Source organism: Staurois parvus, unplaced genomic scaffold (genome assembly GCF_062004578.1).
Source record: "Staurois parvus isolate SC_StPar_1 unplaced genomic scaffold, SC_StPar_1.0 ptg000124l, whole genome shotgun sequence".
NCBI classification, from domain to species: Eukaryota; Metazoa; Chordata; class Amphibia; order Anura; family Ranidae; genus Staurois; species Staurois parvus.
This window is the reverse complement of record NW_028317920.1, coordinates 2389808-2852500: the sequence shown is the minus strand read 5'-3', so window position 1 is coordinate 2852500 and position 462693 is coordinate 2389808. Positions and strand designations below refer to the sequence as shown.

The window sequence follows — 462693 nt, the reverse complement described above, 5'->3', positions numbered from 1 at the left end:
GCCAGTAAGTCTGTGGTTTTTCAAAAGAACAAGCTCTCCAGCCGAATGTATCAATTACAGGAATAAGGCAATCCATTTAACACTGGCAGGAGTGCTTACAATGATCAACTTTTATTTATTTATATAAAACCTTTATTCCCAAAGGACAAAGAAAATGTTTGCTTGTAACTGCTGAAGTTTGGCTTCAGATTTTTAGTGTGTATAATTAGTGTATTTAGTTAGTGTATTTAAATCTGCTAGTGCATCTAACACCCCCCTCCCCAGACTGACAATGCTGCTGTCACAAAGGTGCCTTCTGTGCTCCTTCCTCCAGTGTGGGGGCACTCTAATACAGGAGGTGTGCAATGGCCAGACCAACAGAGAGGGAAAAAGGCTAAAAAAAGAAAACTAATGAAGCCACCACATCTAATAATTGGTGAGCTGCAACAGATTAGACATGCTGGCAGGTTAATTGGCTCCTGTCTAAATTGTCCCTAGTATGTGTATGTATGAATGTGAGTTAGGGATCTTAGATTGTACACCCCTTGAGGGTTAGGGACCTTAGATTGTACACCCCTTGGGGGTTAGGGACTGATGTGAATGTACAATATATATGTAAAGTGCTGCAGAATTGGCGGCGCTATATACAGTGGGGCAAAAAAGTATTTAGTCAGCCACCAATTGTGCAAGTTCTCCCACTTAAAAAGATGAGAGAGGCCTGTAATTGGCATCATAGGTAGACCTCAACTATGAGAGAAAAAATGAGAAAAAAAATCCAGACAATCACATTGGTGATTTGGAAAGAATTTATTTGCAAATTATGGTGGAAAATAAGTATTTGGTCACCTACAAACAAGCAAGATTTCTGGCTCTCACAGACCTGTACCTTCCTCTTTAAGAGGCTCCTCTGTCCTGCACTCATTACCTGTATCAATGGCACCTGTTTGAACTTGTTATCAGTAAAAAAGACACCTGTCCACAATCTCAAACAGTCACACTCCAAACTCCACTGTGGTGAAGACCACAGAGCTGTCAAAGGACACCAGAAACAAAATTGTAGACCTGCACCAGGCTGGGAAGACTGAATCTGCAATAGGCAAGCAGCCTGGTGTAAACAAATCAACTGTGGGAGCAATAATTAGAAAATAGAAGACATACAAGACCACTGATAATCTCCCTTGATCTGGGGCTCCACGCAAGATCTCACCCCGTGGGGTCAAAATGATCATAAGAACGGTGAGCAAAAATCCCAGGACCACACGGGGGGACCTAGTGAATGACCTGCAGAGAGCTGGCACCAACGTAACAAAGGCTACCATCAGTAACACACTACGCCGCCAGGGACTCAGATCCTGCAGTGCCAGACGTGTCCCCCTGCTTAAGCCAGTACATGTCCGGGCCCCTCTGAAGTTTGCTAGAGAGCATTTGGATGATCCAGAAGAGGATTGGGAGAATGTCATATGGTCAGATGAAACCAAAATAGAACTGTTTGGTAGAAACACAACTCATCGTGTTTGGAGGAGAGATAATGCTGAGTTGCATCCAAAGAACACCATACCTACTGTGAAGCATGGGGGTGGCAACATCATGCTTTGGGGCTGTTTCTCCGCAAAGGGACCAGGACGACTGATCCATGTATAGGACAGAATGAATGGGGCCGTGTATTGTGAGATTTTGAGTGCAAACCTCCTTTCATCAGCAAGGGCATTGAAGATGAAACGTGGCTGTGTCTTCCAACATGACAATGATCCGAAACATACCGCCCTGGCAACAAAGGAGTGGCTTCGTAAGAAGCATTTCAAGGTCCTGGAGCCTAGCCAGTCTCCAGATCTCAACCCCATAGAAAACCTTTGGAGGGAGTTGAAAGTCCGTGTTGCCCAGCGACAGCCCCAAAACATCACTGCTCTAGAGGAGATCTGCATGGAGGAAAAGGCCAACATACCAGCAACAGTGTGTGCTAACCTTGTGAAGACTTACAGGAAAGGTTTGACCTCTGTCATTGCCAACAAAGGATATATAACAAAGTATTGAGATGAACTTTTGATATTGACCAAATACTTATTTTCCACCATAATTTGCAAATAAATTCTTTCCAAATCAGCCAATGTGATTGTCTGGATTTTTTTTCTCTCATTTTGTCTCTCATAGTTGAGGTCTACCTATGATGCCAATTACAGGCCTCTCTCATCTTTTTAAGTGGGAGAACTTGCACAATTGGTGGCTGACTAAATACTTTTTTGCCCCACTGTAAGTACCTGTAATAAATAAAATTGATTATATTTTTGGGTTTGAGTTGAATATTTTTTAAAATGGATCTAACCTCTCCAAAAGCTTTGTCTGGAGTTGGGTTTAAGCTGTCCAAATGTTTCCACATGAGCCAATTGTCAGAGATCATAATTCCACCATATACAGGTGAAACTCGAAAAAATAGAATATCGTAGAATATGGCAAAAGTTAATTTATTTCAGTAATGTAACTTAAAAGGTGAAAGTAATATATGAGATAGACTCATTACATGCAAAGCAAGATAGTTCAAGCCGTGATTTGTCATCATTGTGATGATTATGGCTTACAGCTCATGAAAACCCCAAATCCACAATCTCAGAAAATGAGAATATTCCATGCAATCAATAAAACAAGGATTGTACATAGAACAATATCGAACCTCTGAAAAGTATAGGCATGCATATGTACTCAGTACTTGGTTTGGGCCCCTTTTGCAGCAATTACTACCTCAATGCGGTGTGGCATGGAAGCTGTCAGCCTGTGGCACTGCTGAGGTGTTATGGAAGACCAGGATGCTTCAATAGTGGCCTTCAGCTCTTCTGCATTGTTCGGTCTCACGTCTCTCATCTTTCTCTTGGCAATGCCCCATAGATTCTCTATGGGCTTCAGGTCAGGCGAGTTTGCTGGCCAATCAAGCACAGTAATCCCACGGTCATTGAACCAGGTTTTGGTGCTTTTGGCAGTGTGGGCAGGTGCCAAGTCCTGCTGCAAAATGAAGTCCGCATCCCAATAAAGCTCGTCTGTGGAAGGAAGCATGAAGTGCTCCAAAATCTCCTGGTAGACGGCTGCGTTGACCCTGGACTTAATGAAGCACAGTGGACCGACACCAGCAGATGACATGGCTCCCCAAATTAACACAGACTGTGGAAACTTCACACTGGACTTCAAGCATCTTGTGCCTCTCCATTCTTCCTCCATACTCGGGGTCCTTGGGCCTCTCCATTCTTCCTCCATACTCTGGGTCCTTGGGCCTCTCCATTCTTCCTCCATACTCGGGGTCCTTGGTTTCCAAATGAGATGCAAAAGTTACTCTCATCAGAAAAGAATCAGACTTTGGACCACTGAGCAACATACCAGGTCTGTTATTCTTTAGCCCAGGTAAGACGCTTCTGACGTTGTTTGTTGTTCAGGAGCGGCTTGACAAGAGGAATACGACATTTGAAGCCCATGTCCAGGATCCGTCTGTGTGTGGTGGCTCTTGATGCACTGACTCCAGCCTCAGTCCACTCCTTGTGAAAGTCCCCAACACTTGAATGGCCTTTTCCTGACAATCCTCTCCAGGCTGCGGTCATCCCTGCTGCTTGTGCACCTTTTTCTTCCACACTTTTCCCTTCCACATAACTTTCTATTAATGTGCTTTGATACAGCACTTTGGGAACATCCAACTTCTTTTACAATTACCTTTTGAGGCTTTCCCTCCTTATGGACGGTGTCAATGATGGTTTTCTGCACAACTGTCAGGTCAGCAGTCTTTCCCATGATTGTGATTCCTACTGAACCAGACTGAGAGACCATTTAAAGGCTCAGGAACCCTTTGCAGGTGTTATGGCTTAATTAGCTGATTAGAGTGGGACACTTTGAGCCGAGAATATTGCACCTTTTCACAATATTCTCATTTTCGGAGATTGCAGATTTGGGGTTTTTATGAGCTGTAAGCCATAATCATCACAATTATGGCAAATCACGGCTTGAAATATCTTGCTTTGCTTGTAATGAGTCTATCTCATATATTAGTTTCACCTTTTAAGTTGCATTACTGAAATAAATGAACTGTTGCACGATATTCAAATTTTTCGAGTTTCACCTGTAAATGAAATGACCTCCTTGAGTTGGATGGGAGGTAGATATGGTATTTTCAGAATGTAGACTCAGCCAGCAATAAGCATTTTGTCCACTAGATGGCAGAGCAACACCTTCCCCTATAGGCCTCCCTATCAGGCCAGGCTCTTGCAGATAGGTGTAATGCATTTTTGTCACACCCTCAGCTTTGTGACCCATAAACCTTGAAAGAATGAGCAGAGAAATTTATAAGGTCATTACACAAAGGGTGTGTGAACAGCAGATAAATCCACACACCCTTGCCAGTATTTTTTTTTCCTTGAAGGCAGACAGAATTACATGAAGGAAAATGCTGATGATGAAACAAGATATGGATCACCTTTTTTTGGAACACCTGCTATTTTTATACCGGAAATCTATGACATCACAGAGATATTACAGACATAACGTGCTGTAAAAAAAATCCTTTTAGTTTAAACAAATATTAAATCAGGGAAGCGGCCGAGCTGTATTGCTTAATTGCCACCAACCTGGCTGCGCTGTCTGGCGTGCTTCTGATAGGCAAGGTTTGCAGTTTGTGCACGTGGGGAACGTAAAATCGCATGCTTACCCAACACTCAGAAACACGCTGCCCTATAGCAGACATGTGGGGGCGTCTTTAATTGTTAATGGCACCCTCAAGCCTCTGCTAACACATGCACTTTTGTGGCTTTGGTACCATTTTGCAAATAGGTCAGGTGCGCATTTCTAATGCATGGAGCAGCCCATTGAAATAAATAGGCTGCCATGCACGCTCTGTTGCACACACAAAGTGTGAACCTAGCCTCAACCTCAGGACTGAATGGACAGAAAATCCTTTGGCAGGTAAAAAAGCTTTTCTATATGTACAGTTGCAAGAAAAAGTATGTGAACCCCTTTGGATTACGTGGAGTTTTGCATGAATTGGGCATAAAATGTGCTCTGAACGTCATCTAAGTCACAACAATAGAAGAACACAGTCTGCTGAACATAATACTACACAAACATTAGATGTTGCCATGGTTTAATTGCACATAACATGTAAACATTCACAGTGCAGGGAGGAAAAAGTATGTGAACCTTTGGACTTAATAACTGGTTGACCCTCCTTCGGCAGCAATAACCTCAACCAAACATTTCCTGTAGTTGCAGATCAGACCTGCACAACGATCTGGAGTAATTTTGGACCACTCCTCTTCACAAAACTGTTTCAGTGTAGCAATATTCTTGGGATGTCTGGTGTGAATCGCTCTCTTAAGGTCATGCCACAGCATTTCAATCGGGTTGAGGTCAGGACTCTGACTGGGCCACTCCAGAAGGCGTATTCTGTGCTGTTGCAGCCATTGTTTTGTTGAATTACTTGTATGCTTTGGGTCATTGTCCTGTTGCATCACCCATCCTCTGCGGAGCTTCAGTTGGCGGACAGATGGTCGTACGTTTTCCTGCAAAATGTCTTGATAAACTCTGGAATTCATTTTCCCATCAATGACGACAAGCCGTCCAGGCCCTGAGGCAGCAAAGCAGCCCCAAACCATGATGCTTCCTCCGCCATGTTTCACAGTGGGGATGAGGTTTTGATGTTGGTGTGCTGTGCCTTTTTTTCTCCACACATAGTGTTGTGTGTTCTTCCCAAACAACTCAATCTTGGTTTCATCTGTCCACAGTATATTTTGCCAGTAGTGCTGCGGAACATCCAGGTGCTCTTTTGCAAACTTCAAACGTGCTGCAATATTCTTTTTGGACAGCAATGGCTTCCTCCGTGGTGTCCTCCCATGTACTCCATTCTTGTTTAATGTTTTCCTTATTGTAGATGTGTCAACAAAAATGTTAGCATGTGCCAGAGATTTCTGTAGGTCTTTAGCGGACACTCTGGGATTCTTCTTTACCTCATGCAGCATTCTGCGCTGTGCTCTTGCAGTCATTTTTACAGGACGACCACGCCAAGGGAGAGTAGCAACAGTGCTAAACTTTCTCCATTTGTAGACAGTCTGTCTTACCGTGGACACATGAACATCAAGGCTTTTGGAGATACTTTTGTAACCCTTTCCAGCTTCATGCAAGTCAACAATTCTTGATGGTAGGTCTTCTGAGAGCTCTTTTCTGCGAGGCATGGTCCACATCAGACAGTGCTTCTTGAAACCAGTAAACCCAAAACAGGTGTGTGTTTTTTAAGGGCAGGACAGCTGTCAGCAACACATCCAATATCATCACACTGATTGGAGTCAAGGTTGGCTCACTCCTGGCTCCAATTAGCTCTGGGAGAAGTCATTAAGCTAGGGCTTCACATACTTTTTCCTCCCTGCACTGTGAATGTTTACATGTTATGTGCAATTAAACCATGGCAACATCTAATGTTTGTGTAGTATTATGTTCAGCAGACTGTGTTCTTCTATTGTTGTGACTTAGATGACATTCAGAGCACATTTTATGCCCAATTCATGCTAAACTCCATGTAATCCCAAGGGGTTCACATACTTTTTCTTGCAACTGTATTTTAATAGTGTAGCTGTCCTAGGGTAACTGAGGGTACTTAAAGGTGAATTGAGCTAAAAAAATAAAAAAAACTGGAAGGATCTTTGTGAATGAAGAGACCCTAATGGTCTCTTCTTGAACAACTGTTTCTCCCTGCCTGTCAGCGCTCATGTATACAGAGCCATGCATGCGCAGCTTAGCACACTTTAACGGCACCCCTATGTGCCACGATCATGTGACTCCTGTGGGCATTTGTGGGAATGATGCCATTACAGCCTAGCCAATCACGTGGCTGAACAGTCTAAACAGTCCAGTCAGGTGCGTCCCTAGGGTTGGTGTCACCCGGTGCGATAACAAAGTCAGATGTCATTCCAACTTGAGGTGCGACTTGCAAGACATCTGCAGCTTGCAAGACACAAATGTCTATGTAAGTCGCGCCTGAAATAGTGTATGCCCTACTTTAGAAATTGTTACGGCTCCAACATTTTGTGTCCACACTCAGGGGCGGACCGACCATTTGGAAACTCGGGCACCGCCCGAGGGCCCGGGGTCAGTTGGGGGCCCCATGAGATGCCCCTGGTACCTTTTTCATAGGCTTTTTTGAGTTTGGGCAAGGACACAGGGGCCCCATGATCCCCTATTGCCCGGGGGCCCCATGAGTTGTCAGTCTGCCCCTGTCCACACTGTTCCCTTTATGGGCCGGCTTGGAATTGTATTATTCATGTTATGTACCCATGCATGTTAGTGGATCTCATATATATATATATATATATATATATTCTATTTATAGAGATGTTATGAATATTTGTCACACTTGAGTGTAAAAGTCTGAAGAAGCGGATGCAACTGCGAAACGTGTAATGTGTCGCCTACATCAAGTGTCATTTGTATAATATTACCTTTTTATTATAATTTGTTTTCACATTTTTTTGTTTGAATAAAAATTGTGATGCATTTTATACTTTCAAATCTGTATTATTATCTTGTTCTATCTATACATACACTGATAGGTGACCCTAGATTTCCCTGTTTTCCTTCCTTTCTTTTGGCACATTTTCACTCAAGGTGGTGACCTCTCGTTACATGTATATTTCTTTTACCTCACCTATATATATATATATATATATATATATTTTTTTTTTTTTTAACCATGTAGCTCTGGGGATCGACAGGCCAGTTCACGGCAGTTCAGGGCTAGGACTCACTGACTGGCATGTCAGGGAGCCAATGGCAGCCTGAGTAGGTGGGCACACGCACTCCCTACTCGGAAAAACAAAATCACGTATATACATTGCTCAAACGTATTAACCTCCCTGGCGGTATGATTATTTTAGATTTTTGGTGCTGAAAGCGGTACATTTTTTTGCATGGAAATATGTAGTTTTTTATTGTAGGCTGTAATTCTTAGGAATAACTCACTGAAATCTGTCCGAACAAGAGTCTAGTACACATCCCGGATATGATAAAACTTGAAACACAAAATCATAAATGATAATTTAATAAATAATCATAAAAAATAATAATATAATAATAATAAATTTAATTCAATATTATAATCAAACTGAAAACACTGAAATTTGAAATAGAGCGCCAAGTTTGTACATCGCTGAGCAAAGTCGCAAAATCGTTTTCAGTGTCTGATGATGAATTTTCCCACAAATCATTATCACTCAATTCTGCAAGTGGTTCTAATTTACTATCGCTGCTCTCTAGCCGGTCTAAGACCGTTTTGACGTAAAGGGACGCTTTTTGGACGCCATGGACGTTTCTCTGTTTCCAGGCAGAAAGAACAGACAAAATGCAGGCAGGGCACAGGACAAAGCAGTAGGGACAAAATGTACGGGAAATGGGTTGAAACAGCAATGTTTTACTATGAAAAATGTGCTTTGAAAAAAATGAAATTTTTTAAAATTTTCAAATTTCCCGCTGCTGGCGGTGCCCGTACGTCCCGACGTCACAGGGACCGGAACACAGAAGCCGGATGCCGGCATCGGCCGGAGGAGATGGCCGGGGATGCTGCAGGGGACACATCGAGGGAGTGAAGGACAAGGTAAGCTCTGCAGGGACTCCTTATGCAGCGCTGCATGGTAAGCCCGAGTGTAGCTCGAGGTTACCACTTTTGGTACTGACATTTTACCCCGAGCTACACTCGGGAATACCGCTAGGGAGGTTAAAGGAACACTTTGAAAACACATCAGATCTCAATGGGGAAAATATCATGCTGGATATCTATACTGACCCTTTCACGTCTGTCCCATGTGCTCAGGGTGAACCTGCTCTCATCTGTGTAAAGCACAGGGTGCCAGTGGTGGACCTGCCAATTCTGGTGTTCAATGGCAAATGGCAATCGAGCTCTATGGTGCCGGGCAATGAGCACAGGGCCCACTAGAGGATGTCGGACCCTCAGACCACCCTCATGAAGTCTGCTGGAGGTCATTTTGTAGGGCTCTGGCAGTTCTCTCCTGTTCCTCCTTGCACAAAGGAGCAGATACTGGTCCTGCTGATGTGTTAAGGACCTTCTACGTCCCTGTCCAGCTCTCCTAGAGTAACTGCCTGTCTCCTGGAATCTCCTCCATGCTCTTGAGACTGTGCTGGGAGACACAGCATCCCTTCTGGCAATGGCATGTATCGATGTGCCATCCTGGAGGAGTTGGACTGCCTGTGCAACCTCTGTAGGGTCCAGGTATCTCCTCATGCTACCAGTAGTGACACTGACCCTAGCCAAATGCAACACTAGTGAAAAACAGTCAGAAAAGATGAGTAGGGAAAAAATGTCAATGGTCTCCCCCTGTAAAACCTTTCCTGTTTTGGGGGTCATCTCATTGCTGCCCATCTAGTGCACCTGTTGTTAATTTCATTAACACCAAAGCAGCTGAAACTGATTAACAACCCCCTCTGCTACTTAACTGACCAGATCAATATCCCAGGAGTTTAATTGACTTGATGCTATACTCTGAATAAAAAGTCTTCCTTTAATTTTTTTGAGCAGTGTATTTGTGATTTTGCACAGCCAGCCCTCACTGTAGCAGTAAAGCTTATGTTGTCAGCAACTGGAAACAAGAAGAATGTGCTGAGTCCTGGAGTGCAGAGATTCATTTTTGTGGGGTGCAGTAAATGTTGCACTTTTTGAACAGATGTAACAAAACATTTTAATTGTTTATATAACAAGCAAAAAAGAAAAGCAAACAGGAGTTCATTGATACTGTATACATATGTTTTAAAGTAGACCTTGCAGTAAAAATGTAATGTCCACTTAAAGCTGAATTCCACGTATGGCAGTTTTCCCATGGTTACGTTGGTCCAGCATCCAGGATCAATGTCAGTATGTATGTGCCAGGGGCGGACTGACAACTCATGGGGCCCCTGGGCAATAGGGGATCATGGGGCCCCTGTGTCCTTGCCCAAACTCAAAAAAGCCTATGAAAAAGGTACCAGGGGCATCTCATGGGGCCCCCTACTGACACCGGGCCCTCGGGCAGTGCCCGAGTTTCCAAATGGTCAGTCCACCCCTGGTATGTGCCATGCCGGAGGGATCCCCGTGGAAGCTGTAAATCACTGCAGTAGGCAACATTACTACAGTGGCCTCCCTTAGCTTCCGGGTCCCATGACCAGTGGCTGCCCTGCAACTTACTGAACACAGGGGGGCGCACCTGTCCACCCGCTGGTAAAATCTAGCATCGGGTCCTCCGTTATTAGTGGAGAATTTTAGATGCATTACTGAAGAGCCTAGGCTTTATTTTCTGAAGCATATATAGTTTGACCTCCTAAATCCCTAATTTATCATGTAATCAAATGCTATATAATATTTTCTATGACATTGTACTATCAATCTCAGGACCCAGAGAAGACTTGAACCCACAATCTCGAGTGGCTGATCCTTTAACCCATTAGGCCATTGGGCCTGCTAGATGTAAAGGGCTATTAAAGGATATTTGTTATTTGGTTTAAAAAAAAAAAAGGAGGTTATTCTTACCTGCTGTGTGCAATGATATCTCACAAAGCAGTCCTTTACCTCCTCTTCTGGCAGTCCCCTGCTGGTGCTGTCTGTTCCTCCCTATGCTGAGTGCCCCCTCAGCAAGCTTTGAGCTAAGGGGACGGCACCCATGCAACCACGTTCCTGAGCTGGGCTGTGTGCATTCATGGATACACACAGCACTGGTAAGCCACTCCCCTGCTTCCTCCTTAAAGGAGTTTGACTGACAGCAGAAGGAGCCAATGGCCTCTGCTGCCCTTATTGTCTCCTATGAGAACAGGAAGAAGGGAGAGCAGTGCTGCAGATGGGACAGTGCTGGATTGGTGAGAGAAGTCATGTAAGTGGAGGGGGCTAGGACAGGTAGTGGAGCATTTTATACCATATATATATATATATATATATATATATATATATATATATATATGGTAAGACTATTTAAAGTGGTATTAAACCCCAAAACAAAATGTAATATATTACAGCTTACCAATCATTAGATGTAGAGGCTGCATTTGTTTTCTTTTTTAGGCTTTTTTCTTCTGTTTCTACCCGGTGATCTGGACAGTAGCACACCTCCTGTATTAGAGTGCTCCCTACTCTGGATGAAGGAGCACAGGGGCTTCTTTGCACAGCAGCACTGTCAGTCTGGGGGGAGGGGAGTGTTAGATGTGCTATCAGATTTAGATACAATAACAAATTGAAGCCAAACTCCAGCTAATATTTTATATGTGGTTCCAGCAACAGCTTTGTTCCTTTTGGGGTAAAGGTTTTACAAGAATAAATAAAAGTTGATCATTGTACGCACCCCTGTCAGTGTTAAATGGTTTGTCTCATCCTTGTAAAATGATACATCTGGAAGAGAGTTTGTTCTTTTGAAAAACAACCGACTTACTGGCTGATCACCAGCTGAAAATAAAGGAAAGAAAGCCTAAAAAAAAAATGAATGCAGCCACAACATCTAAGAATTGGTAAGCTGCAATATAATAAATGTTTGCTTTTGGGTTTAATACGTCTTTAAGCCTTAAACATACACTATATTGCCAAAAGTATTGGGCCAGCCCTCCAAATCATTGGATTCAGGTGTTCCAATCTCCTCCATGGTCACAGGTGTATAAAATCATCACCTAGGCATGCAGACGGCTTCTACAAACATTTGTGAAAGAATGGGTTGCTCTCAGGAGCTCTGTGACTCCAAGCGTGGTCCCGTGAAAGGTTGTCACCTGTGCAATAAGTCCATCCGTGACATTTCCTGGCTACTAAATATTCTACGGTCAGCTGTTACTTGAAGCATGCGGGGTCAGCACATGCTGAAGTGCACAGTTTTCAGAAGTGGCCAACTGTCTGCAGAGTCAATAGCTAAAGACCTCCAAACTTCATGTGGCCTTCACATTAGCACAACAGTGCGTAGAGAACTTCATGGAATGGGTTTCCATGACCGAGCAGCTGCATCCAAGCCTTACATCACCAAGTGCAATGCAAAGCATCGGATGCCATGGTGTAAAGCACGCCACCACTGGACTCTAGAGCAGTGGAGACGTGTTCTCTGGAGTGACCAATCACGCTTCTCTGTCTGGCAATCCGATGGACGTGTCTGGGTTTGGCTATTGCCAGGAGAACGGTACTTGCCTGACTGCGTTGTGCCAAATGTAAAGTTTGGTGGAGGGGGGATTATGGTGTAGGGTTAATCTTCAGGGGTTGGGCCTGGCCCTTTGCTCCAGTGAAGGGAACTCTTAAGGCATCAGCATACCAAGACATTTATTAGTACAGGTACTTATATAGCGCCGTCAATTTACGCAGCACTTTACATATATATTGTGCATTCACATCAGTCCCTAACCCTCGAGGGGTGTACAATCTAAGGTCCCTAACTCACATTCATACATACACATACTAGGGCCAATTTAGACAGGAGCCAATTAACCTTCCAGGACATTTTCGACAATTTCATGCACCCAACATTGTGGGAAGAGTTTGGGGATGGCCCCTTTCCTGTTCCAAGATGACTGCACACCAGTGCACAAAGGAAGGTCCATAAAGACATGGAGGAGCCAGTTTGGGGTGGAGGAACATGACTGGCCTGCACCTCAACCCGATACAACACCTTTGGGATGAATTTGAGCGGAGACTGCAGCCAGGCCTTCTCATCCGACATCAGTGCCTGACCTCACAAATGCACTTCTGGAAGAATGGTCCAACCTTCCCATAGACACCCTCCTAAACCTTGTGGACGGCCTTCCCAGAAGAGTTGAAGCTGTAATAGCTGCAAAGGGCGGGGCAAACTCAATATTGAACCCTACGGACTAAGACTGGGAGGCCATTAAAGTTCTTGTGCGTGCAAAGGCAGGCCGACCAATACTTTTGGCCAACCTAAATGTGAAGCCATCACTAAGGGGAAATAAAATAATTAGAATCGCAATTGCCGTATAATGAGATAATCAAATATACATCTTCCTCATTTCTGCTGTGATGCTGTTAATCTTAGGCTGGCCTGACTGCATGGACTATTACAGAAGTAATTAATGTTCCTGTCCCCTCCTGTTTCCCCTTTATAACAGTAAATTTGGGGAAGGCTCGCCATGATCAGACATCCTTCTCGTATTATTTGTCATGCTGAGATGGTAAACGCATCGCCTCTTCTTACAAACAGATGAATTTACTGATCACCTGACCTGACGTCAAGAAGGAACTTCCAGCATCGTGTCGATCTCATGATTTCTGTATTATGTAATTCTTGTTTTTTCTCTCGTTTTAGATGAAGACAACAAAGTCATTTGGAAACATTCTCTTCTTGTTGTAATCCTGACTGTTGTCACAGCAGCGGTCCAATGTTTATGTTTACAACAAATGTGACATTACCACGTGCTTTATGGAATAGGATTTTTGGATGTTAATATATACAGTGTATACAGGGGCGGACTGACCATTTGGAAACTCGGGCACTGCCCGAGGGCCCGGGGTCAGTAGGGGGCCCCATGAAATGCCCTTGGTACCTTTTTCATAGGCTTTTTTGAGTTTGGGCAAGGACACAGGGGCACCATGATCCCCTATTGCCCAGGGGCCCCATGAGTTGTCAGTCCGCCCCTGAGTGTATAATATCATAAATAAGTCTTCTTGTGATGGATAAAGCTTAAAATTATATTAAAATCAAAACAACCATTAATTATATTGCAGCTTACCAATTCTTAGATGTGATGGCTGCACTGTTTTTCTTTTTTAAGCTTTCTTTCCTTTATTTTCATCTGGAGATCCAGCCAACAAGTCTGTTGTTTTTCAAAAGCACAAGCTCTTCAGCAGAAAGTATTAGTTTATATCAATGAGACAAACCACTTAACACTGGCTGGGTGATTAAAATGATCAGCTTTTATTTATTCAAGAAAGACAGGGGTCTTCAAACTGCAGCCCACGGGCCAAATGTGGCCCTCTGCATGTCTTTATTCGGCCATCAGTGGTTCCTCCCTCTGATATAAAGAGCTATCGCTCCCACTGATATAAACATTAAAACATTATTTCTTTCACTGATACCAACGATGGGGCACTATTCCATCTATTGACAGCAATAATAGGGCACTATTTCTTCCACTGACACCAATGATGGGGCACTATTTCTTCCACTGATACCAACGATGGGGCACTATTCCTCCCACTGATACCAATGATGGGGCACTATTTCTTCCACTGATACCAACGATGGGACACTATTCCTTCTACTGATACCAATAATAGGGCACTATTTCTTCCACTGATACCAACGATGGGGCACTATTCCATCTACTAACACCAATAATAGGGCACTATTCCATTCACTGACACCAATAACAGGGCACTATTTCTTCCACTGATACCAATGATGGGGCAATATTCCTCCTACTGACACCAATGATGGGGCAATATTCCTCCTACTGACACCAATGATGGGGCACTATATCTCCCAATGACATCAATGATGGGGCACTATTCCTCCCACTAACACCAACGATGGGGCACTATTCCTCCCACTGACACCAATGATGTGGCACCAATCCTCCCACTGACACCAACGATGGGGCACTATTCCTTCCACTGACACCAGTGATGGGGCACTATTCCTTCCACTGACACCAATGACAGGGCCCTATTCCTTCTACTGACACCAATGATGATGCACTATTCTTATCACTAATACCCATTATGAGGTGCAATCCTCCTATTGACCACAGTCTGCCCCCTCTAAAGTCTGAAGTCTTCTGAAGGAGAGTAAACTGGACCTTTTTTAAAAGATTTGGAGACTCATTATCCCAAAAGGAAAAAAAAAAGTTTGCTGTAACTGAATATAAAGTGTGAGCTGGAGTTTGGCTTAAATTTGTTAGTGTATCTAAATCTGCTAGTACATGTAACACTCCCCTCTCCCCAGACTGACACTGCTGCTGTCTACTATGCCTACTGTGATCCTTCACCCAGAGTTGTGGAGGAGGAGTGTTTCGGCCCAGATCACCACGGGAAAACTGAGGGGAAGAAGCCAAAGAAAAGTAAATGAATGCAGCCACCACATCTAATGATTGGTAAGTTGTAATAGATTAAATTTTGGATTTGTGTTTAATATCGCTTTAAAGGGTTAATTCAACTTTTCACATATAATGAATAGGCGAACTAACTCACTACCCCCCGGTCCCTGCACTTATCTCCTTCATTGGAGAACAAACCCTGTAGGCTGTGTAGCATCATAATGATCACCATATTGCGCAGGTGTTGGTCAGCACCGGTACATGACTGCGGGGACCAATGAAAATCTCTCAGAGCCGTCCCGGGGGAAAGAAGGGGGCTGAAGAGCCTAACTTTAAAATGCCTGGTCCGCTACAGCAACTAACGTGGACAGTGAAAAAGAAGGGCTGAGCATACCTGTCCTGGAGAAGCTGCTGCTTCAAGCTCCCTTTAGTGCTACTCACTGCCTAGGAACTGTTATCTCCATGCAGGGCAAACCAACAGGTTATCTTCAATGCCTCCCCAGCAACTCACCTTTACTCTATACCCTCCCTGCTCCATTCAGCCGCCGGGACGAAAGAAAAATTCCCTTCTACTGTATATGAAGAAACACATACCCACACTGGTGCTTTGTGATTGCCCCAACTTACAAGTATGTATTTATTGCTACCTGTGGCCAAATTATATAGCAGAGGAGTGACGGATAAGTATATGCCGCCCAGAGAGGGGTGTTACATTGTCTTGTAAAGGTGAAGAACAGTTCTACCCAGGGGCGGACTGACCAATTGGAAACTCAGGCACTGCCCGAGGGCCCGGGGTCAGTAGGGGGCCCCATGAGATGCCCTTGGTACCTTTTTCATAGGCTTTTTTGAGTTTGGGAAAGGACACAGGAGCCCCATAATCCCCTATTGCCCGGGGGCCCCGTGAGTTCTCAGCCCGCCCCTGGTTCTACCATAAAAAGAGCTGAAAATACCTGTCCTGGAGAAAATGCTGCCTCATGCTCCCTCCAGTGTTGTTCATACTGCCTATGAATGTAGTCAGTGATCTCTGCTGAAGGATCAGAGTTCAGACTCTTCTACATAGATCATACAAGCAAATATGTTTGTTTTTCATTATAAGCAACACAACAGGGAGCCTGCAGTAAAATTTTAATCCAGAAAAGACAAATATATCAGTACTTGTATTACTCTTTAATTATCCCTTCCAGCAAGACGGTAAAATAAACTTGGTTTGGATGAGTTCAGACTAGATTTGACTAGATTCAGTTAGAATTAATCACAAAGGGAAAAAAAAAAAGCTATTGCTGGTCCCTGTTTATTAGAAAACTCAGAATGCTCTGCAAAACAAGCATCATAACTGGACTCATCAGCAATCTCATATAGCAGGGGGTCTCCAAAATGTGGCCCGAGGGCTGGATGTGGCCCTTGGCTGCCCTTTATTTGGCCCTTGGTGCACTCTTTCTCCCATTGAGACCAACAATGGGGCAGTATTTCTTCCCATGAAACCAATGATGGTGTACTATTCTTCCCACTAATACCAATGGTGGGGCACTACTCCTCCCCCTATTGACTAACAACCCTGAGGCCATGTTTATTCTCACTGATTCTGGGGTCAGGATATTTTCTATCCTCACTGGCCCTAATCCAGTCCTCCTAAAGTATACTGGCCATTCGTTTAAAAAGTTTAGAGACCCCTGTCATATAGCCAAGAGCAACACAGTGGCTAGGTGGTTAGCCCTAGGGTCTTTGGTTCGTATCCCAACCATGGCTCTACCTGAAGTTTGCATGTTCTTCCTGTGTCTCCAAGGGGGGCTCTGGTTTCCTCCCACACTCCAAAGACATGCTGGTAGGTAATTGGCTCCTGTATAAATTGACCCTAGTATGTATGTGAGTTAAGGACCTTAGATTATACACTCCTTGAAGGTTAGGGACTGATGTGAATGTACAGAGGTTGGACAAAATTATGGAAGCACCAGGTAAAGAAACAAAATTGTTACCTAATATGGTGTTGGACCACCTTTGGCATCCAAGATGGCCTGAATTCTCCTGGGATATGACGAATATAAGTCTTGCATGGTGGATAATGGAATCTGATATCACTCTTCATGCCAAAATCATTCCAGTTCTCGCAGAGATGATGGCAGCAGAAAACGAGCCCGAACCTTGTTCTCCAAAATTGACCATAGTAGCTTTAGAATTTTGAGGTCCGGCAACGGTGGTGCCCAGGAAAGATGCGAGACTTCATCTGCATGATCATCAAACCGTGATTGGAAAATACCAGCTGTGTGAATTGGAGCATTATTGTCTTGGTAAATGGCGCTGTCTTCAGAAAACAATGGGTGCACTGTGGGGCGCACATGGTCAATCAAAATTAGTATATGGTTGCTGACAGTGACTCTACCTTTCATGGTGATGACGGGGCCTGCAGAATACCAAGATATGGCTGGCCAAACCATGATTGCACTGCCACCATACTTTACCTTTGGCACAAGACAGTCCTTATCGTAAGCTTGGGATTGTGTTTGTCACACGTAAACACTTCTGGTGGTTGGGAACAATGTGAAGCACGATTCATTGGACCATATGATTGATGGACAGTCCACGATTTATGGGTGTTGCACCACTCTCTCCTCTTCGAAACATAAATATCGGTCACTAGAGGTTTGGCATTTGCAGCTCAACCATGAATGTTTTGCTTATGGAGTTCCCTCCACACAGTTTTTGGGGACACAGGCTTTGGAAGACTGAGATTGAGCTCTGCAGTCACTTTTGCAGCAGTTGTTCTCTTATTACAGTTCACAATCCTGCGCAACGTCCTTTTGTCTCTTTCGGTCAGCTGACCATGGCAACTGTTCCTATGTTTATCAGACATCATTTTCCCAGAAACTGTATATGCCATCATAACCTTTGATAATGTACCTCACGACATGGTGAATAAAGAGGCACCAGCTAAGCGGTTGCAACTATTTGTTCTCTTTGAAGCTCAGTGAGCTCTGACATGACTGCATATTACTAGCATCGCACGCAGTGAATGATGAAAGTGAGGCTTCCCACCTGTTAGTTAGGTGTCTCATCATACAGTGGAAGCAAAAGAGTGTTACATCACTTCCACTTTCAATGTAATACATGTCGTCACTTTTACACCTGTGACCATTGTGTTAGGTTAAAAGAGGAAGTTAGGTTGAGTAGTTGAGAGGTGGCAGGGGTGTGAACATTGACTGGGATGTTAAAGTCACCGAGGATGATGGCAGGCACCTCAGAGGAGAGAAAGTATGGTAGCCATGCTGAAAAGTCATTGAGAAAGTGTGAAAAGAAGAAGTCCGACTCCGCCCCCTTTTCATCCACTGGGTCTGGGCGAGTGAGTCCAGAGGAGGCCACCATGAGAGAGTGCAGCTGAGGAGACAGAGTCAGAATCCTGGAGACAGGTTTCAGTAATAGCAAGAAGGTTGAGGGAGTGGGAGAGGAAGAGGTCATTGATAGTAGAGAGTTTGTTAGAGGCTGAGCGGGCATTCCAGAGGGCACATAGGAGGGAGGGGTTGGTGCGTGGAAGCAGGGGGATTGAGATGAGAGAGTGAGGGTTGCGGCTGCGTCCAGAGAGGGGAGGCTGCTGCTTCTGTGGGTTGGAGTTTGATGGTGGAGGGCCAGGGTTTGGGGCAATGTCTCCAGAAGTTAGCAGTAATAGGAGGGTGAGGGAGGTGAGGTGGGAGCGAGATTTATATGAGGGCATGTAGCGGTGACATTATGTGGACCAAGGGAGAGCAGGAGATAAGTGCAGTGATATTGAGAGGGCAGAAGTGAGGGTGATATGTACAGGCTGTGTGGTGGGGAGCAGGGGTGTATTTAGCACAAGGCAAACAAAAAATTTGCCTAGGGTGGCATTTTTCGTGGGGAGCAGCTCTGCCCCTTGGAAGAAGGGACAAAAGGAGGGACACACGCGGCATGGGGACCTGGTGGGTATTGAGAGATGCTGTGGTTTTCATGACGGAGTATGCACAGCCCTACTCTTGTTTCTGGGGATGTCGGGAGCTGTAAAGGTGAGTGTCTCTCTCTCGCCATGGGGGATGGTGGCTGGTGTATGGGGGCAGTGGTAGTTGAAGACTCGGGTGAAGGGCAGGGGTGTTCTTGGTCAATGTCAGGCTCTTTCTGTGGGGGGGAGGGGGGTGCGCCAATTTTTGTGTTGCCTATGGCAGCACAAAACCTAAATACACTACTGGTGGGGAGGAGGGGTAAACAAGAGAGAGTTTGAGAAGAGAGGGCATTATAGCAACAAAGAGCCTTAGCAAGAGCATGCTGGAGAGAGGAGAGATAACAAAGGAAGGCAGACGGTAAGAGGGAAGAGCACATGCAATCTACTTGGGGTGGAGCACCAATGTTTGTACTTGCTTTAGGTAAAGTGCCGTGTTGAAAGTGCGATGTACTTAGTGCCGTAATGCGTACTTTGCGCAAGGAATGGCAGCCTGTCCCCCTCGCCAGGCTGTCCCCCGGACTGTACTAAATTTATACTTGGATGGATGGGGGGGGGGGGGGGGAGGTTAGGCAATCCTTCAATTAAGAGCTACACATATAGTGTATATTATCTGGTGCTTCACACAAAACATTGAACTATTCATAGCAGTCCCTGTCCCCAGAGAAAACATATAGGTCCACCGTTTGTAGGGAAAGTATAAGTACATAAGTCATTATTATCATTAGTTTTCTGGTTTTAATCTTTTTAAAGACTTTTTTCATTAAAGCATAACTGTACTACCAAGAAATCGACATTCTCAGATCCTTGCACTGGAGGAGAAACTGCAGACGAAAATGTGTACAGAAACATGAGAATAGTACTCATGTTCACAAAGTGCTCACTTGTAGCCTGCATGAGTATACAGTATGAGCCAATACCTTAGGGGTATCTGCTGTCGTGGTCCGGAGATCTGTAATAAGGATAATAACATTTCCCATTGTTGTAGTCAAATGACACATGGGGGGTTTATTTACTAAAGCTGGAGAGTCCAAAATCAGACTCCCTTCTGCATAGAAACCAATCATCTTCCAGGTTTCATTGCCAAAGCTTCATTGAACAAGCTGAGGTTAGAAGCTGATTGGTTTCTATGCAGAAGGGAGTCTGATTTTGGACTCTCCAGCTTTAGTAAATAAACCCCATGATGTTCAGGGGATACGGCTAGATGTTAAAACTTAATTTGAAAATTAGGGGAATATAAAGCAAGTGTAAAGCTATACTAGCTCATTAATGGGAATTCATTAACTTTAGTTGATGGTATTGCTCTTCTCAGGAGCAAAAGATTAGCATAGGTTATTGGTAGAAAGGAAAATTCTGGTATGATTAAATAGGGAGAGGAGAAAGAAAAAAAATTGGGGGAGAAAAAAGAGAAGGGAGTCAAGGGGGATTGGGGGGTGAGGGTAAAAATAATGATATACAGTGGATATAAAAAGTCTACACACCCCTGTTAAAATGTCAGGTTCCTGTGATGGAAAAAAATGAGACAAGGATAAATAATTTCCGAACTTTTTTTCCACCTTTAATGTAACCTATAAACTGTACAACTCAGTTGAAAAACAAACTGAAATCTTTTTTTTTGGGGGGGGGGTAAACATTAAAAACTAAATTAATGTGGTTGCCGAAGTGTGCACACCCACTTATAACTGGGGATGTAGCTGTGTTCAGAATTAAGCAATCACATTCAAAATCATGTTAAATAGGAGTCAGTACACACCTGCCATCATTTAAAGTGCCTCTGATTAACCCCAAATAAAGTTCAGCTGTTCTAGTAGGCCTTTCCTGACATTTTCTTAGTCACATTCTACAGCAATAGCCATGATCCGCTTAGAGTTTCCAAAGCATCAGAGGGCTCTCACTGTTAAAAGGTATCAGTCAGGAGAAGGGTGCAAAAGAATTTCCAAGGCATTAGATATACCATGAAACACAGTGAAGAAAGTCGTCTTCAAGTGGAGAACCTATGGCGCAACAGTGACATTACCAAGAACTGGACGTCCCTCCAAAACTGATGAAAAGATCAGAAGAAAACTGGTCTGGGAGGCTGCCAAGAGGCCTACAGCAACATTAAAAGAGCTGCAATAATATCTAGCAAGTACTGGCTGTGTGGTACATGTGACAACAATCTCCCGTATTCTTCATATGTCTGGGCTATGGGATAGAGTGACAAGATGGAAGCCTTTTCTTACAAAGAAAAACATCCAAGCCTGGCTAAACACATCTGAGGTCTCCCAAAAGCATGTGGGAAAATGTGTTATGGTCTGATGAAACCAAGGTTTAACTTTTTGGCCATAATTCCAAAAGATATGTTTGGCACAAAAACAACACTATACATCACCAAAAGAACACCATACCCACAGTGAAGCATGGTGGTGGCAGCATCATGCATTTGGGCTGTTTTTCTTCAGCTGGAACTGGGGCCTTAGTCAAGATAGAAGGAATTATGAACAGTTCCAAATACCAGTCAATATTGGCACAAAACCTTCAGACTTTGCTAGAGAGGAACTTCATCTTTCAGCATGACAACGACCCAAAGCATACATCCAAATCAACAAAGGAATGGATTCACCAGAAGATTAAAGTTTTGGAATGGCCCAGGCAGAGCCTAGACTTGAATCCGATCAAACATCTGTGGGGTGATCTGAAGAGGGCTGTGCACAGGAGATGCCCTCGCAATCTGACAGATTTGGAGTGTTTTTGCAAGGAAGAGCGGGCAAATATTTCCAAGTCAAGATGTGCCATGCTGATAGACTCATACCCAAAAAGACTGAGTGCTGTAATAAAATCAAAAGGTGCTTCAACAAAGGATAAGTTTAAGGGTGTGCACGCTTATGCAACCATATTATTTTAGTTTTTTATTTTTACTTCTCTCCACCTAAAAGATTTCATTTTGTACAGTTTATAGGTAACATTAAAGGTGGAAAAAGTTCTAAAATGGTTTATCTCTGTCTAATTTTTTTACATCACAGAAACGTGAGGGGTGTGCAGACTTTTTATATCCACTGTAGAGGTATAGGGAGAGAGAACGTGGGGTGGCCAGCCATCTCTACCATGATCTACTGTATATGTTTGATAAAGGACTGGCCTTCAGCCAAGGAGGCCATAGGAGGCAATATATGCTCCTGGGTTGCCATACCACCAAGAATTTATGGTGGGTATCTCTCAAAATCCTGGTCAATTTTTCATGCATCATATTTCATCCAGTCTCGTCATGACCTTATGAAAAAAGGGAGCTGATGTCTTCTTCCAAGCCTTTTCAATGTTAGAAAGTTGTTGTTGATGTCTTGTTAGATTGTTAGAAAGCAGATGTACACTCACCGGTCTCTATATGTTTAATAATTTTTATTAAAAGGATTTTGACATAACAGAGTGATTAAATACGGTTCATAGTATGTATAACACTTACAAATTATTTTGTTGTAAAATCCCCACCAATTGGCTGGAAATTGTATATAAGTATGATGCATAGTCATGAGAGGTATGTTATGATAGATCTGAACCGTAATGAGGTGAGTAGGTTGCAATGTGGGGGTGAGGGTAGGGAGTGTGAGTAGTAATGGGGAGGTGAGGGAGAAATTGCACCAGTCTAGAGGTAGAGGTCTAAATGTAAAACAGAAATTGGATTATCAGGATTTTACAGAACAGTTTGGATTCTGTAACCAACAGGACCATTGAAATTTGAATGAGTGATATCTGGAGTTATTCAGGGCTGATCTTCTTTCCATATCACATTGGAAATTGAGGTCTGTTAATAATGAGTTGATAGAGGAAGTTTCTGTGGTGTTCCATAGTTTAGTAATATTAATTTTGGCTTCTGCCAAGGTGTGAATAATGATAGTGCAAGAGGCTTTTGGGAAATCAGCTATTCCGATATGGAGGAGGGCTAAGGCAGGGTTTGGAACTACTGAAGTTTCCGTAAGTGTTGAGATCAATTGAAAGATCTTATTCCAATAGGATTGGAGTGATTTACACATCCATAATATATGGAATGTGGAGCCTGGTTCACCAAAGAGTCTCCAGCAAGCATGGGATTGCTGTGGGTAGTATAGCGAGAGTCACCGGTCTCTTTAATAGGTACACCTGTTCAATTGCTTGGTAACACAAATTGCTAATCAGCCAATCACATGGCAGCAACTCAGTGCATTTAGGCATGTAGACTTGGTGAAAACGATTTGCTGAAGTTCAAACCGAGCATCAGAATGGGGAATAAAGGGGCGTTAAGTGACTTTGAACTGGAATGGTTGTTGGTGCCAGACGGGCTGGTCTAAGTATTTCAAAAACGGCTGATCTACTGGGATTTTCACACAGTCCCAGTCTTGCCTTTAGTTCTAATTTAATTTGTTATTAGCCTGACAAAGGAATTAATGCAGCCACCACATCTAGTAAAAGACTGGTAAGCTGCAATATATTACAGTTTTGACTTTAGACTTAGATACAATTTAATCTACTTAATAAGCAACTGTTGAAACTTCACTTTAACATTTAAAATATATAAAAGCATTAATTATTTTAGATATATCTTCTGGCATTTAGGTGTTGGTTAGTAAGAGTGTGGAATTGATATTCACCTCCAGTAAGCCTTGGCCAGCATCTCTGATAGAAATTAGATCATTCCTTAGTCTGTATTGGCAGACCATCACGCATTGCCTAAAGGCATCTTCCATTTCACGCCAGAACCTGCCACATCCCTACCTGATAAACATTAAAATGATCTGTGTTCCTTAATCACTTACTCCCAGCTAAGCTGTGACAACAGAACACATCACACTATCTCCAGGGTTTTCTCATGGGAAAGTAAATAAGGGGATAACGAATATGCACTGAGCTCAAATAAATTAATCAGGCGTGATAACAAATCGTCTTGAAATTAAAATCCTAAAAAAAAGTAAATTAAAGGATTCAAAAGCAAACATTAAAGCATTATTAAACCCTCAAACAACAAACATTAATGTAATGGTGTCCTTTACATTATTGGTTGTTTTCCATAATCTGTCTCCAGCCTTTTTTTCAGCCAAAACAGATCTTGAAAAAACTTTTAAAGATCACTTTTGATCTTAATGGTGGCTACGCTGCCTTGGAGGATCTCCTTTGAGGCCCAGTGTACCCACCCTGTTGTGCTCCCCCGTTTGGGGCAGAATCTTAATGGGTATATGTTCTATACACCAAAAGTATAAGCAGCGGTGAAGAAACCCATTCTCGTTCAAGAATTTGATTACAGTTTTCATGGAAAGGAAATCGAAAATTATAACAGCTGTTATGCTCATGCAGGAGCTTTGGTGACAGAAGGCAATAAGTCTTAACCCCATATATCTAGGGTAACAGATCAATACATATTCTCACCAGGTAATCAATAAGTAACAGGTACCAGAAGGTGTCATAAACTGGTAAATAATGATGAATTGAGGATGTTTGAGAAACTCGGAGATAAGAAGGGGTAAGAGGTCATAGCAGAGTTAGGCTCAGTTTAAAGAGAGTAAGGCATAATTGAGCCATGGCTCCCTTTTTAAATAAATAGTTTGTGCATTAGCGTTAAGGTCATACGGTCGCTGACGTCCTATATGGGGACTGAGGGCTTCTTCCAGGCCTCGGCTATTGTTTATTTGGCTGCCTGGAAAAGAAACATGGCTAATCAATGATCCAGGATTTGGGCAATGAAGCAAAACAAACTTAGCTTCTTTAGGGGTAATTAAATGAAACAAGGCTGGAAGAAGCCCAAGGACTCTATACCCAAAGGTAAGTAGTTTCGGGCTGGACCACCATGTAGGTAGTACAGCACCACGTTGGCTGCATAATTATCTGAATAATTTGGGTCCAACAGGGCTATCCTAACTGGAACCCAAAACCATCGAAAGAGAATTTTTTAAGCTGATTCCAGAATGTTCGTGTTATTAGAGCATTTAGTTACCTTGGATCAGATCTTGTTCCAATCCTCTAAATCGTTGGGGCTGCCAGGTTGCGTCAAGGAACCCTTTGTTAGTCAACAAAATAAAATAAAAAGTGAAACACCAATTTATGGCAACCACATATTGCGTTTTTGGCAGAATCGAGTATCATTGTAATAAAACCAAAAATATATTCAGCATCCTGTGTCCTATAATTCGGGGATTTATAGGGAGGCTTAATACTTTGATACTTGATTTCTCAGTAAACGTAATATGCGGCAGCCAGAAGTTGATTTCATGTTTCACTTTTTCTTTCATTTTGTTGATTTAGTTGTTTTTTGTGGAGACAACAACCTATAAATGATTGACTTATTGGTTTTTAGAGGAGACCCAGGACCAAATTTGGAATAGAGCAATTGGAATCTTTTCCGAACCACACTCCTGCTGCACCCAATACTGCTTAGATTGACAGCTGGCTCCATTTTATTGATCTCTATGAGAAAAGGGAATGCATGCACTTTACAAACAGATGCTGATGAACCGACACACACACTGTCCACTACTCAACCACCAACTTCAAGCAGCTTTGAGACTTACCACTTAACCATTTCCATACCGGGCCATATGGCGTCCACCCCGGAAATCTACAGCATTTTGCCGGCCGCCAAACGGCTATTGGCCGGGCGGCTATTGGTTAAATAGTCTCAAGACAGCTAAAGTATGTGCTTGGGCTAAATTAACCTGTTCTCATTAGCGTCATGCATATATGTAGCAGCACGGTGGGTAGGCATTAATGCCATGCTACTACCGTGTTTCCCTGACAATAAGACACGGTCTTATATATTTTTTGGCTCAAAAAAACACACTAGGTCTTATTTTCAGGGTAGGTCTCATTTTTTTTAATGTCCAGGTGTGGACAGGGGGTGCAGAGGTGAGCTGCAGGCAGTTGTGGATGAGGGTTACTATAGAGAGGGCCGGCTGACGACAGTTGTGAGCTGCAGTCAGGTGTTGCAGAGGTGAATTGACAGGTGAGTTTCAGAGAGGGTGCAGAGATGAGCCACAGGCAGGGTGCAGGGGTGAGTTGCAGACAGGGGGTGCAGAGATGAGCCACAGACAGGGTGCAGGAGTGAGTTGCAGACAGGGGGTGCAGAGATGAGCCACAGACAGGGTGCAGGAGTGAGTTGCAGACAGGGGGTGCAGAGATGAGCCACAGACAGGGTGCAGGGGTGAGTTGCAGACAGGGGTGCAGAGATGAGCCACAGACAGGGTGCAGGGGTGAGCTGCAAACAGGGGGATGCAGAGCTGAGCTGTGGCTGGGGGGTGCAGAAGTGGGTTGCAATTTAGGTGAATTGACAGTTGAGTTCCAGACAGGGTGCAGAGATGAGACACAGACAGGGTGCAGGGGTGAGTTGCAGACAAGGGGTGCAGAGCTGAGCCACAGACAGGGTGCAGGGGTGAGTTGCAGACAGGGGGCGCAGAGATGAGCCACAGACAGGGTGCAGGGGTGAGTTGCAGACAGGGGGCGCAGAGATGAGCCACAGACAGGGTGCAGGGGTGAGTTGCAGACAGGGGGCGCAGAGCTGAGCCACAGACAGGGTGCAGGTGTGAGTTGCAGACAGGGGGTGCAGAGATGAGCCACAGACAGGGTGCAGGGGTGAGTTGCAGACAGGGGGTGCAGAGATGAGCCACAGACAGGGTGCAGGGGTGAGTTGCAGACAGGGGGTGCAGAGATGAGCCACAGACAGGGTGCAGGGGTGAGTTGCAGACAGGGGGTGCAGAAATGAGCCACAGACAGGGTGCAGGGGTGAGTTGCAGACAGGGGGTGCAGAGATGAGCCACAGACAGGGTGCAGGGGTGAGTTGCAGACAAGGGGATGCAGAGGTGAGCTGTGGCTGGGGGGTGCAGACGTGGGTTGCAATTTAGGTGAATTGAAAGGTGAGTTTCAAACATGGTGCAGAGATGAGCCACAGACAGGGTGCAGGCGTGAGTTGCAGACAGGGGGATGCAGAGGTGAGCTGTGGCCAGGGGGTTCAGAGCTGAGCTGTGGACAGGGGGTCCAGAGGTGGGTTGCAACTCAGCTCACCTCTGTACCCCCCTAGCCGCAGATTATCTATGCACCCTGTTTGCAACTCACCTGTCAATTTACCTCTGCAATACCTGACTGCAGCTCTCCTTTGCACATCCCCCCCCCTCCACTGCCCTCATATGGTTAGTTAGCTTTGCAAAACAGAGCTGTCAGCAGCCGGTCCCTCTCTATAGTAACCCCCGTTTCAGGTCCTATCTTCCCACACAGTGCACCAAGCGCACTCACTCACCGCTCCGCCTCTTCCTCACTGGGGCAATCCCCCCGGGGGGGGGGCATTAGTTCAGGACGAGATGCCCCGCCCCACAGATATCTGTTCCTTCCCTATCCCACAGTGAGTACAGAGGTAGGAAGGTTCTGTGGGAGTGGATGGTGCTGTCACTTACAAAAGGAACTGTCACTTGCAAACATAAAAGCCTTGTTTCTGTGTTTCTAAGAGACAGCAGATATGGGTGTGCACAGGGCCAGTGCCGGAGGTGGTGGAATGCCTTTCCGCCACGTTTTGGCTGAAAAAAAGCCCTGACCACAAGTAGGTCTTATTTTCGGGGTAGGTCTTATACTTTAGCAATTCCCAATAATAGTACTAGGTCTTATTTTCGAGGAAACAGGGTATATATGTGTGCCCATGGAACTCCTCTGTTCTGTGCTCCCAGCACACTGGCCAAGCTGTCAAACTCCATGACTAAGCCCCGGTGGGCATGGCGAAACGCGTCAGTGGTGGCTTGTAAAGCGGTGTAAGGTTAAGACCATCTCACACATGTTAACAACACAGACTTGACTAGGAGAACATCGATTTTTCTAAGTATACCAACATCTCCTGGTTACCATTTATATTTGAAAGCCAGTGGGATGGACTTCTGATCATGTGACTTCTGGGAAAGCCAATCACAGTCATCACATGATCATTTGCGCCGCCTTCTGTTATGCTATTGTTGATTTTGTGAGGAAGTTTTCACAGGTCCAGTTTAAGTGTCAAACTAAAAAGTATTCTGATGTTGGGTTTCAGGTGCCTAAAAATAGCGTAGCGCTTGACGTAGAGGTTGGACATTGTTGGGTATGTTCTAGCAAGATGGAGATGTGAAGTGTTCACCAATGCCTTTTTCCTACGAATTAATCATTTCCTTTTTCTATTTTATGATCTTTCACTTTTGACTTGTAAGTGTCCTTAAATATTCAGAGAAGGCAAAGGTCTTGTGACTTCAGCAGCATTCACGTGTATTTGTAAATTTTGCGTATTGCGTGACAGCAGCAGACAGAAGCCACAGTTTTAAAAGAAATGTATTTGTATCAAGCAGGGAAATGACAGTTACTATTAAACTGCCACTATAGATTTAAAGAGCCCCTGTCTTAAATTGGAACTAAATGTAAAAAAGAAAAAATTGTGAACAGGCAGGCTTTTTATTGCAGAAAAGACAAGCAATGTCTCTTCTGAGAAAAGTACACTTACCTGTCTATTTGCAATCCTCTGCGAATTGTACACTGAACTGTGCATGCGCAGCTCAGTTTATATCCCAGTGCACTGCCATTGTGCTGGGATGACTGCACTCCCGTGCATGTACAGAAGTGACGTCACCACGCCAGCCCTTCAAGATGGCCAAAGACTGATACCAAGAAGAACCCGGGGAGAAGATGCTGGCACTGTTGCTGGATCAGTGAAATGAAGGTAATATGTGTATCTTTAGTTCCAACTTAAAGGGGTTGATTTACTAAAGGCAAATAGACCGTGTACTTTGCAAATGCAAGGGCATATACTCCAGAGCTTAGTAAATGAAGAGAAGCGCTCAATACTCAATCACATGTAAGGAAAACAAAAAAACGGCTTTTTGCTTGCACATGATTGGATGATGAAAGCCAGAGGAGCTTCCCCTCATTTACTAAGCTCTGGAGTAAATGCCCTTGCAGAGTGTAACTGCACTTGCAAAGTGCACAGTCCATGTGCCTTTAGCCGTGTTTCATACTTGTCATGTGACTTGATAGTTCAAAGCCACACTTCATTAGCAGCAATGGAACCGTTCAAATTGTTGCGACTCAAGCCTTTGAAAAAGGTTCCTGCACTATTTTTGTGCGACTTCATTGCGACTTGCATTGACAGCTGTTAAATGAAGTCGCTCAGGCAGTCAACAAGCCGCAATGAAGTTGCGGTTTTGAGGTTGCGTGACGTATCGCAACTTCAAACCAGGGTGTGAACCAAAGCTTAGTACATGAATCCCAAAGACTGATTTTATACTTCTAATGGCAGATCCATTTGGATCACAGTACAGTACATAATAGACATAAATAAGCCCAATCTGATCTGCTCTGCAAAGAAGCACTTTACAGAAACAGCTTCCTCTGTGTTTTCTGAGAAGACTATTAATCCCTTCTTGCCCCCTCTCGCCAACCCTTAAGTAGGTCTTTATGCCGGGGGGGGGGCAAAAACAGACTTCTTGATCACAAGATCAATGTGATTGGCTATCACATGATCAGAAGACTGACCCGCTGGCCCCTGATCATAAACTAGAGACCAGGAGCATGACAGCTTGGTCAGTGCGCTGGGAGTGCTCATTGATCGCGCGCCCAGCACAGGAACCTTGACCACTATGGATGCATATGTGCAGTGCGTGGGTGTTAAAGCCCACCCTCCTTGTCTCCGCCCACATATGTGTTACATGGTTGGCAAGAGGATAAAGGTACATAAGCCATACTGTTTCATTCACAGAGGAGGGCTCAGTGGTGCGTCATTGGGAGGCCCGCCACATGGATGAGCCAGCAGGCCTCTCAATGACATCAGAAATAACATGGCGGCATGGGACCGAGTGGAGACAGGGCATGAGAGGATCTCAGCGGACGATCCTGGATCCACTGGACGGGTATCTGAAACGTGCAGATCCCACCTCCCAGTAAGCAGGGGTACAAAACAAAAAGAATGGAGGGAGTTACACTTTAACAACAGCAGAGAAAAATTAGGGTTTTTCTGCTTTGCAGTCAGTGCTATGCTGTGTGGCAGAGCTGTAAAGATCTTAGGACTGGATGGGCAGAACGGGGCAGTACAGTGGCTAAATGGTTAGCACTTCCACCTGGCAGTACTAGGGTTGTTGGTTCAAATCCCAGCCACAGTACCACCTACCTGGAGTTTGCATATTCTGCCTGTGTGGGTTTCCTCCAGGTACTCCAGTTTCCTCTCACACTCCAAAGACATGCTGTTAGCTAAATTGGCTCCTGTCCAAATTGTCCCTAGTATGTGTATTTATGAATGTAAGTTAGGGACCTTAAATTGTACGCCCCCTGAGGGTTAGGGACTGATGTGAATGTACTATATATATATGTAAAGCACTGTTTAATTGATGGCACTATATAAGTACCTGAAATAAATAAATACAAACCCTTTGGCAGGTAAATCTGCTTCCATGTATTTAGTAATTTTCCTGGAGTTTAGCTTTAAGTAGAGCAGGGAAGGGGGTGAATACTTATATTGAAACACAGAGCTCCCTCTAGTGGCTGCTCTACAGATCTCAATAATCTATATGATAGAAAAACATGGAATGGTGAACATGTTAAAAAATCAAACTTAAGTCATCTAAAATGTTCCCATTTGAAAAATGTTACAGTAATGACTTGATCTATACAATAAATCGTTTCCTTTTGACACCAACCTCACAGGACACACAAAGACCTATTAGGTCTCCGTGTGATAACCTGCAGACAGATAACAGTGCAAAGCAGATGTGGGCTGACTTATGACTTACATGTTACTTTTACAGTTATGTGATTAGATGTTAATTAAATGTTAACACCAGGCATGACAGCACACCTACACTTCCCGTCACAGCTAAGACAGCACAATACGCGGTCTCCTACAGCTTCACATACAGGGGAGAGGTGTTGCCTGTTGCCTACAGGCATACTTTACAGATTTCCATAGCCAATCAAACGTTTATGATTTCCTGATATCTAGAAATGAAAGCCTAAGTAGGGAGTGACAGATTGTAGAGTCAGCTGCTACCGCGGATCACAGCTCTCTAGGCGGCATCACAGCTGTAGATTTTTAAAGGGGGATTCCGCCTTGAGGTGTCTTCATCCTATTGACTTCTATATGGTCTAATAGACATTTTGGTAAATACCTCTGTCTAGCTTTCTTGTTCCTTGCTTTTTTTTTGTTGTAGTTGCTTTTTTTTTGGCCACATCATTAGATATTCAAAATCAGGTGATGTATTAAAGTACAAGTTCACCTTCGGCAGGATTTTCCCAGAATCCCCCTGTGCAGTTCCATATGCTCTTAAGAGTACATACTAGCTTTCCTCCTGTTTTAAATTATGCAATTCTCCCTCTACGCAAAAAAAAAAAAAAAATCGCTGGCCCCCTTGACCACCCTCTGTCCTGCCATTTACAGGACAGACTGGACATTACAATTATTATTATTATTATACAGGATTTATATAGCGCCAACAGTTTGCTCAGCGCTTTACAATATAAAGGGAGACAATACAGCAACAATACAGTTCAATACAAGAGGGATAGGAGGGCCCTGCTCCTGGGAGCTGACAATCTAGGAGGGAGGGGCTAGTGGTACAAAAGGTAGTAACTGTGGGGGATGGACTGGTTGGAAGAGTAGAAGATTCCAGTATTAGCAGAGGGCAGGATAGGCTTCCCTGAAGAGATAGGTTTTCAGAGATCGCCTAATAGTGAGCAGAGTAGGCGATAGTCTGATAAATTGGGGTAGAGAGTTCCAGAAGATGGGGGAAGCTCTGGAGAAGTCCTGTAGATGAGCATGGGAGGAGACAAGGGAGCTAGAGAGTAGGAGGTCTTGCAAGGAGCGGAGAGTACGGTTTGGGTGATATTTGGAGACAAGATCGGTGATGTAATTTGGGGCAGAGTTATAAATGGCTTTATACGTTATTGTTAGTTTTTTTTAACTTTATTCATTGGGCAATGGGAAGCCAGTGGAGGGATTGGCAGAGAGGGGTGGGGGACACTGAGTGGAGGCCAGTGGAGGGATTGGCAGAGAGGGGTGGGGGACACTGAGTGGAGGCCAGTGGAGGGATTGGCAGAGAGGGGTGGAGGACACTGAGCGGAGGCCAGTGGTGGGATTGGCAGAGGGGTGGAGGACACTGAGTGGAGGCCAGTGGAGGGATTGGCAGAGGGGTGGAGGACACTGAGTGGAGGCCAGTGGAGGGATTGGCAGAAAGGGGTGGAGGACACTGAGTGGAGGCCAGTGGAGGGATTGGCAGAGAGGGGTGGAGGACACTGAGTGGAGGCCAGTGGAGGGATTGGCAGAAAGGGGTGGAGGACACTGAGTGGAGGGATTGGCAGAGAGGGGTGGAGGACACTGAGTGGAGGGATTGGCAGAGAGGGGTGGCAGATACAGAACGGTTAGTAAGGTGGATGAGTCTGGCAGCAGAATTCATGATAGACTGAAGAGGGGATAGCCTGCGATTTGGTAGGCCAATGAGGAGGGAGTTACAATAGTCAAGGCGATATATAACAAGGGAGTGAATAAGTTGCTTACTAGTTTGCAAGGTTAGGAACAGGCATATCTTGGAGATGTTGCGGAGGTGAAGTCTACAAGATTTGGACAGTGATTGGATCTGGGGCTGAAAGGACAGATAGGAGTCTAGGATTACACCTAGTACCCTGGCATGAGGGAAGGGACTGATGGTTGGATCTTGATGGAGAAGTCAGAGGAGGGGGCTCGGGATGGGGCGAATACTAAGAGCTCAGTTTTGGAAAGATTGAGTTTGAGGAATCGGAGTGACATCCATGCCAATATGTCACTTTTGTTTATGAATGGCAACCCGCTTCTGCACTGCTCCCTCCCGCCCGTTTATGTACATGGGCCGGAAGGGAAGTACACAATTGTGCGCCCCCTGGTGGCCACTCTGGACCATACAAACAAATAGGAAAATAGACTGTGCACTTTGGAAGTGCAATTGCACTCATTTTCTTTAATAAATGTAATGTGGTGGAGCTACAAGTGTTACTAAACCCACAACAGTAAAATCAGTCTGTATATGCAGTAAAGCATGCTTGTTATACTCACTGTGGAACCTAAGGGGTTAATCATCTGCATTGTGTAAAATGGCTCTTTGATCCTGTCTTCTCTGATCCTCCCCTTATTTTGCTGTCCCCAATCCATCTGCCATAGTTAGGGTTCTTCACACTTGACCGAATTTGTAACTCTTAACAAACGCTCCTATAGTGTTAGCATGGGCATTAGACAGCCATTAATGAGCTTTAATATGGGCGTTAGACTGGTGTTTTACAAGCATTAAAAATGCTCCCCAAATGCTCTCTGTGCTGTTTTGACATGTTTTGCAAGCATTAAAACCACACCACATATGCCTATAGTAAACTGTAATGTTCTTAACATGCTGCAACCGCACTGCAAACGTACCATAGACGCAAAATCACCATAGACTTGAATGGAAGGCATTGAAACTCCTCCAGACTCGACAAAAGGCTTCAGTTTTGAAGCGACGCGATGCTAATGCTTCATATTTTGATAATGTGAACAGCACTGTGTGCTGTCCATAGTATAATTTGCATAGGCATTTGAGGAGCGTTATAGCTTACCCTTAAATGCTTGCTTTCAATGCCAGTGTGAACTAGGCCTTAGAGCAAGCAGTGGCAAGTCTGCACATGCTCAGTTTGGTGTGTATTTTTTTTTGGAGGGTGCATGTGATCAGAACAGGGCCAATCTGCGCTGTCCAGACAGAGGGTCAGGGGTCATGCAGCCTCATGGGACAGTAAGAGGAGAATGAAAACTCCTCCTACAAGCTTTAACCAGTGCTCGGCTGGACACTGATAGAAGTCACAAGGCTGCTGTAACTGCTGATGAGAAAAGGTATTTAGCAGTTTATATTTACTAAAATAATTGCATTTCCATGTTCTGTGTACTGTGGGAGACCACATATAGTAAATGCCGGGTCCTGGGTTTAGTAACACTTTTGCTTTGTAAAGAATACCCAATCATGTGCAAGGAAAATTAACTAAGCTCTGGGGAAAATACGTACAATTGCAAAGTGCATAGTCTATTTGCCTCCCCAATGTCTTTTCTGCAATAAAATACACTTACCTGCCTGTTCGCAGCCCTCTGTATAATGTACACTGAGCCTCGCAGCTCAGTCTACATTCCGAAACAGTGCCTGTGCGCCGGCATGACGTCACTCCTAACCAGGGGCGGACTGACAACTTTTGGGGCCCCCAGGCAATAGGGGATCATGGGGCCCCTGTGTCCTTGCCCACACTCAAACCACACCCAAAAAAGCCTATGAAAGGTACCAGGGGCATCTCATGGGGCCCCCTACTGACCCCGGGCCCTCGGGCAGTGCCCGAATTCCCAAATGGTCAGTCCGCCCCTGCTCCTAAGCATGCGCAGGAGTGACATCATTCCATATTGGCCAATCAAGATGGCTGAAGACATGCACCTGGAAAAGATGCCAGTGCTGGCGAGAGACTTTGCAGGTGTCAGACCGGTGAAATGGTAGAAATGTGAGTCTCTTTAAGGAAATATTATAAATCTGATGAGTTATCAGTGATGAGAAGTATTTTGGAAATGTCATGCATTCATTTCCTTGGTGAATTTCAAGCTGTGATTGTCAGAAAAAAAACAGGAACACAAGGAGCCCAATTTCCTCCTTTTCGGATTTTGCCGGAATAGAAAATTCTCTTAATATGGATCACATGCTTTGTATAGAAGGGTTCATTTCTGCCATAGGGAAGCAGCATATATCTCCTGACCGAACGTTCACTAGAAAGAGGAAATGTGGTTTATCCATAACATCAGCTTAAAGGGATAGCCAGCTCCGGGACATGTTGTACGACTTGGGTGAATGCTGAATAGGACACTGACACTTTGTTGTAAAATGACTTGACAGAGCAAGTACACTACACCGGGGTCTCCAAACTATGACCCGGGGACCAATTCCAGGCCGCTGCAAAATTTTATCCAGATCTGCAATTTAAGTGTATGCATGCCATAGTTTAGGAGGACAGTTGTGGGGAGCGGTAAAACAGTGACTTAAACGCCTGCCTGCATTTACTGAACCCCCACTGCCCCTTTGAACGAGACCTCAAGGGCAATGTTACTGGGTGCAGTGACGGTGTATCCGATATGGACAAAGCCATACAAACTACTGAGTACCATTTTGAGTTGCTGCAATGAAATTTCAGCAAAATGGACTCGCCAGCATCATTCTTTCACTTTGATTTTTGGGGTGTCTTTGAATTCAGTCCTCTGTAGGTTGATAATTTTCATTTCCATCAAACGATGGGGCATCCTTACGTTCCTAACACATTACCCGTCCATATCACTATAGATATCCAACATGAGATTTTTACCCATTGAAATCTCAAAGTGTTCCTTTAATTTTTTTAAGCAGTATATATATATATAATTAGTTAATTAATAGTTAATTAATATATATTTATATTTTTATTATTAAAAAATTATTTTATTTAATATTATTGTAATAAATATTATACATAATAATATTATATTATAATAATACCAATAATACTATACATATTGTATGTATTATGAGTACTATTATATAATACATTACATTATATTACTTTACTATTATATACTGTATGGTACTAATTAAAAAAAACATTTTATATATATATATATATATATATATATATATATTTTTTTTTTAATCAGTATGTCAGTATAGATATCCAGCATGAGATTTTTACACATTGAGATCTGATGTGTTTTCAAAGTGTTTCTTTAATTTTTTCAGCGGTATATATATATATATATATAAAACATTTTAATCAGTATATCAGTATAGATATCCAGCATGAGATTTTTACACATTGAGATTTGATGTGTTTTCAAAGTGTTCCTTTAATTTTTTTGAGCGGTATATATATATATATATATATATATATATATATATATATATATAAAATGTGTTAATTTTTTGTTAATTAATATATACTTATATTTTTAGTATTTAAAAATATATATAATTTGTTAATTAATAGTTAATTAATATATATTTATATTATTAAAAAAATTATGTTATTTAATATTATATATATATTATTGTATTAAATATTATACATAATGATAATTTTATTATAATAATAACAACCGATAATACTATACATACTGTATGTATTATGATTACTATTATATAATACATTACATTATATTACTTTACTATTATATACTGTATGGTACTAATTAAAAACAAAATTATATATATATATATATATATATATATATAATTTTTTTAAATCAGTATATCAGTATAGATATCAAGCATGAGATTTTTACCCATTGAGTTCTGATGTGTTTTCAAAGTGTTCCTTTAATTTTTTTGAGCAGTATATATATATATATATATATATATATATATATATATATATATATATATATATAAAATTAGCTAATTATTAGTTAATTAATATATATTTATATTTTTTGTATTTAAAAATATATATAATTTGTTAATTAATAGTTAATTAATATATATTTATATTGTTACAAAATTATGTTATTTAATATTATTGTATTAAATATTATACATAATAATATTATATTATAATAATACCAATAATACTATACATACTGTATGTATTATGATTACTATTATATAATACATTACATTATATTACTTTACTATTATATACTGTATGGTACTAATTGAAAAAAAAATTATATATATATATATATATATATATAAATTTTAATCAGTATAGATATCCAGCTTGAGATTTTACCCATTGAGATCTGATGTGTTTTCAAAGTGTTCCTTTAATTTTTTTGAGTGGTATATATACAGTGGGGATCGAAAGTTTGGGCACCCCAGCTAAAAATTTGTATTAATGTGCATAAAGAAGCCAAGGAAAGATGGAAAAATCTCCAAAAGGCACCAAATTACAGATTAGACATTCTTATAATATGTCAACAAAAGTTAGATTTTATTTCCATCATTTACACTTTCAAAATAACAGAAAACAAAAAAATGGCATCTGCAAAAGTTTGGGCACCCTGCAGAGTTAATATCTTGTACTGCCCCCTTTGGCAAGTATCACAGCTTGTAAACGCTTTTTGTAGCCAGCCAAGAGTCTTTCAATTCTTGTTTGAGGTATCTTTGCCCATTCTTCCTTACAAAAGTCTTCCAGTTCTTTGAGATTTCTGGGCTGTCTGTCACGCACTGCTCTTTTAAGGTCTATCCATAGATTTTCAATTATGTTGAGGTCAGGAGATTGTGAAGGCCATGGCAAAACCTTCAGTTTACGCCTCTTGATGTCATCCCCTGTGGATTTCGAGGTGTGTTTAGGATCATTATCCATTTGTAGAAGCCATCCTCTCTTTAACTTCAGCTTTTTCACAGATGGCATCAAGTTACCATCCAAAATTTGCTGAAATTTTATTGAATCCATTTTTCCTTCTACTCGTGAAATGTTCCTGTGCCACTGGCTGCAACACAACCCCAAAGCATGATTGATCCAACCCCATGCTTAACAGTTGGACAGAGGTTCTTTTCATTAAATTCTGTGCCCCTTCTTCTCTAAACGTACCTTTGCTCATTCCGGCCAAAAAGTTCAATTTTAACCTCATCGGTCCACAGAACTTGTTTCCAAAATGCATCAGGCTTGTCTATATGTTCATTTGCAAAGTTCAAACGATGATTTTTGTGGTGAGGACGTAGAAGAGGTTTTCTTCTGATGACTCTTCCATGAAGACCATATTTGTACAAGTATCTCTTTATAGTGGAATAGTGTACCACAACTCCAGTGTCTGCCAGATCTTTCTGGAGGGATCGTGCAGTCAAACGTGGGTTTTGAATTGTTTTTCTCACAATCCTGCGAGCTGTTCTGTCTGATATTTTTCTTGGTCTTCCAGATCTTGCTTTAACTTCCACTGTTCCTGATGACTGCCATTTCTTAATTCCATTCCGAACAGAGGATATTGACATCTGAAAACGCTTTGCTATCTTCTTATAGCCTTCTCCAGCTTTGTGAGCGTCAACTATTTTCAGTTTCAGTTTTCTAGACAACTGCTTAGAAGAACCCATGGTGCTGATTGTTGGGGCAAGGTCAGATGAGTCTGGGCATTTAAAACCTTTGAGATTGACATCACCTGGTCTTCCCAGACGATGATTGGGAACAATCCATGACACTGGCAGGTCTCAGCTTTGTAAAGGGGGCAGTGCATGCTATAAATTCTGCAGGGTGCCCAAACTTTTGCAGACGCCATTTTTTTGTTTTCTGTTATTTTGAAAGTGTAAATGATGGAAATAAAATCTAACTTTTGTTGACATATTATAAGAATGTCTAATCTGTAATTTGATGCCTTATGGAGATTTTTCCATCTTTCCTTGGCTTCTTTATGCACATTAATACAAATTTTTAGCTGGGGTGCCCAAACTTTCGATCCCCACTGTATATATATATATATATATATATATATATTTATATATATAATTAGTTAATTATTAGTTAATTAATATATATTTATATTTTTAGTATTTAAAAATATATATAATTTGTTAATTAATAGGTAATTTATATATATTTATATTATTTAAAAAAAAATGTTATTTAATATTATTGTATTAAATATTATACATAATAATATTATATTATAATAATACTATACATATCGTATGTATTATGATTACTATTATATAATACATTACATTATATTACTTTACTATTATGTACTGTATGGTACTAATTAAAATTTTTATATATATATATATATATTTTAATCAGTATATCAGTATAGATATCCAGCATGAGATTTTTACCCATTGAGATCTGATGTGTTTTCAAAGTGTTCCTTTAATTTTTTTGAGCGGTATATATATATATATATATATATATATATATATATAATTAGTTAATTTTTAGTTAATTAATATATACTTATATTTTTAGTATTTAAAAATATATATAATTTGTTAATTAATAGTTAATTAATATATATTTATATTATTAAAAAAATTATGTTATTTAATATTATTGTATTAAATATTATACATAATATTATATTATAATAATACCGATAATACTATACATACTGTATGTATTATGATTACTATTATATAATACATTACATTATATTACTTTACTATTATATACTGTATGGTACTAATTAAAATGTTTTATATATATGTGTATATATATTTATATATAATTTATTTATATATTATTATTATTAATGATATTATTATATTATAATAATATTCACATACTATATTACTATATTATATGACAATATATTATATTATATTATATGTTTTGGCAACATGATATAGGTAACTCTTCTAGGAGGGAAATTCTAATTCTAATACTATACTGGTTCCAGTAGCCTGCCTGGTTCTTATTAGCCGAGCTAACAATATGGCTGCCAGGTTACCTACAGATCCACATTTAGGGAGCCTGCCTCAAGTCTGAGGCCATCTGACAAGGAGAAATGAAGCTTGTTAAATGGTAAAGAGTCATTTCATGCATGACTGACAAAAAGCCCCATTTACACCCGTCACACATACATTAATTAACCCCTTCCTGCTCCAGCCGACATGGACGCACCTTGCGCAGCAGAGCAAGGCATTCTGGGAGCCCAGGCAATCTATAGAGTTAAACATTGGATGGTGTGCATTTGTCTTTCGAAAATAAGTTAAGTGTTAGAGATACAATGTAAACAGATAACAGCTGCGATTGCAGGGAACAAATGGCTTGTGTGTGACTCAGCAAAATACAGAAAATATTGAGAAAAAAAAAGTGTGAAAAATATTGTGCAGATTTCTCCATCTCTGTCAGGAAAAAAAAAAGATAATTAGATATATTTACTTTACCAGATTTCATTGCTTTATTGAAATAAATACATTTAAAGGGGCTCTTACTTAGGATTTATGTTTTTGTGTCTCTACATCTACACGGTACAGTTAAATGACCAGTGTTGTGTACAATTTGTTTCCTTTTTTGTTTTGTTTTTTTCACTCAGAGATTGTCTTATTATAACATTCTGCTAAACCTTTGTGTGTTAGTACTGCTGGGGCCTTGAAGAAGGGGGTACACCCCAAAGGTTTGTCCTGAAAAAGTGTATGTTAGTGCAAAGAAAAAAAGTATCACAAATGGCTCAATTGTTTCTGCCGCATGTGCACTAATACGGCTACAAACACCTCAAGCATGGTAGAACATAGAAACTGAGGGTCTGTCTTTCTGTCTATGAAAGTGGAAATTGGCTAATCTGGGGTGATAAGCAGTTTTTCGGCATTTTGATAAATATCTCCAGTTGCTGTTGATGTAATAAACGTAGATCCTAATTTATCAATATCGTTTAAAGGAGCCTGTTAATAAAAAAGCTTTTGTGTGAACGCCTGAGCATTTTCATAGCCATTGTAATGTAGCTAATATTTATTTATTTATACAGGTACTTACATAGCGCCGTCAATTTACGCAGCGCTTTACATATATATTGTACATTCACATCAGTCCCTGACCCTCAAGGGGTGTACAATCTAAGGTCCCTAACTCGCATTCATACATACACATACTAGGGACAATTTAGACAGGAGCCAATTCGCCTACCAGCATGTCTTTGGAGTATATTGCCAAAAGTATTAGACACCCCTCCAATTATTATTATTATTATTATTATACAGGATTTATATAGTGCCAACAGTTTGTGCAGCGCTTTACAAATTGAAGGTAGACATTACAGTTACAATACAATTTGGTACAAGAGGAAACAGAGAGCCCTCAATTCATTGGATTCAGGGGTTCCAATCACCTCCATGGCCACAGGTGTATAAAATCAAGCCCCTAGGCATGCAGACTGCTTCTACAAACATTTGTGAAAGAATGGGTCACTCTCAGGAGCTCAGTGACTCCAAGCATGGTACCGTGATAGGTTGTCACCTGTGCAATAAGTCCATCCGTGACATTTCCTGGCTACTAAATATTCCACGGTCACCTGTTACTGGGATTATAACAAAGTGGAAGCAACTGGGAACAACAGCAAATCAGCCACCAAGTGGTAGGCCACGTAAAATGACAGAAAGGGGTCAGCGCATGCTGAAGCGCACAGTGCACAGAAGTCGCCAACTGCCTGCAGAGTCAATAGCTAAAGACCTCCAAACTTCATGTGGCCTTCAGATTAGCACAACAACAGTGTGTAGAGAGCTCCATGGAATGGGTTTCTATGGCCGAGCAGCTGCATCCAAGCCTTACATTACCAAGTGCAATGCAAAGCGTCAGATGCCGTGGTGTAAAGCACACCACCACTGGACTCTAGAGCAGTGGAGACATGTTCTCTGGAGTGACCAATCACGATTCTCTGTCTGGCAATCCAATGGATGTGTCTGGGTTTGGCGGTTGCCAGGAGAACGGTACTTGCCTGACTGCATTGTGCCAAGCGTAAAGTTTGGTGGAGGGGGGATTAAGGTGTGGGGTTGTCTTTCAGGGGTTGGGCTTGGCCCCCTAGTTCTAGTGAAGGGAACACTTAAGGCGTCAGACATTTTGGACAATTTCATGCTCCCAACTTTGTGGGAAGAGTTTGGGGATGGCCCCTTCCTGTTCCGACATGACTGCGCACCAGTGCACAAAGCGAGGTCCATAAAGACATGGATGAGACTATCCTGAATCCAGCTCACTAAATCATTACAAAATTCTCACTGTTCTCAAGATTGACACCACAAGACCTCCAGATCTCAAGCCTTTACCTGGATTAAACCCCTCTTCTACTCTATTCTATTAGATACCACCACCTCCAGCAACAGTGAAGGAAAACCTGTCAGGACAAGGCCTGAAGGAACTGATACATCAGATCTTGCCGAGTACAAGTTACAGACAAATAATTAATGCAAGTCTGATGAAGTCTGGAGGTCCACCTTCAAATCAGTAGTCCAGGGCCTTAGAGTTCTACCTGTACAAGAACTTGATTTGTTAACCAGATGGTTAGGTACTCAGCCGTCAGACTATGTTAAGAGATGTAAAGTGATTGTAAATGTAATAAAAGAAAACAAACAAACATGTCATACCTGCTTTGTGCAATTGTTTTGCACAGAGCAGCCCTGATACTCCTCTGGGGTCCCCTGTCGGGCTTTTGGTTACTCTTCCCTGCCAAGTGTCCCCATAGCAAGCTGCTTGAGTCCAAGCCATGCTGTGTGTGTTTATAGACACACATAGCATTGGCTTGGCCCTGCCCCCTGCTCTCTCCTTACAGGCTGTGGTTGATAGCAGCTGGAGCCAAAGGCTCCCACTTCTGCCTCCATGTCCAGTGAGGAGAAAGAGAGCGGAGAGAGCCATTGCTGTCCAGCACAGCGCTGGATCAAGATCAGGCTCAGGTAAGTATTTAGGAGGGCTGAGGGGTTGCTGCATACAGGTCTTTCACCTTAATGCAGAGAATGCTTTAAGGTAAAAAAAAACCTTCTGTTTTTACAACCAACTTTAAAATAGTTCACACCCATGATCCAGAAAAAGGCTTTAACCTCCCTAGCGGTATTCCCCAGTGTAGCTCGGGGTAAAATGTCAGTACCAAAAGCAGTAACCCCGAGCTACACTCGGGCTTACCATGCGGCGCTGCATAGGGATTTCCTGCAAAGCTTACCTTGTCCTTCGCTCCCGCGATGTGTCCCCTGCAGCGCCCCCGGCCATCTCCTCCGGCCGATGCCGGCATCCGGCTTCTGTGTTCCGGTCCCTGTGACGTCGGGACGTACGGGCGCTGGAACCGGCAGGAAATTAGAAAATTTTAAAAAATTTCATTTTTTTCTAAACAAATTTTACATAGTAAAACATTGCTGTTTCAACCCATTTCACATACATTTTGTCCCTACTGCTTTGTCCGGCGCCCTGTCTGCATTTTGTCTGTTCTTTCTGCCTGGAAACTTAGAAAAGTCCATGGCGTCCAAAAAGCGTCCCTCTAGGTCAAAAGCGGGTTTAGACCGGCTAGAGAACAGCGATAGTAAATCAGAACCACTTGCAGAATTGAGTGATAATGATTCGTGGGGGAAATTTGTCATCAGACACTGAAAACGATTTTGCGACTTTGCTCAGTGATGTGTGAACTTGGCGCTATATTTCAAATTTCAGTGTTTTTGGTTTGATTATATTATTGAATTAAATGTATTATTATTATATTATTATTTTTTATGATTATTTATTAAATTATAATTTATGATTTCGTGTTTTAAATTTTATCATACCCGGGATGTTTACTAGACTCTTGTTCGGACAGATTTCAGTGAGTTATTCCTACAAATTACAGCCTACAATAAAAAAACTACATATTTCCATGCAAAATAATGGTACCGCTTTCAGCACCAAAAATCTGAAATAATCATACAGCTAGGGAGGTTAATCTCACATAGGAAAGAATAGAATAAACTTACAGCAGCCCTGTAGTACTAGAATTTGCCTCATTTAAAAAATTACAGTTTGTTCTTAATTTCCTCGAACGTCCAACAGAGGCAACCAGAATTTCCAAGAACTAAGTAAACTTCTTCTTGAGGTTTAGCACTTTCCCTGCCAGAGCTGGAGACACCAGATTGTGTGTAACCCCCCCACTGTCAGGTTCATATGACATATGGACCTGGCAGTGAAAGGGTTAAATAACCAATAAATATCCACATCTACTAAGTCTTAATTAGCTAGACGATGAATCTAGTCATAGCAAAATTGCTCTATAATATGTAAGAAAAATGGACAACAATGGTTTCAAAGTATAAGGAGTAACATCAAGTTTCCATTCAACCTTTCTCCTTCTTTTCAAAGTTCATCAAAGACCTAGCCAGACCTAAGAATGACCCAATCTTCTCAATTATAGACTGAGTTACACCCACTACCAACAGCAACACAGCAACAGCAAAGAAAGGTGAAAAGTTTCAAACTCTTACTTTCTTATTCATGACAAACTACATCATCTCAGAAAGTGTTGTGCATTTAAAGGAAAGCCCTTTGAAGAATTAAGGAACATTGACATTTGCTTCAAATGTTGCGCATTCAAAGAGCACTTCTTCAGAGACTGCAAGAAAACAGTTAAGTGCTTAGAATGACATGACATGCATGTACCAGTCCAGGGGCGGACTGACCATTTGGAAACTCAGGCACTGCCCGAGGGCCCAGGGTCAATAGGGGGCCCCATGAGATGCCCCTCGTACCTTTTTCATAGGCGTTTTTGAGTTTGGGCAAGGACACAGGGGCCCCATGATCCCCTATTGCCCGGGGGCCCCATGAGTTGTCAGTCTGCCCCTGTACCAGCCTTACACTGAGGCCCCTCTAAATGAGACTCTACATTTACCAAAGATCTCACACCCATGTCACATCATGGTGGGGAGAGCCATAAAAAATCACCTCCAATGATCATGTCTAAATAAAGTGAACTACAATATATCACAAAGGACTTTCAGGGAAAACCAGTGCTAAATTATGTCTGATGAAAGTGTTTCAATGGGGATAACCAGAGAAAGCTGTCAGGGTGTATACTGTTTTAGATGACCAGAGAAGCCATTTGTTGACATATTTAATGTAGGGGGAGATGGTATGTACTATACCTTGCACAAAGCCACGGGAAGAATTGCCTCTGCTGGAGAATTACTTCAGACATGAAATGAACTGAAGGAATTCATCCTTCTACACTTATCAAGTGTAATCACAAACCTAATGACAGAGAGGAAACCCCTACACCAGAAGATACGCTACAGTACTTGTATGGCTTTAAAGTTTCAAGACAAGTCTACATACCACCATTGTGAAGATAATGTCAAAATAATGCTTCTTCTGCAAAGAGACATCCCAAGTTTCCAAAATGTACAAGAACAGCACACAGATGACCTTCTTAACGATCCTTAGGCTTAAAAGACCAAACAAGGTTGGGTCCTTATTGGCATTCCTCACTCCAGTAAGAAACAGAGTATACTCAGTGTATGCACTTGTAAATCTATCCTTGAGAAAATTCAAGACATTTCCTTCATATCTCAAAACTCATGCTGTTGGAACTCAAAAGAGATAGCCACTCCAAAGAGACTGCCTTTGAGCGATCTAGTCTACATTAGAGAATCACCTTATGGCAGTATCAGTGAAACATTAGCTCAAATTACTAAGAATGACTAGACCGTACTTTCAATAGGTGTCCAGGAATTTACCAATGTCAAAATCTTGCATGGTAATAGTGATATTCTATAGAAAATGAAAAAAAGTAAACTCTGATCCTAGAAAGCAGCTAGGCACTCTAAGTAACCAATAAATGCTTATACAGAATAATATAAATAAAAGTGCAGCGCTAAGTGATAAATCTGAAAATTGTCCACTGTAAGTCCAGTTCATATAAACGTGCCAGGTGACAAATGGAAATCCACAATGGTGATCCGCGAGGAAGTAGCAGAAATGCGCACTCACCAGAAGGCGGATATATATAAGCAGTATATATCAAAAGCTCATGGATCCTCGGTCAAGAAGAAACAGGTCTGGTCACTGTAGGATTGGCCTTTCCTTTCCTCAAAGGTGCACAGCAAAATTCTTTCTCCTCTCAGGTGGATGCTTGGATTCCTAATAAGGACTCTGCAAAGAGGTACTCCTCCAAGGGAGTCAGGAAAGGGTGCCCATGGTGTAGTATGTTTAAAATAAACAGCTTTATTCAAGACAGTAATACCAGATTCAAAAGGCAAGTGTCATCCAGATGTGATAGTAAAACTAACCCTAACAGTTAGAATGATGGCCGCCGGGCCTCCACGTGGCTCCGGTGGCATAGTGTCTCGACGTCCAGGCTTCTCCTACATGGCAACTGAAAAATAGTAATGTTGCTGCACATGGAAAGTCCTAACGAGAGCCTCAAACACTTACATTTTTTTTATTTCTGCAATGGTGACTTGGTCTAAGCTGCAATTCAGCTGCAGATCCATCTACCAAGATCCATGCTGACCTGGCTGAGGAAATTCAAGTCTTTTATTCCAGTATTCATGCAAGAACATTCTCCACTTCACATAATAAAAGCAAAGCCTCCTGAGGACAGAACTATCTGAAGTTTCTTCGGATCAACAAAAGAAACTTTTCCACTTCAACTTCTAAGTAGTTGCGGCTGCTTTCTCACCCATGGAGAAGTGGCTTGATGCCTACAAGGACAGTGTCAGGTATCAAGACTGCAAGTCAAGCTCATCCTAAATATTTTTTGGACCTTTTGTATATATGTTTTGCACATTCTCCCATTCTTATTTCTTTTTAGGTTCAAGGACAAGTCATCCATCATGGACTTATATTGGACTGAAGTGAAATCAAAAGATTTCAGGCAGAGAATGTACTGTCCCACATATTTGTATATGTTGTATTGAACTGTATCAGGTTGCTTTTATTTGATGTATGCTGATATATTATGGCAGTTTAGGTCCTACATAAGTTATTGTCTTCTTCCTTTTCAAAAGACTGGAAAACTGTCCTCTGTACTGCAATTATGTGAAATTATATTGGATTTAACTTCTGCGTCTTACTGAAGAATTAAGCTGCCTGTAAACTGTGCCAAATGAGCAGGTGAGCATACTGTCAAGACAGACTGGGTCTAGGGAGGTACAGTGCATTCATAAAGTTTTATTATTATTATTATAATACAGGATTTATATAGCACCAACAGTTTGCTCAGCGCTTTACAATATAAAGGGAGACAATACAGCAACAATACAGTTCAATACAAAAGGGTTAGGAGGGCCCTGCTCTTTGGAGCTTACAATCTATTCAGACCCCCTTCACTTTTTTCAATGTTGTTATGTTGCAGCCTGATAGTACAGTTTATTAAATTCATTTTTTTCCTTATTAATCTACAATCAGTACTTAATAATGACAAAGTGAAAACAGATTTTTAAAAATGTTTATAAATTTATTAAAAATAAAAAAACCCTGAAATTTCACATGTACATAGGTATTCAGACTAACTCAGTACTTTCTTGAAGCCCCTTTGGCAGTGATTACAGTCTTTTTGGGTATGATGCAGCAAGCTTTGCACACCTGGATTGGGGGATTTTCTGCCATTGTTATTTGGGAATCCTCTGAAGCTCAGTCAGGTTGGATGGGGACCGTCAGTGGACAGCCATTTTCAAGTCTCTTCAGAGATGTTCAACAGGGTTCAAGTCATATCTCTGGTTGAGCCACTCTAGGACATTCAGTGTTGTCTCTAAACCACTTGTCTTGGGTGTGTGATAGGTATCATTGTCCTGTTGGAAGGTGAACCGTCGGCCCAGTCTAAGGTCCTGAGTGCTGTGGAACAGGTTTTCATTGAGGATATCTATGAACTTTGTTGGGATGGTATTGGGCAGGTGACGAGCAGTGCCTGGATTCCTCCATACCTAATATTTAGAATTGAGGCCGAACAATTCAATCTTGGTTTCACTGGACCAGAGAATCTTGTTCCTCACAAGCTGAGATTCCTTCAGGTGCTTTTTTGCAAACTCCAAGTGGGCTTCATGTGTTTTGTACTGAGGAGAGACTTCCTTCTAGCCACTCTGCCGTGAAGCGCAGATTGGTGGAGGGCTGCAGTGATGGTTGTCCTTCTGGAGGTTTGTCCCATCTCCGTGCAGGATCTCTGGAGTTCAGTCAGAGTGACCATTGAGTTCTTGGTCACCTCTCTTAATAAGGCCCTTCTTCCCCAATTGCTCAGTTTGGCTGGGTGACCAGCTCTTGGAAGAGTTGGAAGAGTCCTGGTTGTGCCAAACCTTTTTCATTTGAGAATTATGGAGGCCACTGTGCTCTTGGGAACCTTTAGTGCAGCAGAAATTTTTTTGTAGCCTTCCACAGATCTGTGCCTTGCAATAATCCTGTCTCTGAGCTCTGCAGGCACTTCTTTTGATCTCATGGTTATTGCTCTGATACAGCATGCATTGTCATCTGAGAGGCCTTTTATAGAGAGGTTTGTGCCTTTCCAAATCCTGTCCAAACAATTTAATTTACCACAGGAAGACTCCAATCAAGGTGTAGAAATATCTCAGCAACTGTCAAGAGAGATGGGAGGCACCTGAGCTAAATTTCCAGCTTTGTTGCAAAGGGTCTGAATACATATGCCCAGGGTTTTTTTTCTCAGAGAAAAGGTGCAGGAACTCCTCTCTTCTGAATTACTTTTTGTCTCAGCCACCTCTCCCCACCTTCCCACCTGCAAGCACCGTTCCTTTTTTCCACCCCCTACCCACCTCCCAGGACTGCCCCTTTTGGACAATACAGAACCAACCATCATTTTGTGTTATTTATACAGGATTTGTTAATGATAACAAGAAAATCAGTAAAATAGATTCCTAGCAGCCAGCAGCAATAGACTCCCCCCCCCAGCAACAATAGACCCCGACAATGAATTCTCCCAGCAACAATGGACCCGACAACAAAATACCACCTGAGCAGCAATAGACCCCCAGTGGCAACAACAGATATCCCAGCAGCCAGCATCAATAGACTCTCCAGCAGCAAGCAACAATAGACCCCCTCCCTCAACAGTAGATCTCTTTCAGCAACAATAGGCCCCCTCCCTCAACAGTAGATCTCTTTCAGCAACAATTGACCCCCAAGCAACAATAGAAAATTAGTTCCCCTCCAGCGACAATAGATCCCCCAGCAGCCAGCATCAATAGATCCTCCAGGATAACCCAGTAGCCCTTGCCATTACATACATTCAGTGCTGGAGTTGCCGAAACTGCATTCCCTCGCTGAAAAAAAGCCCTTCTTATGCCAACGTGATATTTATTTCAGGTACTTATATAGCGCCGTCAATTTACGCAGCGCTTTACATATATATTGTACATTCACATCAGTCCCTAACCCTCAAGGGGCGTACAATCTAAGGTCCCTAACCCTCAAGGGGCGTACAATCTAAGGTCCCTAACGTACATACACATACTAGGGCCAATTTAGACAGGATCCAATTCACTTACCAGCATGTCTTTGGAGTGTGGGAGGAAACCGGAGTACCCGGAGTAAACTCACGCAGGCACAGGGAGAACATGCAAACTCTAGGCAGGTGGTGCCATGGTTGGTATATTTCAGTTTTTCCTTTTTCATACATTTGCACAAACATTTCTAAATGACCATTTTCTCTTTGTCATTATGGGGTACCAAATGCAGGTTAATGAGAAAAAAAAATGAAATTAAGCAACTGTATTATAAGTCTGCAATATAACAAAATTGAAAAAATGCTTTATGAATACATTGCATGTCAATGCCTGGATCGGCATTTGAAATAGACGGCTTAGAACATCTTTTGTCCTGTTCCGAGTAGCTCCCAACTGTTACTTTCCCCCTTTTCGAACCTAATCCTAATCCTAAAACCTAGGAAAAATGTAATTTTTAACTACCAAAAGTGTTTTCCTACATTAAACCTTTCATATGACCTCTAAATTATTGCTTATATTTTGAAAAGACAGTATAAGGAGAATGTAGTGGTGAGTGAAACCCATGTGGGTTCATGCTCCTTACTGGCCTGCCTCGCCGCTGGCTATCCCCGCTTCAGTCGATCCTGAATACGGCAGCCAGACTCATTCACCTTTCCAACTGCTCCGTTTCCGCCACCCCCTTCTGCCAATCCCTCCACTGGCTTCCGATTGCGGAACGGATCAACTTCAAAATCCTAACACTGACACACAAAGCTGTCCACCATACTGCCCCGAACTACATCACTGACCTAATATCCAAGTACCACCCAACACGCACACTCCGCTCCTCACAAGACCTCCTTCTCTCTAGTTCCCTGGTCTCCTCCTCTCATGCCCGCCTCCAGGACTTCTCCAGGGTGTCACCCATCCTCTGGAACTCCCTGCCCCAACCCATCAGATTATCACCTACTCTCCTCTCCTTTAGGCGCACCCTGAAAACCCATCTCTTCAGGGAAGCCTACCCCACCCCCCCGCTAACTTGCCAACCTCCTCCAATCTTACTACCACTCCATCCCCCACAGCTATCTCCTCCTGTGCCACCATCCCCTCCCTCCTAGATTGTAAGCTCGAAAGAGCAGGACCCTCGATCCCCTCATGTTTTGCATTGTATTGGTATTGTTCTGTCACATGTTCTGTCCCCCTTTGTAATGTACAGCGCTGAGCAAACTATCGGTGCTTTATAAATACTGTATAATAATATTAATTCTTCATGCTCCGTGTGGCTTGGAGGGGTGTGTGCTGCACCTGTATACTTTGTGTTTAAAATATATATAAATCAAAAAACTAAAATGTAATATTTTCCACCTTGCTAGTCTATAGATGTGTTACATTTATTTTTTAATAATTTTTTTCCCTATGATTATAACATGGTAAATCCTGTGATATGCATGCTTCCTGTCCCTGGGTGGCTATGCTCATTCCTCCACTGTATATATGGAAGGGGCCATAGTTGCCACCCAGGAATATCTGCCTTTGTGCATCAAGGACTGCATATTCTGCTGTTTTAAATAACTTCTTGGTGCATCAAGATCAATAACAATTATTTAAAGTGAAACATCTACCAAACCCACATAGGAACAGCTAAATACATGCCTGTAAGCTGTCCGTCCTGCCACAACCTCACCACACTATACTAAGTTCCATTCACACTTATGCAGTTTGCTTTTTCTCCATTTTGCTGTGCTTTTCGCAGTTCATTTTGCTTTTTTACCGCATTTTGTGTTTTGTTCAGATCTTTTTTTTGTTAAAGTGGAATTTTTTTGGTTGCTGGGCATAAGAATGCAAAACACAAAACGCGGCAAAAACGCACTACCATGCATTTCGGCAGCTTCTCCTTTGAACTCTTTTGTAGCAAAAACGCTGCTTTTTGCTTTTAAAAAAAAGTCCCTGACCCTTTCCAAAAACGCAACAGCTCAAAAAAAGCACAGATGTGAACATGTTCTATAGGAAATCATGTTAAATGGACTGGAAAAAAACGCATTGATGTGAACGGAGCCTTAGTATAAAGATCTATGAACTGGTGATTGGTTCATTCAATTTACAAAGAAAAAAAATTACAAAACGACTTACAAATCAAACGAATAAACCGACTGCCAAAAAAAAAGAGAAAATCATTATCAGCTGAGGATATGATATAGATATGAACATAACAGAGAAGTTGCTGTGACATCTGTTTAAAATTTGTCACTTTGCCAGCACAACTTTAAAAAAGTCCCTGACCCTTTCCAAAAACGCAGCAGCTCAAAAAAGCATAGATGTGAACATGTTATTTATCTCAGGTACTTATATAGTGCTGTCAACTTATGCAGCACTTTACATATATATTATACATTCACATCAGTCCCTAACTCACAGTCATAGTAGGGCCAATCTAGACAGGATCCAATTAGTCTACCAGCATGTCTTTGGAGAGTTGGAGGAAACCGGAGTACCCAGAGAAAACCCATGCAGGCACAGGGAGAACATGCAAACTCCAGGCAGGTGGTGCCATGGTCAGGATTTGAACCAGCAACCCAAGTACTGCCAGGCGGAAGTGCTAACCATTTAGCCACTGTGCCACCCTCTTTTCCATAGGAAACCATGGTAAATGGACTGTAGTGCGTTTCTGAAAAAAGCAAAAAGCACTAAAAAAACGCATTGGTGTGAACGGAGCCATATATCGTATGTACTCTCCAGCGCCTCAGGATATGCACAACCAAAAGGGAAGCCAAGGGTACCAGGACAGCGACAACCAAAGGAAATGCTTCAGGGGTGCAGCCCTCCTCAGACAGGGAAATCAGCCACTAGATAGAGAATAAACAGGTGGCGCACACACCTAGTGCATTATCCAAGGTTTATTGTAGGAGTGAAAGAATAATAAAAACATACTCACAGACGAAGCATGTATCTAAAAAGCATAGAAAAATGACAATGGCCACAACGGCAGGCAAGGTGTTCTCACTGTCAGTGCGGTCAAATGGCTGACGCGTTTCGGGGACGAATCCCTTTCCTCAGAGCTGATGACCATCCTGATGCATCAACAGCAAGGCTCCTACTTTCCATTCATCATACATCAGCATCAGAGGTTTTCTCTCTGAACAGAGCCATAGTGCCATGGGGACACCACTCTTCAATATTCTTTTGTCACCTTCCTGCTCATTACAATGCTGGGGCCCTCCCTCCTGTCAAAGTACCCCCCCTCCTCTTTAGCACCCAGTACCTGAAACATTTAAGACATTATCAGCACTGTGGAATGAGATAGCCTAATTGCTCTGCAGATCAGAACCCCACACTAACCCTAGGTTTACCCTTTTGCAGATTTCAGTGCGTTTTCCAGTATGCAAAAATGGACTACAGTCCATTTAACATAATTTCCTATGGATCTAGTTCACATCTCTGTAATTTGAGCCGGTGCATTTTTTGGAAAGGGTCAAGGACTTTTTTCCTGCAGCAGATTACGTTTTGCATGTAATAGACTTTAATGGACCCACACCATGTGATGTGTTTTGCGTTTTTGTTTTTTTTTGGCCAATAGGAAAGTATTGACTTTGAGGCCACATTGATGCGACTTTGATGTGACTTTGGATGGATGCGATTTCAGATGCACTTTGATGCTACTTAAAGCAGAGCTCCACCCAAAAGGGGAAGTTCCGCTTTAAGGACTGCTCCCCCTCTCCCCATTAAGGATTGGCACCTTTGGGGGGTGGAGGGAGCAGGTACCCAAATTTGACAGGTACCCGCAACCACTTCCGGTTCGATCGCCTAGGCGATCGGATGTGGAAGGTGTCCTCCTGCCCTCTTCCCTCCTTGTAGCCCTTTGGGACACGTGACAGGTCCCAGAAGACTACAGGACCACTCATGAATCTCATGAATTTAGATTGTACACCCCTTGAGGGTTAGGGACTGATGTGAATGTACAATATATATGTAAAGTGCTGCGTAAATTGACGGCGCTATATAAGTACCTAAAATAAATAAATAAATCCCAGTGCTACTCGCGCATGCACAGTGGGTACCCGGCTGTGAAGCCGCAAGCTATCACAGCCGGGTGCCCACACTGAAGATGCCGGCCTCCTGGAATACAGGACGGTAGGTGAAATGGGCTGCGGGGGACACACCATGGGACCGAGGGACAGGTAAGTGGCTGTTTTTTAAAAGTCAGCAGCTACAGTTTTTGTAGCTGCTGACTTTTATTTTGTTAACAGGGTGAGTGGAGCTCCGCTTTAGGTGCAAGAGAGTGTAAAGTCGTATCAAATTTGTATTTCATGAACAGAACTGTCATACATTCCTATTAAAAAAAAGGCACATCAAAGTTGCACCCTTCCAAAGTGGCATCAAAGTCACGTCCATCCAAAGTCGCAATGAAGTGGCATCAAAATTAATACTTTCCTATTGGCAAAAAAACCCCAAAAAAACACAAAGTGCATCACAAGACGTGTTCAAGAATGCAAAATGCATCGTGAAATCACACAATCCGCAATCTGCATAGATGTGAATCTAGTTGGACTTCTTATCAGTTACATTGTTCACCAGGGGAAAATAAATGAAAAAACCCGAAAAAATAATGCAGCCACCACATCTGCAATGTATTAACCCCTTCATGACGGAGGATAAAACAAATCTTAATGCTTGAACACAGTTTGCAACTTTGACATGTGTTAGTAAAACTGTGGATGTCATTGTAACTACTTAGGCTGGCCATACATTATACAATTATCTGCAGATTTTCTGCCCAATTTCCTTTAGATTTACCTTCAACTATGTAGTGCAAGGGCCTGCCTAATTGGATACAACTGAAAGTGTTGTTTAGGTTTGTCCTCCTATTATATGGTTTTTGGTAAATCTAAACCAAAAATCTGCAGATAATTGTATAATGTATGGCCAGCGTGTATCCAGGTGGATTATGCTTTGGTTTTTGTTTTTTTCAGGGCAATTGGGCTTTCATTTGGTGGTAAATAGCAATGGATATTTTTTTTATATTATCAATGGAAAACTGACACAAAACAGGAAAAAAATTAAATATTTTTTAAAACTGGGTAAAAAAAAATCATTTTTAAAACACTGACACTAAATTAAAAAATGCCTTTTTTTAAATCCTTTCTAGAATACACTAACCCTGACCTTTGACCCTACACATACTAGGGCCAATTTAGACAGGAATCCAATTAACCTACCAGCATGTCTTTGGAGAGTTGGAGGAAACTGGAGTACCCAGAGAAAACCCATGCAGGCACAGGGAGAACATGCAAACTCCCACCAGGTAGGGGCTGTGGTTGAGATTTGAACCAGCAACCCTAGTACTGCCAGGTGGAAATGCTAACCACTTAGCCACTGTGCTGCCCTCTGTTCTATAGGAAACCATTGTAAATGGACTGATCACCTAGGCGATCGAATGTGGAAGGTGTCTTCCTGCCCTCCTCCCTCCTTGTAGCCCTTTGGGACACGTGACAGGTCCCAGAAGACTACAGGACCACTCATGAATCTCATGAATTTAGATTGTACACCCCTTGAGGGTTAGGGACTGATGTGAATGTACAATATATATGTAAAGTGCTGCGTAAATTGATGGCGCTATATAAGTACCTGAAGTAAATAAATTAATTAATTGCAGCACTACTGGGGCATGCGCAGTGGGTACCCGGCTGTGAAGCCGCAAGCTATCACAGCTGGGTGCCCACACTGAAGATGCCGGCCTCCTGGAATACAGGACGGCCGGTGAAATGGGCTGCGGGGGACACACCATGAGACCGAGGGACAGGTAAGTGGCTGTTTTTTAAAAAACAGCAAAACAGTAAAAAAAAATATTTTTTAAAACTGGGTAAAAAAAAATCCATTTTTAAAACACCTACACTAAATAAAAAAAATGCCCTTTTTTAATCCTTCCTAGAATATACCTGACCTTTGACTTTGATCTTGATATTTGACCCTAACTTTGACCCTAACTCTAACCCTGACACTGACCTAGAGCAAACCCTGATCTAGCCATTTTTTTTATTTATTTATCTATTTATTTTTACACACAAAACCCCAAAAGCCAAAAACAGCCGCTGTAAAAACAGTCCATGAGGACTAAAGACCCAGCTCCGTGAGGCCGCACATATGTGTATACTCATTGGGAAGGGGTTAAACTGGTTAAATGGTTTAGATACATGACTACATGGTTAGCACTACCACCTGGCAGTACTAGGGCTGCTGGTTCAAATCCCAGCCATGGCACCACCTGCCTGGAGTTGGCTTGTTCTCCCTGTGACTGTGTGGGTTTTCTCTGGGTATTCCGGTTTCCTCCCACACTCCAAAGACATGCTGGTAGGTTAATTGGATCCTGTCTAAGTTGTCCCTAGTATGTGTATGTATGAATGTGAGTTAGGGACCTTAGATTGTACACCCCTTGAGGGTTAGGGACTGATGTGAAGGTACAATATATATGTAAAGTGCTGTGTAAATTGATGGCGCTATATAAGTACCTGAAATAAATAATAATGGAACAGCTGAAATTCCTGTAAACGCTATTGTATTATGTGGTAAATGGTAAGAGCTTTCTTAATCAAAGCCAAACAGTAATGCCTGTCAATGCTCACAAAAGATATTTGCCTTTTGGAATGTCCTAGGGACCTTAATTCCTCAACGCGTTTCATGGGAGACAACCCACTTCCTCAGGAGTGTTTTCCTTGGGTACCTAAAATATCATCTTGCAAAAATCAACAATTTACTATAACCAGGATGTGGTACCCGAGTGTATAACCCTCAAGAAATCTGAGTCTGTACTATCACACTAACAAGAGAAATGTGTCTTCTGGTAAAGCTGGATGCCATTTCTGATGAAAATCTGTATGTAACCCTATACACGGTACATCATCAGACTATGCCTGTGACACAATCTAGGTGTTTTCTATACCGGACTTACTGGGAGTTTCCAGAAAGTGGAAAATTTTAATTTCCTCCACCTACAGCCAAATGACTACATTGTAGTGTTGTATTATTAACCACTTGCCCTCCAGAGAATTTACCCCCCTTCATGACCAGGTCATTATTTGCAATACTGTGTTACTTTAACTGAAAACTGCACGGTCATGCAACGCTGCACCCAAATGAAATTTATTATCCTTTTTTCCCACAAATAGAGTTTTCGTTCGGTGGTATTTGATCACCTGTGCGCTTTTTCTTTTTTGCGCTAAGTCTGACAATGTTGAAAAAAAAAACCCAAAATATATATAGTGCATATATATACCCCAGTGCCCAAATACAAAAACTCAGTGATTATGCAGCTGTGCAACAGTGAAAAACACCAATCAATAACATCAAAATAACAGCGCAAAATCAAGAACTCCAAATAAATATATTATAAGTGCGTAAATACAAAATCAAATGAGGTCAAATGAGGTCTTGAGAAAGCCCTGTGGGAGGGGCGAAACGCGTTGATGTACTTCGGTCCGCCGTCATTTGGTTCTACGTCACTTCCGGTGTTTGGAACGCAAGCCGAGTGCGTTCCAAGCGGCCATCTTTAAAGGGAGAAGGCTGATCATCCTCTGCTATCCAACTGAAGCGTGAGATCCCTATATATTTTTCTGATTGTGGAACCTGGATACTTTTAAGCCATACAGGCGATTAAACAAGGCTTTTTTTTATTATATTTGACCATGGGAGTGGCCTGAGTTTATCCTTTTATTTATGAGTGTTTGGCAGTATTACACTATCTGGTTTCTTTTTTTTCTCTGCAATATTGAGGGATTCATGGAGGAATAAAGTGGAGGCGTTTTATCCCCATTAATGGTGAATAAGAAGATTTGATCTTACTTAGAGGGCTTAGGATCCTTTATATCCTATAAGGCTCATTACTCACCTGTATCTGGTGAGTGCGGTTGATATTATTTTGCACGTGGTGGAAGGTGGCAGCATGTTGAATAAGTTATATACTGAAATTCAATGAAAATAAGGACTTTTTTTTCACTTGGACATTTGATTTTGTATTTACGCACTTATAATATATTTATTTGGAGATCTTGATTTTGCGCTGTTATTTTGATGTTCATGTTGAAAAAAAACCCAATATTTTTGACTCTTTGCTATTAAACATGTCCAATAAAAAATGTAGAATGTCAAATTTCTTCATAAATCTAGGCAACATGTATTCTGCTACATGTCTTTGCTAAAAAAAAATGTTAATTAATTAATTGGTTTACGTGAAAGTTATAGCTTTTACAAATGGCGGTATAGATACTGGAATTTATATTTTTTATTTTTTTCATACTAGTAATGGCGGTGATCAGCGACTTATAGTGAGACTGCGGCGGGCATTCTGACACTGGGGGGGAACTGACTAATTGCCACTGACATCCTCAGTGACACCAATACAGTGATCAATGCTAATAAAAAGCACTGACACTGTACTAATGACACTGGGCAGGAAGGGGTTAACATCTGGGGCAATCAAAGGGTTAACTGTGTGCTGTTTTAGTAGGCAGACATGCTGTGCAGAGAGATGCATAGCAGCATGTTGGTGCTGACAGAAGAGAGACCTTTGTTGTTTACACACAGGTCTCTTCCCTGTCAGCTTTACCCGACGATCGCTGATCCGATCCGGTGATCCGGTGATTGAAATCTGTAGCTGCCAATAATGGCGCAGGCAGGGTGGCCTTTGTGTTCTGCTGCAGGTGTGTGTAAAGTTAACGACACCCCTAACGCAGCGTGTTTGCCACAACCAGATTGTCTGGTACAAAAGTACCATGCGGTTGCCATGCGCTTCACAAAGTAGTGCATGCACAAAGGGCTAAAATTGCACTGTACAGATCTGCATGTGCGGTTCCTGTGCGATTCATATGAAGTCACTAGTGTGAATGGGCCCTTAAAGCGGAGTTCCACCTATAAAAAAAAAAAAAAGTCAGCAGCTACAAAAACTATAGCTGCTGACTTTTAAAATACAGCCACTTACCTGTCCCTCGGTCCAGCAGTGTCCTCACCACTGCTGGTTTCACCGTCCATCTTCTCTCCCCGGCGCCGGCATCTTCAGTGTGGACACCCGGCTGTGACAACTTGCGGCTTCACAGTCAGGTGCCCTCTGCGCATGCGTGAGAAGCATTGCACTTTGTGAATGGCTCCTTAGTCTTCTGGGACCTGTCATGTGTGGTAGGGAGGAGGGGAGGACAACTTCTGCTTCCTATCGCCAAGGCGGAAGTGGGAGCGGGTACCTGTCAAATTCCGGTACCCGCTCCCCAAAGGTGCCAATCCTTAATGGGGAGCGGGGGACAAAGGCTTAAAGCAGAACTTGTAGCGCACCCTTTTGGGTGGAGCTCCGCTTTAAGCATGTCTAAATCCCAAAACATAGATGTAATATATTGTAGCTTACCAGTTGTGGTGGCCTCATTAGTTTTCTCTTTTTTTCTTTTACCTGGTAATTCTGCAAATAACACATTACCTGTCCAGGGGCGGACTGGCAACTCATGGGGTCACCAGGCAATAGGGGCTCATGGGTCCCCTGTCTCCTCGCCCACACTCAAACCACACCCAAAAAAGCCTATGAAAAGGTACCAGGGGCATCTCATGGGGCCCTCTACTGACCCTGGGCCCTCGGGCAGTGCCCGAGTACCCGAATGGTCAGTCCGCCCCTGTTCCTGTCCTTGGGTGGTTACGCTCACTCCTCTATTGTATGTATGGAAGGAGCCATTACTATCCCCCAGGCTGGACTTCAAACATATCTGCTTTTGTGCACCTTGAGTTCAGCTTTTAATAGGCATCTAAACATAAAATAAACTGATTAATATTTCTTTATTTAGTACAGGCATTTATATAGTTTTTTTTTTTTACATTCACACCAGAGCTTTAGGCCTAAGGTCCCTATCTTACATGCGTAGCTGCACATGCAGCGGCCAATGTAGACGCAAGCAGGGCACTGCCCAAGTTCCCGGGGTCAGTAGGGGGCCCCATGAGGCTTTTTTGAGTTTGGGCAAGGACACAGGGGCCCCATGATCCCCTATTGCCTGGGGGGGCCCATGAGATGCCCTTGGTACCTTTTTCATAGGCTTTTTTGAGTTTGGGCAAGGACACAGGGGCCCCATGATCCCCTATTGCCCGGGGGCCCCATGAGTTGTCAGTCCGCCCCTGGACACAAGCCAATTAACCAACCAGCATGTCTTTGCAGTGTGAGAGGAAAGCGCAGAAAGCCCACTCAAGCGCAGAGAGAACATGCAAACTCCATGCAGACATTGCCCCGGATGTTTATAAAGTTTGCCACAGGTTTACAGGAACAATTATTCCGAAACCCAGGCAGCCTCTAGAACGCAGTAGGGTTCCGACCGCTCATCTAGTTACTGTATCAGCACACTATATAAAAAAAAAGCGAAAAAGAAAAAAAAAAGCCAAAGGCTATTTAAATATATCCAATAGATGGCATAGGTGAGCCAACATCCGGGAGCACAGTCTGCTGTCAATAAGAAGAGAAAAAAAAAAAAATCACACTGTATGTATACAGTGCAGGCAAGGACGAGGGAGTTTACTGTGTGTATGACACCGAGAGGAAAGACTTGGGAGAGCTAGCAGCCTGCTGTTTTGCAGTCGACTCCGGGTGCTTGCGACAGCTGTAGCCATGCAGGCTGAATCAGGAATTGTGGCAGATTTCGACGTAGGCGAAGACTTTCACGAAGAGCCGAAGACGTATTACGAGCTGAAGAGTCAACCTTTAAATTACAGGTCAGTGACATCTGCTTGGTGACAGCGCTTTTCCATTGGTGACTTTGTAGCGGGAATATTCAGGGCTCGATGCAGAAAGGTTCAAATAACGACATATATCTATATATATTCCTTGTGACGACTATTCCCTATATAGGATCGCTGTAAAAGATTTAAAGGACCATGATACCTAGATAAAAAGTTACGTTGCATGCATTATGTGAAAAAGCTGCTATTAACATTCAAGAAAAGTCACGACGTTGGCAGAAATTCTGCTATTCCACATTGATGTCACTTTATTTTGCAGCTCTCATTAGCTGTCAAGAGGTAGATAAATGACAGTTGCCCATGTTCTCTTAGATGACTACAAGACAGGAAGGCAAACGTGCATTTGCAAATATTGTTCTCCAGTATATCAACTTGATTTGAAATATCTGATCACCCCTCAAAAAAAAATTTTCAATAATTTAGAAGTCATTTGATTTCTAAAAGATCTGACATTGATGTAACTTTACTGCACAGCTCTCATTAGCTGTCAAGAGGTAGAAAAACGACAGTTGCCCATGAAGACTACGAGACTGGAAGTCAACTGTGCATTTGCAAATATTGTTCTCCAGTATATCAAATTGATTTGAAATATCTGATCACCCCTCCAAAAAAAATTACAATAATTTAGAGGTCATTTAATTTCTAAAAGATCTGACATTGATGTAACTTTATTGCACAGCTCTCATTAGCTGTCAAAAGGTAGAAAAACGACAGTTGCCTGTGAAGACTACAAGACAGGAAGTCAACTGTGCATTTGCAAATATTGTTCTCCAGTATATCAACTTCATTTGAAATATCTGATCACCCCTCAAAAAAAATTTTCAATAATTTAGAAGTCATTTGATTTCTAAAAGATCTGGCATTGATTTATTTACTGCACAGCTCTCATTAGCTGTCAAGAGGTAGAAAAACGACAGTTGCCCATGAAGACTACAAGACAGGAAGTAAACTGTGCATTTGCAAATATTGTTCTCCAGTATATCAACTTAATTTGAAATATCTGATCACCCCTCAAAAAAAAATTTACAATACTTTAGAGGTCATTTAATTTCTAAAAGGTCTGACATTGATGTATCTTTACTGCATAGCTCTCATTAGCTGTCAAGAGGTAGAAAAATGACAGTTGACCATGAAGACTACGAGACTGGAAGTCAACTGTGCATTTGCAAATATTGTTCTCCAGTATATCAATTTGATTTGAAATATCTGATCACCCCTCAAAAAAAAATGTACAATAATTTAGAGGTCATTTAATTTCTAAAAGATCTGGCATTGATGTATTTACTGGACAGCTCTCATTAGCTGTCAAGAGGTAGAAAAACGACAGTTTCCTGTGAAGACTACAAGACAGGAAGTCAACTGTGCATTTGCAAATATTGTTCTCCAGTATATCAAATTGATTTGAAATATTTGATCACCCAAAAAAAAAAGTACAATAATTTAGTGGTACAAAAAATGCCCGCTGCCCCAGACTAGTTTAATGGTCATTTAATTTCTAAAAGATCTGACATTGATGTAACGTTACTGCACAGCTCTCATTAGCTGTCGAGAGGTAGAAAAATGACAGTTGCCCATGAAGACTACAAGACAGGAAGTCAACTGTGCATTTACAAATATTGTTCTCCAGTATACCAACTTGATTTGAAAAATGTAGGTTAACCTACAAATGTTCTGAAATCCCAGTCCTTTGGCATTGGTGTAACTTTACTACAACTCTCATTAGCTGTCAAGAGGTAGTTAAATGACAGTTGCCTGTCATCTCTTATTTGATTACAAGACAGGAAGTCAACCGTGCATTTGCAAATATCGTTCTCCAGTATTCCAACTTGATTTGAAAAATTTGAACAATTTAGATTAACCTACAAATGTTCTGAAATCCCAGTCCTTTGGCATTGGTGTAAGTTTACTGCACATCTCTCATTAGCTGTCAAGAGGTAGGTAAATGACAGTTGCCTGTGGTCTCTTATTAGATTCAAGCAGGAAGTCAAGTGTGCATTTGCAAGTATCGTTCTCCACTGTACAAACTTGATTTGAAATTTCCATTCCCCCTTAAAAACTGACGTTTACAAATGCTCTTTTTACAAATGTTCTTAAAACCCAAATATGGTGTCAATCTGGTGGCCTTTTATTTCTAGGAGTCCTTTGACATTGATGAAACTTTACTGTAAATCCCTCATTGGCTGTCAAGAGGTCCCTAAATTACAGTTGCCAGTGTTCTGTAATAAAACTATAAGACAGGAAGTTCACTGTGCGTCTGGAAATATTGTTCTCCAGTATCTCAACTTGATTTGAAATACCTGAAAAATGTAGGTTAACCAACGAATGTCCTCAAAAGCCAAGTGCATCGATTTGGTGGCCCTTTCGTGTCTACGAGTCCTTTGACATTAATGTAACTTTACTATTTAGCTCTCATAAGTTGTGAAAAAGTAGTGAAATGACAGTTGCTAGTGTTCTTTTATAAGACTGCAAGACAGGACGTTTGCTATGTATTCGGAAATATCATTCTCCAGTATACCAATTTGATTTAAAATATCTGAAAAGTTATACAAATGTTCTCAAAACCTAAGTATATTGATTTGGTGGCCCTTTAAATTCGACGAGTCCTTTGACGTTGATGTAACTTTACTGTTTAGTTCTCATTGGCTGTGAAGCAGTAGGTGAATGACAGTTGCCTGTGTTCTCTCATTTGACTACAAGACAGGAATTTTTCTGTGCATTTGCAAATATCATTCTCCAGTATATCAACTTGATCTGAAAAATGTAGGTTACCCTATGATTGTCCTTAAAACCCAAAAAGATCTTTTTGGTGGCCCTTTAATTTCTATGAGTCTGGACCGATCTAGGCTACACTGTAGTCTAGAACTTTGCGGGGAAATAGGCTGCTGGAATGTGTTCCCAGCTAGGGGAACTATGGGCTCTTTGACGTTTGTTACAAAATAGAATGTTCTGCTATGTACGGTGATAATGACTGCTTTTTTTACTGCTATGAAATGCCTAGTTCTATTCAGAATTCTAGTTGGTGTTCAAGGTTAGCTTGCAGATTAATTGCTGTCTCGGCATTATTGTCAGTTGAGTTATTCCTTGTGACATTGGGTTGCCATTTGGTCACCTCAAGCTGTGGCGTGAAGTTGTGACGCTGCAAACTTTTGATCCATGGCGGGACATCTTGCCTGGGTCTTTGTTCCGTAACAACTTAGGCAACCAATGCGTGTCCTTTGTTAGCTGTAAACATCAAGCATCCTAAAGAAAAAAAAAGTTGTGTGTACGGTAATGTTAGCAGATTCCATTGCATAATATTAGTGACAATTTACTGCCTGCCTTGTTTTAAAACTTTATCAGTATTTATTAGTTGATTGCACTTAAAGTGAACCTGTCATGTCTGTTCAATGTACCAGTTGACTCAGCTTTAGCTCCACCTTGCTGCCACACCTCCCACCCCCACTATCACACGAACCAATGAGAGAGTTGGTGTTGGCCAATCCAATTGGTTTGAACAAAGGAAGAAGATTTGTTGAAAATTAACCATTAACTGCCTAGATTGGGAAAAGTAGCTGTCGTACATATGAGCAGGCTACATAAGGCTTGATAGTTGACCACTCAGGAGTCCTACGTTATGGAAAGAAGGTTACACAAGGCTTGACGGTTGACCACTTAGGAGTCCTACATTATGGAACGGAAGCTACACAAGACTTGATAATTGACCACTTAGAAGTCAGGAGTCCTACATTATGGAAAGCAGGCTGCACGATGCTTGATAGTTGACCACTGAGGAGTCCTATGTTGTGGAAAGCAGGCTACAGAAGGCTTGATAGTTGACCACTCAGGAGTCCTACGTTGTGGAAAGCAGGCTACACAAGGCTTGATAGTTGACCACTCAGGAGTCCTACATTGTGGAAAGCAGGCTACACAAGGCTTGAGAGTTGACCACTCAGGAGTCCTACGTTATGGAAAGCAGGCTACAGGAATCTTGAAAGTTGACCACTCAGGAGTCATACGTTATGGAAAGCAGGCTACAGGAAGCTTGAAAGTTGACCACTTAGGAATCCTACATTATGGAAAGCAGGCTACACAAGGCTTGACAGTTGACTACATTGGAGTCCTGCGTTACGGAAAGCAGGGTACAGGAAGCTTGACAGTTGTCTACTTAGGAGTCCTACAATATGGAAAGCAGGCTACACAAGGCTTGACAGTTGACCACTCAGAAGTCCTATGTATGGAAAGCAAAGGGTAGTGCCACGTGATCCCTTATTCTCAGAATTGGATGAGCTATGGAGGAAGATTGGGAAGACGTGGGAGCATGGGCATGCAAGTATGTGTTTGTATTGGCTTTATAGCAAACCTGTTACTTAGCCTAGTATAGAGTATTTGTAGGCACCTTGGGCTCCTTTCCCCTATTGGTAGTAAAGGAATTTTGAAAAACAGGTTCACTTTAAAAGAAAAAATAAAATTGTTTTGTGGGAAAATGCTGCTGATAACAATCAGAAGAATGTATGAGAAAACCTCAACACGTGTAATCAGATATTAGACTTTTATGTCACTTCGCTGTGCCGTCTGATGATCTTTTAGCTGCCTATGCTGGCAAATGATAGCAGTTAGTTGTATCGTGCTGGAAAATACCGCTCCCCGCTGTACAAACTTAGTTCAGATTGTCTTCTGTTCTGCTAGGCTTCTGAACCTTTACATACTTATCTATAGTTATTAAAGAAGAACTCCGCCACCCTTTTGTTGGATTGGGTGGGAAAATGCCCTTTGTTAGGTTTTTAGAGCCACCTTTGTGCCCCTTTGAGACTTCCTGGCTCCTACAGGAGATTTTTGGTAGTGCAACCGTGATCACCCGTCATTATTCGGTACTGATTAGTGATCGAACACTACACCTAGAATACAATGAAATGTAGCCTACAGTAGGCATTAATCGCTAATCATCACGCCATGCTTGAAATGTGTGCGATCAATCGCTACAACATGCAACTTTACGTGTAATGATCACTAATGATTTATCAAGAGCATTTTTGGTAGCTTCATCGTGCTTCCAAAACGTTTCTTTGTGTCATTTGAACCAGTGATTTGAATGGGCTGCTGTACCCTCAAGAAACACAGCGAAAGAAGTCCCTGACCTTCTTTTGAAAACGCATTGCCCGGAACCATGTGGGTGCTAATGCGTGGGAGTGCCATTAGGAATCAATGGCACCCCTGCATGTCTGCTAAAGAGCGCCTTCCCGATCCACACATATGTGGACCTAGCCTTAGGGTTTGTTTAGACTTGCGGTTGGGAGTCAGTAAAAACACATGGTTGAGCCATGTTCAAGGGTGGACTGACAACTCATGGGGCCCCCGGGCAATAGGGGATCATGGGGCCCCTGGGTCCTTGCCCAAACTCAAAAAAGCCTATAAAAAAAGTACCAGGGGCATCTAATGGAGCCCCCTACTTACCCCAGGCCCTCAATAGGGGATCATGGGGCCCCTCTGTCCTTGCCCAAGCTCAGAAAAGCCTATGAAAAAGCTACCAGGGGCATCTCATGGGGCCCCCTACCAACCCCGGGCCCTCGGGCAGTGCCCAAGTTTCCAAATGGTCAGTCCGCCCCTGGCCATGTTTTTACCATCCCCCATTAAGCTGCAAAGGCAGCATACACGGGTGTTCACATGCTGCGGCCGTGATATTCTCCTGTCATATGCAGCAGCATGTAGCGCCACTGAATGTGACCCATTCAAGTGAATAGGGCTGGCCCGCAACCACATGCAGTGTGCGCGGTTGCGTCACGGTGGTGCGGCATTTGTGCGATTAACACAAGGGGTGCGCAGCCTGTCAAACTCCTCTGAATTGTGACCTGAATGCAAGTTGCATTTCAGAGTTGTGGCAACATACCTAAACTTACAGCAATAAAGTATGTTTGTTAAAGTGTGGATGGGTTAAACCATCTTTTATAGTTGTCTGTGCCTCCATTGGGGAGATGTGATGTCACTTCCTGTCTTGGTGAAGCATAAAGTAAAGGGAGGGCTTGGGGCAGAGAGCAATGGATATTTTTTAAAAAAACGATGCAATTTTGTTGCTGAAGCCCTTTAATAATATGTCTCATCCCTTTTGGAAGAGGGCAGATCGATGTATTGCTGTTGTGACTGCAGTCCGCCTCTGTAAAGCAAATATTGTATATTATATTGTGAGACCTGATATTCTATTTTGTGTATTTCTTCCAGATCTGTGCAGTAAGCCAGTGTGACACTTTGACTTCCTGTAATAAAGACCACTCACTGCTGCCCCCTCTCCTTGTGCAGGCTGACTGGTCTTGTCACCAGTCACACATTTTTTCTAGTAATGGCGGTGATCAGAGAATTATAACGGGACTGCGGTGGGCATTCTGACACTGGGGGAGAACTGACTTGGTGTCACTGACATCCCCAGTGACACCAATATAGTGATCAGGGCTAATAAAAAGCACTGACACTGTACTAATGACACTGGGCAGGAAGGGGTTAACGTGGGGTGATCAAAGGGTTAACTGTGTGCTGTTTTACATCATGTTCTGTGTTTGAGTTTCACTGTAAGCACACTGCTATGCAGAGCCATACAAAGCAGTGTGCTGGAGCTGAATGGGAGGAGAACTGTTTTGGTTTTTTGTTTACTAACAGTTCTCCCCCCTCCCCCTGTCGAAGAATCTTGGCAATCACCGGCTGGGACCCGCGCGCGCCCCCTACCCAGAAATGCAAAATCAGGTATATATACGTGATTTTGCGCACAGCTGCCGCCCTGTAGCAGTATTTCTGCTATGGGGCGCAGCTAAAGCGGTTAAAAAAAGTGTGTGGGGTTCCCCCTGATAGCCATACCTGGCCCTTTAGGCCTGGTAGGAGTTTTATGGGGAAACCCACTCCCAAAAAATGGGGGGAAAAAGCGTGGGGGTCCCGTCTAAATTCCTACCAGACCCTTGATCCGAGCACAGGCCTGGCAGGGCAGGATGGGGGGGGATGAACCCTTTGGCTTACCAGGCCACATGCCCCTTAGCATGGAGACAAGGGCCTCTTCCTCACAACCCTGGCCCGGTGGTCGTGGGGGTCTGCGGGCAGGGGGGCTCATTAGCATCAGAGTACCCCTTTAAATAAGGGGGCACCCTGATGCAGCCCCCGCCCCCCTTGTGAATGAGTAAGAGGTACCCATTCACTTAAGGGTTAAATTGAGTAAAAAATAAAGACGCCAGACTTTTGAAAATTTCCTTTTTTGAACAAGAAAATCCTTTATTAAAAAAAAAAAAAAAAAAAAGCTACAAAATGGTTCCATCGTTGTAATCCATCATCAATCATGGCGTCCAGCGTTGTCACGATGACTCCGACTCGCCAAAATGAAAAAGACCCAACACCCGCTGAGCACTTGCTGCAATCTTACATTTGCAGGGCAGATGTAAACAACTGGGCGGAGCTAGCAGCGATGGCACCACTAGCTCCGCCCAATTGTGCTGTAATTGGCCAAAGCATTTCACCTGACCTGCGGCCATAGACAGGAGGATATATCATTTGATACAAGGGGGGCTTCTATGATGCAAAGGACATCTCTGTGTAACAATAATAACCAGTCTTTACAAACCGATCGCTATGCAAGAACCGAATTCCTCTCCATGGAATCTATCGGCACGCTGATAGTATGTGCTGGCAAAGTGACGGATTTTAAACAGATGTCACAGCAACTTCTCTGCTGTGTTCATATCAATAACTAATGATTTTTTTTGGCAATCGATTTATTCTTTTGATTTGTTAGTCATTTTGTGATTTTTTTTTTCTTTGTAAATTGAATGAACCAATCACCAGTTCATAGATCTTTGCACTAAGTTCTCCGTTCGCACCAATGCTTTTTTTAGTGCTTTTTGCAGAAACACAATTCAGTCCATTTACCATGATTTCCTATGGAACATCTTCACATCGATGCTTTTTTGAGCTGCTGCGTTTTTGGAAAGGGTAATGGACTTTTTTAAAAGCAAAAAGCAGCATTTTTGCTACAGTAGAGTTCAATGGAGAAGCTGCTGAAATGCATGGTAGTGCGTTTTTGCCACGTTTTTGCCACGTTTTGCTCCTTGCATTTTTATTCTGCCCAGCAAAAAAAAAAATTCCACTTAAAAAAAAAAAAAAAAGAGATGAACAAAATGTAAAACGCAGTAAAAACGCGTCAAAAATGTGTGTAGAAAAAACACAAAACAACTGCAAAACGGACAAAAAGCAAACAGCATCGGTGTGAACGGAGCCTAAAAGTGATCCAAATGCTGCTTAGATTTTGCCTTCCAGGGATCCTCTTTACCCCTCTTGTTAACATGAAAATGTTCAATCTGTTTATATCACATTTTGGGCTGGTTTTGGGCCCTGTCTATTTCATCACTGGGTCTCCGTGCTTCTCTATGCAGTGCAGACAGATCGTGGCTAGTGGGAGGGGTCTGCAGGGTGCTGTATGGGGCTTACTGCAAATACCCAAATGAAAGCAGTGGGCTGGCTCTTGGGAGGGGTTATGCAAATATTAATAATGCGTTGATGGGTGGATTTCAGTCTGGAGGTGCGGGCGTTCCTAGGAAGGCTGTATTTGCATCCAGACATGCATCTATAAATCCTACATGTGATGCTGAGCCTCCATGATTGAAAGAAGTGGCAATCAATAAATCAAAGGGGTGGGGCCAAATGAAGTCAAGTTTGGGAGGAAAGGGCTAGGACCACCAGTTTGACACCCATGGGCTAGGTAGGTGATGCCGAATATTCTGCAGTCAGGAAATGAGGTGGGCTCTATTGGACTTGCTACTCTCCTATCAGGTCTTTCTGCTATTCTGGGGTCCGTAATGGCAGCCACAAATACTTCGATTTTTTTTTTGTCATCAATGTGCTATTTGATGAAAACGAACAAATCAAAAAACTTCAATTGGATTTGATCAAATGAAGTCAATCGGCCATGGTGGAATATTATCGATTGTCTTGCATCGATCGGCAGCACTGAGATACTTTGTCCACGAATACAATCGTATTTAGATCAATCAGGTTTTGAGATTACATGGTGGAAACAGAGATGTGATCAATCAATTAGTATCATTTATATATCATATCTTCACATCTTAACTATTGATTGAAATCCACTTCCCTGTGTGTGGCTTATCGATCAAATGGTAACAGAGAGTCAAGAGGGCGCCACCATCTGAGTGTAGACGTTAGGCTTTTATACTTAGATGGTGGCGCCCTCTTGTTTTGCACTGGAACTGCAAGCACTGATGTGAACTATGACATTGACAACCGTATCACCTACTTTCTGTGTGTTTGGGATGCAGAAAAAAAGCAACTGAAACGTATGTAGTGTGAACTGGTCCTAAGGGCTGCTTCGCACTATAGAAAGGCAATCCAGATGCGTTCTGGATGCGTTTTTACATGCGCATTTTTATGCATTTTTTCCGCGTTCCAGTGTATTTTTTATGCATTCCAGTTCATTTTTACCCCTTGTTTTTTCTTCAATTTGAATAGGGACATGTGCATTTCAGTGCGTTTGTGGTGCGTTCCGGTGCATTTTTGATGCGTTCCAGTACAGTTCTGTGCAGGAAAAAATGCAGATTGTTCTACTTTTTTTTCTGCATCCGGAACGCACTGGAACTGCAAGCACTGATGTGAACTAAGACACTGACAACCATATCACCTACTTTCTATGTGTTTTGGATGCAGAAAAAAAGCAACTGAAACGTATGTAGTGTGGACTGGTCCTAAGGGCTGGTTCACACTATAGAAAGGCAATCCAGATGCGTTCTGGATGCGTTTTTACATGCGCATTTTTATGCATTTTTTACGCGTTCCAGTGTATTTTTTATGCATTCCAGTTCATTTTTACCCCTTGTTTTTTCTTCAATTTGAATAGGGACATGTGCATTTCACTGCGTTTGTGGTGCGTTCCGGTGCATTTTTGATGCGTTCCAGTACAGTTCTGTGCAGGAAAAAATGCAGATTGTTCTACTTTTTTTTCTGCATCTGGAACGCACTGGAACTGCAAGCACTGATGTGAACTATGACACTGACAACCATATCACCTACTTTCTGTGCGTTTTGGATGCAGAAAAAAAGCAACTGAAACGTATGTAGTGTGAACTGGTCCTAAGGGCTGGTTCACACTATAGAAAGGCAATCCAGATGCGTTCTGGATGCGTTTTTACATGCACATTTTTTATGCATTTTTTACGCGTTCCAGTGTGTTTTTTATGCATTCCAGTTAATTAAAATAAAAAAGCAACTGAAAACACATGGAGTGTGAACTGGTCCCAAAACTAAACTTTGGGCAGAAAAGAAAGACACAGATGAATGCAGCTATATATGTGTGATGACATAATTAACCACTTGAAGACCAGGGTCATTCTGACACTCTTTGTTTGCAAAAGTAAAGATCAGCATTTTTTTTTTGCTAGAAAATCACTTAGAATCCCTAAACATTATTTCTATATATATATATATATATATATATATATATATATATTTTTTTTTTTTTTTTTTTTTTTTTTTTTTTTTTTTGCAGAGTCCCTAGAGAATAAAATGGTGGTTGCAATTTTTTATTTTTTAAATGATGATGGTACACCGAGTAAATAGACACCTAATATGTCACACACGCACGCTCGTGGAATGGCGACAAACTGCAAAACCTAAAAATCTCCATAGGTGAAGCTTTAAAAATGTTTACAGGTTACCAGTTTAGAGTTAAAGAGGAGGTCTGGAATCATTGCTCTCTTGCTAACGGTTTCGGCAATACCACACATGCGATTCTACGCGTGAGCATGGAGGGATGGGGTGCTTTACATAAATAAATAAATAAATTAATAAATAAATAATAATAATAATAATAAAAAAGATATATATATATCTTTATATATATATATACAGATATATATCTTTATATATATATACACGTATATATATATATACACATACACACACACGTATATATATACACATACACACACACGTATATATATATATATATGTATATATATATATATGTATATGTGTATATATATTGTATGTATATATACATATATATATATGTATTTTTTCTCTTTCTGTTTTTACACTGACCCTTAATTTTTTTTTATTTTTGATCACTTTTATTCCTAGCACAAGAAAAAAAGGAATGACAGGCCTTTTTACCCTAGGTTCACACCTATGCGTTTTCTGCAGCGTTTCGCAGAAACGCAGTACAGTCCATTTAACATGATTTCCTATGGGACAGGTTCACACCTGCGCGTTTTCACCCGGTGCGTTTTTTTGGAAAGGGTGAGGGACTTTTTTGATAGCAAGAAGTTGCATTTTTGGTTCTAAAGGACTTCAATGGAAACGCTGCAGAAAAGCATGTATTGCATTTTTGCTGCGTTTTTCATTCATTTTGCATTTTAAATCTGCCTAGCAACAAGAAAAAAATATGAAAGAAAAAAAAACACAAAACACATCAAAAACAAGGCAAAAAAGCATAAAAAACACAGATGCAAAAACGCAATGCAGAAACGGCTCAAACGCAACCTGCACAGGTGTGAACCTAGCCTTATGGAGACATCTGGGGTCTATTAGGTTAGGAAGACATCTGTGCAGATAGCGGATTGTGTGATTTCCCAGTGCGTTTTTATGCATTTTGCTGGGTTTTTTTGCCAATAGGAAAGTATTGACTTTGATGCGACTTTGGATGGGTGCGACTTTGATGTGACTTGGATGTCACTTGGATGCAAGTTTTTCTTTCTTGCTAATAGGAAGGTATAATAGTTCTGTTCATGTAGTGCAACTTTGGTGCGACTTTACACTTTCTGGCACTCAAGTAGCATCAAAGTAGTGCTATCCATTAACCTTGACCCTAACATGCAACTTTGAACACATAAAGGTTCCTGCACTACTTTGATGCTACTTGAGTGCCGGAGAGTGTTGCACTACATGAACAGAGCTGTTGTACTTTCCTTTTAGCAAAAAAAATTGCATCAAAGTCCCACCCATCCAAAGTTGCATCCAAAATGCATCAAAGTTGTACCCATCCAAAGTTGCATCCAAGTCGCATCAAAGTCGTACGCATCCCAGTCGCATCAAAGTCGTACCCATCCAAAATTGCATCCAAGTTGCATCAAAGTCGTACCCATCCAAAGTTGTATCCAAATCGCATCAAATCGTACCCATGCAAAGTTGCATCCAAGTTGCATCAAAGTTGTGCCCATCCAAAGTTGCATCCAAGTCGCATCAAAGTCGTACCCATCCAAAGTTGCATCCAAGTTGCATCAAAGTCGTACCCATCCAAAGTTGCATCCAAGTTGCATCAAAGTCGTACCCATCCAAAGTTGCATCCAAGTTGCATCAAAGTCGTACCCATCCAAAGTTGCATCCAAGCTGCATCAAAGTCGTACCCATCCAAAGTTGCATCCAAGTCGCATCAAAGTCGTACCCATCCAAAGTTGCATCCAAGTCGCATCAAAGTCGTACCCATCCAAAGTTGCATCCAAGTCTCACCCATTCAAAGTCTCACCCATTCAAAGTCGAACCCATCAAAAGTGACATCAAAGTCAATACTTTCCTATTGTCAAAAAAAGCCCAACCAAACAAAAAAAAGCATTAAAAGTGCATAAAAAAATGCAACACTTGCTTTTTTGGTGTGGGTCCATCCAGCCCGGGTTCACACTGATGCGGTGCAGAATTTACAGCGGTTTCTGTGTGAATTCCACACCGCATCACAAGCGCACCCCGTTCATGCGAACTGCTGCGGGTCTGTATGTTAACAACACCCCGAAATCGGTCCGCAAAACGTAATGCGATGTGCACCAATCAGCGATGTGCCGACCAATGGGCGACGTGCAGAATCGGATAGGTGTGAATACCCATGCGATCCGATTCTAGTGAGGACCAAAAAAAGGGTCCTGCAGCTTTTTGGTGCGGATGCGGTGCACAAAATGATGGCCAAATCACACTGCACAGAATTTGCATGTGATTTGTATAGAAATGCGGTGCGGTTCCCGTGTGAATCACATGCGATATGCCGCACTGCACAAGTGTGAACCCGGGCTCAAGCGTATTACACACAAAACGCAATCTGTTGCGGGAAAAAAAGTCCCTGACCCTTTCCAAAAAGATCCATAGGAAATCATGTTAACTGGACTGTAATGGGTTTCTGCACACTGGAAAACGCACTGAAAGTGTGAGCCTAGGGTAAGACCCCAGATCTCTCCTCTACCCTGCAAAGCATGAGATAAAAGAAAAAAACATTGATTTCATGCTTATATTTTTTTTCATACAACTAGTTTTAGTACTTGAATGTGACTCAGAACCAGCCCTGTACAGCAGAGCTCAGACTGGGGGAGGAAGGAGCAGCACAAGAGGCCATTCAGTTGCGTTGCAGTGCAAGGAGCACGCTGACAGGAGACGAGAGCGTCCTGCTTCTTTGTTCACTGCCCAATTTCAGGCTAGGGGAGGGGCACGACCTGTAAGTGAAAAGGAAACTGCAGCAGAGAAATCAAGTCCCCTGTCCTGCTAGGTAAGGCTGTGCTGTGTAACTGTCAGGACTGGATGGACAGCTCCCTTGTATGTAATGTATCTAGATATATTGAGGCTGGAATCTAGGACTATATTCAGAGCTCTCCCTATAGCTCTCCCCACGTTGTAGGTGAATGCCCAGACACACAGGACACGTCTCTTTCCTGAGCTCTAGTGGAAGTGCAGGGAGTGGATATGTTGACGCGGCAAAGCAAATCCCATTGTCAGCAGTAGATGACATAATAATCAACATCCCGCATCAGTCAGGAAAACCTGCCAACCAACTTTCTTAAACTAACAAACCGGCTTCACGGCCCGTGTCATTATGTCTTTGTGCAGATGATCCCCACTGCAGGCCATAGGCATCTATGTAGATCATATGTGCTAAATTAGAGTGTATGGAAACCTCAGGAATGAAATATGAACAAAGCATATCCCTCTATAGTGTGCACTTGTCTCAATCCAGAGCATTAAGTGTCATCTCTGTCTGCTGCCTCTTTCCTCTGCTATCAGAATGAATCACTTCTGACACGTTTTCCTGACACCTAGAGAGAAAAGGTTACAAGGAGGGAGCTCCAGCACACAGCCTGTGATTGACAGACTCAGTTGCTGTTGTTCCCTGTTGCTTTCACTTTGTTATAATCCCACTAACAGTTGAGCGTGGAATATTTAGTAGCCAGGAAATGTCACGGATGGACTTATTGCCCAGGTGACAACCTATCACGGGACCACGCTTGGAGTCACTGAGCTCCTGAGAGTGACCCATTCTTTCACAAATGTTTGTAGAAGCAGTCTGCATGCCTAGGTGCCTGATTTTATACACCTGTGGCCATGGAGGTGGTTGGAACACCTGAATCCAATGATTTGGAGGGGGTCCCAATACTTTTGGCAATATAGTGTTTATACTGTATATACAGTTGTGCTCAAAAGTTTTCACCCCCTGGTAGAAATTGTGACATTTTGGCATTGATATTGAAAATATGACTGATCATGCCACAAAATGCTCTTTTATTGAAGGATGATGATCATATGAAGCCATTTATTATCAAATAGTTGTTTGGCTCCTTTTTAACCATTTGCTGCCTGCCCCATGGCTGAATGGCAGACGGCAAATGTCATCAGCGTTCCGGGTGGACGCCATATGGCGTCCTCCCACAAATGCGCAGATTGCGCTCCTGCAGAGCGGCGCAGCGGTGCGATCTGTCACCGGCCGTGTACCTCGGACACGGCCGATGACAGATCTGAGTATCGGCCCCCGTTGCCGGTACCATGTGACCTGCTGTGACCAATCACAGCAGGTCACATGACAGTTGTATACAATGGATGGCTTCATTCATGCCATCCATTGTATACCACTGCCTAGCTGTGAATGGTCACAGCTAATCACATGCACATGTCATGTGATTAGCTGTGGCCAAATCACAGCTAAGCACAAAAAAAAAAAAAAAAAAAGAAAAAACCTGAATGAATCGATGTCATTCAGGTAAATGCTTGCTTATAGCAAAGTAATTCTTTGCTATAAGCAAATTATGTAAAAAAAAATAAAAATACTTATCACTTCCCCAAAGTAGTACTATATTACTATGGTAACATTGTACTACTTTGGTCATAGTGAAATATGAAAAAAAAAATCTTAAAAAAAAGAAAAAAAAAGTAATAAAAAATAATAAAAAAATAAAAAAATATATATATATATTTTTTTTTCACACTGTCACCAGTCAGTGTTCCTGATCACCGCCATGCCAGTTATATGACGACGCTGTACTGCACTGGTGACAGTATGTAAAAAAAAAATAGTGAAACTAATTTTTTAAATTTTTTCATTTTCCGAAAAATTATGACAAAAAAAATACAACTTCAAAAAACTCGCCATTCCTCTTATGAAGTACGTCGGACTGTCTACTCTGCAAAAAGGGGTCATTTGGGGGATATCTGTACTGTTCTGACATTCTTGGACCTCAAGAAATTAGATTGGCTGTCAGTACTTCAGGATTGATCAATATTCAGATCTATACCTTAGTTTGTGAACTCTATAACTTTCCTACAAACTAAAAAATACATCCTAATTTGGGTTATTTTCACCAAAGACATGTAGCAGAATACATCTCGGCCTAAATTTATGAAGAACAATTATTTATTTGCAAACTTTTATAACAGAAACAAAGAAAAACTTTTTTTTAGAAACATTTTTGGTCTTTTTTTGTTAATTTAGCAAAAAATAAAAACCCCAGCGGTGATTAAATACCACCAAAAGAAAGCTCTAGTTGTGTGAAGAAAATGATAAAATTTTAGTTTGGGTACAATGTTGTATGACCGCGCAATTGTCATTCAAAGTGTGAGAGCGCTGAAAACTGAAAACTGGCCTGGGCAGGAAGGGGGTAAAAGTGCCCGGTATTGAATTGGTTAAATCATAATGATAACAGAAATCACCCAAATGGCCCGAATCAGAAGTCTCCGCCCCCCGGATCAGAAGTCTCCACCCCCCGGATCAGAAGTCTCCGCCCACCGGATCAAACGTTTCCTCCCCTGGAATGTTTGACCTTGGTACAGACACACAAGGTGACACACGCGGGTTAAAATGCCAATTACAGGTTAATTCCCCACATCTGTGGATTTTTAAATTGCAATTACTGTCAGTGTATAAATAATCAATGAGTTTGTTAGCTATTATGTGGAAGCACTGAGTAGGGTAGATACTGAGCCATGGGGAGCAGAAAAGAACTGTCAAAAGTCCTGCGTAACAAGGTAATGGAACTTTATAAAGATGGAAAAGGACATGATCAGTCATATTTTGGCATGATCAGTCATATTTTCAATATCAATGCCAAAATTTCACAATTTCTGCCAGGGTATGCAAACTTTTGAGCACAACTAAGATATATAGAATAAGAGTGAGCACACATAGAAAAGAAGTAAATAGCTGCTAGCACATAGGAAAAAACCTCTTAATCCTCAGAACAGAACATGTGTGCTGCATATTTAGATCACATGTTTTGAGCACAAGTGTATATATATTTACAGTCAGGTCCATAAATATTGGGACATGGACACAATTCTAATATTTTTGGCTCTATACACCACCACAATGAATTTGAAATGAAACGAACAAGATGTGCTTTAACTGCAGACTGTCAGCTTTAATTTGAAGGTATTTACATCCAAATCAGGTGAACGGTGTAGGAATTACAACAGTTTGCATATGTGCCTCCCACTTGTTAAGAGACCAAAAGTAATGGGACAGAATAATAATCATAAATCAAACTTTCACTTTTTAATACTTGGTTGCAAATCCTTTGCAGTCAATTACAGCCTGAAGTCTGGAACGCATAGACATCACCAGACGCTGGGTTTCATCCCTGGTGATGCTCTGCCAGGCCTCTACTGCAACTGTCTTCAGTTCCTGCTTGTTCTTGGGGCATTTTCCCTTCAGTTTTGTCTTCAGCAAGTGAAATGCATGCTCAATCGGATTCAGGTCAGGTGATTGAATTGGCCATTGCAGAACATTCCACTTCTTTCCCTTAAAAAACTCTTTGGTTGCTTTTGCAGTATGCTTTGGGTCATTGTCCATCTGCACTGTGAAGCGTCCAATGAGTTGTGAAGCATTTGGCTGAATATGAGCAGATAATATTGTATTTTAGCATTATTATGTATTTATGTATTATGACTGCATTATGTATTATTTAGCAGTTTGGCCGGAGTTCTTCTTTAGACCACTGACACCGTGACGTGTGATCAGCCTTTCTCCCAGCAGGCTCTGTGTATAAAGCGGCGGTCCGGCGTTTCTCTTGTGACATGAACTTGTAAGGAAGCAGCGGCCTCTCCCCCGCCCATGCTCCTTTAGACGGCAGTCATAGAATGTGGAACATCTTCACTGTTACTAATTCCGTTCACAGCACTTCTTTCTTTTCTGTTTTGTTTCCCTCCGCAAGTTGCAGACCGCAGAAAAAAAAAAAAAATTCTTCCTAGAAAAGGAATGATTAATATCTCAGCTTTTTTCACTGCAGATTCCCAGCGCGTTCAACCAGATCGCCGCCTATTAATAGGTCTGCAGAGCATCCAATTTTTTTTTAGCCTTCTGCGCGAATCTCCACACGGGTGACACTGATTGGGCGGGGGGGGGGGGGGGGGTCTCTGCCGGGACGTTTTGCATAGACTGCTGACTTTTAATCCAGATGTGACTGCCAGGCCGGTATTGCAAAACTAATCATCCATCTGTTTCTGCTTTTTTTTTCCTGTTCCTGCATGTGTTGCTGTTTGTTCTCCACCAACCAATCCAAGAACAACCAAAATAATAAAAACTCGACTAACGGATGTCTAGAATTTTTTCTTAAGCTGTCATCGCTAATCTAGAGAGAAATGCTTAGCTTGACAGATGTGGCCGGCAGCAGTGTGTTGTGGTCACTAGGAATTCTTTACTTTTGGATTTTTGCAGCGTGAGCTTTTTTTTTTTTTTTTTTAAATTCTGGACAGAGTGGAGAGGGATTAGAACACCTGCCAGGTTTTTATACTGTCTGTACCCCCATTAGGAAGGTTCACCCTCACTATTTGTTCTGTTTACCATTATCATTGAAACAAGAAAAAATACATTTTGGGTTGTCATCAGAACAGGAATAGAAGGGAAATCTTCCTGGGGACACTAGTTCTGGTGACAACCTGGGATTCCCTTCCTTTGGAAGGATTTCCTCTCACTTCCTGTTTTGGCTGTGAGACAGGAAGTGGAGGGAAATCTCTTTAACCTCCTTGGCGGTATGATTCTTTTCGATTTTTTGTGCTGAAAGCGGTACCATTTTTTTGCATGGAAATATGTAGTTTTTTATTGTAGGCTGTAATTTTTAGGAATAACTCACTGAAATCTGTCCGAACAAGAGTCTATTAAACATCCCGGATATGATAAATTTTGAAACACGAAATCATAAATTATAATTTAATAAATAATCATAAAAAATAATAATAATAATAATAATACATTTAATTCAATAATATAATCAAACCAAAAACACTGAAATTTGAAATATAGAGGCAAATTCGCACATCGCTGAGCAAAGTCGCAAAATCGTTTTCAGTGTCTGATGACAAATTTCCCAACAAATCATTATCACTCAATTCTGCAAGTGGTTCTGATTTACTATCGCTGTTCTCTAGCCGGTCTAAAACTGCTTTTGACCTAAAGGGACGCTTTTTGGACGCCATGGACTTTTCTAAATTTCCAGGCAGAAAGAACAGTCAAAATGCAGGCAGGGAGCAGGACAAAGCACTCGGGACAAAATGTATGTGAAATGCATTGAAACAGCAATGACAGCAAAAATGACATTTTTAAAAAAATTCAAATTTCCGGCTGGTTCCGGCGCCCGTACATCCCGACATCACAGGGAGCGGAACACGGAAGCCGGATGCCAGCATCGGCCGGAGGAGATGGCCGGGGACACTGCAGGGGACACATCGCGGGAGCGCAGGACAAGGTAAGTGCTGCAGGGACCCCCTGAGCAACTCCGCATAGTAAGCCCGAGTGTAGCTCGGGGTTACCGCTCTTGGTATAGAAATTTTACCCCGAACTACACTCAGGAATACTGCTAAGGAGGTTAAAGCGGAGTTCCACTCAAGCTGTCAAAAAATAAAATTCAGCAGCTACAATAACTGTAGCTGCTGACTTTTAAAAAACAGCCACTTACCCGTCCTTCGGTCCCGTGGTGTATCCCCCGCAGCCCCTTTCACCGGCCGTCCTGTATTCCAGGAGGCCGGCATCTTCAGTGTGGGCACCGGGCTGTGCAGCTTGCAGCTTCACAGCCGGGTACCCACTGCGCATGCGCGAGTGGCGCTGTGCTTCATGAATGGTCCTGTAGTCTTCAGGGACCTGTCACATGCCCCAAAAGACTGCAGGGAGGGAGGACACCTTCCGTTTCCATTCGAAAGTGGGAGCGGGTACCTGTTAAATTCAGGTACCCGCTCCCGCCCGCCTCCCAAAGGTGCCAATCCTTAATGGGGAGCGGGGGAGCAGTCCTTAAAGCGGAACTTCCCCTTTTGGGTGGAACTCCGCTTTAATGGAAAAGAAAACCTGCCAGGGGTTATAACCCTCCATTACTCCCTATTCAAAATGAAAAAAAGTTTTGTTTTTAGTTTTACTTTAAAGACCAAGTGAGTCTCTTTAACCACTTGCCTACCAGGCACTTATACCCCCTTATTTACCAGGCCAATTTTCAGCTTTCAGCGCTGCCGCACTTTGAATGATAATTGCGCGGTCATGCAACATTGTACCCATATGAAATTTTGATCATTTTTTTTCTCACAAATAGAGCTTTCTTTTGGTGGTATTTAATCGCCACTGGGCGCTTTACTTTTTGCGCTATAAATAAAAAATTGCCAAAAATTTGAAAAAAAAAAAAAAGTTTCTTTGTTTCTATTATAAAATTTTTCAAACAGGTAATTTTTCTCCTTCACTGATGTGCATTGATGAGGCAGCACTGATGGGCACTGATAGGCGGCACTGATGGGCACTGATAGGCAGCACTAAAGGGCACTGATAGGCAGTACTAATGAGGTGGCACGGATAGGCGGCACTGATAGACAGCACTAATGAGGTGTCACGGATAGGCGGCACTAATATGCAGCACTGATAGGCGGCACTGATAGGTGACACTGATGATGGGTACTGATAGACGGCACTGACTGGCATCACTGCTGGGCACTGACTGGCGGCACTGACTGGCACAGCCGCTGGGCACTGACTGGTGGCACTGACTGGCAGCACTGCTGGGCTGCACTGGTGGGCGGCACTGGTGGGCAGCACTGGTGGGTGGGCACAGGTGGGTGGCACTGGTGGGCACAGGTGGGTGGGCACAGGTGGGTGGCACTGCTGGGCACAGGTAGGTGGCACTTCTGGGCACAGGTGTGTGAAATTGCAGAGTGGCACAGGTGGGTGCACTGCTGGGCACAGGTGGGTGATCTGCTGGGCACAGGTGGGCGGAGCTAGTGGGCGCACTGCTGGGCACAGGTGGGCGGAACTTGCGGGTGGCACTGCTGGGCACTGATCATCAGGGCACTGGTCATCAGTGCCCTGATGATCGGTGCCGATCCCCGCTCTGACAACTGCCGGTTCTCGGCAGTACTTTCCTCACGATCTGACAGCGTGAGGAAAGTGCAGCCGAGAACCGGCACTTGCATTTCCCTCTGATCAGCGTGTCATTGGACACCGCTGATCAGGTGGTAAAAGGCCGCTGTGATTGGCCTTTTACCACATCACGTGATCAGCTGTGTCCGTAGGACACAGCGATCACGGAGATCGCCGGGTGCGCGCCCGCGCGTTCTGGGGGGACGTCATATGACGTCCACCCAGAACTGGCCGGCCGCAGTGCAGCCGTCATTCGGCTATCTGCGGACGGCAACAAGTTAACCAGTTCAGCTCCAGGGCAATTTTCTTAAAATTTTTCGCATACATCTTAATTTTTGGCAATAAAAGTACTTAAACTCACAGCACAGTATATATTTTCTGAAAGCAAAGGTCCTGTAGAATAAAAAGGTGTCATTTTTTATGTCCCATAATATTTGCACAAATGTTTATTTAAAGTAAATTTTCAGGAAAAAACATAAAATGAATTTTAGTGCAAAAACCACACAATATTAATACCCATGGTTAAAATATAAAAGATAAGTTTGCATCAAGTAAATAGCAAACATTCCATGTCTTAAAATTGCGTGCGCCCATGATATTGCCAAAGACCAGGGGCGGACTGACAACTCATGGGGCTCCCGAGCAATAGGGGATCATGGGGCCCCTGTGTCCTCGCCCACACTCAAACCACACCCAAAAAAGCCTATGAAAGGTACCAGGGCCATCTCATGGGGCCCCCTACTGACCCCGGGCCCTCGGAAGTGTAGGAAGTGACAAGTGAAATCAGGAGAACAGAAGAGAGCCTGGAGGAGGTGCAGGCTGTGCTCTCTCTCCCCTCCAGCTCCTCCTCATGCCACTGCAGCACTTCTGCATTAGGACTGTCAGATTGGGTTAGTGCAGGGTTTCCTTACCTGTCCCCATCTCATCCCAGCAAAAAGGATATGGAAGTGGGTAAGGAAACCCTGGGGGTCAAAGATTTGTGCTGGGAGGAGGGGATTTGTACTGGGAGGAGGGCATTTGTACTGGGAGGAGGGGATTTGTACTGGGAGGAGGGCATTTGTACTGGGAGGATGGGGATTTGTACTGGGAGGATGGGGAATTTTTGTTTGGGAAGACTTTTGGCTTACAAGTGGAATATATGCCTAGCGGGTTAGTTTACAGACTAGTGCTTGATTTTTTTTTTTTGGGGGGGGGGGATTTTTGCTGACATATAATGCTCATTCATCTTTGAATGAGCATTATATGTGATATCTTTGCCCCGAGCACTAGATGACCTTGTCCTGGCACTCTTTCTAGCACATTAACAAACAGAAGAACAATGAAAAAATGTACAAATACAATGTAACCAAGGAGAATAAAAAATAAAATAAAAAATAATTATTCAGTGTCCAAAAAATAATTATTCAAAATAATTTTTTTGATACATCATGTTTGATTCTTCTCAGATATATTGTATTTGCACATTTTTCAAGATTTCTTGCTTGGGTGACATTTATTATTGCCTAATATTATTACACATTTTTGGGTTGTTGTTAGCGCATCAGCTTGGGTTTATTGGGAATACAAATTTTATATTGTGTACATTTAACTAGATCCTAGCGAGGAGAGGGTTGAATTAATCTTTTTTTTTTTTTTTTGTGCACTGCTTTTTTGCATAAAAAGAAAATCATTTGTGCTACAGTGCAAGGAGCATTTTGATAGGAGGAGAGAGCAGAGTGCCAGAGCAACAAGATCATCATTCTGCTGCTAATTCTTTCACTGTCCAGTCAGGCTGTGGATGAGACCCGTAAGGTCCCTTTCACACGGGCGATCTGATCAGGACCGTCCATTTAGCCCCATGGACCGGGGAGAGTAAACAGGCTTGTGTCCGTTTATAACCGCCTACCTCCAATCCAAGGGCGGACTGACAACTCATGGGACCCCCGGGCAATAGGGGATCATGGGGCCCCTGTGTCCTAGCCCAAACTCAAAAAAGCCTATGAAAAAGGTACCAGGGGCATCTCATGGGGCCCCCTACTGACCCCAGGCCCTCGGGCAGTTTACTTCCATACGCCCATAGAGCAGAGTTCCCTGTGTCTGTGTCCGCTGTGCATAAACTGAGAAAAGAAAAAAAAAATCCGGTCGGCCGCACATCTGATAAAATCACCTTTATTAGGATATATTCAAAACAGACACTCAAAAGAGGGAACAACGCGTTTCATGCCGCCATCAGCACTTAATCACAGCTGGGCTAGCCGATGGCGGCATGAAACGCGTTAGTGGAGTGCTTTGTTCCCTCTTCTGCACATTGTGGAGTGTCTATCTTGAATATATCCTAATAAAGGTGATTTTATCGGATGTGCGACGCACCGGATTTTTCTTCTCTGCTATGATGCCTGTAATGAACAGGGCCAGCACCTGCTAGTAATCAGTATAGGAGATACAAGTGGAGACCAACCTTGAGCGGTGATGACTTTTCTGCATAAACTGAGCAAACACGGACTTGTCATCCACCCGCTCTGCTCTGATTAGCGGGGGATCAGTAAGTAGATACCCTTTTGAGCAAATCTGAGTCCACCCCGTGTGAAAGGAGTCTATTTGTTACATAAAGCGATTGCAAATCCTTCCATATACCCAGTGAAGTGATACACAGAGATGAAACAAATCCTCCTACAAAGGTTGTACCTGTTTATCTGCCATCTTCTCTTTTCTACAGCTGTTCAAATCCTGATTTTATACAGCTTGTCTGAAGGTTCTGAAAAAAGGGGGCTGAGAGCTGAAGCGACACTTCAAAGCTCAGTGAGGAGAGCTCTGAAAGCCGATTGGAGGAAAGAGACACACCCCCTCCATACACTAAGACACAGCCCCTCCACACACTCACAGGAACAGAGCTGAGGCTGTCAATCCTAGGCTGTGTGCTGGAGCTCCCTTCCCTAGAAATTCTGAAGGACCCTCTGCACACTGGTATATACCCTTTCAAGCAGACTATGCAATAAATAGAGATATTTGGTTCACACATATTGCAATACATGCTTAAGCTGGCCAACTGCTTCAAAGTAATCCCTCTATGGCCAGTCCTACTCTGCTCTGCCTACGTCAGTGCTTCTCAAATAGTGAGGCTCCGTCAAGGGGGGCGCGTTTGACCTCGGGGAACATACCGTATTTTCCGGCGTATAAGACGACTTTTTGACCCTTGAAAATCTTCTCAAAAGTCGGGGGGTCGTCTTATACGCCGGTAAACGTTAGGGTGGAACGTTTTAGGGGGGCGGCGCGGTGCCGCCGCCGTTCGCCCCCCCTTTCGACAGAAGGGACACTAAGTACAGGGGTGGGCAGAGGGCTGCTGTCTCTTACCTGGCTCCCACGATGATCCATCCAGGAAGCGCTGCTCCTTCCGTCACTCCGGCCACTCCCTCACTCCTGCCGCTCGGCTCCGCCTCCTCACCGGTGATTGGCCGCCAGAACTGTAGCTCAGGAAAGGTACACAGGCGGCCAATCACAGGCGAGGAGGCGGAGCCGAGCGGACCCGCGAAAATCGAGTGAGGGAAAAGCCGGTAAGTGTGCAGTGCAGAGGTGCTGCTGCAACCACATATGCTGGCTGCAGCAGCACCATACTGCAACAGGGGTCAGCAAGTGTCATTGGTGTCAGTGGGAGGAATAGTGCCCCATCATTGGTGTCACTGATACTAATGATGGGGCATTATTCCTCCCACTGACACCAACGATGGGGCACTATTCCTCCCACTGATACCAATGATGGGGCACTATTCCTCCCACTGACACCAACGATGGGGCACTATTCCTCCCACTGACACCAATGATGGGGCACTATTCCTCCCACTGATACCAATGATGGGGCACTATTCCTCCCACTGACACCAATGATGGGTCACTATTCCTCCCACTGACACCAATGATGGGTCACTATTCCCCCCACTGACACCAACGATGGGGCACTATTCCTCCCACTGACACCAACCATGGGGCACTATTCCTCCCACTGACACCAATGATGGGGCACTATTCCTCCCACTGACACCAATGATGGGTCACTATTCCTCCCACTGACACCAACCATGGGGCACTATTCCTCCCACTGACACCAATGATGGGGCACTATTCCTCCCACTGACACCAATGATGGGTCACTATTCCTCCCACTGACACCAACGATGGGGCACTATTCCTAAGTAAATGTTGGTGATCGGTTTGAATTCATTATTATTTATTGATTTTATGTATTTTTTCAGTATCATATGGTTTGACATGTCCAATCAAAAAATGTTTATAGTTTAATTAAGGATTACATTTTTTTTGAATTTCTAATGCACTTTAAATCTTTTCTGCTACAGTTAATAAAGCTATTCTTTGTTGTAAATTGATCCACATTTCTTTCTTTTTTTATTCTCTTATACGTTAATAAGGATACAGTGTTATGCAGAGGTGTACTTATAACAATTTTATAGACAAATGATACTATTTACAGTCGCGCGGGGGGCGCGAAATGTTTTCTTCTTCCTAGGGGGGGGAATGACAGAAATTAATTGAGAAGCACTGGCCTACGTAATGCTACTGTGGACACAATGCTAGCATAGGGGAAAAGACACCCTTCCCTGTCACCATTTTTTCTTGGTGTCAGGAACTCCTTTCAGAAGTGATTCATGCTGATAGCAGAGGAATGAAGCTGAAGACAGAAATGACACTCAGTGCTCTCCTTCGAGTACACGCTATAGAGGGTTATGCTTTGTTCATATTTCATGTGTGAGATTTACAACTCACAGCAGAGAAAAAAATTAGATCTCCTCCCCTGCCAGGCAGGGCTGTGCTGTGTGGCAGAGCCGTGCAAATCTCAGGACTGGATGGACAGGATTACAAATGGCAGGTACAACAGCTCCCTTCTATGGCTTTCAGCTGTCTGTGTGGAGTTCAGCTCTATACATAGTAACTGCCGGAGTAGTTTCAAGGTGAGAAGTCACAGGAGGTCACATAGAAAACGTCTGCGCGGTGGGGAAGGCTCCTGTCAGGTTAGCGGTGCACATTGCAGCTCTTGTTACAAGACGTCTTTTCGTATTAATGAAAATCACGCTTTTTTTTTCGTGATTAACCCCCAGATCACTGGATAAAAGCACAAGGCTGCCAGAGATCTAATTTGCTGATTTATTTTGTAGCGTGATTCAAATGAACGCTGATTACATTGCCCTTCCAGGACAGGCTTTCAGGCTCCGCTCAATACGCTGCCTTGTCTGCACGCTGCCATTTAAGGGATTTACCCCGTCGCGGCCCTGCGAGGCACTTTCAGTTAATGTTTACTGTGGTTGTGGAGAGATGGAAAATCTCCTTTATTTAGAATCGATCACATGGTCCCACTTAAAAAGAAGACAGAGGAAGAGGAAATCGCTCTTCAGGGAAAGGCAGAGGGGTTCGCTCTTGTTTAATAAATTCCAACTTGTAAATAAATTCCAATCTCTGTTTCATTAGAAGAAAGTTATAGCACAGATGGGTGTTTGGGAGCAGGGAGCTAACTGACCATTTGGAAACTCTGGCACTGCCCGAGGGCCCGGGGTCAGTAGGGGGCCCCATGAGATGTCAGTCCGCCCCTGTTTGGGAGCTTGGATTACAAATTTGCTTCGGTTTTGTTTTCACACCAGGTGCAGTGCGGGAATGTGTACAAAATTGCACACTTTCCCACACCTCACAAAAATTGACGTAGCCAATCCCCATTGGCCAGATTTGCCTGCTTGTCCAACCTTGTTTTTAAAAACTGTCCAGTCAGGCTGCGAGCGGAGCCGGAGCTGCGCGCTGATTGGCAGAGGCCCTTGGTGGGTCCCTTGTTTGCTCTAGCCGCCGCCCAGTTTGAATTTGAACAGAAGGAAAGTTGGCTGGTTAACGAGCCGGAGCGGGAGGGGAGTTCTAACTTGCAGACACCTGACCATCCTACACCCAGAGGAGGGACTTCTCACCCAGGGAGCAGCACCCGTGTAACCCCTTTGGGGGGACACTCTGGCAGATGTGGATCACCCCTTAATTCCATTTGGGATCCCTTTGACAACTCAACCCTTAGAGGGAAGATACCCCCCTATTCCTGGCTTGCTTTGATGACCGATTGGATTTAATACAGGCGCATTTTATATGCGCGTCCGGTGAGTGCGCATTTTATATGTGCATCCGGTGAGTGCGCATTTTATACACCATTTGCACAGTCACCGATTCCATGATGCAAGCACCTTAAAGAGCACTGTTTCACTTTATGAATTATTTAGGAATTGGAATTATTAATATTGACTCATTACCTTTAACTATTTATTCAAATATTTATTCATCAATTAATTTACATATTTTTTAGCGCTGCACATATTTTATATATTACACAAAAATGCGCTGCCCTTCTGCAGACACTTGCGGCTGCCAATAATTCTTAATGACCCCACGCAATTTGCAAACGCGTATGGTACAGTGTTTTTGTGTGGCACAAGTTTAAAAATCATGCCCGCACCGTTTTTGCGCATTTCTCTCCAACGGCAGCCCACTGAAATAATGGGCAGCTCTAAAATGCGACGCATGGAAAAGCGCAGGAAAGCGTACACTCGGACGCACCTTCTGGCCTTAAAGGATGTTTGTCTCAAATAAAACTTCTTGTAAGCCTCAATATTCCTATGAAAGTTCTGCTTTTGTGCGCCAAAGGGGCTAGTTGTCCCCCTATCACACAAGTGGCCGTTTTGTAAAGTCATGGTCCACTGTTGTCACCAAGCATGCTCCGAACGCATGCGACGAGTACTGCTTTTTTTTTTTGTTGTTGTTGAAAAATATACTTTATTTTTTACATGTATAAAGTATAAAAAAGTATACAAGTCTAAAAAAACAAAAAAAGACAAGATACTGCATCGGGGTATAGTGCCATGCCTACTGCTGCTGTACCTGGAGCGGACATCACTCCTCCCTGCCCTGAGGATCCACACCGACCAAGAAGTACTGGGAACCACCAGCACAGCCAAGGACAGTGCTTTGGAGACCAGCCTGCAGCGGGACCGGCCAGGGGTTGCACAGCTGTGGGCACCAGTGTGACAAGCGCTCATTTGACAACTACTATTGTAAGTTTCCAATTTTGTTGAAATACAGGTGTATCTCGGTTTACGAATTCCTCGGTTACGTAATTTTCGGTTTTCAAATGAAAATCCATTGAAAATAATGGCTGGATTTACGAATTCCTTGGTTACGTAAATTTTGGCTTTCGAATGAAAATCCATTGAAAATAATGGCTGGGTTTACGAATTCCTCGGTTACGTAATTTTCGGTTTTCGAATGAAAATCCATTGAAAATAATGGCTGGGTTTACGATTTCCTCGGTTATGTAATTTTCGGCTTTCGAATGAAAATCCATTGAAAATAATGGCTGGGTTTACGAATTCCTCGGTTATGTAAATTTCGGCTTTCGAATGAAAATCCATTGAAAATAATGGCTGGGTTTACGAATTCCTCGGTTACGTAATTTTCGGCTTTCGAATGAAAATCCATTGAAAATAATGGCTGGGTTTACGATTTCCTCGGTTACGTAATTTTCGGCTTTCGAATGAAAATCCATTGAAAATAATGGCTGGGTTTACGAATTCCTCGGTTATGTAAATTTCGGCTTTCGAATGAAAATCCATTGAAAATAATGGCTCGGTTTATGAATTCCTCGGTTATGTAATTTTCGTTTTTCGAATGAAAATCCATTGAAAATAATGGCTGGGTTTACGAATTCCTCGGTTACGTAATTTTCGGTTTTCGAATGAAAATCCATTGAAAATAATGGCTGGGTTTACGATTTCCTCCGTTATGTAATTTTCGGTTTTCGAATGAAAATCCATTGAAAATAATGGCTGGGTTTACGAATTCCTCAGTTACGTAATTTTCGGCTTTCGAATGAAAATCCATTGAAAATAATGGCTGGGTTTACGAATTCCTCGGTTATGTCGTTTTCGGCTTTCGAATGAAAATCCATTGAAAATAATGGCCGGGTTTACGAATTCCTCGGTTATGTAATTTTCGGTTTTCGAATGAAAATCCATTGAAAATAATGGCTGGGTTTACGAATTCCTCGGTTATGTAATTTTCGGTTTTCGAATGAAAATCCATTGAAAATAATGGCCGGGTGTACGAATTCCTTGGTTTTGTAATTTTCGGTTTTCGAAGGAAAACCCATTGAAAATAATGGCTCGGTTTATGAATTTTTTTCACAATACGAACAGATTAATTGCTTTTCAGTGCATTTACAACATTTTTTTTATCATGTCTCTGTATAGTATTTACGCCTTTAGAGTGCGCTTTATAAAGAGTTTTGAACAGATAAAACTTTTTTTAGACTTTTTTCTGACCTCCGGAACATATTAATTGGTTTTCAATGCATTTATAATTTTTTTTTCAATCACGTCCCTTTATGCCTTTAAAGTGCACTTTATAAAGAGTTTTGAACAGATAAAACATTTTTTGACTTTTTTTCTGACCTCCGGAACGGAATAATTGGTTTTCAATGTATTTATAATTTTTTTTTTCAATCACGTCCCTTTATGCCTTTATAGTGCACTTTATAAAGAGTTTTAAACAGATAAAATACCTTTTTTAACTTTTTTTCTGACCTCCGGAACGGATCAATTGGCTTTCAATGCATTCCTATGGGAAACCGCATTTCAGTTTATGAATTATTCACAATATGAAAAGTTCCGCAGAACGAATTAAAATCGTAAACCGAGATGCGCCTGTGAATTATTTGCTTATATTGCTGCACTTAAATGGCGCTGCTTCTCTCTTTTTTATGGTCCACTGTTGTCACCGACTCTGAGAAATGCCACGGAGCCATCAATAAAATGCATGTAGACAGGAAGGGGCTGCAAAGAGACTGCAGGAGATCAGCTACACAGCAAAGGATGAAAAAAAAAGGTGAAAAGTATTAGGAATAACTGCAGATGTTTATAATACACAGTACTTAAAGAAAAAAACGTTATTCAGCTCGTGTTTCTATCTAATTTAGAGCTTCTGGGAAAGCCGTGAATCTGCAACATTCAATATTGCAATCAAGGAGTGTACTGTAAGAACTGTATTTGTACATCTCGGCAGAGGAGAAAAGTGGGACAGATTCTGAATGATATTATCCCTTGTCCCCTACTGTATGACATCACCCCCGCAGCTGTATTCTTATCAGTCCACAGTAACCGTACACACCATAAAGCACATCACATGATGGCAATGCACGCTATTGAACCACGCTACACGGAATATCCCACTATGCATGGAATACATCGTCATATCTCAGATAAATAAGGGAGAGTGATCACGTGACACACAACTGCCACCTTTTCCACCACTATAGGAACGTTGTCTGTTATCAGTAGCAAACATTTGTGCTGAACTATACAAAGTGGGAATGTATGGGAGTTTCCTGTCCTGATATGGTGATCGAGTATTAGGAAACCAGAGAAAATCGGGCAGGTTGTGTTCTCTGAAAGTATGCAAAATCTTGGGGAACCCTGGTCTAAAATGGAAATGGTACTTATTACTGGGAAACCAAAACCTGGGACAATGCACACAACTGTTTTGATGACAACAATTTCACATCTGAGGTCCCTCAATCACATCATATACCCCCCTGTAAGTCAGAGGTCCCCGATCACGTCATATACCCCCCTGTAAGTCAGAGGTCCCCCGTCACATCATATACCCCCTTTTAAGTCAGAGGTCCCCCATCACATCATATACCCCCCTTTAAGTCAGAGGTCCCCCGTCACATCATATACCCCCCTGTAAGTCAGAGGTCCCCCATCACGTCATATACCCCCCTTTAAGTCAGAGGTCCCCCATCACATCATATACTCCCCTTTAAGTCAGAGGTCCCCCGTCACATAATATACCCCCCTTTAAGTCAGAGGTCCTCCGTCACATCATATACCCCCCTTTAAGTCAGAGGTCCCCCGTCACATCATATACCCCCCTGTAAGTCAGAGGTCCCCCATCACATCATATACCCCCCTTTAAGTCAGAGGTCCCCCGTCACGTCATATACCCCCCTTTAAGTCAGAGGTCCCCCGTCACATCATATACCCCCTTTAAGTCAGAGGTCCCCCGTCACATCATATACCCCCCTTTAAGTCAGAGGTCCTCCGTCACATCATATACCCCCCTTTAAGTCAGAGGTCCCCCGTCACATCATATACCCCCCTGTAAGTCAGAGGTCCCCCATCACATCATATACCCCCCTTTAAGTCAGAGGTCCCCCGTCACGTCATATACCCCCCTTTAAGTCAGAGGTCCCCCGTCACATCATATACCCCCTTTAAGTCAGAGGTCCCCCGTCACATCATATACCCCCCTTTAAGTCAGAGGTCCCCCGTCACATCATATACCCTCCTTTAAGTCAGAGGTCCCCCGTCACATCATATACCCCCCTTTAAGTCAGAGTTCCCCTGTCACATCATATACCCCCCTTTAAGTCAGAGGTCCCCGTCACATCATATACCCCCCCTTTAAGTCAGCTGTCCTCCATCACATCATATACCCCCTTTAAGTCAGAGGTCCCCCGTCATATCATATACCCCCTTTTAAGTCAGAGGTCCCCGTCACGTCATATACCCCCCTTTAAGTCAGAGGTCCCCCGTCACATCATATACCCCCTTTAAGTCAGAGGTCCCCCGTCACGTCATATACCCCCCTTTAAGTCAGAGGTCCCCCGTCACATCATATACCCCCTTTAAGTCAGAGGTCCCCCATCACATCATATACCCCCCTTTAAGTCAGAGGTCCCCCGTCACATCATATACCCTCCTTTAAGTCAGAGGTCCCCCGTCACATCATATACCCCCCTTTAAGTCAGAGTTCCCCTGTCACATCATATACCCCCCTTTAAGTCAGAGGTCCCCGTCACATCATATACCCCCCCTTTAAGTCAGAGGTCCTCCATCACATCATATACCCCCTTTAAGTCAGAGGTCCCCCGTCATATCATATACCCCCTGTAAGTCAGAGGTCCCCCATCACATCATATACCCACCTTTAAGTCAGAGGTCTCCCGTCATATCATATACCCCCCTTTAAGTCAGAGGTCCCCCGTCACATCATATACCCCCCTTTAAGTCAGAGGACCCCCATCCCATCATATACCCCCCTTTAAGTCAGAGGTCCCCCGTCACATCATATACCCCCCTTTAAGTCAGAGGTCCCCCGTCACGTCATATACCCCCCCTTTAAGTCAGAGGTCCCCCATCACATCATATATCCCCCTTTAAATCAGAGGTCCCCCATCACATCATATACCCCCCTTTAAGTCAGAGGTCCACCGTCTCATCAGATTCCCCTCTTCATATCAGAGTCCCTCCATCACATCAAAGTTCCCGCTTCACATTAGAGGCCCCTATTATGGCAGATATGCCTTCTCTCTTCAGAGCCTCACAAGCCATCAGAGGCCCCTGTATACATGAGAGCCCCCCCATCACACTGTGTCTGAGTTCCTCCATCATAGAGTGCTCCTATCTCATCAGAGTTCCTCATGCATAGAGTGCCCCCATCACAGAGCCCCCCAATCTCCCAGGCGCCCATCATATCAGTGCCTATATATTGGCTGAAGCAGGGAGGTATAGTCTAGAGGAGGTGGGCTTCTGGGCTGCTGAATGCTGGTGGTGGACTCGCATGCTCTGGATCAGAGTCAGGAGATGCCTTGGTACAGCTGAGCCAGTCACTAACACTATAGCAATGAATAATGCTCTGAATCTGTCATGTTCTAGAGCAGGGGTAGGCAACCTCCGGCTCTCCAGCTGTTGCAGGACTACAAGTTCCATCATGCCTCTGCAAGTCATAGCTGTAACTGTCAGTTTTTTAATGTTGCAATGCCTCATGGGAAATGTAGTTCCACAACAGCTAGAGAGCCGCAGGTTGCCTACCCCTGTTCTAGAGTATCTTTGGTTGCTACGGTGCTGGCCACCTACACCATGGCAACGTATGATGCTGATCCAGGGCATACTGGGTCCTGTGCTTGTGGCACCCTAGGGGAACCCAAATGGCATTCCAGAGTGTTGCGGCACCATAGTAGAAAAACACTGACTTAGATAACTGCAGTCCTTCTGCTGTGAACTTTGAGAATGAATTTCTCCACAGTTTCTGCAGCTACTAAGGTCAGTGAAGACTTGTTAATTTGTCTAATTTACTGCTTGAATATGTAAACACTCGAATGTCCATAGCCATGCCACATGTTAGCATTAACATACACTCACCGGCCACTTTGTTAGGTACACCTTGCTAGTACCGGGTTGGACCTGCTTTTGCCTTCAGAACTGCCTTAATTATTCGTGACATAGATTCAACAAGGTGTTGGAAACATTTCTCAGTAATTATGGTCCATACTGACATGAGTTACTGTCGCCTTTCTATCATCTTGAACCAGTCTGCCATTTTCCTCTGACCTCTACAAGGCATTTTCATCCACATAACTGCTGCTCACTGGATATTTTCTCTTTTTCAGACCATTCTCTGTAAACCCTAGAGATGGTTGTGCATGAAAATCCCAGTAGATCAGCAAAATACTCAGATCAGCCCATCTGGCACCAACAACCATGCCATGTTCAAAGTCACCTCAATTCCACATTCTGATGCTCGGTTTGAACTTCAGCAAGTTGTCTTCACCACATCTAGATGCAGTGGTGTATTTAGGTTTTGTGCTGCCCTAGGCAACACAAAAATTGGCGCCCCCTGCCGAAAGAGCCTGACATTGACCAAGAGCACTAAACAGACTGAACTGCTGTAATACTGACACTCAGTGGCTGAATATCTCCTTGCCATGGGAACTCTGCAGTACTGAAGTTTATATCTGCCAAACCCAGCTCTGATAAAGAAGGGAGCACCCTTGAAACGCGTTAGCCTTCATCCCCCCCCCTTATTGATTTACCTGTAACCCTGTTTGGATTATGGTTACTTATGCCTGTTATACAATCATTTTGTGAGTATATTTCCTTATTAATAAAACTAGTCATTATTTATTGAGGTAATGCGCAAGGTTTGTGCGCTCTTTCTTTCATCTTCCTCTACATTGACCAAGAGCACCCCTGCCCTGCACTTGAGCCTTCCACCACCACTGCCCCCCATACACCAGCCACCATGGCGAGAGAGAGAAAGACACTCACCTGCACAGCTCCGGACATCCCCAGGAACAAGAGTTGGGCTGTGCATACACCGTCATGAAATGCATCTCTCGGAACCCACCAGGTCCCCATGCCACGTGTGTCCCTTCTTCCATCCCTACTTCCAAAGAGGCAGTGCTGCCCCCCCTGAAAAATGCCACCCTAGGCAAATGCCTTGTTTGCCTTGTGGTAAATACACCCCTGTCTAGATGCCTAAATGCATTGAGTTGCTGCCATGTGATTGGCTGATTAGCAATTTGTGTTACCAAGCAATTGAACAGATGTTCCGAATAAAGTGGCCGGTGAGTGCATATGAAGGCGCATTCATTTGTCTGCTATAGGAATACCAGAAATTTCAGGCAAGTGAATTCAGACAGCTCTAAACTGTGTTTGCCCTCAGTTCATATCAGCGCACATGAGAAAATCTTTCATGGATAGACGGTTATAAAGTGCTTTTATTGGCTCTGCCTTTTTTCCTTTCTAATAGCTGGGATCGAAGCCAGACAATATTACAGAGCTGACCACAGTGACAATAAAAGTCTAATAAAAATCTGACAATAAAAATCTGAGCACGTCCTTTACTTAATTAAAGTACTGAAGAATATATATATATTATATATATATATATCTTTTGGATATAAAACTAAAAAGATATCGCTTTATAGTTAACCACTTGAGCCCTGAAAAGTTTTACCCCCTTCATGACCAGGCTGTTTTTTTGCTATTCAGCACTGCGCTAATTTAACTGGCATTTACACGGTCATGCAACACTGTGCGCACATGAAACTTATTTAATTTTTTTTCATACAATTAGAACTTTCTTTTGGTGGTATTCGATCACCACTGTTTTTTCTTTTTTAATTATTATTATAGAAACTAAAAAAACCTGAAAATTTTGGGGAAAAAAATATTTTCTACTTTCTGTTGAAAAAAGTAGATAAATCATATCCAATGAAAAAAATAAAATGTTTTTCATTAATTTAGGCCAAAATGTATTCTTTTTTTTGGTAAAAAAAATCCCAATAAGTGTATATTAATTGATTTGTGTGAAAGTTTATAGCATCTACAAAAGATGGTATATATATACTGGAATTTACGCAGCTGTGACGTTAGTAATGACAGTGATCAGCAACTTATAGTGGGACTGTGATAGTGTGGTGGGCAGAGCCATACAAAGCAGTGTGCTTACAGTGAAACACACACACAGCACACATAGTAAAACAGCACACAGTTAACCCTTTGATAACCCCTCATGCTAACCCCTTCCTGCCCAGTGCCATTAGTACAGTGTCAGTGCTTTTTATTAGCACTGATCACTGTATTGGTGTCACTGGGAAAGTCAGTGACACCAAGTCAGTTCCCCCCCAGTGTCAGAATTCCCGCTACAATTACGCAGTAAGTCGCTAATCACCAAAATTACTAATAAAAAACAGTTGAAACAAAAATTCCTGTATATATACCGCCATTTGTAAATGCTATAACTTTCACGGAAACCAATTAATTTACACGTATTGGCATTGTTTTGAGCAAAGACATGGAGCAGAATGCATTTTGGCCCAAATTTATGACGAAATTTGATTTTTTAATTTTTTTTACTGGACATGTTTTATAGCAAAGATCAAAAATATTATTTTTTTATCAAAATTGTCGGGTTTTTTTGTTTATAGCACAAAAAATAAAAACCGCAGAGGTGATCAAATGCCACTGAAAGAAAGTTCAATTTGTGGGAAAAGGATGGAAATTTAATTTGGGTGCAGTGTTGCATGACAGCGCAATTGTCAAAGTAACACAGAGCTGTATCGCAAAAAAATGGCCTGGTCAGGAAGGGGGGGGGGGTAAATGCTATGGAGGGCAAAGTGGTTAAAACAAGAAATCATAATAATATTCCTTCCTATCTGGTTACTAATTTTAACAGCATAAGGATTAAAAATAGTTCCTGATGATTGAGAGCGTTTGGTTCCATTTAGTTCCCGGACATTTAGCTCTGCATGGGCAAAGTACAGGTTCACTTGAAAAAGGGGCGGACTGAAAACTCATGGGGCCCCCCGGCAATAGGGGATCATGGGGCCCCTGTGTATTTGCCCAAACTCAAAAAAGCCTATGTTTTACAGGCAGACCCGATTGGAACCTCCATTTTCCTCTATGGAGCAGCAACATCCAATCCAATCTGCCAAAAAAAGGACAGATGGGGATCCAAAATGCAAGTGTACAATCCAAACGCACACGTTCCTGCGATAAAAATGGCGGTGTGTATAAGTGACCATCGGCTGGAACTGAACAGAATCAGCAAGGGAGAATGTCACCAGCACACCGAGGATCACCAATATGGGTCCAAAAGTTTTAATGAACAATCACATAGTTACAGCAAGGCAACGTGTCGGAGTCTTGCAGGACCCCTTCCTCAGGCATGTGACCAGGGGCGGACTGACAACTCGTGGGACCCCCAGGCAATAGGGGATCATGGGGCCCCTTTGTCCTTGCCCAAACTCAAAAAAGCCTATGAAAAAGGTACCAGGGGCATCTCATGGGGCCCCCTACTGACCCCGGGCCCTCGGGCAGTGCCCGAGTTTCCAAATGGTCAGTCTGCCCCTGCTTGAAATACGCCCTGTTTTCCAGAATGACTCTTTCATTGCAGTTTTCTTATTCAGTCCTGAAATATGACTTTTCCCTGTGTGATCCCATTGCCGTGAATCAGTTTATGCTGCAATTTTGGTATTTGGAAGTCTGGGAAAGATGTTCTGACAGCCCAGGCGGTGGGTTTATTTCAGTAATCGGCCGCTAGATCTTTATAAGTGGGCCGCAGTGTCAGATAGGGGTATGCAGTGTAGGATATTGGAAGCCATTCATCATATGCAAAATATGTCAGCCGGAACAATGGGCGTCCTGTGCCTCTGCGAAGATTACGAATCTATTGTGTCTAACAGAGGAGCAGTCCTTCAGAAGGGGCGTTTGATTGGTGCTCGGGGAGTCTGGGAGCTGCAAGGCTTCAGCCCATTTACTGTTATGTGGGATGTTTTGTGGCTTCATCACTATCTATAAACTCATCTGGTGACTGTTAAAGGGAATCCAGCCTTGTTATTTTTTTTTAAAGTGTTACTAAACCCACAACAGTACAATCAGTCTGTATATGCAGTAAAGCATGCTTGTTATACTCACTGTGGAACCTACGGGGTTAATCCTCTGCATTGTGTACAAACAGTGTTTGATCCTGACTTCTCTGATCCTCCCCTTCTTCCAGTGTCCCCCTCTTATCTCCTGATGAGACATATCATGTGGAGTCACACTGCACATGCGCAGTTTGGTGTGTATTGCTAGCAAGGTTTTTTTTCTTGGGAGAGTGCATGTGATCAGCACAGAGCCAATCAGTGCTGCCCAGACAGAGGTCAGGGTCCTACATCCTCCTAGAGCATAAAGAAAACTCTTTCTACAAGCTTTAACCAGTGCTCTGCTGGACACTGATAGAAGTCACAAGACTGCTCTAACTGCTGATGAGAAAATGTATTTATCAGTTTATATTTACTAAAATAACAGCATTTTCATGTTCTGTGTACTGTGGGAGACCAGATATAGTGAATGCAGGGTCCTGGGAGACCAGATATAATGAATGCAGGGTCCGGGGAGACCAGAGATAGAGAATGCAGGGTTTGGGGAGACCAGATATAGTGAATGCAGGGTCCGGGGAGACTATATATAGTGAATACAGGGTCCTGGAAGACCGGTTACAGTGAGTGCAGGGTCCTGGGAGACCATTTATAGTGAATGCAGGGTCCGGGGAGACCAGATATAGTGAATGCAGGGTCTTGGGAGACCAGATATAGTGAATGCAGGGTCCTGGGAAGACCAGACATAGGGAATGCGGGGTCCGGGGAGACCTGATATAGTGAATGCAGGGTCCGGGAAGACCAGATATAGTGAATGCGGGGTCCAGGGAGATCAGATATAGTGAATGCAGGGTCCGGGGAGACCGGATATAGTGAATGCAGGGTCCGGGGAGACCGGATATAGTGAATGCGCTGTCCGGGGAGAACAGATATAGTGAATGCAGGGTCCTGGGAGACCAGATATAGTGAATGCAGGGTCAATTTTTTGTTGTCATTTATTATAAATGAATGTTTATATCTAGTTATTTGTAATAAATGTTCATTTTATAGATAAAAAAAAGTAGATCTATATATATTATATAAACGTTACCATGTTGATGGCATTTCCAAAGTTATTTATCAGTTTTTTAAAAACTGTAGCTTTCTTCATACTAATACCTGGTGATCCTGCCATGGGAGTCCTTGTCGGGTCACTTCCTGTTGCAGGGTGACAACTCTCTCCCAACTGTGCCCCTGTGTTGTCACCAAGTCACATGTACCCCTGCTAGAGACTACAAACAGATATTTCCATACACTGCATCTCTCTGTCATAGTACTACAATTTTACACCTACCTTGGAGTCTCAGTCTTGCTGTTAGGCTTCATTTACACCTGTGGGGGGATCAGTAAAAACACATGGTTGAGCTGCTTTTTAGCCACCCACTCTACAGCTCCCCTTAAGCTGCAAAGGCAGTGGATGGAGATGTACACATGCTGCAGTCACAATGTTTTGCATCATGGTGTGGCAAAAGTTATCCCCCCATTGTTGTGCATCTTCACTGTAAGCACACTGCTCTGGGTGGCTGAGCCAGAGCAGTGTGCCCGAGCTGACAGGGAGGAAGACTGTTAGTAAACAAAACAGTCTTCCTCCCTGTCGGAGATGCTCGGTAATCAACGGGCACCAGCGGCTAATTACCGGCCGAGACCCGGTGATTGACAGCCTGAAACGCAAAATCACGTATATATACGTGATTTTGCGCGCCCCTGGCGCCCTGTAGCAGTATATCTGCTTTATATCTGCAGTATATCTGCTATAGGGCGGCGGGGAAGCAGTTAAAACACATTTATTATAATTTAGTTTTATAATAATTTAATTAATTTTGAATAGTATTCATTTGAGTCACATTATCTGTTTTTTTTTTTTATTTCACTGTTCTGTGTTTTTTGGTTTTTAGTTATATTCTATAGGAATTGTGCATTTTTACATATGTAGCGCAGCATTTTTTTTCACTTACATTATTTTACCATTTAGCCCACTGAGACATGGGTTGTGTGCACTAAAAAATTCATATGGGTACAGTGTTGCATGACAGCGCAATTGTCATTCAAAAGCCAGAAACAATGTTCCTCTCCTCTTGATGCACCCCTTGTTTAATGTCATCAATTAAAACTCCAATAGGGAATATGGACCAAACTATAGTTGCCACAGCAGATCCAGGACTAGAGCGCACAGATTGCACCCCCAGAACACGGCCAGGATTGGCATAAAAACCAATCACGTCTATGGCACACACAACACACATATCCTTGTCATTCACCTCTGCCGGTCTATAGAGGCCTAGAGATGGAAAATAGAATTTTTTTTTTAGAAAGTCTTGCTTTAGGATTGTATTATGTGGCAAGTAGTGCTTTGTAGGGCTTTTCAGGGAAAATATCTGAGCTTGGCGTACATTTAATGAGGCATTTGGCAGACAAAGCGAAAGACTTCTGTTGCTCTCATGAGTGCTGAGTAAAGCTTATGAGCGCTTGCCTTGTCACCCACATTTTGAGTCATTGTAGCAGAAAATAAATATGCTCTTTTGTGCTTTGGTGGCATTCTTAAACACATATACAGTTGCAAGAAAAAGTATGTGAACCCCTTGGGATTACGTGGCGTTTTGCATGAATTGGGCATAAAATGTGCTCTGAACGTCATCTAAGTCACAATAGAAGAACACAGTCTGCTGAACATAATACCACACAAACATTAGATGTTGCCATGGTTTAATTGCACATAACATGTAAACATTCACAGTGCAGGGAGGAAAAAGTATGTGAGGCCCTAGCTTAATGACTTCTCCCAGAGATAATTGGAGCCAGGAGTGAGCCAACCTTGACTCCAATCAGTGTGATGATATTGGATGTGTTGCTGACAGCTGTCCTGCCCTTAAAAAACACACACCTGTTTTGGGTTTACTGGTTTCAAGAAGCACTGTCTGATGTGAACCATGCCTCGCAGAAAAGAGCTCTCAGAAGACCTACCATCAAGAATTGTTGACTTGCATGAAGCTGGAAAGGGTTACAAAAGTATCTCCAAAAGCCTTGATGTTCATGTGTCCACAGTAAGACAGACTGTCTACAAATGGAGAAAGTTTAGCACTGTTGCTACTCTCCCTAGGCGTGATTGTCCTGTAAAAATGACTGCAAGAGCACAGCGCAGAATGCTGCATGAGGCAAAGAAGAATCCCAGAGTGTCAGCTAAAGACCTACAGAAATCTCTGGCACATGCTAACATTTTTGTTGACACATCTACAATAAAGAAAACATTAAACAAGAATGAAGTACATGGGAGGACACCACGGAGGAAGCCATTGCTGTCCAAAAAGAATATTGCAGCACGTTTGAAGTTTGCAAAAGAGCACCTGGATGTTCCACAGCACTACTGGCAAAATATACTGTGGACAGATGAAACCAAGATTGAGTTGTTTGGGAAGAACACACAACACTATGTGTGGAGAAAAAAAGGCACAGCACACCAACATCAAAACCTCATCCCCACTGTGAAACATGGCGGAGGGAGCATCATGGTTTGGGGCTGCTTTGTTGCCTCAGGGCCTGGATGGATTGTTGTCATTGATGTGAAAATGAATTCCAGAGTTTATCAAGACATTTTGCAGGAAAACGTATGACCATCTGTCCGCCAACTGAAGCTCCGCAGAGGATGGGTGATGCAACAGGACAATGACCCAAAGCATACAAGTATTTCAACAAAACAATGGCTGCAACAGCACAGAATACGCCTTCTGGAGTGGCCCAGTCAGAGTCCTGACCTCAACCCGATTGAAATGCTGTGGCATGACCTTAAGAGAGCGATTCACACCAGACATCCCAAGAATATTGCTACACTGAAACAGTTTTGTGAAGAGGAGTGGTCCAAAATGACTCCAGATCGTTGTGCAGGTCTGATCTGCAACTACAAGAAACGTTTGGTTGAGGTTATTGCTGCCAAAGGAGGGTCAACCAGTTATTAAGTCCAAAGGTTCACATACTTTTTCCTCCCTGCACTGTGACTGTTTACATGTTATGTGCAATTAAACCATGGCAACATCTAATGTTTGTGTAGCATTATGTTCAGCAGACTGTGTTCTTCTATTGTTGTGACTTAGATGACGTTCAGAGCACATTTTATGCCCAATTCATGCAAAACTCCACGTAATCCCAAGGGGTTCACATACTTTTTCTTGCAACTGTTTATAGAACATTTTCAGCAGCTTTAGAACCTAAAAATAATGTGTCACTTTGCCTAGGTGACAGGTTCTCTTTCTAGGCCCGTCTTTCCTCCATGCACTGATACTTGTAGGAGGGTGTTGTGCACCCGAGCCATCAAGGCACTCCCACGGGTGATCTGCAGTTCACGCGTTCAGAATCAAAATTCGGACAAAATTTTCATTATTTGGATGTATCCGAATTTCCGGATTACAATAGTAATGAATTTAAACGAATCTGAAAAAATGAAATGAAATTTGGTCTGAAACTCGAATCAAATTCAAAAACGAACTCGAATAGGAAAGCAAATTAAAAAACATAAACATATTGCTGACGATTGCTGATTTTCTTCAAACGAAACTTAACAAAACGAAACAAAATTAGTTACGAATGGAACAAAACGAAATTAGTAACTTAACAAATCGATCCAAAATGAAACACTTTTTTTTGATCTGCACATGCCTACTGACAGCACAGGTAGTGAGGCAGCTAGCAAGTTCCTCATTCATTCCCTGGTTAGCTGCCAGAAGTAAGGACAGCTTCATGCTTTTAGAAGACTGACTTGTCCTCTGCACTGAGCTCCTATGTGTATTAGTGTTACAATATAGCCATCTTCCAAAATTCAAATTTCGAAAAGCATAAAATAGAACAAAACAATAGAATAGAGTTAAACAGAATGGAATACAATAGGATAGAAAAAAAGAATAGAGTAAAATAGAATAGAAAATAAAGGAATAGAATTGAAAAGAATAGAATTAAAATTAAAGAATAGAATAGATTGTAATAGAATAGAATAACCTAGAAAGAATAAAGTTGTCTAACGAAGATTTAATTTAGAATAGAATAAAACAAAATGGAATAGAAAAGAATAGACTAGAAAATAATAGAATAGAATAAAAAAATAATAGAATAGAATAAAATAGAAAGAATATAACCAAAATTTGAATTGCGAACTTCGAATAGAATAGAAGCAGCTATACTTAGCCACAATGAACTTGGATCGTTGCGATATTTTTGGTTTGAATTTGATTTGAATACTATGAATCTATTTGGGACAATTCGAATCTGGTTGAAAACGAATAAACAAAAGGAAACAAACTTTGTTACGAATGGAACAAAACGAAATTAGTAACTCAACAAATCGATCCAAAATGAAACAAATTCTTTTGTTCTGCACATGTCAATTCCTCACTCATTCCCTGGTTAGCTTCCAGATGTAAGGACAGCTTCATGCTTCTAGAGGACTGACTTGTCCTCTGCACTGAGCTCCCGGTCTTGGAAAAGTCTGTGTCTGATTGAATCCAGAGAATTCCCAAGGTTTGGGAAACCATCTGAGATTCGGAGGATATATATATATAGCCCCTTTTGGGTTTATTGGATCACCCGGACTGTGGGGAGTACATAGACAGGCATCTGTTGTTGGTTAGGGAATGGTAGTCTAAGCCTAGACAAAGGTTCCAGAGGAGTAGGGACAACTTAAGGACCCCTAGAGTTTGGGGAAGGACCTTGGGTTATTCAGCAAGGTGAAGGAGGTGAGGGGAGTTGGGCTTTGTGTGGTGTATGGAACTAAAGGGATCTAGGGGGTCTCTGAGGAAAGAAGGGAGGCTGAAGGGTTTTAAGGGAGGAAGGAGGCTAAGGGATTCTTCAGGCATTTTGAGGAGGACAGGGGAGGTCTGGGTTGAGTTGTCCCTCCACTAGGTATGAAGGCTGCGTCTCCTCCTTTCCATCACTGGTCAGTAGGTGTCTGCTCTCTTCTGCCCACTGTAGGGTGCTATTCACGAGAAGAGAGCAGAATCCTCCCTCCAGCAGTTATGTGGCCCTGCCACCTTCTGAAAGGAATGATCTAATCCTAGAGAAAGGTTCTAGAGAAGTAGGGATAGATTCGGAATGATTTTGCATACCTCTGAGACTATCTAGAGTTTGAGGAAGGACCTTGAGTTATGGGAGATGAAGGAGGGTAGGGGAGCTGGGCTTTGTGGGGTGCATGGAACTAAAGAGATCTGCGGAGGCTCTGAGGAAGGAATGGAGGCTGAAGGGCTTTAATGACTTTAAGGGAGGAAGGAGACTAAAAGGCTCCTTCGGGATTCTGAAGAGGACAGGGGAGGTCTAGGGTTGAGATGTCCCTCCACAGGCATGGTGCCCACCAGGAATGATGGCAGCTTCTTCTTCTTCTCATCACTGGTCTGTAGGTGTTTACTCTCTTCTGCCCACAGTAAGGTGCTTTAGTGAGGGGAGAGCAGAATACTCCCCCCAGCAGCTCTCTGGGCCCTGCTTCTTCTGACAGGAGTGATGCTGCAGTCACTCCTGTTAGGGAGGCTCTGTAGAATGCATCATCTAAAGCTCCCAGTGCTCCCCCTCCACATATCAATACTGCACCTAGAGCACATGCCCATTGTGCCCCTCCCTTATCCCAGCCCTGATCGTGCCAGTAACTAACTGACAACACTCCCTCACTGCATTGTATTTATGGAGATACTGCCTTAGACCACAAGTAACTCTCCTCCCCTCTTCTCCATTAGAGGGGAGTTTTTGTACTTCATAAAGGATAGCTGGGAAAGTAGATAATGGTGTTTCAGATTTCAGTACAATGCACAGGACATTTCTATGACACTGGATTTCTGGCAGGATCAACTGAATTTATTTCTGTGGTTGCATAAAATATACTTAAAGCTGAATTCCAGGCTATTTTTTCCCATGCAATAGGGCAGTACCCACTTTACATAGGTTAACTACTCATTTTTGTCTAGGAAATTGGAGAACTGAGATATGCCTTCCTAATCCTCCGATCCTACCGCTGCAAAATCGGTCCCTGCAGCTCCTGCCTCCCCCAACCTGTGATCTAGTGGTCTTGTATGGTAGACTGTTCCTGACGTCATCATGACCATAGACCAGCTCTGGATGTGAAGATGTCAGGAACAGTCTACCGCTGGACATGAGGGAGCGATGTTTTCTGGAGGATTGAAGGATTCGGTGAGTAGCCTTCAATCTAGTGATCTTGTATGGTGGACTGTTCCTGACGTCATCATGTCCATAGACCACCTCTGGATGTGAAGATGTCAGGAACAGTCTACCGCTGGACATGAGGGAGCAATGTTTTCTGGAGGATTGAAGGATCCGGTGAGTAGCCTTCAATCTAGTGATCTTGTATGGTGGACTGTTCCTGACGTCATCATGTCCATAGACCAGCTCTGGATGTGAAGATGTCAGGAACAGTCTACCGCACTGCATGTGCCCTCACTGCATCAGGAAAAAAAATTTGCCTGGAGTTGGGCTTTAACCTAAGGCCCCTTTCACATGGTCGTTCCCTCTCTCCATTTTTCATCTGTCCGTTTACGGATGAAAAACAGACACCCATGTACAGTATGTCTATGGACTAGTGGATGTAAATGGATGATCATCCGCATCCGTTAACATCCGTATTTTTGCACCGAAGAAAACCCTATTTTTCTTCTGTGAAAAATCCCGGAACGGATGAAAGACGGATGTAAACGGACATACGATCCGTTTTGGCATTGGTAAAGGATGTAAAAAATGAGATGTAAATTGCTGAAAAACTGATGTAAATGGATGAAAAACGGATGTAAACTGATCCATTTTTTCTTGGGAGAAACGTGATTGAACTAATGAAAAAAGAACAGAACGCCCATGTGAAAGGACCCTTAGGGCTCATTCGCACGGGATGGACCCATTTAGTGGATTCGCTTGCTCAGCAGGGGATAACAGCTCTGTGTCCCCTCCGATGCTGCAGAGCAGACCCAGAGCTGCTCGCTCTCCTCAATGGGCGGTCGGATGAAAATAGACAGGCGGTCTGTTTTCATCCGAGCCGACGGACGGAAGGTGGAATTGGATTCCCATCTAGGGGAGGAGAATGTCACCAGCACACCGAGGATGGGTCCAAAAGTTTCAATAAATGATCACATAGTTACAGCAAGGCAACGTTTTGGAGTCTCGCAGGACCCCTTCATCAGGTATGTGATCGTCAGGACCCCTTCATCAGGCAAGTGATCGTCAGGACCCCTTCATCAGGCATGTGATCTTCAGGACCCATTCATCAGGCATGTGAGCTTCAGGAACCCTTCATCAGGCATGTGATCTTCAGAACCCTTCATCAGGCATGTGATCTTCAGGACCCCTTCATCAGGCATGTGATCTTCAGGAACCCTTCATCAGGCAGGTGATCTTCAGAACCCTTCATCAGGCATGTGATCTTCAGGAACCCTTCATCAGGCATGTGATCTTCAGGAACCCTTCATCAGGCATGTGATCTTCAGAACCCTTCATCAGGCATGTGATCTTCAGGAACCCTTCATCAGGCATGTGATCTTCAGGAACCCTTCATCAGGCATGTGATCTTCAGAACCCTTCATCAGGCATGTGATCTTCAGGAACCCTTCATCAGGCATGTGATCTTCAGGAACCCTTCATCAGGCATGTGATCTTCAGGAACCCTTCATCAGGCATGTGTTCTTCAGGAACCCTTCATCAGGCATGTGATCTTCAGGAACCCTTCATCAGGCATGTGATCGTCAGGATCCCTTCATCAGGCATTTGATCTTCAGAACCCTTCATCAGGCATGTGATCTTCAGAACCCTTCATCAGGCATGTGATCTTCAGGACCCCTTCATCAGGCATGTGATCGGCAGGACCGCTTCATCAGGCATGTGATCGGCAGGACCCCTTCATCAGGCATGTGATCGTCACATGCCTGATGAAGGGGTCCTGCGAGACTCCGAAACGTTGCCTTGCTGTAACTATGTGATCGTTCATTAAAACGTTTGGACCCATCTGGGGATCCTCAGTGTGCTGGTGACATTCTCCCTTGCTGATTCTGTTTGGTTCCAGCCGATGGTCGCTGCACCCACTTATACTTTTGATCCCCATCTGTCCCTTTCTGGTGGATCGGATGTCGCTGCTCCATAAAGGAGAATGGAGGTTCTGATCGGGTCTGCCTGTAAAACAGGCAGGTGGACCCAATCGGAACGTTCATGTGAAAGAGCCCTTAAAGGAAAACTAATGCAGCCACCACATCTGAAGACTGGTAACCTGCAATATATGACATCGTTTTTCTTTGCTCCCTCCCCCTACACCACACAGAAAATGACCTTGACATTTGGGGAGGAGTTCCCCTTTAAATGAACTACCCAGAAAGTTCGGAATCAGAACTGTACTGCAACTCCGCGGTGTTTATCCATTGTTACTATTTTAGTAGTAACCGCAAAACCACTCATACACGGTCATTTTCCATGACAGGTTGCCAGAAGTATGCTGTTGCACTCTGTCAGCGATGCCTCCGTGCACAAAATGAATTGCAGTTGTGTTAGAACAACAATATAATGGGCTCAGCAGTTGCGCTTCTCCCTTGTGTATTGTCCCTTCCTTTATTATGTGTATTTAGAGAATGCCATGCAAAGAAAATCCGCTGACTGTATTAATGCTCAGGAATGGGAATCATCTGTGCAATTTTAATAGAATGTAATCGCAGCATCTCCAGCTCTCGGCGGACAGGACAAGCGGCCTTTCTCCGACAGATGGGGAACAGTGGTGGCCTATTGTGTGGGCAGCACAATACAAACCAGGCACCACACGCTGCCCACTGGCTCTGGCTTTCAGATCTCGCTCACTTGGATGCCGGTTGGAGAGGCATCAGGCACCGCGCTGCCGGAATTTCTGCAGTTCATCAACAACCGCCAGCTGATGTTATATTTGGACAGGTGCTCTTTGGGGGCTGACAGTGAAATAAAACATTCAGATGCAGATTTTTATATCTGCCGAAAATGTGTAAATGTACAGACTCTGTTTCCCTACGCCATTTGTCAGGGCGTTTTTTTCTGCGGGAATGTGGAGGAATGCAGTTCTGACACCTGGTGGGTGTGGTGGGGGGTCTGTTGTTGCTCTCTGCTGGGAGATCAATTGTTGCTGGGGAGGGTCCATTGCTGCTGAGGAGGTGTATTGGTCTTCTGTTGAGGTTGAGGTGTATAGCTGCTGAACTGCTGGAGGATCTATTGATGCTGGTTGCTGGGAGACCTTTTATTGCTGGGGGAGATCTATTGCTGCGGGAGAGTCCATTGCTGCTGGGGAGGTGTGTTGTGGCTGGTGGGGATCTATTATTGCATGTGTGGTCTTCTGTTGCTGGGAGAGATCTACTGTAGAGGGAGAGGTATATAACTACCAGCTGCTCGAGGATCTATTGATGCTGGCTGCTGGGAGATCTATAGTTGCTGGGGGATCTATTGTTGCAGTAGGGTTCATTGTTGCTGGGGAGGTGTATTTTGGCTAGCAGGGATTGTGGGGTCTTCTGTTGCTGGGAGGGATCTACTGTTGAGGGAGATATGTTTAGCTGCTGAGCTTCTGGAGGATCTATTGATGCTGGCTGCTGGGAAATCTATTATTGCTGGGGGATATCTATTGTTGTGGGAAAGTCCATTGTTGCTGGGGAGGTGTATTGTGGCTGATGGGGATCTATTGTTGCATGTGGGGTCTTCTGTTGCTGGGAGGGATCTACTGCTGAGGGAGAGGTGTATAACTGCTCGAGGATCTATTGATGCTGGCTGCTGGGATATCTATTGTTTCTGGGGGGGTCTATTGTTGCGGAGGGTCCATTGTTGCTGGAGAAGTGTATTGTGTCTGGCAGGGATCTATTGTTGCAGGTGGGGTCTTCTGTTGCTGGGAGGGATCTAGTGTTGAGGCAGAAGTGTATAGCTGCTGGTGGATCTATTGATGCTGGCAGCTGGGAGATCTATTGTTGCTAATGGAGCTCTATTGTTGTAGGAGGGTCCATTGTTGCTGGGGAGGTATATTGTGCCTGGTGTGGATCTATTGTTGCAGGTGGTGTCTTCTGTTTCAGGTAGGGATCTACTGTCCAGGGAGAGGTGTATAGCTGCTGGCTGCTGGAGGATCTATTGATGCTGGTGGAGATCAATTGTTGCAGGAGGGTCTATTGTTGCTGGGGAGGAGTCTTGTTGTCGGTGGGGATGTATTGCTGCATGTGGGGTCTTCTGTTGCTGGAAGGGAACTACTGTTGGGGGAGAGGTGTATAGTTGCCTGCTGTTGGAGGCTTTATTGATGCTGGCTGCTTGGAGATCTATTGTTGATGGTGGGAGAGGAGAAGGTCTACAGAATGAGACAAGCAGAAGCAGGGAGATCCTTGCACTGCAGGAACTCAGGTACAGCTTCCCCTCCAGCAAACAGAACTATGAGCAGCAAAGCAATGACATCACCACATCTCACTCCAAATCTGCAGTCAGGGGCAGCAGTGCCTTAGAGCAGAGGTCTCCAAATTTTTCAAACAAAGGGTCGGTTTACTGTCCTTCAAACTTTAGGGCTTGATTGTGACCAGTGGGGGTACAGAATGTCCCGGGCCCAGCATCAGTGAAAATAAACATGGGTTACTATTCCTCCCATTAATACCCATCATTGGTATTAATGAAAGAAATAATGCCCCATCATTGGTATCAGAAACCTTGTCCCATTTTTGGCGTCAGTGGATGGAATAGTACATGATATCATTAGGGGGAATAATGCCCCAAAGGTTGGATAAAGGCTAGCAAAGGGCCACATCCAGAAGACCCCTGCCGTAGATGATCTGACGCTGTAGATATACAGCTGAGTGGCTGAAGCCACTGGACGTTCCCTCATGTATTCTTGAGGAATTTCAGACAAAGGGTAGATTTTTCAAGGTATCCCAGATGTTCACAATAATATATGATTGCAATCCTTCATTTTGTGAGCTCAGGTCCACTTTAAAATGACACGTCCATTTTTATTGGTGCCTGTATTGTATTTTAGGTCGCTAACTATGTTCGCAGGAGCCTGAACCTTGTACCCGCATTGATCGCGGGTGCAATGCTCTGTAGACCTGAATGCAAAAATGCGACGAATGTATATTTTTTAATTCATCAATGCGGGTGCAATTATTACATTTTTTTTCAAACTTTCTATTATGCTGACAGCTATGAATCTGATGCCAGCAATCAATGCCACCTAGTGTCCATCTTCAGTACTGCAGAAAATATTATTCAGCACCATTTCCATTTTTAAGGTGGACAGTGGAATGTTACAATGGATTGGTGCAATCATGAGGACAGGCCGAAGTCCTCTACTCATGGCAGAAAAAGTGCCGTTATAATGTATTTACTATTAGTTTAAAATATTTAATATATTCGGGAACTCTAATTTTGTAAATATCACCTCTTAGCTCTGCTTTTTTCCCCTTGTGAGAGCTGCCATTACAAGCCCAGGCCAGTGTAAACATTGCTTTGTTTACATCCAGTCTGTATGCAGTCTGCACTGATAAACACTGCAGTGTGAAGAAGAAATATCTGTTTACTTCAAATTATTTGGTGCCAGGAGCCATAAATGATGATTTCTCTACTCCGCTGCTCTCATTTAATGCCTGATGAGACAGATCATATAGAAAAGCAAAGCCCTGCGCATCCCATGTCCAGACAACTAGCTGTGCAATCCATAATGCACATCCCCGACGTTCTTGTTTTTTTGTTTTTTGTTTTTACTCCCGATGTGCAGACTTGCACACAGTAAGGACCAGTTCACACTACGTGCGTTTCAGTTGCTTTTTTTCTGCATCTAAAACGCACAGAAAGTAGGTGATATGGTTGTCAATGTCATAGATCACATCGGTGCTTGCAGTTCCAGTGCATTCCGGTTGCAGAAAAAAAAGTAGAGCATGCTGCATTTTTTTTTTCTGCACAGAACTGTACTGGAACGTGGTAAAATGCATCAAAAACGCACTGGAACCCACCAAAAATGCACTGGAATGTACATGTCCCTATTTAAATTCCAGGATACGCCCGTTCTTAACCTCGGAAACCACTAAGCAACTTATTCACTCCCTTGTGATCTCTCACCTTGACTATTGTAACTCCCTCCTCATTGGCCGACCTCATCGCAGGCTACCCCCTCTTCAGTCTATCATGAATGCTGCTGCCAGACTCATCCGCCTTACTAACCGTTCTGTATCTGCCACCCCTCTCTGCCAATCCCTCCACTGGCCTCCACTCAGTGTCCTCCACCCCTCTCTGCCAATCCCTCCACTGGCCTCCACTCAGTGTCCTCCATCCCTCTCTGCCAATCCCTCCACTGGCCTCCGCTCAGTGTCCTCCATCCCTCTCTGCCAATTCCTCCACTGACCTCCGCTCAGTGTCCTCCACTCCTCTCTGCCAATCCCTCCACTGGCCTCCGCTCAGTGTCCTCCACCCCTCTCTGCCAATCCCTCCACTGGCCTCTGCTCAGTGTCCTCCATCCCTCTCTGCCAATCCCTCCACTGGCCTCCGCTCAGTGTCCTCCATCCCTCTCTGCCAATCCCTCCACAGGCCTCCGATCAGTGTCCTCCACCCTTCTCTGCCAATCCCTCCACTGGCCTCCACTCAGTGTCCTCCAACCCTCTCTGCCAATCCCTCCACTGGCCTCCACTCAGTGTCCTCCATCCCTCTCTGCCAATCCCTCCACTGGCCTCCGCTCAGTGTCCTCCATCCCTCTCTGCCAATTCCTCCACTGACCTCCACTCAGTGTCCTCCACTCCTCTCTGCCAATCCCTCCACTGGCCTCCGCTCAGTGTCCTCCACCCCTCTCTGCCAATCCCTCCACAGGCCTCCGCTCAGTGTCCTCCACCCTTCTCTGCCAATCCCTCCACTGGCCTCCACTCAGTGTCCTCCAACCCTCTCTGCCAATCCCTCCAATGGCCTCCACTCAGTGTCCTCCATCCCTCTCTGCCAATCCCTCCACTGGCCTCCATTCAGTGTCCTCCACCCCTCTCTGCCAATCCCTCCACTGGCCTCCACTCAGTGTCCTCCAACCCTCTCTGCCAATCCCTCCACTGGCTTCCCATAAAATTCAAAACATTAACAATAACATATAAAGCCATTTATAACTCTGCCCCAAATTACTTTACCGATCTTGTCTCCAAATATCACCCAAACCGTCCTCTCCACTCCTCGCACGACCTCCTGCTCTCTAGCTCCCTTGTCTCCTCCTCCCATGCTCATCTCCAGGACTTCTCCAAAGCTTCCCCCATCCTCTGGAACTCTCTACCCCAATCTGTCCAACTATCGCCTACACTGCCCACTTGTAGGCAATCTCTGAAAACCTCTCTCTTCAGGGAAGGCTATCCTGCCTTCAGCTAATAATGGAATCTTCTATTCCTTCTACCAGTCCATCCCCCACAGTTACTACCTTTTGTACCACTAACCCCTCCCTCTTAGATTGTAGGCTCCAAGGAGCAGGGCCCTCCTAACCCTCTTGTATTGAACTGTATTGTTGCTGTATTGTCTCCCTTTATATTGTAAAGCGCTGAGCAAACTGTTGGTGCTATATAATAATAATAATAATAATAATAATAATAACCACAAATTGAAGAAAAAGAGAGGGGAAAAAATTAACTGGAATGCATAAAAGATGCACTGGAACGCTTCAAAAACATGCATACAAAAACACACCCAGAACGCATCTGGACTGCGTTTCTGTAGTGAGAACCGACCCTAAAGCCCACTTCAGATCTGTGTAGGCCGGCTATATATAAACAAAGTAATGATTACTCGGTTTCATCCAGCTACAATATCACTTAGGGATTGCTACATAGTGCTTAAGGCATGCTAAAATGACATACAATAATATTGCTTCAGAGGATTCTCTAGCATGCTTGAGGTGCACTTTACTGTGCCTTAAAGGATAACTACACCCAAGAACAAAAATTTTATATATTGCGGCTTACAGTCCTTAGACATGGTGGCTGCAGTCATTTTCTTTTTTTCTTTTTCAAGCTAAGAACATTTTCAGCAAATACAGAAAACACCAGTTGATCTTGCCAGAAAAGCAGTGTCCTTGTCACTTCCTGTGAGCTGCACCCAAAAACATCTTCTACCTGGCTATCTTCTGTAGAAAAACATATTGCCCTTCTTCCCCTATGTAAATGAGATGGTGAGATACAGACATGTTTGTAGTCTATATGAGGAGAGCAGGTGACAACCACAGTTTCCTACATAGATCAGTGGAGGAGTGATGTAGCCACCCAAGGACAGGAAGTGTATTGTTTGCAGGAATACCAGCTACCAGACCCAGAGGTGTCCCTAGGGTTGGTGCATTAACACGTGGTGTCACCCCTCCAGAGAGGAAGGAGCGGTGCCGGTGTAGCGGTAAAATGAATATCCCTTGAAGACATGTATCCCCTGAAGCAACTGCGCATGTGCCGGTTTCAGCCGAAGAAGAAGCCGATCTTTAGCACAGAGCCGGCGATCGGCTTCTTCGGCCTGAAACTGGCACATGCATAGTTGCTTCAGGGGATACTCATTTTACCACGACACCGGGGCGGGGGCAGCTGTCACTGTGGCGGCATCCTGCTCCTGCACCCCCTGTGATGGTGTCACTCAGTGCGGCCTGCACCCTCCGCACCCCCCTAGTGATGCCACTGACCACACCATTGACTAGTAAGCAATATATTTCATTTTTGGCTGTTTGGTTTGGGTACACCTTAAATTCTTGACGGATCAAGGCCAACATGTTTTAACGATACAGTCATCCCTAAAGAACCTAACTAGAAGCTTAGAAGTTCCATTGAAGTTCCTTTCAATGGATGCAGCAGGTGAGAGGATGTAGAAACTGTAATGTCAAAGTCATATGAAGGGCAGCATAGTAGCTAAGTGGTTAGCACTTCTGTCTAGCAGCACTTGGGTTTGTATTCCAACCCGGACAGTACCTGCCTGGAGTTTGCATGTTCTCCATGTGTCTGTGTGGGTTTCTTCTGGGTACTCCGGTTTCCTCTGAAGAAATGCTGGTAGGTTCTTTGGCTCCTGTCTAAATTGCCTCTAGTATGTGTATGTATGAATGGGAGTTAGGGACCTTAGATTGTAAGCTCCTCGAGGGCAGGGACTGGTGTGATTGTACAATATATATATATATGTAAAAGTTCTGTGTAGATTTTTGGTTCTGTATACAGTTGCAAGAAAAAGTATGTGAACCCCTTGGGATTACGTGCAGTTTTGCATGAATTGGGCATAAAATGTGCTCTGAACATCATCTAAGTCACAACAATAGAAGAACACAGTCTGCTGAACATAATACTACACAAACATTAGATGTTGCCATGGTTTAATTGCACATAACATGTAAACATTCACAGTGCAGGGAGGAAAATGTATGTGAACCTTTGGACTTAATAACTGGTTGACCCTCCTTTGGCAGCAATAACCTCAACCAAACATGTCCTGTAGTTGCAGATCAGACCTGCACAACGATCTGGAGTCATTTTGGACCACTCCTCTTCACAAAACCGTTTCAGTGTAGCAATATTCTTGGGATGTCTGGTGTGAATCGCTCTCTTAAGGTCATGCCACAGCATTTCAATCTGGTTGAGGTCAGGACTCTGACTGGGCCACTCCAGAAGGCGTATTCTGTGCTGTTGCAGCCATTGTTTTTTTGAATTACTTGTATGCTTTGGGTCATTGCCCTGTTGCATCACCCATCCTCTGCGGAGCTTCAGTTGGCAGACAGATGGTCGTACGTTTTCCTGCAAAATGTCTTGATAAACTCTGGAATTCATTTTCCCATCAATGACAACAATCCGTCCAGGCCCTGAGGCAGCAAAGCAGCCCCAAACCATGATGCTCCCTCCGCCATGTTTTACAGTGAGGATGAGGTTTTGATGTTGGTGTGCTGGGCCTTTTTTTCTCCACACATAGTGTTGTGTGTTCTTCCCAAACAACTCAATCTTGGTTTCATCTGTCCACAGTATATTTTGCCAGTAGTGCTGTGGAACATCCAGGTGCTCTTTTGCAAACTTCAAACGTGCTGCAATATTCTTTTTGGACAGCAATGGCTTCCTCCGTTGTGTCCTCCCATGTACTCCATTATTGTTTAATGTTTTCCTTATTGTAGATGTGTCAACAAAAATGTTAGCATGTGCCAGAGATTTCTGTAGGTCTTTAGCTGACACTCTGGGATTCTTCTTTACCTAATGCAGCATTCTGCGCTGTGCTCTTGCAGTCATTTTTACAGGACGACCACGCCTAGGGAGAGTAGCAACAGTGCTAAACTTTCTCCATTTGTAGACAGTCTGTCTTACCGTGGACACGAACATCAAGGCTTTTGGAGATACTTTTGTAACCCTTTCCAGCTTCATGCAAGTCAACAATTCTTGATCGTAGGTCTTCTGAGAGCTCTTTTCTGCGAGGCATGGTTCACATCAGACAGTGCTTCTTGAAACCAGTAAACCCAAAACAGGTGTGTGTTTTTTAAGGGCAGGACAGCTGTCAGCAACACATCCAATATCATCACACTGATTGGAGTCAAGGTTGGCTCACTCCTGGCTCCAATTAGCTCTGGGAGAAGTCATTAAGCTAGGGGTTCACATACTTTTTCCTCCCTGCACTGTGAATGTTTACATATTATGTGCAATTAAACCATAGCAACATCTAATGTTTGTGTAGTATTATGTTCAGCAGACTGTGTTCTTCTATTGTTGTGACTTAGATGACGTTCAGAGCACATTTTATGCCCAATTCATGCAAAACTGCACGTAATCCCAAGGGGTTCACATACTTTTTCTTGCAACTGTAAATACCTGTAATAAATAAATTTCAGGGATTGGGAAATGCCACCACTTCACCACTTGAGCCTTCTCTGAGAAAATAGCAGCAACCTAATTACTACCCCCCCACCCCACCCCCCAAAAAAATTAATAATGTAAAAATTGATTTTTTTTGTAGATCTCCGGTGCCCAACCTGTGGCCTGGAGGCCGCATGTGGCCCTTTGGCATGTTTGCGCAACTTTCTGGGCCTTAGCAGCCAATACTCTGTTTCCCTGTTACCCTGTTATAGCTGTGGTCTCTAGCAGTCCCCTGAAGAATGCCCCCCATCTCCAACAACTCTTATAGCATGTTCACAATCTCTGACAGTCCCTTGCAGCATGTCTGCAGGCTCTGACCGTCTCCTGTATCTTGTCTACAATCTCTGACCATCTCCTATACCAGGGGCCTCCAAACTTTCTAAACAAAGGGCCTGTTTACCATCCTTCATACTTTAGGGGGGCTGGACTGTGGTCAGTGGGAGAAGAAATGTCCTGGCATCAGTGGGAGCAAACGATGCCCCATCATTGGTGTCAGAGGGATGAATAATGCCCCATCATTGGTATCAGTGGAAGGGGTAGTACCCCATCATTGGCATCAGCGGGAGGAGTAGTGACCCATTGTTGGTGTCACTGGGAGGAATAGTGCCCTGTCGTTGGTGTCAGTGGGAAGAATAGTGCCCTATTATTGGTCTCAATGGGAGGAAGAGTGCCTCATCATTGGTGTCAGTGGGAGGAACAGTGCCTCATCATTGGTGTCAGAGGGAGGAATAGTGCCCCATCATTGGTGCCAGTGGGAGGAAAAGTGCCCATCATTGGTGTCAGTGGGAGGAATAGCGCCCTGTCGTTGGTGTCAGTGGGAGGAATAGTGCCCCATCGTTGGTGCCAGTGGGAGGAATAAGGTCCCATCATTGGTGTCAGTTTGAGGAATAGTGTCCCATGATTGGTATCAATGGGAGGAATAGTGCCCCATGATTGGTATCAATGGGAGGAATAGTGTTGCATTACTGATGTCTGTGGGAGGAATAGTACTCCATCACTGGTGTCAGTGGGAGGAATAGTGTCCCACCATTGGTATCAATGGGAGGAATAGAGTCCCATCATTGGTATCAATGGGAGGAATAGAGTCCCATCATTGGTATCAATGGGAGGAATACAGTCCCATCATTGGTATCAATGGGAGGAATAGAGTCCCATCATTGGTATCAATGGGAGGGATAGAGTCCCATCATTGGTATCAATAGAAGGAATAGTGACCCATCACGGCTTCAACTACCACCTCTATGCTGATGACACACAAATCTATCTCTCAACCCCCCACCTCACCCCCGCAATCTCCGCCTGAATCACAAACTTACTAAACGACATATCAGATTGGATGTCGCTCCACTTCCTTAAACTTAACCTCTCCAAAACCGAGCTCCTAGTCTTCCCCCCAGCCCGCACACCACCCCCCGCTGACTTCTCCATCACGTCCAGCAATGCCACTATCAGGCCCGCCCCACAGGCCAGAGTACTTGGGGTCATTCTGGACTCCAACCTATCCTTCCAGCCCCAAGTCCAATCACTAACTAACTCATGCAGACTCCACCTCCGTAATATCGCCAAAATCCGCACGTTCCTAACCCCAGAAACCACTAAACAGCTCATCCACTCCCTCATCATATCACGACTCGACTACTGCAACTCCCTCCTCACTGGCCTGCCTCCCCGCTGGCTATCCCCGCTTCAGTCAATCCTGAATACGGCAGCCAGACTCATTCACCTTACCAACCGCTCCGTTTCCGCCACCCCCCTCTGCCAATCCCTCCACTGGCTTCCGATTGCACAACGGATCAAATTCAAAATCCTAACACTGACATACAAAGCTGTCTTTCATACTGCCCCGAACTACATCACTGACCTAATATCTAAGTACCACCCATCATGTACACTCCGCTCCTCACAAGACCTCCTTCTCTCTAGTTCCCTGCCCTCCCATGCCCGCCTCCAGGATTTCTCCAGGGCGTCACCCATCCTCTGGAACTCCCTACCCCAATCCATCAGACTATCACCTATCACCTCTCATTTAGGCACACCCTGAAAACCCACCTCTTCAGGGAAGCCTACCCCACCTCCTGCTAATTGCCGATCTCCTCCACTCTTCCTACCACTCCATTCCCCACAGCTGTCTGTACCACTATCCCCTCCCTCCTAGATTGTAAGCTCCAAGGAGCAGGGCCCTCGAACCCTTCGTGTATCACATTGTATTGTTATGGTACTGTCGCATGTTCTGTCCCCCTTTGTAATGTACAGAGCTGAGCAAACTGTTGGCACTTTATAAATACTGTATAATAATAATCACTGGTATCAGTAGAAGGAATAGTGACCCATCACTGGTATCAATAGGAAGGATATTGTCCCATTATTGGTGCCAGTGGTAGGAAGTATGCACCATGTTGCTGACAGTATGAGGAATAATGCCCCAAAGGCCGGATAAAAGCAAACAAAGGGTCGCAATTTGGAGACCACTGTCCTATACTAGTCTCGGCCCATCTCTTGTATCCTGCCTGCAGACTGTACCCCGTTGTGTGTCCGTCATCTCTGACACTGAGTATTCACCGAGTTGTATGTGCGACCCTTTAGTAATGTTGAGGGCTGCACCTGAGGCCATCCTTATCAAGAAAGTTGACCATCACTGGTGTCCATTCTCTAGTCTGTAGAGCTCAGTAGAGCGGAGGACCATGGATTGTCCAAGGGAGATTTCTGACTCAGACATCAGATGGACACATGTATATCCTATTTATCCAGTTGAGAAATGCTATCCTGGTAGTTTCATATTCGGCCTTTAGTAACCTCTGTCATTTCTTTGCAGCCTGGTACTGTAAACACAGCAATGCATTCAGGGAAGTCTGGACGACATCTATAACTCAGACACACTTGAGATCATAAAATTGTATCTATGGGTCAAAAATGTAAATTCAAATATTCATTTCCACATTATATTTTAACATTTTTCTATCCTACTCCAATTATTCTCAGCCATCGTCAAGTTTGCAGACTTACTTTGTGAAGGTCCCACACTTTTCCTTCCTTGAATTCTCTGACCTGTAGTCACTATGTCCTGTGAGTAGGCACTGCTGTGTCACACATTTCACAGAGCCTGCCTTCTGATCTACAGAGGTGCTGAGAGTGTGCTTTTTTTGTTGCAGAGTTTGATTTTTCTTTCTGTGAAAAAAAAGCATGATGGGTCACATAAACAATTGCTGATGTACCAAATATTTGGTGCATGGAAACCTGTTTATTTATTTATTTTATTCATCAGATAGTAGTTTAATCAAAATTTTAAATAGTTTAATTATTTGGATTCACCAAATAATAGTTTAGTTTAATTTAATTTAGGCCTTGTTTACACTTATTTCAAAAAGTGTCATTGGACACGCTTTTTTAAAGCGCTCTGAATGCCAATCAAAGCTCCATCGCTAAATAAAATGGTAAGCTACAGTCCTGTTCACACATTGTGTTTGATTGCTTATTGAACTATACCCCATGTCACTTTCTTGGTGCTTCAAAGTGTCTCCAAAGCCTCCATAGAAGTCTATGACAAAGCTCACTGACTGCAGTTTTTGAGAGGCTTTTCTTCAGCGTTAGCTTCGGTTTCGTTTTGGAGGTCTTGCAGGTATAAGATATCCCAGGATGCACTGGGGAACCGGCAAGCGAACCAGAAAAACGCCATCAGTGGTCACTTCCGGTTTATGTGTATATATTCTGGGATTGTCTGGTGTTGAGGTCACAGCTGGTGGGAAGCATAGGACAGCAGGAAAGTGAGCAGCAACTAGCAGATGGCACACATGGTGTGAAACATGGGAATTCTCTAGTGGAAGGGGAGCGAGAATGAGAGAGAGGACTGAACGTCAGAGGATCAGCAGAGCTCAGGGACCAGAGCAGAATAAACTAGCAATGTCATATGTAGCGTGCAGCGTGGGAGCAATATAGCAGAAGGTGAGAGGGGACAGAGCAAGGGGGAGAGAAAGAAGAATCAGCAAACCAGAGGATCAGCAGAACTGGGGGTTACTACTGAGTGGGGGATCAGCAGAGTAGGGGGATACTACTGAGTGGGGGATCAGCAAAGCAGGGGGTTACTGCTGAATGGAGGATCAGCAGAGCAGGGGGTTATTACTGAGGGGGGATCAGCAGAGCAGGGGGTTACTACTGAGTGGGAGATCAGCAGAGCAGGGGGTTACTACTGAGTGGGGGATCAGCAGAACAGGGGGTTACTACTGAGTGGGGATCAACAGAGCAGGGGGTTACTACTGAGGTGGGGGATCAGCAGAGCAGGGGGTTACTACTGAGTGGGGGACCAGCAGACCAAGGTGTTACTACTGAGTGGGGGATCAGCTGAGCAGAGGGTTACTACTGAGTGGGAGATCAGCAGAGCAGGGGATTACTACTGAGTGGGGGATCAGCAGAGCAGGGGGTTACTGAGTGTGGGATCAGCAGAGCAGAGGGTTACTACTGAGTGGGGGATCAGCAGAGCTGGGGATTACTACTGAGTGGGGGATCAGCAGAGCAGGGGGTTACTACTGACTGGGGGATTAGGAGAGCTGGGGGTTGATACTGAGGGGGGATCAACAAAGCAGGGGGTACTATTAAGCAGGGGATCTGCTGAACAAGTGTACCCATGAGCTGTGGATCTGCTGAACACAGGTACTAATGAGCTGCTGATCTGCTGAGTGGGGGTACTACTGATCTAGGGTTCTATTGGTCCCTTTTAAAACAAATCAAAAATCAACACTCACAGGGCTTTTGCCAAGCTTCATTAAGCTTTAAAAAAAAGCATCATAGAAGCATTAAAAACACATCAAAAAGGCATGTTGAAGCAGTAGGAGCTTTAATTTGTGTTAAAGTCAAAGCAAGTATACATGAAGTTTTGGAAAAATGAAGACTCTCAAGTTTGCTCATCCCTTCTTCTTCCTTTACAATGTATGGCATATCTAGGTTATGCTCTATAGGGCTGGGAGCCTGGGCTGCAAAGGATATAAAGATTTGTCATGACTTGCAGCCTCTGGGCCAGATGCGGCTATTTGCTTGCTTTTATCTGGCCCTTGGGGCACTTTTTCATCTACTCATACCAATGAAGGGGCACAATTCCTGTCAATGACACCAACTGGGGATGCACCGATACCTGTTTTTTTTACCATTGAGTATGAGTACTGATACTTGTACTTAAGTACTCGCTGATACCAGTTACCTATACCTTTGTGGTGCAAATTGAATGGGCTCAAATCACACTGCAAAGAATAGCATGCGATTTGAACAGGAATGCAGTTTGATTCCTGTCCGACTCTCATGCAGTTTTCCGTACTGCTCTTGTGTAAGCCCAGGCTGAAGTCACTATGACAAGCTTCGGTTCACACAGGAGCAGTACTCATGCAAATGCTTCATGCCAGCATCGATACCGGTATTGGTGCAACCCTAGCACCAGTGATAGGACACAATTCTTCCCATTGACACCAAGGATGGGGCACATTCTCTCCCAGTGACACCAACAATGAGGCCCAATGACAGCAATGATGAGGCACAATTCCTCCCAATGACACCAATTTTTCCAACTGATGTCAGGACCTTTTCTACTCCCGGTGACCACAGTCCAGCCCTCCTCAAGTCTGAGGGACAGTAATCTGGCCCTTTGTTTAGAAAGTTTGGAGACCCCTGAGCTAGTCCATGCTAGGCACCCTTTGGTTCCTATACTCTCAAACAACTTTCGCTAAACAGGACCTGGACTGTAGAAGAAGTGCCTTCGGTTCCTATACTCTCAACCAACTTTCGTTAAACAGGACCCAAACTGCGGAAGAAGTGCCAAAAAATGCAAGCCAATGGCAAAGACTAGTCGCCAGTGTTGCCTATAACTGATTTTCTCTCCATCACTTACTCACTATGCCTCGTTCTGCACTCTGTCTCTGTGTGAAAACCATAATCTTTGTTTTGCTTCTTCATGTCAGAACTGCCCCCTGACGACTAGCAATTTGCTGAATGGTTGGGGAATATTCCAGAAGCAGCTGGAGAGGTTAAGGAAGTACAGAACCACTGATTTAGATAAAGTAGGAACAGGGAGATCCTTGTACTGCAGGTGCTCAGGTACAGCTTCCTCTCCAGCAAGGAGAACAGTGAGCAGCACAGAGGAGACATCTGGTGAGAGTAGTAGTCATAAGTAGCAGTGCCTTAGATGCTTTCATACTGCAGATACATATAGAATGATGAGGCACAACTCATAGAGGTGCCTAGACACAGGAAGGAATTCAAGACATCTTAATCTCTATGGCACTGCACAGGCACGATTGACATTTCTAGATGTTCCTCATGAGATCGCAAATCTTTTGAAGTTCAGGTTCACTTTTTAAAAAAATCCAAAAACCATTCTAGTTGTTCCGTTTAAATGAGACTTGCATCCCTTTAAATGAGATAAATAGGAGGTCATAATGTAATTGAAAAGTGTGATCTGGCTTAGTAGAGGGAGCCCTGGTTACGCCTAACAGGGTATATCCTGTGCTGGGATCATGTGTGCCAGCTTACTGTGCTGTTCCTCAGATCTTGTCTATGCTGCTGTTATGCTCGTACACGGGACGATTTCTATAATTTCATTATCACTGTCTGTAAAAAAAAAATTATCAGTTTTTTTTCCAGTGTGTGGCTGTGGTAACAGCAGAGATTCCGATCTTTGGCTGTATACTGCTGCTTGGTGATAATTCATATATCTTATTGGCAAAACAATTTTTGATTAAAAATTCTGTATTGTACCAGCTGATAAAAAAATGACAGGCTGTTATAACGACTAACAAGGATGTGACCCTTTACTTTTTATATGCAAATATGCAAGGTTTAGATATGCATGTAAAACTGATCACTTTGTTGTATATAATATTTATAATACTAGAATTATTGAATAATGTTTTAACCGTTTCAATACCGGGCAATTTTCCCCCTTCCTGCCCAGGCCATTTTTCAGGTTTCAGCGCTCTCACACTTTGAATGACAATTGCGCGGTCATACAACATTGTACCCAAACTAAAATTTTATCATTTTCTTCACACAACTAGAGTTTTCTTTTGGTGGTATTTAATCACCGCTGGGGTTTTTATTTTTTGCTAAATTAACAAAAAAAGACCAAAAATTTTGAAAAAAAACCACGTTTTTCTTTGTTTCTGTTATAAAAGTTTACAAATAAATAATTGTTCTTCATAAATTTAGGCCGAGATGTATTCTGCTACATGTCTTTGGTGAAAATAACCCAAATTAGGATGTATTATTTAGTTTGTAGGAAAGTTATAGAGTTCACAAACTATGGGATAGATCTGAATATTGATCAATCCTGAAGTACTGACAGCCAATCTAATTTCTTGAGGTCCAAAAATGTCAGAATAGTACAGATATCCCTGAAATGACCCCTTTTTGTAAAGTAGACAGTCCGACGTAATTCATAAGAGGCATGGCGAGTTTTTTGAAGTTGTATTTTTTTGTCATAATTTTTCGGAAAATGAAAAAATTAAAAAAATTATTTTCACTATTTTTTTTTTACATACTGTCACCAGTGCAGTACAGCGTCATCATATAACTGGCATGGCGGTGAATAGGGACACTGACTGGTGACAGTATGAAAAAAAAATATATTTTTTTTTATTTTTTTTTATTATTTTATTATTTTTAATTTTTTATTACATTTTTTTTTAATTTTTTTTAAGATTTTTTTTTCATATTTTACTATGACCAAAGTAGTACAATGTTACCATAGTAACATTGTACTACTTTGGGGAAGTGATCAGTATTTTCTTTTTTTTTTTTTTACACAATTTGCTTAAAGCAAAGAATTACTTTGCTATAAGCAAGCATTTACCTGAATGAAATCGATTCATTCAGCTTTTTTTTTTTTTTTTTTTTGTGCTTAGCTGTGATTTGGTCACAGCTAATCACATGACATGTGCATGTGATTAGCTGTGACCATTCACAGCTAGGCACTAGTATACAATGGATGGCATGAATGAAGCCATCCATTGTATACAACTGTCATGTGACCTGCTGTGATTGGTCACAGCAGGTCACATGGTACCAGCAACGGGAGCCGGTACTCGGATCTGTCATCGGCCGTGTCCGAGGTGCACGGCCGGTGACAGATCGCGCTGCTGCGCCGCTCTGCATTAGCGCAAACTGCGCATGTGCGGGAGCACGCCAAATGGCGTGCACCCGGAATGCAGGAACACTTTTGAAGCCGCCAAACGGCCATTGGCCGGGCGGCTAATGGTTAAATACCTCATTCCAGTGTTTAATGTATAATTTTATATGTACTGTAAAAGGCAGCCATGTTTTATTACGTATACAGCCACTGCTTCCTATTTTGTATCATACATGCTTAGGACAAACGTAGATCTACTGTAAGTCGCACGATTTCAAAGTCGGGCTTGATGTGACCGGGGAGTAAGGGTGCAATGAAAATTATTATTATTATATTATTATACAGTATTTATAAAGCGTCAATAGTTCGCTCAGCGCTGTACATTACAAAGGGGGACAGAACATGTGACAGAACAATACCAATACAATGCAAAACATGAGGGGATTGAGGGCCCTGCTCTTTCGAGCTTACAATCTAGGAGGGAGGGGGTGGTGGCACAGGAGGAGATAGCTGTGGGGGATGGAGTGGTAGGAAGAGTGGAGGAGGTCGGCAGGTTAGCAGGGGGTGGGGTAGGCTTCCCTGAAGAGATGGGTTTTCAGGGTGCGCCTAAAGGAGAGCAGAGTAGGTGATAGCCTGATGGGTTGGGGCAGGGAGTTCCAGAGGATGGGTGACACCCTGGAGAAGTCCTGGAGGCGGGCATGGGAGGAGGAGACCAGGGAACTAGAGAGAAGGAGGTCTTGTGAGGAGCGGAGTGTGCGTGTTGGGTGGTACTTGGATATTAGGTCAGTGATGTAGTTCGGGGCAGTATGGTGGACAGCTTTGTATGTCAGCGTTAGGATTTTGAATTTGATCCGTTGCGCAATCGGAAGCCAGTGGAGGGATTGGCAGAGGGGGAAAAAATGAATGGCACCTGAATATGCATTGTGCAGTTTGTCATTTTAGCAGAGCATTTAGGAATCGTGGGAAGAATTGCAGCGATCCTGCCTGCAATACAAAACTCCCAGATGTGAACTAGGCCTAAAGTTTCTCAGTCGCTGAAAAATAAATGTCACCTTGTCTAAAAAAGAAATCACCCTGTTTTGACGCCTTCACCTAAAGTGCTGCTTGAGCTATTGTGCCTGTAAACAGCTTTTTTCAACAAAGAAGCTAAAGTGATACTGACAACATGCTAAGGAAAAAAATATGCAAAAATACTTTATATTTGAATAATAATAATAATAATAAAAAAATATAACATATTGCTGTCTCCACACATATCATGGTAACCAGGGGCGGACTGACCATTTGGAAACTTGAGCGTTGCCCGAGGGCCCGGGGTCAGTAGGGGGCCCCATGAGATGCCCCTTGTACCTTTTTCATAGGCTTTTTCGAGTATGGGCAAGGACACAGGGGCCCCATGATCCCCTATTGCCCGGGGGCCCCATGAGTTGTCAGTCCGACCCATGATGGTAACATGGGTCCCAAGATAGACAGCAGCTTTTGTGCTCCAATGTAAACTAGATATGCTGGGCTTTCTGATAAATTGCAGCCAGGCCCTGGACCCCGGAGTTCTGACCCTGCATGAACCCAGGTCCCTGCAGAGCTCCCTTAGCTCATATTCTGCTGCTAAATGGATGTGAAACTGTTTTTTTTTTTTTCTTCCTTTTTTTTTTTTTTGCTGAAATTCTTGTCGAAAACAGATATTTATCTCAGCCGGGACAGTAGATTACAGTTGCTTTCAGAAAACAAAATCAACATTTATCTCCAACACAAGAAATCCTTTGTCCTATAAGAACAAAGATACAGTGCTGCATAGTCTTTGTGGCCCAGTAATTAATGTCAATAGGTAGGGAGTGCGGGGAAAAAGAAATGGCACTCTGAATCTGCAGGGCATGTCGACGTAAAGAGGTACTCCAGCCAACTAGCTTCAAGAATGAGTAAACCCAACATTTCATCTTCCTGATATGTGCCTGCTGTACCGTTCACTTGTATGAAAAAGTCTCCCGTTCTCTTTGTATTGCTTCCTTTGTGTCAAATCCCTGGTAATCCCGCCAGTCCCTCTGCTTTCCTATTAAAAACTGACCACAAGGCAGGAGAGCACAGCGTGGTCAGTTTTCTAGCTGTGGTGGGAACTCAGCCTGCTCTCCTCCAATGATCAGACTTGTCCTGACACCCCCCCCCCTTTACAGCCATTCACTGGGAAGACCAGTGTGCTGCTTTTTCTACCCCCCCAGTTCTTAGGCAGCTGAGAAAGAGAATATGTGATCTATTCAAAAACGGGGGGGGGGGAAGGTATTTATAATGTTTTTATAACTATACACAAAGCTGTGAGGGTGTGGGGTTATTTTCGGCACCTGTATCGGTGCTTATTTTCATATCAGCCAATGGCCGATAGGGTGTTTTCGGCCGAAACGTTTTGGCCACCGAAATTTCGGTGCATATTAAATCCACAAGCAAACATTTATTACATTGCAGCTTACCAATTCTTAGATGTGATGGCTGCATTAGTTTTCTTTTTTAGGCTTTCATCTACTTTCATCTGGTGATCTGGACAGTAAGTCAGATCTATTTACAATGTATCAATTCACAGGGATGAGACAACCCATGTACCACCTTTCCACCTCCTCTGCTGTGCCTCCTCATCCAGAGTGGGGGCACTCTAATACCTCTAATACAGGAGGCGTATTACTGACCAGATCACCAGGAGAAAAAAGACAAAGAAAAGAAAACGCATGCAGCCACCCAGGGGCGGACTGATAACTCATGGGGCCCCCGGGCAATAGGGGATCATGGGGCCCCTGTGTCCTTGCCCAAACTCAAAAAAGCCTATGCGAAAGGTACCAGGGGCATCTCATGGGGCCCCCTACTGACCCCGGGCCCACGGGCAGTGCCCGAGTTTCCAAATGGTCAGTCCGCCCCTGCAGCCACCACATCTAATGGTTTCTAAACTACAATATATTGCATTTTTTGGTTTTGGGTTTAATAACAATTCAATATAAAAGAATATCAGATTGTAGGTCCAGTTTAGTTTTCTTGTGGGGGGTATTCCCTCTTTAACCCTTTCGCTGTCGTCATACGGACCTGACAGCAGGGTGGGGGGTTTACACACAATCTGGTGGCTACAGCCACTGGGATTATATATAAAACTGACATACAGACTCCTGCCTATCAGGTGAAAGCAGTCAGACACCCTTACCCTGTGCATGCGCACGCCTGCCCTTGCCATGTAGTCTGGGCTCCTCTTGACCATCTGTGGGCCTGGGGCCAACATGGCTGTGACCCAGAAAGCGATGTGCATGACGTCACTTCCGGGCCATCCTGTCACTTTCCCCGTCTTTTGTAGCTGGATAGGAATGTATTGCAGTGCGATCTTCATTGAAATACATTCAGTGGAGCCCATGCAGGGTCTTAAAGAGAACCTGTCACCTAAAAATCATCACATAGGAGACTTTGGGTCCCCTATGTGATGAAAAAAAAAAGTTAAGCAAAAAGTTTTTTTATTTATTGCAAGTTACACCCAAGCACATAACATCCTCCCCCAAAATATTTTCAGCCCCCCCCCCCCACATATACGAAAGTATGAACATAAACGCATGCATCAGCGGCACCTACGTGTGAAAACGTCAATTGCGTTACACATGTTACATATTGCCGCACAGGCCAGAGTGAGAGCAATAATTCTAGCACAAGACCTCCTTCGTAACACTAAACTGATGAACTGTAGAGGCTTTTGAAGTGTCACCTATAGAAAATACAGGGTACTGAAATCTGTCGCCATTTCGCGGGCGTTGATTTGACGTGTTGGGTATCTAGTTACTCGGTGCAACTCCATCTTTTATATTTTACCAAAAAGCTTGGTAATTTATTGCATTTGTTTTCCCTAATATTCACTTTAGTGTGTTTTTACTGAAATGTTGCATTTCTTAGACCTTTGCGGTAATATCGTATGACATAAATAATTGGAACTACAACTATTTTATTCTCTAGTGTGACTGCTTCCAGAAAATATATAATATTTGGGAGTTTTGTGTAGTCTTCAGGCCTAAAATGATTTTTTAATGCAGAACTCCGGGCAAAATCTTCTTTACATGTCCTTGTTGCTGATTGTCAGGGCTCCCGGGTATGACCAGAGGTGTGTTACTGACGCAGGGAAACGCAGACTTCAGATATATTATAAACAATGTAATTTATTAACACTAACAATACAAACATAAACGCAGTGCAATACTAAAACATAACACAGTGCAAACAAACCAACCACCCACAGATAACAGTATATACAATGCAAGCGTCGTCAGGCAGGCCGGGTCAATATCAATTGGGCAGGTAGGTACAGGGGGAGCAAGCGGAGAATGGTCGGGGTCACAGGCCAGGTTCAGCAGGTAGCGGGCAGCGTGCTACAGAGGGTCAGGCAGAGGAGAATGGTCAGACAAGCCAGGGATCAGAGCAGGGTCAGCAGAGAATCAGACAGGAACAGGGAACAGGGAGCAGGAACAGGGAGCAGGAACAGGATACAGGGCCCAGGAGAAACACAACACCAAGGCAGAGTCTGCAGGTCTGAATGTCCCTTAAATACACCAGTATAATTAGTTCCAGGTGTTTGACTGGCTGCAAGGTTGAGTCTCTGATTGCTGAAAGCACCCGCTGGCCAGCCCTGGTACTGCAGCTCATAAGGCAGCTGAGTCCCACTATTGCTGGCCAGTCCATTCCTGACACTGATTTCCTACCTTCACTACATATGTCATCCATCTTCTGCTTCACTCAGTAGTTGCTCTGAAATACTCTATTCATTTTCAAATCAAACCGTTAATTCTCTTTGGTTTGTTTGTAAGACCGGTGGCTGCTATGCCTCCTATTCCCCAGCCACTGTTCTTGGCACATCTCTTCTGTAGTTCTTTCTCCAGGAAGCAGTGATGTCATTCAGCCCTACGTGCAGTGGTGGGCGGACCTAGACTGTCAGACACATTCAACATGTACAGGTCTAGTGTACCCGCCCACATTCACTACAATTCCCTGTGGTTGATGGGAACTGTAGTTTCCTTTTACTGTAGAGAGAAGAGAGGATATGATGTAATTGCTGCTGTTATACCTCCTCCCTGGCAGAGCAGATGCTGTTATCTTTTGAATTGCAGAGATGAGGTCATGAAAATTCATTCAGATTTTTCTTCTAAATGGTAAGGATTTTCAAACTGTTATTAACTGTAAAGTGTTTTGTAGGGGGAGTTTTTTTGTGTACTAATGGGTGATTTTTGTTTTTTTTGCCTATCACACAGTTTTTCTTCAAGGGCCAGTTCGCACCACATGCAGTCCAGAGTGGTTTGTTTCTGCATCAAAAATGCATTAATAGTAGGTTACATGGTTTCCAATGGCATAGTTTACACCAGTGTGTTCCAGTTACAGAAAAAAAAGTAGAAAATGCTGCATTTTTTCTACACTGAACTGTACTGGAACGCAGTAAAACGGACCAAAAACTTACCAGCACGCATATGTCCTTATTAGGTTGAAGCAAAATAAAGGAGAAAAAATGCACTGGAACACATAAAAAAATGCATCAAAAACATGTCAAAAGCGCGCATCCGAACTGTGTTTCTATGGTGTGAACTGGCCCTAAATGTGTGCTAAAAAAAATTGCAAAAACAGCTCTGGCAACGAAAGGGTTAAACCAGATGAAGACTATAATTATATTCCCTTCGCGCACATTCCTAGAAGTATGGCTCATCAATGGTGGCGCTGTAGCGACTACCAGCTGGGACTGGAAACATCATAGGCAAAGGTACATATTCGCCAGCACACCACGGATCACGATATGGTCCAAAAAAAGGTTTTTAATTCAAAAAGATCCCATCACAAAGAAAAGTGCAACGTTTCGGAGCCACGCAGGACCCCTTCGTCAGGCATGTGATAAGGATGCAGTAGTGACTATACAGACTACATATACATAAACCACCAATCAAAACCAAGAACATATCCCCACCCACTTCATCTCGCATCCTATGATGTCACTGTGACATGGGGAAACAGCTCTCATTGTTTGAACACTGTGTGCAGTAAATTATTGTGTGGAGTAAATTAATGTTTTGACTGACATTCTGAGGTTTAGCCACAAGATGTCACTGTTTTTCTAACACAGGCTCAGACTGCATAGATATTTGTATATTCATGAAGAGGTTGGGTTTTCACACGAAGTTGAGGAAACAGGAAGAGGAGACAGGAGCTATGTTCTGGAGCAGCGGTTCTCAACCTGGGGGTCGTGACCCCTTTGGGGGTCGAACGACCATTTCCCAGGGGTCGCCTAAGACCATCGGAAAACACATATTTCCTCCCACTGACACCAATGATGGGACACTATTCCTCCCACTGACACCAATGATGGGGCACTATTCCTCCCACTGATACCAATGATGGGGCACTATTCCTCCCACTGACACCAATGATGGGGCACTATTCCTCCCACTGATACCAATGATGGGGCACTATTCCTCCCACTGACACCAATGATGGAGCACTATTCCCCCCACTGACACCAATGATGGGGCACTATTCCTCCCACTGACACCAATGATGGGGCACTATTCCTCCCACTGATACCAATGATGGGGCACTATTCCTCCCACTGATACCAATGATGGGGCACTATTCCTCCCACTGACACCAATGATGGGACACTATTCCTCCCACTGACACCAATGGCGGGACACTATTCCTCCCACTGATACCAACGATGGGACACTATTCCTCCCACTGACATCAGTGATGGGGCACTATTCCTCCCACTGATACCAACGATGGGGCACTATTCCTCCCACTGACACCAATGATGGGGCACTATTCCTCCCACTGACACCAATGATGGAGCACTATTCCCCCCACTGACACCAATGATGGAGCACTATTCCCCCCACTGACACCAATGATGGGGCACTATTCCTCCCACTGACACCAATGATGGGGCACTATTCCTCCCACTGATACCAATGATGGGGCACTATTCCTCCCACTGACACCAACGATGGGGCACTATTCCTCCCACTGATACCAACGATGGGACACTATTCCTCCCACTGATACCAATGATGGGGCACTATTCCTCCCACTGACACCAATGGCGGGACACTATTCCTCCCACTGATACCAACGATGGGGCACTATTCCTCCCACTGATACCAACGATGGGACACTATTCCTCCTACTGATACCAATGATGGGGCGCTAGTCCTCCCACTGATACCAATGATGGGGCACTATTCCCCCCACTGACACCAATGATGGGGCACTATTCCTCCCACTGCAAAATTACAGTTCTGAAGTAGCAACGAAAATAATTTTATGGTTGGGGGTCACCACAACATGAGGAACTGTATTAAGGGGTCGCGGCGTTAGAAAGGTTGAGAACCAGTGTTCTGGAGAATGCTGAATGAAGGGGCTGTGTGAGCTGCAGCTGGGTGAAGCTGATGAGATTGCTGCCAGCAAGCTGATGAGAGCAGAGGAACAACGCAGCATACACTGCAATATCGCAGGCATGTTGGAGAGACGTTTGTTCTGTTCAGAGTCACCAGCGGATGAAAAGCAGACCCGGGTCGGTAAGATCGTGCATGCACCTCATTTCAGTGTTGGCGCCTGTAGACTGAGTCCAGGCCTATAGTTAGTTAGTTAGGGTCTCTGTTTGTGTCAGGCCACAATTGTTGTTACTGATCATTGGAAGGACTCCACAACTTAAAGTGACATTTCACATTGGAGAGCTGATAAAATCCTACAAACTCAAGCCAGACTGGCGTTTTGCTCAGAAGGAATACTCAGGCACATGCTACAGGAGCAGTTATGGGGGGGGGGGGATACTGTAGATTTGTGTAAGATTGTAAGCTGTTGTGCTGCACCGCAGGCTAGCCCATACCGTACACCCATACACTGATTCCTGCTCTTTTAGGGTAATAACAGGTAAGGTGTAGCAGCTTAGGGGTGCCCCCCAGTAGGTAAATTACTTCACTTTCTACCTTCATCCATCAGAAGGCGCCGTGCTGTGCAGCACAAGGGTCTCAGCCTTTGGGCTGGGTGTATGTAAATTTATTGTATGTTCCCAGCATTTGTGGTTGCGTTTATTTGCCACATCTAAGTAAAATTCTGTTGTGGCAAAAGCTGGTGTTGGGATTGCTTTCCTCGTTCGTGACTTCACTGTATCCTGGGGAGCCCACCCCAGTACACAGCTTACATCACAATACCGCCAAATGTAAAATAGGATGAACTATAGACATAGTATTATGTGTATATACCTCCATGCACTCAAAATTATTATCTACCAGCACTAATCTCTACTGTTGATCGGGCACATTAGCCAGATGCGCCCGATCGGACATCGCCAGCGAGGCTCAGCCTTGCCAAGCAACAGAGGGTGACCACCAATCAGAGTGTGCCTATGGCTGCTGAGCGGCGGTCCGTCGTCGTCATCGCAACGCGTGACGTGGGATCGCAAGTCAGGCTGGGGGGCAGGCTCAGCTCCGAGAAGGGAGCTATAAAGACACCAGGGACAGTGAAAAAAAGTGGAGGTGCAGGTGAAAAATAAAGAATATAACAGTTATCAGATACAAAATGGAAAACAAAAAAAGGAAACCACAAGGGAAAAAAAAAGGACAAAAAGGGGGCAAAAGATGAAAATAAAGGGAAATAAAAAGGAGGAAAAAGGAAAAAAAAAATAGAAAAAGAAAAAAAAACTGAAATAAGGGGGGAAAAGAAAAAGGAAAAATGAGGGCAAAAAGGACAAAAGAGGGAAAAAAAGGGGAGGAAAGAGGAAAATAAATGAGAAAAGGGAATAAAAAGGAGGAAAAAGGGAAACAAAAAGAGGAAAAAGAAAAAAGGAAAAAAACAGAAAAGGGGGGGGGGGGAGGGGGAAAAAAGGACAAAAGGGAAAAAAGGGGGCAAAAGATTAAAATAAAGGAAAAAAAGGAAATAAAAAGGAGGAAAAGGGAAACAAAAAGAGAAAAAGGAAAAAAGAACAGAAAAAAGGGGGGAAAGAAAAAGGAAAAAAAAGGGGAAAAAAGAACAAAAGGGAAAAAGAGGGCGCAAAAGAGGAAAATAAAGGAAAAAAAGGAAATAAAGAGGAAAAAGGGAAACAAAAATAGAAAACAGAAAAAAGGAAAAGAACAGAAAAAGGGGGTGGGGGAAGAAAAAGGAAAAAAGGGAAAAAAAAGCACAAAAGTGGAAAATAAAGGAAATAAGAAGAAGGAAAAAGGGAAACAAAAAGAAAGAAAGAAAAAAAGGAAAGGAACAGAAAAAGGGTGGGGGGGGGGGGGGGGGGGGAGAAAAAGGAAATAAAGGGGAAAAAAAGAACGAAAGGGAAAAAGAGGAAGCAAAAGAGGAAAATAAAGGAAAAAAAGGAAATAAAAAGGAGGAAAAAGGGAAACAAAAAGAGAGAAAGGAAAAAAGGAAAAGAACAGAAAAGGGGGGGGGAGAAAAAGGACAAAAGGGGGAAAAAGGACAAAAGGGAAGAAGAGGGGGCAAAAGAGGAAAATAAAGAAAAAAAGAAACAAAAAGGAGAAAAAAGGGAAACAAAACGAGAAAGAGGAAAAAAAAAACAGAAAAAAGGGGGAAAAGAAAAAAGGAAAAAAGGGGAAAAAAGAACAAAAGGGAAAAAGAGGGGGCAAAAGAGGAAAATAAAGGAAAAAAAGGAAATAGAGAGGAAAAAGGGAAACAAAAAGAGAAAACAGAAAAAAGGAAAAGAACAGAAAAGGGGGGGGGGGGGAGGAAAAAAGGACAAAAGGGAAAAAAAAGCACAAAAGTGGAAAATAAAGGAAATAAGAAGGAGGAAAAAGGGAAACAAAAAGAAAGAAAGAAAAAAAGGAAAGGAACAGAAAAAGGGTGGGGGGGGGGGGGGAAGAAAAAGGAAATAAAGGGGAAAAAAAGAACAAAAGGGAAGAAGAGGAAGCAAAAGAGGAAAATAAAGGAAATAAAGGAAAAAAAGGAAATAAAGAGGAAAAATGGAATCAAAAAGAGAAAACAGAAAAAAGGAAAAGAACAGAAAAAGGGGGTGGGGGAAGAAAAGGGAAAAAAGGACAAAAGGGAAAAAAAGGGCACAAAAGAGGAAAATAAAGGAAAAAAAAGAAAATAAAAAGGAGGAAAAAGGGAAACAAAAAGAGAGAAAGGAAAAAAAGGAAAAGAACAGAAAAAGGGGGGGAGGACAAAAGGGGAAAAAAGGACAAAAGGGAAGAAAAGGGGGCAAAAGAGGAAAATAAAGGAAATAAAGGAAAAAAAGGAAATAAAGAGGAAAAAGGAAAACAAAAAGAAAAAGAGGAAAATAAAGAAAAAAAGGAGGAAAATGGGAAACAAAAAGAGAAAAAGGAAAAAAAAACTGAAAAAAAGGGGGGGAAAAAAGGGGGAAAAAAGAACAACAGGGAAAAAAAAGGGTGGGGGGGGGGGGAAATAAAGGAAAAAAGGAGGAAAAAGAAGAAAAGGAGAAATAGAGACGCCCCAAATGTCCCAACACCTAAACCTCCTTGGTGGGATAAATAATGACAATCCCACTATGCACCGGGCGCAATGTCGCCGCCGTAACCTCGCAGTCGAATTTTATTTTCTCCTTTTGCTGCTAAAGCATTTCTGTATTTCTTTTTTCTTCAATTTCCTTCAGTGGGAACAGTTATTGCATCTTATTAGCTTTGTTTTGCTGAATTTTGGCTGTTCTAGCAATTATGTTCCAAATAGTGCAGAGCGGTATTTTCTAGTTCTGGTGCCAGGACTGGATCTGTGCTGCCAGCTACCATCACAGGACTGCCAGCACAGCGCACATGAAAGCCGCGGGAGCAGCCAGCTCCGTTCTCTGAGCTGTAACTGTTATTATTATTAGTGTTAGCTGTAGGATTATTTGCTTAAATGATGGTGGTGACAGTACAAGATGCCACTTTAACCCTTTCGCTGCCAGAGCTGTTTTGGCTTTTTTTTTTGTACAAACAATTTTATATTTTCTGAAAGCAGGCACCCTAGAGCTGCCATTCTCAACTTAAGTGCCGGGGACCCTAGGGTTCCACCAGAGGTTGCAAGGGGTTCCTTGAGCTGTGGTTGATTTACCTCCCATTTGATAGTGTCTGCATTGTTCCAGGGCCAATTGGTAACACCAGCAGCATGACACCAATGATCTTTTTTAGCTATCTACAGTATAGGCAGGGCCATAGATAAGGGGGTACTACCAGTCCTCCTGTATGGGGCCCAGGTAGCTGGGTGAATCGGATGTGGGCAGAGAGGGTGATCGGCACAGCGCTGGGGGGGAATTACTGGAACTGATATTCTGTATGGCTCTCTCTGCAGCAGCTGACTTCAGCTTCAGCTGCTGCAGAGTGAGCCATAGAGGGGATCGATTCAAGTAAACCCCCCCCACCGCACCCATCACCCTCCATGTGCACCAAGCATTGCCCTCTGCTGCCTATGGCCTCACCAGTGCTGACGGCTTCCCTCCTCTACTTCCCACTGGCAGCTATAAGCACACAATAGGATGGAGAGTAGGGGAAGAGTATGGTAAATATGTCACTTTTACCAGCCCCTTCCTTTCCTGAATGAACGCAATGAGTGATCAGTACTTATCACTCACTGTGTTCATTCATAATTGGAGCATAGTAAACTGTGTTTTTTTTTTGAGGGGGCCCTGTCAGGTTGGCTGTATGGGGCCCATGGTTTCTAACAGCAGCCCTGGTGATTGGTACCAATCACTTATTGTGTCATTCACAACTGAAGCATAGTAAGCTGATTTTTTTTTTTTTGAGGGGGCCCTGTCAGGTTGACTGTATGGGACCCCATGGTTTCCAACAACAGCCCTGTCTGTAGGGGTGGGGGGCATTCTGATTACAATATAAGGGGCCATTCTTCCCAAGGACCCCCAGTGAATTGGGGAGAGACCTGAAAATTATTTTAAGGGTTCCTCTAGGGCAAGACTGACAATTACAAGCATGACTCCCAAAGGCAGAGGCATGATGGGACTTGTAGTTTCGCAACAGCTGGAGGGCCACTAGTTTGACACCTGCTCTAGGGCAGGGGTGCTCAACCTGTGGCCCTTGGAGCTCTCTAATGTGGCCCTCAACCCAGGGAAGCGAACGCCTACTATATCCAGCGGGTTTGGTGCAGTTTCTAGAAGTGCACCAAAACTGAATGCAGGAGTGCACAACGCCCACAGCATACAATAGACATTTATGACACAATTCCGCTAACCCGCATGTGCACTGTGCTGCACCCGTAGGCGGATAAACCGCAGCGCATCAGTGTGAAAGCAGCCTTTTAGGGACTAAGGACAGTAAAGGCTCATTTACATTTGTGGTTGGGGGGGGCGGTAAAACCCCATAGTTAAAACCACTGGTTTAGCATTAGGGGTCACAACAGGGCCGAATCTAGGGGGATGCCCCCCAGATTTTAGTAGCTTCCCCGAGGTCTCTGAGAGTGCATCCAGTCTGTTTGGGGGATGTAAAGGATGTAAAGGATGTGCTGCAGACAGTTGACATAAAGAGGCACTCCGGTTGGGACAACCCATTTAAAGAGACACTGCAATGGGGATACCTGATGTAAGGGGGTACTCTGACAGTTTAGGTAGGGGGCCCATCTGATAGAAGTTAGCACTCTGATGGAGACCCTGATGGGGACTTTGGTGGGAAACTTAATGTAAGGGGGGACACTAATGGGGTCCTTGATGTAAGGGGGCATTCTTATGGAGACCCTGATGTCAAGTGGGACTCTGATGAGCACACATGGTACCTAATGCTTAGTGTTTCCCAGGTCCTGACACTGACAGACTGTCAGTGACTCACACAGAGTATTGACATTGTGCCCCCTGATTTGTTTACTGTACCAGGCTAGATCCGGCCCGGTCGCAAGCCTTTACCCGTAGTAGTTGCCAACACACCATGGACCATCAAATGTCATCTGAAAGTTTTATTGAAGAATGATCACATCACAAAGGACAAAGTGCAACGTTTCGGGGCCATGCAAGACCCCTTCATCAGGCATGTGGTCCTCATATCCTTATCACATGCCTGACAAAGGGGACCTGCATGGCCCTGAAACGTTGCACTTTGTCCTTTGTTATGTGTTCATCCTTTAATACCATTTTTTGGCTGTGCCGGCTGTGAGTTCCTTCTCACACCAGGGATAGTTATGCCCAATGTGATGTGGTTGTTGGTTAGCTCAGGTGGTAGATGCATTTTTACTGAAGTCCATGTCAGTCCGATAAAACGTTCAGATGACACTTGATGATCCGGGGTGTGCTGGCAAATATATACCTTGATCTGTGATGTCTCCAGTCTCCAGCAGGCTGTTGCTACCTCTGAGCCCATTCCAGGAACGTGTATGATGGGAATATTCACATTATCTGGCGAGTGCCCTTACCTGCCCACAATCTTCACTCTCTTGCATTGGTACACTGGTGGATGTGCGACTTTTTGCATTGCCTGGGATTGATTTCAGTAGAGTGGGGAAGGGTTAGACCCAGGGGCGGACTGACCATTTGGAAACTTGGGCACTGCCGGAGGGCCCAGGTCAGTAGGGGGCCCCATGAGATGCCCCTGGTACCTTTTTCATAGGCTGTTTTGAGTTTGGGCAAGGACACAGGGGCCCCATGATCCCCTATTGCCCGGGGGCCCCATGAGTTGTCAGTCCGCCCCTGGTTAGACCATAAGTCCTCATGCACACAAGACATTTTTACAGCGGCTGTTATGGGCTTTTTGATGTTTTTTTCTATAGCCAGTAAACCTCCCAGCATGTTATCCTATGTGTCCATGCACACATGGACTGGAATCAACGTTTTTTGGCTGGGACGTTTTGTGGCTGGAAAAAAAACCAGGACTAGTGGGTTTCTAGAGGAGATTTTTACCCATTGTTGGTGTCAGTGGAAGAAATAGTGCCCTATCATTGGTGTCAGTGAGAGAAATAGTGGCCTGTTGGTGTCAGTGGGAGAAATAGGGCCCCATTGTTGGCGTCACTGGGAGGAATAGTGCCCTATCATTGGTGTCAGTTTGAGTGCCTCATCATTGGGGGTCAGTGGGAGAAATAGTGGCCTGTTGGTGTCAGTGGGAGAAATAGGGCATCATCATTAGGGTCAGTGGGAGGAATAGTGCCCTATCATTGGTGTCAGTTTGAGTGGCTCATCATTGGGGTCAGTGGGAGGAATAGTGGCCTGTTGGTGTCAGTGGGAGAAATAGGGTCCCATTGTTGGTGTCAATGAGCCACTTTGCTAATGTCAGTAGCGGGAACCCCATTGTTGGTGTCAGTGGACCAGATAAAGGCCAGCAAAGGGTCGCACTCGGCCCCCGGGTTTGGAGACCACTGCTCTATGTTATGGAGAAATTGGGGAGGTTTGTGCAGCCCTGTGCCAGGGTGACAATACTGCTCCCCTATAATTATAATACGGTGAGTGAGCGTTGTCACCTTAGGACAGGAAGTTTATTACTGGCAGGATCACCAGGTGACAATAAAGGGAAAAAAATGCTAAAAAAAGAAACAAATGCAGTCATCACATCTGAAGATTGGTAAGCTGCAATATATGACATTTTTGTTCTTGGGTTTACACGCCCTCTAATTGTTCCCTGCCACTAGCTCCCTTACTGTTTATACATTTTTCAGAAATCTTCAGTAAGTTAGCAAAAGTCGGAAAACAAATGAAAAGAAAGAGCAGATGGAAGGTGATCAACAGTCCCCTGGATTGGTGGTGACAGCACTCTTCAGTCTTGTTTCAATAGGTGCTAATTATAGCCTTGCCTGCTGTGTATTGTCTGTGTGCATATGTTATATATAGAGGAGCGCAGGCTGAAGGTGAATTGGGAGATGTGTGAACGCAATTATTTTGGGACAGGTGTGAAGTGGAGGCAAGAAGAAAGAAATTATTGAAGAAGAAAATTCTAAAATAGATTGAAACCCTAAGGACCCACACACGCTTAGCGATTTGGAATCGCACGATTCTGCCAAAACGCACGGCAAACACTTCCAAATGTACAGGTTGTGTTTGGTTACTAAATGGCATCCCAAACGCGATGCGATTTCGGCGTGATTGTTGCATGACAGAAGAGAGGGGGGAAGAGGAGGGGAGTGCTTTGCCGATGGGGCTGTGTGTTTCTATTGATGTACACAGTGTAGGGAAACGACTTTAGCCTCTGCGTACAAGGGTGGCTCCATAGGATGCTGCAAGAGAAGGGAGCCACCCTGAAACAGGACACCTGGGGCAGCGGTCATGGCACCGGCTTAAACATGATTTAAAGAGAAAGAAGCAGCATACTCAGTAAGGCAGGTCATAGACGAGTCGAAAACTGAACGTTCTGAAGATCGAAAAACGAAAAAGGCGCATGCGACTGTGTCATCACTTGTTTCGATTTTTTATTTTTTTTTCACAAATTCCAGCATGTTGGATCAGGCACTTTCAATTGCGACATGAAAATCGCGCGTTGCAGCTGGCGCATTAATGATGCGAAAAAAGAACAAGCAAGAATGTTTCTTTGGTTTTCAATTTGTCTATGGCCTGATTAAATCAACTACTGAATGTGCTCAGAAAACTAAAGGTGTAATATCACTTTAAATGAGCAGTTAAGCCTTGCAGTGCTGGCACAGCTCCACTGCAAAAGAGAATTTTCAGGTTTCCTAGTGTCCAACTTTAAAGTGGACCTAGCAGCAGATATATTTTAGGTAATATGTAAGCGGAACATTTGCAGGTGTTAATTTCTTTACACAGGAACAGGGGCGGACTGACCATTTGGAAACTCAGGCACCGCCCAAAGGCCTGGGGTCAGTAGGGGGCCCCATGAAATGCCCCTGGTACCTTTTTCATAGGCTTTTTTGAGTTTGGGCAAGGACACAGGGGCCCCATGATCCCCTATTGCCCGGGGACCCCATGAGTTGTCAGTCCGCCCCTGCACAGGAATCACAGGAACATTTGCAGGTATTCATTTCTTTACACAGGAACAGGGTGGGACTGACCATTTGGAAACTCGGTCACTGCCCGAGGGCCCGGGGTCAGTAGGGGGCCCCATGAGATGCCCCTGGTACCTTTTTCATAGGCTTTTTTGAGTTTGGGCAAGGACACAGGGGCCCCATGATCCCCTATTGCCCGGGGGCCCCATGATGTCAGTCCGCCCCTGCACAGGAATCACAATACTCCCCCTAACCATGCCTTCATCAGCTTCTCCTGCTAGAAGGCTGGAGACATCTTTGCTCAGACAGCATTCAGGGTCATCATCTACTTCCTAGACTAAGATGCCAACTCAGAAATGACACAGTCATGTAAATCCTGGTGCCTGTGCAGGTCTTGGATGTGTTCACAAATGTCTGACACAGATCAGCCCCTGTTGCAGCTACAAAGTTACAATGTACAATTTGATCGCTGGGGGAGAGGAGACTGAGGAAATGCTTCCTCTTGCTTGCAGCAGACTGCTTCATCTCAGGCAGAGTCACTTGACCCAGGGACAAGTTTCTAAGGGCTGATTCACATGGGAGACGTTTGTTATGCATTAGGTGCAGCCATGGGCAGACTGACAACTCATGGGGCCCCCGGACAATAGGGGATCATGGGGCCCCTGTGTCCTCACCCACACTCAAACCACTCCCAAAAAAGCCTATGAAAGGTACCAGGGGCATCTCATGGGGCCCCCTACTGACCCAGGGGCCCCCGGGCACTGCCCGAGTGTCCAAATGGTCGGTCCGCCCATGGGTGCAGCGTGGAGCAGCACCCAGGCATCCTACAGTGCTGTGAAAAAGTATATTCCCTCTTTCTGATTTTTTTTTTTAAATTTTGTATATTTGCCCCACTAAAATGATTCAGATCATCAAACAAATTTTAATATTTCACAAAGATAACCCGAGAATATAAATATTTATTATTTATTATTTATCATTTATTAAGGGAAAAAAGCTGTCCAAACCTGCCTGGCCCTATGTGAAAAAGTAATTGCCCCCTAAACCTCGTAGCTGGTTGTGTCACGCTTGGAGGCAACAACTACAATCAAGCTTTTGCTTTCACATCACTGTGGAGCGGGGTGGACTGACAACTCATGGGGCCCCCGGGCAATAGAGGATCATGGGGCCCCTGTGTCCTTGCCCAAACTCAAAAAAGCGTATGAAAAAGGTACAAGGGGCATTTCATGTGGCCCCCTACTGACCCCGGGCCCTCGGGCAGTGCCCAAGTGCTCTACTGGTCAGTCCGCCCCTACTGTGGAGGAATTTTGGCCCACTCTTCTTTGCAGGATTGTTTTAATTCAGCCACACTGGGGAGTGTTCCAGCATGAATGGTCTGTTTAAGGTCATGCCACAGCATCTTAGCTGGATTTAAAGGTAGGAATACACGATTAGTAAATCGACCGATCGATCATCTGACGACCAAGAGGCGTTCGTTTTTGTTGGTCGAAATCGTGGCCCACATTAACCAATCTAAAAAAATCGTTCGTCGGGCAATACGTAGTGTTGACGTCTTCTGTACAAGTGGAAGTGATGCGGTGTGCGTGTGACCTTGTAGCCACGCCCTTCCGGCCAGAACGAGCGATATATACACAACATTATACATTATATACATTTTATTACATTATATACATAAATAGTGATACATAAAATATAATCTGCAGAATTCTGGTTTCATTATCTCATTAGGCCAATCTACATTTAACACTTGGATTTTTCCTTCGTGTTTATGAAGATTCCTTGGACATAAACATCCGGGTCATCTTCTGTTTCCGCTCATGCGTGATAGCACTTGATAGATTTTTTTTGCACGACCGCCATACCACCGCATAGAAAATCGGTCGTTCATATGCGAAACGACAACATTTTTCACTGTTGTTCAATCAGTTAAAACATCCTGCTCATCAACGAAGAGAAAATCGTTCGATCAGTGGTTCCAAAAAATGTTTCATACGATTTTCTTATTGTGTGTACGGGGCATAAGTCTGGACCTGGACTTTTTTTTTGGAGCCATTCAGAGGTGGACTTGCTGGTGTGTTTTAGATCATTGTCCTGCTGCCTAACCCAAGTCTGTTTGAGCTTGAGGTCACGAATCGATGGCTGGACATTCTCCTTCAGCATTTTCTGGTAGAGTGCAGAATTCATGGTTCCATCAATTATGGAAAGTTGTCCAGATCCTGGAGCTGCAAAGCAGCCCCAGATCATCACACTACCACCACCATGATTGACTGTTGGCATGATCTTCTTTTTATGAAATGCTGTGCCAGTTTAACGCCAGATGTAACGGGACACACACCTTCCAAAAAGTCCAACTTTTGTCTCATCAGTCCACAGAATAATTGCCCAAAAGTCTTGGGGATCATCAAGATGTTTTTTGGCAAATATGAGACAAGTCTTTGTGTTCCTTTTGGTCAGCAGTGGCTTTCGCCTTGGAACTTCCCCATGGATGCCATTTTTGCCCAGTCTCTTTCTTACTGTTGAATCATGAACAGGACTGACAACTCATGGGGCCCCTGGGCAATAGGGGATCATGGGGCCCCTGTGTCCTTGCCCAAACTCAAAAAAGCCTATGAAAAAGGTACCAGGGGCATCTCATGGGGCCCCCTACTGACCCCGGGCCCTCGGGCAGTGCCGAGTTTTCAAATGGTCAGTCCGCCCCTGGTCATGAACACTGACCATAACGGAGGCAAGTGAGGCCTGCAGTTCCTTAGATGTTGTTCTGGGTTCTTCTGTGACCTCCTGGTTGAGTCATTCTTGTTCTCTTGGAGGAATTTTGGTAGGCTGGCTACTCCTGGGAAGGTTCACCGCTGTTCCAAGTTTTCTCCATTTGTGGATAATGGCTCTCATTCTGGTTTGCTGGCGTTCCAAAGCCTTAGGCTAGGTTCACACCTAAGCATTTTGCAGTGCGTTTTGCATTTTGCAGAAATACACTACAGTCCATTTAACATGATGTCCTATGGAACACGTTAACATTTTCGTGTTTTCCTCCAGTGCGATTTTTGGAAATGGTCAGGGACTTTTAGAAACGCAAAATGTTGCATTTTGGTTTAATAGATTTCAAAGGAGATGCCGAAGATATGTATATAGTGAATTTTTGTACACGTTTTTGATGAATTTAGCATTTTTAATCTGCTCAGCAACATGTTGTCCAAAAAACCCCATCAAAACACATCAAAAACACATGCAAAAGTGCAAAAACGCAACACTAAAAGCACTGCAGAAATGGATCAAATGCAAACTTCATTGGTGTGAACCTAACTTTAGAAAAGGTTTTGTAACCCTTTCCAGACTGATACATGTCAAATAATTTGTTTCTCATCTGTTCTTGATTTTCTTTAAATCACAAAATTATGTTTTGCTTTTTGAGATCTTTTAGCATGCTTCACTTTGTCAGACAGCTTCTATTTAAGTGATTTCTTGATTCAGCAGGTCTGGCAGTAATCAGGCCTGGGCGTGGCGAGTGAAATTTAATTCAGCTTTCCAAAATCACAGTCCATTCATGATTTAGCAAGAGGGGAGATTACTTTTTCACAAGGGGCAGGCCGGCTTGGCCAGCTTTTTTTTTCCTTAATAAATGAAATCATTTAAAAACTGCATTTTGTATTTACTCCAGTTTTTTTCTGTAACAAGTTGACATTTGTTTGATTATCTGAATAATTTAAGTGTGACAAAAAAAAAAAATAAAATTAGGAAGGGGGCAAATACTTTTTCACAGCACTGTTTGTTAGTCAATGACGACTTAGTGGCTGTACGGACTCACTCGCACCTTTATTGATGCCATTGCTTTATGTCCAGAGTATATTCTTGCAGATTTGTAAAATGAATGACAGGTCCACTTTAACCCTTTCCTGTTATGTTACATAGATGATCGTTTATTGCTAAGGGCATTTCGGCAGCCGCTAAAGGCAATATTTTTTTTCTCTAGTAGGGAAGGCTCATAGTGATGAGGAATACACAAATCACTGTTTTTTCCATTTCGACAAAACAAAAGATGCTTGACATTGTTTGCATACTTTCATCTGATCAAGTACAAATGATGATGCTTTGTGATCAGTCGGAGCAGTTGCTGCTGTTATTGAAACGGGCGTGAAGCCAGGGAAGCAGATGTCGCCCATGAATACGTCTCCCTCTTCGTCGGCTGGAAACTTATCAGTAATTTTTTGTTTGAAAGGAGTACTGTCTGTGTTGCAGATATCAACCTCATTTTTAAAAAAAATTAAAAAATGAATGCTGAAATTTGATTGGTTGATATGGATAGTTTCACTGTCAAACAGTTTCTGAAGCTGCCAACAAGGAGCAATGTTGAAACGTTCCAGTAGGTATATGCAAGGCTGTACGAGGATAAAGGACGATGTGCTAAGAGCAATAACCAATCACAAACCAGCTTATGAACTTTGGCCTAGACTTCTTTTTTTTTTTTGGAAAGAAAGGTGGGGATTTTATTTATTCCAGGTACTTATACAGCATTGTCAATATATACATATATATTGTACATTCACATCAGTCCCTAACCCTCAGGGAGGGTACAATCTAAGGTCCCTAACGCACATACTAAGGCCAATTTACCTACCATGTGGGAGAAAACTCATACAGGCAGAACATGCAGAATGCAGGCAGGTAGTGTCATGGTTGGGATCCAAACTAGTGACCGTAGTGTTGCTAAGTAGAAGTGCTAGCCACTTAGCCACTCCGAGGATTGAAATGTGCCATGTTTTATTTTTACTAGTAATGGCGGCTTATAGCGGGAGTTCGGCGGACATTCTGACAATGGGCGGAACTGACTTGGTGTCACTGACATCCCCAGTGACACCAATACAGTGATCAGTGCTAATAAAAAGCACTGACACTGTACTAATGGCACTGGGCAGGAAGGGGTTAACATGCGGTGTGATCAAAGGGTTAACTGCGTGCAGGGAGTGTTTTGTGTCTGTGTGCTTCACTGTAATCACACTGCTCTGGATGGCTGTGCTGTGCAGGCCATTTTGCCTGCACCCCCTACCCGGAATTGCAAACCTGTACCACCCGTACCATATTGTTCAACACATAGGAGCGCGGGTTATCAAGCATCATCAAACAGTTGCGGTGTCATCTAAAGGCAACCTAGAAGGGATTCCCTGAGGATAATAACAGTCAAGAATCACCCCCCCCCCTTGTTTTTTGACCCTGCTTTGGAGCACCCCCACTTCTATTTAAAAAAAAAAAATCAGTGCACACACCTTTTTGAAGTGTAGTTTTAGAAAATATATCAAATGGACACAACAGACAGTACACGAGCCTGCGCAAGTCTAAGGCTGGCCATACACTGTACAAATTTCTGCTCAATTTCTTTTAGATTTACTTTCAATTTTGTAGTGCAGGGGCCTGCCTAATTGGATACAATAGAAAGTGTTGTTAGTTTTGACCTCCTACTACATGGTTTTGGTAAATCTAAACCAAAAATCTCAATAAAATTGTATAATGTATGGCCAGCCTAAACCACAGCATGACATGTGAATGGGACTGAATAGTTTTGTTGTGCTTCAAGGTCACATTCGGCATTAAAAACATAAGTGCCGGTCCTCCAGTCCAGCCCGGTCTGTGTGCTTTGAATGACAAATCCAGATGGGTAAATCGGTGACCACAGCCTCTCTGACTAGTGAGCATGTAAGCACATTACTGATGGCTGAGTCACCTCGGGGTTGTACATGGAGTGTGTACTTTTTTCATTAGTCTGGCCTGATGGTTTGTTTTTATTTTCAGTTACTTTAAGCCTTGGGGTACATGGTTCTTTTTTTTTTTTTTCTTATTTTTTGTTTAAAGGATAATTATGCCTTTGTGAAAAATTAAAAAGTTGTTTTCATTCCTGAAACTGATACTTTTCTGTGTTATTTACCATATTAAAGGTTTTACACATCACATGCCTTCAGTCCAGTGATTAGAAATCATGTGTTCACACACCAAAACACAGAAAGAGCAGAAAACTGCATCCTCTGGGATCCTTGGCTGAGAACATCCTCTGGCCAGCCCAAGATTTTAGTAATATGCACATCTACAGGGATGCAAGTATTCTCGGGCAGCACCGTAGCTAAGTGGTTAGCACTTCTGCCTGGCAGTACTAAGATTACTGGTTCAAATCCCAACCACAGCACCACCTGCCTGGAGTTTGCATGTTTTTCCTGTTCCTGCATTGGTTTCCTCCGGGTACTCTGGTTTCCTCCCACACTCCAAAGACATGCTGGTATCTAAATTGTCCCTAGTATGTATATGTATGAATGTAAGTTAGGGACCTTTGGATTGTAATCCCCTTGAGGGTTAGGGACTGATGTGAATGTACAATATATATGTAAAGCGCTGCGTAAAATTCACGGCGCTATACAAGTACCTGAAATAAATATCACATTGGCATAAGCAGGGCTTTTTTTCAGCGAGGGAACGCAGTTCCAGCACCTCCAGCACTGAATGTATGTAATGGCAAGGGGTACTGGGTTATGCTGGAGGATCTATTTATGCTGGCTGCTGGGGGATCTATTGTCGCTGGAGGGGAACTAATTTTCTATTATTGTTTGGGGGTCAATTGTTGCTGAAAGAGATCTACTGTTGAGGGAGGGGGTCTATTGTTGCTGAAAGAGATCTACTGTTGAGGGAGGGGGTCTATTGTTGCTGAAAGAGATCTACTGTTGAGGGAGGGGGTCTATTGTCGCTGAAAGAGATCTACTGTTGAGGGAGGGGGTCAATTGTCACTGAAAGAGATCTACAGTTGAGGGAGGGGGTCAATTGTCGCTGAAAGAGATCTACTGTTGAGGGAGGGGGTCTATTGTCGCTGAAAAAGATCTACTGTTGAGGGAGGGGGTCTATTGTCGCTGAAAGAGATCTACTGTTGAGGGAGGGGGTCTTTGTCGCTGAAAGAGATCTACTGTTGAGGGAGGGGGTCTATTGTTGCTGAAAGAGATCTACTGTTGAGGGAGGGGTTCTATTGTCGCTGAAAGAGATCTACTGTTGAGGGAGGGGTTCTATTGTTGCTGAAAGAGATCTACTGTTGAGGGAGGGGTTCTATTGTTGCTTGCTGCTGGAGAGTCTATTGATGCTGGCTGCTGGGATATCTGTTGTTGCCACTGGGGGTCTATTGCTGCTCAGGTGGTATTTTGTTGTGGGGGTCCATTGTTGCTGGGAGAATCTATTGTTGCTGGGGGGGAAGTCTATTGCTGCTGGCTTCTAGGGATCTATTTGACTGCTTTTCTTGTTATCATTAATAAACTCTGTATAAATTACTTAGCGCCATGGTTGGTTCTGTATTGTCCAAAAGGGGCAGTCCTGGGAGGTGGGTAGGGGGTGGAAAAAAGGAACGGTGTAACCAGGGGCGGACTGCCAACTCATGGGGCCCCCGGGCAATAGGGGATCATGGGGCCCCTGTGTCCTTGCCCAAACTCAAAAAAGCCTATGAAAAAGGTACCAGGGCAGCTCATGGGGCCCCTTACTGACCCGAGCCCTCGGGCAGTGCCCGAGTTTCCAAATGGTCAGTCCGCCCCTGGGTGTAACCTGTAATAATAATTCCTCCTATGATATGACATGCTCACAGCCCAAATCCTCCTTGGTTTGGGGGCCCAATGAAATCTCTGCATGTGCACATTAAAGTGAAATTAAATGTGGAAAAAAATAAAAATGGCCCCCGGGAGCTTTATCCCACAATATACTGTACTAGTGAGCACAGCATACTACGGCAGACTTATCTGCAAAGCCATCCCTTCTGTGTTGTCAGCGCTATTGGTTGTCACAAGCACTTCCATCTTCTCCAGATCTTCCTTCCTGGTTCAGGCTCCTCAGCCAAGTGTTTGGCTGGGCTGTGATGGTGTCACTCCCGCATACTCGCACTGGAGTCACAACATCAGAGTACCGAGCGATGCTGTAATTATACGCTGAACCGTGCATGCGTGGCTCAGTGTACACTCGCCCTCCAGAGGATTTACCCCCCTTCCTGACCAGGCCATTTTTTGCGATACGACTCTGCTTTAATTTAACTGACAATTGAGCGGTCATGCAACGTTGCACCCAAATTAAATTTACATTCTTTTTTCCCACAAATAGAGCTTTCTTTTGGTGGTATTTGATCGCCAATGCGGTTTTTCTTTTTTGCACTATAAACGAAAAAAAAAAAACTATTTTTAAAAAATTATATATTTTAAATTTTTAGCTATTAAACATGTCCAGTAAAAAAATGTTAAAAAACTAATTTCATCATAAATTTAGGCCGAAATGTATTCTGCTACATGTCTTTGCTGCAAAAAATCCCAATACGTGTAAATTCCTTGGTTTATGTGAACGTTATAGCGTTTACAAATGGCGGTATATACAGTATACTGGAATTTTAAAATTTTTTGTACTAGTAATGGCGGCGATCAGCGATTTATAGCGGGACTGCGGCGGGCATTCTGACACTGGGGGGAACTGACTTGGTGTCACTGACATGCCCAGTGACACTAATACAGTGATCAGTGCTAATAAAAAGCACTGACACTGTACTAATGACACTGGGCAGGAAGGGGTTAACATGTGAGGCGATCAAAGGGTTCACTGTGTGCTGTTTTATTGTGTGCTGTGTGGTAGTGCTTCACTCTAAGCACACTGCTTTGTATGGCTGTGCTATGCAGAGCCCCCCCCCCTCCACCCTTACCAGACTCTCCCGTTCCATCATTGAGCCCAGTATGGATGTGACCGGTGGCATTCAGTTCCTAGGAACTGTTGTTGTTCCTCCCATTGTGTGATACCAAAAACTGGAAGCAACAAGGATTTTGTCACTGCTGGGTTCTGTCTCATGTAAATCAGCCATAAGTGGTTTGTGAAAGCAAACCGATCTTGATCTGATCAGATCATGTTCTTTTTATGGTTGAACTATCGGGTGTCAAACTGGCGGCCCTCCAGCTGTTGAGAAACTACAAGTCCCATCATGCCTCTGCCTTTGGGAGTCATACTTGTAATTGTCAATCTTGCAATGCCTCATGGGACTTGTAGTGTGGCAACAGCTGGAGGGCGGCCAGTTTGACACCCATGAACTAGATGGACTTTTTTCAGCCAGACTAACTATGTAACTGGCTAGAAACGATTTGTTCATAGCAATAAAGTTGATTAAAAGAATCTAAAAGTACACTTTAAAAAAAAAATGCTCATGCGCAAAGGCGACCACATACGCCAGTCCTGTGCGCATAAGTAAATGGCGATTGCACCTTACAAATGAGGTATCGCTGCAGACTGTGAGCAATAATTCTAATGTCAGACCTCCTGTGTAACTGAACTGGTAACCTGTAAGGCTTTTAAAGCGTCACCTATGGAAATTTTTAGGTACCGTAGTTTTTCGATATTTCACAACAATTTTAAGGTTTGACATGTTAGGTATCTATTTACTCGACTTTAAAAAAAATTTTTATATGTTACCAAATAATTGGGTATTATATTGTGTTTTTGGGCACTAAACTTCATTAAAGTGTATTTTTTCCAAAAATGTACAGTTGAAAAACCACTTCGCAAATACCGTGTGGCATAAAAATACACAACACCCACTATTTTATTCTCTAGACTTCTTAAAAAATTCTGTAATGTTTGGGGGTTCTGAGTAGTTTTCTAGCAAGAAAAAGCTGATTTTTATATGTAGGAGAGGAATGTCAGAATTTGTCTGAACTGGGACTGGTTAAATATAGTTCAAAAACTTCAAAAGCATCAATAAATAGAAATTGTCTTTAAATTAACTTTATTGATACGGTGTTCTATTTTGTAGGGTTTTTATTAATAAAACAGTGCAAAATTCAAACCTGACGAGTACTGACAGCAACCAATTAATGTTCACTTCAGTTCAGAATGCTCTGATTGGCCAGAGATGATCTATAAATTTGTTTCTGTGGTTTTATGCACTTTTATACATTATAATATATGATATAATATATAATATAATAGTATAATAATTACATTATTCTTGTTCTGTGTGCCTTTTTAAATATTTCCATGGGTGTTTATGTCCCCATACTTTTTTTTTTACAGAAATTTTATAAACTGTTTTATTATTCTTGCCTGAAATATATTGTCAAATTTGCTTTTGAAAATTAAATATTTACGGTTGCTGTTTTTTAGTGTTTGTTACACCTTAGGCATCTGAGCGTGGGATTTTTAATATTTAGTTTATAAACATGCAGATAAAAGCCAAACATCCACTCTGAGAAACGGCCTTTTGTCATTTCTGATTTTTTTCAAGGTGATGTATATTTACTAATTTAAACAATATAATCCCCAGGCCTTTTACTCTCTAAACCCCCCAGAATCCCTGAGGTTTTTTTTTTTTTCATTTCAAGGCTTTAAAATGGTTGAAGGTTTTTCTTACCTTCCTGCATTCTATGCAAGAAGTAGTGATGGGCTGAACACCACCCCTGTTCCAACATTCGTACCTAACGAAAGTTTGACCACGAACTTCAAAAAGGGACAATTCACTAAGCGGTGAATCCGAGTATACAGTAAGATTCCGCACAACTACTAAAATACCGCGAGTTATGTTATTAAGTCATGCAGTAATCCAGTAGTGAAAACATTTTTTAATGTTTCAGCTGTCAGTGGGGCTCCCTGCTGACAGATGAATGTAAAAAGAATTGCCTTCAATTAACAAATGTAAAAGCCCTTTGGGTCTGGTATGGATTTTGAGAGGAAACCCCATTTTTTTAAAAATTGCGTGGTTGTCCCCCCAAAATCCATACCAGTCCCTTATCTGAGCATGGAGGCTGACAGGTCAGGAAAGGAGGGGAACGAGCAAGTGCCCCCCCTTCTGAATCATGCCAGGCCACATGCCCTCAACATAGGGGGGTGCTTTGGGGCAGGGGGGCTTCCCCCTTCCAAAGCAGCTTTCCCCATGTGGATGGGGACAATGGCCTTTTCCCCACAACCAGGACCGTTGGTTGTGGGGCTCTGCGGGCGGGGGACTTATAGCAATCTGGAAGGGGACCCCCAGATCCCAGCCCTCCCTTCTATGTGAATGAGTATGGGGTGCATGGTACTGCTACTTCTTTACAAAAAAACTGTGTAAAAAATGACAGAAGACAGTCTTTGACAAGTCCTTTATTAAAAACCAAAAAAAAATGCCCCCCCCCCCGAAGTAGATCAAATGTCAATCCCGCCACCCGCTGCCACTGCCGACCCGTAAAAAAGAAAAAAAATGCTCTGCTCTCAATGCTTGCTCCTGCCGTTTGACAGATACACCAGCCTGACAGTTCTTAAATACTGTAATAATGTCACAAAGGAGCGGGGTCACCCGGTTGATGCCACCCACCGAGTGGCCTCGCCCCCTTGTGGCGTCATCATGCACTCTGATTGGCCAAAGCATTGCACCTGACCTGTGGTCAGGTGCATTGCTTTGGCCAATCACAATGCACTGTCAGGGTGCAGTGTATTGTGGGCACGGCGAGTGAACATGCTCTTACCATTCATGTGTTCGCCGGAAGCCCTTGCCATTCGTGTGTTCGCCGGACGCCCTTACCATTCGTGTGTACGCCGGACGCCCTTACCATTGGTGTGTTCGCCAGACGCCCTTACCATTGGTGTGTTCGCCGGACGCCCTTACCATTCGTGTGCTCGCCAGAATCCCTTACCATTCGTGTGCTCGCCGGAATCCCTTACCATTCGTGTGTTCGCCGGACTCCCTTACCATTCGTGTGCTCGCCGGAAGCCCTTACCATTGGTGTGTTCGCCGGACTCCCTTACCATTCGTGTGCTCGCCGGAAGCCCTTACCATTGGTGTGTTCGCCGGACGCCCTTACCATTGGTGTGTTCGCCGGACACCCTTACCATTCGTGTGCTCGCCGGAAGCCCTTACCATTCGTGTGTTCGCCGGACGCCCTTACCATTCGTGTGTTCGCCAGACGCCCTTGCCATTCGTGTGTTCGCCGGACGCCCTTGCCATTCGTGTGTTCGCCGGACTCCCTTGCCATTCGTGTGTTCACCGGACGCCCTTGCCATTCGTGTGTTCGCCGGACTCCCTTGCCATTCGTGTGTTCGCCGGACGCCCTTGCCATTCGTGTGTTCGCCGGACTCCCTTGCCATTCGTGTGTTCGCCGGACGCCCTTGCCATTCGTGTGTTCGCCGGACTCCCTTGCCATTCGTGTGTTCGCCGGACTCCCTTGCCATTCGTGTGTTCGCCGGACGCCGTTGCCATTCGTGTGTTCACCGGACGCCCTTGCCATTCGTGTGTTCGCCGGACGCCCTTGCCATTCCTGTGTTCGCCGGACGCCCTTGCCATTCGTGTGTTCACCGGACGCCCTTACCATTCGCGTGTTCACCGGACGCCCTTACCATTCGTGTGTTCGCAGAACACATGAATGGCCGATGTTCGAGTCAAACTCATGTTCAACTCAGACGTCAAGCCCAACTCTAGCAAGAAGGTCAAAAACCTTCAGTATGCAGCCCCCCCAATACTTACCTGAGCACAATCTTGATCCAGCGATGTGCATGAGAGCAGCTGCTGTCCTGGCTCTCTCCCTCCTCATTGGCTCACAGACAGCAGCGGCTGGCTCTGTACAGCAACATTGCTCTCCCCAGTCTTCCATCACAGACAGCTCATTGTGCTCCTATCGCATGGCTGTCCACACACTGCAATGCACATTGTGGTATGCGCGTTAATGTGTACATTATCTGATTTGATGATTGCCTGTTTTCAGTTATTATTATAAGGTATGAAAATAATTTCTGATGTGTTTTTCACACATTCACATGCAGGCTGTTTCACATTTCTCTGCCACCTGCCCTGATCTTCTGCCTTTGTTATGTGTTTGCCAGACTGCCATCTGCCTGACTTCAAGCTGTTCCTTTGGCTATAGAAGCAGGCCTGATAGTTGTTCCTGTAGTAAGTCCATCCTGGGCACCCTGGTGTCACCGAGACAGGAAGTGATGACAAATCCCCCCAGTGTGGACAAAGAGAATAATAAAAAAATAAACACAAAAATATAAAAAAATAAAAAGGCTGTTTGACCCAGTTAAGGACAGATGCTGTACAAACCCAGCTGTGTATTGATTATTGGGTCCACATGCGCACTTTTATTATTTCATCTTCCTATGTCAGCAATCAGCAGCAGAGATTGCCAAATCTGCATGGGTACATTTAGAAATCGAGACCAGAGTATATATAATAAGTAAATGTATTAATAGTAGGACAAAAGGCATCCGAACACCAGCAAATATAAAAATAAAAGTGAACTACAACCATATAACTAAAAAAACCTAAGTAACAGGAAACCTAACAAACAAACTATATAATATATATATATATATATATATAAAAGATGAGGCACATGGGTAACAGAGATGCAAGGAAGGGGGGAATCAGGACTGGTTACAGGAACAAGGGGAGCAGATGACGCAGGGTACAGGATGCAGGGCAAGATCAAGATCAGGAGCAGGATCAATGGCAGCAGCAGACAAGCAAATCAAAACACTGATGAGCTAGCAGAGGAGAGACCTAAAGTGATTCTAAGGGTTCATGTACACTGCAGCTGATAAATTCACATTTAGTAGCTTTTCTGCGTTTTTTTTAGCAGCCCCTGAACTCTTCCTAATGGGTTCCTATGTGTCCATGTACACATCGTCGTTTACAGACAGTTGAGTTTACAGTCGTTTTTTTGATTGCACCAAACTTGCGTTCAGGAGTAGATTTTATCAGAGTTTCAAACGCCAAACGTTTGTAAATGCTAGTAAACACGTGTAAATGTGGCTAACCACATTTATAAACGTTTGCATTTAGAAGCGTTTTTAACTGTTCCATGTCTGTTCCATGTCCAGATGCTGTCCGGCGCCTTTTTTCATCATCAGAAATGCATGCAAAGCATTTTTCATGTATTCAAATGGACCCGGTACATCAGCACAGTCAGTTCCAGGTTTCAAGTGAAGGAAAAGATGGTAGAATGTGCCGCATTATGCTCATGATGGGATCCATAGTGAATTCAACCGGAAAAGACAGGTCATCTCAACACATACTGCTCTCTCTGATTCTGCTCTCTCTATTCCTCTCAAAATGTCTAAAATAGTAAATTTTTTACCGTTTTTTGTATGGCTGTGCTATGCAGAGGCCCCCCCCTCTTGTGTGATTGGCTCACTGATTTTCCCAGAAGTCTGCACTAAGATGTGAATCAGATTTCAGGCATCCGCTGCAACAAAAATGCCATTTTTGGTAAGATTCTCCCAATAGGAAATCACATCTAAAGGGATGCAGACCCTGCAAATTTCCTCTTTACAGTCCTGACTGCAGTCAGCTGACTAATACTTATGAAACCACTCCCATAGAGATTCATCTGCACATGGCCACAAAAAAACTGATCTTCCTTCAGAATAACATAAAGTAGGACTCTGCAACAAAGTTTGTTAAAATCCCTGCAATGTACATAGATCACTCAGAGAAGAAAGTTTTCAACAAAAGTCAAATTACTCTTTAAGTACCCTTCCGGCAGCCAGCATCAGGTGGACACTGATTACTAGAACCTGCTGGATACTGGGAGACACCCACTGGTGGACACTGGAACTACAACTTGCCACCCAGAGAACCACAGTACTGCCAGCAGTTGATTCAGGTCCTGACATCCTAAGCCCTCTTGTAGGAGAATTACAGCTACCAAAACAGGTTGGCTTCATACTCTAGTCTGTCACTGGAATAAACTTGTATTTGGACTTGAATATCACAGTGTGGGGACTGTAATGAATACCATATTCACTCAACAATAAAAACTTGACACAAATTCTAAATCTTTCCCACTCTATCAAGAACTAAAAATGAACATTTGGCTGGAGTTCAGATTGATTGTGTCAGGATGGTCTGTTTTTACTTTTGATAGCAACCAATCAGATTTGGTGTTTCATTCCCTCACAGCAATCTGGAAAGATCAAAGAGATGCCTTCATTGGGCAACCAGATGACTTCTATTTTCTCATACAGACAGCACAGCAGCTTATTGATTAGCTATTCTGCCTTACAGTCCTGGGATCATCGGTATGAGTCCCGGTTAGGACATTATGTGCATATCTCCCTGTGTTTTCTTGGGTTTCCTCCCACACTGGTAGGTTGATTGGCCCTACTATGATATCCTACTGAGTTCATCCAAGATGGTTGCCTCACCCTCTGCCCCAACAGCAGAAAACACGGGATAACAAGTCCCCAGGGAGAAAAGTGCTATAAAAATGTTACAAAATGACATATGTTTCATCACTATGGCTTACTGTTGAAGCATGTGGGGACATTATACCGAGAAAACAACTACGTCTGTCCTGAATTTCCCACCAATGTTGTAAACAATGGAAGTTGTAGGTTTGGAATTCTTCTCATTCACGTATGTAGTGGGAAAGAGGAAAAGATAAAGTCGGGGCAGGGAAGACTGACCAGAATCCACCTTGGTTTGAATATTAGAATATGCGTCACTTTAATTTCACAGCTCGGAAATTTATATACAAATTCACAAGGAGTTTTACATTCAATGGAATACCCACGTTGGGTGGGAATGTTTTTACTAATCAAGTTCATAAACAAAGATAACTGTTCATAGTCATTCAGACTCATTAAACACAGGCTAAACACAAAGATCCAGCAAAGAGCAGACAATGTCCCACAGCCCACCATATGTCCCACAGCCCACCATATGTCCCACAGCCCACCATATGTCCTACAGCCCACCATATTGTATGGAACAAAACCAGTGATGAAACATACTATGACCACCAGGAAGGTCCTATGGGGGGGGGGGGTGAGAGACATTAAAGCGGAGCTCCACCTAAAAGGGGAAGTTCCACTTTAAGGACTGCAACCTCGTTCCCCATTAAGGATTGGCACCTTTGGGGGGCAGGTACCTGAATTTGACAGGTACCCGCTCCCACTTCCGGTCCGATCGCCTAGAAGATGTCCTCCGTCCCTCCCTGTAGTCTTTTGGGACATGTGACAGGTCCCAGAAGACTACAGGACCATTCATGAAGCGCAGCGCTACTCGCGCATGCGCAGTGGGTACCGCAGTGGAAGCCGCAAGCTATCACAGCCGGGTGCCCACACTGAAGATGCCGGCCTTCCGGAATACAGGACGGCCGGTGAAATGGGCTGCAGGAGACACACCAGGGGATGGGTAAGTGGCTGTTTTTTAAAAGTCAACAGCTACAGTTTTTGTAGCTGTTGACTTTTATTTTTTGACAGTGTGAGTGGAACTCCAGTTTAAGCCACTGGTTTTGTTCCATACAATATGGCGGGCTGTGGGACATTGTCTGCGGGGACATTGTACAATGACTTTTTAAACTGAAAGATGTTTTTTCATGACTTATTATCAAAATAAAGTACAAGTGATTTTACTAAATATGTGTTTCTGTGCCTCTAAAGTCCATCTGTGCTTCCTCCCCTTGCGTTTTCCCCTTTTTGTCTGGTTAACTAGGACGTGGCACTAGTGTATTATCTATTTGGGAGTGACCCGACACCCGAGTACACTCCAATCTCCCTCCCCCTTTCTTGCCATTCCCCTTGAGGCTCAGTTCACACTAGCTTTGAAAGCAGGTGTTTGAAGGGCGTTTCTAACCCTCCTCAAAGGCCTATGGAAATGATACTGAGGGCAGCACACAGTGCTGTTCACATTAGCAAAACATGAAGCGTTAGAGTCGTGTCCTGTCAAAATTGAAGCCTCGTGTTGAGTCAGGAGGAGTTGAAGCCTTTCAAGGCCTCCTATTCAAGTCTATGGTGACGCTCCTCAAACACCTGACAGGGGCGTTAATACCATTAGTGTTCTCTGAATGGTGCTGATTGAGCACTTTGTAATAGCACCCCCTATTAAGGTTTACACACAGCTAATCATTTTAAAGGATAAGTTTATTTATTTCAGGTACTTATATAGCGCCGTCAATTTACGCCGCGCTTTACATATATATTGTACATTCACATCAGTCCCTAACCCTCAAGAGGTGTACAATCTAAGGTCCCTAACCCTCAAGGGGTGTACAATCTAAGGTCCCTAACTTACATTCACACTTACGGGCAGCACAGTGGCTAAATGGTTAGCACTTCTGCCAGACAGTACTAGGGTCATTGGTTCAAATCCCAGCCACGGCACCTCCTGCCTGGAGTTTACATGTTTTCCTTGTGCCTGCGTGGGTTTCCTCTGGGTACTCTGGTTTCCTCCCACACTCCAAAGGCATGCTGGTAGGTCAATTAGCTCCTGTCTAAATTGGCCCTAGTATGTGTATGTATGAATGTGAGTTAGGGACCTTAGATTGTACACCCCTTGAGGGTTAGGGACTGATGTGAATGTACAATATATATGTAAAGTGCTGTGTAAATTGATGGCGCTATATAAGTACCTGAAATAAAATAAATAATTAAAGGCATTTGTAATGCAGTTTTAACACTTGTAAAACGTCTATAAACGCCTCAAAACCACGCATAGGGCATTTGGGAAACACTTTTAATGCTTGTAGAACGCTCACTAAACGCCTGTCTAACCCTATAGGGGCGTTTTGGGGAAGTTAGAAGTTTAGTCAAGTGTGAACAAGCCCTAAAAGTTTTAGCTGAAGTTTTACTAAAGAAGAACCAGAGTGCAGCGATGACACACAAAACATAGCTGTGTAAAGGGTGGGGCTCATATTTCAAGCCAAAATTAAATCTAAAACTTTGATCCACATACGAGGAATACAGCCTATGCACTTTGGGCTTAATGCGATTGTCAAGGTGAAAGGTTCTCTGTTGGGTTTCATGTTGTGTCCCAGTCGTGCCGCAACACACACACTATATTTTTAGACTTTGCTTTATGTCACTTGTCCTCATTATACAATCCAGAGGTTAACTTGACCAGCTGCTATAACAATGGGAACCCAAACTCAGTGATTTGAGTATTGTTATTTAATTCAGGATAGCATTGATGACCAGTAAAACTCACTAGGCACAATGTAAGGCAGCTCAGTCATTTTAATGAAAGTACTTTACATTACTTTTTAAAAAACCAACCAAACAGCAGTGGTGTGCCTTACTGACAGCAAGGTCCAAAAAAATCCCCAGCACTTACTGCTTGTAAAATTGTAGACATTCCACAGCGCAAATAAATTTTAAATTAAATTAGATACTATAAATAAAAGTCCAAAATAAAGCCCAAAACATTTTTTTTTCCAAATATATAAATTGTGCTCAATCCCAACAAAAACAAAAATAAGACAAAAAAACACAAATAGTGAAATACTGTAAAAAACTCTTTAATTTTAAAAAAAAGTCTGCCTTATATGCACTCACATACTAAAAAGTATACCCAGGCTTTCATAATAGGCACAGAGGCTCATATTATATGACATATTTCCATTTGTAGAAGTGAACTGGCAATGATAGGTAAACAAATAACTATATAACCTCCTCCACTACAAACCCCTCAAAAAGTCACACTTTCTCCCTAGAAAGTTCACTAATAATATAACCTTTTTGTGGTATACTAAAATAATAAAAATTAAAAAAATAATAAAAAAAATAAACCATAAAGTGTCCAATAAAAATCTCAAAAATCCCCAAAATGTCCAAAAGTCCCAAAAGTGTCCAAAAGTCCCAAATATTCAAACTTTTTCATCCAATAAGAAGGATTGACTCCTATTTCATCCAGCAGAAACCTCAAAATAAAGAAATAAATACTCAAGTGCATTACCTTTATACAAAAGAATAATCACTCAGTGCACATCACAAACCACTCCAAAAAATGTGAAAAAAATAAATAAATTTATAAATAGTAATAAAAGTAATTCCTTATAGTGCACATATAACACAAATTATAAACTGTGAACACTCTGTGATCACTGCAACACTGTGTACACACCATGAACCAGCACCCAATAGTGCTAAATACTATTACCCTCTGTAGGTATTAATCAGCTTATCAATACTATGGATCAGAAATCCTCCATTCTCTCTTCAAAGGTAATTTTCCAAGGTCCTCAGAAAGACAAGAAGGGTCTCAAGACTGATATTCAAAGCATAGGGAAAATTTAATAGCAACTTACATTAAAACATAGAGATTCCAGCTCCAAACATGGCTCCTGTACAAGTTTCAGCAAACAATGCAGAAAACCATGTGTGGATAACTAACAAAATGGCCGCGGCGACACTTTTGGTTTGCGTACGTGCGTCTTGACGTCACTCCCTAACGCGTTTCGTCACTTCCAGACTGGGTGCTGGTTCATGGTGTATACACAGTGTTGCAGTGATCACAGAGTGTTCACAGTTTATAATTGGTGTTACATGTGCACTATAAGGAATTACATTTATTACTATTTATAAACTTTTTTTTTTTTTTTTCACATTTTTTGGAGTGGTGCGCTAAACCATCCTTGTGTTACGGTGCGTTGGCAAGGTGCTCGGGCACCGCAGATCATGCATTACCACAATGCAAAGGTGTAAAGCCAGTCTTAATGTCAGCAATTCCACAGATGTTATCCAAAAAAACTAAGCGCTAGGATAACATAAGGGTATAATGGGCAGTACCGTGGATTAGTGGTCACCACTCGTACATTTCAGCACTGGGGTCCTTAGTTTGCATCCCAACCAAAGACATGAGGGTAGGGGTATGTATACATATGAAACAGGGACCTTAGATTGTAAGCTCCTTGAGGGCAGGGACAATATGTAACGCACTGCATAAATTGTCCGATTAATATAAATAAATGATACGGGATAGTCAGGAGGACATCCAGAATCTACACGGCTAAGACGTGGTTGGATGATGTGGATGTGCTGCGTGTATGGACACATCCCTTTACAGATAAGCCCTGTTCATATTCACTTTCCTTATCAGTCATGTTGTATTTCCTAAAACTGTCCCATTTTCAGTTCATGACCTCCTTCACGTATGCTTCTTGGAAGTGCTCTTTCCCTGTGAAATAAATATACTGATTTTTCAGAAGGGAGAGAAGACTTAATGAGAAATTGGATACATGTGAATCACTTCCAGGATCTTTCCGCTTCGCACAGCAATTGCAAATGCTTTGCTGACCCTCCATACGTCTGGGGTAACGTGTTAGGTTCAAAAAAAGCCTAAAAACCCACCCCACAGTTTTTTTTTGTAAACACAATATCCATAATTCTAACTATATATATATATACAGTATATAATCTATATATCAGGGCTTGACAAGTTTGCTTTGAATCTAGGAGCCAGCTAAAAAAGTTATGAACCAGTTTTTTTTAGCGTAGAGTGGGTTGTCAGAATCCGGAACAAGGCTAGTTTTGTACAACAAGCTTCATGCGATGCGTTTTTCCGTGCGGCAAACAATCACAGCAAAACTGTACCACATTTTAGGTGCCATTGAAAATAATGGCAACTGAATCTACGTTTTGCGATTACAGCAATTGCGCCGTGAGCCCAATGCACCCAGGTGTGAATGGAGCTGCCCTGGTTCAAATATATGCGATTCTGGATGCATTTTTAAACTCACAGGTTCGCATAACAGGCTAGATATTATGTGTTCCTATTGAGGTGGTTTGCACAGATGTGATCTATGCACATTGCGTTTTGAGTGCCATTACAAAAAGGGTCCTGTGTGAGTTTGTAGCAGTGCGTTCTAGACTCACAAGTGATAGAGTAGAGTGGCAGAGATAAATATTCACATAGAATTGCTATTGACAGGAGTTTTTGCATTGAAGTCAATAGGAGGCATTTTTGCATTGAAGTCAATGGAAGTGGTTTTGCCTTGAAGTCAATGGGAGGCAATTTTACCTTGAAGTCAGTGCGACATGATTTTGCCACGATGGCGACCCAGGGTTCCTCCACAGGTTGCTTGGGGTTCCTTTAGTTGTGGGTGGTTGACCTACCATTTGATGATGCCTACATAGCTCCAGGAGCAATACCCCTTGGTAGAGCCAGCTGCATGACACCAATAATCTTTTCAGCTTTCTATAAGGGTAGAATTCTGAGCTCCACTGTAAGCATTCTTCCCAATGACCACCAATGTAAGGAGCATTCTTCCCACTGACCACCAATGTAAGGAGCATTCTTCCCACTGACCACCAATGTAAGGAGCATTATTCCCACTGACCACCAATGTAAGGAGCATTCTTCCCAATGGTCACCACTGTTAGAGACATTCTTCCCACTGACCACCAATATAGGGGGAATTCTTCCCACTGGCCAAGAATGTAAGGGGCATTCCATTCACTGAACACCAATGTAAGGGGCATTTCTCCCACTGGCCAACAATGTAAGGAGCATTCTTCCCACTGACCGCCAATGTAAGTAGCATTCTTCCCACTGACCACCAATGTAAGAGGCATTCTTCCCACTGACCACCAATGTAAGGGACATTCTTCCCACTGATCACTAATGTAAGAGGCATTCTTCCCACTGACCACCAATATATGGAGCATTCTTCCCACTGGCCACCTATGTAAGGGACAGTCTTCCCAATGACCACCAATGTAAGAGGCATTCTTCCCACTGATCACTAATGTAGGGGTATTCTTCCCATTGGTCACCAACGTAAGGGACATTTGTCCTACTGACCTTCAATGAATTGGTTTTAGCAAGGGTTCCCTGAGACCTGGAATTTTTAAGGGTTCCATTGGTGGAAAGGTTGTTCTAACAGAGCACAGACAACAGAAACATATTTATTTTGCCATCTGTGTGCCCATTTGGAATATTTCAGCTCACTTCCTCTCCTGCCACCACCTTTGCTGTCAAGGTGTCTCTGGTACAGGAAGTAAAAAGAAATTACCTTTAGTTAAAAGTTGCGTCTGTGATTATTCTTGTTCAAGATTTCTGGAAAGGAATACAGCTGGGTCCAAGAATAAAACTCCCCAAACTATACTATTTATATCTCCTACAGCTTTTCGCCTCACATGTGGCGCTAGATGTTCCATGTACGTTTTAGCCTCCTGCTGAGAAAAGGAAACACACATTTCAGTTAGCTACTGTGAGCTGAAAGCTTTGAACTCCAGAGAGTTTTACATCTGTAAGCATTATTTAAAGCACTTTTTTATTACAGTAAGTAAGCCAGGCTATATTTTATGCTGGCCGATCTACAAAAGTAAAAGTAGATCTAGACCCAGTCGATAACATCTAATATCAACTTTACCATTTGTGTCCAATCCTTTAAAATCTGCTGTTTTCATTAAAGGATAAGTTCACCTTTTGCTAAATTTTTTTTATTATTTTTGTCTGCAGGAGCCTGTGAAGCATTGCACCAACAATCAGCAGATTGCTGGTGCCATGCAGGTCTCCTGCAGGCCTGTCAGCATATCTGCTTGCCCATGCAAGATTTACAGGCAAGCAGATATACTGAAAGGAAGAATCAAGGCAATAACATGGTGCTCCACAGCAATGGCGTCCCGAGGCAGGTGCGGGGGGTGCGGTCCGCACAGGGAGACACCAACCGCACGGGGTGACACCGGACCCGCTCCACAAAAAGGGAAGTTGTAAAGCAATCCGATCCATCCTGCAGGGATCGTCGGCATGCAACCTATGCAGGGTGACACTGGACCCACTCCAAGAAAAGGTAAGTTGTAAAGAAAGCCGACAATCCCCGCAGGATGGAATCGGATCTGCGGATTGAGCATAATGAATTGGAGTCCAATCCATTATAATCAATCCGCAGATCCGATCCATTCTGCGGGGATCGTCAGAGGGGGTGTCACCAAGTGTTACCACACTGGAGCGCCTCTGCTCCACAGCACTGTGGTAGTTCATTGAGAACTACAAGCTGACAGTCGCTAAGGCTGCGGTACTAGTAGTTTCTCATTCACAGAATTTATTAAACATTGTGACACCTAGAAGGAGCAGAAGATCCCCCAGAGGCTGTCAAAGTAAGGGATTGGGTGGAGCAGGGGCTGGTCTATTCATAACATGTTACACCCTGAATATGTTATGAAAGGGGAACACATACTAGGGACAATTTAGACTGGATCCAATTAACCTACCAGCATTTCTTTGGAGTGTGGGAGGAAACCAGAGTACCTGGAGGAAACCCACACAGGCACAGGGAGAACATGCAAACACCAGGCAGGTGGTGCCATGGTTGAGATTCGAACCAACGACCCTAGGACTGGCAGGCGGAAGTGCTAACCATTTAGCCACTGTGCTGCCCATATATATGAATGTGAGTTAGGGACCTTAGATTGTACACCCCTTGAGGGTTAGGGACTGATGTGAATGTACAATATATATGTAAAGTGCTGCGTAAATTGATGGCGCTATATAAGTACCTGAAATAAATAACTTAGTTCAATAAGTTTCAAAGTGCTCAATCAGCACCATTCAGAGAACGCTTTGCGATTTCTCAATAAATGCAAAATATTTTCTAACCAGAGAATGGAGAAGGTTGAGATTGTGACGTCATCTCCTCATCAAGGTGGACAAGTGTAACTATGCACAAATGTGTATACCCAAACTTCAGTTTTAACAATATATGCATACTCTTAGCAAGCAGTGAAAGACCTTTAAAACAAGCCTCCTCTGACAATAGGCAATGTGGAGGAATTTGTGGAAGTTCAGGGAAGTGGCACTGTCCAACCTGGAGTCAGTGGCAGTGATTAGCAAACTAATGCAAATATAAAATTTTTTAGCTTAAAACATTTAGCACAATAAAATAAACATTCCCCAGTAAACTATTTGATAAAATTCTTACCTCAGCACTTGCAGTTTCCAATGTTTAGTGCTGCTGACTCCTGCTCTCCCAGTGCTGTTTCCCTAAACAGGAAAGAGTTAAAGTGTTACTAAACCCACAATAGTACAATCAGTCTGTATATGCAGTAAAGCATGCTTGTTATACTCACTGTGGAACCTTAGGGGTTAATCCTCTGCATTGTGTAAAAAAGGCTGTTTGATCCTGTCTTCTCTGATCCTCACCTGTGCCCAATCTATCTGCCATAGCAGAGAGCTCTAGGAGCCACTCTGCACATGCTCAGTTTGGTATATATTGCTAGAGAGTTTTTTTTCTTTGGGAGGGTGCATGTGATCAACACAGGGCCAATCGGTGCTGTCCAGGCAGAGGGTCAGGGGTTATGCAGCCTCATAGGACAATCGGGAGAATGGAAACACCTCATAACCTTTAACCAATGCTTGGCCGGACAGTGTTAGAAGTCACAAGACTGCTATGTACTGCTGATGAGAAAAAGTATTTAGCAGTTTATATTTACTAAAACCATTGCATTTTCATGTTCTGCGTACTGTGAGAGACTAGATATAGTCAATGCAGGGTCCGGGGAGACCAGATATAGTGATTGCAGGGTCCGGGGAGACCAGATATAGTGAATGCAGGGTCCTGGGAGACCAGATTTAGTGAATGCAGGGTCCAGGGAGACCAGATATAGTGAATGCAGGGCCCTGGGAGACCAGATAGAGTGAATGCAGGGTCCTGGGAGACCGGATATAGTGAATGCAGGGTCCGGGGAGACCAGATATAGGGAATGCAGGGTCCAGGGAGACCAGATATAGTGAATATAGGGTCCGGGGAGACCGGATATAGTGAATGTAGGGTCCGGGGAAACCAGATATAGTGAATGCAGGGTCCGGGGAGACCAGATATAGTGAATGCAGGGTCCGGGGAGACCAGGTATAGTGATGCAGGGTCCTGGGAGACCAGATATAGTGAATGCAGGGTCCGGGGAGACCAGATATAGTGAATGCAGGGTCTGGGGAGACCAGATATAGTGAATGCAGGGTCCGGGGAGACTATATATAGTGAATGCAGGGTCCGAGGAGACCAGATATAGTGAATGCAGGGTCCGGGGAGACCAGATATAGTGAATGCAGGGTCCGGGGAGACCAGATATAGTGAATGCAGGGTCCGGGGAGACCAGGTATAGTGATTGCAGGGTCCGGGGAGACCAGATATAGTGAATGCAGGGTCTGGGGAGACCAGATATAGTGAATGCAAGGTCCTGGGAGACCAGATATAGTGAATGCAGGATCCAGGGAGACCAGATATAGTGAATGCAGGGTCCTGGGAGACCAGATATAGTGAATGCAGGGTCCGGGGAGACCAGATATAGTGAATGCAGGGTCCATGGAGACCAGATTTAGTGAATGCAGGGTCCTGGGAGAATAGATATAGTGAATGCAGGGTCCGGGGAGACCAGATATAGTGAATGCAGGGTCCTGGGAGACCAGATATAGTGAGTACAGGGTCCGGGGATTAGTAACACTTTAACAGCGGACAGTGCAGTCTCCAGTCCGTCTGTTATTTTGTAGAAGGGAGGAGGAGGGAGGAGCAGGGGAGTGCCTTGCTATCCTAGGCTATGGGGCTGTGTGTTTCTCTTGATGCACACCGTGTAGCTAGACACAACTCTAGTCCCTGCATACAAGGGTGGCTCCATAGAAAGCTGCAAAAGAAAGGAGGCACCCTGGAACTGGAAACCCGTAGCAGTGTTCATGGCACCGGCTTAAACTGGAACACAGACAAAGATTTAAAGATAAAAAAGCTGCAAACTCAGTAAGTGATTGAATTAGACCCTGAAAGAGCTTAAAAATAAGAGTTTAATATCACTTTAATTAAAAAAAATAACAAGCATGGAATGTTTAAGTATTTAGGATCTTTTACTGCTTGTTAATAATATGAAAATGCCTTCATGTCCATAGCTTGGGCACAGATATAATTGAATTGGTTCAGTTGAATTCTTTTGGATTGGACCTGGAGCAGAGGGAACCAGTGGGAGCTTTATAATTATGTACTTAGATTGAAAGATATTATAACCGAACAGGGTCCCTTTAAAGGAATTATGTAAAAGGAATAAAGATAAAGAAACATTTGGATACGTAATAAGCTGGAGGGGCAGACAAACATCTTATGTCAACTGTATCTGCAATTAATTAGAAATAATATTTATAGATGTTTTAATTAAAGGTGTTTGTTTAATTAGCATACATATTTCAGTGGATTGTGAAGTGTTTATTAGCTCTGCAGTTCTAAATTGACTTCTGCAGCCATTACTTCTAGTTTACTGCCCTGAATTATTGCTTTTCCAGCTGCCTGACGTGAAAATCTGTCACTGTTGGAGAGAATTATCCTGACTTCCTGTGTAGCCATCAGGACAGGAAGTCAGGAAACTCTTCCCAGGAGAACTCGGGCAGTAATACCAGTCCAGCAGAGACTTTAATCCTTTTACGCTCTGCCCATCGAAAGAAAAAGAAAAGTTTAAATTTGGGCTTTAAATTTAGGAGGAAAAGTAGAACTGTAATTGTAAAGAATACGGCATGGAGTGGGAAGCGCAGTATAAATGGAAGGCCAACATGACTAGGTTTGCAGGTCAGGCTGGAGTGGAAGTAGGGTTAATATTAGATTTGGTTTTCAAATGTTACAGGGTCTTACCTGATTGGAGGAAGCAAGGGTAGGGCAGGATGGAGTCATAGTGGAGTGATAATGAGGATGGCTTAGCCTCATGGTCAGTTGCAGCTGGACAGTGATAGACAAGCTTTTCCCACCCTCCCAAGTGGCCATCTTCTTTCTTTTCATACTTGTTTTCTCTCTCACTTGAATTTCATGTTTCTGCATGTTTGATGGTAGATGGTAGCAAGTGCTATCTTGTGAGCAAGGGCGGACTGACCATTTGGGAACTCAGGCACTGCCCAAAGGGCCCTGGGTCAGAAGGGGGCCCCATGAGATGCCCCTGGTACCTTTTTCATAGGCTTTTTGGGTGTGGTTTGAGTGTGAGCAAGGACACAGGAGCCCCATGGTCCCCTATTGCCCGGGGGCCCCATGAGTTGTCAGGCCGCCCCTGCTTGTGCGTGTGAGTTGTTGTAGCAGATGGCAGGGATCTCAGGATCTTTGAAGACGTTGGATGGTTTAAAATTTGGAGAATTATTGGTTGGGCCCATCTCAGGTATAGGTGTACCTTCCCTATTCAAGTGAGGCAGTAATGTATTGATGTTTATTGATTGTAAAAGTGGAAATTTGGCAGATATTGCCGGTGGTCTTCAAAGGTGTCTAAAAGATGTAATTTGGTTATTCTGTTATTTAATAATTGGCTACTATGGCCTTTCAACCCCAAAAGAGTGTCTACTGTTGTCTGGTTACTTGGAAGACAGGAATTTTGTTAGGGTGGGGTATATTCAAGGTCATGACAGCCATAATATATTGCAATATCTCATGTTGCGTCTGACCACATCCCCAGTTGAAGATCAGTTGTGGGACGAGTGTAGGTGGCACGGAAGCTGTTGTCACACTTTATCAGCTAAAAAGATATCCCCTCGAGAAATAAAATGGACAGACAGTCTATATGACTGGGTCAGGATAGTTCCAGGAAACAATTAAAATGTGTGAGGACAGTGTAGGTACAAGAGCCCGTACCTGATTGGAGGTTGATGGTCAAGCGGTTGGGAGAAGCTGCAGGGTCATTGCTGGGGGATCATTTAATAAATGTGAACGAAAAGAAAAAGTTGTCCCACCTGCCCTCCCTCATTTCTTCTATGGCAACTAGTTCAGATTATAGGAAGATTTGTCATGGCAGCTTGACAGGTAGGGGGTCTAGTGGGATGGTTGTAAATACAGAGCTTCTGGTGGTATGGTGCTTCCCCTGTTGATTTTGTGTTTTTTTTCAACTTGGACTCATTCCCTTGAAAAGACCAAATGAGAATGGTCAAAACCAAATTGGGGACGGTCAAATTAGAACTGATCTTGAGCCCATGGGGCGTGACTGGGGACATGGTTGGATTATAGTCAATTCTTAGGCTAGTGGACACCAAAGACCCCCTCTTAGAATCCAATAGTTGTCATGTTATTTATTGGGTATGGTTTATTTGGTTTTGGTTATTTATTACATTGATAATTGTTAATGGCTGCTTGGCCATTTCAAATCAATGCTGCACAGTCCATGTATTTGTTGGAGTTCATTGGGTGGACCAACTTGACAAATCCAGTAGTCATGTCACATACATAGGAAGAGACTAGACAGGGGAGGAAGGGTAGACAGTATTGTAGATTGTAAGAATATATGCCTTGCAGGGCTGGGGTCCAGGGTTCCTATATGGATAAACGTGGTATATTCCTACCAAGTAAGTTTCCTCTGATTGTTCCTAATTGTGGATTGACATCTAACTGAACTGCCTGTAGTTTAAAGATGAATTTCAGGTATGGATATTTTATGAGAAGTTACCAGCTTGGACCAATATAACTATGTACTGTATATACCATATCTTGCCGATGCCCCAGAAGCTGGAAATCACCATTACTCCACTTGTAGCCAGATCCCTTGCACTTCTGCTTACTAAAAACAGAAGATCAGACGCAGGTACCATTCAGTGAATGTTTTCCTCTTTTTGAATGAATACAAAGCTTTGTCTGATTGGAAGCTAAACCTTATCCAATCAGAGAATGATTTGAATTCATTCAGAAAATGCTAAGCATTCTTTGAATGGCACCAATGCTAAGAGGTTGACCTCCTGTGTTCACAATGCAAAAAAGCTCCAATGACTGCCTCCACACAGAGACACGGGTTTATTTCCTAAAGCTGGAGAGTGCAAAGTCAGGCTCCCTTCTGAAGGGAAACCAATCAGCTTCCAGGTTTTATTGTCAAAGCTTAATTGAACAAGCTGAAGTTAGAAGCTGATTGGCTACCATGCACAGCTGCACCAGATTCTGAGTGGTTTTAGTACATCTTCCCCACAGTGCAGAACCAGGCGTGGGAAGTCAGTAATGGGGAAAAGATCAGCTGCAAGGAGACCACAGGAAATGCTGGTGACGAGTCCTTTTCCTGCTGGCTGATTTTTTTTTTTACTGGGCAAAACTTTCAGAGTTCAGTTCCTCTTTAAGATTCTTTGAGCAATGTTGCAAATATAATCTCTAACCTTTGCCTCTTCTTTCCTTGAGCTTTATGAATTGCCCTTAGAGGCCCCGGCAAGATTTAACATTGCTTTGTTGACATTTGGCCTGTCTGCAGTCTGCACTGTACTAATTAATAGTATGATAAAGTATAGGACAAGTCTGCAGGCTAAGACCAATGGCTAGTACACACAATGAGAAAACTGGACGAAAATAACAGCAATCAGAGCAATTGTTCGATAAACTAATCATTGCTACACAGCTTCCAACAGCCAATCATAACTGTTCATATGAAAATTTCTGAAGGAACACGAGTGCAGTGGCTTCCCTAGGTGTGTGCGGGGGGTGCGGGCCGCACCGGATGACACCTATCCCACCATCATAGGGGGGTGACACCAAAATGAAAAAATTTAATTTAGACAGAGCAGAAATTATACTTGGGCCGGACCCTCTCCTCGCGCTTTGCAAGGCAGTGGCGCCGAATTTTGGATTGATTAGACGAAACAAATAATAAGCGGGATTAAAGAATAGGAAATAACTGTGCATGTGATCGAATCTAACGTCCAGACAACAAATCACAAAGAACTTAAATGTGCAAGTCATGTGATTACTTCTTCGGAGCCAATCAGCTTCAGTGAAGAACTTTGACCTCGAACAAGCGCGTGACCAGAATTGAAATTCGTAGGATATAAGAGATCAGTTTTTACTAAAAAAGGGCTTATAGGCGATTCTATATGGTCTGGTAGACTCTGGTACAGAAGGACTTGGAGGAGGTCCATGGAGAAGTCTGGAGTGGTGACACCATAGTTTTACCGCACCGGGTGACACCAACCCTAGTGACGCCACTGCACGAGTGAAAATTCTTCTCATTAGATAACAGATTGAACAATTACCATGTAGTTAGTATGGTGTTCATACTTTCAAGCATACAAGATCGTGCATGAGTAGAAACGAAAAAATAACAGGAAAAAGATAAGGGCACTGAAAACAAGTATTGTGTACAACGAAAAAACTAATCAAGCTAGAAAAAAACATAGTTTTATTCCATCGTACCATACTTTTTGTACTGGTAGTGATCCCCCTTGGGTTCGAAATGAGATAAGCATTAAAAAAACACCAGACGATCGTTAGTCCGATTTTCTCATCATGTGTACTAGCCATAAAGCAAGCCATAGGTGATACAATTTTCTCTCCTTCCACCCATGAGTTGCAGGAAAGAAAATTGCTCGATTCCCCCCTCAACACAGTCAGTGTTGATTGGGGCAATGGCTCCCGCAGGGCTATTGTGCTTTTCTGGCGGGGAGCCTTCCAGGACACAATGCTTACAAATGGTGGCTATAGCCTCCGGCAGTGATCACATGCAAAAAATCAGACAGACTGGTTGTAGTGAAGTCGATTGATGGATCAACTTCAGTACAATGAGTCTGCCCATAGATTGATCGAACCTTGGCCAGTCACTGTTGAACTGGCCAAGATACAGTCCACCTATGGCCAGCTTAAGAACAATAAAGAAGGAATTTCTTTCAAAATATTAGCACTAGGAGGTCTAAATGATCATTTCTATACTGTACTGCACATATGTAATCGTGATTGAAACAGATCACAAGCTGCTAGATCAGTGGTTCTCAACCTGTGGGTCGCGACCCCTTTGGGGGTCGAACGACCCTTTCACAGGGGTCCCCTAAGACTATCAGAAAACACATATTTCCGATGTGTAGAAAGCAGCTCCTGTGTTGAAAGCAGCTACTCTGTTAAAAGCAGCTACTGTGTTGAAAGCAGCATTATTGGAGGTAAAACGACAATCATGAATTATAATTACTGGGTAAATAATTTTATGGTTGGGGGTCACCACAACATGAGGAACTGTATTAAAGGGTCACGGCATTAGGAAGGTTGAGAACCACTGTGCTAGATGAAGACAACCTCTGCATACACTTAGCCAAGCCCTGACCATTGCCATTCTAGTCAGCCAACTTGGAAGAGCAGAGGATGCATGCAGAAGGACTTCCGATGCTTTTCTAATTGTTGATGATCGCTCTCATAGCATTAGGAAAGGGAAAGGTTGGATCAGGGGTGGACTGACAACTCAAGGGGCCCCCGGGCAATAGGGGATCATGGGGCCCCTGTGTCCTTGCCCAAACTCAAAAAAGCCTATGAAAAAGGTACCAGGGGCATTTTATGGGGCCCCCTACTGACCCCAGGCCCTCAGGCAGTGCCTGAGTTTCCAAATGGTCAGTCCGCCCCTGGGTTGGATGAGTTTGCTGTCTCCTGATCGCTAAAATGAGCTAATCTTTGAAAACTTCTGTTCCTTAAAATGATCACAGTTGGGGTTACAATGCTTTGGTACGTGTGTACATGATGTACCCTAAAACACTGACTCAGATATTTTCATACCCAAATATCCAGCAGGGAAGATCAAACATTTGGGTTGCTGGGAGCAATCATTACTATTAGGACATGTATATAAAGTTCAAATATTTTCCACTGTGTTGAAATGCCTTGTATAAAAATAAAGACACTCTGCATGTGTAAAGGTTATTCGCCCGAACTTCTGCACAAAATCCACAAGTGTGACACAATTTTAGACGCTCAGAATTCTTGGCTGTAATAGGGAACATTAGGGAGTTATATTTAGAAACGTCTTTACATCACTGTTTTACTTTTCTTTTTTCAATGCTTTAAAAGTTTTAATTCTTCTTAGAAATGAAACTATTTTTTTTTATGTGTAAAGTATTTACTTTTTTTGCTGTTTAAATAACATTTAACTAAAAACCTTTTACTTGGTTTTCATGTGGATTGTGAATCATGGTTTACATTTTTTGTTTATTTATGTATATTTTATTAATTTTTTTGTATATTTAATTTACATATGATATATTATTATTAATAATAGTAATAATAATTTTATATATATATATTCCTAGATTGTAAGCTCAAAAGAGCAGGGCCCTTGACCCCCTCGTGTATTGTATTGTCTCATGTTCTGTCCCCCACTATAATGTACAGCGCTGAGCAAACCTTTTAGCGCTATATAAATACTGTATAATAATAATAATAATATATAGTATTTCATTTATAGAATTTATATTTTTATTTATATATACTATTATTTTACTCTTTTTTGAGTCCTTTCATGGTGAATGACCAGGAGGCAATTTTTTTGTATATTTAATTTTTTTTATGATATATTATTAATATTATTATTATTATTATTATTATTATTATTATTATTAATAATAATAATTTATATATATATATAATTTATATGAATTATATTTTTATTTGATATTTTATATATACTTTATTTTACTCTTTTTTACATCCTTTCATGGTGAATGACGAGGAGGCAATCGTTTGCAGATTTTTTTTCTCAGCGGAAGTCTAAAGCCGGCTATACACTAGTAGATTTTAGAACGAACATCTACACAAAAAATCCCAGCACATTCGATAGATTGGTGAATGTCATTTAAAGTTTTTTTTCTTCTTTTAACATTCGATTTTAGAACTAATGGACTTTACTGAATGAAAACCACATACAGTGTTAGAAATTTGTGCAGTTAAGAAAAGCTTTCCATCCCGCTTCTTTTTCTAGTCACTGCCGTCAAAAAAGAAATGTAGATTTGACTCCGTTAGTGATTAGAAAATTCTACTATTGTATGGTCATCCTAAGAACTGTTGGTGCACCAAGCAATGGTAAAAATTAAGTGCGATCTATGTGATGTCTGTGACCAGAATTAGTCACAAAGGTTTTTTTGGATGCAGAGCAATTAGGAATATTATGTACTAGAAAATGATTTACCAACCAGTGTCTGACATTACAGATATGTCACACATGGTATTATGTCTATGTGTCAAATACATCACTCATTAGAAGTAATAATTTGTAATTCATTTCAATGAGCTGAACTCCAATTGGTAATAAAAAATACAGTACTTTATTCCTCCAAATATTTTAAAGCTGAATGCTGGACAAACTTGTTTTTCCCTTGCAATCATTCTGTGCCCACACTGGACAAGTCAACTGCTCATTTTTGTCTAGGAGTGAACAGAAATCTTATACTCACCAGATACTTCGATCCTCTGGAAAACAACGCTCCCCCAGGATCCAGCTGTGGACTCTTCCTGGTTGATAAAGCTTGCTCTGGGCATGATGATGTCAGGAACAGCCCACTATTCAAAACCACTGGGTGCTGGACCAGTCTTGTGCTGGGAGGATCAGATGATTAGGTAAGTATATCCCTGCTCTCCTCTCCCCTTGAAAAAAATGAGTAGTTAACCTGTGTAGTGCAGGCATAGCCCCACTGCACGGGAAAAAAAATATTTTGCCTGGAGATGGGCTTTTAAACGCCAGTAAAAATAATTAAAAAAAAAAGGCAGTCCAATCAAAGTAAATAGGCTGCCACCATATCCTAACACGCCTAAAACTGCACATAACACTTTTTTAATGCTTGGCAATGCACTGCTGTGTGTACCCAAGTGCTCTGGTTTGAATCCCAACCATGGCACTACCTGCCTGGAGTTTGCATGTTCTACCTGTGCCTGCGTGGGTTTCCTCTGGCTACTCAGGTCTCCTCCACACTCTAAAGACATACTGGTATGTTGATTGGATCCTGTCTAAATTGGCCCTAGTATGAGTGTGTATGTGAGTTAGGGACCTTAGATTGTATGCCCCCCCTTAGAGATTAGGGACTGACTTGAATGTACTATACTGTATGTATATACAGTATATATATATATATATATATATTTTATATATATATACAGTTTTATATATATATATGAAAAAATATATATATATAAAGCGCTGCGTAAGTCGATGGTGCTATATAAGTACCTGAAATAAATAAAATAAATGTACGGTGGCATGCTTCAATGCAAGTGCGTTGGGGGTGTAATTCAATATGAACCTGTGGCAATTTTTTAAAAACACATTTCTAAAGGTGCAAATTAAATGTAAGCTTCTACTTTTTACATTTTTTTTCAGATGTTCTACACCTGTAGAAATGCAGTTCCGGATGCATTTCTGCATGCATGTTTTTGATGTGTTTTTGACGCGCTTTTGATGCATTTGTGATGCATTCCAGTTCATTTTTTCCCCTCTCTCTTTTTCTTCTATTTAACTACTTGCCAACCGCAGGTATCTGAATGACAGCTGCACTGTGGCCGGCCAGTTCTGGGAGGGCGTCATATGAGGTCCTCCCAGATCGCACTCTCCTGCAAATTTTTTGCATTTTTTTTGTTTATAGCGCAAAAAGTAAAGTGCCCAGCGGCGATTAAATACCACCAAAAGAAAGCTCTATTTGTGAGAAAAAAATGATAAAAATTTCATATGGGCACAATGTTGCATGACCGCGCAATTGTCAATCAAAATGCAACAGCGCTGAAAGTTGAAAATTGGCCTGGTAAAGAAGGGGGTATAAGTGCCCAGTAGGCAAGGGGTTAAATAAGGACATGTGTGTTCCAGTGCATTTTGCTGCATTCCAGTGTGTTTTTGATGCATTTTACCGCGTACCAGTACAGTTCTGTGCAGAAAAAAATGCTACTTTTTTTTTCTGCAACACCCTGGAACTGCAAGCACTGATGCGAACTATGACATTGACAACCATATAACCTACTTTCTGTGTGTTCTGGATGCAGAAAAATAGCAACTGAAATGCATGCAGTTTGAACTGGCCCTTAGCGTACATGTCTGGGACACTTGCTGCATGCTGTGTGTTAACTAAACCGGGAGATAAAGCCGGATTCTTGTAGAGTCCATAACGGCTGCACTTTGGCTTCAGAAAATCGTTTTCACACTAAGTAAATTATGCGCAGAAGCTGGCCGGGTTTATCTTCCCGTTCGCAGGTTCCCTGGTAATCCGTTATAACTCAATTGATTTTGATTTGTCGGAAATTGGAATGTTTTAAATGCTTCTAGTTGTGCAGAACACCGATGTGACACCACAGGACGTGGGTGTTTGTGTGTAGTCACTTTCTGGAAGCCGGTGACTAGGAAGGGTTTGTTTTTTTTTTTCTTTTTATTGTACTTGCTGACTTCTGTTGTGGTGACTGCAACATGAACACACTGTGCTTGCTGAGCCAAGAAACGAAATATGACCTCTTATCAAGGTACAATCTCTTCATGAACATTCAATTTTAATTGTAATGTATGCACTTCATTTTTTTATGGTTTCAGTCTTTGAATGCTGCTGTATGTTTGGTAGTTCTTTAAATACTAACATTTGATTATTTGTTTATTTGCGCAAAGCTGTTACATGTTTCTTCCAGCTTACAGAACAATACACATGAGGGCTCATTTAGAAAAATGATCATTTTTTTCACGCATTTTGGTATATACAGCTTTGTGAGCGTCAACTATTTTCAGTTTCAGTTTTCTAGACAACTGCTTAGAAGAACCCATGGTGCTGATTGTTGGGGCAAGGTCAGATGAGTCGGGGCATTTAAAACCTTTGAGATTGACATCACCTGGTCTTCCCAGACGATGATTGAGAACAATCCATGACACTGGCAGGTCTCAGCTTTGCAAAGGGGGCAGTGCATGCTATAAATTCTGCAGGGTGCCCAAACTTTTGCAGACGCCATTTTTTTGTTTTCTGTTATTTTGAAAGTGTAAATGATGGAAATAAAATCTAACTTTTGTTGACATATTATAAGAATGTCTAATCTGTAATTTGATGTCTTTTGGAGATTTTTCCATCTTTCCTTGGCTTCTTTATGCACATTAATACAAATTTTTAGCTGGGGTGCCCAAACTTTCGATCCCCACTGTATATATATATCAGGGGCGGACTGACCATGTGGAAACTCGGGCACTGCCCAAGGGCCCGGGGTCAGTAGGGGGCCCCATGAGATGCCCCTGGTACCTTTTTCATAGGCTTTTTTGAGTTTGGGCAAGGACACAGGGGCCCCATGATCCCCTATTGCCTGGGGGCCCCATGAGTTGTCAGTCCGCCCCTGATAGATAGATATATATATATATATATATAGATAATTGTATTATTATACAGGATTTATATAGCGCCAACAGTTTGCTCAGCGCTTTACAATATAACGGGAGACAATACAGCAACAATACAGTTCAATACAAGAGGGATAGGAGGGCCCTGCTCCTTGGAGCTTACAATCTAGGATATATATATATATATATATATATATATATAATTTTTTTTAAAATTTTTATTAATTTATTTTATTTTTGCATGCCTGGAGGCTGTGTCTCTTCCATCCGGGGTTATTTAACTGTATACACAAGGGCCTGTTCACTACTATAGAACTCATTTTCAGTTGCCAAACAAGTTCGAGATAAATATGTTTTTCAAAAATTCCCCTGAATGTGATGCAGTATTGAAGTCAACACAAACTAAAGTCAATGTTTCATCTTTAATTAATCAGCTGCAGTGGTTTACTTTATTCATTGCTTGTTTTGTGTTTCTGGGTTCAATTGTTTTTATTACTTTTTTTAACAATTTGATCATTTCATGCAGAGTATTCATTTTCTTAAAATATTTCCTAAATTGATTTTAATGAACATGTGTTCTATTTTTGTCAAAGTTAGTGAGTGAGTGATTTAATACTTTATAATCTATAAAACAAAGTCTATTTTTTGTTTTTTTGCTTTTTATTATTTATTATCAGGTTATCTATGTGTTTATTATCAAGAGCCTGACTATCACATTATCCATAACCAAGTTGAATTCCTTTGCTTAACTTTGTATATTCAGTATTTAACATATTTGATTATTTTTGCCTTTTTATAAAATAAATTGTTCTTTTATTTTTTTCAAAATAATTTATATTAAGGAGAGTTGAATTGTATGCATGATATTCGCTGCTTCCTAATTTTCACAATCTTTTTCTTGAACCATAGTTCAACCATGCATTTCCCTTTTTTTTTTTTTTAGAAGTAAATTAAGATTTTTACCTAAAATGTTTTCATGAATATAAACATTTAGGGCGTATTCACACCATATTGTGTTTGGCTGTGTTGAGCAGCCTTTTCCAATACAGTCCTGATCAGGGACGGACTAACAACTCATGGGGCCCCAGGGCAATAGGCGTCATGGGGCCCCTGTGTCCTTGCCCAAAAGCCTATGAAAAAGGTACCAGGGGGATCTCATGGGGCCCCCTACTGACCCCGGGCCCTCGGGCAGTGCCCGAGTTTCCATATGGTCAGTCCGCCCCTGGTCCTGATACACAGACAAGACAATATGCCTTATTAGTTAAATTCACACTGAAAAAAAGTAGGATATGTTGCATCTCTACATGTGGAATCAGGGGTGTATTTACCACAAGGCAAACAAGGCATTTGCCTAGGGCGTTATTTTTCAGGGGGGTAGCAAACCCCCAGGAAGAAGGGACATATGTGGAATGGGGACCAGGTGGGATCCGAAAGAGGCTGCGGGCTGCTTGAAGGTGTATGCAGAGCCCGACTCTCATTCCTGGGGATGTCCGGATCCGGAGCTGTGTAGGTGAGCATCTTCCTCTCTGCTGCTGGGGGGAGGGGGTGTTAGTGGAAGGCTCTCTCGGGTTGGGCGGGGCAGGAGTGTTGTTGGTGGTCAGCGGCAGGCTCTCTCCGGGAGGGGAGGGGGGTAGGGGATCTGGTGTTGGTTGGTGTCAAGCTCTCTCTGCCTCTCCGGGGGGGGGGGGCATTTGATTTTTGTGTTGCCTAGGGCAGCAAAAAACCGAAATACACCAGTGTGTAGAATTGCATAATACATACAGTACATACATGTGCACTAGTAATACATAATATATACAGTACATACATGTGCACTAGTAATACATAATATATACAGTACATACATGTGCACTAGTAATACATAATACATACAGTACATACATGTGCACTAGTAATACATAATACATACAGTACATACATGTGCACTAGTAATACATAATATATACAGTACATACATGTGCACTAGTAATACATAATACATACAGTACATACATGTGCACTAGTAATACATAATATATAAGTACATACATGTGCACTAGTAATACATAATACATACAGTACAAACATGTGCACTAGTAATACATAATACATACAGTACATACATGTGCACTAGTAATACATAATATATACAGTACATACATGTGCACTAGTAATACATAATACATACAGTACATACATGTGCACTAGTAATACATAATATATACAGTACATACATGTGCACTAGTAATACATAATACATACAGTACATACATGTGCACTAGTAATACATAATATATACAGTACATACATGTGCACTAGTAATACATAATACATACAGTACATACATGTGCACTAGTAATACATAATACATACAGTACATACATGTGCACTAGTAATACATAATATATACAGTACACACATGTGCACTAGTAATACATAATACATACAGTACATACATGTGCACTAGTAATACATAATATATACAGTACACACATGTGCATACTACATACAGTACATGCAGTACAAGTCCATAGTACAGAATGCAGCATCATGCTGTTGTGTATAAAGCTTTTTTTTTCTCACAAATGTATAAAGCTTAATTTAATGTAATGTTGTGACTGGAAGCATTACATTTATTTTTATAATTTTTTACTTCTAAATATTTTTTTTTTACATTTTCTTTTAATTTTTTGAACAAATTAAAAGTGATACATGATGAGGTTGTGACCCATTAGTTAGATAGTGTAATTAATATGCGCTGGGCATTATTACAATTTTTATTTAACCCATCGTACAGCTTGATCTGCACTCAAGGATTCATATGGACGGCTATAGCGCAAACATGCCCATCCAACTATAGCAAAAATGCATGCTTTGGGTTCATGTACACTGCAGCTGATAAACTCACGTTTAGGAGCTGTTCAGCATTTTTTTCAGCAGCCCCTGAACTCACCCTAATGTTTTCCTATGTGTCCATGTACACATCTTCGTTTACAGGCTTTTGAGTTTACAGTCATTTTTTTTGAACGCAGAAAACGTGCATTCAGCAGTTGATTTTATCACTGTTTCAAACGCAAAACACTTGTAAATGCGGCAAATCGCGTTTATAAGCATTTGCGTTTGAAATTTTTTTTTTAACTCTTCCAGTGCCCAATGTTGTCCAGAGCCTTTTTTCATCATGAAAAATGCATGCAAAGCATTTTCAAGGTACTCAAATGGACAAAATACTGAACACAGGATGTTCCTACAAAGTTTGTCACACATTGTAATGACCAATTCACACCTCAGACCTCTCCCACCCTTGGAAACAAAAGATATGTTAATGCCCACTCACACCTCAAATTCCTCATGAAGACCCCCTACCAGGTGACCTTAATGACTCCCTCCACCAGACACCTTTCCCACCCTTGGAAACAAAAGAAATGTTAATGAGCAACTCACACTTAAGCTAATCTCAACACATACTGCTGTCTCTGCTTCTACTCTCTGTATTTCTCTGAAACAGTCTGAAATAGTTAATAATTTACCACTTTTCAGTGCATTCTGGGCAGTTGGGAGGTTCTCCTGTGCTTATCTGTAAAAAACGCTTCTAAACGCAAACGCACATAAACGCGATATGCAAAACAGACATTTTGTAACCTACGTTTTCCAGCAGTCAGTTTCCATTGTTCAGAAGTGTTTTCCAAACGTCCCGTGTACATGGAGCCTTATGCCTGCGGGAAGGAGAACGATTTGCAGATAGGCCTGGCAATAGCAGGAAAACTCTACCACAGCCAATAGACTTTCCTATCTCGGAAATCTTGGGTAGTAGATGTCTGCTGGGTTGGGTACGGCCAGATTGGGGCAAAGGCTCTCTATTGTCAGTAGGCACCTTTTGGCCAGGCTTTACCAAGGGCTAAATATATTCATTCCTAAGCAGGGGCGGACTGACCATTTGGAAACTATGGCACTGTCCGCGGGCCCGGGGTCAGTAGGGGGACCCATGAGATGCCCCTGGTACCTTTTTCATAGGCTTTTTTGAGTTTGGGCAAGGACACAGGGGCCCCATGATCCCCTATTGCCCGGGGGCCCCTTGAGTTGTCAGTCCGCCCCTTTTCCTAAGTCATCCTAGATGTTCTGCTTCAACCACATTTAAAGCCTAACTCCATTTCTTCTTTTTAGTTTTAGTTAGAGTGCAAAAAAGTTAATATTTCTCCCAGTTTTTTATTTCCATTTGTGACCCCAATGAGGAGATTTGCGCTCACTTCCTAAGCCTGTGATACTCACACTGGGAATGTAGGGTACGGTTGTCACGTGATGAGGAAGGGACGTAAAACAATACAAACATTTTCATAGCTAACCCTTCCCTACTAATGGGTCTATCTATCAATGTTTTCAGCCGATATTCACAAAACTTTTACCCAAGATTTACCCATTTTTCTAATAGTATCTTATTTTTTGGGAGATTTTCCATCACCTCCTTTAATGATCTTAAAGTGCACATGTGCCCAGACTATGGACGTTAACCTCTTGGCCCCCGGCCGCTTGCAAATGTGCTGCCTCCCAGCGTTTGGGCCTTGACGCCAAGCAGCCGTACATTTGTGTGCAATTAAGAAAAACATATGTGCTGAGAGCGCGCGCTCGCTCTGCGCGCTCCCAGCACACATGTCCGGTACTCACAGAAAGGTCCCGATCTCCTCTTTCGATCGGGATCTTTCCCGATCATGTGACCGCCGTGACAGCGAATCACGGCAGTTGCATGACCCTAAAACCCCACCCCGCCTCCCGGCTTCTGAAACCCTTAAAAGGCTGGGAGGCGCCGGCGCCAAGGGGTTAAACTATTTACATTTTCATCACAAGTAGTATAAGAGCTTTAACCACTTGCCCTCCAGAGGATTTACCCCCCTTCCTGACCAGGTCATTTTTTGCAATATGGCGCTGCGTTACTTTAACTGACAATTGCGCGGTCATGCAATGCTGCACCCTAATGAAATTTACGTCCTTTTTCCCACAAATAGAGCTTTCTTTTGGTGGTATTTGATCGCCCGTGTGTTTATTTTTTGCGCTATAAACAAAAAAAGACCGACAATTTTGATAAAAAAATTTTTTTTGATTTTTTCCTATTAAACATGTCCAGTGAAAAAAATGTAAAAATCAAATTTTGTCATAAATTTAGGGCAAAATGTATTCTGCTCCATGTCTTTTCTAAAAAAAATCCCAATACGTGTAAATTAATTGGTTTGCGTGAAAGTTGTAACGTTTACAAATGGTGGTATATATACTGGTATATGTTTCTTTTTTTTTACTAGTAATGGCGGCAATCAGCGACTTATAGCGGAACTGCGGCGGGCATTCTGACACTGGGGAAGAACTGACTTGCTATGCAGAGCCATACAAAGCAGTGTGCAGGAGCTGACAGGGGAGAGATCTGTATTGTTTACATACAAGTCTCTCCCCGTCGGAAATCCTCGGAGATCGCCGGGTGCCGGCGGGGAATCTCCAGACCCAGTGATTGACAGCCGAGGCCACAAATGGCCCTACCTGGATCTGCAAAATCACGTATATATATGTGATTTTGCGCACCCGTGCCACCCTGCAGCAGTACTTCTGCTATAGGGCGACACGGAAGCGGTTACAGAAGAATTCCAGATATGGATGTTTTTACATTGGTACATTGATCCAGCTTTGACCAATCTAACTATGCACATAACAAACCTGTGGGATCCCAATAGAAGCTGCAAATTGTTGTAGTAGATACCAGTACTCCAGCAATCTCCACTAGCTTCCAGGTCCTGTGCTGAGTGACTGTCCTGCCCTGTTCACTAAACATGGGTGTCAGCTGCTTGGTATGGCAAAATGAAGCATTCTCTGACTGGATGTGGAGGAGAGTGTGACATCACTTCCCTGCCTCCCCACTTCATCCAATCAGAGAACACTTTGCATTCACTGAGAAAATGGAAAGCATTCTCTGAATGGTGCCTGTGCAGGATAGCCATTTGGCATAGGGCCCAGAAGCCTCCACTGGTATGGTACTGTATATGGCTAATTACATTGGACCAATGTAACTATTTAAGAAATGTTTTATGAGGTGGTATCAAAAAGTTTCAAGATTAGTTTTGTAACACGCCAACAGATGGCAGCACAAGGCTGCATGCACAGTCACAGGGAGCACTGACCTTCATAAATCAGTGTGCCAAAAGACATCATCCTGTGTACATCGGGAGCAACTGGTGCTACTTTGACCATGTGCATTACCACGTCTCATATTTCATCATGTACAGCAAGTTAGAACAAAGAGCAAATGTGAAATTCTGAGCGAAACTGGGCAAATCTCCCACAGAGACGTTTGACATGATTTGGCAAGTTTATGGCGATGCTGCAATGAGTAGTGTGAGGGGTTTTTAGGGTTACGTGGTCATCAAGAGAAGAGGAACATCACTGGAAGATGACAAGAGATCAAGAAGACCTTCAACGAGCTCAACCCCTGAAAATGTCCTCTTCCCGAAGATGAAGATCCAGCTCAAAGATCGGTGCTTTGACAACATTGCAGAGATCCAGTGATTTGCCCAATTTCACGCAGAATTTCACGTTTGCTCTTTGTTCTAACTCACTGTCTTTGATGAAATAGCAGACGTGCTAATGGACGTTGTCAGAATAGCACCAGTTGCACAGCTCCCGATGTACACAGGACAACGTCTTTTGGCACACAGACCTATGAAGGTTGGTGCTCCCAGTGACTGTGCATGCAGCCTTGTGCTGTCATCTGTTGGCGTGTTAGAAAACTGGTCTCCAAACGTTTGAATACCGCCTCATACCTGGAATTCGCCTTTAACCTCTTGCCGTCCGCCTGCTGTTTATAAACGGCAGGGCGGTGGCAGTCCAAGGTCGGGTTGCCGTTCCTAAACGGCACCCGCCTTTTCTAGCTGTGCGCGCTCCCTAGGAGCACGCACCACCGCGATCCGGTGTCCGCTGTGTCCTCCGGACACAGTGAAACACCGATCGTCGGACGGGACCTCTGTACGAGGTCCCGGTCATGTGATCACTGATTGGCGAATCAGTGATCACATGCAAAGTAGTAAGCAAGATGTCACTTGTGACATCATTGCTTACTACGTGTGAAATCTGTGAATGATCACAGAGGTCACATGGTACAAGGCTATTCACAACAGCCTTGTACCATGTGACAAGCTGTGACCAATCACAGCTCACTCAGTATTTCTCAATGACTGCAAGAATGCAGACAGAGAGAAAGAGAAATGATTGCTTTTACATCCTATATGGGTGTAAAAGCAATCAGTGTAAAAAAAAAAAAAAAAATCTTCATCACCCCCCACAAGTAGTACAGTGTCACCATGGTGACACTGTACTGCTAAGGTGACAGTATGTAAAAATAAAAAATAAAAATAAAAAATAATATAAAAAAAAATAAAATAAAAATGTAAAAAAAAATGTTTAAAAATTATAATGTTTGGTTATAAACTAATTTGGATTTTTTTTTTTTATTAAAAAAATAACGGAATAAATTTTGGCCAAGATTTAGGATGAAATATTATTTATTTGCAAAATTTTATAAAAAAAAACACTTTTTTTCAAAATTTTTGGACTTTTTCATTTACATAGTAAAAAAAATAAAAATCCCAGCGGTGAATAAATACCACCAAAATAAAGCTTTATCTGTCTCAAAAAAATGGTAAAAAATTCATATGGGTACAGTATTGCATGACCGCGCAATTGTCATTCAAAGTGTGATAGCGCTGAAAGCTGAAAATTGCCCTGGACAGGAAGGGGGTAAAAGTGTCCGGACAGGAAGTGGTTAAAACAAGCCATCAATGGCCTCTCTAGCTGATTGGTATTTTAAGGTATTCTTCCTCAAACCTCCTCAAAAATCACAATAAAGATTCCGAAGTCCCCCCCCGGGGCAGGCCGATCCGCTTGGCGGAAACCACCCATGTGAAAGGGCCCCAACAAATCTAAAGTAGGCTTTGGATGCAAAAGTGGAATTACATTTTAATATCAAATAAATAATTTAGCTTTACCAATATAATTCAAGTGATTTTGGGAAGCCTTTAAAGGTGATTATGAAACTGTATTGTTTTTTTTTACCTTTTCTTACTTTTCAGTGGTTAGGATAGGAATTGGTTGGGATGGGGAGAGGCTGCACCTGGGAAGATTTGTTGTGTTGGATCCCCTGATTTGTGTGCAGCTGTTGCTAGTATTTGCTGTTGTCCCATACATGTTTCTTTTCAAGACCAGGAGCTGTGTTGGCGTTCTGTGCCGTTCAGCAATTGTTTTGTCACTCGTTGCCTATGCTGCACTTACTGAGCGACTTCTCTTCTGCTATTTTAAATATTTGCTTTTTGTTTCTTTGCCTGCTTTCTAGTAACAAGCATTTGTCATTGTCTGATGAGGTTTTTTTTTTTTTTTTATTCTTCATGTATCTTTAAAGTGAGTGACTTTTGTTATGTTTTTCATTTTAATATTTTTATTATTTATTTAAGTACCTGTAATAAATATTTTTAAAAATTAATACTAGACATGTGCAGAAGGAAAAAAATAATTTAATTTCAGATCAATTCATTAAGTTACTCATTTTGTTTAGCTGCATTCGTAACATAATTTGTTTTGTATTATTTCATTTTTTACTTTTTGAACCGGATTCAAATTTTTCCAATGCAATCAAATTTGAATCTAACATATAGAATCGATCCGAATTGATTATGAAGAATAGCTGGGTCTATTCTATTCAAAATTCAGATTTCAGAAAATGGTTATATTTTTTCTATTTTATTCTCTATTGTATTCTATTTTTTCTATTATATTATATTTTATTCTTTTCTTTTTTTTCTTTTCTATTCTATTGCTTTATTTTCTATTCTATTTTATTTTTTATTCTATTTTTTTTTATTTAATATTCTATTCTGTTCTGTTTTACTCTGTTCTTTTATAATATTCTATTCTAATTTCAGAAGATGGCTAGATTTTTTTCCATTATATTCTTCCTTTTTTATGCTATTCTTTTCAAAATTTTAATTTTGGAAAACAGCTTTATTCTTTTTGTCTTATTTTATTTTAATCTATTCTATTGCTTTATTTTCTATTCTATTTTATTTTTTTATTTTCTATTCTATTTTTTTATTTATTATTCTCTTCTGTTCTGTTTTACTCTATTATTTTATAATATTCTATTCTAATTTCAGAAGATGGCTAGATTTTTTTCCATTCTATTCTTTCTTTTTTATGCTATTCTTTTCGAAATGTTTATTTTGGAAAACAGCTGTATTCTTTTTGTCTTATTTTATTTTAATCTATTCTGGTTTTTCTGTTCTGTTCTTTTTGAAATTCGAATTTCAGAAGACAGCTATATTTTTTCTATTTTATTTTATTCTATTTTCTATTCCTTTATTTTCTATTCAATTTTGTTCTATTTTTGTATTCCATTCTGTTCTGTTTTACTCTATTCTTTTCTAATATTCTATTCTAATTTTGGAAGATGGCTATATATTTTTTTTTCTATTCTATTTTTTCTTTTCTCTTCTATTCTTTTCAAAATTAGAATTTTTGAAAACAGCTGTTTTCAACTATTCTAGTTGTTCTATCTTGTTCTTTTCGAAATGCAAATTTCAGAAGATTTTATTCTATTCTATTTTTTTCTATGCCTTTATTTTCTATTCCTTTCTTTTATTTTCTATTTTATTCTGTTCTGTTTTACTCTCTTCTTTTCTATACTATTCTGTTTTATTCTATTCTTTTCTTAATTTGAATTTTGGTAGACCGCTATATTCTTTCTGTTATATTCTATTCAATTCTTTTATTTTCAATTTTTTTCTATTCAATTCTTTTAGTTTCTATTCTATTTCATTATTTTATTTTCCTTTCTATTATGTTCTGTTTTACTCTATTAATTTCTTTTCTATTGTGTTCATACTGTATTTTATTCTTTTTGAGTTTCGAATTTCAGAAGATGGCTATATTTTTCTATTTTTATTTTATTTTTTTCTATTCTATTTTTTTATTTTCTATTCTATTCTATTCAAAATCCAAATTTTGGAAACCATCTGTATTCTTTTTTTTTATTCTATTCTAATCTATTAAAAAAAATTCTATTCTTTTCTAATCTATTCTGTTATATTATTTTCTATTCTATATTCTATATATATATAGTCAGCAATATATTTATATTTCAAATCTGTTTTCCAATTCGATTTCATTTTAAAATTCAATTTGAATTTCAGCCAAAATTTCATTTCGTTATTTCAGATTCGTTTACATTCATTACTGTTGTAATTCAGATACATCCAAATCTCTGAATAATGAACATTTTGTCCGAACTTTGATTCAGAACGAAACAAACCGCACATGTCTACTTAATACAGAAATCCTTTAACACAGTGGAGAATATGGACACATGAGTACATGTAAAGCATGATAAAGGAACTCATTATGTGGTACACTGTGGATAATTCAGGTTGTAGTGCTGGACCAGGAGGGCTTTCTTTCATAAAGTGGACCTTCAATGGAAAACGGAAGGTCTGGTTTTTTTTGGTAGCCCCTGCTGTACTCAATATAAATGGTTTTAAAGGCCATTTGTAAACAAATGATTTGGGGAAAAAAAATATTTTTTAACCTCAGCCCCGGCCTCTGATGCATCCATGAGGCACTGATGACATAATTTTACCTCCCAGATCAAAACCTTCAGAGAATGCACTCCCATTGCAAGAGTGTATTGTGATGGAATTTTGAGCTTTTAGCTCTGCCAGGAGGTATGGTTGTGTCACCCTTGTCTATCCTTGTCTTGGGCAGGGCTATGTATAATGTTTTTAATCTCATGCGTGTATCATCACATATGGGGCAGCAAAGAGAGTGGACTTAAAGCGGTTGTAAACCTCTATATATACCCAGTGCAGTGACTAGCTACAGGTGATACACAGAGATGAAACAAAGTTTCCTACATAAGTTGTACCTGTTTATCTTCTCTCTCATTATCTATTCAAAGTGCAAACTTTATACATCCTGTCTGAGATTTCAGAAGTTAGGAGGCAGAGAGCTGAAATTACACTTCAGCTCAGTGAGTACTGATTGGAAGGAAAGGGACACCCCCCCTTCACATAGCACACAAGAACAGAGCCAAGGCTGTCAATCACAGGCTGTGTGCAAGAGCTTCTTCCCTGTCACCTTTTTTTCTCTTGATGTCAGGAAAACTTGTGAGAAGTGACTTGTGCAGATAGCAGAGAAAGGAAGCAGCAAACAGAAATGACACTTAGTGCTCTGAATCAAGACCAATAGTGATTATAACCCAGGGGTGGGCAACTGCGGCCCTCCAGCTATTGGTTTATTTTTTGCTGTCTATGACGGTGGCAGTGACAGGGTTAAAGATCTGTAATCTATTTTTTCATGAAATTGTTTCTCATTTTGTTTAGTTACCTCATTTAAGTCCTCATGCACACGGGGCGTTTGATAACGCTGGTAATGTTAGCCGTGTAAAGTTACGTTAAAAACCTGAGTTTTTCAGCTATTTTTTAGCATTTTTGCATAAGTGTTTAGCTGCGTTTTGCTGCTTTTGGTGGCGTTTTTCTGTGTTTGCAGTTTTTAGCATTGCTTGGGTCGAAAAAAGTCCAAAAGTGCCAGTTTGCGACGTTTTACCACATTTTGCCACATTTTTCAACATTTGAGCATTTTTACAGCTAAAAAATGCCTCTAGAAACCCACTAGTCCTGGATTTATTTTCCAGCCAAAAAACGTCCCATCCAAAAAAAGGTTGATTCCAGTCTATGTGTGCATGAGGACTTGCACTCCGAGCCAGGGGCGGACTGACCATTTGGAAACTTGGGCACTGCCCGAGGGCCCGGGGTCAGTAGGGGGCCCCATGAGATGCCCCTGGTACCTTTTTCATAGGCTTTTTTGAGTTTGGGCAAGGACACAGGGGCCCCATGATCCCCTATTGCCCGGGGGCCACATGAGTTGTCAGTCCACCCCTGCACAGGAATCACAGTACTCCCCCTAACCATGCCTTCATCAGCTTCTCCTGCTAGAAGGCTGGAGACATCTTTGCTCAGACAGCATTCAGGGTTCGTTTCGGTCAAGTCCACCGCTCTATGCACACTACACATCTCATAGTCCATTGTCCATCTCAGGAGTGAGCTGTAGAAGGTGGCTACATTCCTACATACAGCAGGACCATAAAAAAAATTGAATCTCGAAAAATACAGGAGACTTTTCTGAGTTAGGAATACATACTGGGATAGAAATTAAAAAAACATTTAAAACATATTTTAAAAGCGCTGCACGCTACTGTAGGGATCTGGCTAAGAAGGCAGTCAAGAAATGCCATCATGAGAATTCGAGACATTCCACAGGTAGATGGCTTCCCGAGTCAGTTTAAATGTCCGATTTCCATCTCTGACTCCAGGGCACCTTTAATAACACAGAGAAGTGGCAGATTCGGTTAGGCACATCCGGTGTGACTCAGATCTGATCTGTTGTCCTCGGAGTGTCGGCGATGTGGAAGTTAAGCTGCTGACTAACCAAATGTACTCTTTATAAACACTAAAGCCGGCGATGGTGTAAATGTAAACTATTTTCTCTTGGCTAAATTTAGAATGTACGTGGTTTAAATACTTAGAATAGGACTTTTTATAAACCCAAGGCATTACAACCTTTCTAAAAGCAGAAACGTGAAACTGACAACTTGAAGCACGTCTGAATTCTTCTTTGATCCGTTGCCGCCCCCGTAACACATATGTGTGGCGGCAAAAGGGTGGACTGTCACGCTTCATTGGGTGGCCGATATTTCTTTGCTGAGAGCGCGCTCACTGCACAGGAATCCGGCTGTCAAAGACAGCTCTTGGCCTGGACTACCAGCTCCCAATCATGGGACTACTGTGTGACCCACAATAAAGGCCTACTGGCCCCCGCTCAGGCCGACAAGGTCCGATAAATTGGATGCCGCTGACTAGTGAGGGTGCAGGGTAGAAAAGATTTGTCTAGACCAGGGGTAGACAACCTACGGCTCTCTAGCTGTTGTGGAACGATTTGCAAAGATTACAAAACTGACAGTTACAGCTATGACTTGCAGATGCATGATGAAACTTGTAGTCCTGTGGCTTTCAGGTTGCCTACCCCTGGTCTAGACCCAAAGCATCCTGTAGAAACAAGACAAGGTAGCCCGATCGCTACACACCTCGCCCAACCCAAGTGGTTAGCAGCAGCCTCAGCTCGATTCATCCAAGCTATTCCCCCAACATGTTTTGCCTCGCCCCCTCCATGATTAATACCTTCCCGCTGGCACCTTCTGGCCCTTTAGGAGGTTTCAGATGCTGGGAAGTGGAGGCTGCTATTTCGGCCATGTAACCGCCGTAATTGGCTGTCCCAGTGGTCACATGATCGGGAAGCTTACGATTGCAAATAAAGATTTGGAGCTTTCCGTTAGCCTCCTGTAACTGTGCCGGAAGTGTGCAGGGCGCATGCTCTCGGCACAGCATTGTCTACATTTTGGTATGCATATATGCAGCCTCTTGGCATTAAGGCCCACTCATCGAGAGACCACATATATGTGTGTGGCCGGAGGGAAGATGTCAAGCCCCGGAGGTGGGACGAAACATGTTGGAGGCATGGCTTGGATGAATCAAGCTGAGATTGCTTTTATCTGCCAACCAATTGGGCCAGGTGAGGTGTGTGGTGATTGGGCTATCTCTTTCTATTTCTACACCCAATCACAGTGGTCACATAATCTACAATCCTTCCTGCTTCCCCGGTTGTTCAAAACTGTTTAAAGGGATGCCAGGGTGGGTGTAAACTACGCTGCAGTTGAATGGGTCGCCGCCAGTGTGCGCTATGACTAACAAAAGCGAAAGGGGGTATCATTCCTGCCGAGGGATTTTAAAAACCCAGCCACTGCCTCTGAAGCTAAAGGGGGTTGCGATTAGGGGGATGATAAACCACGACTCAACCTCTGGGTTTTACCTCCCCCAAACCTCTCATGCGAATGAGCCCAAGTCAGTGATTCATAAAATATTGACACAAAGCATCAGAATACAAAAGGAAAAAAAGCTACATTTTTGTCTCACTAACTATTTTAGTTGATGGAACTACATTTCTGCAGTGACATCTAAAAAATTCATTGAGCTTCCAGTGTTACTATTAGTACTGTACCTCAAGGCCAAATCTCTCCTTGACTGATATATGGGAAATGTGCTCCGAAAAAAGGGCTGCAGAAATGCTTACTATCATTTTTTTTTGCACTGTGTGAAAAGGCTCATTTGCATGCCGTTACCCAGAGTGCCCCAAAACAGAAGCTGCTTTGTAGCTGATTTACAAAAATAGTTCCAGAGATAAATGCAGAAGTAAAAGTGTTGGTCATCCAAGATTGTTGTTGGAGCTTGATTTAAAGTGGAACCAAACTCAGAAATTGAAGAATTGCTACTACATACTATAGAAAACATGTAGAAGTGATAATTCTGCCCGGACAAGTCACCTGCGAGGGTGCCGAGGCACACGTCATAGTATGCAAGGGTGCCAAGGCACACGTCGTAGTATGCAAGGGTGCCAAGGCACACGTCGTAGTATGCAAGGGTGCCAAGGCACACGTCGTAGTATGTGAGGGTACCGAGGCACACGTTGTGGTATGTGAGGGTACCGAGGCACACGTCGTGGTATGTGAGTTTGCCGAGGCACACGTTGTAGTATGTGAGGGTGCCGAGGCACACGTCGTACTATGCGAGGGTGCCCGAGGCACACGTCGTGGTGTGTAAGTGTGCCGAGGCACACGTCGTAGTATGCGAGGGTGCCGAGGCACACGTCGTGGTATGTGAGGGTGCCGAGGCACACGTTGTGGTATGTGAGGGTGCCGAGGCACACGTCGTGGTATGTGAGGGTGACGAGGCACATGTCGTGGTATGTGAGGGTGCCGAGGCACACTTCGTGGTATGTGAGGGTGCCGAGGCACACGTTGTGGTATGTGAGGGTGCCGAGGCACACGTCGTGGTATGTGAGGGTGCCGAGGCACACTTGTGTCTACAGCCACATAGCTGTATATCTGCAGTGTGAGATCTAAGGTACTGCTGGCAACTGACTGCTAGACTTAGGTTTGGATTGATTCAAGGATGTCACTACTGTGCTGCTCATTGTTCTCCTTGCTGTAGGCTCTGACATGGGAAATCAAAGCCCTACCAAGATGGCCACCTCCACATAAAGATACAATGCAGAACAAAGCATTGTAACTCAGTAATGAGGAAAACGATCAGTTTCTCTTTAACCCCTTGATGCCGACGTTACACAAATATGCAGCCTCACAGAACTGGGCTTTTTTCCGTGGAGCCGCATATTTGCGTACCTGTCTTTCTGCTGGGAGCGCGCCGAACGGTGGGGGGAGGGCTGAGGTGTTGTTGGTCAATGTCAGACTCTTTTCATGGGGTAGGGGGGTGTTGGTCAGTGTCAGGGTCTCCCCATGTTGGTGGTGGTGGGGGGAGCCGATTTTTGTATTGCCTAGGGCAGCACGAAACCTAAATACACCACTGGCAGTAGGCCCCCAGCACCCCGCCACCACTACCACCACCTCCGGGAGAACACAATGGCTCAGCAGCAGGAATTCCCCCATCAGCACTGACTGTGTTTATGTGAATCAAGCAATTCTCTTTCCTGCAACCCATCATCTATGGCCGGCTTAACCCTTTAAAAATATATCAGTTCATGCCAAAGAATAAAACAAACCAATGGCAGAAGTCTCTCCAATTATTCATGTATCACTGTTCGGTTTGTCATGTCCTACGTGACTTAGATTCGATCTGCCGTCCATGGAGTATCAGAGATGTGGAAATGAAGCTGCTGACTCACCATCTCTGTTGTTTTTTTTTTTTTTTTTATCATTGAAACACTAAGCCAGCAATTGTGCAGACGTAGCCTGTTTATCCTGTGCTAAAATTAGAACTTGCTTTGTTAAAATTCTTCGAATAATGAGTTTTCTATTTTTTTTTTCTAAGCTGCAGGTCGCAACCCTTCATACAAAAGTAATGTAAACCTGATAACTAGAGATGGTATTACATTCATCGAGTCAAAAAAGAAAAATAGACTTGATCTTAGTTTTTGTTATATTGAATAATCGGCTCCTCTGGCTGTGCGTTCTCACCGATCGCGTATAATATTGCAGGTGAAAAACCTACATTTCTGCTATCCTTTCTAAAAATAGAATCTTGAGCTTCCAGTGTTACTAAAAGTAGCGTTCCTCTAGGCTAGACTTCTCCTTGACTAATGCATGGGAAATGTGCTCAGGAGAAGAAAGGGGCTGCGCAAAATGCTTACTGTCATAGTTTTCCACTCCGCGGGATGGGGCTTATTTGCACTCCATTGGCCAGAGCGCCTTTCTGCTCTAGATCTTTTATTACACAAGAGGGCCATAGAAGACCACAGGAAGGCCAAACATATACACAGATGACTTGAGTAAAAGCAGAATTATTCCCTAACCGCATTTAAAGGGACAGTGTAAAATAAATAAATAATTGCCCCAAAAAAAAGAACCGCACCCCTGTCCCCCCAAAGGCAAATGCATGTGTCAGCCCCACATGCATAAACAGAGATCGCACCACACAAGTGAGGTAACATCAGATCGAGGGCAGTAGTTCTAGCACCAGATCTCCTGTGTGGATCTAAAATCGTGACCTGTAAAGGCTTTTAAAGCATTGCCTATGGCAGGGGCGGACTGACCATTTGGAAACTCGGGCACTGCCCGAGGGCCCGGGGTCAGTAGGGGGCCCCATGAGATGCCCCTGGTACCATGGATAATAAAATTAGTTTGTCGCCGTTGTACAGGCATTTTTTTTTGTGCCAGAGATTAGGTAGCCTCCCTAGCGGTCTGATTATGTCAGTATTTCTGTGCTCAAAGCGGTACATTATTTTCAATGGAAATTTGTTGTTTTTTTATTGCAGGCCTGTAATTCTTAGGAATAACTCACTGAAATCTGTCCCAACAAGAGTCTAGTAAACATTCCCGGTATGATAAAATTTTAAACACGAAATCATAAATTATAATTTAATAAATAATCATAAAAAATAATAATATAATAATAATAAATTTAATTCAATAATATAATCAAACCAAAAACACTGAAATTTGAAATAGAGCGCCAAGTTCGCACATCACTGAGCAAAGACGCTGCCGCGACGTCACCGGAAGGCCTAGAAGTCCTTTCGCAGTGTACAGTTACAGAGAGGTGGCAGTCCGGTGGCGCTCTCTGACTGCCATTGGAACGCGAGTTCCAGGATCCCGGTTTATTGCCTTCAAAGTTCCTTTGAAAGGGGCCACAAATCAACGTGTGACACAGACCCAGAAGTTTACCCCTAAGGATCTAGTGACTGCAATTCGTAACCAAAATGAAGAACTTGGATTGATCCTAGATTTGACAAACACCGAACGCTATTATACGACTAAGGAGCTTCTTCCATCCTTGCAGCCCTGGTGATCCCTGTGTCAGTTCCTTTGGAGGCTTATCCAGATTGATACTGCTCTGACCTGCCGGACCACTTTCTTACCACATGAGGGCGTAGGATCTCCATCTTTCCCAGCTATTTCCCTGACCAGACCTGAGAGGAGAGGGGATCTTCAGGATATATATATACACATGCGCATTACCTATGCGCATTCTGGTTAGTGTGAACTTCTACCATTTGCACTGGGAATCAAGAAGCACTGTTTTCACCTGACTGTGTTTATCATTATATTTACTCACTTTTTAAGAGCGCTGCATTTCTTTTATTTACGTATTTTGGGACTTTTATGTGTTTTCCTATAATGTTCAGCTGCTTTATATTGTAGATGAGCGCTTACTATACAATTTTTATTAAAGTCGCAAAATCGTTTTCAGTGTCTGATGAGGAATTTCCCCCACGAATCATTATCACTCAATTCTGCAAGTGGTTCTGATTTACTATCGCTGTTCTCTAGCTGATCTAAAACCACTTTTGACGCTTTTTGGACACCATGGACATTTCTCAGTTTCCAGGCAGAAAGAACAGTAAAAATGCAGGCAGGGCGCCGGACAAAGCACTCGGGACAAAATGTATGTGAAATGGTTTGATACAGTATACCCGTATGTCCCGATGCTCGCAGGAAACGGAACCCGGAAGACAGATGCCGGCATCGGCCGGAGGACATGGCCGGGGACGCTGCAGGGGGGACATCGTGGGAGCGCAGGACAAGGTAAGTGAAACAGGGATCGCTGGAGAAGTGTTGCAGTTTATTCCCGAGTGTAGCTCGGGGTTACCGCTTCTGGTACTGAAAGTTAACCCTAAGCTACACTCGGGAATACCACCAGGGGGGTTAAAGGGGGGGGAGGGGATGCTTGGCATTTAGCTTTAAAGCTGCATTCACACTTGTGCGACTTGTCCTGTGACTTTGGTGTCCAATGTCCCACCCCATTCTTTTCAATGCCACCTATTCCAATTGGTGCAACTGAGAATCGTAGCAAATTTGAAAAGGTGCTTCCACTACTTTGGTGCGACTTTTGATGTGACTTTAGTTCAGAGAATGTAAAGTTGGATCAAAGTTGCGCTCAGGGGCGGACTGACCATTTGGAAACTCGGGCACTGCCCGAGGGCCCGGCGTCAGTAGGGGGCTCCATGAGATGCTCCTGGTACCTTTTTCATAGGCTTTTTAGAGTTTGGGCAAGGACACGGGGGCCCCATGAGCCCCTATTGCCCGGGGGCCCCATGAGTTGTCAGTCCGCCCCTGCTCCGAGCTGTGCGTGTTCGTTTCGGTCAAGTCCACCGCTCTATGCACACTACACATCTCATAGTCCATTGTCCATCTCAGGAGTGAGCAGTAGAGGGAGGCTACATTCCTACATACAGCGGGACCATAAAAAAAATTGAATCTTGAAAAATACAGAAGACTTTTCTGAGTTAGGAATACATACTGGGATAGAAATTAAAAAAAAATGTAAAACATTTGTTAAAAGCGCTGCAAGCTACTGTAGGGATCTGGCTAAGAAGGCAGTCAAGAAATGCCATCATGAGAATTCGAGACATTCGACAGGTAGATGGCTTCCCGAGTCAGTTTAAATGTCCGATTTCCATCTCTGACTCCTGGGTTGCGCTCCAAAGTCACACTGGAAAAGAAGCGCTAATGTGAACGGAGCCTAAGTCTTCCTGAGAGGTGAAGTCCTGGAAGGTAGGGTTGAAAAATGTGTCCCTAAAATGAAGCTGCAAAAAGGGTGAAATGCATCTGTGGAGTTCTCTACAGGTGGAGAACAGGAACTGGAGCCTTCTTTTACCCATCTCCTACACATTTACACAAAAGGGACCAGCTGTCTGTGTGCAGATGGTCATTATTTTGTTGAACTCATAAAGCAGCATTTGAAACAGAACAAAGCTATGCAGCTGAGGGTGCTGAGAAGACTTCTCCACCTTGGGGCCTTTCCTGGCTCTCAGCATCCCTTACTCCATTAGGCACTTTCTAGTCTATAATTCAGAAACAAGTGGAAAGTATGTTTCATGATCAGGTTTTTGTGATCTCAACCTATTATTTATTTATTATTATTTCAGGTACTTATATAGCGCCGTCAATTTCCGCAGCGCTTTACATATATATTGTACATTCACATCAGTCCCTAACCCTCAAGGGGTGTACAATCTAAGGTATTGTCTCTATCCCTTAAAACAATTTAAAAGATCCTTCCACCAATTTCTGAAATCTCAATGTTGGTGGAATTAGGAGGTGTTACTACATACACATCCATATTAATTCCTTGGGTGGTTCCAGTAAGAAGTGTTGTTTTCTCCGTGGCGTCTCTCACGACTGCAGTGGTCTGACTCAGGCAGTGGTCAGTCTGGGTCCATGGACTTTTTCACACAATTCTTAAGTTGGAATTCTTTAGTCACGTCTGTAGATAAAGGCTGAGGAGGGCCGACACGTAGTAGATTCAGGTCAGGCCATCATTTGTTAGGTTTCAGTACAAGAACATTGAATGAAAATGTCATTAACCCGACCTTCCTGGCTAAATAAAAGCTGAATCTGTTCCGGGGGGGGGGGACTCTGGTTCTTACTTATATTTTATGTACTGTACATAATACCCTTCAATCCATTGAAGGTTATCTGGGGCTTCTGTAGAAACATTGACCTTCACTTCCTGTCCTGCTAAGAACATTTTTGTTCTTGGCTTGACAAACACTCAACAAAGTGTAACTCTTGATAAAACATTTGTTTTTCTAGTTTCGGATAGAGTGGAGTGGTTTGTATTGTGTCCTGATCCCCATTGGAGAGTCTCACCCTCTCGAATTGTCCTGGTGACCAGTAACAGAGTGAAAGTGGAAGAAAATCCAAAATTATGAGTTGTCACCAGAGCGGGAATAGAGAGGAAATCTTCCAATGAAGACACTGGTGAGAATCAGGGATTCCTTCACTTTGGAGATGACAAAAAAAAACTCAACAGAGGTTATAACCTTCTCTTACTCTATCCAAATCTTTAAAAAATAAATATAGGCTTTAGTTCTCCTTTGGGCAACTCTGTATCCGACTGGAATTACAATGTTGTATAACCACATTGATGGGAAGACTGGGTGAGGTAGAACTAAACTCTCACAAAAGAAGACTTAGGGGCCTATTTATCAATACTTTCACTCAAAATTCAGTTTTTACCCAGGATTCACTATTTTTTTTAATGGAATCTTAAAGTGAAAACAAGTAAATCTTGGGTGAAAGTTGAAAGATTCTTGTGTGAAAACATTGATAAATAGACCCTTTAGGTATATTTTTTAAAGCAGTGAATGTGTTTTAATGCCCTATTCTGGGTTAAAATTAATCTACCCATCCCACTTCTCTTTAACGGAATGGTGTCCAAACTGAGGCCCGGGGGCCGGGTGTGGCCCTTTGCTTGCCTTGATCCAGCCTTTCAAGTGCTATTTATCCCACTTATGTTAGGAACTATTCCTTCCACTGATACCAGCAATTGGCCATAATTACTGCTACTGACAACAACAATACAAGGAACTAATTCTCCCACTGACGTCAACAATAGGGCATAATTCCTGCCACTGACACCAACAATGGGGCATAATTCCCCCCACTGACACCAAGAATGGGGCATAATTCCTGCCACTGACACCAACAATGAGGCATAATTCCTTCCATTGACACCAACAATGGGGCATAATTCTTGCCACTGACACAAACAATGGGGCATAATTCCTCCCACTGACACCAAGAATGGGGCATAATTCCTCCCACTGACACCAAGAATGGGGCATAATTCCCCCCACTGACACCAAGAATGGGGCATAATTCCCCCCACTGACACCAAGAATGGGGCATAAATCCCCCACTGACACCAAGAATGGGGCATAATTCCTCCCACTGACACCAAGAATGGGGCATAATTCCCGCCACTGACACCAAGAATGGGACATAATTCCCCCCACTGACACCAAGAATGGGGCATAATTCCTGCTACTGACATACATCAATGAGGCATAATTCCTTCCATTGACACCAACAATGGGGCATAATTTCTCCTGTCACGAACGCGGGATCGCTGCCACCAATATGCGATGATCCCACGATCGCTGTCACCAATATGTGATGACTGCAGCGTCAGACCCCAGCCCTTCTCACCAAACTTGTGACCGAATCTAAAACCGCGATGTCACGTGCGTAACAATGCCATACTCAGCTGCAGCCTGCACAACGATTTTCCAGCTAATTGGACCACAATCGGCAGCCTGAATGCGATTGTTACTGGGTCAGGTTAATTACGCAATTAACCCTTCACACTGCCACCACCTCCTTTTTGTACAAAGAAAGAGGAAACTTGGTGATATCAACTATAACACTATAATGATTGAGATAATCGTCTGTATAAAACGGTCACCGCAGGCCGGTTATACAGAGGGTTAAACAAACACAGTAACATCTCTTTTAGAGGCAGGAATTCATAAATTGCAGTTAAGAGCTATAGAAACAGTTCAACACTTTCAGAAGGAAAGATTTATTACTAAACGGGTGCAATAAAAGTATTTACAGAAAAAGATGTAACTAAGATATATATATAAATATACAGAGACCAACAGCGCAGCAAAGAGATATCAGAGAGAGGTGAAAGGGTTAAGGTACTTGCCAAAGTCCTGGGTTAGCAGATCCAAGTTTCAGAGCGAAAATGCACGGGTCTCCCCAGGTGGTACTGATGTTAAAATGGGAGACGTCTTCAACTTCCCTCTCTTAGGCCTGACAGCCCAATTTGTAGTTCCCCAGCAGGGGGTTCTCTGAAGTCAAGGACCAATACCCTGTTTAGGGCGTGGAGATCTGGGCGTAGACCTAAACTAGAACCAAAATCTTGTGTAGTTCATATTTTGGCTCATAACTTTTCCTATGCACAAGTGACACTCCACCCGCGGGTAGATTATGATGCAGACACGTCTGAGGATTGATTAGATATGAATTATGAAATTATACACTGAATGGTTCCTGAGATCTACTTTTCTACTTTCCTATGTATTCGAGACAAGGAAAGTGACCCATCAAATTGTTCGTCTCCTCTTAGCCAATCTGACGATATGTCTGGTTTTTATGTAAGTCTCTCATATTCAGATATGAGACATAGGGGAAAAATGGATTTTGAAAAGTTTTTATCTGATTTGTACTTCGTTGGAATGCCTTGAACTCCTGGGAAAGCTTGCCTTATCTTATACGAGGTGTTATATGGTACACCTCACCCAGACAGCCAGGCACCTAGCTCAAAAATGTTTTATAGCTCTGGGGTTCCCTGCTGTGCTGGCCTGCCAGTGACACACAACCAGCACACACACACTGGCCAAATGTCTCTGTGCCTCTCAGAGAGGGAGGGGGAGGGAGTGAGGGGAGAAAATGGAGATTCTTAACAAAATGGAGGCTGCGTCCTGCCTCTGGTGCGCACGTTCGCGACACCTCCAACTGACGCCAAGAATAGGGCATAATTCCTCCCACTGACACCAACAATGGGGCAATATTCCATTCACTATTCCATCCACTGACACAATCAATGGGGTACTATTCCTCCCACTGACACCAATGATGGGGTATTGTTTTCTCACACATTTGCTACTCCCACTGGGCACAGTCACCCCCCCCCCCCAATCCTGAAGGACAGTAAACTGGTCTTTTTTTTTAAAAAAATTGGAGACCCTCTCTAACCCATGGTACTGAGCATATTTCACTCTTTTACTTTGTGGAGCCAGAAATACTCACCTAAGTGCAGTGGCATCCCGAGGCAGGTGCGGGTGGGGGCGCGCCGCACTGGATGACACCTACCGCAGGGGTGACAGCGGACCAGCTCCACGAAAAGGTAACTTGTTAAGAAAGCTGACGATCCCCGCAGGATGGATCAGATCCATCCTGCGGGGATCGTCAGCTTTCTTTACAAGTTACCTTTTCGTGGAGCTGGTCCGGTGTCACCCCGTATAGCTTGCATGCCGATGATCCCTGCGGGATGGATCTGATCTGTGGATTGGGGAGCATAATGGATTGGAGTCCGATCCAATATGCTCAATATGCAGATCCGGTCAATTCTGTGGGGATCGTCGGAGGGGGTGTCACCAAGTGTTATTGCACCGGGCGACCACACCCTAGGGACGCCCCTGCCTAAGTGTCCCTGCCAGTTCAGGGTGGGGGGACCCCTGATCTTGCGTTGTGATTCCCTCCGGAGATCACCGGTCCCTTGTGATAATGCTGCCCTCTTCTGGATCCTGAGAGAACAACAACAATGAACATCCAATAGGAAGTGTCTTCCAATAGGAATGATCCCGGAGTGGAGCTTTAAGTTACAGTGATTGCACCCTGAGATTGCATGTCCCCTGTGATGACGATTCCCTCTGCTGGATTTTGAGAGAACAACACCGATGGATATCCAATAGGAAGTGTCTTCCAATGGGAACGATCCCAGAGTGGAGCTTTAAGTTAGAGTGATGGAATCAGCTGCAATGGATGTCGTGTGACTGTCTCATCACTATTTAATAAATATACCATTTGTAGAGCACTGTAAGAGAAGCCAGAACTTATTTTTTGCTAAAAAATAGTCTTTTCTGCTCCATTATCACGTTTTCTGTCCCTACACTGTGCACACCCTGTAGGCTCTTTGTATGAACGCCCTATGGACGCACATGCTCCTGTGGCAGTTGAATCTCACAGTTTTACTGCAATGGCTACAGCAGAATACACCAATGTGCTGCGTGATGTATGCTTGCTTGTACTCCATCTCAGTGATGAAACAGTGACAACACCCCAAATAAACGGAGTAGGAGTTGTCATACTAAGAAAGGAAGTGCCTATGAATACACCTTGCTTTTATAATTCATTTGAAATCAAGATATGCTTAAAAAAGGGGTTAAACTTCGTCACCTTATGACATTACAGGAACATGTGCAACAGCATGGCTAAACTGTTTGGGGTTAGATACGCTTTAACAGTTGCTTTTCCTACTAAGTGACTCACAGAGTTACTGTCAGCGAGAAATCAGCAGAACAAAACTTCTCCCACCATTGCACATTATTCCATAATGACAAATAACTCGGCGTTAATCACCCACATTCCATCTGAGGAAAAAAAAAGTAAAGATAAAAGTGGCTGAGGCAGTGTTACTGCACAATTCCCAACTGTGGGTGTGTTGAATGAATTGTACCGCTAGAGGGAGAACTAGAACATCTTATCACCCCTCTACTAGGCTGATGCACTTAGTCCAATCCAGGATCATCAGGGTGACCGGCGTCCAGATACCAATTATTAGAATGATAAAACTGGGGAATATGAGGAAAATATTTTTTTTTGATTGTTTGATTTTTAATATATATTAATTTTTGATTTATCATATAATAGTGTCGCGCATATAACCCATAACAGCCAAAACATGTGTTAATTAAATATTTAGTGAATACAATAGTTGCAACCTAATGGGTTATAAGCGCAACACTAATATATGACATATCTATTTGTGTTTGGAAATGCATGTAAGTGTAATTATTATTATTATTATTAATATTATTATTATTATACATTGTAGTTCATTACACTGTTTTATTAAAAGAAACAATTCAGGTATCAAGTAAAACCTCCTTCAAACGGGTGAAGCTGCTTCCACAAGCTCACCTGGGTGGTGCCGACAGGGGCACTCACTTCTAACATTCTGGCCAATTTAGCAGGAATCCTCCGAAACTCATGTTTTTGTTTTTTTTTGATTGTTTGATTTTTAATGTATATTCATTTTTGATTCATCATATAATAGTGTCGAGCATATAACCCATAACATCCAAAACATGTGTTAATTAAACATTTAGTGAATACAATAATTGCATGTTATGGGTTATATGCGCAACACTATTATATGATATATTTATTTGTGTGTGGAAACGCATGTAAGTGTCAGCAGCACTAATATACATAGTCGGTGAATTACTTGTTGCGCTGAAGTTTTACTTGTACACATTCATTTTTGATTGTTGTAAAAATGTATATAACATATCCATATTTTATGTTTAGTGTCCCATATAATTATTATACAATTAATTATTATTATAAATAATAATAATTATTATTATTCTCATTATCAATATTATTATTACACAATTATTAATTTGATTATTATTATTAATAATAATAGCAATAATAATAATTATTATTATTATCATTGTTATTATTATTATTATTATACAATTAATTATGATTATTATTATTAATAATAATAGCAATAATAATAATAACAATTATTATTATTATTGTTGTTATTATTATTATTATGCAATTAATTATTATTATTATGATTATTATTATTATTAATAATATTATTATTATACATTGTAGTTCATTATACTGTTTTATTAAAAGAGACAATTCAGGTATCAAGTAAAACCTCCTTCAAATGGGTGAAGCTGCTTCCACAAGCTCACCTGGGTGGTGCCAACAGGGGCACTTACATCTAACATTCTGGCCAATTTGGCAGGAATCCTCTGAAACTCGAGCCGTGCATGACAGCCTTAACCCTTTCGCTGCCAGGTCTGTAGGTCACATCCTGGATATCTCGTTAAAGAGAACCTGTCACAATAAAAATCATTACATGGGGACTCTTTGTTCCCTATGTGATGAAAAAAAAAATATAAAAAAAATATATGCATTAATAAAATTGTAAAAACACAAAGTTACACCACAGCACATACAATCTCCTCCCCAATTTTTTTTGAGGCCCCCCCACACGCATATAAAAATGTAAATGCACATGTTGGGGGCACCAACACACGAAAACGTTGATTGTAATACACGTTACATATCACCGCACATGCCGGAGTCAGAGGAATCATTCAAGCACCAGAGCTCCTGCAAAGCTCCAAACTCATGACCTATAGGGGCTTTTAAAGTGTAGTCTATGGAAAATATAGGGTACTGAAGTTTGTCGTCATTTCATGGGCACAGGCAATTTTTTAGGTTTGACATATTGGGTATCTATTTACATGTTGCAACCTCATCTTTTCTATTTAAAAAAAAAAATTGGGTGATTTATTAAGTTTTTATGCCCTAAAATTAACTTAATTTTGCATTTCCTAGACCTTTGCGTTATTATCGTGTAACATAAAAAATTGGAGTTGCCACTATTTTATTCTTTAGGGTAAAGATGGAGAGACATTGGATGGGGACTTTTTAGGCATTGTAAAGATTCATCGTACAACAAGAAATATATAAAAACAACAAATGTTATTTCAAAGAAATTCTTAAAATGTGGTCAGTGAAAATTGCATATTATATATTAAAACAATTTCATAAACCATGATCATCGATCCATTTGGGTTACATCCTGGAGAAGCCACATGACCGTGTAGACGCATTTCCGGTTTTGAGTGGTGACGCACTTCCGATTTCCGTTTTCCGATGCCATCTTGGTACACCTTATCCCTTAGTACACCCATATCACATGGGAAACCGTGCCTGTGTACTGGATAACATGTGAGTGTCCATTTTTTGGCATTTTTAAAGTGAATTAAAACGGTGTTGCACTATGGAGGTTTGTTTTTTGTTTTAATACACATGCCATGTATATCTGAGTCCAAATTGCAAGGAGAGTGGTCTGAGAGGAATCCATTACCCCGAGGGGGACCTTAGTGGAGTCGGTGGAATCAGTGGAGGCATTGGAGCCAGGTTGAGATCCTTATAATATAAAGCTCTGTGGCCCTTATGGGTCGAATTTAGAAGGTGAGGAGGCACTTTAGCTAGTCCAGGGGAGTCACATCAGAGTGTCACCAGAAGCACGTTTGCAGCATGGAATGAAGTCTTGAAGCACTGTGTATTGAACACCATACATTACTTGCACAGTTTTTACGTATATCACATTATTTTGGACTGTTTTTGATTTATATTTTTTTATATATTTCATTACAACTGTCACTTTGAAAACACAGAGTGTTATCACTTAATCATTTTCACTCATCTGGTTAGCCACTAGGTGGCATATCAGGAGTTTGACATATATTAGAAATGCTACAATTTTGGCCATTTTTTTAACATATAAAAGTCATTTTAACATATATTTTTACATATATTTGTAAATGCATTCCAAAAATGTTGATTTGTATTTTTAAAGACATACAGTATATTTGAAATGTATTTTAAAAATTATTTTTCATATATATATATTTTTTAGAAAAACACATTTTAACATGCAATATATATATATATATATATATATATATATATATATACATATTGAAATATATTGAATATGGCCAAAATTGTAGCATTTCAAATATATTTTTCTTCCATGCGGGAAGGGCCAGCTTATTGTCTTTCAGACTTTAGGGGGGGGGGGGCCAGATTGTGGCCGTTGGGAATAGAAACGGACTTGACGTCACTGGGAATAAACCATGCCCCTTCCTTGGTGTCAATGGGAGGAATGGCACCCCATCGTTGGAGTCCTTTGGAGAAATTGTGCCCATCATTGATGTCATGGGGCCCCCCCCATTGTTGGTGTCATTGGTAAGCATTGTGCCCATTGTTGGTGTCATTGTGAGGAATTGTGCCCCATAATTGGTGTCCGCGGAGGGAATTAGTGGATGAAAGGGCCGGATAAAAGCAAGCAAAGGGCCGCATCTGGCCCCCGGGCCGCAGTTTGGAGACCACTGCTCTATGGAATATTTGAATCCTTGCATACAGTAAAGAATATTTTTTTATTATTTCACCTTGTCGCCGACATTTAGTTTTTTTGAATGTTAAATAATGCCCTTGCTATACGTGTAGCCCATTTATGTACCCTCTGAAGCCTGGCCAAAAATCTCTTAGACGTGGCTTCATTTCGTCTGACTTTTGTCTTGTGGGGTGGTGCTGACCAGATCGACCCGACCATCTCCGCAGGAACTGACTGACATTCAAGCCATGTATGGCACCCTTTAGGTTCTCAGCCCTTCAGAAGATAAGGGTGCGTGCAACCAGAGGGGGTTAGATAGTGGGGTCACCTGCTGCACAGTATACATTCCAGGATTAGGGATTTCTGCAAAATGACCAGTTTCACGGCTGGAGGAAGAGTCTTACTGTTCCTTTGAAACGGTTCAACAGCTGTACCTTATCGAATCCATAATGTTTTACTTGGACTTCACCCTGGACAACAAGCTTCACTGAACATTGTAGTTTGAATTAACTGCTCCGTACCCCTTTTCCCTTGCTGTGTACGATATCATGCAGCCACGAGCTTTCTTTAGCTCTCGCATGATTGGATTCCATTCTATGAACCTAAATAAAAATAATGATTGATTTCACAATGAGGGGTATACTGTATATACAAAGTGGTCGCTGATCTTTCAACAGGGATGAGCAGAGTCATTTTGCAAAAAAAAACAGATTTCGCCCTGGGTGAAATCTGGACAAAGTGGAATTTCAGTTTTGCTCATTTTGCTTGAAAAAGAAAACTAGTTAATATATATATATTTAGAGGATGTGTGTGTGTTTTGTCTGTATTTAGGGTCCTTTTATTTATTTATTGTAGTGTTTTTTTTTCTTCTTTTGTAACGTATTTGGATATTTGCATACTGTCACGTTTTTTTTTTCATATCTTAATTAGGGAGGGAGAAAGGCATTTCAGGTACATACTGTAGCTCAAACCAAAAGAAAATAAAGAAATATATGGGATTTTTAAGGTGCTCGTTGGACCCTCAGGAAAAAATATTTATACAGACAGGTATCTATAAAAAATATCAAATTTTATTACAAAAAATGTAACACATAAAAACATAGGAGTAAAGAAATCCTTCTCTACAATATTAAACAAAATAGATGACAACCCTTCAATACAGTGAACCCCAACACCTCTCCTATCATTTGTTCAAAAGAATACTTGTGACATCATTTGTGGATACATAATAGAGTAGTCTCAAGTTGGAGAGGTGATGGGAAAGTCCCAACGCGTTTTGCCAGGTGGGCTTCTTCAGGGGTTCAAACACCAGGGGAAAGCACCATACTGATGTTGTTTGCATATCCAGACCAACCCCATGGAGGAATAATGGGTATGTATGTGCCAAAGCATGCACAGATAACTAGAAGTGGACAGAGGAGAAGATAGTCTGACACATTGGGGTAGAGAGTTCCAGAGGATGGGAGAGGCTCTGGGGAAGTCCTTGAGATGAGCATGAGAGCAGGAGACAAGGGAGCTAGACAGCAGGAGGTTATGCTTTATATGTTTTCGGTTTTTGCACTGCAGCCCCCCCAAAGCCTCTGCCAGCCCTCTTTGGGCGCAGCTTCCACAGTCCACGTCATTTTTGAAGGCATAATCTGGCATTGTGACTGTGTTGACTATGTTTCATGTTACACCCATATTTAAGGTGTAAAGTTAATTTTTGCAAAGGTGGATTATTACTTTAATGTGGCTACCCTGTGTGGTCCTGATAAAGGTGGACCATCCAGGTGACACCATTTCAAGAATTGAAACACTCAAGGGTGCCATCAATGACAGTTACAACAAAAGTCATGCCATGTTTTATGTTATACCTATCATGTTTTGGGATTTTTTTGTACACTGTGGCCCCTATCTACCTTCTTTGAGCACAACTTCCATGGTCCAGGTCATTTTTATTTATTTATTACAGGTACTTATATAGTGCTGTCAATCTACACAGCACTTTTACATATATATTGTACATTCACATCAGTCCCTAACCCTCAAGGGGCATACAATCTAAGGTCCCTAACCCTCAAGGGGCATACAATCTAAGGTCCCTAACTGTCCCTATCATTGACCCTTGTAACATCAGTCCCTAACATTGGTCCCTAACTGTCCCTTAATTGACCCTTGTATATGAATGTCCCTAACATTCATATACAAGGGTCAATTTAGACAGGATCCAATTACCCTACCAGCATTTCTTTGGATTGTGGGAGGAAACCCACGCAGGCACAAGGAGAACATGCAAACTCCAGGCAGGTGGTGCCGTGGTTGGGATTCAAGCCAACGACCCTAGTACTGCCAGGCGCAAGTGCTAACCATTTAGCCACTGTGCTGCCACAGTGAAGGCATACTCTTCCATTGTGACTATATTTCATATTACATCCATATTTAGGGTGTAACATGAATTTTTGCAAAGATGGGCAATGCCTTTAATGTACTGTAGGTTCCCTGTGTGGTCCTGATAAAGATGGACCATGCAGGGAGTACCATATCAAGAATATAGAAACCCAAGTGTACCACCAATGACAGGTACCATAAAAGTCTTAGCCTACCTTTGTGACCATGTTTCATGTTTTACCCACCATGTTTTTTTTATGCACTGAGGCCCCCAATGGTCTATTTCCTGCTGGCTGCACCACTGCCATCCAGTGTCCTGTATATCCTTGGAACCATCACTACAGTGAAAGAACAAATGAAACCTTACCTTGGATGACCATGTGTGCTCCTGATAACGATGGACAATTCAGGTGACACCATGAGAAGAGTTTATACACACGTTTGCCACCAATGGCAGGTGGAATGCAAGGATCAGTCCACCTTTATGACCATGTTTCATGTTATACCCACCATGTTTTTTTGCACTGCGGCCCGTCAAGGCCTCTCTCTGCCTTCTTTGAGCACAACTTCCACAGCTCAGGTCCTTTTTGAAAGCATAGTCTGCCATTGTGACTATGTCTCATGTTACATCCATATTTATTATTATTATACAGTATTTATATAGCACCAAAGGGTATGCTCAGCGCTGTACAATAGCAAGGGGGACAGAACATGAGACAAGACAGTAACAATACAATACACGAGGGGTTCGGGGGCCCTGCTCTTTCGAGCTTACAATCTAGGTGGGAGTGGATTTAGGGTGTAACATGAATTTTTGCAGGTGTACTATACCTTTAATGTAGCTATAGTGTGTAGTCCTGATAAATATGGGCCATCCAGGTGACACCATGACAAGAAGTTCTATATCTAAATGCACCGCCAATGACAGGTACCGTGAAAGGCTAAGCCCACCTTCGTGACGATGTTTCATGTTTTATTGCACTGGGGTCCCCAATGGTCTGTTTCACATTGGCTTCATCACTGCCATCCAGTGTTCCACATTTCCCAGAAACCGGCTTTACAGTGAATGAACAAATGTAACATTGTCCTGGATGACACTGTGTGGTCTTGATAAAGATGGATCATTCCAATGACACCATGGCAAGAATCTATATGCCCAAGTATGCCACTAATAACAGGTGCAACAAAAGGCGTAGCCTAATTTTATGACCATATTTCATGTTATACCAACCATGTTTTTTTGCCACTGCGGCCCTTCTAGTTCACTGCCTGCCTTCTTTGGGCAAAACGTCCACAGTTTAAGTCAGAGGCGGACTGACAACTCATGGGGCCCCCGGGCAATAGGGGATCATGGAGCCCCTGTGTCCTTGCCCAAACTCAAAAAAGCCTATGAAAAAGGTACCAAGGGCATCTCATGGGGCCCCCTACTGACCCTGAGCCCTCGGGCAGTGCCCGAATTTCCAAATGGTCAGTCCGCCCCTGGTTTAAGTACTATTTGAAGGAATAGACTGCCATTGTGACTGTGTATCCTGTTAAACCCATATTTAGGGTGTGAGGGGAATTTTCGCAAAGCTGGACTATGCCTTTAATGTTGGTACCCCTTGTGGTCCTCATGAAGATGGACCATCCAAATGACACCATGGCAAGAATTCATATACCTAAGTGTGCTACAAGTGACAGGTACAACAGAAGGCTTAGTCCACCTTTGTGACCATATTTCATGTTATATCAACCATGATTTTTTGGCACTGCAGACCGTCTAGTTCACTGCCTGCCTTCTTTGGGAAAAACATCCACAGTTTAAGTACTTTTTGAAGGAATAGACTGCCACTATGACTACGTATCCTGTTAAACCCACATTTAGGTGCATTTTTGCAAAGCTTGACTATTCCTTTAATGTAGGTACCCCTTGTGGTCCTCATGAAGATGGAGCATCCAAATGACACCATGGCAAGAATTCATATATCTAAGTGTGCTACCAGTGACAGGTACAACAGAAGACTTAGTCCACCTTTGTGACCATGTTTCATGTTATACCCACCATGTCTTTTTTTTTTTTGCACTTTGACCCTCATTGGTCTGTTTCCCACCGGCTGCACCACTGCCATCCAGTGTTCCGCATATCCCTGGAACCATCTTTCCAGAACAAATGAAATCTTTCCCTGGATGACAAACAGTTTTTCTCTTGGCACATAGAGGGTACAGCGCTTCTATCCTTAGCACGACTTCTTTAATAAGAGTTATAAATAGGTGATGCTTGCCGAGGGTTCTAATCACAATCTTTGGAATCTAACACTCTGTAACATTTTGTTCTATAGTATAAATAAAATTGGAGGCTCGATACTTTTTAAAGGTTAGGGTTGCTAAACAAGCCTGACTGCTCACTGCATAGTCCTGGCAGAAGTGCAGCTGCGAAGGGATTAGCCGGCGTTTCTGTGCGATTTATGGTTTTATAGATGTGAGTCTCGCTTTCAGTTTTTCTACCGCTGGCACATACAAGCTGCCCGGTCTGGGAGCCTTCGCTGGCTCTTGATGGTGTTTACATGAGTTGGCCGCTGGCACGGTGCCAATAATACCTAAAATACCTCTGAATAGAAACTCGCTCGTGAGCGTCCGAGAGCAGAGGATACGGCTAACAATAGCCAGAGATTATTGGTTATTTTTAGAGGTGTATGCAGCGTCTGTGCAATTCGCCAAAGGCCAACGATTCTGCAGAAAAAGAAGCTCGACGTACATTTCCTGCATTATTTCTGGGGGGGGGGAGCTTTTAAAAAATTACCATGGGATGAAATAGCTTTAGTGATTGTAGTTTGCTAAAAAAAAAAATGCAATCGAGCAAATAAATCACAATGTGAGATGGTAATACAATAAGCGGTTGGGGCCGATGACTATTTTGGACCACAGAAACAAAAAATATTAAAAATTGCAGATTTTTTTTCCAGCAAATTTTATAAATGTTTTTGTTTATTTTAACAATTTTCACTGAATAAAAATGTAACTTTAAAGATGAACTCCATATTTAGTTGAACAGCTTAAAGTGTTACTAAACCCCGGACCCTGCATTCACTATATCCGGTCTCCCTGGACCCTGCATTCACTATATCTGGTCTCCCCGGACCCTGCATTCACTATATCTGGTCTCCCAGGACCCCACATTCACTATATCTGGTCTCCCAGGACCCTGCATTCACTATATCCGGTCTCCCCAGACCCTGAATTCACTATATCTGGCCTCCCCGGACCCTGCATTCACTATATCTGGTCTCCCCGGACCCTGCATTCACAATATCTGGTCTCCCCGGACCCTGCATTCACTATATCTGGTCTCCCCAGACCCTGCATCCACTATATCTGGTCTCCCAGGACCCTGCATTCACTATATCTGGTCTCCCCGGACCCTGCATTCACTATATCTGGTCTCCCAGGACCCCACATTCACTATATCTGGTCTCCCAGACCCCGCATTCACTATATCTGGTGTCCCCGGACCCCGCATTCACAATATTTGGTCTCCCCAGACCCCGCATTCACTATATCTGGTCTCCCAGGACCCTGCATTCACTATATCTGGTCTCCCAGGACCCTGCATCCACTATATCTGGTCTCCCCGGACCCTGCATTCACTATATCTGCTCTCCCAGGACCCTGCATTCACTATATCTGGTCTCCCCGAACCCTGCATTCACTATATCTGCTCTCCCCGGACCCTGCATTCACTATATCTGGTCTCCCCGGACCCTGCATCCAGTATATCTGGTCTCCCCGGACCCTGCATCCACTATATCTGGTGTCCCCGGACCCTGCATCCACTATATCTGGTCTCCCCGGACCCTGCATTCACTACATCTGGTCTCCCCGGACCCTGCATCCACTACATCTGGTCTCCCCGGACCCTGCATCCACTATATCTGGTGTCCCCGGACTCTGCATTCACTATATCTGGTCTCCCCGGACCCTGCATCCACTATATCTGGTCTCCCCGGACCCTGCATTCACTATATCTGGTCTCCCCGGACCCTGCATTCACTATATCCGGTGTCCCCGGACCCTGCATTCACTATATCTGGTCTCCCTGGACCCTGCATTCACTATATCCGGTGACCCCGGACCCTGCATTCACTATATCTGGTCTACCCGGACTCTGCATTCACTATATCCGGTCTCCCCGGACCCTGCATTCACTATATCTGGTCTACCTGGACTCTGCATTCACTATATCCGGTCTCCCCGGACCCTGTATTCACTATATCTGGTCTCCCCGGACCCTGCATTCACTATATCCGGTTTCCCCGGACCCTGCATTCACTATATCCGGTCTCCCCGGACCCTGCATTCACTATATCTGGTCTCCCCGGACACTGCATTCACTATATCTGGTCTCCCCGGACCCTGCATTCACTATATCTGGTCTCCCCGGACCCTGCATTCACTATATCTGGTCTCCCCGGACCCTGCATTCACTATATCTGGTCTCCCGGCTAGAGAACAGCGATAGTAAATCAGAACCACTTGCAGAATTTCGTGATAATGATTCGTGGGGGAAATTCGTCATCAGACTCTGAAAACGATTTTGCGACTTTGCTCAGTGATGTACGAACTTGGCGCTCTATTTAAAATTTCAGTGTTTTCGGTTTGATTATATTATTGAATTAAATTTATTATATTATTATTTTTTATGATTATTTATTATATTATAATTTATGATTTCGTGTTTCAAATGTTATCATACCCGGGATGTTTACTAGACTCTTGTTCGGACAGTGAGTTATTTCTAAGAATTACAGGCCAACAATAAAGAAACAACATATTTCCATTGAAAATAATGTACCGCTTTGAGCACAGAAATACTGACATAATCCGACCGCTAGGGAGGTTGATGACACCCCAAATGCTGTGTAATTTTGCTGTGAATCTCGTGTGGCAATCACAGAAAAATATGCATTTAAAAATCGCGCTAATCCAGGGGCGGACTGACAACTCATGGGGCCCCTGGGCAATAGGGGATCATGGGGCCCCTGTGTCCTTGCCCACACTCAAAGCACACCCAAAAAAGCCTATAAAAAAGGTACCAGGGGCATTTCATGGGGCCCCCTACTGACCCCCGGGCCCTCGGGCAGTGCCCAAGTGCTCGAATGGTTAATCCGCCCCTGCACTAAGCATGTTGCCCAAACAGGAGCAGGAGCTGCATGTGGGCTACAAATGCGCATAGAGCAGTGCACTGAAGTGGATGGGCTGCCCTGGGCGTGGCACGCAGAATCGCACATAAATCACGCTTTCAGTATTGCTCGGGGGACGCCTGTGATATCTATGCGGGGCCTCAGTGTCCTGACTGAGTGCAGCCTTTGTTGTGTCTTCACCAGATAGAAGGCTTGGAGGACCATGCTAGTTCTTCTGCTATTTGATGGACATCCCAGTCTCCATGTCTTCTCCATTTATATACAGAAGGCAATGGACTGACAATGCTGCTTGCCTGGCTGCTGACTTTCTGCTTTGAGTACTTTCAGCCACTGGGACAACCATTCACATAGTTATTTCTGACTTTTCTACAACTTCCTAAATCTCCATATTTGTTCTAGATCAGAAAGTAGAACTAAAGGCAATTTTTTTTTTATTTTGGATATATACTTCCTCTACACCAGTGGGCTCCAAACTGCAGCCCACGGACTGGATGTGGCCCTTTGCTTGCCTTTATCCGGCCATTGAGGCACTATTCCTCCCACTGACACCAATGATGGGGCACTATTCCTGCCACTGACACCAATGATGGGGCACTATTCCTCCCACTGACACTAATGATGGGGCACTATTCCATCCACTGACACCAATTACACTGTTCAACAGGTAAAAAGTTTTGGGCATAAAATTAGCTAATCTTACATAATTTTGGGGTGCTGAAAACGAAAATGACCCTAAAAAATGTTGATTGGCTCTAGTTTCCATGATATATTCACCCATCTAATGACGTAAGCCATTCAAAATTATGATGCAACTTCAGCTGCATATTGCGCAATTGATACTGGTGACCAATAGAAAATTGCATGTATACTGAGATGATGCAATATTAGCCTTTAATTGCATCACTTCACTGCATAAAAGCTGCAGTATCTGTAGCTGATTGTAGTTCGACAGCGTCTTTACATTTCGTTTTATGCTTATATAGGCTACTCAGTAATACCTCGAACTTGTGTGAATAAAGCAGATAATTTCTGCTATATCTGCGGTGAAATAACTTTTATCTCACAAAAAAGGAGGATAACAGGAATGATTAAGAAAGCCTACAACTTGTATTTTGGCTGCAAGATAGGAGACCAGGACAAGAGCTGGGCACCACATATATGCTGCAATTCTTGTGGGACGGCACTGGAGCAATGGTTGAATGGAAAAAAGCATCTATGCCTTTCGCTGTGCCAATGATTTGGAGAGAGCCAACAGATCATGTTAGTAATTGTTACTTTTGTATGGTGCCTCCAATTGTAAAAGGGCTAAATAAGAAGAAAAAGTTATCTGTGCACTATCCAAATATTCCATCGGCAATACGTCCAGTTCCTCATGGAGAGGGGCTACCAATTCCTAAAGCACCAGAATCCTTCGTGGTTGAGTCAAGTGAGGAAGAACCTGAAGCGTGTAGTCACGTGCAGTTGTAAGAGATAGCCCTTTCCTCGAATACAAGAGAAAAGCCAAGAGAAGCAAAACCGACACAAACTGAAGACAAAACTAGTGAGAATCCTAAGTATTAAAACGATTCAACTTAGCTTATGGCTATAATTTTTCTTGGTAATCCTATGCAATATATTATGCCATTTAGGCTTTGTTATGTAGTCAATATCACTTGCTTTATATTTGTGGAAAGACATCTATCTATATAATTATTGTGCATTATGTAGTCATTACGCCTATAGTAGAAAACTTTCCGTTTACAGAAAAACTAGAGCCAATTGACAAATTTCATTGTTATATTTGAACTCAGAATTTGAAATTCATTAAGAAATGGATCCTTTTGTTTCCAAAACTGGCAAAAAATAAAAATTTGTTGAACAGTGTTATGGGACAATATTCCTCCCACTGACAACAATGATGGGGCACTATTCCATCCACTGACACCAATTATGGGACACTATTCCTCCCACTGACACCAATGATGGGGCACTATTCCTCCCACTGACACCAATGATGGGGCACTATTTCTCCCACTGACACCAATGATGGGGCACTATTCCATCCACTGACACCAATGATGGGGCACTATTCCATCCACTGACACCAATGATGAGGTTTTATTCCTCCCCCTGATAACAACAATGGGTCACTATTTCTCCCCTAAATACCAACAATAGGGAACCATTCCTTCAGTGGGGCACTATTCTTCTCCTAAATATCAACAATCACATTCCTCCTGCTGACACCAACGATGGGACACTATTCTTCCCACTGATACCAACAATGGAGCACTATTCCTCCCGCTGACACCAACAATGGGGCACTATTCCTCCCACTGACACCAATGATGGGGCACTATTCCTCCCACTGACATCAACAATGGGGCACTATTGCTCCCACTGATACCAATGATGGGGTCCTATTCCTCCCACTGTGTTTGCTCTGCAGCAGCGGAGCGGACAGAGACCTGTCATCCGCCTGCACAGCGGGGATCAGTGGAGAGATCCCCCACTGAGCAGGCGGATCACGCTGATGGATCCTTCCCATCTGAAATGGGCCGTATTGTTTGTGTTTGTTTTATCTTTGTGTTGTGTTTTGTATTATTATGTTATGTTGTGGCGCTGCGTGTTATTGTTTGTGTTGTGTGTTATTGTTGTGTGTTATATTATGTTGTGGCATTGTGTTATTGGTTTGTGTTGTTATTATTTTGTGTTGTTTTTTGTTTGTTATGTTGTGGTGTTACGTGTTATTGCTTTGTGTTGTATTATTATGTTATGTTGTGGTGTTGCGTGTTATTGGTTTGTGTTGTGGTGTTGCGTGTTATTGCGCTGCGTGTTATTGTGTTGTTTGTGTTATTATGTTATGTTGTGGTGTTGCGTGTTATTGTGTTGTGTTGTTGTGTTTTTGTTTGTGTTATTATGTTATGTTGTGGCATTGTGTTATTGCTTTGTGTTGTGGTGTTGCGTGTTATTGTGTTGTGTTATCATGTTGTGCTGTGGTGTTGTTTGTGTTATTATGTTATGTTGTGGTGTTGCGTGTTATCATGTGTTGTGGTGTTTTTTGTGTTATTATGTTATGTTGTGGTGTGTTACTGCTTTGTGTTGTGGTGTTGCGTGTTATTGTGTTGTGGTGTTGTTTGTGTTATTATGTAATGTTGTGGTGTTGCCTGTTATTGTGTTGTTGTGTTTTTGTTTGTGTTATTATGTTATGTTGTGGCATTGTGTTATTGCTTTGTGTTGTGGTGTTGCGTGTTATTGTGTTGTGTTGTTTAGTGTTATTATGTTATGTTGTGGTGTTGCGTGTTATCATGTTGTGTTGTTGTTTGTGTTATGCTGTGGTGTTGCGTGTTATTGCTTTGTGTTATGTTGTGTTATCATTTTATGTTGTGGCATTGTGTTATTGCTTTGTGTTGTGGTGTTGCGTGTTATTGTGTTGTGTTGTTTAGTGTTATTATGTTGTGGTGTTGCGTGTTATCATGTTGTGTTGTGGTGTTGTTTGTGTTATGCTGTGGTGTTGCGTGTTATTGCTTTGTGTTATGTTGTGTTATCATGTCATGTTGTGGCATTGTGTTATGTCATGTTGTGTTCTATCCCGTGATGTTGCATGGTTATGTATTCCATGTTCCTATGTTGTGTTCTATCCCGTGATGTTGCATGGTTATGTATTCCATGTTCCTATGTTGTGTTCTATCCCGTAATGTTGCATGGTTATGTATTCCATGTTCCTATGTTGTGTTCTATCCCGTGATGTTGCATGGTTATGTATTCCATGTTCCTATGTTGTGTTCTATCCCGTGATGTTGCATGGTTATGTATTCCATGTTCCTATGTTGTGTTCTATCCCGTGATGTTGCATGGTTATGTATTCCATGTTCCTATGTTGTGTTCTATCCCGTGATGTTGCATGGTTATGTATTCCATGTTCCTATGTTGTGTTCTATCCCGTGATGTTGCATGGTTATGTATTCCATGTTCCTATGTTGTGTTCTATCCCGTGATGTTGCATGGTTATGTATTCCATGTTCCTATGTTGTGTTCTATCCCGTGATGTTGCATGGTTATGTATTCCATGTTCCTATGTTGTGTTCTATCCCGTGATGTTGCATGGTTATGTATTCCATGTTCCTATGTTGTGTTCTATCCCGTGATGTTGCATGGTTATGTATTCCATGTTCCTATGTTGTGTTCTATCCCGTGATGTTGCATGGTTATGTATTCCATGTTCCTATGTTGTGTTCTATCCCGTGATGTTGCATGGTTATGTATTCCATGTTCCTATGTTGTGTTCTATCCCGTGATGTTGCATGGTTATGTATTCCATGTTCCTATGTTGTGTTCTATCCCGTGATGTTGCATGGTTATGTATTCCATGTTCCTATGTTGTGTTCCCCGTGTGTGATATGTAGTGTAGATGTCGGTGGAATGTGTGCTGTGTGGATTGTACGGTCACAGTGATTGTGGTTGCAGTGGAGGGATGAGATGAGTCTCCTGTGTCGGAGGTTGCTGGCAGCTCAGCGTGCTCCTCGCTCTCTCCTCCAGCTGCTGACAGATGACTGGGATCTCAGCACTGCGTGGCCCCCAAGGTTGTCCTGCGCCCCAGGTAGGTGCTGGATTGAACAGGTCTGTCAGAGGGGCACCTCCAGGCACACGCAGCTCTCTCCTGATTGGAGTTGCTAGGGTGGACGTTGGACCCTCCCCCGGTGACACAGGCAGTCACAGCTCAGTTTGACTTTCACCGGCCTCCAAGGGCTCTCAGAACACCTTTCAGGGGAAGGAAAAGAATCCAATGAGGGGAATGGAGACGCTGGGGGTGCAGATGTTCCGCCCTGCTCTGTATCGGTAAGTCCTGGTGCTGACTGCACTACCTGCCGCCTATAGAAGAGGGGGGTCCTGTGCCCAGGTGGGCAGGGAGCAAACCATCCCAGGGACAATGCGGGGACAATGCAGGGACAATGCGGGGACAATGCGGGGACATTGCAGGGACGGGCGTTTTTTGGACACTCATCTATTGAAATATCTTCTTATTTTTCTTTACAACGTATCAAACAATTCCACGTTATGTTTTTTTAGCTAACAATATATTTTCAGTTTACTTCTCCATCTGAAGATTAGCAGACAATCTCACGTTGCCTCTACGTCTTCTTCTGCATGCAAACGTCATCTTAGGACGACCATACACTGTACAATCTGGTTGTATAATCGCCTTTAGATCTGCCATCAACTATGTAGTGCAAGGACCCGGTGGATTCGATAAAAGTTCAAAGAATTGTGTAGGATTGTCCTTCTATTACATAGTTTGGTAAGTATAAAGGAGATTGTACAATCAGATTGTATGGTGTAGGGCCAGCCTAAAGCTTTACCATACAATCTGATTGTACAATCTCTGCTCACTCTCCTTTAGCTTTACCAACACTGTGTAATACGAGTAAAAACCTAAACAATCCATTCCATCCAGTCCACTATCAACACAGGCATAATACTACATAGGTGATGGTATATCTAAAGAAGATTGTACAATCAGATTGTATAGTGTGTGGTCAACCTTATGCATCAGATCAGGCAGGCTCTTGCACTACATAGGTGACGGTAGCTGTAAAGGAGATTGTACAATCAGATTGTATAGTGTGTGGTCAGTCTTATCAGATCAGGCGGGCTGTTGCGCTACATAGGTGACGATAGCTGTAAAGGAGATTGTACAATTAGATTGTATCGTGTGTGGTCAGCCTTATGCATCAGATCAGGAAGGCTCTTGCACTACATGATGGTAGATGTACAGGAGATTGTACAATCAGATTGTATAGTGTATGGTCAGCCTTATCAGATCAGGAAGGCTCTTGCACTACATAGGTGACGATAGCTGTAAAGGAGATTGTACAATCATATTGTATCGTGTGTGGTCAGCCTTATCAGATCAGGCAGACTCTTGAACTACATAGGTGATGGTGGCTGTAAAGGAGATTGTACAATCAGATTGTATTGTGTATGGTCAGCCTTATGCATCAGATCAGGCAGGCTCTTGCACTACATGATGGTAGATGTACAGGAGATTGTACAACCAGATTGCAGAGTGTATGGTCAGCTTTAGACCAACAAACGAGAAGCGTGTGCTGCCTACCAACACAATCCATGCAATTTATATCCAACCAGGCAATGCCCTTGATGCCTTTGTATTATATAGTTACTGGTGACTTTAGAGGAGATTGTAAGATTGCAATGTACAGTATGTGGCCAGCATGAAGGCGATTGTACAATTAGATTTGGTGTGCGGCTAACTAAACACTGGCCATATACATTCCAATCTATCTGTACAATCTCCTTTAGGTTTGCCCAGGGGCGTACTGATAACTCATGGGGCCCCTGGGCAATAGGGGATCATGGGGCCCCTGTGTCCTTGCCCAAACTCAAAAAAGCCTATGAAAAAGGTACCAGGGGCATCTCATGGGGCCCCCTACTGACCCCGGGCCCTCGGGCAGTGCCCGAGTTTCCAAATGATCAGTCTGCCCCTGGGTTTCCCTTAACTGTGTGGGGGGCCGACCTAAGAATGCATTCCGATTGTATTCAGTTAGGTTGGCCCTTGTATTATATAGTTGTCGGTAAATCTAATAAAAATATTTAAATTAAGTAATAATATAATAACAGCAATAATAATAATAGTATGCTATTTATAAAATATTTTACTAATATAAAAAATATAATGGTAATAATTTGTATTACTATTATTATGCTAATAACAAAAAATATTATTCATAACATAATACAAATACAACAACAACAGCAATAATAATTTATTATTATTATTATTATTATTATTGTTGTTGTATTTTCATTACTTTATAAAAACATATTTTATTAGTATAATAATAATGACAATAATAAATTCTCATTATTATACGTTTTATTTTAATAAAACATTTTTAATTGCATAATAATAATAATAATAATAATAATGATGATAGTAATAATCATCATCATCATCATTATTATTATGCAATTAAAAATGTTTTATTAAAATAAAACGTATAATAATGAGAATTTATTATTATTATTATTATTATTATTAATATTGTTGTTGTATTTTCATTACTTTATAAAACATATTTTATTAGTATAATAATAATGACAATAATAAATTCTCATTATTATACGTTTTATTTTAATAAACATTTTTAATTGCATAATAATAATAATAATAATAATAATAATAATAATGATAGTAATAATCATCATCATCATCATTATTATTATGCAATTAAAAATGTTTTATTAAAATAAAACGTATAATAATGAGAATTTATTATTGTCATTATTATTATACTAATAAAATATGTTTTATAAAGTAATGAAAATACAACAACAATAATAATAATGATAATAATAATAAATTATCATTATTATACATTTTATTTTAATAAAACATTTTTATTTGCATAATAATATTAATAATAATAATGATGATAGTAATAATCGTCATCATCATCATCATTATCAATTATTATTACTATTTTGTTATAATATTTTTTATTAATTTATTTACATGTCATTTGAATATTTTTATTAGCATAATAATAATAACAACAACAGTAATAATAATAATCATCATCATAAATTATTATCATTATTATATTTTTAATTTTATTATTGGCATAATAATTATTATTATTATAATCATAAATTACTATTATTATTGATATTATTATTATTTTTGCTGAAGATGGAGTGGTGGTAAAGGGATGTTTCATTCCCATCTAAGCTCACTCTATTGGACAAGATGTAGCACTTGCTCAGGATATGGAGTAATAGGCTACAAAGTTACAATGTACAGTCTTCCTTGCTGCCAAGTTACAATGTACAGTCTTTCGTGCTGCCAAGTTACAATGTACAGTCTGATCACTGCTGTAAAGGGGACTGTGGAAATACTTTGTCCTGCCTGCAGCAAACTGATGACATCATCTGAGTCCATGGAAAGCTACTGACTGGAGCTGAAGGATGACTTTTTAAGAAATAGGTGTATCTTGTACCGATGTACAGTTCCCGGAAGGTCCTCCAGGACGATGTTCCTAGCCGGGTGACTTCTCTGTCTTGCAGCATATTTGTGGTCGTTGTGTTGAATGGTCCCATTTCTGGTGGCGGAGGTCAATCTGCTGTCATGTTTTGGAATTCTTCCAGGTCTTGGCTGTATTTACTAAGCATTCTCTCTTTGTCTGGGGTGATGTCATGGTGATAGCTCGTATCACTGGTTTGGCCTTGGAATTTCCGAAGTCCCCTGCTTCCAGAAATAGCAGCCACAGGGAAAGGCTGGCTGAGCTTCATCTGTCAAAGTGCCTGAAAGATGAACTGTCACTATTGCCCATAATAAACAGGTGGATTCTTCCTGTCATTTTCAGCACAGCTGGATTCTCAACTGCTAGTTTTCCAATGAACTGATATTTCTGTTTTGGGTGGAGATGCAAAACTTCCACAGATTTCTCATTATGGAGAGTGTTGTGGTTGAAGTAATTCAAACATTTTGTCATATTCTAGATGTCTCACCCTCTATGTATTAATGTATTTTGCAGCAAGAGTAGTGAGACGCCCTTACCTGGCTTTGTAATGGCCGTGGCAAGATCGTTTTCACTGCTAAGGTTACATTTGAAGGCGGAGGATGACCTGACTCCACCCAGAAGTTAAATATGGTGTTCAGTTGTATTTTTATTGCTGTACCAATTAACAATGTAAAGTGAATGTAAACTGCACGTGCTGCCTGGTGTCCTTGCATTTTTGGTTGCTAGGACACAGACAGCTCCTGCTGCCTAGTATCTTTGGTTGTTAGGATGCAGGCAGTCTTTGCTACCTAGCATTCTATGTTCCCGATGCCCCCTGCTTCCTAGCCTCCTTGATTGCTAGAAACATCCTTGGTAGCTAGGATGCAGACAACCTCTGCCTTCAAACATCCTTGGTTACTAGGATGCAGACAACCCCTGCCTTCAAACATCCTTGGTTGCTAGGATGCAGACAACCCCTGCCTTCAAACATCCTTGGTTGCTAGGATGCAGACAACCCTTGCCTTCAAACATCCTTGGTTGCTAGGATGCAGACAACCCCTGCCTTCAAACATCCTTGGTAGCTAGGATGCAGACAACCCCTGCCTTCAAACATCCTTGGCTGCTAGGATGCAGACAACCCCTGCCTTCAAACATCCTTGGTTGCTAGGATGCAGACAACCCCTGCCTTCAAACATCCTTGGTTGCTAGGATGCAGATAACCCTGCCTTCAAACATCCTTGGTTGCTAGGATGCAGACAACCCCTGCCTTCAAACATCCTTGGTTGCTAGGATGCAGACAACCCCTGCCTTCAAACATCCTTGGTTGCTAGGATGCAGATAACCCTGCCTTCAAACATCCTTGGTTGCTAGGATGCAGACAACCCCTGCCTTCAAACATCCTTGGTTGCTAGGATGCAGACAACCCCTGCCTTCAAACATCCTTGGTTGCTAGGATGCAGATAACCCTGCCTTCAAACATCCTTGGTTGCTAGGACACAAACGACTTGCACCAGCTTGCATTCTTGGTTGCTAGAACACAGAGGGGGCCCCAGCTGCCAAGCCTCCTTCGTTGCTAGAATGAAGCTGCGTCTAAATACCTGTCATATCACCTATCTAATGCTACAAATAAAAAGGACCTCTACGTACACGCATAGCGCCCTAAATATTTGTCTGGAAGACGCACTGTACGGAGGAATGGCTGCAGGAATTGATGTATATTTATTTCAGGTACTTATATAGCGCCCTTAATTTACATATATATTGTACATTCACATCAGTCCCTAATGCAGACCATAGACGGGTCGAACATCGGCCGATTTTTCGAACGATAAGTGAAAAATCGGTCGTTCGTTAAGCTAACGTTACCACCAACGATTCCAAAAATCGGACGACTAAATCATAAAGTTCACCCCATATAACAGCCAAACTTCTGTTCCTTGCAGGTCACGGCTCACGCGCAAATTTTTTATCGTTAAAACGATCATCCGATTTGGCCATCATTACCGGGAAAAGCAGCTGTTTTTCCAAATCGGCTGTGAATTTTCCAACATGACCGATAATCTCAAAGTGCAAAAAACCCGAGAACCGGCCGACCAATTAACCCACTAACAGTGTGAAAATCGGCCAATTTTCAAACTATCTATGGCCAGCATAACCCTCAAGGGGCGTACAATCTAAGGTCCCTAACTCACATACTAGGGCCAATTTAGACAGGAGCCAAATTACCTGCCAGCATGTCTTTGGAGTGTGGGAGGAAACCGGAGTACCCAGAGGAAACCCACGCAGGCACAGGGAGAACATGAAAACTCCAGGCAGGTGGTGCCGTGGTCGGGATTTGAAGCAACGGCCCTAGTACTGCCAGGTGGAAGTGCTAACCATTTAGCCACTGTGCTGCCCATATCAGGCAGATGTGGGAACCAGGCTTGCCCACCTGGCATTCCTACATGTGATACCCTTCAGCAGATCCATCTGGCAGAGGCAGGCAAAGGGACGCGGAGGAAACCCACGCAGGCACAGGGAGAACATGCAAACTCCAGGCAGGTGGTGCCGTGGTTGGGATTTGAACCAACGACCCTATTACTGCCGGGTGGAAGTGCTAACCATTCAGCCACTGTGCTGCCCGTATCATGCAGATGTGGGGACCAGGCTTGCCCACCTGGCATTCCTACATGTGAAATCCTTCAGCAGATCCGTGTGGCAGAGGCAGGCGAAGGGGCGCGGACAGCTGCGGGCACGCTGGCTTTTGTCACAGTTACAGACAATGAGACCTGCAGGACCCGGTTTGTCCTAGTTAATATCTAGCTGTGCTCTGCTGTGTTGCACAATGGACTCACACACCCCTCACACACCTCCACTACACCTTCCCCATGTGACCCATGCCTACATGTGACTGCAGTATGACACATAGGGAGTGATTTACTAAAACTGGAGAACTCAGAATCTGGTGCAGCTGTGCATGGGAGCCAATCAGCTTCTAATTTCAGCTTTTTTCAAATAAGCATTGGCAATAAAACCTGGAAGCTGATTGGTTGCTGTGCAGAGCTGCACCAGATTTTGCACTCTCCAGTTTTAGTAAATCTCCCCCATTATGTCCTGCCTAGCTCTGTATTCATCAAATCCCCCTCTTTGTACTCCATGCCCCTTCTCTTCCAAATCTATCTGCCTGACTGCCAATTGTTTCTGATTGCCAACGGCCGTCTCAGATCTCAATCTCTGTCCCTGAATCCTAGGTGGAGCGGATTTTTCCTTTTTCGCTCATCTCTTTTTTTTGCTAGCCTTTCCAAAAACAAGAAGACTATATAAAGAATATTCAGGTCCCGGTCACATTTCTGCGCATCGGAATTGACTGCAGAATTGCACAATTTCTGCTTGCGATTCCAAGTCGCACTAAAATTGCAGCTAACATAGTTCATGTCAAATTAATGGCACCCCAAATGCGTTAGGAAAGCTGGGGTTTTTTTTTTGTGTGACAAAATGCTTGAAAAAAACGCCCAAAATCGCAAAAAAGGTACAAGAGCTGCTTTGACGTGTTTTTGGAGTTGAATGGTGTCCAGGGGCGGACTCACCATTTGGAAACTCGGGCACTTCCCAAGGGCCCGGGGTCAGTAGGGGGCCCCATGAGATGCCCCTGGTACCTTTTTTATAGCTTTTTTGAGTGTGGGTGAGGACACAGGGGCCCCATGATCCCCTATTGCTCGGGGGCCCCATGAATTGTCAGTTCACCCCTGATGGTGTCACACTAAAACACCAAAAATTAACGAGCAAAGACTGAGGTTCTGTTCGCAATTCTAAATTGCACTTGAATCCAAATTAAAGGCACCCCAAAAGAAAGTGAGCGTTTTGTCGCATGACAAAGCACTTGAAACAATGCCGTTGTCACCTCCAAAAAAAGGTACAGGAGCTACTTTGATGTGTTTTTGTAGCAGAATGCGGCACATTCCAATGAATGATGTCACTAAATAAATGTGCTACAAAAATGAGCGAAAAAGACATCGCTAGATGTGAACTGGGCCCCAATGACATAATATATGGGGGGGGGGGGTTTGCTGCTGTTTGTTTAGTATTGCAATGTAGCACTGAGTAGATGTCGATTGTGGTGTGTCAGGACATTCATCCATTAGCTGTCGGGGGCAATTTTTTAAACTTTTTGCACACATGGTAAAAACTTCCTTTTTTTTTTTTGCTAGAAATGACTTTAACACCCCCCCCCGCCAAACAATGATATATTTCCTGAAACACTGACCCCTGGAGAATAAATTAGTGGCAGCTGTAGTTTTTTCACCACTTCAAGTCTGGACACTTTCACCCCCTTCCAGTCCAGGCCAATTTTCCAGCTTTCAGCGCTGTCACACTGTGAATGACAATTGTGCGGTCATGCAACACTGTACCCATATGAATTTTTCAGCAATTTTTTGAGACAGATAAAACTTTATTTTGGTGGTATTTATTCACCACTGGGATTTTTATTTATTTTTCTATATAAATGAAAAATGCCAAAAATTTTGAAAAAAATGTTTTTCTTATAAAATATTGCAAATAAATAATCTTTCTTCATAAATCTTGGCCAAAATGTATTCAGCTATCTTTGTAGTAAAAAAAATAACCCAAATTAGTTTATAACCAAAAATTATAATTTTTCTAAATTTTTTTTACATTTTATTTTTTATAATATTATGTTTTGTTTTTTTTAACATACTGTCACCCTAGCAGTACAGTGTCACTATAGTGACACTTTACTACTTGTGGGGGGTGATGAAGATTTTTTTTTTTTGTTTTACACTGATTGCTTTTACACCCATAAAGGCTGTAAAATTTCTCCTCTCTGACTGCATTCTTGCAGCCATTGAGAAATACTGTGAGAGCTGTGATTGGTCACAGCTTGTCACATGGTACAATGCTATTGTAAATAGTAGATATAAATTTTACGGTATCCCCTCAAATAACTAAATACAACAAACCTTTTATAGCATAAATAGACACTTTCCCCCAAAAAGTGTAAAAACTGAATATAAATATGCTAATTCTACCAATATAATATATCCCCAAAAAACACAAAAAGAACATATAATATAATAAATCACACAAATAATGTCCAAAAATTGTAATAAAGTTATTGTAAAGAGCCTTGTACCATGTGACCTCTGTGATCACTCACAGATTTCACTAGTAGCCACTAATAATGTCAGAAGTGACATCTTGCTTACTACTATTCATGTGATCACTGATTGGCTAATCAGTGATCACATGATCGGAACCTCACACAGAGGTCCCGTACAGCAATCGGTGTCCTCCGGACACAGTGGGCACCGGATCGCGGTGCCGCGAGCTCCCAGGGAGCGCGCACAGGCTTAAATTGCGGGCGCCATATATGAACGGCAACCCGCTCCTGCACTGCTCCCCGTCCGGCCGTTTATGTACATGGGCCGGACGGGAAGTGGTTAAGCTACACAATGTTTGCGCAGCTGACGCATATGTTCAGGAAGAAATGTACTAAAATGAATTTTAGGGCAAACAAGCACAATACTATACCCCATTTTTTGGTAAAATATAAAAGCTGAGGTGGCATCTTGTAAACAAATACCAAACATGCCAAGCGTGAAAATTGCGCCGTGACATCGAAAAAAATATAGTACCCAGAATTTTCCGAACGCGACTCTTTAAAAACATTTCTAGGTTATCCGTTAAGGACCCATTCACACTTTGTATAGTGGGAACTTGCGTTTCTGCTTGCGGGTCTTTTGTGTTCTGTGTGCTTTTCCGTGCATCGCACATAGGACTACCCACTGCCATACAAACGCGCCAAAGAAGTTCATGTAGCAAAGGTTGGCACTGAGCCAGGCGTGTTTGGCGATTTTCCGGATTTGAGGAGTCATTAAGGAATAATGGCACAGCAAGCGTGTTGTGTGTTTTGTCGTGTTTCTAAAGATGTGGGAAGGAATGAACACTTCTGCCCATGTTTTCAGAGTGACTAGATGTTATTGCAGCCTTGGAGTCGTTCTCACGAAACATCACGTGTGGCATCATTTCTGTTTACATACACATGCACAGGGGCGGACTGACAACTCATGGGGCCACCGGGCAATTGGGGATCATGGGGACCCTGTGTCCTTGCCCAAACTCAAAAAAGCCTATGAAAAAGGTACCAGGGGCATCTCATGGGGCCCCCTACTGGCCTCGGGCAATGCCCGAGTTTCCAAGTGGTCATTCCGCCCCTGCACATGCATGAGCTACACTGTGTGTTTTCATTGGGGAGTGACATCATTTACGTCACTTTCAGGTTGATTAGTCACAAGGGGGATCAGGGTACAGGTGCCCCCCCCGATCACCTCCTACTGTGAATGTTACAGCTATTTACTGCAGGCACTGGCTGCAGGAAGGTGGAGGGGCACCTTCAGAAATGCCCAATTGATTTTATTCCAAAAGCTGGCTTTCAAATCAATACCAAGTTTGTGGCTACACCTTACTGGGAGCATAGAAGAAACAGGGAAGGTCTAGCCAGAGCTTAACTAACTAGCAGGAGGAGAGAGAAGAGGGAGATACCAAATCACATAAGTAAACAAGTTGTAAAGGCTGTAAACCACCACTAGATGGCAACATATTACACAACACAGAAAAAAATACATTTAAGTAGGACAGAACACTCCCTGCCTAAAATCTCAAGATTTAACTGTAATCCAATGAAAGTCCATAATGGATGGCTTGTCCTTGGGTCTAAACAGAAACAAGAGAGAGAGAACACGCAAAACATATATATTCAAGTCCAAGTGAGGAGCATCGATAGAGACCCATCCTAGTTTGGTCATTTGGGAATAAGAATCATTGAGATCACCTGTGCGCTGTTCTACCTTGTGAACTCTTGGGATGTTCCTTCCCAGTAGAAGCATGACATTGGCGTTGTCTTCCAATGGTGGTTATCTTCCAATAGTGGAATGTAAAGTCATACATGTAAGCTGCGTTTTTCAATATGGGGATATCCTCTCTGTCATTAGATAATTGCTTGCACTCAACAAGTGTAGGAGGATGAATTCCTTCAGTTCCTTCAGGTGAAAACCAGGATGATCTTGATGTTGGTGTCTTGAGGCCTGAAACAGTCCTTGATAGCATCAAGTCACATTTTCATGGGTGGCAAATCATGCATAGCCACTTTGAGGTTGAAGTGGAAAGTGGATTTTGTTCTCGGGGGGGCTCTGCTTTGTTGTGAAGTGGAGATTGTTCTTGAAGATTGAGGTAGAAGACTTAGATAAATTTCTTAGGCTGCTAACTGCTAACAAGATTCTTGGTGTGTTGCTCGAGCTGTTAGCCATGTAATCTATGAACCTTGGAAGATAGATGTGCAGCTGAATGGTGGCTTAGGGCAAGTCTCCTTTGCAGTAATGAGGAATCAAAGTCCTTGGGGCTCTTGCTGGGACTCTCCAATTCTCCTTTGCAGTAATGAGGAATCAAAGTCCTTGGGGCTCTTGTTGGGACTCTCCAAGTCTTGTTTGCAGTAATGAGGAATCAAAGTTCTTATGGCTTTTGTTGGGACTCTCTAAGTCTCCTTTGCAGTAATGAGGAATCAAAGTTCTTGGGGCTCTTGTTGGGACTCTCCAAGTCTCCTTTGCAGTAATGAGGAATCAAAGTCCTTGGGGCTCTTGCTGGGACTCTCCAAGTCTCCTTTGCAGTAATGAGGAATCAAAGTTCTTAGGGCTTTTGTTGGGACTCTCTAAGTCTCCTTTGCAGTAATGAAGAATCAAAGTTCTTGGGGCTCTTGTTGGGACTCTCCAAGTCTCCTTTGCAGTAATGAGGAATCAAAGTTCTTGGGGCTCTTGTTGGGACTCTCCAAGTCTCCTTTGCAGTAATGAGGAATCAAAGTCCTTGGGGCTCTTGTTGGAACTCTTCTTGTGAAGAAACATTAAAGTTTTGCAATTGCCAGGTGTAGTTCCACCAGTGAAAGAGCTAGCACAAGGTTGTAGCTGGTTCACCGTGAGCAACTCTGTAGCATCTACCGAAATAGAGTCGCTGGTCACACAGTCCATGAAGTGATGAACATCAATATTGCAATGCAGAATCTCAGCATTAGTAGATTCCTGGACACCTATTGAAAGTTTTTTTCTTGTTTCTGTCAGTAGTAATTTGAGAGGTTGTTACACTAACAGTGCTGTAAGATGATTCTCTGGTGTAGACATGATGTAGATCACTCTCTGGAAGTCTCGCTGACAGATGGGTATAACTCCTGAGCTCCCATAGCGGAAGTTTTCAGAAATGAAGGGAATGTCTTGGATGCTCTCAACAACAGCTTTAGAAATAGGCAAACTGATTGATTCTTTTTCTTTCTGGAGTGAGGAGCATCGATAACGGCCCATCCTAGCTTTGTTTTTATTGGCGTTATCTTCCAATGGTGGTATGGCAAGTTATACATGTAAGTGCGCCTTTCGATGTGGGACGAGGAACATCGATAACAACCCATCCTAGTTTGGTCCTTTGGGAATAAGTATCATTGTGAAGATCACCTGTGCGCTGTTCTTATACCTTGTGGACTCTTGGGATGTCTCTTTTCAGTAGAAGCATATTGGCTTTATCTTCCAATGGTGGTATGTCAGGTGATACATGTAAGCTGTACATGCACTGGATAAGTGTGGAAAGATGAATTCCTTCAGTCCCTTTTATGTCTGAAATCCTCAGCAGGGGCAATTCTTCCTGTGGTTTCTACTGTGCCAGAACTGGTGAGGCTGTAGGACAGTTCTTATCTCCTTACGTTGAACTTGTCAAATAACTCTGAAGTGGAAAACAAATGACTGCTAGGTAATCTAAAACAGCTTACATCTGGACACATTTCTCTGGTTGTCCTAGAAGAATCACTTTCACCAGACATATTTTAGCACTGATATTCCCTGAAAGTTTTTCATGGCAAAGTTTCCTTTATTTAGATAGGAACATTGGAGGTGACTGCTCATTGCTCTCCTCGCCTTAATGTTACACAGGTGTAGGATCTTCCGTGGATGTGAAGTCTTGTTTAAAGGGGCCTCAGTGTATGGCTGATATATATGACTGTTGCCATATATGTGGCTTTTGCTGCATTCTGAGGACTTAAAGTGATTTTAAACCCTGATAGTAGTGCCTCATCTACATGATGGGGCATGCTAGCAGCCAATGATTTACATAGGAAATATTTTATTTATAAATACTTTAATTGTTTAAATATGGTCACATGATTTCTTTTTTCTTTTTCCTTTTAGCGTGGCCTGGCCTGGAGCAGAATGGGGCAAAGCTAGAGCAAGTCACGTGCCCTGTGACTTCGCCTTAGCTTTTTTAGGCCATCCACCCAGGCTGTGCAAAGCAAAGTGGAGCTGTCAGTCAAGGATCCGCCAACCAATGCCTTGGATCGGAGCTTATAGATGTCACAGGCCATGTGACCAGCTCTGGATTAGCCTCAGCCCCAGTCCGGATCATAGGGGATGAGTTAGGGAATTTAATTTACAGCAAACTTATTATCAAACTTCATGAGGCCTGTGTTAATAAGTTCTCTGGGAGTTTTGTATGTAGTGAGATCCAGTGTATCAGTACCTTCAGACCTTGTCAAGACTGGTGTTCCTTCATCATTGCTAAAGGTGGTGATATCTAATATGTGATGTTTAGGTGTTGGAGGGAAGAATAGAGTAGCAGAAGGGTTCAGTCCAGGTGAAGGCTTGGGTTCTGAAGGTCTCGTGGTATGGGTCTCAAGGACAATGTGACCAGTTGGGTTCAGTGTAGGTGAAGGCTTGGGTTCTGAAGGTCTCGTGGTATGGGTCTCAAGGACAATGTGACCAGTTGGGTTCAGTGTAGGTAAAGGCTTGGGTTCTGAAGGTCTCGTGGTATGGGACTCAAGGACAATGTGACCAGTTGGGTTCAGTGTAGGTGAAGGCTTGGGATCTGGAGGTCTTGTGGTATGGGTCTTGAGAACAATGTGACCAGTTGGGTTCAATGTAGGTGAAGGGTTGGAATCTGGAGGTCTTGTTGTTTGGGCCTCAAGAACAATGCTGTAAAAATGTCCAAAAAAGTTAAAAAAAGAACATTTACCTGTCCAGGAATCCAGCGCTGTTCTCACCTGGGCTGGTTCTTCGCCAGTGTTCAAGTCCCTGGTGCCAGCCTGTTTACCAAGGGAAGTCGGCTGTGACTCCTTGTTGCTTCACAGCCGGCTTCCCACTGCTCATGTGTGAGCAACACTACACTTTGTGACTGGTTTTACAGCCTCCTGGGATGTGCCCCAGGAGGTTGAGAGCAGGAAGAAGGAGATTGCCCTCTGCGGCTGCCTAGGCGATCAGAGCAGAAGTGTGGGCAGGTACCCGCTAAAACGAGGGTTCGGGTTAGGCAAACGCTCCGCCCCCCCCCCCCAAAAAAAAACTCCAAAAGTTGGAGAGGATGGGGGAAAGAGGTGTTAGAGAGGAACTTCCCTTTTAGGGTGAAGTTCTGCTGTAAACACATATATATATCTATCGGTGTAGCACTCTTATACGCCATGGTTGTTCTCTGAAGTACCCCCTAAAGGCACTTCTATGTATGTGACTTGCCTACTCAGCGTCTGTACACACAACGCCATAATTTCCATGCTACATTGCAAAATCAGATTAGCTCTTGATTTCATCGCCTCCCCTCCCCCCCCCTACAATGACAGATTATAATGGCTATGTTTAAGGCTGTGCCCTTGGCAGGGAAATATTTAACATGGTGCCAAGTCCATATTTTTTTCCATTTCAAGTTGAGCCATCACATCGCACAATCAATTATTAAGTTCAGGAATGTAGCACAGAGGATGCTGCAAACATTGCTACAGCTTCCAGGCCAGATGTAAAGCTGTTTGTTCTGTATGATGTTCCCCATATCATACGTCCATACTGTGATTGGCAGTTTATTACATATGTACTGGTGCAGTAGAATGGGGATTTATCTTTTCATACACTAGTCATCTTCCCCCTCCATGTTATGTAAATGGCTTTAACTAGTACTATCGATAGCAGTTGTAATTGTTATATGTACATCGGGTGAACATCTGTTCATCAGTAAAGCATGCTGTGCGATTTATCCAGAAAGTACAGCCTACAGCCAACTCTCTTCTTGCTGTGATAGCACACTTGGCAGCTTTTGGAAATTTTAATGCTTAAAGTGTTACTAAACCCACAACAGTAAAATCAGTCTGTATATACAGTAAAACATGCTTGTTATACTCACTGTGGAACCTAAGGGGTTAATCCTCTGCGCTGTGTAAAAAGGCCCTTTGATTCTGTCTTCTCTGTTCCTCCCCTTTTTCAAGCAACCACCTCTTATCTCCTGATAAGGCAGACTGAACCGTGGGCATTTTGCACATGCTCAGTTTGGCGTGTATTGCTAGAGAGGTTTTTTTTTATCTTGGGAGAGTACATGTGATCAGCACAGGGCCAATAAGCACTGTCCAGACCAAGGTCAGGGGTTTTGCATCCTCCTAGAGTAGAAATTAAAGTCCTCCTATTAGCTTTGGCTATTGCTTGGCTGAACACTGATAGAAGTCACGAGACTGCTCTAACTGCTGATGAGAAAAGGTATTTAGCATTTTATATTTACTAAAATAATTGCATTTTCGTGTTCTGTGTACTGTGGAAAACCAGATATAATGAATGCAGGGTCTGGGGAGACCAGATATAGTGAATGCAGGGTCCGGGGTTTAGTAACACATTCAGATTTGGAGCAGAATAGGGGTATAGACTAATTTCACTAAAGGTGGGAGGGGCTTAACGGATGGGTCTACAGAGTCTACACTCCATTCCAATGACACTGCATCCAGCTCACAACTATCCACCATTCCAGCCACATTTTGGGGTCTATGTATAAAAAGATCATTGTGTGGATGTCGTAAAGTGGAACTTTACTCAGTAAAGCAACTTTTTTGTTGTTTTCCCCACTCTTACAGAAATGTAAAAAAATATGTCATTTTTACTTTTGTAGCACTACCCCCTTAGGAGTTCTTTTCGGGGCTCCTTGTCGCTGTGGACCCTTCTCTGAAAGTTCAACCCCTGCTAAATTATTACCAGAAAATAGACTCACACACAGATTAGAGTGAACTGATGTTTATATTAAACTTGACTGCAAGCTTGGTAAAACAGTGTAAAGTGGTATATGTGTACATAATGGCAATTACCACTCTAAGCAAAGAAAACAACACATACAGCAAAATCACAATCAGTGTTAGCAGGCCTGCTATCCAGAAGGTGACCCAAAACCTCAAATCTGAGGTGTCTCTAGTCCCCAGTGAGCAAGGAAAACTATCAAAGGATGAACTATCTCACCTTGGGCTCTCAGGATCTGATGGCAAGGTTTAAATCTGAGATAGAAAAGTGCTCTTTATTAGGGTAGTCAACATCCCTTTAAATGCAGTGAGGAATCTTCTGCGCGCTTGTTGGGGCCCAGTTGGTGCACTAAAATAATCCAGACCTTTTAAGTGGGAAGAGATAAAGGTGGTGGTCCTTCAAAGGATTAATTCAAGGGGGAAAAAAAGGAACAAACGCTATGCCTGTAAATGGCATTTGACCTGCATGATGTTCTTTTAATGCACTGAGCAGGTTGCAAATTTTAGGCAAAAAGGTGTCAGAAGTTGGCAGAAGCACTTGATGGCAAAGGGCAACTCCTCTCTGTGCTGCAGTAGCTAATGGCAATAGTGGTAGATGTTCCTTTAAGAGGGAAGGACGATGATTAGGGGAACAATGATGTGGGTTGGCCTGCAGAAGGCATGCACTGTGGTCAGCTCTAATGATTGGACTGTGCTGCAAATGTGTTCAATAGCAGTGGCCGGGGGAACTAGGCTGCAACATGTGTTAACTATATGCAATGTCTGCATCTGTGTACAGATTTGAAAGGAATTGTAGCAGCAATTTTGGGGATACCAGGTAAACTCCGGACACGAACTTGAGGAAAACAAACCTTTTATTTACCCAGCACTGGTTGAGACTTAGCCAGACTCATGTCTGCAAAGCTAAGTGGCTTCAAAAACATCTCACAGAGTATACATATTAACAATTACGTCACAATGCATATTTTTCCTCTTTCACTTTCTGTACATTCAAAAGGCTTTCTAAACTGTGCAGTATATGGCCCTGAATGCCAGCTACAGATAAGGATACCAGCTACAAGCTGGAACACATTACTTCACAGGAAATAAGGGAGGGGGGAAGTGAGCTGGTGACCTTGCTTTTGTAAGCAGAGGCTGCTAGAAGTGTTAAAGTTTAAAGGGGAACTCTGCAATATCTGGGTGCTGCCACAGAATGTCAGTGTTCACTTGTTCGGCTGGTGTTTGGGACTCTCTCACCTGATCTGTGGCTTCCAGCAGATGCTGGTGGTCTCACTCTCTCAGCAGATGGGGGGGCCCCCCAGCGGTTCTCCGATGTCCACTGCAGCGTTCGATCTGGTCACAGCGCTCTGAGTTGCCTGTTGACACAATGTCCCATCCCTTTCCAGGCTGGCAATGCTGGTAGTCAGCGATCCCTCCTGGCTCCTCTCTCCCGCCTGGTCTGTACTTTGGTGGCCTGCACAGCTCTCTCTCCTCTTAAGCTCCTCAGCTCTCTCCCCTCTCACTTCCTTTTCAGTCACATGGGCTTCTGTATATATCAGTCCCCGCCCACCCCACGCCACCTCTTCTGGGAAATGTAGTCCTCTGACACTCCCCTCTAATAAAGTGATGTCTTTTTCTCCTCCCAGAGTGTGAGTGCCACTGAGCTGCAGCACACTGCCATCTTGTGTCTGTTTTACCATCCTGCAACTGACATTGCAGCAGGGTGTTACACTTTTTTATTGATTTTTGTGCAGCACTTCCTGCTTTCCAGTTTAGGCCGGACCCCACTGCCTCCTGGGATAGGTGTGATGTAGCAATCCCAGGAGGCAGTGAGTTACTATAGACGCACATGCGCAGCAAGATGAAGTGCATGCGCAGAACAGAAGAGAAATGTGCATTTGTGCCAGAAATGTGGTGTCCTCTTCACTTCCTATGAGTTGAACTGAAAGCAAACGCAATGTTATCTTTCTTATGTAACCTGCTAATCCCTTTATGTAATAGAGAATAATAAAGGCACGCATGTTTGAAGTCCAGTCCGGGTGACAACTATAGCTCCCTCTAAATAGATTAGAAAGGGGAGGGGGGTTTCTGTTGTGAAATTTCAAAATCAAATACTGGGGTCACCTCCAAGAAGCAGTTGCTATTTCTGATGCAATATAAGAAAATCTTCGAGATATACTTGCAGCATTGCATGGAGATAAACACCCGCGTCTCACATATGGTCTCCGAGACGTAACTGCCACTATTGGCTTTTTATAGCGGCAATAAATTATGAAGAATGGCGAGGACGGCATGTTCTACACCCAGCAGGCCCATGACACCCTTCCAGGTTGGACGGCAATCCCTGATTTCCAAGAGTCATAAAACTGATCTGCGAAAGACATGCCGAGACCTACAGCCAGAGTTCATCTGAGCAAAGAGTGCGGGCGCGGCTTGACCCATTGTTGTGTAGACATGCAAAGGATCTATGTGACCAGTAGGTGGCAGGATAGTCACACATTCCATGATACTTCAATTACGAAAGGCAAGAAGTTACATGTAAAAGATGCTCCTGCCAATAAAAAAGAGAAAGAAAAACTTTTCTTTTTCGTATTGCAGCTGGTGTTTATTTATGTTTTTTTTTCTTTTGATTGAAAAAGATACTTTATTACATAAGTATAAAAAACATGATACTCGTTATCGGGGTACATCTCACCCTATACTGCGACGCAGCGCACCACATTGCAAATATAGTTCCAAGCATACGATAAATACATTCAATACATAAATACATTCACTCAGCAGTATGATGCCTGACGTGATGTGCATGGCGGACGAATCCCCAGACCAACACGTCATGCATAACGCCGCTTACCCCGAAACCATAGCATCCTAAAACAAAGTACATTTCCTAGCATTACGAAGTCATGCAAAAAAAAACGGATGTTACACTTTACAATAAGCATCGGGTGTGTGGGGGGGGGGGAAGGGGAAAAAGAAGGGGACACAGGCCCGAAGCTTTATTGAAGGGACAAAGACACGCAAGGGGGAGTAGGGGGAAGGGGAGATCTTCAGACGTCCTCTTCCTCCTTAAAGTCCATCAAGGTATAGTCTCTGAGCAGACTGAGGATCAGTCTGCGGCAGTCCTCAATGGACATCCTCTCCCGCTGGTGGATGAGGCGCTTCCTGGCGCACCATAAAGCGTCCTTAAAACAACACAGCACCCGCCAGGCACTGTCAATGTCCTCCAGAGAAAAAGTTCCACAGAATAGTCCATTCAGCACCCCAAAGTGTGTGATGGCTGTCTGTGGTACAAAGTCCTTGAGTTCAGGTTCCAGGGCCCCCAACAGGTCCTGAGCAAAAGAGAACCTTGCTTTATTTTATACTTGCTTTTTGATCGTTATAACATATATCTGATTTAGTCAGAGACTTCCATTTTTTGATCCTCTAGTTCAGGGGTGGACTGACAACTCATGAGGCCCCCGGGCAATAGGGGATCATGGGGCCCCTGTGTCCTTGCCCAAAGTCAAAATGCCTATGAAAAAGGTACCGGGGGCATCTCATGGGGCCCCCTACTGACCCCGGGCCCTCGAGTTTCCAAATGGTCAGTCCGCTCCTGCTCTAGTTCTTTCACTGAGGCTTGGTTCTCATCTGTGTGGGTGGTGCCGCTGTGGATCCGCATGAAAATCCGCACCACCCACACAGAGGACAGTGGACCCGCAGGAGGGTGCCATTAATTCTAATGGCATGCCGCCCGCACTGGAAAACGCAACCGTACTGGGAACCGAGGTTCACGAGCGGGCTGTGTTTTCCAGAGAATTATTATTATTATTATACAGGATTTATGGCGCCAACAGTTTGCTCAGCACTTTACAATATAATGGTAGACAATACAGCAACAATACAGTTCAATACAGAAGGAATGTGAGGTCCCGGCTCACGGAGCTTACAATCTAAAGGAAGGGGGAGGTGACACAAAAGGTGATAGCTGCGGGGGATGATCTGGTGGAGGTGATTCAAGTACAGGTCTTAGGTGGAGGTGGGGTAGGATTCCCTGAAGAAGTGAGTTTTCAGAGATCGCCTAAAGGCAGGCAGGGTGGGAGCTGACCGGACATGCTGTGGTAGAGAGTTCCAGAGGATGGGAAAGGCTCTGGAGAAGTCCTGGAGGCGATCGTGGGAGGGGGTGATGAGGGAGCTAGAGAGGAGGATATCATGGGAGGAGCGGAGTGGGCGATTTGGGCGGTATCTGTGGATGAGGTTGGAGATGTAGCTAAGGGCAGTGTTGGCTTGGTAAGCTGTGGTTAGTATTTTGAATTTTATACGTTGGGTTAGTGGAAGCCAGTGGAGGGATTGGCAGAGAGGGGCAGCAGTCGCTGATCGGCTGGTAAGGTGTATGAGTCTAGCAGCAGCATTCATAATAGACGAGAAGTGCAGGGACTTATTCCCTACCTGTCATGAGGCACGGGAGTCCATTCAAGTGAATGTGCTCTCCAGGGGCGGACTGACAACTCATGGGGCCCCCGGGCAATAGGGGATCATGGGGCCCCTGTGTCCTTGCCCAAACTCAAAAAAGCCTATGAAAAAGGTACCAGGGGCATCTCATGGGGCCCCCTACTGACCCCGGGCCCTCGGGCAGTGCCCGAGTTTCCAAATGGTCAGTCCGCCCCCGGTGCTCTAATGCTCGTGCTAAACACGGCCCGAACGGCCACATATATGTGAACCGGGGCTGAGGGTCTATTTACATACAGTATGCTGTACATTGGGGCCAGTTCACACTATAGAAATGCAGTCCAGATGCTTTTTCGCATGCACGTTTTTGATGCATTTCAGTGCGTTTTTGATGCGTTCTAGCTCATTTCCCCCCCCCTCTTTTTTTATTCAATTTAAATAGGGACATATGCATTTTAGTGTGCTCCAGTGCGTTTTTGATGCGTTTTACCACATTCCAGTACAAATATGTGCAGGAAAAATGCAGCCTGTTCTACTTTTTTTCTGCATCCGGAACGCACTGGAACTACAACTATGACATTGACAACCGTATAACCTACTTTCTGTGCGTTTTGGATGCAGAAAAAAAGCAACTGAAACGCATGGAGTGTGAACTGGCCCTTAGTGCATGTGTGTTATTGTGAGTAATCTCATGCGTTACATGTGTTGTATTAATGCAACCCATTGAAATAAAAGGCCTTCTGACACACATGGATCCTTGAGACTTTCAACTATGTGATCAGCATAAATGTTACCAGGAGCTGTCTGGCGAGTGCATAGCCATTAGAGGTGGTGGATTCCCTCACTGGATTAAGAGCACTTTTTTGGAAATTCAACACTGGTATTGCTGTGCCTTGTAGTACCACGGACACTTCCTTCATTAGTGTTTTTGCACTTTACTTTTTTATTGGATGGACATATATGTATCGCTTTATTACTGTTTACACACTTTATTGGCAACTTCGCTCATGTGTTTATATTGTCAGTTTTGCACTTAATGATGACATTTAATGTCATCATGTATTATATAAGCAGAATGTATCAGTTTACATGGATGAGACAATCCATTTACCACTGTCAGGGTGGATTCAAATGATCAGATTTGATTTATTCATGTAAAACCTTTATACCAAAAGGAAAAAAAAAATGTTTGCTGTTTTTCTTTATTTCCTTTTGGTATAAAGGTTTTACATGAATAAATCAAATCTGATCATTTGAATCCACCCTGACAGTGGTAAATGGATTGTCTCATCAATGTAAACTGATACATTCTGCTGGAGAGCTTGAACTTCTAAAAAACAACAGAATTGCTTTTCAAACAAAAGTGTGAGCTGGAGTTTGGCTTCAATTTGTTATTGTATTAAAATCTGCTAATACATTTAACACTCCCCTCCCACCAGAATGACAATGCTGCTGCCTGCTGTGTCTTGTGCTCATTTCTCCAGAGTTGTGTCTCACTAATACAGGAAATGTTTTACTGGCCAGGTCACCAGGTAAAAACAGAGGGGAAAAAGTAAAAAAAAAAAGAAAACTAATGCAGCCACCACACCCAATGATTGGTAAGCTGCGATATATTACATTTTTGGTTTTGGGTGCAGATAAGTAATTACTCAGATATATTGTTCAAATATACATTGTGTGAAAGTTCACTAGACTTTTCAAGATATGTGTTTTTTCATTTCCCTTTAAAGTGTTACTAAACCCCAGACCCTGCATTCACTATATTTGATCTCCACGGACCCAACATTCACTATATCTTGTCTACCAGGACCCTGCATTCACTATATCTTGTCTACCAGGACCCCGCATTCACTATATCCGCTCTCCCTGGACCCTGCATTCACTATATCCGGTCTCCCCGGACCCTGCATTCACTATATCTGGTCTCCCCGGACCCTGCATTCACTATATCCGGTCTCCCCAGACCCTGCATTCACTATATCCGGTCTCCCCGGACCCTGCATTCACTATATCTGGTCTCCCCGGACCCTGCATTCATTATATCTGGTCTCCCTGGACCCTGCATTCACTATATCTGGTCTCCCACAGTACACACAACATGGAAATGCAATCATTTTAGTAAATATAAACTGCTAAATACCTTTTCTCATCAGCAGTTAGAGCAGTCTTGTGACTTCTATCAGTGTCCAACTGAGCACTTGTTAATTTCATAGGAGGAGTTTTCATTCTCCTCTAACTGTCCTATGAGGCTGCACGACCCCTGACCTTCTGTCTGGATAGTGCTGATTGGCCCTATGCTGATAACATGCACCCTCCAAAAGAAAAAAAAACACACACTAAACTGAGCATGTGCAGAGTGACTCCTAGAGATCAGCAGATGGATTGGGGACAGTAGAAGAAGGGGAGGATCAGAGAAGACAGAATCAAACAGTCTTTTTACACAATGCAGATGATTTACCCCTTAGGTTCCACAGTGAGTATAACAAGCATGCTTTACTGCATATACAGACTGATTGTACTGTTTGTGGGTTTAGTAACACTTTAACCCTTTTTCTGCCAGACCCATTTTTAGGCACTACCCGCCAAGAGGGTCCTGGGCCCGCTGGTGAGTTAGTGAAGCCTGGGAAACAGCACAAGAGGTCATGTGGGGGAGAGGCAAATGTTACAGGGGTCCGCGGAAGTGGTTGGGCAGCTGTAGGAGTGGGGAGCGGGTGTGAACCCTCCTAGCTGCTGCTGATGGGTGCCATTGGCGGCAGTAAAAGGGTTAAAGGTCATAAAGTGTGCCATTCTGCGACTTAAGCCATGTTCTGCATTTGTATGAACATGCACCAAATCGCGCAGTGTCTGCGTTTTACCCCGCGCAAATGAGGCCTCACTATGAGTTCAGTGGGCTGCCCTGCATGCGACCAACGCATGTACTTCTTTGAGCATCAAACTTGGTTCGTTTTTTTCCGCATGTGTTGCCCTGCATGACGTTTGCCTTGTTAAGCAACAAAAGTGCGTCTTCATAGTGAATACAAGCGCAATAGGCATGCTTCGCACCTTTCATAAACACGTGCAAAATCCCATTGCCTTTATGTATGAAGCGCTAAAGTGTCAAAACCGCCCCAGGGAAGTGTCTGGGGTTTGAATAGGCTCAGTCTGATGATCCAGAGAGATGCTCAGGAGTCAGAGAATGGCAGCTTCTATCAGAGGCTTCTCACCTGATTGTAGTGAAAGCCGTATTCTACCAAAACCCAAAAATATCATATATTTCAGCTTACCAATCATATGTGGTGGCTGCATTACTTTTCTTTTATAGGCTTTTTCACCTGGTGATCTGGACAGTAACACACCTGTGTTAGTGTCCCCACCAGTGGCGTCCCGAGGCAGGTGCAGGGGGTTCGGTCCACCCCGGGGACACCTACTGCACAGGGTGACACCGGACCCGCTCCACGAAAAGGTAAGTTGTAAAGCAAGCCGACGATCCCCGTAGGATGGATCCGATCCATCCTGCGGGGATCGTCGGCTTGCTTTACAACTTACCTTTCGTGGAGTGGGTCCGGTGTCACCCTGTATAGGTTGCATTCTGACAGTCCCTGCAGGATGGATCGGATCTGCGGATTGGGGAGCATAATGGATCAGACTCCGATCCATTATGCTCAATCCGCAGATGCGATCCATTCTGCGGGGATCGTTGAAGGAGGTGTCACCAAGTGTTATCGCACCGGGTGACACCAACCCTAGGGATGCCCCTGGTCCCCACTCTGGATAAAGGAGATCGAGAAGGGGGGGGGGGGGGGGCACAGTAGACAACAGAATTATCATAATAATAATAACATAATATATATGTCATATATAAAAATAATATACAATATTTTTAATATATATTAATATATATGTAATATATAAAAATACCAATACTATAGTATACATTTAATATAGAATATTAATATATTATATATGTAATATGTAATAATAATCATCATGTTTTACAGTATGTACTGATTATACACTTATTATAGAGTGATAATATATTATATATGTAATAATAAAAATAATATTTTATATATGTAGTAAATAATAATTTATATGTGTCATATATCATCATACTATTATTATTTGTATTATTAACAATAATAATAATAATAATAAATAATAATTAAAGATGTAACATATAATGAAGATAATAATAACATTAATAATATTAACAATAATAACAAAAAATTATATATTAATCTATTGTATTAAAACTTTGGAAAACAGCAGCTTATTATTCTTTTGTATTTTGATTATTTTTAAGATTATCATGAAGGTAATATTTGTTCTATAAGGTTTTGATCTTTTAAACTTTTTAATTGCAATCTTGATATATCAATGGACAGGATGAGATCCCCTTCAGATAATTGTAAAAGTCACAAAAAAAATTAAATATTCCTACCTGATAAAAAAAACAAATATATATATATATATATATATATATATATATATATCAATTGCATTTTGGGGACTTTATTTGGAGTGCCCCCTTCATCAGCGGCAGCTGCTATTGAGAAATAAGCAGTCCCTGAATTTTCAAATGTATGTAAATTTTTCAATTTCTTTAAATCTGCAGCTTTCATTAAAATAGTATTGGATACTGTTAGGGCAGGGGACTCCTGTTATAGGGTGACAACACTCTTCTGCTGCTGTGTACTATTGTGTTGTCACCAGGGGCGGACTGACAACTCATGGGGCCCCCGGGCAATAGGGGATCATGGGGCCCCTGTGTCCTTGCTCAAACTCAAAAAAGCCTATGAAAAAGTTACCAGGGGCATCTCATGGGGCCCCCTACTGACCCCGGGCCCTCGTGCAGTGCCCGAGTTTCCAAATGGTCAGTCCGCCCCTGGTTGTCACACTGTCCTACGGGCTTCCATTGGACTCTACAAGCGGCCGTTTCAATACACATTTGACAGGCACAGTCCACTGTTATAACCTTTAATAAACCCTCCCTGAGAAATGTCATGTGGACATTGTTGGAGTGCATGTAGACAGGAAATGCCTGCAAAGAGGCCGTGAGAGATCAACATCACTGAGATACAACAAAGGATGACAAAAAGGTGAAAACAGATATTTTATTAAAAAAAATGACAGCAGTATATAAAAGCTGTCATCAGTGTTTACCTGCCTGGGGACGGGAGGCAGCCAACTGTCATAGAAACGTTCTGCCACGTATTATCATCACATAGGAAATTCGGTGCTGGATTTTGTGCTTTACATGCAGTGTTCAATGTTTACTACCGAAGAACAAATCCTTCCTATAATGTACCATAGAATCCTCCAATTGGGGCAAGTTATAAAACATTCCAACTGTCAGCTTCTTATGCATTACTTTCTTTTTTTTTCAACCTTCAACCTATTTATAAATATTGGTAAAACGTCACGTTTCCTTTCCATTAGTCGGCATTTTTTTTATTTCACCGTTTTCTTTGTTAACCATTGTTGTTGTTGTTGTTGTTTATTGAAATCTGACACAGTTATAAAGCTGTGAAATTGGGTTTGGCGACAAAAAATTTGCATGATTAGTTCAGCATTATGATGGTTGCGGATGGGTCTGCTTGTGACAGAGGTCGCTCCCTCTTCCTCTATGCAGTGTTAAGTAAATGTAGACCCAATCACTAAGAGTTCTTTCAGACGGACAGCTGGGTGGGGGGGGGGGCGTAAAAAACGGGCTGATGAGTAGTGGTTTTAACACCCCCCCCCCCCCGGCTGCTCACTTGAACTGTTCCAATGCAGCCAGGCAGAGATGTACAGATGCTGCGGCCGTGATGCTTTTCTTTGCGATACCACCTCTCAAATGCGCCCATTGAGTTTAATGGGGCCACACCGCAACCATGTGCAATTCACACAGTTGCAGCATGGTAGTATTTATTTTATGTAATTATTTCAGGTACTTATATAGAGCTGTCAATTTACGCAGTGCTTTACATATATATATATATCAGGGGCGGACTGACCATTTGGAAACTCAGGCACTGCCCAAAGGCCCGGGGTCAGTAGGAGGCCCCATGAGATGCCCCTGGTACCTTTATCATAGGCTTTTTTGAGTTTGGGCAAGGACACAGGGGCCCCATGATCCCCTATTGCCCGGGGGCCCCATGAGTTGTCAGTCCGCCCCTGATATATATATATGTACTGTGAAGGAAATGCGTATTTGATCCCCTGCTGATTTTGAATGTTTGCCCACTCACAAAGAAATGATCAGTCTAAAAATCGAATGTTCGGTGTATTGTAACACTGAGAGACAGAATAGCAACAAAAAACTCTAAAGAAATGCATGTCTCACAAATGATGACTGATTTGCATGTTCATGAGGGAAATAAGTATTTGATCCCCTATCATTCAGTAGGATGTCTAGCTACCAGGTGTCTTTCATACAGGTAACAAGCTGAGATTAGAAGCAGTCTCTTAAAGGGAGCGATGCTAATCTCATTTTGTTACCTGTATAAAAGACACCTGTCCACAGGAGCAATCAAACAATCATCTTCCAAACTCTCCACCATGGTAAAGAGCTGTCCAAGGATGTCAGGGACAAGATTCACATCAACGCTCAAGGGTCATATAATCTAAGGTCCCTCACTTACATTCATACATATACTAGGGCCACTTTAGACAGGAACCAATTAAACCTACCAGCATGTCTTTGGAGTGTGGGAAGAAACCGGAGTACCCGGAGGAAACCCTCGCAGGCACAGGGAGAACATGCAAACTCTAGGCAGGAGGTGCTGTGGCTGGGATTCGAACCGGCAACTCTAGTACTGCCAGGCGGAAGTGCTAATGACATTAAAGGCAGTGGGGAGGGGTTTTGCCCTCTAAAAAGTGGTCTGAACATGGATCGCTCTTCAGAGGGCAATGAAAGTCTGAAAGAGCCCTAAAAAGCTTCAACATGTTAATGTGATTTCAAACATTTTCAGTTTTTTTTACATTTGCAGCTTTCAGCCCCTGGTGGTCCTGCCATGATCAGGTACTTCTTGTTATAGGTCGTAAACGCTCTGCCCCGTCTCCCAGTTTTGCTCCTGTGTTGACACACGGGATTCCCTTAGCCATTTCAACACACTTTATGCAATGTGTTTAAATCTGCAGCTTTCATTAACATAATCCCTGGTGATCCTGCCATGAAGGTTATTCAGACACTTCCTGTTATAGGGTGACAACACTGCCATTGTCTTCCAATTGTCACCTTGTTTGAACACATTACACAGGTATGGTCTACAGTTGTCACTACTAGGAAACCCTCCCTGAAGCTTGGCCTGTAGCCATCACTGGAGTGCATATAGACAGGATGTGGCTGAAAAGAGGTAGCAGGTGATCAGCAGCTCTGTAATTCAATAAAGGATGAAAAAAAGTAATCTATTAATAGACCCCCTAAGGTAGTGTAAAGCTGAATGTGCACTGTGAGAGCCTCTGGCCTATATGGTGAATAAAGTTAAAGGAGACATTTATGATACATATAAATATAGTCATCAACCTTTTTTTTTTCAAAAAATAACCAATTATATTTTTTCACATCCATAAATTCTCTTTATTAAAGCCATTAGGAGAACAAAATCCATTACTATCTCATAGTTGCAGGGCATAGATCAGGCTTTTTAAAAAGAAGGAACCCTTGAAGTAATGTTCAGGTCTCAATGAGTCCTACTAATAAATTATTTAAAGTAATAATAATAAAATGATGAATTATGTTCATTAGTTGTCAGTGGAGAATGCCCTCCCCCACTAATATTGGTGGTCATTGGGAAAAGGGCCCCTTTACATAGGTGGTCACTGGGGGAAGGACCCCCTTACGTTGGTGGTGATTGGTAGAAGGGCCCCTTTATATTGGTGGTAATTGGGAGAAGGACGTTCTTATATTGGTGATCATTAGGAGAGGGGCACCTTAAAATGGTGGTTATTGGGAGAAGGGCCCCTTATATTGGTGGTCATTGGGAGAAGAGCCCCTTATATTGTAGGACATTGGGAGATGGGCCCCTTTACATTGGTGGTCATTTGGAGAAGGATCACCTTATATTGGTGGTCATTGGAAGAAGGACCCCTTTACACTGATGGTAATTGGGAGAAAGGTCCCCTTATATTGGTAGTCATTGGGAGAAGGGCACTTTACATTGGTGGTCATTGGTAGAAGGACCATTTTACATTGGTGGGCATTTGGAGAAGGACCTCATTACATTGGTGGCCATTGGGAGAAGGGCCCCTTATATTGGTGGCCATTGGGAGAAGGGCCCACTTATATTGGTGGCCATTGGGAGAAGGGCCCCCTTATATTGGTGGTCGTTGGGAAAAGGTCCCCTTATAATGGTGGTGTTTGGGGTAAGGGCCCCCATCAGGGGTGGACTGACTACTCATGGGGCCTCCAGGCAATAAGGGATCATGGAGCCCCTGTGTCCTTGCCAAAGCTCAAAAAAGCCTATGAAAAAGGTATCAGGGGCATCTCATGGGGCCCCCTACTGACTCCGGGCCCTCGGGCAGTGCCCGAGTTTCCAAATGGTCAGTCCGCCTCTGGCCCCCATATATTGGTGGTCATTGAGAGAAAGGCCCCCTTATATTGGTAGTCATTGGAAGGAGGGCCCCCTTATATTGGTGGTCTTTGGGAGAAGGGCCCTCTTATATTGGTGGTCGTTGGGAAAAGGTCCCCTTATAATGGTGGTGTTTGGGGTGGACTGACTACTCATCTCAGGGGTGGACTGACTACTCATGGGGACTCCGGGCAATAGGAGATCATGGGGCCCCTGTGTCCTTGCCCAAGCTCAAAAAAGCCTATGAAAAAGATTGAGAGAAAGGCCCCCTTATATTGGTAGTCATTGGAAGGAGGGCCCCCTTATATTGGTGGTCTTTGGGAGAAGAGCCCTCTTATATTGGTGGTCATTGGGAAAAGGGCCCCTTTACACTGTTGGTCATTGGGAGAAAGGTTACCTTATATTAGTAATTATTGGGAGAAGGGCCTCCTTATATTGGTGGTCATTAGGAAGAATTCCCCTTACAAGGGAGAAGATCACGGTGTCATTGGTTACTTATTTGAGAGGCAGAGATTGCTAAATTTTCAAAGAACCCCTAGCAACCTTAGGAGGAACCCTAGATTTCCATGGACCGTGGGCGAAAAAGGCTGGATTAGATCACAGAATATATTGCACATGATCATTTTCATTACAAACAAAATCCACTTTTTTCAAGTATATACATGTAGCTCAAATGGGTGGATTGTTTCATGGAAAAGTAGATACAGTATATAAAATAAATATATATATATATATATATATATATATAATTTATTTATTTAAATACAGACCTTATGTAATGGAGCATGTATGTTTTTGTACGTAATGATACTTCGGAAAACAACAACTTCCATGAGTCTCAGGCCAGTCTCACGCTGTGTGAAGGACAGACCGCGATGGTGGTTGTATAAGCTGCTTTATTCTTCCACCAGTTTGTGCCCTGAAGGATACTGGAAGCCTGCGAACAGACGCTAGTAGGAGATGCTGATAGTAAAATGACGTCTTTGACAATGCTCCGCTTCCACACAGAGAAAGAAGCTTCTTTCTTTCATACATTCTCTAGAATGACTCAGTGTAGGGCTCTTGGGTGACTTACGATAGCTCTTGCATAAGGCCATCTGCCATTTAGGAATTGAGGTAGTTGATTTGGGCAACTGCCAGATTGCACCCTTAAATATCCCAATCTAGAGACAACACAGAGTTGTATTTAGCTGGCCATTCACCAGGGCTGGTCAAGTCCCAGAGATCGCCAAAAAGAAATGAAAATGCCCATTTTGTGCTCATATGCTGCATGGATGTAACAGCAGTAATTGCACTTGTAGGCCACTGCTTTGGGTAGCAGGGTTGGAGAAGGCAGCACTAAGCCTCAAAAGTTACAAATTTGGTTCCCCCCTATCCATCTCTAGATATAAGTGTTAATATTCAGTATGGGAACCGTAGAGGGAAGGGGCTTTTGAGAGGAGTCACAAGGCTTTTTATGGTTCAGAAAACATGAAACCATCTCTACTTTCTCTTGTTTGGTGGTCTGTACAGTTGAAAAGTAGCTCTGCATATAAAGCAGACCACATGGTGCCTCCAACAGTGCATTGTATTATCATGTACAGAGTTCATCATGGCAGTGGCCGGGAGTAGACACACCAGGGGGAACCAGATTGGAATGGACCAGCGACCTGGAAATGGAAGCATGATGACATCAGAGCATGTCAGAGGAATGACGTCAGAAGTGGGGGCATGGCTACACGTTTCGGGACATCGGACCTCCCCTTTCTCAAACCTGAATGAACACAGTGTTGACATTGATTGTCACGATGGTCCCAGGAATGTGATCTGATCCTGCCAGCTCCCAATTATTACTAGATATCAGGAGTTGGGCACAGAAGCCTTGGCCATCCATGGATGCATGTGTGGGTGTTAAAGCCCACCTCGTTGTCACGGTACATATGTGTTATTTGAGTGACAAGAGGTTAAAATAGCGGCAAGTTCAGCAGTTAACGTTACCTAGTCTCCTCTTCGTATTAGCCTGTGTTTCAAAGTTGCGGCACTTGCTGCACTCATCGCAGCCCTCTCACCTCTTCTCTCTCATTTTGATACCATGGCCGATAATTCGCTGGGATGGTGCAATGAGCTCCTAGCCACTTCCAGCAATTGATTTGACACATCCTCGGGGTAAACACTAAAGGGGAAACAAATCAAAGGGCTTCTGACATTTCACTTTAGTGGGTGAATTAAGCTGTAACGGATCCATGGACAACGAGAGCGGCCACATTAAAGGCGGCATTACATACATGGTGTGCTTCCAGACTTACTCCAATGCTGCACTAATCTCAGATGTTCTGAAGACGGTTATGTCATATCCAGAGGTCCGCAGTGATGTTTTCTGTGGTTTCATACTCCCGGGCTTATTACCATGGTGGCTTAAAGTGGAACTATGGGCCAAAGAAAAAATTACATATGTGATGCAGTCTGTCAAAAGCAGTAAAAAACACTCAAAAACAAAAAAAAAAATTCTGTTCAAGTCTGTATTCTTAAATCAAAAAAGTCTTGTATCACTCTCAGCCTCCTCCAAACCTCTAAATCTTTCTTTTAGACTATGTTCATTCTCCATGGTCCCACTGTATGTCGGAATGTAGCCACCCTCCCTTGCTCGCTCCCGAGGTTGACTTTTGACTATGGGATTTGTAGTGTACATAGAATAGTGCACATGACTGTAATTATTGTGAACTGATTGTTCCAAACAATGGAAATGAGGGGGTAAAAGAAGAGGTTTGGGGGTTCACGGAGGATGTTACAAGGAGACAGAAAAACACAGTAAGAAACTATTTACTTTTTATAGTGACAAACAATGTATAAGTATATTAAAAAAAAAAAAAAAAAAGTAAAAGAAAAACTAAGAAAATATATATACAGTGTGTATATATATATATATATATATATATGTGTAATATCTTAGTATTGGCACATGTCTTGAGCAGGCGTATATATATATATATATATATATATATATATATATATATATATATATACATACATACATATAGTGCTCAGCATAAATAAGTACACCCCTTTTGAAAAGTGAGTTGTTAATCAGTATCTTAATGAACATAAGAACAATTTCCAAAATTTTGACATAACTGAGTTTTATAGAACATTTGTTTGGCTCATTACATGAAAGTAAGGTTAATAATATAATTTAGATTACAAAATCTTCAGTTTTACTCAAATTAGTTGATGCAAAAATGAATACACCCCATAACAAAAAGTACATCTAGTATTTTGTATGACCTCCATGATTTGTAAGGACAGCGCCATGTCTTCTAGGCATGGAATGAACAAGTTGGCGACATATTGCTATCTTTTTCAATTCTTCATCAGCGACCTCTTTTAGAGCCTGGATGCTGGATGGAGAGTGATTCTCAACTTGTCTCTTGAGAATTCCCCATAGATGTTTCGAATGGGTTCAGATCAGGAGATATACTAGGCCACTGAATCACTTTCACCCTGTTCTTCTTTATAATAGCAGTCTTAGATGTATGTTTTGGATCATTGTCATGTTGGAAAAGTGCATGACGTCCAAGGGCACGGAGCGATGGTAGCGTCTTCTCTTTCTATAGAGCAGTACATCTGTGAATTCATAATACCATCAATGAAATGCAGCTCCCCGACAGCAGAAGTACTCATGCAGCCCCATGTAGGCACCATGCATTTTTCTTTGTGCTCCTCACCTTTGCGAAGCCATACAGTTTTGATTTTCTTCAACCCTACTCATCAGAAGATGCTCCTGTCGAAGTGTTAACTTCCATGGACGGCCTGGACAGCTCTGTGAGATATTCCATCTTTGTTACATTTTTGCATCACTTTTACTACAGTATTCTGACTGATAAGTAAAGCTTTGCTGATCTTCTTGCAGCCTTCACCTTTCTTGTGTAAAGAAATTATTTAATTTCTCAGGCCTTGTGACATTTTTCTTCCATGCGGTGCCATTGCTGACAGAATGAAATGGGAAGGGGTTTTCTTTGTTACATAACGCCCTTTTATAATCAACTGTCTGCTGGACACCTGTTTAATGAATAATTAGATCATTTGTAGTTGAATCCTTGTTAATTAGGATTTTGTTGTCTGAAATTTAAAGACTTTAATTGGTTTGTATCCATTTTTGCAACATGGTCTTGAATTAATTTATTAGGAAAAATACTTTTCATGTGTGCAAATTAGCAAATCTTGTTTGCATTTGTGGGAGTATTTTGTAGTATAGCGTCCCATAGAAAATGTTGATTCTGAAAGAAAAGTAAAGGTTTCCTGACAAATCTGTTGGGGTGCACTCATTTATGCTGAGTACTGTGTATATATATATATATATACACACACACACACATATATATATATATATATGTTGTGTGGATTTCTGACACTTTTCTGACAATCATGAATATTGAACATAATAAGTAGGTAAAGCAAATTAAAAGAACATAAAAAAAGTATTGAAGTCATACATATCCAGTAAACTGGAATTTTCAGAAGCAGGCTAGCAGTAGCAGCCCGATACTTCTCTCATCACAGATAAATCATATGACATTTATGGCACCCCACTATGCTATATTTTAAGCAGAGCCAGCCACCACGACTTTCTGGATGGTGACATCGATCTCATGACTCCCAATGCTGTGACCTGCAGCTGGATGGTGCCAGGAGCAGGTGTAAGGTGAGCAAGGAAACTGGCAAGTCAGGTGTGAAGACAACAGCAGGGGAGAACTGTGCTGAAAAGAAAAGGGACATTAAATTTACTTTAGCTCCACTGTATATCTACAGATTATTAGAATTTTGTGATTTCTGCATAGATTATTACATCCCTAATTGTGAGTTTTGTCATTAGCTGTGCATGTAATTCACGGAACTGTTTTTTGATACTGCTTGGACCGAGAAGACAGGAATGGCCCAAAAGGAACTCTTGATTATTTATATGTTAGAGCTCATAAAAAAGCATCACAGACAATACTCATTTGTTTTTTCGCTACAACAATACTCTAGTACATGGGTCCGGGGCGGACTGACCATGCGAGAACTCGGGCACTGCCTGAGGGCCCGGGGTCAGTAGGGGGCCCCATGAAATGCCCCTGGTACCTTTTATAGGCTTTTTTTGAGTGTGGGCAAGGACACAGGGGCCCCATGATCCCCTATTGCCCGGGGGCCCCATGAGTTGTCAGTCCGCCCTTGCATGGGTCTTCAAACTGTCAAACTGTGGCTGGATGTAGCCCTTTGCTTACCTTTGTCCGGCCCTTGGGGCACTATTCCTGCCACAGATACATGGCACTATTCCTTCCACTGACACCAAAGATGAGGCACTATTTCTTCCACTGACACCAAAGATGAGGCACTATTCCTTCCACTGACACCAAAGATGAGGCACTATTCCTTCCACTGATACAAATGATGGGGCACACTTCCTTCGAATGACACCAATTATGGGGCATTATTCCTTCCACTCACACCAACGGTGGGGCTCTATTCCTCTTACTGACACCAACGATGAGGCACTATTCCTTCTACTGACACCAATGACAGGGCACTATTTCTTCTACTGACACCAACGATGGGGAACTATTACTTCTACTGACAACAATCATGGGAACTATTCCTTCTACTGACACCAACAATGGGGCACTATTACTCTCACTAACACCTACCATGGAGCACTATTTCCTCCCACTGTCACCAACAGTGGGGCATAATTCCTGCCACTGATACCAACAGTGAGGCACTATTTCTTCTATTGATATCAACGATAGGGCACTATTTCTCTCACGACACGAATGATGGGGCGCTATTCCTTCACCTTCTTCCCATTGATGTTGGGGCATTTTCTGCTTACACTGGCCACAGTCTGGCCCTTCCAAAGTCTGAAGGACTGTAAATTGTCCTTTTGTTTAGAAAGTGTGGAGACCCCTGCTCTGTTAGATCCTTATAACAGCAGGAAAACTTTTGGGTTTGTAAAAGATTGTCCAGTCAATATTGTGTTTCCGAAATAGAACTGGCACTGGAGGTATCTAGCAGAGCTTTGTCATCCCTTCTCCATAACAATAACAGGTATGCTCGGGTGAGCTGAATGTGCATGTTCATGCATGACGCTACCAGAAAAAAAGACCATATGTCACTGATTGGATTGAACATGCTTAACCCATTCCCATGAGCGTAACACATATATGAAGCAGTATGGTGGATGGGCCTCAACGCTCAGCTACCACCATCCATGGGGCTCCACTGTTGTGTGCTGACTGAGCTGTCACTGACCATTTACAAGCCGGTGGCTCCTGATAATGCTGTCACTGTGATAGCCAATCACAATTGTCGCATGATCAAGAACTCCACCTCCCAGCATAAGATCAACAGGAAAGGGTCAATCAACTATCTTCTGAGGTCCAAGAGCATGTTCAAAGTCCAACAACGAATGACACCAATAGAAACTCCTGTTCACTTAGCTGAAAGTGGGAGATTTGTTGATGGCTCTTGGTTACAATACTTTCTGTTTTACATTGGTACTTACTAGTCCTGATCAAATAAAACAACAAGAACACACTCATGCCTTGACCCAGTTACATAGACCTTGAAGAATTATTACACAACAAATGATTCATCAAACCCATAGGTGCTCCTTGTAACCACAACATTTCCTTTATACTGTTTAAAAAACAAAACAAAAAACAAATTAAATAATTCAAAGTTGGATATAAGGTTTAGTGTAGTACATGGCAACTAGCACATGAGTTCCTGGGGCCGACTGCTGTATAATTTGGGCATATTTCCTCACAGCCACAGATAATATGCACAGCCACTCATGGAAATCAATGGCTGAACAATGGTATATGCAAGTACTTACAGTACTTGCATGTGGCCCTATGACCCTGGATGCAGATTGTCTGGATACAAATTGTCTGCATCCTGGGGCATATGTCTATGTGCATACAGCCATTGATTTCTATGGGCAGCAGTACACAGCAACTGGGACCCCAGAGTAAAGAAATACGCCCAAATTTACATAATATGGCCCCAGGTATTTGTATGTTTGAGACTTTATACTACATATAACATTTTTATACTCATGGCATGGGTGCACTCCTGTTTTTATTCAATCATGACTATTCAGTATTAACATAAAACAGTATCAAAATCAAAAGCCGTCAAATAAATTGCCTACTTTCAGATAAGTGAAACGGGAATTTTTGTTGGTGTCCCACCATGTTGGACTTTGAGCATGCTCTTGGACCTCAGAAGATAGTTGACTGACCCCTTGCTGAAACTTCTTGGTGGCTCTTTATGGTGGTCTTAACCGTGGGAGGCAGAGTTCTTGATTGTTTGACCACTGGGATTGGCTGTCATAGCAACCACATGATAGGGAACCACCTGCTCCCGATTGTAGAAGGTGACGAAGGCCTAACTCTTTTGGTAGTTAAACAGTACATCCTGTATACTGGTCGATATAAAGGGTCTCCAAACTTTCTAAACAAAAGGCCAGTTTACTGCACTTCAGGCTTTAGGGGTCAAGCTATGTTTGACCTACCAGAGGGAGTAGAAAATGCCTAGGTGTCAGTGGAGGCAAACAATGCCCCATCAGTGGATTTAATGGAAGGAATAGTGACCCATTGTATCAGTGGGAGGAATAATGCCCTATCATTGGTATCAGTGGGAGGAATGGTTCTCCATTATTGGTGTCATTTGATGGAATGGTGCCCATCATTGGTGTCAAAGGATGGAATGGTGCCCCAAGGACTGGATATAGGCAAGCAAAGGGCCACAGTTTGGAGTCCACTGGTCTATATAGAAGACCAAAAGGAGGAAATAGGGATTTCGTTCCAAAAGAGAGACAGTCCCTCCATATTAGGACATTTGAGAATATATATATGTATATATATATATATATATATATATATATAGTACATGATAAAACAAAGCGGTACCCTAATACCTGTGGTATGCCTCCATCCCACTTTCTCTCCATTGTTAATTGCACATTTTTTTTCTTCAAGTATCACAGTCAGTGACTTGAGCAGCTAATTAGTGCGATTACTCCACAGCTGCATTAGTCTCTGAACAAAGGTTTTTCTCCCGTTTTATCAAAAGGATCAGACACTTTGGGAATGTTGTGACCTGACAGGCCTTGAATAACAAGACAATCTCACTCGGAAAATCGGCTTGGGCTCCCTACAAACTCATTGTTTGATCTTCCCTTCAAGCCTTTCCTTCTGCCTGTTGCCTTCTGTAAAAACAGAACAACAACCCGCAGACGGTAACGTGCGTCGCGCCATTCTGAGGATAACGAATGGTGAAGTGTGCATGGCTGGGAACAGGAGGCTGTCACCATCGGCTCTGTTATTGGCGGGTTTGGTACAGGCATTCTCGGCTCCTAATTAGCAGCAAAACGTGACGATTGACAAGGAATTGTTTGAAAGATCAGGATTATGAGTCGGGGCTGTGAGAAGTCTGACGCAGTGTCATTAGCGAAACTGCTAAGGAGCTTTGAGGTTTTCTAAATATACTGGGGTGAGAATATCCGCAGGAAATTATAAAGATAAAAAAGAAACATCCTTTCATAACCATCTGTGTAAGGTAAGTATTTATGGCTCTGGATATAGATGTAAAAACATCTGCAGTGTTGAGTTTGGTGTTGCTCCAACGCTCTTCACAGTTGGGGTGAGAAGTATAAGTTAATGGTGACTGCAGCATCCAAACCCATAGAGGATATAATCTGCTTTTTTTTATGCTAACCCAGGGAAACATCAAGCCAACACTTTAGAGCACCCTAACTAGAGCCAAAGCAGACCACATGACTGCTATAGGGCCCAAAAACAGGTCTGGCTACACATGAAGTGTTCAGGTGAGCTCAGTATTTGATAGTTACTTTTGGATATAGTCAAAAACCTCCCTGCAATTGCTATGAGAACAATTGGTATTCTGTATCATTAAAGGAATTGCCTTTGAGATAGAGAATAGAGAGGGCGGGGGCCCCTCAATCATCGTGCTATGGATCCCAATTACACAGGACACTGTTCTTGCTACATGCTAGGTACTTCTGCTCCATGCAGGGCTAGATATTAATAACTGAAGCCTGTAGACACACAAGCTCCGTTCTGCTGGAATCAGCTCTCCTACCAAGAACATTTCTTTGTCTCATTAGTCCTAGTTCTCTATTTATAAAAAAAGAAAAAAGAAGAAAAAAGTGTGACCAATAACTATACAGAGAAAAGCAGCCTCTTTGTCTCTGACACCCATAGGCACAGGCCTACTGTGGATAATTATACATTTGGACTTGCTTAAAGGGTGGCATTATAGGTTGTTGTGTTGGGGGAGTCTTTTACCCCCATCCCCAAGTTTCAGTAAAGAATGCATACTAGTCATACATGGATTTGTAGTCCTCCAAAAAAAAAAAATATAGGGTACATACAGGCGATGCTGGGACTTGTGGTCATCCAGTTACAATATAGGGTACATACAGGCGATCCTGGAACTTGTGGTCATCCAGTTACAATATAGGGTGCATACAGGCCATTCTAGAGCTTGTAGCCTTTCAGTTATCTAATACAGTCTATACAGGTCATAGTGGGACTTGCAGTCCTCTAATTACCCTATGGAGTGTATTCAGGCCATACTGGAACTTGTAGTCCTATAATTACAATATAGGGTTCATACAGGCCATACTGGGACTTGTAGTGCACTAATTACAATCCTTGTGTTTTGTTTTGTTACTGTATTGTCTCATGTTCTGTCCCCCACTATAATGTACAGCGCTGAGCAAACCTTATAGCGGTATATAAATACTGTATAATAATAATGTTAATACAGGCCATTCAGGGACTTGTAATGCTCTGATTACAATATATGGTTCATACAGGCCATACTGGGACTTGTAGTGCTCTGATTACAATATATGGTTCATACAGGCCATACTGGGACTTGTAATGCTCTGATTACAATATATGGTTCATACAGGCCATACTGGGACTTGTAGTGCTCTGATTACAATATATGGTTCATACAGGCCATACTGGGACTTGTAATGCTCTGATTACAATATATGGTTCATACAGGCCATATTGGGACTTGTAGTGTTCTGATTACAATATAGGGTTCATACAGGCCATACTGGGACTTGTAGTGCTGTAATTACAATATAGGGTTCATACAGGCCATACTGGGACTTGTAGTGCTGTAATTACAGTATAGGGTTCATACAGGCCATACTGGGACTTGTAGTGCTCTAATTACAATATAGGGTTCATACAGGCCATACTGAGACTTGTAGTCCACTAATTACAATATAGGTATATGCAGGCCATACTAGGACTTGTAGTGCTCTAATTACAATATAGGGTTCATACAGGCCATAATGGGACTTGTAGTGCTCTAATTACAATATAGGGTTCATACAGGCCATAATGGGACTTGTAGTGCTCTAATTACAGTATAAGGTACATACAGGCCTTGTAGTCCTCTAATTACACTATAGGTATATGCAGGCCATACTGGGACTTGTAGTACTGTAATTACAATATAGGGTTCATACAGGCCATACTGGGACATGTAGTGCTATAATTACAATATAGGGTTCATACAGGCCATACTGGGGCTTGTAGTGCTCTAATTACAATATAGGGTTCATACAGGCCATTATGACAATTGTATTCCTTTGATTGGTGGCACAGTGGCTAGATGGCTAGCACTTCTGTCTAGCAGCATTAGGGTCATCGGTCTGAATCCCAACCTGCACAGAGTTTGCATGTTCTTCCTGTGTCTGTGTGGGTTTCTGGTAGGTTAATTGGCTGCTATCTACACTGGCCCTAGTATCATAGCTACCAACTGTCCCAGATTTTAAGGGACTGTCCCTGGTTTGGAACAAAGTCCCTCTGTCCCTCTTTCCTCCTCATTTGTTGATCATTTGAGTCTGATCTATATAGTTGTATATAAAATGCACTTTTTATCTTTCCAAGTGCTTAACTTTTCATCCAATTTTTAAATTGCTGCATTTGTGAATTTGAAAAGACATTATAATGGAATAGTAGTGGTAAAAAAAATCAAATGTAAGTTTAACTATTTTTTGTATAATTCTCCTTTAATGGGGCCTGGCAGGGGGTGAGTCCTATGTATATATACTATAGCTAATAAGTGTCTCTCGTTCCCATCTTAAAAAATTGGGAGGTATGCCTAGTATGTGTATGTGTGCATGTGAGTTAGTGACCTTAGATTGTACGCTCCTTGAGGGCAGGGACTGATGATATATTTACAATATATGTAAAGCACTGTGTAAAGTGATGGTGCTATAAAAGTACCTGTAAAAGATACAATTACAATATATGGTGCATATAGACCATACTGGGACTTGTAGGCCCCTAATTACAATATACAGTACATTCAGGCTATACTAGATCTTGTAGTCATCTAATTACAATATAGGGTTCATACAGGCCATACTGGGGCTTGTAGTCCTCTTATTATAATATAGGGTTCATACAGGCCATGCTGGAGCTTGTAGTCCTCTTATTATAATATAGGGTTCATACAGGCCATACTGGGGCTTGTAGTCCTCTTAATATATTATAGGGTTCATACAGGCCATACTGGGGCTTGTAGTCCTCTTATTATAATATAGGGTTCATGCAGGCCATGCTGGGGCTTGTAGTCCTCTTATATTATAGGGTTCATACAGGCCATATTTGGGCTTGTAGTCCTCTTATTATATTATAGGGTTCATGCAGTCCATACTGGGCTTGTAGCCCTCTTATTATATTATAGGGTTCATGCAGGCCATGCTGGGGCTTGTAGTCCTCTTAATATATTATAGGGTTCATACAGGCCATACTGGGGCTTGTAGTCCTCTTATTATATTATAGGGTTCATGCAGTCCATACTGGGGCTTGTAGTTCTCTTATTATATTATATGGGGTTTATCCAGGCCATACTGGGGCATGTAGTCCTCTTATTATATTATAGGGTTCATACAGGCCATACTGGGGCTTGTAGCCCTCTTATTATATTATAGGGTCCATACAGGCCATGCTGGGGCTTGTAGTCCTCTTAATATATTATAGGGTTCATACAGGCCATACTGGGGCTTGTAGTCCTCTTATTATATTATAGGGTTCATGCAGTCCATACTGGGGCTTGTAGCCCTCTTATTATATTACAGGGTTCATGCAGGCCATACTGGGGCTTGTAGCCCTCTTATTATATTATAGGGTTGATACAGGCCATACTGGGGCTTGTAGTTCTCTTATTATATTATATGGGGTTTATCTAGGCCATACTGGGGCTTTTAGTCCTCTTAATATATTATAGGGTTCATACAGGCCATATTTGGGCTTGTAGCCCTCCTATTATATTATAGTGTTCATGCAGACCATACTGGGGCTTGTAGTCCTCTTATTATATTATAGGGTTCATGCAGTCCATACTGGGGCTTGTAGTCCTTTTATTATATTATAGGGTTCATGCAGTCCATACTGGGGCTTGTAGCCCTCTTATTATATTACAGGGTTCATGCAGGCCATACTGGGGCTTGTAGCCCTCTTATTATATTATAGGGTTGATACAGGCCATACTGGGGCTTGTAGTTCTCTTATTATATTATATGGGGTTTATCTAGGCCATACTGGGGCTTTTAGTCCTCTTAATATATTATAGGGTTCATACAGGCCATATTTGGGCTTGTAGCCCTCCTATTATATTATAGTGTTCATGCAGACCATACTGGGGCTTGTAGTCCTCTTATTATATTATAGGGTTCATACAGGCCATACTGGGGCTTGTAGTCCTCTTATTATATTATAGGGTTCATACAGGCCATACTGGGGCTTGTAGTCCTCTTATTATATTATAGGGTTCATACAGGCCATATTTGGGCTTGTAGTTCTCTTATTATATTATAGGGTTCACACAGGCCATATTTGGGCTTGTAGTCCTCTTATTACAGTATAGGATTTATACAGGTCATATTGGGACTTGTAGTTTCTTATTAATAATATAAAACACATACAGGTCATACTGGGACTTGTAGTCCTGCATTTACAATATACAGTGTTTATGGACTGTACTGGGACTTGTGGTCCTCCAGTCACATGTTATACAGTTTACACAGGACAGGTCAGGATTTGTAGTCTTTCAAACCTACATTGGAATTTGTAGTCCTCTAGTTACAATAAACATTGCGTATAGGCCAAGCTGGGCCTTACCTCCCATTCACATGCTGTACAGGGTATACAGGTCATGCTGGACCTTGTGGTCCCCATCCCACAATATATAGTATGTATATTGTACTATAGTCCTATAATATATAGAGTATACAGGCCAAGCTGGGCCTTGTCTCCCAGTCACATGCTGCACAGTGTATACAGGTCATGCTGGACCTTGTGGTCCCCATCCCACAATATATAGTATGTATATTGTACTATAGTCCTATAATATATAGAGTATACAGGCCAAGCTGGGCCTTGTCTCCCAGTCACATGCTGCACAGTGTATACAGGTCATGCTGGACCTTGTGGTCCCCATCACACAATATATAGTATGTATATTGTACTATAGTCCTATAATATATAGAGTATACAGGCCAAGCGGGGCCTTGCAGTTCCCCAGTGATACAACATACAGTGTATACAGGTTATGTTGGCATTTATAGTCCATCAGCTACCTTATAAATTGTAAAAAGGTCATGCTGGGCCTTGTAGTCCCCCAGTCATAAAGGATACAATGTATATGCGTGATGATGAAATTTATAGTCCTCCAGTTACGCTATACATTGTAAAAAGGCCATGCTGGGCCTTGTAGTCCCCCAGACACATGCACAGTGAACACAGGTCATACTGAGCTCCCTCAGTAGTGTTGCCACCTCATCCTCTTAAAATTAAATACTTGTGAATTGCACAGGTTTTGTGGTAGATTATGACAGTAAAATAAATTCACTCTGTGCTTTTTCTGCATTTATTTCAATAAAATCCCCCAAACCCCCGTTAGAAAATTCAGATTGCCAATGCTGGCATTTAGTAAGGACTCCTCCCTTGGCTACATTTGCACTTGAGCTGAGAGTCTTTGGTCATTTTTTAGGCGTTTTAAATTTTTATCAAATACAGATGTACTTTTTTGAGTGACATTTTCTAAGTCTACACCCAGTTGATAATTGGCACCAGTCATTATCCTAGGAGGGTCTATGTATAAAACATTCGCTAACCCAATGTCTTAACTATTTCCACAAGCATCACAAATGTTTACTGTAGTGTTTGTACTATCATTATCTCCTGTGACTGTCAGCTCCATCTAGTGGCTGTAATGTGGTATTTTTTTCAATCAGGAAAAATATTGCATTATGTCCACTAGATGGAGCTGACAATCACAGGAGACTAGTCTGTTACCAACAATACTGCAAACATTAGTGGTATCCATGCCATGATTGAGACATCTGCAAAGCAAAGTTTCCATACATAGACCCCCTAGTTTCGAGCATAGAAAGGCTTCTGGTGAAGCGTCAATTTGCACTTCAAATCACTCATTTGTGTAGTAAGTAAACCTGCTTAAACTTTTACCCTCCAATCCTGCAGAGGAATTTACATAATAAAAAGAGTGTGTTCTGTAGTCTCTGAGGAATTTGGGTGGCGAAACACGCATGCTTTGGTCAGATTTTAGTAACGTCACTACGTCCATGGACATCGAGGGACGTATTCCTCTGGCATGCCTCTTGGTGTGTTTTCTGTTTGGATGTTTCTACATTGTACTAATATGCACTTGGAATATATGAGTGCGAATGATTTTATTTATTTCTCAATCATTTATTTAAGCATTCTCTAAGTGTTGTCTTATCCCCTTGGTTACATACTGTATACTGTGCATATGGTGGATTGCTCCCCGTGAGATCTGTTATTCGGGGAGATTCAGTTGGGAGTGGAGGAACATTCTTAGAGTAGATCACTGTAAGTGCTCATTAACCGTCCTGAATTGGGAGTCAGATAAAAGGGTGAGTTGCTTTCCTAAAGGGCCCTGGTGCCCAACCTGTTGTCCAGGGGACTCATGTGGCCCTTTGGCACTTTTTGTGCGGCCCTTATGACCCTGTAGACACTAATCTGTGTTGCCCTGTTATAGCAGTAAACTTTAGTCTCAGGCAATGTGTCCAATCTATGGCTCCTGAGGTATGTCTCCAGTCTCCAACAACTCCTATATCCATAGTCTCTGACCATATATGGTGTCATGCCCATAGTCTTTGACCACCTTATGCCTATAGTCTCTGACCATCTCTTGTATCATGTCTGCAGTCTCTGACCATCTCTTTTATCATGTCTACAGTCTCTGACCAATTCTTGTATCATGTCCATAATCTCTGATCATCAAGATATGAGTATTATGTCTTTAGTCTCTGACCATCTCTTGTGTCACGTCCATAGTCTGACCATCTCATGTCTGTAGTTTCTGAACCTCTTCTGTATCATATCTACAGTCTCTGACCATCTCTTGCATCATGCCCATAGTCTCTGACCATCTTTTGTGTCATGTCCATAGTCTCTGACCATTTCATGTCCATAGTCTCTGATCATCTCTTGTGTCATGTCTACAGTCTTTGACCATTTCTTGTATCATGTCTACAGTCTCTGACCATCTCTTGTGTCATGTCCATAGTCTCTGACCATCTCTTGTGTCATGTCCATAGTCTCTGACCATCTCATGTCAATAGTCTCTGATCATCTCTTGTGTCATGTCTACAGTCTCTGACCATTTCTTGTATCATGTCCATAGTCTCTGATCATCTCTTGTGTCATGTCTACAGTCTCTGATCATCTCTTGTGTCATTTCCATAGTCTCTGACCCTCTCATGTCCATAGTCTCTGACCATTTCTTGTATCATGTCTACAGTCTCTGACCATCTCTTGTGTCATGTCCATAGCTTCTGGCCATCTCTTGTATCATGCCTGTAGCCTTTGACTCTATCCTGTTTTGTGTCTGTGGTGTTTGACACAGAATTTTACCTGCAGCCCATTGGTGATGTTGGGTGCCGTACTTGAGGTCCCCAATACCAGGAATGTTGAACACCATATAAGTGGTGGCACGGTTTTATGGTGACTTTGTTGCACAAGCAGATGAGGAATGAAGACAATCATGAGTTCAGGATAGACTGCACTTTATTATTTGTGGGTATATATTGCTATTGATTTATTTGTTGATTGATGCTTTATGTAGATATGAAGATTTCACCAAAATAAGGTTTACACGTGAACTAATAATTTTTATATATTTATATTACATGAATTGCTTACTTAACCCCTTTACAACCACACAACATATATGTGTGGGAAAGGGTGGGCTTTAACACCACACGCCACACATATGTGTCTCTGGGCGGCTGATGTTTATGTGCTGAGACCGTGCTCACTGTGCACTGCCAGCATAGGGACCAAGCAGTCAAAGATAGCTCCCAGTCCGGGCTAAAGGTTGGTAGCCAACGAGAGCGGCTTCTGATCATGTGACCACTGTTAAGCAGGCCATAGATGGATAGAATTTTGAATGGAAATACTTAGTAAAAGTGTTAGAAAACTTCATACAAAAATTCAGAGAACGTTCGGATGACGTTCGAAAGATGTCGTTTGATTTTGGAATGAATGAAATTTCCAGCTTGCTCCTTTTAATTTTTTCATCAAAAGTTCATCAAATGTTCAAAAATGAACATTTTTCTTAGAATATTTTTTTCCTAAGGATTTTTACTTTTACTATGACCAGCTTTACAGTGGTTACATGATTGCTGATCCTTCTCATCCCACAGGCATTCCAAAAATTTAAAAGCGAAGCCGGGGTGAGCAGGACGGCGTTAATATTCAGTTTTACTTTATTCTTTACTCCTAACAAACCTACTGTCCAAGGGTGACAACACTGCTCTTCTATAGATTCATTACAGTGAGCGTTGTCACCCTAGGACAGGAAGTATGTTACTAGTCCTGAAGTCCTGAGATACAGTGGGGCAAAAAAGTATTTAGTCAGCCACCAATTGTGCAAGTTCTCCCACTTAAAAAGATGAGAGAGGCCTGTAATTGGCATCATAGGTAGACCTCAACTATGAGAGACAAAATGAGAACAAAAATCCAGACAATCACATTGGCTGATTTGGAAAGAATTTATTTGCAAATTATGGTGGAAAATAAGTATTTGGTCACCTACAAACAAGCAAGATTTCTGGCTCTCACAGACCTGTACCTTCTTCTTTAAGAGGCTCCTCTGTCCTGCACTCATTACCTGTATCAATGGCACCTGTTTGAACTTATCAGTATAAAAGACACCTGTCCACAACCTCAAACAGTCACACTCCAAACTCCACTATGGTGAAGACCAAAGAGCTGTCGAAGGACACCAGAAACAAAATTGTAGACCTGCACCAGGCTGGGAAGACTGAATCTGCAATAGGCAAGCAGCTTGGTGTGAACAAATCAACTGTGGGAGCAATAATTAGAAAATGGAAGACATACAAGACCACTGATAATCTCCCTCGATCTGGGGCTCCACACAAGATCTCACCCTGTGGGGTCAAAATGATCACAAGAACGGTGAGCAAAAATCCCAGGACCACACCTAGTGAATGACCTGCAGAGAGCTGGGACCAACGTAACAAAGGCTACCATCAGTAACACACTACGCCGCCAGGGACTCAGATCCTGCAGTGCCAGACGTGTCCCCCTGCTTAAGCCAGTACATGTCCGGCCCGTCTGAAGTTTGCTAGAGAGCATTTGTATGATCCAGAAGAGGATTGGGAGAATGTCATATGGTCAGATGAAACCAAAATAGAACTGTTTGGTAGAAACACAACTCGTCGTGTTTGGAGGAGAGAGAATGCTGAGTTGCATCCAAAGAACACCATACCTACTGTGAAGCATGGGGGTGGCAACATCATGCTTTGGGGCTGTTTCTCCGCAAAAGGGACCAGGAAGACTGATCCATATACAGGACAGAATGAATGGGGCCATTTATCGTGAGATTTTGAGTGCAAACCTCCTTCCATCAGCAAGGGCATTGAAGATGAAACGTGGCTGGGTCTTCCAACATGACAATGATCCCAAACATACGGGCAACAAAGGAGTGGCTTCGTAAGAAGCATTTCAAGGTCCTGGAGTGGCCTAGCATTTCAAGGTCCTGGATCTCAACCCCATAGAAAACCTTTGGAGGGAGTTGAAAGTCCGTGTTGCCCAGCGACAGCCCCAAAACATCACTGCTCTAGAGGAGATCTGCATGGAGGAATGGGCCAACATACCAGCAACAGTGTGTGCCAACCTTGTGAAGACTTACAGGAACCGTTTGACCTCTGTCATTGCCAACAAAGGATATATAACAAAGTATTGAGATGAACTTTTCATATTGACCAAATACTTATTTTCCACCATAATTTGCAAATAAATTCTTTCCAAAACAGCCAATGTGATTGTCTGGATTTTTTTTCTCATTTTGTCTCTCATAGTTGAGGTCTACCTATGATGCCAATTACAGGCCTCTCTCATCTTTTTAAGTGGCAGAACTTGCACAATTGGTGGCTGACTAAATACTTGTTTGCCCCACTGTACTGACCCTAGCTCCAACAGTTTGATGCCCACGAGTGGAACTAGTCCTGAAGTCCTGAAATACTTACTCTAGCTCCAACAGTTTGATGCCCTCAAAGTCCATCATGGGCCTCGAGGGGAACTATTCCTGAAGTCCTGAAATACTTACCCTAGCTCCAACAGTTTGATGCCCTCAAAGTCCATCATGGACCTCGAGGGGAACTAGTCCTGAAATACTTATCCTAGCTCCAACAGTTTGATACCCTCAAAGTCCATCATGGGCCTTGAGGGGAACTAGTCCTGAAGTCCTGAAATACTTAACCTAGCTCCTACAGTTTGATTATCTCAAGGTCCATTATGTTCCTTGAGGGGAATTAGTCTTGAAGTCCTGAAATACTTACCCTAGCTCCAACAGTTTGATGCCCTCGAGGTCCATCATGGGCTCCGGCATCTTCTCTGGGTACCAGTCTTCAGCCCTTCATTGGAGATAATCTAAGTTCCATACATGTGCAGGAGTTCTTTCATCCCAGCACACAGGAACAGTGCCGTAGCATATTGTATACTGAGCTGCGCATGCACAGCTCAACATACATTCTAAGAAAGACTCCGGACAGACAGGTAGGTTGATTTTATTGCAGAAGAGGCATTCTGCAATAAACAGACTGTCTACTCACAAATGAAAAAAAAAAGTCCTTAATTCCGCTTTAAATTGGTCATTCCGGCTCTGCAATTGTACTTGAAGCTGAAAATGTCTTTGCTAGCCCGTTGATTCCCAACAGGTTTTAAAAGCAGAACCCTTTAACATGCTGGGTGAGCAGCAATGAGAATCCCCACTAATTAGGAGCCTATCTCTTGCCTTTTCACAGCAGTTCAGTCGAGCATCACGGAGCATCGAAGCCTCCACTAAGCTCCTCCAGCATGACATCACGGATTCTGCTACGGCAGCAGCTGATGCGTGAGCAGATGCAAGAGCAAGAGCGCCGTGAGCAGCAACAGCAGAAGCAGCAGGCAGCTCATTTCATGCAACAGAGAGTGTCAGCCAGCCACACACCAGCCATCAACGTGTCCACCAGCCTGCCCGCTGCTGCCCAGGTACCAATGGAAGTTCTCAAGGTACGTGACATTTTTTTTTCTCAATTTCAGCTGAATTGGTGCTGATTCTGTAGAGGAGGAAAACTAACTCACCTTCCATACAGAACAGTCTGGCTTACTTAGGAAGGCGATGCAAGGATCGTTCACGCCTCTTCCATAATAGAGAAACCGTTCAAAGTACAATCATAGGAAAGAGAAATAATGTGCCATAACTGGGGCAACCAATCAGGTGTCACCCTTTTAATTCTTGCTAATTATTATTAACACTTTTAATTCCCCAGGGCCCATTGAAAATAGGTCAAAGCTGATATTTGGACTTTTTTTTTTCGGATTCTGATTTTGCATATTGATGAAACTGTTCTGAACAATGTGTCTTTTTTTCCCGTACTTTATAATGAATTAGGATTTTACCAAAAAAATGAGAAAAAAAGTGCTTAGTATATACACAACCCTGCACCTGTTCGACCTTATGTTAGGATATTATTTTAGGAAAAAATGTTCTTTTCCCTTGGATGTAGCGACAAATCGGATACAAAGGTGCGTCCAAGATGCTGATCACCTGTTCATGTGCTATATTAATAGGCATGGCGCTGGAAGTACAGTACATCGGGTTTGCAAACTTGTCCTGATTTTCCTTTTGATATATTATTTGTACTAAAATTGGTTTGGATTAAGATTGGATTAAGATTGGTCTGTTAACTTTATATTAGTGAATCTCAAAGACAGATCAATGTGAACCAATCAATGATGTGATGAGTGTAGTGGGGCCGGGCAGCAGGTTAGAAATGAACAAGCTTTCCCCTACAGTCAGGAGCCTTCTAACGCTAAACCTTCACCTACCTAAACACGTACCTACCTTAACCCTCACCCACCTAAACACCTACCTAAACACTTACCTACCTAAACACTTACCTACCTAAACACTTAACCCTCACCCACCTAAATACTTAACCCTCACCTACCTAAACACGTACCTACCTAAACAATTAACCCTCACCTATGTAAACACTTAACCCTCACCTACCTAAACACTTACCTACCTAAACACTTAACCCCCACCTACCTAAACACTTACCTACCTAAACACTTAACCCTCACCCACCTAAACAGTTAGAAATGAACAAGCTTTCCCCTACAGTCAGGAGCCTTCTAACTCTAAACCTTCACCTACCTAAACACTTACCTACCTAAGCACTTAACCCTCACCTACCTAAACACCGAACCCCCATCTACCTAAACACTTAAACCTCACCTACCTAAACACTCACCTACCTAAACACTTAACACCTATCCCTTCCCTACTAAAACACAACCCCCATCTACCTAAACACCTAACCCTCACCTACCAAAAAAATTAACCCCACCTATTTGAACACTTATCACCTATCCCTTCCCTACCTAAGCACTTAACCCCCACCTATCTAAACACTTAACCTCCACCTACCTAAACACATAACCCCCAACCTACCTAAAGACTTACCTACCTAAGCACTTAACCCTCACCTACCTAAACACTTAACTCTCCCCTACCTAAACACTTACCTACCTAAGCACTTAACCCTCACCTACCTAAACACTTACCTACCTAAGCACTTAACCCCCACCTACCTAAACACTTAACCCTCGCCTACCTAAACACTTACCTACCTAAACACTTAACCCTCACCTACCTAAACACTTAACCCTCACCTACCTAAACACTTAACCCTCGCCTACCTAAACACTTACCTACCTAAGCACTTAACCCTCACGTATTTGAACACTTAACCCTCACCTACCTAAACACTTACCTACCTAAACACTCAACCCCCACCTACCTAAACACTTAACCCTCACCTACCTAAACATTTAACCCCCACCTACCTAAACACTTAATCCTCACCTACTTAAACACTTATCCCCCACCCACCTACACACTTACCTAACTAAACACTTAACCCCCACCTACCTAAACACTTAACCCTCACCTACTTAAACACTTATCCCCCACCCACCTACACACTTACCTACCTAAACACTTAACCCCCACCTACCTAAACACTTAACCTTCACCCACCAAAAACGTAACCCCCACCTATCTAAACACTTAACACCTATCTCTTCCCTACCTAAGTGCCTAACCTCACCTACTTAAACACTTAACTCTCACCTATTTCAACACTTATCACCTATCCCTTCCCTACCTAAACACTTAATCCTCACCTATCTAAAAATGTAACACCTATCCCTTCCTTACCTAAATGCCTAACTCTCATCCACTTAAACATTTAACACTTACCTATCTAAACAGTTAACCCTCACCTATTTAAAGCGGAACTATACTCACCTCCGATCCAGCAATGCTCTGTTCTGGAGTTCCCCAACTGGCTGCTGACATCTTCGGGTGGCCGACCACCGATTCCCGAACGCTAGCCACTGTCATTGGCTGGGCTGGGATAACGTAACTCCCACACATGCACAAGAGTTCCATCAAATTCGGCATTGCCTGCGCAGCTCACTGTACAGGGGTGAACGGGCAGGTAGGTAGCTTTAATGGAGAATAAAGAGACAAAGCATGTCTCTTCTGTATTAAAAATCCTGCCTGTCCACACATTGTTAATTTTATAAATAAAGGTCCACTTTAAGCACTTAGCACCTATCCCTCTCCTACCTAAGCACTTAACCCTCACCTGCCTGAACACTTATCACCTATCCCTCACCTACCTAAACACTTAACCCCCACCTACTTTAAACCGTTACACCTAACCCTCACATACCTAAACACTTAACCCTAACACTTACCTACCTAAACACTTAACACCTATCTAAACACTTAACCCTCATCTGCCTGATCACTTATCACCTAACCCTCACCTACCTAAACACTTAACACCTATCTAAACACTTAACCCTCACCTGCCTGATAACTTATCACCTAACCCTCACCTACCTAAACACTTAACCCTAACACTTACTTATCTAAATACTTAACACCTATCCAAACACTTAACCCTCACGTATTTGAACACTTAACACCTATCCCTTCCCTACCTAAACACTTAACCCCCACCTACTTTAAAACATTACACCTAACCCTCACATACCTAAACACTTAACCCTAACACTTACCTACCTAAACACTTAACCCTCATCTACTTATACACTTAACACCTAACACTCCACTACCTAAACACCTGACACTAACCCTCACCTACCTAAACACTTACCTAACACTCACTTAACACCTAACACTCCACTACCTAAACACCTAACACTAACCCTCACCTGCCTAAACACTCAACCCTCACCAACCTAAACACCTAACACTTAGCCCTTCCTTACCTTACACTTAACCCTTAGAAATCTAAACACACAAAGGAAGCAATACAAAGAGAACAGGATACTTTTTCATACAAGTACATGGTGCAGCAGGCACATATCAGGAATATGAAATGTTGGGTTTACATATTCTTTAATCTTCCCTTACCTAAACATTTAAACCTTATCTACATAAACACTTAAACCCACCTCCAAGAATCTTGAAAAATGTCCCTTGCAGCAGGGATGCAGCTGCATTGCAAGGTTTAGCTGCTTGTTTAGGTCTGAGGAGCATAGAAAAGATTTACTTACCCCCTCTGCACTGCTAGACCAAGCCCCACAATGTCTTCTTCCCCATGCTCCACTGGTGTAAATTCCTGATGTCATCAAGACCATTGTGGGGTCTATAGTCCTGCATTGGATGTGATGACGCAGAGGCACAGTCTACTGCAGGAGCATGGGGGAGCACCATCTGCAGGGGAGTGGAGGATCAGATAAGTAAAAGTGTTTTTACTTTTCCCTAGAATAAACGAGCAGTTAACCCTTCCAGTGTGGGCTCAACCCCACCACAATTATCATTTTTTAATTTCCTGGAGTTGGGCTTTAACCCTCACCCTCCTAAACACCTAACATTCAATCATTCCCTGCCTAAACACCTAACATTCAATCCTTCCTTGCCTAAACACCTAACATTCAATCCTTCCTTGCCTAAACACCTAACATTCAATCCTTCCCTGCCTAAACACCTAACATTCAATCCTTCCTTGCCTAAACACCTAACATTCAATCCTTCCCTGCCTAAACACCTAACATTCAATCCTTCCCTGCCTAAACACCTAACATTCAATCCTTCCCTGCCTAAACACCTAACATTCAATCCTTCCCTGCCTAAACACCTAACATTCAATCCTTCCTTGCCTAAACACCTAACATTCAATCCTTCCCTGCCTAAACACCTAACATTCAATCCTTCCCTGCCTAAACACCTAACATTCAATCCTTCCCTGCCTAAACACCTAACATTCAATCCTTCCCTGCCTAAACACCTAACATTCAATCCTTCCCTGCCTAAACACCTAACATTCAATCCTTCCCTGCCTAAACACCTAACATTCAATCCTTCCTTGCCTAAACACCTAACATTCAATCCTTCCCTGCCTAAACACCTAACATTCAATCCTTCCCTGCCTAAACACCTAACATTCAATCCTTCCCCGCCTAAACACCTAATCTTTTCTTACCTAAACACTTAAACCTGAACTCCGGGATAAGCAAATATTATCTAAATAAAAGAGGCATGTGTATTCTTATTGGATGTGCAGTAATCGAGTGTGAAGCTTTGCAGGAGCATCCTCCAATAAAGACCGCTCACTGCTGCTCTCTCTCCTTGTGCAGGGTGATTGGTCTTGTCTCCGCCCCCTCCTGTAGTTTTCTGCAGGCAGCCTGTAGTGGGTGGGACCTGCTGGGTTCTTACCAAAGTTTTGCTCTCTGTGCAGGCTATGTACAGCACAGTGATGATGTCACTACAACTTTGATATGGTTATATCTGGCTTTGCATGTAGTTCTGAGACCTGCCCAACTGGATACATTGGATCATTCACCAGGCTTACGTTGGCCATAGATGGTTTCAAATCTTGGCAGGTTCAGCAGGGACTGGCCGAGACTTAAACCATGTATGGGCAGGTTGATTCTGCACAAGTCGATCTATTGAACGACTTGGATACAACCAGCATGTTGGATTTTTACATGCGATTACTGTCAGCATCTATAGCCGCTAGCAATAATATCCGTGTTCTCCCTGCAGGGACAGCTCTCTGTGCCCTTCCATCAATGTTGCCAACCTTCCAGACTGAAATTTACTGACATTTTACGGGTACAGCCAAGTTTTTACTGGCATTTCCAAAAGTTAAAAAAATTACAGTTGTAAGTGCAAATTTCAGTATTTAGGGTGCAAACAAGTATAATATGCAATTGTCAACGTGATTTAAGGTAGATATTAAGGCAAAAAAACATTTATTTTTTTATTTTTGATATAGTGAGTAAGTTGGTCAGGGATAGGGCTCAGGCGCACACACAAGAAATGGACTCTCACAGTCAAGGGGTGGACTGACAACTCATGGGGCCTCCGGGCAATAGGGGATCATGGGACCCCTGTGTCCTTGCCCAAACTCAAAAAAGCCTATGAAAAAGGTGCCAGGGGCATCTCATCGGGCCCCCTACTGACCCCGGGCCCTCGGGCAGTGCCCTGAGTTTCCAAATGGTCAGTCCACCCCTGCTCACAGTGACAGTCTCTTTCCACGCCAGGTGGTCCCATCAGTCCATGGGGCTGACAGCCCCATTACCGGCTTGCCTTGCTCCCATCTCGCAGACCAATGCATGAGGCTCTGGCTCTTGGCTCCCTTGCACCATCACACAACACGCTCAGGCACCGACTATGCCAGACCCACCCCCAGCCGGTGCCATTTGAACGCACTGTAGCAGGCACTCGGACAGTCTCAGACGGCTCTAGACCGCAATGGCACAGTTCCGAGCCAAGCATCACAGCCAAATTTTTAACTGGCAACCTTTTCCTGTCACTGGCATTTACTGGCAGGAGAAAAGTACCCATTTTTCGTAAAAACACTGACAGTTGGCAACACTGCCCTCCACTGGGAGAACACGATAGCTCAGCAGGAGGGATTCCCCCATCAGGGATTCCCCACCCTTGGCTACAGGAAAGAAAATTGTATCTATGGCCTGCCTTAGCCCTTGCATGAGCTGGAAGCATGCTAGCATCCTTGTTTCCTTCTCATGTCTGCGTACAATAGATAATTGCGCTGGCTGAATTGAATTATCATTGCATACCTTTTAAAAATATACACAAGTAAACTAAAAGAATTTTTGGTAAATTCATTTAAATAATTTAAAGTTAGTTATTTAGGTAGCATTTAAAAGCAAATATCTAGTGTAAGACCCATAAAAATGCTTGGTAATACTATTGTTAGCCAGGAAAGCCTCTTCTGTGTGCCGTAGTTTTACTTTTTTATTGATCTCTCAGTTTTGTAGCTAAACTTTGTCGATGTACATAGGGTGTATTGACTGTTGTACTCAATTTTGAGAAGCCCCCGCTATATATGTGTCCCCATTCGCACAGCATATCTAACTTTAAAAAAATAATAATTTTTATCCATTTAGCCCTTTCTTTGGAGCATATTTATACATAGGACACTACAGACAAGTTATTGCCTTGCATAGATGGCAATGTACAGATAAGAGACAGTTTTAAAGTGCATCAACATACAATGCAGAACCAAAGCCTTCAGGGCTCATTTGCTAGGAAAGATCGTGTTCAGATCTAGTTCACAACTGATAATGAAAATTGCCAGCACAGTACAGGCAGAGTTAATTATGGTAATCTCCCTAGCCCCTTCTAAAAGCTGAAGTTTAGGTATGGCAATTTTTACATGGTTACCTTGCTCCAGCTTGGACCAATATGTTCCATACCTTGTGGTCCCTGTGGAAGCTGTTCAGCATGGGACCTGGAAGCTAGTGGAGATCAATGTAGTAGCAGTGTCTACTACAGGGATTTCCAGCTTCCACAGGGATCTCACAGGTATTGCATATACACACTTACATTGGTCCAAACTAGAACAATGTAACTATAACAATGTAACTGCCTAAATTTAAGTTTAAAATTGATTCTAAAGACTGAAGGTTTTATTTTTTTTTTACCTTCATCCATTCTTTGTGTGACGCTAAAAACCTTCAGTCTGCAGAAGCCCCCCTAATACTTCCTGAGCCTGATGTCAGTCTGGCGATGTGCATGGGAGCCCCGGCTCTCCCAGGTCTCTCCTTCCTCATTGACTGAAACACAGTTGCTTTCAATCACAACCTGTGAGGAGGGAGTGGGGGCCAGGTAGAGCCATGCTCTACTGTGTGTGTGGACACAGAGAGCGGGGCTCAGGAGCAAGAACGCACCAGTCCCTACAGCAAGTGACTTGCTATGGGGGCATTGGTTAGGGGGGAGGAGCCAGAAGCGTCGGCAGAGCTCTGTGCTTTGTGCAAAACCATTACACAGAGCAGGTGAGTATGACATGTAAAAAAAAAAGCAAAAAAAAAAAAGCCTTTAGTGTTACTTTAACCTCTTGCCGTCCGCCTGCTGTTTATAAACGGCAGGGCGGTGGCAGTCCAGGGGCGAGTTGCCGTTCCTAAACGGCACCTGCCTTTTCTAGCTGTGCGCGCTCCCTGGGAGCGCGCAGCACCGCGATCTGGTGCCCGCTGTGTCCTCCAGACACAGTGAAACACCGATCGTCGGACGGGACCTCTGTACCATGGTGACACTGTACTGCTAGGGTGACAGTATGTAAAAAAAAAAAAATAATAATATAAAAAAAATAAAATAAAAATGTTTAAAAATTATAATTTTTGGTTATAAACTAATTTGGATTTTTTTTTTTACTAAAAAATAACGGAATAAATTTTGGCCAAGATTTAGGATGAAATATTATTTATTTGCAAAATTTTATTAAAAAAAACACTTTTTTTCCAAATTTTTGGACTTTTTCATTTACATAGTAAAAATATTAAAAATCCCAGAATAAATACCACCAAAATAAAGCTTTATCTGTCTCAAAAAAATGGTAAAAAATTCATATGGGTACAGTATTGCATGACCGCGCAATTGTCATTCAAAGTGTGATAGCGCTGAAAGCTGAAAATTGCCCTGGACAGGAAGGGGGTAAAAGTGTCCGGACAGGAAGTGGTTAACATTACATAGAACGGAAAGATTTTTAAGCAAGAAAAAGGCAATTAAAAAGGTAACCTTCAATTTTTATTTTTTATTTTAATTTTGCTGTGTGAATGGGAACATGATGTAACAAATATAAAGGAGGTGTAATCGCAATATGGCTGGAAAAGTGCAAATGCCTTTTAAGCCCCACAGCCCTGCCTTCTCTAGCTTCCGTCCTCATGCACACTGGACATTTTTGCCTGTTTTTTGTTTTTGGTGTTTTTTTTCTACAGCCAGTAAACCCCCCGGCATGTTATCCTATGTGTCTATGCACACATAGACTGGAATCAATGTTTTTTGGCTGGAGAAAAAATCCAGAACTAGTGGGTCTCTAGAGGAGTTTTTTAGCTATAAAAATGCTCTAACGCTGAAAAACTTGGCAAAACGCGTTAAAATGCTGCAAACCGGTGTTATTGGATGTTTTTTGTTAAAAAAAAAACGCTAAAAACCGCAAACGTGAAAAAACGCTGCTAAACGTTAATGCAAAAATGCTAAAAAAAGCTGAAAAAAAACCTCACATTTTTAACGTGACTTTACGCAGCTAACGTTATCAGTGTTATCAAAACTTCCAGCGCATTGAATAAGTGGAGACAAGTCACCTTTATGTTGGCGGGGATGTGGAGAGAGAGGTACAATGATACACTTATGGTGGGAGTGTCACAAAATTCAAGAACAATGGGAGGGCATAGTGAATATACTGTATTTTTCACTCCATAAGATGCACTTTTTTCCCCCCAAAAAAGGGAGGAAAGTGTCAGTGCGTCTTATTGAGCGAATATAAAGCGGCCGGTCCGGTATTTCTGCCGCCACCATGTCAGAATACCGAGTTGGCCGCTCAGCTGTTCTCTGCGGCAGGAACTCACCTGTTCCTCGGTCCAGAGCTGTAGTCTTCCCGCGCCGGCTTCTTCCCGCCCCGGCATCTGTGACAGCCGGGTGCCCACTGCGCATGACAGGTCCCAAAAGACGCCGGGCCATTCACAAAGCACAGCGCTTCTCGCGCATGCGCAGTGGGCACCCGGCTGTCAAAGTCGGGTGCTCACAGTATAGGAAGGAGAACTCCGCGGAAGTGGGAGCGGGTACCTGTCAAATTCAGGTACCCGCTCCCCCTCCCTCCCTCCCTAAAGGTCCGCAGTCTCTGCTCATCTCCTGTACTGTCTGCAGTCTCTGCTCATCTCCTGTACTGTCTGCAGTCTCTGCTCATCTCCTGTACTGTCTGCAGTCTCTGCTCATCTCCTGTACTGTCTGCAGTCTCTGCTCATCTCCTGTACTGTCTGCAGTCTCTGGTCATCTCCTGTACTGTCTACAGTCTCTGGTCATCCCCTGTACTGTCTGCAGTCTCTGGTCATCTCCTGTATTATGTCTGCAGTCTCTGGTCATCTCCTGTACTGTCTACAGTCTCTGGTCATCCCCTGTACTGTCTGCAGTCTCTGGTCATCTCCTGTACTGTGTCCGCAGTCTCTGGTCATCTCCTGTACTGTGTCCGCAGTCTCTGGTCATCTCCTGTACTGTGTCTGCAGTCTCTGGTCATCTCCTGTACTGTGTCTGCAGTCTCTGGTCATCTCCTGTACTGTGTCCGCAGTCTCTGCTCATCTCCTGTACTGTCTGCAGTCTCTGGTCATCTCCTGTACTGTTTGCAGTCTCTGGTCATCTCCTGTATTATGTCTGCAGTCTCTGTTCATCCCCTATACTGTCCGCAGTCTCTGGTCATCCCCTGTACTGTCCGCAGTCTCTGGTCATCTCCTGTACTGTGTCCACAGTCTCTGGTCATCTCCTGTACTATGTCCGCAGTCTCTGGTCATCTCCTGTACTATGTCTGCAGTCTCTGGTCATCTCCTGTACTATGTCCGCAGTCTCTGGTCATCTCCTGTACTGTGTCCGCAGTCTCTGGTCATCTCCTGTGCTGTGTCCGCAGTCTCTGGTCATCTCCTGTACTATGTCCGCAGTCCCTGGTCATCTCCTGTACTGTGTCCACAGTCTCTGGTCATCTCCTGTACTGTCCGCAGTCTCTGGTCATCTCCTGTACTGTGTCCGCAGTCTCTGGTCATTCCCTGTACTGTCTCCGCAGTCTCTGGTCATCTCCTGTACTATGTCCGCAGTCTCTGGTCATCTCCTGTACTATGTCCGCAGTCTCTGGTCATCTCCTGTACTGTGTCCGCAGTGTCTGGTCATCTCCTGTACTGTGTCCGCAGTCTCTGGTCATCTCCTGTACTATGTCCGCAGTCTCTGGTCATCTCCTGTACTATGTCCGCAGTCCCTGGTCATCTCCTGTACTGTGTCCACAGTCTCTGGTCATCTCCTGTACTGTCCGCAGTCTCTGGTCATCTCCTGTACTGTGTCCGCAGTCTCTGGTCATTCCCTGTACTGTCTCCGCAGTCTCTGGTCATCTCCTGTACTATGTCCGCAGTCTCTGGTCATCTCCTGTACTATGTCCGCAGTCTCTGGTCATCTCCTGTACTGTGTCCGCAGTCTCTGGTCATCTCCTGTACTATGTCCGCAGTCTCTGGTCATCTCCTGTACTATGTCCACAGTCTCTGGTCATCTCCTGTACTATGTCCGCAGTCTCTGGTCATCCCCTGTACTGTGTCTGCAGTCTCTGGTCATCTCCTGTACTGTCTGCAGTCTCTGGTCATCTCCTGTACTATGTCCGCAGTCTCTGGTCATCTCCTGTACTATGTCCGCAGTCTCTGGTCATTGGTTCAGAATATTTTTTTTCTGAGACTTGCCTTCTTTTTGGTACCGAGTTTTCGGTTAAAAAATATAAAAAAAACTGGATTATTGTATTATTTAAATGCAGCGAAGGGACTGATACCCAAGTTTTGGAAGAAACAACAGGCACCGAAAATAAAGGATTGGGTAGAAAGAGTGGAGAAGATATATAGAATGGAGGAACTTTGCCATATGGAGGAAGATAAAATGGAGGTATTGTGTACAAGTTGGGAAAAGTGGGAACAATTTAAAAATTCAGAGGTATACCTAGAATATGTGAAATAAGGAAAAGAAAAGAAAGGGGATAAATATAGTACAGTATAATAACAGTAATAGCTAAGGTTCAGGATTTCTAGAATGAAGTTAAAAATGCATAATCAAAGGGTGGTGGGGGGGGGAATAGGTAAGGGAGGGGTAAAAGGTCACCGAGATTAAGGTTCTTTTTGGGGAGTGTTATGACAGAAATGTGTAATGTATACTGTCTGTTTTATTACATTTTGTACATTTAATATGGTGATTTGAAAACAATAAAATATTTAAATTAAAAAAAAAAATAAAAACTTCCAGTGTGCATGAGGACTAATGCTGAAAAATGCTTTAAAACTTGGTAAATTGAGTTTTTTTGAGCAAAAATGTTATTTATTTTTCTTGTGTGTAAAAACCGCTAAAACTGCAGACGTGGAAAAATTAAACGCGGCCAAACTCCAATACAAAAACGCTGAAAAACATTTTTAACGCGACTTTACACAGCTAACACTACCAGCGTTACTAAAATGCCCAGTGTGCATGGAGCCTAATAGGAATGGGTAACTGGCCAATGAAGCACTCCGAGTGGACAGGAATACAATGGCTGAGCAGAGTTTCACACTTATCTAGGTACATGCTTGCTCCATACGGGGGCGGACTGACAACTCATGGGGCTCACGGGCAATAGGGGATCATGGGGCCCCTGTGTCCTTGCCCAAACTCAAAAAAGCCTATGAAAAAGGTACCAGGGGCATCTCATGGGGCCCCCTACTGACCCCGGGCCCTCGGGCAGTGCCCGAGTTTCCAAATGGTCAGTCCGCCCCTGCTCCATACTAATTACTCATTAAACAGAAAAGTCATAAAGTGAGTGCGACAATCCAGGAACTCCAGGAACGGAACCTCTGCAATTACTTATATGACAAGTTTACGGTAAACCCCCATACATTGTGAAACATTACCTGTGTGGACGCTCCATCCTTTGGATCTCTACGGGTGATTTTTTTATACAGTAAGATTAATGTGTCCCTACTTCACAAACCATAAGGAGCAGGTAAGGCTGCTCCAGACTATTCATTCTGAATGTCTTGCTGAATTTGTTTGTAATCTTTGTAAGAAAAGTGTAGAGTACAGGCAGGGGCGGGTGCGGGGGGGGGTGCGGCACGCACTGGGTGACACCAACCGCATGGGTGACGCTGGACCTGCTCCAAAAAGGTAAGTTGTAAAGAAAGCCGACGATCCCCGCAGGATGGATGGGACCTGCGGATTGGGGAGAATAATGGATTGGACTCCGATTCTTTATGCTCAATCCGCAGATCTGAACAATCCTGCGGGATCATCGGCATGCAACCTATACAGGGTGACACCGGACCCGCTCCACGAAAAGGTAAGTTGTAAAGAAAGCCGACGATCCCCGCAGGATGGATGGGACCTGCGGATTGGGGAGCATATTGGATTGGACTCCGATCCTTTATGCTCAATCCGCAGATCTGAACCATCCAGCGGGGATCGTCGGCATGCAACCTATACAGGGTGACACTGGACCTGCTCCACAAAAAGGTAAGTTGTAAAGAAAGCCGACGATCCCCAAAGGATGGATTGGATCTGCGCATTGAGCATAATGGATCGGAGTCAGTCCGATCCATTATGCTCAATCCGCAGATCTGATCCATCCTGCGGGGATCGTCGGAGGGGGTGTCACCAAGTGTTACCGCACCGGGTGACACCAACCCTAGGAGCGCCCCTGAGTACAGGTATATCGTGCTAACCTTAGTGTAATATGATATACTACATATATATATATATATATATACTGAATATAAATATTTATACTTTTTTTTACTATAGCATATTTATGTCTGTCTATCTGTGTGTATCTCTCTCTCTCCCTCTCCCTCCCTCTCTCTCCTTCTCTCTCTCTATCTCTCTCCCTCTCCCTCCCTCTCTCTCCTTCCCTCTCTCCCTCCCCCCCTCTCCTCTCTCCCCCTCTCCCCCCCTCTCTCCGCCCTCTCTCTCTCCCTCCCCCCTCTCTCTCCCCTCTCCCCCCTCTCTCCCTCTCTCTCCCCCTCTCTCTCCTCTCTCTCTCCCTCTCCCCCCTCACCCCCTTTCTCTCCCTCTCCCCCCCCTCTCCCCCCCTCCCCCCTCTCCCCTCCCTCTCTCTCTCTCCCTCTCCCCCCTCTCTCCCCCCCCTCTCCCCTCCCTCTCTCTCTCTCCCTCTCCCCCCTCTCTCCCCCCCCTCTCCCCTCCCTCTCTCTCTCTCCCTCTCTCCCCTCTCTCTCTGTATATATTTATGTATCTTTCACTCTTTTTCTCTCTACAGCTGTAGCAGTGTATTAAATATAATTGCTGCATTTGCTGTTTACAGTAGTAATGTGGTACAGTGACAGTTCTTTACTACTCTCTTTATATCAGTGCAAGTTTTTGGACGGGGCTTTGTGAATAGACTTTCTTTGAAAAGCAAATTGGGATATATAGGGAATGGGTTCTCCAAGGGAGCGTTAATGAGTGCTCCCAATGTTGGGAAATCTCAGTGTGACCTTGGCACTCCATCTGGAAGGTAGGTGTGAAGTAGGTGCATAGCAGAGCACTCCGGCAGTGCCAATGTGTTCACTCGGCGTGGGGAGCCGTCCCTGCCAGGAGCACACAGTAATTACTGCTAGCGGCTAGAATAACCGCTAGCAAGTATTTCCATGTAAAATCCAACAAGCTGGTTGTGCCCAAGTTGATCAGTCAATAAACTTCGGTACATTCAGCCTGCCCATAGATGGTTCGAGTCTCAGCCAGTTCAGCAGGGAATTCGAACCGTCTATGGCCGGCTTAAGGGAGGTTATTCCCAATGACCAAAAATATATAACGGACATTTTTCCCAGTGACATCACACTACTGTACCATGAGCTGTACATATAGTAATTATTAATAGGGGTTCCTCAAGCCTACAAAGTTTGTTCATGTTAAAAAAGGTTGAGAAAGGCTAATTTAATGGGCCACATAAGGAGCCTACCTCACCAATTGGGCCTCTTCAGTACTCCCAATGGACTTTTTCTGATCCTTGTCAGGCATGCAGCTCTCTATCTATGGATAACCGTATTCTGTTGATTTTCTGGAGCAGGCACACAGAGAGGGTGCTAAATGCATTTATACAATACATGGAACCTATTGAATAAAACTGCTTAAACTGTTACCCAATCAGATCCGATCTTTCATTATTACAGCAAACAAGGGAAGGAACCTGATTACTGAGGGTACCAACTCAACTCATTATTTATCCAGCTTTTAATAGCCCCCACTAAAAATCATAGCTTTAGGCTATTCATAGATACTTAACTACACGCCCCAGCATATTTTTCAGCTCCCTGGCTGACCTTACATACGGATGGAATGATGGAACTTGTATCTCCAATAACCAGTTACCAGGGGCGGACTGACCATTTGGAAACTTGGGCACTGCCCGAGGACCCGGGGTCAGTAGGGGGCCCCATGAGATGCCCCTGGTAACTTTATCATAGGCTTTTATTAGTTTGGGCAAGGACACAGGGGCCCCATGATCCCCTATTGCCCGGGGGCCCCATGAGTTGTCAGTCCGCCACTGCCAGTTACCCTTCACCTACCCTAGCACCTTCAAATCTGCATTCTAAAATATGTCCATGAACTATGGCAGAGCATATCAAATAAAAAACAAGGAAAATTAAGTCAAAACTTAGAATTATGTAACCATGGCAAGAAGATCAATAAAAAGTAAATACAAATATACATTTCCAGAAAAATGGAGCCAAAATGATCCTTTTCCCTAAAAATCCCTCCAGCAATTGTGCTGTGTTGTCTCTGGCTCAGAGGAATTGCTGGGTACACAAGCATTCATTCCTTGTTAGATGAGGGATTGGTAGGGGCTTGTTAGGCTCTGGGCACCACAGGGACATGCAGCTTCCTAATTACTGGAAAATTCGCCTTGCTTAAGAATAGATTTAATTTCACACATTGAGAATTAGACCAGACAAAGTAAAACAACACAATGCATCTTTATCAGACAGCCGGGCTCCACTGCTCAGAGATGAGAAGGAGTATTATTTGTGGATGAGACGTAGAAAAACGCTTGAACGGGGTTACTTTTTACATTTTCTTTTTTACTTGCATGTGTGAATATGTAGAAAATGTATAAGTGGGATTTAAAATATTATTTGGTATTGCCATCTGTGTATTCACCTATTCTATTTGTCCTTTTGACCAATCATCATCGGCACTGAAAATAATGGGAAATTAAACATTTTTTCAGCTGTCTGTTGAGCAACAGGGTTTATAGTGTCCCTTTTACAGGGACAACTGTCTAAAACAGCATGTCTCTAAACTAGGGGCCACATTTATCCCAACAAAACCTGGCCCCGAGCTAGGGTCAGGAGTGTATACTCAGACAGTTGATCTCCACTTCCGATGGGAACCCTGATGTAACGTGAAATTCTGATAAAGACCCTTATGTAAGGGGCAGGGGCGGACTGACAACTCATGGGGCCCCCGGGCAATAGGGGATCATGGGGCCCCTGTGTCCTTGCCCAAACTAAAAAAATCCTATGACAAAGGTACCAGGAGCATCTCATGGGGCCCCCTACTGACCCAGGGCCCTCGGGCAGTGTTTTCAAATGGTCAGTCCGCCCCTGGTAAGGGGGGACTTTGATATATAAGGAGAGCTCTGAAGTAATGCGGGGCTTCTGATGTGAAAGGGGGACTTTGATGTGATGGGGAGCTTCTGATGTGAAGGATGGACTCTGATGTAAAGGGGGGACTTGTGATGTGAAGAGGGGACTTCTAATGTGATGGGGGGCATTTGATGTGAAGAGGAAACTTAAAATGTAAAGTACTTTGTTGGAGCATGTTTATTTATTTGCTTCAACTTTATTTAGCCCACAAATATTTGTAAAAATTACGATATGGCCATCATGCTAAAACATTTGGAGATACCTGGTCTAAGAGAAGGTTTCCCTTAGCTTGGATTCTGCTCTACAAATGTTTTTATTCATTTTCAAATTGTATAACAGAAGTGTACAGATTGTCATGTACAGGGGTGGACTGACCATTTGGAAACTCGGGCACTGCCCGAGGGCTCGGGGTCAGTGGGGGGCCCCATGAGATGCCCCTGGTACCTTTTTCATAGGCTTTTTTGAGTTTGGGCAAGGACACAGGGGCCCCATGATCCCCTATTGCCTGGGGGCCCCATGAGTTGTCAGTCCGCCCCTGGTCATGTATATGAGAGGACGACATGAACAAAAGGAAAAAAATATCTGAAGCAAATATATGGGATCATTCCCATTAGGGAAAAAATGGTACATACAATAGTGTTGCCAGCTGTACAAAATCACAAACAAGCCTTAAAGTTGGCATTACAAAGGGCAGACAAGTAAACATAGGCAATGGATGAAACTAATGGCCTCACCTAAATGAAAAGAGGGATGGAGCCATGAGAGAATAGGAAGCCTCCACCTGAAGGCCTCAGAGAACAATAAAGAAAAAGGGAGGCAGGGGAGAAGGGGTTTACCAGGGAAGGATTGGGGGGTTCAGATCATGGCACAGCATAATATTGGGGAGAAGGGGTTTACCAGGGAAGGATTGGGGGGTTCAGATCATGGCACAGCATAATAGTGGTCGTCCAATCCCTCAAATGATGAGTAAGGAGTGGTCCAGTTTAAGATGGTCATTGTAGGATATCCATGTGTCCCAAATTTTACAAAATTTAGCACGGGAGTCAGTAAGTACAGATGTGAGCTTTTTTGTGGATCCTGGTTCCCATAAACCATCGCCTGCGAAGTTGAGGAATAGTTGGCGCCAAGCCTTTGCAAGAGTCTGCCAGGCTGCCAGAGACACAAACCCCACCAGCTTCCTTTGGGTTTTACTTAGAGACGTGATTGGCTTATGGAGCAGTGCTTCCCAGGGGGTCACACACTTAAGAAACTTGTAAAATTGATCTAATCATAGAGTAGACCCGAGTCCAGAAACATAGCTTTTGGGCATGACCAGCAAATATGGAAAAGGGTGCCTGGTTCACAACATCCACAAAAACACATGGGAGACACTTAGTTTGGACTGAAGTGATAGGGGTGGCTTCTGATATAAAGGGGGGAACTTCAGATGTATAGTAATTTCTTGGAGCGTGTTTATTCATTCTTTTAAATTGTATGCATTAATTTATAAAACTGATTATTTTTGGCTTACAAATATTTGTAAAATATACAATGTGGCCCTCGTACTGAAAAGTTTGAAACCCCTGATCTAAGAGAAGGTGTCAGTTAGTTTTGAAATATTTCCTTTTGCTTCCTGTTGTGTCTCCAGGACAGAAAGTGAAGAAAAATCTCACCACTGGGACAAAGCAATAAAAAAAAATTACTGGGGATTTAACTCTACTAAATCCCTACTTTATCCAAAACTAAAAATGTTGACCTAAAATATACGTTAACACTGGTGCACTCCTTTATAAAGACATATGCATGAAGTGCGGTTGATTTATTAAAGAAATAAATAATTTTCACTTTGCCAAAAGAAAATTCATGACTCAAAGAATCAACCCCACTGTATTCTTTGTTCTGCTTTTTACTACCCAATAAGCAGGTACACTTCTGCTAATATAACTCAAAAGCCTATAGATGCCCTTTAAAGTTCTCTGTTCTGCTCCACTTTGACTGTTTTCTGACTTTATTTAAGTCTGCAAGTTCGGTCCTTTACTTTAATTTTTTTTTTTGGATCCTTTTGTTCTTTGATTTATTACAGTCGAGTGGCGCACACTTCTGGATTCTGCTCTCTCATAAATCAGCTCCAGCTTTGTTAAGGATTCTCTCCAGGTTGGTCTCTTTATTGTCGGAATACAAAGTGTTCCATAAACAGGTGCATAAAATGCTGTGCGGCAAAACAGCCAAGAGTCCCAGCTATTCATTTTTTTGGGGGCTGGGAGGGGAGAGAGATGTAGAGGTTTTTGTGTCAAAGGAAAAAATCTTAAATTGGCCCTGTATTCAAAAGTTAAAGCCCAACTCCAGAATTTGGCAAACTGTACCCATGCAATTGCCCCAACCCCCACGCCCCACATAGCACTGCAAAGGTTAAATGGTTATTATGTCTCTGGGAGATGAAAAAGTTGTAATGCTGTAACATTTACCTTACCCCTGCTCCAGCCAGCTTCTTCTCCTCTCCTTCCAGCTCTCTGGGTTGTGGGCCCCTCAGCTTCATCATATATGCATCAATGCATTGTACGTGGAGGAGCCAGGAGTTAGACCACAGCCAGGCTTCAGCTTCAAGGCTTTAAGGAACTGGTGGAGGATATGGCTGGAGCAAGGAATAAGGTAACTGCTCCTTATTCCTGCACTTGTAGACTGACTGACCAGTTAGCCTTTGCAGTGTGGGAAAACCGCACTGCAAGGGTAGATTTTGTCTGGAGTTGGGCTTTAACTTAAAGGATGATACCAGCTTGATATATTTTTTTAAATTATTGCCTACTATTACAAATTGATAAAGCGGGTGTTTTGGACCCCCAAAACTCGTTTGCAAATCTTTGGGTTGTGCCCCTTACTTTATTTGGAATGAAGTCTTATATGGACCTTTTGGTGATGTTGTGGTGCTTCAATTTACATTCTTGTTATATTACACTACAAGCCAAGGAGATCCTAAAGATCATCTTGGGGTACGGAAGCTGCCTGCCCAAGAACCAGATTATTAACATCAGCATCAGTACTTTAAGATCGCAATACCAACTAGAAAAGCTACAATTTCTCGGGAAATTGTGTGAAGTGTTCTTGCCTCCACCAGTAGTCTACAACTGGGTGGAGTGGCTTGAGTAACTGTTGTGTGGTTGGAGTGGAGTTTAGAAATCATGTCCTGATTTTTCAGCTCACACTCTAGCTTTTGTCAGCTCCCACTCTAGTTTTGAACATTCCGCCATTCATTCCTATGGGACCAATTTCACCACAAAAACGGCGATATTTCGTGAACCATTCGGTGAAACGTTCCACAAAGTAATAGCACACCAATCGGGAACAATCCGCTCATTTCGGTATATTACTGTCTATGTAGTGTAAAAACTGTGGGAGGAGTTAGGGTGGTAAATTTGGCTATAATAATAAGAATATATATGTGAGATAACAGTAAGTGGTCTTGCCATGCAAGAACACTTAATAAGATAACCTTATGGTTACAGTGCTATTTTTTCACTTTCCTCAACTGTTAATGCTAGTGAAAAACTTCAGCATATACAGTAGGTCATTTTTTATTTTGCCCATAGTTGTATACACCAGACAATCTCAACAAGGGTTCCACCAGATATTGCTAGGGGTCCTTTGAGCTGTGGATGATTTACCTCCCACTTGATGGTGCCTGCGTAGTTCTGGATCTAACACCACTTGGCAAAGTCAGTGGCATTCTCAACCAGGGTTCCATGGAACCCTAGAGATTCTCCAGGGGTTGCTAGGGGTGACTTGAGCTGTGGAGGATTTGCCTCCGATTTGATGATGCCTGCATAGTTCTGGGTCCGACGCCACTTGGCAAAGTCAGTGGCATTCTCAACCAGGGTTCTTTGAAACCCCAGGGTTCCTCCAGAATTTGCTAGGGGTGCCTTAAGCTGTGGAGGATTTACCTCCCATTTGATGGTGCCTGCATAGTTGTGGTTCCAACGCCACTTTGTAAAGTCAGTGGCTTTCTCAACCAGGGTTCCATAGAATCCCAGTGTTCCTCCAGACTTTGCTAGGGGTGCCTTGAGCTGTGGATGTATTACCTCCCATTTGATGGTGCCTGCATAGTTCTGGGTTCAATGTCACTTTGAAAAGTCAGTGGCATTATCACCTAGGGTTCCTCCAGAGGTTGCTAGGGGTGCCTTGAGCTGTGGATAATCTCACATTTTACTGGTGGATGGTGGTGTAGCATTGTGGTTTCCAATAGCGTATGTACTCTCCAGCGCCTCAGGATATGCACAGCCAAAAGAGAAGCCAAGGGTACCAGGACAGCGACAACCAAAGGAAATGCTTCAGGGGTGCAGCCCTCCTCAGACGGGGAAATCAGCCACTGGATAGAGAGAAAACAGGTGGCGCACACACCTAGTGCATTATCCAAGGTTTATTGTAGGAATGAAATAAAAACATACTCACAGACGAAGCATGTATCTAAAAAGCATAGAAAAATGACAATGGCCACAACGGCGGGCAAGGTGTTCTCACTGTCAGTGCGGTCAAATGGCTGACGCGTTTCGGGGACGAATCCCTTTCCTCAGAGCTGATGACCAACCTCTGATGCTGATGCACGATGAATGGAAAGTAAAGTAAGAGCCCTGCTGTTGATGCCTCAACAGCAGGGCTCTTACTTTACTTTCCATTTTTCTATGCTTTTTAGATACATGCTTCATCTGTGAGTATGTTTTTATGATTTAATTCCTACAATAAACCTTGGATAATGCACTAGGTGTGTGCGCCACCTGTTTTCTCTCTATTGTGGTTTCCAAGATGCAATATGCTTTATCTATGCTATCTCTTTGGGGATATGATGGATTGGAGGTGGCCTTCACTCTACCTGTGTCATACTTACCCTCTGCTGGTCCCCACTGACCCCATGCCCACAGCTCCCAGGTCAGACATCCCTAGCGGTCACCATTGGAACATGATCATGTGCTTTTATTTTTAGCTGATTTAAATGTACATATGCATCTCTTCCTGATGAAATGAACAGAGATTCAAGAAACCCGTCGAGTTATAGGATTCATCTTTTTTAATCAAATCATATATTTATCTCTTGAATAGTGTATTTTAACGTAATATATTATGAAATTACCATAAATCAGCTTGACAGCAACATATTTATTTTGTATGCCATTGTTATATTGTGTATCTATCAATAAATGTGTATACTATTTATTTCTTAGCCTTGTATGCTGCACCTCATTTAAATTCCCATGGACAAACCAATATGTTCATTGAGCTGTGGATGATTTACCTCCCATTTAATGGTGCCTGCATATTGTTGAGTTCAATGCCACTTTGAAAAGTCAGTAGCATTCTCAGCTAGGTTTTCTCCAGAGATTGCCAGGGGTGCTTTGAGTTGTGGAGGATGTACCTTCCATTTGATGGTGTATATTATATAGGGTGCGCTTGTTGGAGCCCAACCTCTGTAGCTGTAAGATAAAGGTGCCAGATGGATATCAGGGATGGATGGATGGGAGCAGTAACACTGAGGCAGCTCTTCTTAGAGTGGAAGCAAGGCTCTAATGCAGTAACAAGAAGAAGAGATGAAGGCACCTTGAGGTCTGAAGAAGGAGACTATGGAGCATGCTCCGAAATGCATTACCGCCCCCTTCACCTGCTACATCTGACTCTGCTCTCCAAGCTTCATTTTTGATGCACTGGACTCTACTTCTTGATCCTATAGGCATAGTTTGCTGCTGGACAGCTGGATGTCCCACCTGGATCTAATTACCACACAATGAGTCTTTATCGTTTATCTTGTAAGTGCAAATTTTCCATTGTTTACTGAATAAATTGTCAATACTGCATTTAGAGGTGCCTTCCTCTCTTTTTCTCCCATTTGATGGTGCCTGCATAGTTCTGGGTCCAACTCCACTTGACAAAGTCAGTGGCATTCTCAACAAGGCTCCATGGAACCCTAACTTTTCTCCAGAAGTTCCTTGGGCTCTGGCTTATTGACCGCAGCAACTTGACGCAAATGATCTTTTTAGCTATCTGTACCCTGAAGTCTAGGGGGATGATGTGTGGCCTTTTGGTTCCTTCCTCCCCTGTCCCTAGGGGGTTTTCTCTTCGGGAGAGCCCCCTTACCAAGTACTTGGTGGCTGGCTTCGGCTGGCCACAAGGAACGGGGTCCGCGAGGCCTTTTGGCTAGGCGGACCACATGGGAACCTTGTCCCTGTCAGGAGCTTCGTGCCCCAGGGGATCAGGGTAGAGGTCCATTCCCTTCAGGGGAAGGACGAAGCACACCCCTAAGTGCACTTTTTTGTGTGGTGTTTTGCACTTGCACGTTTTTTGTGAACACATACGGGTTTTTCCTTTTTCGCACGTTTGCGGACTTAAAAAAAAAAAAATCTGTATGGTTGCTTTCTGACAACCACTTTATGGGGGACATTCTTCCCACTGAACACCAATGTAAAGGGGTATTTTTCCCTCTAACCCCCAATGAGTTGGTTTTAACAGGGGTTCTTCAAGGCCTGATAATAATGTCAAGGTTTCCTCAGGGGTACAAAGGTTGAGAAAGGCTGGTCTACATTATTCAGTACATTTTTAAATATTTGCCTAGACTTCTGCTTTAACGTTATACAACACTTTCCATTCATAACGCCTCCCATATTGTTGCGGTTGTGTAACTCTTTCTTTTTTAATTTCTTAACAAGTAAAAAGTCCAAAGCGCTGAGTGAATACAAAGTGACAAGCCAGAGGCATTCCTGCTTTTCAAAAGAGGCTTAAGGAATTTCTCTTTGGCCAGTCTACAAATATGCAACCCTCTACCCAGCACTGCATGGTAAATTTAACCTGTCCGGCCGGGCGACAAGATTAACTTTTTTTTTTTCTTTTCTTTCTTTCTTCCTCCCCGTCACTACTACAAACAGGACAAAATTAGATTAAAAGTACCAGGCTGAACTCCAAATCTCGAAGGCAGTTTTTTTTTTTTTTTTTACCTTGAATGATCACGTCTGGTGCCTGAACGCAGCGCTAATCGCTCATGGGAACTTTGACCTTTTAAGAAATAAGTCTAGGATGAATTTGGGGGATCAGAACCAGAAAAACGCGCAGAGATTTGCCACACACTGTTTAGTAATTCATCAAGGAATGCCGGTAATTAGCCCGGCTCCTTGGCTTATTCCTAGATCATCTACAGTAATGCCTTATGCTTCATTATCAACAAGTTTGTAGTCTGCGGCCCGGCTCTGGAACAAAACCTATATTGTGAGGCTGAGCTGCCGTTTGACGTCTTGTACCTGAAAAAAAAAAAAGAAAAAAGGAATAAAAAAAAAAAAACCTGACACACATTTCAAGTCTTAAAAGGGAAATATGGCCAAGTAAACTTGGCTTAAAATAGATATAAATAGATATAAACCCTAATGGCATTTAGTTTATAATATTAATAATAAGGCCTCCTGCACAGGACGTTTTAAAAATGCTCTTCTTCTTGGCAGCAGCGTTTTGGCAGAAAAAAAAGCCTGATGCTTGTAAAAGTGACCAAAGCGTTTACAAGCGTTTAGGCATGTTTACAGGCATCAAGCACTTGGGCGTTAATTCATTTCATTGGCCAGAATAATCCTTTATTCTGGCCATAGAAATGAATTAATGGTCAGGCACTTAAAGCGTAGTTCCAGTCGCATTGTGAAAAATAAAAGTCAGCAGCTGCAAAAACTGTAGTTGCTAACTTTTAAAAAACAGCCACTTACCTGTCCCACAATCCTGCAGTGTCCTCCCCGCAGACCGTTTCACCAGAGAACGAGAAGGCCTGGCTCGCAGTCTCCGCTCTAATTCATCCCAAAGGTGTTCTATGGGGTTGAGGTCAGGACTCTGTGCAGGTCAGTCAGGTTCCTCCACCCCAAACTTGCTCATCCATGTCTTTATGGACCTTGCTTTGTGTACTGGTGGGCAGTCATGTTGGAACAGGAAGGGGCCATCCCCAAACTCTTCCCACAAAGTTGGGAGCATGAAATTGTCCAAAAGGTCTTGGTATGCTGATGACTTAAGAGTTTCCTTCATTGGAACTAGGGGGCCAAGCCCAACCCCTGAAAAACAATCCCACACCATAATCCCCCCTCCACCAAACTTTACACTTGGCACAATGCAATCAGGCAAGTACCGTTCTCCTGGCAACCGCCAAACCAAGACATGTCCATTGGATTGCCAGACAGAAAAGCGTGATTGGTCACTCTAGAGAACATGTCTCCACTGCTCTAGAGTCCTGTGACGGCATGCTTTACACCACGGTATCCAACAATTTCCATTGCACTTGGTGATGTAAGACTTGGATGCAGCTGCTCGGCCATGGGATCCCATTCCATGAAGCTCTCTATACACTGTTGTTGTGCTAATCTGAAGGCCACACCAAGTTTGGAGGTCTTTAGCTATTGACTCTGCAGACAGTTGGCGACTTTTGTGTATTGTGTGCTTCAGCATGTGCTAACCCCTTTCTGTCATTTTACGTGGCCTACCACTTCATGGCTGAGTTGCTGGTGTTCCCAGTTGCTGCCACTTTGCTATAATACCACTAACAGTTGACCATGGAATATTTAGTAGCAAAGAAATTTAACGGATTGTATACAAATTGATTGGTTGGTTTAGGCAGGTCCTCATATTGTATAGTTGTGACATTTGAAAAGGAAAGTGTACAATGATTGTACAAACAGATTGTAATGTAAGTGGTGAGCTTAAAGAATATGTCACCCTAACATTTCATTTTCCTGATATATGCTTGTTTCACCATGTACTTGTGTTAAAAAGAATCCTGTTTCCTTTGTATTGCTTCCTTTCTGTGAAATCCCTGGTGTTTCTGCCAGTCCCTCTGCTTTCCTATATTCTTTTTTTAACTGACCACACTAGGCATGAGAGCACATCCATCTCAGCATGGTCAATTTTTTTGGCTGTGCTGGGAGCACAGCCTGCATGTTCTATAATGGGCAGACTTGTGTTGACACACCCCCTACACAGTCTGTCTGTGGGAAGATCAATGTACTGGGTAGTGTTGGGCAGTCTGAAGTTCCTACAAGGCTATTGCCGGAGGTGTCCTGCCTACAGAACAGGAAGCTGTCATGTACAGGAACAAAGAAGTTGGAGTCAGAACCCCCTTTGCAGTAAAAAAAAGTGTAGGAGTAAGGTAGGTAGTAAGGGAATACAAATCTGAACTGGAATTGTGATATGAAAGGGCCTGATAGAGGACAGGAAGGAGAAGAGGTCCTGACTAGTGTCTCCTTGGCTTGTCTGGAGCCTCTCTCAGTAGCCACATAACAATGGAACTCTTATGTGCTTAGTTTTTTTCAAAAGGCACCAGATTAAAAAGCAAACAAAATTAAACCGTCTACAGACATCAGAGGGCCTAACCCCATGTGGTCGTACATGGCTGGATCAGAGATCATTGCTTGGAGGACCTTCTACGGCTTTGACTGATGTTCACTGACTGAGCCTGGTTTGCAGGAAACCCCTTCTGTATTGGAGCTTCTTACCCAGGGGCGGATTGACAACTCATGGGGCCCCCGGGCAATAGGGGATCATGGGGCCCCTGTGTCCTTGCCCAAACTCAAAAAAGCCTATGAAAAAGGTACCAGGGGCATCTCATGGGGCCCCCTACTGACCCCGGGCCCTCGGGCGGTGCCGGGTTTCCAAACGGTCAGTCCGCCCCTGTTCTTACCCCATGTAAAATTGCATTGCACACACAGCTGATTGACATCTAATGTTTGTAGGCAGCTTTTCCATCCTATGAGGTTCATTAAAGTTATGGTAGAAATTTAATTATGGATATAGTTTGGAAGTGTTAGAACCTCAGGTTTTTGATTCCCCCCCCCCCCCCTGATGGCTACCATCTTCCCAACAGGGAAACAGTAAAAATCTGACAGTTTCTAACATGTCCCCACTTTACTTAAAGCTTAATTTACCTATATTCTGCTTTCCCTGATTCCTCTTTTCTCCTTCATCAACACGCTAATTCATTTTTGAAAAGGAGCCTTTCTATTCTCAATGCATACCATAATCTAGACCAAGTAATGTCATCACTGGGTCTCTGTGCATTTTATGCAATGCAGGCAAGACATGGCTTGTGGGTGGGGTTGGCGGTTCTTTACATAGCTTCCTGAAAACACCCTAGCACCCTGCCTCAGTACTCTGCTTGGTCCTGATGCAAGCACTGGGCTGGCTCTTAGGGAAATATCAATCAGGAGAAGTGGGTATTCCCAACAGGTAGACTGTCGTACAGGGGCGGACTGACAACTCATGGGGCCCCTGGGCAATAGAGGACCAAGGGGCCCCTGTGTCTTTGCCCAAACTCAAAAAGCTTATGAAAAAGGTACCAGGGGCATCTCATGGGGCCCCCTACTGACCCCAGGCCCTCGGACAGTGCCCGAGTTTCCAGATGGTCAGTCCGCTCCTGCTGCCGTAGGATCAAAAGAACTGCCAGTGAATGAAAGGTGCAGACCAGGGACAGTTACCATGGGTAGGCCATCCTCCAGAAAAGAAATGAGGTGCCTCTGACTTGTTGCAGCTTCTAATGCACACTGTGAGCAGCTCACAAAGCGATATCAGTACAGGAGAGGAGCTGCACTTAGACCCGCAGCTACAACCACCTGCACATAAAATGTGGGACCTGCGGGTGGGTGCCATTAATTTTAATGGCACGCCACCCACACTGGAAATTGCACCCACACTGGGAACTGCACTACAGTGCGCACTGCGATTTCTGGAAAGGTAATTTGCGAGGCACAGCAGCCCATTGAAATGAATGAGCTACCATGCCGCGTCCTGCAAAACGGCACTAATGTGGGCCGAGCCTTAGATGTGTTTTTACTGTTACTGCCTGTATGGCCGGTGGGGAGTCTGGTACTCTCTTTCTGTCTTGATGACCACACTGAAAATGATGGAAAATCTCCGCAATGAGGAAACATAATAATTCAAAGTTGACAGAGGTTCTAACCCTTTTCTAATTAATAAACAAGTGCTATTACCAGTGCTGCCTGTATCCCCGATGAAGGGTTTTCACCTAACTTTTTATTCCGATGACCACACAGGAAGTAAAGGGAAAATCACCAAACAGGGGACACAAGCAGAAGAAGGTCTCATGCACATGGTCGTTTTAAAACACTGCTATGTATGCTGGAACTTTCTGCTAGGAGCTGGCCGAAAAATCCACCTTAAAGCGGAGTTCCGCTCACCTGTCAAAAAATAATAGCCAGCAGCTACAAAAACTGTAGCTGCTGACTTTTAAAAAACAGCCACTTACCTGTCCCCCCGTCCCGTGGTGTGTCCCCTGCAGACCGTTTTACCGGCCGTCTACTCCCCCTGGGCGCTGGAATCTTCAGTGTGGGCACCTGGCTGTGACAGCTTGCGGCTTCACAGCCGGGTACCCACTGCACATGTGCGAGTAGTGCTGCGCTTCATGAATGGTCCTGTAGTCTTCTGGGACCTGTCACGTCCCAAAAGACTACAGGGAGGGAGGGAGGAAACTTTCCACTTCTGACCGCCTAGGACCGGAAGTGGGAGCGGGTACCTGTCAAATTCAGGTACCCGCTCCCCAAAGGTGCCAATCCTTAATGGGGAGTGGGGGACATAGGCTTAAAGCGGAACTTCCCCTTTTGGGTGGAGCTCCCCTTTAAATGTAAAGCATCTTTAATGTATAAATAAAGCTGGCCATACCCGCTCCCCCTCCGCCCCCCAAAAGTGCCAATCCTTAATGGGGAACGGGGGAGCAGTCCTTAAAGCGGAACTTCCCCTTTTGGGTGGAGCTCCGCTTTAACTACAGTACTTCTAGTCTGGGTCAATTCTGACATTCCTTACCTACATGTAGAAAAAAAAACAACATAATTTTCTACTAGAAAACCCCCAAACATTATATTTTTTTAAGCAGAGGCCCTAGAGAATAACGTGGCTGTTGTTGCCTATTTTTATATCACACGATATATGAGCAGCAGTTTTTCAAACGCAAATTTTTTGGGGAAAAAATTCATTTTAATGAATTTTAATGCACAAAAACACAATTTAATAACCAATTGTTTGGTAAAATATAAAAGATTATGTTACACTGAGTAAATAGATACCAAATATGTAATGCTTTAAAATTGCATGCCCCAGTGGAACGGCACCAAAAAATCTCCATAGGCGAATCTTTAAAAACCTTTACAGGTTACAAGTTTAGCGTTACACAGGAAGTCTGCCACTAAACTTATTGCTCTCTCTGATGTTCACGGCCTGACATGCGTGGGACTGACGTGTGCATTCTCAAGCATAGGGAAATGGGGACACTTTCATTTTTTTTTTTTATATTTAATTTATTTTATTACATTTACACTGTTTTTTTATCACTTATATTAAATATTATTACATCTGCTTATATAGTGCCGTCAATTTACACAGCACTTTACATGTATATATTGTACATTCACATCAGTCCCTGACTCTCAAGGGGTGTACAATCTAAGGTCCCAAACCAGGGGCGGACTGACAACTCATGGGGCCCCCGGGCAATAGGGGATCATGGGGCCCCTGTGTCCTTGCCCAAACTCAAAAAAGCCTATGAAAAAGGTACCAGGGGCATCTTATGGGGCCCCCTACTGACCCCGGGCCCTCAGGCAGTGCCCAAGTTTGCAATGGCCAGTCCACCCCTGTCCCTAACTTACATTCATACATACACATATTAGGACCAATTTAGAGAGGAACCAATTAACCTACCAGCATGTCTTTGGAGTGTGGGAGGAAACCCACGCAGGCACAGGGAGAACATGCAAACTCCAGGCAGGTGGTGCCGTGGTTGGGATTCAAACCAACAACCCTTGTACTGCCAGGTGGAAGTGCTAACCATTTAGCTATTGTGCTGCCCGTCAGGGCTTTTTTTCTCTTAGAATAGGTGCAGGAACTCTCCTTTAAGAGTCATCCCTTATCTCTGCCCCTACCCACCTCTGAGCACCGTCCCTTGGTTCTACCCCTTGTCCACCTACCAGTAAGGCCTCTTTTAAAGAATACAGAACCAAGTTTAATATTTGGTGCTAAGTATTTTGCATGGAATTTTTTTCATGATAAGCTGTAAAATTGATTCCCTGCAGCCAGCAGCCAGCAACAATACACCCCACTTTCATCTATAGATCCCCCCAGCATCAATAGATCCCATACAGCAACAATAGACTCCCTGCAATAAAATACCCCTGCACAGCATCCACCACAGCAACAATCGACCTTCCCACAGGGGCGGGCTGCCAACTCATGGGGCCCCTGGGCAATAGGGGATCGTGGGGCCCCTGTGTCCCTACCCAAACGCAAAAAGCCTATGGAAAAGGTACCAGGGGCATCTCATGGGGCCTCCTACTGACCCCGGGCCCTCGGGCAGTGCCCAAGTTTCCAAATGGTCAGTCCGCCCCTGCGCTTCCCAGCAACAACGGATCTACTAGCATCCAGCATCAATAGACCCTCCAGCAGCCAACAACAATAGACCCATCCCCCAACAGTAGATCCCTCTCAGTACCAACTGACCTCCCAGCAACAATAGATCCTCCAGCAGTCAGCATCAATAGACCTTCCAGCACACCCCAGCACCCCTTTCCACACTGACACCGCCCCCTAGTAAAACACTCGCTATGCACAGTTAACCCTTTAATCGCCCCTCATGTTAACCCCTTCCTGCCCAGTGCCATTAGTATAGTGTCAGTGCTTTTGAATAGCACCGATCACTGTATTGGTGTCACTGGGGATGTCAGTGACACCAAGTCAGCTCCCCCCATTGTCAGAATGTCTGCCGCAGTCCTACAGTCCCACTATAAGTCGCTGATCGCCGCCATTACTAGTAAAAATAAAATAAAAAATCCCAGTATATATACCACCATTTGTAGATAGTATAGCTTTCACATAAACCATTTAATTTACATGTATTGGGATTTTTTTTTTAGCAAAGGCATGTCGCAGAATACATTTTGACCTAAATTTATGACGAAATTTGATTTTTTAAAATTGTTTACTGGACATGTTTAATAGCAAAATGTCAAAAATATTGTTTCTTTCTCAAAATTGTCAGTCTTTTTTTTTTATAGCACAAAAAATAAAAACCACACAGATGATCAAATACCACTGAAAGAAAGCTCAATTTGTGGGAAAAAAAGGATGTAAATTTACGTTAGGTGCAGTGTTGCATGACCGCGCAATTGTCAGTTAAAGTAACGCAGCGCCATAACACAAAAAATGACCTGGTCAGCAAGTGGTTAAAAGAGAAGTGTGGATTGTTGTTTTTTTTTCTTTAAATCATACTTACCTAGACATGATGCTGCATCTGTTCCCCAGAGGCCAGCCATACATGGGTCTCTAAGGCCAGCCATACATGGGTCTCTAAGGCCAGCCATACATGGGTCTCTAAGGCCAGCCATACATGGGTCTCTAAGGCCAGCCATACATGGGTCTCTAAGGCCAGCCATACATGGGTCTCTAAGGCCAGCCATACATGGGTTTCTAAGGCCAGCCATACATGGGTCTCTAAGGCCAGCCATACATGGGTTTCTAAGGCCAGCCATACATGGGTCTCTAAGGCCAGCCATACATGGGTCTCTAAGGCCAGCCATACATGGGTCTCTAAGGCCAGCCATACATGGGTCTCTAAGGCCAGCCATACATGGGTCTCTAAGGCCAGCCATACATGGGTCGAAATTCAACTGATTTTTTGTCCGCTCTGTTAGTGGGTCAATGGCACTGGCTGAATTTTGTGGTTCCTCCTCTTTTCGGTGATCAGACATGTTGGAAAATTTGTGAAAAATGACTGCTTGTCGACCCAATGATGATCAAATCGTATGATCGTTTTTCCGAAAAGAATATGCACATGAGCCATGACCTGGAAGGAACAGACGTTTTGCTTGTTATATGGGGTGAATTTTATGATTTGGTAAGCCGATTTTTGAAATCATTGATGGCACCATCGGATTACCGAGCGAACAACGTTTTAGATTTTCGGATGAAAAATCTTTCGGAATTCGAACCATGTATGGCCTGCATTAGTGTAAGAACTCACATGATCACATGACTGCTGATTGTTGAGTTCTCACAGCCACTTTGAGCACAGAGTGGTGGATGTCAGGGGCTTCAGCTCCAGACTCTGGGGTGGATCTCGACATTAAAGTCGGGATCTCTCCCCAGCCTGGACCAACTGAGTGACGTCAGCTGAAAATGGGTCACAGGAGTGTAGAACGAACTACTCTCCTGTGATCCACAGGAGACGTACAGCCAAAAGAGCTATAGCTGTACTTCTCCTTTAAGATAAATGGCAGGAATTTTCAATCTCAGATCTGTATAAAGTTGTAGTTGAAAACAGTAGCAATTTAATAAAAAAAAACTGGCACAGGAAGCAAAATATTTAGCAGATGAAGTAGTGTAGAGAATGTCAGATCGTTTTCAGTTAATCAGATTTCATAGGTACAGTGTGTTGCATAAATGTCTGTGAAATGCTAATTTGTCAGTGCCTTATATAAAGCGTACGTGCAAACGTCTTCCCGCATCTGGACAGGAAGGTTAACATTGAATCTAATTGCAGCGGATGTGTTTGCTGTGACGTATTTGCTGATCTTTGATTTATCACAACTGGATTCGGAGTTGCAAAGTCAAACGTTTGCCCTTAGTGTAAGTGTAGCTTACTGGTTCAAAGCAGAGCCATCCGGCAAACACAAAAGAACATTAAAGCTCAACTCTGGGCAACAAAAAAATTATCCCTTGCAGTGGGGCTGTGCCTGCATTGCAAAGGTTAATTGCTTGTTTTGGTCTGGGGCAGTGGTCTCCAAACCATGATACAAGACACTATTCCTCCCATTGATACCAACAATGCGCTATAATTCCTGCTGCTGACACCAAGGATGGAGCACCATTCCTCCCACTGACATCAACAATGGAGCACCATTCCTCCCACTGACATCAACAATGGAGCACTATTCCTCCCACTGACATCAACAATGGAGCACTATTCCTCCCACTGACATCAGCAATGGGACACCATTCCTCCCACTGACATCAACAGTGGGGCACAATTCCTCCCACTGATACCAACCATGGAGCACTATTCTTTCCACTGACACCAACAATTCACCATGATTCCTGCTGCTGACACCAACGATGGAGCACCATTTATCCCACTGACATCAACGATGGAGCACCATTCATCCCACTGACATCAACAATGGGGCACCATTCCTCCCACTGACATCAACCATGGAGCACAATTCCTCCCACTGACATCAACAATGAGGCACCATTCCTCCCACTGACATCAACAGTGGGGCACCATTCCTCCCACTGACATCAACAGTGGGGCACAATTCCTCCCACTGATACCAACCATGGAGCACTATTCTTCGACTGACACCAACAATGGGGGGCTGTTCCTCCTACTGACACCAGCCATGAGGCACTATTCCTTTCACTTACACCAATGAAGGTGGACTATTCCTCCCAGTGATACCAATGATGTAACCCTATTCCTCCCACTGATACCAACAACAGAACACTATTTCTCCTACTGACGCAAACAAGCGGATATTATTTCTCCCGCTGACACAAACAACAGGGCACTATTCCCCCCATTGACACAAAAGATGGGGTACTATTTCTCCCACTGACACCAACAATGGGCCATAATTCTGGCTGCTGACACCAACGACGGAGCACCATTCCTCCCACTGACATCAACCATGGAGCACCATTCCTCCCACTGACATCAACCATGGAGCACCATTCCTCCCACTGACATCAACCATGGAGCACAATTCCTCTCACTGATACCAATAATGGAGCACCATTCCTCCCACTGACATCAACAATGGAGCACCATTCTTCCCACTGACATCAACAATTGAGCACCATTCCTCCCACTGATACCAACCATGGAGCACTATTCCTTCCACTGGTCACATGCCTGATGAAGGGGTCCTGCGAGACTCCGAAACATTGCCTTGCTGTAACTATGTGATCGTTTATTAAAACTTTTGGACCCATATTGGTGATCCTCGGTGTGCTGGTGACATTCTCCCTTGCTGATTCTGTTTCCAGCCAATGGTCCCTTCAGCACCCACTTATACACACAGCCATTTTTAACGCAGGAACGTGTGTGTCTGGATTGTATGCTTCTTCTATTCCTTCCACTGACACAGTAGGGTGCTATTCCTCCTACTGACACCAACAATGGGGTGCTATTCCTCCTACTGACACCAGCCATGAGTCACTATTCCTTTCACTTACACCAATGAAGGCAGACTATTCCTTCCACTGATACCAATGATGTGGCACTATTCCTCCCATTGATACCAACAACAGGGCACTATTTCTCCTACTGACACCAACAAGAGGATATTATTCCTCCTGCTGACACAAACAACGGGGCACTATCTCCCCACTGACACAAAAAATGGGGTACTATTCCTCCCACTAAAACCAATGATGGGACACTATTTCTTTCACTGACACCACCAATGGAGTGCTCCTCCTCCCTCTAATGCCAAAGATGCATTGTTTACTCCCACTGACACCAGGACCATTTCTACTCTTAATGGCCACAGTCCGATCAGTAAATAGGCCTTTGGTTTAAAGTTTGGCAACCCCTGGCCTAGGGAAACAAGAAAAAAAAGTAAGTAGAAGATGTGTATGAAAAAGCCCATTGGAGGTCCAAGCGGCAGAAGAGCTTGTCGTCTTATGTTTAAGAAGACATACGCCTCTGGCATTTTGACCTCTGACTGGCTTTTTATATACTCCTTTCTACTTAACTGATTCAGCACCCACCTGAGAATCCACTTAGGATCCAGGACTGGGACCCCAGTGACATGGAGAGCAACCTTTTTGTTTGTTTTGAGGTAATTATCTTATTTCTAGCTAGCCACTACACTATAAGAGCTCTTCTGCCTCCCCCTCTTTTCTTCTCCAGAGGACACTCCAAGTTGCCATGGGTCTGCAACCAGCCTTTTGTGACTGAACCCTGCAGACCGTCTTGGACCAACACAACCCAATACCCCCCCCCCAAAAAAAAAGTACTTACCTGATCCTCTGCTCCTCCCCTCAGCTAGACTGGTCCTGCAGCTTCTTCTCCCATGCTCCAGCAGTCTAAGGTCCAGGCATCATCATATCCAGAGTAGGGTTCATAGCCCTGCACTGGACATTATGATGGTGGAACATTGGGGGGGGGAATCATCTGCTGAGGAAGCAAAGGATCAGGAAAGTAAAACAGTTTCTTCTCTCCCTGAGACGAAATGACCTATAAACCCATGTAGTGTGGCCACAGACCCACTGCAAAGGATCATTTTTTAGTTACCCAGAGCTGAGCTTTAAAGGACTAGGTGGTTATAGGTGGAGCCCGTTGGACTGAGTCAACCCCAGGCTTCTTGTACGTCATGGATTTTTCGACAGTGAGATCTTCTTGCCATAATTCCCAACTTGGTTGCTGTCCACCAGGGAGTTTTAGGGGGTTTTGACCAACCATTGTGTACTCTGGCAGCTCCTGTTTTATTCCCGTAACATGAATTAAATAAAAATCCTAGTTGTGGAATTGGGATTATAATGGCCAAAGGAGGTGTGCAGACCAAGGAACACAAATACGGAGCTCTGAAAGGAGTCATAAGAAACTCTTGAGTGATTACAGGGGAATCTGTAACTTTGCCAATTCAGACAACTATTTCTAGATTTTTTTGTTATTAGCCCCTGCAAATATTTGCTATTTTTAGGTTTTTAAGGCCATTTAGAAGAGGATTTTTGCAACTATAGGAATCTGACTAGAAGAATAATCAAATACAGAAGCCTGGAAACTCAACCACTAAAATCTCACATAAGCTGTAACATATTATTGTGATTTCAGAATTGATTTAATTATTTGTAAATTTGCACTTTTCATTAAAAAATATCCGATGATCTTGCCATGCCTAGTGCCACCACTTTCTGCCAACACTCTGTTCCCTTCTCCCAGATCCTGTGCGGTCACCTTTCACATGGGCTTCTAAGACAATATGTGATAAGAAATCTTACTATGGGGTCACAGGCGTAAATAAAAAAAATGTAATTCTTTATTTTATTCAAAACTAAAAAAAAATAATTGGACACAAAGAGGGACACAAAATGGTTAGAATATCTTTAGAAAATGTTATCGCCGTCTGTCTCTTCCTGCCCGGTGACAACAATTTCCCCTATTTCTTGTATGGACATAACAGTGACAGGAGGTGATCCTTTTGGGTTCACAGACAGAAATATAAAATATAATTCCCTACTTTATGCAAAACAAAAAAATACAGTTGGAGTTAGTAATTAATATCATTAAATTGAGTAGCTATTAAACATGCAATAAAAACTGTTTAGCAACAATGGTATTTGCCCTTTGACAGGACTGAAACGCGTTGCTTTCTATAAGGCATTATTATGAAATTAATTCATTATGTCCAGGTTAATATTTTGCTACAAAATAATGTAATAAATGATTGTACTTATTAGGTTAACACCCAAGCACCTTACTAGTATTTAGATGTGGTGGCTGCAATATTTGGGGTTTTTTTTGTTTTTTAGCACACTTCCTGTCCTGGGGTGACAGCACTCACCATACTGCATGTATGAAGAAGCAGCCTCTTCACCCTAGGGCAGGAATTGTTTTAGGACTACAGAACACCTACTTTTTGGATCTCCAAAACATGGGGGATTCTTCATCCCACAGACAAGATTGGAAAAATGCTAAACATTGCAGCAGGAGAGTCAAGCTCACTGGCAGAATCAACAGTATTTTGTTTTGAATGGAAAATACATAAAACTCTTTTAATGGAATATTTAAAGTCTATTAAACCCAAAAGTAAACACTTATTATATTGCAGCTTACTAATTCTTGGATGTGATAGCTGCCAGGGGTGGACTGACCATTTGGAAACTCAGGCACTGCCCGAGGGCCCAGGGTCAGTAGGGGGCCCCATGAGATGCCCCTGGTACCTTTTTCATAGGCTTTTTTGAGTTTGGGCAAGGACACAGGGGCCCCATGATCCCCTATTGCCCGGGGGCCCCATGAGTTGTCAGTCCGCCCCTGATAGCTGCATTAGCTTTTCTTTTCATCTGGTGATCCAGCCAGGAAGTCTGTTGTTTTTCAAATGAACAAGCACTCTTACAGATGTATCAGTTTACATGGATGAAACAAACCATTTAACACTGACAGGGTTAATATAATAATATAATACTATATAATAATATATATATAGACATAATAATAATAATATAAATAGAAGTTGATCATTTAATAATGATCCACTTCTATTTCTATTATTATTATTATTTTGGTTCCATTATACAGTATATTATATTTTTATTATATAATTTCATATTCTTATTATATTTTAATATGTATCCCAGTATGAAAAACCTGTTGCTGTAACTGATTAGTTGGAGTTTGGCTTCAATTTGTTAGTGTATCTAAATCTGCTAGTACATCTAACACTCCCCTTGCCCCAGACTGACAATGCTGCTGTCTGCTGTGCCTCCTGTGCTCCTTCTTCCAGAGTGGAGGCACTCTACTACCGGAGGTGTGTTACTGGACAGATCACCAGGTGAAAACAAAGGGGAAAAAAGACTTAGAAAAGAAAACTAATGCAACCACAGTGGCTAAATGGTTAGCACTTCCGCCTGGCAGTACTAGGGTTGTTGGTTTGCAGTCCCAACCATGGCACTACCTGCCTGGAGTTTGCATGTTCTCCCTGTGCCTGCGTGGCTTTCCTCCAGGTACTCCGGTTTCCTCCCACGCTCCAAAGACATGCTGGTAGGTTAATTGGCTCCTGTCTAAATTGGCCCTAGTATGTGTATGTATGAATGTAAGTTAGGGACCTTAGATTGTACACCCCTTGAGGGTTAGGGACTGATGTGAATGTACAATATATATGTAAAGCGCTGTGTAAATTGACAGTTCTATATAAGTACCTGAAATAAATAATAAATAAATAAACCACGGTATCGAATGATTAGTAATCTGCAATATGTTAAATTTTTGGCTTTGGGTTTAATACCACTATAAAAGACCAAAAAAGAGCCATTATGAGAAGTTCATAGTGAGGGTTTATGTATCCTTTACATCAGCGGTTCTCAACCTGGGGGTCGCGACCCCTTTGGGGGTCGAACGACCATTTCCCAGGGGTCGCCTAAGACCATCGGAAAACACATATTTCCGATGGTCTTAGGAACCGAGACACCGCTCCTCTGACTCAGTCGATGTGTGGGCGGGATGACACGCTGCCCTGTCACCTGGCCACACCTCCGGGATCCCTCAACAACTCCGCCTCCTCGCCGCTGATTGGCCACCGGAACTGTAGCTCAGGAGAGGCACACAGGCGGCCAATCACCGGCGAGGAGGTGGAGCTTGGAGAGGAGGAGCCGAGCGGCAGCGCGCGTAGATCTAAGAAGATCGAGGGAACTGCCGGAGTAAGTGAAGAGGAGAGCGGCCAGAGAAGGAAGACAGCTGACAGGTAAGTGAGAGAGCGAGCCCAGGCTGGAGCAGGGGTCAGCAAGGTAAGTATCATTGGTGTCAGTGGGAGGAATAGTGCCCCATCATTTGTGTGACTAATACCAACAATGGGGCACTATTTCTCCCACTGACACCAATGATGGGGCACTATTTCCTCCCCCCCCGCACTGACACCAATGATGGGGCACTATTCCTCCCCCCCACTGACACCAACGATGGGGCACTATTCCTCCCCCCCACTGACACCAACGATGGGGCACTATTCCTCCCCCCCACTGACACCAACGATGGGGCACTATTCCTCCCCCCACTGACACCAAGAATGGGGCACTATTCCTCCCCCCACCGACACCAACGATGGGGCACTATTCCCCCCCCTGACCCCAAAGATGGGGCACTATTTCCCCCTCCACCACACTGACATCAATGATGGGGCACTATTCCTCCCACTGACACCAATGATGGGGCACTATTCCTCCCACTGACACCAATGATGGGGCACTATTCCTCCCACTAACACCAATGATGGGGCACTATTCCTCCCACTGACACCAATGATGGGGCACTATTCCTCCCACTGACACCAATGATGGGGCACTATTCCTCCCACTGACACCAATGATGGGGCACTATTCCCCCCACTGACACCAATGATGGGGCACTATTCCCCCCACTGACACCAATGATGGGGCACTATTCCCCCACTGACACCAATGATGGGGCACTATTCCCCCCACTGACACCAATGTTGGGGCACTATTCCCCCCACTGACACCAATGTTGGGGCTCTATTCCTCCCACTGACACCAACGATGGGGCACTATTCCCCCCAATAACACCAACGATGGGGCACTATTCCTCCCAATGACACCAACGATGGGGCACTATTCCCCCCACTGACACCAACGATGGGGCACTATTCCCCCCAATGACACCAACGATGGGGCACTATTCCTCCCAATGACACCAACGATGGGGCACTATTCCCCCCACTGACACCAACGATGGGGCACTATTCCCCCCCACTGACACCAACGATGGGGCACTATTCCCCCCACTGACACCAACGATGGGGCACTATTCTCCCCACTGACACCAACGATGGGGCACTATTCCCCCCACTGACACCAACGATGGGGCACTATTCCCCCCACTGACACCAACGATGGGGCACTATTCCCCCCACTGACACCAACGATGGGGCACTATTCCCCCCACTGACACCAACGATGGGGCACTATTCCCCCCACTGACACCAACGATGGGGCACTATTCTCCCCACTGACAGCAACGATGGGGCACTATTCCCCCCACTGACACCAACGATGGGGCACTATTCCCCCCACTGACACCAACGATGGGGCACTATTCCTCCCACTGACACCAACGATGGGGCACTATTCCTCCCACTGACACCAACGATGGGGCACTATTCCTCCCACTGACACCAACGATGGGGCACTATTCCTCCCACTGACACCAACGATGGGGCACTATTCATCCCACTGACATCAGTGATGGGGCACTACTCCTTCCACTGACACCAATGATGTGGCACTAGTCCTCCCACTGCAAAATTACAGTTATGAAGTAGCAACGAAAATAATTTTATGGTTGGGGGTCACCACAACATGAGGAACTGTATTAAGGGGTCGCGGCATTAGAAAGGTTGAGAACCACTGCTTTACATAGTATACCTGTAGTTAGGCAGAGGGCAGTTCTGGATGACTGTGGTGAATTTAAAGTTGACCTTGTTGTTGCTATGAATATATTATTCAGGGGAACCAATAAGTAAATGACTAATTATGCAAAAATTTATATATTTTCAATAAAAATTCCATTCCGCTTGATGGCCACAAAACTTATTTTTTGTGAGTTTTTTTGTCCAATGGTATTGTATAAATTTTGGAAAATACATTTTTGTATCCATTTTTATACATTTTGGAAAATATAGCAGTGCACTTCCCCAGGCAATCTAAAAATAAATGTGAACTCAGGACACAAAGTGAAGTCGTGTAGTACTCTCAGTGGGATTATTACGCCTTTCTTACAAAGTGAAAATTATCACAGGAGCTCTCCCAGCATATAATGTGAGAAAGCTAACATTTATAACCACTTCATAATAAAAGTACATATGAAGGTGGGGAGGAGAGGAAAAAAATGGCTGAAAAGCACCTGCTGACCACATGGCTGAGGGCGCCATCTTGTTTTCTGACAATTATTTAGGCAGTACCTGTTTCTGTTACATTTATTGCAGAAGAGACACACAGAATCTCTTCTGTAATAACTGTTTAGTAACTGCAGGAGTTACACCATCCTATGTTGGCCAATCAAGATGGCCAAAGACAGCGAAAAGATGGCCAAAGACCCTTCACAAATCACCAGCTTCTTCTCCACCGCCTAAAATGCTGATCATAGTGTTTGGGTAGTTAGACTTTGTGCTGTATCATATACAATTGTAAAAACAAAAGAAAAGAGTGCAACCTACAGTATATATAATCTGAGGGGGGCATTAAGACCGTGAGTAAAGGCAAGAGAACATCAATGTATAAAAAACACTGTATATATCAATACCATGTAAATGGGACCCAATTGGGTTGTAGTAGAAGTGAAGAGATAAGGGATATTCTGTCAAACAGTTGATGACAAGTATGTAACCAGCAAGATGACAAAGGAGTGCGCTAGGACTGCTATCTTAAAGCGCATTCTCAGGAAATGCGTTGCTACAAAGCCGGGTGACGTCATCGCGCACACCCTATGGTCTGTTTTGCGTTCCAAGCCTCGGTGCTAGACCTCCTCCATCTTGCCGACCATAATGCCTGACACTGACAGATGACAGATCATCATCTAGATCAAATTTAGGTTCTTACACTGCTTGCGTTTTAACTTCTTGCTGACCTGCCAAGAGTACATATACTGCAGGAGTGCAGCACAGCCAGGCATCGTGAGGTACTGGTATGTCACGGCTTTACATCCTGGTTTTGGGCATGCACCCCCTACCGACTCTGTTGTGATTGTCCATAGCAGGAGTCTGCTGGCAAGCTACAGCCAATGATTTTAGTTGTATACCTGCTGATCAGCTGTGGCCAATCACAGAACAGAATCCTGTGTTTCCAAACACACAGAACAGCAATCTGCCTGTTTCTTCTCCCTGAAATCATCTCTGAGTTCAGGCAGAACAAACAGCCAGACCTGTGAGTAAAAGCAGCACATACAACACATGTTAGGCACACAGTTAGCATCTTGATGTTAATCCCCTCCCAGTCAGTGCCATTAGCACAGTATTAGTGTCCCTCCCTGTCAGTGTCTGTTAGCGCTAGATTTCCTGCCACGCTATCACAGTCACACTATAAACCGCTGATCACCACAATTCTTGGTATAGTGTCTATAGCTGTGTAAATGTATTTATTTATTATAGGTACCCTCTATAGCGCCATCAATTTACGCAGTGCTTTACATACACTCATCAGCTTTATTAGGTACACCTGTTCAATTGCTTGGTAACACAAATTGCTAATCAGCCAATCACATGGCAGCAACTCAATGCATTTAGGCATCTAGACATGGTGAAGACGACTTGCTGAAATTCAAATTGAGCAGTACAATGGTGAAGACAGGGGATTAAAGTGACTTTGGATATGGCATGGTTGTTGGTGCCAGATGGGCTGGTCTGAGTATCTCAGAAACTGCTGATCTTCTGGGATTTTCTCGCACAACCATCTCTAGAGCTTACAGAGAAAAAAAGAAAATATCCAGTGAGTGGCAGTTGTGTGGATGAAAATGCCTTGCTGAGGTCAGAGGAGAATGGGAAATCAATTTTAGCTGTGACATTCAGATGGTAGGGTCAGAATTTGGTGTAAACATCATGAAAGCATGGATCCAACCTGCCTTGTATCAATGGTTCAGGCTGGTGGTGGTGTAATGGATATTTTGCTGGCACTGGCACTGGCAATGTTTACCTAATAAAGTGGCCAGTGATTGTATATTCACTTTAGTCCCTAACTCTCAAGGTGCTTGCCGTCTAAGGTCCCTTCCTCACATTCTAAAGCCGATTAACCTACCAACATGCCTTTGCAGTGTAAGAGGAAACCCACACAGGCAGAACATGCAAGCTCCAGGCAAGTAATGCCATGGTTGGGATTTGAACCAACAACCCTAGTGCTGCTAGGTGGAAATGCTAACCACTTAGGCCACTGTGCTGCCCTTACATACCATTGTTTTTAGACGCTATAACGTTCACACAAATCAATTAATATGCACTTATTGGGATTTTTGTGAGCAAAAACATGTGGCAGAATACATTTTGGCATACATTTATGAAGAACTTTGATTTTTGGGGTTTTTTATTGAATGTTTTAGAACAAAAAGTAAAAAATAAAGGGTTTTTTTTGTTTATATAATGAAAAATAAAAATCACAGTGGTGATTAAATACCACCAAAAGAAAGCTCTGTTTGTGTGAAAAAAATGATAAAAAATTTCATATGGGTACAGTTTTCCATGCCCAAGCAATTGCTAGTCAAAATACCACTGTTCTGAATAGCAAAAAAAATGGCCTGGTCACAAAGGGGCTAAAACCTTCCAGAGGTCAAGTGGTTAAAAGAAGTCACGTGTACTAGTCACGTCTATAACAAAAATGTCAAGTGGTTAAAATAACTTAGATTTTTTGGGTTTTCTATTGAATGTTTTAGAACAAAAAGTAAAAAATAGAGGTTTTTTTTTTGTTTATATAATGAAAAATAAAAATCCCAGTGGTGATCAAATACCACCAAAAGAAAGCTCTATTTGTGTGAAAAAAATGATAAAAAATTTCATATGGGTACAATTTTCCATGCCCAAGCAATTGCCAGTCAAAATACCACTGTTCTGAATAGCAAAAAAAATGGTCTGGTCACAAAGGGGCTAAAGCCTTCCAGAGGTCAAGTGGTTAAAAGAAGTCAAGTGTACTAGTCACGTCTATAACAAAAAAGTCAAGTGGTTAAAAGAACTTTGATTTTTGGGGTTTTTTATTGAATGTTTTAGAACAAAAAGTAAAAAATAAAGGGTTTTTTTTGTTTATATAATGAAAAATAAAAATCCCAGTGGTGATCAAATACCACCAAAAGAAAGCTCTGTTTGTGTGAAAAAAATGATAAAAAATTTCATATGGGTACAGTTTTCCATGCCCAAGTAATTGCCAGTCAAAATACCACTGTTCTGAATAGCAAAAAAAATGGTCACAAAGGGGCTAAAACCTTCCAGAGGTCAAGTGGTTAAAAAAAATAAATTGAAATATGTATTAATGTGTAAAGAGCTGCAATATTTTGTGTCATTTATATCTGTCTAGAGTTCGACTGTAAATCCTCCTGATGTTCTTATAATGAAGGAAAGGTTTTTTGTTTCCTATCTTGAATTCTGCTAGACAGCTGATGTTCTTGCAAAGGTTAATGACATTCATTAGCAGCTGGTTACTCCTTTTTTTAAACCTAGAGAAAAACACATGATGAAGGCCTAAGGCTTGTAATTCCAACTTCTACAGAACACTGTGTTGGGTTGATGCTGTATTTCTGAAAGGAAGCAGCATATTCTGGATGGAACTAGAGAATGTCATGTGAATCCACTGCTAGTACACTGATTGCTTTATGAAAATGGAGATGGAGAGGTGACAGCGGAAGTCTTATGATCTGTCAAGTGTGCACGTGTGGGCTTATTCCTTCAGGTGCTGCTCTGGATAGGCTGAAGGGACTTTGCTGTCACTATATATAGTCCTTCATGCTGAAGACAACCGAAGCAGTGCAGTGTGCAGTGATGATGAGCTAAATTAAATAATTAATAACAACCAACCAGATCTCTCTTTGCTTGGGCTAGACCGGTGAAAGATAGATTCTAGATGATTTATATAGCTACTGTCCCTAGCTTACTGACCGGCAACCATTGTTACATGGACAAGTTGGATGGAGATATTCTGTTTCAGTTCTCAACCGTTTAGATGTGCCTTGTTAGTCCTTTTCACCAGGAGCCTTATGCAGTTGTTCATTTAATGTGGATTTTGGTGCTGAAAACCCAGAAGTTCAGCAATCATAATACTTAGGATGCCCCCCTAAATTTCTCCAACTGAATCTTTAATAGCTCACTTCCAAATTTGCTACTTTTTTGGAGAAACCCAAACAGGAAAGAAAAGGGATGCAAGTAAGGGTGGAAGGTATGTTAGTCTGCGTTTTTAGGAGGCCATACATTTGGAGGGTTGACAGCTTGCAGGATCTGGTATGAGGGGAATAGCACTAACCTAATTGGCTGATTTGGAGGGGCTATGGGGGCTGTCAGTTGGAGGAGTCCTTTGGAGCTTAGCCTGCTTTGAGTAAGCTTCTCCACCCACCACTTTTTTTCAGGCTGTTCAGGAGTAGATGTTTTTGTTTCCTGTAATCCATATCATGGCAGCATTGCTGGGTTGCAGGGTCATTGAAGGTAGACTTTCTGTGTATCATCATTGTAGATATACATACACAATACAACAGGCACCCATAGATTCTGTCAAATAAAAGGCCTCATTTTTTTCTTATACGTAATTCTATTGTTGGACTAATTCTTGCCTATACAGTAGGTGGTCTTCATCATGGTTGGTTGAACACAGGGTAGCAGGAATTTCTACTGTTCTTTGTTCTATGGGTGAATGTGTTTAGCGTTAGAGAAACATTATATAGTTACATAGTTTATAAGGTTGAAAAGGTGGTTGGGGTGTAAGTTGGGTAGCATCCTGTCTCAGGTAAGGTGTCCCTTTTCAAGTGAGGTTGAGTTGCACTGGCCTTGATATATTGGTGCTATAGGCCGTATATGCAGATAATTCTTTAAAAAATTGTCATTGAGGTGGGTGGTATGACTGCAGGCCTATTTACAGGGATGGTTCACAGTTACATAATGTGTTTCCTGTTATTGTCCTTTAAAAACTTTGCTATGTTGTATTGTATTTATATTAAATTTAAGCTTGATTGTGTTTATAATTAAAGGTTTCAATGGCTATTCAATTCCAAATCAACCTATAGTCTGGTGTATTGGAGGGTTTTGGTATGAATTGGGGTTGTAGATGTACTGTATGCCGAATGGCTCCATTGGTACTACCCTAGACATGTGTTTTTGTGAAATGCTGGAAAGGGCACTAACACTATGCCTAATTCCTATTTTGAAGGCTGTTAGATTTCCAGAGTTATGAAAAAACTCTATTAATATTTCTAGGTTCTTGTAGATGGTTGTGGGAAGAAATCCTTATGAAAACCAGGTCAGTATGAGCAGTGTGACTTTATTTGATCACACACCAAAAATACAAAGTCAATAAAAAACAGTAAATTCAGATATATGTAGCTTACAAGAAAATAAAAATAAAGAATAAATTGCCTTGGATATTAGGAAATAATGTAGTTCCTTTGCATAGCTTAGATAGAAGTTTTCTTGGCCTAGTTTAAGAAATGACCATGTGCTATTCTTTTGTTCTTTGTCCAAGCATGTGCTTTGAGTAAGAGTGTGTGAAAAGAATGTCTCTGTGTGTGTGAGTGAATGAAGTGAAGTGTCGTCTATCTGAGAGGCTTCTGCCTCGTAGTTTGAAAAGCTGCATACTTAAAATGCATGAGAAATTAGATCCTCCCATTAAGCTTTGTTTCAAATTCGCGGGCTTCTAAACTACTCCCAAAATCACTCCTAGTTTGAATAGAAACAGATGTTCCCATTCAAACCACCAAGTCATTATCATGATTGACATATGGACCATGAGAAAGGTTTCTGAAGTTCTTATATTACATACAACTGTCAAAAACCATGATTTATGACTACAATTTAAACTCTCAGACTCATTAAACGAATTCACAGTATGGTATACATTACATGAGTATTTTAAAAGAAAACATAACTTTAAACCTCTACTGATTACCTAGACTCAAACACAAATAATTCACATCTGACCACTTACATACAAAACCTCACATTCACATCCAATTAATAGGGAATATATATATATATATATTCTGCCAGCATATATTTCAAAAACTACTAAAGACCGAATTAAAGTTTGGATATTAAAAAATTAATATTACATTCCCCTCTGAAATATGAAATTCATATTAATTTATAACAAGCACACATCATTTATATCACAAACACTCAGGTTTTGATTTAGTAATCTCAAATGTATCATTATTTGTAACTGAGTCAGCATAACCAGAAAGTAGTTTCCTCTGAAGTATATCTTGTAATAGATTATCTCCTTTCCTAATTTCACTTCTAATTCGCTTATAGAAACTATTCATTTTACACATCAAACATAATTGAAATATAATACATAATATGATAATAATAAAAATAATTATTACAGGATGTAATAAAATATTTCCTGCTGCAGATGCAATTGAAGTTTTTCCCAACATTGATACAGTACGTTTAAATTTTGACCACCAAGAATGACCTGAAAATTGAGACCATTCATGTTCTATATCTTTTAAACTTCCTTGTTCATGTTTAAATAATATTTCTGCTTTTTGAAGTTCATCTGATAATGCTATCAGTAAACCTTCATCTTTTTGAATAACATTTGCCCAATCTCTCCATGGGAATTCATCCACTTGAGATATATTGTACTGTATGGGAAGAGCACTTATATTTTTCATAAGCATGTTTGTTAAATTCATTCTCATCCCATTAACACTTATTGCTGAAATATCTCCTTCTATACAGAACAAACCTCGACTTAAGTTTTCTGTATGTGTACAAGAAGAGAAGAAGGATTGAACCCTTTCTGAGTCAGACATAACTTGAAAACAAACTTTCTTTTTATCTACAATTGAGATTAACTCAGAAGTGGTTTTAACCTTTTCTATCCTTGCTGAACATAGAGTATGGTTATGGTAACAAGAATGAAATATACCTTTGTCTTGATTAGGTAGACAAATCACTTTAGACTGAAATTGTAAACATGAAGACAGATCCAATTGTTCTAACTCAAAATTATTATCAGTAAATGCAAAATCTGTATATTGCAGATGATAATATAGTAACTGTGTGTTGCTAACTGGTAATCCCAAGACAGTGATTGGAACCAACATTTGTTCTTTTCCTGCTACAGGAATCATTGAAGAACTATAACATATGTTCTGATAACATCCAATCCACTTATTTACCCACAGATCAGTATGGTTTATGGCATATACATACTCTCTTGGTAAATTTTGTACAATACCTATAGGAGTTATTCCACTTTGAAAAGCTTGAGCTATTATTTTAAAATTTGTGGAATATTCCATCTGAATTTCTAAACATGCTCTGGCTATATGGGAATGCTGTTCACTTGACATTAAATTAAGAGTAATATTCTCTAAGTGTAATATAGATGGACCCATAATATTGGCTGTTTTAATCACCATATTTTCCAATATTTGATTCAAATTTCTTTGTACTTTAATACTATTGCTTCCCACTAAACCGGCTGTCTCGAGATCAGACTTTAGTGTACTAATGTCCATGCTATTTGTAATACTACCAATAGAACCTATTCCTCCTAAAATACCTTCAACTATACCACGTTTATTCCTGTGAGGATTCCTAATATCAGTACCAAACCATCTTTCAATACCTAATTCCATGTTAACCAGATGTTCTTTACATTGTGGAAACCTTGTTGAGATTTTCCATTCTGAAATGTTAAAGTTCCACACTATAATAACAAACTTTCCTTCTCTCAACAGACGTCTGGTCTGGAAATGGTTAATTTGGAAGGGACTGGCTGGAATAAATTTCTTATCCGTACACTGAGTTCTTTTAGGGGATAGTACAATTACATTTGTATTTACACATTTCTTTGGATAATTTTCTATTGATATGCAGCATTCATATATACCTGTATCATTAATTGATATAGTGTTTTGATGATACACAAAGTTATCATTATCCCAGTTCAAATTACCAAAAATACTTTTATGGATAACATCAGTTTTATCATGAAGAAAACTTCCCAAAAATTCACCATTCCTTTTCCAAGTTAATAATGAATTTTGAGGTAGGTGTATTTGTATACTACACATCAAATTCAGATTATCCTTTCCTTCTACAAGTCTTAATGATTGAGGAGATATTTTTATCTCTGGGACAATCAAATCTACCACAGTAACAATTACTTTGACTTTAGTTTGAACCAAAGCTCTTGTCACTTGGAAATCCCATATTTTCACTATGTCCTCTTTTTCATTACCATTAATATTCAAATGTTCAGGATCAAGAAAGTGTGAATAACTTTGTAATTGATACCAAATATCTGTTTTAGAACTTCCTATATTTCCAGTATTTAACATGTCTATGGAAATATCTCCTGACCAAATAGTAGGTTCGTTTCCCTTTAAAACTATTAACCAGTATCCCATATCGGATAAATTACATTCAAAGTTACTAGTTTCGTTATTGATCCTATAAAATCCTTGCATTTTAACAAATTTTGATTTAGACTCTATTTTAGCTCTAACTTCAATATCATTATTATGAACGAAATACAATTCCGAACAACAAGTTCTACCATAACCTATGCACATATATCCTAGCAAGTCTTCAGCTGTATTAATGTTACTGTCTTTAGGAAAAAATCTTTTGTTCCTAATAAGTGTAGTGTTTTTCTTATGTAGGGCTTCAGTCTTGTTAACTTCTGCATTGCTGGAAAAGTTTATGTTGTAGATTACTAATATTGTCATTGTCACTAAGAAAAAAATCGATCCTGTAATAAGTCTTTTCTTTTTACTGCTTTGATGTTCCTTATGTTCTTTTGTTGTAATGTTTATTTTTCTTTGAAATCTGCGATGCTTTGTTTCTTCCGGATTATTGAAATCCATGTCTGCAAAAGAAATGCAGTATCATTATCTCGGTATAAACAATTTGCATTGGTCACTGTGCATCCACATTGTTTGTTGTCTGCGCGCATTTTTTACTGAATTAAGAGGTCTTTGCACTTGTACCATTACTCCTTGAACATCCAAAATATCAAATGGACCTTCCCAGTTGCTTTGCCATGGTCCAGTTTTTCTGAAAGTTTTTACCATTACTTGTCCTCCTTTTTCGAACTTAGAAGAATGTGGAGGAACCATTTTTTGCATGCGAGTAGCTGCATGTGGTACAATAGTGTTCAGATTGTCTTGCAACATCTGTAACCACTTTGTTTTTTCTATTGCCTCTTTTTGCGGCGTTGACAAAAACGGTTCATGGGGAAAAACAATACGCATTTTCCTTCCTGTCATTAACTCAAAAGGAGAATACTGTGTTGCAGAAGATGTTGTACTTCTGACACTCATCAGAACTAATGGTACAGCATCAACCCAAGTATTTCCTCTGTCTAATAACATTTTTGCAATCCTTGATTTGACAGTCCTATTCATTCTTTCCACAATACCTGCAGATTGTGGATGATAGGGCACATGAAATCTCTGTTGTATACCCAAGATTTTACACATTGCCTGCATTATTTTACCTGTGAAGTGGGTTCCTCTGTCACTACTGAGGTTTGTTGGTATACCCCAGACTGGAAAAACATGATTAAGTAGCATTTTAGCAGTTGTTAATGCATCATCTTTGCGAACAGGCAAGATTTCAATCCATTTTGAAAAAACATCAACTACAACTAAAGCATACCTGTACCCATTTTTACCTGTAGGTAACGGTCCTATATAGTCTAGTTGTAATGTGGACCATGGTCCATCTGCTGGAGGAGTTCTTTGTAATGGAGGTTTTTGACCCTTTGGTCGAGGATTCACTTGAGCACAGATTAGACAAGATTGAACTACACTGTCTACTGTTTCTTCCATTTTGTCCCAATAAAATTTTTCCTTGAGTATTTCAAGCAATCTTTGTTTACCTATGTGACCTAAGCTTTCGTGATTGTACTTTGTAAATTCTACCTGTAGATGCTGCGGTATAACAGGACGCAGAAACCCTTGTAAGTCATGAAACAAAATTCCGTATTCACATACAAAGGGAAATTTTGGATCAACCTGAGAAGCAGAAAGAGATGGATCCCTTTTCTGTTCTTCTGCAAAGGAGGGAATCTGTGTGTCTGTCTTCCTAACAACATTAACTGAGACTGGTTCAGACTGCATCACTGGTACTCCGTGTAAAGCTGCTTCCTTTGCTAAGAGATCAGCTGTTCTATTGCCTACACTCATCTCATCATTGTCCTTCCTATGAGATGGAATTTTTACAATTGCATAGGCAATAGGATTTTCCTCTGCTAGCTTAAAAATTGATTCAAGTGTCTCTTTGTGCACTAGGACTTTGTTAGATGCATCTACAAAACCTCTACGTTTCCAAATTGGTAAATAATCTGTCAGGGAACGTACAACATATGAACTGTCACTGTAGATCACTAATGGACTTCTGTTCTCTTCCTTGTCTAATGTCAACACAGTTTTTACTGCTTCAAGTTCTGCCCTTTGAGCTGAAAAATGTCCTGGCAATTTGTGTTGTATGGAATAATTACGCTCTGGATACCAAATTGAATATCCACTGTAATAATTACCTGACATACAGTATCTAGAACCATCAACAAATACGGGTTCATCAATTTTCTCTGCCTCTCTACGGAAAAGAGGAGAGGAAGTTTCTTGGACTTCACATAGACATTCATGTTCTAACCCGTTGTATTCCATCAACTGAGGTAGGACATACTTGGCATTATGTTCAACCTGTATTTGCTTAGGTGATAGAGCCAACAACCATTGAGAAAATCTTTGGTTGGAAACTCCAGGAACATTTTTCTCAAAAAGAAACTTCAAAGTGCTATGTGGAGTTTGTAGAATAATTTTGTTGAATCCTACAATATGCTCTGTTGCTTTTACTGCATAATGTACTCCCACAAGTTGTCTGACACAATCATCAAAACCTTTCTCTACTGGGGTAAGCAGACGTGAGAAGTATCCAAGACTTCTCCAGACTCCTCCCTGTTTCTGAATCAAGACAGCTGAGATAGCAGTTTCTGAAGCATGCACTTGCAAAGCAAATGGTGATTGCTTATCAACAGTAGCCAAAGCTGGAGCTGTTTGCAAATCATTTTTCAACATCTCAAAAGCTTTTTGCTGTATTTCTGTCCAGGGACCAAATACATTTTCCTCATTGTACTTCAACAAATCATACAATGGTTTGGCTTTTTCTGCAAATGATTCGATAAAATCTCTAGAGAAATTTACCAAACCCAAAAACTGTCTCAGTGCTTTGAATGTTGTTGGTACAGGAAGTGACGCAATAGACTCAATTCTTTCCTGTAAAGGCTGTCTCTTTCCTGGACCAATCAGAACTCCAAGAAATTTTACTTCATTTTTCATGAGCTGAACTTTGCGTGTATTCAGCTTGAGACCTTCATCTTGCAGAAGTGTAAACAATTCTGCTAAGAGAGTCCTGTGTTCAGTGTCAGAATTCGTCATAAGCAAAATATCATCTACATATTGAATTAAACAATCAGGTCTAGAAAATTTAGACAAAACATTTGCTAATGCCTGATGAAATATAGATGGAGAAGAATGGAAGCCTTGAGGAAGACGATTGAAACAATACTGGACATTTTTGTGGACAAATGAAAACTTGTATTGGCAACTCTCAGCCAATTTAATACTAAAAAATCCATTTGCAATGTCAAGAACAGAGAACACTTTCGCATTGGCATTTATTTGTGACATGATGTCTGGAGTTTCTGCCACAATGGGTGTACAACTTGGAGTGTATTTGTTTAACATTCTTAGATCTATCAATAATCTATATGCACTAGGGTCATCACGCTTTGCCACTACCCACAAAGGATTATTAGTAACTGAATTAGCTTTCCTGATGATACCCTGTTCCAAAAATTCTTGTATGATTACTGATACAGGTTCATCAGATTCTGGCGGCAACTTGTATTGTTTTAATGGGGGATGGTCTTTGCCTTGAATATTAACTTCAATATTTTTGAACAATCCAGCTTCATTTTTACCTTGACTCCACAGTTTTTTGTGTAGTTGTACTAACTGTTTCAATTCCAGATTATCTCCAGTATCTGGCCATTTATAGTCAGCATCAATTGCTTCTGTCAAACAGATGCTACCGACTTCACAATAATCTGTTGGGTCAATTACCATAGGCTTACGATTAGCAGAGCCCTGCCAAACAATGCCATTGGCTAAATCAAGTATCCACCCTCTTTGAGACAAAACATCAGCACCAATAATGTTCTCTGATCCTTGACAATACCAAAAATCTATTTCCATTTGCGAACATCCTGGTATTTCAAAAGACACATTTTTACATTTTTTAGCTTGAACATCACCTTTTCCATTGAAACCTACAACTGTGCATACTGTTGCATTAGATGGAATTGGTATTTTCATGCCTAAAACGCTTATTTGGGCTCCACTATCCAATAAAATAGAAGATTTCTGTCCATTAATTTTAGCTTTTACATAAGGGCGGCCACACTTGTCCAAGAAAATTGGAGCTACATATTCCAGACAATGGAGTTCAACTTCCTTTTCTTTTGCTAGTCATGGTGAAGGTAATAATGGCTGTCTTGAAGTACTGGATGAATGTGAGTTGTTCACATTTCCTCCATTACTAATTGACATTTCACTAATCTCTCTGATCAGAGGAGCGTAGGGTGAAGATGACTTAACTTCCTGTGAACGAATTGGAGCTGACGGTTCAGGAGAAATAAGTCCATTTTCTTTACCCAAATTTCTCATCTGAATGTCTTTCAAAAACTTCCTACACTGCCATTTCAAATGCCCTGGTTTTGCACAATAGTAACAAGTGAGTGGTCTTTGATTCCCTTGTCTTACTCTGTCATTCCTGCGGGGGGCAGCATTTCCTGTCTTGACTTTATCCTGACTGTCAGTCTTAGGATAATTATTCTCAATTAAAGCAATTTTTGGTCTTACATTATTTAGCTTTAATTGTCTCCTAATTTTGTCAATAATATAGGCAGCGTCATCCAAATTATCCTTTTCATTAGCAATCAATAAAGATGCTGGATCAAGGTACTTAAATTTTTTTACAAAATCCTTGACCATAGCAGGGGTCTCATCTTGTAAATTAAAAATCATCCTGTATGCCTTAGAAAATCTAATCCTAAAATCATATGGATCATCATTAATAGTAGCTCTTAAGGAGTCTAAAATTTCCAAACTAGGTGTCTCCTCTCCTGTTGTGAACAGTAATAACTGTCGTAGTCTATCAGTAGCATTGCTATGAATTTCTATATCATCCTCATTCATGAAAGGAGTCTTGACTAACCTACGAGCCATAAAACTGGGGATCCACAACCCAAAAATGCGATTTCTTTGCTCATCAGTTAATTGAAACCTATCACAAAAATTCTCAAAAACATCGGAATTATGGAATGAATTTTCTCTCATGTTATATGCTGGTATATCCTTCAATATTTTCATTAACTGATCCTGAATCTGTAACTTCAACTTAGATGCTCTAGCAAGTAATTTCTCTCTCTGTACATTAGCTTCACTGCCTACTTCATCACCCCTGGGTGAGTCCGGGATAAATGAGGCCTGGGCCGTTTCTGATTGTTTTTTCTTCGACACCACAGCTATTTGCTTATTTTTTAATATTGCAACATTTTGAGATTCAATTTCTTGCTCAAGATGTTCAATATAGGTACAAAAAGTTTCACAGTTTGCACAATTGGATTCAACAGTATCCTGCATGTCTGTACTCTGTAAGACATTTTTGCTATCTGTCTGAACAACACAAACCACATTTTTCTCTGGCAATTCAAACACCATAGAATTGAAAACTCTAACTAGCTTCACAATGTTACGCAATTTTCTTTTCATCTTATTAAACGTAAATCTAGAGCTATCAATATCAACATTAGCCTGCATACATTGATCATACATAGCTTTCCATAAACCAGTATCAGAAGCATGGCTAGCTAAACCTTGAAATTCCAATTTACTTTCATTAGCTAATGAATCAATAAATTCCATTTTTCTACTCACCGAATGTAGTAAATTTCCTCTTTTGTCCTGACTTAGAGACTTTTCTGGTCACCACTTGAATCCTCAGATCTCCACAACCAACGTTTTCCGTTCCAGGTTCTGCAATCTTTCCGAAGCTTAATCAATAGAAATAGTTCATCGCAATCCCCTCTGAGGAAGCGAGAAGAAATTGAAAAAACGTGGAAAAATCGAATGGCTGGCACTCGCCAATAATGTTAGATTTCCAGAGTTATGAAAAAACTCTATTAATATTTCTAGGTTCTTGTAGATGGTTGTGGGAAGAAATCCTTATGAAAACCAGGTCAGTATGAGCAGTGTGACTTTATTTGATCACACACCAAAAATACAAAGTCAATAAAAAACAGTAAATTCAGATATATGTAGCTTACAAGAAAATAAAAATAAAGAATAAATTGCCTTGGATATTAGGAAATAATGTAGTTCCTTTGCATAGCTTAGATAGAAGTTTTCTTGGCCTAGTTTAAGAAATGACCATGTGCTATTCTTTTGTTCTTTGTCCAAGCATGTGCTTTGAGTAAGAGTGTGTGAAAAGAATGTCTCTGTGTGTGTGAGTGAATGAAGTGAAGTGTCGTCTATCTGAGAGGCTTCTGCCTCGTAGTTTGAAAAGCTGCATACTTAAAATGCATGAGAAATTAGATCCTCCCATTAAGCTTTGTTTCAAATTCGCGGGCTTCTAAACTACTCCCAAAATCACTCCTAGTTTGAATAGAAACAGATGTTCCCATTCAAACCACCAAGTCATTATCATGATTGACATATGGACCATGAGAAAGGTTTCTGAAGTTCTTATATTACATACAACTGTCAAAAACCATGATTTATGACTACAATTTAAACTCTCAGACTCATTAAACGAATTCACAGTATGGTATACATTACATGAGTATTTTAAAAGAAAACATAACTTTAAACCTCTACTGATTACCTAGACTCAAACACAAATAATTCACATCTGACCACTTACATACAAAACCTCACATTCACATCCAATTAATAGGGAATATATATATATATATATTCTGCCAGCATATATTTCAAAAACTACTAAAGACCGAATTAAAGTTTGGATATTAAAAAATTAATAAAGGCCCTCTCTTCATGCTGAAATCCATACCTCCCAGTTGGTAAAATGATCTGTCAAGAACCTGCTGGTCACTGCCTTCCCCTAAACATTCTGCCTGTTCAGTACAGTTCAGTACACTGAGGCACAGCAAACGACTGGGTAATAGTAGACAGTTGGCTTATATAGGAGGTGCTAAAGAATAGCACTTTGATGGCACTTTTCCTCTCTTCCCAGTCAGGTTTAGTTTTGCAAGGTCAAAAGCAAAGGCATATTTTTGCTGTGTTTTTACTTTTGAGTGAGAAAGAACTTTGCACTTCTAGGTCTCAGTATAGCCCCTTGCTGAGTCTTCTAACAACATACTGTAAGAATAAATCTCATTAGGAAGCTGCTGTTCCAAGCAATATGTCCGGAACCGTGAAACCTCCTTCTTTACAACCATATGGCATTCCCAATTATGTGGAGAGTCCTACGTTTTGAGAGTGAAGTAAATGACGCACTAATGCCCTCTGCGTTGACCTTCTAAGTGAAGGTATCTTCCCTTCTTATGAGGGACTCCACCCCACCACTTATGTTGCTTGAATGCTTCAAAGCCCTATCTGTAAGCACCAGAGTTTAAAGCCTGTCATTATTTTTTTAGTCCTCCAGCCAGGGGGCTATAAAAGCATCTCAGTCTACAATACTCACCTTCTCTCTGGCACTATACCCTGCAGTGCAGTGTCACTAAATGTCCCCAGTCTTCTGGTCTGATTGATGCCATTGTCATTCAACCTGCAAGACTGAAGACATACTCTTAGAGCTGGCCAACATAATTGAGAATCACCCACCCCCAGGAGAAGACCTGAACAGGATATGACCAGCCTGAAGACATCTGGAGATGGTAAGTATGAAAATAATAAAAGCGAGAAATAAATACAGAGGGGGGTGGTCTACAGGAGGTGAGGAGATGGCATTTGGAGGTGTGAAGGGTGAGCCCAAGGATGGGCTTTTAAAGCAGACCCTTTCCCAGAGAATTTCATTGTGTGTCATTATTGGGGGAAAGGCTACACACAGGTGAGGAATGTATGCAAGACAACACTCTGTTTGAGGTGCAATTGATCCCTAATATCTTAACAGAAGACAATGGAACTTACAATTTATCTATTGCAGAAGACTGGCAAGCTCTTCAATGTGGATCTTCAGGAAAACTTATTTAGTTGTGAATATAGTAAGGGGGTGTAAAACATCTGTCAGGTTTTTATTGTTGTTTTCTTCATTGTGACGATTTTCCCTGACTCCTACCCAAAGAGCAACTGCTATCTGGATAGTGAGCAAATGAAATTCTTCTAATGGAAAACAAAAGCTTAACAATCTGCTACATAAAAAGTGATTTTTTTGCTCTTCATGGCTTTGTAAAATGTCCCCATCGAAAAAAAAAGAATCAAGAAAAAATCAAACAAAAAAAAACATTTTTAGAAGCCACTTGCCTGCCATTATATTTGCTTGGTAGACACGTTTGTGCCTCCTGTACATCCTCTATGAATTTCAGGTCAAATTAAACTTCACAAGCGCTGCATTGTACATGAACTGTGCATCAACACCCATCTTCCGGTCTTGTAACAAGTACACGATAATCATGAATCAAGTCTGGTTGGTAATGAGATTTATTTGTGATGTGCTGACTGCCATCCAGATTTTATACAATGGTGTTATACTCTGATTCAGAGCCTTCTCACATATAATGTAACACTTTATTCTTCTCATTAATTTTATATATAGCTGAGATCACTTAGGAGCGGAGAGTGGTGTCAATGGCTACTGTTGGCTGTCACTGATAACATCTTAAAGCTGCATTCCAGGAATTCAGCCACTTTGTAACTATGATGTAAGTCCAACTAGGTGCATTGCACCTCTGGGACATCTCTCTATTATTTACATTTGACAGGTTTATTGCTCTGCCAGAGAGACACTCTTAGATCTAAGAGGAGAGAAGTACACAGAGCAGCTATGCCCACCCCTCCCCTCTGCTGCCCATTCACAAAAGCCTTGGTGTTTTTGTGAATGTGTTCCCATAATACCAAGGCTTCTGTGACTGGAGGAGGAAGTGGTGGGCATAGCAGGTGCAGCAACTATACTACTGAAGATGCTGAGATCAGAAGGATCAGCATAGGGCTCCGAGAAATGCAGTGATAGCTGTCTTCCAGGAGTTCAATAAACTTGCTAGATGTAAATAATAGAGATAAATCCAGGAGATGCCATGCACCTTCTTGGACTTAACTCATAGAGTACCTTTACTTTTTACAAGAGAGTTGAATTCCTGAAATTTTTTTTAAAAAGAAACTGCATACTGGAGGATGCAAGTAAATTGTTGACATCAGAAACAGAAATGAGAATAGATGAGAGCCCCAATCTCTTGTGTTGGTCAATGCTCTCCCTTGTAAAGGGCGAGTAGTGCTGAACACTGTCTGTGCCCCATCACAAAACCCTTAGTTGCTAGATAGCCGTAGAAGCCTTTCATTGATCTAACATGGCAAAACAGGGTTGAAGGATTGTCTTCTTCTTGATAACTTTCTACAGATTTTCAAATCATTAGTGGAGTCAATTACATTGATGTGAAAATTCAAAGAAGCAAGATGGAAAATCTTTATGGAATGAACAGATGTCCAACAGAAAATGAGGTTTTGCGTTTTTCGAAAGTCCATTCATTTAAAAATGGAATGTTAAAAGCATATGAAGTTTTTTCCTTTCAAACTTCATTCTTCAAGTCATTCAGTGTGAGGAGAGTTTTTGCACAAATGTTGGTACAAACGTTCTTTTGAAAATCTACTAGTGTAAGGACCAGCGTAAGGTTTGCTCTGCCAGAACTAGCAAGTGGCACACTGGCAGGAGAAATGCTGCTTAGGTTAGAGCCCAGTCACTCAGATGTTTTGCTTCATGATAAAGTCTCCTTGGTATAAAGAAAGATTTACAGATAGTAACAAATCTTAGGGAACCCCTGCTAAAAATGACTATATCTACAACTCATGATACATTAGTATGCTGGTCGGTGAGAAGAATGTTCTTTACACTTAAGGTCACTGCAAAGAATTACCCTCCTATAGATAGCTGAAAAGATCAATGGTGACAGTGGGAACTTATCTGAGAGGTAGATATTAGTCATTGCTTAAGGAACCTCTAGCGCCCTCTGGAGGAACTGTAGGGTTCCATGGAACTCTATCTCAGACACCCTGCTATAGAGATTTGTAACAGGGGATGTATATGTACCAAACTGATATCTACATGTTGGCAGTTTCTTCAATGCATTAATCAACACATGGCTCTTTCTGTGTATCATCATTGTAGATATATATAAGCAACACAACAGGCACCCATAGATTCTGTCATTAAAAAGGCCTCACATTTTCTTATAAATAATTCCTTTTCTATTGTTGGACTAATTCTTGCCTATACAGTAGGTAGTCTTCTTCATGGGTGGTTGAACACAAGGTGGCAGGTATTCCTCTGCTACTTGTTCTATGGATGAATGTGTTTAGGGCTAGAGAAACATTATATAGTTATATAGTTTATAAGATTTAAAAAAATACATCAGTCCATCGATTTCAACCTATGTGTGTACATGTGTATCTACATTTTATTCTCCAACAATTCACATGGCTGTGTATATTCTGCTTCCTGAGGAAGATATCTAAATGTTTAACATTTTCTTCTAGTACCACTTCCTGGGGGAAGTTTCTCATTTTAGTTGCTTTAACAGTAAAGAACCCTTTCCTCAATCTAAGGTTAAACTTCCACTCTTCTAACTTCAAATTGTGGCCATGTGTCCTCTCCTGGGGCCTTAGAGCAAACCGTTTATTACAGTTACTAAAAACATCTTAAGACTTATTTGTACATTGTAATCTTCTCCAAAATGAATAACTGTAAGCTATTCCCTTTATTCATTTTGTTGCCATTCACTGAACTCTTTCTAATTCAGCAGCATCTTTCCTGATGATTGGTGACCAAAACTGCAAATTCAATATGAGACCAAGTCAGTGATTTGTAAAAAGATACAATTATTTATTTATCTCTATTTTGCTAGCTCCATTCCACCAGGTGAATCTACAGTAGCTGCATCTTAACAGCCTTCGCTATAATACTAGATCTTGCTATAGTTCATCAGGCGATAGGAGAAAGGGCATGTGCAAAGCATAAGGTATCCACTTGAAGGATTAAAGTCCACCTGCAGCCAGGGGCGTATTTACCACAAGGCAAACGAGGCATTTGTCTAGGGTGGCATTTTTTTGGGGTGCAGCACTGCCCCCTGGAAGAAGAGAAATATGCAGCATGGGGACCAGGTGGGATCCAAGATAGGCTGCGGGCTGGTTGATGGTGTATGCAGAGCCCAACTGTTGTTCCCGGGGATTATTATACAGTATTTATATAGTGCCAAAGGGTTTGCTCAGCGCTGTACATTATAGATGTCCAGAGTTGTGAACGTGAGTGTATTTCTCTCTGTTGCCATGGGTGGGGGGTGTTAGTGGAAGGCTCTCTCGGGTGTGGGGGATGGGAAAAGGGTGTTGTTGATCACTCTGCGGGGGGGGGGGGGGGGTGTGGTGTTGGTCAGTGTCAGGCTCTCTCTCTGCCGGGGAGGGGGGAGGTGTCCAATTTTTGTGTTACCTAGGGCAGCACAAAACCTAAATACACCACTGCCTCCAGCCAAAACTTCCTTTTTAGTTTTCAATGAAGAGCGGAAAGGGTTAATGTTTTTATTTTTCCCTGTGGCCCTATTGGGGAGATTTAGCCACACTTTCTGCCCCAGGATGATATTCTGTTTAAAACCAGTCAAAGGCCTACCTAACTTTCAAAGTATTGCTTGAATAAAGATTACAATAGACAGCCTGTAACAAGACTAAAGGTGCCCTGCACATGAGTACCAATGGCTCAGTGTACCCTGTGCTTCTGTGTTCCAAATTTCAGTGCCAGCTGCCTGCTTGTCTAAGGAGATGTTGGGTTAAAAGTTGGCGGTCTATTGTTGGTATGTAAGTTGGGTGTGGGGTCACCTACAATACCCTAGTCAAGAACTAGGGTACAGTGATAATTTATAGGAAGGTAGGAGATTAGATGCAGCACTCAGCAAAAAACTGAACTATTTTGATTTGCCCACATTTAAGCCCCAGTGCCAGAAAGTATCCCCAACAGGTACCACTTTATCCACAACTTTGGGGCCAGTATTGCATTGTACAATCTAAGAGCAGGTTCCATTAGATGTAGCCCTCTCCTCCTTAAAGGTACAAAACACACCTAAAGCCAGGGGCGGACTGACAACTCATGGGGCCCCCGGGCAATAGGGGATCATGGGGCCCCTGTGTCCTTGCCCAAACTCAAAAAAGCCTATGAAAAAGGTTCCAGGGGCATCTCATGGGGCCCCCTAGTGACCCTGGGCCCTCGGGCAGTGCCCAAGTTTCCAAATGGTCAGTCCGCCCCTGCGTGAAGCTTAGCCTTGGCTGTTTCTGCTCTCTGCTAAGAATCACCCCCGATGTATGGCCAGCCACCTTTGTCATTACGAGAGGAAATGATGAAAAAAAAGACAAAATTCTGTAAGTCAAGGCTGAAACAAGAGGTAAAGGTAGATCTACCAATGGGGATACCTGTTCCAGGGACAACATCTTACTTTGGTGAGATTTCCTCTTCCCTCTTATTGTGTCTCTAGGTCAGGAATTGAAGGGAAAGACAGCAAAAATAAATAAATAAATAAATAAAAGAAGAGCTCTAAAACTAAGAAAACGTTATTTGAAGGTTTATTCAATCCAAACCCAATATGTCATTTTTATTAGAAGAGTAGAATCCCCTCGCTTCTTACTTGTCTCCTGAATTCCCAACTTTTCCAAACTTTCATGGCCATTATAAGGTCTCACTTTTACTCTTTATTTTGCATTATAAAGACTGGAGAAGGGGAGCTTATATTCCTGAACCCAAAGAATGAACAGGGAAGATTTTGTCCATGTATAATTATTATTTTTATATTATTATAATTATTATTTAATATTAATATTATAATTATTATATGATTTTGATCCAACTAATCTTTTAATATTTTTGGAGTATAAAACATTTAACCGTGTTTAAATATAAAACCATAGTTGTTCTTTGATCATTTCTAGGAAAGAGTTTTATGGCCTTGTCCATGTATCAGTCCTAATGTTATTTAAACATGCCAAAGAGTCCGTAGGTTGAAAAAACTCTTCGTTTGAAAAGAAATCAATGCCCTTAAGACGCACAACTTCAGGAGCTTATTCAGCTTCTAAAATATTTAAGAGTTTTTTTTCTTTTTCCCCTCACAGCTAAAGGCGACTGTCTTAAAATTCCAGATTTGTTGTTTATTATCTGTGACGTCTAGAATCAGTGGCCAAGGGCTATTTTAACCACACAGGCCAATCCTGATTTAACAAAATCTTCATTCTTTATTTTTTTCATTCCTGTGGCACTTTACATTCTTTGCGTGGATCTTGCGTCCTTGAGGCAGCCGACTTTTTGTACAGTTGTTTCTTTGTGCCTTTTATGAATAGTGCAAAAGAAAATAATAACTTGAAATCAACTAGGACATCAGTTTACTTTGTTCTTTGAACATTTTTATAGTGGGAGGGAAAAAAAAAACATTTGGGCACTTCCAACCACTGAAGAACCACTTGATGCTGGTGCGAAAAATGAAGACATTATTCAGAAGACATCAATGTACATTTTAATTAATAGAAGTTTCTTTTTTTTATACAAAGATTGTCCCTTGAGGTGGGGAAATATGAAGTAGAAGAGTGTTTGTGTTTTACTTGACTTATTCTGGTGCCAAGGCAGAGTGACCATATTTAACCCACATACTAAAAAAAGTAAAAGTTGTCCCACTCAGAACAATTAAAAATCCACATAAATTGAACCTGTGCTTTGCCTACGAAGGAAAAAACAATAGGTTGAAAACTTTTTTTAGTTTTGGATAAAGTTGGATCTTGCAAACTTAATTTGTTTTCAATGCCCCGTTAGAAAGATTTACAAAATCGAATTTTCATCTTTGACCACTTACCGTATAAAACAACTGCTTTAACCTCCCTGGCTGCATTCCCGAGTGTAGTTCGGGGTTAAGTTTCAGTACTAAAAGCGGTAATCCCGAGCTACACTGGGGAATACACTGCAGCATTGCTCTGGGATCCCTTGAGCACATACCTTGTCCTGCGGTCCCACAATGTCCACCCTGCAACGTCCCCGGTCATGTCCTCCGGCCGATGCCGGCATCCGTCTACTGGGTTCCGTTCCCTGTGAGCGTTGGGACGTACGGGGGACGGAACCGGCGGAAATTTTAAAAATTTTACAATTTGACATTCACTCAATACACTAAAATCACATAGTATAACATTCCTGTATCAAACCATTTCACATACATTTTGTCCCGAGTGCTTTGTCCTGCGCCCTGCCTGCATTTTTACTGTTCTTTCTGCCTGGAAACTGAGAAACGTCAATGGCGTCCAAAAAGCGTCCCTTTAGGTCAAAAGTGGTTTTAGACCAGCTAGAGAACAGCGATAGTAAATCAGAACCACTTGCAGAATTGAGTGATAATGATTTGCGGGGAAATTTGTCATCAGACACTGAAAACGATTTTGCGACTTTACTCAGTGATGTGCGAACTTGGCGCTATATTTCAAATATCAGTGTTTTTGGTTTGATTATATTATTGAATTAAATGTATTATTATTATATTATTATTTTTTATGATTATTTATTATATTATAATTTATGATTCCGTGTTTCAGATTTTATCATACCCGGGATGTTTACTAGACTCTTGTTCGGACAGATTTCAGTGAGTTATTCCTAAGAATTACAGGCGTACAATAAAAAAATAACATATTTCCATTGAAAACAATGTACTGCTTTGAGCACAGAAATACTGACATAAACAGACCGCTAGGGAGATTAAAGAAGATGGGTACTTTTAGCACACTTTAGGTCTTTAAATACATCCAGTTAAATCAAACAGGTTTGCAAATTATACTGTTTGTTTTTGTTTTCCTTCTGCTGTCCATTGAGTGCTCTACGTTCATTGAACAAAGTATCTAAAGTTCCTACCACAATCCTACAGATGCACGAGCCAGTTTGATTAAGTGATTAACTTGTCAGTACGGACTTTAAAAGAAACTAGAGATCCTGCAAGAATGCCACAGAGAGGATACAAATGCAATGCAGATAGTGGTGATGATTTACTAAAGGAATTGAGAATCTCCACTCAGAAAAAAAGAGTGAAGATTAATCTTAATAATCTATCATGTTCATATGAAATAAATAAACAGGAACTTTATGTTCATATGCTGGATAATTTAAGTGAATTGTATTTTTTTTTATTTTGTTTTGTAAGATTCTCTAAATCAGCCTCCCATCTCTAATGAAAATTAAACTGCTCCAAGGTTGAAGCATTAAATATTTAGCAACTTTAATGGTTAAAATAAATGTTTGTAACTTGTGGGAAAAATGCATGTTTGAATGGGCATTTATTTAGATTTTTGAGAAATGATGTGTCATAATTATGAATATTTTTTTTAATTTGGAAGTCAGTTTAGTGCTTCAGCTTTGACGAAATTTACAATTGCCTTTTCTCTGGTATTTGTAGTACGGTTAGTGAGAATTGCTAAGCTGAAGTGTTTTCTTCTAACTTCATTTATTATATACTGAATTCTACAGAGTTCTACTGACCCAGAAAAGGCTTATACATTACAGTAAACCCTTTGTTATAAGATGGAATGTACTGTACAATACATGGTTTATAGATGGTGTGCTCAATCTTCAATGGCTTATTTAGAAAGTGCTTTCATTGAACATGACCCTTTGCTGATGATTCCACACAAGGATTTACCTAAAAGGCTCAGCTCATAAAGTCACGTAGTCAGTGCTATAATTTAAAGCCCAACTGAACGCTTTTATAAAATCTTACCCACCATATATAGTCACAAAAATGACACATTTTAATGTCTTTTTTGTCATATCAGTGTTATGCCAATATTTGAGAAAGTATAAAAATGTATCCTCTGACCATTTGATGCTGCCTTCATGGACTTGACTATTTTGACTGTTTTTTGTTCAAGTACCATGTCAATGTATTGATTTTTGTAGAATGTTCCAGTTCCAGATTATTTTTGACAAGTTCCTGCATGGAAGACAATAGCAAAAAAAAAAAAAGAAATGTTTTGACTATTCACATGCCACATCTGAAAAACTTTAGACAAGTAAAGTGGACTGAATAATTCAAGTCCAATATTCAAAATACTGGACTTAGGTGTCCGTTTATGACACACAGAATAGCTGCGATTCAGAGGATCACAGCTATTCTCTGGTCATTCACAGTTTATGACACCCAGGAGAATATGTTTAGCCCTTCTCTGGAGATCTGTGTTCTCCCTCCAGATTCTCCAGCCCAGAGCTGGAGAATCGGAGGGACCGCAAACTAAGCAGAGATAATTTACCTCTGCTTAGTAAATTTATTTTTTACTGTAATCTCGCGAGATTATAGTAAAATCAGCCGTTTTCCAGCGTTTGTAGACCGTTCTCCCTTCGTTTGGAGAACTGATCTACATATGCTTCATAAACGGCATTCACAGGAGAACTGCTTTCTCCGAGAATGCCGGAGAACTGAGCAGCGATCTATTACTGCTGGTTCATAAACAGACACCTATATTGGCCCAACATGGGCGATAACACAAATATATAAAACATAATAAATGTTATTGTTCACATTAAAATAGATTATAATGGTGGGAATAAAAGAGAGAATGCCCCCAAGTGATCCAATAGACCGATGCCCTGCTCTAAATATAGGAAGTACTCAATATAAGAATTCACAGTTACATGTCCAGTGCAATTTTGAGCATAAATGCAATGATAGTAGACTTCTGGTTATCAATGTCAAAAGGTTAACCCATTTTGCCAGAATTATTGCTTCTTCAGGACCCAGCATGACGTGAGGGCTACACTACGTATAAAAAATAATGATATATTGTTAACAATCACTAATATATATATATATATATATATATATACAGTTGCAAGAAAAAGTATGTGAACCCCTTGGGATTACGTGGAGTTTTGCATGAATTGGGCATAAAATGTGCTCTGAACGTCATCTAAGCCACAACAATAGAAGAACACAGTCTGCTGAACATAATACTACACAAACATTAGATGTTGCCATGGTTTAATTGCACATAACATGTAAACATTCACAGTGCAGGGAGGAAAAAGTATGTGAACCTTTGGACTTAATAACTGGTTGACCCTCCTTTGGCAGCAATAACCTCAACCAAACGTTTCCTGTAGTTGCAGATCAGACCTGCGCAACGATCTGGAGTCATTTTGGACCACTCCTCTTCACAAAACTGTTTCAGTGTAGCAATATTCTTGGGATGTCTGGTGTGAATCGCTCTCTTAAGGTCATGCCACAGCATTTCAATCGGGTTGAGGTCAGGACTCTGACTGGGCCACTCCAGAAGGCGTATTCTGTGCTGTTGCAGCCATTGTTTTGTTGAATTACTTGTATGCTTTGGGTCATTGTCCTGTTGCATCACCCATCCTCTGCGGAGCTTCAGTTGGCGGACAGATGGTCGTACATTTTCCTGCAAAATGTCTTGATAAACTCTGGAATTCATTTTCCCATCAATGACAACAATCCGTCCAGGACCTGAGGCAGCAAAGCAGCCCCAAACCATGATGCTCCCTCCGCCATGTTTCACAGTGGGGATGAGGTTTTGATGTTGGTGTGCTGTGCCTTTTTTTCTCCACACATAGTGTTGTGTGTTCTTCCCAAACAACTCAATCTTGGTTTCATCTGTCCACAGTATATTTTGCCAGTAGTGCTGTGGAACATCCAGGTGCTCTTTTGCAAACTTCAAACGTGCTGCAATATTCTTTTTGGACAGCAATGGCTTCCTCCGTGGTGTCCTCCCATGTACTCCATTCTTGTTTAATGTTTTCCTTATTGTAGATGTGTCAACAAAAATGTTAGCATGTGTCAGAGATTTCTGTAGGTCTTTAGCTGACACTCTGGGATTCTTCTTTACTTCATGCAGCATTCTGCACTGTGCTCTTGCAGTCATTTTTACAGGACAACCATGCCTAGGGAGAGTAACAACAGTGCTAAACTTTCTCCATTTGTAGACAGTCTGTCTTACCGTGGACACATGAACATCAAGGCTTTTGCAGATACTTTTGTAACCCTTTCCAGCTTCATGCAAGTCAACAATTCTTGATCGTAGGTCTTCTGAGAGCTCTTTTCTGCGAGGCATGGTTCACTTTAGACAGTGTTTCTTGAAACCAGCAAACCCAAAACAGGTGTGTGTTTTTTAAGGGCAGGACAGCTGTCAGCAACACATCCAATATCATCACACTGATTGGAGTCAAGGTTGGCTCACTCCTGGCTCCAATTAGCTCTGGGAGAAGTCATTAAGCTAGGGCCTCACATACTTTTTCCTCCCTGCACTGTGAATGTTTACATGTTATGTGCAATTAAACCATGGCAACATCTAATGTTTGTGTAGTATTATGTTCAGCAGACTGTGTTCTTCTATTGTTGTGACTTAGATGACGTTCAGAGCACATTTTATGTCCAATTCATGCAAAACTCCACGTAATCCCAAGGGGTTCACATACTTTTTCTTGCAACTGTATATGAAATGTACATTTTAAACAAATATATATATGTGCTCACATCAGAGTGGGGTATCATGGAGTGTCCACAGAAGCCTTTGGGGCAGACACAGGGGTAGTAGGACGAAATCACCACCAAACAAAGCATGTGGCAGATAGCAAGAGGACAAAAAAGTCTGAAATGGCTTCAACTGGTTGTAAAGGCTGAAGGTTTTTTACCTTCATGCATTTTATGCATGGAGGTAAAAAACCTTCTGTGTGCAGCAGTGCCGCCAGCCTACTCATTACTTACCTGAGCCCCATCTCGATCCAGCGATGTGAATAACAGCCTCGGCATCCTCATTGGCTGAGACAGCAAGCAGGAGCCATTGGCTCCTGATGCTGTCAATCACAGCAAGTCAGCTAATAAGGGGAGAGAGGGGGCAGGGCCAAGTAACAGCTCTGTGTATGAATGTACACATGGAGCAGTAGGTGCCCTCATAGCAAGCTGCTTGTTGTGGGGGCACCTGACAGGAGAGAGGGGCCAGGAGAGCCTACGGGAGACACAAGAAGAGGAGGATCCAGGCTTTTCTGCACTGCACACAGCAGGTAAGTATATCATGTTTGTTATTTTACAAAAAAAAAAATTGCCCTTTAGAATCGCTTTAATACAGCTACTAAATACTGCATGTACAGGCTGCCATATCTGTTACCTTATAGACTGGATAAGCATACTCACTGAAATTGTAAAGCAGATGAGTAAATTATAAGAGAACAGAAAACCAACAATGTTCTCAGAGTCACATACAGATCTATAAAAAAAGGAGGTAGATAGGCACACAATAAAGGCGAAGATAATACGGTGGAACAATAGCCACAGATTTCTGCAACTGTGCAACTGGTAAATCACCTATTTCATCCAAGTATATACCATCTACCAACAGACTAATGTCAAAATATTCAAGAGTACTTACACAAGCTGTATATCCACAGGCAAAGTATATCAGCCAGGTGGCACCCAAGCAACAGGAAACACTCATCAGTCCATGAAGCAAAGGGACATCCATATGGTTAGATGGAAAAGACAATGAAGGCTAAGCCATCTATACACAAAAATATATGATAGACAGTATATTACTCAATATATTACTCAATTCTTACATGTACCATAAAAATGTAGACAACCTCCATAACTTAGTTTATGTGTTTATCATAGATCCAAATAATAAGGGCTAGCATGTGATATCATCAGAAGACATATCATCAGATATCAACAGAAGACATAGCCATCTACTATCTATCAGATAGGCAGCACAGTGGCTAAATGGTTAGCATTTCTGCCTGGCAGTACTAGGGTTGCTGGTTCAAATCCCAACCATGACACCACCTGCCTGGAGTTTGCATGTTCTCCCTGTGCTTGCGTGGGTTTCCTCCCGCACTCCAAAGACATGCTGGTAGGTTAATTGGCTCCTGTCTAAATTGGCCCTAGTATGTGTATGTATGAATGTAAGTTAGGGACCTTAGATTGTATGCCCCTTGAGGATTAGGGACTGATGTGAATGTACAATATATATGTAAAAATTGCATAAATTGACGGCACTATATAAGTACCTAAAATAAATGTTATAAACTGACATGTCGTGTCATAAACAAGACTAGATGCAGCTTTCTTGGTGAGGGCAAAATGATTGGAATTTTGTTAATTCACATTAGATTCAACAATTGCTTTTTATGCTAGCACTGGTCGAAACCAATTGTCGTATTGCCCCCTTTAACACTTATGTAGTCAAATGAAGATTCTAAAAAGAACAGTTTTCAAATGAGATTCTACAGGTGTAAGGCCAACTTTGGAATGCCCCACTGCCTCAAATACAACTTTTTCCCCTGCCACTAACCTGCAGCTAAGGTTTGCTGCTATCTCTGTAATGGCAGTGATCTCACTGCAGTGGTCCAGCATGTCCCCTGCAGAGTTAGACCAATAGCACTTCAATAGGTAAAGCTCATGCTCCCCGCTAATTGCAAAGCTATTGTCCTGACTCAACAGGGGGATATCTTGGAGGACTGTAGTAAGATCCCTGCTCTCACAAAGACAGCAACAATCCTTAGGCTAGTTTTTGCCTCTTGTAAAGGTCGCATGACCTGTGCCATGCCATAGGTCATGTTTTGTTAGTAGACGGGAGACACCAGTATGTTCCTGTACTGAGGATTGGAACCCCTATGTACAGACCAGACAAAAAAGGGTTCTTTTGGAGGGTGTAATCACTTCTCTTTTATTGTACGTTTTATTGTTAGCAAGGGAGCGGCTTCACGATTGGAGAAGAAAATCAGTTTCATCCATCCCAGGACCAATGGGGAAGAAGCCTGCTTGAGCAGTGAATAAGTCAAGGATTCCTTGGCATTACATCTCCTTGGACTAACACGCATTAAATGCTTACTATAGCAGGGAAGTAGAGATTGAGGAGACTTTTTTTTTTATAAGTCTTCACATTTCTCAGGGTCTTATGGTAGGTCCACTTTAAATACAATTGATTTTCATGTTGGTCTGCCTACAATGCAGATTATTTCATAAGCAGATTTCCTTCTGTAATGGCCTGTTAATTTGCACAGGAAACATACCAATGAAAATGTGTTTTCCCAAAATCCAGAATTAGAATATAAGAAATTAAGAAGTATTTATTGTGCTAATGCGAGTAATTATTTAACGTGTACTTTTAGCGGTCTTTACCACTGAGATCCTGGAGCTGGCTAAGCCTGTATTACAAATATTGTATAGGGAGAGAGAAGACATTCTAATTTAAAGGTGACTTGACATGCAGTATTGTAAAATTTACTTCTAACTCTGAACATAAAACTGAACAAAAAGTTCTAAAATTAACTTTGGTCCTCCCCGGTAAAGGTCCAATGCTTGTTTAGTATAGGGGGATATAATAGAGACTTTCCTTGTCCTTGCTCCCCTGGCAGCTGGTGCTCTTCTTCAGTCCTACTCCAGTCCCTGAATATAGACAGATCCTCAACATCCTCACCTACAATGCAGAGCCACTGGTCTTGCATTGTACATCTAAACCTAAGCAAGGGATAGCAAGACTGGAAAAGAGGGTCATTTTTATGAGGCTGGTCATCCATCCCAGAACCAACAGAGAGGAAAGGTGCTTGAGTGACATTACAAACGTATGGGCTAAACAAACATTAGACACTTAATATGGTGGGGGGCACCCAAACATTATTTCTATAAGCTGATTGGAGTCCAGCATTAAAGTGACTCTGTCACTGCAGGTTTCTGACACCCAATCATGGTGAGCAAAGTGGCAGAGTTGGAAAACACGGGCCACTGTAAAGGTAAGAGTAGAGCATTTGGGATTATTTTACCTTGGATACTGTAGTGATGGGGCCCCTTTGAAATTGTAAAGTTATATATATTTGAAATGAGAAATTTCTCATTGAAAAATATACTTCCAATATTGTATTTTTATTATATTCCTTTAAAGAGCAATTACTCTAAACTATGTGTCACCACCCAGGTATGTTTATTAATCAATGGTGCATGCTGGGAAACTGGGAAGTTTTCTGAAGACCGGTGAGCATGCTCAGTGGCAGTAAATGGACTTCTTACATTTTCATGTACAGTATTTGTATAACTGGCTTATAGCTACTTAATGCAACATGCAGCCATGTGGTAATTGTATGTTGAAATGGTCTAAGCATGCCTTAGGCTTCTTTCACATGGCTGTCAGAGAGGTGTCTGCAAAAAGGCAAAACTGGCTGTGAAATTTCTCGCATGTTTTTCTCAAGTCTATTCGTGTGGACAGGAGATAATTTATTGTACAGGGAACTTTGGGTCCCCTGCATTTGATTTGAAGGTATTGGGTTTTATTGGCTATGCACTGGTAATCTTGGAACCGTATACAGTATAAGCAGGGGCGGACTGACCATTTGGTGCTGCCCGAGGGCCCGGAGTCAGTAGGGGGCCTCATGAGATGCCCCTGGTATCTTTTCCATAGGCTTTTTTGAGTTTGGGCAAGGAGACAGGGGCCCCATGATCCCCTATTGCCCTGGTGCCCATGAGTTGTCAGTCAGCCCCTGGTATAAAGGCATTGGGAAGACAGAAAAGTTCAAAACCTTGTAATAAAGGGAATGCATTCATTTGTGTAATGAGTTTGGGATAATGCGCCATGATCTATTAACTGAACTTTGCCAGGATGGGTATCACCTTCTAGAACATTGAGGATTATCTAACCTGACCAGTACTACGTATAAGAAAATCTTATCGGTTTGTGAACAGTTTCCAAATCTTGCTTGAAGTTCGAAATTTTCAAACTTTCCTGGGAACCCCATTGGGTCCAAATCTAGTTATTTAATTCTTGACATCTGTAGGGCTAATAAGTACGTTTTTGTCAAACAAAAGGCTTGGGAAGCCAGGCACTGGCATGGAGACATGTATAAATGGCAAAATAACAAAAACAAATCCCTGTATCAAAGATAAATAAAACATTATCTCACCTATGTTGCCAAAAACACTGGCAATATGGCTGTTGGGATACCACCCTTTTAGAAGAAGGCGGTCGTGTCAATCAGTTCTTGAAATTATTGACTCTGATGACCGGAGGCAAGAATCATACTACATTATTGTCTGTTCCATATTTCTGGTGGCAAACTTGGAAAGATTTAAAGGTTTCAACCAAAAAGATGTTTTTCACAAACTTTACAAATCCCTCTCCACCTTCAGAGAAAGCTTTGCATTCATTGAAGCTGGACCAATGTAACTATGTTAAAAAATGCTATACCTGGATTTTTTCTTTAAGGGTGTTATTTTCTCTCTTTCTCTCTAAATGAGACTTTGTATGAAAAAAAGCAGACAAGTTGGGGAGGACTAACTGCTCTGACTCATTCAGTTGTGTTTGTAAGTTTCAGTTTGAGCTTTTTGTTCAGTTAGCCTGCTTGAATAGCCTGCTAAACGTGTGAATATATCTGCGGGTACCACTAACTGGCTAGAAAATTCTAAAAATCCAAAATTTTCATATACAAGATTTATTAAAAAAGAACATATTTAAATTATATTTGTATCCCCTATCATAATAATAAAACAATATACAAAACCATTTTGCATTCCCTTTAGATTCTGCTGTAACATCAACTGATCATCTATACATTGTGTAACACATCAACCTCGCAGCAGGTTATTTTTTGTATCAATTCATAAAGACATCTATGGCATAATGGCCATGACGAAGGACATCAGACTGCATATCATTTTGTTTAACTACCATGATTCCATTCTGACAACAATTTACTGTACTCTTAAATGCCCTTATGCTGCTAATACACAAGATGTAAAAGTCTAGAGCAGTGGTTCTCAACCTTCCTAATGCCGTGACCCTTTAGTACAGTTCCTCATGTTGTGGTGACCCCCAACCATAAAATTATTTACCCAGTAATTATAATTCATGAGTGTCGTTTTACCTCCAATACTGCTGCTTTCAACACAGTAGCTGTTTTCTACACAGTAGCTGCTTTCAACACCGTAGCTGCTTTCTACACCGTAGCTGCTTTCAACACATCGGAAATATGTGTTTTCCCGATGGTCTTAGGCGACCCCTGTGAAAGGGTCATTCGACCCCCAAAGGGGTCGCGACCCACAGGTTGAGAAGCACTGGTCTAGAGCAGGGGTGGGGAACACGCGGCTCTCGAGCCGCTTGCGGCTCCCGGCCAAAATGAATGCGGCTCTTTGCCTCTTATCATATTTTGTATACTGTGGCTCTTTGCCAAGTTTCATGTTTCTGTTATTTTTACCTGTTCCTCTATCAAGCGGCGCGCTGTCTTCCGGCTTCTGTAGTGTGGGCACTGGGCATGACAGCCAAGTGCGCATGCGCAAGAAGCGGTGCTTTTTGTGAATGGTAAGGCGGTACCTGGGACACATGACAGATCCCAGAAGCCGCCGGACCAATCACAAAGCGCAAGTGCTTCTCGCTCATGTGCACTGGGCACCCGGCTGTCATGCCGAGCGCCATTACAGAAGCCGGGAAGACAGCGCGCGGCTGGATCGAGGAACAGGTAAGATCAAACAAAAACTCTGCGGAAGTAAGAGCGGGTACCTGTCAAATTCAGGTACCCGCTCCCCACCTCCCCAAAGGTCAGCAGTCAACTGTACTGTCTGCAGTCTCTGGTCATCCCTGTGCTGTCCGCAGTCTCTAGTCATCCCTGTGCTGTCCACAGTCTCTGGTCATCTGTACTGTCCGCAGTCTCTGGTCATCCCTGTGCTGTCCGCAGTCTCTGGTCATCCCTGTGCTGTCCGCAGTCTCTGGTCATCTGTACTGTCCACAGTCTCTGGTCATCCCTGTGCTGTCCGCAGTCTCTGGTCATCTGTACTGTCCGAAGTCTCTAGTCATCCCTGTGCTGTCCGCAGTCTCTGGTCATCTGTACTGTCCGCAGTCTCTGGTCATCCCTGTGCTGTCCGCAGTCTCTGGTCATCTCCTGTACTGTGTCCGCAGTCTCTGGTCATCCCTGTGCTGTCCGCAGTCTCTGGTCATCCCTGTGCTGTCCGCAGTCTCTGGTCATCCCTGTGCTGTCCGCAGTCTCTGGTCATCCCTGTGCTGTCCGCAGTCTCTGGTCATCTGTACTGTCCGCAGTCTCTGGTCATCCCTGTGCTGTCTGCAGTCTCTGGTCATCTCCTGTACTATGTCTGCAGTCTCTGGTCTTCCCTGTACTGTCCGCAGTCTCTGGTCATCCCTGTGCTGTCCGCAGTCTCTGGTCATCCCTGTGCTGTCCGCAGTCTCTGGTCATCCCTGTGCTGTCCGCAGTCTCTGGTCATCCCTGTGCTGTCCGCAGTCTCTAGTCATCTCCTGTACTGTGTCTGCAGTTCATTAGTTCAGAATTTTTTTTTGTATACTTGTGTGTTAGAGTGAGAGAGAGAAGGGAGAGAGAGAGAGACAGGTGCCACAGCAACCTCCAGGGTAGTTGATGTATTAACTCTGGCTAAGTTGCATTTGATGTGTGTGTTGAGGGTGGACACTTACCTTGAAATGAACACATTGTTGTTTTGTAAGGGGAAGAAAGTGTTATGGTGAATAATATGGTTTTAATTATGTGTTTTTGTGCGAGTGTTTGTCTGTTTTGGCAGGTCACTGTGTGGTGTGGCTCTCTGACTTTCACAGTTTAAAATTTTGGCTCTTTGTGTCTAACTTGTTCGCCACCCCTGGTCTAGAGTCTTTAGTGTGTGTCTGTAACATTAACCTGGAAGTTGATTCATATATATATATATATATATATATATATATATATGTATATATATATATATTTTTTCCCCCTATATATATATATTAGGAATACCTGATTAGATTATAATAAAAAATGAGTGCCACTTTAAGGAATATAGGCCCTCTGTTTCCTCTTGTACCAAATGGTATTGTAACTGTAATGTCTACCTTCATTTTGTAAAGCGCTGTGCAAACTGTTGGCGCTATATAAATCCTGTATAATAATATAGTGCACAATATATATTTTTCAAAATTCTTATCTACATTACAAGGTGATATTTGTATTGATCTGGAATTCACCTTAAGGGCCCTTTCACATGGACGATCTGATCACAGGAAGGGGTAAACAGATTTATGTTCGTTTATTCCTGCCTACCTCTGATTCTGATCAGGAATAGAGGAGTAAAAATATATATTACTGTTTTTTAAGCGATATAATATCGTTAGGCCAAGCCTGATAGCTTCTGACCTTTCAGTTATATTTACTGCTCTCATCAAGACTAGAACTTTGTCTCTGGTAACTAAGAAATTATACGTATATTTTTTTTTTTGTTTACCAGTTGGGAAAATTCTAATGGAAACTATGAGTGAGTTCAGAATAAATACAAGTTATATATTACACACAATACTGACTGGGGGCTTTGTCTATCCATGACTAGGATCATAGTCCTCTAAAATTCTCATACTGATCTATTTGTTTATGTTCCATTGTGAATTAATATTTTGGCTTTTGAATACTGTCAATAAACACTCTATACCTCTTGGTATGGAAAATCACGTGATTCATTCCTTTTCTTCCCATGTGACAATACTAGTGCCCGGTGATTGGCACAGTGCTGTCACTTGTCTTTGCCCAACCTCACCTGATGGCATTCCCTCCATTGAGAGATCTGTGCCATGGCCATGACACTGAATACATGCACAGGAGTGATATCATTGCAGCTTGGCTATTCAAATGGCCGGAGCCTGGAAACCCGGGAGGCAGACTGGGTAAAGATGGATTCCCTGTCAGGGGTGACAGGGCACTGGTGGGGGGATCCCTTTGCAGGTAAGTCTGTCACAATGTGCTAGTATATGGTGCATATTAGCACATTATGACTTTACCCTGCAAGTGGAACCAGTTTTTTTTTTCAAACACGGTTTAAATGTCCTCTTGCCATGTACGCAAAGCATACTTGCACACCGGGGCACACTTACCTCTCAGTATATCCTCCTTTAGCGGTGACAAGTCCAGCCTTTAATCACCGTCTTATCTGCCATCACTCCCTTCATCTTTGTTGCTTCCCTTGATGCTCCTCTTCACCCATTGGCATACACACAGGAGTTTCATCATTGGTACGACTATGCAGTGCACATAGAAAATTCAAGTAAATGGGCTGACCTGTGTGGGATGCACCAACTAAAAAAAACTGTGATTGCCCACTACGCAAAGGTGTAAATGTGGCCGTATAGTTGAATGTTCTCAGGGATATTTTTCTTCTTAGGATCGAATGGCAGGAAATGTTACGTTTGCCCAATGAAAGGCAACAAGAAACTAATACACACGTTACACATTATACGGGTGTTATTCTTTCGGTTTGCATTTTATTGAAATATAGACCCCGTGGTCTTATGTACTTTTACAGTATTATTTTTTTGCATTAATTTTTTACAACACTACAGATGACGGTACAAAGTGAATCCTTGTTATTAAAAACTGTAATCATACATACAATACATTATTTGTACTTTCCACACCCTCATCTCATTTTTTATTGGGTGTGTTTAGAGCAACTTTGTCTTACTTTTGGCTCAATTACAGTTTGTTGATATGTTCTTATGAAAGATATAAGGAGGACATTTGAGCTCTCTGTGCTAAGTAAAAGTGCTGATGTTGTTAAAATATGTGTCTGCTGCTATCATCATTTCAGGATCTGGCTTGTTTAAACCATAAAGTGTAGCTAATTCCCCTCCACTTTCATGCAGACAGGTCTATTGCTCAAGAGCAGCCAAACTGAAGTTCCACAGACTCCCAAATATATCCATCCTCATGACAAATGCCACAGCTGTCAAAATGGCAACTCTGGGCATCGGGGCCATGTTTGCAATGCTGTCTGTCCTTTGAGCATAAATCCGGTGAAGGTTGGAGTGCTCCTACTGCTCCAGATCAGGGGCAGACTGACCATTTGGCACTGCCCGAGGGCCCGGGGTCAGTAGGAGGCCCCATGAGATGCCCCTGGTATCTTTTGCATAGGCTTTTTTGCGTTTGGTAAGGACACAGGGGCCCCATGATCCCCTATTGCCCGGGGGCCCCATGAGTTGTCAGTCCGCCCCTGCTCCAGATGCTTGGCTTCACTTGTGGCAGGATGTGGTGGAATGATCAGAGAGTAACTGTAATTTACAGTTTATTGAACAGGTGAAAAGTAAAATCAGTAATGCAAAACATGGTCAGAATGGCAAAGAGCATGCATACGCTGCAGAGTAATACAAAGCAGATTATGAACGTTGCAGAAATATGGACTCTTCACAGGAATGTCTCTGTGACTCAATCAGGATATCGTCGGTGTAAAGCATAGTCTATGTAGACTGTATAGCCTAAGAGAGTCAAGTTGAGAATGTTCAGTAAAACAACACAACGCAAACAGGTATTTGTTATTATTCTCATAGACAGTAACTCTCATAGCCGCGTTCAGGGTAGCTCTGATAACACTGCCAGAGGGATCCAAGGCCTAAGGACGACGCACCACCCCACCGAAAGCAATTAGGAAGGTGCTCCTACAGCAGCTGGGTCTTCTGGAGAATCTTCATGCTATAAGGAGCTGGCTTGGCTTCCAGAACCAACGCACACTGGTTTTGACAGTGGAGATTCTCTCACCTGGCTGCAGGTTATTTGTCCAGACACCTCTGTTTCATCTGATTTGGCCCCTCTGAGCTGCTTAGGGAGGAAAGTAAAGATCATTTTTTTTCTGGGTGTTTCAGAGAACCCAGGAAGTTGTGGGAAAAGTAGTTAAAAGGATGGTGAGTAAATGTGCACTCCTCTACACACCCAGATCGTATATGCTCGACTATCCACAATCCAAGTCAGATTTGATACTGTGCAAACTAAAGAAGCAACACAGGGATGGAAACTCTCAGCAATAGGATGGAATAAGAAGCTTGGTGTTTCTAGGCCAACTGATACAAATATTTCACCTTCCCTAGTGATAGGGACAACCTTGACTGGAACTCATGGTGTCTTATGGATACCTATTCATTTGCGTGTCTGTTACGTAACCTACTTAGACTTTCTTTGGCCAACAAGGGGTAAAAATTCACCTTGAACAGTTGGTCTGGATTGCTCAAGAGAAAGGGAAAAACTGTTTCAGTCTAGCAACTCAGTCGGCAACTAAGGCGATGTTAGTGCTTCTGATTTTGAATAGTTTCTCTGGTAGTTGGAGAGGGCTCCATCATGCCGGAAGAGGGACATTAAATTAGAAAGTGTAACTTCAGGGATAGAGACCAGAAAGAGAAAGTCATCGACTTTCAATAATTGGGTTTAAGGATTGGTTGACTTTGTCTTAAGGAAGACTAAGCCAACAACAAAGCCTTTGGAAGCTCTTATGGAAGCCTTATAGATAACTATTAATTTGCATGCCTGTTACCTAGTCCATTTAGACTTTCAGTAACTGTTTCTTAGGATTGGATGACTTGTCTTAAGGAAAACTAAACCAACAACAGGATCCATGAAAGCTGTATCTAGGCAGTAATACGCAGGTAGAACTTTAATTATTTTCCAGGATTGGTGGACTCTTCTATCAGGAAATGTCAGCAATTCTTAGTGGACCCCATAGTGGGGGAGGGAGCTTTTGGAGTTTACATTGTTTGCTTTTGCCATGAATACAATTGGTTTGATAAAACAGTTTAAACTTTGATTCAAAATCCCATGATACAGGATTCTTTGAGGAAACAAAATGTTCTATTCAGCTGGGAGAAAGGACTTGAAAAATAACTTATTTTTAAATGATAAACTGAAAGACCTACGGCAATTCAGCAAGAACAAATGTCCGTTCTGTTCCAAGGCCTCATGAATGTCTTCTATAAATCTGTGGTATGTTCATCCCTCTCAGCTTCCTTTCCATCTAATTTTATAAACTTTTTTTTGCAGCATTTTCTATCAGTTTGCCAAATGCCATTATCCAGTACAAATCAGATTAGTTATTTCATATTTTAAATGGATGATATAATGCTGGTTATAAATTTCCACCTTGGCAATATGTTGTATTATGACTTGTGTTATAAAATATGTACCAACCAATACATGTTTTGTCCTCGGTAAAGATGCATTATGACCACGCTATCAATGGGGAGGGGTAAGAGGCCCAGTGCCTTTATCTGACCCTTGAGGCTCTATTTTTCCACTGATACGAGCCACTGTTCTTGCCACTGACACCAATGATGATTCACTATACCTCCCATTAAACACCAACGATGGGGCACTATTCTTCTCACTGACACCAGTGATGGGACACTATTCCTCCCACTGACACCAACTATGGGGCACATTAATCCCCATGATATCAGCTTTGGTGCACCATTCTTCCCACTGATACCAACAATGAGGTACTATGCCTTCCTCTGACACCACCGATGGGACACTATTCCTCCCACTGATACCAACAATGGGGCACTATTCCTCCTGCGGGCACTAACAGTGGGGCACTATTCCTCCCAATGATACCAACAGAGGGGTACTTTTCCTCCCACTGATACCAGCAATGGGACATGATTCCTCACACTGATAGCAATGATGTGATGGGGCACTTTTCCTCCTGCGGGCACCAACAGTGGGGCACTATTCCTCCCAATGATACCAACAGTGGGGTACTTTTCCTCCCACTGATACCAACAATGGGACATGATTCCTCACACTGATAGCAATGATGTGATGGGGCACTATTCCTCCTGCTGACACTGAAAATGGAGCACTATTCTTTCCACTGACACCAACAATGGAGCACTATTCCTTCCACTAACACCAACAACGTGGCATTGTTTACTCTCACTGAAGCGAGAACATTATCTATTCCCACTGGCCCCCTAAAGTCTAAAGAAAAGTAAACTTTTCCACTGTTTAGAAAGTTTAGAGACCCTTCGTATAGAGAAGCAACAAGTTTCTCGGTCCTTTATAGAGTACAGAGACCAACAGCACAAATCCCTCAATCCACAGAACAGTGTCACGCCGCTGTTACACCATTAGGATTAGTTCAATAATTGCTTAGAATGTTTGAAAACCCTGCAGTGAAGTTTGGGGTGTTGGACATATGCAGGGGAAGGAAGGTAAAGACATTGGAGGGTCTGGTATACATTTTGTGAAGGTACCATCCTTGTGCCAAAGTCCTATATGGACGTACAGGGAATGAGCAGGTCCTTTACAGTATACGAGGATGATATCAGGTACTATCCAATCCCATCTCTTACTAGCTTGCCCCCTGTCCTATTTATACTCACCTTACTTGCTCTTCCCCCCTGCTCCATTGTTCCAGGAGTCAACACCTGTGAACACTCAGAGTTCTCCTCATAAGGAGTTAGTGTATGAGCCTGGAAATTGTCAGTTCGGGCCTGAGCGCTACATCCTAGGAGGAGGTCCCATGCTCTCTCATACCCAGAAGCAGAAGTATTTGTGATAGTTACTAATGAGCAACTAACCAGTGGGAGAGAGCAACAAGTTGAGGATAAGTGGGTCAGAAGCTAGTAAGAGACTGTCACATGCCAATTTAACAGACACCAAAGCATTCATTTAAAATTTAGAGTGGCAACAAAATATTACACAATATTGGGTTGTTGGTGTTGGGTGGTCTGTCTGCTCATATTACTATTATAGCTATCCTCTTCCCAATTTGCCTATTAGAATATTGCGGCATACAAATGGCCAAACATTCCCCCTTCTCAATTAAAAAAGGAACATTTGGTTGCACAGAGATTCCATTTGGAAAATCCACTATGCGATAGCACCAAATCTGACAGGTACTCCAACCTGAATCTTCCCATGGCTTGGTGCTATGTAAGCAAGGATCAATGAACTGGGAAAGGTTGGATTTGCAGGAGGCCTGAAAAAGCCAGTCAAAAATCTGCTAAACCCAAACATGGTGCCAAACCATAGTAATGTCTATAGGAGCCAAAACTTACAGTATTTTTCTGGCCTTTTTCTAGGCCAGTTTGCAAGCTTTTGTTAAAATGTGGCATGGGCACTGCCATGGGGAACATGTAGCAATGCATAAAAAAGTGTCTTTTAATTCAGCTTCAAGAGCAAGAATAAAAATACACAAATCCTTGAAAATACATGCTTTGCCTTAAACCTGCCTTGAACCTGCATGTGAAGTTGTACTCTTTTAAAAGTGACATTTTTCTACAAACAATGGCCGAAAATCTGTCATTTAGTGTCCGTAAAACTACCTCCACTAATTGACAAAACCCCGCCAGGCTTCTGTTTGTAAACAAGTCAAACAGATGTGTTTTGTTTGTAAACAAATCAGGCGATCTCTCATTTAGTGGAAATATCATTACCACCACTAAATGACAGATCCTCGCCAGGTTCTGGTTGTAAACAATGAGCCAGGGGTTCCTGTTAATTTTATTGACCAAATGTCAATCAGTCAATAATTAATGGAATATTTGGGATGGAGTCATGCCGAAATCAGATACCCAGAATGACACGGTTTTATCCATTCCTGCTTTAACCAGTTGCCCTCCAGAGGATTTACCCCCCTTCCTGACCAGGCCATTTTTTCCGATACGGTGCTGCGTTACTTTAACTGACAATTGAGTGGTCATGCAGCGCTGCACCCAAATTAAATTGATGTTCTTTTTTTTGCCACAAATAAAACTTTCTTTTGGTGGTATTTGATCACCTCTGCGTTTTAATTTGCTGCCCTATAAAAAAAAAAAGACTGCCAATTTTTAGAAAAAACCCCAATATTTTTTACTTTTACTTTAAACATGTCCAGTAAAAAAAATTAAGAAATTAAATTTCGTCATAAATTCAGGCCAAAATGTATACTGCTACATGTCTAGCTAAAAAAAAATCCCAATACATGTAAATGAATTGGTTTACGTGAAAGTTATAGTGTCTACAAATGGTGGTATATATACTGGAATGTTTTTTTCTATACTAGTAATGGCGGCAGTCAGCGACTTATAGTGGGACTGCGACGGGCATTCTGACAATGGGGGGGGGGGACTGACTAACAGCCACTGACATCCCCAGTGACACTAATACAGTGATCAGTGCTGATAAAGAGCACTGCCACTGTACTAATGAGACTGGGCAGGAAGGGGTTAACACCTAGGATGATCAAAGGGTTAAGTGTGTGCTGTTTTACTAATTGTGCTGTGTTTTACTATGCAAGCATGCTGCTTTGTATTGCTATGCTATGCTATGCAGAGCAACACAAAGCAGCACACTGGTGCTGACAGGGGAGAGATCTGTATTGTTTACATACAGACCTCTCCTCTGTCACTGTTCCTCCAGCACTCAGTCTCAGCAACAAGCTGATCGCAGTCGCTGTGGCAGATTGCATTTACATGTACGCTATAGTAAAAACTACAAAGTGTACAATGAGATGCATATTAGAAGCAGGGGTAGAGAGAGAGGATATCGTGTAGCAAACGTTTAGAAAATAGAGCCACCCAGTGCACATGTGAGGAGCTCTGTGAAATCTTGATGCAGTGAATTGCAGAAGACCTAAACTAAGGCAAACTGAGCGTCATTGTCTGCTGGGTAGCAGTAAGTTACTGATTTTTTGGAATTTCTTGCTAAGGCTCCATGTACACAGGGCACTTCTGAACGTTGGAAACTGACTGCAGGAAAACGTAGTTTAAAAAACGTCTGTTTAGCCGCGTTTGCATAACGTGTTTATGAGTAATTGCGTTTAGAAGCATTTTTTAAAGATAACCTCAAGAGACCTTCCAAAATGCCCAGAATGTACTGAAAAACAGTAAAAAAAATTAACTATTTCAGACATTTTGAGAGAAATAGAGAGAGCAGAAGCAGAGAGAGCAGTATGTGTTGAGATTAGCTGTCTGTTTTTTTTTTTTTTGTGGTGTTTGGATGTGTTCCAGCTCATTTCTGTGCAGAAATAATTGCAGCAGTGTCTAACATTTTTTTTTCATGCAAAACCTCAAAGTACGGTGTACCAGGTCCATTTGAGTACCGGGAAAACGCTTTGCATGTGTTTTTCATGATGAAAAAAGGCTCTGGACAGCATTTGGAAATGGAAGAGTTAAAAAAAATTTGCAAACGCCTATAAATGCGGTTAGCCGCGTTTACAAGCATTTACTGTCTGAAAAAGTTAATTTTTTACTGTTTTCAGTGCATGCTGGGCATTTTGGAAGGTCTCCTGAGGTTATCGTTTGAAACGTTGATGAAATCTACTTGTGAACGCAAGTTTTCTGAGTTCAAGAAAACAACTGTAAACCAGGGGCGGACTGACAACTCATTAATTTTTTAATTTTTTTTTACTGGACATGTTTAATAGCAAAAAGTCAAAAATATTGTTTTTCTCTAATAATGGGCGGTCTTTTTTTTTTTTTATAGCACAAAAAATAAAAACCGCAGAGGTGAAATACTACTGAGAGAAAGCTCTCTATTTGTGGAGAAAAAAAGGACATAAATTTAATTTGGGTGCAGCGAAGCATGATCGCGCAATTGTCAATTAAAGTAACGCAGCGCCGAAACGCAAAAAATGTCCAGGTCAGGAAGGGGGGGTAAATCCTTGGGAGCAGGGGCGCACTGACAACTCATGGGGCCCCCAGGCAATAGGGGATCATGGGGCCCCTGTGTCCTTGCCTAAACTAAATAACGCCTAAGAAAAAGGTACCAGGGGCATCTCATGGGGCCCCCTACTGACCCCGGGCCCTTGGGCAGTGCCCGAGTTTCCAAATGGTCAGTCCGCCCCTGCTGTAAACTCAACTGCCTGTAAACGACTGTAAATGACGATGTGTACATGGACACATAGGAGAACATTAGGGAGAGTTCAGGGGCTGCTGAAAGAAAAACGCTGACCATCTCCTGAACGTGAGCTTATCATCTGCAGTGTACATGAACTCTAACAAGGTTTTTGTGTCTCGCTGGCTTCAGTGCAGAGATTCTGCCGATCCCCCTCTCCTTTTCCATACATGTGGCCACATCTGTGTACTGTCTGTACTAGAGATGAGCGAATCGAACCTGGCGAAGTGGAATTCGTTTCGAATTTCAGGAAAAATTTGATTCGCATCGAATCCGAATTTTAGCAAACTTCGGGTGCACGAATCGAATTTTTCCCGATCAGCCGGCAAAAGTGTCACTGCAGAGAGCTCCGCTATTTCTGACAGTTCTGACAGTTCATTTACAGCGGTTGAAACATTGTATCTATTTGTTTCCATTTAAGATACAGATGTTTTTATTCGGAAATAAATAGATACAATGTTTCAACCGCTGTAAATGTGAAGGAACTGTCAGAGAACTGTCAGAAATAGCGGAGCTCTCTGCAGATACACTTTTTGCTGTACTGGAATACCTCTTCTTTTCATTATTCTTCTTCTTTTCATTCTTGTTCTTCTTCTTCTTTTCATTCTTCTTTTCATTCTTCTTCTTCTTCTTTTCATTCTTCTTCTTTTCATTCTTCTTCTTCTTCTTTTCATTCTTCTTCTTCTTCTTTTCATTCTTCTTTTCATTCTTCTTCTTCTTTTCATTCTTCTTCTTCTTCTTTTCATTCTTCTTTTCATTCTTCTTCTTTTCATTCTTCTTCTTCTTCTTTTCATTCTTCTTTTCATTCTTCTTCTTCTTCTTTTCATTTTTCTTCTTCTTCTTTTCATTCTTCTTTTCATTATTCTTCTTCTTCTTTTCATTCTTCTTTTCATTATTCTTCTTCTTCTTTTCATTCTTCTTCTTCTTTTCATTCTTCTTTTCATTCTTCTTCTTCTTCTTTTCATTCTTCTTTTCATTCTTCTTATTCTTCTTTTCATTCTTCTTCTTCTTTTCATTCTTCTTTTCATTCTTCTTCTTTTCATTCTTCTTCTTCTTCTTTTCATTCTTCTTCTTCTTCTTTTCATTCTTCTTTTCATTCTTCTTCTTCTTCTTCTTTTCATTCTTCTTCTTCTTCTTTTCATTCTTCTTTTCATTCTTCTTCTTCTTTTCATTCTTCTTTTCATTCTTCTTTTCATTCTTCTTCTTCTTCTTTTCATTCTTCTTCTTCTTCTTTTCATTCTTCTTTTCATTCTTCTTCTTCTTCTTTTCATTCTTCTCATTCTTCTTTTCATTCTTCTTTTCATTATTCTTCTTATTCTTCTTTTCATTCTTCTTCTTCTTCTTTTCATTCTTCTTCTTCTTCTTTTCATTCTTCTCATTCTTCTTTTCATTCTTCTTCTCATTCTTCTTCTTCTTCTTTTCATTCTTCTTCTTCTTTTCATTCTTCTTCTTCTTCTTTTCATTCTTCTTTTCATTCTTCTTCTTCTTCTTTTCATTCTTCTTCTTCTTCTTTTCATTCTTCTTTTCATTCTTCTTCTTTTCATTCTTCTTCTTCTTCTTTTCATTCTTCTTTTCATTCTTCTTCTTCTTCTTTTCATTCTTCTTCTTCTTCTTTTCATTCTTCTTCTTATTCTTTTCATTCTTCTTCTTCTTTTCATTCTTCCTCTTCTTCTTTTCATTCTTCTTCTTCTTCTTTTCATTCTTCTTCTTCTTCTTTTCATTCTTCTTTTCATTCTTCTTCTTCTTCTTTTCATTCTTCTTCTTCTTCTTCTTGTCATTCTTCTTTTCATTCTTCTTCTTCTTCTTTTCATTCTTCTTCTTCTTCTTTTCATTCTTCTTCTTCTTCTTTTCATTCTTCTTCTTTTCATTCTTCTTTTCATTCTTCTTCTTTTCATTCTTCTTTTCATTCTTCTTCTTCTTCTTTTCATTCTTCTTCTTCTTCTTCTTCTTCGTCGTGCCCCGTGACTGCCCAAATGAGTGAAGTGTGCGGTGATTCTAAGATCGACGGCACTCATCTGCATGTCATACTGACTGACAGTATTATTTCTCTTCCCCAGCAGACTCCAAGGGCATTTAAATTAAAGGTACAGTGTTCTGCACTAATATAAAGGCTCTCTGAAGCCTAGAAACCCTTTAAATAAGTTAAATTCGCGGCGAATAAATTTGCATCGAATCAAATTTCTCCCGCAAATTCGGCGAATCAGCCGAATCGAATTTTTGAATAATTCGCTCATCTCTAGTCTGTACTTTCCAGAGACTTATATAATTCCATGCTTTATATGTATAACTAACTGTTAGGGTCACAGAGAGAATATCTGACATTGTAGATACCAGCATGGGGCAGACCACTTGGTTCTAGGATCATCTGGAGTCGCCTAGGATGGCACTTTTTGTGCATTGCACAGATAAGGATATTTGATCTAGTTTTCAGTTGTGTGTAAAACAAATCTCATTTTACAGCCGCATTAGCAGGCTAATTGAGAGCATAAACTGGGACTTTGTTTACAGAAAGATGCTTCATTAACTGTTAAATCCAATAATTCGTTTTAGCAGCGATTGCGAGCTGTACAAATACGGTTTTTCAGTTTTCAGATGTTATGAATGATCACGTTATGAAATGCTACCCCTGTTATTGTATGTGAATGAGTGACCCAAATGGTGCACATAAGGCTGAACTCCAGACACACAGCTAAAAACGGCATTGAAAGAACACAGTTCTTTCTCCATTTGTAGAGTCTGTCTTACCGTGGACACATGAACATCAAGGCTTTTGGAGATACTTTTGTAACCCTTTCCAGCTTCATGCAAGTCAACAATTCTTGATCGTAGGTCTTCTGAGAGCTCTTTTCTGCGAGGCATGGTTCACATCAGACAGTGCTTCTTGAAACCAGTAAACCCAAAACAGGTGTGTGTTTTTTAAGGGCAGGACAGCTGTCAGCAACACATCCAATATCATCACACTGATTGGAGTCAAGGTTGGCTCACTCCTGGCTCCAATTAGCTCTGGGAGAAGTCATTAAGCTAGGGCCTCACATACTTTTTCCTCCCTGCACTGTGAATGTTTACATGTTATGTGCAATTAAACCATGGCAACATCTAATGTTTGTGTAGTATTATGTTCAGCAGACTATGTTCTTCTATTGTTGTGACTTAGATGACGTTCAGAGCACATTTTATGCCTAATTCATGCAAAACTCCACGTAATCCCAAGGGGTTCACATACTTTTTCTTGCAACTGTACGTTGGAGCTGTTTCTTCTGCCAAAGAATTTGTGTTTGTGTCCACCCTGTCCTGAGATTTACACAGCCTTGCTACACAGTACAGCCAGCCTGTTGACCTAAGTTTTCAACCCAGCTGGGTCACCTCCTTGCTCACAGCCTGTGACTGTAAAGTGAAGCAGCGACAGACTGATAAAGTCATCTTTCTTCTCTCTCCTCTTATCTGCATGTCAGCATAGCTATTCCAGAACCCCCTCCCTCTCTGGGTTCTGCTGTCCTTTGAATATTTAATAGCTGTTAATATTTCATTTTGGGATTATTGCAATTTCCCGAAACAAAAATCACAAAAAAATCACATGATTCATTGGTTTGATAAAAATTTTCCATCCCGCTCCTTCAATTTTTCACTGTGGTCAAAAAAGAACATCGATTTCACTCCACATAAAGCGGAGTTCCACTCACCGGGCAAAAAATAAAAGTCAGCAACTACAAAACTGCCGACACTTACCTGTCTCTCGGTCCCGTGGTGTGTCCCCCGCAGCCCATTTCCCTGGCTGCCCTGTATTCCAGGAGGCCGGCATCTTCAGTGTGGGCACCCGGCTGTGACAGCTTGTGGCTTCACAGCCGGGTACCCACTGCGCATGCGCGAGTAGCGCTGAACTTCCTGAATGGTCCTGTAATCTTCTGGGACCTGTCACATGTCCCAAAAGACAAAAGGGAGGGAGGGCACCTTCTGTTTCCAATCGCCTAGGTGATCGGATCGGAAATGGGAGCAGGTACCTGTCAAATTCAGGTACCCGCTCCCCAAAGGTGCCAATCCTTAATGGGGAGCGGGGGAGCAGTCCTTAAAGCGGAACTTCCCCTTTTGGGTGGAGCTCCGCTTTAAAGTGGTTGTAAAGGCTGAAGGTTTTTGAGCCCCCCTAATACTTACCTGAATCCCATGGAGATCCAGTGATGTGAACAAAAGCCTCAGCTGTCATGGGTCTCTGCCTTCTCATTAGCTGAGACAGCAAGCAGGAGCCATTGGCTCCCGCAGTAGTCAATCACAGCCTGGCTTTGCAATGTGACACGGGTGCCTGGATTAACCCCTTGCCTACTGGGCACTTATACCCCCTTCCTGCCCAGGCCAATTTTCAGCACTGTTGCACTTTGAATGACAATTGCACGGTCATGCAACACTGTGCCCATATTAAATTTGTATTATTTTTTTTCACACAAATAGAGCATTCTTTTGGTGTTATTTAATCTCCATTGGTTGTTTTTATTGTTTGCACTATAAATGAAAACAGAGCGAACATTCTGAAAAAAAGGTTTTCTTTGTTTCTATTATAACATTTTGCAAACAGGTAATTTTTTTCCTTCACTGATGTGCGTTGTTGAGGTTCCACTAATAGGTAGCACTGATAGACACGGATAGGCAGCACTGATGAGGTGGCACGGATAGGCAGTACTGATGGGCACTGATGAGGTGGCACTGGTGAGCATTGATGATGCGGCACTGATGGGAACTGATAGGCGGCACTTATGGGCACTAATAGGTAGCACTGAAGGGCATTGACTGGTGGTACTGATAGGCGGCACTGACTGGTAGCACTGACGGACACAGATTGGCAGCACTGCTGGGCAGCACCGTTGGGAACCTATGGGCAGCACTGTTGGGCATTGATGGGCACTTTTTGGGGCTGCACTGATCATCAGGGCACTGATAATCAGTGCAGATGTATCCTTTGACAGTTGCCGGTTATCTGCCGTACTTTCCTCAGGCTGTGACAGCATGAGGAATGTACTGCCGATAACCGGCAAGTGTATTTACATGGTGATTGTCTGTGATTCGACACTGAGGGTGTGGTAAAAAGCCGCTGTGATTGGCCTTTTACCATGTCATGTGATTAGCTGGGTCCAAAGGACACAGCAATCACAGACAGCGCCAGGTGCTAGGGGTGCGTGGGGGGCGCATTCTGGGATGACTCTCCGCTCCTTGCATGACCTCCTGCTCTCTAGCTCCCTTGTCTCCTCCTCCCATGCTCATCTCCAGGACTTCTCCAGAGCTTCCCCCATCCTCTGGAACTCTCTACCCCAATTTATCAGACTGTCGCCTACTCTGCTCACTTTTAGGCAGTCTCTGAAAACCTCTCTCTTCAGGGAAGCCTGTCCTGCCCTCAGCTAATAATGGAATCTTCTACTCTTCCTACCAGTCCATCCCCCACAGTTACTACATTTTGTGCCACCAGCCACTCCCTCTTAGATTGTCAGCTCCAAGGATCAGACCCTCCTATCCCTCTTGTATTGAACTGTATTGTTGCTGTATTGTCTCCCATTATATTGTAAAATGCTCAGCAAACTGTTGGCACCATATAAATCTTGTATAATAATAATATGATGCCCTCCCAGAACTGGATGACCGTCCTGTAGGGAAGTGGACTTGAATTTGAAGTTCGGAGCACCACTCAAACATTTACAGTCCAAAAGGTACTGTTATTCCAAACATATAATAGGTGCAACATCCAACGCGTTTTGGGGGCCTCACATTGTCCTCTTCATCAGGGATTAAAAAGATGGAATCAGCAGGACTCAAACTGTAATTTAAACTCCTTATTACAAGAACTTGGTAATGTTCAGAGGGCTGGTGTAGCCTACAAATGATTTAAAGACTGGCTGGACAAAATTACAAATCCTATGGCAAGTAACAATTCATATACAATATATATACAGTATATATATGTATCTTCAGCCAAAGGCCTGCTACAAATGCTTGTAGTCAGAAGACTAAATATTTATTTGTTGACATGCAACATAGGCATATAGATCATTGTGAGAATTCTATTGGAATTGCCTCGGACAGAAGAAGCCCCTTATTCTCTGTTTGGTTGACCCTTTGGCCCCCGCCAGTCAGCACTGTGTGCGATATCATTTTAAATGATTCTGAACTCACTCGTGTCTTCCCTTAGAATCTTTCCAATTGTTAAGGAAAAAAAAAACATTTATAATTTCTTAGTTACTGCAGTCAAAAATAGTTCCAATTTGGGAGAGAACAGTTAAAAATAACGGAAAGGTCAAAAGCTTTGCCTATCGATTTTGTTTCAATAACAATCCCAACATTGTTAACATATAAATATACATTTTTTACATATATTGCTGGTTTCCCAGACAGAGGAAGTATTGTCTTATGAAGACGAGTTCGATCAATGTCAGACAATTTAAAAGACTTGAGTTTGAATTTATTTAATATGATGAATTTAGTCCATATAGTCCATTAAAGGGAGAGTAAAATACGGTAAAGTATTGCAGCCAGTTATTTCTTCATCCTGTCACTGTAACATATATATATATATATATATATATATATATGTCAACCCAAATCACTAAAACCGCATAGAAGTTTTAACGTTAAGATAATTTTAAGGATCATTTTAAGTTTTTTTATAAATCTGCAGTTTTCATGTAAATTCGGGAACTTCGTACTTGCTAAACAATGGGCTAGCTTATTGTTCTTCAGATTTTTGGAAAGCCAGACTGTGGCCAGTGAAGTAGAAAATGCCCCAGTGTCAGTAAACAATATCTGTGGTTAGTAAGAGCTTGTGAACCATCATTGGTGTGAGTGGTAGAAATCGTGCCCCCATGCTGGTATCAGTGGGAGAAATAGTGCGCCATCGTTGATATCAATGCGAGGAATAGTTTTCCAACATTTATATCAGTGGTAGGAATGGTGAACCATAATTGGTGTCAGTGGGAAGAATGGTGCCCCATTGTTGATGTCAGTGGCAAGAGTAAGTCTCCTTTGTTGGTGTCAGTGGAATGAATAGTGCACCATCATTGGTGTCAATGGAAGGAATGATGTCTTATCAGTGGGACTAATAGTACCTCATATTATTTATTTATTTATTTCTGGTACTTACTGTATATAGTGCCAGCAATTTACGCAGCGCTTTTACAGAAATCGTGCCCCCATATTGGTATCAGTGGGAGAAATAGTGCGCCATCTTTGATATCAATGCGAGGAATAGTGTTCCAACATTTATATCGTGGTAGGAATGGTGAACCATAATTGGTGTCAGTGGGAAGAATGGTGCCCCATTGTTGATGTCAGTGGCAAGAGTAAGTCCCCTTTGTTGCTGTAAGTGGAAGGAATAGTGCACCATCATTGGTGTCAATGGAAGGAATGATGTCTTATCAGTGTTGTCAGTGGGACTAACAGTACCTCATATTATTTATTTATTTCAGGTACTTACTGTAAATAGTGCCAGCAATTTACGCAGCGCTTTTACATATATATTGTACATCAGTCCCTAACCCTCAAGGGGTGTACAATCTAAGGTCCCTAACTTACATACACATACTAGGGCCAATTTAGACAGGATCCAGTTAACCTACCAGTATGTCTTTTGGCAACCGGAGTACTTGGAGGAAACCCACGCAGGCACAGGGAGAACATGCAAACTCCAGGCAGGCGGTGCTGTGGCCAGGATTTGAACCAACAACCCTAGTACTGCCAGGTAGAAGTGCTAACCACTGAGCCACTGTGCTACCCATTATCATATATATTCCTCCCAATAGTGCCCCAGGGCCAGATAAAAGCAAGCAAAGGGCCACATATGGCCCGTGGGCCACACTTTTGAAACCACTGATTTAAATAATATCTGATGATCCTGCTATGAAGGTCCTTGTTCAGGTTCTTATAGGGTGATATCTTTCTATCTCTCTCTCCCAACTGTTGTCACCCTGTTAGGCTTCCCATGGAGACTATAAGCACTCATTCACGCTGACCTATGTATGCCTGCTCATTTTTGCCTGCATGGAATGCATGGGTGTCCTGTGCAGGGGCGGACTGACCATTTGGAAACTCGGGCACTGCCCGAGGGCCCGGGATCAGTAGTGGGCCCCATGAGATGCCCCTGGTACCTTTTTCATAGGCTTTTTTGAGTTTGGGCAAGGACACAGGGGCCCCATGATCCCCTATTGCTCGGGGGCCCCATGAGTTGTCAGTGCGCCCCTGGTCCTGTGCATCCATGTGCAAGCAGTCCTATCCATTGCTATTGGGATGCAGATATTGCATGGACACAGCTGCTGCTCCTAATTTGGGTCTCGTGGTTGTGGATGCGTGTCCCCTAATGCAGACAGTTGCGTTTGGGGACAAACACCCACTTGGCTGTCAAATTGAGAGAAGCAGCTGTGCCTGTGCAGTCTCTGCATCCCAATAGCAATGAATAGGACTGCCAGCACGTAAATACACGGAACACCTATACATTCCATGCAAACAAAAATGGACCTTTGCACAGGTATGCGCATAGGTAAGGTACATAAATGGTAGGTGTATGCAAACGCACAAAAAACGATCGGCCGCTATGCACCAAGGTAACCAAATAAACCTCAAATAACCAAAATATAAGAAATGTGCAGCACTAAAATGAAATAAAATTCAATAATAAGGTACATATAAAAAGCATCATGATAAATAAATTATGAGAATGTTCATAAAGTGACTGTAAGTGCTCATAGGAATCCTGCGTTCTTTTTAATTCGGTGCTTGTGCAATCAGGTAGGAAGAAATGCGCACTCACTGGAACGCATAATAAAATGGACGTTTGTATAATAAATCGTGAGGTCATCAAGGTCATCTGAGTTAGGGCAGGAATGGGGTTGAATCCCTCACAGTATATGGATCCTGGGGCTTTAACTGTTGATCAGGAGAATACCAGAGTTCCCTTGCAGATGAGTGAGGCCGCTCTCCTCCTAGAACATGGCGCTGTACAGGTTGGGGATGGATGGAGGGGACCGGCGCCTAATGAGATCTCATATTTATGAACATTTTCATAATTTATTTATCATGATGTTTTTTATATGTACTTTTTATTGAATTTTATTTACTTTTAGCGCTGTACATTTCTTGTATATTATAGGTTAGGTACACTTGTGTGAATGAGCCCTAAATGGCAGTTTCAGCTCACATTACCCATGTACCCATGTATTGGCATTGCTGTCACTGTCAGGAAAACCACCCTGAGAAATGCCATGCGGCCATCAACGAAGGAGATAATGGATCTTTCCAAACTCAAAAAAGCCTATGAAAAATTCCTATTTACGTTAGTCACTCTTTCAGTTCTGTAGCTTTTGGGATTTTATGTGAATTCCAGAACTGTATTTTATCACATTAGTGGATAATAATTTCAAAATAGAATAGCACAGCATTGTTTTATTATCATGAAAGCGAAACTACAGCTGGGAAATATCATGTTCCCCACCCTGCTAGATAGGACTGTACTGTGGGGCAGAGCTGAGTAAATCTAAGAACTGGATGGTCAGAAATACAAACAGGTAAAAAAGCTCTCCTATATGTATGTAATCTGTGTTTTTATCAGTTTTCTGGGAGTTCAGCTTTAACAGCTTTCCCACCGTCCTATAGCAGAAATACTGCTACAGGGTGGCAGGGGTGCGCAAAGTCACTTATATATACGTGATCTTGCATTTCCGAGTAGGGGCGGCCTCCCTGTTGATCACCGGGTCCCAGCCGGTGTTTCCCCGCCGGCACCCGGTGATCGCCGTGTATCACCGATGGGGGAAAGACCAGTATGTAAACAATACAGATCTCTCCCCTGTTTGCTCCTGCACACTGCTTTGTATGGCTCTGCATCACTGGCGTCCCGAGGCAGGTGCGGGGGGTGCGCGCCGCACTGGGTGACACTGGGTGACACAACTGGGTAAGTTGTAAAGCAAGCTGACGATCCCTGCAGGATGGATTCAATCCATCCTGCGGGGATCGTCGGCTTTCTTTACAACTTATATTTTCATGGAGCAGGTCTGGTGTCACCCCGTATAGGTTGCGTGCCGACGATCCCTGAAGGATAGATCGGAACTGCAGATTGGGGAGCATAATGGATCGGAGTCCGATCCATTATGCTGAATCCACAGATCCGATCCTTTCTGCGGGAATCGTCAAAGGGGGTGTTACCAAGTGTTACTGCACCGGGTGACACCAACCCTAGGGATGCCCCTGCTTTGCATAGCATACAAAGCAGTGTGCTTACAGTGAAGCACACACAGCACACGGTTAACCCTTTGATCACCTCAGATGTTAACCCCTTCCTGCCCAGTGTCATTAGTACAGTGTCAGTATTTTTTATTAGTATTGATCACTGTATTGGTGTCACCGGGGATGTCAGTGACAGTCTGTTCCCCCCCAGTGTCAAAATGCCCGCTGCAGTCCCACAGTCCTGCTGATCATCGCCATTACTAGTGTAAAAAAAAAAAAAATCCAGTATCTATACCGCCATTTGTAAACGCTATAAAACAATTAATTTACATGCACTGGGATTTTTCTTTTAGCAAAGACATGTAGCAGAATACCTTTTGGCCTAAATTTATGACGAAATTAAATTTTTAAATTTTTTTTTACTGGACATGTTTAATAGCAAAAAGTCAAAAATATTGTTTTTCTCTAATAATTGGCGGTCTTTTTTTTTTATAGCACAAAAAATAAAAACCGCAGAGGTGAAATACTACCGAAAGAAAGCTCTATTTGTGAGGGAAAAAAGGACATAAATTTAATTTGGGTGCAGCGATGCATGACCGCGCAATTGTCAGTTAAAGTAACGCAGCGCCGTATCACAAAAAATGTCCCGGTCAAGAAGGGGGGGTAAATCCTCTAGAGCAGGGGCGCACTGACAACTCATGGGGCCCCCGGGCAATAGGGGATCATGGGGCCCCTGTGTCCTTGCCCAAACTCAAACCTGAGTGGATCTACTTTTCCTCCTGTGTCCATCTCGGCTGCTATGGTAGCTAATAGAATAGAAACGTCCTCTTGTTGGTGGGACTTTAAAGGCACAAGTTTGTCAATTAAGGAGCTAATGAATCATCTGATGCAGCCTGGCTTGTCCACACACCATAATCCTACTTCTAGGCAAAAAATCCAGAAGTGGTCTTTTCTTCTTGAGAAATCTTTATTGGGTTTTTGGGAGTTGAGTCATCTTCATTTTCTTGTTCTTCCCACACAGCACCATCCTATTAGCATACTTGTGCGCAGGGGCGGACTGAAAACTCATGGGGCCCCTGGGCAATAGGGGATCATGGGGCCCCTGTGTCCTTGCCCAAACTCAAAAAAGCCTATGAAAAGGTACCAGGGGCATCTCATGGGGCCCCCTACTGACCCCGGGCCCTCGGGCAGTGCCCGAGTTTCCAAATGGTCAGTCCGCCCCTGCTCTGGAGAGCAAGTGGTTAATCTGAACGGCCCATCAGCAAAGGTGTCCTAAAACGTGTACTTTCTTGAAATATGCTACAGCGAGTTTTTAAATGTAGTACAATGCTGGTAGCGGTGCCTGCGTAAATGAGATTATCCGTATCTTCTGTTACAAATGCGTACATCTCCTCGGAAAAATCATAACCAAAAATGACCTTAAGTGGGGCAAATTAATAGTTACAGTAGCCAGCGATAGCATCTAACACAGCGACCTACACAGGGCCATCAAGGAGCCATCTTTTATGTATGGAAGCCTGACACGTGTACAGGAGACTCATGCGTAGCAATCCTGATGCCGTGTCTTTTTTTTTTTTTTTTTTTAAAAACGAACACACAACTTTTAACCTTACAGTTTAGAAAGACAGACCATGGTCTATGGGCAGCACTGGAACAAAAGATGAATAGACCAAACGCCCCGAGCGCTTTGTCAATTTGACTTTGATAGCATGCTCCCTTAAAAGAGGTCCTTTTATGTTTATGAAAAAGAATGACGTCAAAGTCGTCAGAAAAAATAGTATCCAGATAAATGGCAACACTTGCCCGGCTCCCAAAAAGCCCAGTCTATGAGCTGTTTGTTTCTTTACACGCGTAACTAATTAGCTTAGCTTATTATAAGCCCTAGATAGCCGTAATGAAGTTTCTGGTGCGGACTTTAGAAAACTTGTTTGTGGAGGTTGAATAAAGCAGCTTGAGAGCTAAAGATAACCAAAATTTAGGTGATTTTAGGCTAAAACCATTGGACCGTAGTATGTTGGAAATGCTTGACTATAACCATTACCAGGTGGGATTAAATTCTTTTTATATCTTCTTCTTCTTTTTATTATTATTGTTTTTTTTTTTTAATATAATTTTTTTTAGTACATTACTATATTGAGTAATGGGTGCTTTTTCTTAAGCGCTAGTTCTGAAATGCAATAATTCATGGCGACCAATCAGAATTCATGCTTCTGAAGTCAAACCAGGGCCATATTAATTCTGATTAATTGCTGCAGATTGCTGCACTTAAAAAATAAGCAGTTTTGAAAATAATAATCTAGTTTTTTAAAAATCAATCTGTTTTTATTATTCGTCGTATTATAGAAAAATTGGTAGCAAAACTTTTCAGAAGCACAAAGGAATATAAATTAGATAAACTACTATTGTTGTGATATTCCCCTATTTTTTACTCTCCGTCTTAAAAAGAAATTGTCAAAAAAAATAGCACTTGTAATACAGTAGCTCACTAATTAGGTAAAATGACATGCTTTTGTGAAGACTGTCAATGAACAGATTAAGGTACAAAAGTATCAATTCTCTAAGCTGTGTGACTTGTGATATCTGTTGTTTTTTTTTCTCTATGCTTGTTCATTTGTCTCTTAGTGCATACAATAGATGTGCTATCATTATTCCTTTGAAGGTTATAGCTTTTTAGCAAACATTTTGCTCAATGCATGTGTTAAATATTGTAAAAATGTAATTTTTTTTGCATTAAACATACTTCTCTCCCCTAGATAACAAACCTTGGATTTCTCGATTTTTTTTTTTGACAAAAATAAGTATTTTATTTAAGGGAAAAAAAGTAATGCATGCCTTGTATAGAATAGAAAACAAATACATTGGACTAATCTTTTATTATTATTATTTTAATATTTTGAACACATTTTTAATTATTTCTTGCTATTATTATTATTAGTACTGTAGAAGTAGTATTTTAATACTTTGGCCTCATTTTTAACTATTTATCATTATTTTTATTAGTATCAGTAGTAGTAGTAATAGAAGTAATATTATTATTATTTTTTAATTATTATTATTATTAGTAGTAGTACTGTAGAAGTAGTATTTTAATACTTTGGCCTCATTTTTAACTATTTATCATTATTTTTATTAGTATCAGTAGTAGTAGTAATAGTAGTAATATTATTATTATTTTTTAATTATTATTATTAGTAGTAGTAGTACTGTAGAAGTAGTATTTTAATACATTGGCTTCATTTTTAACTATTTATCATTATTTTTATTAGTATCAGTAGTAGTAATAATAGTAGTAATATTATTATTATTTTTTAATTATTATTATTATTAGTAGTAGTACTGTAGAAGTAGTATTTTAATACATTGGCCTTATTTTTAACTATTTATCATTATTTTTATTAGTATCAGTAGTAGTAGTAATAGTAGTAATATTATTATTTTTTAATTATTATTATTAGTAGTAGTAGTACTGTAGAATTAGTATTTTAATATATTGGACTCATTTTTAATTATTTATCATTATTTTTATTAGTATCAGTAGTAGTAGTAATAGTAGTAATATTATTATTTTTTAATTATTATTATTAGTAGTAGTACTGTAGAAGTAGTATTTTAATACATTGGCCTCATTTTTAACTATTTATCATTATTTTTATTAGTATCAGTAGTAGTAGTAATAGTAGTAATATTATTATTTTTTAATTATTATTATTATTATTATTAGTAGTAGTACTGTAGAATTAGTATTTTATTATATTGGACTCATTTTTAATTATTTATCATTATTTTTATTAGTATCAGTAGTAGTAGTAATAGTAGTAATATTATTATTTTTTTAATTATTATTATTATTATTAGTAGTAGTACTGTAGAATTAGTATTTTAATATATTGGACTCATTTTTAATTATTTATCATTATTTTTATTAGTATCAGTAGTAGTAGTAATAGTAGTACTATTATTATTATTTTTTAATTATTAATATTATTATTATTAGTAGTAGTACTGTAGAAGTATTATTTTAATACATTGGCCTCATTTTTAACTATTTATCATTATTTTTATTAGTATCAGTAGTAGTAGTAATAGTAGTAATATTATTATTATTTTTTAATTATTATTATTATTAGTAGTAGTACTGTAGAATTAGTATTTTAATATGTTGGACTAATTTTTAATTATTTATCATTATTTTTATTAGTATCAGTAGTAGTAGTAATAGTAGAAATATTATTATTATTATTATTATTTTTTAATTATTATTAGTATCAGTAGTAGTAGTAATAGTAGAAATATTATTATTATTATTATTTTTTAATTAATATGATTATTATTAGTAGTAGTAGTACTGTAGAATTAGTATTTTAATACATTGGACTTATTTTTAATTATTTATCATTATTTTTACTAGTGTTAGTAGTAGTAGTAATATTATTATTATTTTTAAGTATTATTATTATTAATAATAGTAATAATAATACTATTGACTAATTCTACCTGTGATTTTTAGCTTTTTTTAATAATCACCCCTGTTTTGGGTGTGAGCAACATCCCTGGGATCATCTACGGGCTTGGATGCACATGGTCACATTTGCTTATGTAAAGTGCAGTGGCATGTATACAAATGCAGGAACCTGAACTGGTGTGTGTGTGCGTGTGCGTGGGGGGGGGGGGGGGGGTGCCAAACAATGCCTCCCCTCATCACCTGTGTATGTTTGCGTTTAACAAATCAGGAAAACAAAGCCAGCGCTTCACTTTTAGATATAATGGGAGATTATTTTATATCAGCCCATAAACATTGTGCTGCGAGGCTGTCATGCCCAGAGCATATTTCACCCTTTTTAAAAATATCCTGTAAACTGAACATCTGAATGGCGTATAACACCAGCGTCAATGAGCTTACGTAAACCAACTTGCTCCTGAGTGTGAACCAGGCATAACAGTTCTGCTAAGATAATATATTCCCTTTACTGGAAATAGTAAAAAGATTTTTATTACTATTCTATTACAAAACTTGCAAATTAGAAAACACTTAAAAATGTAAAAGGACTCTTGACTTTGCGAGGCAAGACATCAAAGTACTTAATACATAACCATCAAGAGATAAAGAAAAGGCATATAAATGGTTCATTGATATGACACATTCTTACGTTTTGTTATCTGTGAGCTATACAATATTTTCTTGCACTTATTTAGAATTGATGTATATGAGTCTTACAATAATGGATGTTAGGTTTACTTTTATGAAATAACAGTGGGATTGTGTAAACGTTGCATGATTTGAAAAATGACCATCAACAGTGATGTGCTTTGACATGAGTATATTGTCATATCATATAAGGTGAACTGTAGGTATAAAACATTAAATATTGTATTTCGGATATTATCAACTATAGTAATGGGAGTATCATGATGCTTCATAATTGTTTTTATGTGTGATATGCTAAGTGATATGCTAAGGATATGGGGAGCTCGATTCACAAGATTGGTTTGTGACAGCAAGGAGTTTGAGTTTGGCTTTTATAGATGTACATTTTATATATATTATTATTATTATTATTATTATTATTATACAGGATTTATATAGCGCCAACAGGTTGCTCGGCGCTTTGCAATATAAGGGAGACAGTACAATTACAATACATTTCAGTACAGAAGGAATAGGAGGGCCCGGCTCGTGGAGCTTACAATCTAAAGGAAGGGGGAGGTGATACAAAAGGTGATATATATATAAATTGTAATATAAGGAGTTTGAGTTTGGCTTTTATAGATGTACATTTTATATATATATATATATATATACATTTATATATATATATTATTATTATACAGGATTTATATAGCGTTGCATTTTTGGTTCAATAGACTTCAATGGAAACTCTGCAGAAAAGCAGCTTTTGATGTTTTGTGTTTTAAATCTGCCTAGCAACAAGAAAAATTAAAAAAAAAAAAAACGCATAAAAATGCTGCAAAAACATGCCAGAAAAGCAAGTGCAAAAATGCAAATTGCACTGCAGAAACAGATCAAACGCAGACTGCATAGGTGTGAACCTAGTCTTAAGCATTAACAACAAAACCTGGAAGCTGATTGGTTTCTATACATAGCTGCACTATTTCGCACTTTGCACTTTTAGTAAATAGCTCCCATTAGCTGATTTACATCTGTCATAGTATAACACAGCTCACAATTAATACTTTGTACCTTCAAACTTTTTACATATATTATTATTTTTATTCTATTATATTAGTTCATGCAGCTTTTGTTTGCTGTTTGAAGTGTTTAATATTTTTGTATTTTATTCATTTTTAAACAGTTTAAGACAGGAGCAACAAATCATGCCCACGCAGGGGCAATCAATTGCACATAAAATGAAGTGTTTAATATTTTTGAAGATTAATATTGATCACTCTCATTCTGAAAACTCTAGTTGACTGGCACTCTTTTTTTGATTTGATCTTTTGTATCATTACTTTTTAAATTACTGACCCAGAATAAATATGCTGCTCGGTTGTGTATTAATAGATAGTGGTTATGGCGCACTAGTATAGAGTCGGCTGATGACCATATGCATAAAGGGCAGCACAGTGGCTAAATGGTTAGCACTTCCACCAGGCAGTACTAGAATCGTTGGTTCGAATTCCAACCAAGGCACCACCTGCCTGGAGTTTGCATGTTCTCCCTGTGCCTGTGTGGGTTTCCTCAGGGTACCCTGGTTTCCTCCCACACGCCAAAGACATGCTGGTAGGTTAATTGGCTCCTGTCTAAATTGGCCCTAGTATCTGTATGTATGAATGTGAGTTAGGGACCTTAGATTGTACTCCCCTTGAGGGTTAGGGACCTTAGATTGTACGCCCCTTGAGGGTTAGGGACCTTAGATTGTACGCCCCTTGAGGGTTAGGGACCTTAGATTGTACACCCCTTGAGGGTTAGGGACCTTAGATTGTACACCTCTTGAGGGTTAGGGACCTTAGATTGTACGCCCCTTGAGGGTTAGGGACCTTAGATTGTACACCCCTTGAGGGTTAGGGACCTTAGATTGTACACCCCTTGAGGGTTAGGGACCTTAGATTGTACGCCCCTTGAGGGTTAGGGACCTTAGATTGTACTCCCCTTGAGGGTTAGGGACCTTAGATTGTACGCCCCTTGAGGGTTAGGGACCTTAGATTGTACGCCCCTTGAGGGTTAGGGACCTTAGATTGTACGCCCCTTGAGGGTTAGGGACCTTAGATTGTACGCCCCTTGAGGGTTAGGGACCTTAGATTGTACGCCCCTTGAGGGTTAGGGACCTTAGATTGTACGCCCCTTGAGGGTTAGGGACCTTAGATTGTACACCCCTTGAGGGTTAGGGACCTTAGATTGTACGCCCCTTGAGGGTTAGGGACTGATGTGAATGTATAATATATATGTAAAGTGCTGTGTAAATTGACAGCGCTATATAAGTACCTGGAATAAATAAAGCGTTTGTATATAGAGTTCAGTGGGAAAAGTCCTGCTTATCGTCAACCACTCTCTGCAGCACTTCTATGAGACTGAAGAATCTCTAGGAGTAAGGTATATTTATTACTACAGAGAACCAGCAAACACAAATGCTCCTGCGTTTGGGGATGGACTCGATGCAGGCTACAACCACATAAGGAATGTCCTGGAATATTTGCACCTTGCTGCCCTCAATAGACAGGGGAATTCCAAATATACTGAATGAGGAAAGAACAAACAGGGGGCGCAGAGGCCTAGTGCATTACTATAAAAAATGTTTAATAACAAATAAAGTATGTGTTGTACTCAGTCTGGGGAAGAGGCAAGTCTTCGAAACGCGTCACTTATTGGATGTCTACACTCCCTATTGCGGACTGTTACTCAGCGCGGTGTTGACCCAGCTGTTCTTTACGATGTGCCTTGACTTTATTGTCGTTTGTGAGTACAACACATATTTTATTTCTTATTAAATATTTTTTATGGTCATATTTATTACTATTATTATTATTATACAGGATTTATATAGCGCCAACAGTTTGCTCAGCGATTTACAATATAATGGGAGACAATACAGCAATGATACAGTTTAATACAAGAGGGATCGGAGGGCCCTGCTCCTTGGTGCTTACAATCTAAGAGGGAGGGGCTAGTGGTACAAAAGGTAGTAACTGTGGGGGATGGACTGGTAGGAGGAGTAGAAGATTCCATTATTAGCTGAGGGCTGGATAGGCTTCCCTAAAGAGATAGGTTTTCAGAGATCGCCTAAAAGTGAGCAGAGTAGGCGATAGTCTGATAAATTGGGGTAGAGAGTTCCAGTGGATGGGGGAAGCTCTGGAGAAGTCCTGGATTACTACACTCAGATTGCGCCCCATGCTATTTTTATTTCATTTAATGAAAACGTGTGCTGGGTCAATGACACAACCAAACTAGGATTATGTAAAAGGAGGAATCTGTGGCAGCCTTCAAAGATTTCCTTGAAATGGTGTTTGAAGTTAGATGTCTGTTAGCTCTGATGTCACCACCTACGCTCATGTTGTTGTTTTCCAACCATTGTAGGATATTAAGCCATGGTAGCTGACTTTTACAGAACACTAATGATCTTTGACTTTATTTGGTAGGTGCAGACCCACCTTGAAAATCCAACAAAGTACCACATCCAGCAGGCACAGAAACAGCAGGTGCAACAATACCTGACAACCGCCAAGCATTCTAACAAAGCACTAAGCTTGCCCTGTCCGAACCAGCCAGGAGACCACATGATGCCACCTGGGACCGGGAGCAGCGCGCCCAACAGCCCCATGGCTATGCTGACTCTTAGCACAACCTGTGAGAAAGAGGTAAACACGTTGACTCCTTTACTGCCATGTAATTTACCTAAAGTTTTCAATTTTGCTATATCAACACAATTTTGTTAATAAACCTGCTAAATATTTTCATCAGAAATTAGGCTCAATTTCAGGAATGCCCATCATGTTGGGTAGGGGTCTCAAGGAGAGTGAGATATGGAGTCCTCATATTAAATGTACTAGATGCTTCTGAAGAGTGATCCAAGGTGAATTACTCGTCAAGCATCCAATTGCGTGCAGAAGTTTCTACTACATACGATTGGATGTATAAATAGAAAACAGGCTTTCTTTTGCATTATAGTTGCTCAGGCCCAGATTGTTTTTGAAGGCCCAGGGGTCTCTAGACTATGGCCCTCCAGCTGTTGAAGTACTACAAGATTCACAGAATATAACTGGATACTAACATTTATAGGTAAAGTTGATCCAGGGAATATCCAATTGGCTCTCGGGGGATCAGGAAGGAATTTTTTCCCCCGCAGGAGCAAATTGGATCATGCTTTGCTGGGTTTTTTGCCTTCCTCTGGATCAACTGTGGGTGTAGGATTACAGTTTTCTTTTTTTTAACTGCATGGACTTTTGTCTTTTTTCAGCCAGACTAACTATGTAACTATGGTGTCTGTTTATGAACCAGCGGTAATAGATCGCTGCTCAGTTCTCCGGCATTCTCGGAGAACACAGTTCTCCTGTGAATGCAGTTTATGAAGCAGTTCTCCGAACGAAGAGAGAACGGTCTCCAAACGCTGGAGAACGGTCTACAAACTCTGGAAAATGGCTGATTTTACTATAATCTCACGAGATTACAGTAAAAGATCAGTTTACTAAGCAGAGGTAAATTATCTCTGCTTAGTTTGCGGTCCCTCTGATTCTCCAGCTCTGAGCTGGAGAATCTGGAGGGAGAACACAGATCTCCAGAGAAGGGCTGACATGATCTCCTGAGTGTTATAAACTGTGAATGACCAGAGAATAGCTGAGATCCGTTGAATCGCAGCTATTCTCTGTGTCATAAACGGACACTTATATCTTTTATGGGGTATATCTGAATTTTGGAGCTGCCTTGTTTGGATTCATTAAGAACAGCATAGTGCCAGCCATCTAAAGCTGATCCCGACTCTTAAAGGGGAGCAAGCATGTTCAGACCTTTGAGCCGCCATCTTTTGTCAATTTGGTGGTTGATCCTTCCTCTGGATAAACTGTGAGCGTAGGATTATACATTTTTTTTTTTGTGGAATAGATTCCCTCAAGAGTTGGTTCTGGCCAGCTCAGTGGATTGCTTTAAAAAAGGCCTGGATTCTTTCTTAGATACACAGAATATAACTAAATACTAACATTTATAGGTAAAGTTGTTCCAAGGAATATCCGATTGCCTCTCGGGGGATCAGGAAGGATTTTTTTTTCCCTGCAGGAGCAAATCATGCTTTGCTGGTTTTTTTTTTTGTCTTCCTCTGGATCAACTGTGGGTATACGATTATAACTTTTTTTTTTAATGGTTGAACTGGATGGACTTTTGTCTTTTTTCAGCCAGACTAACTATGTAACTACAAGTCCCATCATGCCTCTGCCTCTGGAAGTCTTGCCAGTGGCTGTCAGAGTCTTGCAAGGCCTCATGAGATTTGCAGTTCCTCAACACCTGGAGGGCCATAGTTTGGAGACCCATGGAAAATCATCAGCAGACTGACAGCTGGGGAACCTGAAAATGACCCAATGACACTGATTTATTAAACAAGCAGAGAATGTACACTTTGTAAAGTGAATGTTTGCTTTGTGAAAATCACTTAATGATGTGCAGAGGAAAAAAATTATATTTTGCTTGCACATGGGAGTGACTGAAAAGAACACAACTTTATCTCATTCACTAAAAACATTAACTTGCCAATGGGAAAATTCTCTACTTCTTTAGTAAATAAAGGCAATAAAAATTACAAAAATGTAGACCAGTTGTTATTTTTATAAAGCTAATGAATTAAAATGTAGTTTCTCTACAGGTGGATATTAAGAAAAATATTCAAAAATGTATTTAAAATACTTCCATGTATTTTGCTCCCTTAAAGTTTTCCCAAGAGTTTATTATTTTATTAAAAATTTTACGATTTTTTTTTTCAGAAATAGATTGTCATTCAATGATTACTTAACGACAGTCAGTTGCATGATTCTCATCAGCAGTCCCTACAAATGCAAGGCTTTAATGCACATTGTCATGCCTGTAATATATGTAACACATATCAGGATGCAGTGTGTTGTGTCTTTGAACATTTCTTAGCTGTTTTTTTCAAGCCATAGGATAGATTTTGTGTTTAGGAACACTTTGCAAACACTGCATTAAATATGAATTGGAGGGAAAACACTAAGGAAATATTTTACAGGTAATTAACAGCCACATTTTATATTATTGGTAATATTGTAGGGTTGAGTGAAAATCTGATTTTCCAACATGCTGTCAACTCTAATCTGTTTCATGGGGCTGGATATTTGGAATCCATTGGCTTTTTTGTCTTTTCTTTTAGTTTTATACTTGTAAAAAAATCAGCCCTGTCCCTGGAAGCAAAGTTGAAAAGAGGCCGTTTGGATCCCCTTACGAGTTCACCTACCACGATTCTGGAGCTTACACACAGGTGAACAGCCTCCTCACTATTTTGGAGTGGGGAAATTGATCTGGGTTCACTATTTAAAAGAAGACTGTACTAAAAGAACTGTGGAAGTTGCCATTGCTCACTCATCTCTCTAAAAATGATAGTTGCCTAGCTGTCATGCTCATCTAATTTCATTTATTTTTGAGTCCTTAGCAGATCAGAGTTTGTACAAGTTCCACAAAACAGAAAATACAAAGTAACTAGCATTTTCAGAGGTGGTCAGCAATGGAAGTGACATTTCTCTAAGTACAGAATTCCTTTATTTGACTGACATAAGATATTATAACATCACTTGCAATCGTATCCCTTGGGCTACAAAAATGTGGAAGTGAAATGGTGAGGGATTCAGAGGACCCTATTACCAGTTCAAAATGAGGTTGAGTGAATTGGTTCCTTGGCAAATCAGGCAAGATTATTGGATTCTTGAGTATCTATTTATCTCCCAAATCTTAGTGGCTTTTCGATAATTGCTACAAATCTATTGTAAAATGATAAAAACAGAAATAAATAAATGTTTTATATCAGACTCGTTAAATCAGACAAAGAGCAATACAAAAGGGTAGTAAACCACAGATACCAATCAGAAATTATCTTTTGAGGTTTTGACTTCTGTAAAGCCACAACATTCTTTTTTTGGTTTTAGGGAGAATGTGGAAAAGTCAAGCTGGCCATAAACGGATTGAGATGTGGCCAGTTCAGCAGGGACCAGATGAATTTTGATTCATCTATGGCCATTCCTGTTCCAGAGAAATCAATCTAACGATTGACTTCTCTTGAACCGGCTTGTTGGAAATGCTTCCTTCAAGATCCATTAGTGCAGGGGTGTCCAAACTATGGCCCTCCAGCTGTTGAAGTACTAAAAGTCCCATCATGCCTCTGCTTCTGGGTGTCTTGCCTGAGGATGTCAGAGTCTTGCAAGGCCTCATGGGACTTGCTGTTCCTCAACACCTGGAGGGCCATAGTTTGGACACCCCTGCATTAATGGCTGTTGTCGTTCAAGAGAAGTTGATCTAATGATTGAATTCTCTCGAACCGGCTTGTTGGAAAATCTACCTCCATCCACCTTGCTTTTGTAGATTGGGGAATTAATTCAGTTTCTTCCAATCAGCCAACAGGCTGATCAAAAAGACAAAACAAAAAACAAATTGATATATATATAGCAAGCCGAAACTCTTTCTGGTTTTTATTGCTAATTGTGGGGGATTTGCTGACTCTGTTGGTCCGACTCCTAGTGACCATTGACCCCCAGTACAGGACTTCATGGAAAATACAAAATATTGTATTACATACAGCAAATGAGAAGGCACCTCTTAACCATTCCCTACTCAAAAAAAATGGCTTTACATACAGTCCCCTATAAAATGATGCCAACCCCCTATATAGACCATTATAAATAAATACAGGAAAGACTGCAGATTCTCTACACAGCCTTCTCCATTAAGCTAGTTGCACATTAAACAGTAAAGCTAAATCTGAAAGATCTTTATCCTGTTTACCTTACAGAGGTGTTACTGCCAAAGATAGCTTTTGCCTTAAATAATTCAGTCTCAACTTCTATTTAAAAAAAAAAGACTTCCGATGAAAAAGTGTATTCTTTCACTTCTTTAAAGGTGGTTTATGCGATTTGTAGATCTGTGTCATACAAATAAAGAATTAGCTATGTTACATTGCATTTTATGTAAAATGTTTTATTATATAGTATTTATTTTTGGTATATGTTAAGTTATTTTAGCTGTATATTTGTTCTACTTTAAAGATTTTAAAGATTTAAATGGACAAGGCCTATTCACACTTGCCCATTGTTCTGGAGCAAAACACATGAATTTTACTAAATGGACATGTGTAGTATGTTATATTAACTCCCAAATAATAATGATAACTCCCCAGTCATTTTTATATATGTAATAATAACTCCCCTAGTTTTGAAGAAGCTAAGTGACATAAAAATTGAAAGTAAGAGCTTAAATTAATATACCTTATCTGTTAATATATACCTAAGAGTGTTAACAGGTTTTAATTATTGAAAGTTATCATTAATTATTTGGAGGATCAATTCTTTAAAGCGCCAAATTCTTTAAATCACCAAATTTCAAGCTATAAATGCACTTATTTGTTTAATAATAAACATTTAATTAAAAAAATTACTTTATTTTAGATAACTTATGCCTTTTTCTGTTTGGGAGTTAATATTACATATATAAAAATGACTGGGGAGTTATTATTACATATATAAAAATGACTGGGGAGTTATTATTACATATATAAAAATGACTGGGGAGTTATTATTACCAGGGGCGGACTGACAACTCATGGGGCCCCCGGGCAATAGGGGATCATGGGGCCCCTGTGGCCTTGCCCAAACTCAAAAAAGCCTATGAAAAAGGTACCAGGGGCATCTCATGGGGCCCCCTACTGACCCTGGGCCCTCGGGCAGTGCCCGAGTTTCCAAATGGTCAGTCCGCCCCTGATTATTACATATATAAAAATGACTGGGGAGTTATTATTATTTGGGAGTTAATATAACATACTGCACATGCATGTCAAATAGAAATCACATTGGGCCAGTTCACATCCTTGAACCGCAGTTTGTCTGGAATAGGGCCCATTCACGCCCCTAACGTATGCACGTTGCAGTGCACATAGAACAATGTGAATCCAGAATTGTCTGTCCTTGAATATAAAATAAATACGTTTTGCATTGTCAACATATAAAACCACTTATTATTACCAAGTTAACTTATCGGTTTGGTAATTTAAAATATGTTTCCTTTTATTTTCTTATGCCCCACCTATTTCAAATACAGTTTTTTAGAATTTGTGATACAAACGTTCATGTTATACCAATTTTTAAATAGAGACCTATTGGCTAAAACTGAATGGTGCAAAATCTGGTGGAGCTCTGCACAGAAACCAATCAGCTTCCAGGTTTTATTGTCCAAGCGTAATTGAACAAGCTGAACTTAGATGCTGATTGGCTACTATGCACAGCTGCACCAGATTCTGAGTGCACCAGTTTTAGTAGATCTCCCCCACAAATTTAATTTTTTAAATATTTAAATTATAACGTTCATATTATAAAAACATAGTTGATGTATAAATAGGCATTGTGGTTATTATTATTATATTATTATTATATAGCGCCAACAGTTTGCTCAGCGCTTTACAATATAACGGGAGACAATACAGCAACAATACAGTTCAATATAAGAGGGAAAGGAGGGCCTGATCCTGGGAGCTTACAATCTAGGAGTTCAGTTTTAAGTTATTTATTAACTATCTAGAGTTTTATTTGTTTCTATATCCTTTTTCAGCTGTATTATTGTGAAGTTTATTTAACTTTGTGCAGAAATTAGGGGATACCAGGGCAACAGCACTGCAAATTGTAAATATTTTCCACAGGTTTTGCACTTCCAGATCTTTGACCCACCCTTTAAAAACACCAATCTGCCACTTGGTGAAAGTGCTAAGTAAAGTTTTTTTCTACAAATATGAAAACCAACACGCCCTGGTTGATAAATAGGGTGAATATTACAGTCAGCACTACTTAACACTGAAGAACAAACCTAAGTAAACTTTGGTGAATGCGATCTTACCAACAGTTATTTACTTTTGATTTTTTTTTTTCTGTAAATGTGGTGAAAAATCAGTTAGTAAACCACTGCCTATTCTCCATGCATTGGATAAGATATGTTCATTGAACAGGACTGTATGCTAGCGTTTTAAAATTAAATGAAAAAATGATAAAAGTAATTAATTAATGGATTTCCCCACTAATATAACTAAATAAAGGGTTTCGTGTCTTGGAATTTTTTGGGAGTTAAAATGACTTACTTGGAGCTCAAAAATGTTCAGTAAGGGACTGATTTATAAAACCCCAAAATCCTCTTTCCTGTTTTTTTTTTTTATTTCACTGCATTTATTACCTTAATTTTGTTATTAAAAATGCCGTTTTAGGGCATACATTTGCAACAGCTTGATGATCCCATTATTTCACTAGTTTTGCAGCATATTGCCATTATTAAGCTGTAATTGTTTTCTGAGAAAATTATGGGATTTTGCAATAAATTTGAATAGAATTTTTGGAAGTCAGTATGGAAAATTAGCAGTCTGTCCTGATTGAGCTCTGTATAAAGCAGGATGTCCATAAAATAAAAGATTAATATTTGATCACTATCAAAGTCATGCAGGCTCCACCTCCGCAACATCTCCAAGATACGCACGTTCCTCACCCCAGACACCACCAAACAACTCGTTCACTCCCTCATCATCTCACGCCTGGACTACTGCAACTCCCTCCTCACTGGCCTACCCAAACAAATGCTATCCCCACTCCAGTCTATCCTGAACTCAGCAGCTAGACTCATCCATCTCACCAAGCGCTCCACATCCACCTCCCCCCTCTGCCAATCCCTTCACTGGCTCCCGATTGCCCAACGCATAAAATTCAAATTACTAACTCTGACCTACAAAGCCATTCATAACGCTGCCCCAAGCTACCTAACTGACCTGATACCCAAATACTACCCTACCCGTGCCCTTTGCTCCTCACAGGACCTCCTACTCTCCAGCTCCCTGGTCTCCTCCTCCCACGCCCGACTGCAGGACTTCTCCAGGACTTCCCCCATCCTCTGGAACTCCCTACCCCAATCCATCAGACTGTCACCTACCCTCCTCACCTTCAGGCGCACCCTAAAAACCCATCTCTTCAGGGAAGCCTACCCCACCCTCACCTAACAACCGATCTCCTCCACTTCTCCCACCACTCCATCCCCCACAGCCACTTCCTCCTGTACCTCTACCCCCTCCCTCCTAGATTGTAAGCTCGAAAGAGCAGGGTCCTCGAACCCCTCGTATTGTATTGTACTGTATTGTCTCATGTTCTGTCCCCCTCGCTAATGTACAGCGCTGAGCACACCCTACGGTGCTATATAAACACTGTATAATAATAATAATAATTTGATTAATATTAACTAGTAATTGTTTGATACAATAGAGTTTAATATCTAATAAAAATCAATATTGAAGAGGAAGCTACTTACAACAGAACATTTTTTTCAGCATTGTGAACGAGTAATCCAAAATCCAATGACATTTACATACTACCCACTGACTGCAAAAGTCATAAAGCGGTAATTAAAAATGTTAATAGATTTGTTGAGAGTATAAAAAAACTGACATAGAATAGCTAAGCTTCACACCTTGCACTACACAAACTATAGGAGGACCTTTTCTTCTGTATTGATTCACATGTTGAAGTGGCATCCACACTATCAATGTTACATTTTAAATTAAGGGGTTGTTTGAGTTTGCTGTCTGAAATGCCTGATGTTGTTTAACATTGAATTTTTTAAAAATCTCATCACTTTCAAAGACATGGAGGGGGGAGGGGGGTTACTAAAACTGGAGAGTGCAAAATCTGGTGCAACTCTGCATAGAAACCAATCAGCTTCCAGTATTTTTTGTCAAAGCTTAATTGGACAAGCTGAAGTTAGAAGCTGATTGGCTACCATGCACAGCTGTACCAGATTCTGAGTGCACCAGTTTTAGTACATCTCCCCATAGTATTTTATTTGATCTTTCAATAAATTGAATTTTTTTAATTTACTTTGTATTTTTATTTTTACATAATTTCTGTCATTTTTTTTTTTTGCTAGATTCAACTTTATAGTTGACTACTAAATTATTTGGGTTTGAATTCACGCTTCTTTGGAGTGTTAAATTCACCCTTGGGTGGTAGATTAGCTTCTGGAATTTATGGGTGATCATGTTAAAGATTACAAGTGTTGGAAAGTGGTTTAAATTGAAAATGTCCTCATCTAGCAGCTTCAGGTGTATTTTGTTTTTTTTTGCTTTTTTTTTTATGACTTTCCTCCTAATTAATTGGGTATTCAGAAAGGGCACAATTTTTTGGTGTAAAAAAAAATTCTCCTTTAGTAATTTAGCCAGTAAATATTATTCATCAATAAACAAGTACAAAATAATAAAAAAAACTGCACTGTATTTATAATGACAGCAGCTTCAGGGGTATTTGCGTTTTTTTTCCCCTGACTTTCCTTCTAATTAATTGGGTATTCAGAAAGGGCACAATTTTTTGTTGTAAAAAAAAATACTCCTTTAATAATTTAGCCAGTAAATATTATTCACCAATAAACAAGTACAAAATAATAAAAAAATCTACACTGTATTTATAATAACATTATATATTTGTAATTGCAGATGGATGATGTAATCGATGACATCATTAGCTTGGAGTCTAGCTATAATGAAGAAATTCTCATGATGGATCCTGCTATGCAAATGGCAAACACGGTATGGTAGATTTGAAGTATTTATTGCATCCTTGTTTTTTGTTTTGTTTTTTTGCAAATATTTTTTGACTTTTTTTATTATTATTACTTTGCAGTCCAGTTTTGACAGCTGTTGTCATATCTCTTTCCGGCCCTTGTGATGCAGTTCTCAATTTTGTCTTCTTGTCTTTACAACCTATTATAGGAATTGTAAGGTGTCTTTAGCATGGCTTGTTTTTTTCTCAAAGGAATTGGTTGACCGCCCCCCCCCCCCCCCCCAAGTGGCGTAGCTGTAAGAGCTGTGGTATAGAAGATCATAACCGTATTAAATGATAATAAATATTTTTAAAAACGTCAACATTAAAAAAAAAAAAAATTACTTTGTGCATCAAAAAGAAATGGATGTATCTCTCAACCTTACCCCACTCTATCCAAAGCAATGTTTTTGCTGTACTCAACACATGAACTACATATATATATATATATATATATATATATATATATATACACAGATGAAATAGGTATATAAAATATATTTTACCTGTCAAAGGATTTCTATTTTTGTCCATCTAGATCTGAGATTTACACAGCTCTGCTACACCGCTCAGTCCAGTTTGGCAGGGAAGGGGACTTTTTACCCTGTTGCAGTTCAGTAACACTTACAGGTCTTGTTCCTCCTCATCCTGTGACTGGACAGTGAAAGGAGAAGCAGCAACTCATTGTGCAGTTTCTCCCTGCTCCCTACTGAGCTCTGTTGCTCAGGGATTGCTCAGGCTGATACCAGGTTAAATGTAACTTCTTACACTGTTTACATTAAAAATACAATTGATGACATATATATGAATACAGCGCTGCGTTTATTTGTGTCTTTTATATAAGCCTTGAGTTTAACAAATTTTGCATATACCAGGGGTCTCCAAACTTTCTAAACAAAGGACTGATTTACTATCTCCCAGGGGGGCTGGACTGTGGCCAGTGGGAGTGGAAAATTCCAGAGGGAGTAGACAATATCTCAGGCTTGGTGGTCAGTGGGAATAAAACAATTACATAGTGCTTGTGGTCAGTAGAAGGAGGATCACTGCCCCATCATCGGTGTCAATGGGAGGAATAGTAGCCCATTGTTGGTGTCAGTGGGAGGAATAGTGCCCCATCATCGGTGTCAGTGGGAGGAATAGCAGCCCATTGTTGGTGTCAGTGGAAAGGCAAAATGCTACATCATTGGTATCAGTGGGAGGAATAGTGCTTTATTATTGGTGTCAGCGGGCGGAATAGGGCTTTATTATTGGTTTCAATGGGAGGAATAGTGCTGCATTGTTGGTGTCAGTGGGAGGAATAGTGCCTCATCGTTGGTGTCAGTGGTAGGAATAGTGCCCCCCATCATTAATGTCAGTGGGTGGAATAGGGCCCCATCGTTGGTGTCAGTGGGTGGAATATTGCCCCCATCATTAGTGTCAGTTGGTGGAATAGTGCCCCATTGTTTGTGTCAGTAGCAAGACAAAATGCTGCATCATTGGTGTCAGTGGGAGGAATAGTGCCTTATCATTGGTGTCAGTGGGAGGAATAGTGCCTCATCAATGGTGTCAGTGGGAGGAATAGTGCCCCATCATTGGTGTAAATGGAAGGAATAGTACACCATTGTTGGTGTCAGTGGAAGGAATTACGCCCCATTGTTGGTGTCAGTGGAAGGAATAGTGTCCCATCATTGGTGTCAGTGGAAGGAATAGTGCCCCCATCATTAGTGTCAGTGGGTGGAATAGTGCCCCATTTTTCATGTCAGTAGGAAGACAAAATGCTGCATCATTGGTGTCAGTGGGAGGAATAGTGCCTCATCAATGGTGTCAGTGGGAGGAATAGTGCCCTATCATTGGTGTAAATGTGAGGAATAGTACCTCATTGTTGGTGTCAGTGGGAGGAATATTACTTCATATCAGTGAGAAGAACAGTGCCCCAAGGGCTGCATACAGGCAGGCAAAGGGCCACAGTTTGGAGACCACTGTCCAATACCATGCATACATCTGCAATACAAATCATTAGTAATATACAGTTGCAAGAAAAAGTATGTGAACCCCTTGGGATTATGTGGAGTTTTGCATGAATTGGGCATAAAATGTGCTCTGAACGTCATCTAAGTCACAACAATAGAAGAACACAGTCTGCTGAACATAATACTACACAAACATTAGATGTTGCCATGGTTTAATTGCACATAATATGTAAACATTCACAGTGCAGGGAGGAAAAAGTATGTGAACCTTTGGACTTAATAACTGGTTGACCCTCCTTTGGCAGCAATAACCTCAACCAAACGTTTCCTGTAGTTGCAGATCAGACCTGCACAACGATCTGGAGTAATTTTGGACCACTCCTCTTCACAAAACTGTTTCATTGTAGCAATATTCTTGGGATGTCTGGTGTGAATCGCTCTCTTAAGGTCATGCCACAGCATTTCAATGGGGTTGAGGTCAGGACTCTGACTGGGCCACTCCAGAAGGCGTATTCTGTGCTGTTGCAGCCATTGTTTTGTTGAATTACTTGTATGCTTTGGGTCATTGTCCTGTTGCATCACCCATCCTCTGCGGAGCTTCAGTTGGCGGACAGATGGTCGTACGTTTTCCTGCAAAATGTCTTGATAAACTCTGGAATTCATTTTCCCATCAATGACAACAATCCGTCCAGGCCCTGAGGCAGCAAAGCAGACCCAAACCATGATGCTCCCTCCGCCATGTTTTACAGTGGGGATGAGGTTTTGATGTTGGTGTGCTGTGCCTTTTTTTCTCCACACATAGTGTTGTGTGTTCTTCCCAAACAACTCAATCTTGGTTTCATCTGTCCACAGTATATTTTGCCAGTAGTGCTGTGGAACATCCAGGTGCTCTTTTGCAAACTTCAAGCGTGCTGCAATATTCTTTTTGGACAGCAATGGCTTCCTCCGTGGTGTCCTCCCATGTACTCCATTCTTGTTTAATGTTTTCCTTATTGTAGATGTGTCAACAAAAATGTTAGCATGTGCCAGAGATTTCTGTAGGTCTTTAGCTGACACTCTGGGATTCTTCTTTACCTCATGCAGCATTCTGCACTGTGCTCTTGCAGTCATTTTTACAGGACGACCACGCCTAGGGAGAGTAGCAACAGTGCTAAACTTTCTCCATTTGTAGACAGTCTGTCTTACCGTGGACACATGAACATCAAGGCTTTTGGAGATACTTTTGTAACCCTTTCCAGCTTCATGCAAGTCAACAATTCTTGATCGTAGGTCTTCTGAGAGCTCTTTTCTGCGAGGCATGGTTCACATCAGACAGTGCTTCTTGAAACCAGTAAACCCAAAACAGGTGTGTGTTTTTTAAGGGCAGGACAGCTGTCAGCAACACATCCAATATCATCACCCTGATTGGAGTCAAGGTTGGCTCACTCCTGGCTCCAATTAGCTCTGGGAGAAGTCATTAAGCTAGGGCCTCACATACTTTTTCCTCCCTGCACTGTGAATGTTTACATGTTATGTGCAATTAAACCATGGCAACATCTAATGTTTGTGTAGTATTATGTTCAGCAGACTATGTTCTTCTATTGTTGTGACTTAGATGACGTTCAGAGCACATTTTATGCCCAATTCATGCAAAACTCCATGTAATCCCAAGGGGTTCACATACTTTTTCTTGCAACTGTATATTACATGTAAAAACGTTTTGTGAATTATATTCAAAGTATATTTGGTAGTCAGGAAATGAGTATTTATAGGAGGTCAGCAGTTGCCTGCTTCTTTTAGCAGTCCTAGATAGTGGGTGGCCGATCCAGCGCTCCGCTGTCCTTGCTGAACTTCTTCTGAAAATGAAATGTGCAAACTGAGCTGCGTGTAAACCGCTAAACAGGCAGAGGAGATACATTGATGGGAGCCCCTTCACCTGCCAGTAATTTGAATTTCTATCTATCAATTTCTGAGATTTACACAGCTCTGCAACACAGCACAGCCCTGCCTGGCAGGGTGTAAGACCTGATTTTTCTCTACTGCAGTTAAGTAATCCTTAAAAATCGTGTCCTTCCTCCAGTCTGTGACTGAACAGTGAAAGGAGAAGCAGCAGACTGACGAGCTCATTGTCCTGTCACTTTGCTCCCTCCTTCTATTAGCATGCTCCCTGTTAGTAAATGTAGCACAACTGAACGACTCATTGTGCTGCTTCTCCCTCTCACAGTCTGAGCTCTGCTGCACAGGGACTGCAAGATGCTGATACCGTGATGATGAGTACAGGGCTGTATTCATTTATATCTTTTATATCTGCCTGGAGTTCGGCTTTAGCAACAGAATTATTCCCATAATTGTTTTTGTTGTTCAACACATCAGAACAGATTAAGGATTTATTTTTTTCAGATTAAGAAACTTGGACCTATGTTCCTGGATGTGAGTGTTCACTGAATTTATTAACCATCTTGGAAAAAAAAATGATTATAAACACATGTAGTCTTTATTAACCCCTTAAATCCCTTTCTCCATAGTGATTGCATTCCTTATTAATGGGACTCCCACCGATATTCGTTTTAATACGTATTTATTTTGTTTTTTTTCCAGTTGCCAGTGTCTGCAAATTTGATTGACATATATGCAAATCAAGGTATGCCTGCTCCTGGGGTAAACAGTAATTCTTGCCCTGCTAATCTTCCAAATATCAAAAGGGAGCTTACAGGTAAATCAATCTGATAATAGAGAGGATGAGACCAAATTCCAGATCCAGTGTTTCATTATTGCAAACAATCGCCATGCAAGTGGAAGCTGCATTGGAATCGGGGCTGGGAGGGATTGTAAAGAACAGAGGTTCATAGCAGGGTAGAATAATGAGTACATGATGTAGTATTGGGGGTTCGCCATGGTGGGGGGGGGGCTGCTTCCAAACAATGGATAAAGTCAGTAGTAAGGTAGAATAATGAGTACATGGTGTGGTATTGGGGGTTCGCCATGGTGGGGAGGGGTGCTTCCAAACAATGGACAAAGTCAGTAGTAAGGTAGAATAATGAGTACATGGTGTAGTATTGGGGGTTCGCCATGGTGGGGGGGGGTGCTTCCAAACAATGGACAAAGTCAGTAGTAAGGTAGAATAATGAGTACATGGTGTAGTATTGGGGGTTCGCCATGGTGGGGGGGGGGTGCTTCCAAACAATGGACAAAGTCAGTAGTAAGGTAGAATAATGAGTACATGGTGTGGTATTGGGAGTTCGCCATGGTGGGGGGGGGTGCTTCCAAACAATGGACAAAGTCAGTAGTAAGGTAGAATAATGAGTACATGGTGTGGTATTGGGGGTTCGCCATGGTGGGGGGGGGGGGTGCTTCCAAACAATGGACAAAGTCAGTAGTAAGGTAGAATAATGAGTACATGGTGTGGTATTGGGGGTTCGCCATGGTGGGGGGGGGGGGTGCTTCCAAACAATGGACAAAGTCAGTAGTAAGGTAGAATAATGAGTACATGGTGTGGTATTGGGGGTTCGCCATGGTGGGGGGGGGGTGCTTCCAAACAATGGACAAAGTCAGTAGTAAGGTAGAATAATGAGTACATGATGTAGTATTGGGGGTTCGCCATGGTGGGGGGGGTGCTTCCAAACAATGGACAAAGTCAGTAGTAAGGTAGAATAATGAGTACATGGTGTGGTATTGGGGGTTCGCCATGGTGGTGGTGGTGGGGGGGGGGGTGCTTCCAAACAATGGACAAAGTCAGTTTGAATCTTCAGAACCTCACCTTATGTTAATTCCTTCATGGGCGAAACCACCCACATGGCAGAAAAAAATATTTGAAATATATTTAAAAAAAATTCTTCCCAAATATATTGACATATATTTAAAATGCTACAATTCTGGCCATATTCAAAATATTTCAAAATATATTTCAAAATATATTTCAATACTGTACGTTGAAATGCATTTTTATTACAAAATATATGAAAAATATTTTTAAAAATACATTTTCAAATATACTGTAAAAATACAAATCTACATTTTTGGAATGCATTTACAAATATAGGTAAAAATATGTTATAATGACTTTTTTTATATGTTAAAAAAATCTGAACAATATATTTAAAAATATATATTTTTAGAAATATTTTTCATATACTTTGTAATATATAAAAAAAATCGCATTTCAACATGCAGTGTGTATATATATATATATATATATACACAATTTTGGCCATATTCAATATATTTCAAAATATATTTCAATAAATAAATACACACACATACAGGGGTGGACTGACCATTTGGAAACTTGGGCACCGCTCGAGGGCCCGGGGTCAGTAGGGGGCCCCATGAGATGTCCCTGATACCTTTTTCATAGGCTTTTTTGAGTTTGGGCAAGGACACAGGGGCCCCATGATCCCCTATTGCCCGGGGGCCCCATGAGTTGTCAGTCCGCCCCTGCACACATATATGTGTATGTATATAGATACTTTGGCCAACACATATCAAGAGTATCATCAGGGCTGGGAATCATGTCTGTATGCCAATGTAACAAGAAGATACAAAGGAAGGTATTGCGGCAGTGGAGCTTCGGATCTATCAGATCTGCATCCACATATTTGGGATAATGCAAATATACAGCTTGTTGAAAAAGATGATTAAAAAATGTCATCTTTCGTTCAAGTGACAAACCATATTCCTAATATTTCTGGATATTTTATTATAGTAATTGTTTGAGTACCTTGGTTAATTATCCAATAGACTTTTGCTCAATGGTCACTCTAGACCAGTGCTTCTCAAATAGTGGGGCGCGCCCCCCAGGGGGGGCGCGAGGCTCCGTCAAGGGGGGCGCAGCGCGGTGCCGCCGCCCCCCCCCCCCTTCCGACAGAAGGGACACTAAGTACAGGGGTGGGCAGAGGGCTGCTGTCTCTTACCTGGCTCCCACGATGATCCATCCAGGAAGCGCTGCTCCTTCCGTCACTCCGGCTACTCCCTCACTCCTGCCGCTCGGCTCCGCCTCCTCACCAGTGATTGGCCGCCAGAACTGTAGCTCAGGAAAGGTACACAGGTGGCCAATCACGGGCGAGGAGGCGGAGCCGAGCGGACCCGCGAAAATCGAGTGAGGGAAAAGCCGGTAAGTGTGCAGTGCAGAGGTGCTGCTGCAAAAATACTATTTACAGTCGCGCGGGGGGGGGGCGCAAAATGTTTTCTTCTTCCTAGGGGGGGCATGACAGAAAATAATTGAGAAGCACTGCTCTAGTCAAATTGTGTATGACAGGAAGTGGAAACAACAGTTTGCTCAGCGCTTTACAATATTACGGGAGACAATACAGCAACAATACAGTTCAATACAAGAGGAATAGGAGGGCCCTGATCCTGGGAGCTTACAATCTAGGAGATGTACTATTTCTTCAAGTGGAAGAAATTGGCGTAATTGCCCACAGAATGCTCAATGCACATATCCAGTTGTAACATTTTATCCAGTCCAGTGCAGTACTGGTTCTAAAACTTATACCGAACCCGGGAATTGGGGTGTTATGTCCCGTACAGGCCAAGGTTTGTCCTGGGGAAGTACTCCAATCAGCTATGCCATTCTATCCTACTGTGTAATAGTTCCATAGATGCTACTCTACAGTCATAAAACACCGCTTAAAGTATTTTTATTGTTTGTTTAAGGCTGCGTTCACACTTGAGAGTAGCAAATTTGAGCATTTTTGTGCTATTTTTGTGCATTTTCATGCAGTGTTTTTAAGCTTGGTTTATTAGGCAATAGAAAAAAACCTGTCATTTGTTGCTATGTTTTTTTAGCTTTTTTTAGCTTTTCCATCAGCTTTTATTTATCTATTTATTTTTTTGTTATGATAAGAGGTCAGAGTTAAGGTTAGGATAGGGTTAGCATTAGGGGTTGGGGTAGGGCTTAATATTTTATTTATTTTCTTCCTAAAATGTATTTATTCTTTTTTTTTGTTAGGGTTAGGGTGTCAGTAATACTGATGCTAATAATATTATTAAAATAATAATACTAATAATAATCATAAAATAAAATAAATAAATGATTAAGGAAATGTAAAATAAACACACAAATAAATAAAAATAATCATAAATAAATTATGAATAAATACAATAAATGTAATAATAAATAAGTAATAATTACCGATAACCCAAAACATCAACCCCCTAACTCTTAAAAAAAGTATCAATGTTAATATTATTAATAATAAAATAATGAACAGCCTAACCCTAACACAAAACAAATTATTATTATTATATTGTTGTTATTATTATTATTATTATTATTATTATTAATAATAATAATAATAATAATAATAATATATTTTGTGTTAGGTTTAGGCTGTTTATTATTTTATTATTATTATTAATATTAACATTAATAATGTATTTATTTACTTATTTATTAACTATATTTATTATATAATATAATAATTTATTTTAAATTATTATAATAATTTTATTTACTTATTTATTAATAATAACATAGGGTTAGGGGGTTCATAGTTAATTAATATGTATTTATTTATTATTACATATTTTACATTTATTCATTATCTATTAATGATGATTTTTATTTATTGGTGTACTTATTTTACATTTATTTATAATATATATATATACAGTATATATATATATATATATATACTGCATGTTGAAATGCACTTTTTATATGTTAAAAAATATATTGTACTGTCTCGTGTACTGTCTCCTACCATAATGTAAAGCGCTGAGCAAACTGTCGGCGCTATATAAATCCTGTATAATAATAATAATATGAAAAATATTTTTTCAAATATTCAGATTTTTTTTAACATATAAAAAAGTCATGTTATCATATATTTTTACATATATTTTTAAATGCATTCCAAAAATGTAGATTAAATGTATATTTAAAGACATACAGTAAGATTGAAAATGTATTTTTAAAAATATTTTTCATATATTTTGTAATAATAACGCATTTCAACATACAGTACATATATATTTATTTATTGAAATATATTTTTAAATATATTGAATACAGCCAAAATTGTAGCATTTTAAAAATATGTCAGTATATTTGGGAAGAATATTTTTTCAAATATATTTTTTTCTTCCATGTGGGGAAGTATGGCCAAAAAATCTGTAGCCACAATTTACATGAATCGCACTGAATTCCTGTACATTTCAGTGCGGTGCAGTTTGTGGCGCTTTAGTAATATAAACTTCAATTCCAGAGGACATAAATAGATTATATTAGTACAAGTGACCCGGGGAGGGGCATTCTCCGATGGCAATTGGCTGGTCTAGAAGAGGCGTCTGGAGTTGTGTGATTGAACTATCTACTTCGGGTGCCTGGCCCTTCAGCAGTAGATTGTTGTGTTGGTGAGATGATGTTTGCTGCGAGCGGGAAGGTGTATTGTTACGGTTTAATCCCCTTAGGGTCACATGACTAACAATCTCTACATTACAGCATGCTCTCAGATATACAGAACTTGTGCAGGCATTGGTGGAGGGCCCCTTGACCTCAAAGTGGTTGCTGAGTGCCATCTAGTGGGCAAATAGGTTTTTGCAGCTGTTAATTTCAGCCCTGAATATTTTGAGATTTATGTATGTATTTCAGGTACTTATATAGCGCCGTCAGTTTACGCAGCGCTTTACATATATATTGTACATTCACATCAGTCCCTAACCCTCAAGGGGTGCACAATCTAAGGTCCCTAACTCACATTCATACATACACATGCTAGGGCCAATTTAGACAATTCACCTACCAGCATGTCTTTGGAGTGTTGGAGGAAACCCACACAGGCACAGGGAGAATATGCGAACTCCAGGAAGGTGGTGCCGTGGTTGGGATTTGAACCAACGGTCTGCCAGGTGGAAGTGCTAACCATTTAGCCACTGTGCTGCCCCTTATTCATTGCAGGTACAGGTGTACCTCGGTTTACAAATTTAATGCGTTCTCTGGGACGTTTCGTATTGCAAAAAATGAGTAAAAACAGAAATGCGGTTTCCCAGAGGAATGCATTGAAACCAATTTGTCCATTCCGAAGGTTAAATGTAATTAACGGCTTTTTTTTTCTTCATTATAGCTCACAGAATTAGCTGTCACTTTCCCCCAAGCTAAAAGAAACAAAGTTTCCTTTTAGTTTATTTCCTCAAGTTAAAAGAAACAATGATTCCTTTAGCTCTGGGGAAAGTGACAGCTAATTCTGTGAGCTATAATGAAGAGAAAAAAAAGTTGGCAATTGCATTCAAAAATCGGCACCGACATACACTTCGTATTGCGAAAAAAATTTGTAACAAATTTGTAAACCGAGACATTATTTTCAATGGATTTTCATTCGTAAACCGAGGCGTTTGTAAACCGAGGTACACCTCTACTTATATAGCTCTGTCAATTTATGCAGCACTTTACATATAGATTGTACATTCACATCGGTCCCTCACCCTCAAGGGGTGTACAATCTGAGGTCCCTAACTCACATTCATACATACACATACTAGGGACAATTTAGACAGGAGCCAATTCACCTACCAGCATGTCTTTGGAGTGTGGGAAGAAACCAGAGTACCTGAAGGAAACCCACGCAGGCACAGGGAGAACATGCAAACTCCAGGCAGGTGGTGCCATGGTTTGGAACCAACAACCCTAGTACTGCCAGATGGAAGTGCTAACCATTTAGCCACTGTGCTGTCCCGTTTTTATTAATATTGCCATTACTTACATATCGCCATCAATTTACGCAGCGCTCTCCAAATATATAATACATTCATATCAGTCCCTGCCCTCAAGGGGCTTACAATCTAAGGTCCCTAGCACACATTCATAGATATTAAGGACAATGTAGACAGGAGCCAATTAACCTACCAGCATGTGTTTGAAGTGTGGAAGAAAACCGGAGTAATGGGAGGAAACCCACGCAGGCACAGGGAGAACATGCAAACTCTAGACAGGTGGTTGGGATTTGAACCCAACGACGACGACCCTAATGCTGCTCGGAACAATGATTGATTCACCGCCAGTAAATGTTTGGTGGAGGCAGGGGCGGACTGACAACTCATGGGGCCCCCGGGCAATAGGGGATCATGGGGCCCCTGTGTCCTTGACCAAACTCAAAAAAGCCTATGAAAAAGGTACCAGGGGCATCTCATGGGGCCCCCTACTGACCCCGGGCCCTCCGGCAGTGCCCGAGAGCTCGAATGGTCAGTCCGCCCCTGGTGTGGTGCTTACAGTTGTCTCATATCCATAACATTTGAAGCACTGTTCTTCTGCACTGTTTTTACAGAAATAATGCCGGCCATACATGGATCGAAATTCGACTGATTTTAATAATTGCCCGATTTTCGGTCTGTTAGTGGGTCAATGGCACTGGCCGTTTTTCGTGGTCCCTTCCCTTTTCGGTGATCAGGCATGTTGGAAAATTTGTGAAAAACTACCGATTTTGGACTGATGATCAAATCGTACAATCGTTTTTCCGAAATGAATATGCGTATGAGCCATGACCTGGAAGGAACAGAAGTTTCACCTGTTATATGGGGAGAACTTTATGACTTGGTCGGCCGATTTTCGCAATCATTGATTGCACCATCGGATTACCGAGTGAATGACGTTTTCGATTTTCGGACAAAAAATTTTTGGAATTCAAACCATGTATGACCTGCATTAGTATGAACATCAGAAACAAAGATACAGTAGGCCGTGATAAATGACATCAGATTAAACAAAACCTTGGACTTCTAATTTAACAATATCTGTAGTCCACAAATGAATTTCTAATGAATTGAAGTCAGTTTATGGGCTGTGTCCTTATGAGTAATAACATCTAAAAAAAAATGACCTTCAGAACAGAAATTTTGGGAATGCCATTGCGAACGTGTTTAAAAGATGCAACCTCAGTGGCTGCCCCTTGATCCCCATTGTACCTCCTAAAGTGTGTTTGTACCCAAGAACAAAAATGTAATCTATTGCAGCTTACCAGTCCTTAGATGTGGTGGCTGCATTTGTTTTCTTCTTTTTTCAGTTCATTTTCTGTAATTACAGGAAAATACCTGAGGTTCCTGCCTGAAATCCTGTTTCCTTGGAACTTTCTGTGCATTGAACTCAAATCTCAATGTTATCAGACTTTCCAGTTCTTGTCTGTGAGCTAAAGAACACCTCCCTGCTATGTTGTAGAGAAGAGGGGGAGGTGTTTCTAATCTTGTCTTAGGGTGACAACCAGGGGCGTATTTACCACAAGGCAAACAAGGCATTTGCGTAGGGCAGCATTTTTCAGGGTGGCAGCGGCATCTTTCAGGGGGGAAGTGGCATTTTTCAGGGGGGCAGCGCTGCCCCCCAAAAGAAGGGACACACGCAGCATACCAAGTGGGATCTGAGAGAGGCTGCGGGCTGCTTGATGGTGTATGCAGAGCCTGACTCTTGCTCCCGGGGATGTCTTGAGCTGTGAGGGTGAGTCTCTCTCGCAGGGTCGGGAGGGGGGGGGGGGGTTGCCAATGTATGGGGGGGGGTCGGTGGTAGTGGAAGGCTCTCTCAGGTGGGGATGGGGGGGGGGGGCTGAGATGTTGTTGGGCAATGATCAGGCTCCCTTCGTGGGGGAGCCAATTTTTGTGTTGCCTAGGGCAGCACAAAACCTAAATACACCACTGGTGACAACACTGTTCATCAATACATACAGTGAGTGGTTGTTGTCACCCTAGTACAGGAAGTATTACTGGCAGGACCACCAGGGGAAAATAAAAGAAAAAAAAAAACTTGAAAAAAAACTTGAAAAAACTTAAAAAAAAAAAATAATGCTGCCACCATATCTAAGGACCTGTAATCTGCAATTTATTACATTCTTCGATTTAGATACTCTTTCAAGGACCCTCAGCAAACATGCAGCTAGTGGGGTCAAAGCTTCCTACATTTATACTTTTTTGTGTTAATGACTTCCGAAGTATTAAAGAGGGAAAGATTTGGATCTTGCACCATCGCAGAGGCAGACCCATTGCTTCTCCCGGCAGGGTCCCGAAAAGCTGTGCAAATTAAAGTGTACACGTTCTATAATGGTTGTGTTTTTAATATTCAACTTCTCTCATTGTTTTTTTGCAGAGTCAGAAGCAAGAGCGCTGGCCAAGGAAAGACAGAAGAAGGACAATCACAATCTAAGTAGGTGGAACTTTCTGCATATATGAGCTCATTGATTATCTTGTGTGTGGTTATTATTATCTCCTTATATAATATACACTGCTGGGTGGGAGCAAAATCATCAGTGACAGTTAGGAGCAAGACAGTCTTCTTTACTTCTTCATCAAGGTAAATTTCCTCTTCTCTTTATAAGGCCAATGAGCCAAAGATTTCTTTTGGGTCAAAACTTTTTTGAGGCATTGTCCTGCAATAAGTGAAATACTAGTCCCCGATCTGTATACTCAGTATACTTGGGAGTAGAAAAACAGGCTTCTGTGTCATCTATTATATTATATTATATCAAACGGGGCACAAGGCAGAGTACCAAATGGGAACTTTGTCACTGTCAGGAGCTTCGTGCCCCGGGGGATCAGGTGAACGGTCCAACCCTTCCGGGGGTAGGACAAACACACCCCTAAGTGCACTTTTTCGTGTGGTGTTCGCACTTGCACATTTTTTGTGATCACTTACGGGTTTTTCGTTGTAGTTTGCACGTTTGCGGAAAAGTTAAAAAAAAAAAAAAAAAAAGACAAGGCAGAAGTAAAGAGTCTTCTCGGCCTTTTGGCTAAGATCAAGTGTAGTATCTGTTCTTATCAGTGTCCAGTGGGGGTGCTCCCGGCCATTCTAGCTTTGCGGGGATGGCTGTTGTATAGTACCCTCACTGGTATGATGGGGGTCTGGATGGCTATTACGGGGGGAACAGAAACCGGGGAGCGCCATGATTCGTTCTGGGGCCTCGGGAGTAATTTTCCTTTGGAACGTCTGAAGGATCCAGTACCTCCTGATTTGGACGGATCTACCTTGGTCTGGCCAGGGGCTGGGGACGCAAAAAGTCCGCAAACTCAGTGCCCCCTGGGGAAGACGCTCTCAGGGGTGTCACTAGTAACACTTGGGTGTGGGACCCCACGGTGTGAAGATGTCCAGGGCAATTTTTGCTACGGGCCTCAGGGCCTGGTCTGTGCACAATTCGGCACGGTACCACTTTTTTTTATTTTTTTTTTATTCTATTTATTTATTATGCACTCCCACGTTTTGTCACTTTTTACTTTACTTATGTGTGTGTTTTTCCACGGATGGAGGGTGTGGGTCCTCGGGTCTACTCTGAAGTCTAGGGGGAGGATGTGTGGCCTTTTGGTTCCTTCCTCCCCTGATCCCTAGGGGGTTTTCTCTCCGGGAGAACCCCCTGACCTAGTACTGGATGTCCGGCTTCGGCTGGGCATAAGGAACGGTGGTCCACCAGGCCTTTTGGCCAGGAGGACCAAATGGGAACCTTGTCCCTGTCAGGAGCTTCGTGCCCCGGGGGATCAGGGTAACGGTTCAACCCCTTCGGGGGTAGGACAAGCACACCCCTAAGTGCACTTTTTCGTGTGGTGTTCGCACTTGCACATTTTTTGTGATCACTTACGGGTTTTTCGTTGTAGTTTGCACGTTTGCGGACTTAAAAAAAAAAAAAAAAAAAAAACAAGGCAGAAGTAGGTTCCATGTACACGGGACGTTTGGAAAACACTTCTGAAACATGGAAACTGACTGCCGGAAAACGTAGGTTAAAAACCATCTGTTTAGCCACATTTGCATACCGCGTTTATGCCGGTTTGCGTTTAGAAGTGTTTTTTAAAGATAACATCAGAAGACCTTCCAAAATGCCCAGAATGCACTGAAAAACAGTAAAAAATTAACTATTTCAGACATTTTGAGAGAAATAGAGAGATCAGAAGCAGAGAGAGCAGTATTTGTTGGGATTAGCTGTCTTTTTGTTTTGTGGTGTTTGGATGTGTTCCGGCTCATTTCTGTGCAGAGATTATTGCAGCAGTGTCTAACATATTTTCTTTCATGCGAAACCTCAAAGTATGGTGTACCGGGTTCATGTGAGTGCCGGGAAATCGCTTTGCATGCATTGTTCATGATGTTTAAAAAATTTTACAAACGCAAATGCGGCTTTTAGGCATGTTTACACGCATTTACAAGCATTTGGCGTCTGAAATGCTGATAAAATCCACTCCTGAACACAAGTTTGGTGCGACTGTAAACTCAACCGCCTGTAAACGACGATGTGTACATAGATGCAAAGAAAACATTAGGGAGAGTTCAGGAGTTCAGGGGCTGCTGAAAAAAACGCACAAAAGCTCCTGAACATGAATTTATTAGCTGCAGTGTACATGAGCTTTAGAAGACTTTTAATAATGTGATTTCAAGTACAATGTCTCCCTCTAAAGGTAGGTTGTGGTCATTGTTACCTTCACTCTACATATTCATTGTGCTGCTGAATGAGTCTCTTGCCCCCCAGAGAATTTACCCCCCTTCCTGACCAGGCATCGCAGTAACACGACCGTTACTTTAACTGATAATTGATCGGTCATGCAACGCTGCACCCAAATGAAATTTACGTTTTTTTTCCCACTAGTGTTTTCTTTTGGTGGTATTTGATCATCTCTATGTTTTTTTATTATTTGCGCTATAAACAAAAAAAACCTGACAATTTTGAAAAAAAAACCTATATTTTTTACTTTTTGCTATAAAACACATCCAGTAAAAAATCAAATGTCATCATAAATTTAGGCCAAAATGTATTCTGCTTCATGTCTTTGCTAAAAAAATCCCAATACGTGCAAATTAATTGGTTTACGTGAAAGTTATAGCGTTTACAAATGGCGGCATATATACTGGAATTTTTCTTTTACTAGTAATGGCGCCGATCAGCGACTTATAGCGGGACTGATTGTTTTGCTTGAATTGCACATCAAACTGATAAAAACAATCAAAGTGTATATGGCAACCATTAGTCTACTAACCCCCGAGAGGCTATCCTACAGAGTGCACTACTGGGGATCTGCACACCCAATAGTCACTGACCCCCAGGAGGATATACTTTTAGTCTATAGATCCCCCGGAGAGGATGTCATTTTAGTCTATTGATCTGCCCGAGAGGATATCCTGCCAGTCTACTGACCCCCGAGAGAATATCCTACAAAGTATACTACCAAGGATCTGCAACACCAGTAGTCTACTGACCTCCAAGAGGAAAATCCTTTCATTCTATAGATCTGCTCAAGAGGATATCCTGTTAGTCTACTGAACCCCAAGAGGATATCCTGCAGAGTGCAATACTAGGGATCTTCACACCCAGTAGCAGGGGCAGACTGACAACTCATGGGGCCCCCGGGCAATAGGGCAACATGGGGCCCCTGTGTCTTTGCCCAAACTCAAAAAAGCCTATGAAAAAGGTACCATTGGCATCTCATGGGGCCCCCTACTGACCCCGGGCCCTCGGGCAGTGCCCGAGGTTCCAAATGGTCAGGCCGCCCCTGCCCAGTAGTCTACCGATCTCCCCGAGAAGATTTTATATTAGTCTACTGAACCCCAAAGAGGATATCGTATTAGTCTACTGACCCCCGAGAGGATATCCTATTATCCTACTGACCCCCCTTATCCCCTTATCATCATCTTCATCCTGTTTAATTATCTTTTTGCTTTTTAGTCTTTAAACAAATACTGTTAGATATCACCCTCTAATCATCTTTTCGTATTCTATTTATTGCAGTTGAACGAAGACGAAGATTTAACATCAACGATCGTATAAAAGAATTAGGAACTTTAATACCCAAGTCAAATGACCCGTATGTATATGAAGAGTCATTTCTCATGCAAAAAAAAAAAAACATTCTATAAACAGATCCAATCAGGAAAAGTTGATTTGGCAGAATAACTGCCTGTGGCTGTAATGTGTTGGGGCTCACACACTGTTCATTATTCCAGGCAATTGTAATACACAATTTAGTGGACAAGGTGAACAGGACCTAATACTTAAATGCATTTTAGTCCCTGGTCTGCCCCGTTTTGCATCATCTAGAAGCCTATATGTGAACCAGGGCATATTTTCCATGCTTGGCACCACCAGTGGGCGGTGGGAAGGTGGAGACGTCCCCTCCCGCCGCCGGTAAAAACAAGCCAGGGGCTAATTAGCCACTAAGATGGCTTTTACATTAGAGGGAATCACTGGCTGAAAATAAAGATACCAGGATGTTGCCTGTAGCTGCAGACATCATGCTGGTATAACCATGGAAAGTCATGGACGTCCATGGAAGTCCACCCATTGGGAAGTGGTTAGGTCGCATAGATTTTAACAGCTTCCATTGAAATACATGGGCTGTGACTTTATGTGTACAAAGTCACAGGACAAGACCCACAAGTGTGAATGGAGCCCTATTCTCTATAGCCAATCCTATTGCATGTGAGTTGGCCGAAGCTTGGGTAAGGCAGAAAATAACTTTTTGTTTGCATCTGTGGTCTTTATTGTAATTTGTACATTTTGTACATTTTATCAGATATCAAAGTAATATGGGGTGTGGGTTTTTTTTTTAATATAAATTTTAGTTGCCCTGTAAAAAAATCTTAAGTTGATTAAACATAATTGTACCTCATTTCAGGGATATGAGGTGGAACAAGGGAACCATTCTGAAAGCCTCTGTGGATTATATACGCAAACTTCAGAGAGAGCAGCAGAGATCGAAGGAGCTCGAGAACAAACAGAAGAAGCTTGAACACGCCAACAGACACCTGCTGCTTAGAATACAGGTTTGTGTTTTTAGCGTTTTAAGTATTTTTTTTTATTGTTAAATATCTAAGGAGCTAGACTAGACAATAGCCAGGCTGCATATTAAAGAGTACCCAAAGAAAATGATATGCCTTACAATGTTATTAAACACCGGACCCCGCATTCACTATATCTGGTCTCCCCGGACCCTGCATTCACTATATCTGGTCTCCCTGGACCCTGCATTCACTATATCTGGTCTCCCCGGACCCTGCACTCACTATATCTGGTCTCTCCGGACCCTGCATTCACTATATCTGGTCTCCCCGGACCCTGCATCCACTATATCTGGTCTGCCCGGACCCTGCATCCACTATATCTGGTCTCCCCGGACCCTGCATTCACTATATCCGGTCTCCCCGGACCCTGCATTCACTATATCCGGTCTCCCCGGACCCTGCATTCACTATATCTGGTCTCCCCGGACCCTGCATTCACTATATCTGGTCTCCCCGGACCCTGCATCCACTATATCTGGTCTGCCCGGACCCTGCATCCACTATATCCGGTCTCCCCGGACCCTGCATTCACTATATCCGGTCTCCCCGGACCCTGCATTCACTATATCCGGTCTCCCCGGACCCTGCATTCACTATATCTGGTCTCCCCGGACCCTGCATTCACTATATCTGGTCTCCCCGGACCCTGCATTCACTATATCTGGTCTCCCCGGACCCTGCATTCACTATATCTGGTCTCCCCGGACCCTGCATTTACTATATCTGGTCTCCCCGGACCCTGCATTCACTATATCTGGTCTCACACGGTACACACAACATGGAAATGAAATTATTTTAGTAAATATAAACTGCTAAATACCTTTTCTCATCAGCAGTATGTACCAGTCTTGTGAATTTTATCAGTGTCTGGCCAAGCACTGGTTACTGTTGAGTTTTCATTCTCCTATGACTGTCCTGTGAGGCTGCATAACCCCTTATCCTTTGACTGGACAGTTCTGATTGGCCCTGTGCCAATCACATGCATCCTCTTAAGAAAAAAAAACTCTCTATCAATACACACCAAACAGTGCATGTGCAGACATGCCACTTTTGCTCTGTACTATGGCAGATGGATGGGGGACAGTAGAAGAAGAGGAGGATCAGAGAAGACAGGATCAAACAGCTTTTTTACACAATGCGGAGGAGTAACCCCTTAGGTTCCACAGAGAGTATAACAAGCATGCTTTACTGCATATACAGACTGATTTTACAGTTGTGAGTTTAGTAACACTTTAAAACCTGAAAAATAGAAAACGAATGAATGCGGCCACCCTTCAAAAGACTTGTAATCTGCAACATGCAAAATTTTTCTTAAGTCTAGTTACGCTCTAAATATAATACTAATATGGAGTACAAATTGTTGCAAATCGAAATTCAGTGGAAATTTTTAATCATTTGGAAATTCAGATGTATATGAATCTCCGAATTACCATAGTACCAACGCTCAACGAATCCTAAATAAATTATACCGAAACTTTTCGTTTGCATTCATGTGTTTCATTTGGATGACTTGATGCGATAGTTTGGGTCTTTTGTTAATGTTTGAAGCATCTGAAATAATGTAATAAAAAATGGAAACATCTTGCAATAAATACAGTAAGGTAGAATAGTGAAATAAGAAGACCAGTCCTACTTATTTTTTTTGTGGTTGGATGGAGGTGGATCCATCAGAATCTCCGAATCATAACATAATGAATTTAATATTTATTTAGTTCCATTTGTTACTTTCGTTATTCTAGTCAATATCATCCATTCAGCTCATTACAGTCATGGCCGAAATTGTTGGCACCCTTGATATTTCTCCAGGAAATCATGTATTTCTCACGAAACGTATTGCATTAACACATGTTTTGCTATACACATGTTTATTCCCTTTGTGTGTATTGGGACAAAACAAAAAAAGGGAGGAAAGAAAGCAAATTCGACATAATGTCACACAAACCTCCAAAAATGGGCTGGACAAAAGTATTGGCACCCTTTCACAACTGCGGATAAATAAGAATGTTACAAGCATGTGATGCTCCTGTAAACTCACCTGGGGCAAGTAACAGGTGTGGGCAATATAGAAATCACACCTGAAAGCAGATAAAAAGGAGAGACGTTCACTTAACCTTTGCATTGTGTGTCTGTCTGTGCCACACTAAGCATGGACAACAGAAAGAGGAGACGAGAACTGTCTGAGGACCTGAGAACCAAAATTGTGGCAAAATATCAACAATCTCAAGGTTACAAGTCCATCTCCAGAGAACTAGATTTGCCTTTGTCCACAGTGCGCAACATTATCAAGAAGTTTGCAACCCATGGCACTGTAGCTAATCTCCCTGGTCGTGGACGGATGAGGAAAATTGATGAAAGATTGCAACGCAGAATAGTCCGGATGGTGGATAAGCAGCCCCAAACATGTTCCAAAGACATTCAAGCTGTCCTGCAGGCTCAGGGAGCATCAGTGTCAGCGCGAACTATCCGTCGACATTTAAATGAAATGAAACGCTATGGCAGGAGACCCAGGAGGACCCCACTGCTGACACAGAGACATAAAAAAGCAAGACTACAGTTTGCCAAAATGTACTTGAGTAAGCCAAAAGCCTTCTGGGAAAACGTCTTGTGGACAGATGAGACCAAGATAGAGCTTTTCGGTAAAGCACATCATTCTACTGTTTACCGAAAACGGAATGAGGCCTACAAAGAACAAAACACAGTACCTACGGTAAAATATGGTGGAGGTTCAATGATGTTTTGGGGTTGTTTTGCTGCCTCTGGCACTGGGTGCCTTGACTGTGTGCAAGGCATCATGAAATCTGAGGATTACCAAAGGATTTTGGGTCGCACTGTAGGGCCCAGTGTCAGAAAGCTGGGTTTGCGTCCAAGATCCTGGGTCTTCCAGCAGGACAATGACCCCAAACATACGTCAAAAAGCACTCAGAAATGGATGGCAAAGAAGCGCTGGAGAGTTCTGAAGTGGCCAGCAATGAGCCCAGATCTAAATCCCATTGAACACCTGTGGAGAGATCTTAAAATTGCTGTTGGGAAAAGGTGTCCTTCCAATAAGAGAGACCTGGAGCTGTTTGCAAAGGAAGAGTGGTCCAAAATTCCGGGTGAGAGGTGTCAGAAGCTTATTGATGGTTATAGGAAGCGACTGATTTCAGTTATGTTTTCCAAAGGGTGTGCAACCAAATATTAAGTTAAGGGTGCCAATACTTTTGTCCAGCCCATTTTTGGGGTTTTGTGTGACATTATGTCATATTTGCTTTTCTGCCTCTGTTTTATATTTGTTCCAATACATACAAAGGGAATAAACATGTGTATAGCAAAACATGTGTTAATGCAATACCTTTTTTGTGTGAAATACTTGATTTTCAGGAAAAATATCAAGGGTGCCAACAATTTCGGCCATGACTGTATATTTCTCTTTGTGGGTTGGACTAGCTGGGATGATTGCGTAAGTTATCTCCTGAAATAACGAATGCACAAAATGAATATAGGCGATCTTCTGAAATACCAAATTAAAAAAGAAAAAAGCGCCACTTACAAAAAACACCAAAGTGTCAGCAGCATATCCCACCCAAAATAAATTTTGGCAACAATAATCCTAATTAAAAGGTATGCGCTAATAACAAACTTATACAAAGGTGTATATCATCATCCCAAAAAAAACATTTAGTGTTTTAAATAAATAATTATATTGTCGAAACATACATTAGTGTCCAAAACAAATATATATTAGTGTCCAAAAAAAAAAAATATATATATCTTCAGTGACTTGAACCAATTGTGAAAAATCCACCACCAAAGGAGATTAAATGAACTCACCAGAGCTAATGGCTGGTCAGACTATAAACCAGCAACAGTGCTTGTGCTCTGGGAGCAATGAACCCGATGTCCAAATAGATATGGTGATGTTTCAGATACTTCCAGATAATAATAATCACAGACAAACAACTTTGCAGCCCAAGCTCTTATGATGAACTTCTCCACTCTTTCTCATACCTCCATGAGAGCATGCAGTACACTCAGGGACAAAAAAGAGAACATAATGGTGCAATACGTTTTTCTCATTTATCTCTTTAATAAAAAAGGTATAAGGAAACTCACAAACAAAGTGTCCAACAGACACCAGCTTCAATCGCTAAAAAAGTTGAGATACAATTACCGCTCACCGCGGATCTCTCCCATACAGCACAGAACAGCATGGCTCTCTAACGTCCACATCAAGTAGGCCACACCCAACCGGTTTCGTCACACCGACGTCATCAAGGGGCGGTATCTCAACTTTTTTTGCGATTGAAGCTGGTGTCTGTTGGACACCTTGTTTGTAAGTTTCCTTATACCTTTTTTATTAAAGAGATAAATGAAAAAAACGTATTGCACCATTATGTTCTCTTTTTTGTCCCTGAGTGTACTATATGTTCTCATGGAGGTATGAGAAAGAGTGGAGAAGTTCATCATAAGAGCTTGGGCTGCAAAGTTGTTTGTCTGTGATTATTATTATCCGGAAGTGTCTGAAACATCACCATATCTATTTGGACATCGGGTTCATTGCTCCCAGAGCACAAGCGCTGTTGCTGGTTTATAGTCTGACCAGCCATTAGCTCTGGTGAGTTCATTTAATCTCCTTTGGTGGTGGATTTTTCACAATTGGTTCAAGTCACTGAAGATATATATATATATTTTTTTTGACACTAATATATATATTTTTTGGACACTAATGTATGTTTGGACAATATAATTATTTATTTAAAACACTAAATGTTTTTTTTTGGTTTGATGATATACACCTTTGTATAAGTTTGTTATTAGCGCATACCTTTTAATTAGGATCTTCTGAAATATCTTCCAAAAATACGAATCGATTCAGAATGACGAATATATGAAACTAATCATTCTAACATAATGAATATGACAAAACGAAATGATTTACTTAATAAATGAATCTGAAACTAAACGAAACTAATTTTTTCATCAAGCCTATCTCTAATATGGAGGAAGAGCACAGAAAAGTCTATGGCAAAAAAATGCCATGAGATGCCACACCATTGAAAATTGCTTAGCACTGAAAACTGTAGAATAAAATCCTCTAATAACGGTTTTCAGCTGCTTGCCTTTGGGACACAACTTTCATATGCAGAGCAATTAATAGTAATTTACATATATTTTACTTCCTCAACTTCACACTTTTTTTCTTTTTTATCTTTCACTAGGCACCTTGATAATGAGCTCAAGGTGTAATCATCCTAGCTAAATAGACATAGCATATACCACGCCTTGGGGCAACGGTGTTATGTAATGGTAATTTTAACTTGATAAAAAAGCATACTGATAATGTGTAGTGATGCATGTCATCAGTCTTCTGTTATTGTGCACGCCTCCACCAAAACATTTCTCTTAGATGACCTTGATTTAGCTGGTGATTATTCAAAACCCAACATGTTCACAAAATCCAAGGATTGTGGAAGTCTGCAGGTTTATTGATGACCCCTCTGCTTTTTTAATTAATAACTATAAATAGGGCAATTAAAGAGGTTGTAAACCACTGAAGTGGAAAATGAACAAAGTATATCCTTCTATAGTGTGTGCTTGCCTCCAATGCACTCCAAGGGATTGAGGGGGATAGGGGAGGGGAGCCCCAAGGCATAGCCTATGATTGACAGCTTGAGATTGTGTGGTGGGGTGTGTCCATTCCCTCCACTCACGTATCAGATTACACTCAAGTATCAGATTACACTCAAGTATCAGATTACACTCAGCTCTCCTCTTTGAGCTATGTAATGTGTGATATCAGATCCCTGCCCCCTGCTTCTGGAGGCTGAGAAATACTCTTTGATTTGTGTGCTTTAGAACTCTGTAGAGAAGAGAAGAATGCAGAAGAACAGGCACCACTTTTGTAGGAGGATTTTTTTCACCTCTGTGTATCACTTGAGGCCATTCCCTTCACTGGGTATATGTAAGGGTGTACAACCACTTTTTTTTTATTACTTAAACATATTTTTGTGTGTCAGAACTGGATCTTGGTACCCAAGGTATAACAGCCTTAGCAGGCAATACAATTGTTATGTGTCTCTGAACTGTTTGATGTTCTGAAGGTCAGCATGCAAGGCCAACAATGCTGCTTGGGATATCAGCAAAATCATTATGTATAAGTATCACTACTAGTCCTGTATTTAATAAGGATTGATATCCACCTGAATAATAGGCCTCATTGTAAATGCCCTAAGTCTGCTTACTTGGCAATAAGGTCTCAGACACAATCATCTATAGTGAGGTTCTTTTCTCTAAAGTAAAATAAAGAACGGAGTTCATCTGCACATATTTCAAGACCCTCTATTCTGCTGATTTCACAGGCTAGAACCCTAATAATTATAGTTAGGAATTACAAGGATTTCAGCTAAAACTAATTACAGTAAAGCAAAATGTATTTTATTCACATACTCCAAGTAAAATGAATGCAACTTTTAAAAACATCCAAGATGTCAGACAGCCTCCCTAGTAATGGAACCCTGGGTTATCCTGGGTGGAATACACACAGCTCCTTAGGGATTAAGGTTCTAGTGTTATCTTGATTTTGGTACTCCAAGCCAGGAGAGCTGAGAAGGCTTCTGTGTGGAAAAGGCTTCTGTGTGGACAAGCCACTCACCACCTCTTTTGTGGGAGATAAGTGCAGTTGCTTCCTCTAGAAAAGACACAATATTCCTCTAGAAGCCAACATCCACAAAATTCCTGCTTCTTCCAACAAAGGAAGACAGACATTTCATAGCAACATCCTTTTAAAGTCTTGAAGTGTGGGAATAATAAAAAAATAAACATACATGCAAGCTGTCTTCCTCTGGCTATAAGCCCAAGAACCGAATGAGACATGACCATTGATCGTCCAGTTCTTGGGTCCTCTCTCTGTCAGTCACCTCTCTGCTCTATCCCTGCAGCGATCATTGAAGTGCCGGACAGGAGAGGGGATGGAAGCCGTTACACGTAGTGTAGTTAGCCCCAAGGTGTAGTACATGATCCAGGGCCATGGTCCATTTCCATAGATCCCAGATGCTACAGACCCCTTCAGGAGTATTCCCACCACGACAGGCAAAGCCTGGACCCTATATTGGGACCAGAGTTGTGGACAGTACGAAATTTTTTGACAGATTCACAAAAAAAATTTGCTTACAAAAACTGTATAAAGCAACATATAATGCCACAGCAACAGATTTTGAGTTTATACTTTAATTAATGTATTTTATAGGAAGTGTCACAAAGGTATGTGGTTATCAGATATGGTTGAATTAATGTAATTTCACACCTTTCAGGAACTGGAGATGCAAGCCAGAGCCCATGGACTCTCCATCATGCCTTCCACAGGTCTTTGTTCTTCTGATCTGGTAAATCGAGTCATCAAGCAGGAACCAATGTTGGACAGCTGCAACCAGGAGGTTTTGCAAAACCATCACGATATGTCCGGCACCAGCACCCTGGATCTCACCGACGGTACCATCACCTTTAGCAACAACCTTAGGAACATTAACGACTCCCCCACCACCTACAGCATGCCCGCAAAGATGGGCTCCAAACTGGAAGATATATTCATGGACGATACCCTTTCCCCAAGAGTACACGACACACTTCATTCAGTATCTCCGGGTGCCTCCAAAACAAACAGCAGAAGGAGCAGCATAAGCATGGAAGAAAATGACCATCACTGTTAGCATCTCCTCAATATGCGTTCTTATAGACTTCATATCCTGTATTATTTTTGGAGCATTAGATTTCTAGATAGCTCATTTTCATAGAAGTTTTGCTGCATTTCATCCATAGGCCAGCACTTATGCTTTGTTTGTTTTTTGTTTGTTTTTTTAATTTTTGAATTTTGTAAAGGTTTTTTTGTGTATATTATTACTTGCGTTGCCTCCAAAGTATTGTGCACGATCAATACAATTTTGTACTCATGGACACAATGGATTGTCTTAGCTATTTAAAACAAGCATGGGCAACTTAAAGCTTTTTAGGGGTTGATTAACTCCTAGTTGGAGCATAATTGGCCAGCCAGAGTTGTGCGGGGCATGCCGGTTCCTGGGGGTTTCTGAACAAAGGGTAAGCTGAAAGGTTGGCTATACCTACTTTAAACCACTAACATTGTTTCAGAGGCAATGTACCTGTGTATTTGAGTTGGGTTTGCAATACACCATGTCAATACAATTTATGGCAATGAATGTACAGAAACCAAATATCTGTTTGCAAAAGAGTAGATTCCATTGTGCTGCCTTAATTACATGGTCAAGGGAGGTTTGTTTAGAACTTTTGTTTGAGAAAATGCTTGAAGGAAACAATAAGAAAAAATATAGTACGTGCTGTAATAGGTACTTATGTAAAATACCAAGGATTTAGGTAGTACTGTATTATAAGGAGTTGTGACCATAACTAGTAGCTAAATTCTTCCAGCTTGGTTTTTTTTTAGTTGTTTTCTTCCTTTATTAAAATATCTCAGGATTTAATGTTTTTTCAGGTCCATCCATTAATCTGACTAGTCATCTGATCCTGTAATTTTTGAAAGAGATCCAGAATGTTTGAACGAAAACTCCATAGAAGCTTTTCATTGGGTGTGAGAGTCACTGGGAATCTAATCCAGAATGGCTTTTTCATTCACCATTTATAGTCAAATGTATAATCCAACTACAATGAAATTGTATTTATTCCCACCTTAGCCATAAATAGTGGACACATTCAGATATGTATTACTCGTTCCATATCCAGAGTGTTCAGCTGCTGTCTCATGTTTTCTGCAGACCAGCCAGATATTTAAGACATTGCCATAGTTTTAAGACCCTATATGCTTCCCTTTCCTTTACATCAGGGGTCTACAAACCTTCTAAGCAAAGGGCCAGTTTCCTTTCCTTAAGGCTTTAAGGGGGCCGGACTGTGGCCAATGGGAATAAAAAAATCACAGTTATCAGTGCCTCATCATTGGGTTTAGGAATAGTGAGAAGGAGGAATAGTGCCCAATTGTTCCTATCAATGAAAAGAATAGTGTCCCATTGATGGTGTCAGTAGGGGGAATGGTGCCACATCATTGGTGTCAACTGGCAAAATAGTGCCCCGAGGGCCAAATAAAGTCACGCAAATAGCCACAGTTTGGAGACCGCTGCTTTAAATTAAAGAATATTCAGTTATTCAGCCCAACTGAAATTCTTCTTCAACATTTTTTATGAATGCCCCACGTAGCTCAACAATAACTGTATCCCAACAAAGTGGAGGCATTATCCCATAATAACACCACTTTTTTTAATTGCTGTGTTTATTTTATCCTTTAAAATGTGCCTATTTTATTAGCTATTAAATTATAAGACTTGGATCTAAAAGTTGTTCTCGTCACACATAACAGAAGGAAAAAAGACAAACTACTATTGTAGGGGATTCTTGTAGAAACACCTTCAAATTTTTCTGTCCATGGTGGGGTAAATAGTACAGAAATGTTGGAGTGTTGCCTAGGGCCGCCAATCAAATATTTCTGTATTGTTTTCCATTGAGGCTTTACAGTGCAGACTAACACACCATTGGCAGGCAACGATGACATTACAACTTCTCTTCTTCAATATTTATCCTCACTAGTACTTTCATCTGCCTCACTTCATGTCCAACTCAAGTTGATGTCTGTGCCATAATTACTGCCTTAATGTAAAATGGATGGAGAGGCTAAAGATGATAAGTAGTCATGTATTGGTGATTTTCTGCAAAATACTCATTTGTTGCAATGCATTTTGGTGTGAAGTTGCTGTAATTATTTTTTAAGGCATAACTGTATTTTATGTAAATTAAATTGAGGTATGCAATAAGCAGACATGGGCTGCCTTTAGCAATATATGAGTACATTGCCACTCCCAAATTACTGGACCTTTCATGCATCATTTAGGTTAGAGTTACATGGGTGACCATTGATTGGATAATTGCGCAGCCATGGGTGCTGCAATGTGTGCAATTTTTACTTTGGAATGGGAATTTACACTCAGCTTAGTGAATAAGGGGAAGGTGTGCTGGTTTCTATCATCCAATCATGGGCAAGCAAAAATACTGTTTTTATTCCTTGCACAAGATTGGGTATTCATGGCAAGTGAATTTTCAACATTATTACAAAGGTAAGTGAAAATCCCCTTGCAAAGTGAAAATGCACTTTGCAAAATAGACATGCTTTATTCCTTTAGTAAATCACCCACAATTTATTCAAAAACAGGTGACTGATCCATAGTGATTTTAGCTACGTGATCAGGGGTCATGTAAAGCAAAACAGAGGGCGCAGATACAAGTGTAGTATGAGAAAGTCTTTATTCAAATAAAAAACAGCCAAATAGGCACTCACATGATGAAGCAGTATCTCAAAGCTGTCAGCCACAACATGATCAGAGGTTGCTCATGTATCTCTAGCCTAGAGTCTCTAATGTCTCTGCTACTATAAATGGTGTTGTGCTGGGTTTAAAAGCTGCAGGTATGTTGGCAGGCTCTGCTTCATGCTAACCCACAGATGATTATGGCCAGCAAAATACTTCCCCTGCACCTTTGCCTTTAGTTGGCATTCAGTAGGCTCTAAGCTTTGTGCACAGGACACACACTGCAGAAGTGCAATATTTGGAGGTTCTTATTTATTGACTACATTAGCCTGATGTATCCTTTTCTGCATTTCAATAAACCTTACAGGTGAACTTCAGCCTCACATTCAGTCTTGCACAATTGCACAAGATCTTCTCCTGTGCCAAAATAAATTTTTATGATTTCACACTGTGAGCTTCCTACAGCGTGCATTAGAAGCTGCAGCAAGTCCCATAGAACCCACCTCATTTCCTGGCAGGAGCATCATCTAGCTTTTTCATTCCCAGCCTGATCTGTCCTTGATCCGCCCTTTTAATTATTGCATTTCAGTTCTTTCAATCGTGTAGGCTCAGCATCACATGTGGATGTTATCGAGGGGAATCAGCATGCAAATGAACCCTGCCTAGGAATGCCTACTTCTCCAGACTGACATCCCTTCGTTAAGGCATTTTGATAAATTCATAACTCTTCCCAAGTGCCAACCAACTGCTTGCATCAGAGATGAGGGTTCTTGAGTGGGATACTAAGGCTGGGTGATGTGAGGTTTTTAGGAACTATGTACATCACACTACTTCTCCTTCCCACCAGCCATGATCTACCTGCATTGCATAAAAAAGCCCAGAGACCTAGTAATGAAGTCATGCTGCCCCTTCCCACCAGCCATGATCTACCTGCATTGCATAAAAAAGCCCAGAGACCTAGTAATGAAGTCATGCTGCCCCTTCCCACCAGCCATGATCTACCTGCATTGCATAAAAAAGCCCAGAGACCTAGTAATGAAGTCATGCTACCCCTTCCCACCAGTCATGATCTACCTGCATTGCATAAAAAAGCCCAGAGACCTAGTAATGAAGTCATGCTGCCCCTTCCCTTCAGCCATGATGTACCTGCATAGAAGAGCACAGAAACCAAGTAATACAGTCACTCAGTCTATATTAATCATTTCATTAGTATATTACTTTGGGTGAAAGGGAAAACTAGGGAAGGCAAAATATAAGTAAACTTCATTTTTAATTTAAATAGTGCCAAATTGTTCTAGAAATTAGATGGTGCTGCTCTGAGGACAATATGTATTTTGGCATGAGAATACTCCCGAATTGCAATACAATTTGTCCATTCTATGCGGTGCCATATTGTTTCAGTAACTGCTCTGTTCAATGGAAATTCTTCACCCAATTTTGGCAAAAATGCTTTTCTTGAAAAATTGTACAGATACAACCAATGAGAACGTTGGAGTTTTCCTTCAACTGTATTGGAGTGATGCAACACAAGAGTTAACCAATCATGCAAAAAATATATTAAAAGTTATTTATAAATGCTGTATGTTGTTCATAACATCTATTTAGATTCCTTGTGAAAATCTTTATGCCTTTTGTAAAATTAATGCTTCCACTTTTTCAATTTTTCCTCCAATTTTTATCATTCATTTTTCCTGTTAATAAAATAAGGAAATAGAAAGATTTTGGTAACTGAAATGATCCAAAACATCCCTGAACAGCATGAAATTAACCTTTTAAAAATATTCTATTTGGAATATGTGATTCTACATCTTTGGATGTTTCTCAACAACATATAGGGTTTTCTGTTGCCTCTGGTGCTTTACCAACCAGATTCGTAGTGCTGTCTTAGTAGCTAAGACAGTGGTGTTGATTTACTAAAGGAGTATTTATTTAAATGGGTGAATAGGGTAAAGCTATTTCCTAAACTTTGTATTTAATTTTTAATAAAATAGTGAAGGGTTAGTGCCTTTGTCAAGTTTTCATTGCCGCTTGTGTGCCTATTGAGGAGATTTACCTTTACTTCCTTTCAAGACAGGAACTGATGGGAAATCTATCCAATGAGGACAGAGCTTGTACTGCTTACTGTGCCTTTCTGTCCCAGTGACTACTGCATTCCCTGTTTCTTGCAAGGGTGTCAAAGGGACAGAGAGTGCAAAAAAAATCTCCCCAATGCGGTCATAGAAAAAAAAATAAACATTTTAACTTACTATATCAAAAACTAAAAAAAAAAATATGGATGGAGCTAAGATTTGAGCTAAGTGAAAATTCATGTTTCAAAATAAAGTTCTGTACTCCTTTAGTAAATCAATGCCAGTCAATCCCAGGAGGGTAGGTAGCAGTGAAATTGTGGCAATTTGGGGGTTGCCAAGATACAACATGCCTCAGTGGACAACATTTTTTGAATAAAAAGATAAACAAATTTCAGAAATGTACTTAGCACTTAGCCAAATCATTTGCCAAGTCTTTGTCCTTATTGAGGAAATATTGGGTGTGTACATAAAAATGGGACTACACTTATGTTTCATCATAACTTTTAAACAGTGTTAAAGTGACCACACATGGATCTGAATATGTCTGGTTCAGTAAGGTTTCGATACGTGTATGGGAATCCTGGTTGTACAGAAGTCAATCCACTGATCAACTTCTCTACAACCATCCTGTCAGGTTTTTCCTGATCGATCAGTGCTACCGGCTGTAGCCAGCAGTACTGATCAGTGTATTCTGATGGGGAAAGTCTCCCAGTGGGACAGGCTCAGCGGGAAGGATTCCTCCATCCACATCAATTGTGTTGAGGGAAAATCAGGTCTATTTTTTTTTTCATTCAACATGCTGTTTGAACAAAAAAAAAAAAGAATAATGTATAGCCTGCCATAGTTGGCCACTGAATGCAAAAAATTAGATATTTGAGAAGGAGTTAACAGCATCTAATTTTAAATAGGGCTAGACAAATCAGAGGGGGTAAAATGTCTGTCCAAACCAGGGGTGGACTGACAACTCATGGGGCCCCTGGGTAATAGGGGATCATGGGGCCCCTGTGTCCTTGCCCACACTCAAACAAAGCCTATAAAAGGTACCAAGGGCATTTCATGGGGCCCCCTACTGACCCCGGGCCCTCGGGCAGTGGAATAATCAGTCCGCCCCTGGTCCAACCTCACTTGCATACCTGCCCCTATGTTCTTCCTTCATTCTCTTTTTAGTAGTACAACTCAAAATAGCTCTTCAGACAGATTTGATATTCTTGTCCTCTAGAAAAACCCCTTTTGACCCTAGAGTCACCAGACAAAAATGGGGGTTTGGTCAAAGTTGGCCACATTTGGGGCTTTTGTTATCTGGATGTACATTTCTACTTGTGTTATTTAGCTGATGACAGTACTACCTTTCCCTAAGTGCCAAAGAGACATGTTTTAAATGTTGCCATATATATAAATTAAGAGGGAGAGAGAGAGATCTAAAAAAAAGGCAGTTGTGTAGAAAGCCTTACAGTATTAGATATAGAGGATGTAAAGAGGCACTACACCCAATTTTCTCACAAAAACTGCACATTTCAGACAACTGCCAATTACTGATTGATCTGTGCAAAATAACTGTCTGTATCCCAACTAAATTACTTATAAAAGTAATTATTATGCTTTTATTTGAAATTGCATATTTCTTATATTATATTTGAAAATATGTTGAGCAGCATGAGAAATGTTTTGGTAACCTTTTTTGGTTAAAGTATTTTTGAAAGTTGATATCCTGTTGAACTTTGCTTTGTACCATTGAACAAATAGAAAAAAAATCCATACAACAGACGACCGTAATTTATGGGATAATGCTGTTAAACCATTTTTCATTATTTTTTAGTTTTATCCTTTTTTTGGCTATTTTTTTCTTGACAAATTCGGGGATAAAATTGCACCTTTTATATTACACGGTTTGAAAAATTGCAACTGTAAAGTGCAGCATTTTGCTTTTTTTTTTTGTTTATCAGTTCATTGTGTCCATTTCAGTATGTAAAGAATGTTTATTTAAAAATCACGACAGATACATTAGGGAATATTTTGTATAGCTATACTTGGAAATGCGGGATAGGATTTTCAGACTTAGTGCTTTTAGATCTTCTAGAAAAAAATATAAAACTATTTATTTTTAGAGGTACGTTAAAATTGTTTGAAATCTGAAGATATTTTGGTGTTTATTCTGATTCTGTTTTTTTTTGGTAATGTGAATATTAAATGCATTTTATGCAATTTACTGCAGTCTTATCAGAAGGTGTTCTAAAAGAAGTTGATATATCTTCAGATAACTGTTACTTAACTATCTATTTGAATTTATTATACATCTACTGTATGTTGTAAAGGTAGCTTTGATGTATTAATTATTAACGTAGATCTATGCAATAACAGTAGTTACAAGTGTAATTTGATCAAAATTTGCTATATAGAGAGGGCTGGTGTATTTTTGGTATACAGTAGCCTATTTTATTTTGCTGTAGCAACAAGCACTAGTCTTGTAGTAGAAAAACTAAATTCTGTCATTCAGAATGAAGTGCCTTAAATTATAGTCTATTTTGTTTGGACTCGCACTGACTGAAGTGTGCTTAGTGAAATCTATTGGGATAGTTCAGTAAATGACGATCATGAGTGTTACTTAGATGTACTTATTACACAGAATTTCTGTGCTAAATTTGAATGTTTTTGAATATGTTGTCATCCTTAAAACACAAGATGTGCCAATGTTCACACAGCCAACTAGAAATCTTTTTAATGAAAAAAAAAAAATCAGTCAATTGTATATAAAGCTTTTTCTTTATTAGCGTGAAAGATGAAAAAAATGTAATTTGTTAAACTAGTTTCCAAAGCACAGACTTTTGAAATGTAACTTCTGGCCTTCTGTGTTGTTTCAGTCTGTAGGAGATTCTCTCAGTTGTGTACTTTGACCAAAAAAGACAATTACAAGGAAGTAAGGAATTTTCAAATGTATTGCTACATAGTATTTTTTTTTATTTTTAAGAAAATTTACAAAAGACAATCCTGACGTAATTTAACAATAAATAACTTTACATTTAAATTTTAAAATGTGCACAGATTTGAAGCAAATCAAACAATACATTTTATTTATTTAGAAAAATTAAAATTTCCTTTGACACAGAAGGGCTGATTTCCTAAAGGAGTGGAACATGTTTACATAGTAAAGTATATTTTCATTTATATTTTTTTAAAGGGAAGTTGACAGTTGTTGACAAATGCTCATCATATCATGCACAGGTGAATTTTGCCTTGCTCATGATTGGCTGATTGAAGCAAAGACAACTTCACTTTATTCACTGTGCTAAATAAACATTTCCTCCTGCTCTAGGAAATGGTCTCTGATGAAAAGTATATTTTTTCTTGTATTAAGTATGCATTTGTTATATATTTATTGTTTGAATATTTTCATGCGTTTATCTGATAAAAGTCAAATCTTTTTTTTGTTATTTTTTTTTTAAATAAATTACATAGTTGTATCCTAAAATATTGGAGTACTAAATATTGGAGTACTAAAAGTCCACAAGGCCTGCATTTTGTCTCAGAGATCAATAAATATGTATTTTTAACAAATCTCCTTTTCCTATTTTGTGGTATTAGCAAAGCTATATTAAACCATCCACTTTACTTTCACTGCATGAAAAATCTAAAGAAAAACTATCAGGAAAGATCATTAATATAAAGAAACAGAATTCCTGTGAATTTATAAATGCTTAACATTTTACAGTCATTGAGAAGGTTGTTATGCCCCACATTCATAATTCCTATTAATAAAGTGTTTTAATAATTAACAGTTTAAAATGTGCAAGTAGTTTTTTTAATGGTATTTCCAAAAAAAAAGATTATTGATGCAGGTAACTAATGCTTAATGAAATATGAATTTAAAAACAAATGATATTCAGCAATTGTTGTATCTGCTAATGGAAATATAAAGTAGATAAAACTTTGCAGATCCTGTTTTAAAAATAAATCCGAAATAAGTAAGTGCAATTATTAGAAGACAGGAAAATAAACAGTGTAATAAGACATGCTTGCAGGGTGATTTTCTGAAGAACAGAAGGTATATGATGTGCTTCTCTAAACATCTGATGAAATAAGTAAAAAACAAGATTTTACTTAAAATGTACCTTATTTTTATGTGGGAATGCTAGTTTATTTGTTTTCATCACACATTTGTTTTGAGCCCTACATTGTCAGGCAAATTTTGGTTTAGTTAATGTTTGTATTATAACATTTTCCTGGCTGGTTATGTTGCCAAAATTAATTTAAATAAATAGAAAAATCAACCCTAATTTGGATATCATTTGAAAGTAAATCTGCATTTTCTACTCATAATTAAAAAAATTGTACTAAGCTTCTTAAATAGAAAAAAAAATAAAAAATATAATAATTTCTTACATAACATTAAAACACAAGATGTGCCAATGTTCACACAGCCAACTAGAGATCTTTTTAATGAAAAAAAAAATCAGTCAATTGTATATAAAGCTTTTTCTTTATTAGCGTGAAAGATGAAAAAAAAATTCATTTGTTAAACTAGTTTTCAAAGCACAGACTTTTGAAATGTAACTTCTGGCCTTCTGTGTTGTTTCAGTCTGTAGGAGATTCTCTCAGTTGTGTATTTTGACCATACAAGACAATTACAAGGAAGTAAGGAATTTAATTAAATAGAAAAATCAACACTAATTTGGATATCATTTGAAAGTAAATCTGCATTTTCTAATCATAATTAAAAAAATTGTACTAAGCTTCTTAAATAGAAAAAAAAAATATATAATAATTTCGTACATAACATTAAAACACAAGACGTGCCAATATTCACACAGCCAACTAGAAATCTTTTTAATGAAAAAAAATCAGTCAATTGTATATAAAGCTTTTTGTTTATTAGCGTGAAAGATGAAAAAAATGTCATTTGTTAAACTAGTTTTCAAAGCACAGACTTTTGAAATGTAACTTCTGGCCTTCTGTGTTGTTTCAGTCTGTAGGAGATTCTCTCAGTTGTGTTCTTTGACCAAAAAAGACAATTACAAGGAAGTAAGGAATTTAAATAAATAGAAAAATCAACAATAATTTGGATATTATTTGAAAGTAAATCTGCATTTTCTAATCATAATTAAAAAAATTGTACTAAGCTTCTTAAATAGAAAAAAAAAATATATATAATAATTTCTTACATAACATTAAAACACAAGATGTGCCAATGTTCACACAGCCAACTAGAAATCTTTTTAATGAAAAAAAATCAGTCAATTGTATATAAAGCTTTTTGTTTATTAGCGTGAAAGATGAAAAAAATGTCATTTGTTAAACTAGTTTTCAAAGCACAGACTTTTGAAATGTAACTTCTGGCCTTCTGTGTTGTTTCAGTCTGTAGGAGATTCTCTCAGTTGTGTTCTTTGACCAAAAAAGACAATTGCAAGGAAGTAAGGAATTTAAATTAATAGAAAAATCAACACTAATTTGGATATCATTTGAAAGTAAATCTGCATTTTCTAATCATAATTAAAAAAATTGTACTAAGCTTCTTATATAGAAAAAAGTTAAAAAGAATACTAATTTCTTACACAACATTTCATTTCAGGAAATCATCAATCTAGGTCAACACTGTATTCAAATCATCTATTTTTAATTGGTTAAACATTGAATAATATCCATCAGCCAGCCGCAGCACAGTATAGTTTTGCAATCAGATTCTGCAATTAATATGCAGAATTGAAAATCGTTTTGCAAAACTGCTAGAGCCTGGGATACAGTAAAATGTAATACTTTATATACTAAGCATGTTTAAAGTGTATGTAAAGACAAAACATTTTTAGAGTATAAAACCCTTCTCAGATTATGATTTCTGTATGTGTTTCTGCATGGGACAGTCAACCTACTGTATATGTTTGTATTGGTGACCATTACCTTTCTTTTACAAAGAATTTTATTATAGAATATAGAATAGATAGCAGCAGAGAGTCAGTCAAAAACAGATGCATTGAGCAACATGAATAAAACATACAAGGTAATCAAGGAATATTACAGAATATGTGACTGATGGAGAGACATAAAAATAAACTGTGTACACAAGTGCCGTGTATTGAAAAAGAGAAGAAGAGAGAAAAAAAAAAAGGGGGAGAAAACAATAAGTTGCAAAAATGGTAGACATTTAGGGGTTTATTTACTAAAGCTGGAGAGTCCAAAATCAGACTCCCTTCTGCATAGAAACCAATCAGCTTCTAACCTCAGCTTGTTCAATGAAGCTTTGGCAATGAAACCTGGAACCTGATTGGTTTCTATGCAGAAGGGAGTCTGATTTTGGACTCTCCAGCTTTAGTAAATAAACCCTTTAGAGACCAATGACAATATAAACTCTAAGGAAAAAGTGTCACTATATCAGCATACAGAAAGCGGAGAAAATATGAGATGGAGCCTCTTCGAATGCAGATAGGTACTCCACACGCTGGGCTCTCGATGGAGTCCAGCATAAGTATATAGTATTGCTGGTACGGCACTCAAAGCAATAATCACAATCAGCACAAATAGCATAAAAGCGGACTAAACAAAAGGAAAGAGAGGAACGAAGAGAAAGGAGACAAAAACAAAAAAAGGCTCCAGGGGGAGCGCAACAGAAAAAAAAAGAAAAATAAACTAATGTGTAAATTTTATATAGACAGAAGGGACTGGTCGAATGGTGACCATTACCTTTCATACAAAAAGTGATAGGAAAGCCTAAATTTTAAAATTTTTACAAAAATAAGAGGTGAGGGAAAATCTTCCTTAGAGTTTAAAAGTGTTACAACCACCATCAGATTTTTTTTTCTGCCTGTGTCTTTACTTTCAATATTCACCTTTTATACTTGTTCTGATGATCATTGATATAGAATTGAAGGAAGGGTAAATCTTCTGTTAGGAACAACTATAACACAGATGACAAATGTCTAAGAGGGCAGTTCCCTGATCGGACCATCCATTGTTTGCCAGGGGGAATCGGATGTAAACGGACATGTATCCGTTTACACCCACCTGCATCCAATCCACTAACAATAGATGGAGGGGGATCTGTTCCCCATCCATCTAGCTCAGGGGTGTCAAACTGGTGGCCAGCTGTTGTGAAACTACAAGCCCCATCATGCCTCAGCCTTTGGGAGTCATGTTTGTAACTGTCAGTTCTTGCAATGCCTCATGGGATTTGTAGTTTGGCAACAGCTGGAGGGCACCAGTTTGACACCCGTGATAGCAGAATAGATCAGATGACAGTCGTATGTAAGCAGACAAGTGATAGTTTACATCCGACCGCCCCATAGAGAGCAGCACAAGCGGAGCGGACATGAACTTGTCATCCGCCTGCTCAGTGGGTATCAGCGGACAGATTCCTTGCTGACCAGGGGGATCCGCTTGGCGGAGTCCACCTGCGTGAAAGGAGCCTTACTCCTGTTGTGTATCTGAGACAGGAATTGAAGGAAAATCTTGTTGATGGAAAAATAATTATAGGTGTCCTAATTCTTTTCTTTATCCAAAACAAAAAAAAAATTTTTTTGCCTTACATACACTTTAAATATTTTTGTCAAATCCAACTACAGATCTACCTGGATACAAATAAATGAAAAGAAGGAATTTGTCTTTGTGTATTATGTTATAACCCTTGAGTAAGCTCCACTAACATGTAGGCTAGCAAATAATATTCCAAAGTGTTAAGGAGGAATAGGAGAACAAAACAAGGGATATTAGCTATTACCTAAGGTAGCTTAATAATTATTTCACCAGCCAATATTTTTCCTTTTTGGTTAGCTAAAAAAAATCTGCCTAAGAAATTAACAATGAATGTATACACATTTTTTTCCCTGTAATTAAGCAATAATTGTGTTGGGGGTTATCTTCTGTACAGGGGCGGACTGACCATTTGGAAATTCGGGCACTGCCCGAGGGCCCGGAGTCAGTAGGGGGCCCCATGAGATGCCCCTGGTACCTTTTTCATAGGTTTTTTTGAGTTTGGGCAAGGACACAGAGGCCCCATGATCCCCTATTGCCCGGGGGCCCCATGAGTTGTCAGTCCGCCCCTGCTTCTGTACTGTGCCTTTAAAAAGACTCCATCGTGGTTGGTTGGTATGGCGACTCTAGTGAAATGGATCATTTCAAAAAGAGTGGAGTTTGACTAGTTAAATCATGCCTTGTTCATTGGATCTTCCACTAAAATTGAGACTTGCTGGACATGTCTCAGTGTTCTCCATGTTTCTGGCAAAGGAATAGTTGGCTCTAAGAATTCTTCAACTTGTGTGCTTGCCCACTGAGGTGAAGGGTGAGAGGATTGGTTGTGGATATTTCTGGAAAACAATATGTAGAATGTTGCAGTGGAAGGAATTGCAATATTGCAGTTTATTGAAAGTGTATCTAAAGCCAATTTAATAAAAAAAAAAAAAAAGACCCGCTTTTAACCATTCCATGCAGTATCAGAAATGAAAAAAAAAACAGTTTTGGTTTTGATTTACCTTAACTGGTTAAACTTTACCTATTTCTGTTCATTTTACTTATTTTTACAGTAGATGGAATTTTCATTTTCTCTTTTTCTTTACCAAAAACAGTCTTACGTGTCTTGCTGTCCAATTGGCACTGTACCTATAGAGAATGTATACAAAGCACAAAAAGACCACTTTTTTTTTTTTTCCAAATAAACTGCACTAGAACAAACAGAATACGTGCTAGTATGTACACCTTGAATTTTTTGGGGTAACACAAAAGAGATGTATCTGCTTTGTACTGTAACATGTAGTTAATGTACACAACTGGCTGCTTTTGGCAGTGTCAATGTGTATGAGGTTCTTATCTCTGTATGGTATGGATCAATATTATTGTATCTGACTATTGTTATTGATAGAAGGAATAAAGAATTTGGTTTTTCACATTTGTGGATCCATTGTTACGTTAATAAAAAATTAAAAAAAACACTTATTTTGCTTTCCATTTCATACTTACATAGTTACATAGTTAGTCTGGCTGAAAAAAGACAAAAGTCCATCCAGTTCAACCATTAAAAATTTTTTTTAATTTTTAAAAAATATATATTTTTAGTCACCTACCTACAGGGTTACACAACTTTTTTTCGTAAATATTGATACATTTTTATTGGGTACAACAGCAAACTTCCAACAATCCAGCACTATGATACATTTATTTATTTCAGGCAGGGGCGGACTGACCATTTGGAAACCCGGGCACTGCCCGAGGGCCCGGGGTCAGTAGGGGGCCCCATGAGATGCCCCTGGTACCTTTTTCATAGGCTTTTTGGGTTTGGTCAAGGACACAGGGGCTCCATGATCCCCTATTGCCCGGGGGCCCCATGAGTTGTCAGTCCGCCCCTGATTTCAGGTACTTATATAGCGCCGTCAATTTACGCAGCGCTTTTACACATATATATTGTACATTCACATCAGTCCCTAACCCTCAAGGGGTGTACATGGCATAAACAGGTTCAATAAAAAGGATCCATACAAATGTAAACTGGATCGAGTACATAGAATAATCCTCGAGGTAGAAGGGTCCCTCTGGTATGTAGTGCAAGTACATTGACCTATGGTAAATAGGCAGCATAATCCTAGTCTAGTAAAGCAATTAACAAGAAGGTAATGAAAAAACGCCCAGGTATTGCTCTGCTGGGATACTCATTTTGCTTAAAAAAGAACATAACTTGGAAAATTATGACAAAGCCCAACCACAACACATCATGGATGCAACTCACATAAACACTAGCTGCAAGAAGCATCCTATTAACAGCTAAATGTCCAGACCCCTTGGGTAGGCACAGGCAGCTAAAAAAAAAAGGGTGAAGAAATATAGAGAAGAGAGGGTGAGGGATGAACATGCAAGGGAGGGGGGTGGGGGAGAGGGAAACGGGTGGGGTGGGGTAAGGTAGGGAGTAAGACCACTGAGACTCCCGGATCCCAACCACCCAGGATCGTCTGAGTCCAATCAATTAGCCTGATGGCCAAAAAGACTCCATCGTGGTTGGTTGGTATGGCGACTCTACTCAAATGGATCATTTCATAAAGAGTGGAGTTTGACTAGTTAACTCATACCTTGTTCATTGGATCTTCCACTAAACTTGAGACTTGCTGGACTTGTCTCAGTATTCTCCATGTTTCTGGCAAAGGAATAGTTGGCTCTAAGAATTCTTCAACTTGTATGCTTGCCCGCTGAAGCAAAGGATGAGAGGATTGTACTTAGGTGAGCGCAGTGGACAGATGGGAATTGTACTCTCTAGAATATTGGAAATCGTGCCAATAGAACCAGGTGTTGTTAACTTGTTCCTCTTTCAAGGCCGCCGTTAAATACGTTATTTCATTGATTTTGTTCACCACAGCTATCCACTGGCCCACTGTCGGGGGTTCTTGGCACCTCCATATTTTGCGGAATGCAGATTTTTGCAACAACAACCAAGTGGATCAGAGACCTCCTATACCTGTCCCTCAACAGCAGAGTCAGATGTAAAAGACATAACATATAGTTTAACCTCTTCCTTTCGACATTTTTATATAAACGTCCTCTATTTGAACCCTGTCCTACCACACTTTATATTTCATCAGTCATCCCAATGGCAGGTTCCAGCAAATTGTATCCATGGTCAAGTGTTATTTTGATATTGTTTTTTTTGGTTCCTCAATTGTACATCTGAGATGAATATTTCTGAGGGGTTCAAGTAAGGATAACAATTCTTTACTCCAAAGCAGCTGTTGAAAATAGCTTCTTTTGTAACAAACACGCATGGCCTTGTATGCCCTCAAGAGGCATACTGTACAATTGTCCCAACAGGCTTGCTGCTTACCATTCATCAAAAGATCAAACACTCCTGTTTAGGTAGATTCTGATAGCTGCTATCTAACATCGAGATGCCAAGCCCACGGGGAAATTGTTAGCACCAGCCAAAGCTTTTTTTCATTTAGATTTGAGTGGAAAGGGGTGAGAAATTCTCCAATGTTTTAAAGTGCATGCAACCCCGAACAATGAACTTCTATATTTGCTCCTTAAATATACCATTGGAAGCCTTTTTGTCATATGTGTTCACAAAGTGCAAAAAATACTTTTTGATATTGTCAGAAATTCAGAGCTACCCTGTGTCCTGTTTCTGCTTCACCTATTATCTTACACAGCCCTCCTAGTTTTTATCTTGGACTACAGAATGATTATCCTTTATGTTGGAGAGATCTGAGAGTGAAGATAACAAAAGTCAACTGGGAGGGCTGGCACCATGTAATCCACAAACATGCCGTGTGTTGTCAGCCTACAACATGACTTAGGAGCTAAGTGCATTTCTGGCATATCAGCAGGCAGTATTCCATGATTGCCAGGTCTTTAACTGGTTCCTGCCAAGCCTATTGTAGAATGATGACTGGACAGGACCTCTCTCATTCTGGCAGGACGTTAAATGGCGTCCCCCCATTCTTGCTACAAATGCGCACCCCCAGGGGCGCTCAGTGTGGCAATTGGTGGTCAGCTGTGTCCCTCGGCGCATCATTGATCAGGGTAAAGAGCCAATGACATTGGGTCTTTACCATGTGATCAGCTGTGTCCAATCACAGCTGATCACATGAAACAAATGCCGATTTCTGTGCTGTCACTGTCTGAGGAAAGCTGAAACCAGCTATCTTGTGAAAGAGACCTTTACGCTGATAATCAGGGCACTGATCAACAGTACCCTGATTATCAGTGCAGTCCCCTCAGTGCAGCATATCAGTGCCCATCAGTGCATCCCTATCAATGCAGCCTATCAGTGCTCATCAGTTCAGCACATCTGTGCCACCTATCAGTTCCCATCAGTGCAGCCTTATCAATCCCTCTTCATCAGTGCCCATCAGTGCAGCTTATCAGTGCTATCTCATCCGTGCCCATCAGTGCCACTTTACCAGTGCAGCCTCACCAGTTCAGCCTTATCAATGCCCATCAGTGCAGCCTTATTAGTGTCCATCAGTGCAGCCTTATCAGTGCTCATCAGTGCAGTCTCATCCGTATGCATCAGTGCAGCCTCATCAGTGCAGCATACCAGTGCCCATCAGTACAGTCTCATCAGTGTGCATCAGTGCAGCCTCATCAGTGCAGCATATCAGTGCCCATCAGTGCAGCCTCATCAGTGCAGCATATCAGTGCCCATCAGTGCAGCCTCATCAGTGCAGCATATCAGGGCCCATCAGTGCAGCCTCATCAGTGCAGCATTTCAGTGCCCATCAGTGCAGCCTCATCAGTGCAGCATATCAGTGCCCATCAATGCAGTTTCATCAGTGCAGCATATCAGTGCCCATCAGTGCAGCCTCATCAGTGCAGCATATCAGTGCCCATCAGTGCAGCCTTATCAGTGCAGCATATCAGGGCCCATCAGTGCAGCCTCATCAGTGCAGCATTTCAGTGCCCATCAGTGCAGCCTTATCAGCCCACATCAGTGAAGAAGAAAAATTATAAACTTATAAAATTTTATAACAGAAACAAAGAGAGTTTTTTTCTCAAAATTTTCAGCCATGCAGTGTGAATATCTCCTAAACAGTGCAAGTTTAGGAGATATTCACTGTACCTACAGGTAACCCTTACTATAGGCTTAGCTGTAGGTACAAGTTAATAAAAAAGTCTTTACTTCCACTTTTAGAACTATGTTCAGTATAAAGAAGAACAAGGAGTCCTGGAAGTAATGGTTTAGCCACTGCAGAGCCCTGATCTCAACATCACCAGTCAGTCTGAGATTACATATAGAGACAGAAGGATTTGTTACCATTATTTATTTATTTATTTCAGGTACTTATATAGCGCCATTAATTTACGCAGCGCTTTACATATATATTGTACATTCACATCAGTCCCTAACCCTCCAGGGGCGTACGATAGCTTTTGCTATTCATGTGTACAAGATCTGTAACTTACTTGAACTTTTTTTGATGTTCCTTCATGTACATGAGCAAGATTATTTTTGTTATGTTTCACTATATACATTATTTTTTTGAAAAAAATTACTATAAAACATGTTAAAAAAAGAGACAGAAGAAATTGAGACAGCCTACATCCACAGAAAATCTGAGGTTTGGAACAGCCTACCAAGTTCCTTCAAAAAACTGTGTGAAAGTGTACCTAGAAGAATTGATGCTGTTTTGAAGGCAAAGAGTGGTCACACCAAATATTGATTTATTTATTTCAGGTACTTATATAGCACTGTCAATTTACACAGCACTTTACATATATATTGTACATTCACATCAGTCCCTAACCCTCAAGGAGTGTACAATCTAAGGTCCACAGAGTCAGAATATTATTTATTTCAGGTACTTATATAGCACCATCAATTTACACAGCACTTTACACATATATATTGTACATTCACATCAGTCCCTAACCATCAAGGGGTGTACAATCTAAGGTCCCTAACTCACATTCATACACATACTACATCCAATTCACCTACCAGCATGTCTTTGGAGTGTGGGAGGAAACCGGAGCACCTGGAGGAAACCCACGCAGGCACAGGGAGAACATGCAAACTCCAGGCAGGTGGTGCCATGGCTGGGATTCAAACCAACAACCCTAGTACTGCCAGGCAGAAGTGCTAACCATTTAGCCACTGTGCTGCCCAAATATTGATTTGATTCGGATTTCTCTTCTGTTCATTTACTTTTCATTTTGTTAATTTATTTTAAAAAATGAGCTATTAGCACTTCTATTTCTGAAAGCATTTTTACAGCATTTTTTCACACCCACCTGCCTGAAACCTTTGCATATATATATATATATATATATATATATATATATATATACGGAGAGAGAGAGCGAGTAATTCAGGTCCTTACGGGAGTTTATTTAAAGGTACATGCAGCAATTAGATGTGTACAAAAAATATATAAAATTATGTTCAATAATGTTTTTTCCAGACTTTAGCTTTAACAAACTGCTTACTGGATAAGTCAAGATTTTCATAAGCCTTTGATAAAGTCACCTACAGACACAGAGCACTCTGCTTCTAGGGTTATATCAGAGAGGAACTCCCTGGCATCACCTTAGATGTCTGTACTCTCTAGACCACCTTCACTGAAGGCTTGACTCTAGCATTGCATTGAACCATGTACTTGGAACAGAGCTTCTCAATCATGGTGATGCTGTCTGGGTTCCCTCCTAAGGGCCACAAGCACTGGCACCTGTTTGCCCAGGATCAGCATCATGAGTTGCCATGTGATGGGAGAACCTCTGTGATGGAATGAACCCCAAATGTGATGTGAGAACCTCTGCTGTGAAGGGAGGATTCTGATGTGACGGGGGACCTCTGATATGATGAAGATACCTCTGATGTGATGGGAGGGCTCTGCTATGATAAAGGAACCTCTGCTGTGATGGGGGACCTCTGATATCATGAAGCAACCTCTGCTATCATAAAGGAACCTCTGATGTGATGGGGGACCTTTGCTATGATACAAGAACCTCTGATCTGATGAGAGATCTTTGTTCTGATAAAGGAACCTCTGATGTGATGGGGGACCTCTGATATGATGAGGGACCTCTGCTATGATAAAGGAACCTCTGATGTGATGGAGGACCTCTGATATCATGAAGCAACCTCTGCTATGATAAAGGAACCTCTGATGTGATGGGGGACCTCTGATATGATGAAGGAACCTCTGCTATGATAAAGGAACCTCTGATGTGATGGGGGACCTCTGATATGATGAAGGAAACTCTGCAATGATAAAGGAACCTCTGATGTGATGGGGGACCTTTGCTATGATACAAGAACCTCTGATCTGATGAGAGATCTTTGTTATGATAAAGGAACCTCTGATGTGATGGGGGACCTCTGATATGATGAGGGACCTCTGACATGATGAAGAAACCTCTGGTGTGATGGGGGACCTCTGATATGATGAAGGGACCTCTGGTGTGACGGGCAGACTCTGATGTAAAAAGGGGCTCCGATGTGATTGCAGAACCTCTGATGTGCAGGATTCTGATGTGATGGGGGACCTCTAATGTAATGAAGGAACCTCTGATATGATGGCAGACCTCTGATATGATGAAGGATCCTCTGATGTGAAGGGCAGACTCTGATGTAAAGGGAGGCTCTGATGTGAAGTTAATTCCATCCAGGCAGTTTTGCCATTGTCCCTATAATGTGAATGGTGATTCTGATGTAATGGCAGACCTCTGATATGATGAAGGAACCTCTGATGTGATGGGGGACCTCTGATATGATGAAGGAACCTCTGATGTGATGGGAGTCTTCTGATGTGAAGTTAATTCCATCCAGGCAGTTGTGTCATTGTCCCAGTTTTGAAGGCAAAGGGTGGTTACACCAAATATTGATTGGATTTGGATTTCTCTTCCATTCGTTTACTTAAAAAAAAATAAGCTATTAGCACTTCTATTTCTGAGAGCATTCTCAATTTACAGCCTTTTTTCACACCTGCCCGAAACCCTTGCCTATATATATATATACAGTGAAGGAAAAAGTATTTGCTCCCCGGCTGATTTTGAATGTTTGCCCACTCACAAAGAAATGATCGGTCTAAAAATCGAATGCTCGGTGTATTGTAACACTGAGAGACAGAAGAGCAACAAAATATTCAAAAGAAATGCATGTCTAACAAATGATGACTGATTTGCATGTTCATGAGGGAAATAAGTATTTGATCCCCTTCACAAAACATGACTTAGTACTTGGTGGCAAATCCCTTGTTGGCAATCACAGAGGTCAGACGTTTCCTGGAGTTGGCCCCCAGGTTTGCACACATCTCAGGAGGGATTTTGGCCCACTCCTCTTGGCAGATCCTCTCCAAGTCATTAAGATTGGTGGCTGACGTTTGGCAACTCGAACTTTCAGCTCCCTCCACAGATTTTCAATCAGATGAAGGTCTGGAGACTGGCTAGGCCACTCCAGGACCTTAATGTGCTTCTTCTTGAGCCACTCCTTTGTTGCCTTGGCCGTGTGTTTTGGGTCATTGTCATGCTGGAACACCCATCCACGACCCATTTTCAATTCCCTGGCTGATGGAAGAAGGTTCTCACCCAAGATTTGACTGTACATTGCCCCATCCATTGTCCCTTTGATGCGGTACAGTTGTCCTGTTGCCATGTGATGGGAGACCCTCTGTGATGGAATGAACCTCAGATGTGACGGGATAACCTCTGCTGTGAAGGGAGGATTCTGATATGATGGGGGACCTCTGATATGTTGAAAGAACCTCTGATGTGATGAGGGACCTCTGATATGATGAAGGAACCTCTGATGTGATGGGAGATCTCTAATATGATGAAGGAACCTCTGATGTGATGGGGGACCACTGATATGATGAAGGAACCTCTGATGTGATGGGGGACCTCTGATGTAATGAAGGAACCTCTGATGTGATGATGGAACCTCTGAAGTGATGGAGGAACCTCTGAAGTGATGGAGGACCTCTGCTATGTTAAAAGAACATGTGATGTGATGGGGGACCTCTGCTATGATAAAGGAACATCTGATGTGATGGGGGAACCTCTGCTATGATAAAGGAACCTCTGATGTGATGGGGGACTTCTGCTATGATAAAGGAACATCTGATGTGATGGGGGGACCTCTGCTATGATAAAGGAACCTCTGATGTGATGGGGGACCTCTGCTAGGATAAAGGAACATCTGATGTGATGGGGGGACCTCTGCTATGATAAAGGAACATCTGATGTGATGGGAGGACCTCTGCTATGATAAAAGAACCTCTGATGTGCTGAGGGACCTCTGATGTGATGAAGATACCTCTGATGTGATGGGGGACCTCTGATGTGATGAAGATACCTCTGATGTGATGGGGGATCTCTGATATGATGAAGGAACCTCTGATGTGATGGCGGACCTCTGATATGATGAAGGAACCTCTGATGTGATGGGGCACCTCTGATGTAATGAAGGAACCTCTGATTTGATGAAGGAACCTCTGACGTGATAGAGGACCTCTGCTATGATAAAAGAACATCTAATGTGATGAGGGACCTCTGATATGATAAAGGAACCTCTGATGTGATGAGGGACCTCTGATGAGATGAAGGAACCTCTGATGTGATGGGGGACCTCTGATATGTTGAAGGATCCTCTGATGTGATGGGCATACTCTGATGTAAAAGGGGGCTCAGATGTCATGGCAGAACCTCTGATGTGAAGGGGGATTCTGTTGAGATGAGGGACCTCTGATATGATGAAGATGTGATGGCAGAACCTCTGATGTGAAGGGGGACTCCAATGTGATGGGGGACCTCTGATATGATGAAGGAACCTCTGATGTGACAAGGGACCTCTGATGTGATAATGGACCTCTGATATGATGAAGGAACCTCTGATGTAATGAGGGACCTCTTATGTGATGAGGGACCTCTGATATGATGAAGGATCGCCTGATGTGAAGGGCAGACTCTGATGTAAAGGGGGGTTCTGATGTGATAGGTGAACCTTTTATGTGAAGGGGGATTCTGATGTAATGGGGGACCTCTGATATGATGAAGGAGCCTCGGATGTAAAGGCGACCTCTGATGTGAAGGGGGTCTTCTGATGTGAAGTTAATTCCATTCAGGCAGTTGTGTTATTGTCCCAGGACTAGGTTCACCATTGAAAAGTAACATTTACATTTTTACATTTTTAGACTGGGTGCCTTGTAATTTTATTTACTTTTAAGTGGTGCGGTGACTGAAATAAGTCTGAGAAACGCCGATGAGGAGATAAATATATCCATTCCTTCTTTTTTATTCTTTAAAACTGTTAATGGTTGGATACGTGTTTTTATAGTGTATGTAAACTCCAGTGATGAATACCTCTACTCTATGGTATGAAGATGAGGAAAGGGGGAGGTGTCCTGTAGTACTAGCACACTTCCTGTCACAGTACCATGGCTTAGCATTGTCACCCTAGGACAGGTAATAGCAGGTTCACCAGATGAAAATAAAAGAAAAAATTAAAGCCTGTAAAAAAGACGTATAATGCAGTCACCATATCTAATGGCTGGTAAGCTGCAATATATTGTCTTTTTATCTTTGGGTTTAGGTATACTTTAGCTGTTGTTATTAATAATTATGTGAATTAAATGGAAAGGATTTCTTCAGTTGTATTCACTCATATTTTATTGTATGCAAAATAATTCAGTTACACTCATCAAACAGGTAGTAAAAAACAGTTAACAAAGAATATTTATGGGAAAAAACTAGTATAGACATACAGGTAAAACTTGAAAAATTAGAATATGGTGCAAAAGTTCATTTATTTCAGTAATGCAACTTAAAAGGTGAAACTAATATATGAGACTCATTACATGCAAAGCAAGATAGTTCAAGCCGTGATTTGTCATAATTGTGATGATTATGGCTTACAGCTCATGAAAACCCCAAATCCACAATCTCAGAAAATGAGAATATTACATGCAATCAATAAAACAAGGATTGTGCATAGAACAATATCGGACCTCTGAAAAGTAGAAGCATGCATATGTACTCAGTACTTGGTTTGGGCCCCTTTTGCAGCAATTACTGCCTCAATGCGGCGTGGCATGGAAGCTATCAGCCTGTGGCACTGCTGAGGTGTTATGGAAGACCAGGATGCTTCAATAGCGGCCTTCAGCTCTTCTGCATTGTTCGGTCTCATGTCTCTCATCTTTCTCTTGGCAATGCCCCATAGATTCTCTATGGAGTTCAGGTCAGGTGAGTTTGCTGGCCAATCAAGAACAGTAATCCCACGGTCATTGAACCAGGTTTTGGTGCTTTTGGCAGTGTGGGCAGGTGCCACGTCCTGCTGGAAAATTAAGTCAGCATCCCCATAAAGCTCGTCTGCGGAAGGAAGCATGGAGTGCTCCAAAATCTCCTGGTAGATGGCTGCGTTGACCCTGGACTTAATGAAGCACAGTGGACCAACACCAACAGATGACATGGCTCCCCAAATCAACACAGACTGTGGAAGCTTCACACTGGACGTCAAGCATCTTGCAGTGTGTGCCTCTCCATTCTTCCTCCATACTCGGGGTCCTTGGGCCTCTCCATTCTTCCTCCATACTCGGGGTCCTTGGGCCTCTCCATTCTTCCTCCATACTCGGAGTCCTTGTGCCTCTCCATTCTTCCTCCATACTCTGGGTCCTTGGTTTCTAAATTAGATGCAAAAGTTGCTCTCATCAGAAAAGAGGATTTTGGACCACTGAGCAACAGACCAGGTCTGTTTTTCTTTAGCCCAAGTAAGATGCTTCTGATGTTGTTTGTTGTTCAGGAGCGGCTTGACAAGAGGAATACGACATTTTAAGCCCATGTCCAGGATCCGTCTGTGTGTGGTGTCTCTTGATGCACTGACTCCAGCCTCAGTCCACTCCTTGTGAAAGTCCCCAACACTTTTGAATGGCCTTTTCCTGACAATCCACTCCAGGCTGCGGTCATCCCTGCTGCTTGTGCACCTTTTTCTTCCACACTTTTCCCTTCTACATAACTTTCTATTAATGTGCTTTGATACAGCACTTTGGGAACATCCAACTTCTTTTGCAATTACCTTTTTGAGGCTTTCCCTCCTTATGGAGGGTGTCAATGATGGTTTTCTGCACAACTGTCAGGTCAGCAGTCTTTCCCATGATTGTGATTCCTACTGAACCAGACTGAGAGACCATTTAAAGGCTCAGGAACCCTTTGCAGGTGTTATGGCTTAATTAGCTGATTAGAGTGGGACACTTTGAGCCGAGAATATTGCACCTTTTCACAATATTCTCATTTTCTGAGATTGTGGATTTGGGGTTTTCATGAGCTGTAAGCCATAATCATCACAATGATGACAAATCACGGCTTGAACTATCTTGCTTTGCATGTAATGAGTCTATCTCATATACTAGTTTCACCTTTTAAGTTGCATTACTGAAATAAATGAACATTTGTACGATATTCTAAGTTTTTTGAGTTTCACCTGTAAATAAGAAAGGACAGCAGATCAACAAAGATTTAGCACTCAGCAGGAGCACTCAGAATCTGGTGTGGCTGTGCCTTGTAGTCAATCGGCTTCTAACTTCAGCTTGTTCATATAAGCTTTGACAATAAAACCTGGAAGCTGATTGGTTTCTATGCAGAGCCGCACCAGGTTTTGCACCGTGCAGTTTTAATAAATACCCCCCTTATATGTCATATCTTCTCACCTCTAAAGAAAGACTTGATAAGGACAGACTGATATACATAATTTGGGTAGCAAAACAGAAATCTGTAATTATTAGCATTTTTTTTTGTTTAACAGAACTGTACTGTACAAGACCACAGCTGGATGGTGGCTGCAAATGGAAGATTGAAATAGTCAATACAAGGTTGTACGATATTGCCATCTAGTGGAATTCTGTCAACATGTCTAACCAACAAAAAAAAGTAATTTCCAGGAAAGGAAAGACATAGAAGTGCTCTCAGACCAGGGGCGTCCCTACGGTTGGTGTCACCAACTGTGATAACATTTGGTGACACCCCCTCCGACGTTCCCCGCAGAATAGATAGAATCTGCAGATTGAGCATAAGGGATCAGACTCCGATCCATTATGCTCCCCAATCCACAGATCCGATCCATCCTGCGGGGATCGTCGGCTTTCTTTACAACTTACCTTTTTGTGGAGCGGGTCCAGTGTCACCCCTTATAGGTTGCATGCTGACGATCCTCGCAGGATGGTTCGGATCTGCAGATTGAGCATAATGGATCGGAGTCCGATCCGTTATGCTCCCCATTCCGCAGAGCCCATCCATCCTGCGGGGATCGTCGGCATGCAAACTATACGGGGTGACACTGGACCCGCTCCACAAAAAGGTAAGTTGTAAAGAAAGCTGACGATCCCCACAGGATGGATCAGATCTAGAGCTTTCTTTCGGTGGTATTTGATCACCTGTGCGCTTTTTATTTTTCACGCTATGAACGAAAAAATGCCAAAAATTTTGAAGAAAAACAATATTTTTTACTTTCAGCTATAAAAAATATATAGTAAACTCAAAGTTGGTTATAAATTTAGGCCAAAATGTATTTTACTACATGTTTTTGGTAAAAAAAATCCCAATAAGTGTATATTGATTGCTTTGTGTGGAAGTTATAGCGTCTACAAACTGTGGTATAGATACTGCAATTTACACCATTTTTTTGCTATACAACACTGCGCTAGTTTAATGGACAATTGCGCGGTCATGCAATATGGTACATAAATCAAATGTACATCCTTTTTTTCCCACAAATTGAGCTTTGTTTTGGTGGTATTTGATCACCTGTGCGCTTTTTATTTTTTGCGCTATAAAAGAAAAAGACAATTTTGAGGAAAAAAAACAATATTTTGGACTTTTTGCTATAAAACATGTCCAGTAAAAAAAAAATTTAAATATCAAATTTAGTCATAAATTTCTGCCAAAATGCATTCTGCGACATGTCTTTGCTAAAAAAAAAACCCAATACGTGTAAATTAATTGGTTTACGGGAAAGTTATAGCGTTTACAAATGGCGGGAAAGATTCTGGGATATTTAGTTTTTTTTATACTAATAATGGCGGTGATCAGCGACTTTTGGCAGCGATCAGCGACTTATGGTGGGACTGCAGGACTGGGGCGGACATTCTGACATTGGGGGGTACTGACTTGGGGTCACTGACATCCCCAGTGACACCAATACAGTGATCAGTGCAAAAAAAAAAAACACTGACACTGTACTAATGGCACTGGGGAGGAAGGGGTTAACTTTATTATTCAGGGAAAGGGTTAACTGTGAGAAGGGAGTGTTTTACTAGGGGGCGGGGGGGGTGTACTGCACGGGAACACCGCTGATCGGGAGAGAGAAACTCTTCTGTCCCGATCAGCGTGTCCTGGAGCTGTCAGGGAACTGACAGAAAGCACAAAAGCACAACTACTGCAGCTGCTCTCTGTCAGCGATTGCCGCCGATCGCCAGGACATAGCCGGTAACGACTGGCTGTGACCCGGCGACTGACATCTGCGGCTGTGATCGGTGGGACAGGTAGGGTGGAACGTTGATTGGGCATAGAAGTGGGCTGCAGCGTCTCGCAGTGCTGATGTAGCTAAGAATGTTCTCTTTAATGTCATCTTCAAGTTAGCATGGTGATAAATTGAAACACAGGCACCAAGTGTGCTTAAAGCCCAACTACGGAAAATGTAAAGCAGTGGGTGCAGCTCTCACTGCGACCCCATCACTGCAAGGGTTAATTGCTTGTTTAGTGTATGGGAGAGGTTTTGCACTTTAACCACTTGCCCTCCAGAGGATTTACCCCCCTTCCTGACCAGGCCATATTTTGTGTTACTTTAACTGACAATTGCGCAGTCATGCAACGTTGCACCCAAATGAAATTTATGTCCTTTTTTCCACACAAATAGAGCTTTCTTTCTGTGGTATTTGATCACCTGTGTGTTTTTTATTTTTTGCGCTATAAAAAAAAAGATAAAAGAAAACAATTTTGAAGAAAAAACATTTTTGATTTTTTGCTATAAAACATATCCAGTAAAAAATTAAAAAAATCTAATTTTGTCATAAATTTAGGCCAAATGTATTCTGCTACATATCTTTGCTAAAAAATGCCAATACATTTAAATTAATTGGTTTACGTGAAAGTCATAACATTTACAAATGGCAGTATATATACTGGCATTTTTTTTTTTACTAGTAATGACAGTGATCAGCGACTTACAAAAGGACTGCAGGACTGTGACCATTCTGACACTGGGGGGGAACTAACTTGGTGTCACTGGCATCCCCAGTTACACCAGTACAGTGGTCAGTGCTAATAAAAAGCACTGACACTGTACTAATGGTACTGGGCAGGAAGGGGTAACATCTGGGGTGATCAAAGGGATAACTGTGTACTGTTTTACTATGAGGTTGTGTGCTGTGTTTCACTGCAGAGCCATACAAAGCAGTGTGCAGGAGCTGACAGAGGAGAGATCTGTGTTGTTTACGCCAGAGATATTTGGCAATCACCAGGTGCCATCAAGAAATCACCAGCCAGGACCCAGTGATTGACAGTCGAGGCCGAATGGCGGCGTGGGTACAGCACGCCCCCTATCAGGAACTGCATGTATATATACGTGATTTTGCGCACCCATGCCGCCCTGTAGCAGTATTTCTGCTATAGGGTGGCACGGAAGCGGTTAACGTTCCTGTTCCTCTGCTCCCCCAGTAGATGGCGCTCTCTCATATTCCAGCAGTGGACTGTCCCTTGGGTTGCCATGTGCAGTGCAGAGATATGGACCCTCCATTGGTCTTGATAACATCGGGAGCTTAGATCGCTGGACCCCAGGTGAGAAGATGCTGTGGGGACCAGTCTAGCAGCATGCAGGAGCAGACAATAGAATAAGCAGATCTTCTTTTCTATGCCCCTAAACCAGCAGTGAACCCTTGCAGTGTGGATACAAGGATAAGTTTAATGTTTTCCAGAGTTGGGCTTCAGGCACAGTGACATTTCACTTACATGAGTCTTGTTCACTGATGAGGCCTCTATCTGCTCTTTGCTAAACTGTAAAGCCACAGATGTAAAATGTTTAGTGAAGGGAAGAAAGTGAAGGTTTGACATACAAAAACCCAAAAGAATGTTCAAAGTGGAAATGCAGCGCCAAAAAATGTCCATTGATCCTGACAATATGTTAGTGTCTTTGCTACTTCCTGTGGTGCTACATTTTCACTTTGAAAATGCAGATGATGGTCAAGTTAAATATATTAGACACCATAGCAACAGCAGGAAGCCGCCACATTTCTGGGGTTTCTCAGGTCCCCCTTCATCAAGGATAAAATACAATGCATAAATCAGTATTTTAGCCCTGATAAAGGGGGACCAGGGGAACCCCCCAAAACACACTGCTTGGACTAGATTTTCAAATAGATTTAACTGGACTTTCAGCTACATTTGTGGCACCCTTTTCTCTTTACTACACATATTGCTGCCCCCCCAAGACCCATCTGTCTCTAGATCCAATCGCTGACAGCCCCAGATCCAATCACTGACAAATTCATGCAGACTCCACCTCCACAACATCTCCAAAATATGCACGTTCCTAACTCCAGAAACTACAAAGAATCTCATTCACTCCCTTATCATATCATGACTTGACTGCTGCAACTCCCTCCTCGCTGTCCTACCCCAACACAGGCTATCCCCGCTTCAGTCTATCCTGAATTCTGCGGCCAGACTCATCCATCTTACCAACCGCTCCGTATCCACCACCCCCCTCTGCCAATCCCTCCACTGGCTTCCGATTGCCCAATGCATAAAATTCAAAATATTAACATTGACGTACAAAGCTGTTCATAACACTGCCCCAAACTACATCACTGACCTGATATCCATCTACCACCCAAAACGCATTCTCCACTCCTCACAAGACCTCCTACTCTCCAGTTCCCTGGTCTCCGCCTCCCATGCCCGTCTCCAGGACTTCTCCAGGGCTTCCCCATCCTCTGGAACTCACTACCCCAACCCATCAGACTGTCACCTACTCTCCTCACCTTTAGGAGCACCCTGTAAACCCATCTCTTCAGAGAAGCCTACCCCACCCTGACCTAACAGCCGATCTCCTCCACTCCTCCTACCACTCCATCCCCCACAGCTATTTCCTCCTGTACCACTCTCCCCTCCCTCCTAGATTGTAAGGTCCAAGGAGCAGGGCCCTCGAACCCATCGTGTATTGTATTGTTACTGTACTGTCTCATGTACTGTCTTACATTATAATGTACAGCGCTGAGCAAACTGTTGGTGCTATATAAATACTGTATTATAATAATAGAGAGCTGGCCCTGTTTCAAAAATGTAAAAAATGGTCACACTATGTAGGGTTCCATCACCCCACCGACACATACAAAATCACAGATGTAGGTTGGTGTTTTTAATAACACATAATATATGCCAAAATTATAAATAGGACATAACTATGGCTTTCTACAAGGTGATAATGAAGGTATCATCCACTTGCAGCTGGATTTTACAATTATTATTGAGGGAATATTATTAAATGAATATGATGCCATCCTCTGATCTAGTATTGAGAACTGTGAAATTGGGAATCATAGGAGGTCATCTCAGCATTGGAATCCTTGAGAAACATAAGACATCAATTCAACCATTGCTGGATTCACACCACCGGCTCCCCACATTACTTTTACTGCCATCTATGAACTCTCTGTACAGGCAGTCCCCGAGTTACTAACATTCGAGTAACAGAAAGACTCGTACTTACAAACAAGTAGTGAGAGTAAATCTACCCCTAGGTAGGGAAATTCACTCCTGTAAGAGTTATCTTGGAAAAAAGGTGTCTCCACGGAAGGTTTATCACCAATCATTGCTTCCACGACAACCCAAAACTCTCAAAATCTAATTGTCAAAGGAATAGAAAGTGAACTGAAATCTTCTGAACAGGGGCACAGGCAGCAAAACAAACACTACAGGAGTGGTAACCATTCCCTTTGATATCCAAAAAAAAGGTAAAAATAATTTATTTGGCTGGAGCTACACTTAAAAAATGTACCTGTTCCAACATACATACAAATTCAACATAAGGACAAACCGAATCCTGTTTGTAACCTGCCGGTAACTGTTTAGGAACCCTTTATCCATTCTATGGATTTTTCCCTTTTTTGTGGTGGCCTTAAAACCTTCTTGGGCGATAGGCACAGTACCCTTATGTGCCTAATGGAAAACATTGCCATGAACTCTACTTGCTTACAGCTAAGCAAAACATGCATGCAAATTTTGGATGAAGGCGGCTTTTACAGAGCTCTCATCTTATGGTAAGAGGATTGTAATTACACAAAGCCTCAATTAAATAATAATAAAGAAAAACCTTTCTCAACATTTTTACCCCAGAGGAGCCCTTGAAACAAATTTCAAGTCTCAGGGAATCCCTATTATTATTAGTCCATTGGAGGTTATTGGATTGGGAAAATGACCCTTACATTGGTGGTGGCGAGTGGCAGGAATGCCCCTCTTACAGTGGTGGCTTGAATGACACCCTTGCAGTCATGGCGCCTGCTCTACAAAGTGGCTTTGGACCTGGAACTATGCAGGTACCATCAGAGAGCCACAGCTCAAACCCCTAGTCACCCGTGGGGAAACCTTAGAGTTGTAAGGAAGTTTGGTTGATAATACACAATAAATATCAATATCCCAATCCAAAAACGGGTACAGTGAAAATGTGCATTTCTGATGAATCCTGATGAATCCTTCCACTGCAAAGTTTAAGAAAGAAAGTAGGGGGTTCCTACTGTATCATTGGAGGTGCCCTGGTGATTTTGCCAGTAACACAGGGGTGGACTGACCATTTGGAAACTCGGGCACTGCCCGAGGGCCTGGGGTCAGTAGGGGGCCCCATGAGATGCCCCTGGTACCTTTTTCATAGGCTTTTTTGAGTTTGGGCAAGGATACAGGGGCCCCATGATCCCCTATTGCCCGGGGGCCCCATGAGTTGTCAGTCCGCCCCTGCAGTAACACACTTCTGTCCAGGGGTGGCAACGCAGTGTTGTCGTCCTAGATTACTCTTCTAATTTGGACAAATAACACCTTCCCTTCATCTCATCTTTCTTACATAGAGGAGTACTGCTTAGTAGTTTTTAGAAGGAAAGCTGTGATAATTGTTTGAGATTTCAGTTCAGTGCCAGGAAGTAACAAGAACACTGAAATAATGGCAGAATCAAAAGAAATATTTTTTCTTTATTTGCAGAAGATGTACTTAGCGAGCATGAAAACTAATGAAGCCACCACATCTAAGAACTGGGAAGCTGAGTATATAATTCACTTTCATTCTTTCGTTTAGCTATCCTTTAAATCTGCAAGATTTTTAGGTTGACTGGTTCAACAATAGTTTTTTGTATACAGAACATTTCCTTTTTTGAAAATGCATCATAGTTATTAGCTAATTTCAATGCATTCGGTGCTTAAAGCCCTTATTTAACCACTTCATGTCCGGACACTTTTACCCCCTTCCTGCCCAGGCCAATTTTCAGCTTTCAGTGCTATCATACTTTGAATGACAATTGCGCAGTCATGCAACACTGTACCCATATGAATTTTTTAGCATTTTTTTGAGACAGATAAAGCTTTATTTTGGTGGTATTTATTCACTACTGGGATTTTAATTTTTGCTATGTAAATGAAAATGTCCAAAAATTTTGAAAAAAAGTGTTTTTCTTATAAAATTTTTTTGCAAATAAATAGTATTTCATTATAAATCTTGGCCAAAATTTATTCCATTATCTTTTTAGTAAAAAAACAAAAAAAAACAAAATTAGTTTATAACCAAAAATTATAATTTTTAAACTTTTTTTTACATTTCTTTTATTTTTTTATATTATTATTGATGTTTTTTTTTTTACTTACTGTCACAGTAGCAGTACAGTGTCACCATGGTGACACTGTACTACTTGTGGAGGGTGATGAAGATTTTTTTTTGTACACTGATTGCTTTTACACCCATAAAGGCTGTAAAAGCAATCATTTCTCCTTCTCTCTAGCTGCATTCTTGCAGCCATTGAGAACTACTGAGTGAGCTGTGATTGGTCACAGTTTGTCACATGGTACAAGTCTGTTGTGAATAGCCCTGTGCCATGTGACCTCTGTGATCATTCACAGATTTCACATGTAGTAAGCAATGATGTCACAAGTGACATCTTGCTTTCTACTCTGCATGTGATCACTGATTGGCCAATCGGTGATCACATGACCGGGACCTCACACAGAGGTCCCGTCCAACGATCAGTGTTTCACAGGGAGCGCGCACAAGCAGGGGACCCAAAAAATCCGTTTAAAAACGGCCACCCGACCCTGCACTGCCACCGTCCGGCCATTTATATTCAACGGCCGGACGGGAAGTGATTAAAGCCCAAATGCATTCACAACAATTTTTGGATTGGGAAAGTATTACAATATCTGTCAGGTTTATTTTTTGGATTGGGAAAGTATTACAATATTTGTCAGGTTTATTTTTTGGATTGGGAAAGTATTATCTGTCAGGTTTTTACTGCAGTCTTCAACCCCATGTGGGAGATTTCACTTAGCTTCCTGCCCAGATTGCACTCTGTAGGACTTTAAATTATCTTTAAGATCTTTAGAAACACATGATTAAAATTGATTAAGCATCATTTAAGAACTAACCACTGAAATGTTCTGCAAAAATACAAAATCCACTGATCCTACAACATCGCCACTGCCTCTACACATACCATGCTTCTCTCATTGATGGTTCCTTGCTCTAGAGCAGTAGTCTCCAAACTAGGGCCCTTGAGGCCTTATTCCACTCACTATCAGCAATAGTGGGGCATAGCTCCTGTCATTGACACCAACAATGGGGCACTATTCCTCCCACTGCCATCAATGATGGGCCACTATTCCTTCCCCTAGTACCAAAGATGGGGCAATGTTTACTGCCACCAGGACATTTTATACTCTTGCTGGCCACAGTTCGGCCTTCCTAAAGTTTGAAGGACAGTAAACTGGCCCTTTGTTTAGAAAGCTTGGAGACCCCTGATCTAGATCTATCTGCTCAAAGTCTCCAATGCCAGCACTGGATCTGATATAACAGCATTATATAACATAATAACACTCTTTGAGCCTCCTATTGAAGGATAATTAACATACCCTACACATAACACTCAAACTGATCTCCATTTTCTAACTCACACCATAGATAAGGTGCACTAAACCATATGACCCAATACTCTCATATGCTTACTAAGCAAAGAGCAGCGTGCAGGGGGCAGTTGCCAAGCAGCCAATCACAATTTCTTTTCCATTATTTTGACTTCAAATCGGTTGCCATAGGTTCATGAACTTTTTACAGCTTGTTTAACCTCTAGACACGTTTTCATAAGCCAGTGATTTGTTGAAAACCCTTGAAGATATTTTCAAGCATTATCCAGAGGCTCAATTTGCCTAATAATCTGAGATCCCAAAGTCCAGCACACTAGCGCACACACATGAACAGCTGATTTTGTTCAACTCTATTCTTAAACTAAGCAAGGCAACATGAAGCCCTCTAATGAGTTTTAGCACAAATGTCAGGATCTCTGTCTTCACCTCCATTAAGGATGACATGTGGGAAGTTCTTTGCTTATGTTGAGAACTCTCGGAGTTCTTCTTGCCAAGCTGCAAAAGCACTCTTAATTGTTTCTTCACCCACTTCATTGAAAATTTCTAAGAATAGAAAAAGACAAAAATGGTCACATTTCATGGAATAGTGCTTTATATGTCAAAAACATGAAGATCAATAAAAGACAGAAAACAATCCAATGAAGACTTGTTTACCCTCAAATGGTATTTCAGTGTTGTGCAGATGCTGACTTTTAATATCACCTAGATTTCTACACCTGAGGTCTACGTTTTACCTCCCCAAATGCAGCCAATAAAACAGAGAGCTTTACCCTGATGGATTTCTTTTATTGGGTGAGTGGAATTTCACCATTTTAGGAGTAACTTAGGAGTAAAGTGTAACTGAAGCCTGTTTTGGATAGAGTCGTAATGGGTTAGAACATCTGTCAAGGCGTCATTACCTACAATCCAATTAGAGTGACAAACAAATGTCCAAGAGTCCAAGGTAATTATATGATATAATTGATTCATAACAGAATAAAGCCAATGCATTTTGGGGGTAGGGTGCATTTTGGGGAGTGTATTTTGCCCCTGAAATGTGTTGGCTTTATTCTGCTAAGAATACATTTTATTATCAAACCTCCATGGACATTTGCTTGGAGTTCTCATTGGGTTATATGTATGTGGATTCTCAATTCTGGGTCTTTCCCTGTTCCTGGGGATGGTTCTTGTTTTGTGGAGTGCTGCCAAACCAGAGTCAGTGTGCCAAGTGACAATTTCAGGTACCCCTGGAAAATCTGAATACAGTTTGTTCTTGTATTAGGGTTTTATTGCTGTCTGTGTCCCCGCTGAGCAGATTACCCCTCTCTGTACTGGGGACCATTGTTGTGAGACATAAATGTGATGGAAAATCCAAAATATTAGAATTGTCACCAGAACAGGAATTGAGGTGAAATATTCCAATGGGGACAAATGTTCTGCTGACAGCTGATTAAGTTGAGAATTTCTTTCACTTTGGGGGGTTTCCGCTCATTTTCTGTTGTATTCTAGGAACAGGAAATAAAGGGAAATCTTCCCAGTAGAGCACAGATAGAAAACCACCTAATAGGAGTTTTAACCCTTTCCTGATCCAACCAAACCCAAAAAAATGGCTAAACACACAGAGTAAATTTAAGACTTTGACTTGCACTGGCCTCTTGTAATCTCACAAACAGCAAAGCTCAGACTGGGAGAAATCATTTGGCAAATAAAATAACTAATGTATACTCTATGTATTTAACATGTAGATTTAACAGTTTGTTTGGTTTTCACTTTAATTATTGCTAAATAGCTTGCACATTGGCTATTAAATTAAGGTATAAATATATTTGCCTTCAAGCACTATGACATACCTGCAGTTCCCAACCCAGTGGGTAGCGGAAGGCGAAGTTTTCCCCCGCTGTGCTTGAATCTCTCAGCCAAGGCTTTCTTTATTAGCTGGAGAGAGCAGCCTTTGTGCCAGACCGGCAGCTCCAGGTTCCTCATACACTGCACCATGCGATTCTTCTCCTCCGATGTGATCAACCCAATGTCATGTGACACATAAGTCATAAATGCCATGTCAATGTTCACCGCCTCCCCATGCATGAGAGATGGCAGCACTTTCTGCAATATAAAATACACAGTTAATCAATACCAATGGTAGAGGACTACAACTACAGTAAGTAAGTATGCAGATGTCATATTGACCCTTTGGCTTTGGTACTTTCTAGGATTCTGACTTAATACATGTATGCAGATCCAAAGTTTTGACTTGTATTTTCAGTTAGTATTGGTTCTGGGTCTGTGACTTAGAAATGTTGACGTTAAAGTTGGTCAGGTAATATTTTTCAAAATGTGGTCAACAATGGCTGGCTTGGTATTTCTCCCATAGCTTTTTACTATACACTGTTAGGTCTGTGGCCTAACCTGACACAATGGGTTGCTTTACTAAAGGGGCTGAAACTGTTCATGTTGCAAAATGAGTACAGGAAATAAGGTGAAAGAGTGTGCATCAACCAATCATGTGCTGGTGAAAAATAAATTTTTAAAAATTTTCCTTGCAGATGATTGGGTACCAGGGGCGGACTGACAACTCATGGGGCCCCCAGGCAATAGGGGATTATGGGGCCCCTGTGTCCTTGCCCAAACTCAAAAAAGCCTATGAAAAAGGTACCAGGGGCATCTCATGGGGCCCCCTACTGACCCTGGGCCCTTGGGCAGTGCCCGAGTTTCCAAATGGTCAGTCCGCCCTGTTGGGTACTCAAAGAAAACACAAATTCATTGTGTTTACTAACATTTACTTTACAAATTGAGCAACGTCAGTGACTTTAGTCATTTAAACACAATGCATCTGGACGGGGACAGTACAAATGATGGTAAAATTACCTGTACATGCATAAATGTAGGTATTAAAAAACTGTATTTAAGAAGATACCAATTAACTCTGGTGGGTGTTTAATTTTTTTCCCTAAAAACAGGGCAATTATGAACTGATTAGCTCAGGTCTATAAGCATCCCAGGAACACAGTAACAGTCAGTCGCTGAGGTGCGGCCATCTAAAGATCGGGGAATCTTGCTAATACTGGAAGTAAGAAAAAAAGGGCGCACTCTCCTCGTGCATTACCGTGATAAAAAAGGATTGATTGAAAATGATAAAAGTATATACCCACAGACCAAGAGTCATGTAAACAAACAAGGAACCAATGTGACAATCCCAGCAAATGGTGGTCTTGCGACAGGGTATGCTAACACGTTTCAGGAGACAAACTCCCTACCTCAGAACTAAAACAACTAGCCTATATAGGGGAGCTCCCCTATATAGGCTTCCAACATGTCTAGTTTTTTAGCTCTGTTTTAGCTCTGAGGAAGGGAGTTTGTCTCCCGAAACGTGTTAGCATACCCTGTCGCAAGACCGCCATTTGCTGGGACTGTCACATTGGTTCCTTGTTTCTTTGCATGACTTTTTTTGTTTGTAAGTATATACTTTTGTCACTTTCAATAAATCCTTTTTTATCATGGTAATGCACCAGGAGAGTGCGCTCTTTTTTGCTTTCTTCCTGAAGTTAGCTCTGCCTAGTACTTGTTTAGCATATTTCAGCCTCATTTTACAACTGGAATAATTTAAATCACACACCCACCTATTGTGACTATGCGTGTTTTATAATATGTAATAAATTATTCAATCTTATGTACCATTTCTAGCTCCGGGCTTATGATATGTCCATAGTCTACCAATCTATCCAGATCATCTTCCCACAGGTTTGGAGCAAGTTCTTCCAGCATAGTCTGGATGGCCAGTCTTGTGGTTGTTAGGGCAGCATCACCATGGCAGGCAAGGCCATTCCTGGACTGGAACTTTGTATCTAAGAGGTATTTGCCATGTTTCTCCAGCAGTTCAAACAGCCCCTTGTGCTTCATTATAGCCATCTGAAAAAGTGTAGCATTGGAGACGTAAAATATAGATAAATACAGTACTTACAATCTATAACAGACTGATATATGCAACAGCAAGGCTTGAACAGTAATGTAAAACACAATATGTAATAAAAGTATATCTAAAGCCAAAACTGATTTTTATGTGGAGTAGAGATTGGATTTTTCCTTACATGACATACTAAAAATTAGAACCGTACTCTAAAAGAGTTTAGATGTAGCATTACATTTAGAAGAGTAAGTAATGCATGGAATTAATACTAATTTTAGCCCATTAGTTAACATGAAGTTACCTTTAAAATTTCCCCAAGGCCATTAGAAATGTGGCGACGTGGAATGGTCTGGATAAAAGATCTGTCGAGGAATGTGGCAATTGGTGGGGTGTAGGTTCCTAACTTGTTCTTACAGTTGCAGAAGTTGACTCCATTTTTAGCTCCCACGCTGGCATCAACATAGGACAGAAGGGTGGTTGGTACTCGGATGTATGGGGTACGGCGCCTGTAAAGTGAAGCTGCTAGGCCCACGGAGTCCAAGCATACCCCTCCTCCAATGGCAATGATTGGTTCGGTTCGTCTGTCAAGGCCAAACTTGTGGACTTCTTCCAAGATATGCAGGACGAGCTCCATTGACTTGGTTTCTTCAGTGGTCTCAAGGGTAAGGATCTTGTAAACAACATTGTGGACTTCAAAGTATTTTCTGACTTTTGAACCATATAATTGCTCCACGGTTGTGTCCATCACAACAAAGCGCTTTTGCGTTTTCTTTTGGTAGTCATCTAGTTCTTGAGGGTCTGATATATGGCCGTAAAGAAGAATCTTGTTTGTTGGATTTAGAAGATTTTGAGTTTCTATCACTTTGTAACAGAAGTAAATTGGAGCTTTCACAGTCCAGGAGACTCCGGATTCAGTTTCCTGTTCGACTCTGCAAAATAAAAATAAATAAATTACAGATAACAATAACATATTGGATAGAATTGATAGAATGATCAAAATATGGATAATGAGAGTGAAGAGACATCACTTTGCTCATTCTGCTTCCTTCTGTTGGTAAAATGCTTACTGTCAGCAAATATGAAAGAAGCTTAACCTGATTGTCTGTCAGTCTGCTGCTGTGAGGAGTATTACAGAACACTTACATCTTACAGTATTCAAGTATTTAAGATAAAAATTGTTAAAGAATAGAAATCTGAATTAATGGTGATTATTTATGCATTTATTTACTTTTCAATCTGCTTGAAGGTAACTTTAGGTAATGCAACTAAGAAGTTAATCTGCATTATTGCCTATACAGCCGGAAAATACTTTGTAGGTGATTTAACAGCTGGTTTGCTGGTTTTCTTTGCACTTCTTGTTGATGACAATTGCTTCCACATAAACCAGTTCAGCACTTCAAATGTTCTTTATTCAGTGCTCAAACACAGCTTTCGGGCATCATACTGAAGTTCAGATTTCATTTACATAGAATCTGTGCTGATCAGTAAAACTGGCTGCAAAATGTACTGTATGTGTTAAATGAATGACTTAATACACCAAGTTGATACACACCACATAGATGAATAATTAAAGATGGAGAGCTTGACATTACAGTCTATAGCAGGGGTCACCAAACCTTTCAAACAAAGTGCCAGTTTACTGTCCTCCAGACTTCAGGAGGGCCAGTGGCCCATTATAGTCAATGGGAGTAGAAAATTCCTCAGGCTTGGTGGTGAGTGGGAGAAAAAAAATTACATAGTGGCTTTGGTTAGTATGAGCAGGAATAGTGTTCCATCATTGGCATCCTTGATATCAGTGGAAGGAGTAATGCCCAGTCAGTGGTATTAGTGGGAGAAATAGTGCCCCATCATTGGTGTCAGTGGAAGCAATATTGCCCTATCATTAGTGTCAGTGGAAGTAATAGTGCCCCATCATTGGTGTTAGTGGAAGCAATATTGCCCTATCATTAGTGTCAGTGGAAGTAATAGTGCCCCATCACTGGTGTTAGTGAGAGTGATAGTGCTCCATTGTTGGTGTCACTGCTCGGAATAGTGCCCCATTGTTGGTATCAGTGGGAGGAATAGTGCTTTATCTTTGATGTCAGTGTGAGGAATTGTTTTCCAACATTTACATGAGGAAGGAAGTATGGCCCATCGTTGGTGTCAGTGTAATTAATAGTGCCCCACTGTTGTCATCATTGAGAGGTATTATGCCACACTGTTGTCGTTGTAAAAAATGGTGCCAGTAAGAGGAAATAATTCCTGTATCAATGAAAGAGACAGTGCCCCAAGGGCCTGATAAAGGCAAGCAAAAGGGTTCCCCCCCACTTCCCTCCCATGTTACAGTATTTGTGTCTGGTGATTGGTTGCTGAGGCTCCGGCACAAAGGGGTCACATACCTGAAAGCCCCAGTCCATTAAGGAAGGCTTAGCAGTGTGGGAAGCTGGTCAGGGGGTGTAACTGGGTAAATATATATGCCTTGGGGGGTGGGCTTTGAATAGTCAAAGTGTCAGTGCCTCTTTAAATTAATCACTGGTCTCTTACATCTCCCATCAAGAGTTACTAGTTCCTCCCACATGCAACAGCCAAGCAGGGATCTTCCAGTACCATAGGGAGGATTTCCCTTCCCTTTCTATTTACCCATCATCGGGACTGAAAGTGAGGGGGAATGGTTTCAAAATGACTTCCTGGTATGGTGAGTGTTAGGATGCAACAAGGTGTCATTGGGAATGGGAGTGAGAAGAAGCAGCAATAGAAACTTGACTTTATGTTTTGATTGTTAATGTCAAGCACACACCCAACTCTGTCCAAGGAGCTTCACCTGTATGCATAAAGGCACACAGACAAAGTAGTATTACATATTAGATCAGCCTTTCTCAACCAGTTTAACACTGTGGAATCTTTGAAAAACGTTCGGGTCCAAGGAATCCCTTGCTAATAATTTTTAGATTTACAACTCCCAGGACCAGGGGCGGACTGACCATTTGGAAACTCGGGCACTGCCCGAGGGCCTGGGGTCAGTAGGGGGCCCCATGAGATGCCCCTGGTACCTTTTTCATAGGCTTTTTTGAGTTTGGGCAAGGACACAGGGGCCCCATGATCCCCTATTGCCTGGGGGCCCCATGAGTTGTCAGTCCGCCCCTGCTCAGGACATTTGTGTGAACATACGGATGGGATTATAAGAATAAATAAAAGAATAACAAATACAGTGTACTTATTTGACAGTCAGCACTGCTATATGACACAATTATTTGTAGTAATAATAATGAAGTAAAGGAAAATATAATATTGACTAGAAAAGAAACTCAGGTCATGAATATTGTAGTACTTCACTACACATTGATGGTCAGTGGAAAAGCACTCTCTACGTTGGTGGTCAGTCAAGTGCCTATTTACATTGGTGGCCAGTTGAAAAGGGCTTCCTTAGAGTAGTGGTCAGTGAGAGAAGGTCTCCTTTAAGCCGGTCATACATGGATCGAAATTCAGCAGAGACTTGCCAAATTTTGATCCATGTATGGACATGGTGGTTGTACAGAATTCAATCTACTGATCGACTTCTGAACAACCACCCTGCTGGAAAATTTCTGCTCAATCAGCACCACTGGCTATAGCCAGAAGCACTGATTAGTGTATTCTGATGACAGAAGTCTGCCCACTGTCTGAATACAACAATACAGCAGGAGGGTTCCCACATGCACCTCGAATGTGTGGATGGGGGAATCAGGTCATTTTTTTTTTTTCGTTTAACCCACTGGTTGAAACAAAAAAAATGAATCATCTATGGGCTGCTTTACATTGATGGTCAGGAGGAATAATGTCCCTGTTACAGATAGTTGAAAAGACTATTTGTGTCCATGGTGACCCTTCTGAGAGGCAGAACTTTTCACTGTTCAAGAAACATCTAACAACTTCTGGAAGACACCTAGGGGTTTATTTACTAAAGCTGGAGAGTCCAAAATCAGACTCCCTTCTGCATAGAAAGCAATCAGCTTCCAGGTTTCATTGCCAAAGATTCATTGAACAAGCTGAGGTTAGAAGCTGATTGGTTTCTTTGCAGAAGGGAGTCTGATTTTGGACTCTCCAGCTTTAGTAAATAAACCCCCTAGGGTTCCAGTGATCCCTGGTTGAGAGAGACTGTTTTAGACAAGCTGTTAAATGTTTGTTATGTCTTACATAGGAGTGTGCTTATATAATTGCAAATACCCCTGGCACTGCCCTTACAAGTGAATAACAGGCAGGAAAATTGCAAGTCCATCAAGACTGTGAACTGCATTTATAGGTAGACCCAACAACTGATATCCTAAAATCAAATTTACCGTACAAGCAAAGTTCAACTTTGCCATATCGAGTACTTAAAATCTATAATGGTCTCTAGTTTCCTATAAAATGCTTACTAAATTCGGGAATAGTCACTATTAGGGTAGAAGTACCTTGACAATTTTAAGTAGCTCAATCACAGTATTAAAGTTGCATAAAGCTAGCCATACATGGATCGAAATTTAACTAGTTTAAAAGGGACTGGCTTAATTTCGATCCATGTATAGGCATGTAGATTCTACAGAAGTTACTCTACCAACTGACTTCTATACATCCGCCCTGTTGGATTTTCCTTGCTTTATCATTCTTACGGTGGAAACATTTCCCTGCTGGAAGAATACAATAGCTGAGCTGAGAGGATTCTCCCATCCACTTTGATGGGGGGATCAAGACATTTATTTTTTTCATTAAACTTGCTGGTTGAACAAAAAAAATTACTTATCTATGGGTTACCTAAGAATAATAGCTAACATGTTCTGTCCCCCTTTGTAATGTACAGCGCTGAGTGAACTATCGGCGCTTTATAAATACTGTATGCTTGTTGACACAGAAGCGCAATGTGATTGGACCAGATAGGTTTACTGAATATAGAAGTAATTTATAATAATAATAACAGTATACATTGCAATGTAGGATACAATTAATGCTGAGTTATCAGAACATAGAAGAGTTGGTTGTCAGTTTAAAAAATAAATAAATGAACACACACACACACATATACACACACTATATTGCCATATATAGTGCCACTATACCGTATATATATATAAACCCAACTACTAGATTCTCATATATGTTTTGTCGTGTTAATATGATTCTAAATATAATATAATGTTTAAAAAAATTTTCAATCTGCAGAATTTATTAAAATAATACCTGGTGATCCTACCATGAGGGTCTTTATTAAGGCACTTCCTGTTTTTATTTGACAACACATGTCACCATCAGGAAACCCACCCTGAGAAATGCCATACAGCCATCACTGAAGTGCATGTAGACAAGAAGTGGTTGCAAAGAGACTACATGAGATCAGCAGCACTGAGATGTAGCAAATGATGAAAAAAAGTTGAACGCAAGAGCAACTGACATGCAATTTGTTTATGGTTTATATCTACTTTAATAGCCCCTTAATAAAAAAAAGGTTACTTTTGATAAACCAGAATACATTCTTGATCATGTAAATACTTACATTTTAGCCTGGGAGACAATAACTTGATCTTCCTCCCATGTTGTGGGCATTTCTTGACCGCATTCAACACGGCACCAAGTATTCTTCACCTGTACCACTTGGTACTCCTTCTGCTTGTTCCTGCTTTCTGCTGCCTCTGGCTTGGTGCCACCTCGGACTGAGGGGACTGTGAAGAGTTCACCTGCTGGCATGTCTGTTGGTGGAAGTTTGCTGGTTTTGCAATTAAAAACCTTTTCAATGGTTCTGGTTACAGCCTCAGAATTTGCAGAATCTTATAGTGGTTTTTAAAAGGGAGGGGCCTTCAACGAGTCTCTCACCTGTCCATAGTTTATACAACTCGCGTTGTGTAACGTACAGGGCGTGTGAACCCATCCGATGAGGCTCCAGATTTTAATTAGACTGACAGGTTGTGTAAGGATCATTCACTGCATCACTGACGGTTCCACTTATTTAGCTTCAAATTCCTATCTGACAAACTGATTATGAAAGATGCTGCAATTTGAAAGTCAAATTTTCCTACCTAGATCTGGTTCCTGCTTAAATCTGCAAAGTTGTGCTAAGTACAAATTAGGACTTTGAGGACCACTCTACCCAATTAATGAGAATGTATTCAATGTAATATATTCTGACATATAACAATAGCTTTAAAGTGGTTGTAAACCTCTGAAAGGAAGATGAACAAATTACGTACCTCGATAATATGTACTTGTCTCTATCCAAAGCACTTAGTGTGATCTCTGTCAGCTCCCTCGTTCTTCTGCTACCTGCATGAGCCACTTCTGACTCTCTTTACCAGGGGTTTTAAAACTCAATTTCAATGTGGGCCACATCAGCATTATAATTTTCCTGAAAGGGCCAGTTGTATCTGTAAGACTATATAAATGTATCTACCAGGGGCGGACTGACAACTCATGGGGCCCCCAGGCAATAGGGGATCATGGGGCCCTTGTGTCCTTGCCCAAACTCAAAAAAGCCTACAAAAAAGGTACCAGGGGCATCTCATGGGGCCCCCTACTGACCCCGGGCCCTCGGGCAGTGCCCGAGTTTCCAAATGGTCAGTCCGCCCCTGGTATCTACTCTTTATTATATTAAATAACTGCCTCTATATTCGATTATTACTGGTTTTAGTAATAACTGAAGACTTAAGCTGCGAAGGGCAGGTGCAGACCGGCATGGAGCCCACTCACACTGCTGTAGATAGGTTTGCCACCTCATCCCTTTTAAAACTGAACACATATTAATTACACAGGTTCTGAGGCTGAGTTAATGCAGATCAGGCACTAAGCGAGTTTAATTGCCACCTAATCAGCCACAAAACCTGTGTAATTAAAATGTGCTCGGTTTTCAAGGGATGAAGTGGCAACCCTAGCTGTAGAAGATGATGAAGTCTGAAAAGGAGGGTCGAACACCACTGGTATCACCCATAGGAAATTTTATTGAAGACTAGACATGTGTGTTTCAGTTCATTTTGATTAGTTTTTTTGGACGAAAATGTATTTTCGGAGATTCAGATGTATCCAAATCTCTGAAAGGACATAGTAGCAAATGTCAACGAATCTGAAAAAAAGTTATAAGAAAATTAAAGAAAGCATTTGTTTCATTCGGATGACGTCACATGATGTGATAATAGTTCAAGCCAATGGCGTCCCGAAGCAGGTGCGGGGGGGGGGTGCGGCCTGCACCAGGTGACACCGACTGCGCGGGGTGACACCAGACCCGCTCCACGAAAAGGTAAGTTGTAAAGCAAGTTAATGATCCCTGAAGGATGGATCGGATCCAGATGCAGACTGACCATTTGGAAACTTGGGCACTGCCCTAGGGCCCGGGGTCAGTAAGGGGCCCCATGAAATGCCCCTGGTACCTTTTTCATAGGCTTTTTTGAGTTTGGGCAAGGACACAGGGGCCCCATGATCCCCTATTGCCCAGGGGCCCCATGAGTTGTCAGTCCGCCCCTGATTGGATCCATCCTGTGGGGATCGTCGGCTTGCTTTACAACTTACTTGCAGAATGGTTTCGATCTGCGGATTGAGCATAATGGATCAGACTCCGATCCATAATGCTCAAACCGCAGATCTGAACCATCCTGTGGGGATCGGCGACATGCAACCTATACGGGGTGACACTGGACCCGCTGCACGAAAAGGTAAGTTGTAAAGCAAGCCGACGATCCCCGGATGGTTTCGGATCTGCAGATTGAGCATAATGGATTGGAGTCCGATCCATTATGCTCAATCCGCAGATCCGATTAATTCTACGTGGATCGTTGGAGGGGGTGTCACCAAGTGTTACCGCACCGGGTGACACCAACCCTAGGGACGCCTCTGGTTCAAACCCATGGGAAAATGAATTGAATTTTCAAACTAGTTACATAATTTGGATTCAGAAAAAGAATGGATCCGAATTTTGTTCCATTGGTTAATTTGGATGCACATAATGCCATAATACTGTCCAATCAGCTCATGCCAATTCTCTTGGTTGGACCAGCTTTCAAAAATATCAAATCCTTCTGATTCTAATCCGTGTGATTTGATTATATATCAAATATGTAATAATATTCTGGAAAAACTGCAAAATGTATTTAACCTCCCTAGCGGTCTGATTATGTCCATAAGCGGTACATTTGTTTGCATGGAAATATGTTTTTTTTTTATTGTAGTCCTGTAATTTTTAGGAATAACTCACTGAAATCTGTCCGAACAAGAGTCTAGTAAACATCCCGGGTATGTTACAATTTGAAACATGAAATCATAAATTATAATTTAATAAATAATCATAAATAATAATAATATAATAATAATCAATTTAATTCAATAATATAATCAAACCAAAAACACTGAAATCTGAAATAGAGCGCCAAGTTCACACATCACTGAGCAAAGTCGCAAAATCGTTTTCAGTGTCTGATGAGGAATTTCCCCCACGAATCATTATCACTCAATTCTGCAAGTGGTTCTGATTTACTATCGCTGTTCTCTAGCCGGTCTAAAACCGCTTTTGACCTAAAGGGACGCTTTTTGGACGCCATGGACGTTTCTCAGTTTCCAGGCAGAAAGAACAGTAAAAATGCAGGCAGGGCGCCGGACAAAGCACTCGGGACAAAATGTATGTGAAATGGTTTGGTACAGGAATGTTATACTATGTGATTTTAGTAAATGTCACTTTTTGTCATTTTCAAATTTACCGCCGTTCCGTCCCCGTACGTCCCGACGCTCGCAGGGGACGGAACCCAGATGACAGATGCCGGCATCCGCCGGATTACATTGCCGGGGACACTGCAGGAGGGACATCGTGGGAGCGCAGGACAAGGTAAGTGATCGAGGGATCGCAGAGCAGCGCCGCATGGTATTCCCGAGTGTAGCTCGGGGAGGTTACCGCTTGTGGTACTGAAACTCTACCCCGAGCTACACTCGGGAATACCTCCAGGAGGTTAATCCATCCAGACCAGCGAATGTACGAAAAGAATTCCGAAGATACAAAACAATTTCTGAAAACGAATCAGTTCGACAAAACGAAATTCTTCAATGAATAAATGGATCCAAAACTAAACAAAAATTTCTGCACGTGCACATGTCTATTATACATATACAGAGGTGCAGCGCTAATATATGAACAAAAATAGTGGATAAGACACAACGCTTGGAGGGATTCCCATACAGAGTCTGTTTTTTTCTTGCTTCTGGTGAGTGCATAGTGGTGGAGGATTGTCAGATGTCACTTCCCATCGCTGATCACCATTGATTTACACATTATTCTTGGACTCTGCAATTTCCTTTGCACTTTATGATTTAGATATTGGATATTAGTTCACATAATTATTTTTGTTCATATATTAGCGCCGCACCTTTGTATATGTGTTTATTCAGTGGAATAGGAGGGTTTGTTACTTTGTGCTAGCTGCTTATTTATCTATTTCTTTGCACTCATTACACTTTTTTTTGGCACATGTCTATTATAGATTGCTCAAGCAGTACATGGATCTGCCATGGTGTTCTGTCTGAGCAGTCTCCAGTAAAGTTTCTTGTGGATGATACCAGCTATGTGCAACCCTCCTTTTCAACTGGTATTGTATAAAACTGTATTGTTCTCATAATAGTTATTAGCAGATGTCAAGAGTCCCCCACCATCCCTTACATCACAGTGCACCTCCCCCTTATATTGTGCTGCTGCTGGGAAGAAGCTGAGCAGCGGAGCTGGGAAGCAGAAAGTGCAGGTTCTGGAGGAGGACCATAGGAAGGTTGGAGTCAGCTAGTGGAGTCTTCTGAATTCTGAGACCATGGGAGGCAGAGACATGGGAATGCTGCAGCTGCACAGAGAGGTGCAGGATCTGTAGGAGGAGTTCTGTCCTCCTCTCTGCTGCTGGCTGCTGAGACAAGGTTAGGGGCAAAGATGAGTTCTTCAGCAAGAGAGATGCGAGGGCCACATGAAATGACTCGGTGGGCAGAATTCAGCTTGCGGGCCATGTGTTTGACACAAGCAGTGGGTCGCAACAGTCGCACTTGCAACTGGTCCCTGGCGTTCTGATACAGCAAGGGGGCCCAAGATGGCAGGAAGGACTTCCGGTTCCAATGACTTGCCCTGCAGGCCACATTGCTGTGCGCACCAGTAACACCGCCTTGCCGCTTGTGCGGGGTATTTGGGGTCCCACGCACTGGGATTACTCTCTATGGCAGCTGCATCTCTCCCTTTCTCCTTCCTCCTGCCTCACACTATTATACACAGGAGGAGGAGGGGGAGATGGATGGAACAAGCTTTACATGTCCCGAGCTGATCTTAGGTATGTACTGAATCTGAATGCAACATACAACACTTGCAGGGGAAGGGGGCAAGTTGTCAAAGAATACTTGTAGTGATTTGGGGGGGATACGAGGATGCTGTATGTGCTAGGGGGCACTCTGGGAGGGGAAAGAACTTGTGCTTGGGTGGGGAGGGGGTCAGATTTTATATTCAACCCCCCTTCTAGCACAAATCCTCTACCCTCCCAAACTGCCCCCTAGCACATACAGCATCCTTTTATCCCCCCAAATCACTGCAAGTATTCTTTGAAAACTTGCCCCCTTCCCCTCCCCCCAAGCATACATCCTCTCCCCTCCCAAAGTGCCCCCTAGCACATACAGCATCCTCATATCCCCCCAAATCACTGCAAGTATTCTTTGACAACTTGCCCCCCTCCCCCCCCAAGCACAAGTCCTCTCCCTTCCCAAAGTGCCCCCTAGCACATACAGCATCCTCATATCCCCCCAAATCACTGCAAATTTTCTTTTACAACTTGCCCCCCTTCCCCTCCCCGCCCCAAGCACAAGTCCTCTCCCTTCCCAAAGTGTCCCCTTTCACATACAGCATCCTCCTATCCCCCCAAATCACTGCAAGTATTTTTTGACAACTTGCCCCACCCAAGCACAAGTCCTCTCCCTTCCCAAAGTGCCGCCTAGCACATACAGCATCCTCTTATCCCCCCAACTCACTGCTAGTATTCTTAGGCAACTTGCCCCCCCCCCCCCCCCAGCACAAGTCCTCTCCCTTCCCAAAGTGCTCCCTAGCACATACAGCATCCTCATATCCCCCCAAATCACTGCAAGTATTCTTAGACAACTTGCCCCCCTCCCCCCCCCAGCACAAGTCCTCTCCCTTCCCAAAGTGCCCCCTAGCACATACAGCATCCTCCTATCCCCCCAAATCACTGCAAGTATTCTTAGGCAACTTTCTCCCTTTCCCCCCTAAAATTCTGGCTACAGAGTTGACCATTGTGGTCTCTGGGATCCCAGGCATTTCAGTAAAGATTTGGGGCAATTGCCCCAGGTGCCCACTCTTGTGCCCCCTCTCTGGGCACCAGGACTCAGGGTCGGTTCACACCATGAATCACATAGGGCGCATTGTGCATTCCTGTGTGATTCACGTGCCTTCCAGTGGCTGAGCGATTTCAGCCCTTTCATTTGAATGATCAAGAGCTGTGCCTTCATTACTTCACAAAACACACATCAACTGGATTGCATGGCACTTCTGATCATACGATCTGGCACAGGCAAACACTGCATTTGCGACCTTCATTTGGGGAGTCATTAAGTTGACACCCTCTGTATATCGCTATGGCAGTGCATTTTGAGTGCGGTGTGGGAAACGCACACAAAACGCGGGTTTCCCTCGCGGCATTCTGGTGTGAACAGGCCCTTTTCCAGATACGCAGGATTTCATTTGTATCTCAGGAAGGTCCAACAACACCAGGACAGTTGTGAATATGGATTTGTATTAGAAAGGAAGAGGATTTGTGGGGTTTTGTTTGGGGGGGGTATACTGGGAAGGGGGATTTGGGTAGTAGGATTTGTTACAGAACTGGGAGGAGGAATTGTGCTGGCATTGGGGATTTGGGGGAAAGAGGATTCCTGCTGGGGAGAATGGGGGGGAGGGATTTGACCCAGGATGGGGGGAGGAGGTTCTCCTTGAAGGGAGGATATGAGGGAGAGGATCTGTGCTAGAACTGGGGAGAGGAGGGGATGGGGGAGTGGATTTGTCTATCAAAAATCTAGGCGCAATGGAAAGGAGGTCCCAGTGTGGCTGCAAACAGTGGGAGGTTGGGGGGGGGGGTCATTGTGGAGGGGAGAGGGGTGGCAGGAGGACAGTGGGGTGGGGGGGGACACCAAAATGCACCTTCACCTGTGTAGACAAATCTCCTTGCACTGGCCCTGCTGGTACTAGTAACTGTTGTCTGACTTGCCCCAGCAGCTCACCGACACTGCTAGCCCAATGTTGCCGGTCTAACCTTCCATCCTCCATCGGTGTCCCCAGCGTGAGCCACTTTCTCTCAGAGCTCTTCTCCCACACCACTGTGGCTCATATTCCCCAGGTTGGTGACAGGTATGCTGGTTCTCCTGTCATGGGTGATCTGCTCACTAAGCCTGTCAGAAACATCTTGTTTAAAAGTTGGGAGTGCAGGTCTTACATGCTGGTAAAATCTATAACATTTATGGCAGTACTTAAATACAGGTGGAACACAGCAGTGGAACTACCAGGGTCACAAAGGTTGCACATGCAACTGGACCCTGGCTCACCGTGTGGGGGGGGGGCCCAAGATGGCAGGAAAGGGTCTGCTACGTGACTGTAATAAAGGGCCCCGAGGTCAGGGGGGCCCTTCATGGTTTCTTGTCCCGGGGCCCTGAAGGTTTTAGTTACACCTCTGGACACAAGTGCACTATGCACACACCAAGCAATTCTGTGAGACGACCCCAGCCCCCATCCATCACACAGAAGGTGATTGACATCCTCAGTGTAGAGAGGGGTGTGCTTATTCCCTCCACTCAGGCATCAGATTACACTCAGTTCCCTTCTCTATGCTGTGCATTGTATGACATGAAATCTACTCCCCCTGCCTTTGGGAACTCAGAAATGCTATGTAAATTCTGGAGTTTGAATGGCTGTAGTGGAGAGAGTGCTGCAGGTAAACCCTTTTAACTAATATAGGAGGATTTGTTTCATTTCTGTGTATCACCTGAGACCAGTCACTTCACTGGGTATATGTAAGGGTTTACAGCCACTTTAAGGTATCTATGGGATTGTCTTCATAAAGGTTGCCCTGAAAAGTCTAAATCAGTTTTGGGGTTGTAGCTATTCTGCTAATGAAGTGCTTTGAGAAAATCAAATCTTGCCTTCTTATAATGTTGTTTCAAAAGTTGAAGTTCTTAATGTAGATGGAGTAAAAAATGTATCTGGTTCACCAAGTTTTTGATGAATGATCCTGTTTGTCACTTGTGCAGTATGACTTGTAGAAGGCGGAGCAATATTCTGAGCCAATCAAGCACTGCTGGTTGCACTTTGAGCCAATCAGGCACTGTTGGATGCACATGTGCTTGACTAGGAACATGCTGAAAGAAGGAGGAACGTTTGAAATGATTAAATAAAAGAAAATCTGCAATCAAAAAATTGTGTGAAAATTCACTTCAACTATCTAGTCAAGTGAAGAGCATCGGCACGTGATTGAGATATTTGCTTTTCCACATGACAGGATAATTACTGTGAATTTTCACACAACTTGCTGAATGTGTGCATTGAAAGATTTTCCAAACTATAGAGCCAGGACTGCAGTATACAGAGAAGCCTTGGCGTGGGCACTGGGGCTTCCACATACATTTGCAAATGTGTGCAACGAAACCCTCTGTTTTAATGTGAATTGTTTCACAGGGCTAATTTTTTTTTTGCATTCTGGCTGGCAAGTGTGCTCAGGGGCGGACTTACCATTTGGAAACTCGGGCCCGGGGTCAGTAGGGGGCCCAATGAGATGCCCCTGGAACCTTTTTCATAGGCTTGAGTTTGGGCAAGGACACAGGGGCCCCATGATCCCCTATTGCCCGGGGGCCCCATGAGTTGTCAGTCCGCCCCTGGGTACAGGTGTCCCCATTGGAAGATTTACCCTGTCCGCCCCTGTGTGTTCTGGTAAATTTTTGTATGTTTCTGATGTGCATTGCCCTTCCATGTCCACCTTGCTGCAAAGGCTTATTATAAATTGGGGTGGTTGCCATCTTCTTGTATAGCTGGTTTGATGATTTGGTGTGGGGACACATTTGATGCCTTCATCTGCCATTGTGCTTTTTCTGGGCATCCAATCTGTCCCTGTGCCTTTTCAGGAAGACTGGGCTCCCCCCAGGCAAACCTGCCCTTAATTTATCCACTGCTATATGTGCTCCAACTTGGAGACTCTCAAAGTTAGCCTAGTCCTTCTCATTTAGTGGGTAAAGTGAGCCCATAGTCAGACCATGGGCAATGAAACATTTACATATTATGCTGTATAAACCAGCAGTCAGTAAGCTTTAAAATAAATTATCACTAACCTCTGTAGCTGCAGGCACTAAGAAGCAATTCATCTTCAAAGATGTTGTTCAAGTCAGGTCTCAGCACTCTGTTCTTTCCTCTTCCTCTGCACCTAGTATGTGTTTACATTATAAATGATAAAGCTAGGGGCTGCCAAGTCATTGCTTGGAAGGGGAAGCAGAGCTGCTCAAATGAAAGTGTTACTGCTGTATGTTTCAAGGACATTTTCTTTCACAGGAGCTGCAACTGTTTAAAGCTCATTTACTGCCGAGAGACACGACAGGATGTGAGAGGATATCCCCTCTTAGACAATTATTGCAGGTACAGGCAGGGGCGGACTGACCATTTGGAAACTCGGGGGTCAGTAGGGGCCCCATGAGATGCCCCTGGTACCTTTTTCATAGGCTTTTTTGAGTTTGGGCAAGGACACAGGGGCCGCATGATCCCCTATTGCCCGGGGGCCCCATGAGTTGTCAGTCCGCCCCTGGGTACAGGTGTCCCCATTGGAAGATTTACCCTCAAATCCTGTTTTGGATTTCTAATCCTAAAATTTGGGATTTACAACCCTTTTTTTGTACTGAGACAATGGTCATCAGGACCATAAGACCCTCTGGCTTTAAATATACTATGAATGTCTGTCCACATTATTCATTGTCATACATGTTTCAATTAGGAAACCATTAGAGGCAATGGTGCAACTATTATCTTAGTGTCCCACAATGCTGCAAAGTGGAGGGCGGGGGATGTGCTGATGTGCAGGGCATTACAGTATGAGAAAAAGTCAGCTACTTGAACTACAAGCTACAGGTATATGTTGTAAAGCCCTTATTTAAAGTGTTACTAAACCCAGGACCCCGCATTCACTATATCTGGTCTCCCTAGACCCTGCATTCACTATATCTGGTCTCCTCGGACCCTGCATTTATTATATCTGGTCTCCCTGGACCCGGCATTCACTATATCTGGTCTCCCCGGACCCTGCATTCACTATATCTGGTCTCCCCGGACCCTGCATTCACTATATCTGGTCTCCCCGGACCCTGCATTCACTATATCTGGTCTCCCCGGATCCTGCATTCACTATATCTGGTCTCCCTGGACCCTGCATTTATTATATCTGGTCTCCCTGGACCCTGCATTCAGTATATCTGGTCTCCCCAGGCCCTGCATTCACTATATCTGGTCTCCCCGGACCCTGCATTCACTATATCTGGTTTCCCTGGACCCTGCATTCACTATATCTGGTCTCCCAGGACTCTGCATTCACTATATCTGGTCTCCCCGGACCCTGCATTCCCTATATCTGCTCTCCCCAGACCCTGCATTCACTATATCTGGTCTCCCAGGACTCTGCATTCACTATATCTGGTCTCCCCGGACCCTGCATTCACTATATCTGGTCTCCCACAGTACACAGAACATGGAAGTGCAATTATTTTAGTAAATATAAACTGCTAAATACCTTTTCTCATCAGCAGTTAGAGCAGTCTTGTGACTTCTATCAGTGTCCAGCTGAGTACTGATTAAAGCTTGTAGGAGGGGTTTTCATTCTGCTCTAGAAGGATGCAGAACCCCTGACCTCTGTCTGGGCAGCGCTGATTGGCCCTGTGCTGATCACCTGCTGCCTCCCAAGAAAAAAAAAACCTCTGTTGCAATACACACTAAACTGAGCATGTGCAGAGTGTCTCCACACAACAGGTATTATCAGGAGATATCAAGAGGATGGACACTGGAAGAAGGGGGGATCAGAGAAGACAGGATCAAACAGCGTTTTTACACAATGCAGAGGATTAACCCCCTAGGCTCCACAGTGAGTATAACAAGCATGCGTTACTGCATATATAGACTGATTTTACTGCTCTGGGTTTAGTAACACTTTAAGGTCCCTGGATGGAGTGAGTCACATTGGAGCTTGCAGGATCAGGTGGAAAAGTTCATGCATCGAAGATTTTAATAAACGTGCAGGAGGCTTTAACATGGAGAATTGCTTATTTTCTTTTTTCGCTCTAAAAGTGAAATTTAGGGAACGACCAGCAACTGCTGCAAACCTGCACCCAGAGTCAGAGTGAGTGAGGGGGATGTGTGCCTGGAGTGGGACCAGACATTTTCTAATGCATCAGTACCTGAACTTAAAAACACCGCTAATGGCTTTTTTTAACCCCTTGCCTACCAGGCACTTACACCCCCTTCCTGTCCAGGCCAATTTTCAGCTTTCAGCGCTGTCGCACTTTGAATGACAATTGCGCGGTCATGCAACACTGTACCCATATGACATTTTTATAATTTTTTTCAAACAAATAGAGCTTTATTTGGTGGTATTAAATCGCCACTAAGTTTTTTATTTTTTGCACTTTTCCTTGTTTCTGTTATAAAATTTTGCAAAAAAATATGTCTTCATAAATTTAGGTCAAAATGTATTTTGCTACATTTCTTTGGTGGAAATAATAATAATAATTGAATTTGTATTTTTTTCAAATGGTTCTATTATTTTTATTACATTTTTTCTTGTTTATACTATTTTATTTTTCAGCACACTGTGACCAAAGCAATACAATGTTACCATAGTAACATTGAACTACTCTGGGCAAGTGATCAGGATTTTTTTTTTTTAACACATTATGATTGCTAATACTAATGTATTTCATTGATATTTGCAATCATTGTTACTGAATGAAACTGATTCATTCAGTCTTTTGTTGTGATTAGCTGTGATTGGGCAAAGCTGATCATATGATAGAGGTGGACTGTGATTGGCCCTGTCTGTATCATGTGACTGCCTTGACCAGTCACAGCTAACAACATAATTGTATACAATGGATGGCATGACAGGAAGCCATCCATTGTATACAATTGGGGTGTAATCTGCTGTGATTGGTCACAGCGGTCACATGACACTGGCAACGGGGCGGTGTAGTGATATGTCACCGGCTGTGTCCCGTGGACACAGCCGGTGACAGATCTCGCCGCTGCGCGGCTCATTTTGACAGGATGTCATATGACCAGGGGCGGACTGATCATTTGGAAACTTGGGCACTGCCAGAGGGCCTGGGGTCAGTAGGGGGCCCCATGAGATGCCCCTGGTACCTTTTTCATAGGCTTTTTTGAGTTTGGGCAAGGACACAGGGGCCCCATGATCCCCTATTGCCCGGGGGCCCCATGAGTTGTCAGTCCGCCCCTGCATATGACGCACAGTCACAATGACGCGAGGCAAGGCATAATGTGCTAGTATGCATCGTATCACGTGCTGGCACCGCTGTAGAGGCTTCCATCTTCACTCAATATTCCTTCTGGGTTTGGGAGCTCCGGTCATCTGGTTGGCTTAGACGCGATGACGTCACTCCTGCACATGCGCATGAGACTCTTGGGACAGGGCACAGCGCTCTGAAGGAACAAGGTATGCTGTATCTTTAGAACACATGCGCAGGCTGTAAAAAAACCTGAATATCTCCTAAACGTACACTGTTTAGATGTTCATTTTACCTACAGGTAAGCCTATAATAAAGCTTTCCTGTAAAAAGTAACAGTGGCTTTACTACAACTTTAATGCCCACTAGTTGCTTGTTAGTTGTTCTATCTTGGTTTCTGATAGAGAGATTTTCCCTCATTTATCATTCCGGTGACAATGGTTTCATTGGACAGCTATTGAGGAGAAATGTTGCTAACTGAACCTCAGATAGCAGTAAAAACTTGACAAGGATTACCGTATTTTTCGCTCCATAAGACGCACCTAGGTTTTAGAGGCAGAAAACAGGAAAAAAAAATTCTGAACTAATGGACTGCAGACATAGTACAGGAGATGACCAGAGACTGCGGACACAGTACAGGAGATGACCAGAGACTGCGGACACAGTACAGGAGATGACCAGAGACTGCGGACACAGTACAGGAGATGACCAGAGACTGCAGACATAGTACAGGAGATGACCAGAGACTGCGGACATAGTACAGGAGATGACCGGAGACTGCGGACATAGTACAGGAGATGACCGGAGACTGCGGACACAGTACAGGAGATGACCGGAGACTGCGGACATAGTACAGGAGATGACCAGAGACTGCGGACATAGTACAGGAGATGACCAGAGACTGCGGACACAGTACAGGAGATGACCAGAGACTGCAGACACAGTACAGGAGATGACCAGAGACTGCAGACACAGTACAGGAGATGACCAGAGACTGCGGACACAGTACAGGAGATGACCAGAGACTGCGGACACAGTACAGGAGATGACCAGAGACTGCGGACACAGTACAGGGATGACCAGAGACTGCGGACACAGTACAGGAGATGACCAGAGACTGCGGACACAGTACAGGAGATGACCAGAGACTGCGGACACAGTGCAGGAGATGACCAGAGACTGCGGACACAGTGCAGGAGATGACCAGAGACTGCAGACACAGTGCAGGAGATGACCAGAGACTGCAGACACAGTACAGGAGATGACCAGAGACTGCGGACACAGTACAGGAGATGACCAGAGACTGCGGACACAGTACAGGGATGACCAGAGACTGCGGACACAGTACAGGAGATGACCAGAGACTGCGGACACAGTACAGGGATGACCAGAGACTGCGGACACAGTACAGGAGATGACCAGAGACTGCAGACACAGTACAGGAGATGACCAGAGACTGCGGACATAGTACAGGAGATGACCAGAGACTGCAGACATAGTACAGGGAATTACCAGAGACTGCGGACACAGTACAGGGATGACCAGAGACTGCGGACACAGTACAGGAGATGACCAGAGACTGCGGACACAGTACAGGAGATGACCAGAGACTGCAGACACAGTGCAGGAGATGACCAGAGACTGCAGACACAGTGCAGGAGATGACCAGAGACTGCAGACACAGTACAGGAGATGACCAGAGACTGCAGACACAGTGCAGGAGATGACCAGAGACTGCAGACACAGTACAGGAGATGACCAGAGACTGCGGACACAGTACAGGAGATGACCAGAGACTGCGGACACAGTACAGGGATGACCAGAGACTGCGGACACAGTACAGGAGATGACCAGAGACTGCGGACACAGTACAGGGATGACCAGAGACTGCGGACACAGTGCAGGAGATGACCAGAGACTGCAGACACAGTGCAGGAGATGACCAGAGACTGCAGACACAGTACAGGAGATGACCAGAGACTGCGGACACAGTACAGGAGATGACCAGAGACTGCGGACACAGTACAGGGATGACCAGAGACTGCGGACACAGTACAGGAGATGACCAGAGACTGCGGACACAGTACAGGGATGACCAGAGACTGCGGACACAGTACAGGGATGACCAGAGACTGCGGACACAGTACAGGAGATGACCAGAGACTGCGGACACAGTACAGGGATGACCAGAGACTGCGGACACAGTACAGGGATGACCAGAGACTGCGGACACAGTACAGGAGATGACCAGAGACTGCAGACACAGTACAGGAGATGACCAGAGACTGCGGACATAGTACAGGAGATGACCAGAGACTGCAGACACAGTACAGGGATGACCAGAGACTGCAGACACAGTACAGGGATGACCAGAGACTGCGGACATAGTACAGGGATGACCAGAGACTGCAGACACAGTACAGGAGATGACCAGAGACTGCGGACAGTACAGGAGATGACCAGAGACTGCGGACACAGTACAGGGGATGACCAGAGACTGCGGACACAGTACAGGGATGACCAGAGACTGCGGACACAGTACAGGAGATGGCCAGAGACTGCGGACACAGTACAGGAGATGACCAGAGACCGCGGACAGTACAGGAGATGACCAGAGACTGCGGACACAGTACAGGAGATGACCAGAGACTGCGGACACAGTACAGGAGATGACCAGAGACTGTGGATAGTACAGGGGATGACTGCTGACCTTTGGGGAGGGGGGGGGGGGAGCGGGTACCTGAATTTGACAGGTGTTGTTCTTTCATCTTACCTGTTCCTCTATCCAGCCGCGCGTTGTCTTCCCGGCTTCTGTAATGGCGCTCGGCATGACAGCCGGGTGCCCAGTGCGTATGAGCGAGAAGCACTTGCGCTTTGTGATTGGTCCGGCGGCTTCTGGGATCTGTCATGTGTCCCAGGTGCCGCCTTACCATTCACAAAAAGCACCGCTTCCTGCGCATGCGCACTTGGCACCCGGCTGTCATGCCCACACTACAGAAGCCGGGAAGACCGCGCTGCTGGATAGAGGAACGGGTAAGATGAAAGAACAACTCCACGGAAGTGGGAGCGGGTATCTGTCAAATTCAGGTACCCGCTCCCCCCCTCCCCCCCCCTCCCCAAAGGCCAGCAGTCATCTATATGGTCCCGCTGTAGAGCTGAGCGGCCGGCCCGGTATTCTGACATGGCGGCGGTGGAAATACCGGACCGGCTGCTCCATATTCGCTCCATGAGACGCACTGACATTTTCCCCCCTTTTTTGGGGGGAAAAAAGTGCGTCTTATGGTGCGAAAAATACGGTATGTTCAAAAGAATACAAAGTTTGTGCAGAAATTATACTTCAACAGCAGACAAACCTGAATCTGTTTAAAAGCATGATTTATGCTGGTAAATTTTCTTACAGTCGTTTAGATTTTTTAGGCCAATAAATTTGTCATTTAATGGATCCCAGATTTCATTTGTGACGGTCTCTACAACCAATCCAGTGAGGGAAGAATAATATTTATTAACATCATTTTCTACCACTTTTAGGATGTTCATCTATAATAGTTTTCTTTGAATTATTCGAGCGCTGAGAACTCTTTTATGTCTTTAAAAACATAATAATAGGGATCGGTGAACCTCATATACTCTATTACATTTATTCTTGGGGTTAGATACAGTTTAAGCTATAAAAAAAAAAACCTTTTAGATCTATTTTATGTCTAGCCATTGATTTCTTGTAGGTTTAATAAAATATAATTTGTATATACATGATTTTGGAAGTTAGAGTGAAAAGAGTTAGTCAGTTATTTGCAGATTTTATTTATTATAATGTTGAGCTTGTTTCCAACAGTTTCTTTTGTCACATAACTATTAACAGCAGATTTTGTTTCCAAAGGAGCTATTTTCAACTTTATGGTTTCTTAACCACTTCCATACCGGGCAATTTTACACCTTCCTGCCCAGGCCAGTTTTCAGGTTTCAGCGCTCTCACAATTTGAATGACAATTGCGCGGTCATACAACATTGGACCCAAACTAAAATTTTATCATTTTCTTCACACAACTAGAGCTTTCTTTTGGTGGTATTTAATCACCGCTGGGGTTTTTTTTTTTTGCTAAATTAACAAAAAAAGACCGAAAATTAAAAAAAAAAACACGTTTTTCTTTGTTTCTGTTACAAAAGTTTGCAAATAAATAATTGTTCTTCATAAATTTAGGCCGAGATGTATTCTACTACATGTCTTTGGTGAAAATAACCCAAATTAGGATGTATTTTTTAGTTTGTAGGAAAGTTATAGAGTTCACAAACTATGGTATAGATCTGAATATTGATCAATCCTGAAGTACTGACAGCCAATCTAATTTCTTGAGGTCCAAGAATGTCAGAACAGTACAGATATCCCCCAAATGTCAGAACAGTACAGATATCCCCCAAATGTCAGAACAGTACAGATATCCCCCAAATGACCCCTTTTTGCAGAGTAGACAGTCCGACGTACTTCATAAGAGGCATGGCGAGTTTTTTGAAGTTGTATTTTTTTTGTCATAATTTTTCGGAAAATGAAAAAATAAAAAAAATTATTTTCACTTTTTTTTTTACATACTGTCAGCAGTGCAGTGCAGCGTCATCATATAACTGGCATGGCGGTGATCAGGGACACTGGTGACAGTGTGAAAAAAAAAATATATGTATATTTTTTTTTTATTATTTTACATTTTTTATTACATTTTATTTCTTTTTTTTTAAGATTTTCTTTTCATATTTCACTACGTCCAAAGTAGTACAATGTTACCATTGTAACATTGTACTACTTTGGGGAAGTGATCAGTATTTTTTTTTTTTTTTTTTTTACACAATTTGCTTATAGCAAAGAATTACTTGCAGTGCAGAGAAATACAAAGCAGCATGTCTTTGCTGACAGGAGAGAGACTTGTGTTGTTTACACACAGGTCTCTCCCCTGTCAGCTTTCCCCAATGATCACTGAGTGCCAGCGGGGAATAGCTGGCCGGGACCCGGTGATTGACATCTCTAGTGGACAAGCGGTTAATGACTGTTGCTGCTACAAATTTTATTTCCCAAAATATCGTTTTCTGCTGATCAGCTCGTGATATCCTATTGATGTGTATTGTGGTTAGTGCAAAACATGTAAGCAGGTTGGAACTGCTTGATAAGTTACTTATTAGCCCAGGTTGGATGGGGAAAGTGTTAATCTCACAGCTCCGGTGCACGACTTTTTGGAGCTTCAGCCGGCCCACCTGTGATAAAAATTGAGAGAAGGCTTAGGTCCGTGAGCCCCTGGAGAGCCTGCTGAGAGTCCCCATGGATTTTGGTTCTGTGCTACTGTTCCCGTTTTCAGGAGAAGCCCAAGCCATCTTCCTGCTACACCAAGCGTCCTGGGATGCCTCCATCTATGGACTATGCCACCATTTATGGACTTGATGAACTGTCGTCTGTAAGATATGCCTGGACCATCTATTAGCTAGTTAGGGTAATTAAAGGAACTGTTGCACTTTTTATCATGTTTGCACTACTGATTAACAGTAAAGACTGTTAAACTTTGTCCTTTAGCCTGGTCTGAAGGTATTCAAAGGAGTGCATAATGGGGCTGGTGTACAGTCAGGTCCATAGATATTGGGACATCGACACAATTCTAACATTTTTGGCTCTATACACCACCACAATGGATTTGAAATGAAACAAACAAGATGTGCTTTAACTGCAGACTGACAGCTTTAATTTGAGGGTATTTACATCCAAATCAGGTGAACGGTGTAGGAATTACAACAGTTTGCATATGTGCCTCCCACTTGTTAAGGGACCAAAAGTAATGGGACAATTGGCTTCTCAGCTGTTCCATAGCCAAGTGTGTGTTATTCCCTCATTATCCCAATTACAATGAGCAGATAAAAGGTCCAGAGTTCATTTCAAGTGTGCTGTTTGCATTTGGAATCTGTTGCTGTCAACTCTCAAGATGAGATCCAAAGAGCTGTCACTATCAGTGAAGCAAGCCATCATTAGGCTGAAAAAACAAAACAAACCCATCAGAGAGATAACAAAAACATTAGGCGCAAACCAACTGTTTGGAACATTCTTAAAAAGAAGGAACGCACCGGTGAGCTCAGCAACACCAAAAGACCCGGAAGACTACGGAAAACAACTGCGGTGGATGACCAAAGAATTCTTTCCCTGGTGAAGAAAACACCCTTCACAACAGTTGGCCAGATCAAGAACACTCTCCAGGAGGTAGGTGTATGTGTGTCAAAGTCAACAATAAAAGAGAAGACTTCATCAGAGTGAATACAGAGGGTTCACCACAAGATGGAAACCATTGGTGAGCCTCAAAAACAGGAAGGCCAGATTAGAGTTTGCCAAACGACATCTAAAAAAGCCTTCACAGTTCTGGAACAACATCCTATGGACAGATGAGACCAAGATGAACTTGTACCAGAGTGATGGGAAGAGAAGAGTATGGAGAAGGAAAGGAACTGCTCATGATCCTAAGCATACCACCTCATCAGTGAAGCATGGTGGTGGTAGTGTCATGGCGTGGGCATGTATGGCTGCCAATGGAACTGGTTCTCTTGTATTTATTGATGATGTGACTGCTGACAAAAGCAGCCGGATGAATTCTGAAGTGTTTCGGGAATATTATCTGCTCATATTCAGCCAAATGATTCAGAACTCATTGGACGCCGTTTCACAGTGCAGATGGACAATGACCCAAAGCAGACTGCAAAAGCAACCAAAGAGTTTTTTAAGGGAAAGAAGTGGAATGTTATGCAATGGCCAAGTCAATCACCTGACCTGAATCCGATTGAGCATGCATTTCACTTGCTGAAGACAAAACTGAAGGGAAAATGCCCCAAGAACAAGCAGGAACTGAAGACAGTTGCAGTAGAGGCCTGGCAGAGCATCACCAGGGGTGAAACCCAGCGTCTGGTGATGTCTGTGCGTTCCAGACTTCAGGCTTTAATTGACTGCAAAGGATTTGCAACCAAGTATTAAAAAGTGAAAGTTTGATTTATGATTATTATTCTGTCCCATTACTTTTGGTCCCTTAACAAGTGGGAGGCACATATGCAAACTGTTGTAATTCCTACACCGTTCACCTGATTTGGATGTAAATACCCTCAAATTAAAGCTGACAGTCTGCAGTTAAAGCAAATCTTGTTTGTTTCATTTCAAATCCATTGTGGTGGTGTATAGAGCCAAAAATGTTAGAATTGTGTCGATGTCCCAATATTTATGGACCTGACTGTATATAAAAGAACCTGGGCCTGTAATAGCACTAGATGGGTATGGAAAACACTGAATTACAGCGTCAAGTCAGTATGCCAAGGAATAGCAAGGTCAATGCTAATGGTAACCAAGTGTACATTCAAGACACCAAGTAGTAGAGGTGTGGTACGTAGGTGTTCTCCAGTAGTGTGGGAGTCACTACTTGGACTCCCTCCCTAGTGGTCTGTCTTTCATAGCAACCGGGAAAAAAACAGCATTACAGAGATTCTCAACCTAACTGTACAGTACAGAAGAAAAAGAGTTAATACAGGACACGCATGAGATGTGTGCAGCGGGATCCCATTATGTTACTGGTAGTGAGGTAATAGAGGTATACTGGCTGGTGGAGGTGGTGCAGCTCTACCCACCACTCTGAATACAACACATTTTAGTCACTGGGTTTAGAGCTATGGGACAACGCTTTATTAGGAACTTCATTCTATATGCAGTGCTGGCTCATCTCTACATTGGGAGAGTGCCTTAATGTTAGACTGTACACATGACTGCAGTTCCTGCCTGGTCCCGGGCATTGGTGAGCATGCCACTAGTGCTTGGGCGTGGCAGGTCCCATCTGCAATATGGCATAGTCAGTACAAACCCAAACACCCTATAAATCTATTCCAGTTGGATATAAACTACACGCAATCACGAATAACTTGATTGTGTGAAGTTTATATTCAACTGGAAGCCTACAAAGCCCCACTTTACTATTTAATACTCTGGAATCCTGTGTGACTTAAAACCATCTAAAACAACCCACCGTGCCAGCTCTTACATCTGCATAATTTTTTTCAGCTTAAGCGACTTTTCATTTCTATACATACAGTGTACAGTGAACTTTGGTCATAATGAGATCAGTTTTTTTTCTTTGTTGTCATATGATGATTTTTTTTCTTTGTTCTTAGTGTATATGTTGTAGCAGAGTCCCAACGCGGCATAATGGGTTATGTTTTGGAGTAAAAATTATATAATAAACAGCGCAAAACAATACCCAACAAATTTCACATAATAGAGGAATAAAGTGAAAAACTCAGATTTTGATTTAAAGTGTCCAAAATTATTTTGGACACTTTAAATCAAAATATGAGTTTTTCACTTTATTCCTCTATTATGTGAAATTTGTTGGGTATTGTTTTGCGCTGTTTATTATATAATTTTTATGATTTGGTGTTTACATTAGTGCACAGCAGCATTTCAAATTTTAGGGGTGGGGATTGTTCTGTGGCGCAGGAGTATATATTTATATATGTTTTGGAGTAGTCTTTCTTAACTTTTTTAACACAGAGGAACCCTTGAAATAACTTAAGGTCACAGGGGAACCCTTACTTATAATTACTATAGCTACAACTTACAGTACAGTGGTGGTCAGTAGGAAGAATGCTTCTTATATTTTTCATCATTGGCAAGAATTCCCCTTATAGATGGCTAAAAAGATCAATAAGGTGAGTGGGAACTTATCTAATAGTCAGAAACTGCTCATTGCTCAAGGAAACCCTAGGGACCTTTGGAGGAACCCCAAGTAACCTGGTTGATAAAGGCCATATTGTAGGGTTGATTAGTGCCATGGTATGCTTTTATCTCTATTTGTGTATATAATAACGATATCTTTTTGACTTTATGGCTGTGAGTTAATTATATGGCTAAAACGATCATTGATATGAGTGGGAACTTATCTAAGAGTCAGAAACTGCTCATTGCTCAAGGAAACCCTAGGAACCTCTGGAGCAGTGGTTCTTAACCTTTTTGGAGGTACTGAACCCCACCAGTTTCATATGCGCATTCACCGAACCCTTCTTAATTGGAAAAATAAAATATGATTTTTAAAATTCAAAACATAGGTATATATTTATACATAGGTGCACAAAATGAACAAAACCATTAAGAACAAAGAACAAAACCATTAAAACATGATTTTCACACAAAAACAAAATAATGAATATTTACCGCAAATCAGTGTGACTTCTGCTGTTGTCTTTCAGAGGCCAGTTCAGAAATGCGCGGCATTACCTTGGCAAGTGCCACTCTCATGTCATTTTCGCAACAAAGTCTGTTCCTTTTCTTCATCTTTATGTCCAGCATCCTCGAAAAGGATTGCTCGCAAAGATATGTTGTAACAAACGGTATGAAAATTCATCCCCCATAGTAATTCATCCCCCATATAGAAATTCATCCCCCATATAGTAATTCATCCCCCATATAGTAATTCATCCCCCATAGTAATTCATCCCCCATATAGTAATTCATCCCCCATATAGTAATTCATCCCCCATAGTAATTCATCCCCCATATAGTAATTCATCCCCCATATAGTAATTCATCCCCCATAGTAATTCATCCCTCATAGTAATTCATCCCCCATATAGTAATTCATCCCCCATATAGTAATTCATCCCCCATAGTAATTCATCCCCCCATATAGTAATTCATCCCCCATATAGTAATTCATCCCCCCTATAGTAATTCCTTCCCCATATAGTAATTCATCCCCCATATAGTAATTCATCCCCCATAGTAATTCATCCCCCATATAGTAATTCATCCCCCATATAGTAATTCACCCCTCATATAGTAATTCATCCCCCATATAGTAATACATCCCCCATATAGTAATACATCCCCCATATAGTAATTCATCCCCCATATAATAATTCATCCCCCATATAGTAATTCATCCCCCATATAGTAATACATCCCCCATATAGTAATTCATCCCCCATATAGTAATTCATCCCCCATATAGTAATACATCCCCCATATAGTAATTCATCCCCCATATAGTAATTCATCCCCCATATAGTAATTCATTCCCCATAGTAATTCATCCCCCCTATAGTAATTCATTCCCCATAGTAATTCATCCCCCCTATAGTAATTCATTCCCCATATTAATTCATCCCCCATATTAAGTCCCCCCTGTGTCAATTCACTTACCTTTGCTCCGCGCGTTCCTCTCGCTGTATTCCCACGCCGTTCCGGTCTTCAGGGCGGACTGTGAGAGGAGCCTAGCTCCTCTCACGTTCGTCACGCTGCCCCGCCTACATACATCCTGACAGCCAATCACTGGCTATCAGGATGTGAGTGGCAGCGAGACTGGCCAATCATTGCATTTGAGTCCCTGCCGCCCGAGAGGAGGGAGGGGAGCGGGCGCCCGGCACACAAGAGCCGCGGCTTGCCGACCCCTGGGCATGTCATCACAAATCATGAGTCGGGTGTGGGTCACCTCCGCCGAACCCCCGAGACTGACTCACCGAACCCCTGGGGTTCGATCGAACCCAGGTTAAGAACCACTGCTCTGGAGGAACCCCAAGAGTCCATTAAATCCTGGTTGAGAAATGCTGTCTTGGAGTGTTGTTTAGTGCCATGGTATGCTTTATCTCTATTTGTATATGTAATAAAGAGATGTTTTTTGACTTTATGGCTGTGAGTTAATTATATTTTGATAAAAGTAATTTGGGGTTTATATGGGATCTTCCCTGGTAGCCCTTTTAGCGGTGGTTTGACAGTTGTTGCTTTTGGATATAAACTAGCAATCCATGAGACATA

At 42.1% G+C, this 462693-nt stretch overlaps 3 protein-coding genes and 1 pseudogene across 11 annotated transcripts; 2 read left to right on the top strand and 2 right to left on the bottom strand.

Annotated features, from left to right (window-relative positions):
* Window positions 1–59193: 59193 nt before the first annotated feature.
* Window positions 59194–410849, top strand: MITF (melanocyte inducing transcription factor). Of its 9 annotated transcripts, none has more exons than XM_089672270.1 (10): window positions 59194–59424; window positions 261769–262012; window positions 362785–363003; window positions 365514–365621; window positions 371856–371948; window positions 376488–376602; window positions 384952–385008; window positions 388565–388640; window positions 389451–389598; window positions 396906–410849. In XM_089672270.1, exons 1-10 carry the CDS (start codon window positions 59321–59323, stop codon window positions 397299–397301), a joined length of 1560 nt encoding a protein of 519 aa, XP_089528396.1. In that variant the 5' UTR covers window positions 59194–59320; the 3' UTR covers window positions 397302–410849. The 9 variants fall into 9 exon arrangements, with proteins under 9 accessions (XP_089528396.1, XP_089528395.1, XP_089528399.1 ...); XM_089672269.1 differs by having other exon boundaries at window positions 261766–262012; XM_089672273.1 differs by having other exon boundaries at window positions 59195–59424; window positions 261766–262012; window positions 376488–376530.
* Window positions 306381–316196, bottom strand: LOC149467075 (uncharacterized). Its single transcript, XM_089672268.1, has 2 exons — window positions 315102–316196; window positions 306381–309964 (listed from the first exon to the last, which is right to left on the bottom strand). The coding sequence occupies exon 2, from the start codon at window positions 309960–309962 to the stop codon at window positions 307245–307247; it is 2718 nt and encodes a 905-aa protein (XP_089528394.1). The 5' UTR covers window positions 309963–309964; window positions 315102–316196; the 3' UTR covers window positions 306381–307244.
* Window positions 385572–385731, top strand: LOC149467074 (U2 spliceosomal RNA; annotated as a pseudogene).
* Window positions 410850–428585: 17736 nt separating the features above from the next.
* On the bottom strand, window positions 428586–440150 carry LOC149467072 (uncharacterized). Its single transcript, XM_089672267.1, has 5 exons — window positions 439909–440150; window positions 434725–435352; window positions 434192–434425; window positions 432370–432622; window positions 428586–431083 (listed from the first exon to the last, which is right to left on the bottom strand). Exons 1-5 carry the CDS (start codon window positions 440097–440099, stop codon window positions 431001–431003), a joined length of 1389 nt encoding a protein of 462 aa, XP_089528393.1. The 5' UTR covers window positions 440100–440150; the 3' UTR covers window positions 428586–431000.
* Window positions 440151–462693: the final 22543 nt, after the last annotated feature.

Excerpts from the sequence above, each read along its gene's own strand:
- MITF (XM_089672269.1), top strand. The coding sequence starts at position 59,321 with ATGCAGGCTGAATCAGGAATTGTGGCAGATTTCGACGTAGGCGAAGAC. Across the intron at positions 262,013-362,784 it reads TACCAATGGAAGTTCTCAAG|GTGCAGACCCACCTTGAAAA; the intron begins GTACGTGACATT and ends TTTATTTGGTAG. Across the intron at positions 376,603-384,951 it reads TATCAAAAGGGAGCTTACAG|AGTCAGAAGCAAGAGCGCTG; the intron begins GTAAATCAATCT and ends GTTTTTTTGCAG.
- LOC149467075 (XM_089672268.1), bottom strand. The coding sequence starts at position 309,962 with ATGGATTTCAATAATCCGGAAGAAACAAAGCATCGCAGATTTCAAAGA.
- LOC149467072 (XM_089672267.1), bottom strand. The coding sequence starts at position 440,099 with ATGCCAGCAGGTGAACTCTTCACAGTCCCCTCAGTCCGAGGTGGCACC. Across the intron at positions 434,426-434,724 it reads GCCTTGGGGAAATTTTAAAG|ATGGCTATAATGAAGCACAA; the intron begins GTAACTTCATGT and ends ACACTTTTTCAG. Across the intron at positions 431,084-432,369 it reads CACTGGGTTGGGAACTGCAG|AAATTTTCAATGAAGTGGGT; the intron begins GTATGTCATAGT and ends TTCTATTCTTAG.